This window comes from Pogoniulus pusillus, chromosome 13 (assembly GCF_015220805.1).
Source record: "Pogoniulus pusillus isolate bPogPus1 chromosome 13, bPogPus1.pri, whole genome shotgun sequence".
In the NCBI taxonomy this organism is placed as follows: Eukaryota; Metazoa; Chordata; class Aves; order Piciformes; family Lybiidae; genus Pogoniulus; species Pogoniulus pusillus.
The window spans coordinates 16,989,653-17,433,300 of NC_087276.1; the positions used below are offsets into that span (position 1 = coordinate 16,989,653).

General features: G+C 59.5%; 21 protein-coding genes across 60 annotated transcripts; 14 read left to right on the forward strand and 7 right to left on the reverse strand.

The window, feature by feature from the left end:
* Positions 1–44,480: 44,480 nt before the first annotated feature.
* Positions 44,481–62,690, reverse strand: SBK1 (SH3 domain binding kinase 1). Of its 9 annotated transcripts, none has more exons than XM_064153200.1 (5): positions 55,724–55,811; positions 50,154–54,303; positions 48,184–48,386; positions 47,876–48,078; positions 44,481–47,190 (listed from the first exon to the last, which is right to left on the reverse strand). In XM_064153200.1, exons 3-5 carry the CDS (start codon positions 48,377–48,379, stop codon positions 46,408–46,410), a joined length of 1,182 nt encoding a protein of 393 aa, XP_064009270.1. In that variant the 5' UTR covers positions 48,380–48,386; positions 50,154–54,303; positions 55,724–55,811; the 3' UTR covers positions 44,481–46,407. The 9 variants fall into 9 exon arrangements, with proteins under 9 accessions (XP_064009270.1, XP_064009267.1, XP_064009269.1 ...); XM_064153197.1 differs by having other exon boundaries at positions 50,154–54,939; positions 55,724–55,787; XM_064153199.1 differs by having other exon boundaries at positions 50,154–54,487; positions 55,724–55,760.
* Positions 62,691–67,301: 4,611 nt separating this feature from the next.
* On the forward strand, positions 67,302–117,497 carry XPO6 (exportin 6). 3 transcript variants are annotated; one of them, XM_064153242.1, is made up of 24 exons: positions 67,302–67,699; positions 82,011–82,113; positions 86,096–86,208; positions 87,325–87,522; positions 89,631–89,790; positions 90,327–90,404; positions 91,603–92,056; positions 94,879–95,005; positions 95,510–95,619; positions 98,105–98,213; positions 99,216–99,308; positions 101,475–101,544; positions 101,798–101,957; positions 103,580–103,672; positions 105,298–105,442; positions 106,391–106,537; positions 108,792–108,981; positions 109,655–109,810; positions 111,207–111,321; positions 111,607–111,778; positions 112,700–112,861; positions 113,498–113,596; positions 114,454–114,684; positions 116,763–117,497. In XM_064153242.1, the coding sequence occupies exons 1-24, from the start codon at positions 67,697–67,699 to the stop codon at positions 116,862–116,864; spliced, it is 3,390 nt and encodes a 1,129-aa protein (XP_064009312.1). In that variant the 5' UTR covers positions 67,302–67,696; the 3' UTR covers positions 116,865–117,497. The 3 variants fall into 3 exon arrangements, with proteins under 3 accessions (XP_064009312.1, XP_064009313.1, XP_064009314.1); XM_064153243.1 differs by having other exon boundaries at positions 99,219–99,308; XM_064153244.1 differs by lacking the exons at positions 67,302–67,699; positions 82,011–82,113 and adding an exon at positions 86,292–86,414 and having other exon boundaries at positions 86,139–86,208.
* Positions 117,498–122,725: 5,228 nt separating this feature from the next.
* LOC135180637 (nucleoside diphosphate kinase, mitochondrial-like) lies at positions 122,726–125,925 on the forward strand. Of its 2 annotated transcripts, none has more exons than XM_064153260.1 (5): positions 122,726–122,859; positions 125,098–125,228; positions 125,366–125,467; positions 125,550–125,662; positions 125,738–125,925. In XM_064153260.1, the coding sequence occupies exons 1-5, from the start codon at positions 122,769–122,771 to the stop codon at positions 125,856–125,858; spliced, it is 558 nt and encodes a 185-aa protein (XP_064009330.1). In that variant the 5' UTR covers positions 122,726–122,768; the 3' UTR covers positions 125,859–125,925. The 2 variants fall into 2 exon arrangements, with proteins under 2 accessions (XP_064009330.1, XP_064009331.1); XM_064153261.1 differs by having other exon boundaries at positions 125,098–125,207.
* A 908-nt stretch (positions 125,926–126,833) lies between these two features.
* On the reverse strand, positions 126,834–128,699 carry LOC135180268 (proline-rich protein 36-like). The gene has a single exon (XM_064152643.1). The coding sequence runs from the start codon at positions 128,697–128,699 to the stop codon at positions 126,834–126,836; it is 1,866 nt and encodes a 621-aa protein (XP_064008713.1).
* DECR2 (2,4-dienoyl-CoA reductase 2) lies at positions 128,661–137,766 on the forward strand. 2 transcript variants are annotated; one of them, XM_064153259.1, is made up of 9 exons: positions 128,661–128,801; positions 128,908–128,976; positions 129,418–129,469; positions 132,737–132,872; positions 133,277–133,401; positions 134,312–134,405; positions 134,564–134,668; positions 135,216–135,433; positions 136,753–137,766. In XM_064153259.1, the coding sequence occupies exons 1-8, from the start codon at positions 128,698–128,700 to the stop codon at positions 135,431–135,433; spliced, it is 903 nt and encodes a 300-aa protein (XP_064009329.1). In that variant the 5' UTR covers positions 128,661–128,697; the 3' UTR covers positions 136,753–137,766. The 2 variants fall into 2 exon arrangements, with proteins under 2 accessions (XP_064009329.1, XP_064009328.1); XM_064153258.1 differs by having other exon boundaries at positions 135,216–135,404.
* Positions 137,767–139,044: 1,278 nt separating this feature from the next.
* RAB11FIP3 (RAB11 family interacting protein 3) lies at positions 139,045–218,575 on the forward strand. 6 transcript variants are annotated; one of them, XM_064153246.1, is made up of 15 exons: positions 139,045–139,814; positions 156,265–156,358; positions 171,782–171,873; positions 183,513–183,724; positions 192,484–192,657; positions 196,503–196,637; positions 199,999–200,034; positions 203,991–204,084; positions 205,635–205,738; positions 209,567–209,707; positions 210,413–210,494; positions 212,228–212,365; positions 213,533–213,688; positions 214,050–214,190; positions 215,283–218,575. In XM_064153246.1, the coding sequence occupies exons 1-15, from the start codon at positions 139,482–139,484 to the stop codon at positions 215,394–215,396; spliced, it is 2,046 nt and encodes a 681-aa protein (XP_064009316.1). In that variant the 5' UTR covers positions 139,045–139,481; the 3' UTR covers positions 215,397–218,575. The 6 variants fall into 6 exon arrangements, with proteins under 6 accessions (XP_064009316.1, XP_064009317.1, XP_064009318.1 ...); XM_064153247.1 differs by having other exon boundaries at positions 196,506–196,637; XM_064153248.1 differs by lacking the exon at positions 196,503–196,637.
* A 4,456-nt stretch (positions 218,576–223,031) lies between these two features.
* On the forward strand, positions 223,032–236,180 carry LOC135180612 (septin-12-like). Of its 8 annotated transcripts, none has more exons than XM_064153205.1 (11): positions 223,032–223,226; positions 226,022–227,056; positions 231,987–232,187; positions 233,615–233,743; positions 233,851–233,932; positions 234,036–234,173; positions 234,973–235,090; positions 235,168–235,263; positions 235,370–235,466; positions 235,665–235,716; positions 235,810–236,180. In XM_064153205.1, exons 1-11 carry the CDS (start codon positions 223,172–223,174, stop codon positions 235,952–235,954), a joined length of 2,148 nt encoding a protein of 715 aa, XP_064009275.1. In that variant the 5' UTR covers positions 223,032–223,171; the 3' UTR covers positions 235,955–236,180. The 8 variants fall into 8 exon arrangements, with proteins under 8 accessions (XP_064009275.1, XP_064009277.1, XP_064009276.1 ...); XM_064153207.1 differs by lacking the exon at positions 223,032–223,226 and adding an exon at positions 223,333–223,391; XM_064153203.1 differs by lacking the exon at positions 223,032–223,226 and adding an exon at positions 223,696–223,962.
* A 92-nt stretch (positions 236,181–236,272) lies between these two features.
* Positions 236,273–238,099, forward strand: LOC135180615 (myeloid-associated differentiation marker-like). Of its 2 annotated transcripts, XM_064153216.1 has the most exons (2): positions 236,273–237,540; positions 237,712–238,099. In XM_064153216.1, exons 1-2 carry the CDS (start codon positions 236,999–237,001, stop codon positions 237,863–237,865), a joined length of 696 nt encoding a protein of 231 aa, XP_064009286.1. In that variant the 5' UTR covers positions 236,273–236,998; the 3' UTR covers positions 237,866–238,099. The 2 variants fall into 2 exon arrangements, with proteins under 2 accessions (XP_064009286.1, XP_064009285.1); XM_064153215.1 differs by having other exon boundaries at positions 236,273–238,099.
* Positions 238,100–240,720: 2,621 nt separating this feature from the next.
* LOC135180614 (cytoplasmic phosphatidylinositol transfer protein 1-like) lies at positions 240,721–248,410 on the forward strand. Of its 3 annotated transcripts, XM_064153213.1 has the most exons (10): positions 240,721–240,824; positions 242,449–242,546; positions 243,575–243,723; positions 245,219–245,307; positions 245,491–245,498; positions 245,949–246,020; positions 246,114–246,209; positions 246,306–246,461; positions 246,543–246,606; positions 247,568–248,410. In XM_064153213.1, the coding sequence occupies exons 2-10, from the start codon at positions 242,499–242,501 to the stop codon at positions 247,831–247,833; spliced, it is 948 nt and encodes a 315-aa protein (XP_064009283.1). In that variant the 5' UTR covers positions 240,721–240,824; positions 242,449–242,498; the 3' UTR covers positions 247,834–248,410. The 3 variants fall into 3 exon arrangements, with proteins under 3 accessions (XP_064009283.1, XP_064009282.1, XP_064009281.1); XM_064153212.1 differs by lacking the exons at positions 240,721–240,824; positions 242,449–242,546; positions 243,575–243,723; ... (1 more) ...; positions 245,491–245,498; positions 247,568–248,410 and adding an exon at positions 247,033–247,509 and having other exon boundaries at positions 245,598–246,020; XM_064153211.1 differs by lacking the exons at positions 240,721–240,824; positions 242,449–242,546; positions 243,575–243,723; positions 245,219–245,307; positions 245,491–245,498 and having other exon boundaries at positions 245,610–246,020.
* A 53-nt stretch (positions 248,411–248,463) lies between these two features.
* Positions 248,464–251,542, reverse strand: MSS51 (MSS51 mitochondrial translational activator). The gene is made up of 6 exons (XM_064153217.1): positions 251,065–251,542; positions 250,616–250,771; positions 250,267–250,391; positions 249,525–250,088; positions 248,883–248,976; positions 248,464–248,804 (listed from the first exon to the last, which is right to left on the reverse strand). Exons 1-6 carry the CDS (start codon positions 251,352–251,354, stop codon positions 248,528–248,530), a joined length of 1,506 nt encoding a protein of 501 aa, XP_064009287.1. The 5' UTR covers positions 251,355–251,542; the 3' UTR covers positions 248,464–248,527.
* A 1,014-nt stretch (positions 251,543–252,556) lies between these two features.
* On the forward strand, positions 252,557–282,478 carry CFAP70 (cilia and flagella associated protein 70). The gene is made up of 27 exons (XM_064153245.1): positions 252,557–252,740; positions 256,239–256,425; positions 256,698–256,787; positions 257,208–257,287; positions 258,242–258,418; positions 258,697–258,879; positions 259,295–259,386; positions 260,099–260,198; positions 262,133–262,267; positions 264,537–264,698; positions 265,373–265,453; positions 266,335–266,426; positions 268,669–268,729; positions 270,157–270,348; positions 271,295–271,426; positions 272,108–272,233; positions 273,423–273,556; positions 273,628–273,770; positions 274,627–274,809; positions 276,431–276,538; positions 277,571–277,659; positions 278,046–278,198; positions 278,870–279,031; positions 279,514–279,603; positions 280,861–280,962; positions 281,144–281,191; positions 282,126–282,478. The coding sequence occupies exons 1-27, from the start codon at positions 252,627–252,629 to the stop codon at positions 282,204–282,206; spliced, it is 3,297 nt and encodes a 1,098-aa protein (XP_064009315.1). The 5' UTR covers positions 252,557–252,626; the 3' UTR covers positions 282,207–282,478.
* A 6-nt stretch (positions 282,479–282,484) lies between these two features.
* Positions 282,485–322,412, forward strand: WDR90 (WD repeat domain 90). Its single transcript, XM_064152644.1, has 42 exons — positions 282,485–282,494; positions 282,551–282,615; positions 283,313–283,489; positions 283,574–283,744; positions 283,963–284,095; positions 285,120–285,290; positions 286,811–286,934; positions 287,685–287,752; positions 288,414–288,538; positions 289,284–289,352; positions 289,829–289,939; positions 290,721–290,866; positions 291,158–291,215; positions 292,380–292,498; positions 293,275–293,412; positions 294,593–294,708; positions 295,936–296,052; positions 297,829–298,064; positions 299,467–299,606; positions 300,088–300,218; positions 302,143–302,273; positions 303,296–303,457; positions 304,122–304,250; positions 304,536–304,669; positions 304,760–304,797; positions 305,722–305,841; positions 306,245–306,415; positions 307,461–307,561; positions 310,010–310,112; positions 310,896–311,017; positions 311,365–311,524; positions 313,749–313,939; positions 314,638–314,806; positions 315,751–315,862; positions 317,141–317,312; positions 317,610–317,732; positions 318,446–318,626; positions 319,186–319,316; positions 320,103–320,246; positions 320,337–320,456; positions 320,930–321,014; positions 322,051–322,412. The coding sequence occupies exons 1-42, from the start codon at positions 282,485–282,487 to the stop codon at positions 322,206–322,208; spliced, it is 5,382 nt and encodes a 1,793-aa protein (XP_064008714.1). The 3' UTR covers positions 322,209–322,412.
* A 144-nt stretch (positions 322,413–322,556) lies between these two features.
* On the forward strand, positions 322,557–341,472 carry RHOT2 (ras homolog family member T2). 2 transcript variants are annotated; one of them, XM_064153252.1, is made up of 19 exons: positions 322,557–322,662; positions 323,010–323,068; positions 324,117–324,198; positions 324,300–324,343; positions 325,272–325,325; positions 325,676–325,728; positions 326,259–326,367; positions 326,851–326,952; positions 327,362–327,460; positions 329,483–329,591; positions 330,279–330,399; positions 332,328–332,412; positions 333,670–333,815; positions 333,910–334,010; positions 334,094–334,224; positions 335,130–335,210; positions 335,986–336,108; positions 336,199–336,401; positions 339,874–341,472. In XM_064153252.1, the coding sequence occupies exons 1-19, from the start codon at positions 322,626–322,628 to the stop codon at positions 339,989–339,991; spliced, it is 1,857 nt and encodes a 618-aa protein (XP_064009322.1). In that variant the 5' UTR covers positions 322,557–322,625; the 3' UTR covers positions 339,992–341,472. The 2 variants fall into 2 exon arrangements, with proteins under 2 accessions (XP_064009322.1, XP_064009323.1); XM_064153253.1 differs by having other exon boundaries at positions 336,202–336,401.
* Positions 341,473–343,678: 2,206 nt separating this feature from the next.
* On the forward strand, positions 343,679–350,634 carry RHBDL1 (rhomboid like 1). Of its 2 annotated transcripts, none has more exons than XM_064153219.1 (8): positions 343,679–343,896; positions 346,603–346,734; positions 346,992–347,216; positions 347,569–347,717; positions 347,820–347,932; positions 348,173–348,273; positions 349,086–349,146; positions 349,481–350,634. In XM_064153219.1, the coding sequence occupies exons 1-8, from the start codon at positions 343,858–343,860 to the stop codon at positions 349,750–349,752; spliced, it is 1,092 nt and encodes a 363-aa protein (XP_064009289.1). In that variant the 5' UTR covers positions 343,679–343,857; the 3' UTR covers positions 349,753–350,634. The 2 variants fall into 2 exon arrangements, with proteins under 2 accessions (XP_064009289.1, XP_064009288.1); XM_064153218.1 differs by having other exon boundaries at positions 343,680–343,896; positions 346,603–346,761.
* Positions 350,635–352,000: 1,366 nt separating this feature from the next.
* On the forward strand, positions 352,001–356,963 carry STUB1 (STIP1 homology and U-box containing protein 1). The gene is made up of 7 exons (XM_064153220.1): positions 352,001–352,290; positions 353,337–353,535; positions 354,316–354,481; positions 354,651–354,741; positions 355,418–355,474; positions 355,766–355,882; positions 356,147–356,963. Exons 1-7 carry the CDS (start codon positions 352,105–352,107, stop codon positions 356,270–356,272), a joined length of 942 nt encoding a protein of 313 aa, XP_064009290.1. The 5' UTR covers positions 352,001–352,104; the 3' UTR covers positions 356,273–356,963.
* Positions 356,964–358,261: 1,298 nt separating this feature from the next.
* JMJD8 (jumonji domain containing 8) lies at positions 358,262–360,596 on the reverse strand. 5 transcript variants are annotated; one of them, XM_064152684.1, is made up of 9 exons: positions 360,194–360,561; positions 360,036–360,119; positions 359,777–359,825; positions 359,560–359,656; positions 359,309–359,393; positions 359,110–359,229; positions 358,968–359,035; positions 358,686–358,820; positions 358,262–358,563 (listed from the first exon to the last, which is right to left on the reverse strand). In XM_064152684.1, the coding sequence occupies exons 1-9, from the start codon at positions 360,351–360,353 to the stop codon at positions 358,483–358,485; spliced, it is 879 nt and encodes a 292-aa protein (XP_064008754.1). In that variant the 5' UTR covers positions 360,354–360,561; the 3' UTR covers positions 358,262–358,482. The 5 variants fall into 5 exon arrangements, with proteins under 5 accessions (XP_064008754.1, XP_064008755.1, XP_064008756.1 ...); XM_064152685.1 differs by having other exon boundaries at positions 359,309–359,360; positions 360,194–360,560; XM_064152686.1 differs by having other exon boundaries at positions 360,007–360,119; positions 360,194–360,382.
* A 939-nt stretch (positions 360,597–361,535) lies between these two features.
* WDR24 (WD repeat domain 24) lies at positions 361,536–374,371 on the reverse strand. The gene is made up of 10 exons (XM_064153221.1): positions 374,179–374,371; positions 372,031–372,983; positions 370,784–370,961; positions 368,400–369,075; positions 365,712–365,827; positions 364,402–364,523; positions 364,045–364,149; positions 363,633–363,970; positions 362,855–363,039; positions 361,536–361,872 (listed from the first exon to the last, which is right to left on the reverse strand). The coding sequence occupies exons 2-10, from the start codon at positions 372,509–372,511 to the stop codon at positions 361,704–361,706; spliced, it is 2,370 nt and encodes a 789-aa protein (XP_064009291.1). The 5' UTR covers positions 372,512–372,983; positions 374,179–374,371; the 3' UTR covers positions 361,536–361,703.
* Positions 374,372–376,535: 2,164 nt separating this feature from the next.
* Positions 376,536–392,805, reverse strand: FBXL16 (F-box and leucine rich repeat protein 16). 3 transcript variants are annotated; one of them, XM_064153223.1, is made up of 6 exons: positions 392,670–392,805; positions 382,490–383,200; positions 381,322–381,830; positions 379,806–379,890; positions 378,925–378,988; positions 376,536–378,294 (listed from the first exon to the last, which is right to left on the reverse strand). In XM_064153223.1, the coding sequence occupies exons 2-6, from the start codon at positions 383,183–383,185 to the stop codon at positions 378,146–378,148; spliced, it is 1,503 nt and encodes a 500-aa protein (XP_064009293.1). In that variant the 5' UTR covers positions 383,186–383,200; positions 392,670–392,805; the 3' UTR covers positions 376,536–378,145. The 3 variants fall into 3 exon arrangements, with proteins under 3 accessions (XP_064009293.1, XP_064009295.1, XP_064009294.1); XM_064153225.1 differs by lacking the exon at positions 392,670–392,805 and adding an exon at positions 387,192–387,269; XM_064153224.1 differs by lacking the exon at positions 392,670–392,805 and having other exon boundaries at positions 382,490–383,209.
* Positions 392,806–393,524: 719 nt separating this feature from the next.
* On the forward strand, positions 393,525–404,877 carry METRN (meteorin, glial cell differentiation regulator). Of its 2 annotated transcripts, none has more exons than XM_064153231.1 (4): positions 393,525–393,848; positions 402,586–403,007; positions 403,598–403,657; positions 404,565–404,877. In XM_064153231.1, exons 1-4 carry the CDS (start codon positions 393,628–393,630, stop codon positions 404,870–404,872), a joined length of 1,011 nt encoding a protein of 336 aa, XP_064009301.1. In that variant the 5' UTR covers positions 393,525–393,627; the 3' UTR covers positions 404,873–404,877. The 2 variants fall into 2 exon arrangements, with proteins under 2 accessions (XP_064009301.1, XP_064009300.1); XM_064153230.1 differs by lacking the exon at positions 393,525–393,848 and adding an exon at positions 400,126–401,579.
* A 7,471-nt stretch (positions 404,878–412,348) lies between these two features.
* ANTKMT (adenine nucleotide translocase lysine methyltransferase) lies at positions 412,349–417,044 on the forward strand. The gene is made up of 6 exons (XM_064152645.1): positions 412,349–412,465; positions 413,346–413,648; positions 413,763–413,867; positions 415,154–415,294; positions 416,025–416,075; positions 416,604–417,044. The coding sequence occupies exons 1-6, from the start codon at positions 412,349–412,351 to the stop codon at positions 416,790–416,792; spliced, it is 906 nt and encodes a 301-aa protein (XP_064008715.1). The 3' UTR covers positions 416,793–417,044.
* On the reverse strand, positions 416,995–438,743 carry CCDC78 (coiled-coil domain containing 78). 4 transcript variants are annotated; one of them, XM_064153226.1, is made up of 14 exons: positions 438,628–438,743; positions 437,922–438,050; positions 437,523–437,609; positions 436,853–437,032; positions 431,482–431,649; positions 430,641–430,729; positions 429,547–429,625; positions 428,600–428,725; positions 424,280–424,491; positions 421,734–421,905; positions 420,959–421,002; positions 419,611–419,677; positions 418,688–418,788; positions 416,995–417,820 (listed from the first exon to the last, which is right to left on the reverse strand). In XM_064153226.1, the coding sequence occupies exons 1-14, from the start codon at positions 438,658–438,660 to the stop codon at positions 417,655–417,657; spliced, it is 1,653 nt and encodes a 550-aa protein (XP_064009296.1). In that variant the 5' UTR covers positions 438,661–438,743; the 3' UTR covers positions 416,995–417,654. The 4 variants fall into 4 exon arrangements, with proteins under 4 accessions (XP_064009296.1, XP_064009298.1, XP_064009297.1 ...); XM_064153228.1 differs by lacking the exon at positions 436,853–437,032; XM_064153227.1 differs by lacking the exon at positions 428,600–428,725.
* Between the last annotated feature and the right edge of the window lie 4,905 nt (positions 438,744–443,648).

The window sequence follows — 443,648 nt, forward strand, 5'->3', positions numbered from 1 at the left end:
AAGAGGAGGCTCAGGGCAGAGCTCATTGCTGTCTACAGCTACCTGAAGGGAGGTTGTAGCCAGGTGGGAGTTGGCCTCTTCTCCCAGGCAACAGAATGAGTGGACACAGTCTCAAACTGTGCCAGGGCAGGCTCAGGCTTGATATTAGGAGGAAGTTCTGCACAGAGAGAGTGATTGGCACTGGAAAGAGCTGCCCAGGGAGGTGGTGGAGCTGCCATCCCTGCAGGTGTTCAAGCAAAGCCTGGATGAGGCACTTACAGTGCCATGGTCTAGTTGACTGGCTAGGGCTTGGTGATTGGTTGGACTGGATGAGCTTGGAGGTCTGTTCCAACCTGGTTGATTCTATGATTCTATGATACCCCAGCAGTGTGGGCAGCAGGGGCAAGGAGGAGATCCTGCCCCTCTGCTGTGCCTGCTGAGATTCCTCCTGCAGTGCTGGGGCAGCTCTGCAGTGCTCAGCACAGCACACAGAGACCTGTTGCAGCAGGGTCAGAGGAGGCCACAGCAGTGCTGGCAGGGTGGAAGCTCTGCTGTGAGGCCAGGCTGGGAGAGTTGGGGATACTCAGCCTGGAGAGGAGAAGGCTGCAGGGAGATGTCTTAAATCATCATCAATAGCCTAAGAGTGGTGCCCAGGGACAGGACAAGGGGCAAGGGGCACAAAGTGGCAGCCAGGAGGTTGCAGCTGAGCAGGAGGAGAAAGTTGTTTGTTGTGAGGGTGCTGGAGGCCTGGAGCAGGCTGCCCAGAGATGTTATGGAGTGTCCTTGTGTGGAGAGCTTCCAAGGCCAGCTGAGCACTGTGCTGCTGGGCAAGCTGCTGTGGGTGCCCTGCTTTGGCAGAGGCTTGGACTGGATGATCTCCAGAGGTCCCTTCCAGCCTCACCCTGCTGGTGTTTGGAAGTTTGCTGATAACCTCACAGCCTTCCTCTTCAGAATGCTCACCAAGCTGTGAGCCATGAATGCAGCAGGCACTGGGCTGAGCTCCCTTCTCCTCCCTTGCCACTTTCACAGAGCAGTGCTCCACTCCAGAGCCAGGTCCCTTCCAACCCAAATCATTCCATGATTCTGGGACTGAGGCACAAGTTCCTGGTTCCAAATCTTGTGCTCACAGCAAACATGAAAGTAATTAAAGTTCCTTTCCTTTTTTCAGCTGCCTCTTGTTAACCAGGTAGAAACTCCTCAGAGGAGGAGCCTTTTGTTGCCTGTGCTCAGAGCAGCAGCACAGTGAGGCTGTGGATCCCTCTAAGCCTCTCCAAAGGTTGCTGGAGTGTAAACAGCAATCACGGCAGAGGCTGTAATGATTACAACTCAGAGTGCAAACAATCACTCAGGAGGCAGTGTCAGAGAGTCACAGGTTGTAAAGGTTGGAAGGGACCCTCCAAGGCAACCCTGTCCAACCCCTGCAGGCAGCAGGGACACCTCCAGCCAGAGCAGGCTGCACAGGGACACAGCAAGGCTGAGCTTGAATGTCTCCAGGGTTGGCCTCAACCACCTCCCTGGGCAGCCTGTGCCAGTCTCTCCCCACCCTCACTGTGCAGAGCTTCCTCCTGGTGTCCAACCTAACTCTGCACTGCTCCACTTCCAAACCATTGCCCTCAGCCTGTCCCCACAGGCCCTTCTGAACAGTCCCTCCCCAGCCTGCCTGCAGGTCCCCTGCAGATACTGAAATGCAGCTCTGAGGTTCTGCCTGGAGCCTTCTCTTCTCTGTGCTTAACAGCCCCATCCCTCCCAGCCTGTCCCCACAGCAGAGTTCTCCTTGCTCCTTTGCTCTACATTTTCATTCCATTTTCAGAGCAGTTCTTTGGAGCTGAGTTGCTGAGCCTCTGTGTCAGGACTCAATGACCCTTCTGGATCCCTTCCATCTTGAGATGTTCCCTGACCTCATGAAAGCCAGGAGAAGTTTTCTCTGACCCAGCTGCTTGATGCCAGTTCCTTGTGCCACTTGTTTGAGTGACTTTCAGCTGCACTCAGGCTTGCTGTTCAATGGCCTCAGGTCACACTTTCCCTTGAGCAGGTTTGGTTGCAAAGCCAATCTCCCACCACCTTGGGTCAGTTGACACTTCCCAACCATCTGAGTGCCCTAATGAACCTTAGACTGATGTTGGAATTGGTCCTTAGTCATCTGTAAACCAGGCTGGCACCTGACACCTGTTCCTCATCTGCTCTAAGTGCTGATGAGAACCTTCTAGGTCCTAATGAGGTCACTCTGGAGCAACTCCATCAAGGAAGGCATCAGAGCTTTAATTGCTATTCCCTGTCAGAGCTGAGGGATGAGTGTGCTGGAGTCACCCAGGGGACAGTGGCCTGCTGAACTCTGGCCTTCAAGGAAGATGTTGTCTAAGAAAGAAGATGACTGTGAGGGTCTGCTGGCAGCGACCAGGGTCAGGAGAGAGACCACTGGGAGGCACCTCACAGACCATGGAATCATGGACTAGGCTGGAGGGGACCTTCCAAGCTCGTTCACTCCAACCCCTGCACTCAGCAGGGACATCCCCACCCAGAGCAGGCTGCTCACAGCCCCACACAACCTGAGCTGCAGTGCTGCCAGCCATGGGGCAGCTCCCAGCTCTCTGGGCAGCCTGGGACAGGCTCTCCCCACGTTCACTGTAAAACATTTCTCTCTTCCCTCCACTCTCAATTTCCCTCTTGCAGTTCAAACCATCTCCCCTTGGCCTACCACCACAAGCCAAAACTCTGTCCCCAGCTCTCTCCTGCCCCCCTGAAGCACTGCAAGGCCATCAGGAGGTCTGCCTGGAGCCTTCTCCTCTCCAGGCTAAGCAAGTCCAACTCATTCAGCCTGTCCTGACAGCAGAGCTTTCACCCTGCCAGCACTGCTGTGGCCTCTGCAGCAGGTCCCTGTCTGTGCTGAGCACTCCAGAGCTGCCCCAGCACTGCAGGGGGTTCTCAGCAGGCACAGCAGAGGGGCAGAATCTCCTCCCTGCTCCTGCTGCCCACCTGCCCAGGGCAGGCTGGGGCCGGGCTGGCAGCACTCAGTGCTTTGCAGCCCCAGGTCCTTGCCTCAGGACTGCTCTCCAGCCCTTCAGCCCCAGCCTGGGTTGATCCTGGGGGCTGCCCTGACCCAGGTGCAGGACCCTGCCCTCGCTGAACCTCATGAGGTTCACTCAGACCCCCTTCTCAAGTCCAGGTCCCTCCAGATGCCATCTACAAGGCAGGGAGGCATCAGGAGCAGTGCTGAGTGCTGGCAGCACAAGCCCTGGCAGGCCAAGGGGCAGGTTAGGACAGGGAGAGCTCTTCTGGGCTCTTCTCACTGAGGAGAGAAAGTCTGGTGGTGTGGAGCTGTCTTCTTCACACTAAGCTAAGCTGAGCTTTGAGCCCAAAATACTTTTCTGCCTGCACGGTCCCAAGGGATCCCCCAGAGCCTCTCTGCTAAGACATCCTAGGGGGCAGGACCTTGGCTGTCACCCCGAGGGGCTCTGCTGAAGTGGGTGACGATTCCCTCCAGGCAGCAGCGGCCAGAGCAGTGCAATTCACACACACCTCAGCTCTTTGTGTTCCTCATTTGTGTTGGGAGGGATTGTTGAGGCAGGAATGTGTGATCCAAGCTGTCAGCAGCTGTCTGCCCGTGGCCAGAAAGTGACATGAAGTGGCACTTTGACTTGACCACGCTTGGCTGGCAGCAGCCCGAGGAGGGACACAGAGTAAACATTGCTGCCCTTGGCTGCTGAGCTGAGCAGAGCTCCTTTGGGTGCCTCCCAGCTCAGCTGCCCTCCTCAGCCACTAATTCCTGGTGCCATTTCCCTCAGCCACTTGCCCTCTCTCTGCTCCTAGCTGCAGCACACTCAGAGACAGCAAAGTGTCCTTCTAAATCCACAGAGGTTGCCTTCTTCCAGCCCAGGACTCACAATAGCTGGGCAGGGCATCAGGCAGCTCCTTCTGCTGGGTTTTCAGTTCAGCTCACAGGAGGTGTAAGGGGCTGAGGAAGCTGCAGGAGCACAGAGAGCCCAGCGAGCAGTGGCTCCAGCAGGCAGCTCTGCAGCCTGCCTCTGGCAGAGTTCTCTGCTCCGGGGGCTGAGAACTCCTCCACTGCAGCAGTGCTCCGCTTGCTTCACCAAGCCCTCGCCACCAGCATCTCTTTGCCTGACTTCAGCACGTTGGGTGGTCAGGAAGCCTCTGGTGCCGCAGAGTGGCTCTGGCACCAAGGTGCAGGACAGGAGGAGCAGTCAGTGCCTCAGCACCAGCTGCAGCCTCCCCGTTGGTAAGTGCTGACAGCCTGTGCCAGCTGCGGGCAGGCATGGGGCTCCTTGCCACGCTCTCCTCCTTTGCTCCCACTCTGCAAGGCTGAAGCAGCTCTGAGTGCTTGCAGGGTTCATCCCACAGTTTAATGTGGAATTTCAAATCATCTAGCAGATGGCACTGTCATCATTCCCCCTTCCCCACAGAAGGAAAGTGAACAAACACTTGACATTTCCAGGATGGCTCCAGCTAATGCAAGCATTTTTAGAAGCCAGGGAAGTGTTTTCCACTCTGCCTTAGATGGGCTGGGTGGGGAAATGGCTGCTGACTGCTAAACCTTCTACAGCAGCACCGTGGCTGCAAACAGGGCTGTAAACATGTCCTGAGCATCTCCTGGGCTGATCCCCAGCAGCGTGGGCAACAGGGGCAGGGAGAGGATTCCACCCCTCTGCTGTGCCTGCTGAGACCCCCCCACAGTGCTGGGGTGGCTCTGGAGTGCTCAGCACAGAGAGGGACCTGCTGCAGCAGGGCCAGAGGAGGCCACAGCAGTGCTGGCAGGGTGGAAGCTCTGCTGTCAGGCCAGGCTGGCAGAGCTGGGGGTGTTCAGCCTGGAGAGGAGAAGGCTCCAGGCAGACCTCCTGGTGGCCTTGCAGTGCTTCAAGGGGCCAGAAGAGAGCTGGGGACAGAGTTTTGAGCAGGGCCTGTGGTGGCAGGCCAAGGGGGGATGGTTTGAGCTGCAAGAGGGAGATTGAGAGTGGAGAGAAGGGAGAAAGGTTTGGCACTGAGGGTGGGGAGAGCCTGTCCCAGGCTGCCCAGAGAGGTGGGAGCTGCCCCATGGCTGGCAGCACTGCAGGTCAGGTTGTGTGGGATTGTGAGCAGCCTGCTGTGGGTGGGGATGTCCCTGCTGAGTGCAGAGGTTGGGGTGAATGAGCTTTGAAGGTCCCTTGTAGCTCAGCCCAATCTCTGGGTCCATGCAAGTCACCACTGGGTGCTCTGTAGCAGCAGCAGCAGCTCTGCTGTGCTGGGGCAGACCATGCCACACTGGAGCTGTTCCAGCAAAAGACTGTAAAGGTTTCATTAGAGAAATTAGCAGGAGCTGCTGAAGCACCCAGAAATCAGCTCCCATTTACAACCCCACAGCAGATGTATCAGCTGGCAGAAGAGTTCTGCCCTTGGTAATTTGCCATTCATCAGGGATTGCCTCTTAAATCCCTGCTGCAAGCTTTGGTGCAGATGACATGGAAGATAAATATAGACATGGATGGAAACAATTATTTTGATGAAGTCTGCAGCCAATGAGAGGGAGATGCTCTCTGTTCCTCCCCTTCCCCCTCTGCTCTCCTCCTGGGAAGAAGGAGGGGACTGGCAGAGTGGAAGTTATCTTCATCTGGAATGCAGGGGATGCTTTGATTCAGCTCTCAGTGGTGTGAGTTTGCTCAGTGCAGCAGAGTGGCTTTGGATCAGGCACGATCCTTGCTTGAGAGCTGGGCCCAGGGAGCCTCGAGAAGGTCAGCAAGGCCAAAGGAAAGCTTCCTGCACCTGAGTCAGGGCAATCCCAAGCACCAATCCAGGCTGGGTGAGGAGTGGCTGAGAGCAGCCTGAAGAAGGCGGCCTTGGGGGGTGTCAGCTGGTGCCAGAGTGCCCAGGAGCCAGCACTGGTTGCTGGCAGCCCAGAGCCAGCTGTGTGCTGGCTGCAGCCAGAGCAGGGAGAGCAGCAGCACAGGGAGGGGATTCTCACAGCAAGTGCATGAAGCCAGAAGGTCACAGCAGCTCTTCACATGCAGTGCTTGGGGGCAGTTGGGTGCCCAGAGCTGCCTGCAGCATTGCCCTGGTGCAGAGTGCTGGTTCCCTTCCTCGCTCCTCTCAGCAGAACCACTGCTCCTTGACAAGTGCTCAGAGAAATGCTGCTGGGGCACTGCAGCCCTCCAGGGCAGCCCACATGGAATCCCAGAGCTGTTTGGCTGCCAAAGCCCTTTCAGCTCCTTCAGCCCAACCCTTCTCTAACCGAGCCGTGGCACTCAGCACCACAGCTCTGCCTCTGGGGGACACCTCCAGGGCTGGGCATTCAGCCACCTCTCTGGGCAGCCTGGGCCAGGCTTTGAGAGCTTTCAGTGAAGAAGTTTCTTCTCGTGTCCAGCCTGAACCTCCCCTAGTGCTGCTTGAGACCATTTGCTTTTGTCCTGTCACTTGTCCCTAGGGAGCAGAGCCCTTTAGGGTCTTTGGCAGCCTGTCTGGCTTAGTGCCACTGCTTAGAGCAGGGCTGCAAAACAGCACTTGTTAGGGTGTGACTTTTGTGCCCTTCCAGGGAATGTTCTCCCATCTCCATGTATTTCCAGGGAAGGTTCTCCCATTTCCATGCCTTTCCAGGGAATGTTCTCCCATCTCCATGTATTTCCAGGGAAGGTTCTCCCATTTGCATGCCTTTCCAGGGAATGTTCTCCCATTTCCATGTATTTCCAGGGAAGGTTCTCCCATTTCCATGCCTTTCCAGGGTATGTTCTCCCATTTCCATGTATTTCCAGGGAATGTTCTCCCATTTCCATGCTTTTCCAGGGTATGTTCTCCCATCTCCATGCATTTTCAGGGAATGTTCTCCCATTTCCATGCCTTTCCAGGGTATGTTCTCCCATCTCCATGTATTTCCAGGGAAGGTTCTCCCATTTGCATGCCTTCTCAGGGAAGGCTCTCCTCATTTCTTCCCCATGACAATCCTGATCTTTTCCCAAAGCCGTTGAGGCACAATTCCAAGGAATGATTCATACAATCCTAGATGGGTTGGGTTGGAAGGAATCTTCAAAACCATCCAGCTCCAACGCCCTGCCAGGGGCAGGGACACCTCCCCCCAGCCCAGGTTGCCTTATCCAGCCTGGGCTTGGACACCTCCCGGGGGGGGGGGACAATTCTGTTAACAGTGAAGACTTCAGTTCTGGTTGGCAATGAACTCTTGGTCTGGAGATAATGTAGCATGAGAACTTTCTTGCTGCAACTGCAGCCAGCCCTGGGGATTAGTCCCTGGAACTCGATGCCATCAAAGCTTAGAGGCTTAGCAGTGCTCTTAGCAGTTTGCCTCAGGGTTTATCCCACTTCAGCCGAGGGGCAAAGGAGGCTTAGTGTTGTCGATGTGCAGCTGCTGTGGCTTTCAAGTCGAGGCAAGTGCTCTAAAGCAGTCTGACATCCCCGGGAGAGGGAAATCTGCTGTGCACTTTGAAGGCATGGCACAAGGCTTCCATTCAAACAGCCTGGGCCTGATGCAAAGCCCTTATTAGAGGAATTAGCAGTCATTAGGAACTGAACAGCAGCTCTTGCTGGGGGGTGTCTGCCTTGATGCCATGGGAGAGCTGAGGCCAGTTTAAAGGCTCAGCCTCGGCTGCAAAGCTCTGTGGCTCTGTTTGCAGCCCTGTGTGTCAGGGCTCCCCTGCAGCAGCTGCCAGCTGAGCAGCAAGGCTGCTCCCTCAGAGCAGGGCTTAGCTGAGCCAGGCCCTCAGCAGGCAGCAGCTAATGCTCATGTCTGCCCCGGAGCTTTGCAAAGCGGCACCAGCTGAGAACATCCCCAAGTGCCATAGCCCCAAAGAGGGCAGCACCTACTGCCCATCACCGTTCTGGCCACCTTGCACAGCATTTCCTTGCGCTCCCAGCTGCCTGCCAGGACAGGGTAGGCAGGGCACAGCAGTGTGGGATGGGTGCTTTGTGCCAGGGAGGTTCCCAGGAGGAAGGAGAACCTTCATCCCAAAGTCAAGGTGAAAGAGATTTTGGTTTAGTTCCAGGCAGTGGCTTTTGTTGCACCTCCTGGGGATCAGGTCCCTACTGCTCCTTTAGCTCATTCCCCTGGTGACCTCCTGCCCCAGGCCTGGTTTTCCTCTTTTGAGACAATAACCTTGACTTAGGGCAAAGAATCCCAAAGTGCCAGCAGGGTGGGGTGGGAAGGGACCTCTGGAGATCATCCAGCCCAAACCCCTGCCAAAGCAGGGCACCCACAGCAGCTTGCCCAGCAGCACAGTGCCCAGCTGCCCTTGGAAGCTCTCCACACAAGGACACTCCACAGCCTCCCTGGGCAGCCTGCTCCAGGCCTCCAGCACCCTCACAACAAACAACTTTCTCCTCCTGCTCAGATGCAACTTCCTGGCTGCCACTTTGTGCACTGTGCCCCTTGGCCTGTCCTGACAAGAGTCTGACCCCAGCCTCTTGCCTCCCACAGCTCCTTTAGCTCTTGCTGAGCATTGCTCAGATGCCCTCTGGGGCTGCTCTTCTGCAGGCTCTCAGCCCCAGGGCTCTCAGCCTTTGCTCCTCCCAGAGCTGCTCCAAGCCCCTCAGCAGCTTTGCAGCCTGCCCTGGACTCTCCCCAGCAGTTCTGTCCCTGCTGAGCTGGGAAGCCCAGGACTCAGCACAATGCCACAGCTGTAGCCTCCCTAGAGCAGAGTAGATGTGGAAGAGAACCTCCCTTGCTCTGCTGGCCACACTTTTCTTCATGTCCCCAGGACACCACTGGCCTTGCCTCGGAGGGCACAATGCTGGCTCCTGGGGTAGATGTCCAGCAGGATGTGCTGCACACTAGGAAGGATTTTTTCCTCTCGCAGAGCTGCTGCTGCTCTGCTCTGGCAGCCAATCCAAACTGGCACCTGAACGATGCTCTCAGCTTTCTCTTGGTGCTGCTGATGTGGTCCTTGGGGGGACACCACCACCAAGCTGCACCTCAGATTGCACCTTGCAGCTGCTGTAGTCTCCAGGGGGTGCAGCAGCAGGAGGTTCTGCAGCCAGCTCAGCGGTGGCAGGGGCTGAGGCAGCCCCAGCCTGCTCCTCACGCAGCCAGCCAAACGGTTCCACAGGCTGCAGCTGCCTGCTGCCAGGGCCTGCCTGCTGCCAGGGCCTGCCTGCCAACCCCACACCTTCTGCTGCCGTGCTGTGAGCTGGTGCCCGGGGTGTGCAGCAGTGCTGGGGAGCGCTCGGTGCTGCGAAATCCCTGCCAGACTGCAGGGTGCTTGTTGGCCAACACCAAGCCGTAACACCAGCTCAGCTCAGGCTGAAGCGGCAGACGTGAGGGGGGGCAAAGCTGTGGTGCTGCAGCCTGGCACCTTTCTTGGCTCCCAGCTCTCTCTGCCAAGCTGGCTACTTTGTGTTACACTGCTCTGCTGGAATGCAGAGAGCCACAGGGGCAGCCATATGCAGAGGTGTTCAGGCAGAGAGACCTTGGGGCAGCTCATAGCAGGAACAAGAGACTGAGATGGCTTCTTCAGCCAAGCACTTCTGCCAGAGCAGCTTCTGTGGCCCTGGGCTTGTTGCAAGAAGTAGGTTTGAGTCAGAACCTACCATAGCAGCTTTTAGATTCATGAGGTAGGTTGGGTTGGAAGGGACCTTCAAGACCACCCAGTTCCAACCTCCTGCCATGGGGCAGGGACACCTCCCACCAGCCCAGGGTGCTCAAGGCCTCATCCAGCCTGGCCTCAACACCTCCAGGGAGGTTGTGGATCATGGACTCACAGAATCTCAGAATGTGACCATCCAATGTGACCATTAACTCAGTAGGGCCAGGTGACCACTCAGCCATGGCTCTCAGCACCACAGCTCCATGGCTGTGAAACTCCTCCATGGCTGGAGACTCCTCCACTGCCCTGGGCAGCCTGTGCCAGTGTCTCCCCACTCTCTGTCAAGAATTTCTCCCTAATCTCCAGCCTCAATCTGCCCTCCTCAAGTCCCCATCCATTGCCCCTCATCCTGGCACTCTCAGCCCTTGTCCAAAGTCCCTCCCTGGTTTTCTTTAGCTCCCAGAGCCCTCCATCAGCTGGAGCAGAAGCAGGTGAAGACCAGGCTGCTCTGCAGAGCATGGTGCTTGTCTCCACTGCCAAGGGCCAGTGCTGGGTTTATGGCTCTCCTTCATGTCTGAGCAACTCTGCCTCCTTGGCTCGCTCACTGCTGTCACCTGGCCCCTGGTAGAGCCAGGGCTGAACTCCCAGTGGAACAAACCCTGTTGCCTGAGATGAACTGACAGAGGAGTGCTCTCACCTCCTCCTTCTGCTGGAGTAGCTGCTATAGTCATGTAGGCTGCTTAGATTTCACTGAGGAAGGAGCCAAACACCACAACAAAAAGCCACCCCGTGGGAGACCTCTGCGTGCAGGGGGCTGTGCAGCCAGGACACAGTCATGTCAAGAGCTCTGAGTGTCCTCAAGCTGCTGTTTGCCTGCTCAGAGCTGATCTGCCTCTGCTGAAGAGCTGGAGAGAATCTGTGAAGCTGTGAAGGGGTTCAGGCTGCCCACACAGCCAGAGAGGAAAGATCTTCACGGGGCTGCCACCGCCTGGGTATCACCTGGCCCTGCCCAAACCCCCCTTGGCTCCTGGCTGTACCCAGCTGGGAGCCAGCTGCCCGTGCCCAAGAGAGCCCTGCCAATGAGGGCCCCTGAGCAGAACCAGTGTGCTCCAAAGGTGTCTGCTGTCAAAGGCCAACCTGCTGGCAACCTGGTGCAGAGCTCAGGTGCCAAGTGGCTCTCAGACCCTGCAATTAGAGCGGTGCTGTTTGGTTTCTACTCCCACAGCTGAAGACAGCTTCACAAGTTTAAAAAACCCCAGAGGAGTGGGAGCCCACAGCTGGCAGGGAGAAGATGGCAGCAGAAACAGGCTGCCCAGGGCCGTGGTGGAGTCTCCAGTCATGGAGGGGTTTCACAGCCATGGAGATGTGGTGCTGAGGGCCCTGGCACTGCTGGGTTAATGCTTGGACTCACTGATCTTAAGTCTTCTCCAGCCTAAGTGATTCCGTGAGAGCAGGATTGTACTGACAGAGAGCATGGAAAATGCTCTTGTCAAGGGAGAGAGGGCATGAGAGAAGAAGGATGAAAGCAGAGCAAAGTGCAAGAGAAGGTGACAGGAAGGGGATGGGGAAGGGAGGGAGAGAGAAGAAGCCTTGCCCTTGAGATCCACCTCCCTACAGCGGGCATGTGAGCTCAGGTAGGTTGGCAGCCAGCCACTGGCTCTGTGTTAGCTGAGTTGGTACTGATGGCAGCTGGTGGCTGCTGATGGAATGAGTCACATTTTCTGCCTCCCCTTCCTTTTCTGGCCATTAATGATTCACATTTGCTGTGGGCTGCTGAGTTACACCACACCACCTTCCATCTGCATTTGGGCTCAGGAAGTCACTGCCAAGCTCTGCTCCTCAGAGAGCTGCAGCGTGGCTCTCGGGGGAGAAGCTGCAGAGCTGGGCTGGGAGCAGACTCTTTGGGGGCTGCAGCAAAGCAAACACTCCCTGACTCCTTCCATCAGGTCTGCAGCAGCTTCTTCTGGGGGCAGGAGGAGCATGCAGAGCAAACAGACTGCAGCTCTCACCAGCTACATCTTCCTCTTCTCAGTGATCAAAGTGATCCTGACCCCAGCAGGCATTCTTGGGGATCTGAGAAGGGCATGTGTGAGAACTGGGAGGTTTCCAAGTGTTAGCAGCTGGAGAGTAACCAAAATCTCACCACCTGCAACCCTAAATGTTGGCAGTCCCATACAGTGAGCGTGGCTCAGAGCCTGCAGAGTTGAAGCCGTGAACCCAAAGGCAAAGAGCCACTGCCTCAGCGCCACATCTACACAGCTCTAAACCCCCTCCAGGGATGGAGACTCCAACCCTGCCCTGGGCAGCCTGGGCCAGGCCTTCAGAACCCTTGAGGGGAAAAAACTGTTCCTCATAGCCAACCTGAACCTCCCTTGGGGCAGCTTGAGGCCATTTCCTCTCTGTCTCTTGTTCTTAGAAAGCAGAGCCCAACCCCCAACTGGCTGCAGCCTCCTCTCAGGGAGCTGTAGAGAGCAATGAGCTCTGCCCTCAGCCTCCTCTTCTCCAGGCTGCACACCCCCAGCTCCTTCAGCTGCTCCTCTCCATTCCTGTTTTCCAGACCCTTCCCCAGCTCTGTTGCCCTTCTCTGGCCCTGCTCCAGCCCCTCAGTGTCCTTGGGGTAAGGGCCCCAGAACCAAACACAGAATTAGGAGTATGCAGGAAAATGAAACATTTCAGTGTGAGGTGACACCAACCAACTAAGCCTTAATAAATGTCTCAGCATTGCAATGTGAATTCCCAATCCACTCCCAGTTGATGTCACAGCTCCAAGGCAGCTCCAGCTATGCAAACTGGAGGGTTAAGGGAAGTGAAGCTGCAGTGTGCTGGAGTGCTGCATGGTGGCAGCTGTAGCCCTTCCAGAGGTGCAGAGAAGGCTCTTTTTCATGGCTCTTGACTCAGATGTCCTGAATTTCACTTTCTGCAGTTCAGTTCCCCTTCTGCTACTCGTTCATTCCAGGCTGGAAGTGGATAGGACTTGGAAAAGCAGGAGAAAGTGTTGTGTGATAGATCTGTGACTCGGCTGGGGAGGAGAGTCCTCAGCCTGCTGGTTCTGTACACTTGGAGGTCATGGCAGCAGATGAGTCCTTCACCAGCACTGGGAACCACAGGCTGCTGGGGGTTGGAAGGGACCTCTGGAGATTGAGTCCAAGCCCCCTGCCAAAGCAGGGGCACCTAGAGAAGGTCACACAGGGACACATCCAGGTGGGTTTGGAATCTCTCCAGAGATGGAGACTCCACAACTTCTCTCTCCAGGGATGGCCTCCACCACCTCCCTGGGCAGCCTGTGCCAGTCTCTCCCCACCCTCACTGTGCAGAGCTTCCTTCTGGTGTCCAACCTAACTCTGCCCTGCTCCACTTCCAAACCATTGCCCTTGGCCTGTCCCCACAGGCCCTTCTGAACAGTCCCTCCCCAGCCTGCCTGCAGGTCCCCTGCAGGTACTGGAAGGCTGCTCTGAGGTCTGCCTGGAAGCACTCAAAGAACTTGTAGCTGTGGTGCTGAGAGCCATGGTTTGGTGGTGGCCTGGCAGTGCCAGGTTAGTGGTTGGGCTGGATGACATTGGAGATCTTCTGCAGCTTTGGTGACTCTATGGTTCCATGGTTTGAATTCACATCCCACAAGGATGGGAATGTTTGCCCAGAAACATAGCAGATGGTGAGGAAACCATCTTGAGGACAATGAAGGCTTATGTAAGGGTGTTCAGCTGAGGCTGCCAGCAGCTGAGGGCACCCAGCCTCTCACTTCTGCACTTGCAGGCTGTTGCTATGGTATTTAACCCTTCCTCTTCAAGAGCAACCTGAGGGAGGTAGCAGATCTTTAAAGTGAAGGCTCCTTGCGCCATGAGGGTTAAGATCCATATTAAGCTGGGGGGGAGGGGTGCAGCCATCCTGCCTTTAATTCTTGGTCCTGTATTTCTCTGCCAGGCCCCAGACACATCCTCCCTGCTGCTGGAAGAGGACAGGACACCTGCAGGGACCTGCAGCATGGCACATGCCTTGCTGATGTAGAGCCAGCAGTGGTGTGCAGGGCAGACAGTGGCACTGGGTTTGCACCAGCAGACAGCGATGGAGCAGCCTGAGCAGCCTGCAGGACTCTGCCCTCATGCTTCATGCTAACCAGCAAGAGCAGCAGGCAGTGGGTGCCAGCCTGCTGGTCCCAGCACTGCAGTTGCCAATAAAGCTTCGAATGATGAGGCTAGGATAAAATCATGGAATCATGGACTGCTTTGGGCTGAAGGGACCTTCAAAGCTCATCCAGCCCAACTCCTGCACTCAGCAGGGACATCTCCAACCAGAGCAGGCTGCTCACAGCCCCACACAACCTGAGCTGCAGTGCTGCCAGCCATGGGGCAGCTCCCACCTCTCTGGGCAGCCTGGGACAGGCTCTCCCCACCCTCAGTGCCAAACCTTTCTCCCTTCTCTCCACTCTCAATCTCCCTCTTGCAGTTCAAACCATCCCCCCTTGGCCTGCCACCACAGGCCCTGCTCAGAACTCTGTCCCCAGCTCTCTCCTGGCCCCTTGAAGCACTGCAAGGCCACCAGGAGGTCTCCCTGGAGCCTTCTCCTCTCCGGGCTGATCACCCCCAACTCTGCCAGCCTGGCCTGACAGCAGAGCTTCCACCCTGCCAGCACTGCTGTGGCCTCCTCTGGCCCTGCTGCAACAGGTCCCTGTCTGCTGTGCTGAGCATGGACACAACTGTCTGTTGCTTGCTTTTTGCTCTAATTAAGGACAGATCCTTCTGAGGGTTGAGAGGACCTCTTTAAGTCCTGAAGGGGCATCATGAGGTCTCCCTGGAGCCTTCTCCAGGCTGAGCAACCCCACCTCTCTTAGCCTAACTCACTGACTTTACATCCCTTGAGTTGCACATCTGAGCTCCACTGCTAATGATCAATGGCTTCAGATGAGCAGAAGGCATGGCCTGAAGATGCTGCACTTCAGGGTGGCATTGGTGGCTGCTCTGCCTTCTAACAGAAGCCAAACTCTCTGGATCTGTTCTGTCATGTTTCTTGAGTGCTGCACCTGGCTGCCAGCTCTGCCCAGATTGCTTTTGGCAGCAGCAAGTTACTGCTTGAAATCTGCATTTAGGTAAACACAGTTTCTCCATAATAGGTATGTAGCATTCATTAGGACCTGTCAGGCTTGTGAGTGCCTCTCTGAGCCATAGCTCAAACAGAGAGACACAGAATACTGAGGAGATAAACTGTGTGGAACAAGGATTTAACAGCTGCCTGAAGGATTCTATCACATAATCACTACAGCTCACATGGAAAAGGTAAAAGGGAACATTTGACCTCAAAAAGTTGATATGGAATATAAAGGATTGAGCCTTCTCCTACAGGCTTGCCAGGCAAACTTTTTGCACTCAGAGCAAAAGCATCAACAAATCACAGAACAGAGAATGGCTCAAGCTGGAATGGACCTCAGAGCTCATCTGCTCCTACTCTCTGCCATGCCCAGGGACACCTCTCAACTAGACTCAGCTGCTCAAGGCCTCACCCAGCCTGGCCTTGCATACCTTCAGGCAGGAGGCAGCCACAGTCTCCCTGGGCAGCCTGTGTCAGACTCAGCACCCTCACACTATACAACTTCTTCCTCAGCGCCACTCTAACCCTGCTCTGCCTCACCTCCAAACCCTTCCCCCTTGGCCTGGCTCAGACACCCTCAGCAAAAGTCCTCTGCAGCCTTCCTGCAGGATCCCTTCAGGCACTGGCAGGCAGCTCTGAGGTGCCCCTGGAGCCTTCTCCTCTGCAGGCTGCACACCCCCAGCTCCCTCAGCCTGTGCTCACAGCAGAGCTGCTGCAGCCCTGGCATCATCTTTGTGGCCTCCTCTGGCCTCACTCCAGCAGCTCTGTGTCCTCCTCCTGCTGGGGACAGCAGCACTGGAGGCAGGATTGGAGGTGAGGTCTGAGCAGGGCAGAGTACAATCTACAAGCCCAGACTGGTTTAGATATATTTGAAACCAAAAATCAAACAAAGCCAAAGCCAAACCAAAATCCTATTTGCAGAGAGTCTTCCATGGCCTTGTTGAAATGCTGCTGACCTTCATGGCAGCACTGCAGAGAAGCTTCTGCAGCTGCCTGGCCAGGCTGGGGAACGCTGCTGTGTGTTTTACCTCCCTTTCGGAGCAGCTTTGGCTTCCACTGCTCTGCTTTTGTTCCGGGAGCCCAGATCGGCTGTGCTGTGCTGCTGCTCAAACCTGGTGCCTGGAGCAAGGATCCTACTCAAAGTGGACCTGGAAACATTTAGTGTGGTGGGGACCAAGCACATCAACCTGCAGACAGATTGCATCCTCAGGACTGCTTTCTTTTGAGGAGAAGCAGGTTTGTGAGGGAGCTGGCAGAGTGGTGGCCACACTTGGGTGGAGAGCGTGGAAATCTGTTAGCTAGGGAGGAATCCAGTCCTGAAAGCAGCCCAAATTCCCAGCAGGGTTTTGGAGCTGTTGTTGGGAGTGAGCTGTGTAGAAGCAGCTGATGTGCAGGGAGCTGTCAGACACAAAGCAGGCTGACAGGCGGAGGGCTGCTTTTATCAGCAGCCCTGCTGGCTCTGAAGCACAGCACTGGAGGGCAGGGGAGCTACAGACCCCTCCCAGGGATGCTGCTTATCTGCAGTGCTGACTCCTGACCAGCAGAGCAAGAGACCTCTGCCTTCCCAAGGTGATTGCAGGTCGGGCAGGTGGATTCATAGACTGGGCTGCCCTTGGTACACAGTGGAAACAGGCATTGCCTGGCACAGGGGTTAACATCAAGGTCAGGTAAATAGAGCTGACATCATCTGTTCAGCTCCTTGCAGGACCTGCTTGTGATGAGGCTGTGAGGAGTGACTGCTCCCAGAGGGAATGCTGCCCGTGGTGGCTGTATGTCCTTCCCATGCTGATCCAGCAGCTAGAGTCACTGTGGAGGCAAGGAATGGCCTGGGTTGGAAGGGAACCTGAGAGGTCATCTACTCCAACCCCCTGCCATGGGCAAGGACATCTCCCACCAGCCCAGGCTGCTCAAGGCCTCATCCAGCCTGGCCTCCAACACTTCCAGGGAAAAGGCATCCATAACCTCTCTGGGCAACCTGTGCCAGTCCTGCAGAGGTTCATGGATTTGGACACCAGCCAAAAGCTGTGTTCTGCAGGGGCACCTGTAAATATTGCCTGCACCAGCAGCTCACCACAGAATCCCAGCAGGGTGGGGTGGGAAGGGACCTCTGCAGATCATCCAGCCCAAACCCCTGCCAAAGCAGGGCACCCACAGCAGCTTGCCCAGCAGCACAGTGCCCAGCTGCCCTTGGAAGCTCTCCACACAAGGACACTCCACAGCCTCTCTGGGCAGCCTGCCCCAGGCCTCCAGCACCCTCACAACAAACAACTTTCTCCTCCTTCTCAGATGCAACCTCCTGGCTGCCACTTTGCACCCCTTGCCCCTTTTCCCTGGGCACCACTGACAAGACTCTGGCCCCAGCCTCTTGCCTCCCACAGCTCCTTAAGCTCTTGCTGAGCATTGCTCAGATGCCTTCTGGGGTTTGCTCCTCTGCAGGCTCTCAGCCCCAGGGCTCTCAGCCTTTGCTGCTCCCAGAGCTGCTCCAGGCCCCTCAGCAGCTTTGCAGCCTGCCCTGGACTCTCTCCAGTCTCTCCTCAACTGGGGAGCCCAGGACTGGACCCGGGACTCCCGATGAGGTTTCACCAGGGCAGAGGGACAGAACCTCTCTCCACCTGCTGGCCACCCTCTTCTTCACGCCCTCCAGCCTCACTGCCTTGACAGAGTGACTACCCCCAGCCGTGTCGTGAGGGCAGAGGCAGCAGCAGGAGGTTGCTGCTCTTGCAGCCCGGCAGCTCCCGAGCAGCCTCCAGCAGCAGCTTCCCCAGCCTGAGCCCCGGCGGTGCCGCTCCGGGACGCCCGCAGCCGCCGGGGGTCAGCAGGGACCTGGGCTGGGGATGTGCGGGCACCGGGCTGGGAGGGTCCAGGGCAGGGTGTGAGGAGCTCTCCGAAGGAAAGAAGTCACCTTGGCAGCCTCGGAACAACGCCCTCTGCAACCCAGAGTCTGCGCATTGGCTGGGGAGCAGTGAAGGACGCGAAGGGACGCAAGAGGGTTTGCTGTGGAGACGCCAGAGCAGCGCTCAGCATCCCTGCAGCCGAGTCACTGCCTGCCTTGTGCTTCACTGCACAGCAGCTGCCTCCGAGCAGCTCTTGCTGCGGATGTTTCACGGAATCACAGAACGCATCGGGCTGGAAGGCACCCGCAAAGGTCAACCCCCTGCAGGCAGCAGGGGCATGGAATCGTGGAAGCACAGAGCTGCTGAGCTTGGCAGGCACCTTCGAGATCACCCAGTCCAAACACCCGTCCAGAGCTCACAGTCCCACTGCTGCACCACTTCCCTCAGCACCACACCCAGGGATGGGCACTCCACCACCTCCCTGGGCAGCCTGCTCTCATGCTGATCACCATTTCAGGACCAGGTTGCTCAGAGCCCACCAAGTCTGACCTTCAATGTCTCCAGGGATGGCCTCAACCACCTCCCTGGGCAGCCTGTGCCAGTCTCTTCCCACCCTCACTGTGCAGAGCTTCCTCCTGGTATCCAACCTAACTCTGCCCTGCTCCAGTTGCAAATCGTTGCCTCTCCAGACTGAACAGCCCCAGCTCCCGCAGTCTCTCCTCACAGCAGAGCAGCTCCAGCCCTCTGAGCATCCTCATGGGCCTTCTCTAGACACTTTCCAGCACATCCACATCCCACTTGCCACAGGAGCTCCAGAGCTGCATGTGGCACTCCAGGTGGGGTCTCACCAGTGCGGAGCAGAGCAGGAGGATCACTTCCTCGCCCTGCTCACCACACTTCTGCTGCAGTCCAGGCTCTGCTTGGCTCTCTGGGCTGCAAGTGCACACTGCTGGCTCATGCTGAGCTTCTCACCCACCAGCACCCCCAAGTCCCTCTCCTCAGGGCTGCTCTCCAGCCACTCACTGCCCAGCCTGGATTTGTGCTTGGGATTTCCTCAACCTGATGCAGGACCTTGCACTTGGTTTTGTTGAACCTCATGAGGTTGGTTTGTGCCCACCTCTCCAGCCTGTCCAGGTCCCTCTGGATGAATCCCTTCCCTCCAACTGTCAGCCACACTGCACATCTTGGTGTCATCAGCAAACTTGCTGAGGGAGCATTCAGTGCCACTGTCCATGGCACCCAGAAAGATGTTAAACAAGACTGGTCCCAAGACTGATCCCTGAGGGACTCCACTTGTCACTGGCCTCAACTGGGACATGGAGCCGTTGACAGCCACTCTTTGGGTGCAGCCAACCAGCCAGTTCTTTATCCATCTAGTGCTCCACCCATCAGACCCATGTTTCACCAGCTTGGAGACCAGGATGTGGTGTGGGACAGCGTCAAAGGCTTTGTTCAGGTCCCCTGCAGATACTAAAGTGTAGCTCTAAGGTCTGCCTGGAGCCTTCTCTTCTCCAGGCTGCACAACCCCAAGGCTCCCAGCCTGGTGCCCTGGCTGAGCAGTGGTTGGTCATATCCAGGCCTTTTGAAGGCTTGCATGGAGTCATCATGGCTGGGTTTCAGCTCCTGAAGGAAAGCCCTTGGAAGAGTGATTACAGAGAGGTTTTGTAAACCAACAAACATCTCCAAGCAAGGAAGAGGTGTTTTTGTGTTATGCAGAACTGAATGGATGTCAGAAACTTGCAGGACACTCTGACATGCTGAAACTCTGCATCCTCACCAGAACAGCTCTCTTCTCGAGGCTGTGAGGGTGCTGAAGGAACTGTGACTTCAGTCTGATGAGGAAATGCTGAGAGCCCTGAGGTTGGTTAGTCTGGAAAGTAGAAGGCTGAGAGAGGACCGGAGCAGTGCCTATAAATATCTGAGGAGTAGGGGGCAAGAGGAAGGTGCCAGGCTCTGTTCAGTAGTGCCCAGTGATAGGACAAGGAATAACAGGTACAAAATGGCAGCCAGAAGGTTGCTGACCTGGAGGAGAAAGTTGTTTGTTGTGAGGTGCTGGAGGCCTGGAGCAGGCTGCCCAGAGAGGCTGTGGAGTGTCCTTGTGTGGAGAGCTTCCAAGGGCAGCTGGGCACTGTGCTGCTGGGCAAGCTGCTGTGGGTGCCCTGCTTTGGCAGGGGGTTGGGCTGGATGATCTGCAGTGGTCCCTTGCAACCATTCCATGATTCTCACATGGGAGTCCATGGACCTCTGCCTGGCATCCCAGCATTTCCTTCTCCCTGTTTCTGTGGGGTGGGAGGGCGGTTGAGTACCACAACCTGTACCAAGTCCCTGACATAACTGAGGCAGTCCTGAGGCAGGACCTAGTGGATCACTGCAGCTGCAGGCAGGGGAGAGCATCAGGACCCAGCTGTCAGTTTAGTGCCTGCTTTTTGGAAGTGCAGCTGAGGAGGAGCACAGTGAGAGGAGATTTGGGTCAAAGGCACTGAATGGTTTCTTATGCCAGGAGAGCAAAAGAGGCCTTTGCAGTGCTTTATCTCTGGATTTCTAACCGAAGGGATGGGATTTGCCTTCTGAAATGCTTCATCCAGGGAACTGCCATCCTCTGGTGCTTTCAGAAGATTAAAGAAGAGAAGAATTAAAACCTTTAGGGGGCTGCATGACACAGTTCAGCTGAAGCAAACTCTGCTTCTCCTCCTTGTTCTCCTTTCCTCCAAAGCTGGGGAGCGTTGAGGAGCCCACTTCAGCCTGGTGCCGGCAGCGAGCTGCCAGAGCAGTTTTGTTCTGCTGTGCTCCAAGCTTCCCTCTCCCTGTGTGTTCCAGCACAAGATGCTGCTCTGCACTGCCCCGGGTGCTGCACTCTGCCTGCTCTGTTTGCTCACTGCCCTGTGCCCTAAGCTCAGCAGGGCTCAGGGCTCCTGCTGCAGGAGCAAAGCTGCTGGATGAAGTCAGCATTGCTCAGAAGCAGGTCACGGGGAGGGACAGCGACAGGCTGGTGACGCCTGAGACACAGCTGGCACAGAGGGCCTGCACCAGCTCTGCACAGGCAGCATTGAAGAATGGACAGAGGGGATGGGGAGGCTTGGCCTGCATTTTTAAAGAAGCCTCCTCCCTGCAAGGGTTCTCAAGGTCTGGCCCAGGCTGCCCAGGGACGTGGCTGAATCCTCATCCCTGGAGGTGTTTCCATGAGGCAGAGCTGTGGTGCTGAGGGCCATGGCTTAGCCCCAGCCTTGGTACAGTTAGAGAAAGGTTGGACTGGAGTAGCATAAACAGCTGTTCCAAACAGAACAATGCCATGATTCCAAGAATGACATGGGACTGCTGATTGCTGGATGCTTCCCAAAGAGCTGTATCCATCCACTCTCACTCTGCTCTATTGTGTGACCAGGGGCTTGCCCCTTTCACCCTGTCAGCCTGGGTACCAGGCCACTGCAACAAAAGAGGACAAGGCTGTCTGCAGCAAGACTCTGGAGTACAGGCAGCTACAGAGCTGTTGCCTGCCTGCCTGCTTCCTCCCCTGCCCACAGAGGCATCAAGAATCAGGAAGGCTCTTGCCTTGTGGCAGGCAGTGCTCAGGAACTCACCAGTGCTGGTCTACTCACCAGTGCTGAGCCGCTCACCAGTGCTGAGCTCACAAGTGCTGAGCCACTCACCAGTGTTGAGCTGCACACCACTGCTGAGCTACTCACCAGTGCTGAGCTACTCACCAGTGCTGAGCCACTCACCAGTGCTGAGCTACTCACCAGTGCTGAGCCACTCACCAGTGCTGAGCTACTCACCAGTGCTGAGCCGCTCACCAGTGCTGAGCTCACAAGTGCTGAGCCACTCACCAGTGTTGAGCTGCACACCAGTGCTGAGCCATTCACCAGTGCTGAGCCACTCACCAGTGCTGAGCTACACACCAGTGCTGAGCTACACACCAGTGTTGAGCTGCTCACCAGTGCTGAGCCACTCACCAGTGCTGAGCTACTCACCAGTGCTGAGCCACTCACCAGTGCTGAGCTACTCACCAGTGCTGAGCCGCTCACCAGTGCTGAGCTCACAAGTGCTGAGCCACTCACCAGTGTTGAGCTGCACACCAGTGCTGAGCCATTCACCAGTGCTGAGCCACTCACCAGTGCTGAGCTACACACCAGTGCTGAGCTACACACCAGTGTTGAGCTGCTCACCAGTGCTGAGCCACTCACCAGTGCTGAGCCACTCACCAGTGCTGAGCTACACACCAGTGCTGAGCTACTCACCAGTGCTGAGCCACTCACCAGTGTTGAGCTACACACCAGTGCTGAGCCACTCACCAGTGTTGAGCTACACACCAGTGCTGAGCTACACACCAGTGTTGAGCTGCTCACCAGTGCTGAGCCACTCACCAGTGCTGAGCCACTCACCAGTGCTGAGCTACACACCAGTGCTGAGCTACACACCAGTGTTGAGCTGCTCACCAGTGCTGAGCTACACACCAGTGCTGAGCTACTCACCAGTGCTGAGCCACTCACCAGTGCTGAGCTACACACCAGTGCTGAGCTACTCACCAGTGCTGAGCTACTCACCAGTGCTGAGCCACTCACCAGTGCTGAGCCACTCACCAGTGCTGAGAAGCTCACCAGTGCCCTGCTCATCTGGCCCTGCACACCAGGTAGCTGCTGGTCTCCACCTCCAAGCCCTGTGGCTTGCCAGGGGCTAAACAGCAGCATGAGGCCTGTGCTGTTCAGCTCAGTCTTTGTGTGTCACTTCCACTCTGATCATTTTCTGCTCCAAACCACAGTCTGAAATAATTGGGTCATGCCCAACAAAGGGGTGGAAATTTCTGAGCCTTGCTATGTCCACGTGGCACAGAGGTGACCCAGCTGAGGCAGAGCAGGGAGATGAGCTCTGGAGATGGGAGTGGTGTAAAATGGTTCACCATTGTGGATGTTCTGCCTCTGCACCTTGGTCCAGAGCATCCTAACTGCACTGTCCTAGGGCTTGGTGTTGTGCTGGTTCATTGAGAGACAGATGGGAGCCACTACACAGCAGTAGGGCACTGGGTGACGATGTCAGGAAGCCATAGCCCTTGAGGGCCTTGAAAAGCTGGGAGCAGAGACCTGGATGGTTTAGGAGGATGGCAAATCCTGCACTGGACTAAGCCACAATAAAAGCAGAAAGTGTGCAGGATGATCCTGTACCTGCAGACAAGCAGGCACTGCCTGGGCTGGCAGTCACAGCAGCACCAGCACCAGCCTCACAGCTTGCCTGCTCAATCTCTCAGAAGCATTAGCAGGCCTGATGAGGTAAGGATGTGGCTCACTCTCCTTGCCTTCCCTCCTGCAGGTCCACAACCTGAAACGTGACCCTGTGGGGGGTCTGGAAATCAGCAAGCAGCGCAGGCTCCTCAGCGCTGGAAGAGCAGAGCAGCTCCATGTGCCAGGCTCCCAGCAGCCAGCCAGGCTTGTTGAGCCAGTGTGCAGCTCCCGGGAGGGATGGAGAGGGTGTTGGGTAGTTGGACATCAAGACAAACCATCTGGTGGCAGCAGGATTTGGTATTGATGTCCTCTCAGAAGGGAGAAACAGAACAGCTCTAGTGGAGTCCTGCCACTTAACTCCTCACCTGCCAGGCCCTGCCACTGCTGATGCTGTCATGGCTTTAGCTGTGGACTGCTTCAGCCTTAGCATCAGCAGAACAAGCTGGCAGCACAGCTCAGGCAAGCAGCTGGCCACGTTTCTCTGCTGAGCAATCCCAGGGGGTTTCAACACTGCCTTGGCCATGGCTGTTTGTGTGTCCATTCACAGGGTCCAGAGGAGGCCACCAAGAGAATAAGAGGGCTGGAGAACCTCTGCTGTGGGGACAGGCTGGGAGGGTTGGGGCTGTTCAGGCTGGAGAAGAGAAGGCTCCAGGCAGACCTCACAGCTGCATTTCAGTATCTGCAGGGGACCTGCAGGCAGGCTGGGGAGGGACTGTTCAGAAGGGCCTGTGGGGACAGGCTGAGGGCAATGGTTTGGAAGTGGAGCAGGGCAGAGTTGGGTTGGACACCAGGAGGAAGTGTTGGCACAGTGAGGGTGGGGAGAGACTGGCACAGGCTGCCCAGGGAAGTGGTTGAGGCTATCCCTGGAGACATTCAAGCTCAGCCTTGCTACGTCCCCATGCAGCCTGCACTGGCTGGAAGTGTCCCTGATGCCTGCAGGGGTCGAACAGGATGCCCTTGGAGGGTCTCTTCCAGCCCAGTGTTCTTTGACTCCAGCACCCTGTGCTGCTCTTGCTGGCAGCATTTCTCCAGCACCTCACAGCACGGTGGGGAAGGTCCAGGCCTGTAGCAGAGCTCTGCTGGGGCAGAAAAGGTCGCAGCAAATCCAATCAAATCCAGCAGCTTGCTGTGAGGAGCCGAGAGATGCTGGCAGCTTTGCTGGCAGCCAGTCCGAGGTGTGCCCCTCGCTGCCTGCTGCGTGAGGGTGGCTGCGCTCTGAGGATGCCAGGAGGAAGGCAGCGTTCGCCTCTCAGACTACGATTTCAAAGAGCTGGTGCCCTAAAAAGCCAGCACAGGTGAGCCCCGGGCCCCGCAAGGCGCCTCCGGCGGGCGGGGGCTCGCCCGGCTCCCATCCTCAACACTAGAGGTAGCTCCAGCACACCAGTAGAGCTCCCAGCAGCCGATGGGCACCCAGCTGCTGCCCGGCGCACCGAGGGCTTTGTCAGGGGTGGGAGGAAACAGTGACTGCCTCGGGGCCGAAGCGTGGCCAGTCACAGCCCGCAGCGGGCAGGCAGCTGCGTGAACAGCTCCTGACCGTGCGGGGTAAGGAGAGCAGTGCCAGGCAGCAGCTCTCCCTGGCTGGCTCCTGGAATGGGGTCGCTGCCGCTGCCCTGTGATCTCCGGGTGTGTACACGCAGGCACAGTGCAGGATGAGCATCCACACCTGTGGGCATCCCGAGTGATGCCACCACGCCCGAGTGCCTGCCATCTTCCACTGCCTTGTCTGCAGCAGCAAAGAGTTACCTGGAGGGTTGAGACGTGGGGGGGGGGGGGGGATAGGACACAAGTATCATTTGTGTTGTGCTCCTCTCCCATCAGATGGTAACCTCTGCCTGGTGTTGCCCGGGACCATCCTGCTGGGTTCAGAGCACACAGCTGACATGGAGCTGCTGGAGCAGCTGCTTGGCACAGGTTTAGCAGTGCCTGGCGCTCACCTCCCCATCCCGGATGCCCGCAGGCTCGCTGTGCCTCCAAGGTGCTCAGCAGGGCCAAGTGCAGGGCTGCAGCAAAGGCAGGAAACAGCTGGAGATGAGCTCTACTTCCTGAGCAGAAGAGAGGAGCCTTTCAGTGCCCTCAGACATGCAGGCTGGCTCCCAGCAGAGCTCCGTGGTGGCAGTGAGAGCACAGCGCCGCGTCCAGCTCCGGTGCTGCTGGCGGGCGATGCGGGCAGCGTGCCTGGCTAGCTGCTGCCTGCCGCCCTGCTCCTGTGCCTCCTGCAGCTCGCTGACACCTCACCTTGGCACCATCAGGTCTCATGGGAAGGGTACAGCCCATCCACCATTTCTCCTGCTCCCCTGGCAGTGTGCAGCTGCTGTGATGTGCATTGCTACGATGTAAGAGCTGCTGCTGCACCCTGCCTTGCTTTCCCACATCAGTGCAGTTTCTCTTGCCCTCTCTCTGATCATCCCCCATCAATCCTCCCCTACAGTGCTCAGTAACCCTTCCACATTGTGCCCTGTGCCCTGCAGTGCTAGGCAGAAGTCTCACTGAGCTTCTCCCTTTGGTGACAGCTCAAGCCATGGTCCTGCATGGGCTCTGGGCTGGTGCCCACAAGGCTCCAACATGAGATGTGCTGCTGGGAGGAGCAGGTAGACTGCTTTAGAGCAGCAGTGTCTGCTCCAGGCTGGCTTCTCTCTTTGCACATGTGTGGGAGAACTTTCCACACACACCCCTATTTCAGGAGCCTTACCAGGGTGAAGGACTAAGGTAAAATGTGCCCAAAAGTGCTGTCAGGAGCACAGAGTAAACAACTCACACCAGGGGTAGCAATCACCAGAGTAAACAAGGGGGAACCTACTTGCACGGGAAGAAGCAATCACCGAAGGGCTGTCAGAGACACAGAGCAGCCCCTCTGAAGAAATCCAAACCCTTGTGCTTGCAGCCTGTCAGCTCTGAGAGCCCTGGGTGTTATCTGGGATAAGAACAGGTAGGATCTTTTCAGGCTGTGCTTTGTTTCAGCCTGACAGCAACCCTTTGAAGAACATCTGTACAGAACAGCAATTACAGCTAGCAGCCAATTAGCCTGAGCAGCACTTTCTTTGCTGTGGCTCCCCTGAGGATGCCATCCTCCTGCAGGGGTGAGGGTGCAGAGCTTCCTAGGAAGGACAAAGCGTTTGGGAAGCAGAGCCAGAGCAGCTCGCCTGGCCGTGGAAATGCTGCCTCCTCTCACAGCTGAGTGACTCTGGGCAGGGCTGGCCCCTTTCCAGCAGGGTCTCACTGCTGAGCCAAAGGTGAACGTGCCAGGAGGCAGATGGGCAGCTTCAGGTACCAGGTGGTTCTGCTACAACACCTCAGCACTGGCCCTTACCTGCCTAGTCCTGCTTGCGGAAGGCTGAGCAGCACCCCGAGGAACCTGCTTGCTTTGAGAGGAGGGAGCAGGAAGGGCAGCCGGCCACAGGGGCGGCTCGGGTTGAAGGAGGCTTTGTGCCTTTCCTCCTCACACACAGCGCTCAGGCAGCGCTCCTCAGCGAGGCTCGCAGGCTGCTGCCAGTGGATGGCAACATCGAAGCTCTGCCCTCCGCTCCCTTGCAATGCTCTGCCCTCATGGATGGTCTGCGTCCGGGGCTGGCAGCGCAGCGAGGCAGTGCGGTCATTTGCTTTGCTCCCTGCTGGACGGGGAAGTGAGGACGGCGTGACTGGAGCAGCTGCAGGAGGGCAGCTGCTGTGCTCTGCAATCCCCTGCCATGAGCCCAGTGCCACTCAAAGGCTGCTCCTTCCTCCTCACGCCTGCTGCTGCGCTGGGGCAGTGCCTCAGAGTGTTCCCTGGTGTTGAAGACATGAGCCCTGTGCCCAGAAACACAGAACCACAGGCTGGTGGGGGCTGGAAGGGACCTCTGGAGATCACCCAGCCCAACCCCTGCTCAAGCAGGGCACCCACAGCAGCTTGACCAGCAGCACAGTGCCCAGCTGCCCTTGGAAGCTCTCCACACAAGGACACTCCACAACCTCTCAGGGCAGCCTGCTCCAGGCCTCCAGCACCCTCACAACAGACAACTTTCTCCTGCTCAGATGCAACCTCCTTGGAGCCACTTTGTGCCCATTGCCCCCTGTCCTGGCCCAGGGCGTCACTGACAAGAGCTTGGCTCCAGCCTCTTGCTCCCCACAGCTGCTTTATCTCTTGCTGAGCATTGCTCAGATGCCCTCTGAGGCTGCTCTTCTGCAGGCTCTCAGCCCCAGGGCTCTCAGCTTTAGCTCATTAGAGGGTGCAGGACCTCAAGCACCAATTTGTGTCATCTGCTAGGGACTGGGAGCATCTATGGGCTTGGTGGCACAGTTCTGTGAGTGCAATGAGTGCTTTGAGATCAGGGCCCAGGTTGGGAATAGACCTGCTGAATCAACCCAGTTCCTATGAGAAATCTCAGCAGATTCTGAGTTTGCTATTAACAACAGTAATAAATAAACAAATAAATAAATACTTAAATGCCAGAGAGCAAGCTCCAGAACCAGCCTCTGCAATACAGCAGCAGAAATGCTGGCTGGAGCATCTGTAAGCCTGGTAAAACAAACAGAACCCCTCTACAGGGACTGATTAGTGAAACCAAATGATTATCAGGCCAATTAACCCAGTGTTCCTCAGAGGGAAGGCTTCCCCTGCACAGGGGCTGGGATCTGGCTGTGGGATGTGCACTTCATGCAGATGGTTTCCTCCAGGATAGGAAGCCCAGGGGCTCCTGGCTTCTGGCACGCGTGGTACATACAGAGCAGTCCAACAGCCACACTGATGAGGCTGCCCTGACTTTGGCTATGCCATCTGGAGGACTTCCAGATAGCCCTGGCAGTGGGACAGGAATAAGGAACTGAGGGCTGCTGGAGTTTGCAAGTGTCAAGGGCATCAGACCCGAAGTGTCCGATTGCTGAGCTGTCAGGGTGCCCAGCCACAAGGGCACGCCTGGGCGAGGCAGTTGGACCAAATCTCAGCTGCAACTCCTCACATGATGTTTTTAAGCTCATGACAAAATGTGGTCCTTTGAAATCTCACCCCTGGAAGGCACAGCCTGGCCTTTAGCTCTGCGAGGCCCAGCACCAAAGGGAAGCAGAGCTTGGGTTTCCCAAGGCCTTTCTAGGGAGCTGTCTTCTGATTGACAGGGAAGGAAGAGAGCTGCTGGGAACCCCAGGGACCCCTGCTGGAGACAGCTCTGGCAGGCATCCCCCTCCTCTTTATATTCCCCAGGCTTTTGCTCATCAGTCATGCAGCAGAAGCAGCTCAGCTGCAGCTCAGTGCTTCCCTCGCCTGCAGGCTCAACCTGATGTGCTTCCACATGGCCACTCTCAAGGCAACGCCTCCAGAGCAAGCCTCACAACGGCTTCTTGCTGCCATTCCCAGGGAGCTGAGGGGGTCAGAAGGGAAGCAGGGAGGAATAAGAAGCCAGTCTGAGTTGTATCTTTCACCTTTCACCCCAGTCTGTGCCAGTCCGGTGGCCTGAGGAATAGGTGCCAGCTTCAGCTGCATCTTTCAGCCCTTGTCCTGCTGCATGCCAGTCTGACTACCTGATAAGTGTCAGCTTCAGCTGCATCTTTCAGCTCTTGTCCTGCTGCATGCCAGTCTGTCTACCTGAGGAATAGGTGCCAGCTCCAGATGCATCTTTCAGCCCTTGTCCTGCTGCATGCCAGTCTGGCTGCCTGAGGAATAGGTGCCAGCTTCAGCTGCATCTTTCAGCCCTTGTCCTGCTGCATGCCAGTCTGGCTGCCTGGATGTAGCATAACTTCCTAAGCTGCAGAATCCCTGTGCAGAAGGGGTGGCTGTTGGAGGGCACTCCCAGAAGGCAGGACCTGCTCTGCCTCTTACCCCATGCCAGCACCATTTAAAGCCAGCTCTGCCAGAACAATACTGGCCTTTGTGATCCATGGTGCTTGTGGAAGGGAGGGGTGGCAAGGTGTGCCCAAGGATGGAGAGGAGAGGAGGAGATGATCCTCGGGTAGATCTGCCTTACAGAACCACAGAGTCACAGAATGTATTTGGGTGGCAAAGCTCTCCAAGCTCATCCAGTCCAGCCCTCGACCCAGCACTGCAGGATCAGCACCAAACCATGTCCCTCAGTGCCAGCTCCACAGGCTGCTGGAACACCCCCAGGGATGGGGACTGCAGCACTGCCCTGGGCAGCCTGTGCCAGTGTTTGAGAACCCTTCCAGTGCAGAAACATTTCCTGAGCTCCAGCCTGAGCCTCCTCTGGGGCAACTTGGAACCATTTCCTCTGCTCCTGTCCCTTGGCACCAAGGAGCAGAGGCTGCCCCCTCCTCACTACCACCTCCCTGCAGGGAGCTGTAGAGAGCAATGAGCTCTGCCCTCAATCTCCTCTTCTCCAGCCTCAACACCTCCAGCTCCCTCAGCCCCTCCTCACAGCCCAGCTGCTCCAGGCCCTTCTCCAGCCTCTCTGCCCTGCTCCAGACCGGCTGCAGCCCCTCAGTGTCCTTCCTGCAGTGAGGAGCCTAGAAGCAAACACATTATCTGAGATGTGCTGAGCACAGGAGGGTGATCACCTCCCTGTCCCTGCCGCCCACCCTATCTCTCATCTAAGCCAGGATACCAAGAGCAAGCTCCTACCCTTCCCGTGTCCTCAGATAGCATTAACATCAACTCTGCAAACATCTCTGCCAGCCCAGCCTGCCTTCGCTGGTGTCTGCTAAGGACACGGTACAGCACGACAGCCTGGCTGCCTAGCTTATAAACACTCCAGCACAGCACCTGAGCCTGACGGCACTTCTGACTCCGGCAGCAGCAGCCCCCTGGCCTCTCTGGCTGGAGGGAGCCGCTGGGGTTTATTTCCCTGCCGTGCCTCATGCTGGGACTGCAGCCCTGGGGCCGCGGCTGGGCACTGCCCTATGGGCAGGGCACAGCCGAGCCACAGCGCCTGGCCTTCGTGCCCAGGGCATGGCAGCCTGGGGGATGATGTCAGAGATGGGCTGTCATGAGGAGGAGTCAGGCGTTGGGAGGAACACTGAGGACTTTGCTGGTGTCCTGCTCGGCTTCAGAGCCTGTTAAAGCTCCCTTAAGGCAGCCGCAGCAGCTGGGGAGTTGAGGAGGATGTGCTGAGCACAGCAGCTGCTCTGACCTCCTAACTGTGCTGGCTGTGCAGCAGCAGCAGTGCCCACTCTGCTCTCTGGACATCATCTGAAGCATTGTTGTGAATTATAGAATCACTGAGGTTGGAAAAGAGCTCTGTGATCAGCAAGTCCAACCTTCTACCCAGTGACTCCATGACCCCAGGTGCTGTGGCCAAAGCTTTCTTGAGCACTTCCAGGGATGACAACTCCACCACCTGCCTGGGCCAGTCCCTGACCACTCTGGCAGCAAAGAAATTCTTCCTTCTCTCCAACCTAACCTTCCCCTGGCACAGTTTCAGGCCATTGCTTCTCCTTCTCTCACCTGAGACTAGGGAGCAGAGCCCAACCCCCAGCTGGCTGCAGCCTCCTCTCAGGGAGCTGTGGAGAGCAATGAGCTCTGCCCTCAGCCTCCTCTTCTCCAGGCTGCACACCCCCAGCTCCCTCAGCTACTCCTCCCCAGCCCTCTTCTTCAGACCCTTCCCCAGCTCTGTTGCCCTTCTCTGGCCCTGCTCCAGCCCCTCAGTGTCCTCCTCACACTGCAGTGCCCCAGGCTGGACCCTGCCCCATCAGGCAGGAGGAACAAGGGAACATTTGTGCAGGTGGGGGCACAAAAGCAGCCTGCAAGTTGACCAGCAAGAGCAGAGCCAAAGCAGAAACCTGGGAGGATACCAAAGGGAACTCACAGGGCAAAGTGAAGTGTTTGGAAGAGGTGAGGGAAGCTGAAGCCTGGCCTGGGAGCAATGGGGGCTTGGTGAGGAGAACAGCGAGCAGGGAGTACCACAGCCCTGTCCACAGGCAAGGCAAGGCAGAGGGAACTCTCTGGTTCTGTCAGCATTTGGCTGCCTGGATCTCCAGGAGGAAGCATCTGAATGTTCCCTGTCATAACTTGTTTGTGCAGCCAGATCTCTTAGCTGCAGGCTGGCAGAGGGGAGGATTTACAAGGAGATTCAGAGCAGCTCCTGGAAGGCAGGCATGAGCTGCTCTTTGTGCATGGCAAACCAGATGGGGCTGCCTTCAGAGGTGATGCTGGCTGAGGAGGGACTGCTCACTGCTTCGTGGCTCTCTGAGCTCTCAAAAGGCACGTTCAGACACGTCGATGATTGTTAGGATCTAAGCAGGTGAATGGTCTCCAGCACTCACCTAGGTAAGGCTGTAGTGAACTCAGTAAGCTGTACCACAGCTTCACAGACTGCACTGGCTCAGAAGGGACCCTCCTGGGGCATCTTGTCCAACCCCTGCAGGCAGCAGGGACACCTCCAACCAGAGTAGCCTGCTCAGGACCCCATCAAGTCTGATCTTGAATGTCTCTAGGGATGGCCTCCACCATCTCCCTGGGCAGTCTGTGCCAGTCTCTCTCCACCCTCACTGTGCAGAGCTTCCTCCTGGTGTCCAACCTAACTTTGCCCTGCTCCACTTCCAAACCATTGCCCTCAGCCTGTCCCCACAGGCCTTTCTGAACAGTCCCTCCCCAGCCTGCCTGCAGGTCCCCTGCAGATGCTGAAATGCAGCTCTAAGGTCTGCCTGGAGCCTTCTTTTTCCCCCAGGCTGAACAGCTTCAACTCTTCCATTAAGACCTGCTGAAAACACCTGCCTCAGAAGGAGCTGGGAGTGGAGGCTGAGCCTTCTGCCTTGCTGGTGTTAGACACTGCAGTGCAATCAGAACAAAAGTCAAGTGTTCAGGAGCTTGGCTGCTGCTGTCCCCCCTGACGAAGCATTCTTCCTAAGTGTTAATTGCTGCTGGCAGGGAGTGATGTTATCCCTATAGGAAGCTCAGCTCTGGGAACCATGGAGGGAAAGGAGGTGTGGAAAGACAGAAATGAGCACAGGAGATGCAAATCCTTGGAGCTGCTGCAAAGGACTGAAAGGAGAAGTGTTGCCAAGCACAATACCTGAGGATGGGGGAAGGGAGCAGGGAGTGGTTTCCCAAGCCTCTGGGGACTGCTGGAGCCCAAGGCTCTGATGCACAGAGTCAGTGTCACAGGTGGTCTGGAAATGCTCACCTGTGACTTCTCAGTATGGCTTGTGGGCAGGTCGTGTGTGGCTCCAGGTGGGCTGGGGCAAAACAAGGACCAGTAAAGCAGTCCCTGCTGCTGAAGATGGCTTCGGAAAGTCCTGGCTCTGAGAGACACACTCAGATTATCTCTTCTTCTTCTCTGAGAGAAGAAGCCCTGCCCAGAGCTGCCTCTCCCCGTCTCTGTGCTCTGCCCCCTGTCCCACAGACCCTGTTACACAACAGGGCCACTGCTTGTTTGCAGGCTTGCAGTTAAGAACCCAAATCCAGTTACACAAAGCTTTGTAAACCCCAGGGCTTATCCCTACGAGGAAGTCCAGTAACAGATGCCCAGAGACAGAGCTGCTGGCACAGAGCAGAGCCCTCCTCCCAGCTGGGTCATCTGCAGGCTGTGGCGGCTGAGATGGCAAAGTGACCCTGACCTCCATTTCTCTTTGCCCCCAGCGCCTGTGGGCAGAGGCAGCCAGTGCTGGACACTGCTCAGCACCTGCCCTCTGCCCAGGACAAGAGGCAAGGCAAGCAGGGCAGCCTGTGGCACAGCAGTGGGGCCTCCGTGCCCCTGTGCTGGGTGGCTCTGGGTGTCGCTGCTTCAGCTGGAGCTGTGTGAGCCAGAGAGGTGCCTTGGGGCAGCGCCAAGCCCTGCCTTGTGCTGAGAGCCATGGCAGTAGGTGGGGCCCAACTCCTCCCATGCCCTCCACCTGGCAGCAGTGGCACTGCTTTGAGCCAAGCTGTTGGGAGACTTTGGTGAGGGTTCCTTCTTTGTCACAGATGTTAGCTCCTGTAAGGAAGAGACATGGACACAGAAACACAGAAACATTCTGGTTGGAAAAGGCTTCCAGGACTCTCAAGTCCAACCCTTAAGAAGCATCACTCCAGCCAGACACCTGTGATGCTCCCCAAGCATTAGTGACAGAAGTGGCCCTCAGCTGCCAAGCTGGCACATGCCCTGTCTTCAGGGCTCCCAGAACTACAGCACTGTTAGGGCCTTTAAGATCATCAGGTCCAACCATAACTCAACTACCATCACCACTGAGCTATATCCTGAATCACCTTCAGCTTCTTGAGCACCTCCAGGCATAGGGACTCCACCACCTCCCTGGGCAGCCTGTGCCACTGCCTGACCACCCTGGCAGCAAAGAAATGTTTCCTTCTCTCCAACCTAACCCTCCCCTGGCACAGCTTTAACTCACTTCCACTCATCCTATTGCTGGTTACCTGGGAGAAGAGACTGCCTCCAGCCTCCTTTCAGGGGGTTGTAGAGCACCAGAAGCCCAGATCCAGATGGAAGAGGAGGAATGAAGCCAACAGCCCTTGCAGGGGCGGGCAGCTGAGTGCCTGCTCCATGGTGCATCCCAGGCAAGGGAACACCAAGCTCCAGCCACATGAGCAGCTCAGGGGAAGGAACTTCATGAGCAGCTGTGGGAGTCTGCCTGGCACAGAGATGTGGACAGAAGAGGCAGTGCCCACATTTGGGGCCTGAGGGTGTGGCAGAATTGGGGAGGAGGAGAATCGATGGCAAGTGGACACAAACTTCTGCTTGGGACCCCTTCTGCTTCCCCAAACACTCCAGCAGCAGGGTGAAATGGCAGCAACCTCCTGGCACGCAGCAGAGCCTCCGCGCTCGGCACTGAGCCTCTCGGGGCACACTGCCCCCTTTGGCTCCTGTGCCCCTGCTCTTCAGGCGGGCACAACTCCCCCAGCCCCTCCCCAGGCCCCGCAGCAGCTTTCCCTGAGGCCCGGGCCAGCTGTTCCCAGGGGCAGCTGCAGTGCCACCATAGCTGCAGGGCTGTGCCCGCACGGCGCTCGCTCTGCCAGGCTGTTGCCAGGGGATGTGGCAGGGCAGCGAGGCCAGGCTGGCTCCTGATTTGCTTTGGAAAGGACACTCCATGTCTCCGGGGGACAGAAAAATCCCTGCTGCTTCGGGGCCGTGGGGGATCAGCCTGCTGGAAAGAGGCTTAGGGAGCTTGCTGTGCTGGGGAAGGGGAGAGGCAAGGCTGCTGCGAGCTGCTCCTGGCAGCCTGAGCTGCTGAGCCCAAGCCCTCTGGCACAGAGGCTGCTCACCACAGCTCAGAGCTTGCACCACACTCCTGGCCCTCGGGAGACACAAGGAGCACAGCAGCAAGCCACAAGTCTTCAAACAGGTCTGTTTCTGCTAGGGTCAGGGTGGGTTTAGGAATCTCAGAGCAGCATCCAAGGAGCCAGCTCTCAGGGGGTGACTGCAACCCAAAGGGTGAGACAGCTGGGCGGGGGGTTCAGTCTGCAGGCTGAGAGGAGAGCTCCTTGCTCTCTACAACTCCCTGAAAGGAGGCTGTTGTTAGGCTGGTGGTGCTCTCTTCTCCCAGGTAACCAGCAGTAGGATGAGAGGAAATGGCTTTAAGTTGTGCCAGGGGAGGTTGGAGACGAGGAAAAATTTCTTTGCTGCCAGAGTGGTCAGGGACTGGCACAGGCTGCCCAGGGAGGTGGTGGAGTCCCCATCCCTGGAGGTGTTCAGGAAACCTGTGGCCATGGCACCTGGGGCCAGGTTTGGAGTGCATGGTGGTATTGGTTTAATGGTTGGACTGGAGGATCTTAGAGGGCTTTTCCCACCCAAAGGCTTGTAGGATTCTGTGCCTCTAACAAGGCTGCTTGCTCCCCTGATCGCCTGCTAATGAGGTGATGAAATGTCAGCAGGCTTTTCCAGGTCCAAGATGATGAGCAACAGCCTGGTATCAGCACGGTATCAGCCTGATATCAACATGGCTTCAGGAGGGTGAGATGAACAAGGATTTCAAATCCTCGTGGTCTGAGCAGAGCTGCAGTATTTACTGGTGGAGCTGAGCCATGGAAGCAAAAAGCAATTTCATACTTGCTCCTCCTGTGACCTGGGCCAGGCAACAGGAGCAGAACTCAGCTGCCAGCTGTACCTGGGCTGCTCATCTGCCCTCCTGCTGCACTCCCTGAGAGAAGCCAGCACTCCTGGGACACCTTCCACCTGCCCTGTTGGAAACTTCTGCCTTAGGGACAGGAGAACTCATGCTTTGGAAGTTCCCCATCCCCAAGCCATGGCCCTGCAGATGCTTGCTGCCCACACAGGCTTTCTCTGGGTACCTGCAGACCAGCTCACATCTGGAGGGGACAGGGCCTGGTTTTGGTGGTGACACCGCTAGGGGCTGTTGAATTTCCTCTGGACTTCTGTAAGGTGGTTCCAGATGTCCCTGTACCATTTTTGTGGCTGTGATACTGATGGTAACAAAGCTGCTCAGGCTTCCTGGGACGCAGCAGGCAAATTCAGCTCCTTTGGAGGAGACTCTTGCCAGCCCAGGAGGCCTCATGCTAAGGCAGAGGCTGGGACATGGGCATGTTTCTAGTCCCAGACGTGATGGACATAGCCAGAACAACAGTCTGCTCTCCAGGTGGTGTCAAGGCAGAGCAGGCTGCAGCTGGCAGGGTGAACTCCTTCTGAGCACAGCCTTCCCCTCCACTGGAGCTCGCCGTGGGTCCTCTTCCTCCCTAGCTCACACACTATGGGAGTGCAACACCTCAGAGATCCCTGACCCTTTTCAGACCAGGCTGAAAGCATCCAAAAGCTGTTAGAGGCCTGGCCCTGCAAGCTCTGCTTCCTCAGCAGGTAGCAGTCCTGCCATGTTCTGTCCTCTTCTCTAAGCCACCTTGGAACAGTGAAAGAGATTGTTGTGGGTGAAGGGAGAACATGGACAGAGACCCTGCCCTGACCTTGCACAGCAGCTGGGTGCCAGAACCTGGAGGTTACCCGCAGACATCTGCTCCCCAGCACCATTCTACCTGGACAGGATGCTTGGGCTTTGTGGTGGGACTGAACATCTCCTGAAGAGCAGCTCCAGAACAAGAATCACAGAGTGGTAGGGGTTGGGAGGGACCTCTGGAGACCATCCAGTCCACCCCCCTGCCATAGCAGGGTCACTCAGGGCAGGGCACACAGGAACACATCCAGGTGTGACTTGTAAGTCTCCAGAGAAGGAGACTCCAGCACCTCTCTGGGCAGCCTGCTCCAGGCCTCCAGCACCCTCACACCAAACAAGGTTCTCCTCCCGTGGAGGTGGAGCTTCGTGGGCTGCAGTTTTTGTGCAGCAGGGTGGCTGAGAAGGCAGCAGGAAGCTGTCCCTGTGCCCCAGGGGGCTGTGGCCCCTGGGCTGTGCGTGAGGAGCAGCCTGCTCTGCTGCAGCTAAGTAGGGCACTGCCTGCGCTCCAGGCACATTGCTGCCGTGCTTGTGAGCCCCGGAGGGCTGCGAAACAAATGAGAAGTCAAAGATCAACCCCCAGCGCTCAGGGAATTTGATCTGAGGAATGAGCACTTGGAGCAAAGCACAGCCAGAGAGCTGCTGGAGGGCCAGGCTGAGGAGCTGCCCGCAGGGACGGCACCTCCAAGGCCAGCAGCAGCACACCAGTGAGCCACCAGCACCCTGCCCAACTCGCCTGAGCCCTCAGACCTCTGAGGAATTGCATCAGAGGCAGCTGGACACCAGCTCTGGAGACTGACGTGGGGAGCTGGCGTCCTGTTCAGACACCCCGGGTCCCATCCAGGCTTGCCAACAGGCAGGAGACCTCTGAGCTCTGCAGCAGGAGTTGCATCTGTGAGAGATAAAGCAGGGACTGGCACAACAGGCACCCAGCACCACAGATGTAGTGCCCAGGGAGGTGGTGGAGTGCGCATCCCTGGAGGTGCTCAAGAAACCTGTGGACATGGTGCCTGGGGACATGGTTGGTGGCCATGGTGGTGCTGGGCTGCTGGTTGGACTGTATGAGCCCAGGGGACTTTTCCAACCCAAGCCCTCCCATGATTCACCTCCCAGACAGGCCACTGCTGAGCTTTGCCCTCGCTGAGCTTCACCCAGCAGCACATGGAGCCCTGTGCCTCAGTTTCCCAGCTGTGAATCTCAGAGGGGGCAGCAGCCAGGCCTCTCTGAGGCAGAGGCTGCTGCTCTGCCTTCCACCCCCGTTCCAGAGCCCAGCTGAGCAGCCTCAGCCTGAGGAGCCAGCCCTGCCCCACGCAGAGCAGGGGAAAGCATCACTCTCTGATCATACCAAAAGCACAGATCACAGAATGGGCTGGGCTGGAAGGGACCTCCAGAGGTCATCCAGTCCTGCCCCCCTGCAGTCAGCAGGGACATCCCCACCCAAACACATCACCCAGGGCCCCATCAAGCCTCACCTTGAATGGCTCCAGGAAAGGGGCCTCAACCACCTCCCTGGGCAAACTGCTCCAGTGTTCCTAACATCCAACCTAAATCTGCTCTTCTCAAGCCTGAACTCGTTGCCCCTCATCCTCTCACTGCAGGCCTTTGTAAGCAGCTTCTCTCCATTCTTCCTGCAGGTCCCCTTCAGGCACTGGCAGGCTGCTACCAGGTCCCCCCAGAGCCTCCTCATCTCCAGGCTGAACACCCCCAGCTCCCTCAGCCTGTCCTCAGATCATTTTCAAGGCCCTCCTCTGTACCTGCTCCACCAGGTCCATGTCCTTCCTACAACAAAAGCGCCAGGATTCTGGGAATATCCTCCCACCCTCTCCTTCTTGGCTCACCCCGCTCCGGGGAGCTGGCAGCAGGGGCACCGCAGACCCCGCAGGGTCCAGTCCCCTCAGCCCACATCCAGCCTAGGGAGCTGCAGCTCACCGACTGCTTCCTCTCTGCCTTCAAAGCACCAGGAGGCAGCTGGGATTAGCTAATCAGGGCTGAGGAGCAAACGAATGACTGCTCGGAGCGGCAGGAAGGCAGATCTGTCCCAGGCTGCCCAGCCTGGCAGCTGGCTCCTACTGGCAAACAATTCATTTAGATGATGAAAGTGAGGAATTGAGGACAAAGCCCCCTAGATTGTTGGCTTCCTGGAGGAAGAAAAGGAAAGGAATGGAATTTAGATTAGAAATTATGCAGAACAGTTTTAATTCCTCACCCTCTCATGCCCCCCCTCCCCTCTGCTGGGGAGCCAGAGCTCTGAGAATGTGGCATTGTTCTGCTGCCAGTGCCAGCCTGCCTCGGTGCAGCAGAGACAATGCCGGAGGTGGCACTCGGAGTTAACTCCTTCGGGTTCTGCCAGAGCAGAGCTGGGAGCACAGCACCCATTCGTCCCTTCTGCTCTGCTCCCATCGTCTCCTCCCTTCCACAGGGCAGAGATTTGGGGTGCAGAGCAGCTCCCAGTCCGTGCAGAGCTCACTGCTGTGACCCAGCACTGGTGTGTCACATTCACCACGCAGAGGATGGACCCAGAGGGACCTGGGCAAGCTGGAGCAGGGGGAGCACATCAACCTTATGAGGATCAACGAGGCCAAGAGCAAGATCCTGCTTCTGCTGCAGCCCTGTGCTGCCGCCCCAAGCCCCTGCTGAGCCCCGGACAGGGCTCCCGGCACGGCTCTGACCTGCCAGCCTGTGGCGACACCACACTGCAAGCAGGCTCTGCTGAGCTCCCTCTGCACAGCCTGGGCCTTGGGCACTGCTTGGCATCTCCAGAGGCCCATGGCCAGCTGGGCAAGCTGGAGGAGCTGATGGAGCTGCCGAAGCTGTTCCTGGATCAATCATCCTCTTCAGGCTGGACCTTTTGAGCTGGAGCAGGTTGGACATCAGGAGGAAGCTCTGCACAGTGAGGGTGCAGAGAGACTGGCACAGGCTGCCCAGGGAGGTGGTGGATGCCATTCCCAGAGACATTCAATGTAGTAATTGCTGTGTTCCTAAGTAGCCTGCTCTGGCTGGAGGTGTCCCTGCTGAGAACAGGGGGTTGGACAAGATGCCCTTTGAAGGGTCCTTTCCAGAATCTTGGTGTGCACACTCCCCATGCTCACAAAAGTGCACTCCTCTCCAGCTGGCATAGCCCTGGGCACCTCTCTCTTGGCTGAGAGCCACCACTGTTGGATTTGCAGATGCTTCTGCATCTAGAGGGCTCACAGCGAGGCAGTGGGAGCTAGATGATCTTCAAGGTCTCTTCCAACCCAAACCAGTCTGTGATCCTGTGGTGTGGCAGAGGTGGTACCTGGCGCCTCCCCATCCTCTTCCTGGGGTGGAATCAAGAATTGGGCTCTAGTTCCAGCTCTGTCTTATGATGCTGGCAGTGCCCTTCTCTATTCCTTGATCTTCACCTTCCTGGGACACCATCTCCCAGGCCCCTCGCAGCAGGAGCTGCTCATTAAGTGCTGTTCGGCAGTGCCCGAGCAACAGGGCTGGAGGAGCACAAAGGATGGTTTGGAGGAGCAAAAAGGATGGGCAGGAGGGGCAGAGAGGCTGGTCAGGAGGAGCACAAAGGACAGTTTGGAGTAGCACAAAGGGTGGTTTGTCTGTAGGAGCTTTGATGCAGGGTGCAGGGTGACTCAGGGCAGGAAATGAGCTGAGTGCAGCAGCAATTCCAGCCTGGAGCTGAGGAGCTCACCGAGCAGCTCCAGGAGGGTTATGCATAAGGCTGGCACTGCAAGAGCCTTGTGTGAGCTCCCTTGGCCCCAGCATGGCCACCACACAACAGCACCATCACTCCTTCTCCCATAGAGCAGCCATTTAGCTCCAGGAGAGAGAGGCAGAAGCTCTGTCTGGAAGGTTGCACATGGTGCAGGGTCAAGTTGGGGCTGCTGGCACTGCAGATGCTCCTGGGGAGTAAGGCTGCAGGGTCTGCCTGGCTGTCTGCTGCCATCCACCCGCCACACTCATCCATCCATCCACTCATCCACTCATCCACTTATCCAGCCAGCCAGTTCATTATGTGGAGCTGTGCTCTTGTTCCTCCCCTACAAAGGGGCCTCACTGCATCCTGGTGTCCTGACCCCACTCCAGCCCTGGGGCAGAAGAGTGACCGAATTCCTCCACCTGCCTTCATGCCAGCACAGGGAGGACACTTTGTACATCGCACCTCCCCCCCCTCCAGGGTGGCAGAGGGGTGAGGCATACTCCCTGGACAGAACTCTTCCTCTGAAGAGCTGTGTCACAGGTGGGTGACAGCTCAGGCTCCATTCGTGTCTGGCTCACTTTGTTAAGGCCTCTGCTAATTAATGCCTCTCAAAGCAGCCCTTTGCACAGCCAAGCAGCCTCTGGGCCAGGAGCTTCCCTTTCCTTCCCAGCCTGGTGCAGCCAGTGTCAGCCAGAGCCCAGCTCCAGGGCTCCTCAGGCTGAGCCAAGGTGTTGTGAGGCTGCTGTGATGATGCCCATGCTGGTGCTCTGAGTGAGATGGGGCAATGCTGCACCCACAGACACCAGTGGCTCTGCTGCCCAAAAGCTGGGGCAGCTGTGGGAGCAGGGTTTGTGATCCAGAGCCCACCCAGGGAGGACAGAAGAGGTTTGAGGCAGCCTGGGGACACTGTTTCCAGCAAAGGGATGCTCTGACAGGAAAACTGGAGAAGGCAGCAAAGCTGGGCATCAGCTGGCTTCCAGCACACACTGCCTGGCTGCCAAGGGGTTTGAAATGGGCAGAGCCTCTTCTGTCCCCACTGCTACCAGCGCTGTGACCTTCAGAGGGCTGTGAAGGGAGGTCTAAAGTAGGAGGAGCAGAGACTAGCACCTGAGAGCTGGAACAAAGAGCAAGTCAGGCTCAGCCTTGGGCTTCAGGTGCTGCCCCTGGCACCCAGAGCTGGCAGCTGGTCTGAGGCAGGGGTGCTGCAGCCATGTCCCAACACCTTGATCCATGTCGCAGTCATCCTGAGCCATGTCCCAGCACCCTGATCCATTTCCCACCATCCTGATCCACGTCCTGGTGAGGCAGTGGTGGTGATGGCAGAGATCTCCCTCCTGTCCTTGCCAAGCTGGGATGCTGCAGCTGCCATGGCAACGTGGGAGGCCTGCCGAGCTGTAACCTGCTCATTTGGGTGGCTAGGGAGGTCTGCAGGGCTGGGTGTGCTCCTGGCACCTTGCTGCACCCCAAAGCTGCAGCCAGCCCTCCTCCTCCCCCAGCTGGCAAACCCACCCAGCTCTCAGCTCAAAGACCCTGGGAAAACCCCTGGGATTTCCACGGGAAGAGACACCTTTGAGTGGAAAAATGCTCCCAAAGGCCCTGCAGGGAGCAGGCAGACAGGTGAGAGGCACCAGGAGCCTCCTGCCCTCTGCCAGAATACCCCCCGTGGCTGAGGCTGGGGTAGAGACACCTGGCAGAGCTTGGCCCAAAGCCATTCCCTGCAGGATGCACATGGAGATGGGCCCTGGCTGGGAGAGGGGTGGTGAGGGGTGGGTGGGGATGCAGACGCTGCCAGCTCTGCCTGAAGGTGGCTGCATCTAGCACCCAAGGTCACCTTGCCCTTCTGCTGCCAGCTGTGTCCCTGCTGATCCACCCCTCATGGCACAGGGATGGACTTTCCCTACCTCAGGACAGCTTTTGCTCTGCCAGCTCGCCCCTGCAAGGACACTCAGCAGCTGTCAGGCTTTGACTGACATCTGTCCATCATCCCTGGCAGCTGGACACACGGACAGCAGGGAGGCCCCATGGGAAGGACAGGCAGGAGACCAGCCTGTGCCACTCCAGAAAGGGCAGCAGGATGCCTTTGTGTGTGTCCCCACGGACCACACTGCCAGCAGCACCCTGAGGGAGCCGGTGCAGCGTTGCCCATTTCTTGGGGCACTTCCAGGAGCAGATCAATCCCAAGCAGAGCATCAAATGGAAGCTGTGCCCATGCTAGGTTCCTGTGCAGCTCCATCCCAGACCTTGCACCCCTGGCTCAGGACACGTCCTTGCCCTGCAGTCCCTCCTGAGTGATCAAGGGAGCTCCAGCAGCAGCTTGGTGGTAAATGTTTCCTTTCAGCAGGCTGGTTCGGGGCTGGGCGGGGTTCCTGTGATGCCAGCCTGGCATCCATCACTGGCACTCCCAACGAGTGGATCATTCAGTTATTTTTACCCTCAACCTCCAGTATTTTCGCTGGGGCTGCAGCAGCTCACTCAGCATCTCTAAGCAATGTAGGCAAAAATGGGCAAAACCCAGCTCCAGAAACCAAGGCTGGATGAAATCAGAGCAGGACAGGCTTGGCTGAGAGCCACAGCCAGGGTCTGCTGTGTTTGCATGGGATGCTGGCAGGGCTGGGCCTGCAGCACCCTCCCCGTGGTCAGCACCCACACGGCCTTAGAGTCGTAGAATACTTTGGGCTGGGAAAGCTCTTTCAGCCTCACTGCCCTTCTCTGGACCTGCTCCACCCTCTCAGTGCCTTCTCTCCTGGCCCCCACCATGCCTCCCCCTGCAGCCAGCCATAGGGACCTGTGCTCTGGGGAGTGCCCAAGGGCAATAGCCAAGGCAGCGGAGTGGCCACCTTCCTGGCCAAGATGAGGGGCAAGCTCACAGGGGAGGTGGCAGGTGATGGCTTTACCAGGCAGGGGATGGCTTTGCCAGGTGGGTAATGGCTTTGCCAATCAGTAGTGGCTTTGCAAGGCAGGAGATGGCTTTGTGGGGAAGGGAATGGCTTTGCCAGGCAAGAGATGGCTTTGTGGGGAAGGGAGTTGGTTTGCCAGGAGAGAGATGGCTTTGTGGGGAAGGGAGTTGGTTTGCCAGGAGAGAGATGGCTTTGTGGGGAAGGGAATTGGTTTGCCAGGCAAGAGATGGCTTTGTGAGGAAGGGAACTGGTTTGCCAGCCAGGAGATGGCTTTGTGGGGAAGAGAATGGCTTTGCCAGGCAGGAAATGGCTTTGTGGGGAAGGGAATGGGTTTGCCAGGCAGGAGATGGCTTTGCAGGGAAGGGAATGGCTTTGCCAGGCAAGAGATGGCTTTGTGGGGAAGGGAATTGGTTTGCCAGGCAGGAGATGGCTTTGCAGGGAAGAGAATGGCTTTGCCAGGCAGGAAATGGCTTTGTGGGGAAGGGAATGGGTTTGCCAGGCAAGAGATGGCTTTGCAGGGAAGCGAATGGCTTTGCCAGGCAGATGGTAGCTTTAGGCAGGAAGGAGTTGCCATGCAGTGAATGGTTTTGCCAAGTGGACAATGCCTTTGCCAGGCTCGCAGTGGCTTTGCCAGGCAGAAGGTGGCTTTGTCGGCCAGGTGGCTTTCGCCACAAAATTGGGGTCTGAAGGTTTCACCTGGAGGCAGGCTGCCGCCCCGCTCCGGCTCTCAGCATCCCGAGCTCGCTAAAATTAGCCTCGTCGCTTTGAATCTGCGGCAGCGCCGCTGCCGGAGCCGGGCGGTTGCCTTCGGAGACCGCAAATGGCAGCGGCTCCTTTCTCGGCGAGCGGGGAAGGGGAGGGTCCTTCCAGCCAGCGCTTGGTGACAGCGACATTGATTTCCCAGACCCTTCGGCGTGGCCAAGGCTGTATTTTTAGCTGGGGAAGAGAGAATAAAATAAAATAGTACTAATCCCGTGTCAAAGCAGCGCTGATGGGAAGGGAGGGGAGCTCGGAGCCTTCGCTGCGGAGCTCGGGGATGAGCAGGAGCTCGCTGCTTGCTTACCCACATGCCCGCAGCAAGGTTGGAGATGCTCTGAGGACCTGCTGCTGCTGCATCTTAGAGACCACGACCCGGGCACTGCCCCCCTGCCTTGCCTCACTCCTGCCCCACGCAGCCCCCCACCTCTGGGCTGAGCACCCCGAGCTGGGGGGCCCATGGAAGGAAGCAAGGAGACCTCCCGAGACCCTGCTCCCAAGGGATCCTGCCCCAGCCCCTTGGCATCCCCTACAGCCATTTATCTTCCGGTGCGGGCATTGCCTTCATCCCTGCTGCCTTCATCCCTGCTTCTCTACTTCCTCCTCCTCCTCACTCTTCCCCACCCCGTTCTCATTTCCCCCAAGAAGACTTTAATGAAATCTGCCCTTAATTAAATCCACATTCATTTGCATAATTGCCAGGAAATTGAAATTAGCCTGTGGACGTGGCTGGAATGCGTTCAGTGCATTCCTGCCTGTTTGGAGGGGGCTGCACCAGGGGTGGCAGGGCTGGGGCTGCTGCCACCCTGGCCCATTGCCCTGCTCTCCTTTCCTTCTGTCCTGAGGGGGCCAAGGCAGCTGGGCATGGGAGGACAGGAGAAGGTGGGAAGAAAGAGGGCCCCAGCGCTAAGGCAGGGTGAAGGCAGGTAGATCCCCCTGGAATCTATGGTACAACCACCATAGAATCCCAGAGACACAGTGGGAAGGGACCTCTGGAAATTACCCAGTCCAAGCCCCTGCTCAAGCAGGGCACCCAGGCAGCTTGCCAGAGCAGCATAGTGCCCAGCTGCCCTTGGAAGCTCTCCACACAAGGACACTACACAGCCTCTCTGGGCAGCCTGCTCCAGGCCTCCAGCACCCTCACAACAAACTACTTTCTCCTCCTGCTCAGATGCAACCTCCTGGCTGCCACTTTGTGCCCATTGCCCCTTGTGCTGTCCCTGGGCACAACTGACCAGAGTCTGGCCTCAACCTCTTGCCCCCCACAGCTCATTTAGCTCTTGCTGAGCACTGCTCAGATGCCCTCTGGGGCTGCTCTTCTGCAGGGTCTCAGCCTTTGCTCCTCCTAGAGCTTCTCCAGGCCCCTCAGCATCTCTGCAGCCTGCCCTGGACTCTCTCCAGCAGTTCTCTGTCTCTCCTGAACCGGGGCACCCAGAACTGGATCCAAGACTCCAGATGTGGCTTCTCTAAGGCAGAGTAGATGTGGAGGACAACCTCCCTTGCCCTGCTGGCTGCACTCTTCATGGCCCCTAGGGCACCACTGGCCTTCCTGGCCACAAAGGCACATTGCTGGCTCCTGGAACTTGCTGTCCCCCAGCACTCCCAGCTCCTTCTCCTTGGAGCTGCTTCCCAAGAGGTCTTCCCTCAGCTGTGCCGCTGCAGGAGGTTGCTCCTCCCCAGCTGCAGGACCTTACCCCTGCCCCTGCCGAAGCTGACGAGGTTCCCCAGCAGCCAACTCTCCAGCCTGGGTAGGTCAACATCGTTTGTGTTTTATTTAAAAAAAAAAAAAAAAAAAGAAGCCTTCAGTGCCAGTGAGGATTGTTGTTGCTTTTTGAACTGTGTCTTTGTCGTCTCTGAGCCGTTGCCGTCCTGGGTTTGTTTTTCATCCTTTTCAACAGTGACAAGCTGAGGTAACGTCTGTGACACTAAAGCCTCTCCTGCGGGGAGAGCCCCAACCCCACAGCTGAGGGAACGGGAAAAGAGAACCCAACAACCTACCCACACCGCGACCCACAGGAACAGACACCACACTTGGGCACCCCTCCGCCAGGCAGACAGACAGACAGACAGACAGACCCCCCCCGCCAGGAGGTGCCACCCAGCGAGCCCTCCCCGGGGTGGCCGGGATCCCGTATCTACATTATTGCACGAAAGGTGGGGGACAGGGAGGGACCTAAGGCAAAGAGGAGGAACAACCGCGCCTAGTGTCTCTACGGCAGGGCAATGCTACGTCTACACCGGGCCCGCGGCCCCGGCACCGTGGGTGGGCAGGTGGGCGGGGGTGGGTGCCACTGGGACAGCGGGGGCAGCGGCACTGGCGGGGGGCACCCGCCTGCTCTGTAAACTGCTGCTGCTGAATAGCGTTATAGCCCTTTGTGTGGGAACGAGGGGGGACACAATAGGGGAGTCCCCACGGCACCCACCCCACAGGAGGGAAGCCCGAACCATGCCAGGGCTTGGGGTGATGTCACGCCGGGGTGCCCCCACTAGGCTCCCCACCCAGCAGAAGGGAGAGCCCCTCACTGCCTTGGGTGCCCAAAACAAGGAAGAGAAGTGTAACCCCACACACACACCCCGCGATTTTGTCACTAAGGGGCCACCAGTGGCTCCTGCCACCACCCCCCTGCCTGGCCGCAGGGGAGGGGAGCTGGGGTCTGGGGAAGGGTGACAGCAAGGAGAGGCGATGGGGACAGCACAGGGAACCATGCGGACCTTCGGGAGCCCGCTCAAAGCCCCCTCCCTTGCTCCTCGGGCTGTGCAGCCCAGTCTGGAGATGCACCATTGCCACCACCTCTTCCAGTCCCTGGGTACAAAAAGCCTGCAGAGGGGACAAGGGGACACCACCGTGACAGAGCCACCGGCCCTGAGTGCCCAAGCTGCCAGAGAGCTGGCACCATGGCCACCTGCCAAAGCCCGGAGCGCAGCTCCCGGCTGGGAGGGGCCCCGTCCCTCGGCGAGGATCTGGAGGGGCCCCGTCCCTTGGCAGGGGTTTGGGGCTGCCTGGCAGAGCTGGGCAAGGGGACAGGGGCGGCTAGTGGCCGGGACGCACAACGACACACAGACAGGGACACTTGCTACATCGATGGCTGCCAGCACCTCCCATGGCAGGGAGGCAGCCGGGGCTGCCGGGGAGTGCCAGGCTGCTGGTGACCCCCCGGCTCCCCATCTCCAACCCAGCGCCCACCTCCCCATCCCCTCCTAGTCCCCACTAGAAGGGCAGGGGCTGGTGGAAGGGGGCAGATCCCCACCCACCCTCTCTCCTCAAAGGCCTCCTCCACGGCGCGGGGTCATCGGCCTTGCCTCGCCCCAGCCGGGGCTGCAGGGCTGGGGAGAGCCGGTGGGGGCTGGCAGCCCCGGACCCCTACCCCGCTCTTCCTCCCCCGTACTGGGAGACTCCTCTTCATGCCACCATGGAGAGAGCCTTGGAGGGGGCAGTGTGGCCGTGGCAGGGCCAGGGGCACCGACATCGTCCCCTGGCATCAAGCGGTGCCCTGGGCCAGGCTCCGGCTGCCAGCCTCAGCCGGGCAGGGCGGGGAGGGGATCAGCATCCACCAGTTTTGTCCTTTTCCTCTTCCGTTCTGTTTTTTTGCTTTGGGACACCCAGAGCCGGTCCCGGCTCTCGCCACCACCACGAGCGACACCGCCGGTGCCTGTCCCCGGGGCGGGGGGCCGGGAGGGGCCGGGCGGGCCGGCGCCACGGCGGCGCCATCAGACGCAGATCTCTATTGCTGTGGCCAGGACCATCTGCCCTTTGCCTTTGTCTTGCCGGCCGTCTGTCCTGCCGGCCGTGCCCGGGGAGGCCAGGCCGGGCTCGGGGCCGCGGGGGCCGCTGCCGTCGGTCAGGACGGTCCTCTTGAGCGGGGCGGGGGTGCAGGGACCGGCCGGCTCGTGGCGGTGCGGCCCCGCCGGCAGCTTGTCCCCGGCGTGCTTGCGGGAGCGGTAGGAGGGCCGGCGGCGCACCTCGGCTATCAGGTCGCACTTGATGAAGTAGAAAACCTCCTTGACCGGGCAGCGCTTCTCGGGGTCCAGGGCCAGCAGGCGCTGGAACATGCGCAGGGCGCTGTCCGTGAAGCGGCGCCACTGGGAGGGCAGCCCCCCGAGCCGCCCCTTCTGCCACCGCACGAACTCCTCGAAGAAGGCGTCGGAGGCCGCCGCCGCCTCCCAGGGGAAGTTGCCGGTGAGGACGCAGAAGATGAGCACCCCGAAGGCCCAGACGTCGATGCTGGTGTCCACGGCGAAGCCCTCGGCTCGGCCGGCCTGGCAGACCTCGGGCGCGGTGTAGGGGATGGTGCCGCTGATGCGCTTGACCCGGCAGCCTACCTTGCGCGTCATGCCGAAGTCGGCCAGCTTGACGCGGCGGCAGTCGCGGTCGAACAGCAGCACGTTCTCGGGCTTGATGTCCCGGTGCACCAGGCTCTTGCTATGCATGTAGTCGAGTGCCAGCCCCAGCTGCTGCACACAGCGCTTCACCAGCTCCTCGGGAAGCCCCACCTGCAGGCGCGGGGACACGGCATCAGCCACCTGCCACCAAGACCTGTGGCCATCCCACCAAGCCCTGTGGCCGTCCCACCAAACCCTGTAGCCGTCCCACCAAGCCCTGTGGCCGTCCCACCAAACCCTGTGGCCGTCCCACCAAACCCTGTGGCCGTCCCACCAAGCTCAGAAGCTACCACATCTCCATATCATCACACAACTGATGTGGTCACAGCTTTTATCTGGGGTGCTCTCTGCTGTAAGGAGGCAGGTGGTGGGTTCTGGACAGCCTTTGGATGGGTGATGGGTTTGAGGACCACCCAAGGGATGAGTGATGTGTCTCAGGGCCTCTAGGGGATGGTGATGTGTCCCAGGCTGCTCTAGGGATAGATTATGTGTTCCAAGCCACTCCAGGAGATGGTTAATGGGTCTGAGGCCACCCCAGAGAAAGGTGAGGTGTCTCAGGACACCTCAGGGATGGTCCCAGGCACCCTGGGAGTGGACACTGGATCCCAGATCGCCCAGAGGATGGGGGATGGGTGGCAGGCCTGCTTGTGGTCAAGGTTCACCCCACGCAGGGATTCCTAGTCCCTACACATGGAGCCCCACCTCACATGGCCATCAAAGCACAGCAGCAGCTTTGCTCAGCACCTTGGCGTGCACCTCCCCAGCCAAGCTTCCCCGGCAGGGGCAGGGGTCCCACCTGTGGCGGGATGATGTCAAAGAGGTCTCCGCCGGGGGCGTACTCCTGAGCAAAGACGTAGCAGTCCTCGGTCTCGAAGACCACGTCGAAGACCTTGATGATGAAGGGGCTGGAGGAGAGCGTGTTGGTGATGCTGAACTCCCGCAGGAAGTTCTTCAGCTTCGTCTTGCTCTTGTTGACGAACTTCAGGGCCATCTTGGTGCCTGTGGTGATCAGGGGACAAAGGTGAGCCCCGGGCACGGCTGGGATGTGCCGACCACCCTTCTCCCAGCACAGCCACGTCCCCTTTGCCCTGCTGCTTCCCTCACCTGTGCTTTTGTGTGACACCAGGTCCACCTTGCCATAGGTGCCCTTGCCGAGCTCACGGATGAGGTCATAGTGCTTGCTGATGTCGGTGCCCGAGAGGGTGCGGATGGCCAGGGACTGCATGTCCTCGGTGATGAGGGGCACCCCGCAGCAGGCCAGCTTGCGCGACGGCTCCTGCTCCACCGAACCCGCGCTCATGGCTGCGCTGCAAGGCACAGGCACAGCACCGCTTCTGGAGGGGGTGCAAAGTCACTGCAACACAGCCCGTCCCCTCCCGTCTCATTCTCTCCCATCCCATCTTGTCCCATCCCATCTCATCCCATCCCGTCCCCTCCTGTCTCATCCCATCCCATCTTCAGTTCTGGGAACCATGGTGCCTTGCAAGGAGGCTCCAGGCTCCTTGCCTGCTCGGAGCAGTGCTAAATAGAACCCAATCGTTGCCACCCCTCTGTCCCCAGGGACCACCAACCCAATGGCTCTGCAGAGGATGCTCCAGCCTCCACGAAGGCTGCAGCCAAGCAGGGCAGGGACAGGGTCTGCTGTGCCCCCTGTGCCTCCAAACTGAGGTGATATCTGAGACAAAGTGAGGATTTAGGACATGACAGAGCCACAAGGACAGGGACATGGGTGGACACACAGACACACAGAGGTTTCCTTATTCCAGCCACCATGCACAACAGGATCTGGGGACCTTTGGTGCCCCCTACCACTGCCACAGTCCCCAGTGAGGATCCCAGAGCCAGACCTGTCCCACCCACCCAGTGATGCCCTGAGCAGTGCCAGGGCTGTGGCACAGGCCTTGAGCAGGACACAGTGGCTCTGCAGTGAACCACTCCAGTCCTGACCATCCAGTGGCATCAGCTCTCTGCTTTCCCCTCCCAGAGTGCCCAACCAGCAGCACCTGGACCACAAGATGGGCATCCCTCCTCCCAACAGCCCAGCACTGCTTTCTTCTAGCCCTGGGCACGCCCACAACAAGAGCCCATCTGGGACTCATCTTCCATACCAGTGAAACTCCCACAGGGGCCAGCTCTGGTGGTTTCAGGGAGCTCCACTGCTTTCCACCACCCCCAGCAGCACAAACCACAACCCCTGTGGGCTGACCCACACCATGGGCATGCACGACCTGCATGGAGCAGGCCCTGAGGCCAGAGCTTGTGGGCACCTCAGCAGGGAGAGCTGGCAGCAGTGGCAAAGTCACAGGACAGCAGCCGAGCAGGCGATGCGTTATATTTAGGTTTGTGATGTGATTTCTCAGCAGAGAGGAGAGAAATCCCTCCTGCTGGAAACGAATCCTGCTGGGCGCCAGGACTAATGGTGCTCAGCTCCAGGATGGGGCTGGAAGTGTGGTGGCTGGGGACATGATGTGGGTGCTTCGTGGCTGCAGTTGTGGGCTCGCTACCCACAGAACACCCATACAGGTGAGCCCACGACTGCAGAAGGTGGAGGCTGAGAGCAGCTGTGCCAGAGGGTGTCCTGTGGGAGGGAGCCCAAATGATGCCCATGCAGTCACAGAGGGGCTGTGACAACCACCCCAAATGGTGCCAGACACCCCATGGGCACTCACAAAGCACCCACAGCATCTCAAGCCTTTTCCAACAAGGCTGAGCCTGGTCTCAAACTTCTCCATCCTTTCTTCCCACCATCACTCCACTTCACATCCCAGTGGAGAGCTCATCTCAATGGAGTGGTTATCCCATAGCAGGACTCATCTCAAAGCGTGGCTCATCCCAAGGCAGAGCTCATTCCAAAGCAGAGCTCACCCCAAAGCAGAGCTCAAACAAAAGCAGAGCTCATATCAAAGCAGAGCTCACCCCAAAGCAGAACTCACCCAAAAGCAGAGCTTAACCCAAAACAGAGCTTAACCCAAAGCAGAGCTCATCCCAAAAAGCTCATCCAAAAGCAGAGTTCATCTCAAAGGCTCAACCCAAAAAAGGACTTCTCTCAGAAAAGGACTGATCCCTAGGCAGACCTCAACTCTAAGTGGAGCTTGTCCCAAGGCAAATCTTATCCCACGGTGGAGCTCATCCCATGGTGGAGCTCATTCCAAGGCAGACCTCAACTCTAAGTGAAGCTTGTCCCAAGGCACATCTCATCCCAGGATGGAGCTCATCCCATGGTGGAGCCCATCTCAAAGCAAATCACATCTCAAGGTGGAACTCATCCCAAGGAAGAGCTCAGCTTTGTCATATATTATAGTGTTTTTTTCCTTCCTGGGAAGTTGGGCGAAAAATAGCAAAGGAACTTCACCATCATGATGTTCCAAAAATGTGCCAGCCTGACTCATCGGATCTCCGGAGCAGCTCTCTCCAGCGCCTTTGATTGGCCCCTGCAAGAGCAGCTCCATTTCAGCGTCTGGGTGCTGGAGGTGGAGGTGGCTCAGCGCCGCAGCTCCATGGATCCTGACTAAAAGCAGCTCCTAGCGTCCTGCAGGAAGAGCTCTTGTCTACACTTGACTGCACAAGCATGCTCCTCGCTGGCGCTTCGTTACCCGGTGCTGGAATGCCATCATCCCAGCTGGCAAAGGTGGAGTTGGAGATAAACACCTGCTGGTGGGATAGGAGAGAGGCGGGGAGGTGAAGGACTGGTGGCTGCTGAGAGCTCTCCAGCTCAAGGGCTCTTTGCTTATTCCTGTGGCTAATCCTGATGGGTTTTCCAGGCAGCTTCTCTCCGACTGGTGACCGAGAAAAGCCCAGTGGCAATGGGTGCCCCACCGTGCCGAGTCCTCTTCTTGCTTCTGGATAGGCTTTATGGAGCAGGGAGAGCTGCTGTGGTGCAGGTTGATGGGGCAGACTGCCAGGGACACTGCCAAGGATGCTGCCAGGGACCTGGGCACTGCTGGGATCTTGCCATAGCACCTCCATTACACCCAGCTCTGTCAAAGCCTAAGTGAAGCGTGGAGCATGGAGCCAGTGCTGGCCTCAGGAAGCGCCAAGCAGTGATGGGTGGGCAGGCAGCAGCATGCCAAGGGCAGAGCAAGCACAGCTGCAGAAGCTTTCATTAACAGTTGGAGTAGTCTGGGAAACGTGGGCCTGACATCAGCAGCCTTGGGCAGAAGGAGCAAGGGCTCCTCTCCGGCTGGTGTTTTGTGCCCACCAGGACAGGGGGACAGTAGGACATGGTTGGGACAGTGCCAACACAGTAAGAGATGTCTCCAGCCAGGCATGACCAGAGTGGAGTACCCTCATCTTTGGTCACCTTCTATGCCAGTGCCAGTCATGCCCATGCCTACATCTGTATGGCCACATGCCAGGCTGTCAAAGCAGCACAGGGTCAGGGCCTTTTCCTGGCACACCAGCTGCAGTCCTGCCTCCACAGCACGGCTTCAAAGCACCAGAGAGGAGCCAGCACCACACCTAAGGGGAGCCAAACCTACCCTGCCAGCAGGGCTCCCCAGCTCAGCTGATTAGGGTGTTCTTCATGAAGGAGCTTTCAAAAGCAAGAAGCAACACCACACATCCCAGCTGAGTCCTAGCAAAGGTCTCCATGGCACAAGACCCCAGACCATAGCAAAGGGGCAGCGAGGATGCTGCCAAGTGGCACTGGGAGCCCAGTGCTGCCTGCAGGCAGCTCTTGTCGTCATCTCCACATCCTGAACCATTTCTCCTACTATTCAGACTAAAATTGTTCTCTGTTTAAGCTTCAGAACCATTTATCTCATTGAGTGAGGAGGATAATCCACCCACCTCTTCCTTGCTCCCTGGCAGGTATTTATAGGCAGCCACTTGTCTCCTGTCGGCAACTGTCGGCTCCATCCCCAACACCACGGAGCAGCTCCCGGGAGGATGGCATCCCATATCCAGAGCCCAGCATCCCACCGGGTACTGAGGCTGGCACCGCCAACCCACTCTGCTCCCTGCAAAGGGATTCTTCCCTCTGCTCCGCATCCCTCTCCACATCCCACTCCACATCCTGTTCCACATCCTGCTCCACTGCACACCCAGCCCTGGGCACATGAGCTCTGCCAGTAAGTAATTGCAAACTCATTACAAGCTCATCGAGAGGAGCAGAGGCTGCCCAGGAGAGCTGCCCCAGGCTCCTGGCAGAATACGCTGCTGCAGCTGCAGCTGCTTGGAAATGGAGAGGGGCAGGGGAAAACCCCTCCCGCCACAGCGGCAGAGCGGCAGAGCAGCCGAGCAGCCGATCCCTGAGCGGGGTCAGAGGGAAGGGCCTGGCTGAGCCCCGCACAGGGTTCTGCGGCCAGGCAGCAAGGCACCAGGGCTCGAACCGTGGGCTGCTCTGGGGCAAGGAACTGAGAAGATGAAGGGAAAACCAGAAGGGGCAGGGGCTCCTCAGGACCCAGATTTCTGGTTTGGAGAGGGCAAGGGTGAGAGACAGTTGACAGCAGGCCGGGCACAGGCACTCGCTGCTCTGTCCCCGTGGCTGCCCCAGCTGCACCACATGGATTTGGCAGAGCTTTGATCTCCTCCATCCCCATTCCCAAACCCTCCCACTGCTGCAATGCTCATTAATTATGGTGTAATTTGCCTTAGTTATTAGCAGGCAACACTGACTCCCCCCAGCCTGGCAGGGCACCCATCGGGAGGGATCTCACTCCCAAACCTCCCCTATTTTCTCCAAACCACACGCAGAGCCAGCCAAGTCTTCCAAGGAAGCACTTGGTCACCCAGGGCCATCCCTGCTCCCAGTCCCACATCTCCCTGTGCTGCCCTGCTGCTGCCCATGTGGTTCTGGGTGCCAGCAGTACCTTGGCTGTGCCCCACCTTGAGCTGCTGCCTCCTGGCATCTTACTCTATTTCCAGCCTCTTCCACCTCCTTTCCTGCCTGACCCCATTCAGGGGACATCCTCTCATCTCCTCATTGCCACTGGGACCTATGTGCTGGCACAAGGTGTTATTAGCTGTGCTTCCCGGGTGCAGTGGCATGCTGGTGCCCAGGGAGGGTTCACAAAGGCACCTTCACCAAATGAGGACATCTCCATGGGGTGGGAACCGGTATCTTATCTCACCAGAGCTCAGAGTTGTAGGGTACCCACCATGTCCAGGCATCTTCCAGCCAAGCTGGCCACTGCCTCCCAACCATCAAAAGCAGCAGAACACAGGTGGGCAAAGGGCCTTTTGCCCATGTGCCACTCCAAGGTCATGCAAAGCTGCTCTAGTCAAGCCCACAAGGGTGCCCACGAGGTGGCTGGGCATGTCCAGCACAGGGAAATCAGCCAGCAGCTGCAGGTGTTTTGGTTGCAGCTCCTCTGCCAGCAGGCTGCCACCTCAAGGGAGTGGCCCCCATCTCTGAGGCGATGGAAGGGGCACGTTTCCATGTGCTCACACCTCCTGCCAGCTCCCTGGTGGTGCTAAGGCACTGGGAAACGCGTAAGGATGGCCTGTACTGTGAATCTGAACCAGCACCAAACCTCTGCCGAAGCACCCGCAGCAAGTGTGACCCCCCAGTGCCCCCAGTCTGGGGCACTCTTCCACAGGTTGGCACTGAATCCCCAGTTATCCAGAGTTTCTCATACCAGCTCCTTGCCCAGACCACAGCAGACTGCTCGGCACCAGAACACCCAGTAGCGTGTGGGCTCCCAGGCTGGGGGGCTGCTGTCCCGGCAGCGATGTCCCAGCTGCAGGGCAGGGTCAGGCCTTGTCACACCCATCCGCAGCATCTCCCGTAGCCGCAGCCACCTCCTATCCCAGCCATGAGCCTGTGACAAGGTTCTTCAGCCTTCAGTCCCGGGATCCAGGTTCGCAGGCAAATTCGGGACGAGGAAATAAAGCAGAGCCGGGGTTCTCTCCTTCAGCAGCTCACCAAGGGATGGGTGGCAGCCGCTCCTCGGGGAGCCACCGCTGTCCCCTCCGTGCCCTCCACGCTTCTCTCCCGGAGCTGCTAGCAGGACTTTCCCTGCCCTGGTCTGCACCGCACCGGCTCTGTCCGTCGGCCCCGGACGGCAGGATCTCTGCCGCCCTTCATGGCTTCATCCTGCCGGGATTGCTCCTGCCGAGCGGGGATGGCTTCGTTAGGACTTCAGCTCCGGCAGCCTGCAGCTCCTCCCGCCCTCGCCGCCGGGACTCTCTGATTACTTCATTGTTTGATTGGTTTCATCAGCCTGTCATCAGCTGCCTCCCAAAACTCTTCCGTCAGCGCCGGCAGCGTCGCACGTTTAGGATCTGCAAAGACAAATGCCCCGAGCGGCACCTGCCGCCGTCCGCCGGTGCCCGCGGGCAGCACCAGCCGGGGCCTCGGCCTCTCTGGCTCTCGGGGGCAGTGGGACATGTCACCCTGCTGCAAAAACCAGCCTAGGCTCCGCTCCAAGGGGCTTCACGGCCTTGACACGTGGTGCCATGTCCTGCCCTGCAGGAGACCCTCATGACCAGAGCTGCTGGAACCCTGGCACTGCCCCAGACGACAACGAGGGGGCTGCCTCCGCTTCTGCCCTGCTTTGCCATCGCTCCCTCACCCCTGGCAGGGCACGGAAAGACCCCGTTCACTGCCACACCACAGGCACACCGAGACCCAGGCTTGGCACGCAGGCACCCATCTCCAAGGCTTTGCCAATAGCGAGTCTGGCGCAGAGGGGTGCCGAGACCCACCTGCCCCGGGCCCCCTTTGGCCCTCACCCGTCCCCGAGCTGTTGCACGGCTCCCGGCCGGGCAGAGCCAGCCGCCCGCGGGCAGCGCGCCGGCGGGGCCGGGGCTGAGGGAAAGTGGGTCACGCTGCCCCGAGCCGAGCCGCAGCCGGGAGAGCCTGGTGTGGGCTGGAGGCCGGCTCCAGTGCCCGCACAGTGCTGCCAGGCGGTGGGAAACCTGGGGAGACGATGAGGAGAGATGACAAGGGAACATGAGGAGGGGAGATGAGGGGAGACAAGGAGAGCTGAGGGGGCTGTCAAGGGCGGGGGGTGAGGGGAAACGGCGAGGGGAGATGATGAGAGATAAGAGGAGGAGAAGCGAAGGGAGATGAGGAGGGGAGACCACGGGAGGAGACAAGGGGGATGAGGGGAGATGACGAGGGGAAACAAGAGGACATGATGAGAGATGAGGACGGGAGATGACAAGGGCAGATGGCCTGAGCTGCCCCCTCGCCGCTGTCCCCTCCCGGCTCCCCTTCCCCAGCGTTTTTCCACCTCAGCGCATCCCCCTAGAGCCCCTCCCCAAGCATCCTTCGGGAGCCTTTTCTTCCTCGGGAATCGGCCCAGGGGCTAGGGCGGGGTGGGGGGGAGATAGCTCCCGCTCCGCCACCACCCCACTACCCCCCCCCGGCTCCATCCCCGCTTCCCTCTCCGACCCCGAGTTTGTCCTCGCAGACGCAGGGCCAGGGGCAGGTGGCACCGACCAGGGAAGGGCGACACCGTGCCGGGGATGGGGGGGCGCGGCCGAGCCCCGGGGTCAGCACCAGCATCATCCGGTAAGCCGCCGGTTCTGCCTGGGGTGATCGCTCCCCGTTCACCCCAGTGGTACCGAGATGGTTCTTTAGGTCTCTCCGCGCCGTGCGGGCAGACAAAGGGCGGCCCCGCCGCGCCCGCCGCCGCGCCTGCCACCGTTCCCTCCCCGGCCCCCATCCCTTCCCATCCCTCCGCCGCCGCCGCCTTACCGGTGGGGCGCGCCGCCGCGCCCCGGCCTCGGCGGGAGAGGAGCCGCCGCCGCCCGCTCCCCTCCCGAGGCCGCGCCGGGCTCATACCGCGGCCCCGCCGCCGCCACCGGGAGGAGCGGAGGGAGCGGAGCGGCGGTACCCCCCCCACCCCACACCCCCCTCCCGCCGCCCCGCCCCGCGCTCCGCCCGCCACCGGCACCGCCCCGCGGCCCCCGGGGACGGGGAAGGGGGGGGCGGAGAGAGGAGGGAACGGGGCAGGAGGCTGAGCCGCCGTTACACCGGGAGGAGCGGGAGATGCGGGGCGCTCCCCGTCCTCGATCCTCCCCAGCACCGGCGCTCCCCATTCCCGCTTCTCCCCGCTGTCAGCTTTCTCTCGCACCGGCGCTCCCAGCTCCGATTTCCTCCCCATCAGCACTCCAAGTCCCTGGAGATGCGGGGCGCTCCCCGTCTTCCATTCCCCCAAGCACCGGAGCTGCACATCCCTGCTTCCCCCCCTCACCATCGGCGGTCCCCATCTCCGGTCACCCTGCTGCCCGCCGCAGCACGGCTGCTCCCTAGCCCTACTTCTGCCCCCTGCCATTCCCAGTCCCCCCCCAGCTCCTCTCCATCCTCAATGCTCCCCTCTCAGCACCAGTTCCTTGCTCCCAACAGCACCATCACTTGCAGCCCCCACGCCGTGGGTCCAGCCCCACACAGGGGTTGCAAATGGGTTGGCTCCAGGTGGAACTGGGGGTGCTGGGTGCAAGGCTCCAGGGTCTACAGCCAAGCTGTGTCACCACCCTCTAGATGCTGGGGTTCAGCCACCTACAGGTGCAATGTGCTGGGTAATGGGGCTGGGATGGGCACCTCTGCAGTGCCCCACGCAGGGATCAGGCTCCTCACCCCTTCCCCATCCTGGCCACCATTCCACACAGCAAAAAAGACTGAGTCCAAGTTTGGATCCCTTGGAGTTCACCATCACCACCGCGGGTCTGAAACGTCCTCACAGAGGATCATGTCCCACTGGGGCAGGTTCCCTGTCTCACTGCCAGCACATCCCCATCTCCTGTTCCCCCCCCCCTCCGCCCTCCAATACTCCATATTCCTTCTCCTGGTGATGCCCACTGTGGCATGGATGTGCTCCTAGACGGTTGCTCCAAGCACTCGAGATGGGTGGCACCATCCAGATGCAGCCAGGGGAAGCTGCTGAGGCAGCCATGGCACAAGGGGTTCCTCTCAGCCTACTGAATGTTTGGCAACAAGGTCAGTGAGCAATGCCAGCACCAGGCACTGGCAGCTCCCGGGCACCTCCATCCCAGGGGACAGTGGCAGCTGTCCAGGAGGAAGACAAGGGGTCAGCAGCTCCTCAGAGCATCCCAGGGCACATCCCATCATTCCGGGTTTGTCCCTGTGCTCACCGGGACTGAGCAGAAACATCCTAAAAGGGCATGGTTTGCTTTGGAGCTTCCTCGACTCTTAACTGAGCACCTTTGCTCCTGTGGGGCTGTCCCATGCTCTGAGGGGTGACAGCAGGTTGTTTCCACGGCCATGTGAGCTAGCTGTGCCCACTCCACCAGGGCCATCCCACTGCCACCAAACCCCTTGCTGCTGGAGAGGGCAGGGAAGTGTCACCTGGGTGACTCTAATCCAGGCTGGGAGCAGAGCACTCAGCATTTTCACAAATAGCCTCAAATCAAGAGGCCAAATCACATTCTGACACTTGAATTCAGTGCCAGGCACTGCTGTGACATTATCACCCTTCTCCCATCCGGCAGCCACCCATGGCATAGGCAGCCTCAGGTCTGGGTAGTGGGAGAGTTGGCTTTGGTTCACAAGTGCCTGCCAGTCCTCTTGACGCCCTCTCTGCTCACCAGTCCCTGCCACAGCTCCCAGCACCAGATGAGAAATGCCAGCCCCCGTGTTACAGGAGGGTAGTGACCCAGCAAGCCAGGATGGCTGCTGGATGGGTTCTGAGACCAGGAAAGGGCTGCCACAGGGCAGGAGAGCATTTTAGAGGTGAAGGTGCTGGGAATAGGCATGGTGTGGGAAATGGGGCAGAGCTGGGGGCTCTGGTGCCACCAGAGAAGCAGATGAAAGCCACTACAGCCTTCCTCACGTGGATGGAGTAGGTTCAGCCCGTCCCTCCCCACAGCACTGACACAAGGCTCCTGTCCCCACGTCACCTGTCTGCCCTTGCCACGCTGTCCCCCGACTCCCGCAGCCTGCTGCTGGTGGCGTTTGGAGCTGTGGCTCTGAGCTCTCCTCCAGCTTCGCCTTATTTATAGCTCGGGGCTGTTTCTAGGTCAAGCCAGAAGCGGCGGGGCTGGGGAGCTGGCCTGGGGACTGTGGGGGGCCGCAGGGACAGGGTCGTATGCCCTGCACGTGTCTTGCCTCCCAGTGTCAGCACCTCGGTGCTGGAGGATGGGGCTGTGCCATGCCCTGCGTACATAGAGGCTGAGCTGGGCTGTGGCCAGGCTCTGTGAGTCTCAGCAGGGCTCTGTGGGGCTCAACACAGCTCTCTGAGGCTTAGCAGGGCTCTGTGGGGCTCAGTGAAGCTTTATGGGGCTCAGCAGGGCTCCACGGGGCTAGGCAGGGTTCCATGGGACTCTGCGGGGCTCCATAGGGCTCAGCAGGTCTCCGTGGGACTCAGGAGAGCTCCATGGGGCTTGGCAGGGCTCTTTGGAGCTCTATAGGACCCAGCACGGTTCCATGGGGCTCTATGGAATTCCATGGGGCTCCGTGGGGATCCATGTGTATCAGCAGGACTCTGTAGGGTTCAGCAGGGCTTGATGGCACTCAGTAGGGCTTGGTGGGTCTCAGTGAGGCTCTCTGGGGCTCAGCAGAACTCTGTGGGGCTCTGTGGGACTCAGCAGAGCTGTGTGAGACTCAGTGGGGCTGCGTGGGGCTCCTTTCGGGGCTGCCAGGCTGCAGGGTGGCATGTCGCCAGCACGTGGGTCACACCCAGACTGGGTGATAGTAACACCAGCAGCATCACTTGGTGCCTGCGTGGAGCTCGTGGTCCTCGCAGCACTTGCAGCATATTAATCACTAATTAAGATGAGGGAGCTGAAAGGAGCTGGCTGTCGAACACGGCTGTCACCAAGCTGGACCCCAAACCCTGCCACGAGCCTACAGTGTGCCCTGGGGTTTCTGCTGGGAGAGGAAGCATCCTGGTGTGTGCCATGGGCAGAGTAGGAAAAGACCTGGCAAGCCTCAGATACTCCAGGCCAGCCCAGTGCCCTCCAGAGGCAGCGTGAAGGTCGCTCGTCCCTTGCCCATCGTTCGGCGTCCCCTCCTGGCAGAGTGGCGCCAAGGGGCCGTGCCCCACACAGGACGTGTGTCGGAGTGCCAGAGCCGCAGGTAGCCTGCCACACTCGGTGCCATGAGCTGAAGCCTGCCCGGAGATGTCGGCAAGGCTGCTGCTGGGAAGAGCAGGGAGGGAAGCGGCGATGGTGACGCGGGAGCGGCGCACGCCGGGAGCCGCAGTGCCACTGGAGGGGACAGGCAGCTGCTGGCAGCACCTCCCAGCTGCTCTCGGGTGCTCCTCACAGCACTCAGCGATCCCGAAACCTCCTCCCCTGCCCCTGCGGTCAGGCCAGCACCTCCACGTTCGTTGCCGTGTCGCCATCGGGGTGCACAACCCGTGCTGGGGGCACCGCGTGTGCCCCTAGAGCCCAGGAGCAGCGCCCACCCAGGAGGATTTCAAGGCGCAAGGGGACCGTCGGGAGCTGTTCCGCAGAGCGCTGGGGCAGGAGTTAAGTGCCCCCCGCCTGGGTGGTCCAGCTGAATGCTGTGACGATGACATCGCTACGCTCCAGAGCTAACAGCGTGTCCCTGCCGTGGCTAGGGGCTGCCAGGAGCAGACTCCTGGCGGCTGCTCTCAGGGTAGGCACCGTGGGGCAGGGTCTGCAGCTCAGCTGCAAGGTGGGGACACACCAAGCTGCTTCCATTGCCTAGTGGGGTGCCGCCTTCCTCCAGTGCAGCCTCCCCCTGGCCCCATCCTGTGCTCCTGGGCGCAGAGGATGAACCCAGGCCATCCGGGTTGGGGGGCACAGTGCTGGTTCCCCTGGCACAGGCTGGGTCAGCACCTGCAGGAACCCTGGGCATGGTGCTGGCTCTGGAGCGCGTTGCTGAGCTGCTGGGGGAAGGAAGCAAAGTTGTTTTCTTTGGGATGGATTCCTTCTGAAAAAGAGCAGAACAGGCTGCTCTCGGCAGGGGTGGGCATTTGGGGGTGTACTGGGGTCACACTCGTGCTCCACTCCCGCCCCCCATCTGGCTCTGAATCGCTGTCCGGGGCCATGGCACTGCTGCGCACACAGCTTGCAGCATTTCCCATCCCATCGCCAGCCTGGCACCCTGGCACGCCGGCACCCTCGCACCCCAGCAACCTGGCGCCGCGGCACCCTGGCACCCCAGCACGCTGGCACCATCTGTCTCCGCACGCCCGCTGCCGCCTCCGCTCGCAGCCCGTTCTCCTGGCACCATCTAGCGAGGCTGCGGGGACAAACCGGCTGCTTCCAGCACCCAATGTCCCCGGTGGGTACCTCCGGCCCAGAGTGCCAGGCCCAGGGCCAGGCTTGCTGGCAGAGTAAGGAGCATCCGGTGGGTGCCGATGCTGGCAACTTCCCCCCGCCCAGGGGGAACCCACCCCAGTAGCTGCTGGGCTGGTTGTGGCAGGAGATGCCAGCCCTGTCCCCACGGGCTGGAGGCTGCTGGGAACTGGCAGGTGACAACTAAGGGAACATTTTGGGATGGAAGGCATTTGGGGACAGGAAGTGTTTGGGGACAGGGACCCCCACCCAGCACAGCCCACTCTGAAGCAGAGCAGCATGGAGCGAAGTCTCTGGGGACAAGCCATGGGTGCCCATCCCTCACCATACCCCTGCACAGGGAGGGGTGGTCCCCATGGCTGCCACACAAGAGCTCAAGCCACCACAATGCCACTCTGGGCACTCCTCAGCTGAGAATGCCAAACTTGTACCACCACAATGCCACTCTGGGCACTCCTCAGCTGAGAATGCCACACTTGTGCCACCATAATGCCACTCCTCAGCTGAGAATGCCAAACTCGTGCCACCATAATGCCACTCCTCAGCTGAGAATGCCAAACTTGTGTCACATGTGGCCTGAATGAAGCTGGTTGGCTCCAACCCTGAGTCTCTCAGTCAGATCCAGGGTCCCTCTGTGTCCCCCTCCAGCCAGCAGCCCCCATCCCCAGGCCTCTGTCCCATCCCCAGTCCCCCACTGTCCCCTCACCTCCTGGTATCTTGCCAGTTAGTGCCAAGCTCCTGGGCATCAAATTCCAGAAAACAAGGCTCCAAAGGCCATGATTTACACCAGATCAAATCTTATGGCTTCTTGCACAGCAGGAGGGTGGACAGACTGCCTGGGCTGGCACTCACCCATGGCACAGCTAGCCCTGCCTGGCCACCAGCCTGGCACCATGTGTCTCCTGTGGGCAGCCAGGGCTTGGTGGGAAGTTTCCAGCTGAACAGGGGTGAGAGCTGGAAGCTTTGCTCTGGGGGTGGTGGCTAGGGACAGGAGCTGGCAGTGGCTAGGTGCCACAGAGGAGCAGTTGGGCACGACATATGCCAGTGTTGACACCTTGCATCCTGCCCAGCTAATTCCGGGGCCGGCACATTTGCCTTGGCTGCTGCTCAGGAGCTCTGGAGGTGGGGGCAGGTGAGTCAGTGAGGGCCAGGCCTTGGAGGCTTTGTGGCCAACCCTCCCTGGGCACCCCCCAGCTGCCCTGGCACCCTAGGCCCTCAGCCAGCTCCTGCCCCAGGGAGCAGAGCCCAGGGACCCTGTCCTGGTGGGCAGAATGCCTCTAGGATGCTGTAGGTCCACACACCACTCCCATGGGCATGCTGGCACCACTCAGCATAGCACAGGATGCCCACCCTGAGCCCTGAAGAGCTGCTGCCAGGGAAGCCCATGTCGGATGCACACACCTGCTGTGCATACAGCCTCTGTCCAGCATGGCACAGCATGGCACAGTGCTGGGCTCCCCTATCCTCCACCCCTGCTCCAATGGAAATTTCAGCAGGCCGCTCTCATGCCAGGCATCATCCCCCATCCCAGGCCAGTGCCCTCTGCTCCCATGCCACTCATCTCACCGTGTGCCCCCACCACAGCATGCCCCACAGCCGGGCAGTGTGGCACTGACCTGTGCAGGTGCAGGGGCTGCAGCTCCTCTTTCTGGAAGCAGACGAAGCAGAAGGAATCCATGGCTGGGGTCTGGTGCCCGCTGTGCCCAGGTGAGGTGGACCGCAGGCCAGGCAGTGCCAGAGGGCTGTTGGCATCTTCCTTCCCCTCACCAATGGCACTGGTCGCCAGGGGCTCAGGCTTGCCTACCTGGGGCCATGGTGCCAGGGAGCCCCTTCACACAGCCAGTCTGGATACCAGGGCTGGCTGCTCACTGGGCACAGAGGCAGCACCAGGCTGTGCCATGTCCCATGTCATCCTCACTCCGGGGCCAGCAATGCTAAATGCCACCCTGGCACCCATGGTGCAGCTCAACTGGAAGCAGTACTGTTCCTCAGGGGGTGTGGGCAGGGAGCTGTGGTGGCATCACCCAGACCAAGGAATGTGGCAGGGCAGGATGAGGCCACCACCAAGCCCTGTGGTGCTTCAGAGGCTGGAGGAAGCAGCTGCCCTTCCCTGGCACCCAGTGCCCGTGGTGCTGCCAGGGAAAGTGTCCCCTGTGCTGCAGGTGGGGTCTGGCAGGATCCAGGTAGGTTTGGCAGAGTCTGGTGAAGTCTGGCAGGATCTGGCAGGGTCTGGCAGGATCTCGCAAGGTTTTATAGAGTCTGGCAGAGTCTGGCAGGGTTCGGCAGGGTCCAGCAGTATCTGGCAGGGTCCGACCGGGTCTTGCAGGGTCCGGCAGGGTCTGGCAGGGTCCGGCAGGCAGGTGGCCGGGCCGGGAGCGTCGCAGGCTGGCGGAGGAAAGTTGTGCGGTGTGCGAGCCGCAGCTGCACGGGGCTGGGCTGGCGGCGGAGCAGCCGCGGCTCTGACAGCTCCACCGGCGTGTGAGTATTAATAGCTCCAGAGCCATGCGGTGAGGCTGGGAAGTTAACTCCTTGGCTGCTGCTGCCAGCCCTGCCCAAGCTCCGCATGCCTTTCCCCGGCTCTGACCTGTTTGCTGCCTCAGGCTTTGCCAGCGCTGCAGCTGAGACCTGGCATACTCAGCACTGGGCATCACCACGGAGCCCGAGCTCTGTCCCCATGCCACTTCCTCAGGCTCTGCCCTCCAATCAGGGGGAATTTCCCTTAGCCTGGATGCCCAAGGATGCCCGTGGTTCCTGGCACCCTAGTGATGCTGGAGAAGGTGGCTTGGAATCCCTCCCTGGAAGGGGGCTGCTTCCCGCTGCATGGCTGGGCATGGTGGGGCATGGCAGGGCACAACATGCCAGTCCTGGCTGGGCACAACACGAGCATTACAGTACCTGTGAGCAGTGTCCCTGCCCCACAACTTGTGACCCTGTTCCGCAAGTGGTGTCCCTGCCCCACAAGTGGCATCTTTGCCCCGTGACACCCAGGAGGGGCATCTCTGCACCACCAGGGCAAGCCAGGGCAGCTGCCACAGCAATGTCCAGCTGCTTCTGGGGCACAGACCGGGCCACTTTGGCAGCAGCCCCTTGCCCTGCTTGCCTCGTGTCTTCACTGGGCAGCGCTGGACTCTTGCCATCCATCCTCTGTTGGGGTCAACTCAAGGACCAGCTCAGGTTCCCGAGTCCTTGAGGTCTGTCCCACAGTTCAGCCTGCACCCAGCACCCTGGGGCAGAAGCAGAGGCCGTGGCCTCGGGAGGCCCTAGGGAGGCTGCCCCTGGCTGGCCCTGGGCTTTGTCATCTCTCCCCGTGAATTATTCAGTCCGTGGCTGTGCCTGCAGCTCCTTTGCTCCAGCCACACCCCCTCTGATGGCTTTTTAATTGCTCATGGCCATAAAGCTCTTGGCCATGCTGCTCATGGGTCCTGTCTTCACTGCACACCTGCCCCAGGAGGGACCCAACCTGATGGTTTATGCCAAACTCATGCCCACCACCTTCATCCGTGCAGCTAGAGGGGTGCAGGCCTGTGTGGTCTCAGACCTAGGGCTGTGAGGAGGCCATGCTTAACAGCCCTGATGGGGTTCAGCCACCCCATGCTGGTCTCCATCTGGGCTGAGCAGAGACCCCAACCCCAGGGACAATTCCTCAGACCTGCCTCCAGCTCAGCTGCCTCCAGCATCCTGCAGTCAGCTGGGATGAAGCAGATGTCCTGTGGGGGTGCCTGAGGAGGAAGCCTGACTGCCTGTGCTCTCCTGGCGTGGCTGTGGCTATACTTGTGGGGTTGGGGTCATTGTGTGTCATCCTGCCCCTCTGCTGTGCCTGCTGAGACTCCCCCTGCAGTGCTGGGGCAGCTCTGGAGTGCTCAGCACAGCACAGACAGGGACCTGCTGCAGCAGGGCCAGAGGAAGCCACAGCAGTGCTGGCAGGGTGGAAGCTCTGCTGTCAGGCCAGGCTGGCAGAGTTGGGGGTGTTCAGCCTGGAGAGGAGAAGGCTCCAGGGAGACCTCCTGGTGGCCTTGCAGTGCTTCAAGGGGCCAGAAGAGAGCTGGGCACAGAGTTCTGAGCAGAGCCTGTGGTCGCAGGCCGAGGGAGGATGGTTTGAACTGCAAGAGGGAGATTGAGAGTGGAGAGGAGGAAGAAAGCTTTGACCCTGAGGGTGGGGAGAGCCTGTCCCAGGCTGCCCAGAGAGGTGGTGGATGCACATTGGTGGACCAGGGCTGGGGACTGACGCCACAAGACACAGGGAATTTCAGGGCTGGGCAGCAGGATGGTGGTGCCCATCACCCAGAGCTGGAGGCAGCATCGCCCTGGGGACGACCACCCTGTCCTGGGTGGGTTGACGGCGGGGTTGGTGCCATCACGTCCCTCCGTGCCAAGGTCCCCACAGAGGAGCTGGCAGAGACATCCGTGCGGACACGGGAGCTGTGCAGTGCGCTTAGGGCGATGCTGCTGCCGTGCAGGTTCCCGGGGCTGGGAGAAGCAGCAGCAGCAGCAGCCCGCAGGCATAGCCATGGCATGCAAGTGGGTGCCCCCACCACAGCCAGGCTCCCACCGCCCCCCAGGCCCCCCGGGGTACCGGCGCCAGAGCCCTGGCACCCACCCAGGCACCCACTCACAGGAGAAAGTGTTAAAGTTTAATGGCTCGGTAATGGGCAGGGCGGGCAGCAGGGGCCCGGCAGCAGGGCTGCGCTGCACTGCCCCGGGGGAAGAGCTCAGCCTGCCCGGCCCAGGGGAGCTCCTAATGGCTGCTGCCTGCCCAGCCTCCTCCAGCCACAGTTCCTGGCAGAAGGGCAGACCTTGCTGGTACACAGCAGCCGATGGGACCCTGCACCCCCCTGGCTGCACCCAGCTCGCTAAGCGCCCATTAGCTGCCTCGCAGCGCCCATTGCAGCCTGGCACTGAGAGGAGGGCTCCGAGTCCATGCTGCTGCTGCATGGCCCCCGGGATGTCTGCCAGCTACTCCCCTGGGTAGGACCTTGTCCAGGGGAGCCCAGGCTCAAGCGTCCTCCCGTGCCACCACCTGAGCTCTGCCTGTCCCCTCCCAAAGTCACAGAAGAGCAACCTTGCAGTGCCTGAATGGGCTACAAGCAGGCTGCAGAGGGACTGTGCCCAAGAGCCTGCAGGGACAGGGACAGAGTCATGGTTTGAAATGAGATCAGAGCAGATTGAGACTGGATGTGAGAAACAAGTTCTGCAGCAGGAGGCTGCTGGAGGACTGCAACAGGTTGCCCAGGGAGGTGGTTGAGGCCTCATGCCTGGAGATCCTCAAGATGAGGCTGGATAGGGCTGTGGGCAACCTGCTCTAGTGGAGGATGTCCCTGCTGAGTGCAGGAGGTTGGGCTGGATGAGCTCTGGAGGTCCCTTCCAACCCAGAGCAATTCGTGACTGTGATTCTTTGATCTGAGAGGTGCAGGAGGGCAGCTTCTTGCATTGCCTGGGTGGGGCTGGAACTCCTGGTAGCAGGGAGGGACAGACTCTGAACTCTGTGCATCCTTTAGAAAAGCCCTAGCCCAAAATAGGCCTTTCCTGTCCTGCTTGTAACAGGAGTGGAGCACCAAGAGATGGTGGGCTGAGGAGGAAGGGGACCCATGGAGGGGAGAGATGTTTGGGAGCATCCTGCCCCGGATCAGCAGCTGAGGGGGGGGCTAATTAATTATGGCCCAGGGAGGCCACATCTGGAGCCTGGGTCCAGTTCTGGTTCCCCATTTGAGGAGAGACAGAGAACTGCTGGGGAGAGTCCAGGGCAGGCTGCAAAGCTGCTGAGGGGCCTGGAGCAGCTCTGGGAGGAGCAAAGGCTGAGAGCCCTGGGGCTGAGAGCCTGCAGAAGAGCAGCCCCAGAGGGCATCTGAGCAATGCTCAGCAAGAGCTAAAGGAGCTGTGGGGGGCAAGAGGCTGGGGCCAGGCTCTTGTCAGTGGTGCCCAGGGAAAGGGCAATGGGCACAGAGTGGCAGCCAGGAGGTTGCATCTGAGCAGGAGGAGAAAGTTGTTTGTTGTGAGGGTGCTGGAGGCCTGGAGCAGGCTGCCCAGAGAGGCTGTGGAGTGTCCCTGTGTGGAGAGCTTCCAAGGGCAGCTGGGCACTGTGCTGCTGGGCAACTGCTGTAGGTGCCCTGCTTTGGCAGGGGGTTGAGCTGGATGATCTCCAGAGGTCCCTTCCCACCCCACCCTGCTGGGGTGCTGGGATTTGTACTTTCCACAGGTGCTTGCACTCAGAGCCTTTCCCTGCTGCATTTCCATAGCTCACAGAGAGACAGTGTTTGGGGTTTGCTCCAGAAAGCTTCCCCCCACCTTTCAGAGCAGCTCTGCTGTCCCTTCTGCAGCACCATTAAAGCCTTGCCTCAAGGTTTCCGAGGTGGCAGGGCAGCGAGATGCTTATTTGCACATCGAATCGGGAAGGAATTCCACCTCAGTTTGTGGTGGGAGCAACGAAAGAAGATGGATGGGGACAGGCGGTGGGGTGGGGTGGGATGGTAGACGTTGCCAGCTGCCATCTTGGCATTAGGCTCAGACTAATGGGAGGTCAAGAGGCAGCACACAGCCCAAGGTCCTGACCCAGACTCAGACCCTGACCCAAGGCCAAGCTCAATGACACCAACTCAGACTCAGTCAGGTCCAGGTGAAGACCCAAACCCAGAAACCCGGGCCCAAGCGCAGACTCAGGCACCGACCCATACTCGGGGTCAGACTGAGAACCCGCCGCAGGCTAAGTCCCGCCGCCCGCCGGGTCCCGCCAGCCCTGCCCGTGCCCAGCGGCTGGCCGCTCAGCCCCGCCCTCCGGGGGCGTGTCCGAGGGACGTGCCCCGCCCCCCGCTTCCTCTTCCTGCTGGGCGGGAAGCGTCCCTTGCGCACGCGCAGCGCGCCCGGGCAGGCCGAGCGCAGGTCCGGGCGGAGACCTTCCCCCGCCCCAGTGCCCACCCCTGGCTGTGCCGCGCCCTTCTCCAAGATGGCGGCGGCGGCGCGTCTGCCCACACTGCGCATGCGCCAGCGCCGCCGCCTGGGCCGCGATTGGCTGCGGGCCGCGGCGGTGCCTTCCGGCGGGAGGGCGGGGCGGGGCGGGGCCGGCAGTGCCGCCTCCCGGTGCGCGGCAGGATGCGCCTGGCGTAACCCCCGGCCGCACCGACAGCCCTCGTGCCGTGCTTTTTTCCCGTCCGGTCCGGCTCCTTCCCTCGGCCGGCCGGCACCGCGCCCGTCCCGCCCTCCTGGGCCTGTCTTCCACCAGCCCTTCCCGCTGCCCCGGGGCTCCCCGTTCCCGCCTGTCGGGGGAGGCCCAGGGGCTGGGAGGCAGCGGCAGCCCTCTCTGAGGGGAGAGGCAGCCAGTGGTAGTCCTGGGGCTCCGTGTCCGACGGGGGCTTCGCCGGTGAATGGGCGGGGAGGCCCCGCCGCCGGCGGCCATGAGATGAACGGAGCGCGGTGCCCTGCCTAGAGCCGCCCCGCGGGACCGCCGGCAGCCATGGTGAGTGCAGGCGGGGAGAGGGGCTGCCGCGGTAACCACCGGAGCGGCGACTGCTGCGCTTCCGCGGAGCCTGCGGCCTGTCCCGGGCCCGCCAGCTCTCGGGGCCTGCCTCCGGCTCGGGGACGGGCGGCCTGGGGCCTGCTGCGGGCTGCCGCGGGGCAGCGGCCCGGCCAGGGGCTGCGAGCTCTAGAGGCCCCGAGGGGCCTGCGGGTGTTGAGGGAGGGAGTTCTTTCTGGGAAGAACGTGTGTAAGCGGGACGTCTTTCCAGGGAGCGTTTGTGCCAGAGCACGGTGAGAGCCGGAGGCTTTCTGCAGTGCCTGCTGTGGGCTTGCCTCGAACATGCTGTAGAAGTGACCTGGTTTTCTTTTTGTGCACAGCAGTGCCGAATTCTGCGGCAGCTTCTGGCCTTGAGCTGCCTTCCAGCAGCAGCTCTAGCGGTGCAATCCCGCCGAGAGACCCGGAGCGGAGCTCTGGCAGGCTTTGATTTGCACACTCTCTTTTTTCCCCTCGCTTGATAAGAGGCAGGAGCAGACATCTTTAATCCGCCGGGGACACACTCAGCTGCCGTGCGGGGCTCGTAGGTGGATTTCTGCCTTCAGGGGCTGCTGATGCTGCTCACTGTCGCCATACCAAGCACTGGCAGTCACCTGCTCTTTTTCCCTTGTTCTACCTGCAGGGAAGACTTTTAACCCCAGATTTAGGAAGTTGGCATAAGGAAGCCACAAACGTAGTTCGCAGTTGGTCAGTAAGAAGAGAGGTGTCTTCAGCAGCCGTGGATTTGCTTTTGGAAGTCTTTCTCCTGTCCTGTGTTGCCTGGACAGTCCCACTGGACACACAGCAGTTACTGGTTGAGCTTTCAGCTCCTTTCTAGCTTAAGATGCCTCACACAGCACAAGGTGAGGCCTGGGGCCTCTTATTCTTGAGGAAGTTGGGATGTTGGTTTGCAGTGGTGAATTCCTTCATCCAGTAGCTGAAATTCACACAGTCATAGGTTGCTTTCGGTTGGAAGGGACCCTCAAAGGTCATCTTGTCCAAACCCCTGTAGGCAGTAGGGACACCTCCAACCAGAGCAGGCTGCACAGGGACGCAGCAAGGGTGACCTCATATGTCTCCAGGGATAGCTTCAACCACCTCCCTGGGCAGCCTGTGCCAGTCTCTCCCCACCCTCACTGTGTAGAGCTTCCTCCTGGTGTTCAGCCTAACTCTGCCCTGCTCCAGTTGCAGACCACTGCCCTCAGCCTGTCCCCACAGGCCCTTCTGAACAGTCCCTCCCCAGCCTGCCTGCAGGTCCCCTGCAGGTACTGAAATGCAGCTCTAAGGTCTGCCTGGACCTTTTTCTTCTCCGTGTTCAACAGCCCCAACCCTCTCAGCCTGTCCCCACAGCAGAGGGTCTGCAGTCTCTGATCATCTTTGTGGCCTCCTCTGGACTTTCTCCAGAAGGTTCATGTCCTAATGGTGTTGAGATCCCCATGTCTGGACACAGCCCTACAGGAATAATCAGATCTTCACGTTGTTTGGTGTGCTGCTCCAGGTGCTGCCTGCTGAGGTGGGACATGGTGCCCTTGATAAATACAAGTAGCACCCTGCTGCTGGGACTGAGTGCATGAGGGATGGACTCCTGTCTTGTCTGCCACAGGTCACAGTTCTTCCTGAACGCTGGCTGTAGAGCAAAGGGTAGTGTTCCTGAGGCAGAGTCCTAGTGGATGCTCCAGAGCATAATGATGCTGCTGTTAAGGTCAGCTTTGGTGCAACAGTTGTGTGAGACAAGCTGCAGCTCTGCACGGGGAAGCAGGCTGCAGAGTGCTGAGCTCCAGAGTCTGCACTTGGAATTGCAGGTGATAAAAACGACTTCTTGGTTTCTCCCTCACCTTCACGTAGCTGCACATTTCACCTGCTCAGTTCCAGCTCCTTTTCCTTTCTCCCTCTCAAGTTGCAGTGTTTAACCCAGCTGCAGGCTGGCTGTGGGAGCTGAGCAGCACTCTTTGGGCTCTGCTGCAGAGTTTGCTGTCTGAGCTCTTCATGTGACTGCTGGGCAAGACTTTCCTTCTGCTCCCATTGCCTTGCAGCTTCTAGCTGGCTGCTGGGGTAACCTCCTTCCTGGAAACAGTTGGAGGAATCTGAAGATGGGATTGCTGTTAGGCACAGTGGGAATAAACAGAAGTGGACTGAGTCCTGTGTCAGAGATACGGGATGGGGGAAGCAGATTTGAGTTGAAGTGAGGTGATGTGGAGGGATGTAAGGAATGGGGGAGAGTCACAGAGTGGGTTGGAAGGGACCTTCAAGATCATCCAGTGCCAACCCCCTGCCATGGGCAGGGACACCTCCCACCAGCCCAGGATGCTCAAGGCCTCATCCAGCCTGGCCTGGAACACCTCCAGGGAGGTTGTGGATCACAGAATGTGATCTTTGGTCACATTTTGTGATCCACAACTTCTCTGGGCAACCTGTGCCAGTCTCTCCTCACCCTCACAGCAAAGAATTTTTTCCTCATCTCCAGTCTAAGGTAGGACTGGGACTTGATTTAACTTGAAAGGGGCACAGTATGAAGTCAGAGTCCCCAGCAAAGGTGGGAGGAGAAACAAGTGCTTAGAAACCATAGGGGGGTGGTGAACAGGAGCCAGTGCAATGCACGTGGATGCCACTCATGGCTCAGAAATCACCAGGCAGGAGAGGAGATTCTGCTCCTGAACTCTGCTGGGACCTCACCTCCAGTGCTGCTGTCCCCATCAGAAGGAGGACTCGGAGATGCTGGAGTGAGGCCAGAGGAGGCCACACAGATGATCCCAGGGCTGCAGCAGCTCTGCTGTGAGCATGAGCTGGGGGTGTGCAGCCTGCAGAGGAGAAGGCTCCAGGGGCACCTCAGAGCTGCCTGCCAGTGCCTGAAAGGATCCTGCAGGAAGGCTGTAGAAGACTTCTGCTGAGCCAGGCCAAGGGGTAATGGTTTGGAGCTGAGGCAGAGCAGGGTTAGAGTGGAGCTGAGGAAGAAGTTCTGCAATGTGAGTGTTCTGAGAGTCTGGCAGAGGCTGCCCAGGGAGACTGTGGCTGCCTCCTGCCTGAGGGTATTCGAGGCCAGGTTGGGTGAGGCCCTGAGCAACCCGGGCTGATGGGAGGTGTCTGTGCCCATGACAGGTGATTGGAGTAGATGAACTCTGACATCCCTTTCAGCCTGAGCCATGCTGTGATTAAAAAGCTATTTGGTTTCACAGGAAGCTTGAATCATTCTTCTGCTTTCTGAGGTCTTCATGAAGAGCAGCCTTGCTGCGGCAAGCTCTGTGGTCACTGTGCTGTGTCTGGTGGTTGCTGTGTGCTTGGGTCAGATCTCACTGCTAATGCTTGTTGAGTGCCTGCTGAACAGCCCTGGTGCAGCTCCTAGGTTGTGGCTGTCTGTGAAGAAGGTGTCAAGGATGGTCCCCTTATGGGATGTCTGCAGAGAAGCAGTGCTGGGAGCCTCAGGCTCAGAGGTTTCTGTGCAGTCAAGCCAGCTGCTAGACCCAGAGAAACCAGCTTCAACCTAGGCACTGAACTGGAATCATGGAATCATTTTCACTGGCAGAACCCTTTCAGCTCATCCAGAGCAACCCTTCTCTAACTGCCCTGGCTGGGGCTAAGCCATGGCCCTCAGCACCACAGCTCTGCCTCCTGAAAACACCTCCAGGGATGGGGATTCAGCCACCTCCCTGGGCAGCCTGAGACAGGCCTTCAGAACCCTTCCAGTGAAGAACTTTCTTATGTCCAACCTAAATCTGACCTGATGCAACCTAAGTCTATTTCCTCTTGTCCTGTGAGGTCAAATTCACAGTGAGGATCACAACCTATAGCCAGATTGGTTGCACACCGTCACAGAATCCTTCAGGCTGGAAGAGACCTTTGAGATCAGAGTCCAAGCCTTACCCAGGCAGTGCCAGGGCACCACTGAGCCATGGCTCTCAGCACCATGTCTTTGAAACCCCTCCAGGGATGGGGTATCCAATACTGCCCTGGGCAGCCTGGGCCAGGCCTGGACAACCCTCAAGGAGAACAAACTGTTCCTCATGGCCAACCTGAACCTCCCCTGGGGCAACTTAAGGCCAATTCCTCTTATCCTGTCACTTCTTCTCTGGGAGCCCAACCTCCATCAGGCTGCAGATTCCTCTCAGGGAGCTGTAGAGAGCAATGAGCTCTGCCCTAAGCCTCCTCTTCTCCAGCCTGCACACCGCCAGCTTCCTCAAGTGCTCCTCCTCATCCCTGTTCTCCGGACCCTTCCCCAGCTCTGTTGCCCTTCTCTGGATCCTCTTCTCCATCTGTAGGTGATGCTGAGCAGGCTGAGGGCTGTGGCAGGCAGGAGGTGCTCAAGCATGGCCAGGAGGTGGCTTTTGCCTGATGGGAAGTTGTAGAGAAGAGGGAGCTGGAGCTTGTGTCCCCCCCTGGCCATGCCTGCTGCCGGCTGCTGTGCAGGTCATACTCACCCTGCTGCAGGTCTGGCAGCTTCCTTTATCACCTTCAGGCCCTTCAGAACCAGAGTCACTCCCTTCTGAGGCTGTCCAGACTGTTCTGCCGGGCAGGCAAACAATGGAATGGGAGCTCTGAAGTTGTGGCCTCAGCTCCAATATCTGCCTTCCTGTTTTAGCCTTTGACTCAGGTCATACCTTTCTCTGCCCCTTTACTGGCCTTGTTTTCTTAGATCATGACACAGGAGCCGGATGCTGCTGAGCTCTCCATGTAGTTGCTTGTTCTGCAGCAGTGCAGGAGCTTGTGTGGCTGGTGGGCAGCTCTGCCTGCTGGGACAATCTTGGCAGCAGCATCTGCCTATGCTGACCCAGTTCTGGGCTCCCCAGTTGAGGAGAGACAGAGAACTGCCGGAGAGAGTCCAGGGGAGGCTGTAAAGCTGCTGAGGGGCCTGGAGCAGCTCTGGGAGGAGCAAAGGCTGAGAGCCCTGGGGCTGAGAGCCTGCAGAAGAGCAGCCCCAGAGGGTATCTGAGCAATGCTCAGCAAGAGCTAAAGGAGATGTGGAGGGCAAGAGGCTGGGGCTAGACTCTTGTCAGTGGTGCCCAGGGCCAGGACAAGAGGCAATGGGCACAAAGTGGCATCCAGGAGGTTGCATCTGAGCAGGAGGAGAAAGTTGTTTGTTGTGAGGGTGCTGGAGGCCTGGAGCAGGCTGCCCAGAGAGGCTGTGGAGTGTCCTTGTGTGGAGAGCTTCCAAGGGCAGCTGGGCACTGTGCTGCTGGGCAACTGCTGTAGGTGCCCTGCTTTGGCAGGGGGTTGAGCTGGATGATCTCCAGAAGTCCCTTCCCTTCCCACCCCACCCTGCTGGGATTCTGTGTGACCCTGAAGCAGGCCTGTGCCCTTCAGAAGGAAGAGGCCCCAGAGCTGAGCCTGTGGCAGTACAGCTGTCTCTGTGGCAGCTGTGGATGCCTCCCTCACGATGGAAGGTGTCCTCTGCAGAAAAGCAGTGTGACTGTCCAGAAAACCTCTCGGGGTCTGCCATAGTTACAACCCATTTGCCACATTTCAAAGCCCTCTCTAGCTAAATGTTGGGCTGAGCCATATCCAGGTGGCCTGAAAGGTGCTAAGAGCTTCAAGGGCTTCTCAGCTACCTTGGAAAGCCTCTTCTTGGTAGTTGAGGGCAGCCTTCTGGGGGATGAGTCCTGGGTGGTGAGGTGTTTGAGTGGAGAAGCATTAAAACCTGGCATGTGCTATAGAGGGATGGCTCAGCCTGTGGGCACCTACAAGCCCTGAGGGGTTTCTTCTGTTCTCCTCTGTCATTTTAATGTGCTTTGGGAGATGTTGCCGCTTAAATCGGGGAGAAGGAGCTGCTGTGTCCTTCCAGATCATTCTCTTGGATCAGTCAGTGGTTTCCTGTAAGGAGCTGTGCTGGGGTCACTGCTGCAGCTCAGCTGTTAGCATAACCAACTAGCCCAGGCTGCCTGGGGCCTCACCCAGCCTGGCCTTGGATACCCCCAGGCAGGAGGCAGCCACAGCCTCCCTGGGCAGCCTGTGCCAGACTCTCAGCACCATCCTCACACTATACAACTTCTTCCTCAGCTCCACTCAAACCCTGCTCTGCCTCACCTCCAACCCATTCCCCCTTGGCCTGACTCAAACACCCTCAGGAGAAGTCCTTTGCAGCCTTCCTGCAGGATCCCTTCAGGCACTGGCAGGCAGCTCTGAGGTCCCCCTGGAGCCTTCTCCTCTGCAGGCTGCACACCCTCAGCTCCCTCAGCCTGTGCTCACAGCAGAGCTGCTGCAGCCCTGGGATCATCTTTGTGGCCTCCTCTGGCCTCACTGCAGCATCTCTGAGACCTCCTTCTGCTGGGGACAGCAGCACTGGAGGCAGGATTGGAGGTGAGGTCTCAGCAGAGCAGAGTCCAGGGGCACAATGCCCCCTCTTGCCCTCTGCCCACACTGCTCTGACTGCAGCCAGCACACAGCTGCCTGCTGGGCTGCAGGAGGGCACTGCTGGCTCCTGGGAGCTGCTCAGCAACCAGCACCCCCAAGGCTGTTTCTCCAGGGCTGCTCTCAAGCCACTCAGCACCCAGCCTGGATTGGTGCCTGGGGTTGGCCTGACCCAGCTGCAGGATGTTGCCCTGTGACCTCATGCAGCTGGCACTTGCCTGCTTCTCCAGCCTGTCAAGATCCTTCTGGATGGATCCCTTGTTTGCCAAAATGAAACCCTTAGAGCAGTGCTGTGAGTCTGTGTTCAGATGCTGCTTACTCAGGCAGCCCCTGGGCTTTTTGGCTGTGTCAGGCATGGAGTGGGGCAGCTTCTCCAGGCTGGGCTGAGGAGCACCTGCACTTCATGAAGGTGTTTTTGCCATCAAGCAGCTCCTTCCCCCTCCTGTTTCCCCCTCCCCTGCATGGTTCATTCCTCTCTTTTTCACTTCCACACTGACAATCTGCATGGAAGCTTTCACTACACCTGAGGTGTTTCAGCTCTTCTAGCAACATCCTGAATTCCTTAACTCCAGCCTGTAATCATCCCTGTTCCCTCTCCAGCCTGCATCATTCCCAAAATCCCATTTCTTTCACCACTTCCTACTCGTGCTCCAAATCATCTCTGCTTTGTTTTTGTGACTGGCTCTGCAAGCCAGGTCTGTATTTTTAGCACTTGGGTTTAATAATTGATGAGGGCTTTGATGGCAGCATGGATTTCTGCTGGAGAGGCATTGTCATGGTGCCTTTCAGTCCCTTCTGTTGGGGAAGCAGCAAGCTCCTCTGGGCTGGGGTTTGTCAGGATGCCAGAGTGCAGAGGATGGAGCCTGCTGGAGGCAGGGCTGGGGCTGCTCTGATTTTTCTCTACCAGAGATCATTCAAGTCTTTGCTGTGCCTGGGTGATGCCAGGTGGCTTCCTCAGGGGTCAGTGCTGGCACCAGTGCTGTTTGACATCTTTGTCAGTGACATAGACTGAGGAATCAGTGCACCCTCAGCAGGTTTGCAGCTGGCACCAAGCTGTGTGGCACAGCTGACTTGCTAAAGGGCAGGGAATCTATGCAGAGGGACCTGGGCAGGCTGCAGAGGTGGCCTGGGAAGGCCAAGTGTAAAGTCCTGCACCTGGGTGAGTGTAGTCCCAAGCACAACTCCAGGCTGGGTGGGGTGAGAGCGGTCCTGAGGAGCAGGACCTAGGGGTCTGGGGTGATGAAAAGCTCAACGTGAGCCTGCAGTGTGAGTGCAGCCCAGACAGCAACTGTGTGCTGGGCTGCAGCAAGAGCAGTGTGGGCAGCAGGGCAAGGGAGGGGATTCTGCTCCTTTGCTCTGCTCTCCTCAGACCCCACCTGGAGTCCTGTGTGCAGCTCTGGAGCCCCCAGCACAAGCAGGACATGGAACTGTTGGAGTGAGTCCAGAGGAGGCCACCAAGATGCTCAGAGGGCTGCAGCAACTCTGCTGTGAGGACAGGCTGAGAGAGTTTGAACTCTGCAGCCTGGAGAAGAGAAGGCTTTGAGGAGACCTTGGAGTGACCTTCCAGTATCTGAAGGGGGCTACAGGAAGTCTGGGGAGGGACTATTGACAAGGTCTGGTAATGCCAGGACAAGGAGTACTGGGTTTAAACTGGCAGAGGGGAGATTGAAACTGGATGTTAGGAAGAAGTTCTTTACAGTGAGGGTGGTGAGACACTGGCACAGGTTGCCCAGGGAGGTTGTGGCTGCTCCCTCCCTGAAGGTGTTCAAGGCCAGGTTGGATGAGGCCTTGAGCAACCTGTTCTAGTGGGAGGTGTCCCTGCCAGTGGTGGGGGGTTGGAACCTGATGAGCTTTGAGATCTCTTCCAGCCTAAACCTGGGCATATTATTCTGTGCCCAGAGGCTTGAGAACCTCTGCTGTGGGGACAGGCTGGGAGGGGTGAGGCTCTTAAGCACAGAGAAGAGAAGGCTCCAGGCAGACCTTAGAGCTGCATTTCAGTATCTGCAGGGGACCTGCAGGCAGGCTGGGGAGGGACTGTTCAGAAGGGCCTGTGGGGACAGGCTGAGGGCAATGGTTTGGAAGTGGAGCAGGGCAGAGTTAGGTTGAACACCAGGAGGAAGCTCTGCACAGTGAGGATGAGGGCCCAGGCTGCCCAGGGTGGTGGTTGAGGCCATCCCTGGAGACATTCAAGCTCAGCCTTGCTGTGTTCCTGAGCAGGCTGCTCTGTCTGGATGTGTCCCTACTGCCTGCAGGCCTTGATCAGGATGCCCTTGGAGGGTCCCTTCCAACCCAATGCGATCTGTGACTGTAACACCAGCACAGGCTCTTCCTAGGCAGTAGCACCACTGCTGCTGTTCTGTGGCCTTTAGGCTGGCTTCTTGCACTGAAGTTTCTCTTCCTGATTGTTTGGCTGCAGCAGTAGCTGCTCTCCAGTGCAGTGTGTTCTGAGCCAAGGTCTGGAAGGGGCACAGTGGAGAGAGCTGCTCCCTGATGGTTGGATTTGTGCCATTCCCCCCTCACCATTGCCTAATTCCATTGCTTAAGGAGAGGTTTGAACTTTCTACAAGGCCTTGGCTTGCTTTTTGCAAGCAACAGCTGATAGGATAAGAGGAAATGGCCTTGAGGTGCCCCAGGGGGAGGTTTAGGTTGGCCATGAGGAACAACTTCTGCCTCTTGAGGGTTGTCCAGGCCTGGTCCAGGCTGCCCAGGGCAGCGTTGGAATCCCTGTGCCTGGAGGGGTTTCAGAGCTGTGTAGCTGTGGTGCTGAGTGCCATGGTCTGGTGTCACCCTGGCACTGCTGAGTTCAGTGTTGGACTGGATGATCTCAGAAGTCTTTCTGAACAGAACCGATTCTGTGATTCCAAATGTGGAAGTGACCAAACCCAGCTGTGATCCCTGAGCACCTCTGCCTGCTGCACAAGTGTGAGGGAGCTGCTCAGTGCTAAGGCTGCCTCTGCCCACTCCCCCAACCTCAGGGCTGCACCAGGCACTCCTCTGCCCCCCCTGCCCCAGCACACCAGGAGCAACAGTCTGTGATGGGGCAAAGGTGAAGGAGCAGAAGGCAGCTCTGCAGCAAAATTCTAGCTGCTTTCTCTTGTTCCCTGCTGGTGGTGTTGACCAAAGTCCAGTGGTGTGTAGGCCTATGGCAGACCCCTGGTCCCGACAAGGATGATGTCATGGACTGCTTTGGGTTGAAGGGACATTGCAAGGTCCAGCCTCCTGCATTCATCAGGGATAGCTGCATCTGGAGCAGGTTCATCAGAGCTCCAAATTACCTGACCTGCAGTGGTGCCAGCCATGGGGCATCTCCCACTTCTCTGGGCAGCCTGGCCAAGCTTTCCTCCTCCTCAGTGCCAAATATTTCTGCCTTCTCTCCACTCTCAATTTCCCTCTTTGAGTTCAAACCATCTCCCCTTGGCCTTGTGACTCCAGGGCCCCTGTGCTGTGGGGATGTGCAGCTGTGAGAGGCAGAGCAGCCACCTCCAGCAGCCTGATTTGGGTTCATAGAATCGCAGAATGGGTTGGATTGGAAGTGACCTCAAAGATCATCCAGTGCCAACCCCCTGCCACAGGCAAGGACACCTCCCACCAGCCCAGGGTGCTCAATCCAACCTGGCCTTCAACACCTCCCTGGGCAACCTGTGCCAGTCTCTCCTCACCCTCACTGCAAGCAATTTCTTCCTCCTCTCCAGTCTCAATCTGCCCTTCTCAAGCTTCCATCCTTTCCCTCTCCTGCTCTCACCACGAGCCCTTGCAGCTGTGGAGCTGCAGACCCCTCAGCAAAGCCCAGGCCAGCCCTGGCTCCCTCCGTGCAGTGAAGCTGGTGCTGAGGTGCAGGATTGTTTTTAGCAGCAAAAGCAGAGTTGTGTCAAACCCCAAAGCTGTCTGACACCCAAGACCTCCTTGCCTAAAGGTGCTGCAGGCTTCCAGGAGGCACAGCCCTGCAGCAGCAGAGTACTGCTGCTGGCTCCGGGAGTGGAATGCTGCTGGAGCTGCAGGCTCTGGTGGCTCCGGGCTTGGAATGCTGCTGGAGCTGCAGGCTCTGGTGCCTCCGGGGTTGGAATGCTGCTGGAGCTGCAGGCTCTGGCTCCGGGGTTGGAATGCTGCTGGAGCTGCAGGCTCTGGTGCCTCCGGGGGTGGAATGCTGCTGGAGCTGCAGGCTCTGGTGCCTCCGGGGGTGGAATGCTGCTGGAGCTGCAGGCTCTCACATCTCTGCCTGGCACCTCCTCAGCAGTGGAGCTTGCACAGAGGCCTCCAGCAGGCCTGGCAGCAGATGTGCTCCCCAGCAGCAGGCTGCTGATGCTATCACCAGCACTCAGGCTTTGTTCTCTGTTTCCTGGTTGCAGTTCAGCACTGTCGCTGTGGTTTAATGAACCCAGAGCAGTCCTCAGTCTCTATGTTGAGCACAGATCAGGCTCCTGCTGCCATTTCAAGGCCTGTCCTGGCTGCAGAAGACAGCCAAGATGCTTTCTTGCTTCGTTCAGAGCTCTGACAGGTCACTAACCAGATGTGGATTCCGCAACCTCCTTTCTGTTATACAATTCAAGCCTCAAAAAACCTCCTGTGGAAGTCCTGAATTGCAGTCCTAGCTCAAGGTAGTGGGCAGAGGAACAAAGACACTTAGCTACTCATCTCCCTGCAGTGATGAAGCCAACATCCAGCATCAGAGCTGCCCGAGGCCTTCTGCCTGTGCAGATCACTTCAGAAGGCCACAAAGTACACTTCAGGAATCAATGGATTGTATTTAAATGTCGGCCAAGGGCTAAAAATGGCCAGAGGGTGAACAGCCCTAGGTGAGGGAGACTGGGGGGAGCCAGCAGTGCTGATCTGATCTCTGCAACAGGATGAAGAGATCAGCTTACCTGTAAGCACTGCCAGCTACATGAGTGCCAGGCACCTCTGGAATACCTAAAGGATCTTATTGCTTGGGCAGGCTGAGCTCTGACTAACAGGCTCAAGTGGCTGGCTGATTCCTTCTGAGCTAGCATCTCCTGCTGGACTTCACCCAGGCCAGCAGCCACCTCACACAGAATGGCACTGGCTTGCAAGGGACTTGCCCAACCCTTCTGCAGTCAGCAGGGACATCCCCAGCTAGGGCAGGTTGCTCAGAACCCCTTGAACCTGACCTCAGCGTGGGCTTTGCTGACACTGCACAGCAAGCACAGAGCTTTGGTGTGCAGCACTTAGAAACTGGTGGAGAAACCCTTGGGGAGCTGCAGGCAGGCTGGGCAGGGGCTGTCAACTGGGCCTCTGGGGGTTGGATGAGGGGCAGTGGTTTGGAACTGGAGCAGGGCAGAGTTTGGTTGATCACCAGGAGGTAGTTCTGCACAGTGAGGGTGAGGAGAGACTGGCACAGGCTGCCCAGGGAGGTGTCTTAAGGCCTCATCCCTGGAGACATTCATGGTCAGAACTTGACGTGGCCTTGAGCAAGCTGCTCTGGTTGGGGGTGTCTCTGCTGCCTGCAGGGGGTTGGATAAGCACAGATCCAGGCTGGGTGAGAAGTGGTTGCAGAGGATGATAAAAAAGTGTTCAGGATAGTAGAAAGAGTTTTTATAAATCCATTAGTAACAAAAGGAGGGGCAGGGAAACCTCCATTCCTCACTGGATGAAGGAGGGGACAGAGTAAGGACAGACAAAGCAAAGGCTGAGCTACTTAACAGCTTCTTTGCCTCAGTCTGGAACACAAAGATTGGATATCCTCAGGGCTGCTGAGTTGGGTGACAGGCATAGTTGGCCTTGACCGAGCTGCCTGAATTCTCACAGCAGTAAGCACTCTGGATGCAGGGCAGCATTGCCTGGGTGGGGCTGGAGCTCCTGGCAGCAGGTAGGACAGAGTCTGGACTTTGTATATGCTTTACAAAAGCCTTAGCCCAAAATAGGCCTTTCCTGTCCTGCTTGTAAGAGGAGTGGAGCACCAAGAGATGGTGGGCAGAGAAGGAAGGGGACCTATGGAGGGGAGAGATGTTTGGGAGCATCCTGCCCTGGAGCAGCAGCTGAGGGGGGGGCTAATTAATTATGGCCCACATCTGGAGTCTGGGTCCAGTTCTGGTTTCCCAGTTGAGGAGAGACAGAGAACTGCTGGGGAGAGTCCAGGGCAGGCTGCAGAGCTGCTGAGAGGCCTGGAGCAGCTCTGGGAGGAGCAAAGGCTGAGAGCCCTGGGGCTGAGAGCCTGCAGAAGAGCAGCCCCAGAGGGCATCTGAGCAATGCTCAGCAAGAGCTAAAGGAGCTGTAGGGGGCAAGAGGCTGAGGCCAGGCTCTTGTCAGTGGTGCCCAGGGCCAGGACAAGAGGCAATGGGCACAAAGTGGCATCCAAGAGGTTGCATCTGAGCAGGAGGAGAAAGTTGTTTGTTGTGAGGGTGCTGGAGGCCTGGAGCAGGCTGCCCAGAGAGGCTGTGGAGTGTCCTTGTGTGGAGAGCTTCCAAGGGCAGCTGGGCACTGTGCTGCTGGGCAAGCTGCTGTGGGTGCCCCTGGTCAATGGAGCTTTGCTGGGTGAAATGTGGTAAGATCTGAACCTCAGCAGGTGGAAGGTGGAGTGGTGCTGGGCTGTCTTGCAGTGCTCCTGGTAGGAAATGGGTAGGAAGGGGATCAGATGCAGGCTTAAAAGAAGCTTGGCAGGCAGGAGCAATCTCCATTTGCTCTTAAGCTCTGGTGGGGGCAGGCCGGGGGCTGGTGCTGGGTGCAGTGTGGAACATGTCTCAGCAGTGCAGGTACTGAGGGAGGACTGGAACAAGAGTGGGAGTCTGAACTGAAAACATGTTGGGCTGCAGAGGGTGGTGAGTAGCAGCTCCGGAGCAGAGCTGCCCTCGGCTGCTCTGCAGAGCAGAGATGCTGGGGGGGAGAGGTTAGACTTGGGATAGGGCTGCTGGGCTTCAGCCGTGGAATCATGGAATGGGTTGGGTTGGAAAGGAACTCCTGAGGTCATCCAGTCCAACTCCCTGCACTCGGCAGGGACATCCTTCACTAGAGTAGGTTGCCCACAGCCCTTTTGAGCCTCACCACTGTGTCTCACTGTCTCCAGGCATGGGGCCTCAACCAACCACCTCCCTGGGCAACCTGTTGTAGTGTTCCAGCAGCCTCCTGTTGCAGAACTTGTTCCTCACATCCAATCTGCTCTCATTTCAAACCCTTGCCCTGGTCCTGTCCCTGCAGGCCTTTGGGCACAATCCCTCTGCAGCCTGCTTGTAGCCCCTTCAGGCACTGGAAGACTGCTGTTAGGTGTCCCTGAAGCCTTCTCCATGTCTTCTAGAACGAGCAGGCACTCTGCAGACTAAACTCAGTGTTGTAGCTTCAATGAAGCAGGTGTGCAGGGCCTGAATTGCCACCCAAAGTCACTCCTCTGCTGTTCACCAAAGTCTGAGTCACTCGTCCTACCCAGAAGCTTTATCCATGGGCTGCAGGCTGAACTTGGTGAGTCCTGGTTTAAGCAGCAAGGTACAAAGCTTTTGCTTCTCCAGAGCCTTGTGTAGGTGCAGTGCAGGGAGGCAGCAGCTCTTCACTGCCTTAATCAATGGGAATTAGTTAATGGCTCCTACTTCTTAAAAGGTCAGGGGCTGTCTCCCACTCAGATCCAGCCCAAGGCACACTTGATCAGAGGTAAATGGAGGGACAGCAGGCTCAGGGCTCACCTCACCCAACCTGACACCACTGCACTTCAGCACCTAGCTTGGGGAGACTCAGCTGTGACCATCAGCTGCCTTCCAACACCTGAGGGAAGCTACAAGAAGGCTGGAGAGGGACTTCTTACAGGGGTGTCCAGCGACAGGACAAGGGAAATCCTGGCCCAGGTGCTCCTTCCCACCAGGGAGCAGTTTCGTTTCCAGGTGGTGCTGTCTTGGGCTTTGTGCTCTCGGTGGGTCTGGGGTCATCCATCACAGGAATGAGAGCAGACTGGTGGGAAGGGCAGGCTTAGCAGAAGGTGACTTTAACAGTGTCCTTTCAGTGTTCTTCCCAGGCATCTGAGGAGGCTTCTCTGCGGGCTCTGGAGAGTCTGATGACAGAGTTCTTCCACAACTGCACCACCAACGAGCGCAAGCGGGAGATAGGTGAGTTGGTGGCACTGGGCAAGGCTGCTGCCTGCTGCTGCCCACAGGCCTGGGCTGGGCTGCCTTGGTTCTGCTGAGTCACACAAGCACAGAATCATTTCGGCTGGCAAAGCCTTTTCAGCTCCTCCAGCCATTCTCCAGCTCTGCCCAGGCTGGGGCTGAGCCATGGCCCTCACCACCACAGCTCTGCCTCTGGGAAGCTCCTCTAGGGCTGGGCATTCAGCCACCTGCCTGGGCCAGGCTTTGAGAACCCTTTCAGTGAAGAAGTTTCTTCTAATGTCCGGCCTAAACCTCCCCTGATGCAGCTTGAGGCCATTTCCTCTTGTCCTGTCAGTTGTTCCTAGGGAGAAAATCCAGCAGCTGCAGGTGCTGGAGCAGACCCTGAGCTGGCACCTCAGCCTCTTCTGCCTCTGTTAGAACCTGGAGAAAAACACATTTCTAGAGTGGCTTTTGCAGACCCTGTGGCAGGTCCTAGAGGCTCACAGCCACAGGCTCACAGCCTGGGTTGGTTTGGAAGGGATCTTTAAAGCTCATCCAGTCCAACCCCCTGCAGTCAGCAGGGACATCCCCACCCACAGCAGGCTGCTCACAGCCCCACACAACCTGAGTTGCAGTGCTGTCAGCCACAGGGCAGCTCCTACCTTGCTGGGCAGCCTGGAACAGGCTCTCTCCGCCCTCACTATCAAACCTTTCTCCCTTCTCTCCACTCTCAATCTCCCTCTTCCAGGTCAAAGCATCCCCCCTTGGCCTGCCACAACAGGCCCGGTTCCATACTCTGTCCCCAGCTCTCTTCTGGCCCCTTGAAGCACTGCAAGGCCACCAGGAGGTCTCCATTAGGGTTACTAAGTCATTAGATGTCTACTGCTGTGATCATGGAGATGCTGCTCAGTGTAGAAGGAGGCTTGTGTTTTCTTGCCCGTGGAATTGTGTGTTCTGGAAAACCTCTGCCTTCTGCCTTGACATTGAGCATGGAGTTCAGCTTTGGTCAGCATTAAGGAGAAGAGCAGAAGAGTGCCCTAGCTGAGGTGAAATGAGGGCAGGAGTAACCAGGGAGGTTTCATTGTGTCTGTTGTTGGTAACCATGACCTGCTGCAGGCCAGCACAGGGAATGCAGGTGCTCTGCGTTGGCTGCTTCTGGATTTCCTTCTGTGTCCAGTGCTGCTGTCCACAGCAGAAGGAGGACACAGAGCTGCTGGAGAGAGTTCAGAGGAGGCCACAAAGATGATCCAGGGGCTGCAGCAGCTCTGCTTTGAACACAGGCTGAGGGAGCTGGGGGTGTGCAGCCTGCAGAGGAGAAGGCTCCAGGGGCACCTGAGAGCTGCCTGCCAGTGCCTGAAGGGATCCTGCAGGAAGGCTGCAGAGAGACTTTTGCTGAGGGTGTCTGGAGACAGAGAAAGGGGGAATGGTGTGGAGCTGAGGAAGTTGTTCAGTGTGAAGGTGCTGAGAGTCTGCCACAGGCTGTCCAGGGAGGCTGTGGCTGCCTCCTGCCTGGGGGTGTTCAAGACCAGACTGAGTGAGGCCCTCAGTAGGGGATTGTAGAGATAATCATCTCTGAGGTCCTTTCCAGCCTGAGCCACTCTGATCTCTGCATCCGTAGCTGATGGCTGTACTTTGCTTTCATTCTCAGGCCTCTGCCCTCTCTAACTGCAATGCCAGAAGTGGTCAGCATGAGAGAGTTCTCCCAGCAGCCTGCTGAGGCAAAGCAGCAGCCCTGAGCTGGTTTATTTTTAGTGCTCTTGTGGCTAGCTCCTGCTGCAGACAGGGTAAAAGCCTCCTCAGCACCTCCTGGCTCTCTGCTCTCTTTGCAGGAAAGCATCTAATGGGTGAGGGCTGAAATGTGATCAGCCTTTGAAGCAGCCCCTGGCAGATGTGCCCTTTGCCATGTGTTTTTCCATAGTCATTTTAAGTGAGGTGACCAAACCTGTACCAGATGATCTGGAGAGATTTCTGATGTTCTGTTCTACGTGCAGGTCAGTGATTTTTGGAGCCACTGCACTGAACCATGAGTGCTGTAGTATGCTGAGTGTGATCTGAAGTGCTGCTGGGCTTCACTCTGACCTGCTGGCACAGCACTTGGCTTGTGAGGATGAAATGATAAAGCTCAGCAGAAGATCTTGAGTGTCTGACACTGTCAGGCTGTGCTGACACTTGGCCACACCTGCCCAGGCTGCAGAGTTGCCTGCAGGGCACCTCATGAAGTTCAAGCAGGGCAAGTGTAGGGTTCTGCAGCTGGGCAGAACAACTTCCTGCAGCAGGACAGGTGAGGGGAGACCTACTGGGAAGCAGCTCCAAGGAGAAGGACCTGGGAGTGCTGGGGGACAAGAAGTTCTTCATGAGACATCAGTGTGCCCTCATGGCCAAGAAGCCCAATGGTGTCTTGGAGTGTCCTGAGAAGTGGGACCAGCAGGGAGAGGAAGGTTCTCTGCCCTCTTGACTCTGCACTAGGGAGGCCACATCAGGAGTCCTGGATCCAGCTCCAGGCTCCCCAGTTCAGCAGAGGCAGGGACCTGCTAAATAGAGTCCAGGGGAGGCTGCAAAGCTGCTGGGAGGAGCACAGGCTGAGAGCCTGCAGAAGAGCAGCCCCAGAGGGGACCTGAGCAAGTCAATAAGGACAAGTGCAGGGTCCTCCACCTGGCTAGTAATAACAGCAGGCACTAGTATAGGTTGGAGCTGCCCTGCTGGAAAGCAGGTCCGTGGAGAAAGCCCTTGGAGTGCTGGTGGGCAGCAAGTTCTGCATGGGCAGCAATGTGCCCTTGTGGCCAAGTGAGCCAATGGCATCCTGGGAGGCATCAGGAAAAGTCTGGTTAGGGAGGTTCTCCTGCCCCTCTGCTCTGCCCTGCTGAGACCACACCTACAATGCCGTGTCCAGTTTGGGGCTTCCCAGTTCAGGAGAGACAAGAGACCTTTACATAGAGAGTCCAGCAGAGAGCCACAAGGATAATTTGGGGACTTGAGCATCTCCTCTGTGGAGAGAGACTGAGAGCCCTGAGGCTGCTTAGTCTGGAGAAGAGAAGGCTGAGAGGAGATCTGATCCATGTGTACAAACACCTGAGAGGTGGGGGGCAAGTGGCTGGGGCCAAGCTCCTTTGGGTGGTGCACAGCAATAAGCCAAGGAGCAGCAGCTGCAAACTGGAACAGAGGAGGTTTCAGCTCTACATGAGGAGAAACTTCTTCACTGTGAGGGTGGCAGAGGCCTGGAGCAGGCTGCCCAGAGAGGTTTTGGAATCTCCTTCTCTGGAGACTTCCCAAACCCACCTGGATGCATTCCTGTGCAGACCACCCTGGGGGATCCTCCTTGGCAGGGGGGTTGGACTGGATAACCTCTGGAGGTCCCTTCCAGCCTCTAAGGTTCTGTGATTCTGTGAAGGCTCAGCAAGAGCTAAAGGAGCTGTGGGGGCAAGAGGCTGGGGCCAGGCTCTTGTCAGTGGTGCCCAAGGACAGCGCAAGGAGCACAAAGTGGCAGCCAGGAGGTTCCATCTGAGCAGGAGGAGAAAGTTGTTTGTTGTGAGGGTGCTGGAGGCCTGGAGCAGGCTGCCCAGAGAGGCTGTGGAGTGTCCTTGTGTGGAGAGCTTCCAAGAGCAGCTGGGCACTGTGCTGCTGGGCAAGCTGCTGTGGGTGCCCTGCTTTGGCAGGGGCTTGGACTGGATGATTTCCAGAGGTCCCTTCCCACCCCACCCTGCAGGCACTCTGGTTTGATTTAACACTCAGCCATCACTCCAGTGCAGCAGAGGTGTCCCAGCTGAGGTTGTCTTCATCACAGCCCACGATTAAATTGCTTTTAATCCTTTGGAGTTGTCAGCTTGGTGCTTTTCTTGCCCTCCCTTGCTTGAATCATTCCCTGACTGAGTTTCTCTGTACTCAGTCCTCCTGCTTTCAGTGCACCTCAGGCTGCATTTGTTTACAGCTGAAGATTTTTAATCTCATTTTTCCCCCTTGCTTTATTATTTCTTTTTTGTTTGTTTCTTTGTTTTTCTTTTTCCAGAGGAACTTTTAAATAACTTTGCCCAGCAGATTGGAGCTTGGAGATTCTGCCTCTACTTCCTGTCCAGTACCAGGAATGACTATGTCATGATGTACAGCCTGACTGTGTTTGAGGTAAGATGCTGCTGCTGGGGTATTGGCAGATGCCTGCCCTGCTTTGCAGGCTCTTACAGGATGCTTTTATTGCTCTCTCCCAGGCTGCTAATGGCAGGCGAGGAGCAGAGCAGGAATCTTGCTGCACAAACTGAGGAAGGAATTTCCTGGCATCTCCATCTCTGGTTTCAGAGACTGCTCGAGCTCTCTGCACCATGCTTTTAGGAGTACTCTTGCTTTTATCCTCTTTTCCTGGGCATCAGTATGGGCTTGATTGACTGCTGCTAGCTGCTGCAAGCAGTAGTGCTGAGAGGGAAGGCAAAGTGCTTTTGGTTGTCTGACATCTGGTGGTGGTGGTTGATGCTAGGTGGGAAGGACATGGACCTGCTGGAGAGGGGCCAGAGGAGAGCCACAAAAATGATCAGGGGCCTGGAGCACTTCTGCTATAAGTCATAGAATCAACCAGGTTGGAAGAGACCTCCAAGATCATCGAGTCCAACCTATCCCTATAGCAGTAGAATCATAGAATGGTTTAGGTTGGAAGGGACCTCAAAGCTCACTTGGAGATAGAGGTGAGATGCTGCTACCGAAGACTAAAGTCTTTGCCATCTCTTCTACATCACTGTAGTAAAAGTTGAGGAGCAGTAAGGGAGCTGGGGGTGTTCAACCTGGAGAAGGCTCCACGGTGGCCTTGGAGCAGCCTTCCAGTGCCTGAAGGCTACAAGCAGGCTGCAGAGGGACTGCCCAAAAGCCTGCAGGGACAGGACCAGGGCAGTGATTTGAAGTGAGAGCAGAGCAGGTTGAGATTGGTTGTGAGGAACAAGTTCTGCAGCAGGAGGCTGCTGGAACACTGCAGCAGGTTGCCCAGGGAGGTGGTTGAGGCCTCATACCTGGAGGTATTCAAGGTGAGGCTGGACAGGGCTGTGGGCAACCTGCTTTGGTGGAGGGTGTCCCTGCTGAGTGCAGGGGGTTGGGCTGGATAAGCTCTGGAAGGCTGCTCTGAAGTCTCCCTGGAGCCTTCTCTTCTGCAGGCTGAAGAGCCCCAGCTCTCCCAGCCTGTCCCTGTGTTCTCTTGCTGTTTAAGTTCAGTGAAGTGCCTCCAGTGAGCTCATTTGGGAGGTGTCTCTTCTTTTCCAGAACCTGATCAACAAGATGTGGCTTGGGGTCCCTTGTCAAGACAAGATGGAGATCCGCAGCTGCCTGCCCAAGCTCCTCCTGGCTCACCACAAGACTCTGCCTTACTTCATCAGGAACAAGCTCTGCAAAGTGATTGTGGACATCGGGCGGCAGGACTGGCCCATGTTCTACCACGACTTCTTCACCAACATCCTGCAGGTGGGCAGCCTCTGCAGGCACCCAGGGAAGGCACTGTTCTCTTCCCTTGGTTAGTCACCTCCCTTGGCAGAGGAGTGACAAAGCCATGCAAAGCAAAGCTGCTGCTTCAATCCCTGCTGCAGCTCAGCCATAGCTTCCTGCAGGTGATGTTGGTTGCCGGTGCCACCAGGGGCTTGGGCGAAGGAGCAGCAGCTGCACCTGCAGTGTGCAGTGTTTAGGAGTAGTTGGTGAGCGTGCAGGGTGGGGAGCTTTTTGTCACCTGAAAAAGGGACTCAGACTGTGGGTGCTTCCTGAAGTGGTTCCCAAAGTGGTATTTCTGAGTGTGAGTGTTGGGGATTTTTCACCAGAGATCATTTCACCTCAGCTCCACTGAGCTCCTGCTTGCTGCTGTCTCCAGTTCATGCCCTCAGCTCCTGCTTGCTTCTGTCTCCAGTTCATGCCCTCAGCTCCTGCTTGCTTCTCCCAGCATTTGGAGTCTTAAATGACTGCAAAGCCCTCTCTGGGTACATTGTTTTTCTTTCAGCCTCTCCCTGTGAATTCAGCTTCCCATGAATTAGTTTCCATAGCAGAAACCTTCCAAAATACTTTGAGAAAGTGGAATTAAAATAATAATCTTGAACTCCAAGGCATCAAAACAGAGCAGGAGCAGAGGGACTGGATTTGAGAGTTGAAGATGAGTCCTCCCAAGACTTTTCCTTCTGAGATCATTTGCAGCAAGTGATGAGACCTCAGCTGCAGTGCTGTGTCCAGCTCTGGGGTCTCCAACACAAGAGAGACAAGGAGCTGCTGGAGAGGATCCAGAGGAGGCCACAAAGATGATCAGAGGCTGCAGATCCTCTGCTGTGGGGACAGGCAGAGAGAGTTGAGGCTGCTCAGCTGGGGAAGAGACGGCTCCAGGGAGATCTCAGAGCAACCTTCCAGTACCTGGAGGGGCTCCAGGAGAGCTGGAGAGGGACTTTGAACAAGGGCTGGGAATGCTGGGACAAAGGACAGTGGCTTTGAGCTGGGAGGGGGGAGATTGAGAGTGAAGGGAGAAATTTTTTGCAGTGAGGGTGGTAAGAGACTGCACAGGTTGCCCAGGGAGGCTGTGAGTCACAAGGATCTCAGGGAAGTTGTGATCCTGTGATCCACAACCTCACTGGAGGTGTTTGAGGCCAGGTTGGATGAGGCCTCAAGCAACCTGTCCTGGTGGGAGGTGTTCCTGCCCATGGCAGGAAGTTGGAACTGGAAGATCTTGAAGGTCCCTGCCAACCTAAACCGTTCTATGACTCCCTGGACACCGGCTCCAGCTCTTTGTGTGGCATCCCTGATGGGCTTCTCAGCTGAAGGTGCAGGCTGCTGAGCTGAGCCTGGCTTCAGTGACAGCCTCCTTGTGTGGTGAAACCAGCAGTGCTGAAGCACTTCTCAGAAGTGATGTCAGCAGGAGGCAGGAGGAAGCTGTTGGTGGTAAACAAGCTGGAGCAGAGAGGATGTGCAGTGATGTGGTGAAAGCTGTCTTGGAACCCAGGGATTCCCACGGCCCCACAGCTGCTGCAGTGCCATGGGTGAATGGCTCAGGAAGTGGAGTGTGCACCTCAGAGTCACAGCATGGCTTGGGTTGGAAGGGACCTCAGAGATCATCCAGTGCCAACCCCTGTCATGGGGAGGGACACTTCCTACCAGCCCACACTGCTCAAGTCCTCACCCAGCCTGGTCTCCAACACCTCCAGGAAGGTTGTGGATCAGAGAGTCTGCGATCACATTCTGTGACCTCCCTCACACCTTCTCCCCACCCTCACTGCAAACAATTTCTTCCTCCTCTCCCAGCTCAAAACCGTTGTTCCTTGTCCAAGGTCCCCAGCTCTCCTGGAGCCCCTTCAGGTCCTGGAAGGCTGCTCTGATGTCTCCCTGGAGCTTTCTCCAGCTGAACAGCCCCAACTCTTCCAGTCTGTCTCCACAAGGGAGGTTCTGCAGCCTCTGATCATCTTCATGGCCTCCTCTGGGCCCTCACCAGCAGGTCCATGTCTCTTGTGTTGGAAAACCCAGAGCTGGACACAGCACTGCAGGTGAGATCTCCACACTTGCCCAGCAGAGCCTTGTCTCAGCTCCTGCTGCTGTTTCCCTCCTAGCTCATCCAGTCCCCTGTGACCACTCCTCTGGGCCTGATCATGCTGAAGACCACCTCGGAGGAGCTGGCATGCCCGCGGGAGGACCTGAGCGTGGCCAGGAAGGAGGAGCTGCGCAAGCTGCTGCTGGAGCAGGTGCAGACGGTGCTGGGGCTCCTCACAGGTACGAGTCTGCTCTGCTGCTGAAGCCTCTCACGGCCTGCCTGCAGGGGAGCAGTGCGTGGGGCAGGCAGGGCTGCTCCTGCAGCTTGAGCACACAGCTTGGGGGCTCTGCCCAGCTTCCTGTGGAGGAGCAGCTGTGTGGCTGCAGTGTGCCCCTCTTGGGGAGGGCTGTGTGGGCAAGCCCTTGGCCACCTCTCAGGGCTCACTGAACAAAGGCAATCACAGAAGGGCCCTCCAAAGGTCATCCAATCCAAGCCCCTTGCAGTCAGCAGGGGCATCCTGCACTGGAATAGGTTGCTCAGAGGGTGGTGAGCCTCACCTTGAACATCTCCAGGAATAGGGCCTTGGGTACCTCCCTGGGCAGCCTGTCCCTTGGCAGAGCACTGAAGCTGTGTTCTGCTGTACCTCCCTGGGCAGCCTGTCCCTTGGCAGAGCACTGAAGCTGTGTTCTGCTGGAGTCGTTTTGCAGTCCCAAACCTGTTTGCTAGCTTCAGATGTCCTTCAGCAGCCTGTTCTGAACCCTCTCTCTTTGGCCAGGTATTTTGGAGAGCATCTGGGACAAACACAGTGTTACTGCTGCCACTCCACCACCATCCCCGACCTCAGGAGAAAGTGGTAAGGATGGAGAAATCAACAAGGTGCTGTTTCCATGGACTTAGACCTGCAATAGCAGGGATTCCTGCCTCTGCTGTCTACCTTCTTGGAATGAGCAGCAGATGCTTCATTTCACACAGAATGAACTGGGTCAGAAGGCATCTTCCAAGGGACTTTCCTGACCAAGCCCTGCAGGCAGCAGGGACACCTCCAGTCAGAGCAGGCTGCACAGGGACACAGCAAGGCTGAGCTTGAATGTCTCCAGGGATGGCCTCAACCACCTCCCTGGGTAGCCTGTGCCAGTCTCTCCCCACCCTCGCTGTGCAGAGCTTCCTCCTGGTGTCCAACCTAACTCTGCCCTGCTCCACTTCCAAACCGCTGCCCTCAGCCTGTCCCCACAGGCCCTTCTGAACAGTCCCTCCTCAACCTGCCTGCAGATCCCCTGCAGATACTGAAATGCAGCTGTGAGGTCTGCCTGGAGCCTTCTCTTCTCCAGCCTGAACAGCCCCAACCTTCCCAGTCTGTCCCCACGGCAGAGCTTCTGAAGCCTCTGGGCATCTTTGTGGCCTCCTCCTGACCCTCTGCAGCAGCTCCAGGTCTGGTCTGTCTTGTGTTGGTGCAGCCTTGCTGAGGGTACCTCGGTCTCCCTGTCTCATCATTGATGCAGGCACAACGATGGAGATATTCAAAGTTAAACTTCTTGTCCCTGTGCAGCCTGCTCTGTCTTGAGGTGTCTCCTGCTGCCCTCAGGGGTTGGTCAGGATGCTCCTGGAGAGTCCCTTCCAACCCAATGCAATCTGTGAATGACTCAGAGTCATATCTCTTGAGTCTTTGGCCAGTCCTGGGCTTCCTTTCCCGTTGTGCACAGGCACAGAGCACGGTAGTGACTTGCAGGTTTTGAGTAGCTTTTAGTAGCTCCTGTGGCCAGCACTGACCTCATTGCTCAGAGCACTGCAGCAGAGGAGCTCTGCTCCTGCCCTTCACTGGGGGGGTATTTGAGCTCCTGTGGCAGGCTGCAGTGAGCTGCCCAGGGAGGTGGAGACACTCACCCTGGATGTATTTAAGAGTCGTTTGCATGTGGTGGTTAAGGATATGGTTTAAGGTGAATCTTGTTGAGTAGGGTTATAGGTTGGACTTGGTGGTCCTGAGGAGCTTTTCCAACCTGGATGTTTCTGTGACCACCCCAAGTTGTGACCCAGGTGCCTGCTTTCTGCCCTAGGTGACCTCCTGAGCAGCCTGCTGCAGAGTCCCAGCGCAGCCAAGCTGCTGACGCAGCCCATCCCCGTCCTGGACACAGAGAGCGAATACGTCTGCAGCCTGGCACTGGAGTGCCTGGCACACCTCTTCAGCTGGATCCCCTTGTCCACCAGCATCACCCCCTCCCTGCTCACCACCATCTTCCACTTCGCTCGCTTCGGCTGCGACGCGCGGGGCCGCAAGCTGCCCTCGCTCAACGGCAGCAGCCCCAGCGCGCCGCCGGGGCCGGAGCGGGGCCGCCTGGGCGTGCTGGCCATGGCCTGCATCAACGAGCTCATGTCCAAGAACTGTGTGCCCGTGGAGTTCGAGGAGTACCTGCTGCGCATGTTCCAGCAGACCTTCTACCTCCTGCAGAAGATCACCAGAGAGAACAACACCCACACGGTCAAGAGCCGGCTGGAGGAGCTGGATGAGAGGTGAGGGCAAGCCGAGGGAGCTGTGCTAGGGCCTGCCCGGGGCCAATCTGTGTCCCCTGTGCTCATGCCCAGGCTGTCTGATGGCCTTCTGGGCAGGGAGCTGGGCTGGGGCACACGGGTGGATGGGTAGGTGCCCACAGGTGAGGCTCTGCTGAGTTTGCTGTGGGACACAGGTTTGTGTTCTGTCCTCACGGGAATATTCCTGTTGGCAAAGCCTCTCAGGACCCCCAGGCCCAGACGAGGTCCCTGCTCTGCAAGGTGCACTCTTAAACACTCCCCAAGCACCACATCCAAAACACCTCTCAACACAGCCAGGGTTGGAGACTGCACCACCTCCCTGGGCAGCACATCCCAGTGCCTGACCAATCTTGCTGGGAAAAATGTTGCCCAATGTCCAGTCTAAACCTGCCCAGTGGCAGCTTGAGGCCATTCCCTCTTGTGCTGTCACTAATTACCTGTGAGCAGAGCCCAGCAGCATCCTCTCCACAAGGTCCTTTCAGGTAGCTGTAAACAGCCATGAGGTCTCCCCCCAGCTTGTTACTGTCTGACTGCAGCCTCCAGGGCTGGTGACAGCACCACCTCCCTGGGCAGCCTGGGCCAGTGCCTGAGAACCTCTGATGGGAAGAAATTGTTCCTCATGGCCAACTTGAACCTCCCCTGGGGCAACTTGAGGCTGTTCCTCTTGTCCTGTCACTGTTTCATGTGAGAAGAGTCCAATCCCCAGCTGGCTCCAGCCTCAACACCCCCAGCTCCCTCAGCTGCTCTTCCCCAGCTCCATTGCCCTCCTCTGGCCCTGCTCCAGCCCTTCAGTGTCCTTCTTGGAGTGAGGGGCCCAGAACTGACCCAAGGATTCCAGGTGTGCCCTCACCAGTGCCCAGGACTCTCTCTGTAAACTTGACATGATGATTTCGTAGCTTAATGTGGGGAAATGTCTTCCCTGGTGCTAGAGGAGCTGAGCCCTGCTCTGGTGTGCCCTGTGGTGACCTCCTTGGTGTCCTTGGAGTGAGGAGCACAAAACTGAACCCATTTCTTGAGGTGTGTGCCCAGTTCAGGGGCACAGTCCCATCCCTAGACCTGCTGGCCATGCCACTGCTGATCCAGGCCAGGCTGCTGACCTGGGACAGGACAAGGAGCAATGGATGTAAGCTGTAGCACAGGCTGGAGCAGGTTGCCCAGAGAGGCTGTGGAGTGTCCTTGTGTGGAGAGCTTCCAGGCCACTTGGATGTGTTCCTGTGTGGCCCTGCCCTGGGTGCCCCTGCTGTGGCAGGGGGGTTGGATTGGCTGCTGTCTGGAGGTCCCATCCTGCTCCACAGTGGCAGGGCGGCGTTGGCCTCCACAGAGCTGGTGTTGCCATGTCCTTGTGCTCTGCTGCTCAGACCTTATCTACAGACACTGCTGGAGTCTGCAAGAGTGAGACTCTCAGACAGTCCTTGCCAAGGTCTGAGGTAGGGACAGAAGGAAGATATGGTGTCCCTGCCCATGGCAGAAGGTTGGAACTAGATGATCTTCAAGGTCCCTTCCAAGCCAAACCAGTCTGTGTCCTGAGACTGCATAAACTTAGGTGGCTGCAGGAGGAGCTGGGGCTTCCCCTCAGCTGTGCCCTGCCAAAGGGGAAGGAGGCCAGGATTTGCTGGACCTTTTATGGCCTAAACCAAAGAACTTTCTACAGCTCCCTGAATGAGGCTGGATCCAGGTGGGGGTTTGGCTCTGCTTCTTAGTCTCAGGTGATAGAAGGAGAGGAACTGCCCTGAAATTGTGCCAGGGGAGGTTTAGATTGGAGAGGAGGAACAATATCTTTGCTGCCAGAGTGGTCAGGGACTGGCACAGGCTGCCCAGGGAGGTGGTGGAGTCCCCATCCCTGAAGGTGTCCAAGAAAGGTGTGGCCATGGCACTTGGGGACAGGTTTGGTGGCTGTGGTGGTGCTGGGTTGATGTTGCACTGGATGAGCTTGGAGGCCTTTGCCAGCCCAAACAGGACTGCAGGAAAGTGGCTTGAATTAACTAAATTCTGATCAAAAGCTGCACAGAAGAAGCTAACTTCAGCAGTTGTCTGTCTTCAGAACCTGCCTTCCTTGACTCTTTCCTTCCCTCTCCTGGTGCTGCTTATTTTTGTTCTCTTTCAAGCTCAGTGTGGGCATGAAGAAGTTGGTGGTGCCAGATTAGCCCAGAACTAGATGGTCAGAGACTGAAAACTCTCTGCTATAGGGACAGGCTGGGAGAGTTGGGGCTGTTCAGCCTGTTGAAGAGAAGGCTCTAGAGTAGCCTCCCAGTGCCTACAGGAGAGCTGTGGAGGAACAAGGGCTGGCAGTGATTCCATCATGTTGTGTGATCCTGCTATCCACAACCTCCCTGGAGGTGTTGAAGTTCAGGTTGGAAGAGGCCTCGAGTGACCTGGGCTGGTGGGAGGTGTCCCTGCCCATGGCAGGGGGGTGGCACTGGATGATCTTGAAGATCCCTTCCGACCCAACCCATTCTCTGACTTGATTTTCCCAGTCCTGTGTGCAACAGGAGGATGAGGTTGAGGATGAGCCTGGCTGTGCAATGCTGTCTCTGGGCTGGGGTTGTGTTTCTTGGCAGGTGTGGTTGCTCTCAGCTGTGTTTAGCTGAGGTTGCTGTGACCAGAGAGGCCTTCATGGAATGAAGGTTGCCCCTCCTGTGGCTAAACTACTGCAGGGCTTCAGACTTTCTTTGCACTGCTGACCTTGAACTGAAACTTTCTTTGTAGTGAGAGGCTTTGGGGTGACTTTATCCTCATTTCCATGGCATTGCTTCCCCTCCTGCATCCCACTGGATTCTTACTGTGGTTCCTGCTTTCCCTTGCAGCTACATTGAGAAGTTCACAGACTTCCTGCGCCTCTTCGTCAGCGTCCACCTGCGCAGGATTGAGTCCTACTCCCAGTTTCCCGTGGTGGAGTTCCTGGCACTCCTCTTCAAGTACACTTTCCATCAGGTGCAGCTCCATACCATCGTCCTGCCTTCAGCTGCTCTCTTCTCCTGCCTTATTTCACACCAAAAGGGAGACCTAAAGTTAGCCTAGAAATAAACCCAAATGAATTTCTCTTTCTGTTGCTGGGATCTTGGCTTCAGCTGGAGACAGGAAACACAGGGATGGGGGTTGGGCTCTGCTCCCAAGGAACAAGTGACAGGTTGAGAGGAGCTGGGCTCAAGTTGCCCTTGGGGAGGCTCAGGCTGGCCATGAGGAACAGTTTGTTCCCTCTGAGGGTTGTGCAGGCCTGGCCCAGGCTGCCCAGGGCAGTGTTGGAGTCCCCATGCCTGGAGGGGTTTCTAAGACATGGTGCTGAGGGCCATGGCTCAGTGGTGCCCTTGCACAGTGTGGGTAAGGCTTGGACTCTGTGATCTCAAAGATCTCTTCCAGCCTGAAGGATTTTGTAACTGTGTGCAACCAATCTGGCCACAGGTTGTGATCCTCACTGTGACTTTTGGTGTGTTGCAGCCCACCCATGAAGGTTACTTTTCTTGCTTAGACATCTGGACCCTCTTCTTGGACTACCTGACCAGCAAGATCAAGAGTCGCCTGGCAGACAAAGAGGCAGTGCTCAACAGGTGAGTGGGCAGCTGCTCAGGGCCTTCCTGCTCTCCCTGGCTGGAGTGTGAGGACTCAGCTGTTGCTTAATCCAGTTTCACTCAGGACTGAGCCTCTCTTCTCCTGTCAGTGTGCTGCCCTCCTGCACAGGAATCCAAACTCAGCAGCTCACTGCATCAAGGCAACCCCAAGCACCAATCCAGGATGGGTGAGCAGTGGCTCCAGAGCAGCACTGAGGCCTTGGGGGTGTCAGTTGGTGCCAAAGTGCCCAGGAGCCAGCACTGGTCACTGGCAGCCCAGAGCCAGCTGTGTGCTGGCTGCAGCCAGAGCAGGGAGAGCAGCAGCACAGGGAGAGGATTCTGCCCCTCTGCTCTGCTGAAGCCTCACCTGCAGCACTGCTTCAGCTCTGGGGCACCCAGCACAAGAAGCACCTGGAGCTGCTGGAGAGGGGGCCACAAAGATGATCAGAGGGCTGGAGAGCCTCTGCCATGAGGACAGGCTGATAGAGCTGGGGTTGTTCAGCCTGGAGAGGACTCCAGGGAGACCTTAAAACTACCTCCCAGTACCTGAAGGTATCCTCCACGAAGGCTGCAGATGGCTTTTGCTGAGGGTATTTGAGACAGCTGAGGCAGACCAGGGTTAGAGTGGAGGTGAGGAAGCTCTTCAGTGTAAGGATGCTGAGACTCTGGCACAGGCTGCCCAGGGAGACTGTGGCTGCCTCCTCTATGGAAATGTCTAAGGCCGGGTTGGATGAGGCCTTGAGCAACCTGGGCTAGCTGAGAGGTGTTCCTGGGCATGGCTGGAGGTTGGAGCAGCCGAGCTCTGAGGTCCCAGCCCTGTTCTTTGGTGTATAAGTGGCTGGTGTTGCAAAGGCAGCCTGGCATCATAGCCACAAAGAAAGATGGAGGTGGCTACCAGCTGCCAGCTCCCTGCCCTGCAGTCTGGCAGCTGTGGGCTTAGTTCTGCAGGCAGAGGGGTCTGTGGTTGGAGTTTGGTGGCAGCTGGCCCCAGCTTGCTGCTCTCTGCCTTGCAGTTCTGCTCCTCTTCCTCTGGCTCACCTGCAGGTCTTGGGTGAGCTTGTTGTGGGGACACTGGTGACCAACAAGAGATGTCTCCAGCAGGTGTGTCAGGCTGTAAAGCAAACCTGAAAAGGGTGTCAGTGGCTGAGGCTGGTCCTGTGTTGTCACAAGCTGAGTGGCAGCTCCGCCAGCCACAGTTTCCTGTGCGCTCACTGTGAGGGCCTGGGAGTGGTCTCACTGCAGGGACACAGCTCAGGTTTCCTGTCCTGTGGTTTGCATTTTGTACACACTGCAGCCTGGTGCTGCTGGGGGAGTTGCCAAATCCAGGGTTATGTCATCTGCTGATGGGAAAGAGGGACACCAGCACCCTGCAGAGGGCTTGTGGTGTGCAGCCAGTGCCACAGCTGCCCAGGTTGACCCTTGTTGGCTCAGTGTGTGCTGATGCTGCTTCCCCAGCCTGGGCTCACCTAGGGAAGGGCAGGACCTTCTGCATCCCTTTGAGAAAAGGAAGACCTCAGCCCAAACTCCTGCAAGCCCCCAGCGTGGGTGCTCTGTCACCAGGAGGGTGGCACACTGGGGTGGCTCTGTGCTGACTTGGCAGTGTGCTCAGTGAGCAGGAGGAGCTCCTGTGCTCTGGTGTCTTCCAGCTCTGAGAGATGAAGACAGCTCCCAGAGACGTGAATCAGTGTTGCAGTGCAAGTAGGAGCAGTGGTGGCTTGATTGCAGAAGGACCTGAATTTTGTGGCCAGTGTAGGGCAAAAGGCCAGCAGGACAGAAGCCCCTTCTGGGGAAGGCAGCAGTAACTCTGCCCTGTCTAATCTCTTCCTCATTCACTGCCTGGAAAGCAGAGCACCAGGCAGACTGCTGGAGCAGCTTCAGGAGTCAGAGGCTCTTGGTGCATTTGCTGTTCTTCTGGCAAGCCACTCCTGCCTTTCCAGCCTGGCCTTGAACACCTCCAGGGAGGTTGTGGATCACAGAATCACACATTCTGTGATTCTGTGATCCACAACCTCCCTGGGCAACATGTGCCAGTCTCTCCCTGCCCTCACTGCAAACAATTTCTTCCTCCTCTCCACTCTCCCAGCTCAAAGCCATTGCCTCTTGTCTTGGCACTCCCAGCCCTTGTCCAAAGTCCCTCCCCAGCTCTCTTGCAGCCCCTTCAGGTGCTGGAAGGTAGCTCTGAGGTCTGCCTGGAGCCTTCTCTAGGCTGAAAAGCCCAAACTCTTCCAGTCTGTCCCCACAGGGGAGGTTCTGCAGCCTCCAATCATCTTGGCAGCCTCCTCTGGACCCTGTCCAGCAGCTCCAGGTCCTTCTTGTGCTGGGGGCAGCAGAACTCCCAGGATCTCCTTGGTGTTTCCTCAGCTGTTTGCAGTGCCCGACTTGGAGCTGTCCAGTTTACCCTCTGCCCTTTGCTGGCAGGGCTGTGGGCACAGCAGTGCCTGCAGAGCTGTTTGTCAGCCTCTTGCTGTCCTCTCCCTGCTCCCAGGTACGAAGACGCCCTGGTCCTGCTGCTGACAGAGGTGCTGAACCGAATCCAGTTCAGGTATAACCAGGCTCAGCTGGAGGAGCTGGATGACGAGACCCTGGATGATGATGTAAGGGCTGAACAGGGGCAGCTGTGGGTGCAGACTTCTGGCACTGGGAGCTCTGGAGTGGCTTTCCCAGAGCTTGTGCTGGGGAATCCAGGCTGCACAGCTGCTTCTGTGCTCCGTCCTGTGCGGGGTGTGAGGGTTCAGCCAGCAGCAGCTGACACAAATGTGCTGAAAGTCACTTTGCAAAGAGCTGCCTTTGGGTTTTAGCTTGGTTCTTGGGGGGAAGGGAGGGGTGGTAGGACAAGGAACAAAGGTTACAAGCTGGAACTTGGGAGGTTCTACCTGAACATGAGGGGAAAGTTGTTTGATATGAGGGTGCTGGAGGACTGGAGCAGGCTGCCCAGAGAGATTGTGGAGTCTCTTTGTGTAGAGACTTTCCAGACTTATCTGAATATGTTCCTGGGTGCCCTGCCCCTGCTCTGGCAGGGGTTTGGACTCAGTCCCTAGAGGTCCTCTCCTACCCCTGCCCTCTATGGCTATGTAAGACGTTTATGTTCTGATGGTCAGAGGCATTAGGTGTCCATGTCTGCTTGCTCTGGAGTTCAAATGCTGAGCTACCTCTGAGCCAGAGCTCATATTTTGGTGCTCTCCTTGGAGCTTATTTCTCCTGAGCAGATTTTGGTCCCCACCACCTCAGTACTGAGACATGCAGAAGTGGCAGAATGGATGTGAAAGGCAGGTGGCTGTGCACAGTGGCTGCTTGGCAGCTGAGCAGTAACTGTGCTTTAGGAGCAGCAGAAGCCCACAGGCTGAAAAAGCACTTGAAGAGCATCAGCTCAAGAATTAATTGGAGCTGGTGCCTTAGCACTCTGGGGCCACACCCTCAGGGCATGGGCAGGCAAAGCCCTCCAGCAGATATCCAGCAGCCTATTGGACTCGTAAAGAGTGAGAGCTCCTCAGTGTCAGGGAGGCTGCACAAGCCAAGCTCTGGCAAGGAGCTGGCAGCACCCAGAGCACCGCTGAGGAGCTGCCTTGCTGTGCTGACCTTGCCGTCTCCTCCCGCAGCAGCAGACCGAGTGGCAGCGGTACCTGCGCCAGAGCCTGGAGGTGGTCGCCAAGGTCATGGAGCTCCTGCCAACTCATGCCTTCTCCACGCTGGTGAGTGCCCATCCAGGCCAAGAGTGCGCTGGGAAGGGAGCTGCTGTTCGCTGGGAGCTGTTTAGGAGAGGCCACAAAAGGAGAAGGAGAGTCACAGGATGCAGCAGGGTGGAAGGGACCCTCCCAGGTCATCTTGTCCAACCTCCTGCACTCAGCAGGTTGCTCGGGGCCCCATCAAGTTTGATCTTGAATGTCTCCAGGGATCAGGCCTCAGCCACCTCCCTAGGCAAGCCTATTCCAGTGTCTCATCACCCTCATTGTGCGGAGCTTCCTCCTGACGTCCAACCTAACTCTGCCCTGCTCCCGTTTCAGACCACTGCCCCTTGTCACAGAGTCATGGAATGCCAGGTTGGAAGGGGCCTCAAGGATCATCAGATCCAACTTTTCTAAGTAATAGAGGAATTGAAATGAGCTGGCCCAGAGTCCTGTCAAGCTGGATCTTAAAACTGAGCAGTGCAGAGGAATCCACTGCTTCCCTTGGGAGATGATTCCCACCTCTTATTCCAATGTCTCATTTGAAGACTGTCAGGAGCTTCAGGGAGCTATTTGATGAGATCTAAGAGCAGTGGAAACTCAAGTCAGTAGGAACCACAGAATCATTCAGGGTGAAAAAGACCCCTGAGGTCACCAAGTCCAACCACTGACCTTACTCTGCGAGGTTCACCCTAAACCATAGCCCCAAGCACCACATCTAAGCAGCCTCTAAACACCTCCAGGATTGGGGACTGCACCACCTCCCTGGGCAGCACATTCCAGTGCCTGACCACTCTTGCTGTGAAAAGACTTTTCCTAGTATCCATCCTAAACCTCTCCTCAGCTTGAGGCCATTCCCTCTTGTCCTATTGAGAGGAGACCAGCACCAGCCTCTCCACAACCTCCTCTCAGGCAGCTGTAGAGAGCAGTGAGGTCTCACCTCAGCCTTCTCTTCTCCAGACTAACCAGCCCCAGCTCCTTCCCTTGTACCTCATGAGATGTTTTCTCCAGGCCCTTCACTTGCCTCGCCCTCCTCTGGCTGCAGAACCTCAAGAACTCTCCTGTAGGCTGCAGCCATGCCCTGTCCAGCATGGCACAGTCACAGCAGCTGCTCTGGCTTGGTTTAGGGATTTGCTGCTGCCAGAATGGCTTAGGTTGGAAGGGGTCTTAAAGATCAGTCCCAGCTTCCTTGCCATGGGCAGGGAGCAGACAGGCTGGGCCTCTGTGTTCACTAGCACTGGGAGTGCCATGAGGAGCACAGGGAAGTCCTTGAGCATCTCCCAGCTGATCTCAGCAGGCTCCCAAGCAGGGCTGAGGGATGCACTCACTGTTGAGCATCTTTGTGTCACTGCTCACAAGAACAGTCTTCCTCGTGTTCCTGTGTGACTTGGAGGCTCCTCAGCACCCACCCACTGGCTGCAGCAGCTGCTCCCTTTGCCTGTCTCTGGCTCACACGGTGCCACCATGCTGGAGAGCAGCTCCTGCTCTCTGTGCAGACCATGCTCTTCAGCCCACAGCTCCAGGGACTGGCTTCCAGTGCTTCTGGTTCGGCTCAGGTGCCCTCTGTCTCTGCAGCAGCTCAGTGTTCTGTGCTTTGGAGGATGGTTCCAAGGTGCAGCACCTCCAGCAGAACACACAGGCTTGCTTCAGCTCTCACTGCCGTACCTGCCCCTTCACCCAGAGCCAAGGCAGCAGCTCCTCACTGCCTCATAGCCCTGAGATCTCTTCCTCAGAACCTCAGACAGCTTTGGTGGCAGCAGCAGCTCTGGCAAAGCAGAGCACTGGCAGGGGGAAGCACTCAGCTGTGTTTGTTGGACACCAACCCCAGCTGCCCCTGGTGTGCTCTGCAGCATCTGACCAAGGCTCTGCCTTGCCCTGCTCTCTGTGCTTTGGGCACATCCCCCCACCAGGTGCCCACACTGTTGCCATCACTTTCACTTGCCAGGCCATCACCACCTCTGCCTGCTGGTGGTTGTGGGAACAGGATAACTATCACAGGGAGGTGATCTTGGTTGTTTCCATGGCATGAGCCATGAGAAGCTATGGTGTGCAGGGTCAGCCCACAGCCTGGCACCTGCCTTCCTCCACCTATCCTCTGAAGGCCCAAGGGGAGAACTAAGCCAGCTGCTCTGAGTTGCTGGTTGGGAACTCTCTGCCTGGCCCCAAAATCACTCATTTCTTGTTCTCTTCCAGTTCCCAGTTCTGCAGGATAATTTGGAAGTGTACCTGGGACTCCAGCAGTTTGTGGTCACCTCAGGGACAGGTAATAACCTGCAGCCAGCACTGCTGATTGCAGAGCTACTCTGGCCTGCGTGTGGCCCGGCGCTGGCTGGCAGCAGCAGCAGCTGCCCGTGGGTTTAGCTGAGTTCTGCCATCCCTGTGGCTCTCAGCCAGTGCCCCAGCACGGAGCTGTGTGCTCAGCCACCAGCTGCCCTGGAAAGCTGTCATGCTGCTGGGCTGTGGGGGGGCTCCAGGGGGCTGTTAGTGCTGCAGCTGAGGCAGAGCTGTCGTTGCAGGGCCCAGGCTGAACATCACCGCGGAGAACGACTGCCGGCGGCTGCACTGCTCCCTTCGTGACCTCAGCTCGCTGCTGCAGGCCGTGGGGCGCCTGGCAGAGTACTTCACCGGGGACGTCTTTGCTGCCAGGTTCAACGATGCCCTCACTGTGGTGGAGAGGTGGGTGCAGGAGGGGAGCTGCTGCCCCCTCACCAGCACAGGCACAGAAGGAGTTGGGAAAGGCTCCCCAGATTATCCAGGTCAGCCCAGCACCACCATGGCCACCAAACCCTATCCCCCAGTGCCATGGCCACAGGTTTGTGGAACACCTCCAGGGATGGGGACTCTACCACCCCCCTGGGTAGCCTGTGCCAGTCCCTGATCACTCTTGCAGCAAAGAGGTTTTTCCTCCTCTCCAACCTATCCCTGCCCTGGTGCTGCTTTAAGCCATTTCTTCTTGTTATTAGGAAGCAGAGCCCAACCCCCATCTGGCTCCCTGGCTCCAGCCTCCCCTCCTGGAGCTGCAGAGAGCAATGAGGTCTCCCCTTGGCCGCCTTTGCTCCAGGCTGAACAATCCCAGGTTACTCAGATGCTCCTCACAAGACTTGTTACAAGGAGCAGTTGTCACCACTGCAATGAGTATGAAAAGCAGGTTTTGGGGAATCCCAGGCTGGCAGGGGCCAGAAGGGACCTCTGGAGACCATCCCATGCAACCCCCCTGCCAAAGCAGGGGCACACAGGGACACGTCCAGGTGGGTTTGGAATGTCTTCAGAGGTGGAGACTCCACCACCTCTCTGGGCAGCCTGCTCCAGGCCTCCAGCACCCTCCAGTTACAGAGGTTTCTCCTCATGTTCAGATGCAACTTCTGATGTTCCAGTTTGTGCCCATTGCCCCTTGTTCGGGCACTGGGCACCACTGGCAAAAACCTGCTGCCACCTTCCTCACACCTGCCCTTGAGATACTGCTCAGCATTGATCAGGTCCCTCTCAGGCTGCCTCTCTCCAGGCTGAGCAGCCCCAGTGCTCTCAGTCTCTCAGAAAGGGAGGTGCTCAGTGCCCTCAGCAGCTCTGGAGCTTCCACACTAAGGGAGGTTTCCTTCTGCTTCTCCTTGCTGCAGTTAAATTGAGCCATGAAGAACTGCCTGGACAGAACCTCCATTACTGCATTTATCAGTGAGAGATTTCCCAGGTGGCTTCCTAAATCTTTTCCCAAAGTACTAACTAATAAGAAGGATGAAATCAAATCAGACACTTGAAAAGATCCAGGCACTTGCAGGAGATGGGTTTGATTCCTTCAGAGTTGTATCTCAGAGCTAAATTGCCACAGTCTCTTGCCTTAAGTGAGAAGCCCTGAGGCAGCTTGGAAGGCAGAGCTCATTCAGGTCTCCTTCAGCAAGGAGCTGAATGAGCAGCTTCTCTTGTCTTGTCACTTCTTCCATGGAAGCAGAGCCCAACCCCCACCCAGCTGCAGCCTCCTCTCATGGAGCTGTAGAGAGCAATGAGCTCTGCCTTCAGCCTCCTCCAGGCTGCACACCCCCAGCTCCCTCAGCTGCTCCTCCCCAGCCCTGTTCTCCAGACCTTCCTCAGCTCTGTTGCCCTTCTCTGAACCTGCTCCAGCCCCTCACTGTCCTTGGAGTGAGGGACCCAGAACTGACCCCAGCACTCAAGGTGTGGCTTTGAGTGTTCTCTCAGGTGCCAGCAGCCAGGCTTCCCTATTGCCCCTCCAGATGCTCAGGTGTGCTCCCTGCAGAGGGCCCTCTTGCAGTCCTGTTTCACTGCCATGTCTCTGCATTCCCTTCCAGGCTGGTGAAAGTGACTCTGTATGGATCCCAGATCAAGCTGTACAACATAGAGACTGCGGTGCCATCCGTGCTCAAACCTGACCTGATCGATGTGTGAGTGCCACAGGGACTCTGGTCCTGCTTCTGCCCATAGCAGGGACATGCAGCAGGGAAAGAAGTGGTGAAGCTCCTCAGTCTGCTCCCCTGAATGAGCTTGGCAGATAAAAGAAACATCACCTCAGTGATGTCAGTCTAACCAGGAGGGGCCTTGCTCTGAACTGCCAGCGTTTTGGACCACTCTTTCCTCATGTACTCAGGTTATCCAAAGAAAAACACATTTGTGATGAGAAGAAAAGACACCTGACAGGGGAGTGAAAGCAGGAGGGTGAAAGGAGGAGTAAAAGGAGGAGACAGGCTGAGGGAGCTGGGGTTGTTCAACCTGGAGAAGAGAAGACTCCAGAGAGACCTTGGAGCAACCCTTCCAGCCAGCAGCCTGAAGGGGCTACAAGCAGGCTGCACAGGAACTCTGCCCAAAGGCCTGCAGGGCCAGGGGCAATGGTTTGAAATGAGAGCAGAGCAGATTGAGATTGGTTGTAAGGAACAAGTTCTGCAGCAGGAGGCTGCTGGAACACTGCAGCAAGTTGCCCAGGGAGGTGGTTGAGGCCTCATGCCTGGAGATACCCAAGGTGAGGCTGGACAGGGCTCTGGGCAACCTGCTGTAGTGGAGGATGTCCTTGCTGAGTGTAGGAGGTTGGGCTGGATGAGTTTTCCAACCCAAACCATTCTGTGTGATTCTGTGAGGAAAAGGAGGAGGGGGAAAAGGGAGGAGTGAAAACTGAGTGAACCCAGGAGGGTTTTGTAAAAGCAGGAGAAATGCAAACAGCAAAAGCAGGGTGTTGAAAGCAGGAGAGGGGTAAAAGCAAAGCCCTGTGCCAGCAGTTCCTGTGCAGGGTCACTAAAGCAGAGGTGTCCCAGCAGTGGTGTTCCAACCCTACTGTCTGCTCCTGTTCCAGCTGAGGGATTTTTTGGCCACCAAATCCAGGCCTGGGGCTCAGGCAGCAGTTGATTTTCCTAGCCCAAGGGGCTCAAGTCTTTGCCTCTTCACACCAGCAGCTTGGATCAGGTGGATGCCTTCATCCAGAAGGTGACACTATGGTACTGCTCAGGTTAGAGGATCCATTTTCTGCTCCTGCCTTAGCAAAGGCCAGGAGGTGCTAAATGTTTGCAGGACTCCCTTTTGTGTGCTCCCACACAGAGGTCCTGACTCAAAGCTCTAATGTAGAGCTGTGGCCACAAGCAGGGAATTGTGGTAGCAGCCCTCAGCTCTGTCTGAAAGCCACAGAATGAGGAGGGGGGGGGTGTGGAAGGGACCTCTAGAGATTGGGTCCAACCCCCCTGCCGGAGCAAGGTCACACAGGAGCATATGCAGCTGGGTCTGGAAACTCTCCAGGCAGCCTGCTGCAGGGCTCCAGCACCCTCACAATATATCACCATGCCCAGCACCTGTGCCCTTCTGCAGCTGTCCTGCATGTGGCCCTTATGTCATAGACTCACAGAAGGGATTGAGTTGGAAGGGACATCAAAGATGCCATGTGCAGGGGCACCTCCTGCTAGCCCAGGTCACTCAAGGTCCCATCCAACCTCCCAGAAGGTCATGGATCCACATGTGATCCACAGCTTCCCTGGGCAAACCTGTGCCAGCGTGCCAAGGCTAAGGTGTGCCCTGCTGTGCTCCCCAGGCATGCCCAGTCGCTGGCAGCCCTGCAGGCCTATGCCCACTGGCTGGCGCAGTTCTACGGCGAGGTTCACCGCCAGAGCCCGCAGCAGTTCGTCTCCCTCATCTCCACCGCCCTGGAGGCCATCACCCCCCTCATCAGCTCCAAGGTACCTCCACAGGGCTGCCCCTCTGCCCACCCTGCAGGGGCAGGGCTCTTCTGTTGTGTCATTTGCTCCATGCCACATGGGTGGGACCCAGGATGGGAGCTGCAAGTCCGTGCCACAGAGCCGTGGCAGAGGCTTTGCGGAGGGTGAGACTAAGAGAGCTGGAGGGGAGGCTGCTGTCAAGCTAAGCACAGCTGTTTGGCTTGGAAGAGACCTCCAAGGTCATCAAAGCCAACCCCTAACCCAGCCCTGCCAGGGCACCACTGAGCCATGGCCCTCAGCACCACAGCTACACAGCTCTGAAACCCCTCCAGGCATGGGGACTCCACCACTGCCCTGGGCAGCCTGGGCTAGGCCTGGACAACCCTCAAGGGGAACAAACTGTTCCTCCTGGCCAACCTGAACCTCCCCCAGGGCAGCTTGAGCCCATTTCCTCTCACTCTGTCCCCTGTTCCTAGAGAGCAGAGCCCAACCCCCAACTGGCTGCAGCCTACTTTTAGGGAGCTGTAGAGAGCAATGAGCTCTGCCCTCAGCCTCTTCCAGACACAACACCCCCAGCTCCCTCAGCTGCTCCTCCCCAGCCCTGCTCTCTAGATCCTTCCCCAGCTCTGTTGCCCTTCTCTGGCCCTGCTCCAGCCCCTCAGTGTCCTTCTGGAAGTGAGAGGCCCAAAACTGACCCCAGGATTCCAGCTGTGCCCTCACCAGTGCCCAGGACTCTCTCTCTACACTCAACCTGAGTGGGTGTACATAGCTTAATGTGGGGAAATGTCTTCCCTGGTGCTAGGGGAGTTGAGCTCTGCTCTGGTGCACCCTGTGCTGCTCACACTGACCACAGCCTTGCTGGTGTAGATCTGGCAGCAGCAGGTCCCCACGCTGCCCCACAGCAGCATGCCAGGTGTGGTTCTGCGTGGCATTGGCGCTCCTGGGCAGCCTGACCACCCTCTCTTGCAGGTGCAGGAGAAGCTGCTGCTGTCTGCGTGCCACCTGCTGGTATCCCTGGCCACCACGGTGCGCCCGGTGTTCCTGATCAGCATCCCAGCTGTGCAGAAGGTCTTCAACAGGGTCACAGACCCCTCAGCCCAGCGCCTCCCTGACAAGGTAAGCCCTGCACAGCTGCTCTCTGGGCACCTGGGCCTCAGGGCTTGCTGCAGCAGAGTGCAGCCTCAGAAGAATCACAGAACCACAGAACTAACCAGGTTGGAAAAGACCTCTGAGATCACAGAGTCCAACCTATCACCTGACCCTTCTAATTAACTAAACTCTGGCCCTAAGTGCCTCATCCAGCCTCCTCTTAAACACCTCCAGGGCTGGGGACTCCACCACCTCCCCAGGCAGCCCATTCCAATGCCAATCACTCTCTCTGTGAGAGCTTCTTCCTAATATCTAGCCTGAACCTGCCCTGGCACAGCTTGAGGCTGTGTCCTCTTGTTCTATTGCTGGTTGCCTGGGAGAAGAGCCCAACCCCACCTGGCTACAACCTCCTTTCAGGTAGCTGTAGACAGCAATGAGCTCTGCCCTGAGCCTCCTCTTTTGCAGGATGCACACCCCCAGCTGCCTCAGCCTCTCCTCACAGGGCTGTGCTCCAGGCCCCTCACCAGCCTTGCTGCCCTTCTCTGGGCACATTCCAGCACCTCAACATCTTTCTCAAACAGGGACCCAGAACTGGACACAGCACGCAAGGTGTGGCCTGACCAGTGCTGAGTACAGAGGCAGAAAGACTGTCCTGGTCCTGCTGGCCACACTGTTCCTGATGCAGGCCAGGATGCCATTGACCTTCTTGGCCACCTGAGCACGCTGCTGACTCATGTTCAGCTGCCAACCAATGTAAGGGGAAAGCCAGTCACTCCTGCAGCTGCATCCTTTCTCCTGCTGGCACTCCCTGCTCTGCCTTCTCTTAGCACAGCTGATGAGAGGATGGAATCACAGACTCGTTTGGGCTGCCAGAGCCCTTTCAGCTCCTCCAGTCCAACCATTCTCTAACTCTGCTCAGGCTGAGCCATGGCCCTCAAATACCTCCAGGGATGAGCGTTCAGCCACTTCCCGAGGCAGCCTGGGCCAGGCTTAAGAACCCTTTTAGAGAAGTTTCTTCTCATGTCCAACCTAAACCTCCCTTGCCACAGTTTCAGGACAGTTCCTCTCTTTCTATCCCTTGAGACTAGGGAGCAGAGCCCAACCCCCAGCTGGCTGCAGCCTCCTCTCAGGGAGCTGTAGAGAGCAATGAGCTCTGCCCTCAGCCTCCTCTTCTCCAGGCTCAACACCTGAGCTGTCTCAGCTGCTCCTCCCCAGCTCTGTTGCCCTTCTCTGGCCCTGCTCCAGCCCCTCAGTGTCCTGGGAGTGAGAGCCCCAGAGCTGGCCCCATGGTTTGAGCTGTGGCCTCCCCAGTGCCCAGTCTGGGGGCACAATCCCTTCCCCGCCCTGGCTCTGCCATACAGTGAGTCTGCTGTGAACATTCCCCTCCCCTCAGTGCAAGTTTGTGGTTCTGCTGCAGAAGGTGGAGACTGGGACATGGTTGTGTTGTGTGCTGGGTTGGAGGCCCAAGCTGTGTCCTGCACAGGAGCAGTATGAAGCAGGCAGGGTGAAGTGGCAGCATCGCTGGGTGATGGAGGTCAGGCCTAGCACCCCTGGGAAGAACTGGGAGCTGCCTCCAGCCTGGCACTCATGGAGCATTGCTGCTCTTGCCTTACAGAGCTGCTGGCTCCAGTTGGGCTCTTTCCTCAAACAGCAAGCAAGCACTGCTGGGAGACAGCCCAGAGTTGGAGTAGGGCAGGTTTAGGTTGGATACCAGGAGGAAATTCTGCTTAGTGAGGGTGGGAAGAGACTGGCACAGGATGTACAGGGAGGTGGCAGAGACCCTGTCCCTGGAAACATTCAAAGATGAGAGTTGGGGCTGTTCAGCCTGGAGAAGAGAAGGCTCCAGGGAGACCTTAGAGCAGCCTGCCAGTGCCTAAAGGGGACCTGCAGGCAGGCTGGGGAGGGACTGTTCAGAAGGACCTGTGGGGACAGGCTGAGGGCAATGGTTTGGAAGTGGAGCAGGGCAGAGTTAGGTTGGACACCAGGAGGAAGCTCTGCACAGTGAGGGTGGGGAAAGACTGGTACAGGCTGCCCAGAGAGGCAGTTGAGGCCATCCCTGGAGACACTGAAGCTCAGCCTTGCTGTGTCCCTGTGCAGCCTGCTCTGGCTGGAGGTGTCCCTGCTGCCTGCAGGCCTTGGTCAGGATTGCCCTTGGAGGGTCCCTTCCAGCCCGATGCAGTCTACGAGTCTGTGAAGGGCCACTGCAGGGCTGTGCTCTCCCACACCCTGGATGGCAAACTGCTGACCCCTGTCTCTCTGCTTGCCCTCTGGGTGTTTGCAGGCCCAGGTGCTGGTGTGCAGAGCTCTGTCCAATGTCTTGCTGCTGCCCTGGCCCAACCTGCCCGAGAGCGAGCAGCAGTGGGCCATGCGCTCCACCAACCATGCCAGCCTCATCTCTGCCCTCACCAGGGACTACCGACAGCTCAAACCCACTGCCAGCCTGCCACACAGGAAGCTGCAGCTGGAGGACAGTAAGTACCAGGGGTCTGGGGGCTTCTGGCTGCTGAGAGGAGGCACCAGGGAGGCTCAGACAGGACAGGAGCAGTTTGTGTTTGCTTTAGAGACCTTTCTTCTGTGAGTGTGTGGAGAGCTGCCTGGGAACTCTGCTACCAAAATGCCATCACAGAATTGGTTTGGTTGAAAGAGACCTCCAAGGTCATGAATTCCAACCTTCAACACAACTCCACCATGGCCACCAAACCCTGTCCCCAAGTGCCATGGCCACACATTTGTGGAACACCTCCAGGGATGGGGACTCCACCACCTCCCTGGGCAGCCTGGGAACAGTCCCTGACCACTCTGGCAGGAAAGAAAATCTTCCTCCAACTGCAGAGGACTTCTGCTGAGGGTGTTTGAATCAGGCCAAGGGGGAATGGTTTGGAGCTGAGGCAGAGCAGGGTTAGAGTGGAGCTAAGGAAGAAGTTGTCCAATGTGAGGGTGGTGAGAGTCTGGCACAGGCTGCCCAGAAAAGCTGTGGCTGCCTCCTGCCTGAGGGTGTCCAAGGCCAGGTTGGATGAGGCCTCGAGCAGCTTAATCTAGCTGAGAGGTGTCCCTGGGCACGGCAGGGGGTTGGAGCAGAAGAGCTCTGAGGTTACTTCCAGCCTGATCCATGTTGTGTCTCTGATCAGCTCTGTTCCTTTGCAGCCAAAGTGATCATCCACCAGACACTCAGTGTTCTAGAGGACATTGTGGAGAGCATCTCAGGAGAGTCCACCAAGTCTCGGCAGATCTGCTACCAGTCGCTGCAAGAATCCGTGCAGGTCTCACTTGCCCTCTTCCCAGCTTTCATTCATCAGTCAGGTATAACCATGGCACAGGCTCTGCTGCTGTGAGTAGCTTTAGCTGCTAACACCTCCTGCCCACCAGCCCCGGGGCCTGCTGCTGGCCCTGTGGGCTGTGTGAGCTCTGGGCTGGGCTGGATCCAGAGGGAAGGAAGATCTCTGCCCTCCACTTCCTGTGGTGGGGGCTGTAGGAGAGCTGGGGAGGGACTTGGGACAAGGGCTGGGAGTGCCAAGACCAAGTGACAATGGCTTTGAGCTGGGAGAGGGGAGACTGAGAGTGAAGAGGAGGAAGAGATTGTTTGCAGTGAGGGTGGGGAGAGACTGGCACAGGTTGCCCAGGTAGGTGTTGAAGGCCAGGTGGATGATGCCTTGAGCACCATGTGCTGGTGGGAGGTGTCCCTGCCTGTGGCAGGAGGTTGGAAGTGGATGATCTTCCCCCATGGCTCTGCAGCAGTGGTGGGACTGGTGCAGACCTGGCTACGGTGCTGCTCTGCCAGCTGCATTGCCATGTGCTGAGGATGGCTGCTGAAGGTAGAAGGCTCTTTGCAGTTCCTGCCAGAAACCATGAAGAAGCTGGGTTCTGTCTGCCAGCCAGTCCAGGCTGTGTGGCTCTTCTGGACTTCCTTCTGCTTCCTGGTAACCCTCTGCAAGCAGTGAGCTGCTGGAGATCAGCCCAGGCCATCAGCACGGCTTACTCCAAGCACTCCCTGTAGGCAGAGCAGGCTAAGGACCTGGCTGATAGCATCCAGGTCACTTCTGGTGCCTGGGTGGGCATGGAACTGCTGGAGAGGGTCTAGAGGAGCCCTCAAAGATGATCAGAGGCTGGAGAACCTCCTCTATGGGGAGAGCTGGGGCTGTCAGGCTGGAGAAGAGAAGGCTCCAGGCAGACCTCAGTTCAGCCCTCCAGGACCTGAAAGGGCTTTAGGAAATCTGGGGAGGAACTTTGGACAAGGGCTGGGAGTGCTAGAATGAGGGACAATGGCTTTGAGCTGGGAGAGGGGAGACTGAGAGTGGAGAGGAGGGAGAAATTCTTGATAGTGAGGATGGGGAGAGATTGGCACAGATTGCCCAGGGAGGTTGTGGATTAAATAATGGATCTGTGATCCACAACCTCCCTGGAGATATTGAAGGCCAGGCTGGATGAGGCCTTGAGCAACCTGTGCTGGTGAAAGGCGTCTCTGTCCATGGCAAGGGCGTTGTCACTGGGTGGTCTTGAAGGTCCCTTCCATTCCATGGCTCTGAGAAGCAGTTTTGCTTGCAGAGGTCTCAGTTCTCAGTGCCAGGTCCTGCTGCTGAATCTCCCACGGTGAATAAGGCTCTCCCTGCACAGAAGGAGCAACCCTCACCTGAAATGCTTCTTCTGCACTTGGATGGGACCTTGACACCTGCTTTCTGCTTGCCTCTTCTGACCCTAGATGTGACAGACGAGATGCTGAGCTTCTTCCTCACCCTGTTCCAAGGCCTCAGGGTGCAGATGGGAGTGTCTTTCACTGAGCAGATCATACAGACCTTCCTCAACATGTTCACCAGGTACTGCTCCATGCTGCTCACCTCTTCCTTACCCCCAGGATGATTCATCTTGGGAAGTGATCACACAGCAGGGCCCTGCCCCATTTCCAGCTGGACTCTCTCACTCTGGGTTAGATCCCAGCCAAGATCTGAGGCTTCTGCAGCCATCACTGTCAGACCTGGCTCCCTTCTGTGGTTCCATGCACTTGGCCTCTATTGCTTGAGCAGTTGAAAGGCTGTGCCTTGTGTTGGCTCAGGGTGCAGACCTCTGGGCAGGTTCCTATGCCATGGTGCTCTGCATTGCAGGGAGCAGCTGGCAGAGAGCATCCTGCACGAGGGCAGCACTGGCTGCCGGGTGGTGGAGAAGTTCCTGAAGATCCTGCAGGTGGTGGTGCAAGAGCCAGGCCAAGTTCTCAAGCCCTTTCTGCCCAGTGTCATCTCGCTGTGCATGGAGCAGGTGTACCCCATCATTGCTGAGGTAGGGCAGGGCAGGGCCTTCTGGGCTGGGGGAGCTTGGAAGCTCCTTAGCTCTTGGCTTTCCAAGAGCTGTAGATGTCAGTCCCTGCACAGGGATGGTGCCCAGGCAGAGGGAACTGGAAGCAGTGTTGGGAGGCTCTTGGCTTTCCAAGAGCTGTAGATGTCAGTCCCTGTGCAGGGATGGTGCCCAGGCAGAGGGAACTGGAAGCAGTGTCGGGAGGCTCTGGGCTTTCCAAGAGCTGTAGATGTCAGTCCCTGCACAGGGATGGTGCCCAGGCAGAGGGAACTGGAAGCAGTGTTGGGAGACTCTTGGCTTTCCAAGAGCTGTAGATGTCAGTCCCTGTGCAGGGATGGTGCCCAGGCAGAGGGAACTGGAAGCAGTGTTGGGAGACTCTTGGCTTTCCAAGAGCTGTAGATGTCAGTCCCTGTGCAGGGATGGTGCCCAGGCAGAGGGAACTGGAAGCAGTGTTGGGAGACTCTTGGCTTTCCAAGAGCTGTAGATGTCAGTCCCTGTGCAGGGATGGTGCCCAGGCAGAGGGAACTGGAAGCAGTGTTGGGAGACTCTTGGCTTTCCAAGAGCTGTAGATGTCAGTCCCTGTGCAGGGATGGTGCCCAGGCAGAGGGAACTGGAAGCAGTGTTGGGAGACTCTTGGCTTTCCAAGAGCTGTAGATGTCAGTCCCTGTGCAGGGATGGTGCCCAGGCAGAGGGAACTGGAAGCAGTGTCGGGGGGAGGGTTTGGTGAGGAATTGTCAGGAGAGGCCCCAGCTGCAAACGTGCCCGGGGCAGGAGGGCAAATGCAGCACCCGATGGGGGGTGCTTGGCATGACCCAATGGCTGCTGAGCTCGGTGCCTTCTCGGTGTGAAGGCTTTGGTGCTGCAGAGCGGCGGCGGGCGGTAGCTGAGCCGTGTCCCGCCCCGCAGCGCTCCTCTCCCGACGTGAAGGCAGAGCTGTTCGAGCTGCTGTTCCGGGTGCTGCACCACAACTGGCGCTACTTCTTCCGCTCCAGCGTGCTGGCCAGCGTGCAGCGCGGGCTGCCCGACGAGCAGGTGGAGAACGAGGCACAGTTCAGTGCCATCATGCAGGTAGTTACCCTCCTGTGCCCCGCTGCTGTGCCCAGCCTGCCACCGGCGTGGAGCACAGGCTGCACGGGGCAGGGCGCTGGGTGGAGGCTGGGCTGGGGCCTGAGGGAGGCCTTTATGCAGCACCCACTGGAAAGCAAACCACTTGCACAGTGTCCTCACAAGTCTGCCAAGGTGGTCAGGGGCTGGAGAACCTCCCTGTGGGGACAGGCTGGGAGAGCTGGGGCTGAGCAGCCTGGAGAAGGCTGCAGGGAGACCTCAGGGCTGCATTTCAATATCTGCAGGGGACCTGTAGACAGGCTGGGGAGGGACTTCTGACAAGGGCTGGGAGTGACAGGACAAGGGACAGTGGTTTGGAACTGGAGCAGGGCAGAGCTGGCTTGGACACCAGAAGGAAATTGTGTACAGTGAGGGTGGGGAGAGACTAGCACAGGCTGCCCTGAGGTGTAGTTGAGGCTCCAGCCCTGGAGACATTCAGGGTCAGACTGGATGTGGCCCTGGGCAGCCTGCTGTAGCTGGAGGTGTCCCTGCTGCCCGCAGGGGCTTGGCCAAGGTGCCCTTGGAGGGTGCCTCCCAAGCTGAAGCACTGTGTGGTTCTGGAGGAGGCTCTGTGGCAGTGCCCCTGTGCTGTGCTTGCAGGCGTTTGGGCAGTCCTTCCTGCAGCCTGACATCCACCTCTTCAAGCAGAACCTCTTCTACCTGGAGACGCTCAACACCAAGCAGAAGCTGTACCACAAGGTGGGGCCTGGGGCTTGCTAACAGCAGGAGCCTTTTCTCAGACTTGATTTAAGCCTCCCCGAAGCTGTAGGGCAGGTCCTGATGGCTGCTAAGGCTCAGCCTGCGCTCGTCTGCTGTGCTCTGGCTGCGTTGCTGACCAGAGTGGCATCAGCACCAACTTGATACTGCTGTGGTGGACAAAGGAGGGATCCCACCCAGCTCCAGGCAGTCAAAACAGAGCCTTGCTGTGTTCCCTCCTGAGGGGAAGCAAAGGACATACACAGTGACAGTGCAGCATGAGGAAGCAGAGCCCAGGGTCAGCAGCAGTGGGTGGGGCCCTGCAGTGTTCTCCTCTGGGCATCTGCAGTCATGTCCCTGCCAGGTGCTTGTCTCCATTGCTGTCATGTGGGACCCATCCTCCAGACCCTCTGAGCTGGACCTGTTGACTGCTGTCAGGTGGGGTGAAGGTTGGAACGTGAGGCCTTGCCCCTCTGCTCAGGCTGTGACAGCAGAGCTTTTGGGTTTGCAGCTGTGGGCACAGCTGGAGGTCAGCCCCTCCTGGCACCAGCTGCCTGTGCAGACTCCAGACCCTGGCTGGCAGGAGCCCTGAGCAGGGCCAGCACTGCCTGGGGTTTGAGTGGGGCTGAAATGCCAGTGCTGAAAACATGAGGCAGAGGCTGGCTGTGGGCTCACCACTGACCTCCCAGCCCCTTGGTGGCCTTGGCGTGCCCTGGGCAGTGCTGTCTGTGTCCACTGGGGGCTCCGAAGTTGCCACCGCTGCAGTGCCCCAGTGCAGGCAGGCTGGGCCTGTGCCTGCTGAGCTGCCGAGGCCCTGTGCTGGCTGTGCAGCCCCTGAGGGTGTGCTGCTCTCTGTGCAGAAGATCTTCAGGACCACCATGCTGTTCCAGTTCATCAACGTGCTGCTGCAGGTGCTGGTGCACAAGTCGCATGACCTGCTGCAGGAGGAGATTGGCATTGCCACCTACAACATGGCCTCGGTGGACTTCGATGGCTTCTACTCTGCCTTCCTGCCCGAGTTCCTGGCCAGCTGTGATGGGGTGGACTCCAACCAGAAGAATGTGCTGGGCAGGAATTTCAAGATGGACAGGGTAAGGAGTGGGCAGTGCTGCAGCAGCGGTGCCTTGGTGAGAACACGCTGGCAGGGAGTTGGCAGGGAGCTGGAGCTCCTGAGGGCAGTAGCTGCAGGCAGGAACTTCTTTTCTAGACACTTCGAGGCTCAGCAGTGCCCAGGAAAGGACTTTTCTGTGTAGGTGGCAGAAGAGGTACCTGACCTTGTGTCAGCAGTGGTATGGCAGCAGGAGCAGGGCAGGGATTGTGCCCCTGGACTAGGTACTGATGAGGCCACAGCTTGAGTATTTGGTTTAGTTCTGAGCCAGTCACTCCCAGAAGGACACTGAGGAGCTGGAGCAGGGCCAGAGAAAGCAACAGAGCTGGGGAAGGGTCTGGAGAGCAGGGCTGGGAAGGAGCAGCTGAGGGAGCTGGAAGAGTGCAGCCTGGAGAAGAGGAGGCTGAGGGCAGAGCTCATTGCTCTCTGCAGCTCCCTAAAAGGAGGCTGCAGCCAGCTGGGGTTGGGCTCTGCTTCCATGGAAGAAGCAACAGGACAAGGGGAACTGGCCTCAAACTGCCCTTGGGGAGGTTCAGGTTGGCCATGAGAAACAGTTTGTCCCCTTGAGGGTTGTGCAGGCCTGGCCCAGGCTGCCCAGGACAGTGGCAAAGCGCCCATGCCTGGAAGGGTTTCAGAGCTGTGCAGCTGTGGTGCTGAGGGCCCTGGTTTGGTGGTGCCCTGGCAGGGCTGGGGTAAGGCTTGGGCATGTTGGCCTTAAAGGTCTCTTCCAACCCAACCAGTTCCATGATTCTGTCTCTCAGGCTGCTGGATGCAGTGGCAGGTTGGGACATGTTCCCTGGAGCAGCTTTCACAGGGCTGGGCTGAAATTTTCTGCAGGGGGATACTCAGAGCCTTGCCAAAAGCTCACTGCAGCTGCTGCCAGATGTTTGGGTTGCAGCGCAGGCAAGAGCAGAGCAGCTGCAGTGGCTGAGTTCTTTCAAACCTCTCCTGTGTGTATGGAGCAAATTGGGGGAGGTCTCCAATCTCCCTGAGGGGCACTGTGGCAGGGCAGCAAGTTGTGGCTTCCACCTGCTGAAGCTTGCCTGACCCTGGAGTGGTTCCTTTCCTGTGGGAGGTGATGGAATCATGGAGTAGAATCACAGCATGGTTTGGGTTGGCAAAGCCCTTCCAGCTCCTCCAGCCCAACCATTCTGCAGCTCTGCCAAGGCTGGGGCTAAGCCATGGCCCTCAGCATCACAGCTCTGCCTCTGGGAACCGCCTCTGGGAACCACCTCTGGGGTGGGCACTCCACCACCTCCCTGGGCAGCCTGTGCCAAGATGTGAGAACTTATCCAGTTGCATGTGAAAGCAGGTTGGCACCAGGTGGGAGTTGGTCTCTCAGCACAAGTCACAGCTGACAGGACCAGAGGAAATGGCACCAGGGAAGTTTTAGTTTGGACACAAGGAAAATCTTCTGTGCCTAAAGGGCTGTGAAGCCCTGGCACAGGCTGCCCAGGGAGGTTGGCTGAGTTCCCATCCCTGAGTGTATTTGAATGCCCATCTTGGTGTGGTGTAGTAGTGGCCCTGGCAGAGGCAGACAATGGTTGGACTTGGATGATCTTAAAGGTGCTTTCCAAGCACTGTGGTTCTGTAATCCACTCTGTAACGTCTGATCCCATCTGAAGACCAAGGCTGAGGACAGGGAAACAACCTTGAGAGGCTCACTGCAGCCTGGAAAACTCTTGAGGAGGACCAGCCCTGAGTACCCAGCGTCCTTGGCAGGGTCTTGGTGAGCAGCTGCTGCTGCAGGTGGTTGTGTTGTGGCCTGAGTGCACAGTGAGGAGCTGCCACAGGTTGCCCAAGAGGGTGTTCAGGCTGGATGAGGCCCTGAGCTGGTGAGAGGTGTCCCTGCCCTGGCAGGGGGGTTGGCACTGGCTGATCTTGCAGGTCCCTCCCACCTCAAGCCACGCTGTGACTCCCTCTGCATGGGGCGGCTGTGGAGCAGCCTCTGCTTCCTCTGCCAGTCCCGGGGCAGCCGGGAGGAGGCTGGGCTGAGGCCGTGGAGGGGAGGACTGAGGCGTGCTGTGTGCTGCAGCGGAGCTGCTGTGCCCTCTCTTGCAGGACCTGCCCTCCTTCACCCAGAGCGTGCACCGGCTGGTGAACGACCTGCGCTACTACCGGCTGTGCAACGACAGCCTGCCCCCGGGCACTGTGAAGCTATAGCCGCCGCTCCGGGCTCCCGCTCGCCGCGGGCAGCGGATCCGGGGCTCCTCTCGCCGCCGCCTGCTCCTCTCCCCGGCTGTGGCAGGACTGCAGGGCACCACCGCGGGCACACCCGCCCGGGTTCACGCACCACGCTCCCCTCCCTCTGCCCTTCCCCAGCCCCAAACAGCCCCCAGCCGGGTCGGTGCTGGCTGCAGGATGTGTCTTAACGCCCTCCCCTCCCCCGTCAGTGGGCATCTCAGCTGCAGGGGAAGTCCTCCTGCTGGGGCTGTCTTCTGCTGCTGCTGCTGCTTCGGGCGCGGCTCTGGGCCGTGTCCGGGGGCCTCTGCGGGGCTGTCCCGGCGGTGCCCGTGGGGCAGAAGCGCCAAAGCCCACTTCAGACATTCTTACCTTCGTCTCATTCCACCTGCCTGCCCCTGCCCGGCTCCTGAGGAGCAGCCTCGTGATGTTGAGACTCCTTCTGGCACTTCTGTCACTCCCTTGTGGTTCCAATTGCCTTGAAGAGCCTCCCCGCGGTCGGGGGGGGCTCAGAGACTTCTTTGGGGGTTGGTTTTTTTAGGTGTTTTCTCATCATTCCATTGTGATACTAAACCACCATGCTCATGGAAATAAAGTGCTTACTGGTTGTTTTAAGCACCCCCCCAAGGCCCCTGCTTCACCCCAGCTCCAAGGACCAGGGCAGCCTAGAGACACAGCTTCAGCAGGGGCCTCCTTCAGGGATCCTAGGGTCTTGCACTGTCTGGCCTGTGCCCTGGGTGTTGGAAGGGACCTCTGGAGCACTCAGAGTAGGGCACACAGGAACACATCCATGTGGGTCTGGAAAGTCTCCACACAAGGAGACTCTACAACCTCTCTGTGCAGCCTGCCTCAGGCCTCCAGCACCCTCACAACAAACAACTTTCTTCTCCTGCTCAGATGGAACCTCCTGGGTGCCACATTGTGCCCCTTGTCCTATCACAGGGCACCACCAAACAGAGCCTAGCTCCTCCTTCTTGCCCCCCACCCCTCAGATATCTATAGACACTGCTCAGGTCCCCTCAGCCTTCTCTCCAGACTACCTAGCCCTAGGGCTCTCAGCTTCTCCTCACAGCAGAGATGTTCCAGCCTCTTCAGCATCCCTCTAACCTCCCTGGGGCTCTCTGCAGCAGATCCCTGCCTCTCTGGAACTGGGAGCCCCAGACTGGATGCAGTATTGCAGAAGTGCCCTGTCCAGGCTCCCAGCAAGGCCAGCAGCTGCTGGAAGGTGCTGCACTGCAGTGCTGCAGATCAGCCCTGGCTGCCTGCTCACCTCCCTCTCTTTACCAGCTCTGGTCAGTGATGTTCTCTGCCAGCCACTCTGCTGCCCTCGGGGGCATGTTGCCTGAACTGCCCAGAGCTGCCTGCAGGAAGGAGCCTCTCAGATCCATGGTGTTGTGTCACTGGGGGCCTGGGCTGAAGGGCAGCACGGGCCAGAGTGACCTGATGATGCCAGCTGAGCGTGGGCAGGCAGGAGCAGGGTCTGGGGGCTTTGTCCATCTCTGCTCCTGAATCTGGGGAGGGTTGTGTGTTCCCAGAGGTCTCTACTTGAGGAGCTGGTGCAGAGCACTGAACCAAGTCTGTCAGAGAGGCAGGAAGGTTGGAAAAGGCCTCTGAGCCCATCAAGTGCAACTTTCTGCCCAGCACCTCCATGGAGGCTGTAGCCAAGTGGAGTTGGTCTCTTCTTCCAGCCAACCAGCAGCAGACACAGTCTCAAGTAGTGCCAGGGGAGGCTTAGGCTGGATGTTAGGAGGAAGCTCTTCCTAGAGAGAATGATTGGCATTGGAATGGGCTGCCCAGGGGTGGGGTCACTGTCCCTGGAGATGTTCAAGAAAAGCCTGGATGAGGCACTTACTGCCATGGTCTAGTTGACTGGACAGGGCTGGGGGCTAGGCTAGGCTGGGCTGGACGAGCTTGGAAGTCTCTTCCAACCTGGTTGATTCTATGACCACCAGACCATGATCTGTGGTTTCAGGGGCAGCTGCAGTGAGGGCTGGATGGTGGCAGCAGCCCTGAGGGGAGCCAGCCTGGAGGAGATGTTCCAAACAAACCTCTAGATGTGGACTGGAGTGAGAGGGTTGCGTGTGGCCAGCTGGGAGGTGTCGCTGGCAAGCTGGGGTGGAGGAGCAGCTGCCCCATGGCTGCTGTGTGCCAACCTCTGTGTTGTTTACTGGGAGATAAGAGGAACTGTTTGCCTAACCTGTGCTCAGAGCCCTGCTCCCAACCTCTCAGCTGCCATCAGCCTGATCTTTGGGCTTCAGAGCCTGCAGCTCGAGGTGAAAGTTGCATGCCAGGCAGAGTGTAGCCTGCCAAGGACATGGCTTAGCGGGCAGAGTCTTGCAAACAGAGCTGTGAGCTGCTACCTGCAGTGCTTGGGGGTGGGTGATGCTCTGCTATGGGCCTGTGGAGCTCTGACCTGCCCTGAAGGAAAGGTGCTGAGCTCCCTGGCAGACAGAAGTCCCAGCAGGTGGGAAGGGACCTCTGGAGATCATCCACCCCAACCCCCTGCCAAAGCAGGGCACCAACAGCACTTGCCCAGCAGCACAGTGCCCAGCTGCCCTTGGAAGCTCTCCATGCAAGGACACTCCACAGCCTCTCTGGGCAGCCTGCTCCAGGCCTCCAGCACCCTCACAACAAACAACTTTCTTCTGCTCAGGTGGCACCTCCTGGCTGCCACTTTGTGCTCCTTGCCCTGTCCCTGGGCACCACTGACAAGAGTCTGGCCTCAGCCTCTTGCCCCCCACAGCTCCTTTAGCTCTTGCTGAGCATTGCTCAGATGCCCTCTGGGGCTGCTCTTCTGCAGACTCTCAGCCCCAGGGCTCTCAGCTTTTGCTCCTGCCAGAGCTGCTCCAGGCCCCTCAGCAGCTCTGCAGCCTGCCCTGGACTCTCCCCAGCAGTTCTCTGTCTCTCCTGAACTGGGGAGCCCAGAGCTGGACCCAGGGCTCCAGATCTGGCTTCCTTCAGAGACAGGCTGTGGGGATTTCAGCTGCTGCCCTCCTGGTCAGGCTCTCGGGGTTGGTGGCTCCTCTGTTGCTTGCAAAACCTTTGGTTGACAGATGGTGAAAGTCCACCTTCAAACTCTTGGTCAAGGGCAGCAACTGGAAGGTGGCCAAAGCCAGAGTGCAAGCAACCACCCCTTGTGCTGAGAGGTGGTTCCTTCTCCTTGGCATGGGGCTGGCTGCAGCTCCCTGGGTGAAGATGGGATCTACATTGCATTAACCTTGTCCAAGGAAGCACCTTTAGAATCAGGTCTGTAAGGGCTGGATGGGGCCTCAAGGATCATCCAGCTCCACTCCCCTTGCCATGGGCAGAGACACCTCACACTGGATCAGGTTGCTCACAGCCACATCCAGCCTGGCCTCAAAAGCATCCAGGGATGAGGCTTCCACTACCTCCCTGGGCAACCTGTGCCAGAGTCTCACCACCCTCAGGGTGAGGAACTTCTTCCTAAACATCCAGTCTGAATCTTCCCCCTTCTAGCTTGGATCCACTCCCCCTGGTCGTATCACTACCCAGCACTGTACAAAATCCCTCTCTAGCTTTTTTGTATCCCACTTCAGACACTGGAAGGCCACAATAAGGTCTCCCTGGAGCTTTCTCCTCTCCAGACTGAACAGTCTCAACTCTCTCAGCCTGTCCCCATAGCAGAGCAGCTTCAGCCCTCTGCTTATCCTCATGACCCTTCTCTGGACACCCGTACCAGAGGCTCCAGAACTGGACACAGTGCTCCAGGTGGGGACCATCACCCTGCACCCTGCAGAGGGCCCTTTGAGTGGATGGCAGCAGCCTCTGGCCAGCAGAAAGTCTGTTTGGGCAGAGCTGTTGCCCAGCTGCTTGCATGGTGTGCAACCATGTGAGGTGGTTTTGCAGCCATGCTGAGCAGAGCAGGGCATAGGAACCCCTCATGACCCCCCCAGCCCCAGATGTGGCTGATGCTGCCTTCTCCCTCCTAGCACAGGGGTGCTGCCTGCACCCTAGGGAGGCAGGAAGGAAACAGAAGAGGATGAAGAAGCCAAAGGCAGCTTGGAGACCCTCAGGTCCAGCTCTCTGGGGCCCCCAGGCTCTTCATGGCTTTGGGGTCAGGGAGGTTTTGTCCCATTTGGCAAAGGGGTTGGAGGTGACCAGGATTTGCCATCAGCTAGCAAATGTCTCTTGTGGCCAAGCTACTCCTGAGAGGTGCTGTGAGAGCTCAATAAAGCTCTGAAACACCTCCAGGCATGGGGACTCCAATACTGCCCTGGGCAGCCTGGGCCAGGCCTAGACAAACCTCAAAGGGATCAAATTGTTCCTCATGGCCAACCTGAACCTCCCCAAGGGCAGTGTGAGGCCAGTTCCTCTTGTCCTGTCACTTCTTCCGTGGGAACAGAGCCCAGCCCCCAGCTGGCTGCAGCCTCCTCTCAGGGAGCTGTAGAGAGCAATGAGCTCTGCCCTCAGCCTCCTCTTCTCCAGGCTGCACACCCCCAGCTCCCTCAGCTGCTCCTCCCCTGCTCTGTTCTCCAGGCCCTTCCTCAGCTCTGTTGCCCTTCTCTGGTCCTGCTCCAGCCCCTCAATGTCCTTCTGGCATTGGGGGGCACAGAACTGACCCCAGGATTCCAGCTGTAGTCTTCCCAGTGCCCAGCACAGGGGTACAATCCCTGCCCTGCTCCGGCCAGACACAACTCCCCGTGACGGAGCTGTCTGCACGCTGGAGAACTGAGACCCACCCCAGACTCCCTGCAGAGCTGCCTTAGCCCCTCAGGAGCAGACAGAGCTCCCCCAGCACTTTAATACCACCTGGAGGAAAACCTGGATCTGAGCTGGAGTGATGCTGTGATGGGAAACAGCCTCTGCTGCTGAGAGCATCTCTGTGCACTGAGGAGCATCTCTCTGCCCTGAGGAGCATCTCTGTGCTCTGAGGAGCCTCTTTGTGCCCCGAGGAGCATCTCTGTGCCTTCAGGACATCTCTGTCCTCCAGAGGAACATCTCTCCGCCCTGAGATGCATCTCTGTGCCCAAGAGGAGCATCTCTGTCTCCCTGAGGAGCATCTCCGTCTCCTGAGGATCGACCTTCTCCCCCGCACTGGGCTCTGCCCATCACTGTGTTGTAAGTTCACCGTACTGTGGCACTGGCAGGAGGGACTGAAGGAGCTCTGCCACCTCCAGCCCTGTCACCCCTGTGTGCACCAGACCTTTCCCCCCGCCCTGCTTCCCACAGACCTCAGCGATGCCTCGGCAGAGCTGCAGCCCGGACAGCGCAGAGGGCAAGCAGGGCAGGGGCAGCTTCTGTCCTCCGCTGCCTTGCAGCCCTTTCCCAGCTCCCGCTGCGTGTCCCAGGCAGCCCCGAGCCCCAGAGGGAGTGCACCGGCCTGGGTGCTCCTCTCTGCGACGCTTCTGGTGGGCCAGGGCTGCCTGCAGCACCCCAGTTGAAGTCGGCATGGGCTAACCTGGCCTCTATCCTTGCCAGGACCATCAGCAGGGCTGGGATTTGGCAGGGTCTGGACCCCTCCCATGCCGCTGGGTCCACCGGGGGATGGGTGCAGGCTCTGCTCCCCCCGCGGCTGGCTTTGGGCCTCACTCGTGCCGGGGATGCTCCGGACCGGGGGTGCTTCAGCCGGGAGCCTCCTGTCCTCGGGTGCCCCACACTGGGATGCCCCGAATCGGGAGACGCTCCGGGCAGGCACGTCCCACGCTCAGGTGCTCCGTGCCAGAGAGACCTGTACCGACGTGATGCTCGGTACCGGGATGCCCCGTATCGGGATGCTCCGTGCAGGAGCGGCTGCCGACCGATCCCAGCGGCTGCTTTAAGGGGAGGGACGGAAACCTGACCCGTCCCCGGGCTCGGCCGGGCCCTTAAAGCCTCCGCGGGGCGGCCGAGCCCCGCTGCGGCCAGGTCCGACCCTCCCGCCCCGCCATGGGCTCCCTGGGGCGCTGCCTGGCCCGGAGCCTGCTGCGGGGGCAGCCGGGCCCGAGCCGCCCTGCCGGGCCCCGCTGCTACGGCTCCGGTGAGACACGGCCCCGTCCTGCCTCCCATCCCCGTCCTGCCCCCATCCTGCCCCCCGTCCCCATCCCTGTCCTGCGCCGGGACCCACTCCCCATCCCTGTCCTGCCCCTGGGAGGATTCTGTCCCCATCCCCACTCTGCCCCGGTCCCCTTTCTATCCTGCCCCCAGGGACCCTGTCCGCGTCCTAATCTTGACCCAGGGGACCTGGTCCTCACTCTCAGCCAGCTCCCATCCCTGGTCTGCCCTTGGCTCTTTCCCTGTCCTGCTCCTGGAGCCCCTGTCCCCATCATGATCCTACCCTGGAGACCTGGTCCCCATCCTCACCCTGCCCCGGCACCCTGTCCCCACCTTTGTCCTGCCCGTGGGAGCCCAGTTCCCATCCCTGCTCACCACCTTCCCTGTCCCTCTCCTGCCCCAAAGGACCCTGACCCCATACTGCCTTTAGTCCCTTCCCTGTCTTGCCCCTGGGGATCTATCCCATCCTTGTCCTGTCCCCAGGGGACCCTGTCCCCATCCCTGTCCCACCCTCAGCCCCTTTTCCCTCTCCTGCCGCTGGGGATTTGTTTGTAATCCTTGTCCCTCCCTAGGGCACCCGCTGCCAATCCCTATCTTGTCGCTGTCCCCCTCCCGGTCCTGGTGACCAAGTCCCGATGCCCATCCTGTCCTCAGCCTGTCCTGTCCCTCCTGCCCCCAGGGGCCCCACTGCCGTGTCCTGTCTCCCCCTAGTGGCCCCTGATGCCCAGCACCCTGTCCCCCTGTCCCGACCCTCCCAGGCAGGACCCAGCTCAAGGGGTCCTTCACTTTTCCGTGGTGCATGTCAGTGCCAGGACCTCCTGCCCTGTGTGCCAAGATGGGGCAGAAGCCAGAGCTGGTGACTCCTGAAGGTCCCAAGAGGATTAGTGCCCCCCAGGCTGCAATGAGAGGACCCCCAATCTGTCCCGGAGGGCAGACTGGGAGGGAGCCTGGTGCAGCTGGGCCATGCCTAGGAATGCCCAGCGGAGTCTTGGGATCCCTCATCTCGCTCTGCTCCAGCTGGCACTGGGAACAGCCTGCAGCCCAGTACAGGAGGCTGAAGCCCTGAGGCCGGCAGCAAAACGCCGCAGCTTGGAGTCTTCCGTCCCTGTCCCTGCCTCTGCCTCTCCTTCCTGTGCCCTCTGGCCTTCGGGCGAGGCACTGTCCCCTGGGGGATTCCACGTCCCCTCCTGCCAGCAGGCTCCAGTGAGGCCAGCAGCGGGTTGCAGGGGTGGCAGCACTCTGTCCCGTGGTGCCGTGGGTGACAGCGAGGCCAGACCCTGCCACCCCACGGTGCTCCGTTTTGCTCTCTACCGGTGGAGGACTGTGACCAGGGACCCTCTCTGTGCCAGGGCTGGTGCCATGCTGACTCTGGGCAGGGGGAAGCACCCGAGGCTGGATAGGATCAGTGGCAGCACACGGGGTGGCACCAGGACACAGCAGTGTGGTAACCTTGGCAAAACCAGAGCCGTCCCAGCCCACACTGGGAGTTTCCTAGCCACAGGCATGTCCCCAGCAGCCTCCAGGACTCGGCAGAGTGTCCTTTGCCCCAGCCTGCAAGGCACAGGGGCAGACACAGCACACAGCCCCGGGCTCAGGACAGGGATGGGGAAAGAGCATGGCACTCACTACCCACTGGGGCCGAGCAGCAACCCTTGGTACTCCAGGGGCACTGTGGGGTCCTGCTGCCACAACCCATGCCCATGTCCCACGCCTGGTGGTGATCCATGTGATGGGTGGTGATTTGAGTGCTGTCTGGTGGTGACCCATGTGCCATGCCCAGTGGTGACCCGTGTGCCATGCCCAGTGGAGGCAATCTGTGTGCCATGCCTGATGGTGGTCTGTGTGCCAGGCTTGGTCATGATCCGTGTGCCCAGTGGAGATTTGTGTGCCGTGCCTGGTGGTGACCTGTGTGCCATGATCAGTGATTAGCTGTCTGCTGTGCCCGGTGGTGGTGATCTGTGTGCTGTGCCCAGTGGCGGTCTGTGTGCCATGCCTGGTGGTGACCCGTGTGCTGTGCCTGACGGCGATCTGTGTGCCATGCTCAGTGGTTATCTGTGTGCTGTGCCCAGTGATGGTGATCCGTGTTCCATGCCTGATGGTGATCCGTGTGCCGTGCTCAGTGACCATCCGTGTGCTGCGCCCGGTGCTGGTGACGCGGGTACCGTGCCTGGCGGTGCCCGTGCGCTGTGCCCGGCGGTGACGCTGCCGGTCGGTGCCCCCGCAGCGCCCCCAGAGCTGCAGGAGCAGACGCTGGTGCTGGTGAAGCCGGACGCGGTGCAGCGGCGGCTGGTGGGCAGCGTCATCCAGCGCTTCGAGCGGCGAGGCTTCAAGCTGGTGGGCATGAAGCTGCTCCAGGTAGCCAACCCCGACCAGCCGCCGCCCCGTGGCACTGCTCCCCGCGCCCAGCGGCCGCTTCGAGAGGATCGCTGGGCTGGGGGCGGCAGCAGGGACACCGGCCGGGTGTGCCCTTTGTCACCTCACGCTGCCAACAGGCCAACCAGGGCATCCTGGAGCGGCACTACGAGCAGCTGCGGCAGAAGCCCTTCTACCCCGTGCTCGTCGCCTACATGACGTCGGGGCCGCTGGTGGCCATGGTGAGGGGCTGGGCTGGGCCGGGGGGGTGCCCCGTGGGTCCCGGAGGAGTCCGGCGGGGCTCAGCCGTGCCCTGTCCCGCAGGTGTGGGAGGGCTACAACGTGGTCAAGTCCACGCGGGCCATGGTGGGGGACACCAACCCGGCGACGGCAGCGGCGGGCACGATCCGGGGGGACTTCAGCATGCACGTCAGCAGGTAGCGGCGGGGCGTGGGGCACTGGGCTGGGGGCACCCCGCGGGGCCTCATCTCCCTTCCCTTTACCCCCCCCAGGAACGTGGTCCATGCCAGCGACTCGGTGGAGACCGCCCGCAGGGAGATCGGCTTCTGGTTCCAGCGGGACGAGCTGCTGGACTGGCACAGCGGCGACAGCGACTACACCTACGGGCCCTAGGGCACGGCGGGCACCCCCAGCCCGCAATAAATGCCAGCCCCTCCAGGCCTGGGCACCCTCTCCTGCACTGGGCACCGGCAGCGAGCGCTGGGGGCCTCTGGCATGTCCATAGGGGACACTGGGGCAGTACTGGGATGCTCTGGGAGGCATTGAGATGTCTCTAGGGGACATTGGAGCAATACTGGGATGCTCTGGGAGGCATTGAGATGTCTCTAGGGGACATTGGAGCAATACTGGGATGCTCTGGGAGGCATTGAGATGTCTCTAGGGGACATTGGAGCAATACTGGGATGCTCTGGGAGCACTGGGATGCCCCTAAGGGACACTGGGGCAATACTGGGATGCTCTGGGAGGCTTTGAGATGTCCCTAGAGGGCACTGGGATGTCCCTAGGGGACACTGGAGCAATACTGGGGTGTCCATAGGGGATACTGGGACAATACTGGGAAGCTCTTTGAGGCACTGGGATGTCTGTATGAGATGCTGGGGCTTAATGGGAATCTCTGGGAGACAATGAAGTGTCACTGAGGGCAATACTGGGATGCTCAGGGAGGCACTGGGATGTGTATGTGTGGTTCTGGGTTGGTTCTGGGTAGCTCTTGGATGTACTGGAATGTCCTTAGAGGGTACTGAGCTGTACGGGGAAGCTCTTTAATGTCCCCAGGGGCGCTGGGGCAGTAGTGTTAAGCTCTGGGAGGCATTGGAATGGCACTAGGGCAGCCTTGGGAAGCTCTTGGAAGCATTAGAGTGTCCCTGAGGGGCGCTGGGCTGATAGTGAAAACCTATAAGGCACTGGTACAGCCCTAGGGAGATACTGGGAAGCTCTGTGAGACAATGAATTGTCCCTGGGGGGCACTGGGGCAACACTGGGAAGCTGTGTGGGGCTCTGTGGTACTGGATTGGTGTGAGTAGCTCTGAGAGGCTCTGGGCTGTCCCAGGCAGGCGCTAGGGTGGCACTGGTAAACTCTGGGAAGCACTAGGCTGCCGCTGGGGGGGGCACTGGAGCAGTACTGGGAAGCTCTGGGTGGCACTGGGCTGCAGCTGGCTGGCACTGGAGCGGCACTGGGAAGCTGCGGGGTGCACGGGGACGTCCCAGCGCCGCCAGTGAGGGCCACAAGGGGGCGCTGTGGGACGCCTCCCGGCAGCATGCCGTTGCCAGGCAGCGCGCCCCGCGGCTGGTGGTACTGGATTGGTGTGAGTAGCTCTGAGAGGCGCTGGGCTGTCCCTGGCAGGCGCTGGGTGGTACTGGGAAGCTCTGTGCGGCACTGGGCTGCCGCTGGGGGGCACTGAAGCGGTACTGGGAAGCTCTGGGTGGCACTGGGCTGCCGCTGGCTGGCACTGGAGCGGTACTGGGAAGCTCTGTGCGGCACTGGGCTGCCGCTAGGGGACACTGAAGCGGTACTGGGAAGCTCTGGGTGGCACTGGGCTGCAGCTGGGGGGCACTGAAGCGGTACTGGGAAGCTCTGGGTGGCACTGGGCTGCCGCTGGCTGGCACTGGAGCGGTACTGGGAAGCTCTGGGTGGCACTGGGCTGCCGCTAGGGGACACTGAAGCGGTACTGGGAAGCTCTGGGTGGCACTGGGCTGCAGCTGGGGGGCACTGAAGCGGTACTGGGAAGCTCTGGGTGGCACTGGGCTGCCGCTGGCTGGCACTGGAGCGGTACTGGGAAGCTCTGGGTGGCACTGGGCTGCCGCTAGGGGACACTGAAGCGGTACTGCGAAGCTCTGGGTGGCACTGGGCTGCAGCTGGGGGGCACTGAAGCGGTACTGGGAAGCTCTGGGTGGCACAGCGCTGCCGCTGGCTGGCACTGGAGCGGTACTGGGAAGCTCTGTGCGGCACTGGGCTGCCGCTAGGGGGCACTGAGCGGCACTGGGAAGCTGCGGGGTGCACGGGGCCGTCCCAGCGCCGCCAGTGAGGGCCACAAGGGGGCGCTGTGGGACGCCTCCCGGCAGCATGCCGTTGCCAGGCAGCGCGCCCCGCGGCTGGTGGTATTGGATTGGTGTGAGTAGCTCTGAGAGGCGCTGGGCTGTCCCTGGCAGGCGCTGGGTGGTATTGGGAAGCTCTGAGAGGCACTGGGCTGCAGCTGGCTGGCACTGGAGCGGTACTGGGAAGCTCTGGGTGGCACAGCGCTGCCGCTGGCTGGCACTGAAGCGGTACTGGGAAGCTCTGGGTGGCACTTGACTGCCGCTGGCTGGCACTGGAGCGGTACTGGGAAGCTCTGTGCGGCACTGGGCTGCAGCTGGGGGGCACTGAAGCGGTACTGGGAAGCTCTGGGTGGCACTGGGCTGCAGCTGGCTGGCACTGGAGCGGTACTGGGAAGCTCTGGGTGGCACGGGGCTGCAGCTGGCTGGCACTGGAGCGGCACTGGGAAGCTCTGGGTGGCACTGGGCTGCAGCTGGCTGGCACTGGAGCGGTACTGGGAAGCTCTGGGTGGCACTGGGCTGCAGCTGGCTGGCACTGGAGCGGTACTGGGAAGCTCTGGGTGGCACTGGGCTGCAGCTGGCTGGCACTGGAGCGGCACTGGGAAGCTCTGGGTGGCACTGGGCTGCAGCTGGCTGGCACTGGAGCGGTACTGGGAAGCTCTGGGTGGCACTGGGCTGCAGCTCGGGGGCACTCAAGCGGTGCTGGGAAGCTCTGGGTGGCACTGGGCTGCCGCTAGGGGGCACTGAGCGGCACTGCGAGGCTGCGGGGTGTACGGGGCCGTCCCAGCGCCGCCAGGGAGGGCCACAAGGGGGCGCTGTGGGACGCCTCCCCGGGCGCACGCCGTTGCCAGGCAGCGCGCCCCGCGGCGGCGCCTGCGCAGCGCCTGCCGCTCCCGGCCTGCCGTGCGCCGCCGGGGCCATGGCGGAGGGGGTCACGGCGGCTGCCTGCGCGCCGCCGCCCGACGTGGAGACCGATGACTGTCTCCGGGACTACCGCCACCTCTTCAGCCCCGACATCCTGGCGTGAGTGCCGGGGTACCGAGGGTCTCCATCCCGCCCCGCGGCGGGGAGCGGCTTTCCCGGCGGCCGTGCCCGGCGCTTGCCTCTGACTCTGGTTTCGTTCCCCCAGGGGCCAGGTCGCGTTCATCACCGGTGGAGGCTCGGGCATCGGCTTCCGCATCGCCGAGATCTTCATGAGGTGCGGGAGCCCGCCGGGGCTGAGGCCCCGGGGGTGGTGGCAGTGTCCGGGGAGGGCTTGCCCGACCTCCCTGGGCACCGGCAGCCTCCCTTCGCTTGTGGCGATGGGGCACGGGGGCGGCGGAGCGCGAAGCCTGGGCAGACAGTGCCCTCCTGCCTGCTGCGGGCAGGGGATGCTGCCTGCTGCGGGCCCCGGGGGGTTGTTCGGGAGCGAGAGGCAGGCTCCGGCCCCGTCTCTGGGCTGGGATCGGTGGTCGGCGAGCGCTGCCCCTCCCCAGCTTCGAGTGTGCAAGCCTGGGGCTGCAGCGATTCCTGTCCTGCAAGGGTTGCGCAGGGGCGGTCCGGCTGCAGGCGAGCGGCCGCGCATCGGCAGGGGTGCGGGGCCAGCCTGAGCAGCAGCTGCGTGTGCTGTGTGCTCCTCCTCACCAGCCCTTCCCTGCAGGCACGGCTGCCGGACCGTCATTGCCAGCCGGAACCTGCAGCGGGTGTCAGAGGTGAGTCTGGGGGCTCTGGAGGGGCAGGCAGACAAGGCAGAGCTGAGAACACCTCAGAGCCCTCTGCCCTCTCCTCTGGGTACAGCTGGCAGTGGTGCAAGAGGAGGCATGGCTCTTAGGACCTCAGGGTGGGCTGCAGCCCATGGTAGAGTTCAGTGTGGAGCTTGCTGCTTTTCCCCATCAGCTCTGGGGTGTCTGTTCCAGACGCTGCGTTAGTGAGGCAGAAGCAAACTGGTGAAGGTTTGTGAGCAAGGTCAGCCCGAAATCATCTCAGCCTGAGGTGGGACAAGCCCCCTTGTCCGAGGGCTCTCTGGGTTCAGGTGGAAACAGCAGACCCCAGACCTTGAGCTTGGAGAGGGAGAGTAGGAGGTAGGTCTGGGAAGCAGTGACTGGTGAAGCTGTGTTAGACAAGCTGCCCTAGGCAGAACAACCTCCCAACCCTCTGAGCCTGACCCCAGACTGGCACCTGGCTGGTCACATTCCCACTCCTCACCCACAGCTGGTGCTGAAAGCTGCTGTGAGAGAGCTCTGTGTGGCAGCTGTGTGTGGAGCTCGCTGAAATCCAGCATGTGGGAGTGAGCTGGCATGGCCCAGCTACCTCCCAGAGGTGGCTAGTGATGTCATTTCATGTTCCCTCATGCTTCTGTGCCACAAAATAGACTCAGGAACATTTTAGTTCTCGAGGGATGAAGTCTCCCTCAAGGGACTGCTTGCCCAGGCTTTGGCTGGGGCTCAGAGCTGCTCCCAACAGGGCCCCCCGAGCCTGAGTGTGCAGCACTGCTGGGTGCTGTGCAGGGCTACTGCAGAGTTTGTACATCCCCTGTGCTTAAATTGTGGTGCAAAGTCTTGATGAGTGCCTGGGGTGGTTTGTGACGGGAACAGGGCTGCAGAACCAGCCCTGTGCCTGGCGGGGCAGGGCCTGCCAGCTGCTGCCCTGTGTGTGCCCTTTTGCCTGCTGACATTCCAGGGATCTAAAGGTGAATCGTGTCTGCTCTTGTGCCAGAAACGCCTCGTTGAGCTCCAGCCTTTGTACTTTGTGCTGTGTTCTTTCCAGGCCACACAGATAACTGAGCTCGGTGGGCTGGGGGCTCAGGGCCAGCCTGGAGTTCTCTTTGGGCTCAAGGTGCAGGAGCTTCCTTTGGCTACCCCAGGGCTGAGGCTGCAGAGTGCTGCTGGGGGCAGCTCCTGCTCAAGGCAACTCATCTTCAATGTCAAGGGCTCCAACCACAATGTCCAAGTCCCAGAGGGGGAAAATAAGGCCTGGGAGAAGGGAGATCTGCCCACTGTAATTGAAGATCATGTTCGTGAGCATCTAAGGAGTCTGGATGTGCACAAGCCCGTGGGGCCTGATGAGATCCACTCATGGGTCCTGAGGGCACTGGCAGATGAAACCGCTGTCCATCATATTTGAAAGGTCATGGCAGGCTGGTGAAGTTCCTGCTGGATGGAGAAGGGCAAACATAACACCCATCTTCAAGAAGGGAGAAAAGGATGGCCCTGGGAACTACAGAGCAGGTAGTCTCACCTCTGTGCCTGGCAAGGTCATGGAGCAGAACCTCCTGAAGGCTCTGCTAAGGCAAGTGGAAAACAAAGCAGAGGTGATTGGTGGTACCCAGCAATGGCTTCACCAAGGGCAGAGCATGCCTGATCAGATTAGTGGCTTTTTATGATGAAGTCACAGCAAGAGTGGACAAGGGAAGGGCAACTGACATCAGCTACCTGCAGCTGAGTAAGGCATTTGACTCTGTCCCATATGGGATCCTGGTCACCAAACGAAACACACAGATTTGCTGGGTGGAGCACTGCTGGGTAAGGAACTGGATGGATGGTGGCAGGCAGAGAGTGGTGACCAAGGGCACAATGTCCACCTGCAGACCACTGCCTCAGGGGTCAGTGCTGGCACCAGTGCTGTTTGACATCTTTGTCAGTGACATGGACAGAGGAATCAGTGCACCCTCAGCAGGTTTGCAGATGGCACCAAGCTGTGTGGCACAGTCAACTGGCTAAAGAGCAGAGATCCATCCAGAGGGACTTGAGTAGGCTGCAAAGGTGTGCCCAGGACAACCTCAGGACATTCAACAAGGCCAAGTGTAAGGTCCTGCACCTGGGTGGGTGCAGTCCCAAGCACAACTCCAAGCTGGGTGGGGAATGGCTGAGAGCAGCCCTGAGCAACAGGACCTGGGGGTCTGGGGTGATGAAAAGCTCAACAGGAGCCTGCAGTGTGAGTGGCTGAGCACCGGTGGTGTTCTCCAGGGCTCAGTGCTGGGGCCAGCTGTCTTTAACATCTTTTTCAGTGCTCTTGATGAGGAGAGTGATAGCAGCCTCAGGCTTTTAGCAGATGGCACCAAGTTAGGTGGCAGTGTTGATCTGCTGGAGGGTAGGGAGGCTCTGCAGAGGGACCAGGACAGGCTGAAGCCAAACATAAGCTTCAGCGAAGTCAAGTGTTGGATCCTGCTCTTGGGTCACAACAAGGCCAGGAGTGCTTCAGGCTTGGGGCAGAGTGGCTGGAAACTGCCCATCAGAAAGGGGCCTGGGGGTGCTGGGTGACAGCGGCTGGAGGTGAGCCAGGGTGTGCCCAGGTGGGCAAGAAGGGCACCAGCAGCCTGGCCTGGATCAGCTATGGTGTGGGCAGCAGGAGCAGGGCAGAGATTGTGCCCCTGGACTGGGCACTGGAGAGGCTACAGCTTGAATCTGGGAATCGGTTCTGAACCACTCCCAGGACACTGAGGGGCTAAAGAACAGGGCTGGGGAGGAGCAGCTGAGGGAGCTGGGGGTGTTGAGCTTGGAGAAGAGGAGTCTGAGGGCAAAGCTCATTGCTCTCTACAGCTCCCCGAGAGGAGGCTGCAGCCAGGTGGGGGTTGGGCTCTGCTCCCAGGGAACAAGTGACAGGAGGAGAGGAAATGCCCTCAAGTTGCCCCAGGGTAGGCTCAGTTTGGACCTGAGGAGAAACTTCACTGGAAGGGTTGTCAAGGCTGGCCCAGGCTGCCCAGGGAGATGGATGGCAGAATGCCCATCTCTGGAGGTATTTAAAAGCTGTCTAGGTGGGGCACTCAAGGAGATGGTACTGCAGTGTCCCTGGCAGAGTCAGGTAGGGATGATCTGAAAGGTCTTCCCAACCACTGCGGCTGTGCTTGGGCAGGTCCTTCCCCCTGCTGAGTGCTGACCGGGACTGGCTCCTGCCTGACTTGATTGGCCATTAGGCGGTGTGGGTCTAAGGCTTGCTGAAGGAGAGTCCCAGGAGGAGTCTGAGGTCTCTTTTCTTTGCAGGCCGCCCAAAAGCTGGTGGCAGCCACGGGGCAGCAGTGCCTGGCACAGTGCGTGGACGTCAGGCAGCCCCAGACGCTGGCGGCAGCGGTGGAGGAGGCACTGAAGCACTTCCAGAGGATCGACATCCTGGTGAACAGTGAGCAGCTGGGGTGGGCAAGGGGAGCCCTGGCACTGCCTGGCTGCCAGCAGGGACCTGTTCCTGCCCGGGGGCTGCGCTTGCCCAGTGCCTGGCTGATGCTGCAGTACCCTGGCAGCCCCTGGGCTCGGAGCAGGCAGAGATCCTTTGTGATCTGCACCACTAGGGCTTGCCTGGGTGAGGGTTGTCCCTGCCCCCTGCACCAGCAGCCTCCTGCCCTCAGCCCAGCCGTGCTGGTGGACAGCAGAGCTGCAAGCTGCTCATCCTCTTGCCAGGGCCTGTGCCACATGCTCTGCAGTCCGCCCAGACAGTCTCGCTCACTGCCCCTCTCACAGAAGTGCCCTGGACATGCCTGATCTCTCTGTGCCCAGCCCTGACTCTGCCCCTGCCTGCTTGTTCTTCAGATGCTGCAGGAAACTTCCTGTGCCCAGCCAGTGCCTTGTCCTTCAATGCCTTCAAGACAGTGCTAGATATTGACACCCTGGGCACCTTCAACACCTCCAAAGTCCTCTTTGAGAAGTATTTCCGGGTAAGAGGAACCAAACCTGCTGGAGAGACTGATGGCAAAGAGGGGCTTAGTGCCAAACTGACTGCACTGTGCTCAGGGAAGTGTGGAGGGAGGAAGGGAGCACAGAGGCCATGCTGCCAGGCCTCTGCCACTCTCCTTGCTTAGATCCAGCCTGTTCCCTCCCAGGGGTGGCAACTTCTCTGCAAGAGCTGAGAATCCTGCCTGTCCCCAGCCCTGGGCCTTTCAGCTGGGACTTGGTGACCAGCAGGAACAGTGCCCCTGGACTGGGCACTGGGTTAGGCCACAGCTCTCGTACTGGGATCACTTTTGGGTCCTCATTCCCAGAAGGACACTGAGGGGCTGGAGCAGGGCCAGAGAAGGGCAACAGAGCTGAGGAAGGGTCTGGAGAACAGGGCTGGAGAGGAGCAGCTGAGAGAGCTGGGGGTGTGCAGCCTGGAGAAGAGGAGGCTGAGGGCAGAGCTCATTGCCCTCTGCAGCTCCCTTAGAGGAGGCTGCAGCCAGCTGGGGGTTGGGCTCTGCTCCCTAGGAACAAGGGACAGGCCTCGAGGAAATGGCCTCAAGTTGCCCCAGGGCAGGTTCAGGTTGGATATGAGGAACATCTTGTTCACCTTGAGGGTTTGTGCCGGCCTGGCCCAGGCTGCCCAGGGCAGTGGTGGAGTCCCCATACCTGGAGGGGTTTCAGAGCTGTGTAGCTGTGGTGCTGAGGGCCCTGGTTTGGTGGTGCCCTGGCAGGGCTGGGGTAAGGCTTGGACTCTGTGATCTTAAACGTCTTTTCCAACTAGGGATGGGGCAGTGACACAGAGATGGCTTTGTCCACAGCTACCTGTCCCTTCTAGCTCAGCTCTTGTTCCACCACTCCCCTGCACATCTGCTGCTCCCTGCCTAACTCCGTGTTCTCTTTTGTCCCCAGGACCACGGTGGGGTCATCATTAACATCACAGCGACCCTGAGCTACCGAGGCCAGGCCCTCCAGGTGCACGCTGGTGCTGCTAAGGCTGCCATAGGTACCTGACCGCCCCTCCCTGGGGCTCTCCGAGCTGTGTGAGGGCACCGAGGAAGCCACTTCCTCCCAGATACTGGCATGGGGAGATGTCCCTGGCAGAGGTGAACGTGTACCCACGTGGGCACTGCATTTCTCCTTCCTGCCATCCTCCCTTCCCAGATGCCATGACCCGTCACCTTGCTGTGGAGTGGGGCCCCAACAAGATCCGAGTCAACAGCTTGGCACCCGGCCCCATCGCGGGCACCGAGGGCTACCGGCGGCTGGGTAAGGCCACAGGGGGCTCCGGACTCGCTGGTGGCTTGCTGGTGTCTGTCGGGGAGGGGACCAACACCACCAGTGCCATGCAGCTCATGGGGTGTGACATGCACCCAGAGCTGTTGCTGCTGGGCACAGCTGCCGTGTGGCTGCGCTGGCACAGCTCTAAGCTCAGTGCCTCACACAGCACGGATGTTTCTCTCTGCGAGCTCTCTGACCCCATGAGACAGTGTGCTTCTCCCAGAGCTCAGCCTTGCCTGCTGCTTCAGCTCTGGCAGCCTGTCAGTGGAGTGCCAGTTCTGGCCCGCAGGCTTGGGAAGCTCCCTGAGCTCCTGGCTTGGACCTCACTGGTGCAGCACAAATGTCGCTGCTGCCCCTCAGCCTCCTTCCTTTAGCTCTCTCCTTGGGTGTCTGCCTCTGAGCTGTCTCCAGAGCTGTGCCAGCAGCTCCTCCAGGTTCCCTGGGGCTCTCGGCAGGTCCCCTGGCAGCAGTGCTGAGTGCCTGGTGGTGGACAGGTGGTGCCATGGTCCTAGCTGACCTCTCTTCTCCTTCTCAGGTGGACAGTCTGCCGAGCAAGCCAGCATGTGGGACACCATCCCCCTCCAGCGGGCTGGCACCAAGACAGAGATTGCCCACAGCGTGCTCTACCTGGCCAGCCCCCTCTCCTCCTACGTGACGGGCACCACCCTGGTCGTGGATGGTGGCAGCTGGCTGACCTCTGCCAACAGCTTCTCTGCCTTGCTGGGTATTGCTTCATCCTCTGCTAAGCTCTAGGTGACGTGCACTTCCCCCCCTCTCTGTGGGCTTACAGAAGGGCTCACCCCACAAACCCTCTTGTCCCGTGGGGTAAAGGTCTGACTGTGCTGTTGCTATTGCCTTCTTCAGGTGCCCATGTCATCTTCTGCCACTGCCAGGCTCTGACCTTGCTGAGGAAACTTTGTGCCATAGGCTGTGCTGGTGAACAGGGAGCAGACACTGGGTGTCAGGGTCTCTGGGTGAAGGAGAACAGCCTAGGTGCCAGCTGGGCAACACTGGTTCTCAGGCCTTCCTCTGCAAATGCCAGAGTGCCAGCAGGGTAGGGTCAGAAGGGACCTCTGAAGATCCCAGTCCCATCCCCTGCCAAAGCAGGGCACCCACAGCAGCTTGCCCAGCAGCACAGTGCCCAGCTGCCCTTGGAAGCTCTCCACACAAGAACACTCCACAGCCTCTCTGGGCAGCCTGCTCCAGGCCTCCAGCACCCTCACAACAAACAACTTTCTCCTCCTGCTCAGATGGAACCTCCTGGATGCCACTTTGTGCCCACTGCTCCTTGTCCTGCCCTTGGGCACCACTGATAAGAGTCTGGCCTAAGCCTCTTGCTCCCCACAGCTCTTTTAGCTCTTGCTGAGCATTGCTCAGATGCCCTCTGGGGCTGCTCTTCTACAGGCTCTCAGCCCCAGGGCTCTCAGCCTTTGCTCCTCCCAGAGCTGCTCCAGGCCCCTCAGCAGCTTTGCAGCCTGCCCTGGACTCTGTCCAGCAGTTCTCTGTCTCTCCCGAACTGGGGAGACCAGGACTGGACTGAGAGCTCCAATTGTAGCCTCTCTGTGGCAGAGTAGAGAGGATGCTGCCCACACTCTTCATGCTGCCGAGAACACCGTTGGCCTTCCTGTCCATGGCAGCACATTGCTGGCTCGTGGAAGGGGAAGGTGGAGCAAGGTTCCCCCCCAGTGCTGTTGTCAGAGCAGCACGGGGAAGATCTTTTGAGTCCTCATGGATAGTCTCAGGGAAGGGCGGGAGAACTTGCTGGGTTTCTCCTTGGAGCCTGCAGCAGCTGACACATTGTCTCTTGTCATCCTTGCTGGAAAACACTGTTCTGTACGCCTCTGGCTGCCCTCTAAAGCAAGGTGATGCCAACCAAATGAAGTTGGCACAGCCTCAACTTCAGCATGTCTTGTGTCTCAGGAGCCTTGCTGGCTGCAAATGCCTGTGAAGGTGGACAGGGAGCTGAGGCTGGCACTCTGTGGGACAGAGGTCTCCTTCCCTCCCCTCTCCCCATGTTCATGCCTGCCTGGCCAGCTGCGTGACTCTGTGCCCGTCCCCACGCTCTCTTGCAGATGTCTGGGCTGCAGGAGCCAACACGACCGCGTGAGGGACAGCCGGGGCTGGCTGATGGACAGGACCATGACGAAGCTGCTGCGGGGACCCCTCTGGTGATGCCGATGGCTGCCACCTCCGGTCAGCCACCGCTGCTGCTGGTGATCCCTCGGCTGCCTGGGGAAAGGGGCCCTGGGGCGCAGGGTGGGAGCCAGCCCACCCCTGCTGTGCCACCACTGTTGTGGCAGCTGAGGGACAGCGCGGAGGTGTGGGCTGTGGCGGTCCTCTCCCTTTGTGCCTCCCTGTGAGCTGCTCTCCTGGCCTTTGCCTCTTCCCTGGCAGCGCTGCCCATGGATTTCCAGCCTCTGCCTCCCCTCTCCTCTCTCTCTGGCCCTAGAGCTTCTCAGGACTCCCAGCAGCTGCTTCCTGCAGCTCAGCCTGTCTGGGGTTGAGATCAGCCTTCGTGCTGAGGGAGCTCTGGCTTGTCAGCAGGACCTCTTGGAGGGCAAACAAGGACCGAGCTGGCCCTGTGCCCTCGTGATGGGGTCCTAGGTGGGGCAGTGGTCTCTGCAGGGTGGTGCAGATGCAGCTGAGATGTCCCTTTCCCAGCAGCAGAGCTGAGGTGACATCAGACCCCACCATAACCGGCTCTGCTGTAGCACCATATCTTTTAGGAGCCCAAGATGTCCCCTTGTCTGTCCAGCACCCATCTGTCTGTCCAACCTTGCTCCCGCTGTCCTCTCTCTCCAAAGCACTACAGCTGAGGCTCTATCTAGGGCAAGCAGGAATTTGGTCCTCTCCAAGCAGGGAGTGGAACTGATGAGCTGCAGGGGCCACATCAGGGCTGGAGCCAAAAGTGTCCCAAGTGCCAGCCCCTCAGGGGACTTGCTGCTCACGTGCAGCTGCCTCCTGCTGCTGACACACTTCTGGAACTTCTGCTGCCTTCCCTGGAGTTTTGCTTTCCTGCACTAGGCTGTAGACTTGCCAGGCTTTGCTCCTTCCTCCAGGCTACCAATAAATACCTTCTACTCCAAGCTGTGACGTTTGGCCCTTGCAGAGTGTTGGTCCACTAGGCTCTGACTGTTGGGACCTCAGGAGGGTTTGCTGTGCCTTATGTCCTCTGCTGAAGGAGCTTTAGGAGGCTGCATCGTGTCTGGTCAGGTCAGCCCCTGCTCTGCTGTGCTGGCGGACCCCAGTGTGCTGAATTGGGCCCTGAGGGAGCATGGAAAACCAGAAGAGCCCAGTGCAGCCCCAGTGCGTGGTGGACGTTGTGTCACAGTGCCCCTGACCAGTGGTGCCCCAGAGTCTGTCACCTCCTTGGGCCCGGCTGGCCCTGGGGAAATGATTCTGGCAGCTGCTGGGTCCATCAGTAGAGATGATGGGGAAGTGCTGAGGCTCTTGGTGGGAGTGCTGCCAAACTCCATCACCCCTTCACAGGCTGTGGAGCTTGGGCTGGGGCCTGTGCACCATCCTTTGCCATGCTGTTCTTTGTTCCAGACAAGACAAGCATTTTCTCCTGGAGAAGGAGCTTGTTTGAGTGTTGTTGCTAGCTGCTCTCTGGCCTGCAGCCCTGCTTCTGAGGGGCTCCATTTGACCAGGCACAGTGAACTGTGTTGTGTTTAACCTTGACTGAGGGAGCTGGGGACTGTCCCTGTGCGCAGTAAGGGATCTGGTCCCTCCTGGCACCATGGAACTGGTTTGGTTGGAGAAGACCTTTCAGATCACCAAGCGTTAACCCAGCAGCAGCCCCACAACGGGCTGGGAACATTAAGAGCCACGCTAGCCAAGCTGCGGATGGGTTTGTGCTCCTCACCGGCGGCTGTGCTGGCCAAGGGGCAGGGGTGTGGGGCACAGGGAGGCTGGCAGGGGGCACGGGAGCTGCCGTATAGATGCTGGGCCACGGGTGCCTGGTTGCCCCTCGGCGTGGTGCACACTGACCCCCGGAGGGGTGCGTGGCACCGGGGTATCGTGCCCACCTTCCCCCGGGGAGAGCTGGGCAGTCCCGGAGGGAGTGGTTCTCGGCGCCGGTGAAAGGTGCGCCCCACGGCCCCGCGGGGCACCGTTTACCCAGCGCGGTGCGCTGCCCCCACGGGCTCCGGAGGGCTGTGCGCTCCCCCCCCGGTGCGCGGTGTCCCCCCCCCGCCCCCCAGGGAGCGCGCGGGCTGCACGTGCTCGTGCGCCACCAGGCCCCGCCTCTCCCCCTCGGCCCCGCCTCTCCCCCCTCGGCCCCGCCCCCCGCTGCGCACGCGCCGGGGCGTGGCCAGGCTCTCCTCGCTCCGCCCCACGGTGTGTGGGTGGGGCCGCGCGGGCAGACGAGTGACGTCACCGCTCCGGCTACTGCGGCGGCGGCGGCCGGGTTGGATCTGGTGTTTGGCCGTGGGCTGCCCCCGGCGCGGCGGCGTGGGCAGGCAGGTGGCGGGGCTGTCCCTCAGTGCCCTCGTCTCCTTCTCCCCACACCCCCGAGCCCACCGAACCCCGCGTACCCTACGGTGCTCGGAGGCACCGTTCCCGGGCGGGCGGGGCGGGGTCGACGCCGCCTCGCACAAAGCCGTGTGTGCCCGGGTGCGGGCGGAGCTGTCGCTGGGACCGCACCGGCTTCGCTGCATTGGCATCATCAGCGCCCCGATACCGGTATCGCCGCCCCTGCAGCCGGGCGACCGCGATGTGAAGGGGTGATGGGCGCGGGGCATGGCCGCCGGGCAGCGGTGGGGCGGGCGGCGGCGGCGGGCGCTGAGCGCCGCCGGTGAAAATGGAGCCGCCACCGCCGGCGGCCGTGCCCGAGCCCCGGCTCCCCCTCGGGCCGCAGCGGGACGGGACGGGTCTGGAGCCGGAGCTGGAACCAGAGCCGGAGTCGGGCCTCTGGCTACTTGAGGCCGCCGAGCCCATCCCGGGGCCGCCGCCGTGGTCCCCTCCGGAGCATGGGGACTGCCTGGTCTTGGAGGGTTCCGCCGAGACCCCGGCTCGGGCGGAGGAGGAAGAGCCGCGTCTCCGGCCCGTTTTCGACGCCCTGGACCGCGACGGCGATGGCTTCGTGCGGGTGGAAGAATTCGTCCAGTTTGCCACGGCCTACGGTGCCGAACAGGTGAGGCCGGAGGGCAGCGGGCACCCGGCAGGGCCTGCACCGGGCCTGGGCCCACCCTGGGTTGGCGGGGCCCCGGCGGGCTGGGGCCTCCCCTGACACCTGCCCTGTGGCAGGGTCCTGCGTCCCCCCAAGGAAAGAGCCGTGGGTGCTGGGGGTGAGGTGATGGCTCCCTGCCATGCAGCGCCGCGGTCGGTGTCACCCCGTGGGCACCGTGCTGGGCTGGCGAGGGACCCCTGTCTGCCAAAGGGGTGATGAGCGATGGTGACTGGTGTTGCTGGCAGCAGCCTCGAGAAGAGCGTTTGGCGTGAGCAAGGGCAGTGTCTGCATCAGTGGCCTCTGGGTCATCCCGGGTGAAGGACAGGGATGGGCCCGAACGGCTGCAGGAGCTGGAGCTCACCTCCTCCCGGTGCCCATCCGCAGTGCTCCCCAGCGCCAGCGTTCCCTTTGCCAGCCTCCTGCCCGCCGGGAGCGGAGCAGCTCAGCAGTGCCGCTGGGATCCTGTGTCCCCTCTCTTTGTTCTCCATCCATAACACATTTCAGGTTTGTCTGGGCAGCTCCCGTGCCTGAGGGACCGGCGGCAAGATCCCAGGGTCTGCTGCCGCTCCTCGTCCCCATCACTGCTGAGGGTCCCTGCGTGGCCTGGCTGGCACGGTGCTGAGCTCGGAGCACCTTGTTAGCGCGGTTTGGGCTGCCTGCAGTACTCTCTTCGTCCTCCTCTCCCCTGCTTTGCAGCCTGCGGAGCCTGCGCTGCCCTGCAGCAGATCGGGTGCGATGGCATTTGAAGCCTCCTGCCGTGACCCAAACTGGAGAGAGCCTCCCGGGGCACGGCACTGCCTTCGGGGGTGTTCTGTGTGTTGGTCTCAAGACCAAAGGTTGGTTGGTTTGGATTCGGGTTGTTTTTCCTTTGGAAGGCAGGGAGGTATTGCTGTGAAGTTTGTGTGCGCCCAGCCAGGAGGTTTGCTTCCCTTCTCCAGCTGCAGCTGCTGTGCCTGCATGCAAGTGGCATGACAAAGCAAATCCTCGTGTGTCAGAGGCTGTGCTGCTGGAGGAGGGCTTTCCAGCTCTGCCCTCCCGGGAAAACCACCTCTCCCGGGTGAGCCAGAGGGGTTGCTTTTAGAAAACACCTCTGGAAAGTGGAGCTGGGTACCAGCCCTGTCAGCTCGCTGGCTGGCAGGGGGCACAGCGGGGGCAGGAGGCATCACTTTACTGCTCCCTGCATGGTTACCCGGGCAGCGTCACGGCGCCGGGGCGGGGGGGCTGGCCGGATCGTCTGCTGCATCTGCCATGCCACCAGCTTTATTCGGCACAAAGTTTCTGAGTTGCATCTTCCCACTGTGCCCCCCTCATTGCTGTGGCCAGCAGAGGAAGCAGGAGTGGAGGCGTCAGAGTCCCTCAGTGGAGGTCACAGATGCTGTGCCCTGCAGCCATCGCTCTGGGGGGCAGCAGGAGCCTGACAGGGAACCATTCACTTTCCCAGGCCTCTCTCTAGGTGTTTGCTGTGGAGCAGCCCAAGTAGGTGGGAAATGAGGGCAGGCAGTGGGTGTGTGCGTGGCAGGGGACGTGGCAGGTGGTTGTTAGTGCTGGCAGCGTGTGTGGCTTAGCCCAGACCTGCCACTCCAGCCCCGTGCAGCACTTTCTGCCTTCATTCTGGCATGGCAATTGTGCCAGAGCTATGAAAGGGTGACAAAAAGTCTGCAAAGTACTATGACATCTTGGCCTGAGGAGGGTTTGGGAGCTGTTAAGGTCTCTCCTAAGGTGAAGCAGGGCAGATACAGGTTGAAGATCAGGAAAAAATTCTGTGATCCACAACTTCCCTGGAGGTGTCAGAGGCCAGGCTGGATGGGGCCTTGAGCAAGTTGGGCTAGAGGGAGGTGTCCCTGCCCGTGGCAGGGGGCTGGGACTGGGTCAAAGGTCCCTTCCAACCCAACCCATTCTGTGATTCTGCATCAGGGCAGTTTTGTGCTGCTAGAAGCTGTTCGTTTGGACAGCCTCAGCTACGAAGTGGCTGTCTGTAGGCTTCTGGCTTTGGCTGTCCCTTTAAAGCTCCTTGTGCCTTGCTGCTGAGCACAACTCCCAGCGATGCTGCCCATGCTGGACTACACAGTGCTGCCCAGAGTCATTCATCCTCAGCAAGAGGCTTCCAGGGTACACTAAATGCTGAACACGCTCAGGAGGTCGGTGTGCCAACAGGTAATTGGCATCCCAGGGAGCACAGCCTGGTACCTTGCCTGGTAAAAGGCAAGGTGCCTTCTGTTTGTGGTCCCTCTGCCTGCCTTGTGGCAAGCCTGCAGCTTAGAGAAGCAAGAAACCACACCGAGTGTGATGGAGAAGGGGTTGGTGGGGGGGTCTGTAAGCTGCCAGCAGCAAGAAAGGGAGGAGCTCAGGAGGACTTCCTTGACCTCTTTTAACAGATATAATGTGGGGAGCTCTTGAAAAATGGAAAACCAGCTCAGGTGGAAGTTAAAGGGCAGGAGCATCGCACTGGGGGGGTTCCGGTTGGACATGAGAAGAAACTTCTTCACTGGAAGGCTTCTTAAGCCCTGGTCCAGGCTGCCCAGGGAGGTGGCTGAAAGCCCATCCCTAGAGGTGTTTCCAGCAGGCAGAGCTGTGGTGCTGAGGGCCATGGCTCAGCCCCAGCCTTGGCAGAGTTAGAGAAGGGTTGGAGTGGATGATCTTGAAGGGCTTTGCCAACACCATGACTGCGTGATGACTGAGTGAAGAAGGGTAAAGTGGTGTTAAGACACTGACAGGACATTTGGTGATGTCACCCGAGGTTGTACTGTGGCTGAAACTGGGAAGCCTGTGAGGGAGGTGCTAGGGTGTGATGGCTTATGAAGGTATCGGGTAGCAGGGAGTTAAGGAGGAGCGAATTCCACTCCTCTTACTGTCCCCCTCCCTAGCAAGAAGAAGAGGAACCTGCTTCCTTCTCTTCCCCCCCTCCTTGCTCCTGCCCTCTGCCCACACACCAGGTCCGCATGGGGTGTGTGGAATGAAGCTCTCAGTTCTAGCAGCCAGCTGGTTCAGAGGGGGCTACCAGGTTGTGGGGAGCCACAGAGCAGCAAGTGTTGCCCTCAGCAAAACCCCGGAGGAGGTTACGAGCTCCTGAGCTCAGCCTGCTGCAGGGTTTGGCTGAAGTGGTTGTTAGCTAAATGCCAGAAATGGAGCCCAGCTGGCAGCTGTGCTGTGGAGGTGACAGAGCTCTGAGCTTCCAGTCTTGAGGGGTTTGATCTCTGTGTGATGGAAAGCAAAGGCAGATAAGCTGGGAGGGTGGGGAATTGGTTTGTTTTGTTGCTTAAGTAGCTTGGGTCCTAGTTTAAGGTGCTGGAACATCTCCCTCCTGAGGACAGGCTGTGTTGGGGCTGGAGCAAACTGAAGGGTGGGTGCCAGGAGGGTGGCATCAGGCTTTTGCCAGTGGTGCCCAGTGACAGAACAAGGGACAGTGGGCACAAACTGGAGCATCAGAAGTTGCATCTGAACATAAGGAGGAACTTCTGTAACTGAAGGGTGCTGGAGGCCTGGAGCAGGCTGCCCAGAGTGATGGTGGAGTCTCCACCTCTGGAGAGAGTCCAAACCCACCTGGATGTGTCCCTGTGAGACCACCTCTAGGTGCCCCTGCCTTAGCAGGGAGGTTGGACTTGATCTCCAGAGGCCCCTTCCAACCCCCACCAGTTTGTGATTCTGTGGTTGTCCAAAGACTGTCTTAAAGAGCTCCATGGCTGTGGTGTTGGCAGTGAAGTGTTGGTGTGCAGTAGACGAGGTTAAGGCATGGACATTCACAGACAGTTTGTTCTTCTCTGATGTGATAAAAGTGGAGAGAGTGAGTCTTTGCCAGCCCCCTTCTGTAGAAAGGTGCCTGGAGAGGATGATGCTGAGATCCCAGCAGCTGGTACACACCAAGATCAGGATAGCCTTGAGCAGAGAGGATAACAGCCTCATGATGGTCCTCCAGCTCTGGATGTTTGTGCAGCACAGACTATTGTGGCCCTCAGAAAGCTTTTTGGGACCAGCTGTGTGCTCCGTGGGCTTGTAAACAAGGTCACAGGATGGTAGGGTTTGGAAGGGACCTCCTGAGATCATCAAGCCCAAGCCTTCTGCCCAAATAGGGTCACCATGGGCAGGTCATACAAGAGCACATCCAGGTGGCTTTGGTATCTCTGCAGAGAAGGAGACTTCACAGCCTCTCTGGACAGCCTGCTCCAGGCCTCCAGCATGCTTACACCAAACAACTTCTTCCTCCTGTGCAGATGGAACCTCCTGGGTTTCAGTTTGTGTCCACTGTCCCTCAAGGTGTGTGGGGAAAGTTCTGGAGGACAACTTGTCTGTTCCTGCAGACCCTCTGGAGCTGTCAGTAGCAGCACGAGGCAGTTGCTAGCAGTGCTGGGTTGTTCCTGTCTCTTCTTGGGGTCTGATGCTCCTTTGAGTTGGGTCCTGCTGCTGTGGCAGAGGCTGCAGTGAGTCTGGGCTAGGCAGCAAGGCACCTTCACGTAGCTTTGATGCCACCTTGTGAAGCAAGAAGGGCTGTTCCTAGAGGTCTGTGGGTCACAGAGTCTGAAGCCCTTGTGCAAAGCCCTTGGAGCAGCAGAGGTCTGCTGCCTGTGCTCAGAGGCCAAGTCTCTCTTCACTGCATTTGCTGCTGGCTAGAAATGCAGCAGAACCAAGTGGTTGGAAGCCATGAGGAGAAGCCACGTTGCTGGTGTCTTGACTTTTCTCTTCTTCCTTTTCCCATTTTGATCCAGAAGCCTGCTGGAGGTCCAGCAGCTTCTTGACCCCATGATCTCGCTGCCTCTGCTCATTAAGAGGAGTCCCAGGGTTTGTGGAACCTCTTTTCAGACACCCCAAGCTCTGCAGCACCTCTGTGCTTCTGACAGCTTCAGTTTCTCTTTTGACCTCCTGATGATCAATCCCAGCTCCATTTCCATGGCCTCTGTTTCATTTTCTTTCACATTGGCATCCTTCAGGAGTCTGCCTCTCCCTGCCAGCTTTCCTCTGCCCCCACACCAGCTAATCCCCTCCTCAGCTCTCCATACTCAGCTCTTTGCTTACCCTTCTCTGGTGTCTTCTGAAGCTTTTTATCAGCCTAGTTGTGCTTTTCTGATCTCCCACCACCTTCTCAGCCTTATTGTCCTGAGATGCCCTCCCTGAGCTGCAGCAGCAGAGGAGGTTTGGGGATGGCAGGCAGCACTCCAGACAGTGACTGTGGACAATTGTGGGGTTCAGTTTTATATCTAAACAGGACAACCTGCAAGATCTGGTAGCTGCCTCCTGTCATGGAGGCTGCAGGGACTCAAACTACAGCTCTGTAGTGGCTTGTTCCTGGTGAATCCAGGCTGGCTTCTCCTGCTCCTCTCTGATGGGCCCCTTTGGAATTGCACACAGGCCCTGGATCAAATGCTCCTTACCACCAGCATAGTCCTCTCTTGGAGTTGTTGATGTTGCATCTGGGTTTGGATATCCTCCTTGTTCCCCTTGGTCTTCTCCCACTTCTCTGTGAAATGGAATAGTTTGGATCACTCTCAGGAGGAAACCTCAGTTATGTTTTATTGTAGTTTTTGGGAGGGTTCTTGCTGCAAAGAAAATAGACTCACAGCTTCATAGAGTGCTTTGGATTGGAAGGGACCTTCGAGATCATCCAGTTTCAACTCCCCTGCCACGGGCAGGGACAACCCCTACCAGCCCAGGGTGCTCAAGGTCTCATCCAACCTGGCCTGTAACACCTCCAGGGAGGTTGTGGGTCACAGAATGTGATCACAGATTCTGTGATCCACAGCCTCCCCGGACAACCTGTGCCAGTCTCTTCCCACCCTCACAGCAAGGGATTTTTTTGTCATCTCCACTCTCAGCCTCCCCTCTCCCAGCTCAAAGCCATTGTCCCTCAGCCTGGCACTCCCAGCCCTTGCCCAAGGACCCTCCCCAGCTCTTCTGCAGCCCCTTCAGGCACTGGAAGGCTGCTCTGAGGTCTCCCTGCAGCCTTCTCTTCTCCAGCTGAATGGCCCCAGCCCTTCCAGCCTGTCCCCATAGGGAGGTTCTGCAGCCTCTGATCATCTTGGTGGCCTCCTCTGGCCCCTCTCCATCAGCTCCAGGTCCTTCTTGTGCTGGGGACCCCAGAGCTGGAGGCAGTGCTGCAGGTGAGGTCTGAGCAGAGCAGAGGAGCAGAATCCCCTCCCTGTGCTGGCTTTGCTTCTAAGGCAGTGGCTCAAACGCTCTTGCATGGCTCCAGGCGTGCCTGTAGCCATCTCTGTGTGTGTTGGCAAAGGAACACACCTGAAGTATTTGGCTTGTCATGCCCAAGGGCTGGTGTTCCCCACAGCAGCTGATGGCAAAGCTCCCATTGGCACTGCTGGCCCTGGTGTGAGCCTTACCTCAAAGATGGTCTGGCTTGGCCACCTCCTTTTGCAAAGGAGCTTTCGTCAAGCTTAATAACACAGCAGCACTGCACAGCAGCTCAGAGCTGGGAGCTTTCCTTTCCTCCCTCCTAGAGCAAAACACTTCCAACCCAGCATATTTGCTGCCTTGTGGGCGAGGTGGTTGCTGCTGGAGGCTGCACAGAACTGGGCTGCTTTGCGGCTGTCCCACAGGCTCCCAGAAGCAGCTGATTGCTGGCTCCTGGGTTTGCCTTCTCATGCTGAGTTCTGCATTGAAGTCTCTTGCAGGCTTCCCTCCTGAGCCTGGCTGGGGAGAGTTGGGAGCCTCTCCTGGCAAAGGCTGGGTCTCAACAGCTAGATCTGAGCTGGAGTCAGGTTGAGGGCTCAGTCTGGCAGCAGCCTGAATGCTGAAAGGCCTGGATTGTCTGCAGGGGCTGGGAGGAGGCTGCTGCTGGAAATTTCATCCCAGCTACTGGGTTAGGCAACCTTTTCCTCCTGCCTTTCTGCTCCAGGTGCAGAATGCAGCCATTGCTGAGCAGGGTGTGGGTTTATTTTGGTTCCCAGTTAGATGTGTCCCGCTGGAGCTGCAAATAAAGAAACCTTCTTCACTCCAAGAGAAAGGAAGAGATTCAGGGCTGCTCTGGGGGGGTGGCTGTGGGCAAGGGGGGCAGATGTGGCATTTCCAGGCAGCAATGCGTCCTTGTGACCAAGAAAGGCAAAGTCTCCTGGGGTGCATCAAGAGGACTGTGGCTAGCAGGGCAAAGGAGGTTCTCCTCCTCTGCTCTGCCACACAGTCCTGGGTCCAGTCCTGGGCTCCCCAGTTGAGGACAGAGAACTGCTGGAGAGAGTCCAGGGGAGGCTGCAAAGCTGCTGAGGGGCCTGGAGCAGCTCTGGGAGCAGCAAAGGCTGAGAGCCTGCAGAAGAGCAGCCCCAGAGGGCATCTGAGCAATGCTCAGCAAGAGCTAAAGGAGCTGTGGGGATCAAGAGGCTGGGGCCAGAGTCTTGTCAGTGGTACCCAGGGACAGGGGCACAAAGTGGCATCCAGGAGGTTGCATCTGAGCAGGAGGAGAAAGTTGTTTGTTGTGAGGGTGCTGGAGGCCTGGAGCAGGCTGCCCAGAGAGGCTGTGGAGTGTCCTTGTGTGGAGAGCTTCCAAGGGCAGCTGGGCACTGTGCTGCTGGGCAGGCTGCTGTGGGTGCCCTGTTTGAGCAGGGAGTTGGACAGGGTGATCTCCCTGAGCTGTGTGCCTCATCTGCTCCTAAGGCTTGCCGGGTGATTGGTACTGGGTGAGTGCCCTGGCAGGGAACAGGGATCACATCAAAAGGTTTTCACTGTTGAGTCTCTTCTGAGGTTGGGGTTTTTATGCAATAAAAATTGTTCTCAAGCTTTGCTCATTGCAGAGAGATGGGTCAAGAGGAGCCTTTCTCCTTTCTCAAGAGCAGGAGGCTTTCTAAGGTTATGGATAATAAAAGCTGGATTCAGGTCATCATAATTAACTGTCTGGAATTTGATACTGCTGCACAGCCTGGTGGTTTGGACTTTTTAGAGTCTCTTTTGCCTACTATTCCTTTTAACTGAGCACTCTCAAAGCATGGCAGAGTTGTTTGCATCATTATTAGGTCCAGAGGTGGCCACCAAGATGCTCAGAGGCTGTGGGGACAGGCTGCAGGGAGACCTCAGAGTAGCCCTCCAGTGCCTGAAGGGGCTGCAGGAGAGCTGGGGAAGGACTTTGGGCAAGGGCTGGGAGTGCCAGGATGAGGGACAGTTCTTTTAGCTCTTGCTGAGCGTTGCTCAGATGCCCTCTGGGGCTGCTCTTCTGCAGGCTCTCAGCCCCAGGGCTCTCAGCCTTTGCTGCTCCCAGAGCTGCTCCAGGCCCCTCAGCAGCTTTGCAGCCTGCCCTGGACTCTCCCCAGCAGTTCTCTGTCTCTCCTCTTCTGGGCAGCCAAAGGCTGGAGGAGTTGAAAGCCCCAGCACAGAGATTTGTTTAATGTAGCTTCATCTTCCCCCATCTACTTGGTGGAACTTCATGGAAACTGCTCCAGAACAAACCAAAGGCACCAGAAAATGTTCATCACCTTAAAATCTCCAATCCTCAGTGGATGACCTCCTGGCAGATTCAATTTGAGCTCCTTCTTATGTTCATCTAAGCTCTGTGCTGCTGTGTAAGTTTTTTATGCCCCACTTCTGTCCTCCAGCAGGATGCTGCCATCCCAGCTGAGCTCGGAGGTGACTTCAGATGTGGCACTTGGCTGTCCCCCAAGGATGGCTGTGACGTGTCTAAGGAGATCACCTAGCACTAAACCTCCTGATCCAGTTCTGTGTCTTTGGAAGGGTGAGAACAAGCTTCCCACTGTCATGGGAGGAACAAAAGCTGCAGACAAAGCTCTGTGATGTTCTAGGGGGTGGAGGAGCAAAGGCTTTTCAAGTTCCATTGAGCAAATGAAGTTGTTCAGAGAGGAGCATCTCTTGTGAAGCTTTTGAGCAGGAAATCTGGAGCACTTGAGGCAAAGGCAATTAAACTGGGATGAAGCCCTTGCGGTGTCACTTCATGTTCCTGGCAATCTTCTCAAACCTTGAAGTTGTTTCCCTGAATGAGTTTGTGCTCTACGGTCACAGCAGCTGCTGGGCTGTTGGGAAATAGTCCTGCCTGATGGTGAGAAGGCACTTCAAAGGAGAAGGGCCTGGGGGTGTCAGGTGGTGCCAAGCTGCTTAGGAGCCAGCACTGGTCACTGGCAGCCCAGAGCCAGCTGTGTGCTGGCTGCAGCCAGAGCAGGGAGAGCAGCAGCACAGGGAGGGGATTCTGCCCCTCTGCTCTGCTCAGGCCTCACCTGCAGCACTGCCTCCAGCTCTGGGGCCCTCAGCACAAGAAGGACCTGGAGTTGCTGGAGAGCATCCAGAGGAGGCTATAAAGATGCTCAGAGGCTGAAGAACCTCTACTGTAGGACAGGCTGGGAGAGTTGGGGCTGTTCAGCTGGAGAAGAGAAGGCTGCAGGGAGACCTCAGAGCAGCCTTCCAGTGCCTGAAGGGGCTGCAGAAGAGCTGGGGAGGGACTTGGGACAAGGGCTGGGAGTGCCAGGCCGAGGGACAATGGCTTTGAGCTGGGAGACTGAGAGTGGAGAGGAGGAAGAAATTCCTTGCAGTGAAGGTGGGAAGAGACTGGCACAGGTTGCCCAGGGAGCTGTTGGAAGTCCTGGCTGGATGAGGCCTTGAGCACCCTGGGCTGGTGGGAAGTGTCCCTGCCTGTGGTCAAGACCATGAAGGTCCCTTCCAACCCAACCCATTCTGTGACTATGAACACAACAAAGTTCATCTCCTGAAGCTGTGGTGAGAAACCTTGGAGCTGGCAGGCTGAGTGCCAGAAGTTGCTGTGGTCAGGCTGGTTGCCTCCTACAGCCCAGAGGAATTCCTGCCAGCAGGAAGAATCCCAGCTGCTGGCTGTGGGCAACCTGAGCTGCTGCAGACCTTCTGCTGTTGGACTGCAGGCTTTGTGCTGAGGGCCTGGCTGGGTGCACTGATTTGTTCTGGTTTCTCGTCAAGGGTGGGCAGGAAGGATCCAGGTCCTCAGGCTTTTGTTGGCTGCCAGCTCTTTGAAACATATTCTGGCTTCTCTTTCCTTTTCCTGTGGGATTGTGGAGTGTTGGAAGCAAAGGTTTTCCCTTTGCACACTCCTGATCATCTTGGTGGCCCTGGCGGAGAGCACAGGAGGAGGCTTCCTGCTCTGCATCAGCTTTGGGCTTGCTCCTGGCTCACAGCTGACTTGGAGCCTTCTCTCTTCCTCTCCCAAAAAAGGGAAGGCAGTGGCAGTGTGCTGCTGGGGAGGGAGTTCTCTCCTGTTTGTTCCAGAGTCCCATCCCTCTGCTCCGGAACTTCCTACGCTGGAGGAGGAGGCTGTGGCTGTGGAGCGGCTCCGGCGCGGCAGTGCCCACGGCACAGGGCAGGAGCTGCCCCACGCAGGTGGCAGCCAGCAGAGGCTGTTGGCATGCCAGGCTGCTCTCCTCTTGGAGAAATCCTGGAGTCACAGACTGGGGTGGGTTGGAAGGGACACCTCCAGCCAGGTTGCTCAAGGCCCTGCCCAAGCCGGCTTTGAGCGCTTGCAGGCTTGGCACCTCCACCCCTCCTCTGGGCAGCCTGTTCCAGTGCCTCCCCACCCTTGTGGAGCAGAATTTCTTGCCAATGCCTAACCTTAAATCCAGCTTCTTCCAGTTTGAGGCCATCACCCTCATCCTGGCACTCCCAGCCTTTGTCCAAAGTCCCTCCCCAGCTCTCCAGGAGCCCTTTCAGGCACTAGAAGGCTCCTCCAGGGTCTCCCTGGAGCCTTCTGCTCTTCAGGCTGAACACCCCCAACTCTGCCAGCCTGGCCTGACAGCAGAGCTTCCACCCTGCCAGCACTGCTGTGGCCTCCTCTGGCCCTGCTGCAGCAGGTCTCTGTCTGTGCTGAGCACTCCAGAGCCGCCCCAGCACTGCAGGAGAGGTCTCAGCAGGCACAGCAGAGGGGCAGAATGCCCTCCCTGCCCCTGCTGCCCACCCTGCTGGGGACCAGCCTAGGACAGGTTGGAGAGAGGAGGGTTTGTGAGGCTAGAAGCTGTGTGGCAGGTGGGAGAGCAGGGAGCTGGTTCTCATGGGGAGCTGCTCAGCTTGCTTCAAGGAAGGAGTTTTGCTGCTGGAGGTTCTCCCCTTTGGCTCGTGGGAGTTCCTCTCCCACTCCAGCTCTAGAGCCACTTGCAGGCTGGTGAAGATTCACGGGAGGGTTATTCCCCTTTTGCCTTAAATAGCAGGTTTGATTCTGTTTCCTGCTGCAAGGAGAGCTGAGAATAAAGCAGAGTGAAGCTTGGTCTTTGTCTCCTCAGAAAGCTGCCTCCTCCTTGCTTTCAAGCTGTGGACTGATAGCAGAGAGCCTCTGGGACTGAGGTGACAGCAAGGACACTTGAACTGATGCCTGCTCGAGATTAGATGCAGAAAGTAGCCTCTTGAAATGTCATTTGTGGTGGACCTTGAAAGAGAGAGTTGACCAGGCACTATCTGCCTGCTGATCTCCTCCCGGAGCTTCTGAAGAGGCTCCGAGAGGCTCACAGCAGCCCTGGCTGAGTGCCACCGCTTGTGAAATAAATAAGGCAGCTCTTGCTCTGCTTCCACACAGCTGACCGCTGGAGCTCTGCCCCTGGAGGGCGTTTGAAAGGTTACCTAATCAGGTGTAATTGCAGCAGCACAGCAGCCTGCTCAGAGGTGCTGCCTGCCTTCTCTAGAGCAACAGATTCACTCTGGACACCTCCGAACGCTGCTGAGGCCAAGGGCAGTCCAAGTTCTCAGCCTGCTTGGTTCTGGGGATCAAACTGCAGGTGTGGAATGCTGGGAAAGGTGTCCTGGCTTTGGGAATCATAGAATCACAGAGTGGGTTGGGTTGGAAGGGACCTTCAAGACCATCCAGGGACAGCTCTCACCAGCCCAGGATGCTCAAGGCTTCATCCAGCCTGGCCTCAAACACCTCCAGGGAGGCTGTGAATCACAGAATGTGACTGAAGATCACATTCTGTGATTCTGTGATCCACAGCCTCCCTGGGCAACCTGTGCCAGTCTCTCTCCACTCTCACTGCAAGGAATTTCTCCCTCCTGTCCACTCTCAGTCTCCCCTCTCCCAGCTCAAAGCCATTGTCCCTCAGCCTGGCACTCCCAGCCCTTGTCCCCAGCTTTCCTGTAGCCCCTTCAGGCCCTGGAAGGCTGCTCTGAGGTCTCCCTGCAGCCTTCTCTTCTCCAGCTGAACAGCCCCAACTCTCCCAGCCTGTCCTACAGTAGAGGTTCTTCAGCCTCTGAGCATCTTCATGGCCTCCTCTGTCCCCTCTCCAGCAGCTCCAGGTCCTTCTTGTGCTGGGAGCTGCAGAGCTGGAGGCAGTGCTGCAGGGGAGCTGTGAGCAGAGCAGAGCAGAGGGGCAGGATTCCTTCCCTGTGCTGCTGGTTATACTTTTCAAAGGTTGAATTTCCAACTGCTCTGACTTCTGGAAGCAGCTGTTAACACTCTGCCTGTTGGTGTTGGATTTTTCTTAAGAGGATGGGTTTGGCCTTGAGACAAACTGAGTTTTTCCACCCAGATGAATCCTTTGGCTTCTGGTGAGTAGGGCAGAGCTGCTGCTCCACTTCTCCACACCCTGTGGGTGACAGACACCTTCCTGGCCTCATTCTGTTCAATTCCTTTGTGCCACTGCAGGCCAAAGGTCTGGCTGAGAATAGAGGACCAGCATCTGGGTAGGCACTGGGACAACCACACTTGGAATCCTGGGGTCACTTTTGAGCCCTCACCCCAGGAAGGACATTTACCCCACAGCATCCTCCAGGGCTCCTTAGTGCTCTGCCTGCTGCAGGAAGGGGTTGTAGGACATGGGAGGCAAAGCCTGCACTTGGGCTACTTCCTGCTGCCCCAAAGCAGCAACTCTGGCTCAGGGCTGCCTGCTTTTGAGTTCCACACTGCAGTTTGGTAAGGTGCTGACTTCTGCTTTTGGCTTCACAGGAGCCCTTCTTTCACCTCTTCGCTGCCCCCCCCCCCTTTTCATTCAGACCCTCCCCACCACTTTTTTCATTCACCCCCACCCTCCTTTTCATTCATCTCCCTCCCCCTTTTCATTCCCTCACCAGACTGGATGTGGCCTTGAGCAGTCTGGGCTAGTAGGAGGTGTTCCTGCCCCTGCCAGGGATGTTGAAACTAGAAAGTCTTGAAGGTCCCTTCCAACCCCAACCATTCCATGGAGCCACAAAACAGCAGCAAACAGGAGGTGAGGAGCTACAAGAAGCTGCTGCTGCCAAGCAGTGAGCTGCAGAGGCAGCCCCAGAGGTGGCAGAGGCAGGCAGAGGAGCTCGTGGGCAGTCAAAGGCTGGGACAAGGATGTTCCTCCAGCACTGTGGCTGTGGGTGCTGGGAGATGCTGGCACACAGGACACAGCTGCTGCTGTCCCTGGGCAGCTCTCGCAGTGGCTGAGGGCATCAGGCAGTGCTGCTGGTGATGTCCTCTCTGCCTGAGAGGAGACTGAGGGCAGAGCTCATTGCTCTCTACAGCTTCCTGAGAGGAGGCTGCAGCCAGCTGGGGGTTGGGCTCTGCCCCCGAGCCTCAGGGGATAGAAGGAGAGGAACTGGCCTGAAATTGTGCCAGGGGAGGGTTAGGATGGAGAGGAGGAAGAATTTCTTTGCTGCCAGAGTGGTCAGGGGCTGGCTCAGGCTGCCCAGGGAGATGGTGGAGTCCTCATGTTCCAGAAATGTGTGGCCATGGCACTTGGGGCCAGGGTTTGGTGGCCATAATGGTGCTGGTTGATGTTGGATTGGATGATCTTGGAGAGCTTTTCTAACCCAAACTGTGCTTTGGACTTGTTTTCTGTGTGTGCTGAGCTCCTCAAGGTGTCAGTGGCTACTGACTCAGGCTGACCATGGTGTTGCTTCATTAGTGCTCAGGGTTCTTCTTAAGCCTGGAGCAGCAAATGCAGGCAGGTTTGGATCAGCTCAGACACACTGTCAGGGACCTGAACTCCATCAGGGTCTTTCCAAGGTGTTCTAAAGAAGGGCTGGAGCAGATGATCCCTTTCATCCTGGGGTTCTGTGATTCTGTGATCAGCTGCATGGCTCTGGTTTGTTTGCCTCCCTCGGGTCAGCGCTGTGAAATCTGCAGAAGCATTTCCCCTGCTCTGCCCTTGCCCAATTTCAGCACCCAGGTGATTCTTTTGCATAACAAAACACTGATCCAGCTGCTCCATCCCTGGCACCAGCAGCGCTGTGGGATGGGCGTCTTTGGGGGGGTATTGACAGGACACAAGGAAGCAGCCAGAGGAGATTTAGGCCATGAGGAGCAATTTCTTCCCATCAGAGTTTCTCAGGCACTGGCCCAGGCTGCCCAGGGAGGTGGTGGAGTCCCCACCCCTGAGAGAATTTAAAATCCAGCTGGATGTGGTGCTGAGGGAGGTGGTGCAGTGGGAGGTGGTGCAGTGGCAGTGGCTTAGCAGTGTCATACAATCACAGCATGGCTCAGGTTGGAAGGGACCTCAGAGCTCATCTGCTCCACCCTCTGCCATGCCCAGGGACACCTCTCAGCTAGACTCAAGGCTTCATCCAGCCTGGCCTTGGACATCCTCAGGCAAGAGGCAGCCACAGCCTCCCTGGGCAGCCTGGGACAGACTCTCAGCACCCTCACGCTGCACATCTTCTTCCTCAGCTCCACTCTGACCCTGCTCTGCCTCAGCTCCAAACCATTCCCCCTTGGCCTGGCTCAGACACCCTCAGGAGAAGTCCCTCTGCAGCCTTCCTGCAGGATCCCTTCAGGCACTGGCAGGCAGCTCTGAGGTCCCCCTGGAGCCTTCTCCTCTGCACACCCCCAGCTCCTTCAGCCTGTGCTCACAGCAGAGCTGCTGCAGCCCTAGGATCATCTTTGTGGCCTCCTCTGGCCTCACTCCAGCAGCTCTGTGTCCTGGGGGACAGCAGAGCTGGAGGCAGTGCTGTGGTGAGGTTTCAGCAGAGCAGCAGTGTTGGGATGTGAGCTCTGGCTGAGTTGGACTTGACCTCAAAGGTCTCTTCCAAACTCATCAGTCCTGTGATTCTGTGACATGAGCCTGCATGGTGCTTGGAAGCTGCCAGCAGCCCTCTCTGGCATGTCACAGAGTCACCAAGGTTGGAGCAGAGCTCTGAGATCACCAAGTCCAGCCTAAAGCCTAACAGCACCACATCAGCTAAACCATGCCCTGGTGCCACATCCCAGCTTTCCTTAAATGCCTCTGGGGGTGGCAACTCCACCAGCTCCCTGGGCAGTCCACTCCGATGCCCAATCACCCTTTCCATGAGGAAGTGTTCCTGACATCCAGCCTAACCCTCCCCTGGCACAGCTCCAGGCCGTGCCCTCTCTGCTTGGCACAAGCTGCCTGGGAGCAGAGCCTGACCCCTGCCTCACTCTGCAACTGCCTGAAGGGAAGCTGTAGTGTGACAAGGTCCCCCTGAGTCTCCTCTCTTCCAGGCTGAACACCCCCAGCTCCCTCAGCCTCTCCCCAGCAGCCTTCCCCTCCAGCCCCTTCCCCACTCTCGTCTCTCTCCTCTGGCCCCACTCCAGCCCCTCAAGATCTCTCTTGCAGTGAGGGTCCAGAGCTGCACACAGAGCTCCAGGTGAGGAGCACAGGGCAGGATGACAGCCCTGGTGTTGCTGCCCACACTGGTCCTGATGCAGGCCAGGATGCCCTTGGTCTTCTGTGCCCCGTGGGCACACTGCTGGTTCATGCCCAGCGGCTGTCAACCAGCGCTGCCAGGCTGCTCTGCAGCCACTCATCCCCAGTCTGTGGCTGCATAGGGTTGTTGTGGCCAAAGTGTAGGAGCCTGCCCTTGGTCCTGTTGAATCTCAGCCCTTTAGCCTCTGCCCACTGACCCATCCTGGCCAGGTCCCTCTGCAGCATCTTCCTACCCTCCAGGAGATGGACTTCTCTCCCAACTTGGTGCCATCCACCAAGTCACTGCCAGTCCCACATGTTCTCCCACATGGAGACTGTGCCATGAGCAGCACTTGGAGGCTTACCAAGGCTGATGAAATGCCACTTGAGCTTCTGGTGTCTCTACAGGCAGAGAAGAAATTCAGCTGCAAGCTTCTGAGCTGGGAGAAGCTGCCAGATGCAGTAACTGGAACCCACAGGTTGCTGAGAGCTGCGTTTCTTGCTCCGAGAGCTCTTTGGTGAGGGCACAAGAACCTGACTCAGCCAAGTCCAGCACCTCTGCTACCCACAGAACTGGGGGGTATGCTTCTGTTGTCCTCTTCTCTTTCACAGTGGAGTGTGGCAGCAGGTTGGCAAAGTCTGTGCCAGGTTGGACTTGGGGGTTTCTCTCGTGGCAGACCCACAGAGCTCCAGCCCAGGTTGCTCAGGGCCTCATCCAGCCTGGCCTGGAACACCTCCAGGGAGGTTGTGGATCACGGAATCACAGAATGAGCCTCTGCAGAGCCTTCCTGCCCTCCAGCAGATCAACACTGCCACCCAGTTTCGTGTCTGCAGGTTCACTGTCACAGCCCAGGTGTCCTCAGCCTGCCTCCCAAGGTGCTTCTCTGCTGCAGGGGTCCAGGACTGATGTGGCTCTTTGGTGGTTGCAGGTGAAGGACCTAACGAAGTACCTGGATCCCAGCGGGCTTGGAGTCATCAGCTTCGAAGATTTCCATCGAGGGATCAGAGCTATCAGAAATGGAGGTGAGTTTGCTGCTGTGCTGCCAGGGAGGGTGAGCAGGCACCAAATGTCACCAGTTGAAGCTGCCTGGTGAGACCAGGCTGGCATTGGTGTGCTGGGAAGCACTGCTCTGTTGGGTAGAGTGGTCAGCTGGGTGGCATCATGGAGCTAACCAGGCTGGTACAGGCTGCAAGAGACCGCCAAGGTCATCCAGTCCAAGCCTTACCCCAGCCCTGCCAGGGCACCACTGAGCCATGGCCTCAGCACCACAGCTGCACAGCTCTGAAACACCTCCAGGCATGGGAACTCCACCACTGCCCTGGGCAGCCCAGGCCAGGCCTGGACAAACCTCAAGGGGAACAAATAGCTCCTCCTGGCCAACCTGAGCCTCCCCTGGGGTAACTTGAGGCTGTTTCCTCTCCTCTGTCCCTTGTTCCTAGAGAGCAGAGCCCAACCCCCAGCTGGCTGCAGCCTCCTCTCAGGGAGCTGTAGAGAGCAATGAGCTCTGCCCTCAGTCTCCTCTTCTCCAGCTTCAACACCCCCAGCTCCCTCAGCTTCTCCTCCCCAGCCCTGTTCTCCAAACCCTTCCCCAGCTCTCTTGCCCTTCTCTGGCCCTGCTCCAGCCCCTCAGTGTCCTTCTGGGAGTGAGAGGCCCAGAACTGATCCCAGCACTCAAGCCATGGCCTGCCCAGTGCCCAGTCCAGAGTCACATTCCCTGCCCTGCTCCTGCTGCCCACACCATTGCTGATCCAGGCCAGGCTGCTGGTGCCTTTCTTGCCCACCTGGGCACCCTCTGGCTCATCTTCATCTGCTTTCACCAAGCACTTCCAGGCCCTTCTGCCCCAAGCCTGGACCCTTCTGGGGTGGCTGTGACTCAAGGGCAGGAGTTGGTGACCCCTACACAAACTCTGTTGGTTCATAAGTGGAAAAGCCTCAAAGTGACTCCTGTTTTGCTGCCAGTTCCCTCCTTGTGCTGCCCCTTTCCCAGCCCAGCTTCTCCCTGTTCAGCACTGTGGTGTTTTATGGCAGTCCCAGGCTTCAGTGGCTGAGGCAGCTGATTCCCAGCCCTCCTGAAGCAGGAGGAGATGCAGCAGGCTATTAATTAGTAATAAATTGCTGCTGGAGGAGAGAGAGCTCTGGTTTGTGTTTCTCTTCAATAATTCAGTGCTGTGGTGTGGTGGTAATTGAATGAAAATAGCAAATTCAGCCAAGACCTCATTTGTGAAGCTCGGAGGAGGTTGATTTATGTTTGTCAGAGTGGTCAGGAGAGGCAGAGCTCTCTGGTGCTGTACGGGACAGACCCAGGGTAGGGCACAGAGGGAGCTTCTGGGAGCCTCAGAGCTGAGCAGTGCTCAACTTGAAGGGATCCTGAGGATTTGCTGCTGCTGCTGCTGTGGCAGGCAGCCTGGATCAGCCCTATGTAAGGAAAGGAGAGGTTATGCTTGCTGCTGCCTGGCCCTCTTAATGAGGTTTGCTTAATTAGCTGGGCCTATATTTAGCCAGAAGGCATTGTGCTACCTTCCCTGCTACTCTGCAGCTCCCTGTTTAGTCACCAGCCTGAGACCCGATGGAAACTTGCACCTTGAAGTGTCTGACTTAATGCCAGTGCCAGCAGGGACGGGCTGGAAAGGACCTCTAGAGCTCGCACAGTCCAACACTCTGCTAAAGCAGGGCACCCCCAGCAGCTTGCCCAGGAGCACAGTGCCCAGGGTGGGTTAGAAACTCTCCACACAAGGAGACTCCACAGCCCTGGGGCTGGAGAGCCTGGAGAAGAAAAGGCTGAGAGGGGATCTGATCAATGTCTGTGCATATCAGAAGGATGGAGGGCAGGCAGGAGCATGCCAGGGCAGGCAGGCAGGCACAGGCAGCAGCTCCTCACGGCAGGCAGGAGCATGCCAGGGCAGGCAGGCAGGCAGGCACAGGCAGCGGCTCCTCACTGCAGGCAGGTGCATGCCAGGGCAGGCAGGCAGGCAGGCACAGGCAGCGGCTCCTCACTGCAGGCAGGTGCATGCCAGGGCAGGCAGGCAGGCACAGGCAGCGGCTCCTCACGGCAGGCAGGAGCATGCCAGGGCAGGCAGGCAGGCACAGGCAGCAGCTCCTCACGGCAGGCAGGAGCATGCCAGGGCAGGCAGGCAGGCACAGGCAGCGGCTCCTCACGGCAGGCAGGAGCATGCCAGGGCAGGCAGGCAGGCACAGGCAGCAGCTCCTCACGGCAGGCAGGTGCATGCCAGGGCAGGCAGGCAGGCACAGGCAGCGGCTCCTCAGGGCAGGCAGGAGCATGCCAGGGCAGGCAGGGCAGGCACAGGCAGCAGCTCCTCACGGCAGGCAGGTGCATGCCAGGGCAGGCAGGCAGGGCAGGCACAGGCAGCGGCTCCTCAGGGCCGGCAGATGCATGGCAGGGCAGGCAGGCACAGGCAGCGGCTCCTCAGGGCAGGCAGGTGCATGCCAGGGCAGGCAGGCAGGCAGAGGCAGCGGCTCCTCAGGGCAGGCAGGTGCATGCCAGGGCAGGCACAGGCAGCGGCTCCTCACGGCAGGCAGGTGCATGCCAGGGCGGGCAGGGCAGGCACAGGCAGCGGCTCCTCACGGCAGGCAGGCAGGTACAGGCAGTGACTCCTCACGGCAGGCAGGTGCATGCCAGGGCAGGCAGACAGGGCAGGCAGGCACAGGCAGCAGCTCCTCACGGCAGGCAGGTGCATGCCAGGGCAGGCAGGCAGGCACAGGCAGCGGCTCCTCAGGGCAGGCAGGTGCATGCCAGGGCAGGCAGGCAGGCAGAGGCAGCGGCTCCTCAGGGCAGGCAGGTGCATGCCAGGGCAGGCAGGCAGGCACAGGCAGCGGCTCCTCACGGCAGGCAGGTGCATGCCAGGGCGGGCAGGGCAGGCACAGGCAGCGGCTCCTCACGGCAGGCAGGCAGGTACAGGCAGTGACTCCTCACGGCAGGCAGGTGCATGCCAGGGCAGGCAGACAGGGCAGGCAGGCACAGGCAGCAGCTCCTCACGGCAGGCAGGTGCATGCCAGGGCAGGCAGGCAGGCAGGCACAGGCAGCGGCTCCTCACAGCAGGCAGGTGCATGCCAGGGCAGGCAGGCAGGCACAGGCAGCGGCTCCTCACGGCAGGCAGGTGCATGCCAGGGCAGGCAGACAGGGCAGGCAGGCACAGGCAGCAGCTCCTCAGGGCAGGCAGGCAGGTACAGCAGGGCTGGTAGCAGCCGCCCCCTCTCCAGCAGGCAGGTCTCTCTCCACGCAGGTCTCCAGGCAGGTCTCCAGCGACCCCCAGGCAGCCTCCCAGGCGGCTGGCAGCAGGCCTGAGCTGTTGCCGCAGGCTCTGCTCGGCTCTCTCGGTCCTCCCCAGCCCCCGTCGAGCGGCTCGGTTCCCCTGCCCTGCCTGGCCAGCCAGGTGTGCCCCCAGAGCCCCCTGCAGGCTCCCGACCTGCCTCTGCCTCCAGGGCTCCCAGGGCTGGGAGGCTCCCGGGCTCAGAGCGCCCCACTCGGCCCCGGGGGGGCCAAACTCCCGCACACCCAGCGACTGTCCCCGGCGATGCTGGGCTGCCTATTTGTTTGCGATCCCTCACAGCTCCTTCCCTGGGCCGGGTGCTCAGAGCCCTTTGGAGCCCCAGCCCCTTGCTGCCTCACCAGCAGCTCAGGTTTGCTGTCTCCCTCCCTTGCAGCCCCCTGCTTGCGCTCCAGCTCGCCCCAGGCGTGACCGAGTTGGGCGGTTCACAGCCGTGCTCTGAGCCGGAACATCTGTAACAGCTGGGGACAGCCCTCCGCAGGTAACCCCTGCTCCCAGAGGGAGTGCTGCTGGCAAAGCAGGGCTGTGCCAGGCAGGGCAGTGCCAGGCAGGGCAGGCTGCATTCCTGCAGCTCCTGGCCTGGGTCATCTCCCTCAGCTTCTGATCCCTGAACAAAGGGGCCCCTGTGCGCTGCGAGCAGACAGTGCCTGCGCTGAGGAGATGTGCTCATGAGCTCGGGGTGGGGGCCCGAGGGTGGAAATAGGCAGAGCTTTATTCAGATGCTTCAACTCAGAGTTCTTTGGATTTGGGAAGATGGAAAATGCAGCAGCAGAACCAACACCCAAACCTGGAAGCTGTAACGGAGTTCCTGTTTGCAGGGACAGCAGCAGCTGGCAGCAGGGGGCAGGGCTGGGGGAGCGCTGGGCAATGCCACTTTTGGAGGATGGGCAATTCAGGAGCCTGCCACATGCCCAAGGAGTGTAGCTGGGTGGAGATGCCCCTGTGGGACTGGGGAAGGGAACTGGAGCAGGAGGAGCTCCTTCAGCCTCCTAGAGGCGTCTGAGGTGCTTCCAGAGGACAGAAGTATGCAGCTGGGGTGGGTGCAGAGTGGGGAGCAGCAGAGCTGGTGGGCAAGGCTGGGCTGCCTTGGGCTGCAGGGGGGCTGCTGCTGCACAGAGCCTGTGTGACAGCACCAGGCTGCTGCTCATCACATCTGGTAGCAGTGTCAGCCCGAGCCAGGGGCAGTGTCTGTGGGGCTGCAGCAGCCCTGGCAGGGTTTCAGTGGGGCTGTCCTCAGAGCAATTCCTCTAGCTGGCATTTTGGATCCCCATATGGTTGGTGTGCTCCTGGTAGCCGAATGCCCATGTGGGAATTTCCTGAAAGGAGAGCACTGTGCAGCCCTCCCCCTGGATGCAGGCTGGGAGCAGTGCATCTAACAGCTTACAGCCACTGTGCCAGGGACCTGTGGACATCAGGACCAGCAGCACAGTGCTCAGCTGGCCTTGGAAGCTCTCCACACAAGGACACTCCACAGCCTCTCTGGGCAGCCTGCTCCAGGCCTCCAGCACCCTCACAACAAACAACTTTCTCCTCCTGCTCAGATGCAACCTCCTGGATGCCACTTTGTGCCCCTTGTGCTGTCCCCGGGCACCACTGACAAGAGCCTGGCCCCAGCCTCTTGCCCCCCACAGCTCCTTTAGCTCTTGCTGAGCATTGCTCAGATGCCCTCTGGGGCTGCTCTTCTGCAGGCTCTCAGCCTTTGCTCCTGCCAGAGCTGCTCCAGGCCCCTCAGCAGCTTTGCAGCCGGCCCTGGACTCTGTCTTTCCTCAACTGGGGATCCCAGGACAGGACCTCAGGCTCCAGCTGTGGCCTGTCTAGAACAGAGTAGATATGGTGGGGAATCTTTCTTGCCCTGCTGGCCCCTTTGGCCTCTTCTTGCTGCAGCCCAGGAGAGGGAACTGCAGCTCAGGTCCCCCTTGTCCCTGCATGGCTCACTCCACAGGCTGGCTGTGCTCCTAGCCTGGCTGTGCCACTCTGCTACTAGAGCTGTGCTGCCTGCTCATGGATCTGGTGGTGCTGAGGCTCAGGTGTCATCAGCCACTCGGGGCCTGTCTGACCCTGCTGGGCAGCAGCTGGCAGCTCCCAGCTGATCTCTGGAGGGCCAGGCTGACTGTGCCCTGGTGGCATGGATGGGTGCTGGCTCTGCTGGGGGCCTGGCTATGCCAGGTGACAGAAACCAGGGGTGGGTTTGTCTGGGGAGGGGGGTCCCCTTCTGTAGGATCTGCATTGCAGATGGCTTTTGCTGTGCTGAATGAAAGCTTCCCTTGCACAGGGATGATTCCAGAAGGCAGAGCTTGGTTGCTGGCTGGGGAGTGCGTGAGGGGATCCATTCAGGAGGCTGTTTGTGCACACCTGCAGGGGCCTCTCTCCCAGCCGGGTGCTGGGACGCTGGGGCTGTTTGCAACAGGCAGCTGGTGACACCTGAGCACACTCTGCCAGAGCCAGACTCAGGGCATTTGCTTTTTAAAAGGCAGGTCCCTGCTGAAGCTGAGCAGATGGAGGCAGAAGCTCTGTGTGCACGTTTGCCTAAACTCAGGGAGTATCTGGCACTGGTAGGAGCACTTCCTACGTTCTCATCAGCTCTGCTGATCTCTTTCTCCGTGCAGCATTGCTGCAGTGAAGACTTCCCTGCCGCTGCTGCCTCTTCCTAACCCTGGCTTAAGCCCCTCAGCGCTCAGGGAGCCAGCTCCTTGGATGGCTGAAGGTAGGACAGATGCCTCCTTGTGCACAGCTGTCAGCAAGGGAATGGGGGCTGCCCTGAATGGGGAATCAACACTGATTCATGGGCAAGAATAGCAGCAAAATTGCTCTGATTATGTCTTCTGCATTGCATCTTGGCTCAGCTCTGGCAGGGATCCGTGCATGTGCTGGTGGTGGGGATAAGGGGTTTATGAAGATGAGTGTTCATTCAGCCCCTGAAAGCAGGGAGGACTTCAGGATCAATTTAAAATTTAAATAGGCTTGAAAGCAGCTGAGGGAGCTGGGGATGTGGAGCCTGGAGAAGAGGAGGCTGAGGGCAGAGCTCACTGCTCTCTACAGCTCCCTGAGAGGAGGCTGCAGCCAGCTGGGGGTTGGGCTCTGCTCCCAAGGAACAAGGAATAGAGGGGCTTAGGTTGGATATGAGGAACAGTTTGTTCCCCTTGAAGGTTGTCCAGGCCTGGCCCAGGCTGCCCAGGGCAGTGTTGATGCCACCATGCCCGGAGGTGTTTCCGAGCTGTGGTGCTGAGGGCCGTGGGTCAGTGGTACCCTGGCACTGCTGGGGGAAGGCTTGGACTTGGTGAACTGAAAGGTCTCTTGCAGCCTGAAGGATTCAGTGGTTCTGTGGCTCTGTGCAGGCCTGAGCAGGCAGGGAGCCCTCCCAGAAGCAGCCTGGCAGATGCCAGCCTGCATTGACCTACTTAGGGCAGAGGCACACAAGTGCTGGAGAATCGGTGTACAGGTGCCCCCCAGCTCTGCACTGGGAGGCACTCAGAGCTGCTGCCTTACAACTGCCACTTGCAGCCTGGGGCCCTGGGGGTGGGGGGCAGGAGGCTGGCACGGGCATCACCCCCTTGCTGAAAATTGTGGCCTTATGGAAGAAATTGTTTACAGTGAGGAGAGACTGGCACAGGCTGCCCAGGGAGGTGGTGGACTAACCATGCCTGAAGGTCTTCAGAGCTGTTTGGATGAGGAGCTGAGGTCCTAAGAGCTGTGTGCATGGAGATGTTCACTTATGGCTGGGATCAGTGACCTGGAGGTCTTTTCCTAGCCAGGTGATGGTGTGATTCTGTGACATGAGAGGCCTCAATTTGACAGCCAACCAAAAACATAATTTCTCTGGCAGAGGAGAAGCTGAAGCCCTGCAGGGAGCCCTGCTTTGGGGCAGCAGCAGAGCAGTGTTCACTAGAGCCTTGGGGCAGCTGCTGGCATCACTCTGCTCTGGAAAGAAAACTAAGGCAGCTTCTGTTCACACAGAGATGTTCCTCACCACCCATCTGCTGTCTCAGTGCTTCTCCACCCCATGTTTTCTGCCCAGTGCTGCTTGGTTCCACACCTGGAAGCTGGGAATGCTGCCGGGAGCCCGGGCTGCGGGCGGGTGCTGGCTCTAGGTTCAGTCCTGCCTGCTTCCCTCCCTCCAGCTTTGGATGTTAGCTCTGTGCTGAAGGATTGGTAATGCTCAGCTCAATTCAGCTGGGAAATGTCCTCTCCATCCTCAGCACAGATCAGGCAGGGTTGGCTTCCCAAGCTGAGGAAGAGGAAAGTAGGTAGCACATTATCCTTTGCTGTGCTGAGACCTCACCTGCAGCACTGTGCCCAGGGCTGGTACCCCCAGCACAAGGAAGACATGGAACTGGTGGAGAGGAGCCAGAGGAGGCCACCAAGATGCCCAGAGGGCTGGAGAACCTCTACTAGAGGCGAGGCTGAGTGAACTGGGGGTGTTCAGCCTGGAGAAGAGAAGGCTACAGGGAGACCTGCGAGCAGCCTTCCAGTATCTGAAAGGACTGCAAGCAGGCTGCAGAGGGTCTGTGTCCAAAGGCCTGCAGGGACAGGGCAATGGTTTGAAATGAGAGCAGTGCAGATTGAGATTGGATGTGAGGAACAAGTTCTGCAGCAGAAGGCTGCTGGAACACTGCAACAGGTTGCCCAGGGAGGTGGTTGAGGCCTCATGCCTGGAGATACTCCAGATGAGGCTGGACAGGGCTGTGGGCAACCTGCTCTAGTGGAGGATGTCCCTGCTGAGTGCAGGAGGTTGAGCCGGATGAGCTCTGGAGGTCCCTCCCAAGCCAGACCCTCCTCTGGTCATCCTGCCTGTGCAGCAGCCACTGAGCCAGAGCTGCCAGAGCTGCTGCTGAGAAGCACAGGCACTGGGGCTGTTAATGAAGGGCTGCTAATGACTCATCCTCCACTTCACTGCTGCCACGGTCCTGCTCCTGGCTGTGTGCCAAGGGTACCATTGTAGCATCTCCACAAGCTGCTGTGACAGGAGCTGCTTTCTGCTGAGGCTTTCCTGCTCGCACTCCTAGGGAGCAGAGGCTGCCTGTGATGTGGCTTTGTTGGGAAGTTGGTCCTAACTGGGGGGCTGCTGGGTTGGGCTGAGCTGGGCTGGGTGAGCAGCAGCAGGGTGGTTCTGCTGGGTATCTCCTGCACCCAAAGAAACCTTTCCCGGTGTGGTGACTCACCAAGGCTCACTTCTCTGCTCTGTCAGGCTGCATCAGCTCCTGCTGGGGTGGTGCTGGGTGTCCCTTGGACAAAGGGAGTGCAGGATCCAGAGCTTGGCTGGGTGGGTTAAGAGCTGGCTGATGGCCAGGCACAGGTGGTGAGGAGTGGAGTTAGCTCCAGCTGGGGCTGGGCACCAGTGGTGTTCCCCAGGGCCCGGTGCTGGGCCACTTCTCTTTGGTGTCTGGAGCAAGGACGTTGAAGCACCGTCAGGCAGTTTGCAGATGACACAAAGTTAGGTGGCAGTGTTGATCTGCAGGAAGCTCTGCAGAGGGCTCTGGCCAGGCTGGATCTATGGGATGAGGCCAGTAGGATGAGGTTCAACAAGGCCAAGTGCTGGGTCCTGCTCTTGGGGCACAACAACCCCAGGAGCACTCCAGGCTTGGGGCAGTGGCTGGAAAAATGCCCAGCAGAGAAAGACCTGTAGATGATGGCAAGCAGATGGCTGCAGGTGATCCAGGCTGTGCCCAGGTGGGCAAAAAGGGCACCAGCAGCCTGACCTGGGCCAGCAGTGGTGTGGGCAGCAGGAGCAGGGCAGAGATTGTGCCCTGTGCTGGGCACTGGAGAGGGCACGGCTGGAATTCTGGGGTCAGTTCTGCCCCCCTCACTCCCAGAAAGACACTGAGGGGCTGGAGCAGGGCCAGAGAAGGGCAAGAGAGCTGGGGAAGGGTCTGGAGAAGAGGGCTGGGGAGGAGCAGCTGAAGGAGCTGGGGGTGTTGAAGCTGGAGAAGAGGAGACTGAGCAGAGCTCATTGCTCTCTGCAGCTCCCTGAGAGGAGGCTGCAGCCAGGTGGGGGTTGGGCTCTGCTCCCAGAGAACAAGTAACAGGAGGAGAGGAAATAGCCTCAGGTTGAATCAGGTGAGATAAATCTGGACATGAGAAGAGACTTCTTCACTGGAAGGGTTCTGAAGGCCTGGCCCAGGCTGCCCAGGATGGTGGCTGAATGCCCACCCCTGGAGGTGTTTCAGATAGGCAGAGCTGTGGTGCTGAGGGCCATGGCTCAGCCCCAGCCTGGGCACAGTTAGAAACTGGTTGGGCTGGAGAAGCTGAAAGGGCTTTGCTAGTCAAAATGATCCTGTGACCATGGTTCTATCTTCCTAAACTCCTGTCACTCTAACCCCTGCATCTATCCTGCCACTTTGTTTGCCAGCAGTCTGCCCAGTAGGGGCATTTGGTTTCTCCCACTTGTCCTCTCCTAAGCCTACCACAACCTCCTCTTGCCTCTTCTGGGGCTGCTCTGTGCTGTTCACACAGCTTCCCAGCTTATCCCTGCCCTGCTCCAGCTTCCCAGCTTATCCCTGCCCTGCTCCAGCTTCCCAGCTTATCCCTGCCCTGCTCCAGCCTGCTCTGCTGGGCTGGCTGTGGCTGGGGGGCTGGCAGCAGGCTGTGAGGGGTGCTGGCAGGTGACTGAAGCCCCTGTGAGGGACTCTGCTTTTCCAGGTCACTGCTCTAGGAAGGTGATGGAAGTGGCTCTGTGTGACCTGGGTGTCACTGCTGTCCCCAGAGCTCTCTCCCCAAGTTGCCTTTACACTGAAATCCTCTCTCCTGAAGGCAACTTCTAGAATCTTAGTTGGGAGCTTCCTGCACCCCAGGACATCTGCTGCTGTAGCTCTGGGTCTTGATGTGCTGCTACTGCTACCCCTCCCAACCCAGCTGCAGCACCAGCACAGGACAGTCCAGGGTGCCTCTGTGGCACTGCAAGAGCTCAACAGACCTTCACCCCCAGGAAGGGCCTGGCCTGCTTGTCCTTGAGCTGTGTGCATGCCAAAGGGCCAGCAGGAACCTCCAGCAGCTGTTGGAAGTGCTGCTGCCAGGAGCTGGTCAGTGGGTCTGTGGGCACTGCAGAGAGGCTGCCCATGGCTTGCAGCTGGTGTCAGACAGGAGAGTGGTCCCCGAGCCAGCTGTGTGCCCTGTGGCCAAGAACCTTAGGGGGCTCCTGGAGTGCATCAAAAGGACTGTGCCAAACAACTCAAGAAAGGTTCTCCTTCCCCTCCAGATAAGGGCATGTCTGGAGCCCTGGGTCAGGTTCTGGGATCCCCAGTTGAGGAGAGACAGAGAACTGCTGGGGAGAGTGCAGGGCAGGCTGCAGAGCTGCTGAGGGGCCTGGAGCAGCTCTGGGAAGAGCAAAGGCTGAGAGCCCTGGGGCTGAGAGCCTGCAGGAGAGCAGCCCCAGAGGGCATCTGAGCAATGCTCAGCAAGAGCTAAAGGAGCTGTGGGGGCAAGAGGCTGAGGCCAGACTCTTGTCAGTGGTGCTCAGGGACAAGGGGCACAAAGTGGCATCCAGAGGGTTGCATCTGAGCAGGAGGAGAAAGTTGTTTGTTGTGAGGGTGCTGGAGGCCTGGGGCAGGCTGCCCAGAGAGGCTGTGGAGTGTCCTTGTGTGGGGAGCTTCCAAGGGCAGCTGGGCACTGTGCTGCTGGGCAAGCTGCTGTGGGTGCCCTGCTTTGGCAGGGGGTTGGACTGGATGATCTCCAGAGGTCCCTTCCCACCCCACCCTGCTGGGATTTGGTGCCTGTGATATTCCATCGGTGTTAGAACATGCAGATGTGTGTGGACAGAGGTGACCCTTCCACAGGCCTCACACAGCAGAGTTTGGTCAATGATTTTTGAAAGGCCTGGGAGAAATGAGGACATGTTAAGACTAGAGGGAGCTGCAGGATTTAGTGCAGAGGAATAAGCCAGCAGGGAACAAGACAGGACTGAGAAGAGAGAAGTGAAGGGCTGCAGCTGAATGGTCAAGGCCTCATCCAGCCTGGCCTGGGACACCTCCAGGGAGGCTGTGGATCACAGAATGCATCACATTCTGTGCTTCTGTGATCCACAACCTCCCTGGGCAGCCTGTGCCAGCCTCTCCCCACCCTCACTGCAAGGAATTTCTCCCTTCTCTCCACTCTCAGTCTGCCCTCTCCCAGCTCAAAGCCATCCTCCCTCATCCTGGCACTCCCAGCCCTTGTCCAAAGTCTCTCCCCAGCTCTCCTGGAGCTCCTTCAGCTACTGGAAGGCTGCTCTGAGGTCTGCCCAAAGCCTTCTCTTCTCCAGGTTGAACAACCCAATCCTCCCAGCCTGTCCCCACAGCAGAGGTTCTCCAGCCCCCTTGCTGCCTCCAGCAGATCCATGTCCTTGTGCTGGCGACCCTAGGGTGTCCAAGGGCAGAGTGGAGGGAATTTGGCCACTTGTGCTCTCCCTGGCTGCTGGAGCTGCTCTGTGTGGCAGAGCTCTGCATCTCCCACCAGGGACTGTGGTGCTGCTCACAAGGGGACTTCCAGCTGGGCTGGAAACGTCCTCTGGGGCTTTTTTGGGCTCTTTTGGACAGCAGTTTGGATGCTTGCTGCAGGCCATGGTGCAGGCAGAGCTCTCCATGGCAACTCTGCCTATGCAGGGAGCACCATATGGCTGCTGCAGGGTGGAGGCAGCCGCCATGGGGAGCAGGCAGCCTGTGGCTCTGCTGCTGCTTGCCTTTACCTCTGGCCTGTGCCATAAGGAGCTGCCTCCTGCCCATGGAGAGCTGTCTCCTGGCTGTGCCTTCTCCTGCCCACTCCATCAGTGAAGGTGGAGCTCACCTCTGAAATGAGCTTCTCTCTGCTTCCTACAGTGGACCCCTAAGGAAGGGCATGGGCATGAGAGCACTGCTTTGGGCAGGAGAGCTCTGGAATGGGGTAAGAGAGTATTGGGCGTGGGCAGGAGAGCTCTGGGATGGGGCAGAAGAGCACTGGGATTGGGCAGGAGAGCTCTGGGCGTGGGCAGGAGAGCTCTGGGATGGGGCAGAAGAGCACTGGGATTGGGCAGGAGAGCTCTGGGCGTGGGCAGGAGCCTGGCAGGAGGCAGCTGATGTCGGGGAGCTGTTTGTGCCTGCTCTGCCCACGCCTTCTATCTCTGCTTCTGAAGGGAGCTGGAAGCCTTCCCTTGACTCTGAACACTCCCTCTGCAAGTCCCTTTGGCAGGAAGCAGAGCAGTAAACATCCCTATGGGTGTCAGTAGAAAGCAGGAGGCTTGAGTGAGTCTGCTCGGAGCGGGAGGAGAGGTGAGACCGAAACAGGCAGGAAGGAGCAGCCCAAGCCTGGCTCCACTGCCTTTGGGATGCTCTGCACACCTTTGGAGTGCCCCCAGCTGTGCTGGAGATGGCCTGGCAGGGTGGACACCAGTAAGGCCAGCTGTGTTAGCAGGCCAGGCTGGGCAAAGGCAGCTGGAAGCACTGGCAGGAGCCCGGGACCCAGCTGTGTGATTGGGCTCCTGCCACTGCGGGCTCCAGGCTTTCAGCTGGGCTGCAGATGTCACCTCTGCTGGGGCATGTGGAGAGCAGAGCTGGCACCAGGGCTCCTGCTGGGTGGGACATGCCACAGGGCAGAGCCCTGCCTGGGCGCAGGAGCAGGGCACTGTGCCCACAGCCTGTGTGCCAGTGAGTTGCTCTGGTTCTCTGGCTGGCCCCATGCACATCACTGACCCTGCTCTGGAGGTGGCTGAGGCTGGCAGGAGATGTGGCTGCCTGTGCCCTCGGGGGATGTGCCATGGGCTGCCTTTCAAGAGCACTGTTTGGTTTTCTCAGAAGTGGGCAGAGGCTGCTGTTGGTGAGCTTTGCTTTCAGGTGCCCCATGGCTTTGCAGCAAGCAGGTCACTGTCCCCCTGCCCTTGGTCCTCCCTGCTGACACAGACTCACAGGCTGGGCTGGGCTGGAAGGCACTTTGAAAGCTCAGCCAGTCCAAGCCCTGCATTCAGCAGGCTTGCATTCAGCTGCAGCTGGAGTAGGTTGCTCACAGCCCCAAACAGCCTGACCCTGGCTGGGACTATGCAGGTGGGCAAGAAGGGCACCAGCAGTCTGGCTTGGATCAGCAGTGGTGTGGGCAGCAGGAGCAGGGCAGGGATTGTGCCCCTGTGCTGGGCACTGGGATGGCCACAGCTTGAATCCTGTTGTCTGTTCTGGGCCACTCACTCCCAGAAGGACACTGAGGGGCTGGAGCAGGGCCAGAGAAGGGCAGCAGAGCTGGGGATGGGTCTGGAGAACAGGGCTGGAGAGGAGCAGCTGAGAGAGCTGGGGGTGTGCAGCCTGGAGAAGAGGAGGCTGGGGGAGACCTCATTGCTCTCTGCAGCTCCCTGAGAGGAGGCTGCAGCCAGCTGGGGGTTGGGCTCTGCTCCCTAGGGCAAAAGGAGATGGCCTCAAGTTGCCCCAGAAGAAGTTTAGGTTGGACCTATTTAATTTTTGCCCTGGAAGAGTTGTCAAGGCCTGGCTCAGGCTGCCCAGGTAATGGGTTTCAGAGCTGTGTGGCTGTGGTGCTGAGGGCCATGGGGCAGTGGTGCCCTGGCACTGCTGGGCTAAGAGTTGGACTGGATGATGTTAAATGTCTCTTGCAGCCTGAACCATTCCAGAATTGAAGCTGGAAGAGAGCAGGTTTGGACTGGAAACTGGGAGAGGGTTCTTTGCAGTGAGGTTAGGGAGCAGCTGGCACCCAAACCATCACACACAGGTTGCCCAGGGAGGTCCTGGATCACAGAATCAGAGAATGTGATCATAGAATTCCCTGGAATTCTGTGATTCTGTGATCCACAACCTCCCTGAAGGTGTTGAAGGCCAGGCTGGTTGAGGCCTTGAGCACCCTGGGCTGGTGGGAGGTGTCCCTGCCCATGGCAAGAGGTTGGCACTGGATGATCACAGGGCTGTGCTCCAGCTCCTCCCCAGCCTTGCTGCCCTTCTCTGGGCACGTTCCAGCACCTCAACATCTTTCTCAAACTGAGGGGCCCAGAAATGGACACAGCACTCAAGGAGTGCCCTGGCACTGCTGGCCACACTGTTCCTGATGCAGGCCAGGATGCTGTTGGCCTTCTTGGCCACCTGGGCACACTCTGGCTCATCTTCAGCTGCCAGCCAGTCCCACCAAGGTCCCTCTCTGTCTGGCTGCTCTCCAGCCACTCTGTCCCCAGCCTGTAGCACTGCATGGGGTTGTTGTGGCCAAAGGGCAGAACCTGGCACTTGGCCTCGTTAAAACTCCTGGCACTGGACTGTGCCCATCTGTCCAGCCTGCCCAGGTCCCTCTGCAGTGCCCTCCTGCCCTCTAACAGATCCACACCTGCTCCTAGCTTGGTGTCACTGCAAGCTCACTGATGGAGGACTCAATGCCCTGGTCCAGATCATCAATAAAGACACTGAACAGGACTGTGCCCAGCACTGATCCCTGTGTGCCTCCACCAGTGTCAGCTGCCAGCTGGATGTGGCACCATTCACCACCATTGATCACCAGCAGCTGAGCTCAGTGGTGCAGCATTCCCAGCTCCAAGTCTCTGGAGCCTGGTTTTTATTTTGGGACTGCAGCATCTGCTCTTGGTTTGGTGCTTCCAGCTTGGGGTCTGGGTCGTGTGCTGCTTGTGGCTGGAGGGGGCAGGGGGAGCTGGCACTGCCACCCTACCTGCTGGGAGAAATGCCCCTCAGCTCTGCTCTGCTCTGCTCTGCTCCTGGGGCGTGCTTGGGGGTGACAGGAGGCTTTTGTGGGGGTTTTGGAAAGCAAGACCCCTGCAAGGCCCTTATTTGGCTGTCCCCCTGTGAGGATGGCTGCTGGAGGGGCTGGAGCAGGGGAGGAGGAGAGCCTGGGTGCAGGCTGCTGGCGCTGCGGTTCCCATGGCACTTGGCTGTCACACACAGATCTGCTTTGCCTGCCCACAGCAGGATTAGAGCCTGCTGGGAGAAGCAGAGGAGGCTGCAGGAAACAGGGAGAGGAGGGAAGAGCCAGGGAAAGGAAGGGAGGCCATGGTGGGGTAGGGAGAAATCCAGGTGCCAGCCCCTTGGGAGCAGCGAGGGGCCCTGTGGGACCTGTGAGGAGGATGCCGTGGAGCAGAGGGGCAGAGCTCCCTTCTGACAGCTGAAGGCTGTGCAAGAGGAGGTTGTTGTCCTTGTACTGTGCCTCCCAGAGCTGTCCCTGCCTCGGGCTATGCCTTTCCTCCTGCTGATTCTCTCTCTGCTTGCCTTTCTCCCTCTGCAGACCCCGACAGCCAGCTGTATGATATGGGCTACACCCCCGAGGAGGAGACCTCAGCCTGCCCTGATGAGTTCGATGACTTCGTCACCTTTGAGGTGAGGATGAGCAACATGGGGACCCCTGCCAGGCATCCTGTGACCAGGGCATGGGGAGGGTGCTGGGGGAGCAGAGTGTTTGCTGTGCCAGGGCTCAGGGGTGCTTAAGGGAGACGCTGCCACCGGTTGCCCAGGGAGGTTGTGGCTCATAGAGTCACAGAGTGTGATCAGAGATCCACAACCTCCTTGGAGGTGTTGAAGTCCAGGCTGGATGAGGCCTTGAGCACCCTGGGCTGATGAGAGCTGTCCCTGCCCATGACAGGGGGTTGGCACTGGATGATCTTTGAGGTCCCTTCCAAGCCAAGCCACTCTGTGTGCTAAAGACAAACTCTTCAGCTTGGGGGTGAGTGGCTGAGAGGATTTGCAGCATTTGGTGCTGTTATAAGTTAAAACAAGTTTGAATGTGCAAACCCAAAGCTGGTGCTGGCCTAGCTTGAGAATTGGCAGAGCATGGTACCTTGGGTGAAAGAGGGACACTGTGGAGGGGGTGAAGCACTTGTGAAGCAGGAACGGTGCCTGCTGCCCTCGTGTTTGGCATCCTGATGGAGATTCTGAGTCTGATTTTGAGATGAAGCAGCCAGGAGGCACTGAGGCATGGTTGGACGTTGGCATTTGGGGCTGTTTGGCCAGAAAAAAAGCAGAGCAGAAATCAGAAGTGTGGAGTTTCCTCTCTCTTCTTGGGCTCCAGCAAGGATGCTGATGTGGGCTTTGTGCTTGCAGGATCAGGCCACCACCTGGTGGGTATGGGGCAGGCTGTGGCTGTAGTCTACCTGGACTGCAGCAAAGACTTTGACACTGTCTGCCACAACAAGCTCCTGGCCAAGGTGGCAGCTCGTGGCTTAGACAGATTCACTCTGATATGGGTCAAGAACTGGCTGAAGGGCCAGGCCCAGAGAGTGGTGTTGAATGGTGCCACATCCAGCTGGCAGCTGACACTGGTGGAGGCACACAGGGATCAGTGCTGGGCACAGTCCTGTTCAGTGTCTTTATTGATGATCTGGACCAGGGCAAGGGGGTGTCAGCTGTGCACTGGTGGCACAGAAGCTGGTGCTGGCACTGGGAGGTGTGCCACAGGCTGGGTGTGCAGGTGCTGTTCCCCGGTTCACCATCACTCCTCATGGCTTGTGTTTGGCAGCAGCCCTGCCTGGGGTGACTGTGGGAGTCTGCTGTGGGCTTGCTGTCTCTCCTGCCGGTAGCCCAGTGCTCGTTCTGAGCCCTGCTTTCCTCCTCTGGATCCCCCAGGAAGGTGTTTGCCTTCCCCTGAGGCAGAGCTGTGCCTGCTGAGCATAAACTATTCGGAGTATGTTTGCTGCCCTGCTGGGGACCTGCCTTGCAATCCTCAGCAGTTCTCCTGACTTCTTCCTCCTCCTCCTCGTTGTTACCAGCTGCTGGGTGTCTGCTAGAGGCCAGTCAGTCTGAAAAGAGGAGGTTAAGCTTTGCAGCCTCTGAAGGCAGCCTGACCCTGAGCTGAGGGCCCAGAGCCAGGGCCCGGCTGGGCTTCAGACCTTTGTGCTCAGCTTTGGGCCCCTCACCCCAAGGACACTGAGGGGCTGGAGCAGGGCCAGAGAAGGGCAACAGAGCTGGGGAAGAGTCTGGAGAAGAGGGCTGGAGAGGAGCAGCTGAGGGAGCTGGGGGTGTGCAGCCTGGAGAAGAGGAGGCTGAGGGCAGAGCTCATTGCTCTCTACAGCTCCCTGAGAGGAGGCTGCAGCCAGCTGGGGGTTGGGCTCTGCTCCCTAGTATCAGGTGATAGAAGGAGAGGAACTGTCCTGAAATTGTGCCAGGGGAGGATTTGGTTGGAGAGGAGGAAGATTTCCAGAGCCTGGCCCAGGCTGCCCAGGGAGGTGGTGGAGTCCCCATGCCTGGAGGTGTTCCAGAAACCTGTGGCGATGGCACTTGGGGCCAGGGTTTGGTGGCTGTGGTGGGGTTGGGTTGCTGATTGGACTGGCTGAGCTTGGAGGCCTTTCCCAGCCCAGACAGCTCTGGATTCTGTGGCTCAGCTCACCAGCCTTGCTGTGGGCTGCTCCATGGCTGCCCTAACCCAGGCATGCAGATCTGTGCCCTTTGCCAGGCCAGCACTGCTGTGGCAGCAGGAGATGGAGAGGAGATGGCAGCATATGGAGGCTGCAGCTCTTCACCCCTTGGCTCAGGCTTTCTTTCCCAGTGCCATTCCCCTGTCTGGGGTGGGGGTGAGGTCAGCCTCCATATGTAGACCCAAAGATTGTGTCCAGACTAACTCAAGCCACACAGCCCTGTCTGAGTGGGCTGCTGGAGCTGGGGTTCATTTGCTCACAGCTGCTCCTAGGTGGCCAGAGCTGCAGAGCTGAGGGGCATTTTGATGTCTGCTCACCTGCCTGTCCCCTGGAGAGGCACACAGAGCTCTGACCAATATCCTTACTGTCCCCAAAGCCTTTCTGCTCCTGTCACAGAGAGGTGAAGGGAGCTCCTGACCCATTCACATGTGTGGAGCACACCTTGGCATCTAAGAAGAGAGCACTCTGGTTTAACTTTGTACTGATTAGGCAGAAGAAAACACTGTGGGGAGTGGCTGAAGCTGCTGGTCTGAGCTCCAGAATCAGTCCCTGGTGGTGACTTGGTAGCAAAAAGCCTGAAAGTCCCAAGGAAATTCACCTATTGTGTTCATAGAGTCACAGAATGGTGAGGTTGAAAGGGATCTCCTGAGATCATTGAGTCCAACCCCCTTGCCAGAGCAGGATCATCCAGGGCAGGCCACACAGGAACACATCCAGGTGGGTCTGAAAGCTCTCCACACAAGGACACTCCACAGCCTCTCTGGCAGCCTGATCCAGGCCTCCAGCACCCTCACAACAAACAACTTTCTCCTCCTGCTCAGATGCAACCTCCTGGCTGCCACTTTGTGCCCCTGTGCCCCTTGGCCTGGCCCTGGGCACCACTGACAAGAGTCTGGCCACAGCCTCTTGCCCTCCACAGCTCCTTTAGCTCTTGCTGAGCATTGCTCAGATGCCCTCTGGGGCTGCTCTTCTGCAGGCTCTCAGCCCCAGGGCTCTCAGCCTTTGCTCCTCCCAGAGCTGCTCCAGGCCCCTCAGCAGTTTTGCAGCCTGCCCTGGACTCTCTCCAGCAGTTCTCTGTCTCTCCTGAACTGGGGAGCCCAGGACTGGACACAAAGGTGTCTCTGCTCTTGTTTCACTCCTGCACGGAGGAGTTCTGCTCTCCACTGTGGGATGGTCTCTCCCTGCCTTGCTTTTCCGCACTGGCAGCCTCAGGTCCCTCAGCCTTTCCTAAAGGACTGCCTCAGCAGTGCCTGGAGGGGAGGGTGGGAGTGTGAATCAGGCACGAGTGTCCCTGAAGGCAGCACTCTGGTTCAGGGCCATGGTGGGAAGTGCCTTTTCTGGTCAGTAAAGAGCCTGGCTTCCCGTGTTGGCTTTGCACAGAACAGCTCAGAAGGAGTTTGGAAAGCAAAGACCTTGAAGCCTTATCTTGAGCTGCAAGCACAGTGTGGGACCGAGAGAAGTGGGAGCTGAGAACATCAGGGGGCTGCCAGCAGCCAGGGAGTGCTGCAGCAGAGATGTCTCGGTAAGAGTTGGAGTGCACAGGTGGCAGTGGTCAGGGTTTCCTCCCTGGCTTAACCGTAGGGGCTCTGGGGTTAGGCTCCTCGCAGTGATGCTGAACCTTCCCAGAGGGAGGAGGAGCAGAGGAGCTGGGAGAGCCGAAGAGCTGGGAGCTGCTCTGCTGAGCAGCAGCTCCAGACAGCCAGGAGGAGAGGTTAAAGCATAACTGGAGCAGCAGGGCCTGCCCGTGCTGGGCTCAGCAGGAAGGGCAGCAGCTTATCAAGGTACAGACTTCCAGGCAGTGCTGCTGCTGCTGCTGCAGTTCCTGCCCTGTGCTTCAGGAGGGATGGCCCCGGGAGACCGAGCGAGGAGAAGCTGGGGGAGCTGTGACTGGTGAAGGTAATGGAAGGAGGGAGCCTTGCGTGTGCTGAACGGGCACGGCTGAGGGCTGAGCTTAGAAGTGTGGGAGGTAGCTGCAGGAGAGGCAGCCGAGCAGCCACAGCCCTGCCGAGCTGGGGGTGTCAAGGGCTGCCGTGGGGCAGGGACAGTGCTGGGGGCTGGGTCACCCTGTGGTGCTGGCTCTGGCAGGGTCCTGTGCCTGCAGGAGGGAGCCGGGGCTGGTGCCTGCCCTCTCAGTCAGCAGCCCCAGCGGGGCTGCGGCTCCTGGCTGCCGTCCCTGGCGAGCAGGGCAAGCGGAGCTCAGCTTCCCCTTCGTGCCCCTGAGGAAGGGATTTGTCATCTGGAGCTTAAATGTTCACCAGAGCTGTCAGGAAGGCTCACGGAAGCCCTGGAAGCATCTACAGGTCTTTTCCATTGGCCGTGGGAGAAGAAACTTGCACCGGGGAAGGGTCAGGTGGGACATGAGGAGAAACTTCTCCTCTGAAAGGGTTCTGAAGCCCTGGCCCAGGCTGCCCAGGAGGTGGCTGAGTGCCCATCCCTGAAGGTGTTCCCAGGAGGCAGAGATGAGGTGGCAGAGTTAGAGACTGGTTGGACCTGATTATCCTCGAGGTCTCGTCCAAGCACAGTGGGATGGCTCCCTGCCTGCCTGTGCCCCTGCAGCGGGGCTGGCGCTGCTTGGAGCCCGGCAGGCGTGCTTTTATTTTGGTAGTGGCCTGGCAGGGAGGGTCATGGGCACAGGTTGGCTCTCCCCTCTCCTTATCGCGGGAACAAAAGGAGCTGTGTTGGGAGCTGGCTCCGAGGAGCCGCACACTGCGCCTGGACTTTGCTTCCCTCCTACCCGCAGCAGCCGCCGGCGGCCCCGGGAGCTGCACCGCCCGGGCTGGGGGAGAGATGTGCCCACAGGTGGGTCTGAGGGCACAGCGAGGGTGAGCCAGCGGGCACACCAGGGGCATCGGAGGGCTGCGGCAGCTCTGCTCTGAGCACAGCCTGAGCGAGCTGGGGGGGTTCAGCCTCGGGAGGAGAAGGCTCCAGGGGCACCTCAGAGCTGCCTGCCAGTGCCTGAAGGGATCCTGCGGGAAGGCTGCAGAGAGACTTTTGCTGAGGGTGTCTGAGCCAGGCCAAGGGGGAATGGTTTGGAGCTGAGGAAGAAGTTGTTGAGTGTGAGGGTGCTGAGAGTCTGTCCCAGGCTGCCCAGGGAGGCTGTGGCTGCCTCCAGTCTAGCCGAGAGTTGCCTACTGCAGGGGGTCGCAGTAGATGAGCTCTGAGGTCCCTTCCAGCCTGAGCTGTGCTGTGGGTGGCTCTGTGGAGGGTGACAGATTCACGCTCCCAGGGCTGCTCTCAAGTCCTGGAGGTGTCAGGAGGAGGCAGGGTAGGATCCACCCAAGTCAGCCACTCACTGTTCCTTTGCTGGGTTGCTGTGTGCAGCTTAGGAACCACCTTTCCTCCCGGCAGTCAGTGGAGCGTTCACACCTGACGGCCACTCCGTGTTCCTCTCTGCCTGGCTCTTCTGGAGGGAGCTGGGCTGGAAGCAGTGCTGGCTGCAAGTCTTTGGGGTGCTGAGGGCAATCTGCCAGATCTGATGTCTTGTGAGCTGGGTGTTGGTGTGGGGTTTAGGGAGGCAATGGATGTCTGCAGCACAGTTCCCCTGCCCAGGTGCAAGGGATTTTCATGGTCTTGGTGGCCTCAGGTTGGACTCGATGGTCTCAGAGTCTCTTCCAGACAGAACAACTGACTTTGGGGGTGTGTTGTCAAAGTTGCCTTCATCTGAGGCTGAGCAGAGGCTCTCTGGCTTCTCTGCAAGGTGGGCATTGCCCACATAGATGGCAAGAGGCAAACAGTGCAGCTGAGAAGCCAGAGCCTTGTGCTGGTGATGGGCCCCAGGGTGGATTGCTGGAGTCTGCTGGCACCCAGAGGCTGAGCTGCCGTGGGGCACTGCTTAGCCTGGAGAGTAGCAGGCTAAGGAGAAGGAAAAATGTGAACATCCTACCCTGAAGTAAAAGGGCTGAGGTGGGGTTTAGTTTAGTTTATTATGCCCCAGGGAGGCCATATCTGAAATCCTGGGTCCAGTTCTGGGTGCCTCAGTTCAGGAGAGATAGAGAAGTGCTGGAGGAAGTGGAGGGCAGGCTGCAGAGCTGCTGAGGGGCCTGGAGCAGCTCTGGGAGGAGCAAAGGCTGAGAGCCCTGGGGCTGAGAGCCTGCAGAAGAGCAGCCCCAGAGGGCATCTGAGCAATGCTCAGCAAGAGCTAAAAGAGCTGTGGAGGGCAAGAGGCTGGGGCCAGACTCTTGTCAGTGGTGCTAGGGCCAGGCCAAGGGGCAAAGGGTACCAAGTGGCATCCAGGAGGTGCCACCTGAGCAAGAGGAGAAGTTGTTTGTTGTGAGGGTGCTGGAGGCCTGGAGCAGGCTGCCCAGAGAGGCTGTGGAGTGTCTTTGTTTGGAGAGCTTCCAAGGGCAGCTGGGCACTGTGCTGCTGGGCAAGCTGCTGTGGGTGCCCTGCTTTGGCAGGGGTTTGGGCTGGATGATCTCCAGAGGTCCCTTCCCACCCCACCCTGCAGGCACTGTGGGACTGCAGAGCTTTGAGGGTGGTTGTATTAAATCAGACTCAGGTGGAAGCAGAACACAACCCAGCTCTCTTCTCCTGGGCTTCAAACTGGGCTAAAACCACTTTAAGCACACAGTCTCTTGGGCATGCGTGCCCAGCAGGCTGATGGCACCGAGAGCCATGCTGGGCTTGGTGGCACTGGCTGGGCTACCTCTGCGATTGGGATCAGAGAATCCCAGACTGGTTTGGGTTAGAAGGAACCCTCAACATCATCCAGTGCCAACCCCTTGTTGTGGGCAAGGACACCTCCCACCAGGCCAGGTTGCTCAAGGCCTCATCCAACCTGGCCCTGAACACCCCCAGGGAGGTTGTGGATCACAGAATCACAGAATCACATTCTGTGATCCACAACCTCCCTGGGCAAATCTGTGCCAGTGTCTCCAGGCAGGAAGCATCCACACCCCCAGGCTGTCCTTGGCACGAGGCTGTTGTCACCAGCTCCTGTCCCCTGCCTGTCCTGTGTACACTCCGAGCTGGGCTGTCACAAACAGGCTCATGCTTGCTGAGAAAGCAGAGCTGCTCTTCCTTTTCCCTCTCCTCCCACTTCCCTTCCTGAGCTTTCAAGGACAGTAGAGCTCCAGGAAGCTGGGATAGCTCTGGGCACAACCTGGCGACCAGCCCTGCAGAAAATGCCTGGGAGGAACTTCCCTGGGAGCCAGACTTTGCCCTTCTTGCCAAGGCAACTCCTCACCAAAGCTTGGACTGAAGAAGCTTCTGACCATCTCAGATCAAAGCTTTGCTTGGCCCTGCCTAGACCTTGGAGGTGACTCTCAGCAGCTTTGTCTCCTTTCCTCATACTCAAGTGACCAGCAGCATAGGAAGGGCATCCTGCCCCTCTGCTCTGCTCACACCCCCCTACAGCACTGCCTCCAGCTCTGGGGACCCAGCACAAGAAGGACCTGGAGCTGCTGGACAGGGTCCAGAGAAGGCCACCAAGATGGTCAGAGGCTGGAGAAGTTCTGCTATGGGGACAGGCTGGGAGGGTTGGGGCTGTAAAGCCTGGAGAAGAGAAGGCTCCAGGCAGACCTCAGAGCAGCCTTCCAGTAGCTGAAGGGGCTCCAGGAGAACTGGGGAGAGACCTGGGACAAGGGCTGGGAGTGCCAAGATGAGAGACAATGGCTCTGAGCTGGGAGAGTGAGAGCCTTCAGACACTTGGGGCTGCTTTTCTCTTTACCCTTCCCAAAGTGGAGGTGTGGTAGGACAATGTGGTCCCTGTGTGGGTGTCTGTGCCTGCTGTGAGCACTGTGGTTGGCACTGTTTTGGGCTCTGGAGGGCCCGCAGAGTGTCCTCTGCAGGAGGTGGTGAGCCCATGGCTCTTGGGTGGTTGGGCTCAGTCTTTGTGCCAGGCTCTGAGCTGTTCCTCAGGATCTGCCTGGCACAGGGGCTGTGAGGCACTGCCTGCCTGTGTGGAGGCTGCTGAGGCAGGTTCAGCTTCCCCAGAGCTGCCATATGCCAGCCCTTCCTGCTCAGGATGGGGATGGCTGCTGGGGCACCCTTGTCCTGCTGCTGCTCCCTGAGCTGTGTGCCTCAAACTGGAACATCAGAAGTCACATCTGAACATGAGGGGGATCTTGTGTAACTGCAGGGTGCTGGAGGCCTGGAGCAGGCTGCCCAGGGAGCCTGTGGGCTCTCTACCTCTGGAGAATTTCCAAACCCACCTGAATATGTCCCTGTGTGCTCTGCCCTGCTCTGGCAGGGGGTTGGACTGGAAGCTCTCCAGAAGTCTCTTCCACCCTCTACCAGCCCCAGTGGTTCTGTTCTTGGCAAGGCCCTTGGGGCACTTGTGGGCAAGCCTGGCTGTCCCTAGCCCACTGATGCCTTCGAGTGTACCATGGAGGGGCTCCAGCTGGGCAGAGAGCTTTTGTTTTCTGCCTGCTCACTGAGCAGCAAACCTGGAGAGAGGTGGCAAAGGGGGTCAAAGGGTCAGAGCACAAACCACCTGCTCCTGAGGCCAGAAGAGAGGAGGGTTCTGGCTGCACCTTTGCCCGGGGCACCAGAGCTTGGCTTTGCTTTGCTCTCTCAGGCATTTTGCAACCCCTTCCCGTTTTGCCTCTGTCCTCCTTGCATCTTTCCTCAGGGTTTAGTTACTTAACCTGTGCTGAAATGCAAAGCAAAGTTCTCCACGCTGCTGCTCAGGAGGAGGACTTTGTTTACAGCTTCAGCTGCCTCTGCACTCATTGACCACAGAGGTTGAATTTTAATGGGGCTCTTGTGCTGGAGGTCTTAGTTCAGGATGCTTTGGCAGGAGGAAAATTTATCTCCTGCTCTAGGCAGAAAGAAAGTTTTGCAAACTCCATTCCAGACCAGAAATAAATCCCTGCCTAAAGGAGGGAGCCTCCTGGGCTCCTCTGGTGCCTGCTTCAGGCTCTGAAGGACTGATCATAGGGTGCCAGGTTCGAGGACACCCCAAGGCTCATCTGCTCCAACCTTTCTAGGTGATGGTAGAACTGAAATGAGCTGGCCCAGCAGCCTGGCAAGCTGAGGCTTCAAACTGGCCAGGGCAGGGGCATCCACCACTGCTCTTGGGGGATGATTCCTTTTTTACTGACTGCTGGCACAGCTCTCAGAGCCTGGCAGAAGGCAGAGCCCAGCCCTGCCTCTGTGGATCACATTCCCTGCCCATGGACACGCAGCAAGGGTCAGTAGGTGCCCACCCTGAGTCAGCACCTACTCTAGTCCAGGGCTGTGGGCCAAGCTGCTTGCTGCCACGTCTGGATGGCCCTGGGCTGTGCAGGTGAGCCAAGCCTGTGGGCACAGCTGGCTGCAGAGTCACCAGCTGAAGCCTGGTCCTTTGGCTAGAGCCTTGGCACAGCAGCTGCCTCAGGGTCCTCCCTGGGATCTCTCATCCGACCTGGCCACACCTGGTAACTGCCACCAGGGAGATGTTTGGTAAGCATTTGATAGACTAATCATGGAATGGCTCAGGCTGGAAGGGACCTCAGAGCTCATCTGCTCCAACCCCTGCAGGGACACCTCTCAGCCAGATTTGAGGCAGCCACAGCCTCCCTGGGCAGCCTGTGCCAGACTCTCAGCACTCTCACACTATACAACTTCTTCCTCAGCTTCACTCTAACCCTGCTCTGCCTCAGCTCATTCCCCCTTGGCCTGGCTCAGACACCCTCAAGAGAAGTCCTCTGCAGCCTTCCTGCAGGATCCCTTCAGGCACTGGCAGGCAGCTCTGAGGTCCCCCTGGAGCCTTCTCCTCTGCAGGCTGCACACCCCCAGCTCCCTCAGCCTGTGCTCACAGCAGAGCTGCTGCAGCCCTGGGATCATCTTTGTGGCCTCCTCTGGCTTCACTCCAGCAGCTCTGTGTCCTCCTTCTGCTGGGGACAGCAGCACTGGAGGCAGGATTGGAGGTGAGGTCTCAGCAGAGCTAAGGGGGTAGAGTCCCCTCTCTTGCCCTGTTGCCCACACTCCTCTGTCTGCAGCCCAGCACACAGCTGCCTCATCCCACTGCTGCCCTGCTCAGCTCTGCCTGTGCTTCTCCTGGAGAAGGTCAGCAAAGCTACCCAAGCAGAGAGGGTTCATCAAAGCACTTGTGGGCTGCAGTGGTCTGGGTTTGTCTGTTTGGGTTCTTGGCAGCAGTTGTGTTCACTTTGCCCTCATTAGAATCATGGAACAGTTTGGGGTGCAAAGCACCTTTGAGATCACAGAATCCAAGCCTTACCCCAGCACTGCCAGGGTATCACTGAGCCGTGGCCCTCAGCACCACAGCTCTGAAACCCCTCCAGGCCTGGAGACTCTGACATTGCCCTGGGCAGCCTGGGCCAGATCACAGATTGATGGAATGGTTTGGATTGGAAGTGACCTCAAAGATCATCCAGTGCCAACCCCCTGCCATGGACAGGGACACCTCCCACCAGCCCAGGGTGCTCAAGGCCTCATCCAGACTGGCCTTGAACACCTCCAGGGAGGTTGGGGATCACAGAATGATTCTGTGATCCACAACCTTCCTGAGCAACCTGTGCCTGTCTCTCCCCACCCTCACTGCAAGGAATCTCTTCCTCCTCTCCACTCTCAGTCTCCCCTCTCCCCACTCAAAGCCATTGTCCCTCATCCTGGTGCTCCCAGCCCTTGTCCCAGGTCCCTCTCCAGTTCTCCTGGAGCCCCTTCAGCTACTGGAAGGCTGTTCTGAGGTCTGCCTGGAGCCTTCTCTTCTCCAGGGTGAACAGCCCCAACCCTCCCAGCCTGTCCCCGTGAGAGGTTGTCCAGCCCTCTAATCATCTTGGTGGCCTCCTTTAGACCCTGTCCAGCAGCTCCAGGTCCTTCTTGTGCTGGGGGCAATTGATGAGAGCTCCTGGCAGGGCACAAAGTCAAAGTTTTGACTGCTTGCTCTGCTCCTTGGCATACATGTAGCTTAGAAACCACTTCTCCTTCCATCCTTTTGAAGCTTTCGGGCCATCAGCCCAAATTCTTGCAGTCTGCTTTTGGTGTCAGGTGTGTGGAGGCAACCTCTGAGTCTGTGGGTTTGCAGCTTCCCCTGGACTCTCTCCAGCACTTCTCTCTCTCTCCTCAATTGGGGAGACCTTGGATCTATGGACGCAGCAGCACTCAGCTGTGTGCTGCAGCTCTCCCTGCCCTGAGGAGGTGGATTTCTGCCCACAGCCCCAAAGCATTTTCTCCTGCCATGAGGGCAGCCCTGGAGCTAACCCCGTGCCATGGAGCTAACCCTGTGCCATGGAGGTAATGCTATGTCATGGAGCTAACCCCATGCCAAGGAGCTAGCCCTGTGCCATGGAGCTAACCCCGTGCCATGGAGCTAACCCTGTGCCATGGAGGTAATGCTATGTCATGGAGCTAGCCCCATGCCATGGAGGTAACCCTGTGCCATGGAGGTAATGCTATGTCATGGAGCTAACCCCGTGCCATGGAGCTAACCCTGTGCCATGGAGGTAATGCTATGTCATGGAGCTAACCCCGTGCCATGGAGGTAATGCTATGCCACGGAGCTAGCCCTGTGCCATGAAGCTAGCCCTGTGCCATGGAGGTAACTCCGTGCCATGGAGCTAACCCTGTGCCATGGAGCTAGCCCCGTGCCATGAAGCTAGCCCTGTGCCATGGAGGTAACTCCGTGCCATGGAGCTAACCCTGCCTGCTGTGCCCCTGTGTCCCCAGGCCAATGAGGTGACAGACAGTGCCTACATGGGCTCAGAGAGCACCTACAGTGAGTGCGAGACCTTCACGGACGAGGACAGCAGCACCCTGGTGCCACAGGAGCTGCAGGACGAGGTGGAGACCGACAGTGCCATCGGCAGTGCCATCGACAGTGCCATCGACTCGGCCGTGCCCTCCGAGCTCACCGACCCCAGCGAGGAGCCCGAGCACGGGTGAGTGGGCAGGGGCACACCTACAGCATCGCCCAGCACAGCCTCTCTCCACAGCTGCCCAGGCTGGGCTGAGCCACTGCCCTCAGCGCCACAGCTCTGCCTCTGGGAAACACCTCCAGGAGTGGGCACTCTGCCACCTCCCTGGGCAGCCTGGGCCAAGCCTTCAGAACCCTTTCATTTGTTCATTCTCAGGTTCAACCTGAGCCTGCCCTGGGGCAGCTTGAAGCCATTTCCTCTCCTCCTGTCACTTGTTCCTAGGGAGCAGAGCCCAACCCCCAGCTGGCTGCAGCCTCCTCTCAGGGAGCTGTAGAGAGCAATGAGCTCTGCCCTCAGCCTCCTCTTCCCCAGGCTGCACACCCCCAGCTCCCTCAGCTGCTCCTTCCCAGCCCTCTTGCCCTTCTTTGGCCTTGCTCCAGCCCCTCAGTGTCCTTCTGGGAGTGAGGGCCCCAAAACTTAGTGCTGAATACATGAGGACAATCCCTGCCCTGCTCCTGCTGCCCACACCATTGCTGATCCAAGCCAGGCTGTTAGTGCCCTTCTTGCCCACCTGGGCACCCCCTGGCTCATCTTCAGCTGCTGTCACCCAGCACCCCCAAGGCCTTTTCCAGCAGGCACTTTCCAGCCACTGTGCCCCAGCCTGGAGTCTTCCTGGCGTTGCTGTGCCCCAAGGGCAGGACCCAGCCCTTGGCCTTGTTGAACCTCATCCCATTGGCCTCAGCCCATGGCTGCAGCCTGGCCAGAGCCCTCTGCAGACCTTACCCTCAAAATTCAGGGGTAAAACTCAATCTGCTGAGCAGACAGGGAACAATCTGGGAGCAAGACTGAGGATTTCAGCTGGAGGGGGTTGAATGTGTCTGGCTGAGCTTGGTTGCTTTGTTCTTTGAGGTGGTAGCTCCAAGCAGGACCAAAATAGCTCTTTTTAAAGCATGGTGATAATAATTAGCCTGCCCCATGCGTGGGCTGCTCCTGGAGCTGGGCCTGGCAATCTCTTTGAGTTAATCTTTCCTTGCCTTGGGAGAAACTTCTGCACCCTCCTCAGAGCTTCTGCAGCCTCCTCAGCAGCCCTCACCTCTTGGCACACTCCTGGGGTGATCCACTCCCATCTGGGCTGCTCCCAGTTATTAATCCAGCACACACCATGCAATTTCCCACCCAGGAGGGCAGCTCCTCCCGTGCTTGTTGTTGCTAAACAAGCCTGCAGCCTTTGATGTGCAACTACCACCTGTAAGAACTGGTTCGAAACTGGTGCCTGAAGCACACAAGTGGGAGCTAAGATCTTTGCCCCCATGTCTGAACCTGCTGCTGGTAAAACTGCTTCTGAACCCACCTCACTTCCTCGAGTGGGAATTTTTTTTCCCTCAGGGTTGAAACTGGGATGTTAAGAGGCAGGAGAGGGGGTGGGGAAACCCAGCACGGGAAGGACATGGGTCTGTTAGAGAGGGTCAGTGGATGTCTACTAAGATGATCAGGCTGGGAGAGTTGAGGCTGTTCAGCCTGGAGAAGAGAAGGCTCCAGGCAGACCTCAGAGCAGCCTTCCAGTAACTGAAGGGGCTCCAGGAGAGCTGGGGAGGGACTTTGGGCAAGGGCTGGGAGTGCCAGGATGAGGGACAATGGCTTTGAGCTGGGAGAGGGGAGACTGAGAGTGGGGATAAGGAAGGAGGTGAGGATGGGGAGACACTGTCACAGGTTTGCTCAGGGAGGTTGTGGATCACAGGATCACAGAATATGATCTGCAGTCACATGTTGTGATTCTGTGATCCACAACCTCCCTGGAGGTGTTCAAGTCCAGGTTGGATGATGCCCTGAGCACTCTGGGCTGGTGGGAGGGATCCCTGCCCACGGCAGGGGGTTGGTCTCTTCTCCCTACTATCCGGAGAGGCAATGGCCTGAAATTGTGCCAGAGGAGGGTTAGGTTGGAGAGGAGGAACAATTTCTTTGCAGTCAGAGTGGTCAGGGAGTGGCACGGGCTGCCCAGTGAGGTGGTGGAGTCCCCATGCCTGAAGGTGTTCCTGAAACCAGGGGCCATGGTTTGGTGGCCATGGTGGAGCTGGGTTGGTGGCTGGACTGGCTGAGCTTGGAGGCCTTTTCCTGCCCACACAATTCCATGTTTCTGTGCCTGTGGGAATGCTGCTGGGTGCTCAGCCCCGGGGCTGAAAGGGTGCTGTGGATTAGGGCAGAAAGGAGCTTAGGTGGCTGTGCTGGCCTGGGCGGGCAGCCTGAGCTCAGTGACCCTTCAATCAGAAGCTAATCGGCGCTGAGCTGCCAGGCTGCCACCCGGGGGCCTGCCCAGGGGCCATGGCCGCCTGCCTCCGTGCCCACCTGCTGCCCAGCATGCCCTGCCTCCGGCTCACCTGCCTGTAGGTACCAACATGGCTTGGGGAGGGGGCTCTTGGCACTCCTGCTGCTGCCAGGGCGGGCTGGGGGAGGTCCTTTGGGTGCTGGGGCCAAGGGGAGCGGTGCCTGCTGGCTGCCTCTGTAAGTGCACAGCAGCTCCGGGCAGGGCACACAGGAGATCAGGGTGGGGGCAAAATTCAGTTGGCCAAAAGCTTTGGAGAGTTTGGGATGGAAGAAATGAGAATTCTCCTCCTAAGGTACAGAAAATCAGGGAGAAAAGGTTGATTTGGCTGGAAGATTTGGAAAGTTTGGGATTGGAAACCCCAAAAATTCTCTTCCCAAGCTCCAGATAATCAGGGAAAGATGTTCCTATGGCTTGAGGATTTGGAAAGTTTGGGATTGGAAACCCCAAAAATTCTCCTCCCAAGGTACAGAAAATCAGGGAGAAAATGTTCTTTGGCTTGAAGATTTGGAAAGTTTGGGATTGGAAAGCCCAAAAATTCTCTTCCCAAGCTGCAAAATAAAAAGAATCAAGAAAAAAAAAAAAGAGTTGATTTGGCTTAAAGATTTGGGAAGTTTGAGATGGGAACCTTTAAAATTCTCTTCCCAAGCTCCAGATAATCAGGGAAAGATGTTCCTATGGCTTGAAGATTTGGAAAGTTTGGGATTGGAAACCCCAAAAATTCTCTTCCCAAGTTGCAAAACAAAATAAAGAAATCAGGGAAAAAGTTGATTTTGGCCTAAAAATGTGGAAAGTTTGGGATGCAAACCCCTAAAATTCTCTTCCTAAGCTGTGAGATAACCAAGAAAAAAAAAAGTTCATTTGGCATAAAGATTTGGGAAGTTTGGGATGGAGTTCTGCAGCTCTGCTGCCAAGCTGCTGCTGGGTTTGGTGCCATCAGAGCCCAAACAGGACAAGGGGTTTGCAGCCCAAGGCTCCAGAGCTCTGGCAGGGGGGCAGTGAGTGGCATCCAAGCAGCCTGGTTGGTGGCAGACTCACAGCTTCAAGCCTGCTTCTCAGGGGCTCTTCAAGCTCAACATACCTTAGGTGCTTGGAGCTTTAGTACTTGGAGCTTCAGTGCTCCCTGGAGCTTCAGTGTTCAGAGCTTCAGTGCCTGGAGCTTCAGTGTTCAGAGCCTCTGTGCCTGGAGCTTCAGTGTTCAGAGCCTCTGTGCCTGGAGCTTCAGTGTTCAGAGCCTCTGTGCCTGGAGCTTCAGTGTTCAGAGCCTCTGTGCCTGGAGCTTCAGTGTTCAGAGCCTCTGTGCCTGGAGCTTCAGTGTTCAGAGCTTCAGTGCCTGGAGCTTCAGTGTTCAGAGTTTCAGTGCTTGGAGCTTCAGTGTTCAGAGCTTCAGTGCCTGGAGCTTCAGTGTTCAGAGCCTCTGTGCCTGGAGCTTCAGTGTTCAGAGCTTCAGTGCTTGGAGCTTCAGTGTTCAGAGCCTCTGTGCCTGGAGCTTCAGTGTTCAGAGCCTCTGTGCCTGGAGCTTCAGTGTTCAGAGCCTCTGTGCCTGGAGCTTCAGTGTTCAGAGCCTCTGTGCCTGGAGCTTCAGTGTTCAGAGCTTCAGTGCCTGGAGCTTCAGTGTTCAGAGCCTCTGTGCCTGGAGCTTCAGTGTTCAGAGCTTCAGTGCCTGGAGCTTCGGTGTTCAGAGCCTCTGTGCCTGGAGCTTCAGTGTTCAGAGCCTCTGTGCCTGGAGCTTCGGTGTTCAGAGCCTCTGTGCCTGGAGCTTCAGTGTTCAGAGCTTCAGTGCCTGGAGCTTCGGTGTTCAGAGCTTCAGTGCTTGGAGCTTCAGTGTTCAGAGCCTCTGTGCCTGGAGCTTCAGTGTTCAGAGCCTCTGTGCCTGGAGCTTCAGTGTTCAGAGCCTCTGTGCCTGGAGCTTCAGTGTTCAGAGCTTCAGTGCCTGGAGCTTCAGTGTTCAGAGCCTCTGTGCCTGGAGCTTCAGTGTTCAGAGCTTCAGTGCTTGGAGCTTCAGTGTTCAGAGCCTCTGTGCCTGGAGCTTCAGTGTTCAGAGCTTCAGTGCCTGGAGCTTCGGTGTTCAGAGCTTCAGTGCTTGGAGCTTCAGTGTTCAGAGCCTCTGTGCCTGGAGCTTCAGTGTTCAGAGCCTCTGTGCCTGGAGCTTCAGTGTTCAGAGCCTCTGTGCCTGGAGCTTCAGTGTTCAGAGCCTCTGTGCCTGGAGCTTCAGTGTTCAGAGCCTCTGTGCCTGGAGCTTCAGTGTTCAGAGCCTCTGTGCCTGGAGCTTCAGTGTTCAGAGCCTCTGTGCCTGGAGCTTCAGTGTTCAGAGCTTCAGTGCCTGGAGCTTCAGTGTTCAGAGCCTCTGTGCCTGGAGCTTCAGTGTTCAGAGCTTCAGTGCCTGGAGCTTCAGTGTTCAGAGCTTCAGTGCCTGGAGCTTCAGTGTTCAGAGCTTCAGTGCCTGGAGCTTCAGTGTTCAGAGCTTCAGTGCCTGGAGCTTCAGTGTTCAGAGCCTCTGTGCCTGGAGCTTCAGTGTTCAGAGCCTCTGTGCCTGGAGCTTCAGTGTTCAGAGCCTCTGTGCCTGGAGCTTCAGTGTTCAGAGCTTCAGTGCCTGGAGCTTCAGTGTTCAGAGCCTCTGTGCCTGGAGCTTCAGTGTTCAGAGCTTCAGTGCTTGGAGCTTCAGTGTTCAGAGCCTCTGTGCCTGGAGCTTCAGTGTTCAGAGCCTCTGTGCCTGGAGCTTCAGTGTTCAGAGCCTCTGTGCCTGGAGCTTCAGTGTTCAGAGCTTCAGTGCTTGGAGCTTCAGTGTTCAGAGCTTCAGTGCCTGGAGCTTCAGTGTTCAGAGCCTCTGTGCCTGGAGCTTCAGTGTTCAGAGCCTCTGTGCCTGGAGCTTCAGTGTTCAGAGCTTCAGTGCCTGGAGCTTCAGTGTTCAGAGCCTCTGTGCCTGGAGCTTCAGTGTTCAGAGCCTCTGTGCCTGGAGCTTCAGTGTTCAGAGCCTCAGTGCCTGGAGCTTCAGTGTTCAGAGCCTCTGTGCCTGGAGCTTCAGTGTTCAGAGCCTCTGTGCCTGGAGCTTCAGTGTTCAGAGCCTCAGTGCCTGGAGCTTCAGTGTTCAGAGCCTCTGTGCCTGGAGCTTCAGTGTTCAGAGCTTCAGTGCTTGGAGCTTCAGTGTTCAGAGCCTCTGTGCCTGGAGCTTCAGTGTTCAGAGCTTCAGTGCCTGGAGCTTCAGTGTTCAGAGCTTCAGTGTTCAGAGCTTCAGTGGTTCTTGAGGCTTTGACGATCAGGAGAGACTCTGGATGTTGAAACCACAAGAGCCCTGCAAGCCCTGGGGCTGTTTAGTCTGCAGAGGAGAAGGCTGAGAGGGGACCTGTTCAATGTCATAAAGATCTGAGGGCTGGGGGGCAAGATGAAGGTGGCAGGCACTTTGTGTGGTGCCCAGTGAGAGCACAAGGAGCAGTGGGCAGAAACTGGAGCCCAGGAGTCTCCACCTCAACAGGACAAAAAACGTTTTACTGTGAGATGGAGCAGGCTGCCCAGAGAGGTTGTGAAGTCTCCTTCTCTGGAAAGCTTCCAACCCCCCCGGATGTGTTCCTGGGTGCCCTGCCCTGGGTGTCCCTGCTCTGGCAGAGGTCTCTTCCAAGCTCCATCACACGTTGGTTCTCTGAAGTCCTCTCAGTATTTGCTGCCTTGGCTGGAGCTTTCCAGGTGCCTCAGCAGATCTGCTTCTGGCTGCTGCTTGTCAAACCACAGCCCCAAATTTAGAGAGCCGTGGGGTCGGTTTTTGGCTGTGAGCTCCCAGTTCCACCCCCTGCCTTCTATTCCTGGAGAGCTTCCTGTTGCTCTGGGAGAAGTGCTCTGACTCACTGCCGCCAGGCTGGGATTCTGCTGGGTCCTGCTCCGTTCCTGGAGGACCTGTGGGTGCCCACAGGCTGCAGTGGGCTTGGCTGTGCTGCTGGGAGGGCTGACAGAGTTTGATTAGGGAGACCAGGGCAAATCCTTCAGGTGTTTCAGGTTTTGCTCATAAAAGGCTTCTCTGGGAGCTCCTTGTCCTCCTGTTTTAAGAGAGCAGCAGGGTGGGGATGGGGCATAGCCTGAAACAGCAGGGCTTGGAAGCAGCCTTTGGTGGGGTGGAGATTAAGAGTGAATTTTGGAGGTGAGAGTGGTGCCAATCCCCCACCCAAGCCTTGCCAAACACTGGGCTGTGGCTCACAGACACGTGGGCAGCTCCCACAGCCTGCTCCTTGCACATCGCTTTCCAGAGAGCCCCAGGCTGGCTTGGCTTGGAAGGGATCTTCAACATCATCCAGTGCCAACCTCCTGCCACAGGCAGGAGCACCTCCCACCAGCCCAGCGTGCTCAAGGCCTCAACTTTGACACCTCCAGGGAGGCTGTGGATCACAGATCACATTCTGTGATCCACAACCTTCCTGAGCAAACCTGTGCCAGTTTCTCCCTACACTCACCTTCTTCCTCTCCCCTTTCAGTCTCTCCTCTCCCAGCTCGAAGCCTTGGCCTGGCACTCCCAGCCCTTGTCCAAAGTCTCTCCCTAGCTCTTCTGCAGCCCCTGCAGGTACTGGAAGGCTGCTCTGAGGTCTCTCTGGAGCCTTCTCTTCTCCAGGCTGTTGCAGCTGCCCAGGGGATCTCCTGTGGCAAAACCTTGATGTGTGATGATGAGAACCTGCTGCAAAGTGAGAGAGAGAGAGGCACTCAGGACACAGTGGGCTGTGCTGGAAGGAAGGTCTGCACAGGTGGAAGTCATGACCTGGGCAGTGGATGTGCTGGGTGCAGCTAGAGTGATTCAATTGCTTTGCTTGGGAAAGGCTTCTAGGATCTTTGAGTCCAGCCATCAGCCTAACCCCATCATGGCCATCAAACCATGTCTGGTGTCACCATAAAGCTGGGGAAGGGTCTGGAGAGCTGCCCTGGGGAGGGGCAGCTGAGGGAGCTGGGGGTGTGCAGCCTGGAGAAGAGGAGGCTGAGGGCAGAGCTCACTGCTCTCTACAGCTCCCTGAGAGGAAGCTGCAGCCAGGTAGGGGTTGGGCTCTGCTTCCTAGGAAGAAGGGACAGGACTTTGGAGAAGCCTTTGGCACTGTTCCCCACAGATTTCTTGGTGCCAAACTGGCAGCTGATGGCTTGGACAGGCACAGCTCTGCTGGATACAGCACTGCTGGGTGAAAGGGCCCAAAGGTTAGTGCTCAGTGGAGCTAAATCCAGCTGGCAGCAGTCACAAGTGGTGTCCCCCAGGGCTCAGTGTTGGGACCACTTCTGTTTGACATCTTTGTTGATGCCCTGATGCTGACAGAGTGTGCCAGCAGCGAGTTCACAGACAGCACCAGATTGGGTGGCAGAGTTGATCTGCAGTAGGGTAGGGATGCAGAGGGACTTGGATAGGTTGTATCTATGGCCACTGTTAGTGGGATGAACTTCAACAAGGCCAAGTGCCAGGTCCTGCACTTGGGGCACAATAATCCCAAGCAGCACTACAGGCTTGGAGCAGTGTGGCTGGAGAGCTGCTGGCAGAGAGGGACCTGGAGGCTGTAATGGACAAGCAGCTGAATGTGAGCCAGCAGTGCCCAGGTGGCACAGAAAGCCAAAGGTAGCCTGGCTGGCATCAGAAATGCTGTGCCCAGCAGGAGCAGGGAGGGGATTTTCCCCCTGGACTCTGCTTTGATGAGGCCACACCTTGAGTGCTGTGTTCAGTTTTAGGCACCCCAGTACAAGAGGGATGTGGAGGTGCTGGACCCAGTGCAGAGCAGGGCAAGGGAGGGCCTGGAGAGTAAATCTCATGAGGAGAGACTGAAGGAGCTGGGGATGGTTAGTGTGAAACAGGAGGCTGAGGGCAGACCTCATGGCTGTCTGCAGCTATCTGAAAGGAGGCTGTGGAGAGGCTGCTGCTGGGCTCTGCTCACAGGTCAACAGTGACAGCATGAGAGGGAATGGCCTCAAGCTGCCACTGGGCAGGTTTAGACTGGATGTTGGGAAGCATTTTTCCCAGCAAGAGTGGTCAGGCACTGGGATGTGCTGCCCAGGGAGGTGGTGCAGTCCCCAACCCTGTCTGTGTTGAGAGGTGGTTTGGATGTGGTGCTTGGGGAGTGTTTTAGAGTGCACCTTGCAGAGCAAGGACCTCGTCTGGGCCTGGGGGTCCTGAGGGGCTTTGCTAGCAGGAATGTTTCTGTGACAAGAGGCAATGGCCTGAAATTGTGCCAGGGGAGCTAAGGAAAAAAATTCTTTTCTGCCAGAGTGGTCAGGGACTGGCACAGACTGCCCAGGGAGGTGGTGGAGTCCCCATCCCTGGAGGTGTTCCAGAGCCATGTGGCCATGGCCCTTGGCAGGACAGGGTTTGGTGGCCATGATGGGGTTGGGTTGCTGGTTGGACTGGATGCTGCAGGGCTCCTTCAGCCAGGACAGTTCTGTGCTTGCGTGGTGTCCCCATGGCCTGGTTTGCTGTGCTGTTGTCCCTCTAACCCCTTCCCCTGTGTCCCCACAGGTCCCACCCCCACGAGCTGGCTCTGGGCTCGGAGCTGAGCCCCTCCCTGGTGAGGGTGATCAGCGGCGAGGAGCACTTCGAGGACTACGGCGAAGGGCAGGAAGCAGAGCTGTTCCCGGATGGCCTGTGCAACGGGCAGAGCAGCCTGGGCACCGCCTCCCTCCTCTCGCCCAGGTAATGCCCGCGGCTGAGCCTCCTCACCCAGGCTCTTTGCGCTGGCTTTGCGCTGGGAAGGCTCAGGCTGAGCAGCTCAGAAGGGGGAGAGGAGTTGCCTCTCTCACTCTGTCCTTTCCCAGCACAGTGCCCACCCTCCCTTCCACAGGCACTCGTGGGTGAGTGTTCTGGGGTGCATCCCTTCCCCGCTCCCCTGCAGGCTGTGGCTGCCCACAGACCCTCTGAGCAGGGGAAGGCAGCATCCAGCGTTACCCTGCTGCGGCTGGGTGGCTGCTCTGGGGTGGCCTGTCCCTCCCATGCTGGGGCTCTGGCTCTGCTGGCGTGCCTGAGTGGGCTCACATGAGCTGTGGAGTCACAGAGCGCTCTGGGAAGGGACCTTCAGGGTCCTCCAGGCAGCACATGGCTGTGGCTCCTGCTCGGGCATCTTCCATCTGCTCCCTGCCCCATCCCTCTGGTGGGAGAAGTCTTTCTGCAGCACTTGGTGGGAGGTGAATGGCAGCTGGAAAGAAGAGCTCCTCACACCCCCCTGCTTTGGCTGCCAACCTGCTGTGGCAGTCAGCTGCCATGGCTGGAGGGTGGACTGGCCACTAAAGGGATGCCAGAGGCTCTCCATGAGCCACTCTGCCTCCCCAAAGGGTAGAAGAGGTTGATGAGAAGCTGAACCAGCTAGGGTGAAACAGCAACAGTCAGAAGAGAAGGAGAAGAGGAGTGAAAGAGTGAAATCTGGAAACTGCCAAAGACTGAACTCTCCCAGGGTCCAGGCTGCCCTCAGCAGCAGACAGGAACTGGGTTCAGGAGCTGAATTATGGAGCTGAATTCAGGAACTCATGGATTGGGATCAAAGGCAGAACCTTCAGAGTCCCCCTGGGACAGCAGCCAGTGGAGAAGCCCCTGGTGATCCCTCAGCTTGCTCCTGAAGATGCCACCCGTGGGCTGCAATCCCATGGTGGGCACTTGAGAGTCCTGTCAGCATCTCCCTGCAGGTGCCACCCCTGCCTTCCTGCACCCCAAGGTGGTGCCCAGGAGCACGTCTCAGGCAGAGCCTTTCTGCAGCCAGCCCTTGGCAGGAGCTGTCCCCATCAGCTCCTCCCTGCTAGCAGCAGCCCCTGGCTGTGCCAGCCTGCCCTGAGCTGCAGAGGCAGCCTCCATGAGCAGGGCCTGAGCTGGCAGTGCCAGCAGAGAGCAGATCAGCTCAGCTCTGCTCTGGCTCAGAGCAGCAGGGGCTGGGCGCAGGTCTGTGCTATCCCTGAGCTGGAGTCAGCAGGCAGGAAGGCAGCAGAGGGTGGCAGCTTGCCGGGGGGGTAGGTGGGGATGCCCCAGGCTGCAGTGTGCTTGGGAGCTCACCCACTCAGTGGGCATCCAACCAACATAGCCAGAGGCCACCTACCTCTGCACACAGCCAGAGCTGCCAGCCTGGCCTGGGGCTTCTCCTCCACGCTTCAGCTGCCATTTGGACTCCTGCTAGGTTGATTTTTGGCTTCATGCCTCACCCAAGGGTGCCCAGGAACAGGGTGAGGTGGTTGTGCCTCTGGGCAAGGCTGAGGACCCACCAAACAGGGCTCCTACTTGGCCAGGCACAGGGACAGAGCCCAGCAAGGGGCACAGCTGCCACAAAGCTCCTCTCACTCTGCTCAAGGCCTGAGTGACCAAACTGGCTGCTGGTGGAGGCTGATGGTCCTGGGCCCAAGCCTGCCCCAGAGGGCAGGGAGGATGATCTCCAGCTGGGTTTGTCCTTTCCCAGTTACCAGTTCTGGGCATCTCCAGCTGCCTGTCCTGAGGGGGCTCAGAAATGCTGCACAGGCAGCACAGCCTCGGGGCCTGGCCCTGGGGCTGCTGGCACCTCACTGTCACCAAAAGCACCACCCAGGGCTTCAGCAAAGGCTGGGGCAGGCCTTACCAGTGTGTGCCTGTGCCACGGGGCTGGGTGGCCCTGCCCCCTGCCTGCTGGGTTCCAGCTTGCTTGTGTTTGCTCACACCTGCCCTGTCTTTCCTGACCTGCTTTGGTTTCTGACTCTGAACCTTTCTTGCACTGCAGTCTGTGGCTTCCAGGACCCTGAAGTACCCCAGACCCTACTGCTCAGCACCCCTTGGCCAAACCCCATCCTACCCAAGCCCTGTCAGGTCTCCAGGGGAATGCCTCCCTGGTTGGCCAAGCATTGGGGAGTGCCCCAGGAGCTTCTTTTCCACGTCAGCAGCCACCAGTGAGGTGTTGATAGGACCCATGAGGCTGTTGAAAGTCCTGGAGACCCTCCAGGACCTCCTGCTAGATGATGTTCCCTATGAGACAGAGCTACTGCTTTCAGCTTCTCTGTGCTCTGCCTTGTAGGAGACAGAGGATGAGCCCCAACCAGCTTAGCTTCAGAGCTCTGTGCAGGGAAAATCTGACCCTGTGGCTCCACACCACCACAGCTGCTCTGTTCCTAAAGCATCCCACCAAAGGACCTGGATCCTGCTCATGGTGCCCAGCCCAGTGCTGTGTGAGCTGTCCAGGGCTATGCCCAGAGCCTCTTGAGACAGGTTGCTTGGGGAGACACTGGCACAGGTTTGCCCAGGGAGGTTGTGGATCACAGAATCACAGAATGTGATCTATGATCACATTCTGTGATTCTGTGATCCACAACTTCCCTGGAGGTGTTGAAGGCCAAGCTGGATGAGTCCCTGAGCACCCTGAGCTGGTGGGACCTGTCCCTGTCCATCTGAGTCTCTGACAGTGGTGATGCCAAATGAACTTTGCAGCTGTGTAGGTTTGTGGAAAGCCTGCCCTGGGCTTTCAGGGGTATTCTGCAGGCATGGAAACATGGACCATGGAAAGATGAATGAGCTCAGATCCCATCAGCATCTGTTGGCAAGAATGTTTTTATCCTGTGTCACAGCTAAGGTGAAGTTTCTGTGCGTGGTGTCTGCTTGTCTGGAAAGGAGGCCAGGCTGAGGGAGCTGAGAGTGTTCAGCTGGGAGAAGAGAAGGCTCCAGGGAGACCTTGGAGCAGCATTCCAGTAGTTGAAGGGGCTACAAGCAGGCTGCAGAGGGACTCTGCCCAAAGGCCTGCAGGGACAGGGCAATGGTTTGAAATGAGAGCAGAGCAGATTGAGATTGGATGTGAGGAACGAGTTCTGCAGCAGGAGGCTGCTGGAACACTGCAGCAGGTTGCCCAGGGAGGTGGTTGATGTCCCATGCCTGGAGATACTCAAGGTGAGGCTGGACAGGGCTGTGGGCAAGCTGCTCTAGTGGAGGAAGTCCCTGCTGAGCGCAGGAGGTTGGGCTGGATGAGCTCTGGAGGTCCTTTCCAAGCCAGACCATTCTGTGCTTCTGTGATTCCAGGAGCTGCTGGAGCATGGAGGGAAAGGAGGCAGCAGGAAAGTAGGGATACAGACAGGAAATAGCAGGAAAATTTCCCAGCTCTGCTCTGGAGGTCCCTTCCAGCTCAACCCATTCAGTGATCCTGTGCACACTCCATGTGTGGCTGCTGCCGTAGCAAAGGAGCTCCTGAGGTGCTCAGTGAGCAGCACTGGGCAAGCAGGATGCCATTCCCCACCCCCGAGAGGCCTGGGCTGGGCTGGGCTTTGGCCAAGGTCCTCTGGGCAGAGGGGGGTGAGTGCTGCTCATTTTCAGCAGCTCCACCCTGCCTGTGATTTGACTTCTGCTGCCAAAGCAGGGAGCTCACTCAGCCCCCCAAAACTGCCCTCCCCCAGGGGTTCAGCAGCTGTGGGGGGAGCTGGGCTGGATGCTCTCAGAGGGCTTTTCCAAGTAGGATCCTGTGGTTCTGTGCCGAGCTCGTGGAAGCCACGGCTGAGGAGCAGCCCTGCCCTCTTCTGTCCTCTCCAACTGACCCTTCTTGCTCTCTCTAGCAGCACCCCTCTGGCTGCCCAGCTCCGCAGCGTGCTGGCAGAGGAAGCTTTTGAGTTTTACTGTAGCCAGTGCCACAAACAGATCAACCGCCTGGAGGACCTCTCTGCTCGCCTGAGTGACCTTGAAATGAATAGGTAATGATGGACAGGGGGCTCCTGGCATGGCACAGGGGGCTCCTAGCCTGGCACAAGGTACTCCTGGCCTGCTTGCTTCACTGCTGGACCCGCTGCTGCAGGGGAAGGTTCTCCTTAGCTGCCCCAGCTTGGCTCGGTAGCTCCTCAGAGGGCTGGAGAGTTGGGGCTGTGCAACCTGGAGGAGAGGAGGCTCCAGGGAGAGCTCAGAGCTGCATTTCAGTGGCTGAAGGCTGGGGAGGGACTTTTGACAAAGGGATGGAGACACAGGCTGAGGGACAATGGCTTTGAGCAGGGAGAGAGAGGCTGACAGTGGAGAGGAGGAAGAAACTGTCTGCAGTGAGGGTGGGGAGAGACTGGCACAGGTTGCCCAGGGAGGCTGTGGATCACATTCTGTGATTCTGTGATCCTCAACCTCTTTGGGGGTGTTGAAGGCCAGGCTGGGTGAGGCTGTGGTGATGCTGTGAAGGGTGAGCAGAGATTTCCACGGGGGCTGGCAGACAACGAGAGCCTTCCCTGCTGCCCTGGGCAACCTCTCAGTGTCCTGCTGGGTGCTTCTCCACACTCCTGCTCCTGAGCAGACCATGGGCAGTATTTCAGTCACCAAGGAGCAGGCTGCCAGCTCTTATGAGCAGGCACCCCCAGCACCTCCTCCCTCTTCTCCCTCTTCTCCTTCTTCTCCCTCTTCTCCTTCTCCTCCTTCCTTCTCCTTCCTTCTTCTTCACTTCCTCCCTCACTGCTGGGTCAGCCTGGAAGGGCAGCTCCATCCTCTCCTCCTGGATGCAGCAGCTTGCTCCTCTCTGTGCCTTGAGACCTCTGCTGTAAACTCTTTCACTTTGCAGCAGCAAAAATCTGATTCCACCCAGCTTGGCCAGCTGCCTGCCCACCCAGGTGCCACATGGGTGGAATCAGATGGGTGCCAGGGCCTTGGTGTTGGAGCTGCAGGAGCTTTGGAATGTGGCCTCCGAGAGCCAGCAGCTGGAGCTGTGGATTTGACAAGCAGGGAAGCATTTCCAGCAGCTTGTTTCTCTTTCCAGCTCTCTGCTGATTGTTCTCCTCCTGCCTTGCTGTGCTTCTTCAAGCCCAGTGCAGGTCCTGCTCTTGTTCCCTGTCCTCTACAGGGACACTGTGACCTGGGACCTCTCTGCTGGGCTGTAGAAAGAGAGATGGAAAGCAAAGAGGGACCTGACCTTGAGTTTTTAACTAGGCCATTCCAGACTTTCTCCACCGGTGCTACCTGCAGAGCTGAGCCAATATCTCAGAGCCTCCTGGGGTGGGTGGGATTGCCAGGGGAGGCTTCCCTGTCCCGTGGTGGCATGATGGGAAGTCTGTGGGTTGTGGTTGAACATGGACTGCTTGGGCTCAGGGTGAGTTCTTCAGGTTCCTCTGTCAGGGGCTGAAGCTTCCCAGGCACAAATGTGCTGGAAATCTCTTCTGAGTGCCCTGGTGGAGAGGGCATCACTCCCCCCACACACCCCTTTGTGTGGTGAGGATGTGAGGTGCTCCCCAGGCAGCATGGCAGGGCACCAGCAGTGCAAAGCCCTCAGTGCCAGGGGACAAGGCCTGGAGTGCAGGTGAAGAGAGCAGCAGAAACTGGACCCAAATCTGGGCCATGCAGCTTCACACTGTGCCTGGGAAGGGAAGCCTGAAGACAGCCACCCCAGAAGATGCCAGCAGCTGGGGTGAAGCCCAAGCAGCCACAGCTTCACTCCTGGGGGCTGTGGGTGTAGAGCTGGTGCCCTGTACTTGGAAGAAGGTGGGGAGCCTCATCCTGGCAGCAGGGCACTGCTGCTTGAGCCCACGGCACAGGAAGGCAGGGAGGAGATCCTGCAGGAGCTTGGGATGAGCCTGCCTGGGAACAGCAGGGCTTGTTTGGGTGCCCTTGGAGCAGCAATGCTGGGTCTCAGCCCCTCCCAGGTCCCTGCAGGTGCCAGCACTGCCCTGCAGCAAGCTGTGTGCACAGGAACAATATTTGCCCTGCCTCAGCTGCTGGGCACCTGCTGAGGATTGCTGCTGAGCCTCAGCCCTGACCTCCTCCCCTCAGCTGGTGCCTTGAAGCCTGCTCAGCAGCAGCCTCTGGGCTCCTCAGGGGGAGGCTGGGGAGGTCAGGATGCCCTTGGGACAGAGGGGCTGGGAGCCCTGACCACAGCCCCTGACTGCTATTGTTCCTTGGGTAGGAAAATGACCCTCAGCTGGTTTTGGTTCCTCCTCCTGAGAGCTCCTGGTGCAGCCCGAGGCAGGAGAGGGCTCCTGGGGCGTTTTGTTTGTTGCTCTTCGGTGCAGCCTGAGCTAAGCCCTGGGGAATGCAGCTGCTGCTCCTCGGCTCGGGCTGGAGCTGGGTTTGCTTCCATCCTTCGGGGAAGGTTTGGTGTCAGAGATGTGTCCTCAGGTGGCATCTCTTTGGGTGGAAGGTGAGGAGCAAGGTCCGAGCTCCACCGGCGTCACTGGCACACAGTCGCCACCCAAAGGGCTGGCAGGGGCAGCTCAGGAGCCCTTCCTGAAGCTGGCAGAGCCTGCAGCCCCCTCGCAGGGGGCAGGGCAGCTCGGACCTTGGCTGTTGTGCCATGGGTCACGAGCTGAGCCCTGACCGCTGCGGCATGGTGGCAGCTGGGCACACACGGAGCCAGGGGGCAGAGCTCGGTGTGAGCTGTGCAGGGCAGAGCTGCCAGCCCTGCCCCTGCTCACAGCCAGCCAGGGACAGCAGCAGCAGCTCCCAGAATCTCCGAGGCACAGGTCAGCAGCAGCTCCCTGCCCAGCCAGAGCCTCCACTGCTGCGTGTGGAGGGCTGGAGGAGCTGCCAGTGCCCCAGCCCCTGGGCACAGAGGGCAGGAGGAGCTGCCAGTGCCCCAGCCCCTGGGTACAGAGGGCAGGAGTAGCTGCCAGTGTCCCAGCCCCTGGGCACAGAGTGCTGGAGGAGCTGCCAGTGCCCCAGCCCCTGGGCAGGGAGCTCTGGGGGGTTGGCAGGGCAGGGAGGGCTGAGTGCTGTGGGTTGCAGGAGCTGTAGCTCAGCAGTGCCAAGCTGAAGCCCACCAAACTATTCTTAGCACTTCTCCTTGGGGATCAGCTTTCAGGCCAGGGAGCAGATCCTGGAGGTGGTGAGCTGGGGGCTTCTTCCTCTGGCTTCATCCTCACCATGTGGGGCAGGGCAGGAGGAGGGTTCCTGGTGGGGCAGGGCAGAGGAGGGGGTTCCTGATGGGGCAGGGCAGGAGAGGGTTCCTCACCCCTGCCTCTCCCCTGAGCTCTGCATGCCACAGGCACTGCCATGGCAGAGGAGCTGGCCCAGGCTACTCCCAGTTTCCTGTTTCCCTCTCTCCACTGTCCCCTCTCTCCTAACTCTTTCCTGTTTTCTCTTCTTTTTTTGCAGCCCCAATAAGAGGCTCTCCAGCAAGAAGGTGGCAAGGTAAGCTCATGCTCTGGGACTGCTTGGGCAGGGGGGTGCCAGTGCCAGCTGCTGTGCCCGGGGCAGAAAGATTGGCAGAAGCAGCCCAGAGTTGTCTTTCTGGGTGTGCTGGCAAGAGCAGGTCTCTGCCCCAGGCTGCAGTAGCTTTGCCATGGGAGGGTTCCCACAGGCTCTCAGCCTGCCTGCTGCCAGGGTAAAAGTGGGGGTGCTTCTGCCCTCCTTCCTGACAGTGCCCTGGCAGAGGGTATATGTAGTGGGGAAGGAGTCTCCAGAAGGCCATGGCCCCTGGACTGCTTGGCCAGGCTGCCCCCTCGCTGCTGCCACTCTGCTGGGCCTCCAGCTGCTCACCACAACCACTCAGAGGGGCTCCTGCAGCACCTCAGCAACCTGGCACAGCTCTCTGGGTTGTGTTTGGCATTGCCCGGTGCCATCCTCAGCATCTGGCCTCCATCTGGGCTTTGGGGAGCTGCTGAGAGATGGCTGCAGGTGTCCCCATCCTGGGCTTTGGTGCTCTGCTGCTTCTGTCCCGTGGGATGTTCTTGTGGCTCCAGGCAGCCTTTCCTCGTGGGGTGCATAGGAGGAGCTGCAGAGTTTGCTCTCAGTCGCTGGGCTGAAGGACACCAGCAGCCTGGCCTGGAGCAGCGCTGGTGTGGGCAGCAGGGCAGGGATTGTGCCCCTGTGCTGGGCACTGGGGAAGCCACAGCTTGAGTGCTGGGATCAGTTCTGGGCCTCTCATTCCCAGAAGGACACTGAGGAGCTGGAGCAGGGCCAGAGGAGGGCAACAGAGCTGAGGAAGGGTCTGGAGAACAGAGCAGGGGAGGAGCAGCTGAGGGAGCTGGGGGTGTGCAGCCTGGAGAAGAGGAGGCTGAGGGCAGAGCTCATTGCTCTCTACAGCTCCCTGAGAGGAGGCTGCAGCCAGCTGGGGGTTGGGCTCTGCTCCCAGGGGCAACAGGCAATGGCCTCAAGTTACCCCAGGGGAGGTTCAGGTTTACCCAGGCCTGGCCCAGGCTGCCCAGGGCAGTGGTGGAGTCCCCATGCCTGGAGGTGTTTCAGAGCTGTGTAGCTGTGGTGCTGAGGGCCATGGTTTGGTGGTGCCCTGGCAGGGCTGGGGTAAGGCTTGAACTCAACGACCTTAAAGGCCTTTGCCTACCTAAACCGTTCCCTGACTCCATGCCCAGCTTTGCCTCCACCCTCCTGCCCCTGCCCTCCTAGGGGAGCTGTTATGAAGCTATTTCCCTGCAGGGGAACTGCTGCCCTCTCAGTGGGGCTGTTGCCCTCCTTGGGGAGCTATTTTCCTCCCAGGGAAGCTGTTATGGAGCTATTTCCCTGCAGGGGAACTGCTGCCCTCTCAGGGGGGCTGTTGCCCTCCCAGGGGAGCTGTTATGGAGCTATTTCCCTGCAGGGGAACTGCTGCCCTCTCAGGGGGGCTGTTGCCCTCCCAGGGAAGCTGTTATGGAGCTATTTCCCTGCAGGGGAACTGCTGCCCTCTCAGGGGGGCTGTTGCCCTCCCAGGGAAGCTGTTATGGAGCTATTTCCCTGCAGGGGAACTGCTGCCCTCTCAGGGGGGCTGTTGCCCTCCCAGGGAAGCTGTTATGGAGCTATTTCCCTGCAGGGGAACTGCTGCCCTCTCAGGGGGGCTCTTGCCCTCCCAGGGGAGCTGTTATGGAGCTATTTCCCTGCAGGGGAACTGCTGCCCTCTCAGGGGGGCTGTTGCCCTCCCAGGGAAGCTGTTATGGAGCTATTTCCCTGCAGGGGAACTGCTGCCCTCCCAGGGGAGCCGCTGCACTCTGCAGCGCTTGGTTTGCTCCTTGCTGGTTGCTGGGCAGGGCAGCAGGCAGAAGGCTGTGGCTGACGCTGGCACCCTGTGCCCTGGCACTCTCTCTGCTCCCTGCACTGAGCCCAGCAGCTCCTGGCTCTCTCTCACACCTTTTCCCTGCTCCCTTTCCCCGTGCTCAGCAGATCTCCCCTGGCAGCACCTCCCCTCCTGTCGAGGAAGCAGCTCCTTGATAGTACATTTCCTGCTTCCAGGCATCCTCCTTCCAGAGCTGTGTCCAAAACACCAGCAGGAAGGGAGGTTGGAGGCAGCAGCCTGGCCCCAGCTTCCTGTTTCACCACCAAGCTTGGTCCTGTGCCTGGCAAAGCCAATTTTGGGAGCATTTTTGCTCATTGGAGGCTGAAGCTGCCCTGTCCCATATGGGATTGATCCCTTCTGGCCCCTGGCTTTGAGAAGATGCTTTTGTGAGAGCAGGGTTTGTGAGGTTAAGTAAATGTTGGTTGATTTGGGAATAGTCAGGTTCAGTTTGTGATCCCAAGAGAGAGGTCTGGTGCAGAGCTGTGCCAGGGCAGCCCAAGGGAAGCCCTGAGTGGCTCAGGATTGTTGAGGAGCACCCAAACCTTTGCTCTTAGCCAATGGAGCTGATTTTGCTGAGGGCTCTTCCCTCAGATTTCTTTTTGTTGTTGTCCAGGCTCTGCTCCTGCCAAGAAGCCTCAGCTGCCCCTGCTGTGCTTGGCACCATTTACATGACAAATGTGCCCAAGACCTGAGCAGCTCAATATAGACTGAGGGTGAGGATGAGAAACCAGGCTTGGAGGAGCCAGGCACAGCCACAGCACGGCTCAGGCTGGCAGGGACCTCGGAGCTCATCTGCTCCAACCCCTGCCAAGGCCAGGAACACCTCTTGGCTAGACTCAGCTGGTCAGGGCCTCACCCAGCCTGGCCTGTGACACCTCCAGGGAGAGGGTGGGTCACAGAATCACAGAATGTGATCTCCAGGCTGCACACCCCCAGCTCCCTCAGCTGCTCCTCCCCAGCCCTGTTCTCCAGACCCTTCCCCAGCTCTGTTGCCCTTCTCTGGCCCTGCTCCAGCCCCTGAGTGTCCTTGCAGGGAGGAGCCCAAAGCCGAGCACCAGTTCCTCCACGTGGCAGTAGCAGTTTGCTATGAGGCAGGACAATAGAGCTCAGGAAAGGTGTGGGTGCCAGTTCCCTGGAGGTGTTCCAGGCCAGTTTGGAAGAGGGGAGATTGAGAGTGGAGATGAGGAAGAAATTCTTGGCAGTGAGGGTGGGGAGAGACTGGCACAGGTTGCCCAGGGAGGTCGTGGATCACAGAATGTGATCATAGGTTACATAGAGCAAATAGATCACATAGATCACAACCTCCCTGGAGCTGTTCAGGACCAGTCTGGATGGAGGCCTTGAGCAAGCTGTGCTGGTGGGAGGTGTCCCTGCCCATGGCAGGGGGTTGGCACTGGATGATCTTGAGGCTGCCTTCCAGCCCAACCCGTTCCATGCTCTGCAGCCATACCCACGGGGATTAAGGAGAGCTCTGCACCAGGCTGTGCACACCAATGTCCTGAGGCTTAGCTAATGATTACCTCCTCTTTGGCTGGCACAGCAGTGCAGGGAGGTGGCCTGGGCTGCCTCAGCACAGCACCAGGAGTCCTTCCCCCCTCCCAGCCCTTCCCACCAGCTGCCTCCCCGTCCTTAGGGACCTTATCAGCAGCCAGAGCGGAGTCCTCTGTCCTTTGCTGGATAACACCTGGCCTTGGGAGGCTCTTAAAGATGGAAAGTGAGAAGCCCAAGCTCTTATCTCTTCCCGTTCCAAAGAGCAAGAACATGCTGACCGTGGGATGAAGTCCCAGCAGCCTGTGCCCACGTCTGCATGGCCCAGGCACTGCACAGCCTCAGCCCCGCTCGCTGGGGAGCTCGGTGCAGGACCAGCTGGTGAGAAGGAGAGCTGGCTGGTGAGCTCCTTGCCCATGCTGGCCTTGGCTCTGAGCCTGGCAGCCCAAGAGTGGGCACTGCTGTTCAACCCCTTGGAGAAGGAGGTGGCAGGCGAGGAGGGCAGAGCGGGCGATGGATCCTGCCGGAGCTGCTGCCAGCTGGAGTGGCCTGGTGCCGTGATGCTCTCTCTGAGCCTGGGCTTGCTGTGGGCCGGGGTGCTTTGTCTGTGTTGTAGGCAGCTGCACCAGACCAGCACGCTGGCCGTGGCCGTCATGGAGGAGTCCTACCGGGAGGCCCTGGAGTGCACCGAGGAGGACATCACCGACAAGGTGAGAGCGGCGCTGGCCTGCAGCCTGGGCTGGCCTGGCTGCTCTGCAGAGCTCCCAGGGTGGCAGCTGAGGAGGCCTCCACATCGAGGGGGTGCAGAATGAGTCAAGTTGCAGAGGTCTCCTGTGGTGTTGGGTCAGGAGAGAGAGGTGGCTCAGGATGTTGGGTCAGGCTGCAGCTTCTGCGCAGTTCCCATGGGGTAGGGCAGTGCATGTGGGAGGTGTGAAGCCCTCCACATCCGAGGGGTGCAGAATGAGCCAGACTGTAGAGGTCTGGGGTGGTGCTGGGTCAGGAGGCAGAGTTGGGCCAGGAGATTTGGTCAGGCTGGGTGCTGGGGATGGTTAGTGTGAAACAGGAGGCTGAGGGCAGACCTCATGGCTGTCTGCAGCTACTTGACAGGAGGCTGTGGAGAGGCTGCTGCTGGGCTCTGCTCACAGGTTAACAGTGACAGCATGAGAGGGAATGGCCTCAAGCTGCCACTGGGCAGGTTTAGACTGGACATTGGGAAGCATTTTTCCCAGCAAGAGTGGTCAGGCACTGGGATGTGCTGCCCAGGGAGGTGGTGCAGTCCCCAACCCTGTCTGTGTTGAGAGGTGGTTTGGATGTGGTGCTTGGGGAATGGTTTAGGGTGCACCTTGCCGAGCAGGGTGTTCAGCCTGGAGAGGAGAAGGCTCCAGGGAGACCTTCTGGTGGCCTTGCAGTGCTTCAAGGGGCCAGGAGAGAGCTGAGGACAGAGTTTTGAGCAGGGCCTGGTGTGGCAGACCAAGGGGGAATGGTTTGAACAGCAATAGGGAGACTGAGAGTGGAGAGAAGAGAGAAAGGTTTGACACTGAGGGTGGGTAGAGCCTGTCCCAGGCTGCCCAGAGAGGTGGGAGCTGCTCCATGTCTGGCAGCACTGCAGGTCAGGCTGTGTGGGACTGTGAGCAGCCTGCTGTGGGTGGGGATGTCCCTGCTGAGTGCAGGGGTTGGACTGGAGGAGCTTGGAAGGTCCCTTCCAGCCCAGCCCAGTCTGGGATTCCCTTCTACAACAGCACCACAAGGGGTGTGAAGAAAGGAAAGAGTTGGGCCCTGTGTTGGTACCTGGGGCACATGAAAACCTGAGGAACCAAGGAGCAAAAGGACATTTGTGGTGTCCCCACTTCTGGAGGTGTTGGATGCTGTGTGGATGTGGTGTTGAGGGAGGTGGTGCAGTGATGGCAGCTCAGCAGTGGTGGAGCTGTGAGCTCCAGGTGAGGAGCTGGGCTGGAGGGGTCCAAGGGCTCTTTGAGCAGCTGTGTGGTGATGATGCTGCTCTGTGTCCCCACAAGGAGGGGTCCAAGGGCTCTTTGAGCAGCTATGTGGTGATGATGCTGCTCTATGCCCCCACACAGGGGTGTCCAAGGACTCTGAGCAGTTGTGTGGTGCTGATGCTGCTCTGTGTCCCCACAAGGAGGGGTCCAAGGGCTCTTTGAACAGCTGTGTGGTGATGATGCTGCTCTATGCCCCCACACAGGGGTGTCCAAGGACTCTGAGCAGTTGTGTGGTGCTGATGCTGCTCTGTGTCCCCCTGCAGGTGGTGTTCCTGGAGAAGAGGGTGACAGAGCTGGAGAAGGACACAGCTGCCAACGGGGAGCAGCACAGCCGCCTGCGGCAGGAGAACCTGCAGCTGGTGCACAGGTCAGTGACCCCACGGGGGCTGGGCACAAAAGCCTGCCCCTCACAATGCATTTCCTGCCTCCCTGCTTCCCTGCTCTGCCTCTGCCCCTCCACGTCCTACAGCATCTTGCTCCAGGGAGACCTTGGAGCAGCCTTTCAATGCCTGAAGGGGCTACAAGCAGGCTGCAGAGGGACTCTGCCCAAAGGCCTGCAGGGACAGGGGCAATGGTTTGAAATGAGAGCAGAGCAGATTGAGATTGGTTGTGAGGAACAAGTTCTGCAGCAGGAGGCTGCTGGAACACTGCAGCAGGTTGCCCAGGGAGGTGGTTGAGGCCTCATGCCTGGAGATATTCAAGGTGAGGCTGGACAGGGCTGTGGGCAACCTGCTTTAGTGGAGGATGTCCCTGCTGAGTGCAAGGGGTTGGGCTGGATGAGCTCTGGAGGTCCTTTCCAAGCCAGACCTTTCTGTGCTTCTGTGATTCCAGGAGCTGCTGGAGCATGGAGGGAAAGGAGGCAGCAGGAAAGTAGGGATACAGACAGGAAATAGCAGGAAAACTTCCCAGCTCTGCCCTCAACCATCCCATCCCACCCTGGCAGAGGACAGCTGGGGTTCATTGCATTCAGGGTGCTGCACCAGGGCTGAGTGTGAGACCAGAGTGTTCCTTTTCTGAGGCTCTGCTGAGCTCCCAGGGGCTGCTCAGATGCAGGAAACTCCAACAGTGCTTTTTACATCTGCTTTTTTTTGTGTGCTTCTCAACTCCACATGTCCATCCTGAGGAGCTCCTGACATGTCCTTGTCCCTGAGGAGCTTTGGAAATCCAGGGGCTGGCTCAGAGGACTGCAGGGAAAGCTTCCCTCTCAGGCAGCATCTGAAACACTGGAACTGGGCATGCAGGGAGGTGACAGCAGCCCCCATCAGTGGCACCATTGCAGGTCAGGCTGTTTGGGGCTCTGAGCTGCCTGCTCTAGATGCAGCTGTCCCTGCTGGCTATAGGGGTTGGTCTAGATGAGCTTTAAAAGCCCTTTCCAACCCAAACCAGTCTGGGATTGATAGAAAGGTAGGGGTTGGCAGGGACCTCCAGAGAGCATCCAGCCCAACCCCCTGCCAGAGCAGAGGCACCCAGGAACACATCCAGGTGGGGCTGCAAAGTCTCTGCAGAAGGAGACTGCACAACCTCTCTGGCTGGTAGATCCTTGTTAATGTCTGTAGACGTCTGAGGGGTGAGGCTGGGACCAGGCTCTTCTTTTTGGTGTCCAGTGATAGGACAAGTGGCAACAGGCACCAGCTGGCACCCAGAAAGTTGCAGCTGAGCAGGAGAAGAAAGTTGTTTGATGTGAGGGTGCTGGAGGCCTGGAGCAGGCTGCCCAGAGAGGCTGTGGAGTGTCCTTGTGTGGGGACTTTGAAGTCCCATCTGTGAGTGTTCTTGGGTGTCCCTGCTCGGGCAGGGGGTTGGGCTGGATGATCTCCAGAGGTCACTTCCAACCCCTACCATTATGATTTCATGTTTCTGTGCTATATCCTTCATCCTCCCTCTGCCTGGACTCTTTCTGGCCCTCATTTCCCCCTTTAGGTCTGGGTGGAAGCTACAGCAGGGTCCCTACCACCCATCTGCACCCTCCCTGTGACCAAGCTTGCTTTGGGATGGTGACTTGGCTGCAGCCCTTTGGCTCCTGATTGCTGTGCTCAGTGCCTGCACTAATCTGGCAGGCTGCTCCCTGCCAGCAGTGTGTTTGCCCCACAGATAAAGGCAGCAGGGGGTTATCTTTAGGGCTGTAAGACTGTTAAGTAACAGCCCTGTCAGGGAACTGAGCCTTCCAACAAAGGCTTCCCTAAGCCCTGGTGAACTTAGCAGCCAGGGAAGTGGTTTCACTTGAGCAGCTTGGCCCAGAAGCATCAATCAGTTCCTAAGTAGGTAAAGCCCCAAGTGTGCTCCTGGCTGGGGGAAAAGCAGTCTCAGCTGCTAACAGCCTCCCTCACCTTCTCTGTAAAGGAAACCCAGGTGGGGGACCTCCAGATCCCAGAGAGGGATCCTGCCCCTTGGCTCTGCTCTGCTGAGATCTCACCTCCAGTCCTTCCTCCAGTGCTGCCGTCCCCAGCAGGACTCAGAGCTGCTGGAGTGAAGCCAGAGGAGGCCACAAAGATGATCCAAGGCCTGGAGCAGCTCTGCTGTGAGCACAGGCTGAGGAAGCTGGGGGTGTGCAGCCTGCAGAGGAGAAGGCTCCAGGGGGACCTCAGAGCTGCCTGCCAGTGCCTGCAGGGATCCTGCAGGAAGGCTGCAGAGGACTTTTTCCTGAGGGTGTCTGAGCCAGGCCAAGGGGGAATGGTTTGGAGCTGAGGCAGAGCAGGGTTAGAGTGGAGCTGAGGAAGAAGCTGTGCAGTGTGGGAGTGCTGAGAGACTGGCACAGGCTGCCCAGAGAGGCTGTGTGATCATAGATCACATTCTGTGACTCACAGCCTCCCTGGAGGTGTTGCAGGCCAGCCTGGATGAGGCCCTGAGCAGCTGAGTCTAGCTGAGAGGTGTCCCTGGGCACGGCAGGGGTTGGAGCAGATGAGCTCTGAGGTCCCTTCCCTGCTGTGGTGCTGTGATGATTTTGTCCAGGACACCACTAGAGATTGGAAAGGAGGAATGGGGCTGTGAGCTTCCTTTCTCTGAGCAGCAGGTCTGGTTAAGGGCAGAGACAGGAACCCAGAATGCTAGAAGAGGCTGAAGGAGAATTTCCCTGCCATGGCCACTTGCAGTGAAACCACAGCCCTGCTGGTTCTGGCTGGATGCAAAGAGCTGCAGGAGCCTTTCCAACCTAGACCATTCCAGGAGATTCTGATGAAGGATCTTCTTGTGGGTGATGCTGTGGTATCTGCAGTGCTGGGTCAGGCTCTGGGCTCCCCAGCTCAGGAGAGACAGAGAACTGCTGGAGAGAGTCCAGGGCAGGCTGCAAAGCTGCTGAGGGGCCTGGAGCAGCTCTGGCAGGAGCAAAGGCTGAGAGCCCTGGGGCTGAGAGCCTGCAGAAGAGCAGCCCCAGAGGGCATCTGAGTAATGCTCAGCAAGAGCTAAAGGAGCTGTGGGGGGCAGTGGTGCCCAGGGCCAGGCCAAGGGGCAATGGGCACAGAATGGCAGCCAGGAGGTTGCATCTGAGCAGGAGGAGAAAGTTGTTTGTTGTGAGGGTGCTGGAGGCCTGGAGCAGGCTGCCCAGAGAGGCTGTGGAGTGTCCTTGTGTGGAGAGCTTCCAAGGGCAGCTGGGCACTGTGCTGCTGGGCAAGCTGCTGTGGGTGCCCTGCTTGGGCAGAGGATTGAACTGGATGATCTCAGGAGGTCCCTTCCCACCACACCCTGCTGGCACTCTGGCACTGTGCCCCACAGGCTGTGGTTCACAAAGTGATTGCTCTGCTCTCCCCATCACCTCACCCCTTGCTGGCCTACCCTTTAGAAAGGAGTTGGATGTTGCTTGGAGACTTAAAACTGTACAGGGACAATGTCCTAGAGTCACAGAATGGGTTTGGTGGGGAGGGACCCTCAAGATCATCCAGTTCCAAGCACCTGCCATGGGCAGGGACAGCTCCCACCAGCCCAGGTTGCTCAGCGGGTGCCAACTGCCCCTATTGTCCCTGCCTGTCCTTTTGATCAGCAGTAGTGTCCTGGGGGTTCCATGTTCCTTTCCCTCTGGGTCAGAGTGAGCCCCTCCTGCATCTGCTGCTGGAGGCGGTGGTTGGTTGTGCTTCCCCTCAGAGCTTGCTCGGTTGCAGTCTTCTTCTCCCTGCTCTTCTGTGGTGGGAGGAATGCTGAGAAGAGTCTGATCCCTGCCCGGGAGAGCCATCAGGATCAGTTAATCCTCTCTTTCTCCTCTCCCCAGGGCAAATGCTCTCGAGGAACAGCTGAAGGAGCAGGAGCTGAGAGCTGATCAAACGCTCCTGGAGGAGATCAAGAAGCAGAGGGAGCTGCTGAGCAAAATGGAAAGGGAGAAGAGCATCGAGATTGAGAACCTGCAGGCCAGGTGGGGCTGGGGCAGGGCTGGCTGCTGGCAGCTCTGCAGCCACCCACACCAGCTGGGCTGTGGGCACAGGCTGTTGCTTTGCAGCTGCAGGCTTTGGGGACACACACTGTGGTGGCTTAAGTTTGCTGAAGGTGTGGCTGAGGTCATGACAAAGCCTGGGTTTGGCTGCATCTCCAACCTGCACCCCAAAACCGAGTGCCTGAGTGAACCTGGGCTCAGACCCTTTGAATTCCTCTGCTGCCCAGGCACCTGCCCCACCACCTGGCACCCAGGAGCTGGCCTGGCAGCACTGGTGCCCAGGAGTGACCCATGCAAGTATGTTTGATGTTCAGATGGTTTCCACCTTCCTGCAAGGTGTCCCTGCCCGTGGCAGGGGGGTTGGAACTGGATGATCTTTAGGGTCCCTTCCAACCTGACCCATTCTGTGAAGCTATGTAAGCAGAAGATGCCAGGGGAGGAAGAGCTGTCCCAGGCAGGGAGCTTCCTGCTGACTTCCAAAGGGAAGTGTGGGAAATGTTTCCCTTACCTGACTTTTTGGTTTGCTGCCTTTCCAGCCTGGCTTTTGCTTTGCTCAGCCCTGAAGGCTAAGTTGAGCCTGCTCTGGCTGTCCTGCAGCAGCTCCTGCTCGGCCCTGCTGGGGTCGCTGCAGGCCTGCGTGCCGAGGGTGGGGGTGAGCTGCTCACGGCTATGTGTCTGCCCCTGCAGGCTGCAGCAGCTGGACGATGAGAACAGTGAGCTGAGGTCCTGCGTGCCCTGCCTGAGAGCCAGCATCGAGCGGCTGGAGGAGGTGAGGATCTGCCCTGCTGGGCGCTGCCCGCCCGCCTGCAGCTCAGCTGGCCAGGGCTGCTGGCACATCTGGGGAGTGAGGGGGCAGAGCTGCCTGCCTGGCCCTGCAGACCTCACCTGGCATCAGAGCTGCCTCTGGGCAGGTTCCGAGTGTCTGGCTTGGGAGCTGGGATTGAGTACTTGAGGGCCAGAGGAGGCCACAGCAGTGCTGGCAGGGTGGAAGCTCTGCTGTCAGGCCAGGCTGGCAGAGTTGGGGGTGTTCAGCCTGGAGAGGAGAAGGCTCCAGGGAGACCTCCTGGTGGCCTTGCAGTGCTTCAAGGGGCCAGAAGAGAGCTGGGGACAGAGTTCTGAGCAGGGCCTGTGGTGGCAGGCTGAAGGGGGATGGTTTGAACTGCAAGGGGGCGATTGAGAGTGGAGAGAAGGGAGAAAGGTTTGGCACTGAGGGTGGGGAAAGCTTGTCCCAGGCTGCCCAGAGAGGTGGGAGCTGCCCCATGGCTGGCAGCACTGCAGCTCAGGTTGTGTGGGGCTGTGAGCAGCCTGCTGTGGGTGGGGATGTCCCTGCTGAGTGCAGGGGTTGGGCTGGAGCAGCTTGGAAGGTCCTTTCCAGCCCACACCTGTTCATGGTTCCACAATTCTCACCAACCCCACATGGATCTTTCTGTGACAGTGCAAGCTGCAGGAAGCCACAGCTGGCAGCAGTGCCAGCCCTGCCCTGGCTGCTCAGGAGGGCACTCGTGCCCTCTTGTGGAAGCTTGTCCCCATCCCTGCAGGGACACTCCACTGCAGGGAAGGAAGAGGAGCAGCCATGCTTCATCTCCAAGTCCTACCCAGGCAGTCAAACCCTTTCTGGGATCTGAGTTGAGTCTTCAAAGCACCTTGGGGTCTCCCAGATCCTCTCCCAGCCTTCCCAGCCCTGTTCTCCAGACCCTTCCCCAGCTCTGTTGCCCTTCTCTGTCCCTGCTCCAGGCCCTCAATGTCCCTCTGGGAGTGAGGGATCCAAAGCTGACCCCAGGATTGCAGCTGTGGCCTCAGCAGGCCAAGCTCTTTTGCTCCTGGCTCCTCTAGAGCTCAGACCTAAGGAGCCTTCTGCTGAATGCCTGTTCCTGTCCTGGAGCTACACTGCTGGCTCCTGTCCCACCTTAGCCATGTCCCATGCCAGCATCTTGCTGCCCAGGAAGGGGCTGGGCATCTGAGTCCACTCCTGTCACCCCTTCTAGCAGCATTGTTTTGGTCTGTGGCTCCTCTCACCACTGCCAAAGCTCTGAGGGCTCCAAAGGCCATGCCAGAGGAGCCTTCCTCCTCAAGAGGAGCCTTCCTTCCCACACCCAGCAGAGTCTTCCTCCTTGAGGGGAACCTTCCTCCTCGAGAGGAGCCTTCCTCTCCACACTGAGAATCTTCCTCTTCAAGAGGAGCCCTCCACAAGAAAAACCTTCCTCCCCAGGAGCCTTCCCCCACACCAAGAGGAGTCTTCCTCCTTGAGGGGAACCTTCCTCCTCGAGAGGAGCCTTCCTCCCCACACCGAGAATCTTCCTCTTCAAGAGGAGCCCTCCTCCACAAGAAAAACCTTCCTCCCCAGGAGCCTTCCCCCCCACCAAGAGGAGTCTTCCTCCTTGAGGGGAACCTTCCTCCTCTCCAAGAGGAGCCTTCCTCCTCCCTGTGCCCAGTGGGAGCAGGAGGCCTGGCAGCGTGGGGGGCAGACAGCCCCTGTGAGCCTCCTCCTCGCCCTCCCTGCAGGAGAAGCAGAAGCTGCTGGATGAGATTGAGGAGCTGAGTGTGCAGCTGGCAGAGGAGCAGGAGAAGAGGAGGAAGCTGGGGGACAAGCTGAGCCAGGAGAGGCACCACTTCCAGAAGGAGAAGGAGTCAACACAGGAGGTGAGCAGGGGCCTGCCCGCTGTGCCCCAGGCTCGGGCTGTGTGGGCACCTGGCTTCGATGCCCCTCCAGGTGCAGGTGGCATGGGGATAAAGGGACTGGGCCATGTCTGTGATGGGGAGAGGCTGAGAGCAGCCTGAGGGGGATCTGAGCAATGCTCAGCAATCTTTCAAGGGCAGATGCCAGGAGGGTGGCACCAGGCTTTTGTCAGTGGTGCCCAGTGCCAGGGCAAGGGGCAGTGGGCACAGACTGCAACATCAGAAGTTCCACCTGAGCACGAGCAGGAATTTCTGTAATTGAAGGGTGCTGGAGCCTGGAGCAGGCTGCCCAGAGAGGTTGTGGAGTCTCCATCTCTGGAGACGTTCCAAACCCACCTGGATGTGTCTCTGTGTGCCCCTGCCTTGGCAGAGGGGATGGACTGGATGCTCTCTGGAGGTTTCTTCCAGTCCCTGCCAGCTTGTGATCGTGTGAGGGTTGCACAGGAGCTTCACTGTGTAATACCTGCATTAAAACTCATCTGAGTTCCTCTGCAGCTGCAAACTTCCTGAAGCTGTGTCACCCTGGCCCTACCCACAGGGCTGCTTTCACCTCTGCATCAAGGAAGAGGTGGCAGAAGCCCGGTGGAAGTGGCACGTGGGGCCAGCAGGCAGGAGGAGAGGGGGCTGAGGTTGCTTGGGTGGGAGCTGCCAGCTCCTGCGTGCCTGGGGGCAGAAATACAGCCCCCTTCTGCCCCTTCCACACACCTGTGGTTGGACATCCCAGCTGGAAGCTTGAGCGAGGTTCCCTGCTGAGGTGGGAAAGGAGCCTTGGGGCTGGCGGTGGGAATGGCTGCCCCTGGTGGTGCTGGCAGCACTGGGCTGGGCCAGGCACTCCCAGCGCTGAGGCAGGAGGGAGCTGCCCAAGCAGGTACCCACCTTGCTCGAGGGGGGCCTGATGCTGCTGCTGCCCCAGAGACAAACCCTTTGGTGCTCCAACGAAGTCCTTCCAGGGCTGCTCTGCTGTGTTGCAGCAGCTGCCCCTCTCCTCTCTGGGGGAGGCACAGAGGAGGAAAGGGAAGCTGTGACACCTCCCCCCCTCCACAAAAGGGTCTGTTAGTGCTGCTGCAGCTGCGACTGCTGCCAGCTGCCAGGAGACATAGCACTCAGCTGTGCCTTTCCCTGGCGCTGCAGCTCATCGAGGACCTGAGGAAGCAGCTGGAGCACCTGCAGCTCTTCAAGCTGGAGGCTGAGCAGCGGCGGGGCAGGAGCAGCAGCATGGGGCTGCAGGAGTACAACAGCAGGACACGGGAGACAGAGCTGGAGCAGGAGATCAAACAGCTCAAGCAGGTAGGAAGGGAGGTGGCCTGGCTGCTCCATTTGCTCCCTGGCAGTGAGTGCCTGGGGGCTCTGTCCCAAGGAGCCGCCCCAGTGCTTGCTTCCCTCCTGCGCTGGGCTGGGAGAGCATGGCTCTTCCTGAGGGGCAGCAGGAGCACTCCAGAGCCCTCTCTGCTGTGTCCCTGGGTCTCCCCGGCATGTCCCACCTTTCCAGAGGTTTTGCAGGCTCTGCTGGGGCTGAGTCAGGAGACCCTGTGCAGTTCCCAGCACTGTGTGTGCTGCTGGCGAGCGTAGAGTGCCCTGGACTGCCCCCTCGGATATGCTGCGAGGGCACCACATGCTCCATCAGCGCCTGCTTTGCTGCTGCCAACAGGACAACAGGAGCCTGAAGGAGCAAAATGATGAACTCAACGGGCAGATCATCAACCTCAGCATCCAGGGAGCCAAGAACCTCTTCTCAGCCTCCTTCTCTGAATCCCTGGCAGCAGAGATCAGCTCAGTCTCCAGAGACGAGGTACGTGCCGTGGGTACCGCTGCCCTCCCAGCACACCTCCCCAGGGTGCCTGCTGCCTCCCCTCTCCTCCCAGCTAGCTCAGGGCTGGCCCTGGCTGTGGTGCAGCTCTCTCCCTAGAATCATCTGAAGCAAAGAAATGCCCACACAGCTACTCCAAGGGCTTGCAGGGCTTGCCCTGCTGCCAGCTCCCTCGCTGGGAGCAGGGGAAGGAAGCTGTTCCCCTCGCACCTGCTGCTGCTGGCAGCTTGGCTTTGCCTGCCCTGGGCCAGCTTCCTCTTCTGCCACAGGCAGCGTGGGGGTGGCTCTGTCTTCTGTCTGGGGCTGTCTTCAGTGCCCAGGGAGCTGGGACACCAGCCCTGGACATGTTGGCATCTCCCTGCTCTGTGGCTCCACCTAAGCATCAGGATTAAACCTTTCAGAGCCCAACAAGTGGGGAAGCCCCTGGCTGGTTGGGGGGCCAAAGGGGGATGTGATACTCCTGGCTTTCTCCAGGGTCTCATCTGCTTGAGAGCTTGGGGGAGGACAGGAGTGAACAGGCAGGGCCAGCAGCTGTGGGCATTTTGCCTTGGCCAGAGTGATAATGGCCTCAGGTTGCACCAGGGGAGGTTCAGATTGGACAGAAGAAACTTCTGCACTGAAAGAATTCTCAAAGCCTGGCCCAGGCTGCCCAGGGAGGTGGTTGGACTCCCAGCCCTGGAGGAGTTTAAAAGACAGAGAGATGTGGTGCTGAGAGACATGCTGGGAAGTGCCTCTAGCACACCCTGAGCTCTCTGCAGCACCCCAAATGATTCCAAACCACTCTACCCTCCTCTGACAAACTGAACCATCCCTGAAGTGCTCTGAATCACCCCTGGGCTGCTCTGAGACATTCCTGGGTTGCTCTCAACCATCCTTGAGCTGCTCTGAGACATCCCTGAGCAGCAGCCTGGTTGGAGTGGACTCTATAGTTGGCCTCCATGCCAAAATGCTGCTGTGAAGCAGGGTTGGCAGCCCAGGTAGGGGAATCCTGGGTGGGGGCAGCCCAGGTGGGTGGCAGCCCTGCCTGTGCCGTGGGGCAGGGGTCTCTCAGTGCCTTTCTGCCCTCTCCTGCAGCTGATGGAAGCCATCCAGAAGCAGGAGGAGATCAACTTCCGCCTGCAGGACTACATCGACAGGATCATCGTGGCCATCATGGAGACCAACCCCTCCATCCTGGAGGTCAAGTAAGGGCAGCCTGGAGCCGCCCACGCCGCGCGGATTTGGTGCTCTGAGAGGATGAAGAGGGCCTGGAAACGTCTTTGCTCTTGATGAAGGCACAAGGAAGCATCTCAGCGCTCCAGGGGCCGGACCGGGGCCCCCCGGGGGGTCCCTCTGGCAAACCTGCAGCCAGGCTCTGCTGTCTGACTCTGTCGTTTCAAATCCCTCCTGGCTGCGAGGGCTGAAAGGGAAGCTGGAGAGGAGCGCAGGCAGCAGCCAGGGAGGAGGCTGCCTGCAGAGCTGGGGACTGCCCCATCGGCTCCTCTGGCACCTGCTGGGCTGGCAACAGGAGCTTGCCACGCAGGGGGGCTCTGAAGAGAAGGGGTGGGGGGTAGGGTCTTCAAACTGCAGGCTAAGGGATGGAGAAGGAAGATGCCCTGCCCAGCATCTGCTTTGCCAAAGTGTCCCTGACACACTCAGCTGGCTGGGGCAGAGCTGGCAGAGGGGGGGAGGCCTTGGCCAGGGGTTGGGTTGGTTTTGTGGTTCGTTGGTTGTTCTTTTTTTTTCAAGTCTTAACTTAATGCAGATGTCCTCACTCAGCTGGCACAGCCAGGCCCTGCTCCCGAGGAGCCAGCTGGCTGCCCCAGCTCACCCTGCCTGGCAGCACGGGGCAGGGCAGCAGCTGCTGTGGGGACAGGGCATCAGAGCACTTTGTCACCCGCCTCCTTATTTATTTTTGTTGTCTGTGGCTCACTCCCCTTGGCACACTTTGGTGTTTGTAGCTCTGCCACCCTCCTCTCTCCGCTGCACGGGGGCTGTGTGTGTCTGAACCAGGCTGGCTCTGAGGGCAGAGGTGCCCTGGTCCCCCCCACTGTGGGCACACAGGGCTGCACAGCCTGCAGGGCCTCTGCCACCTGTGCTGGAGCCCCTAGTGTTGGGGACAAGCAGCAGCAGAGCAGCCTGAGGTGTCCACCTCACATCCTGAGGTCCCTGGGGACAGTGACCTGTGCCAGTACCAGCTGGAGCAGGGCTCTGCCCATGATAGCTGCAGCCTGGAGGGAGAGCCCACGCCTGCCACCTTCCCTGCAGCACCTGGGCTGAACCCTCTGTGCCACGGGGGAGAGCAGAGCAGGGACCAGCAGAGCAGCACCCTGGGAGCCCACAGCCATGTTGATATCAAACAGCTTCTGGCTTGCTGGCACCAGGGAGCCACCAGGTCACCACCCTGTTCCAGGAGCCCACGGCCAGCAGAGTCCCAAGGATCCAGCTTCAGTTCGTGTGCCAGGCCCCAGGAGCTCTTCTGCTGGCCAGCTTGGGCACATGCCAGAGAGGCCTGAAGCAGAAGCCACAGTGATCCCTTGGCCACTGGGCAGGCAGGGGGTGCCTGCACCTCCCCAGACCACTCCCATATAGGTGGCACCTCTCCCTTCCCATGGTGGCACCTCTCCCTTCCCATGGTGGCACCTCTCCCCGTGGGGTCCCAGCAGCCACTTCCCCCTTTCTCCCCCAGAAGGCAGCTGGTGAGGGGTGGCAGCTGCCACAGCCTTACACCCTGTTTGTTGGGAGGGAGGTCCCTGGTGCCTCACAGGTCCCTGGGCCCAGAGCTGGCCAAGCCTCTCTCATGACCCTCCCTCTTCCACAGCTCAACCTCCTGTGGCCTCATGCCTGGCACAAGGGGCTGGGCAAAGACCCCCAAAAAACACCACCAATCAACAGAGAGAAAAGCAAAGCCACACAAAGCAAAGCAAAATGAAGCAAACCAACACAAAATGAAGCAAACCAACACAAAGCCACCCAAAATGAAGCAAAGCAACCTAAAATGAAGCAAAACAACACAAACCAAACAAGAATGAAGCTGACGAGCACAAAATGAAGCAAACCAACACAAAGCCACCCAAAATGAAGCAAAGCAACCCAAAATGAAGCAAAACAACACAAACCAAACAAGAATGAAGCTGACCAGCACAAAATGAAGCAAACCAACACAAAGCCACCCAAAATGAAGCAAAGCAACCCAAAATGAAGCAAAACAACACAAACCAAACAAGAATGAAGCTGAACAACACAAAACAAAATGAAGCAAACCAACACAAACCAAACCAGAATGAAGCAAACCAAACCAGAATGAAGCAAACCAAACCAGAATGAAGCAAAGCAACACAAACCAAACGAGAATGAAGCTGAACAACACAAACCAGATCAAAATGAAGCAAAACAACACAAACCAAACGAGAATGAAGCTGAACAACACAAACCAAACCAAACTGAAGTAAAGCAACACAAGATGAAGCAAACCAACACAAACCAAACCAGAAGGAAGCAGAACAACACAACGCAGAGCAAAGCAAAACAACACAAATCAAGACAACCCCGACCCAAGACCAACCCAACCCTTGGTGGCTGAGGGGTAGGGGGGTACCCAGGCCCTCTCCCATTGCTGGCATCCCCCTCCCTGCCACCCCCCCTCCCCCCAACCCTGAGCCTCCTCCACCCTTCCCCTCCCCCCAGGCAGAAGCCAGGGCAATGTACATTTGCAGAGAAGCTTTTTGGGTGTAAATCAGTTGTAAAGTTGGAGAGGGAAAAAAACATTTTTCTACCTTGTAGAGTTTAGGTATTTTTATAGAAGGGAGGTCACTCATTTTTTTAATACTTTAAAAGAAGAGACAAAAGTTATCTCCAAAGCATCTATATATAGCTGTACAAATCTATAAATAGCAGAGATCTGCCTTTCTAGCCTTGGGATCCTGGATCCTCAGGCCTCAAACAATCATCTCTTGGAAGGGAGGTGGGAGGTGGGGGGGTGGAGGGGGAAGGGGAGGAGGTTGGGATCTTTTATTTTATTGTGGGTTGGGAGTTTTTGTTTGTTTGTTTCCCAAGAGGTACTGTAACTGTAAATAAGCACCAGGGATCAAAAAAAAACAAACCAACAACAACAACGAAGCAAACAGAAGTTGTAAGCAAAAGCAAAGCACTGACTTGCACATTCCCCCACGCTTTAAAGGTCCCTATGGAAGGAAATAAAAGTGGAAAAATCACCCCAGAAAAAAACTAATTCCCCCACCCCCCCCAAAAAAAAAAAGTTCCTTCTTTCCTCTGGCCTGGTATGTGGAGGAAGTTTTCAACCCCCCCATCCCCAAGAGGCAAGCCCAGTGTTGTCTGCAATGATGTATATCAATTCTTGTTGGATTAAAAGCTGTTACTACTGCTGCCTCCAGACCTTCTCTGCAGAGGGATGGAGGATCCCAAGGGTGGGAGCATCCCAACAGGCATGAGTGGGAATGCTCCTTCCACTGCTCAGGGATGTGGTCTCCCTGTGCTCAGCTCAAACCCTGGAGAACAGGGCTGGGGAGGAGCAGCTGAGGGAGCTGGGGGTGTGCAGCCTGGAGAAGAGGAGGCTGAGGGCAGAGCTCATTGCTCTCTACAGCTCCCTGAGAGGAGGCTGCAGCCAGCTGGGGTTGGGCCCTGCTGCCTAGGCTCAGGGGACAGAAGGAGAGGAACTGGCCTGAAATTATGCCAGGGGAGGGTTAGGTTGGAGTGGAGGAAAACTGCTGCCAGAGTGGTCAGGGACTGATACAGGCTGCTGAGGGAGATGGTGGAGTCCCCACCCCCAGAGGTGTTCCAGAAACCTGTGTCCATGGTGCTTAGGGGACAGGGTTTGGTGGCTGCGGTGGTGCTGGGTTGGTGTTGGACTGGCTGAGCTTGGAGGCCTTTTCCAACTCAAACCATTCCAGGATGCTTTGATAAGGCTGGGGGAGGCCAGACCCAGCTGGCTGTGGAGGTCAACAGGAGCCAAAGGCTCCCCACAGGTGGCACACGAGTGACACTTCCCTGGTGACCCCCAGGTGGCCTGAGGGACACTCAGAGCTGGACCTGTCACCCCACCCAGGGTTTGGGCAAGCTGGGATGGGGCCAAGCTGTGTCTTAGCATGGGCAAGGGCTTGCTTGGGTCTGCTCCAGGTGAGGACATGGAGGCCTCCCCCTCCACACTCCTCTGCTAAAGCCCTGGGAGCACTGAGCTGCTCTGAACCACTCCAAAAATCCCTTAAATGCTCTGAAGCAGCCTGCTAAGCTGCTCCACACCCCTCTAAGCTCCCCCACGCCTCCTCCCAGCCCCTCTAAGCCACCCCAAAGGGCTCAAACGTGCAAAATAAACTCTCAGGTCTCAAGAGTGCCTTTGGATGACTCCAAAGTGGTGCTCTGAACTTCTTGAAGCAGCCCTGGAGCACCACAAGCTGCTGCAAAGAGCTCAGGGTGCCTCTGCGTGCTGGGAAGTGCCTCTAACACACCCTGAGCTCTCTGAGACTCCCCACATGGTTCTAAACACCTTGCTCTGAGCTGCTCTCAACCACCCCTGCACTGCTCTGAGCCGTCCCTGGGCTGCTTTGAGACATCCCTGGGCTGCTCTGAGACATCCCTGAGCTGCTCTCAACCATCTCTGGGCTGCTCTTAACCATCCCTGGGCTGCTTTGAGCTAACCCTGAGCTGCTCTCAACCATACCTGGGCTGCTCTGAGCCACCCCTGCACTGCTCTGAGCCATCCCTGGGCTGCTTTGAGCCATCCCTGGACTGCTCTCAACCATACCTGGGCTACTCTGAACCACCCCTGCACTGCTCTGAGCCATCCCTGCACTGCTCTGAGCCATCCCTGTGCTGCTCTGAGCCATCCCTGTGCTGCTCTCAACCATCTGTGGGCTGTTCTCAACCATCCCTGGGCTGCTTTGAGCTAACTCTGAGCTGTTCTCAACCATCCCTGGGATGCTTTGAGCTAACTCTGAGCTGTTCTCAACCATCCCTGGGATGCTCTCAACCATCCCTGGGCTGCTCTCAACCATCCCGGGGCTGTCCTCAACCATTCCTGCTCTCAATCACCTCTGACCACCTCTACACCACCTCTGTAGAGCCCCAAGCTGCTTTCCACCCCTCTGAGCAGATCTAACATGCACCAGGGTTTCTCACCACACCTCTCAGTAGCCTCTCTGCAGGTCTGAGCCTCTGACAGCCTGAAGCTGCCCCACAAAGGGGGTAAAGCACCCAGCTCTGGGGGTGCTGTTGCAGCACTGGGTCACTTCCAGCCCTGAACAGCCTGGAGCTCTGGCAGGAGGCACCTTGAGGCAGCACTGGAGCACTTGAATTGCTCAAATAGCTCTCAGGCTCCTCCAAGCAGCTCTAAAAGGCATCCAGATGCTACAACTGCTCGAAGTAGCTCTTTAAAGCCCTCTACACTCTTCTCAAGCTCCTTGAAACAGCTCCAAATGGGTCATAAAAAAAAAAGAAAAGAAAGATGATGTAGCAGCTCTGAAGCACTCGAAGCCTCCTCTGCGTGGTTGTGGAATGCCTCAAGTGCTCCAACACCCTCTGCAAGGCCCCTTGGACCTTCCAAATGGTGCTCTCCACAGCACTAAAACTTCTCAGGAATATCTCCAAGCTTCTCCAAACAGTTGAAAGCCCCTCCCTGGCACCCCTCTGAAGGGCACCACAGAGGTGTGGCTGAGCCTGAGACGTCTCCCTCCTGCTCCAGAGCCCATTTGCAGCCGCTCAGAAGCTCCGGAGCTCTTCAGCAGCACCCCCCGCCTGCCCCGACGTGACCTCTAAGTGTCTTTTGGCCTCTCCCATCTTCTTCAGAGCTACTCCAGAAAAGCTCTGAAGATCTCTGTGTCTTTCAGAAGGTCTCCAGAACAGGAAGCCAAGCTTCCCTGGAGCTGCTGCGGGTGGCTCTTGCCCATCACCGCGGTGTCTTGGCACCGTGCTGGCAAGCCTCGGAGCAGCAGGGAGTGCCTGGCAGTTACCGGTCACTGTGCCACGGCGGGGGGGGAGATGAAATCCATTTCAACAAATCTGTTTGCAAGAGCTCTGTGGAGCTCCAGAGCTCCTCAGGGAAGCTGAGCTGCTGCTGCTGCAGGGCTGCTCTGAAAGCCACCCAAGAGCTTCAGCTTCTGCTCTCGCCACTGTGGGATGCTCCAGGACGGGGGCAAGCAGCAGGCACAGAGCAAGGGCTGGCTCCTGGCTGCGGCGCTGGCGATGCCAAGCTCCCCGCGAGGTGGGGTCGGGTCCCTGCCGCTTCCTGCCAGCCTCGGCGAGAGCTGTGCAGAGCTGCTCTCAGCCCGGGTCTGTCCCTGCCCCCAAGGGCAGCAGCACTCTCCCGCACCCGGAAAGCAGCTGAGAGACCCCATCCAGCCCCGCACCCAGGGGGCATCTCTGCACGTCCCCCAGACGCGGGGCCATGGTTCAGCGGGGAGCTGGCAGCGCTGGGCTGAGATCAGACTTGGTAATCGTGGAGGTCTCCTCCAACCCAAACGATGCTATCACTCTAAACCTGGCCGTGGCCAAGGCCACCATGACCATATCTCATAATGCAGCGGCAGGGCCACACCTGGCAGGACCCCGGAGGCTGTGCCCCAGTGCCCCCACCCGGGCCCGGCACAGGACTCGCAGGGGGTGGCTGGAGGGGGCAGGGAGCAGAGCTGGGGCTGGGCACCCCTGTTCGGAGAAAGGATTTCCAGCTCCTTTCCTTCCACATTTGCTGCCGGGACGGCTCTGGGGTGGGGTTAACCCTTGGTGGGGCTGGGGGTGGATGATGCCCCCCACCCGGAGCATCCCATAGGGCTTAAGAGGAGCAGCCCCATGGCCCCTCGGTGCTGCCAGCATTGCCGTGGGCAGGACCACCCGGGATGCTCCGAGGGAGCTCGGTCCCCTGCAGCTGGTCCCCAGAGGTGCTCCCAGAGCTCCGGCGTGGGACAGGAGCCGGCAAACACCCCCACGCACCCCCACCTCCGGAGCAGTGAGAGGCAGCTCTGCCTGCACTCCTCTTGCTCCAGGGTGGGAATCCCCGGGGAAAAGCAGAGCCGGTGACGCTCAGCCTGCCAGGGACCCCCTACTCTGACTGGGACCCCTAGCCTGGACAGGACCCCCCAGGCTGACTGGGACTCCTTACCCGGCCCCTATCCTTCCTGGGGTTCCCCAGCCTCACCAGGGCTGCCCAAGCCAGTCAAGCTCCCCAGCCTGTCTGGAACACACACCCCACAGCCCCATCCTTCCTTCAACTCCCGGCCTGGCCAGGGCTCCCTGTCCTCCTTCCCTTCCATGGGCCCCTCAGCCTCACCAGGAACCCCCAGTCTGACCAGGACCCCCCAGTCTGACCAGGACCCCACAGCCTGGCCAGGACCCCCCATCCTGGCCAGCCCCCCTCAGCCTGCCTAGGACCCCCAGCCCGGCCAGGATCCTCCCTAGCCTTGCTGCTCCCCACCAGCCACGCTTCCCAGGCAGCTCCCCCACAGCGAGGACTAAAGCAGTCGCTGGGTGCATCCCTGCAGGGGGGAGCCCCACGGTGGGGGTCAGGCAGGGGAACCTCCCCTTGTCCTACGCAGGGGCCGGGGGGCTCAGTTCGGAGCATCGCTCCCAGCCTCTGCAGGGCTCTAGGGGCTGGGGGCGGTGCCCATCCTCCTTCAATGCCCTCCCGCGGGGTCCCCGGCCAGGCTGCAGCATCCCAGCGCCCGGGGGACACGGGGTGGGGGCGGACACAGAGCAGAGAGGCCCGTGGGAGGGGGCTGGCGGCCGGGGGCCGGGCCGGGGGGTGGGGGGAATCCGGAGCGGAGCGGGGCGGGGGCGGGAGCGGGGGCAGCACCTCCCCCTCCCCTCCTTCCCTCCCCCCGCCCCGTTCCCCTCCTCCTTCCCCTGCCCGCCGAGGGCAACCGGCGCCGTCCCGTCCCGGGGCTCGGCGGCTCCGCTGCTCCGCTCCCCGCGCCAGCCCCGCTCCATGCGGGAGCCCCGGGTGGGCGGCAGCCGCGGCCCCCCCGCCCCCGCCCGGCATGGCTCGGCTCTCGGTCAAGGAGCACCTGGACGGGATCCTCTCCGACTTCGAAGGTGCGGCCGCGGCTGCGGCAACTCCCTCTGCCTCCCACCCCCCGAGCAGGGCTGAGCCCCACCTGAGGGCTGCGACCTCCGCTCCTGGATGACTCTCGGGGGTTGAATTCTCCGCCCTGGGGGCTGAGCAGCGTGGGGGGCAGAGCTGCATCCCCCGTGGGACGGGTAACTCTGGTGGGGGCTGCGACCTCCGCTCGGGGCTGGGTGTCGGGGTGGGGTCGCTGCTGGAGCTGGGCAGGTTAAGGGACTGACAGCCCCCCCCGGGGCTCAGCACCGTGGGGGGCTGCTCTCCACCCCCTGAGGGCAGGGTAACCGAGGGGGAGTTCTGCACCCTCCAGAGGGATGCGACCCCCGCTCGGGGCTGGGGGAGTTCTGGGGAGGATGCTGCTGGGGCTGAGCGTCCTGGGGCTGGGGTGGGGGCGGTGTGGGATGCCTCCCGGAAGGGCTCAGTTTCGTGGGGGGCTGCGCTACTCCCCCACCTGGCTTTCGTCTGAAGAGGGTGATCACCGCCGAGGCAGCATGGCGGGGAGATGGGATGTCCCCCCTCCAAACCCAGACTGGATATCGTGGGGGGGCTGCGCTGTCCCCCAGCCGAAGCTGAGTATCGGGGGCGGGGGGCGATGTCCCCCTCCCGGGGCTAAGCATGTTGGGCGGCCGTTTCCCCCACGCCCGGGGAGCTGCGCATCGCGGGCTGCGCCCCTTCCCGCGCCAGGACGCGGTGCGCCCACGGGGAGCGGTGAGGGTGCCTCAGGGTGGGGTGCGAACGGAGCGGGGGGGGAGGGGGGGCTGCGAAGTGCTCCAGTGGGGGTGGGGAGGTGCATGTGTAGCCCCCGTGTGCGTGCCGCACGCCGCGGCCGTGCCCCCGCTCCCGCCAAGGCTGCCCGGGGGGGGCTGGGCTGCGGGGGGGTCCTGCCGGTCCGGGGCTGAGTTTCTCCCGAACGCGATGAGCTGCAGCCGCTTCCTGGAAGCTGGGGCGGGAGGGACCGGGGCTGGGCAGGGGCCGGGAAGGGCGGGGGGGGTGGGCGGCGAAACCCGACCCCGGGGCTGCTGCTGCCCTCGCCGGGGAGGAATGTGTGCATCTACCCCGGGCACCTTAACCCCGCCGCTGCCGGCTGCCCCCCACTGCCTAGAGCCCCCCTTCCATCTCTACCATCTCCCCGCACACCCCTGTCTTTCCCCCATTCACCTCCAACCACCCCATCACCCTCCCACAGCGCCCCCACCATCCCTACCATCTCCCCACACACCCCCATCCTCCCCCACCCTCTCCCCTGAGCCCCCCATCACTCCCTCACAACCCTCCCCTCTGTCCATGCCATCTCCCCACCCCCTCATCAACCCCTCACTCACCCCTATCGCCCTCCAAATCTCCTGCCACCCCCCTACTCCCTGCAAGGCCCCCATCCTCCCCCCCAACAACTATCTTCCTGTACCCCCCCACTACCCTCTGAAAACCCCCTGCCACCCCCCCCTAAACCTCCTGCCCTACTCACATCCTCTCCCACGTTCTTCCCCAAACCCTTCACCCCTCCTCCACCCCACACCCCCCAAATCCTCTGGCACCCCCTCACACCCCTTTGCCCCCTTTTGCCCTGTGTCCTCCCCTGCCCCGGGTCAGGTCTGGAGATTGGGTGAGGCTGGGCCAGGGGCCAGGGGCAGGTTTGGGGTGACAAGCATTTTGACCTGAAGCAGTGAGATGGCAGTGGGGAGGGGGACACCAGCCCCACACCCCCTCCAACCTCGTGGCCTCCGCCCGGCCACGGAAATACCTGCCCCGGGGAGATCTGCTATTAGCAGTACCCACCCTGACCCGACCCCTGACCCCTCCCCAGCCCCGGGCACAGAGCTCGCTTGGAGAGGGGACAGGGATGTGACCCCCACCACCCTACCGCCCCCAGCAGTGTGGCCTGGCCACAGCAGCGGTGGGGCTGAGGAAGAGGAGGGCAAAGGCAGCTTCATGCCAGTGAGCGCCATGCCAGGGCAGGCTGGCACATGTGCTGGCACAGTGGGGGTGAAGGGGTGCAGTGTGCTCAGCCTCCCTCTAGCTTCCTGCTGGAGGCAGCCACCCACTGCTTGGCACTGGGGCGAAGAAGGCTGCCTGGGGGGTGGGCATGTGTCCCCCACGCTCACCCGAGGGGCTGGGGAAGCAGCTGTGGGCACCGAACTGTGCCACTTTGGCAGAGCTGGCAGGAGCATGGCTCCCATGGAGGGGATGGCTACACGGCAAGAGGCTTTGCAGGCATGCCACGGAATGGTGATGGGGGGGCGTGTGTGTCTTTGTGTGAGGGCAGGTTGGCAGTGCCACTCGCCCCGGGGCTGCAGCCTCCTGCAGGGCCTGTACCCTGTGTCGCCGTTAGTAGGCTTCAGGGTTAAGGCCATGCAGGGGGGCAGGAAGCCCTCCCGGCAGGGAGTGAGGCAGGGGGAGAGGGGTGGGCAGGGGGGATCTGGTTACTCGGGGCCGGATCCCTTACAGGGGGAATAAAGCGGGCACTGTGCTGTGCGGCACCGGCCGGGCACAGATAAAGTGCGGGCAGTGAGGGTGAAACAAAGCAGCAGCGCCCCGAGCCGCTGGCACTGAGCTGCACTCCCATGCAGGGTGACATCACAGGCAGCCCTGCGGCAGCCAGCTGTGCAGGGGGCACCTTTGCCTACTGGCATGATGTGGCACGGCTGGGGGTCCATGCCCAGAGCTTCTCACAGAGTCAGCTGGGGAAGGGACAGCGCCCAGCAGGTGGCTGGCCATGGTGCCATCGGATGCCACTCTCATGCCACCGTCTGTCTCTCTTTGTCCCCAGCACTCAAGAAGTCGTTTGAGGCAGAGGATGGGAACGAGCCTCCTTGCCACCCACCAGCGTCCCCCCTGGGCACCAACGAGAGCTACCGGTCGCTGCAGCCTGGCCACCCGCCACACTCGGGCACTGCCACCAGCCCCAGCCCCACGCTGCGCAGCCTCTCCATTGGCCAAGCCAACGGCTCCGCTGGCACCGCTGGCACCACCATCACCCGCGTCGCCTCCTTCCAGTCTCGCCATGGCTTCACCACGGGGCCTGGCAGCGATGGCGAGAGCCTGCGCAGCTCATCCTCCAGCCTGGAGAGCCCAGCCCCCACCGGGCCCCCCCAGCTGCCAGGCACCCCCCCGGCCACCAGCCCTGGCCTGGAGCAGGTCCCGTGCCCCGGCAGCGTCTTCCCGGCAGAGCTGGAGCATGCCCTCCACAGGGCCACCACCAGCCACAGCTCGCTGCCCCTGCTGGACCTGCACATCGCCGAGGAGCTGGGCACAGGGGTGCCTTCACTGAACCCCCCGCCCTGGGGCACCCAGAGCCCTGTGACCCTCCCTCGAACCCATCAGTCCTCTTCCTCCTTCTCCCGGTGCGACGGCACTGAGGCAGCTCCAGGGCTGCCCATGCTCCCCGAGGCACCACAGGGGTGGGATGCAGCCCCCCAAGTGCTTCCCCAGCCACAACTGAGGGTCAGCCTCGATGTCAGCCTCAGTGCCAGCCCCACTCCGGCTCACCGGGGCCCGGGGGAGGCAGCCCTGGTTCCCTCGGTCCCTTCCTCTGGGAGGGCCATGAGGCTGCCACTGCCCCCAGCCCCCCGGGCAGCCCCTTTCAAGCTGGTGTCCCAACCACAGACAGTGCAAGTCAGCTCCCAGCCTGCCTTCCTCGGGGGGCTGGTGCTGGTGCCAGCCCTGGGGACCCTGACAATGCCCCGTGGAGCTGGAGTGAACCCCCACAGTGTGAGACTGGTGGAGCCACAAGGACCCTGCATGGCAGCAGCGTCTTCCAGCGAGGCTGTGGATGGTGACTGGGCTGCAGCGACACCAGAGCACGGTAGGACTCGCTCCTATGCCCTCTCCCCATCCTGCAGGGCTCCCTTGCTGGGCACGGTGTTGCCAATCCCACCCTGACGTTACCTCCAGCCACCCTGGCACTGCCGATGCTGCGGTGACCATTGGTGCAGGGTGGCGGTGACACCGGGCACAGCGTGAGCCCCACCAGCTCTCTGCTCCCCCCTGGGGCTGGGGGCACGGCGGATGCCGCCCGGCGCATGGCAGGGGGCCCGTACGGCACGGTGCTGAGCGTGGTGCTGGCAGCGCTCCAGGCCCACCCTGCCCTGGGGTGCCTGGCGAGGCTCCCGCGCCGCCCCGGCTCTGCCGGCTGTCCCGGGGCACAGGCGGGCAGGTTGGCACCCATGTGCCCCACCGGCGGCCGTGGCAAGCGCCAGGGCCCGCGCGTGCCGCCTATCGCCGCGATCTTGTCCCGCGTCCAGGGACTGCTTCCCCCCCGCATCCCTCCTCGCCTTGGCACGGGGACGGATCCTGTCCCTCCCTTCCCGCAGGGGGACACAGGAGGTGGCAGGGTGCCAAGGTGCGCTCGGGCGTGCGCCTTGTGCCTGGGGGCACGACGCGGGGCTCCTCCGGCACGGCGGTGCCCTCGGCTCCCGCTGTGCCGGGGCGGGCACCGCCAAGCCCATGCCCACGCCACTGGGGCGTTGCCAGTGTCTCCCTTCCCGGGCAGGCCGGCGGGGGCTGGGGCGGCCCGGAGCCGGCTGCCGCTGCCGGTGCTCCCTGTTTCGGTGCTTGGGGCTCCTCGCTGCCTGTCCCCAGAGCCGCGGCGCCGGGCCCTGAGCGTCGACGCCAGGCAGGCATCCATACATCTGCGGTGAATCATGCCCCAGCAATGCCCCCGGCCTGCTGCCCGGCTGGCCTGGCTGCCCTGCTGACCCTGGGCTGGGTGCTGGGAACGCAGGGACACTGCTTGGGGGCAAGTTGGAGCGATGGGGATATGGGGACGAGTGCTCGGGGCTGAGCTGGGTGATGGGGACATGGGGACAGTGCTCAGGGCCAAATTAGGCTGATGGGGACAGTGGTTGGGGTGATCTGGGGTGATGGGGACATGGGAACAGTGCTTGGGGCCAAGCTGGGCTGACGGAGACATGGGGACAGTGGTTGGGGTGATCTGGGGTGATGGGGACATGGGAACAGTGCTTGGGGCCAAGCTGGGCTGATGGAGACATGGGGACAGTGGTTGGGGTGATCTGGGGTGATGGGGACATGGGAACAGTGCTTGGGGCCAAGCTGGGCTGATGGAGACATGGGGACAGTGGTTGGGGTGATCTGGGGTGATGGGGACATGGGAACAGTGCTTGGGGCCAAGCTGGGCTGATGGAGACATGGGGACAGTGGTTGGGGTGATCTGGGGTGATGGGGACATGGGGACAGTGAGTGGGGCTGAGCTGGGTCATGGGGATATAGGGACACAGCCCAAAGCTGAGCTGGGTGATGAGGACAGTGCTCGGGGCTGAGCTGAGTGATAAGGACATGGGGACAGAGCCCAGGGCTGAGCTGGGTGATGGGGACATGGGGACAGTGCTTGAGGTAGAGCCAAGGTGGTGAGGGCAGTGGGGAGTGGTGCTCAGGGTGTCGCCAGGGTGACAGGGACATGGGCACAGCGGTCGGGAGCAGGCTGGGGCGATGGCAGAGCAGCTGAACATGGCATGGCCAGAGCGAGGCACGAGCCAGCGGGCAGCCTGCGGGCACCGCCTGCTCTGCAGATGGCACGGGACTGGCAGACCCTGCTCAGGCACAGCGGATTCTCTGCCAGGAAGAGGTGGGGATGTGCCATTTCCTCTCCCGGGAGGCCACCGTGCCCCCCAGGCAGTGACACCCGTGGGTGGCCGTGCCGTGCCCCGTGGGAGGAAGCGCCAAGGAGCCCTCGGCCGCTGCCTTTCACTTCCACACTGCCTCTCACTTCCACGCCTGGGTCGCCCACGCAGGCCCCCGGGCGAGGAGGAGGAGCAGGAGCAGGAGCAGAGGAGGAGCCGTGGGCTGCAGCCACCCTCCCCGCCCTTGCACCTCAGGAGCCATTTGGCCCCGGTGACCAAGTCGTGGCGACAGCAGCCCCGGCTCCGGCCACGCGCCCAGGTAGGGGTGGCCACTGGGGTGGCAGCGGGCAGGGCGGTGGGTGGGCAGGGGGGTGCTGCCAGCAGGGCAGGGGCTGACCTCTCGGTACCCTGCAGGCAGCCCCAGGGTTTCACCCACTGGCTCACTTCTGCTTCTGCTTCTGCTCAGCGCCAGCGCTCGGCATCCCCCAGCCCTGTGCCGCGGCTTCTGCCTGTGCCACAGCCAGCCAGGCAGGGTGGCACTGGCTCTGGCCAGGGGTGGGAATTGTCATCGCTGCCCCCTTGGGTGGCACTGGGTGCCGGGAGAGGTGGCAGCGTTTCTGGGCCAGGCTTGGCCGGGGGGATGGAGCTGTGGTGAGCTCCTCAGCACCACCAGGAACGCCTCTCCATCTGCAGCCCCCAGACCCTCTATCCCTCGGGCATGGCTCAGCTCCAGCGCACCCACCTGATCCAGGGCCACCCTATCCAGTGCCCATCTCAGCAGCCAGGCTGGGAGCTCCAGTCCTGGTCCACCCTCCCTGCCAGCAGCCTCATTAGAGGCGTCCCCAGGGAGCCTGCCAATTAGTCCCGCAGCAGTAATTACCCCCCTGGAGGAGCCGATGGGCTGCTGGTCCCTGCCTGGCAAACAAGAGCATCTCTGCTGGAACAGGTGTGGCCACAGGAGCCATTAGCCCTGGACATGCCATGGGGATGTCCAAGAGCTTCCACGTGGCTGCCCAGCTGCCAGCCCTTGCCAACAGGGCTTTTCAGTAACGAGGGCAGGAGCACCATGGGGTGTTCTGGCCCCAGGTGTGTGGGTGAAGCACCCAGGGCTGGCACACACCCCATGGCTCCACCCATCATCCATCCAGCTGTTTTTGTCTGCTTGCCAGTGCTGCTGGCACAGCATGGCACAGTGTGGCATGGTAGGAGGCCATGGGCGATGATTGAGCCCCTGTGCAGGTGCTGCACCCCAGGGAGCTGGGGAGTGTGGGTGGGTGGATAAAGGGCAGGGGGGATGTGAGCACCACATCCTGCCTGCACCCTGCCTGTGGTGCTTAGGCACCCTGGGTGGCAGCAGCTGCATTGCTTGGCTCTGGATCCATCCCAGTAGCCAGCCACTGGTGTGGCAGAGACCGGGGCGGGGGTGTAGGAGTGTATGGGGAGTGGGGCATGGCCAGGTGGGCATCAAGAGGATCCCATCTCCCTGTCTACCAGAAGGGTGGGTGGGTGCCCACAAGAGTGGGCACCTTGTCTGCCCCCAGTCCTGCTGTCACCAGGAAGTGCCCAGCTGGTTCGCTACTTCCAAGGAACACCCTGCCCTGGAGGGTGTGAGGGAAGCTGGCACACCTGGCTCTGTTGTTGCCAACCTCACCACTTCTCTGGGCATCCCACCATCACCCTGCTGACGCACCCACCAGCGGGCATAGGGTGCTGGTTGTCCCTACCCAGAATGCTGTTGCCATGGTGGTGGGCACGTTCAGCTCCATCATCTCCTGGCACCCCAGGGCTGGCTTGGGCTGGACCATGCCCACATGTCCCTCGTCCCCAGCTGAGTGGCACATGGCACATAGCAGGGTGGCTCAGCTCTCTCAGCCATCAGCAAGCTGCCGCTCACGGCTCGCCAACGCCAAGAGCCAGCTGGCACATATGTGGCAGATGGGGACACTGCAGCGTGGGGGGACGCAGGCGCCGTGGGGCACTGCGGCAGTGGGGTGGATGGCAGGGCCAGCACCCTTCATCTCACCCTGCTCTACCCATGCCACCCGTGGATGGTGCGTGGGGGGTGTGGTGCCAGGTGACCTCCGGTGCCAAGGAACTGGTGAGTGCCAGCGGGGTTGGTGCCCACAGCTAAGCACTCCTGCTCCTCTTCGGTGCCACCACAGCCACCCCTGGGAGTGATGGGTGCTATGGGGTGGGAGGGCAGCCCTGCGATGTGATCGCCATCTGCATCAGCCTGGCTGGATGTTGAGCAGTGCCATGTGCTGGGCTGGCATAGCTGGGTGGGTACCTTCCCCATCCCAGCGGGCTTGTGGCAAACTTGTGGCGGTGTGTTGGCTGTGGCGGGGAGGGGGCTGCATGAGGGGCAGGGCCATTGCCATGCCGGTCATGCGTGGGAGCGGCAGCCTCGCCGGAGCTGGGACCGGTGCCAGCCAGGGGCTGGCAGGAGGAGAGGCAGTCGGGCACTGGTGCTGATGGGGACGGGGATGCTGGTGGGGCTCAGGGCACCATCCCCGGCCGAAGCTGGGTGCTGAGTGTGGGCGTCGCTGAGGTAGGAGCTGAACAATGGCGGTGGTGGGCAGGAGGAGGAGGAGGAGGAAAGGGCTCAGGGGCTCCCCGAGCGGTGCACAAAGGGCTGGGGCGGGCACGGGGCTCCACTGGCCCCCGAGCTGGGTCACACTGCTGGCACAGCCCCCAGACAAACCCTGCGTGTCCCCTGCGGCTGGGGGCTCCTGCCCCTCCTTAGTGGATGCCTCTCACCTTGGCAGGGGCTGCTGCCCAGTTATGAAGCAGGGTGGCATGTCCTGTCCCATGCCTAGGTGCTGCAGGAGGTGGCCTTGTGTGAGTGCCAGCTGGGCACAGGGTCCTGGCAGCAGCTGTGGTGCTCTGTACAGCCACCTCATGGAGCAACCGGTGGCTTTGCAGGGGATGAGCAGGGCTTCCCGGTGGCATGGCCGCCACTATGGCACCTTCTCATGCCCCTCTGCCTCTGGGGTGCCAGGGGAATGACGTGCCACGTTGCCATGCCAAGCCTCACCGGCTGCCAGGAATGTACTGGGGCTGAGTGCTCGCCAGGATGGCTGCTGCTGGGGCAACGGTGCTGGCAGACGAGTGGGCACTGGTGAGGGGGGTCGAGGTTCACCCATCTCCACCATGCAGGGAGCAGCCTGGAGCCCGAGGAGCACAGCATGGAGCCACCAACCGTGCCTGAGGAGGAGGAGGAGGAGGAGATGCCCCTTGCCACAGTGCCTGGCCCGGCGGGATGCCAGCTGTTCGGTTACGTGGGCATCGAAGCTGTGCTCGACCAGATGAAAGTCAAAACCATGAAGATGGGCTTCGAATTCAACATCATGGTCGTGGGTGAGCACTTGGCACAGGGGCTGCTGCCAGTCAGTGTGGGAATCTTGGCTCTGGTGCCACCATGCCAGGGGAAATCATGGTTTGAAGGGATACTGGGGGAGATATTGGGGCGCAACCTCCTGAGCCCCATCAGCTGGCGATGGTGGTGGTGGGCAACCTCGTGCCAGCTGATGGGCTGCTGCAGGTGGGCACCATGGGGTCGGCACCCTAGGGTGATGAATGTATTGGGGTGTAGGGGGTGTAGGTCAAAGATGTGCCAGCCTCTGGGATGCACCCAATGGACATTGAGCTGTAATCTCCATGAGGCAATTCATTAGAGGGCACAAACTGGACCTATCCCAACCTCTGGGGTACTCCCAATGGATATTCAGGAATAAATGCATCAGGGGGATAACCTGGAGCTATCCCAACCTCTGGAATCCTCCCAGATGGGTGCCACAGGGTCAGCACCCTGGGGAGAGAAACTCATCATTGTGTAAATCAGAGCTCTGCCAGCCTCTGGGATGCTCCCAATGGATGCTGAACTGTTGCCACCTTGGGAAAATTAATTAGAGGGCATGAACTGAAGCTATCCCAACCTCTGTGATGCTCCCAATGGATACTGAGCTGTAATCCCCTTGGGGGAATTATTAGAGGGAACAAAGTGGAGCTACCTCCTCCTCTGGGATGCTCCCAAATGGATGCTCAGGAATAAATTCATCAGGGGGATAAACTGGAGTTTTCCCAGCTGCTGGGATGCTCCCAGTGGATATTGAGATGTAATCCCCTTGGAAGAATTAATTAGAGGGAACAAGTTGGAGCTATCCCAGCATCTGGGATGCTCCTAGTGGATATTGAGATGTAATCCCCATGGAAGAATTAGAGGAAACAAATTGGAGCTATCCCAGCCACTGGGATGCTCCCAGATGGATATTGAGCTGTTGGAAGAACTAATCTGAGGGAATAAACTGGAATTATCCCACAATCTGGGATGCTCCCAAATGGATGCTGAGCTGATACCACCTTGGGAAATAAATTCATCAGAGGGATAACCTGGAACTATCCCAGACTCCAGGATGATCCCCGATGGATACCAAAGGGTGTATGTTTATTGGAGGTGGATAACCTGGAGCTATCCCAACCTCTGGGACGCTTCCAAATGGATACTCAAGTGTTATTGCCCTGAGAGGATCAATCAGGGGGTTAAATTAGAGCTATTCCAGCCTCTGGGATGCTTCCAGGTGGGTACTGAGGATACTTTTATTGAGGGGAGGATAAACTGGAGCCATTCCAGCCTCTGGGATGCTTCCAGGTGGGTACTGAGAAGGATACATTTATTGGGGGGGGATAAACTGGAGCTATGCCAGTCTTTGGGCTGCTCCCAAATGGATCCAGAGGTGGTGCCGTCCTTGCTGGGAGCACCAAGCAGGGCTGCCATGTGCCCACAGGGCAGAGTGGGCTGGGCAAGTCAACGATGGTGAACACCCTCTTCAAGTCCAAGGTGAGCCGCAAGGCCTCCCAGCCCGGCCAGCAGGAGCGCATCCCCAGGACCGTGCAGCTGCAGTCCATCACCCACGGTAAGGTCACCCCTGTGGGCTCCTGTCCCAGCACTCTGGGGGAGGCCCCAGGGAGGTGTGAGGCCACAGGTGTTTGGCCCCCACTGCTCCATGTCTCTGCCTCTTAGTCATCGAGGAGAAGGGGGTGAAGATGAAGCTGACGGTGACAGACACCCCGGGCTTCGGGGACCAGATCAACAACGACAACTGGTAGGGCACTAATGAGGTGTGGCAGCCCAGTTTGGTGGGTGGCAGTTTGGGGCAGGGGGAGGGAGTTGAGCTCAGATGGCATCCCCCAACTCGTCCTTCTCAGCTGGGACCCTATCATCAAATACATCAACGAGCAGTACGAGAGGTACCTGCGGGAAGAGATCCTCATCACCCGCAAGAGGAAGATCCCAGACACCAGAGTCCATGGATGTGTCTACTTTGTGCCCCCCACGGGTCACTGGTGAGTCCCCATTCACATCACCCATGGGTGCTCCATGCTTGGTGGTGTGGGTCATCCTGGGATGATGGTGCTGGGGGTCACCTTGGAGTGGTTTAGGTCATCCTGGGGTGATGGTGGTGAGGTCACCTTGGAGTGGCTGGATCACTCTGGGGTGATGGTGGTAGGGCCACTCCAAGATGATGGGGTCACACTGGTGGGTGGCAATGGTGCAGGATGTCTCCATAGGGATAGTGGTGGAGGTCACTCCATGGTGATGATGTGAGGTGGTCACTCTAGGCTACTGATGGTGAGGGTCACCCCATAGTGATGGTGGTGGGGTCAGCCTGGGCTGTTAGTGCTGCAGGTCACCCCACAGTGACAGTGGTGGGGGTTGTCCTGAGGTGATGTAGGTCACTGTGAAGTGATGGAGTGATGGTGGTGGGGGTCACTGCACGCCGATGGTGGCACAGGTCACCCTAGGTCGGTGGCAGTATCGCCCTGAGGTGACTTGGGCATGAGTCACCCCAAGGCGGTGGTGCTGTGAGTCACCCCAAGGTGGTGATGGTGTGGTCAGCTCGGGCGTGGTGGTCGGTGAGGGTTGCCTCAGGGTGATGGTCGGTGGGGGTTGCCTCAGGGTGATGGTCGGTGGGGGTTGCCTCAGGGTGGTGGTCGGTGGGGGGGGTGCCTCAGGGTGGTGGCCGGTGGGGGTTGCCTCAGGGTGGTGGTCGGTGGGGGGGGTGCCTCAGGGTGGTGGTCGGTGGGGGGGCACCTCAGGGTGGTGGTCGGTGGGGGGGTGCCTCAGGGTGGTGGTGCCTGGCAGGCTGCGCCCGCTGGACCTGGAGTTCATGCGGCGGCTCAGTAAGATCGTCAACGTGGTGCCGGTGATCGCCAAGGCTGACACGCTCACCCTGGAGGAGCGGGCAGAGTTCAAGCAACGGGTGAGGACGAGTCCCCGAGAGGCTCCTGGGGTGCCCTGTGTGCCCCTGGAGCCCCTCTGGAGCCCCATCTCCCACAGATCCAGGAGGACCTGAAGACCCATGCCATCAGTGTGTACCCGCAGCAGGACTTTGACCAGGACCCAGAGGACCGGGAGCTGAACGACAGGATCCGGGTAGGTGCCGGGATGCTGGCGTTGGGGATGGCATCTGCTGAGGACTGTGCTATGGGAGAGATGGCCCTAGTGGGGTCTGGTCAAGCACATCCCTCTGCACCCACAGGAGAAGATCCCCTTTGCCGTGGTGGGGGCGGACCAGGAGCACCAGGTGAATGGCAAGAGGGTGCTGGGCCGCAAGACCAAGTGGGGCATCATCGAAGGTAAGAGGAGCCCCTAAGGTCCTCAACCCTCCCCAGGTACAGGGCACCTGATGAGGCTGCAGGTAAGTGCACCCACAGGTGCATTCCTGCCTGGGGGGTGGTGCTGGGGGGAGCAGGTGGTGACATGGAGCCACGTTGCTCTGGTGGTCCCCGGGCACCCTGCTGCCCACCCACTGCCCGCTGGCCCTTGCCTTGCAGTGGAGAATGCAGCGCACTGCGAGTTCCCCCTCCTGAGGGACCTGCTGATCCGGTGAGCAGGGGACAGGGCTGGGGGCACAGCACCCTACCGGGGGCAGTGGTGAGGACAGGAAAACAGTGACTCGATGCCCTTTCTCCCTGGCAGCTCCCACCTGCAGGACCTGAAGGACATCACCCACAACGTCCACTACGAGAGCTACCGTGTGCGGCGGCTCAACGAGAGCAACCACCTGGCACTGAGCCCACTCAATGGGCTGCCCAGCAAGGGTGAGGCTGATGGTGACCTCTGAGCAGCCACGGCCACCCCTGAGCCACCACTGGAGGCCTGTGGCCATGCCCAGACCCTGCCTGGGGTGAGGAACCCATGCCAGTCTGGGGCAAGGAGCTCCCAAAGTGTTGCCTGGGTTGGATTCCTCCCTCCAGGGTCCCTCATCCCCAAGCTCTGCCATGAGCACAGACCCCTTGGACCTTGCACTGCATTAAAGGTCAGCTTGGAGCCTTCAGCCTCCACCACCATCATCCTCTGCTGGACCACTTACTTCTGCCCTGCCACCACCCTCCTGCTTGCTCTGGTCGCTGGGGCCATGTGGTGCAACATGCCCACCCTGGTGCTGCCAGGGTGCCTGGTGTCAGTGCTGCTGGTGGTGGTGAGATGCTGCTGGTGCCATGGGCGGCTGGGGCAGGCAGGGTGCAGGTCCCCTCCCTGTGGTCACCCCACCTGCCCTGCCTCTTGACAGCAGCTGGCACAGCCGGACTTTGAGCTGCTTATCAGTGGCGGAGGTGCCAGGAGAGGGGTGGAGGTGCCAGAGGTGCTACCCGAAGGGGTGTGGGGAGGGTGCACCCAGCTGCTTACCACAGTGGGTGCAGGCCCCAAAACCCCTCCGGCGGACCCCTCCGTTGGCTGCTAGCCCTGGCACTGTGCAGAGATGAGCAAGTCAGGACAGTCCCTCCGGTGCTTCTGGGGGTGCTTGAAAATGCCCCCTTGCGCCACCTGCCACAGGCGGGGCCGGGGCGCAGTGCCAGGACGGTGGCACGTGGTGTAGCTCCCTGCCCCCTCCGGCCCCACGGCAGGGCTCGGCGTCACCACCGGCACCCTTCGCCCGGCCCCGCATTAATGATCCACCCGCCCGTGCCGCTGCCGCCGCCGCCGCCAGCCCCCAGCAGCCGCCCCGGCGAGCTCCGCCTGCTGCCAGCGGTGGTGGCGGAGCAGGGGGTCCTCGGCGCGGGCGGCTCCGGAGGCCGGCGGCTCCCTGCCCCCTGCCCCACCCCTCGCTGCCAGCACCCGAGATAAGAGCGGCTGCGGGCAGCACCCATCCGGGTGGGAGAGCTGGGCCATGGCGGTGGCCACGGTGAACCTCCGTGCCCTCACCTCCTGGGTGGGCATCGCCCGGCTCTTGGCCGTCCTGCTCTCCTGCCTCGCCTTCAGTTTGGTGGCCTCCACCTGGAGCTTCGGGGGTCCCTACGGGACGTGGTGCATGTTCACCTGGTGCTTCTGCTTTGCCGTGACGCTGCTGGTGCTGCTGCTGGAGCTGCTGGAGCTCTACCCCGCGCTGCCGCTCTCCTGGGACGACTTCACCTCGGCCTTCTCCATGCTGGCAGCCCTGATGATCTTCACCACCTCGGTGGTCTACCCCTCCACCTTAATCAGCAGCCCCTGCCGCGGCAGCGTATGCGCCCGGCAGGCCGTGGCCACCGCCGCCTCCTGCCTGTGCTTCCTGGCCTACGCCCTCGAGGTGGGGCTCACCCGTGCCAAGCCGGGAGACATCAGCAGCTTCCTCTCCACCGTGCCCGGGCTCCTCAAGGTCTTCGAAGCCTACGTGGCTTGTCTTATCTTCTCCCTGCTGGATGGATACGCTTCGAAACCAGGCCTGCAGTGGTGCGTGGCTGTCTACTCCATCTGCTTCATCATCACCTTCCTCATCATCATCTTCACCATCGGCCGCTGCCTCAGCTACATGCCCTTCCCCCTGGAGAAGATGCTGGTGGGCTACAATGCCCTGGCCTTCCTGATGTACCTCACAGCCACCATCCTCTGGCCCCTCTACAGCTTCAAGGGCTATCCGCGCCCCAGTCACTGCAACAAGGACTGCCTGTGGAACAAGTTCCTGGGGGTCACCTTCCTCACCATCTTCAACCTCATCGCCTACCTGGTGGACCTGGTCTACTCCAGCAGGATGGTCTTCATCAGGACACCTACCTAAGGCTTCTGGATGGACCCGGTGGGGTGAAGGGTGGTGGGATGCAGCTGGCTGCCGGCATGGGGCTGCCAGGGGAGCTGAGGAAGAGGCTGGGTGCCTCGGAAAGCTCCTCCTGCCTACATCGTGGGGTGCTCCTGGCCACGGGGGCCCAGGGAACCAGCTTGGAGAGCCCAGGGTCTTCCCAAAACCCTGGAGCTGGGTGGAATCTGGGATTAAATTGGGTCTTTTTTCACATGATTCTGCCTCCTCCTTCCCCTCCCTGGCTTTCTGGGAGATCCTCACCAGTGGCAAGAGGAGGGTCTCAGGGGTAGGCAAATGGGAAGCACTGGTGGCACTGGCAGCAGTGGGGAGGCAGCAGCAGCACAGGAGGGTGGGTACTGGACGGGCTTCAGCAAAGCCCCTTTCTGCCTGTCAGCTTGAGCCAGAGTGAAGCAGGGCATGACCAGGAGGAAGCCAACCCGGATGCCTTCGTCTTGGCACCAGCACAGGACCTGGCCAAACGGGTTCCAGAGGAATGTGGCTGCTGGTGGAGAGGCTGAGAACCTGCCATGTCCTAATCCACCAGGTCCTTGTCATCACTGCAGCCAGCCTAGTGGGAGCCCAGCTGGATTTGGTCACACTGGCAGGAGCCCTGTGCCTGCTGCTTTGCCCTTTGGTGGCTGCTGGTGGAACCCCTTGCTTTGGGGGGGATGAGGAGGGGATGGATGTCACTCAGTGCCACCAGAGCTGGGGGGTTTGAGACATGTCATTGAGAAGACGATGGCATCACAAGCTGGTATACCAGGAAGAAGGTGGCAGAATGGTGCAGGCAGATCAGGGCTGGTGCAGGCAGGTTAAGGTGTGCCCAGCGGGCAGAGATCCTGGCACAGTGTTTCTGGATGTGGGATGGGTGTCCCATGGGGCACCCCAGCTGGTTTTGAGGCCGCTTTCTCTAGCCCATGCTGGTCCCTCTGCTGCTGCTTGCCCTGGCTCTAGCCACAGCCTGGGGCTACCTCCACCACTTCAGGGCTGCTGGTGCCACGGGGCATGCTATCTTGGGGCTACCGAGGCCATGCCAAGGTCCAACCTTGCTGCCCCAGGGGCTTTTAGGAGCATGCCAAGGCCCATCTCCACCACCTCGGGGCTATGGGCCATTCAGGGATTCATCACCATTGCCTTAGGGTGCCTGGGGCTATGCCAAGGCTCATCCCTGCTTCCTCAGGGCTGTTGGGACCGTGCCAGGACCCATCTCCACCACCTCGGAGCTGCTGGGAAAATGGGGCATTGAGGGGCCCTATCCCTGCTGCCTCAGGCCCACTGGGGCTATGCCAAGGTCTATGCCTGCTGCCAGGGCTGTTGGGACTGTGCCAGGGCCCACCTCCACCACTTTGGCGCTGCTTAGGCTGTGAGGCATACAGGGCTCCATCTCCACTGCCTGGAGGCTGCCAGAGGCCAAAGAGCAGTGCCCTTCACAAGATGGTACCGACCAGCTGCACCAGGGGAAGGCAGCAAAAGAGCTTGGACCCACTCACGGATGCCACAGTGCCCAAGTAAGTAGGACCTCCACACCAAGTTCCAGGGCCACTGTTGTGGCAGGTCTCAGCACCGCCAGTGATGCCAGTGCCAGAGGCTGCACCAGGTAGCCTGGTGGGTGTTCTCTTCACCCTGTCCATGTCCCCACAGTGACCAGCACTTTGGCACCCATGTGCTGCTCTCCTGCACCCAGAGGATACTGCTGTGCCACGCTCACAGAGAGCAGCACAGCTCAGCCTTCCTCATCCTGGCAGTGCCCGGAGCTGCTCGCTGCAGAATTCCTGGGCAGAATTTTGGGAGCAAATGAAGGGAAAACCGCAGTGGCCGTGCAAAGCCCTGCCCAGCGCCCGAGCCTGGCTATTTTTAGTGCACAGGTTGATTGAAATTCCCAGAGGAAAGGGGCAGGGGACGCGCGGTGACGCCGCTTGGAGCCGGTAACGCGTTCGGCTCTGGATGGCACACGGGCGGTGCTGGCACATGGGGTGCGGTGAGGCTGGGGTGCGGGGCTGGTTGGTGGGGTGCAGGTGAGTGGGGGGGCAATGGGGTGCAGAGGAAGGTTGTGGGGGGAGGGTCCCAGCTCCTTGCATCCGGCTGTGGGGAGAAGCCCAGCGGGAGAACCTGGGCCAAGGCGGGGCTCTGGGCCTGAGACCCCCTCGGGCATCTTCCGGTGCTGGGGCTCCCCGGGAGCAACGGAGACTGCGGTGGGTGTGGGGAGTCCCGGTGGGGGTCTGTGCCGTGCTGGAGGGACTCGCGGTGTCATGCCGTGCTTGGCAGCCTCGGTGCCGGGGCAGGTCCGGTGCCAGCACGGTGGCACTGTCAGTGTGGTGCCGGTGCGGTCCCGACACCGATGCAGTCTGGTGCGATGCTAGTGCAGTGTAATGCCGATGTGGTGTGGTGCTGGTGTGGTGCAGTGCCAGGGCGGTGCCAGTCTCGGACTTGGTTCTGGCACAGGTGCTGGTCTCCAACCCCATCGCTGGTGCGGTGCCAGTCGCGGTGATGGTGCCGGTCCCAGTGTGGAGCCGATTCAATACCGACGCGGGCGATACTGGTCTGGGTCCAGTGCCGTGGTAGGGCAATGCCGGCGCCGTGCAGTTTCCGTCCCGCTGCCGGTGCAATGCCGGTCCCGTTGCATTGCCGGTCCTGGTCGCGGTGCAGTTCCGGTCCTGGTGGGGTCTCGGCTCCTTTACATTGCCGTTGCTGGTGCCGGTCCTGGCGCAGTCCCGGTGCCGGTCCCAGTTCCGGTGCGACGCCGTTATGTTCCCGGTGCAGGGTCCGTTAGGCTGCCCTTCCCGGTACCGGTACCGTTCCCGGTGTCGGTGCATTCCTCCCCCTAGGGGTCGGTGTGCCGCGGCACGGGAGGTGGCGCGGGAGGCGGTGCGCTCCTGCGCACGGCCCGGGGCGGCCGGGGCACGGCGGCGGCGGCGGGGAGCGGGCACCGCCGCGGGCCCGGGTGAGTGCTGCCGGGGCGGGGGGTGGCTGCGGGGAGCCCCGATCCCACGGGAGCTGAGGAGGAGCAGGCCGGGCCCGGCGGGAGGGGAGACGTGGGTGGGGAGGGGACGGGGAGACCGGGGCTCGGGCTGGGGGGCAAGGTGCCCGTGCTGGCGGTCCTGGCCCCGCGGTGCCCGGACATCGCCCGCTTGTCCCGGCGGCACCGCCGGCTGGAGCTCCCTGGCAGCCCCAGAGCCCTTCCCTGCCCCGGACGGAATGTCCTCCCCCGTCGGGGCAGTCCTGGACCCCCCGGGGCTGGTCTGAGCTCCCTCGGTGCCGGGCTGGGGCAGGGGACCCGGTTCCGCTAGGACGGAGGCGTTTCAGGGTGCGCCCGGGGGGTGTCCCTGGGTTGTCCCCTCCCTTACCGCGCCCTGTCTCATGCTGGGGGCTGCCGCGGAGCCCCGAGACCGGCTGAGAAGCACCGCGGGGACTTAAGGCTTCCCGCAGCCTGGCACCAGCACCCAGCCCTCTTTCTTCCCTGTCAGGAGGGTGCCTCTGTGTCCCCAAGGGTGACCGTGTGTCCCTCTGTGCCTCTGGGGATGCCATTGTGTCCTCAGCGGGACAGGCTGCCCTGGGGCCCCAAACTCCCGTGAGCTTCCCTCTGCCCCCTCCCAGGCCTGATCTCCAGGTCAGGGTGACTGCCTAAGGGGTGGGGTCATGTCCGTTCCCCGATCCCTTGGGTCTAGGTGTCACGGCCAGAGTACCCTGAGCTGCTCCCTTAGCCAGCCTGAGCACATCCAGTCCGGGCTGGAGCCAGGGCGAGGGTGGGAGGCGAGTGGGGCAGCCTGGAAGTGCTGCTGGCCGGGCTGGATGCAGCACTGAAGTGGGTGCTGGCCAAGATGGGTGCTGAGAGGCACATCTGGAGTGGGTGTTGACCATGATGGGTGCTGGGAGGTAACCCTGGGGCAGGTACTGGTTGAGACAGGTGCTGCGATGAAGCTACGGGGTGGGTCCCGGCCGCGATGGGCGCTGGTCAGCAGCCCTGGAGCAGGTGCTAGTTGAGACAGGTGCTTGTAGGGGCAGCCCTGGTGTGGGTGCTGGCCGGGACGGGGGTTGGAGGGAAACTCTGGAGTGGTGCTTCAGTTCCTGCCCAGGGAAAGGATGCCCCATGCCGGTGACGTGACTGGTGCTCCTTGAGGCGAGACCAGAGTGTAGGTGGCCAGGGTGGGTATCAGCATGTCTGATGCCATCCTGGTGTCCCTGCTACCCTCTGTGCTGGCCACCGCGGCCGGGTGTGGATGTAGCACCCGAAAGGGATGGTAACAATTTTTTTTGGGGGGAGGGAGTGGGGCAAGACAGCTGCCTGGGGGAGTATGTCTGTGCCTGCCTGACAGAGAAGGGGTTAACAACACGGAGGGCTTGGGGGGTACCACGGTGTGCCCCGGTACCCTGTCCCCGGGCAGGGTACACCCAGCCTGCTGCTCGCCCCAGTGACCTCACGCCAGTGCCATAGCAACGGCTCATGAAGTCACCGGTGCCGGGAATGGGGCGGCCGCAGCAGCACGGGTGATGGGCTGGGAGAGTGGAGGCTGCTGGGCACCGCCCCCTCAAACCTCACCAAAGCTCCCACCCTCGGGTCCCCCCAGAATGAGCTGTGCCCCCGCCTCGGCCTGACCCTCGCCCTGCCCGTGCCACCATGCTCATCAAGGAGTACCGCATCTGCATGCCACTCACCACTGAGGAGGTGAGTGAGTGGGAGGCACTGAGGAGCTGCCTGTGCCCCCAGGGTTGGGGTGGGTAGGTTGAGGAGTGCAGAGGTGGAGGGACCCCCAAGCCTCCAGCCATGGGTGCCAGGAACAGCTTGTCTGCAGGGACCTCCTGATGGAGGGGGCAGTGGGTGGGGATCCTGTACCCACAGCAGTAGGGTGCCAGGGTGTTGGGTGCCTGCCTGAGCAAGGGACTGGGTGACATGGTGGTTCCTGTTGCTGTCCCTTTGTGGGCACCTTGGCCAAGTCACCAAGATATCCTTTGACCACAGCCATTGAACTCAGGGTGCTCCACCCAGGTGCTGAGCTAGGCACTGGGGGGCAGGCAGGGGCACATCCCCTTCCTGGGCACCATGAGCTTGGGCCACAGAGGCCAAAGGCAGCACTGGGGATTGCTGGGGAGGTTAACCCGTCCTGGAAACACAGGATGAGCCAGTGGGCAAACGGCACCAAGGGTTTGGGTGCCCAGGGCACCACAGCACTCAGAATGGTTGCTTGATGGGTGGCACAGGCTCAATCCCTGCTCTGGCAAGGAGCCTGAGTCTTGGCTGGCAAACCACGATGATAGCTGGTGGCTGACAGCATCCCTGATTAAAGGTCACTTGTGAGCACCTGGTGCCAACGGGGCCATTATGGGAAGTGGGGAGCTGTTCCGGGTAATGCCCGCGCTGGGCAGTGCCAGCCTTCCCTCGGCACTGGCTTGGTGCTTGCCCCAGGGTAGGTTTTTGGGCACTCTGCAAGGCCCTGGGGAAGAGCAGGAAGGGCAGGCTCTGTCCCTCATCCAGCTACTGCAGCAATCCTGGGGAAGGGGGGATTGGAACAGGGTGCACCAAGAGACCTCCACACCGATGCACAGCTCAGGGTCTGCCACCCTGCCTCAGTTTCCCCTCTCAGCGGTGTGGCTGGTGGCGAGCCCAGCAGCGGGGAGGGCGGTGGAGAGGGCAGCCGGGAGGGCAGCGGGGCAGGGGGAGCTGGCGGCGCTGAGGCCCCGGTGCTGTGGTGGCAGTACCGCGTGGGGCAGCTCTACACCATCAGCAAGCACAGCCACCAGGAGAGCGAGAAGGGCGAGGGGGTGGAGGTGGTGAAGAACGAGCCCCACGAGGACCCCGTCCACGGCCCCGGGCAGTTCACCGAGAAGCGAGTTCACCTCTCCAGGTCAGCCGCGCCGCCGGGTGGGCAAGGGCTGCCAGTGCCCACGGGCAGCGCCGTGCTAGGGGGGTGGGCAGGCAGGGGGTGGCTCCATCCACCCCCCCGCAAAGTCCTGAGGAGAAGCAGTTCAGGGGCCTTGACGCCCTGCAGGGTGGCTGCACCCAGGGTGCTTCCAGCTCTTAAGGGTGCCCCCATGGTGCTGCACCCATCTCCTGGGGGATGCCATTGTCTCCCAGGGGTGCACCCAAGTCCTGGAGTGCACCCATCTTTGAAGGCTGCACCCATCTCCCAGGGCTGCCCTCATCTTCAGGGCCTTCATCTGTCTGCCAGGGATGCACCCTGGAGTGCACCCATCTTTGGGAGCTGCACCCAGGTGTGAGCCCTGCACCTGTTTCTCAGGGTGCCCTCAAATGGGATGTACTTATCCTGAGGGTCTGCACCAGTCTCCTGGGCTGTGCTCACCTGCAGGGGCTGCCCCTATCTCTGGGGTGCCAGGGTGCACCTTTCTCTGGGGACTTCACTCATCTCCTGGGGTGCACCCATCCTGCAGGGGTGCAGCCTGGGTTGCAGATCAAGGTCCTGAAGAGGTGGCAGAGTTCCCTGGTGGAGTCCTGGGGTGCAGATGAGAATTCTGGGGAGGTGGCAGGGGTTCCTGGTGGGATGCTGTGGTGTAGATGAGGGTCCTGGGGAGGTGACAGAGGTCCTTGAGGAGGTCCTGGGGTGCAGATGAGGGTCCTGGGGAAGCAGCAAGGGTCCCTATGGGATCTGAGGGTTCATGGTAGGGGAATGCTGGGGTGGAGGTGAGGCTCCTGGGGAGCAAGTGGGATCCCTGGGGAGGGGATGGGGGTCCCAGAGGCAGGACTGTGCTCAGTGGAGCAGGATCGGGTGGCACAGTGGGCATCCATCTCTGGGTACCGGTGGCTCTCAGCTGGAATGCCTAGGTTGTGCTCACCCCATCCCTGGGAGCGTCCGTGCATGCAGCCGCAGGTGTCTGCTGGGCACACGCTGGTGCCCAGCAGAACTGTCCCCAGCTGTGGCACGTCGTGGCGTGGGCACGGGCTGCTGGCGTCGCTGGAGTGAGCTGGGCTATTTTTAGCGGCACGGCTCACGATCCCCTCTCGGGGCTGGTATTCAGAACGCTGCCGATTCATCGCCCCCCCGCCCCCACGGGGCACCAGCCCGCGCTGCCAGCCTGGGCAGCCACGGGGGGCTGCCCAGGGGCACCATGGGCTCATGATACTGGGGAGTCTGGGGGAGGTCCCCTGGAGAAGGGGTGAGGGGCCCCGGGGAGGTGGCAGGAGTACCTCAGGTGGAGGTGAGGGTCCTGGGGAGAGGATGGGGGTCCTGGGGAGCAGGTGAGGTCCCTGGGGAAGGGCTGGGCGTCTCAGAGCTAGGGCTGTACTGTGGCAGGGGGAGCTGCATTCAGTGGTGCAGGGCTGGGTGGCACTGGGCAGGGCTGTGCCCACTGGCCATGTCCTGCCCTGAGCATCGTTCCCCACAGCAAGCTGCCAAGCTGGGCACGGGCAGTGACCCCCCGCATCTTCTACATCACGGAGAAGGCCTGGAACTACTACCCCTACACCATCACTGGTGAGGGCACAGGCATCTGGGCACTGCTGGGCACCCTGCCCCTCCCTGTGGTGGCAGTGGTGGGCTGCAGGGGGGAGTCCAACCATGGCCACTTCTCAGTCTCACCACTCTTTCTTTCCCCCATGGTGCCACCCGGCGGTGCCATCCCATGAATGATGTTGGTGTGTCATGGTGTCACTGCAGAGTACACGGTAAGGAGGCACTGGCATGAGGGCAGCTGGCATGACTGCAGTGGGTGTTCCACGGGTTGGGTGTCCTTTGGGGGTCATCACCTTTAGGGGTGGATGTGTGCTGGGTCTGAGCATCCCTTGGGGTGGATGTGCTCTGTGTGGGTGTCTCTGTGGTTGGGTGCCCCTTGGGGTGGTGGTCCCTTGGGGCTGGACATCTCTTGGGAAGGAGTGACCTTGGAGTCGGGCATCCCTCGGGGTTCGGTGCCTTTTAGGGTGGGCATACCTTATAGCAGGTGTCCTTGGGGGTGGATAACCTGCAGGGGTGGCATCCCTGTAGGTGGGAGTGGACAGCCTGTGGGAGTATGCGTCCCTGTAGGTGGGGATGGGCATCCCTGTGGGTGGGTGTGTCCCGGGCTGGGTGTCCCTGGGGAGGAGCACCCCTCGGGGCCAGCTGATGGCCCCTCCCTGCAGTGCTCCTTCCTGCCCAAGTTCTCCATCTACATCGAGACCAAGTACGAGGACAACTGCGGGGACAGCGAGAACGTGAGTCCGTGCCAGAGCAGCTCCTCCCCGTGGCGCTGGGGGACACACACCACACCCGCGGCCAGCACCTCTCACCCTTCTTCCCCTCCGCAGATCTTCCACAGCGAGAAGATCTTGGGCGACCATGAAGTCTCCTTCCTGGACATAGCCTTCGACGAGATCCCTGAGCGCTACTACCGCAGCCTGGAGGTAGCAGGGCTGGGGCTGCTGGGGAGCAGCCTGGGGCCGCTCTATCCCCTCTGGGGGAGGGAGGTGCTCACGGCCCCTCTGCCCCCTCCTCTGCAGGACCCCCGTTTCTTCAGCTCGGCCAAGACGGGCCGGGGCCCGCTGCGGGAGGGCTGGCGCCAGCACACCAAGCCCATCATGTGCTCCTACAAACTGGTGAGCGTCAAGTTCGAGGTGTGGGGGCTGCAGACCCGCGTGGAGCAGTTCGTGCACAAGGTGAGGGGGTGGACCGGGGCGGGGGGAGTGGGCAGGGACAGGCTGCTGACCTCCCCCTCCCCGCCCCGGCATGTGGTGAAGGTGATCCGGGACATCCTTCTGATCGGGCACCGGCAAGCGTTCGCCTGGGTGGATGAATGGTGTGGTGAGTCCCTGGGGGGGGGGCACAGAGCCTGGGGTGGCCCTGGACCCTGAAAATAGGGGTGGAGGAGGTCACGACTTGGGTTTAACTGCTGATGTCACTAATCCCACGGGCAGATCCTGCTCTTCCTGGGGCTCCCTGCAACCCGCTGCCCGCTCTGCTCCACTTACCCTGCCCTCACACCTGCCTGTGCCTGCATGCTGCCCTACTCTGCTGTCTACCTGGGCAAGGCTTGGCCAAAGCATGGCTGGGGGAGCAGGGGGAGGATGAATCCCAGCGTCCCTGCCTGAGCTGCCTGCACCCCGGGGCTGGCAAGGAGGCATGCTGTGGGCGGCTGCCCCATGTGGGTGCCCAGGGTTTGGCGATGGCTGGCAGCAGGGACTGGAAGTGGGCACTGGGTGGTCCCGCGAGCAGCTCTCTACCTTCCAGACATGTCCCTGGAAGAGGTCCGGGCCTTCGAGACTCAGATGCAAGTGGCCACAAACCAAAAGCTGGGGAGCCAGACCCCCTAGCCCCCACTGCGTGGGCATCGCTGCCTGCTTGGGACGGGGACCTCAGACCCCAGCATGGTCCCTGTCCCCCAGCATGCTGCCTGTGGGGGACAGGGACCCTGGACCCTGGCATGCTGCCTGTGGGGGACAGGGACCCTGGACCCCGGTATGGTGCCTGCAGTGGGTGCAGGCGGGAGGGCTTGTGTATGATGCCCGCTGAGCCTCCCCTGCACCCCGCAGCAGTGTCGCCCCCCGCCCTCTGCCCTTCCCATGTACCCCCTGCCTGCGCTGCCTCTCTGGCCATTCCTCGCATCCCTCTCCCTGCCTGTCCCTCTGCCCATGTCCCCTCGCTGTCCCCCAGCTCGGGAGGAGCTGGCTGTCGGGGCAGTGACAGCCCCCACCCCGACCCCCGGGATGTGGTGGTGCGGGCGGCGGCCGTGCGGAGCGGCCCCCAGCCCGGCTGTGCTCGGCAGGGATGACGATGGAGGACGTGCGGCGCTTTGAGCGGGAGACGCAGGAGGCCACCAACGAGCTCGTCGGCCTGGTGGCACCAACCATCTCGGTCAGCGAGGTGGCACAGCCCACGGCCACGCACTCGGCCCCCGCCAGCGCCCCCTCCACCCCGCTCAGCGACGACCCCCCCGACTTCCTCGCCCCCCCCAAGGCTCGCCCGCGCAAGAAGTCGGCGCCGGAGACGCTGACGTTGCCCACGCTGCGAGACCGTGCCAGCGCCGAGTGATGCTGGCAGTGCCACGCTGTGCCGCCGCCCCAACTGCGCCGGGCCAGCCCTGCCGCCCGCCGCGGCCCCTCCGGCAGGCGCTAAGTGCAGGCATGGACCCGCTGCTGGGGCGTGCGGAGCCTCGGGGTGGTCCTGGCCTTCCTGAAACCTTGCGGGTGCCCACATGGGATGTTGCCACCGTCGCTGTGCTGGACCCACTGGCCGCGCAGGGAGAGGATATCAGGTCGGTTCGAGGGGTCCCTGGCAGCATCCAGTGATGCCACGGAGCCAGATCACCAGTGCCTGTGGCTGGGCTGGGCACCGGTGCCGGTCTGAGGAGCTGTAGGGCTCAACAAGCACTGCTGGAGCACCGCTTTGCAGGGTAGGCACTGGCACAGGGGCACAGCACATGTGACAGTGACAGCCAAGTCCTGGGATGGGGCTCCCCACGGGACCCTGGCACGGCAGGTCCCGCAGTCAGGGTCCCCTCTGCTGTCCCTCCAGAGGCCATGGCTGCTCGAGGGGGGCTGGGGTAGGGGCAACCTCCCGTTTGGGGGAAAACAAAGACCTTTTAGGAAATAAAGCTCCAGACACAGTGGCCAGATGGCAGTGGTGGTTTATTTAGTGCCACCAAAGGTGCCAGGCTGCTATGACCCACTCTGGGAGGACTGGATCCTGGGGTGTGGGTTGCATGGGCATTGCTGGCTGCATGAGGTCAGCCCAACCCTGAGGTGATGCCCCCAGCCACACCAGTGGCACTGGCATCCCCTCCCTGCCAACCATCATCCTCCTCCAGCTCCTCAGTGCCTGGCACAGCTGATGCTGCCAGCCCAAGCAGGGCAATGAAGTGGGAGCTGCAGTAGACCGGGGCCTTATTTGGGCTGGAGTAGACCTGCTCGGGCCGCAGCGAGGCAAAGGGGTTGGCGGAAAAGCCCACGATGTGCATCTCGAGCTCCACCAGGATCTGCAGGGAGGCCTTCAGTTCCTGCTCACTGCCAGGAGAAGCAGAGGACAGGCTCTGGTTACCAGCGGGCGGTGCCATGCGCCGCGGGCAGCGGGGCTGAGCTCACCTGTAGACGGTGAAGAGGACGGGCAGGCGGTAGTCCCGCAGCAGCAGCAGGGTGGGCAGCCAGCCTGCCAGCAGGTCTGGGCAGGCGTGGAAACCTGTGGGGACATGATGGTGTTTGCCACCACCCTCCTGTGCCACCCCAGCACTGAGGAAAGCCAGTTCTGGTAGAACCTCCTCCATACCAGAGACCTCTGGGGTGATGCTGGTACTAGGGCTTGGCAGCCCTTAGGAAGGTAGGTCCCATGTCCCACCAATGTAAGTGTCACCCACTGGTGCCACTCAGCTCTGCATCCTGGGCTGAGCCATCACACCAAGGGCTGAAAGCAGGGACCCCTTCAGGTGTTGCTTGCAGCCACTGACCAGCAGGTGAGTGACAGTGGCAGGACACTGAGTGCCTGGGGATGGACAAGGTGGGTGGCACAGGCAAGATACTGAGTGCCTGGGGTGGGGGATGAGCCCTAGAGGGGCACTCTGACTGTTTTGACTGCTTGTCTTGGCTTGCTGCAAAGCCTTGGGCACATCCAAGGCCACCACAGGCTCAGCTCCAGACATTGCTTGGGGGTGCTCAAGGTCTGCCAAGGATGTCCTGTGCCAGGCAGTGAGGTAAGAAGGGTCTGGGCCCCTCCCTGGTGCAGGCACTCACCTGGGTGAAATCCCACTACCAGGTCAGGGCGGACAGCCAGCTTGGTCTCCACGTGGCTTTCCCAGAAGTCGTGGTAGAGCCCCTTGTAGCTGCTGAGGTAGACCTCTCCCGGGGGTGCTGGCACAGCCAGCGGTGGCCTCATGATGGGTCCATCCACCACATCCACACCCACCATCACCACCTCCACTCCCCGGTGCCCCGGGAACATCCTCGTCAGCTCGTCGTAGTCTGTCAGGCGGGTGTTGAGGGTCTCCACGTGGGATGCCCCCACCACGTGCACGGTGAGGGCCTTGGCGAAGGGGCTGATGCCAAAGAGGCGAAGCGCCAGGCCGAGGGTGAGGGGCCGCGAGTGGAAGTCGGTGACCAGGCGGCGGACGGAGTCGCGCAGCTCCCGCTCCTCCGGCCGCGGCTTGCCGGCGTTGGCCCACAGCAGGTTCATGTAGCGCCCGCCCACGATGCTGCCCAGCTTCTCCTCCAGCTGCCCCTGCATGCAGAACCAGTCCTGCCAGCCCTTCACCTCCCCGGCGGGCTTTGTCCAGGGCTCCGTGGGGAAGGGGATGTCTCCTAGGGATAGGGGGAAGTGTTGGAGGCCATGGTGGTGGCTTCACAGCCCAGGATGCCCATCCTGCTTGGGCTGTGGGGATGCTGGAGTAGGGCAGAGCAGGTAGGGCTAGGAGAAGGGACCCTACGTCCCTGCACAGGACCCATGTGGTCCTGCCTGGGGTGTCCCCCCCCCCCCCACCTGTGAAGACGAGCCACTCCACCAGCCGATCCAGGGCCACCAGCTTCAGCTTCTTGCAGAACTTCTTGTGCAGCGGCCAGTTGGCACGCTGGCACACCACGCTGCAGTAGTACACGTTCTGGCACCTGTGGGGACAGGCAGTGTGCCCAGCCATGGTTGGGGGGGGGTCAGGCTCCAGTCCATTGAGCCTGGCTCCATGCCAGCCTCTCCCAGGGCTGTGTCACAGTTCTGGAGGTGCCCCACGGAGGCGGGCATGGGGCCAGGCTGCTCTGATCACCGGGTTGGAAGGGCCAGGATGGATCTAGCCTCATGTCCTCAGATCAACCCCAGCCCCCCAACACCTCCATACCTCTTGCATCGCCGGAGGCTTTTGGGGTCAGGAAGGGCATCAGGGAGCTTCTTGCACTCAGCGCAGAACTTGAAGGTGTCCTCCATCTTCTGGAACATGTCAAAGTATGTCCGAATGCCAAAATCGCTGCCTCTCTTCCTCCCGTCCATGGCAGACCTGCAGGGGGTCACAGGGCAGTGAGCAGAGTCGAGCCCACTCTGCTCTGCCAGCACAACGGAGCTGATGCAAGAGCAGCTGAGAGTATCCTGGCCCGAGGTGTGGAGCTGTGCTCCCCAAAGTAATGAGGAGAATAGGTGGTGGAGAAGTGTACCCGGGAGGCACGGCAGAGCAGCCTGCACGTGGGCTGAGCCAGAAGGCTGGGATGAGCCAAGGAAGGGCCATGTGCAGACACAGAGGGGATGCTCTGGCTGGGGAAGGGGGGAAGCATGCACCCGTGGGTGCTCACTCACTTGTAGTCCTCGTAGCTCTTCATATTGAGCTTCTGGAGGATGACGTGGGACAGCCCTGGCACGTTGCGGTCCATGGCCTGGAAACCCAGCGAGTCCACGTCGGGTGCTCTGGCCACTGGCTCCTCCGTGGGCTTCTTGGGGGGGCTGGTTTTGGGAGGAGCTCCTGCCTTTTGCTGGACCACAGCAGCTGGGGGAGAGAGGGGTGCAGGCGAGGGGGTGGGTTCGCGGTTCTTCAGCTGCTGCTGGGGTCCCCCACGCCGTCCACCCCCACGCCGCCGCCCGCCTGCCATCCTGCTGCCTGTCCCCGGCCGTGCCGGAGGGAAGGACGCAGGAGTCGGGTGATGGAGGGTGGCCCCAGCACACCAGGGAGGGCTGGGCTCAAATGTCAGCCCCGAAAAGATAGCGACAGAGGAGCGCGGCCGCGGCCCCTGCGGCAGGCATCCGATAGCGGAGCTATTCCTGTCCTCTCCTCCCAGGAAAGCGGCCAACCCGCGCCGGGGGTCCGGCACCCGCCCCGGGAGCCCACGGTCACGTAACGCCTGGGACAGGTCCTGCCTCGGGCTCACAACAACCCCATGGACACTGCAGGCTTGGGGAAGAGCCTATCCAGAGGAAAGGGACCTGGGGGCGTTGGTTGACAGTGGCTGCAGGTGAGCCAGCAGTGCCCAGGTGCCTGGCTTGGATCAACAGCAGTGTGGGCAGCAAGAGCAGGGGCAGGGATGCCGGGGAGACCACAGCTCAAATGCTGGGGTCAGCTCTGGGCCCTTCGCTCACAGGACACTGAGGGGCTGGAGCAGGGCCAGAGAAGGACAACAGAGCTGGGGAAGGGTCTGGAGAGCAGGAGGGAGCTGGGGGTGTGCAGCCTGGAGAAGAGGAGGCTGAGGGCAGAGCTCATTGCTCTCTACAGCTCCCTGAGGGGAGGCTGCAGCCAGATGGGGGCTGGGCTCGGCTCCCGGGGAACAAGTGACAGGAGGAGGGGAAATTAACCTCAAGTAGCCCCAGGGGAGCTTTAGCTTGGCCATGAGGAACAATTTATTTCCCTTGAGGGCTGTCCAGGCCTGACCCGGGCTGCCCAGGGCAGTGCTGGGAGCCTCCATGCCTGGAGGTGCTCCGGAGCTGTGTAGCTGCGGTGCCCAGTGCCGTGGCTCAGTGGTGCCCGGGCAGGGCTGGGTTAAGGCTTGGACTGAATGACCTTAAAGGTTTCTTCCAAACAAACCAATTCTACGACTCCATCCTGCCGCTCACTTCTTCCAGACCCCCTCTCTGCCATTCATCTCCCCCCTGCTTTCCCACCCCGGAGGACTACTGAGGCGAGCGGCCCCACGCCCTCCCCGCTACACGAACCCACTGAGGGCTGCCCACAGCCACCATGGCGGCGGCGGCCTCAGCGCCACCTCCGCTGAAATCCCGTTCCGTGCCGCGAGATCTCGCGGGGAAGGGGAAGCGTCGCCGAGGTGACGCGACCCAGAGCCGCACCTGGGGCCTGCGGGTTCGAGTCCGCCCTCCCCCGCCGCCCCCGCACGCCTTGCCCCGAGGCCTGGAGGTTCATTTTCCACAGAACCATGGAGGTGCATACCAGAAAGGACTCTTCTGCCTCTCCTGCTGCCCCTCCCAGCGACTCACAGCCTCCCCCAGTGGCTCCAGTCCAGCTGACGGTGGTGAAGGCGCAGGGTCTGGTAAAGCTCCCCTGACAAATGTCTCTGCCGGTTGAAGAGGGGAGGTCAGGGAGGGGAACTCTGCGGGATGTGATCCCATTGAGGACTGGCTGGGAGGGTGTTTGGAGGAGACCTGGGCTTCAGTGGTGTCTCCTCTCTGCTGGGGGCTTAGAGTTGGGTTGAGGTTGGGGAAGGCATCAAAGCAGCAGCCCAGTGATGGTTGAGTCATAGACCCATGGCCTGGTCCGGATTGGAAGGGACCTTCCAAGCTGCTCCAGCCCAGCCCCTGCACTCAGCAGGGACATCCCCACCCACAGCAGGCTGCTCACAGCCCCACACAACCTGACCTGCAGTGCTGCCAGCCGTGGGGCAGCTCCCAGCTCTCTGGGCAGCCTGGGTCAGGCTCTCCCCACCCTCAGTGCCAAACATTTCTCCCTTCTCTCCACTCTCAATCTCCCTCTTGCTGTTCAAACCATTCCCCTTCATCCTTCCACCACAGGCCCTGCTCAGAACTCTGTGCCCAGCTCTCTTCTGGCCCCTTGAAGCACTGCAAGGCCACCAGGAGGTCTCCCTGGAACCTTCTCCTCTCCAGGTTGAACAGCCCCAACTCTGCCAGCCTGGCCTGACAGCAGAGCTTCCACCCTGCCAGCACTGCTGTGGCCTCCTATAGCCCTGCTGCAGCAGGTCCAGGATCAGCCCAGGACAGGCTAGGGCTCGGCTGGAAGCACTCAGTTCCAGCTCCTGGTCACCTTTGCACCCCCAAGTCCTTCTCTACAATAAGGTCTGCCTTATGGTGCTGTGTTGGAAGTTATTTCTCTGCCTCTCTGAAAGCTTTTTATAGCAACACCATGTTCTCAGAGAGACAAAGACCCTTTCAAAGATCTCACTTGGCCTCTAAAGTCAGATTTTCCTCCTAGCTGTGGCCATTTACAGGCTCTGCTTTGAAAACCACAGTCCCAGGGCAAGGCCATGATGAGAAGCTTCAGATCAAACTGTGCCTGCTTCCATGTTCTGCATGACTGATCCAGAGTCTTCTGGAGGGACTAGCATTTAGGAGAAGCTCAGCTACTGCTGCAAGCAGAAAAAAAAATGCAAATCTATGGGTTTTTGTTGTTGTTGTTTGTTTGTTGCTGAAACAGCCAAAGGAAAAAAAAATCAAAGCAACAAACCAAACAAAAGCATCTGCCTGGGTTGGGTTTTCTGGGGTTTTCGCTGTGTTTTAAGTGCTTCTCATGCTGAGAGTCAGCAAACAGCATCTCAGGTGAGCAGTGGAAGGTGAGAGGAGGGAAAACAATGCTGGGAAGCATAGATTGGAGGCGAGATTGCCTGTGGAATGCTGGGGGGTTGAAGCTGCTTGGAAAAGGCTTTGGCTAGAGGACAGTGAGAGGTACAGGAGTGCAATAATCCTAACAACATAAGACACAATTCCAGATGTAAGAGGTGTGGAATCTGCTTAATTAGAAGTGATGGAGAGAAGGATGAGAGAGGAGACTGGGATGATTAATGGCACAAGGAAAAGTTAATTGGAGTCTTCTGTTTAGGCACTCATTAGCCACTGGTAGCTCAAGGAGAGTCAGGAGGTCCGAAGGGGAAATTGATGGGGACAGAGTTTTGAGCAGGGCCTGTGGTGGCAGGCCAAGGGGGGATGGTTTGAACTGTGAGAGGGAGATTGAGAGTGAAGAGAAGGGAGAAATGTTTGACCCTGAGGGTGGGGAGAGCCTGGCCCACCAGAGAGGTGGGAGCTGCCCCACGGCTGGCAGCACTGCAGGTCAGGTTGTGTGGGGCTGTGAGCAGCCTGCTGTGGCTGGGGATGTCCCTGCTGAGTGCAGGGGTTGGGCTGGATGAGCTTGGAAGGTTCCTTGAAGCCAGTCTGGGATTCCATTCTGTGATATCATCATGGAGGGTATGAAGAGAGGAAAGAGTGGAGCACCTGGCCCCATGGTGGTACCTGGCAGACATGAGACCCCCCAGGCCCCTTTCAGGCATTCTTTGATTCTGTGCAAATTCAACCCAACTGAATGAAATCTCTTCTTGTGCAAGAGCCCCCCTGGAACCAGTGACATGGAGAGAGGCAGGTGGAGAGGAGGCCCTTGGAGGTCAGATGTGGCCTTGGCTCAGGGTGAAAGACAAACTGGGTTTGGTCACAGCAGCCCTGTGGTCTGGGTGGTCTCTGCTCTTCCCTGCATGGAGAAGCAAACTGTGTTCCTGGTGCCAGGAGGCTCTTTGGTGTCTGCATGGCTCAGCACTTCTTATGCTGCCATGGAGGTGTCAGTGCTGCCTGCTGGTGCTGCCTGGGCACATGGATGCCTGCTGCCATTCTCTCAGCACTCACCCTCCCTGTTTGCCTATCACAGGCTCACAGGATGTTAGGGGCTGGAGGGCACCTCTTGAGATCTTCCAGTCTAACCCCCAGAGCAGGGCCACAGGAACACATCCAGAGATGTTACACAGGAAAGGCTACAGAGAAAGAGACTCCACAACCTCTCTGGGCAGCCTGTGCCAGGGCTCTGTCACCCTTACAGCAAAGTTCTTCCTCATGTTGAGGCAGAACTTCTTGTGATGTAGTTTATATGCATTGCCCTTGTCCTATCCCAGGGTGCAACTGAGAAGAGTTTGTCCCCTCTCTCTTGGCCCCCAGCCCTCAGGTATTTATAAACATTGATTAGATCTCCTCCAAGTAATCTCTTCACCAGACAAACAGCCCCAGGTCCCTCAGCCTCTCCTTACTGGGCAGTGCCCATGTTTAATCCCCTCTGTGGAGGCATTTTAAAGTGCAAACCTCCCCTCTGCACCCGGAGCGGGAGGTGGAGGCTGGGGGATAACGAATGGCAGAACTCCCTGCAGAGCTGGCTGGGGCCCCTGTTGGACTTCAAGGCATTCTGCAGCCAGGTGCTAGACACAAGTGTCCTGGAGGCTCAACCATGCAGCCCAGGAGCTGCTTTATCGGGAGGTAACAAGTCTCAAGGCTCCTGGAAGCACAAGAATATCAATGGAGGGGGTTGGGGATTTGCTTTAGATGTAGGGAAGGGAAAAGAAGGATAAACTGTTTGGTGTGAGGGTGCTGGAGGCCTGGAGCAGGCTGCCCAGAGAGGCTGTGGAGTGTCCTTGTGTGGAGAGCTTCCAAGGGCAGCTGGGCACTGTGCTGCTGGGCAAGCTGCTGTGGGTGCCCTGCTTGGGCAGGGAGTTGGGCTGGATGATCTCCAGAGGTCCCTTCCCACCCCACCCTGTTGGCACTCTGGGATTCTGTGTCTTTGATTGCCTTTCCCTGAGTTGAAGCTTGGAACTCTCCATCTCCCCTGCTGCATCTCTTGGTATCCCTGGGGCATCAGAGGGTGATGAGCAGGAAGTTTCCCTTGGAAAGACAGGGAAGGGTGAGGTCTAAGCAGGGCCAAGCTCTGCTCCTCTTCACTACTGATCAGTCTCCTGCTAGGGTTGGGCTGAGCTGCCTGCCAGAGGTTAGCTTTCATCCTAGGTCCTTTGCTGTGGAGCCAGCTGCTGAAGGTGTTGTTTTTTGGACAGAGAGCCATCAAAAGTGACATCTCAGCCACTCTGGTGCGTGTGGAGTTCAAGGGGAGCGTCCTGGGGGACTCCTCCAAGGCTGATGTCTCCCCGGACGGGACAGCAAACTATAACTTCCTGAGCAGCTTCGAGTGCAGCTCTGCTGGCCCCATCTCCTTGGATGACCTTGTGCAACAACCTGTGCTCTGTAAGTACCTGAGCCTGCCAGCAGCTCCCCTCTGCCTGCCTGCCTGCTCTGGGACTCAGTGCTTCAAGAATAGCTCGTGGCTGAGGGATCTCAGCCCTGCTCTTCCCATCCCTGCCAGCTGGAAGAGTTTCCTTTCAGCTTGGCCTGTGTTCCTGTCAGCCTTGGGAGGTGAAGTAGGAGAACATGTGCCAGAGCTTGCACAGATCCTTTTCAGCCTCTGACCTGCTGGGCTGAGGAACTCTTCCAGCTTCTCTCTCTTTTGGTCTCTCTAGTGACAGTGATAGAAGTGGTGCAAAAGGAGAAGAAACAGAAGACAATTCCTCTTGGCCAGGCTGTGGTGGACCTTCTGCCTCTGCTGCAAGGTATGGCATTGACTTCCACAGCCTCCACAAGCACTTCTTGCTCCCTGATTTACTCCACTTATTCACAAAATCACAGAAGGGACCTTAAAGATGGTCTAGTTCCAACACCCCTGCCATGGGCCGGGACACCTCCCGCTAGCTGAGGTTGCTCAAGGCCTCATGGAACCTGGCCTGGAATACCTCCATTCTGTGATTCAGTGATCCACCACCTCCCTGGGCAAACTTGTTCCAGTCTCTCCCCACCCTTGCTGCACTTTCTGACCTTTGCCTTGTGCCCCTCTGACTCTGCCTTCCCTCCCTTGGCCAAGATGCCCTTCATAGCACCTGAGGCTGGGTGAGGAGAGCAAGAGCTCAGCCTTAGGGCATGAGTTCTCTCCAGATGGTCTCATTTTTGCTGTCCTCATTCCTGTTTCTTCCCAGGACAGTGCTCCTTGGAGGTCTCAGCACCTTTGTATGCAGTGCCCACCTCACCCTCAGAGAGCCTTCACCCTGAGGCCAAGGTATGTGGGGTTTGGAGCTGTTCCTCTGCTCTTCACTGGGAAGGTGAGGGTGACTCAGCCATCTCACTCAGTGCAGGTGTCCCAGGAGCTTGGAAGCCTTTCCTACTCCCCACCACATCTGTCTCTGCTCACCTAGGATAGGGGAGGTGGTACTAGGACCTGTTCAGCTTCCAAATAGCCCTGGAGAAAAAAAACCAAAACCACCAAATCTTGGAGGGGGAAAGCAGCGTGATGGAAACACAGCAAGAGGCAGAGGCAGCACTGCCTGCCCAGCTTCATTTGGCTGCTGTGGAGCAAACCTCTCCCAGGCCATTACTGTGCAAGCTCTGATAGCCTCTCCTGCCAGGTTCTCATTCACTCAGCCTCCTGAGGAGTCCCCAGGGAATAAAGGAAGGGAGTGAAGGATAAGGCTGGGAACTGTGTCTGGGTTTGCTGCTGGCCTGCCTGTGGTTATGACTGGGAGGGAACTGGAGGCCTGGATGTGGCAGTGACTGCTCTGTGTTTAAGAGGTGTTGCAGGGTAAGCAGGGCAAGGAGGGGGTTCATTAGGGAGGAGAGGTGATAAATGCTGAGAGCTGCTTTTTCATCTGGCCCCAGGCAGCCAGGGCTGGGACAGGGAATTAAAGAGTGTGTGAAGCTGGGGCCTGAGCTTGGCACGCTCTGAATCACCCTTGGAAAATCGCTGTTTGCCGTCCCTGATGCTTGTTTTGGGAGCCCCTGACTCTTCCTTTCTGGCTCCCTTGGGGCACATCCCATGCCTCGAGCAGGCAAACAGCACAGTTCAGACAAATTGATCATGAATATTCCTTTCCTGTGCTGCTTGCTTTTCTTTTCCACCTGAGGTGAGGAAAAAGCTAACATGATACATTCTGACCTTGCCCTCTCAGCTTCTCCCTCCAGAGCAGGAGAGTTCTAATTGACTCCTTGCTGGCTCTGCTTTATCCTCCTCTCACAGGGTGGCCTCGAAGTGACAGTGTTCACCCCAGAGCCCTTGCTCTCTGAAGCCCATTTTGCTCGTGGAAGCCTCCTGAGCGTCACCCTGGAGGCAGCTTACTCTGTGCCTGAAGCCTTTGCCCCAGCGGGACCCCAGCAGAGCTATGTGGCCTGTCTGCAAGTACCAGGAGCTGGGGAGGTGAGAACTGCTCCAGGCACCCTGAGAGGGGTTTAGCTGATGTAGGATTTATCCTTCTCCTACGTTCTTCACTGTGCAACAAAGTGTCCAGGCACAGGGTGGGTACAGCTCCTGTACTTGTGCAGGAGCAGCCTTTGGAACTACAGAGTCATGGAATGGTTTAGGCCGAGGTCCCTGTGCTGCTGCTTCACTTAGCTAGCTGCAGCTCAGACCAGCCTGTGCGTGGTGGTTGCTGCTGCTCCTGCTGGAGGTGGAAAAGTCTTCTCTTGTCTCTTTAGCAGGATTTCCCCTTGATCTTCAAGAATGGCATCCTGAATCTGGGTGATGAAAAAGAGCCCTTACCCCGCCCCAAGAAATGGCCTCTTGATACCATCCTGGCACCCGGCGCTCTGAGCATCCCCAACTCCTTCATCCTTGGAGGTCCCTTTGAGGATGAGGATGGAGAGCTCAACAGACCAGAGGTAAGGGAGGTGGCTGGTGGGGTGCTGGCTGGGAGAGAACCAGCAGGTCTCTCTGAAGGGGCTGAGAAGTACCTGCAGAGATTTGTGAGGGCAGGAAGAGGTGGCTGGTGCTGTTCTCTGCGGAGTGTTCAGACAAGGAGATGGTTCCCCTGGAAGAGCAGGCCCAAGAGACTGCTCCCAGTCCTGGTCCCCAGAAAGCTGCCTGCTGCTGAGCTGCTGGGCTTGGAGTTGTGTTATCTCCTCGTGAGCCACGCTCTGGTGTCTGCAGGGAGGGCTACTAATGTACCTGGCTAAGGTGGCCTTGACATAGCGGGTTGGACACCTCTGTCTGACTCAGTTCTCCCCAAGCACCTTCTGGGGGATGATCTGGGGATGATGCAGGCTCTGGATTCTAACCATCTGCTGTTTCTCACAGGACAAGGAATTTAGGACCCAAGCAGAAAGCAAGAAGAGAATCGTGTGGGATGTGGAAAGGCGTTGGTTCCTGCAGCCTGCTGCTGTGCTGCTGTAAGGCACCTGAGAAGCTCCCTTCCAGCCTGCCATGGGATTAGCTCTCAATTGCTTTGCAGCTGTTTGAGCCATAACTGCACTCAGTGGTGTGAATGGAAAGCAGAGTGTCCAGTCCTGGGCTCCCCAGCTCAGGAGAGACAGAGAACTGCTGGAGAGTCCAGGGCAGGCAGCTCTGGGAGGAGCAAAGACAGAGAGCCTGCAGAAGAGCAGCCCCAGAGGGCATCTGAGCAATGCTCAGCAAGAGCTAAAGGAGCTGTGGGGAGCAAGAGGCTGGGGCCAGACTCTTGTCAGTGGTGCTAGGGCCAGGCCAAGGGGCAATAGGCACAGAGTGGCAGCCAGGAGGTTGCATCTGAGCAGGAGGAGAAAGTTGTTTGTTGTGAGGGTGCTGGAGGCCTGGATCAGGCTGCCCAGAGAGGCTGTGGAGTGTCCTTGTGTGGAGAGCTTCCAAGGGCAGCTGGGCACTGTGCTGCTGGGCAAGCTGCTGTGGGTGCCCTGCTTGGGCAGGGGGTTGGGCTGGATGATCTCCAATTTCTGTCGTGCTTCCCAAGCCTGCCTCAAAGCACACATGTCCCTGTGGCCTGGAGGTGTTTGCTGTGGGGCTGGATGGGAGAAAATCCAAGCTGGGGGTATGCTCTGGAGCAGAAGGGAGGGTGGGGTGGCTCATAGGCTTGGTTTATGCCTCTTCTCAGTGCCCTTCTTGTGCCCTCAGCCTGCAGCAGCAGATCTTGGAGTGCAGGCTGTGGCCCGTGGAGGTCTGCAGGGTGGTCCAGGCCCCAACCAGCAAAGGGAAGGCCAACAGAGTTGACAAGGTGAGAGCAGGGGGGACTGTATTGGCCTGCCCTGTCCAGTTACCAAGTGTGTTCCTTTCAGTGCCTTTGTGATACCAACCCCAGTCTTGAAGCTGCCAAAGCCAATTGGACAGCTGGAGGCTTTCCTTAGCCTCACAGAGCTGCTGAATAGACAAGGATCAGATTTTTCCTTCCTGATGGGCTGTGGGAGCTGGGTGGGCAGGGGCTGGGGAGAGGCTGCTGCTGAGAGTGAAGGGAACTCACCTTGCTGCTGAGATTTTGAAGCATCTAGAAGGAGTTCTATGCCTTGCTTGAGGTGTGAATGAGTACTGCTTTTGTGCATGAGCTGAGGTCATCTGACAAGGAAACATCCTCTTGATGCTGCTCCTGGTTGTGAGAGCTCCTAAGCTGTTCTGGATTGAAGTCATAGACTTCCAAGCTCATCCAGCCCAAGCCCTACACTCAGCAGGGACATCTCCACCCAGAGCAGGCTGCTCACAGCTCCACACAACCTGACCTGCAGTGCTGCCAGCCATAGGGCAGCTCCCACCTCTCTGGGCAGCCTGGGACAGGCTCTCCTCACCCTCAGTGCCAAACCTTTCTCCCTTCTCCCCTCTTGCAGTTCAAACCATCCCCCCTCGGCCTGCCACCACAGGCCTTGCTCAAAACTCTGTCCCCAGCTCTCTTCTGGCCCCTTGAAGCACTGCAAGGCCACCAGGAGGTCTCCCTGGAGCCTTCTCCTTTGCAGGCTGAACACCCCCAACTCTGCCAGCCTGGCCTGACAGCAGAGCTTCCACCCTGCCAGCACTGCTGTAGCCTCTTCTGGCCCCACTCAAACAATTCCATATCCCACCTGGAAGTCTAGAGAGCAAGACTTGGATCAGGAGAGCTCTGCTGCACCTGAGAGCAGCCCTGGGGCTGGGGGTAAGCACCCAGTGCCTGGAGAACACTGAAGGACCCTGGGTTCAGAGCAGTCACTGTAGCTGTGTTTGCCTTCCCTAAACGGTGGACAGCAGATCAATGAGGGCCTGGAATGCTGCTCTGCTTCCCAGCCAAGCAGGGACACTGCAGAAGGCCAGAGTTTGTGGTCTTCTCTTCTCCAGACTGAGCAACCCCAAGTCTCATAGCAGAGATATCCCATGTAAATCTCCCCTCTCCCAGCTCAAAGCTATTGTCCCTCATCCTGGCACTCCCAGCCCTTGTCCAAAGTCCCTTCTCAGCTCTGCTGCAGCCCTTTCAGATACTGGAAGGCTGCTCTGAGGCCTCCCTGGAGCCTTCTCTTCTCCAGGCTGACCAGCCCCAACTCTCCCAGCCTGACCTTGCGGCAGAGGACTTCCACCCTGCCAGCATTACTGTGGCCTTTGTGCCAAACCCTGCACCCCCAGTGAAGCTGTGTCCCAGATCATCCCAGTTTCTCCCTGCCTGGTTCAGGGAAACCTACATCTGCTGCATGAGTCACAGGCAGAGCTCACTGAGAAATGTTTCCCCAGAGCCTTAATCCAAGTTGGGCTAAATCCCTTCCAGCACTCCCTGGTGCCAGGGTTTTGCAGTTCTGGTGGAGATCCTTGTTCCCTGCACCCAGTGTGCTGCTGGCCTGGGCTTCAGGCCCTTTTAGGTCCCTTAGTGCAACCCCCAAGCTGCACAGCCTTGGAGGGGCCACTTGGATTTCTAATCACCTAGTTAGCAGTTCTGCAGCACTGGCTCCAAAAGACCACCCTGAGGGCTGGCAGAGTGTGGGCACTGGAAAAGCTGCCCTGCAGGCACTGGGGTGCAGTGAGTGCCCTCCATAGCAGCTCCAGGCTTCTCAGCTAGGTTGTCTCAGCTGTGTGCCAGGCAGCCACTGTCTGATCAGGTGTGCTCTGTGGCTTCCTCCTGCTGGGCCCAATGACTTTGTTTCCTCCGAGGCAGCAGCAGGCTGCTTCTTGGTGTCTCAGGCCCTTGCTCTGTGTTTCCAGGGAGATGAGGACAAGCAGATTTCCTTCCATGGGGTGGCCTATGTCAACCTGATGCCTTTGCTCTGCCCTGGAGTGAGCTGCATCCGAGGGGCTTTCCGTGTCTTTGGCTACCAGGACAGTGAGGTGCTGGAGAAGGTGAGAGCAGAACCAGAGAGCCAGGCCCTGCTCCAGCTCTGTGTTTGTGCACAGTGGGGCTGGGAGCAGGTAGTGTGGGGGTTAGGAGCAGGAAATATGTGGGATTTGGGAGCAGGCAGTGTGGGGTTGAGAGCAGGCAGTGTGGGCAGCGTGGGGCTGGGAGCAGGCAGTGTGGGTTGGGAGCAGGCAGTGTGGGCAGCGTGGGGCTGAGAGCAGGCAGTGTGGGTTGGGAGCAGGCAGTGTGGGCAGCGTGGGGCTGGGAGCAGGCAGTGTGGGTTGGGAGCAGGCAGTGTGGGCAGCATGGGGCTGGGAGCAGGCAGTGTGGGTTGGGAGCAGGCAGTGTGGGCAGCGTGGGTTGGGAGCAGGCAGTGTGGGTTGGGAGCAGGCAGTGTGGGTTGGGAACAGGCAGTGTGGGTTGGGAGCAGGCAGTGTGGCAGTGTCCGCTGGCTCTGCTCCCCCGTGCTGCTGCAGACAAGCAGAGAAGCTTTCAGGTGCAGACTTCGCAGGGGCAGAGATTTTGAGTGCGCAGAAGCAGCTCTAGGGGCCGAGGGAGGCTCCGAATCTCACTGCTCTGCCTCCCGCGGCAGCCTGGAGCAGGAGCTGCGGCGCTGGGAAGAGCAAACAGTGGCGCTGAGGGGGGAGCGTTGCCCCAGGCAACCACCAAAGGAGCTGCCGCTGGAGCTCTTGCAGCTCCTGGGGGTTTGTTTGGCTCGGTGCTTCCCCCCCCTCTCTGTTCCCACCAACGACACTTAACAGCTCCTTTTCCCCACACTGCTCCCAGAGCTTCTTTCAGCAGGGCACACACACAGCCTGCATTCTCTGCCTACTGCCCACAGAGTGCCAGGCTGCAGGAGCTCAGTGGATCACAGCTCTGATCCCTGGGCCAGGCTGCAGGAGTCCAGTGGAGGTTCAGGTTGGAGATTAGAAACAGTTTCTTTGCTGCAAGAGTGGTTGAGACCTGGAAAAGGCTGCTCAGGGAAGTGGCTGAATTGTCATTCCTGGAGGCATTTCAGACCCATGGAGATCACAGAATCACGGAACCTTAGAGGTTGAAAGGGACCTCCAGGGATCATCCAGTCCAACTCCCCTGCCAAGCAGGATCCCCCAGGGTAGTCTGCACAGGAATGCATCCAGGTGGATTTGGGAAGCCTCCAGAGGAGACTCCAGAGCCTCTGTGGGCAGCCTGCTGCAGGGCTCCATGCTGGTGGTGCTGAGGAATGTTGTTCAGCAGCACATTTGGTAGTGTTGGACTTGATGATCTTAAAGCTCTCTTCCAGCCTGCTCTGTCAGGCATTGGCAGAGGCTGCCCAAGGAAGTATAAAGTCACCACCCCTGGAGGTGTGCCAGGAACCTGTGGCCATGGCAGCTGGGGCCATGGTTTGGTGGCCATGATGGTGTTGGGTTGCTGGTTGGACTGGATGAGCTTAGAGGACTTTTCCAACCTGAACAATCCTAGGGTTTTGTGGTAGCCAAAGCTGAGGCTTCATAGCTCTGTGGTATCAGAGCTGGCCTCAAGCAGCAGTAGCTGAAGTGTTGGGAGGGCAGGATGAGGCTGCACAGCTCCTTTGTGCAGGGCCCTGAATCACAGAATCAACCAGGTTGGAAGAGACCTCCAAGCTCATCCAGTCCAACGTAGTACCCAGCCCTAGACAATCAACCAGACCATAGCACTAAGTGCCTCATCCAGGCTTTGCTTCAACACCTCCAGGGCTGGGAACTCCACCACCTCTCCCAGGCAGCCCATTCCAATGCCAATCACTCTCTCTGTGAAGAACTTCCTCCTAACATCCATCCTGAACCTGCCCTGGCACAGCTTCAGGCTGTGTCCTCTTTTCTGTCCCTGGTCACCTGGGAGAAGAGCCCAACCCCACTTGGCTACAACCTCCTTTCAGGTAGTTGTAAACAGCAATGAGGTCTGCCCTGAGCCTCCTCTTCTCCAGGCTGCACACCCCCAGCTCCCTCAGCCTCTCCTCACAGGGCTGTGCTCCAGGCCCCTCCCCAGCCTTGCTGCCCTTCTCTGGACACCTTCCAGCACCTCAGCATCTTTCTTCAACTGAGTGGCCTAGGACTGGACACAACAGTCAAGGTGTGGCCTAACCAGTACTGACTAGAGGGGCAGAAGGACTGCCCTGGTCCTGCTGGCCACACTGTTCCTGATGCAGGCATAGTCCTGAGAATGTGTTTTCCCATGGAAGAGGTTAAGGCAGAGGTGTGGGGGAGCCCAGCTGGCCCCTCCATTCCCTCTGTCCCCTCTGGGTTGTTTTTCCAGACCAAAAGGCAGCACAGTGTTCTCCAGGATCTCAGGACACGGCTCAGGCTGAGTAAGGAAGGGTCATGGACCCCAGGGATTGGCAGTCCCAGACCTGCTCCCAGCAAGGCTCAGAAGGAAGACAAAGAGAAGCCCAGCAGAGATAAGGACTCCACCCGCAGGGTAAGGCCTGGAGAGGTCCATCTCAACGTGGCTGCTCCATTCCCACCCCCAGGAACTGCTGTGAGCTGGTGGAAGCCTCATCTCTGGATGTTTTTAAGGCCAGGCTGGATGTGGCTCTGGGCAACCTGACCTAGTGTGAGGTGTCCCGGCCCATGGCAGGGGTTAGAACTGGGTGATCCAGGCTGCCAGATGCCAGGACAAGGAACAATGGTTTTGAGCTGTGGCAGGGGAGATTGAATGGAGATGAGGAAGAGACTGTTTGCAGTGAGGGTGGTGAGACACTAGCACAGGTTGCCCAGGGAGAATTTGTGATTCTGTGGTCCACAACCTCCCTGGAGCTGTTCAAGGCCAGGCTGGATGTGGCTCTGGGCAACGTGATCCAGTGTGAGGTGTCCCTGCCCATGCCAGGGTTGGAGCTGGCTGATCCTTGGGGTCCCTTCCATCTCTGCCACTTGAGTGATTTGTGTGGTTCTGTGGAGTTGTCTCAGCCAGCTGAGAGATCCTCATTAGCTTCAGGCTGCCCGAGCAGGTGCCCTGCTCACATCCTCAACCTGGAATCATGGAATCACTTGGGTTGCAAAAGACCTTTAAGATCATTGAGTCCAGCCCCTGCTTGTGGAGGTGTGAGGATTTTGAAGCTGAAACAAGAGATGTCTTTGCTTTTGCTCTAACAGATGTCCAATGTGACCAAAATCCATCTGCCAGATGCTGCTGTGGAAGCTGACAGCGTGGCTAGTCCTAGCCTTGATGGGCAGGTAATGATGGCTCTGGGAAGGGAGGGGGAGAGGAGAGGAGAAGCTAGAGCAGCACTGTGCTGCTGTCTCACACCTTGCATACAAGAGAACCCCTCAGGAGTGAGCCAACAGCTGATGCTTTATGGAGGTGCTGACTTGGGGTTGTCTCAGTGATGCTCAGCTGGAGGGCAGCCTGCCAGGGGGCTGGAAGGTCTCTGAATAACCAAAGGCTTAGTTAAAAGAGTTCCTTCTAATCGAAGGAGAAGAGAAGGCTCCAGGGAGACCTTAGAACAGCCTTCCAGTAGCTGAAGGGGCTCCAGGAGAGCTGGGGAGGGACTTTGGACGAGGGCTGGGAGGAACAGGACGAGGCACAATGGCTTTGAGCTGGAAGAGGGAAGACTGAGAGTGGAGAGGAGGAAGAAATTATTTGCACTGAGGGTGGGGAGAGACTGGAACAGGGAGGTTGTGGATCAGAGAATCACAGAATGTGATCTATGAGGAGATTTATGATCACATTCTGTGGTTCTGTGATCCATAACCTCCCTGGAGGTGTTGAAGGCCAGGCTGGATGAGGCACTGAGCAATCTGGGCTGGTGGGAGGTGTCCCATGGATGATCTCAAAGGTCCCTTCCAACCCATTCTTTGAATCTCTGATTTTATGTTATTTTGGCTCAAACCAAGATTCTTTCTGTGAGCAGATTGAGCCTCTGAGCCAGGTTGGTTTCTCTGAGCTGAATTCTGCTGCTGTAAATCATTCTGAGGGCAGCTGCTAAAACCAGCTCCTTCTCTGCAGCTTGAAATGGGATTTGCTCCAGATATCTATCTCCATTGCTCAGTCTTTCATCCTGCCAGGAGTGGTTCTGGCCAGCAGAGCACTGAGGGAGCAATGTTTGTCTTCACAGCAATATGCTGAGGCAGGAACCTTCCTGCTGCTAGAGATAAAGCTGGACAAGGCCCTGGTACCCAAGCGGTCGCGGGAGGAGCTCAGCAGACGGTAGGTAAAGCCCAGCTGGAGCTCAGGAGCTGACAGCTCAGCTCTGCATCAAGGCCAGACTGCTCTGGAAGGAGAGCTGAGGGCCTCAGCCAGAGCCCACTGCAATCAGGAGGAGGATTTGGCCAGACTGGTTTATGAGATGGCATCTGGTGTGTTGGGAAGACACAAAGCCCTCCCAAACAGGAGACACCAGAGCAGCACAGCAGTGTCTGCTTTCCTGGCTGGGCTTTGTTTCCCCTTAAGCCCTGTGCTTTTGCCTCTGGCATGTGATGCCCAGCTTGCTTGGTCAGGACTGGCAACCAGCACAGAGTGTCCTGGGCACCCCTGACGTGGCTGCACCACAGCATTGGGCTCTTTTTTCTTCAACTTTTCAGAATTCTTCTCACAATCTTAGGATCACAGAACTATAAAATAGGTTTAGTTGGAAGAGACTTTCAGATTCATTCAGTCCAGCTCTCGACCCAGCCCTGCCAGGGCACCACTAACACCACTAAGCCATGGCTCTGAAACCCCTCCAGCCATGGGACTCCACTACTACCCTGGACAGCCTGGGCCAGGCCTGGACAACCCTCAAAGGGAAGAAAATGTTTTTCATGTCTAGCCTAACCCTCCCCTGGGACAACTTGAGTCCATTTCCTCTCATTCTGTGACTTGTTCCTTGGCAGCAGAGCCCACCTCCCACCTGGCTGCAGCCTCCTCTCACGAAGCTATAGAGAGCAGTGAGGTCTCCCTCAGCCTCTTCTCCAGGCTGCACACTCCCAGCTCCCTCAGCTGCTCCTCCCCAGCCCTGCTCTCCAGACCCTTCCCCAGCTCTGTTGCCCTTCTCTGGCCCTGATCCAGCCCCTCAGTGTCCTTCTGGGAGTGAGGAGTCCAAATCTGAAGCCAGTACTCCAGGTGTAGCCTCCTCAGGGCTGAGCACAGGAGGACAATCCCTACCCTGCTCTTGCTGGCCTCAGGTTAGTTTTGCAGGTTAGTTAGAGGCTGTAGGGCTGCTCTCGGTGCTGCTTGGAGCCTTCCAGGTGTCTGATCTCTGTCACTTTCTCCCTGTCCCTGCTGTGTTGCAGCCTAGGAAAGGCCTTTTTTGGTTTGAGTGCATAAAAAAGAGAAAGTGCAGCAAATGGGTGAAGGGTGACAAGTGGCTCTGTGTGTGGGCCAGGAGGCTCTCGGCCTAAATCCATCCTGCTGTGGTGTGCTGCAGCCTGGGGCCTTCAAAATTCTCTGGTAGGGAGAGGAGCAGGAAGACATCAGACTGTTGTGGAAAGAATCCAAGCAAAGCAACCCTTCCACTGTGAGGGTTGTCAAGACCTGGGAAAGGCTGCTTAGGGAAGTGGCTGAGTCATCATTCCTGGAGAGATTTCAGATCCATGAAGGTCACAGAATCACAGAACCTTAGAGGTTGGAAGGGACCTCCAGAGATCATCCAGTCCAAACTCCTTGCCAAGCAGGATCCCCCAGGGTAGTCTGCACAGGAATGCATCCAGGTGGATTTGGGAAGCCTCCAGAGGAGACTCCAGAGCCTCTGTGGGCAGCCTGCTGCAGGGCTCCATGCTGGTGGTGCTGAGGAATGTTGTTCAGCAGCACATTTGGTAGTGTTGGACTTGATGATCTTAAAGCTCTCTTCCAGCCTGCTCTGTCAGGCATTGGCAGAGGCTGCCCAAGGAAGTATAAAGTCACCACCCCTGGAGGTGTGCCAGGAACCTGTGGCCATGATGGTGTTGGGTTGCTGGTTGGACTGGATGAGCTTAGAGCCCTCTTCCAAGCCAACAATGCTCCGATGCTCCAGGGGCAGTTGCTCTCTCTTGGCCAGAAGCATGAGCAGCTGCCCTGCTTTGAGGGGAAGCTTTGGGTGTGCCCTGCTGGGCTTCTTGCTGTCTTCTAGGAAGAAGAGGCTGAGGAGGATGAACCCTGCTTAGAACAGATTTTCTCCTGCCCCTTTTTACACCATCTCTACTTGCCCACAACTTGCATAAATTCAGAACTCCTCCTTCACCTGGCAGCTGCAGATGCCAGGCCTGACAAATGAGCCCTCCTGGGTGGTGGGCAGGGCTCTGTCATGTACATCTGTCATAGCAGCTTGGGCTTCACAGTTCCTTCTGGCTTTGGCACTTCTTTGCCCCTTGCCCAGGTTCCTGGGAGGTGTCTCAGGGACATGATGAAAGGCTGGAGCCCTCTCCCTGCCAGCTGCCAGCCCTCAACTGCTGGCACAGCTCCTGGCTGAGCTCTTCTGTCCTCTCTGTGACAGGATCAAGGAGATGATTCCTGCTCGCCCTCCCCTGCCTCCTCGGACTTCAGGAGCCAAGAAGGTAGGTGCAGGAGCCTGTGTCCTTGCCACCACTCTGCCACCTCCCCCTGCCTTCATCACCCTCACACAGGAGAATCCTCCTGCTCAGCTGCAGCTCCACAGCAACACTTAGATGATGTCTGAAGAGAAAATAGAAGAAAATAAGACTTCAGGAGGTGTTTTCTGCACATCCACCTTGGGAAATCATTCCTGGGCTGTGTGACTCATGTTGGCAGCCCCTGTGAAGGGGACAGATGTAGCAAAGGCAGGGAAGGCAGCAGTGTGGGGGTGCCTGGAAGGAAACAGGGTGCTGGAGAAGAAGGTTGAGGTAGCCTTTACATTTATCTGGTGCAGTCTCAACAGGTTCTTGTTCCAGACTTACTCAGGGGCTTCATCAGGCCCAGACAAACATGGACAGAATCAGTCCTAACCAGAGCTCTTCAGGACCTGTGTGTGTGTGACATCCACAAAACAGTGTCTGGGAACTTGCTTGCTTTCTGTGGGTGCAGCCATGGAAGGAGAATGGCCTTGGATGGTCCTTGGCTGATGGGAAACTCAAAGCAACAGTGAGGGAAAAAAGCAGCACTTCAGTAACTGCTCCTCTGCTGCTGCAGGAGGGCTTTGTGCTGCACTGTCTGCAGTGCACAGGGGATTAGCACAGTGTGGGGAAGCTTCTGCCACGCGGGAGCAGCTCTGGGAGGAGCAAAGGCTGAGAGCCCTGGGGCTGAGAGCCTGCAGAAGAGCAGCCCCAGAGGGTATCTGAGCAATGCTCAGCAAGAGCTAAAGGAGCTGTGGGGAGTGAGAGGCTGGGGCCAAACTCTTGTCAGTGGTGCCCAGAGCCAGACCAAGGGGCAAGGGGCACAAAGTGGCAGCCAGGAGGCTGCAGCTGAGCAGGAGGAGAAAGATGTTTGTTGTGAGGGTGCTGGAGGTCTGGAGCAGGCTGCCCAGAGAGGCTGTGGAGTGTCCTTGTGTGGAGAGCTTCCAAGGGCAGCTGGGCACTGTGCTGCTGGGCAAGCTGCTGTGGGTGCCCTGCTTTGGCAGGGGTTGGGCTGGATGATCTCCAGAGATCCCTTCCAGCCCCACCCTCCTGGCACTGTGGGACTGCAGCCTGCTGGGTTTACAAAGCTCTCAGCAAGTGAGGTCTGAGTCCCAAGCAGTTCCACTGCTATAGGCCAGAGGATGAGGACTGAGATTCTGACTTGTGAGCGTAAAATCCAGCAGGAGCAGTCTCTGATTCTGAAGATACTGCACTTATCTGTGGAGATGATGAAGGTCTTTTGTATTTCCACGTGGGTATTTTGTCAGTCCTCAGGCATGGGCAGGACAGCTGAGTGCCAGCCTAGCTGAGACTGAGTCAGGTGGAATTTATGGCAGCTGTGGCCTCTGGCATATCAAACAGATCCCAAGGCTGGTGGCACAAAGGTTGAGTTGGAGTTCTTTATTTCCTAGGCTGTGGAAGATTATCACAAGCACATCAGCAGCATTGCAATGTCCATCCTAAAGGAATACCATAAGCTGTTTGGGAAGCAACTACCTGAGCATGCAGCCCTTGACCACCAAAGCCTGGAGGAGCAGAAGTGTCAGCTCAACTTTGAACTCAACACCTCTGGGCACTACTTTGCTTTCAAGGAGCAGCTGAAGGTGAAGACTGCTTCTGTGCATCTCACTTTCTTTACCTGCTTTGTAACTGGCAGCTTCTCCAGGTCTCCGGCAGGGACACCTCCCACCAGCTCAGGGTGCTCAGGGCCTCATCCAGCCTGACCTTCAACACCTCCAGGGAGGTTGGGGATCACAGAATGTGATCACATTCTGTGATTCTGTGATCCCCAACCTCCCTGGGTAACCTGTGCCAGTCTCTCCCCACCCTCACCTTCTTCCTTCTCTCCACTCTCAGCCTCCCCTCTCCCAGCTCAAAGCCATTGTCCCTCTCCTGGCACTCTCAGTCCTTGTTCAAAGTCCCTCCTCAGCTCTCCTGCAACCCCTTCAGGCACTGGAAGGCTGCTCTGAAATCTGCCTGGAGCCTTCTCTTCTCCAGACTGACCAATCCCAGCCTGTCCCACAGGAGAGGTTCTCCAGCCTCTCATCATCTTCATGTTGCTCCAGAAATCCTCCTACAGAGCAGGCATCAAGCTGCCTTGGACACACTCCAGGAGGACAGCTAAAGAGGGCAGTCTGCACAGCTGGTCACATCCCTCTGCCCCATGCTCACAGCCTGAGGCAGGCAGAGGTGCCTGCTCTTGCACACTGCCAGCCCATCTTGGCAGGGAAAAGGAGTTGCCCTCTGTCAGCTGTTTTGCCCTGGCCATGCTGTGCCCAGAGACCCCATTTCTGTGTCAAGGGCATGACTCTTCCCACAGGTTGTCTCTGAACAGACACTGGAGTGCCAGGGAGAGGCAGGGCTAGGAGGTGGGATGGGAATTGCTCCCTGCTTGCTATCCTAACTTCTTTTGATGCTGGGCTGGGTTTGTTCTTCACAACCAAGCTGGAGCTTCAGGAGGAAGCAGCACAGTCTGGCTGTGTGCGATTGTGGAGCTGGTGGAGGGAGCAGAGGACTCCTGCCTAGTCCAAACCTCTTATGTCTCCACAGTATGCTGTAGTGAAGCTTGTGAGGGAGAAGTACCTGAGGAGCACAGCGTTTGAGAGCCAGGAGGAGCTCCAGGCTTTCCTCAGCGAGCTCTACGTGTACCTGGTGGAGCAGATGCACATTGCCCTCAATCAGGTAGGGAGAAGCTGGGGTGAGCTGGGACACAGCATCACCAGGGGTCCAGGGCTTCACATCAAGGCCACAGCAGTGCTGGCAGGGTGGAAGCTCTGCTGTCAGGCCAGCCTGGGAGAGCTGGGGCTGCTCAGCCTGGAGAGGAGAAGGCTGCAGGGAGACCTCCTGATGGCTTTGCAATGCTTCAAGGGACCAAAAGAGAGCTGGGGACAGAGTTTTGAGCAGGGCCTGTGGTGGCAGGCTAAGGGGGGATGGTTTGAACAGCAAGAGAGAGATTGAGAGTGGAGAGAAGGGAGAGAGGTTTGACCATGAGGGTGGGGAGAGCCTGTCCCAGGCTGCCCAGAGAGGTGGGAGCTGCCCCATGGCTGGCAGGACTGCAGGTCAGGTTGTGTGGGGCTGTGAGTAGCCTGCTCCAGATGCTTCTGCTGAGTGCAGGGGTTGGGCTGGATGATCTTGTAAGGTCTCTTCCAGCCCAAAGCAGTCTGTGAAGGGATGTTGCCCTGGCCCTGGTAGAGAGGTGCCCAGGAACATGGCACAGCACATACAGGCATCTGGCACAGCTTTGCCTTTCCAACTCACCCAGCGTGTGCCGCCACAGTTCTGGCCTAGGAGCTGCTGCTGGCCTGGCATCACACCAAGCACCCTTACCCTCCCCAGGGCTGACTTTGTCTCCCTCCCTGCCAGCTCCTCTTCGAGGAACCTTCTGCTCCAGCCCCCCCATCCCACACAACCCAGGAGCAGCTCTGCCTCTTTGCTCGTGAAGCTGAGTTCAACAAGGACTACAAGCTGGCATCTCTGTACCACCAGCAGGTAAAGGAGCCTCTGCTCCCTCCTGCCCATCTCCTGTGAGTCTGAGCTGGCAGCCAGCAGAGTGTGGTGGTGGTGGCATGGGGCTCCAGCACACATAGTGGTGGTGGTGTGGGACTCCAGTACACTGTGGTGGTGGCATGGAGCTCCAGCACACTGTGATGATGATGGCATGGGGCTCCAGCACACAGTGGTGATGGTGTCATGGAGCTCCAGTTGCTGCCAGCTCAGGCTGCCCCAGCTGCTGTGTTTGGGGAGGAAGGAGGTGAATGTGAGCAGCACACTCCTGGGAGTCTGTGAGGGACTTGCTGGGGAGATGCTGCTCTCTGGAGGATGTGAGGCACAGCCTGGCCTGGGCACTGAGGGCTTCGGCCTCCATGGCAGGGGAAATGGGGTGAGCTGGTCCAAAAGGTGCACTGAGTTAAGGCAGGGGACACTGAGGCTTCCCAACAGGAGGGTGGGAGGAGGTCAGCTGAAGGAGGACGTGTGTGAAGTGAAGGAGGCTCAGGTGAAGCCCTGGATAATCCCAGCTGAGTGGTAGGACAAGGGCTTGACTGATGCTGAACTGGGCTGGCCACAGGATCACAGACTGGCAGGGGCTGGAAGGGACCTCTGGAGAGCATTCAGTCTAACCCCCCTGCCAGAGCAGGGTCACCCAGAGCAGGGCACATAGGAACACATCCAGGTTGGCTTTGGAAGTCTGCAGAGAAGGAGACTCCAGCAGGAGTCCAGGCCTCCAGCACCCTCAACCAAACAACTTTCTCCTCCTGCTGAGGTAGCACCTCCTGGGCTCCAGCTCATCTCCGTTATTCCTTGTGCTCTTACCAGGTGCCACTGAACAGATCCTGGCCTCTTCCCCTTGCTCCCCACCCCTCAGATATTTATAGACACTGCTCAGGTCCCCTCTCAGTCTTCTCCTCTCCAGACTACCCAGCGCCAGGCCTCTCAGCCTCTCCTCACAGCAGAGATGTTCCAGCCCCTTCATAGTGCTCACAGCCTCCCCTGGACCTTCTCCAGCAGATCCCTGCCTCTTGAACTGGGGAGCCCTTAACTGGACACATTCCAGGTGTGGTCTCACCAGGGCAGAGCAGAGGGGGAGGAGAACCTGCCTAGCTCCACTGTTTAGGATAGAAGGAAGCCATGGCCATTGCAGAATGATGTCCTCCTCACAGTGATGCTTTCCTTTGTCTAGAGGGTGGCTCAGGACCAGCACAGTATCCAGCCCTGGCTGGACTATGGCATCTTCTACCTGCTGCTCCAGGAGACAGCCAGAGCCCAGCACTGCTTCCAGCAGGCTCTTTCCCTGGACCCCAACAACATCCAAAGGTGCTGGGTGCTCAGGGAGGGTTGGGGGGAGGTGGAGGGTGTCATCCCTACACTGCCTGGGGGGGTTGCAGGTCTGACCAGCCCAAGCCTGTCCCCAGCTTGCTGCTCTGTGGGATTGTGGCTGTGATGCTGCAGCACTATGAAGAGGCCGAGATTTGCTTTGAGGATGCCTGCTGCTTGGAGCCCTCCAGTGTGCTGGCCTGGACACTGTCAGGTACCAAAGCACACAGCTCCTGAAATCCTTTGGGTTGGGAAAGACCTTTCAGGTCATCCAGTCCAGCCTTAACCCAGCCCTGCCAAGGCACCACCAAACCAGGGCCCTCAGCACCACAGCTCTGAAACCTCCAGGCATGGGGACTCCAACACTGCTCTGGACAGCCTGGGCCAGGCCTGGACAAACCTGAAGGGGAAGAAATTGTTCCTCATGGCCAACCTAAATCTCCCCTGGGGCTACTTGGGGTCATTTTATCTCCTCCTGTTGCTTGTTCCCTGGGAGCAGAGCCCAAGCCCCAGCTGGCTGCAGCCTCCTCTCAGGGAGCTGTAGAGAGCAAGGAGGTCTCCCTCAGCCTCCTCTTCTCCAGGCTGCACACCCCCAGCTCCCTCAGCTGCTCCTCCTCAGCCCTGCTCTTCAGACCCTTCCCCAGCTCTGTTGCCCTTCACTGAACCCTTCCAAACCCCTCAGTGTCCTTGGAGTGAGGGGTCCAGAACTGAACACATTTCTCAAGCTGTGGCCTTTCCAATGCCCAGCACAGAGATACAATCCCTGCCCTGCTCCTGCTGCCCACACCACTGCTGATCCAAGCCAGGCTGCTGGTGCCCTCCTTGCCCACCTGGGCACCCCTTGGATCATCTCCAGTCACTGTCAACCAACACTCCCGGGTCCTTTCCCACCAGGCAGCTTTCCAGTTGTGTCCCCAGGCTGGGGCACTGCAGGTGGGTGCTGGTGGCTCCTGTAGAGCCAGGCACCATTTCTGCCTCTGGTCCTCTTCTCACTGCTCTAATGTGGGGGTGAGGGGAAAAGTTCTGCTATGGGTTCCATGTCTGCTTCTGCTGCTCTCTGTCCCCCACAGGTTTGTTTTATGAGCTGCAGACCAATGATATTCAGGCAGAAATGGCCTTCCGGGAGGCCAAGAAGCTGCTGCAGGCACAGCAGAGGAGCAGCTCTGAGGCTGCTGAGGGAGGAGGAGGGCAAAAGGACGTTTCTGCTGGGTGTGTGAGCTCTCCCAGCCCAGACCCAGAAGAACATGTGTCAGGTAATGTTGGGTGAAACTAGAAAGTACCCTGGCAGCAGCGTGGAGAGGGCTCAGAGTAGAATCACACAATTGTCAGGGCTGGAAGGGGCCTCAAAGATCATCCAACTCCAACTCTCCTGCCATGGGCAAGGACACCTCACACTAGATCAGGTTGCTCACAGTCACATTCAGCCTGGCCTCAGAAACATCCAGTGATGAGGCTTCCACCACTTCTCTGGCAACTTGTGCCAGTCTCTCACCACCATCATGCTGAAGAACTCTATCACTGATCTGGGTGAGGGGATGGAGGCAACCTCAGGCAGTTTGCAGGTGACACTGAATTGGTTGGCAGTGTTGATCTGCTGGAGGGCAGGAAAGCTCTGCAGAGGGCTCTGGCCAGGCTGCAGACATGTGCTGAGGCCAATGGGATGAGGTTCAACAAGCCCAAGTGCTGGGTCATGCCCTTGGGGCACAGCAACCCCAGGAAGGCTCCAGTCTAGGGCCAGAGTGGCTGGAAAGTGCCTGTTGGAAAACGGTCTGGGGGTGCTGGGTGACAGCAGATGAAGGTGAGCCAGGGGGTGCCCAGGTGAGCAAGGAGGGTGCCAGTAGCCTGGCCTAGATCAGTAATGGTGTGGGCAGCAGGAGCAGGGTAGGGATTGCGCCCCTGTGTTGGGCACTGGGGAGGCCACAGCTTGAGTGCTGAGGTCAGTTCTGAGCCTCTCACTGCACAAAGCAATGAATCTGGGGAACAGTCTGGAGAACAGAGCTGGGGAGGAGCAGCTGAGGGAGCTGGAGGTGTGCAGCCTGGAGAAGAGGAGGCTACAGGGAGACCTCCTTGCTCTCTAGAGCTCCCTGAGAGGAGGCTTCAGCCAGCTGGGGGTTGGGCTCTGCTCCCGGAGAACAAGTGACAAGAGGAGAGAAAATAGCCTCAAGTAGCCCCAGGGGAGGTTCAGGCTGACTATGAGGAACAATTTGTTCCCCTCGAGGGCTGTCCAGGCCTGGCCCAGGCTGCCCATGACAGTTTTAGAGTCCCCATGCCTGTAGGGGTTTCAGAGCTGTGTAGCTGTGGTGCTGAGAGCCATGGCTCAGTGGTGCCCTGGCAGGGCTGGGGTAAGGCTTGGACTGGATGATGGTGAAGACCTCTTCCAACCCAAACAGCTCCATGATTCCCACACAGCTTGGAAAGTTCTGCCTCGCCACTTTACCAGGCAAGTCAGCTACTCAGAGTGACCCTGAGCTGAAGGCTTTCCTGGGAGCCTTGCTGAGTGCCACCTCCTCCTGAGCCAGGACTTTCTGTCCTGAGACTCAGAGGCTTGGCCAGGCTGTGGGACATGTTGGCTGGCTTCATTCTTAACCTTCTCACCCCTCCATGCCAAGTGCCTCGTGCAGGCAGACCTCGTGCCACACACCTTCTTTTGCCCCTTTTACTGAAGAGGGAGGGGCACCACCTGAGCTGTCCCTGTGCCTAGCTGCACATGGTGACCTGCTCCAAAGCCCAGCCCCAGGTGTTGCCTCCTGCAGAAAATCCTTCCCAGTTCTTTTCTCTTTCTTCTCTTCCCTATTCCTGCCCAACCTTGCTCCAAACTGGGCAGTCGATGGCAAACTCCTTGCTTACACCTGATGGGTGTTGGTTTCTTTCCAGAGAGGGTTCCAGATGGCTCAGCTGACAAACAGCCCGAGGTGGTGGAGCCTGTCCTGGCCTGTGTAGCACCCAAGGAAGAGGCCATAGCAGCTGAGGCAGCCCCAGGAGGTGAAGGGAGGGGAATGTGGGAGATGGCTTCTTTCCAGCAGTGGTGAAGGGAGCACTGAGCTGTACCCATCCTGATGCCAAGACTGGGTCTGCAGAGTGGCAGAGTGCTAGAGGTTGGGAGTGACCTCTGGAGATCATCCAGCCCAGCCCCCTTGCCAGAGCAGGGGCACACAGGGCAGGCCACACAGGAACACAGCCAGGTGGGGTTGGAATCTCTGCAGAGATGGAGACTCCAGCACCTCTCTGGGCAGCCTGCTCAGTGCTCTGCCACCCTCACAGTAAAGAAGCTTCTCCTCGTGTTCAGATGGCACTTGCTATGCTCAGGTTCTCTCCCTGTGTGTCCCTGCCCCCAGCAGCTTCATCGGCTGCTCAGATGTGTGCCCCCTGAGGTGGCAGCAGCTGACCTTAGCTCAGCAGCAGTGGGATTGTGAGGTCCAGGTGTGCAGGTGAGCTTGGTGATCTCAAAGGTCTCCTCCAACCTCCAGCAGTCCTCTGGTTTTATGGGACTGTCCCTGTGGATCTCCTCTGGCTGTGTGATGATTTCCCTCCTCTACAGCCCTGCTGTGACAGAGGCACCCACCGGAGCCCCTGGTGGTGCTGAGGGCCGTGGCTTAGCGGTGCCCTTGGCAGTGCGGGCTGGGCTTGCTGACCCTAAAAGCCCTTTCCAACGCCGGTGTTGCCATAGCTCTGGGAATCCAGGGGATGGCAGTGCTGCAAGCTTCAGGCCCTGTTGGGTTGGTCTGGGTGGGGCAGGGACCTCACTGCAGTTAGATCTGATGAGCTCCAGCCATAAATCCCTGCCTCTTTCTCTGGTTTGGGCTGGAAACCGAGTGTGGAGAGACCCTTTCCATTCACATCTCACCCAACACTTAAGGCCTTCAGAAGGAAACGTTGAGTTAATCTCTGCTTCAGCCTGCCCTGCCACCTCCCAGGTGGCACACCCTGCTGCTGGGGCCCCTCTGTCCCCACTGAAGCTCTGAGGTCCTGCTCTTGCTTCAGCCTTGGGCCTGATGGAGACTCATTCTCTTGCAGCACCAGCCCCTGGCTCAGGACTCGGCCAACCTCACTGCAGCATCTTTATGAAGGCAGTGGAATTCCTGCTGAAGGTCAATGCTGTCCAGGTTAGCTCAGTGAGGACTGGAGGGGTGGGAAGAAACATTGGGTCTCTGTTCTAAAGAGCTGGTGGGCTTCAGAGGAACATAAATAACTTCTCTGAGATGACTTCTTTGCTGTGGGGTTGCTGGAGTAGGCTGCCTAGAGAGGCTGTGGAGGCTCCCTCTATGGAGAGCTTCCAGGGCCAGCTGGGCACTGTGCTCCTGGGCAGGCTGCTGTGGGTGTCCTGCTGTGGCAGAGGGTTAGGCTGGATGATCTCCAGAGGTTCCTTCCAGCCCCTCTGTGCTGGGCTCTGTGCAGTCAGACAGCAGTGACTCAGTCCTCCTGCCAACTCCTCCTGGGATGCCCACGGGTTGCTGCCTCTCCTCACCACCACACTGCTCTTCTCCCACAGCTGGTTCACAGGGCTCTGGCCCACGAGCTGCTGAGCCTCCAGGGAGCTCCCTCCTGTGCCTACTACCTGGCCCTGGCCCAGACTTACTTGCTGAAGGAAGATCTGCCCAGCTGTGAGCAGAGTCTCTCTGAAGCCACCAAGATGGACCCCATTGTAAGTGTGGCAGTGCTCCTGGGCTGCCGCAGCAGGACACAAGCCAAGCAGCACAGCAAACCCTGAGAGCCTACAGCCTATCCTGCAGCCCTGGGCTCAGCCTGCGGCAGCCCAGCAGCTGAAGAGACGCCTCAGGCTGCGGCTGCAGCGCTGCCCTCCCACTGCCTTCCCACTGCCCTCCCCGCTGCTTGCCTTCTGGCACCTCCTCGCAGCCAGGTGGCATTCCTGAGCCAGGACTCCTCTGCCTGCTCTGCTGCCTTGCCTTTTCTCCTCTGGACCTGTAGGTCCCCATCCCCTTGCCCTCTGGGGGTGGGGCAGGTCTCTTCATGGGGAGCAGGACTGCTGCTCAGCAGAGAGGGAGGGCAGCTCGGGGCACTGGGTGGCAGGGAAGGCAGGGGCAAGCTCACACCTCTCAGTGCCGTTTGCTCGCCCAGGAAGCCTCGCACCGCGCAGGCCAGCGGGCCAGGAAGGGCTGGAAGGGGCTGCCAGTGCTGGTGCTGTGCAGGCAGCCACTGGCTGGTTTAGTTCTACATTAACTCCTCCCTGCTATAACCAAACACTGACCAGCTCCTCCCTGCTACTGCTGCTGGCTACAGGGTGTCTGCCTCTCTCCCAGGCTTCTCTCACTCCCATCTCTGAACCGTGGCTCACTCTTGGATTTGTGTGTGCAGGATCCAAACGTCTGGGCTCAGAAGGGACACCTGAGCTACCTGAGGAAGGACTTTGGGAAGGCAAAGGAGTGCTACGAGCGAGCCACCAGCTTCCCGCGGGACGCTGAGGATGTGCACTTCATCTGGCTGCGCCTGGGCTCCATCTACCTGCAGGAGAAAGAGGTGAGAAGCCAGCAGGAGTGGGGGGAGGGAGCTGCACAGAGTGCCAGCAGGGTGGGCTCCGGAGATCATCCAGCCCAACCCTCTGCCACAGCAGGACACCCAGAAGAGGTTCAGTTTGGCCATGAGGAACAATTTGTTCCCCTTGAGGGTTGTCCAGGCCTGGCCCAGGCAGCCCTCCATCCCTAGAGGGCTTCCAAAGCTGTGTAGCTGTGGTGCTGAGAGCATGTGATGCAGGCAGGGCTGGGCTCAGGCTTGGACTGGAGGACCTGAAAGGCTTTTTCCAGCCTGAGCAATGTTATGGCTTTGTCCTCACGATGAAGGTCACTTCTCCAGCACTGCTTTGCTAACTGCCCCCACAGAGCCACCCCTGTGGGGACAGTGGGCAGGCTCTGAGGCCCCAGCAGAGCTGGGGTGTTTGGGGAGCCCCTCTGGAAAGGGCTGTGTTTGGTGCAGGCCAGACCTGGCTGTGTCTCTCCCCACAGTACAGCCGTGCCAAGCAGACCTACCTCCTCGCCTGCCAGAGCTCTGCCTCCTGTCTCACCTGGCTGGGGGTGGGCATCGCCTGCTACAGGGTGAGTGCAGCTGCCTACACCTGCCCTGGGCTTTCCCTTCCTCTGGGGCACACAGGGGGCAGGGCTGCTCTGCCAGAACCCCCTTCACAGAGCCACAGAACACATCGTGTTGGAAGGGACCCTCTAAGGGCATCCTGTCCAACCCCTGCAGGCAGCAGGGACACCTCCAGCCAGAGCAGGCTGCACAAGCACACAGCAAGCCTGAGCTTGGATGTTTCCAGGGATGGCCTCAACCACCAACCTGGGCAGCCTGTGCCAGTCTCTCCCCACCCTCACTGTGCCAACACTTCCTCCTGGTGTCCAACCTAACTCTGCACTGCTCCACTTCCAAACCATTGCCCTCAGCCTGTCTCCACAGGCCCTTCTGAACAGTCCCTCCCCAGCCTGCCTGCAGGTCCCCTGCAGATACTGAAATGCAGCTCTAAGCTCTCTCTGAAGCCTTCTCCAGGCTGCAGAGCCCCAACCCTCCCAGCCTGTCCCCACAGCAGAGCTTCTGCAGCCTTTGATCATCTTTGTGGCCTCCTCTGGACCCTCCCCAGCAGCTCCAGGTCTCTCTCTGTGTTGAGGGCCCCACAGCTGGCCCCAGCCCTGCAGATGAAGTCTCCCCAGAGCAGAGCAGAGGAGCAGGATCCCCTTTCTCCATCTCTGGCCACGCTGCTTTGGATGCAGCCCAGGCTGACCTTGGCCTTCCAGGCTGCTTTAGTTCGCTGAAGTGGGGCCTGGCTGCCTGTGAAGCTGTGCTGCTGAAGGCCACCAGGTGCTGTGTGCTGTCACACTTCCACCTCCTAGGATGCCGTGGGCTGGAGGCAGAGAGCTGAGTGGTGGCCTCGGGAAGTGGCTGCAGCTCCCCAGTCGTGTTTGAATCCTCATCCCTGGAGGTGTTTAAAAGCTGTGTAGATGTGGTGTGAGAGATGCAGATGTGCCATGGGTTAGCCCCAGCCTTGGCAGAGTTAGAGACTGCTTGGACTGGGTGATCTCAAAGGGCTTTGCCAGCTCCTGTGATCTCCAGGAGATGTCAACATAGCCTGTGCTCCCAGGGCGGGCAGGAGTCAGCAGGGAGAGCTCCATGCTCACAGAACTGGATGCTGGCACTGGTTGTGTCTGCCCCGCATCCTCTCCCTGCAGCTCTGTCAGGGAAACCCTGCTGGGTGCTTTCATTACAGTGATTTCTTTTTGGCTGTTAGCTGCCTGGTCAGTCCTGGAGACCTTTCTGCCTGCTCTCTGCCTTTTGTCCATGTCTCTCCTCTCTCTCTCAAGCTGGAGGAGATGGTGGAAGCAGAAGATGCTCTCTCTGAAGCCAATGCCCTAAATAACACCAATGCCGAAGTCTGGGGGTATCTCGCCCTCATCTGCCTGCGAGTGAGTACCCAGACAGCCTGCCAGGGCCTGGGGGGGGTTCTCAGCATCTGTCCTTCCTCACTGCCTGGCATCACCCCATGCTCTCACTCCCCTTTGTGCTGAGCCTTCCCACCCCACTGAGAACTTGCATGTTTGCTGTGGGATGGTTCCCTCACCAGCAGCTCTTGGGTTGTTTCCACAGGGAGGCCGAGAGCTGGAGGCAGAACAGTGCTACAAATACACCCTCAAGGTTTGTGTCTGTGCAGTGCTGGGGCAGGGCAGAAGCTGCCAGTGGGTGGGAAGGCAAATGGACCAGAGTGGCCCCTTTTAACCTGCAGGTTCACTTTGATGTGGCATAGAAGATGTGAGGTCTTACAGTCAGGTATCCCAGAGAGCCACCAACAGCCTGGCCTGCATCACCAGTGGTGTGGGCAGCAGGAGCAGGATAGGGATTGTCTCACTGTACTCAGCACTGCTGCTGCTGAGGGCTGCACCTCAAATCCTGGATTCAGTTCTGGACTCTTTCCTCCAGGAAGGAAACTGAGGGGCTGGAGCAGGGGCAGAGAAGGGCAACAAGGCTGGGGAGCAGCAGCTGAGGGAGCTGGGGGTGTGCAGCCTGGAAGAGGCTGAGGGCAGAGCTCATTGCTCTCTACAGCTCCCCGAGAGGAGGCTGCAGCCAGCTGGGGGTTGGGCTCTGCTCCCTAGGAAAAAGTGACAGGACAGGAGGAAATAGCCTCAAGCTGCCCCAGGGGAGGGTTAGGTTGTCGAAGAGGAATTTTTTTCCTCCGTGAGGGCTGCCCAGGGCGGTGTTGGAGTCCCCATGCCTGGAGTGGCTTCAGAGCTGTGTAGCTGTGGTGCTGAGGGTCCTGGTTTGGTGGTGCCCTGGCAGGGCTGGGGTATGGGTTGGACGCTATCTTAAAGGTGTCCTCCAGCCCAAGTGATTCCGTGATTGCACGTGGCGATGTGGTGTGGGAAAAGCTCCTGCCCTTGCTGCTCCCCTCCCGCCGGTTTCCCAGCTCATCGCCGACAGAGGCAGAGCGCGGCCATGGCCAAGTCTGGGCCCAGGGTGCCGGGGGAGGTCTGTGGCTCGCAGTCCCCAGTCCTGCAAAGGTGAGGAAGCTGGGAGCGTGTGGCCGCCCCTGGCCATGCCTGACGCCCCCCTCCCCTTTCCCTCTTTCGTGCAGCTGGGCCTGAGTAACGACGCGCTGCTACGGGAGATCCACGACGCGCAGCAGCGGCTCGGCTTCGGCAATCCGGCCTTCTGAGCCCCGCGTTTCCCGGGGCAGCTGCGCCGATCCTCTGAGCCCCGTGTTCCCCGGTGCCGCTCCCGGTGCCGCTCCCGGTGCCAGATAAACTGCCCGAGCCTCGCCTGTGCCTCTGCCTCTGCCGCGGCCAGCCCGAGGGGGCCGGGCCGGGGCGGCGCTGGCAGGACGGTGGCCGCAGAGGGACACACCCAACGCGTCCGCTCACGTGCTCTGTGCTTGCCCCGCCCCGCGGGGCGTGGCTGCGGGCGCGCGGGACGGTTGAGCCGGCGGCGCGCGCCATGGCGGCAGGTAGCGGCGGGAGGGGGCAGTGGGGTACGGCGGCACCGGGGGGGCACCGGGCCGAGGGCACCGAGCCGGGGCAGCGAGGGCGCCGCGGAGGTGGAGGACTCGGAGCACGAAGGTGGCGGAGGTGCCAGCGGGCCCGGGGAAGGGGGCTGCGGGGAGCGGGACTCGGAGCGCCAGGGTAACGGGAGTGTCACCGAGACTCGCGGCGCGGAGGGGCAATGGGGGCGTCACCGGAGCACGGGGATAACGGAGGTGTCACTGGGCTCGGTGGAGTCTGGAGCACGGGGACAATGGGGGCGTCACCAAGCACGGAGTACTCCGAGCACGGGGATAAGGGAGGTGTCACTGGGCTCGGTGGAGTCTGGAGCACCGGGTTAACGGAGTTGTTTCCAGGCTTGGGCCACGGGGATGCTGGGGTCACGGGCATAAGGGGGCGTCACCGGGCTCGGGACACGGGGGTAAAAGGGATGTCGCCGGGACTGTGGGTCTCTGGAGCACTGGGTGACGGGCTTGTCCTGGTCTAGGGGGCCCGGGGGCAATGGGGTGGGCAGCAGGGTTGGGGGTGGTAGGGCATAGGGGCGTTTGCAGCGCAGAGGTAGAGTTGTCACCGGGGAGAGAGGGCTTGGAGCACGGCGGGAGCGGAGCCGTGACTGGGCTCCGGGCACGGGAGTGACGGTGGAGCTGGGGAGACTCGGAGCACCTGCAGGCTGGGGTGGGGGGACACGGTTCAGGACATGGAGGCAGCGGGGACATCAGCGGGCATACGACACAAGGGTGGCACTGGGGCCGCCTAGGACGCGGATCTAACAGAGTGGCGACAGGGCAGGGGACCTCGGGACGGGGCATCAGCAGCGGGGGTAGCCCGGACAGGACTACCCCCCCTCAGCCCTCCCGCGGTGCCGGCAGCTTGGCAGCGCCCATACCTCAACATCTTCAAGCACTTCCGCGTGGACGAGTGGAAGCGCTCAGCCAAGGAGGGGGACGTGGCCGCCCTCACGGTAACGGGCACACCGGCGGCGCGGGTGGGAGCACTGGCCGTGGGGTGGGTACCACCCATCACCTCCTCTCCCTGCTTTTGGAAGGATGCCAGGCTGAAGGCAACTGTCTACCGGATCCGGGGCTCCCTCCCCAGCAGCAGCTACCTGCAGCTGCCCCGCACCGGGACGCTGGGGCTGGGTGGACGCTTCCTCTACCTGCTCTTCAGGCCCGTGCCCCACAGGCACTTCGTGGTCCACCTGGATGTCACCACCGAGGTGGGTGGCACAGACAGCCTGGAGAAACCACCGTGGTGGGTCGGGTGAAGGACCTGCGGGTGGCAGCAGAGGTCTGCGCTGCCGCTGGGGGTGCAGGTGGTTTGCGCATCCTTGTGGTGTCCCTTCTGGAGGTGCGGCCGCATCCCTTTGGCATCTCCCTGCCAATGCCAGCAGGGTGACCGGTGACCGAAGCTCCCTGCCTGTCTCTGTCTCCTCAGGACCAGCAGGTGGTCCGCATCTCCTTCTCCACCCTCTTCAAGGAGTTCAAGTTCACGGCCACCTGGCTGCAGTTCCCCTTCGTCTGTGGAGCTGCTGAGGGCTCAGCAGCGGGTGCCCAGCCGGGCAGGCGTGGTGAGGAGTGGGCATGGTGCTCCTGCTGCTGCTGGGGACAGCGCTGGGGTTGGGCTGGCACCACCACCACGAGGAAATCAACTGAGTTCAGAAGTTGAAGCACTTGAGGAGGGTCGTGGGCAGGAGCCCCTCAGCAGCTGTAGCTCCTGGCAGGATGTCTCCATTCCAGTTTTCCCAAGCAGTGGATGCAGTGCCAGGCTGGGCCCGAGTCCGTGGAGGTGGCCAGGCTGCTTGTCTGCCATTCCCCATCCTGGCACCACTGCCCTGCAGAAGAAGCACATAATAGGTTTGGTTGGAAGAGGCCTTTAAGATCATCCAGTCCAACCCTGAATCCAGCCCTGCCAGGGCACCACTAAACCAGGGCCCTCAGCACCACAGCTATACAGGTCTGAAGCCCCTCCAGGCATGGGGACTCCACCACTGCCCTGGGCAGCCTGGGCCAGGTCTGGACAACCCTCAAGGGGAACAAATTGTTCCTCATGGCCAACCTGAACCTCCCCTGGGGCACCTTGAGACTATTTTCTCTTGTCACTTGTTCCTAGGGAGCAGAGCCCAACCCCCAGCTGGCTGCAGCCTCCTCTCAGGGAGCTGTAGAGAGCAATGAGCTCTGCCCTCAGCCTCCTCTTCTGCAGGCTGCACACCCCCAGCTCCATCAGCTGCTCCTCCCCAGCCCTGTCCTCCAGACCCTTCCCAGCTCTGTTGCCATTCTCTGCCCCTGCTCCAGACCCTCAGTGTCCTTCTTGAGGTGAGAGGCCCAAAACTGACCCCAGGATTGAAGGTGTGGTCTGAGCAGTGCTGGGCACAGGAGGACAATCCCTGCCCTGCTACTGCTGCCCACACTACTGCTGTCAGAAGCCAGCAGCAGGCTCTGAAAGCCATTTCCCATCTCCTGCCTCATCACAGACAAGACAACCCAAGTCAAGACTCATCCCTGATAAGTGTTTCCTGCTTTACCACGCTGATGCTGGGTGCTGTGAGCTCCATGGTCCAAGCTCTGTATCATCTTTTCCCCTTTCACCCCTAGCTCTGGTGGGAGCTGCCCCTGGTGCTGTGCGCTGGACCTGCCTGGTGCTGGACCTTCCCTCCATCCTCTCCCTCTACCTCAGCCGCCGCTACAGCCACCTGAAGAGCATCAAACTCTGCTGCAGCCTGCTGGTGAGAAACCTCTGCACCAGCGACCTGCTCTTTGACCCAGGTGAGGACCTCAGAGTGACCTCTGCTTTCTGCTGCCACTTCCACCCAGCCTGGGTGGAACCTGGAGAGGTTTAAAGCTGAAGAGATACCAACAGGACCTTGGCTGGCAGAGAGGACCAAACCCTCAGGGTGGTGGTCAGTTTCCAGGTGTGCTGCTGAACAACTCCTGAGCTTTGGGGAAAGCTGCCCTCTCCTCCTTCAGCTGAGACAGGGCAAAGTTTAATCTCTTACCAAGGTCAGGATGGAAAAAAACCCAAAACATAAAGGTGTTCCCAAGCCTCACACCCCTAAGGATTGAGCTTTTATCTCCTGCTGGGGATTTTGCCTCCAGATTTTTTTCCAGCCTTCTTTTCTCTGTCCACCTGCTTAGTCTGCCACAGAGCCTTTGTTCACAACCTTTACTTCTGTCTTTCTCTTTTGGGGCTGGAAATCTGCCCAAAGCCCAAATTGGAAAGCAGCAGTGGGAACAAAGCTAAGCTGCTCCTTTTGGGCTTCTGGAGCTTGTATCTTGGAGGCTTTCATGAGGTCACAAAACAGGAAGGGAAGAAAAAAGGGAAAGTGATGGCAGAGCCTTAACACAAGTCAGAGTGATCTGCTGAGACAGGGAGCAGAGCATGAAATGAATCCTGGGCCTGGCAGGGGTTAGAAATCCAAACTAAGGGTTTAGCCTGCAGGGTTGTCTTTGGAGGGGGAGAACATCAGAAATAGCTGAACAGGAATAGGCCAGGCCTGGCTGAGTGCTGCGTGGGGGGGACCTCATGAGGTTCAAGCAGGGCAGGGGTAGGGTCCTGCCCCTGGGGAGGAACAACCTCCTGCAGCAGCACAGCTGAGAGGAGACCTGCTGGGAAGCAGCTCCAAGGAGAAGGACCTGGGAGTGCTGGGGGACAGCAAGTTCCAGGAGCCAGCAATGTGCCCTTGGGGCCAGGAAGGTCAAGAGGGTCTGGGGGGCATTGAGAAGAGTGTGGCCAGAAGGGCAAGGGAGGTTCTCCTCCCCCTCTATTCTGCCTCAGTGAGGTCACATCTGGAGCTCTGAGTCCATTTCTGGTTCCCCAGTTGAGAAGAGACAGAGAAGTGCTGGAGAGAGTCCAGGGCAGGCTGCAAAGCTGCTGAGGGGCCTGGAGCAGCTCTGGGAGGGCAAGAGGCTGAGACCAAACTCTTGTCAGTGGTGCCCAGGGCCAGGCCAAGGGGCAAAGGGCACAAAGTGGCATCCAGGAGGTTGCATCTGAGCAGGAGGAGAAAGTTGTTTGTTGTGAGGGTGCTGGAGGCCTGGAGCAGGCTGCCCAGAGAGGCTGTGCAGTGTCCTTGTGTGGAGAGCATCCAAGGCCCACCCTGCTGGCACTCTGCAGTGCCCCTGTACAAAGCTGTGTTGGTTTGCTACAGACCTCAGGGCTGTGATCTTTGCTTCCTGGGTGTTTTCAAGGAGGAAGATGGTTTGTGTCCATGTCCCATGGGCGTTGTGACTTCGGGCAGCTCCACAACCTTTGGGAATTGACCTTTTCCCCTCCACCTCTGTGCTGCCAGGTGTAACCTTCTCCGAGGCACGGCAAGCTGGCCTGCTGTGCCATGGGGTCGTTCCCATGCCTCGGGAAATGGCATTTCCTGTGCCCAAGGGGCAGAGTTGGCATGACCTCTACGACTACATCAGGTATTGCAGCTCCTAGAGCTCCCAATCCCTTGGAATGCAGGGTGGAAAAAACTGCTTATGGAATGGCAAAGCTGGATAAAGCTGGGGCTTGGTGAAGCCATTTTGCTACCCCCAACTCTGCCAGCCTGGCCTGACAGCAGAGCTTCCACCCTGCCAGCACTGCTGTGGCCTCCTCTGGCCCTGCTGCAGCAGGCCCCTGTCTGTGCTGAGCACTCCAGAGCTGCCCCAGCACTGCAGGGGCAGGGCTCAGCAGGCACAGCAGAGGGACAGAATCCCCTCCCTGCCCCTGCTGCCCACCCTGCTGGGGATCAGCCCAGGACAGGCTGGAGCTGGGCTGGCAGCCCTCAGTGCCAGCTCCTGGCCAGCTTTGCACCCCCAGCACCTCTAAGGCCTTCTCATCCAGACAGCTTTCAAGTCACTCCTCACCCAGCCTGGACTGGTGCCAGCTGCAGGACCTTGTCCTTGGCCTTGACCTTCATGAGGTTGGCACTTCTGCAACCTGTCCAGGTCCCTCTGGCTGGATCCTGCCCCTCACCTGCCCCACACAGCTTGGTGCCACCTGCAGACATGCTGAGGGTGCCTGGATCCCACTGTCCACATCGCTGATGAAGATATTTGGGGGAGGGAGAGAAGGGGAAGCCTGCAGGAGACACAGAAGAGGCAGGGAGGGAGGCCAGGCAGGCAGCTCCCAGGATGGATCCCGGGGTGCAATATCCTCATTCCATGACCTCTCCCTCTGGCTTTGCTCAGGTTCCCATCCGAGGGCTGCGAGCTGCCGTCCAGCTCCATCGGGAAGAGCTGTCCGGACCCAGCGGCAGGTGGGAAGGCTGGGCTCAGCAGCCCAGGCTGTGCCAGCACGGGTGGGTGCCTTGGCTTGCCGACAGTGCTCAGCTGCTTCTCTTGTCCCCCAGGTGGCCACGGCTCTGACGCCTGCCCCCGCCAGCCAGCCCAGCCGGTGGCACTCGCCAGGGCAGCGCAGCCCGCAGCATCCCTCACCCGCCACAGAACCAGCTCTGGAGCTGTAAGTCCTGCAGGGAGCAGCCTGTGGCTGCTTCCTTGTTGTCTCCCGAGGACCTTCTCCTCCTGCTTTGTCTCAGCGTTCCCTGACTCTTGTCTCTGTTCCCCATGGCATCCTCGCAGAAGGGCCTGGGTGGTGCTGTGGGTTGGGCACTGGCTGAAGGGCAGGGCTCAGGCAGTTGTGGTCAGTGGGGCAGAGTCCAAACGGAGACCAGAGGCTGGTGGTGCCCTTCAGGGGTCAGTGCTGGGCCCAGCACTATTTGACATCTTCATCAGTTATCTGGATGAAGGCACAGAGTGGACCCTCAGCCAGTCTGCTGCTGATACCAAACTGGGAGGAGTGAGCTGCCCTCTTAGGCTCTGCCCTTCCTCAGCTGCCACGCTGCTGCCCTGCCAGTCCAAACAGCATCCCTGAGTTTAACCCGACAGCCTCAGAGCTTCCCAGGGCTGGAACTGCTGAAGAGCAGAGGCTGCACAGCCTGCGGAACGTGGAGCAGTCACCAGCGGGCAGCAATGGTGGTACCCAGCTGGGCCCTCCCCAGGGCAGCGAAGGCACCAGCACAGCTGCCCACACTGGCTCAGAGCAGGTGCGTGAGGAGTCGCAGCAGCCCGGGGGGCTTTGGGGTGCTTGTGGAGCCATGTGGACAGGGAGGGGTGGAGATGGAGCCTCTGAGAGAGGGGAGAGGCAGGTTTGGAAAAGTGGAGATGGAGCTATATGGTGGTAGAGGGGTGGAGATGGAGCTGCGTGGAGCTGGAGCCATGTAGGGTTGGGGAGGTGGGAATGGAGCCATGTGGAGCTGGAGCTGTATGGGGAAGATGAGGCTGTGAGCATGGCACGCTGGAGGTGCCTGTGGCACTGGCAGAAGCTGCAGAGGGAAGGCAGGTTCCAGACTGGAGTTCCAGTGGATCCTGGGAAGTGCTCCAGCTGGTGATGGTTTTCCTGCCTGGCAATTCCCCTTCCCACTAGCATCTGGCTTGCCTTGAGAGAGGGACTCTGTGCTCAGCTGTGCTGACCTTAAGCCAGTGCTGCATGTTTGTTAATTTGCCCAGAACATGGTCAGGAGGGGACATGGACCCTCTGTGCCATCTGGCAGGCAAACCTCTGCCTGTGGGGTCAGAGGCCAGCCCTGGGCATCGGCAGGGCCCCGAGAAGGTCTGGCTGGGAGATGCCAGCTCCTCCTTGCTGCTCGATTTCCTGCCAGGTTAACTATTTCACAGGCAGTCCCTCCAAGAGGAGAGAAACCAAAGCTGTCTGTGTGCTTCAGAGAGAAGCCAGGAGAGGGCAGGGAGGGGCTCAGGCCATGCTGATAGTGCCCTCTGCTTCCTTTCCAGAGGCTCTTCCCAGATCCCATCCTGAGGCTGAAGACGATCATTGGCTTTGGAGGCTGCAGCACCAAGTGGGTCAGTGGCTGCTGCTGGCCTGGGCAGTTGGTCTGTGATTGCATGGGCAGAGGATTGGTGTTTGCAGGCAGGAAGGCAGCTGAGTGCCACCCTCCCTGCATGTCTTCGTGGGGCAGGTGACCCCAAGGGAGATGGGCATGAACCGCAGAGCTGCTGAGACTGGCAGCTCATCCAGTCCAACCACTCACCCATGCTCACAGCCTCACCACTGCCACCAAACCATGCCCTCAGCACCACAGCCAGGTGGCTTTAAACACCTCCAGGGCTGGGGACTGCACCACCTCCTTGGGCAGCCTGTGCCAGTGCCTGAGAACCTCTGATGGGAAGAAATTGTTCCTCATGGCCAACCTGAACCTCCCCTGGGGCAACTTGAGGCAGTTTCCTCTTGTCCTGTGGCTTGTTCCTTGGGAGAGGAGACTGACCTGGGGCTTCTCTGAAGGACCTGCAGCCCTCTCACTGTTGTCTTGGTCCTGCAGGCTCTGTGGACTCAGGACAGTGCTGCAGTGGTGTACCCCTGCCATGCAGTGATAGTGACCCTGCAGATCCAGACTGGAGAGCAGAGGTTCTTCATCGGGCACACAGATAAGGTGGGTGAAAGGCTGCTCACAGAGTCTGCAGCACTGCTGTGCTTGTGCTTCAGAGGTGCCCCTGGACTCAGCTCTCCTCAGGAGCCTCACAGATGCTGTGGGCTGAAGGGCTGGAGAGCAGACTTATGGAGAAGGCCTTAGGGGTGCTGGGGTTGCAAAGCTGGCCAGGAGCTGGCACTGAGGGCTGCCAGCCAGCTCCAGCCTGTCCTGGGCTGATCCCCAGCAGTGTGGGCAGCAGGGGCAGGGAGGAGAGTCTGCCCCTTCTGCTGTACCAGCTGAGACCTCCCCTGCAGTGCTGGGGCAGCTCTGGAGTGCTCAGCACAGACAGGGACCTGCTGCAGCAGGAGGCCACAGCAGTGCTGGCAGGGTGGAAGCTCTGCTGTCAGGCCAGGCTGGCAGAGTTGGGGATGTTCAGCCAGGAGAGGAGAAGGCTGCAGGGAGACCTCCTGGTGGCCTTGCAGTGCTTCAAGGGGCCAGAAGAGAGCTGGGGACAGAGGTTTGAGCAGGGCCTGTGGTGGCAGTCCAAGGGGGGACGGTGTGAGCTGCAGAGGATGATTGAGAGTGGAGAGAAGGGAGAAAGGTTTGGCACTGAGGGTGGGGAGAGCCTGTCCCAGGCTGCCCAGAGAGGTGGGAGCTGCCCCATGGCTGGCAGCACTGCAGGTCAGGTTGTGTGGGGCTGTGAGCAGCCTGCTGTGGGTGGGGGTAAGTGCAGGGGGCTGTGCTGGGGGAGCTCTGAGGTCCCGTGCACCCCAAGCCCCCCGTGGTGCCCTGGCTCCCGCAGGTCTCGGCGCTGGCCCTGGACCGCAGCTGCACCTTGCTGGCATCGGCACAGCTCGGAGCCCTCAGCCTGGGACGTCTCTGGCACTTCCCCACGGGCAGCTGCCTCTCAGTCTTCCAAACCCACGTCCACTCTCTGTGCTCGCTGAGGTGGGTGCCAGCCTGGGCACAGGTGGGTGAAGTGCTGCAGCACAGCAGCCGTGCCCTGCTCTTCCCGCACGGTAATACAAGGCTGGAGCTCTGCTGTGCCCACCCCTATTTATCACCGGGACCTGCTGGCAGCTGGTCCAGAGCAACTGCCAGGCTGCCAGCTCCCATCTGGGCTTATCTCTCGGCTCTTGCTGTCTGCCCACACCCACAACTTGTCTCCTTTCGGCCCTTGCTGAGATGCCCGGGGGTGGTTTGAGGAGTTGTGCTTCACCAGGTGGCCTCTTCCTGCAGCTTCTCGGGCAGCGGAGCCCTGCTGTGCGGGCTGGGCAAGGACGGGCACGGCAGAACGGTGAGCCTCAGCTCTTTGGTTACAGCAGGGAGGAGTTAATGTAGAACTAAACCAGCCAGTGGCTGCCTGCACAGCACCAGCACCGGCAGCCCCTTCCAGCCCTTCCTGGCCCGCTGGCCTGCACGGTGCGAGGCTTCCTGGGCGAGCAAACGGCACTGAGAGGTGTGAGCTTGCCCCTGCCTTCCCTGCCACCCAGTGCCCCGAGCTGCCCTCCCTCTCTGCTGAGCAGTCCAGCAGTGAGCAGAGCTGCAGACCCCCCTCTGGTTTATGGCACTTGGGCAGGTTGGGAAGTTTGATCTCCAGCTCTGAGCCCAGCAGGCAGGGCAGAAAGAAAACTGCTGTGGGCCTGGAGGCTCTGCTCCATCATGGAGCTGCTGTCCTCCACCCAGCCCTGCCAGCAAGGAATGGTTGGGCCTGGAGAGGAGAAAAGCTGAACATCTGCAGTCAGCTTGTGGAGGCAAGAAGGAGCCAGAGCAGTGTCCTCTGGGGCAGTCAGGAGCTGGGGAAGGTTCATGGATTCATGGAATGGGTTGGGTTAGAAGGGATCTTCAAGATCATCCAGCACCAACCCCCTGCCATGGGCAGGGACATTTCCCATCAGCCCAGGTTGCTCAAGGCCTCACCCAGCCTGGCCTTCAACACCTCTAGGGAGGTTGTGGATCACAGAATCACAGAATGTGATGTTTGCTCTCCCTGGGCAAACCTGTGCCAGTGTCTCCCCACCCTCACCTTCTTCCTCCTCTCCACTCTCAATCTCCCCTCTCCCAGCTCAAAACCATTTTCCATCATCCTGCCACTCCCAGCCCTTGCCCAAAGTCCCTCCCTAGCTCTCCTGCAGAGCTCCAGCACAGCTCCTGTCCCAGCAGGCAGAGTTCCCATATCTTTGTGGCTTTTTCTGCCCAGCCTGAGCCCCTGAGCAGCTGTGGCATTCAGAAGCTGGCATTGCCACTAAGCACATTGCCACCAAGCTTTTCATAGCTGCTGGACTGTCCTACACACTCCATGCCAGAGGCTTTTTATCCCCTTGCTGCAATTCCATCATTAGTTCTCTGTCCCCAGTTGCCCAGCCTGTGAATGTGCAGCTGCTGGGGTGAGAAGCTCTGTTCCTGCCAACGTTTCCCTGGCTGAGTGGTTCTGCCTTTGTGTTGTGTTTACTTGCTTCAGATGGTGGTGGTGTGGAACACTGCTCAGGTGGCCTGTGGTGGAGAGGTGGCTGTGCTGGCCAAAGCACACACAGATGTGGACATCCAGACCTTGAAGATTGCTTTTTTTGATGACACCAGGTAGTGTGTCAAGAAAAAAATCCTCTCTCTTGATCTGCTGTCCGGTGCCAGCCCGAGCTGCATCCAAAGCAGCATGGGCAGAGATGGGGAGAGGGGATCCTGCTCCTCTGCTCTGCTCTGGGGAGACCTCACCTGCAGGGCTGGGGCCAACTGTGGGGCCTCAATGCAAAAGGGACCTGGAGCTGCTGGAGAGGGTCCAGAGGAGGCCACAAAGGTGCTCGGAGGCTGCAGAAGCTCTGCCGTGGGGACAGGCTGGGAGGGTTGGGGCTCTGCAGCCTGGAGAAGGCTTCAGAGAGAGCTTAGAGCTGCATTTCAGTACCTGCAGGGGACCTGCAGGCAGGCTGAGGAGGGACTGTTCAGAAGGGCCTGTGGGGACAGGCTGAGGGCAATGGTTTGGAAGTGGAGCAGTGCAGAGTTAGGTTGGACACCAGGAGGAAGTGTTGGCACAGTGAGGGTGGGGAGAGACTGGCACAGGCTGCCCAGGGAGGAGGTTGAGGCCATCCCTGGAGACATTCAAGCTCAGCCTTGCTGTGTGCTTGTGCAGCCTGCTCTGGCTGGAGGTGTCCCTGCTGCCTGCAGGGGGTGGGGCTGGACAAGATGCCTTTGGGGGGTCCCTCCCAGCCCAGTGCCCTCTGTGAGCACCCGTCAGGAGCAGGGCTTCTGGCAGGGGCCGGGGGCAGCGGTGGTGCTGCAGCTGCCCAGGTGCCACTGGTGCCCTGGGTGCTGGCCGTGGGCTGGCAGCAGGGCAGGGCTCTGAGAGGCTGTGTCCCGCACAGGCTGGCATCGTGCGGCAAGGACAACGTGCGGCTGTGGCGCCTGCGCGGCGGTGCCCTGCGCTCCTGCCCCCTCAGCCTGGCACATCACCAGCCCCTGGACTGCACCGACCTGGCCTTCCACCTGCAGGAGCACACTCTGTAAGAGCCTGGTGGCTTCCCTCCTCAGCCACCCACGGGGCAGCTGCAGAGCTGCCTCCTTCCCAGTCCCCTGCCCGGGGTGGGGGGCGTTTGGCTTGGGTCTTCCCTGCAGATCATGGAGCTTTCTCCCCTCCTCCCCAGGCTGCCTGGCCCAGCAGAGGCTCTGCTGCTTGCAGGAGAGCCCAAGGAAGGAGTCTGTCCTGCTGCCATGGGCATGGTTTGCTGTGTTCAGTGCATCACTCCCCAGCCTCACACTTCTGCTTTGCTCCCAAAAGGGCACTGAGGGTCTGGAGCAAGGCCAGAGAAGGGCAACAGATCTGGGGAAGGGCCTGGAGAAGAGGGCTGGGGAGGAGCAGCTGAGGGAGCTGGGGGTGTGCAGCCTGGAGAAGAGGAGGCTGAGGGCAGAGCTCATTGCTCTCTACAGCTCCCCGAGAGGAGGCTGCAGCCAGCTGGGGGTTGGGCTCTGCTCTCTAATCTCAGGGGATATAATGAGAGGAACTGTCCTGAAATTGTGCCAGGGGAGGGTTAGGTTGGAGAGGAGGAAAAGTTTCTTTGCTGCCAGAGCGGTCAGGGACTGTCCCAGGCTGCCCAGGGAGGTGGTGGAGTCCTCATCCCTGGAGATATTCAGGAAGCCTGTGGCCATGGCACTTGGGGCCAGAGTTTGGTGGCCGTGATGGGGTTGGGCTGCTGGTTGGACTGGCTGAGCTTGGAGGCCTTTTCCAACCCCAACAGCTCTGGGTTCTGTGTTCTCCTGTACAGGGGCAGCCACACACAATGTTTGGTTGCTTTAATCATCTAAGCCAGACCTTTGCTGCTCTCCCTCTGCTCCACTGAGGCAGAGCTGTACGAGCAGGACTCACCTGGCCTTCCCCTGGGCTCAGCCTTCCCCTGGGCTGTGTCCTGTGCCACAAGGACACTCCTTTCTGAAGGCTACCCTGAGCTTTAACTCTGAAAGGGTCAGGAAATAAACTAGAAAGCTGTGACTTGGCTGTGGACTTGTAGGCTGGGCCTTGGCAGGGTGCCCTGGCACACCTCTTTGCCCTGGTGGGTAACCATGACCCAGCCTCATTCTCCATCAGGCTTACCGAAGCAGTTCAACCCAAGCTGGGCTTTCCTAAAGCACACTGACACAGCTCCTCTTAAGCCTGAGGTGCCAAGCAGAGGTCTCTCTCCTTTCCAGCTTTGTCAGCAGCAGAAGTGGCCACATCCTGGAGGTGGACTACAGGAGGGTCTGCGTGAGGAGCGTGCGGCGGCTGCTGCCCGTGCGGCCCCTGGACGGGGCTGGCAGTGCCACAGGTAGGATCTGCAGGCAGGGCAGGACCTGGACTATCAGCAGGGGCAGAAATGAGCTCCAAGGGCTCTCTGGTAAAATGATGCTCTTTAGGGTCATGGAATTGTTTGGGTAGGAAGAGACCTTTGAGATCATCAAGTCCAGTCCTTAACTCAGCACTGCCAGGGCACCGCATGGGCACCACAGGGCACCACAGCTATACAGCCCTGAACCTCCTCCAGGCACAGGGACTCCCCCTGTGGGAAAGAGGTTATTCCTCATGTCCAACCTAAACTTCCCCTGGGGTGACTTGAGGCCATCTCTTGTCCTGTCACTTGTTCCTTGGGAACAGAGCCCAAGGCAAAAATATGGCAGAGGGTAACAAGGGCTTGAGGGAGGTTCTCCTGCCTCTCTACTCTGCCTCAGCGAGGCCACAGCTGGAGCCCTGGGTCCAGTTCTGCCCCCCCCAGTTGAGGAGAGACAGAGAACTGCTGGAGAGAGTCCAGGGGAGGCTGCAAAGCTGCTGAGGGTCTTGGAACAGCTCTGGCAGGAGCAAAGGCTGAGAGCCCTGGGGCTGAGAGCCTGCAGAAGAGCAGCTCCAGAGGGCATCTGAGCAATGCTCAGCAAGAGCTAAAGGAGCTGTGAGGGGCAAGAGGCTGGGGCCAGGCTCTTGTCAGTGGTGCCCAGGAACAAGGGGCACAAAGTGGCAGCCAGGAGGTTGCATCTGAGCAGGAGGAGAAAGTTGTTTGTTGTGAGGGTGCTGGAGGCCTGGAGCAGGCTGCCCAGAGAGGCTGTGGAGTGTCCTTGTGTGGAGAGCTTCCAAGGGCAGCTGGGCACTGTGCTGCTGGGCAAGCTGCTGTGGGTGCCCTGCTTTGGCAGGGGCTTGGGCTGGGTGATCTCCAGAGGTCCCTTTCAGCCCTACCCTGCTGGCACTCTGTAAAGCCTTTGTGTGCCTGCTGAGAGCTGCACTGTGGCAAAGAGTAGTGCTGGAAGGGGGCAGGGATTGAAGATGCCTGTGTTGGGTTTCCAGCTGGACTTTAAGATCTTTTCCAGCCTCAGTGATTCCATGTTTGGAGTTCTGAGCAGGACCAGCTGGAACTCCTCAGCCTCTGCTTTTAGTCCCTGTGGAATTCCAGGCTGCTGCTTGTGAGGCTTCAGGCACAGGTGTGGGTGTTCCATTGGACTCAGCTCTTGGTTGGGGCCACTCTCAGGTGGAGTTTTGCTTCTCTCAGTGTCGTTCTTTGGCTTTTCAGGCCCTGGGATTGCTATCAGCAGCATCAGCATCTCCTCAGGCTTCTGTGCCACGGGCTCAGAGGATGGCTACCTGAGGCTGTGGCCCCTGGACTTCTCTGCCATTGTCTTAGAGGCAGGTGAGTAGAGCTGGGAGCTGTGGTGCTGAGATCTCAGCTAGAATCAGCTGCTCAGGACCTCATCCAGCCTGGCCTGGAACACCTCCAGGGAGGTTGTGGATCACAGAATGTGAGCAAAGATCACATTCTGTGCTTCTGTGATCCACAGCCTCTGTGGGCAGCCTGTGCCAGTGTCTGGAAACCCTTCCAGTGCAGAAATAGTTCTTGAGCTCCAGCCTCAGCCTCTCCTGGGGCAGCTTGGAACCATTTCCTCTGTTTCTTGGGAGCAGAGCCCAACCCCGACCTGGCTCCAGCCTTGTCTTCAGGGAGCTGCAGAGAGCAATGAGCTTTGTCCTCAGCCTCCTCCTCTGCAGCCTGCACACCCCCAGCTCCCTCAGCCCTGCTCACAGCCCAGCTGCTCCAGGCCCTTCTCCAGCCTCACTGCCCTGCTCTGGGCAGGCTGCAGCCCCTCAGTGTCCTTCCTGCAGTGAGGGGCTCAGAGCTGAACACAGCACTTGAGGTGTGGCCTCAGCAGTGCTGAGCACAGGGGGATAGGCACCTCCTGTCCCTGCTGCCCACCCTGCTTCTGACCCAAGCCAGGCTGCCTTTGGCTTTCTTGGCCACCTGGGCACTGCTGGCTCATGTTCAGTCACTGCCAACCAACACCCCCAGGGCCCTCTCCCACTCACAGCTTTCCAACCACACATCCCCAGGTCTGGAGCTTCCCATGGGACTGTTGTGACCCAGGGGCAGGACCTGACATTGGCCTTGTTGAACATCATCCAATGAGCCTTGGCCTTGGGTCTGACCTGTCCAGGTCCTGCTTCAAAGCCTCACTGCCCTTGGCCTGGCTCAGACACCCTCAGGAGAAGTCCTCTGCAGCCTTCCTACAGGATCCCTTCAGGCACTGGCAGGCAGCTCTGAGGTTCCCCTGGAGCCTTCTCCTCTCCAGGCTGCACACCCTCAGCCTGTGCTCACAGCAGAGCTGCTGCAGACCTGGGATCATCTTTGTGGCCGCCTCTGGCCTCACTGCAGCATCTCTGAGTCCTCCTTCTGCTGGGGACAGCAGCACTGGAGGCAGGATTGGAGGGGAGGTCTCAGCAGAGCAGAGTCCAGGAGCACAATGCCCTCTCTTGCCCTCTGCCCACACTGCTCTGGCTGCAGCCAGCACACAGCTACCTGCTGGGCTGCATGAGGGCACTGCTGGCTCCTGGGAGCTGCTCAGCACCCAACACCCCCAAGGCTCTTTCTTCAGAGCTGCTCTCAAGCCACTCAGCACCCAGCCTGGATTGGTGCCTGTGGCTGGCCTGACTCAGCTGCAGGACCTTGCCCTGTGACTTGTTGAAGCTCATGCAGCTGGCACTGGCCTATCCAGGTTCATCCTTGTAGCTGAGGAGGTTCTCTTGGGTGAGAGCAGGGACTTGGTGTCCATTTTGGAGCCCTTGTAGCCAGGGCTTACCTGCCCATGGAAATTCAGGGGGAGAGGTGGAGCAATCCTGCACTTTGTTCTGAAGGCATAGCAGCAGAGCCTGGCAGCTTCTAGAGCTGGAGGTGTGCAGCCTGGAGAGGAGAAGGCTCCAGTGGAACCTCAGAGCTGCCTGACAGTGCCTGAAGGGATCCTGCAGCTTCTAGAAAGGGCAAAGCCTCCTCTGCCTCTAAACTCGGCCCTGCAAGCCTCCAGTCTTCAAGGCTTGGCACCTTCTGCTGTATCTTTCCCTCTCTGAGTGGTTTGGGAGCTTTGCTGCAGCTGTTGCTTCTTTGCCAAGGGCTCTGCTGACTCCTGTGTCTTTCCCCTAGAGCAAGAGGCTCCACTCAGCTCGGTCAGCATCAGCCCCGACAGCAGCAAAGTGCTGTGCAGCACCAGCACAGGCAGGCTGAGCTGCCTGCACATCCCCTCCGGGCACTGCTGCACCCTGATGCCCTCCCACGGCGGCTCTGTGCTGGCATTCTCCATGGAAGGGCTCTGGGAGCTGCTGGCAACAGTGTCCCAGGACAGCACCATCCGGGTCTGGGATCTTTGCTCCATGCAGCAGGTAGGGGAGAGGGAGAGAATCCCAGAATGGGTAGGGAGGGAGCCGCAAGATCATCCAGTGCCAACCTCCTGACACAGGCAGGAACACCTCCCACTAGCTCAGGGTGCTCAAGGCCTCATCCAGCCTGGCCCTGAACACCTCCAGTGAGGTTGTGGATCACAGAATCATAGATCATAGATCAGATTCTGTGATCCACAGCCTCCCTGGACAAACCTCTTCCAGTCTCTCCCCACCTCACTGCAAGGACTTTCTTCCTTCTCCCCACTCTCAGTCTCCCCTCTCCCAGCTCAAAGCCATTGTCCCTCATCCTGGCACTCCCAGCCCTTGTCCCAAGTCCCTCCCCAGCTCTCCTGCAGCCCCTTCAGGCATTCGAAGGCTGCTCTGAGGTCTCCCTGGAGCCTTCTCTTCTCCAACTCTCCCAGCCTGTCTCTACAGCAGAGCTTCTCCAGCCTCTAATCATCTTCATGGCTTCCTCTGGCCACTCTCCAGCAGCTCCAGGTCCTTCTTGTGCTGGTAGCCTCAAAGCTGGAGGCAGTGCTGCAGGGGGGGTGTGAGCAGAGCAGAGAGAGTCACCTGGTGCCACAAATGCCAGTTGTTAGGTGTCTCACAGGTGCTGGGGGTTTGCCCTGGTCCCTGTCTGGTCTGGTTATCAGTGCTCTGCATTTCAGAAGCACTTTAGTGCCTGTGTCCAGCTCTGGAGTCCTAACCACAAGAAGTGATCTGAGGGTGGAAGCTCTGCTGTCAGGCCAGGCTGGCAGAGTTGGGGGTGTTCAGCCTGGAGAGGAGAAGGCTCCAGGCAGACCTCCTGATGGCCTTGCAGTGCATCAAGGGGCCAGAAGAGAGCTGGGCAAAGAGTTTTGAGCAGGGCCTGTGGTGGCAGGCCAAGGGGGGATGGTTTGAACTGCAAGAGGGAGATTGAGAGTGGAGAGAAGGGAGAAAGGTTTGGCACTGAGGTTGGGGAGAGTCTGTCCCAGGCTGCCCAGAGAGGTGGGAGCTGCCCCATGGCTGGCAGCACTGCAGCTCAGGTTGTGTGGGGCTGTGAGCAGCCTGCTGTGGGTGGGGATGTCCCTGCTGTGTGCAAGGGTTGGGCTGGAGGAGCTTGGAAGGTCCTTTATAGCCAAAGCAGGCTTTGATTCCACTGGAAGTGTGGAGTTTGGAGGGTTTCAGCTTAGGGCCTGATCTGCCCCTGGCCTCTGGGAGATGGTTAACCATAAATGCTCCTTTCTGCACCTTCTCAATACTGACCTTGATCATAGCCCAGAAATGCTCTGGGGCTTTGTCTCCATGCCCAAAGACTTTAGGTGCATCAAGGCAAGGTCCAGGTGTCTGCTGTGGGACATTCTTGGTGGTGGAAGTCTGCAGGTGCTTGCAGCTGTGCCTGTGCTGTGTCTGTTCCTTGCAGCTCTACGAGTTCAGCAGTGCTGAGGACCTGCCCTGTGCTGTGGCCTTGCATCCAACCCAGCAGCTCCTGGCTTGTGGCTTCAGAAGTGGCAAGGTGCAGACCTTCAGCCTGGCTGCCTCCGACCTCCTGGTGGAGCACAAGTGAGTGTCACCTGAACCTGTGAGGCTGCTGGAGACCTCAAGCAGGCTGTCCAGAGAGGCTATGGAGTGTCCTGGTGTGGAGAGCTTCCAATCCCCCCAGGCGCTGTGCTGCTGGGCAAGCTGCTGTGGGTGCCCTGCTTGAGCAGAGGATTGGGTTGGGTGAGCTCCAGAGGTCACTTCCAGCCCTCTGCTGTGTTGGATCCTCTGTCTGTGAGGATCTTGCTGTGGGAATTACCCCATGGCAGGTCTGCATCTAGCTGCTCCCTGTGAGCCATGGGGATGGGAAAGGTCCTTGGCTCCACCTTGTCAACCCTGGAAACCAAGGCTGAGAGAGCCTCCTGTGCCCAGGCTCTGGGTGGTGAAGCTGCACCCAGCCTGCCCCTGGCTGCTCTGAATTCAGTGGTGCTGCTGGCTCGGGGGGGTGGGCTGGGCTTGGTTGGTTCCTCTCCTCTCCTTTTTGGTGTCTTCTGCTTCCTTGCAGGCAGCACCAGGCTGGGATCAGTGGCCTGACCTTCTCTCCAGATGGCCACTTCATGTTCAGCTGCTGTGTGCAGGGAACTCTGGCTCTTTACAGCTGTCTGGCAGAGAAAAGCCATGTCCTGAGGGTGCTGGGTAAGGCTCTGGGTGCCCTTTCTTCTGCTTCTGCTGCATCCTAGCACTGAAGCCAGAGCAGATCTTTTCTGATGAGCTCTCTGTGTCATTTGTCCTTTGTGTGAGCAAGCCTTGGTGACTGCCAGCTCCTCCTGCTCTCAGCTTGCTCAGGGTTTTGACTGCATCAGTGTGCTGGAACCACACAGACCTGCCCCTGCAGCTCTGGGGTCACAGCCCATGGCCTAAGGTGGCACAAGTGTGGAGACTGTCTACTTGGCTTTGGGGCAGGGTGGCCAGAAAGCTGCCCAGTGGAAAAGGACTTGAGGGTGCTGGGTGACAGCAGCTGGAGATGGACAAGAAGGGCACCAGCAGCCTGGCCTGGAGCAGCAGTGGTGTGGGCAGCAGAAGCAGGGCAGGGATTGTGCCCCTGAGCTGGGCACTGGGGAGGCCACAGCTTGAAACCTGGGATCAGTTCTGGGCCTCTCACTCCCAGAAGGACACTGAGGGTCTGGAGCAAGGCCAGAGAAGGGCAACAGAGCTGGGGATGGGTCTGGAGAGCAGGGCTGGGGAGGAGCAGCTGAGGGAGCTGGGGGTGTGCAGCCTGGAGAAGAGGAGGCTGAGGGCAGAGCTCATTGCTCTCTACAGCTCCCTGAGAGGAGGCTGCAGCCAGCTGGGGGTAGGGCTCTGCTCCCTAGGAACAAGTGACAGCAGGAGAGGAAACAGCTCCAGGCTGCCCCAGGAGAGCTTCAGGTTGGCCATGGGGAACAATTTGTTCCCCTCAAGGGTTGCCCAGGCCTGGCCCAGGCTGCCCAGGGCAGTGTTGGAGTCTCCATGCCTGGAGGTGTTTCAGAGCTGTGTAGCTGTGGTGCTGAGGGCCCTGGTTTGGTGGTGCCCTGGCAGGGCTGGAGTAAGGCTTGGACCAGATGCCCTTAAAGGTCTCTCCCAGCCAAAACCATTCTGTGATTCTTCTCTCTGATGCTCAAGCTCTGACACTTCCTGTTCTGTGCCTGCACTCTTGACTTTGTTTATGGGATGGATTCCCTGCCCTTGCCTGCAGCAGAGCTCCATGAAGAGCCACACTGGTGAGCAGAGAATGTGGAGAGCTGCAGGCAGGAGAAGCAGCACAGAGCCAGGGTGGCTTGGGAGCATCAATGCCACTTTCCATCAATGGAAAGGAGCTGGGGCAAGGCAAGGGAGGAGGACCCTGCCCTGGCAGGTGTGTGATTGAAGTAGGTGGAGCAGGGAGAAGGGCCTGGATTGATCAGGGATTTGTCCAAGTCACCCAAGCTGAGTGGCACTGCTGCAGCTGCAGCTGGGTGTTGCCTCCTCGGTGCCTGGGACAGGGCAGTGGGATTTTGGTGGGGGGATAGCTGCAGACAGTTCTGTGGTGCTCAGGGTCTTTGGGACTGTCTACCCATGGGCTGCCAGCAGCCTGGTGGGGTTCACACTGCCTTCATTCTGCACTGGTGGCTCAGACACCCCAGGGGCAGCTGAGACCTCCTGTCCATAGCTCCTTCTCCCAGATTCTCATGACCTTCAAAATCAGCTCTGAAGTCACTTCTGCTGCCTTGGTTTCCTTCTGCTCTGTTTGCAAGCTCCTCACACTCCTTCACCAGCCTGGAGCTTGCCTGTGAGGTGGTTCAGTGCAGGCTTTGGGTGCTGCAGGTAAAATCTGTGGGTGCCCAGAGAATCTGTGGAGGTTTCAAAGCCGGGTTGGATGGGGCCTTGAGCAAGCTGGGCTGGCAGGAGGTGTCCCTGCCCTTGGCAGGGGGTTGGAGCTGGCTGAGCTTGGAGGTCCCTTCCCATTCTGTGATCTTCAGGAGAAGCTACTCCATTCTCAGGCTGATGCAGAGGCAGGTGGTGGGCAGCAGCAGCAGCAGGGGCTGAGCTGGCTGCAGTGTGCCCTTTGCTGCTTGCCTGACTGCCTGCCTCGCTGTGCCCGCAGGCGGGGCACTGGCAGGGGGCACGGGCAGCGGCGCGGGCACGCTGGCGGTCAGCCAGGACAGTCGGCTGCTGGCCTGCCTGGGGCCCTCCAGGCACCTGGTGACTGTGATGGAAGCCTGCTCCCTGGACCAGGTACCCAAGGGGCTGTCCTCCTTCCGGGGAGGGAAGGAGGAGGGCAGGAGCCACAGGCTGCTGTGAGCTGGAGGATAAAGAACCCTGGGTGGCATCAGATGGGTCAAGGGTGCTGGGCAGCAGCAGGGCTGGAGGTGACCCTGTCCTGTGCAGCACAGGCTTGCTCAGGGAGCTCACAGTGAGGTTCACTTTGTTCTGTGAGAGAGGTTCACAGCAGTGCTGGCAGGGTGGAAGCTCTGCTGTCAGGCCAGGCTGGCAGAGCTGGGGATGTTCAGCCCGGAGAGGAGAAGGCTCCAGGGAGACCTCCTGGTGGCCTTGCAGTGCTTCAAGGGGCCAGAAGAGAGCTGGGCACAGAGTTCTGAGCAGGGCCTGTGGTGGCAGACCAAGGGGAATGGTTTGAGCTGCAAGAGGGAGATTGAGAGTGGAGAGAAGGGAGAAATGTTTGGCACTGAGAGTGAGTAGAGCCTGTCCCAGGCTGCCCAGAGAGGTGGGAGCTGCCCCATGGCTGGCAGCACTGCAGCTCAGGGTGTGTGGGGCTGTGAGCAGCCTGCTCTGATTGGAGATGTCCCTGCTGAGTGCAGTGTGAGGGTGCTGAGAGCCTGGCACGGGCTGCCCAGGGAGCTTGTGGAACACAGATCTGCAATCACATTCTGTGATTCTGTGTTCCACAACCTCCCTGGTGGTGTCCAAGGCCAGGCTGGATGAGGCCTTGGGCAGCTGAATGCAGCTGAGTGCTGTCCCTGCCTGTGGCAGATAAGCTCAGAGGTCCCTGCCAACCTAAGCCATTCTGTGGGTCCCCTCCATCAAGTTGGAGAAGCCTTGTGTGGGCCATCATGTGTGCCATCTCTGGGAGCTGCTCTCCTGGGCAGCAGGGACATTGGCTGGCCCCTGGAGCCCTCATTAGATGGGAAGGGAGGGCCCGGGGGCTCTGTTGCCTCGTGTTAGGAGAGCCAGAGCAGTCCCAGGGCTTCTGCACTTCTGGCTCCAGGGCATTGCTCAGCAGCTCCTTTCTTCCACCACAGCTGCTGAGAGTGGACATCAGCACCTTGGGTTTGAACAGCAGGGCCTTGGACTCTGCAAGGAGGATCTGCTTTGCTCCAGTGCCTCCAGGAGAGCTCCTGGTGTCCACTTCTTCTGGCCAAATCCTCGTGCTTGCTGCAGACACAGGGCAGCTGCTGCGCCAGGTAGGGCACCCTGGCACCTGGGCCCTGGGCACTTTGTCTCGCTGCAGGAAGCGGAGGGAGGGCAGAGCTGGAGAGCTTCAGAGGAACATAAATCACTTCTCTGAGATGCTCTGTGAGGAGCAAAGGCTGAGAGCCCTGGGGCTGAGAGCCTGCATCTGAGCAATGCTCAGCAAGAGCTAAAGGAACTGTGGGGGACAAGAGGCTGGGGCCAGGCTCTTGTCAGTGGTGCCCAAGAACAGCACAAGAGGCAATGGGCACAAAGTGGCAGCCAGGAGGCTGCAGCTGAGCAGGAGGAGAAAGTTGTTTGTTGTGAGGGTGCTGGAGGCCTGGAACAGGCTGCCCATTGAGGCTGTGGAGTGTCCTCGTGTGGAGAGCTTCTAAGGCCAGCTGGGCACTGTGCTGCTGGGCAAGCTGCTGTGGGTGCCCTGCTTTGGCAGGGGGTTGGGCTGGATGATCTCCAGAGGTCCCTTCCCACCCCACCCTGCTGGCACTCTGGGATTGTGTGACCAGTGGCAAGCCTGGAGCTGTGCTGCTGTGTTTGAGCTCAGGGTGACCCTGAACCTGTGCTGGCTTTGATGCTGTCACACTCCTGTCCTCCTGCTGGAGCACAAAGAAGGACCTGCCTAGCCTTGTCAACGCTGCAGGTGCTGCTCCTTGTCCCCAGGTGCCTGCTGTGCAGAAGCTGTGCTGCTCCTCCTTGGCTCTGAGCAAGGACAGCAGCTACCTGCTCACTGCCAGCGACAGGGTGGTCAGAGTCTGCAACTACAAGAAGCCCTTTGGTGGCAACTGCCAGGTGGGTACTGCCAAGGGCTGGAGGTTGGGGTGTGCTGAAACCCTGGAGGAGAGAGCAGCAAATGCCCTCTGTGTCACTGGGCCCAGTGGCCCCAGCCCCAGTGTGCCCAGCAACTGAGGAATGCAGCCCTGTTCCCATGCCCAGCCCTGAGCTGGAGCCCTGCAGGGCTGGAGCAAGCAGCACCCTGGGGGGCAGGGCTGGTGCTGGAGCCCTGCAGGGCTGGAGCAAGCAGCACTCTGGGGGGCAGGGCTGGTGCTGGAGCCCTGCAGGGCTGCTCTCTGCCAGGTGTACATCGGGCACTCGGAGCCGGTGTGCCAGGTGGCCTTCACCCCAGACCAGCGGCACGTCCTCAGCGTGGGAGATGCCATCTTCCTCTGGGAATTCCTGGCTCTGCCTGCAGAGAGGGCACCCCTGGCTGGGTAAGGTGCTGGGCAGTGCCTTCTCCTGCCTCCCATCCCCTGCCCTGCCCCATCCTCTCCCTCCCTGATATCCACCTCTTGCCTTTCCAGCCCTCCTTCCTCCCGGGCCACCCTGATGCCAGGAGCAGGTGAGTTTGTCTCCTGCCAGGGCTCGTGCAGCTTTGGCTGCTCTGCCACCACTGCTCCTCAAGGCAGTGGGTTGGGGGCTTTTGGTTCCTTCCACTGAGGGTGTGCCATAGCAGGGGCCTGAGCAGCTAATTAGCCCCAAAGGACTCTAATTAACTGGCAGGAGTCTGCCAAGGAAGCGATACTCTGAGCAGAGCTTTTCTGGTGGCTCTTAGAGCTTCTGCCTTCTCTCTGTGCCTGCCTGCATCTGTTCTGTCTCACTGCCCCTCTCTCTCTCTCTCTCTGTCCCTTCCTCTATTTTGAAGGACAGAAGAAGCTTCTCTTGTGTAGGAGGAAGCTGGAGAAATCCCCACAGAATCCCAGGCTGGGTTGGGTTAGAAGAGACCTCAGAGTTCATCCAGTGCCAACCCCCTGCTGATCCCTTGCCATGGGCAGGGACACTTCCCACCAGCCCAGGGTGCTCAAGGCCTCATCCAGCCTGGCCTTGAACACTTCCAGGGAGGCTGTGGATCACAGAATCACAGATCATAGACCACATTCTGTGATTCTGTGATCCACAACCTCCCTGAGCAACCTGTGCCAGTCTCTCCCCACTGCCAAGAATCTCTTCCTCCTCCTCACTCTCTGTCTTCCCTCTCCCAGCTCAAAGCCATTGTCCCTCATCCTGGCACTCCCAGCCTTGTCCACAGTCCCTCCCCAGCTCCCCTGCAGCCCCTTCAGGCACTGGAAGGCTGCTCTGAGGTCTGCCTGGAGCCTTCTCTTCTCCAGGGTGAGCAGCACCAACTCTCCCAGCCTGTCCCCACAGGGAGGTTCTCATCATCTTGGTGGCCTCAGGACCCATTTAGAGGCATCAGCATGGCTCAGTTGAGGAGGATGAGAGGATCTAAGGGGTGAGGGAAAATCCACAAGCCCTTTTCTTTTCCCAGGAGGGAGCCCAGAGAAGCTGAAGGATGCCTCTGAGGGCCCTCGGCAGATGGTTCCTCGGCCGTTGCTGTCCTCACCACCACGTTTGGATGCCAGCTCTGCCCTCCAAGCAGGATGTCCAAGTAAGAGGAACTGCTTGCATGGAAAGGGAAAAGGGATCCTGTGTTAGCAGAACCTACTTGCCTGGTTCAGCAGCACCCCTGGAGGGTGCCCACCATCCCCTTCCCACAGACCAGGCTGAGCTCTGCTTCCCCTAACGTGGGCAAAGGCAGATGGAGGTGCTGGGGGTCAGCACCTCTTGGTCCTCTGCTCCTCTCTGTAGACTCAGCTGCTGGCACAGCTGCTCTGAGGGCTGTGCTAAATACCTGGCTGGGCAATCCAGCAGGAGAGGGCTGCTTTGCCCTCCACTCTACCAGATGGACAGTAACACAGAGAGCATGGGACAGTGGCACTGCCAGAGCCTCCCCCCTGAGGCAGCCTTGACGGACCCCATGGCTCTGTCCTCACTCTGACTTCTCTCTCCAGGTGTTTCCCCTGAGTGGGACACAGAGGAGGAAGCAGAGCTGCTGGACAGCAAGGTGGTGAGGAATGGAGATAAGGATGCCTCGGTGCTGGAGCCAGTCAGCAAGGAGGAGCTGCTGGTTGTGAGGCCCAGAGAGAGGCAGGAGAGCTGGAGGACTCCAGAGGAATCAGCAGGTGGGACATGAGGACCTGTTCCCATCCTGACTCCTTTGGGGCATGCTGTGGGCAGGCCTGCATGGCAGCTGGGGCTAGATCTAGGACTCTTGTCACTGGCGCCCAGGGCCAGGCCAAGGGGCACAAAGTGGCAGGCAGGAGGTTCCATCTGAGCAGGAGGAGAAAGTTGTTTGTTCTGAGGGTGCTGGAGGTCTGGAGCAGGCTGCCCAGAGAGGCTGTGGAGTGTCCTTGTGTGGAGAGCTTCCAAGGGCAGCTGGGCACTGTGCTGCTGGGCAAGCTGCTGTGGGTGCCCTGCTTTGGCAGAGGGTTGGGCTGGATGATCTCCAGAGGTCCCTTCCAGCCATGCTGCCATTATGTGACTGTTAATGTAGCACAGCCCTGGGCACATCTCTGAGCTGTAAGCTGAAGGGCAGCAGCTTGCTCTCAAGGTGTGCTTGCCCAAGGGAAGGCAGTGCTGCAGGAAGCTGCTGCTGGGCCTCAGACTGCTGGTCCTTCTGGCTCCCTGCTGCTGCTCCAGGCACACCAGCAGTCCCCCTTCAGCTTGGAGCCAACAGCAGCTCCCAGCAGCCCAAGCCACTAACCCCAGCTGCAATTCCTCCTCCTAGGATCTCTGTCAGTAGCTGCCTAACCTCAGAGCTGCAGCAGCTGATGGTGAGCAGCCAGCAGCAGGCAGCTGCCAGCACTTAGTCCCAGGCAGGACTTGTTGGAGACCAGAGAAGCGTGTGCACCACCCTTGCTAGACCCAGCTTTTAGCTGTGTGGCTCACACCTGGGCAGTAGAGCCCAGGGCACAATGTGGGTGGCCTCAGGTCTTTTGCAGTGTGGTGTGGCCGGGTGGGATGATGGAGGGAGATGGATGCTGCTCCTCTGCTCCTGGGCAGCTGGGTGCTGCTCCTGGGCAGCTGTGGCAATGTGTGACAATGGGCTCTGATTTTTGTCTCCTCTGTGTGAGCTGCCACCACCAGCAAGCATCAGCCTAGCTGCTGCTCCCAGGCAGCTGCCAGCAGCAGCCTCTCACAGGCAGCATTTTGTCCTTCGTGTGGCAGCAGGCAGTCGGCAGCCCAGGAGCCCCGGGCGGGGGCAGCGCCTGCGCCCAGCCTGCTACCGGCACTTCGCTGCTCGCTCCAAGGCATCGCTGCTGCCCGAGGTGAGGGCTCCGCCAGGGCTGCTGCCCTGGGGAGGTGGTTTGGGGCTGGCTTGGGTGGGTTCTGCCACACTGTTCTCTGAAATGCACCCCTGGTGTTCCATGAGAAACTCCTGAGGGTGGTGGGGTGGCTGTACCCCCGGGCTGTGCTGACATCCAGCCAGACCTGCCAGGCTGCAGAGCTGGACAGAGAGCACATCAAGCAGTTAGGGCAGGGGTAGGGTCCTGCCTCTGGGGAGGAACCACCTCCTGAGGCAGCACAGCTGAGAGGAAACCTGCTGGGAAGCAGCTCCAAGGAGAAGGACCTGGGAGTGCTGGGGGACAAGTTTCAGGAGCCAGCAACGTGCCCTCGGGGCCAAGAAGGCCAATGGGGTCCTGAGGAGCATTAAGAAGAGTGTGGCCAGCAGGGCAAGGGAGGTTCTCCTCTCCATCTCTTCTGCCCTAGGGAGGCCATATCTGGAGCCCTGGATCCAGTCCTGGGCTCCCCAGTTGAGGAGAGACAGAGAACTGCTGGGGAGAGTGCAGAGGAGGCTGCAGAGCTGCTGAGGGGCCTGGAGCAGCTCTGGGAGGAGCAAAGGCTGAGAGCCTGCAGAAGAGCAGCCCCAGAGGGCATCTGAGCAATGCTCAGCAAGAGCTAAAGGAGCTGTGGGGGACAAGAGGCTGGGGCCAGGCTCTTGTCAGTGGTGCCCAGAGCCAGACCAAGGGGCACAGTGCACAAAGTGGCAGCCAGGAGGCTGTAGCTGAGCAGGAGGAGAAAGTTGTTTGTTGCGAGGGTGCTGGAGGCCTGGAGCAGGCTGCCCAGAGAGGCTGTGGAGTGTCCTTGTGTGGAGAGCTTCCAAGGGCAGCTGGGCACTGTGCTGCTGGGCAGGCTGCTGTGGGTGCCCTGCTTTGGCAGGGGTTGGGCTGGATGATCTCCAGAGGTCCCTTCCCACCCCACCCTGCTGGCACTCTGGGATTGTGTGAACATCATTTTGCCTTTCTCCTCTACATGCAGCTCTCTCCAGACCAGCAAAAAAGGAGCTGTGATCAGTTCTCCTCCTGTTGTGCCACCTGCACACATTTCCATTCCAAGGCAGTGCAGATGCCATGTGCTGCTGGCAGGGCAGAATGGGCAGCAGTGATTCATCACTGCTGGCAGCTGCGTTGGCAGGGCTGGGGAAGACAACTCAGGCTTGGTGGAGACAGCCTGGCAGAAGCCTCACTGTGATAGCAAACAATGGCAACCAAACACAAACCTCAGGGAGTCACAGCACCCTGGGCTGGGCTGAAAGGGACCTCAAAGGTCATCCAGTGCCACCCCCCTGCCATGGGCAGAGACAGCTCCCACCAGCCCAGGAGGCTCAAGGCCTCATCCAGCCTGGCCCTGAACACCTCCAGGGAGGTTGTGGATCACAGAATCTATAATGGCATTCTGTGATCCACAACCTCCCTGGACAAACCTCTTCTAGTCTCTCACTACAGTTTCTTCCTCCTCTCCACTCTGTCTCCCCTCTCCCAGCTCAAAGCCATTGTCCCTCATCCTGGCACTCTCAGCCCTTGTCCCAAGTCCGTCTCCAGCTCTCCTACAGCCCCTTCAGGTGCTGGAAGGCTGCTCTGAGGTCTGCCTGGAGTCTTCTCCAGGCAGAACAGACCTAGAGGTTCCCCAGCCTCTGATCAACTTTGTGACCTCCTCTGGACCCTCTCCAGCAGCTCCAGGTCCTCCTTGTGCTGGGTTCCCAGAGCTGGAGGCAGTGCTGCAGGTGAGGTCTGAGCAGAGCAGAGGGGCAGAATCCCCTCCCTGTGCTGCTGCTCTGCCTGCTCTGGCTGCAGCCAGCACACAGCTGGCTCTGGGCTGCCAGTGACCAGTGCTGGCTCCTGGGCACTGTGGCACCAACTGACACCCCCAAGGCCTTCTGCTCAGGGCTGCTCTGGAGCCACTGCTCACCCAGCCTGGATTGGTGCTTGGGGTTGCTCGGAGGCAGGTGCAGGACCTTGCACTTGGTCTGCTTGAACTTCACCTGGCTCAGCCTTTCCCTCGGCTCTGCTGCTCGCCCTGATGGGAGCAGAGCTCCATTCAGTCTGCCCCCTGGGGTCTCTCCTCTGGCCCTGCCTGCCCCCTGGGGTCTCTCCTCTGGCCCTGCCTGCACCCTGGGGTCTCTCCTCTGCTCCTCCACCTAGCAGCCCTTTTTCCACCCCTCACTGCCTGAGCAGCTGCTCTTTGCCTGGGCAATGTCTCCAGCCTCTTCTGTGCCCCATCTGACAGCAGCTGTGGGCCATTTCCTTGGTGCAGTTTCTCTTTTGGGTGTGCAGTTGAGCACTTGGGGATGCTCTGTGGCTGTCCTTTGGAGCTGTGAAGCTGCTGGCAGCATTTTGTGTGTGAGGCAGGGGTGAGCTTTCACTTGAATGCTGAAGCTACCTGCCTGGCCCAGCCTCCTGGGGTTTGTTTTCAGCTGCTGTTGTTTTTCCTTGCAGAGCTTTTCATCTCCTCCAGCTGGCAGGGAGACGCTGAAGCTGCGAGCAGTGCTGGGCTGCAATGGGAATGGCAGAGGGAATATGGTGTGGGACCCTGACACAGGTACAGTGTGGGGGCTGGGGAGCACGGGAGGGGTCTGTGAGACAAGCTGGGATCTTCCAGCTCTCAGAAGCACAGAATCATTTTGGCTGGCAAAGCTCTTCAAGATCCTCCAGGCCAACCAGTCTCCAGCTGTGCTTAGGCTGGGGCTGAGCCATGGCACTCAGCACCACAGCTCTGCCTCCTGGAAACACCCCCAGGGGTGGGCATTCAGCCACCTCCCTGGGCAACCTGGGCCAGGCCTTCAGAACCCTTCCAGTGAAGAAGTTTCTTCTCATGTCCAACTTAAACCTCCCCTGGGGAACTTGAGACCCTCTCCTATTGTCCTGTCACTTGTTCCTAGGAAGCAGAGCCCAACCCCCAGCTGGCTGCAGCCTCCTCTCAGGGAGCTGTAGAGAGCAATGAGCTCTGCCCTCAGCCTCCTCTTCTCCAGGCTGCACACCCCCAGCTCCCTCAGCTGCTCCTCCCCAGCTCTGTTCTCCAGTCCCTTCCTCAGCTCTGTTGCTCTTCTCTGGCCCTGCTCCAGCCCCTCAGTGTCCTGGGAGTGAGGGGCCCAGAACTGACCCCAGGACTCAAGCTGTGGCCTCATCAGTGCCCAGCACAGAGGCACAATCCCTGCTCTGCCGCTGCTTTTGCTGCGCTGTTGCTGCTCCAGGCCAGGCTGCTGCTGCTCTGCTTAGCCACAGAAGAGCTTCCCTGAGCTGCAGTGCAGGTTGCCATGGGCACTGCACCTGAAGCCTTGATATGTAGGCTCCTCATCATCTCCTCCTCCTCTTCTCTTGCCAGGATTCTTTGCCTACACCTCTGGCTGCCTCATCGTGGTGGAGGACCTGCACTCAGGGGCTCAGAGCCACTGGCATGGCCACACAGAGGAGATCTCCACACTGGCCCTTAGCCACGATGCCCAGGTAGGAGCAGCCCCTGCTGTGCCCCTGGGCTGTGCCTTCACCCTGTGGCTTTGTACTGCAGGGGTGGCACAGACTAAACTCTCTGCTCTCTGCTCCTCCTTCTGCCTGCTGCCTGCAGACCAGCAGGGCTTGTGGAGATGCAGCCCCAAGTCCTGCAGCCTGCTTGTGCCTTCTGCTGGCTCGATGTGATCCAAAGGGCTGCTGCCTTCCTTGGGGTGGCACAGCTGCTGCCTGCTGCCTCTTCTCCTGGGCTTCCCTTTTGCCAGCCACACCACCTGAATTTGGGCCTGGCTAATGAACTGCTCTCTAACTCCCAAGGTCTCAAGGCCCATATTTTCTTCCATTAGCTTCTGGCCTCTGCCTCAGGAAGGAGGGATGGGGACTCCCACTGTCAGATCTGCATCTGGAAGGCCCAGGATGGGGCTTGCACAGCAAGACTCTCCCACCACAAGACCCAAATACAGGCCATGGCCTTCTCCAGGGATGACATGATCCTGGTGACCCTAGGTGAGTACAGCCACAGCAGCAGGAGTTGGGGGCAGGAGCACACCTGGAGCAGACACAGCATGGGAGGAGGATGTGTGCTGCCTGTGAGATACAAACCAAGCTGGTGCCTGGCAGCCTTGGCACAATGGATAAAGCAGTGTGGGCAGCAGGGGCAGGGAGGGGATTGTGCCCCTCTGCTGTGCCTGATGAGACCTCCCCTGCAGTGCTGGGGCAGCTCTGGAGTCTTCAGCACAGCACAGAGAGGGACCTGCTGCAGCAGGGCCAGAGGAGGCCACAGCAGTGCTGGCAGGGTGGAAGCTCTGCTGTCAGGCCAGGCTGGCAGAGCTGGGGGTGTTCAGCCTGGAGAGGAGAAGGCTGCAGGGAGACCTCCTGGTGGCCTTGCAGTGCTTCAGGGGGCCAGAAGAGAGCTGGGCACAGAGGTTTGAGCGGGGCCTGTTGTGGCAAGCCAAGGTAGATGGTTTGAGCTGCAAGAGGGAGATTGAGAGTGAAGGGAGAAATGTTTGGCACTGAGGGTGGGGAGAGCCTGTCCCAGGCTGCCCAGAGAGGTGGGAGCTGCCCCATGGCTGGCAGCATTGCAGGTCAGGTTGTGTGGGGCTGTGAGCAACCTGCTGTGGGTGGGGATGTCCCTGCTGAGTGCAGAGGTTGGACTTAGGTGTCCTTTAAGGTCTCCTCACCCAAACCAGTTTGCTTTTGCATCCAAGAGCAGGAGATCCCTGCTCCTCCTGGCAGTGTCCCCCTCCAGCAGTACTTTCTCCACTGGGAATGTTTGCAGAGTTCTGGCAGCAGTGTCTGGAGGTCAGACCAACCCTGGGGGTGTTGCCCACAGTCATGCCCACTGGGTTCTTTCTGCTCCACTTCAGTTCCTTCTTGTTGCCCTCTGCTGCTTTGCTTCTCCTGAAGCTGCAGCTCCTTCCTCACGGCTCAGCAGTGCTGATTCCTGTATCCAGTGTCCAAAAGGGAGAAGCTCCTTCTGGCCTTGGTGCAGCTGAGACGGAGCTGCAGGGAGGCAGGCAGGCTCCAAACTGTGCCAGGCAGCAATGCCAGCACAGGATGGGTGCCCAAGCTGTCTGTTTTCTTTGGGCAAGGGAAGTGTGGAGAACAAATATGCAATTAGTCAGGTCTTGTTGGGCATGAGAGAGGACTTGGGGAGCCTGCAGTGCCCCCTCTGTGGGCTGGTGGAGCTGCCCTTGGCATGAATAAGCTTTGCTGGGGGGAAAGAGAGCTTCGTGCCCCCTACAGAGCAGTGTAGGGGAGCAACTTCTTCCTTCAGCTCCAGGCTGGGCTGCAGGGTAGAGGAAAAACATTTCCACTGAGCTTCAGGAGCAGAGCACTGCCATGTGGAGCTTCTCTGGGAGCTGGGGAGGATTCATGGAATGGATTGGATTGGGAGGGAGCTCCAAGGTTATCCAGTGCCAACCCCCTGCCATAGGCAGTGCCACCTCCCACCAGCCCAGGGTGCTCAAGGCCTCACCCAGCCTGGCCTTCAGCACCTCCAGATGTTGAAGACCTCACATTCTGTGATTCTGTGATCCACAACCTCCCTGGACAAACCTCTTCCAGTCTCTCCCCACCTCACTGCAAGGAATTTCTTCCTCCTCCCCACTCTCAGTCTCCCCTCTCCCAGCTCAAAGCCATTGTTCCTCAACCTGGCACTCCCAGCCCTTGTCCAAAGTCCCTCCCCAGTTCTCCTGCAGCCCCTTCAGGCATTCGAAGGCTGCTCTGAGGTCTCCCTGGAGCCTTCTCTTCTCCAGCTGCACAGCCCCAACTCTCCCAGCATGTCTCCACAGCAGAGCTTCTTCAGCCTCTAATCATCTTTGTGGCCTCCTCTGGCCCCTCTCCAGCAGTTCCAGGTCCTTCTTTGATGGGTTCCCCAGAGCTGGAGGCAGTGCTGCAGGTGAGGTCTGAGCAGAGGAGCAGAATCCCCTCCCTGTGCTGCTGCTCTCCCTGCTCTGGCTGCAGAGAGGAACAGAGTCCCCATTCTCCAGGGGAAACTTTGTCCCTGTGAGGGTGCTGGAGCTTGGAGCAGGCTGCCCTGAGAGGCTGTGGAGTCTCCTCTGGAGAGCTTCCAAACCCACCTGGCTGTGTTCCTGTGTGCCCTGCCCTGGCAGGGGGATTGCACTGGGTGATCCCTGGAGGTGCCTTTCAACCCCTGACACTCTGTGTTGCTGTGTGAGCACCCTGAGGCTGCAGAGCTTCTTCTTCCTCTCCTTCCTGCTCTCTCTAGGAGACTACAGGGACCAGACCATTGCTCTGTGGAACACCTACACCCACCAGCTCCTGGCATCTGCTGGCATCCCAGAGCCAGCCCACGAGGTGGCCTTCAATCCTCTGTGCCACAGGGACTTGGCCTGTGTGGGGAAGGGAGCTCTGATGTTTTGGCTGCTGGAGGAGCAGGGAGCTGCTGTCCATCTCAAGGTAAAACCTCAGCTTGCCCTGCTCTGAAGATGGCTCAGCAGCATTCTCCTTCCTTCTTCTCCAGGCCTCTGGTGAGGGGGGATGGAGGCTCTGCCTCTCCAGCTTTCATAGGGGTTGTTTCCTTCAGTGAGAGGCTGTTGGCTGCCCAGAGGAGGCTTCTGGCTGGGTTTGAGACATTGCCTATGAGTTGAGGAGAGGAGAGAGGGTTCAATGTGGTGTAGGTAAGCATCAGGTGGAGGAAGGCTCTTCTGCCCCTCCACTCTGCACAACTGGTCCTATTGTGCCCAGCTCTGGGCTCCCCAGTTGGGGGGAAACAGGGAACTGCTGGAGAGAGTTCAGGGCAGGCTGCAAAGCTGCTGAGGGGCCTGGAGCAGCTCTGGGAGGAGCAAAGGCTGAGAGCCTGTAGAAGAGCAGCTTCAGAGCTAAAGGAGCTATGGGGGGGCAGGAGGCTGGGGCCAGGCTCTTGTCAGTGGTGCCCAAGGCTGAGACAAGGGACAAGGGGCACAAAGTGGCAGCCAGGAGGTTCCATCTGAGGTGGAGGAGAAAGTTGTTTGTTGTGAGGGTGCTGGAGGCCTGGAGCAGGCTGCCCAGAGAGGTGCCCTGCTTTGGCAGAGGGCTGGGCTGGCTGATCTCCAGCCCCACCCTGCTGGCACTCTGGGATATTCTCTTTGACTTCTCTCTTTGCTGTGCCCTGGCAGGTTCACCAGGCCCCAGCCCCGGATGTCCTAGGCCCAGTGGAGCTGACCTCTCTCTGCTATGGTGCCAGCCCTCTGCTCTACAGTGGCACCAGCTCAGGGCACATCTGTGTGTGGGACACTCAGGCCAATTGTTGCTTCCTGACGTGGGAGGCTGACGAGGGTGAGATCGGTGGGTACAGATGTGCCAGGTGTCTGCCAGGCCTGCAGAAGGCATCTCATGGGCAAAGGGGAGCAACCAGCCTGCAGACCTCTGATCTGAGCTGTCTTGTGCTGGGCACAAGATGTGTGGGTAGCAGTGGATCTGTAACCTGGGGAGCCTGGGCTGTAGCAGACCCCTACTGCCCTGCCTGAAGGAACTGGTGGCCCAGGTGTCAGGGGCACACCTTGAGAGGTGGTACCTTGGGTGATGACATCTCTGGTGATGAGACTTAGACACAGTTCCTAGGGCATCCTCCTCCCTCTGCTGGGGAGCTGTGGGTTTAGTGGGTGAGCTCTCTGCTGCCTGAGGAGTTGTCTGGGGGGCAGTGGCCAATGGCTGCTGCCCAGATGGCAGAGGTGTTCCTGATGGGGCCACACTGGCACCAGTGTGGTTTAATATCTTCACCAATGACACAGACATTGGATGCAGGCTCCCTCAGCACGCTGGCAGATGGCACCAGGCTGAGTGGTGTGGGTGACACATGTGAGGGGATCTAGCCAGAGGGACCTGCACAGGCTGGAGAATGTGGACCACGTGAACCTCATGAGGATCAGCAAGGCCAAGGGCAAATTCCTGTAGCTGGGGCAGCACAGCCCAAAGTGTCAACCCAGGCTGGGGCTGAAGGGCTGGAGAGCAGCCCTGAGGAGAAGGCTTTGGGGGTGCTGGGGCTGCAAAGCTGACCCTGAGCTGGCCCAGGCTGCCCAGAGAGGTGGGAGCTGCCCCACGACTGGCACCACTGCAGCTTGGGTTGTGTGGGGCTGTGAGCAGCCTGCTCTGGGTGGGGATGTCCCTGCCGAGTGCAGGGGTTGGGCTGGAGGAGCTTGGAAGGTCCCTTCCAGCCCAGCCCAGTCCGTGATGCCATGGCTGGGGGCAGGGCACGCTGGCAGGTGCCCTCCATCCCTGCTTCTCTGCAGGTGTCCTGCTGTGCCAGCACCACAGGCTGCTCAGTGGCAGCAGCACCAAACGCATCCGGCTGTGGGCAGTGGGCACCGTGCAGGAGCTACGGCTGAAAGGTCCTGATGCCAGGTAGGAGGTGATGGCTCCAACGTCCCTGCTTTTCTCATGCCAGTCTCATCAAGCCCTGGAGATGCTTTTCTCCTCAGCTGACATCTTCAGGACCTGTCTCAGAGGTGGCTTTTCACAGACAGACGCTGGCTGCAGCCACACTGCTCCTGCTGCTCCTCAGCCTTAGTTTTTCCTCTCCCATCTGTGCCTGCTGATCTGCATCTTTGTCCTGAGCTTGTGACACAGGCAGCTGAAACCTCTGAGTTATAGAATTGGTTGGGTTGGGAGAGACTTTTAAGCTTAACCAGTCTTAACCACCCACCCAGCACCACCATGGCCACCAAACCCTGGCCCCAAGTGCCATGGCCACAGGTTTCCTGAACACCTCCAGGCATGAAGACTCCACCTGGGCAGCCTGGGACAGTCTCTGACCACTCTGGCAGCAAAGAAATTTTTCCTTCTCTCCAACCTAACCCTGCCCTGGCACAATTCAGGGCAGTTTCTCTCCTATCCCTTGAGACTAAGGAGCAGAGCCCAACCCCTACCTGGCTGCAGCCTCCTCTCAGGGAGCTGTAGAGAGCAATGAGCTCTGCCCTCAATCTCCTCCAGGCTGCACACCCCCAGCTCTCTCAGCTGCTCCTCCCCAGCCCTGTTCTCCAGACTCTCCCCCAGATCTTTGCCCTTCTCTGCCCCAGCCCCTCAGTGTCCTTCTGGCAGTGGGAGGCACAAAACTGACCATAGTGCTCAAGCTGTTCCCTCCCCAGCACCCAGCTCAGGGTCACAATCCCTGCCCTGCTCCTGCTGCCCACACCATTGCTGATCCAGGCCAGGCTGCTGATGCCCTTCTTGCCCACCTGGGCACTGCTGGCTCTTCTCCAGCTGCTGTCACCCAGCACCTCCAAGCCCTTTTCTGCTGGGCACTTTCCAGCCACTCTGCCCCCAGTCTGGAGCCTTCCTGGGGTTGCTGTGCCCCAAGGGCAGGACCTATCTGAACCTCATCCCAGTGGAATCGTGTGGAGCTTCTGGTGCCCAAATGCTGTCCTGGTGATATGTAGGAAGTCCTTAAGGGAATTAGCCAAACTCCTGGGCTTGTTTTCTCCTCTTAGGCTGCTGCAGCCCCTGGTTCCTTTCTCTCCTACAGCAGCTGGTTGCCGTGGCAGTGCCACTGTGGTCACTGCTCACTGCACAGCAGCTCCTTTAGCTTCAGAAGGTGTCTGGGCTCACTGGGAAAAGCACTTAAAGGAGGCAGAATGGCTCCTCCAACAGCTGAGCTCATCCTTCTCTCCTCCTTCCCTCCAGGTCTAGCTCAGTGCTGCTCGAGCAGGAGCTCAGCCTCGATGGGCCCATAGTGAGCGCAGCCTTTGACGAGTGCCTGGAGATGGGCATCGTGGGCACCACGGCAGGAACCCTCTGGTACATCAACTGGGCAGAGAGCACCAGCACCCGCCTCGTCAGCGGCCACAAGGACAAGGTGAGAGCAGCAGGCACCAGGCTGGGCTGGCCCCTGATGGCTGCACCCTGGCACACTGCCTGTGGGCTGCAGAGGTCAGTCCTGCTCTGGTCGAGGAGCTGCAGAGCTGCACTCAGCAGGAACATCCTCCACAGAGCAGCTTGCCCGGAGCCTTCTCCAGCCTCACCTGGAATATTTCCAGGCATGAGGCCTCAACTACCTCCCTGGGCAACCTGCTGCAGTATTCCAGCACCTTCCTGGTGCAGAACTTGAGCCTTGGAGGTACCTTCCACCTCAGTCCCACTCTGTGATCTGCAGGTGACTGCGCTGTGCTTCAGCCCCGAGGAGACTCACTGTGCCAGCTGCAGCGAGGATGGCAGCCTCAGGGTGTGGGCTCTGGGCAGCCTGGAGCTGGTGGTGCAGTTCCAGGTGCTCAACCAGGTAAGGATTTGGGGTATTTTGATTTCTTGACAAGGCACAGCCCATGGGCCACTGCTTTGCATGGATTGCTGTGTCCTTGTGGAGCAGAGGACTCTGCCCCAGTGAGGCCAAGCTGGAGCCCAGGGTCCAGTTCTGAGCTCCCAGCTCAGGAGAGACAGAGAACTGCTGGGGAGAGTCCAGGGCAGACTGCAAAGCTGCTGAGGGGCCTGGAGCAGCTCTGGCAGGAGCAAAGGCTGAGAGCCCTGGGGCTGAGAGCCTGCAGAAGAGCAGCCCCAGAGGGCATCTGAGCAATGCTCAGCAAGAGCTAAAGGAGCTGTGGGGGACAAGAGGCTGGGGCCAGGCTCTTGTCAGTGGTGCCCAGGGACAGGACAAGGAGCAGTGGGCACAAAGTGGCAGCCAGGAGGTTGCATCTGAGCAGGAGGAGAAAGTTGTTTGTTGTGAGGGTGCTGGAGGTCTGGAGCAGGCTGCCCAGAGAGGCTGTGGAGTGTCCTTGTGTGGAGAGCTTCCAAGGGCAGCTGGGCACTGTGCTGCTGGGCAAGCTGCTGTGGGTGCCCTGCTTTGGCAGGGGCTTGGACTGGATGATCTCCAGAGGTCCCCTCCCACCCCACCCTGCTGCCACTCTGTGCAGCTGAACAAACAGCTGGAGGTGAAGTTTCTCAGTGCATTTGCTGCCTTCCTTGTGTCACTGAGTCTGTGCCCTGGCTCTTTTGCAGAGCTGCCAGTGCCTGGCCTGGAAGCCTCAGCCCGTGGCTGCGTGGGGAGCTGAGAGCCAGCAGGTGGTGGCAGGGTACAGCGATGGCACCATCCGAGTGTTCAGCATCTCCAGGACAGAGCTGGAGCTGAAGATGTGCCCCCATGGCACCGCGGTGACAGCCGTTGCCTACTCCACAGATGGTGAGGCTGCCCAGGGGGAGAGTGGCTCTGTGGTGCCAGGGTTACCTGAGCTCCAGCTGCTCTGTGTGCTGCTGACCTGCACAAACTGGGGCCAGACAGAGCTGGAGGACCTGTGTGGATGAGTTTGGGTATCTCTGCCAGCTGATCATGCAGTAGATGGGGCACGGGAGGTGTGTTGGCAGGGGGTTGGGTACAAGAAGCATTCCTTTGTGTCCTGATGATCAGAGGCTGCCGTGGCTCCTCCTCAGTGTGGAGTCCCTATGGGAGTCTGAGACATCTCAGTTTAGCTAGCCTTTGGGTGGCACAGGCTGCCCAGGGAGGTGGTGGAGTCCCCCTCCCTGGAGGTGTTCCAGAAACCTGGGGCCAGGTTTTGGGGGCCACGGTGGTTCTGGGCTGCTGGTTGGACTGGATGGCCTTGGAGGCCTTTTCCAGCCCAAACCATTCCATGTTTCCAGCCTTTCACAGTGCTCTGGGACACTGCTATCTCGGACCTTCTTTCCTATGGGATTTCTCTTCTCCTCCAAGATGTGTCCTGTTCTTCTCTCCCCTCTGCCCACAGGAGAAATGATCTTGTCCGGGGCTCAGGATGGGCTGGTGGCTGTCAGCAGCCTTCGCACCGGAGTGACCCTTCATGTCCTGCCTGACCACAGAGGCTCTCCCATCACTGCCCTCCAGTGCACCAGGCAGCAGGTGAGGCCTGAGCCACTCCCCCAGTGTCACCACGCAGCTGTGGGAAGCCCAAAGCCACCCATGGCCTGGGCTGATCCCCAGCAGAGTGGGCAGCAGGAGCAGGGAGAGGATTCTGTCCCTCTGTTGTGCCTGCTGAGCCCTGCCCCTGCAGTGCCAGGGCAGCTCTGGAGTGCTCAGCACAGGAGATGCTCCCCGGGTGAGGTGTAGGACATTGCTGCTCTGCAAGCACTCCCCTAGGAGGTGTGTATGAGGACAGGCTACGTGTATGAGCTTGAGCACCGAGGTCAGTTCTGGGCCACTCACTCCCAGAAAGAAACTGAGAGGCTGGAGCAAGGCCAGAGAAGGTCAACAGAGCTGGGGAATGGTCTGGAGAACAGAGCTAGGGAGAAGCAGCTGAGGGAGCTGGGGGTGTGCAGCCTGGAGAAGAGGAGGCTGAGGGCAGAGCTCATTGCTCTCTGCAGCTCCCTGAGAGAAGGCTGCAGCCAGCTGGGGCTTGGGCTCTGCTCCCTAGGCTCAGGCAATAGGAGGAGAGGAACTGGCCTGAAATTGTGCCAGGAGAGGGTTAGGTTGGAGATGAGGACTGGCACAGGCTGCCCAGTTGGTTGGTAGAGTCTCTATGCCTGGAGGTGTTTAGGCCATGGCACCCGGACCTGGGGTTTAGTGGCCGTGGTGCCCAAACAAGGTTAATCCTGCTGCTGATGCCCTGTGGCACAACTTCTCCGTCTCTGGGGGCAGCCAGCTCCAGGCTCCTGTGCCAGCAGTCACCAGGCTGTTTGTTGTGCCCAGCAGGCTGGCTCGGGGGCACAGGGCAGTGAGCTGTGGTTGGCCACCAGCTGGGACCGGCGGCTCAGCGTCTGGGCTTGCGACTGGCGGAGGGGAAAGTGGCAGCTCCTCGACTGCTTCAGCTTCCCAGCCCCTGCCAGCCCCCAGGTGAGCATGGTCCCTGTCTGCCCTTTGCCTGCACTGGCTCAGGCTGCAGAAGCCAGCCTCAGTTTTCCCCCTTTTGGTTTCCCTCCCCAGGGCATCAAGAGCCTCCCGCCCAGCCTGGCTGCCTTCTGCCCTTGGAAACCTTCCACCTTGGTCTGTGTGGGCTTCGGGATGCAGAAGGAAGCTTTGTTTTACAGCCTGCATAAGAAACAGGTAATGCTGCCCTGCCAGGCTGCTCTGGGGGCTGCTCTGCCACCCCCAGGCCATGGCCAGGGCAGAGAAGGTGCATTTGGGTGGAAGGGAGCAGTGCCCTGTGTAAAAAGCCACATCTGAGGTGGGTTAAGGCAAGCAGCTGCTCAACTTCTCATCTCAGAACCACCTTGCTCTGGCCCAGGGGAGCAGCCAAGGCACTGACTCTGCCTCAGGTTGTGCCTGGGCAGGCTGCCAGTCCCTGCTGCCTCTTGATCTGCCACGAGAGAAAGGCGTTTGCTTTCAGGAGCACTCCTTGAGTCTCCTCTGGAAGGTCAATGCCTTTAGCAGGTGTGAGAGCTCTGAGAGGTGCCCTGCAGAGCATCGGCCAGATGGAGAGGGAGCCCTTTCCCCTCCTGACAGCTGTGGCTGCAGTAACTCTGCCCTGCTGCCTGCCGCTGTCTGAGGCATTGCTGTGTTTCTCTGCTGGAGCACAGGTGGTCCAGAGGATCTCCCTGCCCTACTTGGCCACCTCGCTCAGCCTGGCTCCTGCTGCACGCCTCATGGCCATCGGCTCCAGGGGTGAGTAGCAGAGGAAGCCAGTGGGCTGCTGGCACTGCTGCCTTCTCCCAGCCTGGGGGCAGGGATCTCTCCTGCCTCCTGCAAGTCGGGGTGGGGCAGAGGAGGCCACAGCAGTGCTGCCAGGGTGGAAGCTCTGCTGTCAGGCCAGGCTGGCAGAGCTGGGGGTGTTCAGCCTGGAGAGGAGAAGGCTCCAGGGAGACCTCCTGGTGGCTTTGCAGTGCTTCGAGGGGCCAGAAGAGAGCTGGGGACAGAGTTCTGAGCAGGGCCTGTGGTGGCAGGCCAAGGGGGGATGGTTTGAACTGCAAGAGGGAGACTGAGAGTGGAGAGAAGGGAGAAGGATTTGGCACTGAGGGTGGGGAGAGCCTGTCCCAGGCTGCCCAGAGAGCTGGGAGCTGCCCCATGGCTGGCAGCACTGCAGCTCAGGTTGTGTGGGGCTGTGAGCAGCCTGCTGTGGGTGGAGAGGTCCCTGCTGAGTGCAGGGGTTGGGCTGGATGAGCTTGGAAGGTCTCTTCCAACCTAAAGCAGTCTGTGATGATGTAGAAAACACACAGTGAAGGTTTCTTCTTCTCCAGCAGCCTAGGAGGCAAAAGGGACCACGGCATGGGGAGAGCCAGCACCCTTCTCCTAGCAAGGGGCCTTTGCTCCTGTAGTTGTGTCTGCACAGGGAGGCAGCACCTGTGCCCACCCTGCTCCCACAGCAGCTCCTGGGAGCAGGCTCTCCTCCATGCCTGCCTCAGGGCTGCAGGGCACCTGCTGAGGGCAGGACCGGGCACCGTGGGGGTGTGAGGCAGCAGCGCTGCCCTGTGGCATGCTGCTGCCTCATCGCTGCCGTGTGCCAGTCCCCCGGGCAGCGCCATGCTGCCTCCTCAGCACCAGCTGTTAGTTGCCTGCTTGCTCTGCCCAAGAGGCTCTCCCCTGCCCCCCGGCTCAGCACAGCGTTGAGAGCCAGGGCATGGTGCTGCTGGCAGGGACAGTCCCCGTGTCTCGAAGCCCGAGCCCTCTTGCCCTGGCACCGAGCGCTTTCGTCTCCCCGCAGAGCGGCTCCTGAGGCTGCTGCGCAGCCCCGGCAGCGGTGCCCAGGACTACGCCGGCCACGACGACGCCGTCCACTTGTGCTGCTTCTCCCCCTCCGGCCGCCGCCTCCTCACAGCCTCCCACAGCGCGGTCCTTGCCTGGGAGGTCACGGGCGGCTGAGCCGAGCGTCCCCGCAGCCGGCAGCGCTCCTTCAGCGGGGAGCCGGCGGAACTCTTTGAACCAGGCTCCGGCTCATGGGCAAGGCCCCGGGCAGGGCTCAGCCTCCCGGCGCAGGAGGCAGCGGGTGCCCGGCGGGGATGCGCCTCGGAGCCTTGGTTTTGCCCTTCGCTTTCATCGTTCCTCAATAAAGCAGCGGGAGTTGGAGCTGGGAGGTCCGAGACGGCTGCGCCGCGCCTGCTGCCGCCAGGGGGCGCCACGGCGGGGGTGGGCCAGGGAGGCCCCGAGCCTGCCCGCGCCGCTCTGCGCCGCCGCTCGCTGGTGCGGCCGGAAGCGGTGCGGCTGCGGGGCAGGGGCCGGGGAGGCGGCGGCGGCCCCGGGAGCGGCGGCCCCGGGAGCGGCGGCGGCGGCGCCCCCGCCATGAAGCGGGACGTGCGCATCCTCCTGCTGGGGGAGGGTAAGGCCGGGAGACGGGACGCCGGGGTCCAACGGGAGGGCTGCGGTTGGTGGAGGGGAGCAGCCGGGCCTGCCCGTGGCCCCGGTGCGCGGAGCTGGCGGGCTTGGAGACTGTGCCCCCGGGAGAGGAGGTTGTTACCCGCCCCCTCCAGTAGCCCCGGGCCAGCCGGGCTGAAGCGCTGCACCGCTCTGCCGTCCTCTGCCGCAGGGCAAGGGCACAGCGACCTCCCGTTCCGCCGAGAGCCGCGCCGGGCACGGCGGGTGCGATTGCGGCCGGGCGCTGCCCTCGGCCCGTGCCCTGCCCGGGCTGTGCAACGCCGGTGCCAATGTCTGCCCTTTCTTTCCTAGCCCAGGTGGGGAAGACATCTCTGATTATGGCTCTGGTGGGCGAGGAGTTCCCTGAAGAGGTGAGCGAGGGCAGGGGGGATGCTGCCTGCTCCCTCTCTGGGTGCTGTGCCAGGGTGGGACCCCAGTGGCACCGAGGTGAGATGGGACTTGTGTGCAGCTCCTGGGGGAGTGGTGACAGGCAGGGGCTGCTTCAGGTGGGCCAGAGCTGTGAGGACCACGTGGAGCTCCAGTCGGTGCTCTGATGCCTAACTTAGGGCCCTGCCTGCTGTGGGGAGGAGCGTGGGCACCTCCCGGCGCTCTGCTCCCGCACGCTGTGGCTGGAGGGAAGAAGTTCTCTGTGCCCAGCAGCAGAGCTTTGCCCTTTGGGCGAAGGCCATCGGCTCCCCAGCTCCAGCCTTACTGCAGTGGCACTGGCACAGGTGCATGAAAGGGATGAGCTACGTTCCCAGCCGTTCTGTGTCCATCTGGAGATGAAGCTTGGTTCTTTGAGCTGGACTGTGGCTGAGGAGCAGCATCCTGCCCCCCTGCAGATGCTGCTTGGAGCATCTCACTGTCCCATCACAGTTTGGATAGGGAAAGAGGATCAGCCTGGCTGGGCATGTTTGCCCTGTGCTATCAGGTGGCTTCTCCCACTGCCCAGGAGCAGCTGGTGCCAGGTTTGCACTGAGTAGCAGCTCCAGGAGCCTGGGGGAGGACCAGCTCTGTGCACCTTGCTGTGCTCTCACAGCAAAGTCCAGACAAGCAGCTTAGAGCTTCTGCCAGCTGCCAAGAGGTCAGACCGGGGAGTGCTGAGGGCTTATCTGCGGGGGTGGCACTGCTGGCTGGTCTGGCAGCTGGCTTCCCTGCTTAGCAGCTGGGGCCTGAGGAAGGGCTCAGGGCCTGGAGGTGGTTGGGGGTTTCCCTGTGTGGGGCACTGGCTGTGTGAGGCCGTAGTGAGCTGTGCCCTGGTGGGGGCTGGGAGCGTTGCATGGGCTGGAGCTCATCCCAGCCTGGCAGGGAGAGCACTGGGCAGTGGATATGTTGGGATCTGAAGTCCCTTGTCACCCCTCCTGCTGGCACAGCTGGCTGGGCTGGAGTCTGCTGCCTTGACTGGAGCCTGCTTTGCAGGTCCCTGCTCGAGCAGAGGAGATCACAATCCCAGCTGATGTCACCCCAGAGAAGGTCCCCACGCACATTGTGGACTACTCAGGTACAGCTCCATCCCTCCTGCCCCTCTCTGCCCAGCTGAGTGCCGTGGCCATGGGTCCCCGGTGCCAGGGGCAGTTGGTGACATCTCTCTTCCCCTCTCAGAGTCAGAACAGACAGAGGATGAGCTGCAGGAGGAGATCTCCAAGGTGAGCAGGGCTGTTGGGGCAGTGGCGGGGCAGCAGTGTGGCTGCCTGCTCTGCCCGGAGGGCACCCGCGGTTGGGAGGCAGTTGATGAGCTCTGGATTAAGGCTGTTGGCTTGTGCAGAGGTTGGGTTAATCCTCCTCTGCCATCTAAGCTGCTGTGTGTGGCTTGGCCTGGCCCTCTGGGGAGCCTCCAGAAGGGGAGAGGTGGAGGCTGCTGAGCAGGTGATGCCCTCCAAGCCTCAGGGTGTTCCCAGCAGGCTCAGAAGAGAGGAGCCACAGCTGTTGAGCTTGGATGGATGCTCACTTAGGTCCTTGTGGCTGCCTGACAAAAGGGTATCACAGAGGTGTTCATTTGAGAGGTCTCTGGGGAGCACTGGGCAGGGAGGAAAGGATGAAAGCAATTCCCAGCCCTTGGAGCAGGTAGGGAGGAATAATTCATGGCTGTGCCCAGCTGCTCTGCTCTGCCCTGGGATTAAGCTTGGCTCTGCACAGGGGAGGACCTCTTGTTGATGGAGAATAAAATTCTCTTCTCTCTGTCTCACGTGGGCCAGGCCACTTCACCTTTTCCACCCTGGCAGGAGGTGACTTGGTGGCCATGGCAGTCCTGCTCCTTCCACCCAGACAGCAAGAGAGGCTTAAAAGGGCTCCAGGAAATCCTGCCTGAAGCTTTGCGTGTCCTGGGGATTAGCACTGAACTCTCTCCTAGGAGGGGCAGGATCCTTCCTGCCTGCTGCAGACAAGCTGGGGGGAAGGACACACAGCCTGGTGGTGGGAGTGAGGAGGTGGGGGCAGCGGTGCTGGTGGGCACTCACCTGCCACCCATCGGGGTGAGGGCTGCAGGGGGTGGCCTGAGCTGGCCTCTGCATCTCAGGGGTGCACTGTAGGGGTCCTCCCTCACTGCTCCTCCTCTGCTCCTTTTCTGTCTCGCAGGCCAATGTAGTGTGTGTGGTGTACGATGTCACCAAGGAGGCCACCATTGAGAAGGTAATTGGTGCCCCCCAGCAGTGCTGCTCCAGTGCACCACTGAGGACTGTGGGGCTGAGGGTGGGGGGAGGGGGCAGAGGAGAGTGGGATTTGGGCTTTGTGATCCCTGCAAGCCAAGGGCAAGCTGAGCACAGCCCCAGCTTGCTCCTGTGGTGCTTGTTGTCCTCATATCCTGGGTGCGTGGGGGGAGGGCAACAGGCTGGTGCCAGCCTCCTGCTGGCATCCAGCATCCCTCTGCCTGCTGGGGAGCAGATGGCTGCAGAGTCCTGCTGGCTCTTGTGGGAGCTGTGTTGGGAGCTGCTTGTCCCTCTCCAGGCTGCTTTTATTTCTCCCTCTGCTCACCCTTGCAGATCTGCACTAAGTGGATCCCCATGGTCAACGGAGGAGCTGCCAAGCGCTCCAGGTAGCTCTGCCTGCCTGGCATCCATGGGTGCTGTTGGGGGGGGGGGGGCATTCTGGAGGCTGTGGGGTGCCCACCCTTCTCCTCCTCCTGAGCTTGTGGAGGTCAACCCAGCTTCATGCCTTGTGTGCTCACACCACTGTGGGGGCTTTTGTCCCTTGTGGATCTCACTGAGTGGCACAGGAGGAGGAAGGATGCTTTCCCATCCTTGATCTCCTCACAGGCAGGGAGGGAGAGGAGGCTGCTGGGTGCTGGGGGGGTATGGGAGCACAGAAGCCACAGTGTGTGTGTGGCTGGCTTAGGCAGGAGGCTTCTGTGCTGGATTAAAGGCTGCTGAACATATTGGTGCTGGGTGAAAGCATAAGCAGGATCAGGTTTGTCCAGATGGATGCTGCCAGCCGTGGGAGGCAAGGAAAGCTGCTGTGGCCCCTGTGGAGAAGGACTGGGGAAGCTCCTTGGCCTCAGCCGGGTGGGGATGGGCCAGCAGCAAAGCCTCACTGCTGCTCTCTGACATTCTCCTCTTTGTTCCCCAGGATCCCCATTATTTTAGTGGGGAACAAGTCTGACCTGCAGGTGGGGAGCTCCATGGATGTCATCCTGCCCATCATGAATCAGTTCACAGAGATTGAGACCTGTGTGGAGGTGAGGGAGCTAGAGCTGGAGCTCCAGAAAGCCTCCCTGAGGGCTAGGAGAGCTTGTGGGGAGCTGTGCTGCTGCCCTTGTTCTGCACAAGTGCAAGTCTTGAGGGCTTTGCTTTAGGCTTTCTGGCTTTTGCCCTCCTCTCAGAGGGTGGATTTCAGCATCTGCCCACTGCTGCTCTGTAGCTGTAGGGGCTGTATGCAGCCCTTGTTGGCTCTGGGGCCGTGGAGCAGGCACAGCAAAGCCAAAGCCACGAGCAGGAGGTTTCTGTTTTGTTGGGTTGTATTTATTTTTCACTCGCTGCCCCTCCTGCCCCCTGGCTCACTTCTCTTGCCCCTCAGCTCACTTCTTCTGCCCCTCCTGCCCCCTGGCTTGCTTTGCCCCTTCCTGATGCTTTGATGCACAACTCGTCTGGCTCAGGCAGACACTGTTGCCCACCTCCTGCCCCTGTCCCTGTTCATGGAACTGTCTCCTCTCCATCCCCAGTGCTCTGCCAAGAACCTGAAGAACATCTCTGAGCTGTTCTACTACGCACAGAAGGCTGTGCTGCACCCTACAGGGCCCCTCTACAACCCCGAGGAGAAGCAGGTAGGGAACAGCTGCTGCCAGCCCTGCCAGAGTCTCCCTCCCATGCCAGAGCTCTGCTCTCCTGCTGGGCTTCAGGCCTTTGGGTAGGAGGGAGGAGAGTTTGGGCCAGCACAGCCTGGGCACAAGGGAAGCACCCAGCTGTGGTGCCAGAGCATGAGAGCAGCCACCCAACCCTCATGCTCCAAATTGTGTTGGCCATGGTAGGAAGAGTCCAGGAGAAGTCTTCCCCCTGGGCTCTCCTGGTCCTTAGTGCCAGCCCCAAGGTGCCTGCAGTGCTGGTCTAGATGGACTGTGACCCCAGCCAGGGCAGAAAGGGATCTCCTCTGTGCCTGGGGTTTCAGGAGGCAGGAGGAAGAGCCAGGCTGAAGGTGGTGCCCTGTTTTTTGTCACCCTGGTTGGTCCCTTGCAGCTGAAGCCTGCCTGTGCCCGGGCGCTGACGCGGATCTTCACCCTCTCAGACCAGGACAACAACCAGATCCTCAGCGATGAGGAGCTCAACTACTTCCAGGTAGGGCTGCTGTGGAGCTCAGATAGTGCCCAGCCCCTTCTGGAGGGCACCTGGGGTCGCCTTTCTGTTGGCAGGCAGGAGAGCTGCCCCTCAGCTGCCACAGGCACCCTGTTTGCTGTCAGAATCTCCGCCACGCATCTCCAGGCCTGTGGAGATCCACAACTGTTCATCTGCTCTGGGCTGAGCTTGCTCTGCTGGGGGAGGGTCAGGAGCCTCACATCATCATAGACTGGCAGGGGCTGGAAGGGACCTCCAGAGCTCATCTAATCCAACACCTCTGCCAGAGCTGAATCGCCCAGAGCAGATCACACAGGAACACATCCAGGCAGGTCCTGAGTACCTTCAGAGAGGGAGACTCCACAGCCCCCCTGGGCAGCCTGCTCCAGGGTTCTGTCACTCTCACTGTGAAGAAATTCCTCCTTGTGTTTCCATGGAACTTCCTGTGTCTCGGCTTCCACCAGTGCCTGCTGTCCTGCCACTGGGCATCACTGGGCAGAGTCTAGCTCCATGCACTTGGCTCTCACCTTCTTCATAAACGTGACTGAGGGCAGCCCTCAGGCTCCTCCTCTCCAAGCTCCGAGTCTGAGCTCCCTCAGGCTCTCCTCCTGAGAGAGATCTTCCATTCCCTTAACCATCCTTGTGGCTTTGTGCTGGACTCTCTCCAGCAGTTCCCTGAGGTCCTTCTTGAACTGACTGCCTCAGAACGGGACACAATATTCCAGATGTGGCCTCATCAAGGGCAGGGCAGAGCAGAGGAGGAGAACCTCTCTGACCTACTCACCACAGCCCTTCTAATACACCCCAGGATGCCCTTGGCCTTCTTGGCCATCAGAGCAGACTGCTGGCTTATGGGCACCCTCCCATCCACCAGCACCCCCAGGTCCTTTTCCCCTTCACTGCTCTCCAGCAGCTCTGTCCCAGCCTATCCTGCTCCATGAGGTTGTTCTCTCCCAGGTGCCAGACTCTCCCCTTGCCCTTGTTGAACTTCATTTCTCCCTGCCCAGCTCTCAGCCAGTCTCAGTTTGGCTGGATGGCAGCACAGCCTGAGGATTGTCAGGCACTCTACCCAGCTCTGTGCCATCAGCAAACTTGCTGGTAGTGGCCTCTGTGCCCTCAGCCAGGTCATTGGTGAATATATTGAACAGAACTGGTCCCAGCACTGATCTCTGTGAGACTCTACTAGCTGCAGGCCTCCAACTAGACTCCATCCCACGACTCTCTGAATTCTTCCCTTCAACCAGTTCCCATCCACCTCACTCTCTGACCACCCAAACCACACTGCCTCAGCATAGCTGTGAGGATGCTGTGGCAGAGAGGTTCTGCAGGTGGTGATGGTCAGGAGGCTGGGCAGGGTCTGAGGCAGTGGTCTCTCAGCTGGGGGGACTTTTTTGTCCTAGAAGCACCTCGTCCAGCCTGGCCTGGAACACCTCCAGGAAGGTTGCAGAGCACAGAATCACAGAATGTGATCCGCATCCTCCCTGGGCAGCCTGTGACAGACTCTCACCACCCTCACACTGAACAACTTCCTCAGCTCCACTCAAACCCTGCTCTGCCTCAGCTCCAAACCATTCTCCCTTGGCCTGTCTCAGACACCCTCAGCAAAAGTCTGAATGAAGCTGGAGAAGAAGAAACCTTCACTGTGTGTTTTCTACATCATCATAGAGTGCTTTAGGTTGGAAGAGACCTTCCAAGCTCATCCAGTCCAACCCCTGCACTCAGCAGGGACCTCTCCACCCAGAGCAGGCTGCTCACAGCCCCACACAACCTGAGCTGCAGTGCTGCCAGCCATGGGGCAGCTCCCACCTCTCTGGGCAGCCTGGGACAGGCTCTCCCCACCCTCAGTACCAAACCTTTCTCCCTTCTCTCCACTCTTAATCTCCTTCTTGCAGTTCAAACCATCCCCCCTCAGCCTGCCACCACAGGCCCTGCTCAGAACTCTGTCTCCAGCTCTCTCACCCCTTTTTGCCTTCTGGAAGGCCACAAGAAGGTCTCCCCAATGCCCTTCTCTCTCCTGGGAGGCAGAAATCCTGCTTTGGCAACCCGCTGGCTCCCCAGGCCCTGGAGGATGTGAAGATGGTTGTGTGGAAGAACACCACCGATGGGGTGCAGGACAGCGGCCTGACGCTCAACGGTAATGTGCCAGGGCTGCCCGGGCTGCCCAGCCTCAGGGGCCCGGGCTTAGCTTCTAGGCTGGGCTCTGCCTCTTGTCACAGCAAGCCTGGGCCTGCTGTGGCTGCCAGAACTCCCTGGCCCAGCAGCCTCTGTGCCCTGGGGAGGAGTGGATCCCTGAGACTGAGTACTTGGGGTCTGATCTCCCAAGGGAAGAGTGATCCCCATGAATGGATCCCTGAGACTGAGTGCTTGGGGTCTGATCTCCCAAGGGAAGAGTCATCCCCATGAATGGATCCCTGAGACTGAGTGCTTGGGGTCTGATCTCCCAAGGGAAGAGTCATCCCCATGAATGGATCCCTGAGACTGAGTGCTTGGGGTCTGATCTCCCAGGGGAAGAGTGATCCCCATGAATGGATCCCTGAGACTGAGTGCTTGGGGTCTGATCTCCCAAGGGAAGAGTGATCCCCATGAATGGATCCCTGAGACTGAGTGCTTGGGGTCTGATCTCCCAAGGGAAGAGTGATCCCCATGAATGGATCCCTGAGACTGAGTGCTTGGGGTCTGATCTCCCAAGGGAAGAGTGATCCCCATGAATGGATCCCTGAGACTGAGTGCTTGGGGTCTGATCTCCCAGGGGAAGAGAGATCCCAAGGAGTGGGTCCCTGAGACTGAGTGCCTGTGGTCTGAGCCCCTGATCTCCCTGCAGGCTTCCTCTTCCTCAACACTCTCTTCATCCAGCGGGGTCGGCACGAGACCACCTGGACCATCCTGCGCCACTTTGGCTACGACGATGAGCTGGAGCTGACAGACGATTACCTGCACCCACAGTACGTGCCCTGCCCTGGAGTGGGCAGCATGGAGTGCTCCCGTGGGGCACAGCTCAGCTTCCCCACTGCCTGTGCTGGCTGCTTTCTGCCCCCCAGGGGCTGCACTGTCAGGCAACTACAGGGGAAAGGTGCCCAGCAGAAAAGGGGCTGGGGGTGCTGGGTGACAGCAGCTGAAGAAGAGCCAGGGGGTGCCCAGGTGGGCAAGAAGGGCACCAGCAGCCTGGCCTGGATCAGCAGTGGTGAGGGCAGCAGGAGCAGGGCAGGGATTGTGCCCTGTGCTGGGCACTGGGGAGGCCACAGCTTAAGCACTGAGGTCAGTTCTGGGCCACTCACTCCCAGAAGGACATTGAGGGGCTGGAGCAAGGCCAGAGAAGGGCAACAGAGCTGGGAAGGGTCTGGAGAGCAGGGCTGGGGAGGAGTAGGTGAGGGAGCTGGGGGTGTGCAGCCTGCAGAAGGAGGAGGCTGAGGGCAGAGCTCATTGCTCTCTACAGCTCCCTGAGAGGAGGCTGCAGCCAGGTGAGGATTGGGCTCTGCTGCCTAGGCAATAGGGGACAGAAGGAGAGGAGCTGCCCTGAAATTGTGCCAGGGAAGGGTTAGGTTGGAGAGGAGGAAAATTTTCTTTGCTGCCAGAGTGGTCAGAGCCTGACACAAGCTGCCCAGGGAGGCAGTGGATTTTCTTGGAGCTGATCAGAAAACCTGTGGCCATGGCACTTGGGGCCAGGGTTTGGTGCTAGACTGCTGATTGGGCTGGGTGAGCTTGGAGGCCTTTTCCAGCTGTGACACCTCCATGGTGCATTCCCCAGCTGAGGCTGAAGCCTCACCCTCAGGGTCAGATTTGTGGTCCTCGCTTTCCCCTGTGGGCAGGAGCTAGCATGTGGGGTTGGCAACAACAGAACCTTGGAGCTGCTGCCTGTGCTGCAGGCTCTGGTGTAGGTGAGGAATGAAAGCCTGTCCCTGACCTGCCTTAGCATCAAGCAGGGTTTCCTGAGGGCAGTGCTGAGCTGAGCCAGAAAGGCTCTGTCAGGAGCAGTGAGCTGCCAGCATCACCCTCCTGTCTGCTGCGGCACTTCTGCCTCTGCCACCCTACAGCTGGTAGCAATGAAAGGCTTTGACTTGGGAGCAGGCCTGAGCCTCCCCTCAGACAGGGCCTGTGCTGGTGTAAAGCACCCCTAGGATGGTGCTGTGCCCACCTGGTGCCCTGGGCACAGGACAAAGCAAGGGCTGCGTCTGGGCTGTCTGAGCAGTGTGGATGTGCTGAGGAGAGGTCACTCTGCACCCTCAAGGGTCTGAGGAGGAGTGTGGGCAGCAGGTCAAGAGAGGTTCTCTTCCTCCTCTGCTCTGCCCTGGTGGGACCATGTCTGGAGTATTCTGGGCCCCCAGGTCAGGAGGGGCAGAGAGAGCCCAGGGGAGGCTGTGAGAACGATGAAGGGACTGGAACAGCTCTCAGAAGAGGTTGAGAGCCCTGGGGCTGGTTAGCCTGGAGAGAAGGCTGAGAGGGGACTTGAGCAGTGTCTGTAAATATCTGAGGGGTGAGTGGCAAAAAAGAGGTGCCAGGGTCTTTGCAGTGGTGCCCAGGGATGGGACAAGGGGCACAAAGTGGCAGGCAGGAGGTTGCATCTGAGCAGGAGGAGAAAGCTGTTTGTCATGAGGGTGCTGGAGGCCCGGAGCAGGCTGCCCAGAGAGGCTGTGGAGTGTCCTTGTGTGGAGACTTAGCAGACCCATTCTGGGCAGAGGCTCCTTTCCACCCCCCTACCATTCTGTCAGCCGCAAGGCCTCATCCAACCTGGCACTGAACACCTCCAGGGAGGTTGAATCACACATTCTGTGATCCACAGCCTCTCTGGGCAAACCTGTGCCAGTCTCTCCCCACCCTCAGTGCCCCTCAGAATCTCTTCCTAATCTCTCCCCTTCCCCCACCGCTGTGCCAGGTTCCGCCTGCCCCCTGGCTGCTCCACGGAGCTCAACCACCTGGGCTACCAGTTCCTGCAGCGCATGTTTGAGAAGCACGACAAGGTGGGCACCGGCGAGTATGGGCACCGGCGAGTATGGGCACGGCTCTCTGCTGGGCGAGGCACTCTGGGGGGGAGCCCACTGAAGCATTGTCCTCTGCCACGCTGCTCCTTTCACACCTCAGTACCAAGGGTGTGGGAGCAGGAGGTGGCCACAGCAAGTTGGCATGGGCATAGGGTTAGGGTCGTTGCCCTTGAGCAGGGGGATGGGATTAGGGTCACTGCCCTTGAGCGTGGGCATATGGTTAGGGGCAGGCCAAGGGGTGTGGGTCTAGAATCGCTGCCCTTGGGCATGGGCATGGGGTCAGGGTTGCTGCCCTTGAGCAGGGGCACAGGGTTAGGGTTACTGCCCTTGAGCATGGGCATGGGTTCAGGGTTGCTGCCCCTGAACAAGGGGCATGGGGTCAGGGTCTCTGCCCTCGAGCAGGGGCATGGGGTTAGGATCACTGCCCATGGGGATGGGGTCAGGGTTGCTGCCCCTGAGCAAGGGTCATGGAGTTAGGGTCACTGCCCTTGAGCAGGGGCATGGGAATGGGGTTAGGGTTGCTGCCCCTCACCAAAGGGCAGACAGTGAAGTTTGAGCTTCCAGGGGGTGGGTCTGACTTAACATCAAACTGGTGTAGCCTCTTACAGTGCCTGCCTGCAGCACATGGGGTAGCCAGAGAGTGGGCACAGCTGCTGGCATGCAGCCAACAGCCAAGCACAAGCTGCCAGCCCTGGGGAGAGGGTGCTAGGCCATAGAGAGGGAGAGAAAGGAGCTGAGTTGTGCCATGCTCTGGCTTTTGGGAGGCCTTTTCAGGTATTGGTGTGTCCCTGGGGTGAAACAGCTCTGTGGGCATGGGGACCTGCAGTGTGGCATCTATGCCCATCCCTATGTGGCCAGATGCCAACAGATCCTCTCTGGCATTGCCTCGTGGCACACAGTGGCCACAGGCAGAGGTTAGTTGCCCTGCAGTGTGGCAGGCCACGGTGAGTGTCCCCGGGGTGTGTGGGCAGGTCTTGGCAGCTGGTGCAGCTGCGGTGCCAGAGCAGAGGCTGGCTGTGTGCCCTGCAGTGCCGCCTGACCCCGGGGGCCCTCTGCACACTGCCACCACTCTGCCCTCGTTTGCCATCGATTCGTGCCACGTCCTCCTGTCACCTCCCAGCCGCCAGTGGGGCCAGGGCCCCTCTGAGGTGGCTGCAGCGAGCTGCTGGGGTGCTGTGTGCCCCCTCAGTGTGCTGTGTGCCCCCTCGGCTGCTGACCCCTCCTCTGTTTGGGCAGGACCAGGACGGAGCCTTGTCCCCGGCCGAGCTGCAGAGCTTCTTCAGCGTCTTCCCCTGCGTGCCCTGGGGCCCCGAGCTCTCCCACACGGTATGCACCACGGCCGCAGGGCTGCTTCCCCTGCATGGATTCCTCTGCCAGTGGACGTAAGCTCAGTCCCTCACCACCCCCCTGGCCCTCAGTCGGCTCCCTCTGCCCCGGCTGACCTGCTGCCCCCCTGCCTGTGCCCTGTCTCTGCAGGCTGCTGGCGTACCTGGACGCACGGCGCTGCCTGGAGTGCTTGGGCTACCTGGGCTACCCCTTCCTGTCTGAGCAGGACTCCCAGGCGCAGGCCCTGACAGGTGTGGCCGTGCCCTCCCCTCCCCTGCTGCCCATGGCTGGGCTCCCCTCCCTGCCCAGCTCACCCAGCCTTATCTCCTGGCAGTCACCCGGGAGAAGAGGATCGACCTGCAGAAAGGGCAGACCCAGCGCAGCGTCTTCCTCTGCAAGGTGGTGGGTGCCCGCGGCACGGGCAAGACCTGCTTCCTGCAGGCCTTCCTGGGCAGGAGCCTGACGGTGAGTGCCAGCTGCCCACTCCTGTGCCTCCAAACCTCTCCTGCTGCGCCTTGGTTGGGCACCAGGGGGAAGCTCTGCACAGTGAGGGTGACGAGACACTGGCACAGGCTGCCCAGGCAGGTGGTTGAGGCTGAGCCCTGGAGATGTTCAAGCTTAGCTTTGCTGTGTCCTTGTGCAGCCTGCTCTGTTTGGAGGTGTCCCTGTTGCCTGCAGGGGCTGGACAGGATGCCCTTGGAGAGTCCCTTCCAATCTCATGCAGTCTCTGCTGAGTGATCTGCTGCCTGCCAGCACCTCCCTGCCCACAGCGTGGTCCTGGTGTTCAGGCAAGGGCCTTCATGCCCCGCTCCAAGCTGGTTGCTGTGGCTCTTGTGTCCTTAGAACCACAGTGCTGCTGAGGCTGGCAGAGCCCTTGGAGCTCCTCCAGTCCAGCCACTCACCCATAGCTCACAGCCCCAGCACTGCTGCTCAGCCACTGCCACCAAACCAGCTCCCTCAGCACCACAGCCACACAGCCTTAAACACCTCCAGGGCTGGGGACTGCACCACCTCCCTGGGCAGCCTGATGGGAAGAAATTGTTCCTCATGTCCAACCTGAACCTCTCCTGGGACAACTTGAGGCTGTTTCCTCTTGTCCTGTCACTTGTTGCATGTGCAAAGAGCCCACCCCCCGCCTGGCTCCATCTTCCTTTCAGGGAGCTGTGGATCAAGCCCACTCCCTCTGCTTATCCCAAGGGTCTGGAGGGGCTGCTCCACCTCCCCAGGGTGACGGTGACTTTCCCTGCACGTTACCAACAGCCTCTTGCCTCATGGTGGGCACTGAATGGCCCTTTCAGTGGCTGCCACAGACGTGGGGCAGTGGGCAATGTTCTCCCTGCTCTCTGTGATGCTGTTGTCACCTCTGGCAGGTGCAGAAGGAGACCCCAGGGCAGCCATCCCCATACGTGATCAACACGGTGCAGGTCAACGGGCAGGAGAAGTACCTCATAGTAAGTGAGGGAGAGGAGGGCATGCTGGCTCTGTGTGGCTCCAGAAGGGCTGGGCTGTGGTCTAGTGCCATCCTGGCACGTCCGAGCTGTGCTCAGGCTGGCACAATCTACATGCTGGTGTCAGAAATGGCAACTCCCCCTGAGGCTGTGCTGCAGCTGGGGTCCTGCTGGGCTGGGGAGAGTCCAGGGCAGGCTGCAAAGCTGCTGAGGGGCCTGGAGCATCTCTGGCAGGAGCAAAGGCTGAGAGCCCTGGGGCTGAGAGCCTGCAGAAGAGCAGCCCCAGAGGGCATCTGAGCAATGCTCAGCAGGAGCTACAGGACCAGTGGGGAGCAAGAGGCTGGGGCCAGGTTCCTGTGAGTAGTGTCCAGGGCCAGGCCAAGGGGCAATGGGCACAAATTGGCAGCCAGAAGGTTCCATCTGAGGTGGAGGAGAAAGCTGTTTGTTGTGAGGGTGCTGGAGGCCTGGAGCAGGCTGCCCAGAGAGGCTGTGGAGTGTCCTTGTGCAGAGACTTTGAAGACCCACCTGGATGTGTTCCTGTGTGACCTGCCCTAGGCAGAGGAGCTGACCTCCATCTCCAGAGCTCCCCTCCAGACCCCTATCATTCTGTGCCAACCTCCCACCAGCTCAGGCTGCTCAATGTGGCATTGGATGCCTCCCTGGGCAAAAAACCTCTTCCAGTATCTTCTGACCTTGGGGGAGGGGTTGGAGTGGATGATCTCCCGAGGTCCTTTCCATACTCACCACCCCTCTGCTGTGCTGTCCCCTCCTGCTGCAGCTGTCTGAGGTCAGTGCTGACACCACCTTCGCGAAGCCCTCGGACACAGCCTGCGACGTCGTCTGCTTCCTCTACGACCTGACCGACCCCAGGTCCTTCAGCTACTGTGCCACTGTTTATAAGGTAGCTGCCAGGGGGCCCTGTAGGAGCTCAGCTTTTGCAGTGCCATCTGCCAGGGGTGAGTTGCTGAGACCTCTCTCCCTCTCTGTGCAGCAGCACTACATGGACAGCCAAATCCCCTGCGTCTTCGTGGCCTCCAAGGCAGACCTGCCAGAAGCCAGCCAGCAGCCCACGCCCTCCCCGGCTGAGTTCTGCTACAAGCACTGCCTCCCACCACCCTTCTCCTTCTCCTGCTACGGCCAGGGCCCACCCAGCACCACCATCTACACCAAACTGGCCACAGCTGCCACCTTCCCGTCAGTATCCTTCTCGTGGAGGGGGCTGGGGGCTGGGGGGCAGAGCCTGGGAGGCTGCGTTCAGAGCCTGCCTCTGCCACGCTGCTTTTGCTTTGCTGCCTTCTCCTAGGAGTAACTGCAACAAAAAAGGCTGCTTCTTGGCCTGCTGGGGGAGGGTGGAGGCTCCCTGCTGCCTCCTGTGTGTCTCTGCAAGCTAGATCCTGCCACGGGAGGGTTATTTTGGAAGGCTGAGATAAGGAAGCTGCCAAAGGGGAGCAGCCAGCCCGGGTTGGCACGGCCCGCAGAGGAGGTGGCAGCTATTTTCTCCTGAGGAGGTGAATCAGACTGAAAAAAAGGTCTGTGAAGCCAGACCTCTGCTCACACAGCCTGAACTGCACCTCAGAGAGGGGGTAGGGAGGGCAGCCAGGCCAGTGAGGGCAGATGTGGGAAGGAAAAACCTACCTGGCAGCACCAAGCTGTGTGGTGTGGGTGACCTGTGTGAGGGGCAGGATCCATCCAGATGGCTGCAAAGGTGTGACAGTGACAACCTGATGAGTGCCAACTGAGGGCAAGGTCCTGCACCTAAGGCAGGGTAAATCTCTGGTACCAACCCAGGCTGGGTGAGGAGTGGCTTGAGAGCTGTTCGGAGGAGAAGGCCTTAGGGGTGCTGGGGGTGCAAAGCTGGCCAGGAGCTGGCAGTGAGGGCTGCCAGCCCAGCCCCAGCCTGTCCTGGGCTGATCCCCAGCAGTGTGGGCAGCAGGGGCAGGGAGGGGATTCTGCCCCTCTGCTGTGCCTGCTGAGACTCCCCCTGCAGTGCTGGGGCAGCTCTGGAGTGCTCAGCACAGACAGGGACCTGCTGCAGCAGGGCCAGAGGAGGCCACAGCAGTGCTGGCAGGGTGGAAGCTCTGCTGTGAGGCCAGGCTGGGAGAGTGGAGGATGTTCAAGCCTGGAGTGGAGAATGCTTCAGGGGGACCTTGGAGCAGCCTGCCAGTGTTTGCTGGGAGCTGCAGGAGAGCTGGAGAGGGACAAAGGAATGGGGTGCAGGACAAAAGGTGCTGGCCTCAGACTGCAAAGATCTGCATGTAGCCATGAGGTGGAAATCCTTCCCCATGAGGCTGGGGAAAGACTGGCACAGGTTTGCCCAGGGAGATGTTCAGGGCCAGGCTGGACAAGGCCTTGAGCAACCTGCACTAGCTGGAGGTGTCCCTGGCTGTGACAGGAGAGTTGAAACTGGGTGATCTTGAAGGCCCTTTCCAACCCAACCCATTCCATGATTCTCTGGCAGCCCAGGGGTGGGCACAGAGCCCTCCTGGGAGGAGCCGTGTGGGTGTGCTGGGAGACAGGCTGGGATTTACCAGTAAGTGGTTTTCCCTGCAGCTTCTTCTCCATAAACAACTTTATTTTTAGAGCTGACACACTTTAATTTTTTTTTCCCCAGCCCCCTCCCTCTCTGCAGCATTAAAATTTAAATATTCTTAATATATCTGAGGGTCTGTGGCTTAAATAAATAACAGCGTAAGGGAGGGCCCACGATTGGCTGCTCTGTGCTGACTGAGTGGGGCATGAATAATGCATGAGCTCCCTCCTCCTCCTCCTCCTCCTCACACAGAAGCATCGGGGCAGCACGTGTTTGAGTCACTGAACGTTAGGATTGTTTGGGTTGGAAAAGGCCTCTGAGATCCAACCAGCAGCCCAATCTCACCGTGGCCATCAAACTCTGGCCCCGAGGGCCGTGGCCATGGGTTTCCTGAGCACCTCCAGGGATGGGCTTTAGTCATGACCTTGTGCAGCCACCAGGTACTTGTGTAACACAGACTCATAACATCGTGGAGTTACTTGGGTTGGAAAAGACCTCCAGGGTCATCCATTGCAACTAGACACTGGGTACCACCGCGGCTGCCAAACCCTGGCCCCGAGTGCCATGGCCACAGGTTTCCTGAGCACCTCCAAGAAACTCCACTGCCTCCCTGGGCAGCCTGTGCCAGTCTCTCACCACTCTAGCAGCAAAGAAATTTTTCCTCCTCTCCAACCTAACCCTTCCCTGGCACAGTTTCAGGCCAGTTCCTCTCCTTCTTATCTCCTGAGCCCAGGGAGCAGAGCCCAACCCCCACCTGGCTGCAGCCTCCTCTCAGGTAGCTGTAGAGAGCAATGAGCTCTGCCCTCAGCCTCTTTTTCTCCAGACTGCACACCCCCAGCTCCCTCAGCTGCTCCTGCCCAGCCCTGTTGTCCAGACCATTCCCCAGCTCTGTTGCCCTCCTCTGGCCTTGCTCCAGCCCTTCAGTGTCCTTCTGGGAGTGAGTGGCCCAGATCTGGCCTTGGTGCTCAAGCTGGGGCCTCCCCAGTGCCCAGTCCATGGGCACAATCCCTGCCCTGCTCCTGCTGCCCACACCATTGCTGATCCAGGCCAGGCTGCTGGTGCCCTTCTTGTCCACCTGGGCACCCCTTGGCTCATCTTCAGCTGCTGTCACCCAGCATCCCCAAACCCTTTTCTGATGGGCATTTTCCTGCCACTCTGCCCCAAGCATGGAGCCTTCCTGGGGTTGCTGTGCCCCAAGGGCAGGACCCAGCACTTGGCCATGTTGAACCTCATCCCCATAGCCTCAGCCCATGGCTGCAGCCTGGCCAGAGCTCTCTGCAGAGTCTCTACCTCCCAGCAGATCAACACTGCTGCTTAATTCCCTGTCAAAGAACAGGAAGGGAAGATTTAGGCTTGGGCACGGCTGGCCCCGTGGGTCAGCAGCACTGTGCCACTGTACCCTGCTTCCACTTCTGGGTCTCGCTGCACTTGGAGCTGTAGCAGCAGCCTGACCTAGAAAGGCTGCTCCCTGCCTCCGTGCTCCTACTAATTATTTAGGTGCTGCTGTGCCACTTCCAGTCCAGGGCAGGCTGAAACCACATTCCTGCTGCCAACAGGGCAGGGAACCTTTGTGTGCTTTGCTTTGGTGGGCACAGGATTGCTCTGGTTGCCCTTGGAGGTCATGGGAGCCTGAGCAGGATCTGACCCTTCCCGAGCGTGGGCTTAAACCGTGACTGTGGTGAAAGCATGAGGAGAGGCTGAGAGGAGGCAAGAGGCTGGGGCCAGGCTCTTGTCAGTGGTGCCCAGGAACAAGGGGCACAAAGTGGCACCCAGGAGGTTCCATCTGAGCGGGAGGAGAAAGCTGTTTGTTGTGAGGGTGCCTGGAGCAGGTGGGAGGCCTGGAGCAGGCTGCCCAGAGAGGCTGTGAGTGTCCTTGTGTGGAGAGCTTCCAAGGCCAGCTGGATGTGTTCCTGGGTGCCCTGCCCTGGGTGCCTCTTGGCCGGGGGTTGGGCTGGGTGATCTCCAGAGGTTCCTTCCAGTCCTTACCATTCTGATGCTGGGTGAAAAGTGCCACCAGCTCGCAGGGACGAAGAGCCTCTGGCAGCCTTTAACAGGGCAGTGTGCCCACTCTGGACCTGCACCCTCTGTCCTGCTGTGCCACCTCCCCTCACCAGCCTCTTCTCTCTTTCCTTGCAGCCACTTGAACACCGTGGAGCTGGGAGCTGCCTCCTTCTGGCTCCGGGTGGCTCTGGGCACAGCTGTGGCAGCTCTGGTAGGCTTCACCCTCTATCGTGTGCTAGCCAAGAACAAGTGAGGGTCACTCTGCCACCCTGTCCTCCATGGCACACCAGCCTCCCTGGCCCCACTGAGGAGACATCCTGCCTTCAGCTGCTGTGCTGGGGAAATCCTCCTCCTCCTTCTCCTCCTCCTCCCAGCTTGGATTGCAGGACCAGTGGAACCAGACTGCCCAGCACCAGCAGGACACAGCCGCAGCCTGGCTCCGGGGCTCCCCCTGCAGCAGCAGTCGGAGGCCCAAGCCTCATCTTTTACTCTGTTCAATTTTTGTAACGGTGGTTTTTAAGCTCCCCCACGAGTGGTTGGGTGTTTGTGGGGCTGGCACTGCCTTCCCCAGGGAGCTGCACTGCTGCCCTCATTCGTGGCAGGAGTGGTGTGGGGAGGGGTGAGCACCACTGCCAGAGCCTCCTGGGGCCTTCCAGCAGCTGGCAGAGCTCTCAGACTGGGTCCCAGCACTCCCCCCGGGCACCCTCCATGCCCTGTGCCAGCTCTGGGGAAGGCTTATCCCTCCTGTCCCCTCATACTGTGACACTGGCTGTGGCTTCCAGCCCCAGGCTGTGAGGGGAGGGGGCGATGCCCAGCTCCAGGTGGTGAGGGAAGTGGACAATGCCCAGCACTTGTTCCAGGTTCCTCTCTTCTGTGCAACAGAAAGCCCTGGAGCCCTGCAGTGTGCCAGGCTCTCTGCTCATTTGCCCCTTGCCCTGGCCACCAGTGTTCCCAAAGAGCCCCAATGTGCTGTGGGGGCAGAGGGTGCCTGCAGCACTCCGGAGGGCAGGTTGCAGCCCTTTCCTGGCAGGGCCATTGCTGCCGTGGTGCCACGCTCCACACGATGCCCCTGTCCTGCTCTCCCCTCCACAGGGCCCTGTCCCAGCGTGTGAGGCTCTGGGCGTTGGCATCTCCTGGTATAACTGGCAGAACTGGAAGTTCTTTCCTGCCACGGTGGCAGGCAGCTGCTGGGCAGCTCTTGTGACCTCATGCAGGGCACAGTCCCCTTGCTTTGCCCCTGTCTGCCAGTCCCAAAGCTGCTGAGCTCCTGGAGCCCACCCAGGGTGGGTGTCTTTGCAGGCAGCTGGTGGGTGGCACCGAGGGCACCACAGGGGCTGCTTGTTCAGTGTTTTTTGGTCTCTGAGTTTTCTCTGGGGGCCTGGAGCCACCGCAGGGCCTGAGAAGCTGCTGGGCCTGGCCAGTGTCTGGTGGGCACAGTCCCAGGGTTCTGACCCCACCCCAGCGCTCCCTGGAGCTGCCCACAGGATGGGTCCCTGCCCGTGCCAGAGCTTGAATGGGCACCCACTGGTGTCACTCTTGCTGCTGGCCCGTGGTTGATGGCACTGCCTGGGCCATGCCCCTGGCATGTCCATGCCTCTTCTCTGTGCCCGAGCCCACGTTGCAGGGCTCTTCATCTGGCCTGTGCCCAGTGCTCTGTGCCCACTCCAGGCCTGGCAAAGCCATAACCTTTTAGGATGTTTGTTCTCTACATTCCAATAAATTTTTACAACCTTCCTCTCGCAGGCTCTGTCCTGCCTCTCCTAGGCACCCAAAGCTGGCACCTCTCTTGGCTCTGCCACCCCTCCACAGCCTGGGCTGCCCACCCTGGCTGGAGCCACTCACAAGGACTTAGGGGCTTGAAGCCTGGCACTGGGGCATAAGGCTCAGTGCTCTTTGGTGCCTGGGAACAGTGGCAGCCAAGATGGGGAAGGAAATGAGGGGTGCCCATGCCACCTTGTTGGGCTCTTGTGGGCACTAGGAAGGAGGCAGCCCCCAGGAGCCAAGGCTCTGTGTGCCCAGCACATGGGGCTAGGGGCTCCCACCAAACCTCTCAGGGCTGTGCCATCTCTGTGCCTGCTCCTCTTTGCCCCTGGCAGCTTTTCTCTTGGCTGTTTCTGTCTCTGCAGACTCAGCCCCAGGCGCTGGGCACATGGATGCCAGCTTCTTCTGACCCCTTGCACTAAGAGGTGACTCCAGGGTGGCAGAGGAGACCCCACCACAAAAAGCAGGGCAGCCAGGGGGCCATGGCAGGATTGGTATCACTGCAGGGTAGAGGAGGTGATGCCAAGGTGGATGGGACACGCAGAGCTCCCTGGTGAGTCCAAACCAGGCTGTGCCCCGTGGGAGGAGCAGGCTCACGTGCCCTGTGGGGGTATTAATAGTGCCAGAGCCTTGGCTGCTGTGCCAGGGCTGGGGATGCATGTGGCAGAGCTGCAGGAGCTCGCCTCTGGCCACATGTGAGCCCGGAGGAAGGAGCCTGGGCATCACCCCACTACCTGGTGTCTCTGTGTGCCCCATGCCAGCTGACACCAGTTACACAGCCCTGCTACTGCCTCCTGCCACTCTGACCCAGTGTGGGCACAGTTCTGCACCAGGGTTGTAGCAGGCCCTCTGAGGACAACCCCATGCCATAGCAATGCTAGGTCAGCTGTGAACATCCCTGTGCCAGGGTAGTGCCAGGCCAGCCACAAAAAGCCCTGCAGCAGTGCCAGGCTGACCATGGACAGCCAGCCTGCCACAGCAGTGCCAGGCCAGCTAGTGATAGTGCCAGGTTGTTTGTGGATAGACAGCCCAGTGCTACAACTGTGCCAGGCCAGCCAGCCCCATGATGATGATGTGCCAGCCATGGGCAGCTCCATGCCATGGCAGTCCCAGGCTGGCTAAGGAAAGCCCAATGCCACAACTGTGCCAGGCCATCCATGAACAGCCCTATGCTATGACAGTGCCAGGCCACATGTGGACAGCCTCGTGCTGCAAGAGAGCTGTGAAGCCCAAAGCTCCCATGGCACTTGCAGCAGGACTGAGCTGTGGCACAGTGCCACAGCTGTGTCCTGAGGCTATGCCATCCTGTAGGACAGGGCACGTGGGGGTCAGGGGGCAGCAGCCCTGGCCTGAGTACTGATGGAGACACCCTGTGCCAGGTGTGGCACCTTTGGGGAATTTGCCCAGGGCTAAGCTAACCTGTGGGTACCGAGGGCAGGGTGGGCAAAGTCTGTAGATAACTCTGCCAGGTCCTGCAGGCATGTGGAGCTGGGGTGCTGGTGCCCGTGCTGGGCTATAAGTGCCACCCCAGGGCCCCTGTGGCAAGATGCTGGAGTCACACTAGGATGTAGAGACCTGGACTGGGGTGCAGAGGGGCACTGGGGGGCAGCTGCTGCACGGGGGCACTGCCCAGGCTGGGATGTGTGTACCCTTACTGGGGGCAGCTGCTGCGTGGGGGCACTGCCCAGGCTGGGGTGCAGGAAACACACTGGGATGTGTCTACCTGTACTGGGGTGCAGGTGCCATACTGGGATGTGGTACAAGTACTGGAATGTGGGTACTGTTCTGGGATGTGTGCACCAGCACAGGGATGCAGGAACCATTCTGGCTGTGCGTACCAGTACAGGGATGCAGGAACCATTCTGGCTGTGAGTACCAGTACAGGGATGCAGGAACCGTTCTGGCTGTGAGTACCAGTACAGGGATGCAGGTACCAGTACTGTGATGCGGGTACCATACTGGAATGCAGGTGCCACCCCAAGCTGCCGGTGCCCGGTACCAGTCCCCGCTGTGCCGTATCTCGGGGCTCGGGACTGCCGGCGGGGCGGGTCTCAGTTCCCCGGTGATGTTGGTTGGGGTGGAGGGGGGAAGCGGGAAGCGCTGCGCCGTGCGCTGCGGCGGGGGCGGCTCCGTTCGGCTCCGCTCCCGCCCCCGCCGCCGCCGCCGCCGCCGCCCCGCTGCCATCGGCGGCTCCCGGCGCCGCCGCTTCTCGCCACTCTCTCCCGGACCCGCCGCAACGCGGGGCTGGCGGGGAGAGTCACCCCCCCTCCCGCCGCCCCCGCCGCCCGCGCCGCTCCCCTGCCCGGTTCGCCGGCCCCGGGCGCGGGTGAGCGGCGGAGCCCACCGCCCGCCGGGTGCATGGACAGGAGCTCCCTGCTCCAGCTCATCCAGGAGCAGGTGAGAGCGGCGCGGGGTCATCTCCGGGAGGGGCCACCGGCTACCGGGCATCGCTAACCGGAGTGTATTGGATTGGGGGGTGGTGATGTTGGCAAGCACCGGGCACGGCTGCCGCGCAGCGGGCAGAGCTGCCAGTCCACGGCGGGTACCGCGCCCGCTGCCCCCTGCTGAGCATCCCCCGGTACCCCCCGCTCGGCATCCCACCCGGTGCTTCACAGCACTGCCCTGGGCGACTGCGTGTGTGGGGTATCCGTGCCTCCGGTCACGCCGCTGAGGCCGCGCAGCTCAGCTCACTTGTGGCCTCCTCCTCACCCCCAGCGCTCCCCCTCCCCGGCTGCACCCTCAAGGACGGAAGGTGCTGAACCCTAGGTGCGAGATGAGCCCCCGGGGGGCTGCCGTGGGGCTCGGTGTCCAGCCCCAAGCCCCCGGCGATGCTGGCTTTGGCGGGGGGCTGCGTCCAGCCCCCGTGACCTGATTGCAGGATCAGGCCGCGGAGCAGCAAGGCTGCGCAGTGCCGGGGGCTCCGCTCCCTGGGCAGGATCAGGCTCCCCCTCCCGGGGCGTTACCGCCCGCTGTGCCCCGTCCCTGCCCCCGGTGCCCGGTTGCCTGATCCCCATCCCATCGCCAAACCCCGCGGCCGAGCTGGAAGCTCTGCCCTGGTCATGGGGAGGGAGTTTTTGGGGGGTCAGGAATCTTCACAGCCCCCCCCCCGCCCTCCCCTCCGCCTGGCTCCGTGACCTTGGCCGAGTGCCCCCGGCCTCCCCAGCCTGGGTTTTGCGGTGCTGTCCCCTGTGTCACCCCACTCCCGGGTGCGGGGGCTCAGCCCCCTCCTGGCATGAGCGGAGCACAGCGGGGCCGAGGGGCTGAGGGCCTGAGGATGGAGCCCCCCTCGAGGGGGACTAGAAGGAGTCAGTGGGGTTGGAGTAGGGGGAGCTGCATCCTGAGAGGAGGGAGAGGCTTCGTGGCCGCTTCAGGAGGGGCTCTCTGGGGACCGGCCAAGTGGGGACAGTGTGTGCCAGCTCCCGGCGTGACACACACGTGGCACCTGTGGGGGGCAAGAGAGATGGGGGGGCACTGGAGTGCTGCTGCACCCCAGTATCTAGGTCTACTCCCGTGTGCTGGTGGCCACTATGGGGATGCAAAGAGCTGCCTGCACCCTACACTTTGCACCCCACAGCCCACAGCCTGCACCCCACAGCCTGCAGCCCGCACCCCACAGCCTGCAGCCCGCACCCCACTTCCCACCCTGCACTCCACATCTCGCATCCCACTCTGCACCCTGCATCCTGCACACCACATCCCACCCTTCACCCCACATCCTGCACCCCACATCCCACCCTGCACCCCACATCTCACTCAGCATCCCCTATCCCACCCTGCAGAGACAGAGGCTCTGGGCAACCAGACCCCACCTTGGGAAAGAGTCTTTGGCCTGGGAGCAGGGGGCACAGCAGGGTGAGGGTACAGGGCCGTGCCCCCAGCCCACCCCCTGCTGCCCGTCCCGCGAGGCTGTTTCTGCTGTTTCCAGCTCTAGGGAATAAAGGAGCAGATCCCAACGCGATCTGTGGAGCGCTGCTGTGGGGCGCAGGATGCCAGGCACCTTGCAGCTGTGCTCCTGCCACCCATGCCCTTTCCCTGTCCCCAGCCTCCTTGTGCCACCCTGAGCTCTTTGCCTCTATGAGAGGGACCACTCTGGGTATCCCACGGTGCTGAGTGCCCTATGGTGTGTGATGCCCAGAGGGCTCAGGGTGCCCAGGCAGTGCTGTGGGCCCCGAGGGTGGTGCAAGGTGCCCGGGCACAGGGGAGCATGGTGGTGAAGGTGTGCAGGAGGAAGAGGAGGAGGAAGAGGCTGGTGCCAGGGCTGCGTGTGTGTTTAGCTTTGTGGCTTCCTGGCTGGCAGGCTCCTGGTGGAGAGAAATAACTGAGTGGGAGAGTGTTGGCTGTGCCACAGGCAGATGGGGACACTGGCATCACATGGGGCACCTGCATGCCACCTGCATGGCATAGTGTATCCACATGGCGTGGGGTAACCACATGGCCCTGGGCATAGCTGTGGTGTAGGGTGCTCATGTGGCTTGTGGCACTTCTATGTCATGGGGCACCTGCATGGCACACCCACATGGCATGGGATAACTAGGGCACTTCTATGGCATGGAGTGTGACTTGAGGCATCTGCGTGTTTTAGGGCACCTCCATGCATGGGATACCCTCATGGCACAGGGCACATGCATGGCATGAGGCACCCACATGGCTTGGAGCATCTGTGTGGCACAGAGCACTTGCATGGCAAGGGGTACCCATGTGACATGAGGCACACATGTGGCACAGGGCATCCACATGGTGTGTGGCACCTGCACAGCACAGGACATCTGCATAACACAGAGCAGCCACATGGGTACAGGGCACCTGTGTGACCCATGACACCTGCATGGAACCTGCATGACACAAAGCACCCACACAGCACAGGGCACCTGTGTAGCATGAGGCACCTATGTTGCACAGGGCAATTACATGGCACAGCACAGGGCACCCACATGATGTGGGGCACAGGGTAAGTGCAAGTTGTAGCCCCTCTTGCAGAGGCAGGGCCGGTGGCATGGAGTGCCACATGATAGTGCCAGGGTGACGGGCACCAGAAGGCCTCCCTGGCCGATCAGGGAGCTGCAGCCCTGGCACCGCGGTGACTGCCTGTGCCATGCCCCACAGCTGGATCCTGAGAACACCGGCTTCATCGGGGTGGAGACCTTTGCCAGCCTCGTACACAGCCATGAGCTGCCCCTGGACCCCGCCAAACTGGACATGCTGGTGGCCCTGGCACAGGGCAACGATGAGGGGCAGGTCTGCTATCAGGAGCTGGTAGACCTGGTCAGTGCCGGGGGGCTGCGGGGAGGGGGTCGAGCGGCCAGGTGCCAGCCCGGGGTGGGCACTGGGAGGTGCCCAGTGGTGAGGGGGTGGGGGAGGAGGGCGCAGGGCAGATATCGGTGGGATGCCAGCGAGACGATGGCACCTCCGTGGGGTGGTGGAGACGGCGGTGACGGGCAGGGGGCGGCCCAAGCTGCCCCTGCGGTCCCCGCGGGCACGGCCTCTCTCCGCAGATCAGCAGCAAACGTTCGAGCAGCTTCAAGCGTGCCATCGCCAACGGGCAGCGTGCCCTGCCCCGGGACGTGCTGCTGGACGAGACCGGCCTGGGCATCTACAAACGCTTCGTGCGCTACGTAGCCTACGAGATCCTGCCCTGCGAGATGGACAGGCGCTGGTACTTCTACCAGCACCGCGCATGCCCCCCGCCCGTCTTCATGGCAGCCGTCACCCTCACCCAGGTACCCAGCCGCTGCCGCCCAGCCTGCTCCTGGCTGCAGCCTCCCTGGTGCGCTTGGTGACCCTGGTTGTGATGTCCTGGCGCCCGCAGCGGGGTAGAGACCTTGGGTGAAGGGATGGGTGACCCTGGTTGTGATGTCCCTGTGCCCATACCCAGAGCAGAGGGCACGTGACCCCAGTGGTGACACCCTGGTGGCCACGGGCAGCTCAGACCCAGCACCAGTGGTGGTGTCCTGGTGGCCACGGAGCATTCAGACCCGGGTGAAGGTGCCAGGTCAGGCTGCTCCAGGACAGAGGCACAGCGCCAGCAGGCTTCTGTTGGTGCTGGAGGTGACAGCCATGGCCTTGGCACAGATCATCGTGTTCCTGTGCTACGGTGCCCGGCTGAACAAGTGGGTGCTGCAGACCTACCACCCTGAGTACATGAAGAGCCCTCTCGTCTACCACCCTGGGCACCGGGCACGCGCCTGGCGCTTCCTCACCTACATGTTCATGCACGTGGGGTAGGTCCTTGCTGGGGCACGGGTGCCACCCTGGGCGGATGGGGGTGTATGGGGTGTGCTACTGTCCAGAGCCACCTGCTGTCCCCTCCTGTACCCGGGCAGGCTGGAGCAGCTGGGGTTCAACGCCCTCCTGCAGCTGATGATTGGGGTGCCCCTGGAGATGGTACATGGCATCCTGCGCATCAGCTTCCTCTACCTGGCTGGCGTCCTGGCAGGTGGGTGCATGCCAGGCTGGTAAGGGGGTGCAGGGTGTCCCCATCAGCTCCCAGCACCAGGCCCAGGGAGGGCACAGGGAGATGCGCCCTGGGCTTGAGGGGGGATGCAGAGCTTTACTCACTGCCCGCTCTGGTCCTGCCCATGCCATGGTGGGGATGGGGATGTGGCATCTCCTAATGAATTATTGAGTGTGATTGGTGATTAATGAACCCTGCCCTGAGCCCTGCCCATGCCCTCAGGCTCCCTCACCGTCTCCATCACGGACATGCGGGCACCCCTGGTCGGGGGTTCAGGGGGGGTCTACGCCCTCTGCTCAGCTCATCTTGCCAACGTCGTCATGGTCAGCACCTGGCATCATTGGGGGCATCATTTGGGACATGGGACAGGTGGGAGGGTGGGCACCACAATGGGACCATGGGGAGAGTGACGTGGGATGGGTGGTATTTAGTGGCATTGAAGGGTGGGTAGCATGGTGTGACACTGAGGGGGTGGATGTTTTGGGGTGACATCATGGGGTGGGCATCATCTCAAGGGTTAGCACTTCGGGTGGCACCATGGGGTGGGGAGGTCAGTGGGCAGCATTGGTGTGACATTGAGGGGAGACATTGTGGGGTGGGCATCATTGTAATGTAAAGGGAGCTCTTTGGGTGGCACCATGGGATGGGCAGTGTGGTGTGACACTGGGTAGAGAATGTTTTAGTGTTGTATCCTGGGGTGGGCATCGTCACAGTGGGGAGCATCCTATGTGGCATCATGAGCTGGGCAGTGGGTGTGGCATTGGGTGAGGAATGCCTCGGGTTGACATCATGAGGTGGGCACCATCACAGTGGGGAGCACATTGGGCAGCATCATGGGATGAGTGTGGGTGGGCAGCATGGTGTGACACTGGGTGGGGAATATTTTAGGTTGGCATCATGGGGTGGGCAGCATGGTGCAACACTGGGTGGAGGATGTTTTAGATCGGCATCATCAGGTGGGCACCCTGGGTGGCATCATGGGGTTGGTGTAGGTGGTGAGGAGCAGAGGGATAGGAGTGCTCCATGGGCCAGGGCACAGCTTCTCTGGGGCATGCTGGAAGGCCCTGGTGCCAGCCCCCTCCCCAGTGCCAGGGCATCACTGGTGCCATCTACCCATCTGTCCCTGCACACGCAGAACTGGGCTGGGATGCGCTGCCCTTACAAGCTGCTGAGGATGGTGCTGGCGCTGGTGTGCAGTGAGTACCCATCCGTGCCCCCCCTTGTGCTGGAGGTGCCCACTTTGGGTGGGCGAAGGGGTGGGTGCTGGCGCTGGTGTGCTGTGAGTACCCGCCCGTGCCCCGCTGCACTCGAGGTGCCCACTTTGGGTGGGCGCAGGGGTGGCTGCTGGCGCTGGTGTGCTGTGAGTACCCGCCCGTGCCCCGCTGCACTCGAGGTGCCCACTTTGGGTGGGCGCAGGGGTGGCTGCTGGCGCTGGTGTGCTGTGAGTACCCGCCCGTGCCCCGCTGCACTCGAGGTGCCCACTTTGGGCGGGCGCAGGGGTGCTGAGCCCCTCTTGGCACTGTTTTGCAGTGAGCTCAGAGGTGGGGCGTGCCGTCTGGCTCCGTTTCTCGCCGCCGCTGCCAGCCTCGGGCCCCCAGCCCAGTTTCATGGCGCACTTGGCAGGTGCCATCGTGGGCATCAGCATGGGCCTGACCATCCTGCGGAGCTACGAGGAGAGCCTGCAGGAGCAGTGCGGCTGGTGGGTGCTGCTGCTCTCCTACGGCACCTTCCTTCTCTTCGCCGTCTTCTGGAACATCTTCGCCTACGACCTGTTGGGGGCACAGATCCCTCCCCCTCCGTAACCCACCTGCTGCCCACCCCCACCCCCCCACGCCCTGGCACCCCAACCTTTGGGTTGTTTTTTTTGGTTCGGTTCCATCGCTTTTTTTTAGGGGTGTGTGTGAGGATGTTGGGGAGGGGAGAGGGAGGTCCCCCCACGCGTGTGACATGGGGACAGGCCACCCGCCCTTGCCCTTGCCTGCCCCCTCGGTGCTAGCGAGCGCGTTGGGCTCCCCCCTCCCCCCCGCCCTTACCCCCACCATGGGCTGCATCCCCCCTTCCCCCTCCCCCCCGCCATCCTCTCTCCTCACTCCGCTGTGCCCCCTCCCCAAAGGATGCTTCAGCTCCGCTGTGCTCCCTCGGGAAGGACACAAGCGGGGGAGGGGGCGGAGGGGAGAATTTGGGGGGACACAGACACCCCTCTGCTTGCTTCTTCTAGCCCCCTTTGCGGGGTGGGGGGGTTGAGGGAGGGGGGAGGTGTGGGGAGGTGTGTGACTCGTAGCCCCTCTCCCCCTAAGGACCTGCACTTTGAGCCGCCGGACTGGTGCCAAAAGAGGAGGATTTTATTTTTCTATGCCAAAATAAATATAAATAAAAGAGAAAAAAACAATAAAAACAGAGCGAGGGAGAGGCTGGGGAGAGCCCAGAGGCTGAGCTGAGACTGGCACAACTCATGGCAGCAGACCCTCCCCCCCCCGCCTCCCGCCCCCCCCCTCCCCCTTGCCCACCCCTGTTTCCCCTCCCCTCGCTTTGCTGCCCTCCCCACAGCGGGGGCTTGCCCGGGAGTGGGGGCGTACGGGGGGGGTGTGGGTAGAAACCCAACCCCGCTCCGACCTCCCTACCCTGTCTCCGTCCCCCCCCCCCCCCGACCTTTTTGGAGTATAAATAAATATTTTGCACACTGACCGAGCCTGTGTTTCTGAGGGGGGCACCCCTGGCACCGCTCCCCCCCTCCCATCCCTGCAAGCCCAGCCCTGCTGGCTCAATGAGGGTGGGCACAGGGCCGGGGGGTGGGCAGCCAGGAATGGGATTTACTGGAGCAGAAGACTCTGGGATGCGTGAAACAGCCCCGGGGGCGGGGGTGGGCGCAGGGGGGTGGGAGCGGGGGTGCGATAGGAGGGTGGGGGGCTGCGTGTGTCTGGGAACACACATGCTCCGGCGCATCGCTCCCTCCGGCTGCAGGCAGCCAAACGACACCCCCCACCCAGCTCTGCATCCCTTCTCTCTGCACCCAATTCACTCCTCCCCCCAATCCAGGACGCACCGCCCCTCCCCCACTCCGTACGCCCCTCCAGCCCCCCCGTTTCGTTGTACAGTGCATCCCTCCGTACCTCCCCACGGCCTCCCTTCCAGTCTAACCTCTCCGACCACCCTTTCCCACTCTTCTACAGCCCCCCACCCCATCACACTCCAGACCTTCCCTGTACCATATACCCTTCCATCCAGACTCCCCATTCAGAACCCCCACCTCTTCTGCACCCCAAAATCCTCTTCAGTCCAACCTCCCAACCCAGTCCCCTCCGAACGCTCTCCCATCAACCCTCACACTCCTCTGCATCCCTTACCCCTCCTGCACCCCCCTGCATTCACCCTCTCTTACCCCTCTGCAGCCCCCACCAACCCCAGACTTCCCTTGTACCCCTGCACCCCACCCAGCTCCACTCCCCCCGCGCCCCCAGACTCCCCTCCCCTACGTCCTTCTACTCCCACTTCCCTCATTTACCCTCCCCCACCCTTCTGCACACCCCCTCCCATCAAACCCCAGACTCACTCCATATCCCCACACCCCCCCACCCAGCACCCCTTTCATGCCCCCCAAACCCTCCTTCCGCCCCTCCAGCACCCCAAGTCCACGCACCCAAACCCCCAACCCAGCCTTTACCCGTATCCCGCCCCCTCCTCCTGGACCCGCCCCTCAGGGCACTACCACCAATCACAATCGCAATCCGCACCCACCTATTGGCCAATCCCTGACCATCCATCATCCCCATCCACCAATGAAAGACTCCGTCTCGCCGCACCCCGGACCCGTCCGCCTGTCAGGACATGCCTCCGCGCTGACCACGCCCCAAACAACACACACCTCCTCTCATTGGCTCCGCCTTCCCCGCCCACCAACCACAGGCTCCGCCCCCGCATTTCAGCCCCGGTCCCCCTGCATCCCCTCCCCCGGCGCGCTGCCAGCCCCGCCCCGCAGCGGCCCGGCCCCGCCCCGCAGCAGCCTGGCCCCGCCCCCAGCAGCCCTGCCCCGCCCCGCAGCGGCCCGGCCCCGGAAGCGGCGCGGCGCTGGGGGGTAGTGGCTGTCGCAGTGCGCGGCTGGAGGCAGCGGAGCCGCCGGCCCCAGCGGGCCAGGCCAGGCCGGGCCGGGTGGTGCCATGAAGGGGAAAGAGGAACGGGAAGGTGGCGCGGCGGGGCCTGGAGCGGCGGGGCCGGGCGGTGGAGGTGCAGGGGGCGGTAGCCCCGAGAAGAGCCACAGCGCGCAGGAGCACAAGGAGCAGGGCAATCGGCTCTTCGGCGGCCGCAAGTACCCCGAGGCCGCCGCTTGCTACGGACGTGCTATCGTGAGTCCGGGGGCGTCCTCACCCCGAGACGGGACCACCGGGAGGGAACCCTCGGAGATGGGACACGTCCCCCTCCCCCCCCCGCCCTGCCTCGCCTGGCGCTCCCTGGGACGGGACCCCTCCCTGGGCCTCACCCCGGCCTGACCCTGGCCTGGATCCCCACGGGACAGTACACCCCATGGGTCTGGCCTGGCCTAGGTCTTCCCGGGACGGGACCCTTGACGCTCACCCATGTCTCTGGCCAGGCCTTCCCCGGGACAGAATTTCCCGGGGCTGGTCTGGGCGCCCTCCGGGGTCGAAACCTCCTAGCCTTAACCTTCAGCCCCGGGCCTGGACCCACTGCCAGACTTTGGTCCACCCCTGGGACAAGCCCCACTGCCCGCGGCCTGGACACCTGCCTCTGGTGCTGGACTCTCCCAGGACAGCACACTTTTGGCTAGACCCCCATCCTCCGACCTGTATGCCCTGCCTGGGCATGGCCTGCCCAGCTTCGACCTGGACTACTTCCCCTTGGCTTGGCTTAGAGCTGGTTGCCACCCTGGGCTTGGACAGCCTCCAGTCAGGCCTGCCCTACCAGCAGGCTTTGAACTGGACTCTCTGCTTGAGCCTGTCCCTCCCCCAGTCACATACCCAGTCTGGGCTTGGCAATGCAGACCCACCCTGGCATGGAGGGGCTCCATTGCCTGGCGCCAAGAGCTCTGTCCCCTCTCTAGGGGTGCGACACAAGCTGCCCCATGGGGTCTGTCCCCATCCTGTTCCCCATTGATCCCAGGGCTCCAGCCCTGGTACCAGGGCATCTTGTCCCCTGCTCTGGAGGTCTGACACGGATTGCTTCATGGGAACCATCCCCAGCTTGCCCCCAGTGCTCCTGGCAGCTCCCCACAGGGTGCCAGCCCGAGCGGGCACTGCTGGCTCTGCCCAGGCCGCCGACGTCGCGCAGGCAGCTCACCCAGTCGCCTTGCTGCCAGCCTTCCCTGTCCCTGCCAGCCCGTGGTGGGCAGCGGGCGGCTGCCGTGCCCAGCCACAGCTCGGGTGTCGCCTTGCAGAACCGCAACCCCTTGGTGGCTGTCTACTACACCAACCGTGCCCTCTGCTACCTGAAGATGCAGCAGCACGACAAGGCACTGGCCGACTGCAAGCGAGCCCTGGAGCTGGACGGGCAGTCGGTGAAGGCTCACTTCTTCCTGGGCCAGTGCCAGATGGAGATGGAGAACTATGACGAGGCCATCGCCAACCTGCAGAGAGGTGAGGGGGCAGGGTGCCAGTGTTGGCATCCCCACCCCTCCATCCGCCAGGAACGGGGCCGGTGCTGGCTCTGAGATCATAAATCCTAGACTGGGTTGGGTTGGAAGGGAGCTTCAGGATCATACAGTGCCAACCCCCTGCCATGGGCAGGGACACCTCCCACTAGCCCAGGTTGCTCAAGGCCTCATCCGGACTGGCACTAAACACCTTGGGAGGCTGTAGGTCACAGAGTCACAGACTGTGATCACATCTGTGTGGATTCTGTTATCCACAATCTCCCTGGGCAGCCTGTGCCAGTCTCTCCCCACCCTCACCACAGAGAATTTCTTCCTTCTCCCCACTCTCAGTCTCCCCTCTCCCAGCTCAAAGCTGTCCCTCATCCTGGTACTTCCAGCCCTTGTCCCAAGTCCCTCCCCAGCTCTCCTACAGCCCCTTCAGGTCCTGAAGGCTGATCTGAGGTCTTCCTGGAGCTGAACAGCCCCAACCCTCCCAGCCTGTCCCCACAGCAGAGCTTCTTCAGCCCTCTAGTCATCTTTGTGGCCTCCTCTGGACCCTCTCTAGCAGCTCCAAGTCCTTCTTGTTCTGGGTTCCCCAGAGCTGGAGGCAGTGCTGCAGGTGAGGTCTGAGCAGAGCAGAGGGGCAGAATCCCCTCCCTGTGCTGCTGCTCTCCCTGCTCTGGCTGCAGCCAGCACACAGCAGCCACTCTTCACCCAGCCTGGATTGGTGCTTGGGGTTGCCCTGGCCCAGGTGTAGGTCCAGGCTGCCTGTTCTCTCCCCCAGCCTACAACCTGGCCAAGGAGCAGAGGCTGAACTTCGGGGATGACATTCCCAGCGCGCTGCGCATCGCCAAGAAGAAACGCTGGAACAGCATCGAGGAGAAGAGGATCAACCAGGAGAATGAGCTGCACTCCTACCTGACCAGGCTGATCATGGCAGAGAAGGAGAGGTACCAGGCCACGGCGGGGCTGCTGCCACCTGCAGAGGCTTTTTTGCAGTGCCGTAAAGCCGTTGCAGCTCTGTGTGTGGTGCAGGAGGTGCAGGCAGAGCCCTGCGGCGGGCAGGCAGGGGGTGGGTGGTGTCCTGCCAGCTCCTGTGACCTCCCCACTCTGCCCTAGGGAGCTGGCTGAGTGCCGGAAGGCACAGCAGGAGGAGAGCGCAGACGAGAGCCGGAGCCGCGTTCAACTGGCCAGCATCGAGGCCAAACACGTGAGCAGGAGCAGCAGGGCTGCTCACCCAACCTGGCCTTCCTCCTGCCATCCTCATCCCCTGGCAGATGAACCTGGCCTTCCTCCTCCCATCCTCATCCCCTGGCAGATGAACCAGGCCTTCCTCCTCCCATCCTCATCCCCTGGCAGATGAACCAGGCCTTCCTCCTCCCATCCTCATCCCCTGGCAGAGGAGCTAGACCACCTTCCCCGTGCTCTGCCAGGTGCTGCAGGTGGCAGCCAGGAGGCCCCAGGGCAGAACACAGCTTCTCAGTCTTCTTTCTGTGGCCTGGGACAAGTTGAGAGCTTTTGTGCCCCCTGCCCCGTGGTCGCTGTCCCTGCCTGTCCACTCCTGTCCCCCGCAGCAGAAGTGCCACCTGGTTGTGCTTCCTCAGCTGCTGTGCCTGTTGTTCTCTGAGGGCCATGAGCAGCTCTGGGTCCTGGCCTGGCACAGAGGATTAATCCTGAGATAAGAATAGTGCCAGGAGGAAGGTTATTTTAAGTTGGATCATTTCTGCCCTGTGCTTTGGCCTGGGGCTACCTGGAGGCTGTTTCACAGAGAGGCCACCAAGGATCTGCCACCTCCTCTCTGCCTGCCACAGCTCCCAGGAGTGGGAGGCTTCAGGGTACACCCTCTGGATGCCAGGATCCCCTCACCCCAAGGCCTTCTCTTCCAGGACAAGTATCTGGCAGACATGGATGAGCTCTTCTCCCAAGTGGATGAGAAGAGGAAGGTGAGTGTGTGCCAGTGGCTGCTGCCAGCAGGAACCAGTGCTGCTCCCTGCTACCACCTCTGCCATGGACCCTGTCCCCCCTTGAGCCAGCACCAGAGTTGGTTAGGTTGGAGAAGTCCTCTAAGGTCAAGTCCAACCATTTCCCTAGGACCACCACAGCCATTAACCACGTCTTGAAAACCATCCACACTGCTCTTGGGCTTTGTTTTGGTGCTGGCCGCAGCCATCCCCTCCTGCCCCCCAGCCCCTCCTGCCCCCCAGTCCCCAGCTCTGCTTTCTCTCTGGCACCAGAAGCGAGACATCCCTGACTACCTGTGTGGCAAGATCAGCTTCGAGCTGATGCGGGAGCCCTGCATCACGCCCAGTGGCATCACCTACGACAGGAAGGACATTGAGGAGCATCTCCAGGTAGGACCTTTCCTGGGTGTGAGGGCAGCTGCCTGTGAGTTTGGTCTTGGGTACCTGCCCAGGTGGCTGTTGGCAGAGGCTTTGTGCCTCGATCTGCTGTCAGCCTGCTGGCAAGCAGCTTCCCGGGGGTTGGGGTGGGTGCTCTTCTTCCTTCCTGCTTTGCACCGCTGCCGGCCGGTGCCGGGGAGCCAGGCTGCCCTGCCGGATGTGGGCAGGGTGCCGCCCGTGCCCCGGGCAGGTGACTAACCGGTTCCTCCCCTGCAGCGCGTGGGTCACTTTGACCCCGTGACACGGAGTCCCCTGACCCAGGACCAGCTCATCCCCAACTTGGCCATGAAGGAGGTGATCGATGCCTTCATCTCAGAGAACGGCTGGGTGGAGGATTACTGAGGGGGCAGCGCTGGCCCCCTCGGCTGCAGCGGCACGGCCGGCTGGCACGGGGCTGGCACCGTGCCTTACTTGCTCCCCCTCTGCTCCAGCTGCCTGCAGACCTGGCGGCAGTACTGGGGTGAGGCCACATCACCATCTCCTCTCCCCGAGGAGCCCCAGCAGTAGCTGGGTGGGCACAGGGGCTCCCCGGGTTGCCCTCTCCAGCAGCTCCTCACAGACTGCAGCGCTCGAAGGAAGACCTGGCAGGTGGTTGGCAGAAGCTGGCTCAGCATGGCAGCCCGGAAGGTCATGCCATCACCTTCATCCCCCACACTGCAGGGTCCTCTGGCTGTGGCAGCTGACAGTCCCCCAAGAGGGACTGGGAGGAGCTTGCTGGGATGGGTCCCTCTCCATGTACATTGGCACAGCCTCCTACCACCTCCTGCCTGGCCGAGGTTGGCTCTCCCCTTCCCATAAACCGCCACTTGGCGAGCTGGGAAACCAGTAAGATTCCAGCTCCTCTCCAGCTTTTCCTGGGAAACAGCTGCTCCCAGGGCTGGAAGGGGCTGGCTCCTTGCCCACCAGGGCTGTGGTTCCTTGTGAACGACCACCTGGGGCACAGCCTGCCTGGCTTCTGAGCCTCTCCTGGGAGTTTGCCAAAAAATGAGAGAGAAAAATGAAAAATTCAGCAATAAATGGGGGAAAAAAGCGAGCTGGAGTGGTTCATGGTGCTGAGCTTGGTACCAGGCAGGCTTGGGAATGGCCCTGGGCCCACGAGCAGCAGCAGGACTCTCTGGCCCTCTGCTGCTACCCATCCTGCCTGCATGGCCTGGGAGCATTTCTGCCCCCACCCACAGCATCCCAGCATGGTGAGGGCTGGAAGGGGCCTCTGGAGATCATCCAGTGCAACTCCCTGCCAAAGCAGGGCACCCACAGAGCTTGCCCAGGAGCATAGTGCCCAGCTGGCCTTGGAAGCTCTCCACAGCCTCTCTGGGCAGCCTGCTCCAGGCCTTCAGCACCCTCACAACAAACAACTTTCTCCTGCTCAGCTGCAACCTCCTGGGCACCACTGGCAAGAGTCTGCCCGCAGCCTCTTGCCCTCCACAGCTCCTTTAGCTCTTGCTGAGCATTGCTCAGATGTCCTCTGGGGCTGCTCTTCTGCAGGCTCTCAGCCCCAGTGCTCTCAGCCTTTGCTCCTCCCAGAGCTGCTCCAGGCCCCTCAGAAGCTTTGCAGCCTCCCCTGGACTCTGTCCAGCAATTCACTTCTCAGCTGGAGAAGTCAGGATTGGACCCAGGGCTCCAGTTGTGGCCTTACTGGGTCAGAGCAGAGGGAGGAGGAGAACCTCCCTTGCTTTTTTGGCCACACTTTTCTTAATGCCCCCCAGGACCCCTTTGACCTTCTTGGTTCCAGTGGCACACTGTTGGCTCCTGGAACTTGCTGTCCCCCAGCACTCCCAGGTCCTTCTCCTTGGAGCTGCTTTCCAGCAGGTCTCCTCTCAGCTGTGCTGCTGCAGGAGGTTGTTCCTCCCCAGGGGCAGGACCCTACCCCTGCCCTGTCTGAACTTCATGAGGCTCCCTTCACCCAGCTTTCAGCCTGGGCAGATCTCTCAGAGCCTGAGTGCCAGCTCTGGTACCGTCAGCAGCCTGGCTCAGAGTTCCACTCCGTGCTTGCATCCAGGCTGTTGATGAAGATGTTGCCCAAAACTAGATCCAACACTGATCCCTGGGAACACCTGAAGCTGCAGGCCTCCACCTAGCCCCTGCACTGCTGATCAGAACCCTCTGAGCTTCAGTCAAGTCTCAACCTGCCCACTCACCTGACTCACTCTGAGCTTCCCTACGAGGATGGTCTAGGAGATGGCATCTAAAAGCTTTCTGAAGTGGAGACAGAGACCATCCACTGCCCTGCTCTCAGCTGGGTCAGGTTCGAGTTCCCCTTCAGGACTCCCTGCTGACTTCTGCCTGCACCACCCCCCCCCCTCCCCCCAGCAGCAGGGAGAGAGCAGTGCATGAAGTGCTTTGGGAGAACTTTAATCGAAGGGAGAAGTTCAAAGCCTGCAAAAAGCAGAATGTCTCCAGGTACTTGGTCCCAACCCCAGCAGATGAGTGGGTGGCTGCGGGCACTGCCCTTTCCTGGCAATGGCAGGGACAGAGCTGCCACCCTGGCACAGTTCCATTGTGGCTGTGATGGTGGTGGCATGCCCGGGGGTACATCCTTGGCCTTCCCAGCTCTAGCCCAGGAAGGTGGAGATGAAGACGCTGGTGTCCAGGTTGAGCGTGGCGTGCCACCAGCGGTCAGGGAAATACAGCACCTGTGGGAGAGGGGGGCCCATGGCTGCTGCCTAGGTGTGCACACTCCCCCCCCCCCGCCCCAAACCCAAGAGGAGCAAGGACCCAGGATGCCACAGGCTGGCTGGCACCAGGCTGGACCCACCTCGCCAGGGCGCAGGGTGCACTCCAGCGGTCGCTGGGCTGGCGGCAGCGTGGGGTAGGTGTGGTGGAGCCAGGCCAGCGTGGTCTCGTTGGGGTGGAAGTGAGGGGCTTGATCCGGTGGGTACAGGAACCAGCGCTGCAAAACACTGGCACTGGGGACACCTCTCCCCTCTGCCGCTCCAGGCCCTCACGGGGTGGGGGTTTCACCATCCTGCCGCGGCTGGGGATAACTGTTGAGGTCTTAATGTCTCCCCTCCCCCCCCCGCCGCGGTTTGATTCTCACCTTCCTGCCAAAGATCACCTCGGAGTAGCCAGGCCCATGCCAGTGGAAGGGAACACCAGAGCCAGAGCCTATGGTGAGAGTGTGTGGGGTAGGTACCGGGGAGACAACCACACTGGGGGCTCCCCGTGCCCACCAGACCCACCTGCAATCCCAAAGCTGTAGGCAGGGCTGGTGCCAGGGATGCGGAACGGGGGGGGCACGTACTGCTGGAAGAGGTGACCCCACTCTGTGAAGTTGTTGTCCCCGAAGAAGTAGAGGGTGTCTAGGGGAGGGGACAGCACATGGGTATGGATGAGACTGGTGTGGTGCAGCGTGGCAGGTGCCAGGACTGGGATACCCACCACTGCCCAGCCGGGCTGGGTCCTGCGGCTTCAGCAGCTGCTCCACGTACTCCTGGAAGGGCACATCCACTGCGGGCACAGGGAGCTGAGGGGGCCACGCCGGCACCCCCGGGGCAGGTGGAACCAGGGCGTGGGGGCCCATGCCAGTAGGCGCAGGGCAGAGGGAGCCGGGGGGGAGGCATGCCGGTACCCGCGGACAGGGACAGCTGAACTGGAGCCATGCCGGTACTGCGCCAAGCCCTGGCCCTCACCTTTGCGGTACGAGTAGGTGTTGGCGGTGCTGAGCCGCACCAGGCGCGCCCCAAAAGCCGCCAGCAGCTTCTCCCGGGTGCAGAGGGAACGGAATGCCTGCGAGGGGAGGGAGAGGCAACAGCGGGACCAGGATGTTGCCACCGCCGCTACCGGGACACACCGGTGTGTGCCTGGCAACTCTCCCTGAACAGCCCCGGTCCCTCTACCGACACTCACCGAATTGTCCGTGACTCCGCGGAGGATGACCGGCCGGGAGAAAGCGAACCTAGGGGAGAACATCGCGCCGGGCCCCATCCCAACCCCTCTCCCCACGGGGCACGGGGCCGGCGCCATGCCCATTCCCTCAGCACCTACCCAGCTGACTCCACCGGGACCCTTAATGCCCCAGGCCCCATCCCCCGCACCCTGCCCACGGCGCCGGACCTGCCCCATCCCTCCCCACTGACCCTGCCTCCGGGCCAGCGGCCGCCCGTACCGCTGCAAGAAGAGTGGGTAGGTGAGGGAGGCATCAGCCCGCTCCACCGTGCATCGCTGCTCCTCCGGCACCGCGCCCGCCAGCCTGCAACGGAGAGCTCCGCTCTGCACCGCGCCCGGCACGGGCTTTACCGCCAGCACGGCTGCTCCCGCCCTTACCAGCCGCCGTCCGGCGGATCGGTGCTGCCCGAAGCCCAGGCGCAGGTGAGGGGCAGCAGCAGCGAGGGCAGGAGCCGCCACCGCGCTGCCGCCATGGGGGAGCTGCCGCGGCACCGGCGCGCCGCCGGAGCGGACTACTACTCCCGGCGTGCCACTGCATGGGCGTCCTGCTACGGATGCCTGCAGGGGCCAAATCTTAGAGGGAGCGCAGCGAAAGCAGGAGTCCGCAGCCATCCGTGAGCCGCGGCGGTACTGGTGCTCAGCTACCCCCGGCACCCGAAGCCTGTCCCGGTGATCCCCGCCGGCAGGTTCATAGAATCGTAGAATCAGTCAGGGTTGGAAGGGACCACAAGGCGCATCTAGTTCCAACCCCCCTGCCACGGGCAGGGACTCCCAGGGACAGCCTGCCCGCGGCCACATCCAGCCTGGCCTTAAACACCTCCCTGGGCAACCCGTTCCAGCCTCTCACCACTCTCATGCTGAACAACTTCCTCCTCACGTCCAGTCTGAATCTCCCCTCCAGCTTTGCTCCATTCCCCCTAGTCCTGTCACTCCCTGACAGCCTAAAAAGTCCCTCCCCAGGTTTTTTGTAGCCCCCTCCAGATACTGAAAGGCCACAAGAAGGTCACCTCAGAGCCTCCTCTTCTCCAGACTGCACAGCCCCAACTCTTTCAGTCTGTCCTCACAGCAGAGCTGCTGCAGCCCTTCTCTGGACATGCTCCAGCATCTCCACACCCCTTTTGTAATGGGGGCTCCAGAACTGGATGCAGTACTCCAGGTGGGGTCTCACCAGAGAGGAGTAGAGGGAGAGAATCACCTCCCTGGCCCTGCTGGCCACACTTCTCCTGCTGCAGCCCAGGCTCTGGTTGGCTCTCTGGGCTGCAAGAGCACACTGCTGGCTCATGCTGAGCTTCTTGCCCACCAGCACCCCCAAGTCCCTCTCCTCAGGGCTGCTCTCCAGCCATTCACTGCCCAGCCTGGATTTGTTCTTGACATTGCCTTGACTCAGATGCAGGACCTTGCACTTGGTCTTGTTGAACCTCACATGGCTTGTGCCCACCTCTCCAGCCCATCCAGGTCCCTCTGGCTGGCATCCATTCCCTTCAGCCTGTCTGCTGTACCACACAGCTTGGTGTCATCAGCAAACTTGCTGAGAGTGCACTCAGTGCCTCTGTCCATGTCACCAACAAAGATGTTGAACAAGACTGGTCCCAGGGCTGATCCCTGAGGGACTTCACTTGTCACTGGCCTCCACTGTGACATGGACCAGTTGACAGCCACTCTTTGGGTGCAGCCATCAAGCCAGTTCTTATCCATCTAGTAGTCCACTCATCAAACTCACTGCAGCTGCTGTGTTCGTTTTTAATCCAGTACAAAAGGTGCCAGGGGGCAGATAGGGCCCCTATTTACACTAAAATAAATACAGGGCAGGGGCAGGCAGGGCCTCCTGCCTTTGCCCACCACTGCCTGCCCCCTCCCTTGGGTGCCAGCATCCTGGCTGGCGAGGGACTCAGGTGTACTCGCAGAGGTGGCCGCAGCCAGCAGGGCAGTGGGAGCTGGTCTCCAGCCACTTCATGATGTGCTGCAGATGGCCACCATGGCTGCAGCCCTGGCACCAGACGAAGAGCCCCTTCACCACGTGGTGACAGACAGCACACATGCTGGCACACTGCCGACACCTGCACCAGAGAGAAGGGAGAGGATCAAGGGGGGCTCAGAGAATCATTACCATTGGCATTTGAGATCATCCAGGTCAGCCACCAGCCCAACCCCATTATGGACACCAAGCTCTGGCCCCAAGTGTCATGGTCACAGGTTTGTGAACACCTCCAGGCATGGGGACTCTATCACCTCCCTGGGCAGCCTGGGCCAGTCCCTGATCAATCTGGCAGCAAAGAAGTTTTTCCTCCTTTCCAACCTAACTCTCCCCTGGCACAATTTCAGGCCATTGCCTCTCCTTCTATCACCTGAGACTAGGGAGCAGAGCCCAACCCTCACCTGTCTGCAGCCTCCTCTCAGGGAGCTATAGAGAGCAATGAGCTCTGCCCTCAGCCTCCTCCTCTCCAAGCTGCACACCCCCAGCTCCCTCAGCTGCTCCTCCCCAGCCCTCTTCTCCAGACCCTTCCCCAGTTCTGCTGACCTTCTCTGGACCTGCTCCAGCCCCTCAATGTTCTTTTTGGGGCAAGTGGCCCAGACCTGAACTCAGGACTCAAGCTGTGGCCTCCCCAGTTCCCAGCACAGAGATACAATCCCTGCCCTGCTCCTGCTGGCTACACCATTGCTGATCCAGGCTAGGCTACTGATGCCCTTCTTGTCCACCTGGGCACCCCAAGCTCACCTTCAGCTCCTGTTGTCCAACAGCTCAAGGTTCTTTTTCACCAAGTATTTTCCAGCCATCCTGCCCCAAGCCTGGAGCCTTCCTGGGGTTGTTGTGACCCAAGCATGTGGCCTTGCTGGACCTCATCCCATTGGCCTCAGCCCATGGATCCAGCCTGGCCAGATCTCTTTACAGAGCCTTTCTACCCTCCAGCAGATCAACACTGCCATCCAATTTTGTGTCATCTGCAAACTTACTGAGGCCCCAAGGCCATCCTCCTTCCCCTGCAGCTCTCCTGAAGTCTCTCTTGGTCCCCCACCTCCCTGCCTGCTCCCTGCTCTCACCTGTCACAGATCCAGCCCCGGTTGCTCATGGGCCTCTTGCAGTTGCTGCAGTTGACATGCAGGGTGGTGGAGGCCTGGTTGAGGCAGTTGATGGCACGGCAAGTGCTCAGCTTGATCACCTCGTTGGAGATGTTCCAGAGCTGGAAGCGCTGCAGCAGGTCAATGTAGGACGTGTACCAGTGCTCCTGAGGATGGTCACAAACAGCTGAACCCCAACATTCCCCACCCCAACTCCCCTTAGGAGCCCATCCCTGGGTCCCCAAGGCAAGAGAACTGCTCTGTGATGCTGGGAAAGAGGTGTCCTAAGCATCCTTCCCCAAATCAACAAGCCAAGGCCACTTCCTCTCCTTGGCCCTGGGGACACCACCACCTGGTGTCTCCCAGGGCTAGTGATAGAGCAGCCAGTGTGGCTCCAGGGCTCCTGGAGTTGCCCACCCCAGGCTAGAGCACGCCTGGGAAGAGCTGGAGGAGAGGAGAAGTGCCCAGAACCCACGCAAGATCCCATCACGCTCAGATACACCACCTTTGGGGGTCTGCCAGGACTGATGGTAGAGCAGCCAGTGTGGCACCAGGGCTCCCAGACCTGCCCACCCTGAGTTAGAGCAGTCCTGGGAGGGACTGGAGGAGAGGGAACTGCCTACAACCCAGGCAAGATCCCATCAGCTGAGATGTACCCTGGTGGGACTCAGAGGCGATGTCCTCCTGCATTCGGTGGGGCTGCTGCGGCAGCCGCAGAGGGTCGGTGCCAGGCAGCCAGCAGGGGTCTCCCCGCCCCTACCTGCGTCTGCTCGTCGATCTCCTTGCGGATGCGGTCCCCCAGCACGATGAGGACGGACACGGCAGTCTGCACGTCCCCCTGCTCGGCGTAGAAGAGCAGCGTGTCCCGCACGATGGGGCTGAAGAAGTCGGGGGGCAGGCGGTTCTCGTAGAGCGAGTGGGAGATGGAGATGAGAGAGAAGGACTCCACGGGGGTCAGCGACACCGTCTCAGCCTCGTTGCCGCTGACGTGGGGGGAGTCAGCCTTGTCCTGCAGGTGGTCCAGGGCCGCGGGGTTGTCCACGATCTCGTGGCGCAGCGGGAAGGCCTCCTGCGGCAGGCTGTACTCCTGCTCCTCGGCTGGCGGCACAGCGGCGCTTCAGTAGAGGGCAAGCGGGAGGAGGTCGCAGCGCCCCCCGGCGGCCCGCACTCACCGTGGGGGTTCTCGTGGTCCATCATGTACAAGTCGTCCTCGTCTGCCTCCACGTCCCCCAGTAGGTAGTCTGCAGGGACATCACTGCCCTCCGTCTCCTCGTTGTCTGTGTGCCCAAGGAGAGACAAATCATCATGGAGCTGCTGAGGCTGGCAGAACCCTTGGAGCTCCTCCAGTCCAGCCACCCATCCATAGCTCACAGCCCCAGCACCGCTGCTCAGCCACTGCCACCAAACCACCTCCCTCAGCACCTCAGCCACAGATCTCCAAAGGTCCCTTCCAACCCCCAACATCCCGTGAGCTGAAGGCCATCTCCAGCTGAGGAGGCCTTGCTGGAGGCCTGGCCCAGAGGCATTACCCTCGTTGTTGATCAGGGTGGAGGAGGAATCCATCAGGATGTTCTCGGTGCGGCTCTCTCCTTTGCTGCGGTCCAGCCTTGCCTCGCTGCCCAGTCCGGGGGGGATGTCCTTCAGGTTGAAGCTGCAGAGAAGCCAAACTTAGCAGTCATAAAAGCTGACAGCTTCCATTTCAGCCAGCAATGAACCTGGCTGGAGGTGTCCAGGTGTGATCTGAACTGGTGTCTCTGTGCCCCCACCACAGAGGTGCCCATAAAGGTCTCCCTGAAGGGTTTCAGAGCTGAGTGCAGGCTCCTGACTGCAGCTCTTCACATCCCCACCCAGACCAGAGCTGCCTCACTGCAAGCTGCTTTGCTGTCTGCCATGCAGCACCACCCAGATGGACTAGGAAGAGAATGGGGTGAAGCAGGCTTGAGCTCTCCAGCTTCTGCCCACCTGGCTGCAGAGCTTACTCAATGAAAGTCTCCTTTGATGTTAGCCAAGAATCTGCCATTCACCCTGGGAACTTAGCCCAGCTGATGTGGGGTTCTCAGCCCTCACTTTCTGATGACATCAAGAAGAAGGAAAACAAGTTCTGCTCCATCAGCCCAGATCTGGGCTGCTCCTTTGTCTTTGAAAGGCAGAAGATGACCTCTCCACACTGGCAATTCTGGTTCCAGCTCAGCTTTCAGTCACAGCTACCAACCAGAGAACTCCAAGGGAGGCACCAGCCCCACCACAGTTCTCCACACTTCCTTTCAAGGTGGGAAAGGAGTGGAGCTCAAGGCCAGGCTGACCACTCATCCACCTGAAAATGGCTGTGTTCAAATGATCATAGAATGGTTTGGGTTGAAAGGGACCTTCAAGATCATCCATGGGCAGGGACACTTCTGACCAGCCCAGGCTGCTCAAGGCCTCATCCAGCCTGGCCTTCAACACCTCCAGGGAGGCTGTGGATCACAACAATCACATTATTTGATTCTGTGATCCACAACCTCCCTAGGCAACCTATGCCAGTGTCTCCTCACCCTCATCTTCCTCCTCATCTCCACTCTCAATCCAGCTCAAAGCCATTGTCCCTCATCCTGGCACTCCCAGCCCTTGTCCCAAGTTCTTCCCCATCTCTTCTGCAGACACTTCAGTTACTGGAAGGCTGCTCTGAGGTCTGCCTGAAACCTTCTCTTCTGCAGGCTGAACAGCTCCAGCTCTCCCAGCCTGTCCCCATAGCAGAGGTTCTGCAGTCTCTGATCAGCTCGTGGCCCACCCACAACCCCGCATAGTCCAAGGCTCCCTCCCTGCTCCTACCCTGCAGCTCCAGCTCATCTCCAGTTACCTGTTCATGAGTGGGAGGGTGGCACTGCCCTTTCCAATGCTGTGGTTGAGGTTGGTGGAGGCCACAGTGCCCAGGCTGGAGTAGATAATTCGCAGCATTGTCCACGTCTGAGCCACCTGTGTGAGACACTTGACCTTCAGCTAGGCTTTGAACCAGACCCCTGACCACAACCTCCTGCCACTGGCTGATCCAGGCAGGTGGGCAGGACCTCAGGAGGGTCAAGCTTGTGTGCTTGTGGTAGGCAAGAAATGGTATGGGTTTGTTGCCTGATGGAGGTAGGTACAGTCAGGTAGAAAGCTGCTGCCCAGCTTGAGTGCTGGGCCTCAACCTGACAGCACCATGGTGCAACTTGGTTTGTGTCAGGAAGGGCTCTGAGAGCAGGGGAGTGGTGAAACTCCTGTAAGAATCTCTGGGATGCTCAGAGAATCCTCAGAGTAGAAAAAGATCTCTAAGACCATCCAGTCCAACCTACTACCCAAGACCTCTACGACTTGAAGTGCCACATCTTGTTTTCTGAACACCTCCAGAGATGGTGACTCCACTCTTCTGGCTCCAGCTTGGACCCAACACAGGCAATCAGTGCCTCTGTGCCACCACAGTTAAGAAGGTTTTGGGAGCAGCTCTGTGTTGGGGAGGAGTTATATGTGGGAGAGTTGACCGCTCAGCCACCAAGATCAGTGGGGAAAGAGCAGAAGCAGGCTGGAACAGTCATTTCACAGGGCCCCTGCTGTGACAGCAGCCTGAATCCTTAGAGACCAAAGGTGGGGCAGAGTCCCACTGGTGGCCCATGGAGGACTGGATGCTGAGGGAAGCCGACTGCTTCCAAAGAGCTCCATGGCTCTGAGGGCAGCCCAAGCTGGAGCAGTCTGTCACTGGGAGGATTCCAGCCTGTGGAAGGGACTCATACTGGTAGAAGCCTGTGGAGGACTGTCTCCATGGGAGGGACACCACAATGTCACAGGGGAGGATGTTGAGGAGCTTTCTTCTCCTTGAGGAGGAAGGGGCAACCAACACAGAAGAGACTGGGCCTGACCACAACCTCTGTTCCCTCTGCCCAGCTCTGCTGGAGAGGAGGATTTAGAGACCTGGGAGCAGAGCTGGGCCTGGGACGCCAGGAGGGTTGGGGGAAGGATTGTAGCTGTTACTGTCCTGCTCTGAGTCAGTGACCTACTGGTATTTCTTTTTAATTAAATGGACTTAGGGACTTGGTTTCTCCAAGTTCTGCACGTGGCCTGGTGTCAGGGCTGCTCAGCACCGTTGGCAAGAGTCTGCATGAAGGCATGGAGGGGACCCTCAGCCAGTCTGCTGGTGATACAGAACTGGAGGAGTGGCTGAGACCCCTTCAGGTGGTTCTACCATCCACTGAGGCCTGGCCAGGATGGAGAGCAACCTCGTGATGTTCAAGCAGGACGGGGTAGTGTCCTTCCCCTGGGGAGGAACAACCTCCTGCACAGCTGAGGGGAGATCTGCTGGAAAGCAGCTCCAAGGAGAAGGACTTGGGAGTGCTGAGGGACAAGTTCCAGGAGACAGCAATATGCTCTTGGGGCCAAAAAGGCCAGTGGGGTCCTGAGTGGCATGAAGAAGAGTGTAGGCAGCAGAGCAAGGGAGGTTCTCCTTCCCCTCTACTCTGCCCTAGGAGAGAGTCCAGGGGAGACTGCAAAGCTGCTGAGGGGCCTGGAGCAGCACTGGGAGGAGCAAAGGCTGAGAGCCTGCAGAAGAGCAGCCCCAGAGGGCATCTGAGCAATGCCCAGCAAGAGCTAAAGGAGCAGTGGAGGGCAAGAGGCTGGGGTCAGACTCTCGTCAGTGGTGCCCAGGGACAAGGAGCAATGGGCACAAAGTGGCAACCAGGAGGTTCCATCTGAACAGGAGGAGAAAGTTGTTTGTTGTGAGGGTGTTGGAGGCCTGGAGCAGGCTGCTCAGAGAGGCTGTGGAGTGTCCTTGTGTGGAGAGCTTCCAAGGCCAGCTGGGCACTGTGCTGCTTTGGCAAGCTGCTGTGGGTGCCCTGCTTTGGCAGAGGGTTGGACTGGATGATCTCCAGAGGTCCATTTCCACCTCCACCACACTGGCACTGTGGCATAACTGATGACTATGCCCCACCCTGTCCTTTGCCTTGTCCTCAAGCCTTTAGCAGCATTTTCTCCTTTCCATCCCTGAAGTGAGGGCAGGAACAACCAAGCCTCTCCATAGTGCTTTGTTGGGCCAAGCCCCTGCAGGATGCTTTGATCCCCCAAGGTGCCTTGCTGTGCCAAGCCCCTGCAGGGTGCTTTGATCCCTATGGGGCTTTGTTGGGCCAAGCCCCTGCAGGGTGCTTTGACCCTCCAAGGTGCTTTGTTGTCCAAGCCCCTGCAGGGTGCCTTGACCCTCCATGGTGCTTTGCTGTCCAAGCCCCTGCAGGGTGCTTTGACCCTCCATGGTGCTTTGCTGGGCCAAGCTCCTGCAGGGTGCTTTGACCCTCCATGGTGCTTTGCTGTCCAAGCCCCTGCAGGGTGCTTTGACCCTCCATGGTGCTTTGCTGGGCCAAGCTCCTGCAGGGTGCTTTGACCCTCCATGGTGCTTTGCTGGGCCAAGCTCCTGCAGGGTGCTTTGTTGATCAAACAGCTCCATGCTGCTCTGCTCAAACCACAGCAACCTTCCAACCTGAACAGGCAGCCTGGGCCAAGGCTGAGAAGCCTCCAGCGCAGGCCTCACCTGGTTGCGGTCCAGGCCCTTGGCCACCTTGGCGTTGTGGTCGCAGAGGTCGGGCAGGGGCCGGCCGGCCAGGGCGTACTGCTTGGCGGTGTGCACGAACCAGTCCATGCTGCCGCTCTCCACGTCCGTCTCGAAGACGCTGAGCGCGCTGGAGGAGGAGATGAGCTCGAACTGCTCGGCGGGGTCCAGCTTGCGCTTGAAGAAGATGGGATGGCGCCGGTCGCCCAGGTAGGGCTTGCGGTTGGAGTCGGAGGAGACCAGGCTCTCCTTGGCGGCGAAGGCCAGGTCCCCATAGAGGCTGTAGCAGAGCCCCTCGGGGTTGGCGCGCTCGATGGGCTGGCTGGCGTCCTTGAAGATGTGCTGGTAGAGGGTGCTGTCCTTGGAGCCCGACAGCAGGAAGTAAGGGTCGTGCAGGTGGCGCCAGACGATGCCCGTGGTGACGTCCTTGTGCTCCTCGAACATAGCGGAGGGGATGAAGGGCCTGCGCACGTCCCACACATAGATGTTGTGGTCCACCATCATGGAGCAGGTGGCCAGGTGGTGCTTGCACTCCGGCCGCCACTTCACTCGCGCCACCGAGGCGATGGTCTGCACGCAGTAGATCTCCTTGGCCCGGGTCGTGTTCATATCCCACACCTTCACCATCTTGTCCCGGCCGCCCGTGGCCAGCCAGCCCCTGACGGAAGGATGGAGGAGGAGGGTGAGGAGTGCTGCTCTGGGCTGGGATCCTGTCTCCTCGCCTTTCCTGCCCCAGCACGAAGTGGATGTCACTGAGCCATAGGGAGGCGGCTGGGCTGCGGTCACAGCCTCCCACACGTGCCTCTGTTCTCCAAAAACCAGGCCAGGCAGCTCCCCTCCTTCCTGCCACCAGCTAAGACCCTGAGCTTTCAGAACCACACTCAGGAAGGCTCCAAGCCACACCAATTCCCTCCACCTCTTTAGCTGAATAAAGCTTATGAGGAGCAACAGAGGGAGCTGGGGATGGTTAGAGGAAGAGGAGGCTGAAGGCAGCCCTCACTGCTGTCTACAAATACCTGAAGGGACATTGTAGAGAGGCTGCTGCTGGTCTCTTCTCACAGGTAGTTGGAGACAGAACAAGCGGGAATGGCCTCAAGCTGAGGCTGGGGAGGTTTAGATTGGACATTAGGAAAAGGTTTTTCACAGGGAGAGTGGTCAGGGACTGGAATGAGCTGCCCAGGGAGGTGGTGGAGGCAGCCACCCTGGGTGTGTTTAAGTGTTGTTTGGATGTGGTGCTGAGGGATGTGGTTTAAGGTACATCTTGTAGAGCAGGGTTCTAGGTTGGTGATCCTGAGGGGCTTTGCCAACCTGCATGTTTCTGTGATTCCACTTGCCAAGCCCAGCAGAAAGGGAAGAGGCCACCTTGAGCTTACCTCAACACCCTTCTAGGCTCATAAGGGGGGACCTGCACACCATGAAAGCTGTTTCCAGATGCATCTCATCCACCCCTGGAGCAAAGCAGCAGAAAAACCTCCATCCAGCTCAAGTTGTGGAGCAGAGGAGCTGTGCAGAGACCTCCTCAAGGTGATCACAGGGGTGAGAGTGTGCTCTGACATGTGGGGCAAGACAGCAGCTTGGTACAGCTACCCACCAGCAATCTGGTGCCTCAGAGACCCCCAGCCTGTGGAAAAACTAAACCCCAAAGACCCCAATGCCCCCCAAAATACTCCAAGCAATCACTGCTGCCATCTTTCAGCAGTGCCCAGCTCCTGACCCAAGGGGCCAGGGTACCAGAGACTCCGACTGCCATCCCTGAAAGGGCTCAGCTCCATTTCTAGAGTCATGAAACTGGTTTGGTTGGAAGAGGCCTTTAAGCTCACTGAGTCCAAGCCTTACCCCACATTGCCAGGGCACCAATACGCCACAGCCCTCAGCACAACAGCTCCATGGCTCTGAAACCCCTCCAGGCATGGGGACTCCACCACTGCCCTGGCCAGCTCGGGCCAGACCTTGACAACCCTTCTGAGGAAGAAACTGTTCTTTGTGGCCAACGTAAACCTCCCCTGGGGCAGCTTGAGGCCATCTCCTCTTGCCCTTGGCAAAAGAGTACAACCCTTCCTGGCTCCTACCTCCTTTCAGGCAGTTGTAGAGCCAAAAGGTCTCTGCTCAGCCTCCTCTTCCCAGTCCCCTCAGCTGCTCCTCCCCACCCCTGTTCTGCAGACCCTTCCCAACCTCTGTTGCCCTTCTCTGAACCTGCTCCTGCCCCTCAACATCCTTCTTGGTGTAAGAGGTCCAAAACCAACCCCAGCATCTGAGGTGTGCCCTCACCGGTGCTGAGAACGGGGAGACAGCCCTAGGGATGGAGGAAGGTCCTCACTCATCCCAGCTGCTGCCGGGTGACTGGCAGTGGCCATGCCCACACCCACCTGTCCTCTGGGTGCCAGTCACAGCAGAAGACAGGCCCGTTGTGGGCCGTGAACATCCTCTCGTAGCGGTCAGGCCGGCGGATGTCCCACAGCTGCACGTTGCCGTTCTCGAAGGTGGCGGCGAAGGTGAAGTAGTCCCTGATGCTGAACTGCACATCTCGCACGCTCTCCGACTGCCCTGGGGGGGACACAGGGGACACACTCCCAGCAGAGCTCAAAACCTCTGTCAGAATTATGGGGGTCTCCAGCCCAAAGCAAAGTAGGAGCAGGGAGTGGGGTGCCCACCTCACACCTCCCAGCACCACGCAGCACAAATGCCACCAAAACGTCTCCCAGCTGCCACTCTGACTGCTTTGGGTGTTGTGCCCTGAGCAAAACCACCCCTTGGGCACAGGAAAGGGCCAAGCCCCAGGCCAAGGGACTGAGCAACAGCCTCCTGCCTTACTGAGGCCTGATCATGAAGTTCAAGCAGGGCAGGTGTAGCGTCCTGTCCCTGGGGAGGAACAACCTCTTGCAGCAGCACAGCTGAGGGGATGCCTGCTGGGAAGTGGCTCCAGGGAGAAGGACCTGGAAGTGCTGAGGGACAGCAAGTTCCAGGAGCCAGCAATGCACCTTTGGGGCCAAGAAGGTCAAGGGGGCCTGGGTCTCCTGCTGCCAGTCCTGCTGCCCTGCCCCAGCTCCCCTGCTGAGGCTATGCACAGTACATGACCACATGTGGATGATGTCCCTGTGGTGTGAGGTGTGTGGGGACCCCACGCTGTGCTGCTGCTGGCCCAGCCTGCACCCTCAAGGCCATCTCTGAGCTCCTGGGGAACACCTCAGCAAATGCTGGAAGGAGACCCTGTAGTGGCCTTCCAGTGTCTGAAGGGAGCCTACAGGAGGGCTGGGGAAGGACTATTTACAAGGTCTTGTAATGACAGGACAAGAAGCAATGGGTTTAAACTGGCAGAGGGGAGACTTAGACTGGATGTTAGGAAGAAGTTCTTTACAGTGAGGGAGGTGAGACACTGGCACAGGTTGCCCAGGGAGGTTGTGGATCACAGAATGTGACCAAAGATCACAACCTCCCTAGAGGTGTTGTTGTTCAAGGCCAGGTTGGATGAGGCCTTGAGCAGCCTGTTCTAGTGGGAGGTGTCCCTGCCTATGGAACTGGATGAGCTTTGAGGTCCCCTCCAACCTAACCCATTCCATGATTCTACAGCTCCCAGGAAGCACATCCCCCCCATGCTGGGCTGCTATGACCCTACCCGAGAAGGTGCTGACGGAGTCCTTCTTGCGCAGGTCGAAGCACTTCATGTAGCCGTCCTGGGAGCCGCTCAGCAGCATGTAGACCTCGGTGGGGTGGAAGCAGACCTTGTTGACCGTGCGCTTGTGCTCGGTGAAGAGCTGGTCCTGCTTGTTGCGGGACGGCTTGCCCAGGTTCCAGGTGACCACCACGCCGTTGGTGGCGGCCGTGGCCAGCAGGTTCTCGTCCATCTGGTGCCAGACCACGTCGGCGCAGCTGAAGTTGAGCGAGGGCTTGCGGCCCACCCGCAGGTTCAGCTTCTCCACGAACTGCTCCTCCTCGATGGAGTAGATCTTGAAGATGTTGCGCCCAGCAACCACCACCTGGGCGGCGTCGCGGCACACGCTGATGGCGTTGGCGGGGGCGTCCAGGTGGCAGAACATGGTCCTGCCCGTCAGGGCGTTGCCCCCCAGGGCGGTGCTGACCCTGGCCATCTTCTCCATGGCTGGCCTCGGGGCACAGTCCCCTCTCCGGGAGCAGGCTCGGGGGGCTGCGTCCCCACGAGCTGCATTCACGCTGGCACTGCCGCCCTGCTCCGCCTCAGCCAGAGCTGGCAAGGGACAGGCTCAGCTCCTGCAGCTACTGGCAGACCCGAGCTGGCTTCCACCACAGCTTTTTGTGGCTGCATCAATGGATGGTGGAGGTGAGAAGATGCAGCCTGGATACCACCAGAGCCCCAGGCCAGGCCTCTCCTGCTGCCCACACGGCCTTCTGAGCGAGGTTACGACAGCCTTTCCCAGACTCCTCCTTGCTTGCTCAGTGCAGCACCCCCGGGATGCTCTGCTGAGGAGAGTGGCTGCTGCCAGTGCCACAGGAGGTCAGCTGCAGCGGGGTGGTGCCAGGCTGAGTAGCATCTCTAGCAAGGCTGGGGTACATGCAGCCATCGCTGTGGGGTGCTGCCTGTGCCCCAAGGCCCTGCAACAACCACAGGCAGGAGGTCACCCAGCTTCTCTGGCACAGAGGGGCCAGTAGATGCCCCCACTGGGTACAGACCAGGGTGCTCCAGGGCCAGCAAGGCTGCCCTGGGGTCACTGGGACCACCCACAGGCTGTCTTCCCCTGAGCCAGGCCAAGCTCTTGCCCTGGCACTACCCTCTGCCCTTCTCTAGCCCCCCAGCCACCTCACAGCCCACATTCCACACTTCTCAGGGTCTCTTCAGGCCTCCATAACCCACTCCTGCTGCTCCTTACGTCCCACTCAGAGTCTCCTCACATCCGATAGCCTCCAGAGGACCCTCTCTCACAGCTTCCTAGCCCCCCATGACCCTCTTCTGGGCTTCCTCACAGCCTCCTCAGAGCTCCTTCTCATCTCATAGACCTCTGAGGCCCTTCCCACCTCTGACGGCCCCCACAAACCTCCTCCTGCCCAATAGTCTCCTTAGGACCCTCTCTTAGGGCTCCTCAGCCCTCCTGGGACCCCTCCCACTCCCTAGGGCTCTTTCAGGACTCTCTATTGCTCCTCAGAGGCCCTCCTCATCCATCAAGACCCCTCAGGTCCTCCTCCTGCACCACAGCTCCCTCAGAACTCTCTCATTGCTCCTCAGCCCTCCTGGAACCCCTCCTACACCCCAGGGCTTCCTCAGAACCCTCTCCTGCTCTTCAGAGTCCACTCCAGTCTCTCAGGGCCCGATCAAAGAACCCTCCTGCCCCACAGTCCACTAAGGACCCTCTCAGACTTCCTCGAGCTCCCAGAGCCCTGCCCCATCCTTCCTTCAGGGCCTCTTCAGGACCCCCTTTTGCCCCTCAGAGCCTCCTCCTGCCCCATAGCTCCCTCAGGACTCTCAGAGCTCCCCAGCACCCCTGGTCCCGCTCCCGCCCCTCAGGGCTTCCGTAGGGCCCCTCTTTCCCCTCAGATGCCCCTCCGGTCCCTCAGATCCTCCTCCTGTTCCACAGTCCCCTCAGAACCCTCTCTCAGAGCTCCGCAGCCCCCCACTTGCTCCTCAGACCTTCCTCACAACCACCTCAGAGCCTCTCCCAGAGGCTTCCAGAGCCCCGTGGCGCCACACAGCCCCCGCAGGATCCTCTCCCAGAGCTCCTCAGCCCCGCAAGGACTCCCCGCTCCCGTTCCCCAGGCCAGCCCGCCCCCCGCCCCGCCGCTGCCACTGACAGACCTTTCCTGTGCGCAGCTCTGGTGCCGATATCGTACCCGCTGCCGGCGGAGCCCCGCGGGCAGCCCGGGCCGCCCCGGCCCCGCCACGGAAACGGCTCCGAGCGCGGCCCACTCTGCCGGGCCAGGCAGGCTCAGCTCCAGCCCATCTCCCACTCGCTGCGCCCCAGACACTCACTTCCGGATTGTGGCCCCTTCACTTCCGGCCGCGGCCCACTCACTTCCGGCACCCAGCCCCGGCACCGCCCACCGCGGAGCTTGGCCCCGCCCCCGGCCCGGCACCGCCCACCGCGGAGCTTGGCCCAGCCCCCGGCCCGGCACCGCCCACCGCGGAGCTTGGCCCCGCCCCCGGCCCGGCCCCGCCCCCTGGGTCCCCCCCGCCGGGGAGAGTGGGGTCCGGGGGCCAAGCGGGGCTGCGGGGGGGAGGCTCTGGGGGCGTGAGCTGGGGTTTGGAGGTGATAGGGAAAGATCCGTGGGTGCCAAGGGGGAAGTGGGGGTGCCAGAAGGGGATAGCGGGTGTTCAGGGGGCATGTGGGGCGCAAGGGACATGGCAGGGTGCAAGGGGGGAATGGAGGTGTTGGGGAGGACATGGGGGTCTCGGGGCGATGCGAGTGTGTCGGGGAAAATGGAGATGTTAGGGGTGGATATGAGGGTGTCGAGGGGGAAATGGAGGGGTTTAGGGGAGGATTCGGGGGTGTCGGGGTGGAAATGGGGGCTTCGGAAGGAGGTGGCTGCAAGGGACATACCGGGGATGTAAGGGGGAAATAAGGGACGTTGGGGAGGATTTGGGGGTGTCAGGAGTCAAATGAGAGTGTAAGAAGGCGATTTGGGGATGTCAAGGGGATATGGGGCTGTAAGGGACATGTGGGGGTGTCAGGGAAGAAATGGGGGTGTTAGGGGAGGACATGGGAGTGTTAAGGGAGGACCTGGGGGTGTCACGGCGGGATTTGGGGGTGTCGAGGGAAATGGGTGTGTTAGTGGAGGATACCGGGGGGTTGAGGGGATATGGGGGCGTTGAGAGGATATTAGGGTGTTAGAGGAGAATATGGGGGATACTAGGGGTGGTATGGGGGTGCCGGGAGGATATGGCAGTGTCAGGCGGCACACAGAGTTCTTTGGGGGTAGGAGTGCAGGGGAGATGTGAGGTCTGGGGAAAGAGTAGGGGTTCGGGGGGAATTGGGGGTGTCAGGGGAGAATGAGATGCATTAAGGGTACAGGTGCAGGGGGAGAAAGGAGGATGTCTGGGGAGGGGGATGTGGAGTGCACAAAGACTGGAGGCACAGAGGATCAGTTGGGGTACCAGAGACGTATGGGGTGTATTAGGAGTGGGGGTGCCAGGGAGAGATGGGGTTGAGGGTGAAAATGGGGGTGCCAGGGGGAATACGAGCTGCAGCAGGGGTGGAGGAGGGGAATGGGGGTATCGAGGGGATGTGGAGAGGAGAAAAAGGGGGGTGCCAAGGGTATGCGGGGTGCCTTAGGGCTGGGAGTGCCAGGGAGATGTGGGGGTGCAAGACAAAAATGGGGGTACCAGGGGGGCACGGCGGGGCCAGGGAGGACTGTGAGGTAGATTTGAGACAGTGCTGGGGCATGTGGAGGCTGTGGTGTGGTGCACTGGGGAGGGGGTGTGGGGGTGCCAGGGGTCTATGGAGTGAGGGTGTAGGGGGGATATAGAGATGCCAGAGGCTATGGGGTGCATTGGGGTGAGGGCGTAGGGGGGGATATAGAGGTGCCAGGGGGCATTTAGGGGTGCATTGTGGTGTAGTGCCAGTGGCTATGGAGTGCATTGGGGATAGCAGGAGGGTATGGAGTGCAGTGTGTGTGGGTACAGGAGGGAAAATGGGAGTGCCAGGGGGCGTGGGGGGCACTGTGGTTGTAGAGATGGACTGGGGGACTTTGGGGGGGCACTGAAGTGAGGGGCTGCCTGAGAGGCGTTAGAGGTGCCCTGTGTGATGGGTTTAGGTGGTACATGGTGGAATGACTCTGCAAGGAGACACTGGGGTACCCTGCGGGGTGGTGCTCTGGGGGTTAGGGGGCACCCAGCTCCGGGGCTGCCCTTGTGCTGTCAGACCGTGAAGCTGCACAAGGCTGGTGACACCCCCCAACTACAGCTGGCATCTTCAGGGGCTGGGAGGGATGGTGGTGGCGGTTGCCCTCCAAGCACCACGGCCCTGCCCAACCCACGGGCACCAGTGGGTTTGGGGTGCATGTTTGTGCTCCACGCCCTGGCAATGCCACCCTGTTCCACGGCGCAGTGCCTCCTGGTGAGCTCCGAACGCCCCTTGCCAAGGGCTCGGCGGCTGCCGTGCGGCGTTTGAGTGCCAGGGGGAGGCGTTTCGGACAGAGGAGGGCAGGAGGCAGGGCTGGTGCAGCAGTTCCTTCCCGCCCGCTACAAAGGCAAACCGAACCGAAGCGTGTCCGTGCCCCTGCCCGAGCCCCTGCCAGTGTCCGCAGCCCTGCCCACGCTCCTCCCGGAGCCACGTGGGCAGCCAGGCTGGCAGCAGGAGGGCAGCCACCAAGCCCTGTGGGCACCCCAGCCCTGTGCACGCTTCGACTTGACCTAGGGGTCCGTCCCGTCCCCCCCAGCTTGCAGTTGGCATCGGGACGATGGCTTTCTAAGCTGGAAGAGTGGTGGGCAGCGGCAACGTGTCCTAGGTGCCACCTCCCGCCTTGGCTCTCTGTCGCTAGTGTCCCCATGGTTGCTCTGACTTGGCCTCAGCCCTCCAGGATGCCCCATGCCAGCCAGGTCACTCCTTGGTGGCACATCCGAGCACCCTCGCTTCAGCCAGGGTACGGCGGGGTGCCCAGGGCGAGGGAAGAGAGAGGCTTGCCAAGGCTCCCGGGGGAGGATCCGAGCAGAGCAAAGCCGTGTGGAGGGGCCGAGCGGGGGCTGTCACTTTGTCACCGTGCCCCCCGAGTGCCCCCCGGGTGCCCCGACGCCTGCCGTACCACAAGACTGAAGCAAGCGAGCATGCGGGGGCGGGGGAGAACATCCCAGTGACCAGGGGGAAGCGCCGGGCACCCCACGGGCAGTGCCGGGGGCGAGGGGGCACACACAGCACGGGGGGAGATGGCTCAGTGACCCGGGGGGGGGGCGTTTAAAGGAACTCATCCAGCCTCTGCTGCCACCCACAGGGGCCAAACCCAAGCTTCGTCCTCTCGCCCATCCCCGAAGCATCTGCTGCACCTCAAGAGCATCCTCTGATCCCCAGCTGCCATCCTGGGGGCATTCTTGTTGCTGGGTCCACTTGCCATCTTGGGGGCATCCTTGGTGGTAGGGCCACCTGGCATCTTGGGGACATCCTTGGTGGCAGAGGCACCTGCCATCTTGGAAGCATCCTTGGCCACCTGGCATCTTGGGGACATCCTTGGTAGTAGGGCCACCTGGCATCTTGAAGACATACTTGGTGGCACCTTCTTCTTGGAAGCATCCTTGGCCACCTGGCATTCTGAGGACATTCTTGGTGGTAGGGCCACCTGGCATCTTGGGGGCATCCTTGGTGGTAGGGCCACCTGGCATCTTGGGGGCATCCTTGGTGGTAGAGCCATCTGCCATCTTGGGGGCATCCTTGGTGGCAGGGCCACCTGGCATCTTGACACTGGAGTGGCAGCAGGATGTGTGCAGGATGGGGTCGCCCCTCCACTTCCGTCCCACGCTGGGTTTCCGTGGTGCCCATCCGTCCATCCAGAGGGCACCGGCAAGACATTGGGCAGGGGGCAGGCGGCAGCGGTGTTGGGGGACAATGTACAGGGAGGCTCCGGCGGGGGCTGACTATGACGTCCTTTGTGTTCTGCACCCCCCTCTAGGAGCCCCACGTCCCTCGGGGGGTGGGTGAAGGGGGTGCCCGGGGTCAGCGGCGTGCTGAGAGTCCCCCGGCAGCTGGCAAGGAGCGGGGTGGACGCTGTGGGAGGGGGGTGGCGCTGGGGCGGGCGCTGGGCTGTGCCAGGCGCTGTGCCCGGCGCTGTGCCCGGCGCTACTCGATGACCATGCAGCAGGGGAGGTGCTGCGAGAAGTACTTGAAGAGCTCCGGGGTGGCCCCGGGGCAGTTGGTGAGCTCCAGCTCCTCCAGCTCCTGCAGTTGCACCAGCCCAGACAGCCCCGTGGTGGTCAGCAAGGGGCAACCTGTGAGGGCGTGGCCGAGATTGGCACCCAGGCCTGCCAACGCCCCCCCCTCTAAAATAGCATGCCTCCCAAGCAAACACACCAGCACCCCAAAACCGGGACCCAACCCCCACAGCACCTTAAAGAAATAGCACCCAGAACCCTCTCGACACCTCCAAAACATCACCCCCCAAAAACAACACCCCCAAGCCCATCACCCTGCAAACGACACTGCCAAACCCATCACCCCCCAAAACAACACCCTCAAACCCATCATCCCCGCAAATGACACCCCCAAACTCATCACCCCCCTCAAAGACACCCCAAACCCATCATTCCCCTCAAACAACACCCTCAAACTCATCATTCCCCCAAACCCAACACCTTCCCCAAACCAACACCCCCAAACCCATCATCCTCCCACAGTTACACCTCCAAACCCTTCGTCCCCACCGAACACCACCCCAAAGCCACAATCCTCCTACACCACCGCCCCAGAACTTCAGCACTCCAAAAGCCCAGCCAAGGGCTGACCCCTGGAAGTGGGCTTGGAGCAGGTTTGGGGGGTGCTGGATGTCCCCAGGTCTGTCCCCATCCCCACAGCCGGGGGGCACCCAGGCAGCCCAGCCAGGGGAGCGGGAGGGAGCTCACCAGCCAGTGAAAGGAGCCTGAGGCTGCCCATGCCCAGGAGATGCTTCAGGCCAAAATCCTGCACCTGGAAAAGAGATGGGATGGGAGTGGAGTGGGGCCGATCTGGGGGCTCCACGGGGGTGCCCACTCTGAAGCTGGGGGGGTCAGTACGGCTGGGGCAGGAGCAGGATGCTGGGAGTTGATGCTGGGAGCTGTGTGCTGGGTGCTAGGGCAGGGAGCTGGGTGCTGGAACAGGAGCTGGGTGTATGGGGCAGGATGCTGGGTGCTAGGAGAGGAAGTGGGCACTGAGACAGGGAGCTAGGTACTGGGGCTGGGTGCCAGGACAGAGAGCTCAGGTTGTGAGGCTGGGTGCTGGGAACTGTGTACTGGGGTAGGGAAATGGGTACTGAGGCAGGGGCAGGATGCTGGGCTTGGATGCTGAGACAAGGGTGCTGGCCAGGGAGACGGATGCTGGAATAGGAGCAGGATACTGTGGCTGGGTGCTGGCTGAAGGGGTAGGGAGCTGGGGAAGGGTGCCAGGGCAGGAGGCAGGGTGTTGGGCATAGGGACAGAGTGCAGGATGTTGGTTCAGGGAACTGCATGCTGGGCCAGGGTGCCAGGCCAGGGTGAGTGGGCAGGGAACTGGGTGCTAGGGCAGAGAGCTGGGCACAAGATCAGGGTGCTGGGGGGAAGATGCCAAGGCTGAGTCCTGCTGAGCTCACAAGAGAACTCAGCCCCATCCCTTCTCCACCTCCTGGCACCAAATGGTGGTGGAGTCTCCATCCAGCCTGAGGTGCCCACTCTGAGCTGGAGGCCCATCTCCAGGGAGGTGTCAGCTGCTCTGCCCGCCCTCCCTGTATGCCAGCTGGGACAGGCACAGCTGTGTGCTCTCTGGCACCTACCTGGCAGCACCAGCGCAGGTAGAGGCTCCGCAGGGAGGACATAGTGGACAGGTAGCTGAGGCCAGTGTCAGTGATCCGCACGCACCTGTGGGTACAAGGCAGCTCAGAGCCTGGCCACGAGCAGGGCATCAGGCTGCACTCACTGCCCCCACTGTGGCTTGGCGTGGTACAGAATGGCAACATGTGACATGGCCTTGGTATGGTCCAGAATGGCTCAGTTTGGCATGGCACAGCTGAGCATAGCATGGTGTGGTTCCACATGGCATGATGCAGTGTAGCATGGTATGACATGCTGTGGCATGGTTCCACATGGCATGGTATGGTATGGAATGGCATGGGATGGCTTAGCATAGCATCTGTTGTGGCATTGCCTTGGCACTGCTTGGCATGCCTCAGCATGGTTTGGCACGGCACAGAATGCCTCAGCTCAGAATGCTATGCCATGATGCACCTTAGTATGGCTTGGGGTGCCTCAGCATGGCATAGCCCCAGCACGATGTGGCATGGCATGGCACACTTTCACATGCCATGGCATAGCATGGCACACCTTCACATGCCATGGCATAGCATGACAGCATGGCATGGCATCTGTTGCCTTTGCCATGGTATTATATGGCATGACATGCCTTAGGACTGCTCAACATTCCTCAGCATGGCATGGCATGGCACAGCACAGCCTCAGCATGACATGACAATATGATATGGCATGGGATACCATGGCTTGACATGGCACAACATGCCTTGTCCACTGCTTGGCATGCCCCCAACATGTCTTGTCCTGGCATGAAAGACCTCAGGATGCTGTGACACGGGATGGCATGACAACATAACATGATATGACATGGTTTGGCATGGCATCACATTGTCCTTGGCACTGCTTGTCATGCCTCAGCATGGCCTGGGATGGCATGGCCTCAACATGGTGTGACCTAGCGTGACACAGATTAACATGGCACAACAGCATGGTATGGCATAGCCTGACATGGTATGGCCTGACAGCATGCCTTGGCACTGCTCAGCATGGCTCAGCATGGCACAGCTCTAAATGTCATGACAGCACAGCGTGGCATGGTACAGCATGCCTTGACACTGCTCATCGTTTCTCAGCATGGCTTGGCATGGGATGGCATGGCACAGCTCAGTGTGACATAACAGCACGGCATGGCACACCTGGGGTCTGCTCATCACTTCTCAGCATGGCTTGGCATGGCATGGCACCGCTAAGCCTGACATGCCGGCATGGCGTGGCACGGCATGACAGGAGACGCCTTGGCGCCGCTCGGCACGGCTCGGCACGGCTCGGCGCCGCTCAGCTCAGCTCGGCACGGCTCGGAGCGGCTCGGCACGGCTCGGCACGGCTCGGAGCGGCTCGGCACGGCTCGGCACGGCTCGGAGCGGCTCGGAGCGGCTCGGCACGGCTCGGCACGGCTCGGAGCGGCTCGGCACGGCTCGGCACGGCTTGGAGCGGCTCGGCACGGCTCGGCACGGCTCGGCGCGGCTCGGAGCGGCTCCCTACCTGTCCAGCACCAGCTCCTCCAGCTTGTGCAGGTCGCAGGCGATGTACTCCAGGGCCATGTCGGTGATGCGAGGGCACCAGGACAGGTCGAGGCTGCGCAGCTTGCGCAGGTTCTCGGCCACCAGCTCGACGCCGTCGTCGGTGACCTTGGAGCATCCGGAGAGGCTGAGCACGCTCAGGTTGGGCAGGCTGTGCACCATGTTGACCACGCCGTGGTTGGTGATCTCCCAGCAGGAGTTGAGGCGCAGGGTGTGGGTGGTGTAGCCCTGCTTGGCGGTGAAGTATGCCAGGGCCGTGTCCGTCACGTGGTAGGCCTGCAGGTTGAGCTCGGTGAGGTTGGGCAGCAGCTGGGAGATGGCAGCGATGGCATCGTCGGCCACGTTGATGCAGTCGCTGACGCTCAGCGCCGTGATGCGGGCGTTGAGGCTGGACCACAACCCGGCCTCCGTGAAGTCGTTGCAGCCCGACAGCTCCAGCCTCACCACGCCCTGCATCTGCTCCAGCATCACCTGCCGAGGCAGCGGCGGGTCAGGGCACTCCGGGCGCCGCTGCCCGCACCGTGCCCGCACCTCGGCTCGTTCTCGAGCCCGGATGCTTCCAGGCTTGTGTGGGTCCGGACTGCTCCCTGTCTCCCCCTGGCGGTGGAGCGAAGCCTTGCTCCAGGACATGTCCCAGGAGGGGACAGGAAGGGACCCACTGACCGCAGCCCCTCGGTCCCAGGCTGTGCTCTGCTTTGGGACGGTGCAGCTGTAGAGCAGCTGATGCTGCGTTTGGCCATCACACAGTGGTGAGGGCCTTGCCCGGCCCCATGCAGAGTTGCCCAATCCCCGTCTGACCCACAGGTGACTCCTTTTTGCGGAGCAGCAGCCAGCCAAACAAGATTATCCCCATCCCACCACTGTCCACTCCCCACACAGTGCGATCACCTTGGCGGCAGCATCCACAGGCAGCCACCTCCACCAACACCAGCACCCTCAATCCCTGCCCAGTGCAGGCTGCAGCCCATCCTGTGATCCAGACAGGGACTCCTGATGTTGCCCACCCCCATGGGGTGGCCGTGCCACCTGCCTGCTCCTCGCTTGGTGGCCAGCCAAAGCTCTGCCTGCAGCCCTGTCCCCAGGGACTGCCGCATCTCAACCACCTTGGTCACCTCGCTGCCTTCACCTACCTCCAGGCCTGCATCAGTGATGGTTGACCTCTTAAGGCTCATGGACTTGACCCCCTTCTTGGAGAGGGGATAGTTGTCAATGAACTCACAAATGTCCAGATCGGAGACGCCCACCAGGCAGAAGCCCTCGAAGCCGCGCACGGCGAAGCCCTGCAGGCTGACAAACTCCTTCTCTCCACCGGGCAGGACGTTGTAGAGCTCTTTGGTGTGCAGGACGGGGGTCAAACCCACCCAGAACTTGGGCTGGTAGAGCACCCTCCGCCAGGCCTTGCACACCTGCGCCAGGACGCACTTCTCGCATGCCGAAAAGTACCAGAACAAGCGGTTGAGAATCTTCTCGTCCACTGCCAGCTGCCTCTCCGAGGGCGACCCCGGCAGCCGCTCCGGGGAGGGCTGCTCCGAGCCTTCGCTCGTGCTCAGTCCCACCAAGGAGGCGCCGGCAGGGGAGGAGACGCCGCCCAGAGCGGCCAAGGAGAGCGGGGAGGCCAGGCTGGGGATGGGCAGGTCGCTGTGGTGGGCTAAGGCTGGGCTGAGGATGGCAGGCACAGAGGAAGGCTGGCACAGGCGGTTCTTGACGGCGGGGGTGCCTTTGGTGATGCTGGCAGAGCCGAGGCCGTTGGGTTGAGTGGGGATCTTCACCAGTCCATTGCGGGGCAAACATGGGGGCTTGGTGTCGCCGTTTCTCGGGTTCGACATCTTCCACAGGTCTCTCTGTAACATAGCAGGGTGGTGGTGGTGAGTGGGTGAGAGGGCTGAAGGGAGGGTGGACAGAGCTGGGAAACGTGGCACTGGTGGGGATGGGGGTCCTGGAGGTCATAGATTCATAGAATGGTTTGGTTTGGGAGGAAGTTTCAAGGTCATCCAGTTTCAACTCCCTGCCACAGGCAGGGACACCTCTCACCAGCCCAGGCTGCTCAAGGCCTCATCCAGCCTGGCCTTCAACACTTCCAGGGAGGCTGTGGATTACAGGATGACAAAATCACGCCCGGGGAGGTTGTGGATCACAGAATCACAGAACCACAACCTCCCTGGGCAAACCTGTGCCAGTGTCAGTCCTGTCCCTGGGCAGGGCTGAGAAATGCGATGGCACTGGTGTGGGATGGAGATCTGGCATGAAGACACAAGGTGGCATGGTGGTGCAGGACCTCTGGACACAGCCCCAGTGGAACACGGTCCTCCAAGGGGCCATGAGGCCTTTGTATCCTCCATGATGGGAGACAGATGGAGATTTGTTCCCAGACTTTCATAGCCCTCTTGGATCCTGGGATCCAGCCAGCAATGGGGGATGGAGCAGGATGGCAGAATAGGCAGCGAGGGCTACCTGCTGCCTGACACTGGGGCTGCAGGGACCCCTCTGCTCCAGAGCCTCCTGAGGAGTCCTGGCCCTGAGCTAAGCCTCTTGGCTCTCCTCTCCCTCTTGTCACAGCAAACCTGAGCCTGCTGTGGCTGCCAGAACTCCCTGTCCCAGCAGCCTGGCCAAGCTGCCCCTGGCCAGCCAGCGTTGTCTCACTAGGAGATCAGCAGCTCTCCACCGACATGCAGTGACAGAGCCTCCACCACAGTCATCGTGGGCTTGGAAAAGAAGTCAGAGATGGACTGGTTCGGATTGGAAGGGACCTTTAAAAGCCCAGGGACATGTAGTGCAGGGACATGCCCACCCAGAGCAGGCTGCTCACAGCGTCACACAACCTGACCTGCAGTGGTGCCAGCCATGGGGCAGCTCCCACCTCTCTGGGAAGCCTCCCCACAATCAGTGCCAAACCATTCTCCCTTCTCTCCACTCTCAATCTCCCTCTTGCAGTTCAAATCATTCCCCCTCGGCCTGCCACAACAGGCCCTGCTCAAAACTCTGTCCCCAGCTCCCTAATCCCTCTTTACCTTCTGAAAGGCCACCAGGAGGTCTCCCTGGAGCCTTCTCCTCTGCAGGCTGAACATCCCCAACTGTCCCAGCCTGGCCTCACAGCAGAGGGCTTCCAGCCTCAGATCATAGAGCTGGAGGTGACAGGAGGCAGCAGCAACGAAGCTGAGCTGCCCATGGTGGCTGTGCCAGCCTGGTGCTGGCACCAAGCCCATGCCACCAGGAGCCTGGCCGAGCCCTGCTGAGCCCCGCAGCAGCCTGGTGGCACCCAGCAAAGCAGGCCCATAAATATTTCAGCAGCAGCCAGCCCTGCTCCCCGGTGGCCCCCATCCATTATTCAACACATTTCCTTCTATAAATACAGAGGTGAATAATTGATGGGAGCTCAGCCCCCACCTCACAACTCCTGCCCCAGCCAGTGCCTGGCACGGACTTCTGCCAGTTTCTCTGCCCACCCTGCATGCATCCCATTTGCCCTGAAGACACTGAGCTCCTGGAAAGCCTCTGGGAACACAGTGAGGAGGAACTGGAGCTTAGGGAAGCAGCTTCTGAGCCATGGACGCGGTTTCCAAGCCGTCAGGGATGGCTGCCGCATCCATCTGGTGGTGACTGGTGGGACCACAGAGTCACGGAACCATGGCTGGGTTGGAAGAGCCCTTAAAGATGTCCATGTACGACCCCCGTGCCATGGACAGGGACACCTCCCACTAGCCCAGGTTGCTCAGGCCTTCTCCAGCTTTGAGCTGGAAAAGTTGGACTGGTGTGAGCTGCCAGGGCCAGGGTGACAGTGGTGGGAGCTGCTGGGGCCAGGGTGAGAGTGGTGTGAGGTGCCAGGGCCAGGGTGACAGTGGTGGGAGCTGCTGGGGCCAGGGTGGGAGCGGTGGGAGCTGCTGAGGTGTCTCTCACAGTGGCATGGAGCTGCCTGTAGACAGCCCAGCCCAGTGGCAGCGCAGAGCCAGGGGATGACCACAGGCCTGTGCAAACAGACCGATGCCAATCCCTGTGTGGCTGCAGCCTCCTCTCTCTGCCTCCACTCATGCTGCTTGAGGGAATAGCTGAGCCTTTGCTGCTTGGACATCTTAAACTCAGTTGAAAGCAGGTGAAGAAGAGGGTAAAGAAGGCAGAAACTCCAAACCTGGGCACTTGTCTGCAGTTAGGGAAGCAACCAGAGCAGTGTCCAAGGTGTATGACACAGCCTCACATCGCAAATCCAAACAGGTGACCCCAGGCAGCATGGAAATGCTGTCACTCCTGCATGCCTCCCACAGCCAAAGCTGTGGCCACCCCCAGAGAGAGGACAGGTGATGGCAGAGGGGCAGTCTGGGGCTTCAGGTGCCCAAGGGCACAGTCACAGGAGGAGCCAGATGCTGACAAGTGGCTGGACAGAAATGCAGCCAGCAGGAGGTGTTGGCAAGAGTTCCAAACAGCTCAGACCTCGTCTGGTCCTTGAAGCCAGGCTCAGGCTGGTGGAGGCTTAGGGGTTCAGCAGCTTTCCCAGTCTTGCCTTGGGAGGCTGGGCCAGGTCCCTGGGCACTGTCTGGCTCACAGAGACCCCAAAATGTGAGTGAGCTGGGAGGTCACTTCACACTTAAAGGCAGCTGAAAGTTCAGGCCTCCTGAGCACTAGCAGGCTCCAGACAGTGGCAGTGGGAGCCAGGCAGGCAGAGTGGTTGTCTAAATCTCCCCAGGGAAACGGTCAGGCAAGGATCTGGGGGTTTCTAGCACCCCCAAAAGCAGCAGGACTGTGCTTGGAGGGAGGATCCCAGCCCACAGAAGGTGACCTGCTTTCTCCTCCATCTCTGGCATCATGGGGCAGCACTGGCATCTGCCTTTTGCTGCTGCAGGAAAGCCCTTGCCTGCTACCAAGCATCCCCTTCAGGTTCCTACACCCTGGAGCTGAGGCCACAGTGCTCCAAAGCTCAAGTGCCACATCTCACCTGACCAGATTTGCTGCCTGCTGGGATGACCAATACCACTCTTGCCCTGCCCTAGGCCTTCCCCTCAACCCGCTGAACAGAGAAGAGACAGGGAGATATGAAGCCAGCTGCCATGGAAGTGCCAGTGCAGAGCAACTGAGCAGCAACATGAGCACCTCCATACACTTTTTGGCCATCTCAAGGCAGCAGGAGAGCAGAGATTTGGGCTTTACTCCTCTCCCCATAACCTTGCTTTTTGCAGATTGAGTGATCAGGCCACCAGCAACAGCAGCAGCAGGAATGTCCAGCATTTGGTTCAACATCCTAACTCTGGGATCTCACAGGAAGGGACTCCCTCTGAGCAATCACCCTCTGCTCTCACAGGCCAAAGCTCATGAGGGAGGCATCTACCAGCAGAGGAGCACCAGGTCCCAATCTGCAGTGGGAGGAAACCTGACAAAAGCAAAGGGCAAACTCTTTCAGTCTCCTGACTTCACTCCAGGGTGCACATTTCCCAGGGAACGTCACTGCCAGCGCAGGCAGCTTCATTCACCAGGGGTTTGTCACCCTCTCTGAGCCATGATGCAGTGCTGGGGGGCGGCCTTGACGCAGGAAGAGAGGAGAAAGAAGGGGTCTGAAAGCCTCTTGCTGCCAAAGTGACACAGCAGAAGGGTATGCAGGGAGGAGTACGATGGAAGCTGCTGGGAAGCTGGGGACTGAAGCACCTCTGAAGAGACACAAGGGCCTCAAAGGCTTGGAGAGATGATCACACTTCCCTGGCAGTGCCACCCTTCCCTGGCTATTTGCTGGGGAACCCCAGGCTGTGGCAGAGGACAATTTCTGGCTCAGCCATCAGGTAGCCAACCTGTTGGGCCAGACAGTCACATACTGGACCAGGCAGTCACACACTGGATCAGGCAGTCACTCACTGGATCAGACAGTTATCCAGTGGATCAAGTAGTCAACCTGTTGGCTCAGGCAGGCACCCTCTAGATCAGGCAGTCACACACTGGATCAGACAGTTATCCAGTGGATCAAGTAGTCAACCTGTTGGCTCAGGCAGGCACCCTCTAGATCAGGCAGTCACACACTGGATCAGGCAGTCAGACACGAGGTCATGCAGTTGTCCCATGGTGGTCTGGTTGGAAGGTCAGAGCCCCCTGAGGACTCCAGGTCAGCTGGGCTCTCTGTCCAATGGAGGCTTTGGACTGCTCAGATGTGGGAGTCACTGCACCCTTGGTTCTGCAGGTCTGCTCAGCACCGCGGACCGAGGCCGGTGCCCGCTCAGCACCGCGGACAGCTGCTTCATTCAGCACCATGGACAGCAGCGCCGCCAGGGCGGCTTCCCCCGCAAGCTGCCTCTGCGGGACATCGCCAGCTCGATGGCCCCTGTGCGCATCCACCACTGCCCTGCCGGGTTCCTGTCACCATCCACTGCTGTGCTTCAACATCCCTGTAAGAAACCCCACTTTAGCCCTAGCAGGGCTCTGTAAGGACCTACCACTGCCCCACCAGGTCCTTATAAAAGATCCTACTACTGCTCCACTAGGGCCTTATAAAAGATCCTACTTTTGCCCTACTGAATCCTTATAAAAGACCCTACCATGGCCCTGCTGCACCCTGGAATCCCCTCTCCTGCTCCATCAGCCTGGCCCAAAGCTCTTATTGTCCTTCCAAGATCCAAGCCTTCTGCAAAACAGTTCCTGCAGAGCCGCTGCTTGAGCGAGCGAGCAGTTGGGCAGTGAGCAGCCCAGGGCCCCCTGCACACACACACACACACACACATCTGCACCTATCTGCACCCCCAGACATGCACAGCCACAGGCACAAGCACCCCGTCGGAGCGCCAGGGGCCGGTGGATGCCCCCAGCAGGAGGCGGGGCCCTGGGCCGCCCATCCCCAGGCACACACAAACAGGCAGCAGCGGCTGCCGCGGGTTGCATCAGCTGAATTCATTAGCCTGTCTATTTTTACTAATGCAGCAAATCAACTTGCTCCTACGGGCGGGGGAAAACAGAGCTGAGAGACGGAGCTGTGGCACAGCACTACAGCCCAGGCCTTTGTCCAGCACTCCGGAGGGTGATGGCTCCCTCAGCTCGGCCCGACAGCCCCAGCCTGACAGCCACGGGCTTGGTTGGAGGAGGTGGGGGGAGGGGGTGGGCTGCTGAAGCTGCCAACCGAAGCACATGGTGGTAATAAAGACATCCCAGCCACACGGATTTCCTTCCCTGGCAGCTCTTGGTGGCGTGTGAGCTGACTCCTGCCCTCCTAGCAGCTCTGACTGCTGCCTGTGACACAGGGAGACTTCCCTGCTCTCTGCAGCTCCCTGAGAGGAGGCAGCAGCCAGCTGGGGGTTGGGCTCTGCTCCCTAGTCTCAGAGGGTAGAAGGAGAGGCAATGGCCTGAAATTCTGCTGGAGGAGGCCTGGGTTGGAGAGGAGGAAATATTTCTTTGCTGCAAGAGTGGTCAGGGGTTGGCCCAGGCTGCCCAGGAGGTGGTGGAGTCCCCATGCCTGGAGGGGTTCACCTGTGGCTATGGCACCTGGGGCCAGGGTTTGGTGGCCATGGTGGTGCTGGGTTGCTCGTTGGACTGGATGAAGTTGGAGAGCCTTTCCAAACCAAACCACTGCATGGTTCTGTGAGTGGGTGTGCAACCAACATCCTCTCAGACCAGATCCCTTCAGAGGGCTTAGGTTACCCCAGCAATGCAAAGGAGCCACAGGAGGAGCTGGAGGAGTCAGCAGCCCCCTGCAGATGGAGGGGCAGCAGTGTGCTTGGGCAGCAGAAGCTATGCATGTGGGGTTGTGCACAGGCAGATCTGTGTGCCCTGGCCTGGCACTCACACAGCTCAGCTGGGAGAGGCTCAGAGTACAGCTCCAAACTTGGCACTACCTGTTCTTCCTCTGTTCAAGCCAGGAGCTCACAGTGGGGACCAGGCCTCACTGCTCTGCCTAGCCCTGGACACCTGCAATCTTTTGGAGGGGGACCCAAGAAACTCCTTCCTGAGCCTACCCTGAGAGCTCTTTGGGAGTAGCTCTCCTCCTTCCTTGTTGGCTTCTGACAACAGCAAAGAGCTCATCCTGATATGCAGTGGACAAAGGGGCTCTGAAGGGGCGGGGAAAACAACTGATTTGAGTCCTGCTCCTGCTGACTGCTGAATCCACCACTGGATCTCAGGCAGCAGAATTGTCATGATAGAGGCTCCTCAGCACCACTGTCTGCATTGTCCCACAGCCTCCCAGAAGGGCAAGACCTGGAGCCAGGCTCTCCAGGGCCAGTCCTATGTCCAGGGAGCTGGGAAAATGCCAGCTGAGGTGCCAAAGCCAAGCTGCACTCAGGTCCTCACCACTTTCTGCTTAACTGAGCTCTTCTCAGGTCCTCACTGTTCTCTGCTTAGTTGAGGGACACCTCTTAGCCAATAACACCAGAAGCTGCAGCTGCTGTCCCCTCAACTCTCAGCGTGGGGGAACTGCAGAGAGGAGACAAAGCTGCAGTCCCCACAGGCCTGGCAAGGCAAACCCTCCTTGCAACAGGTAGTGAGATCCACTCTGACTGTCACCAACCTTTCCTGCAGCAGCTTTTCTCTTCTCTTCTCTGCTAGGACCCAAACCTCCCAAACACACCAAGTCCTGCCCTTCCTCCCCACCCCAGATAGTTCCATGTCCCCTGGCATGAACTCTCCACCCAAGAGGAGATGCACAAAGCAGAGTTGGACCTCCACATGCTGCCCTGTGCCCAGCTCCTCCAGCCTCACGCTTCAGCCAAGCTTTTCACTGCTACCCATAGACCAAGGCCAGGGGAAGAGGCCACAGCAACTCTTGTGCCCAGCTCAGCCTCTCCTCGTTGTATGCTCAGCCAGACCCTAATCAGCAGCACTCAACATGTTGCAGCCTTCTGCTCTGCACCTCTTGAGCCCAGAAAGATATGAACATAAATGAAGATCCCATGAGGAGAGGAGCCAGGGGACCACGGCTCACAGATGTTCCCAGGCCTCCTGTCCCTGAACTCCTTGGGTACCACTGGGACTTGAGCATCTCCTCAAAACCCTTCACTCTTCCAGACATGGCAGTGTCCACTCAAGCAGTGGTATCCCTTTGTCCCTGGGCTTGGGGATCTGGCCAGGAGCTGGGGTTGGGGTGAGGTGGGTAGACACCTGCCTAGCACCTAGACCACCAGCTTCCTGAATGCCAGCACAGTGTTCAGCCACAAGACTCTTTGATGCAGGTGGTTGTGGCCTCTGAATGTCAACATAGGCTCCAAAAAGCCATTAAGTGCATCCTAGAAGCAAAATCAGTGACCTGATCCTGCTCCCAGCACAGCCCCATCAGGCCATCTGGATGTGCACTGGGCATGGCTCACACCTCCAGTAGGTAGAAACCCCAGAGAAGTGGCTTCTGCTGATCTACTCCTTCCCCAGACACCCTCCCCTTCAGCCCCAGCCTCTCCTCTGTGCCTGGAGCACTCGGCAAACGTGACAGGGCCCCGTGGCAGGTGGGCAGAGATTGGGCGGGGGTGGGATGCTGCCGAAAGAGCCCCACTTGCCCACGTGCCCCATCCTGCTGCCTCCCACACCACCAGCACCCACTCGCTTCCCAGGTCCCCATCCTCCCTTCTGGGTGCTGCTCCATCCCCACAGTACCTGGCTTGGGGATGGGGAAACTGAGGAAAGGGAAGAGCACTGCAGATTTGTCATGGAGCTGCCAAACCCTGAGCCAGGCTCAGCTTCAGCCTGCAGAGCCTGAAGGCAACCTTCAGCTCCCAAACTCGAAGTGTTCCCTCTGGAACACAGCCACATCCCCACCAGATGGTCAACATGCAGGTGACCCCACCAGAGGGAATGAGGGGACCCTGTCCCTGCTCGTGCCTTCCTGAATGTGCCACCTTGGCCTGAGGGTCCCTCGGTGCCCAGGAGCAGCATCTGGGGAGACAGGAGGTTGCCAGTGCCAGGCTTGCTCATCCTGCTGCTCCCCAGCACTGTGGAGCTGCTGGCACGGGGAACAGAGCAAAGGGATCGATGTGGGGGAAGCCAGCTCGGGGAAAAATAGATACCCAGCTCATGAAAAATGGATGCTCCAGCCAGCCCCCCCCAGCTCCAGAGCCACCTCCCTCCCTCTTCCCGGTAGCCAGAGTGAAATCAGCACCCAGCTTCCAGAGGAGAGGAGATGCCAGCATGGCACGGCACCCTCTCTGCACCCTGCTGAATGCCAAGGTGCTGCTGAGGGGGTCCAAGCCCTCCTGTACCATTGGGCAGAGGGTAGTCTTGGAGCAGGACTTGTGTCAGCAGCATCCCCAGGAGCATCTGTTTCCTCTGGACTTTGCTGCCTGGGCACCACCATGCCCAGTTAGCACAGGCTGATGCTAAAGAACCAAAGCAGCCTTGGCCTGGTGTCTCACAGCAGCCCCCAAGCCCCGACCCAGATGAGGTCATGAGGGTCTCTGCCTGGCTGCTGCCACAACCTCGTGCCTCAGTTTCCCCCATCCCAGTCCAGTTTGTCCACCCAAGCACCCTCAGCACCAGTTGGCCTCACACAAGTACCCTTCCAGCCCTTGTCCCACCAAAGCAACCTGCCCCCAGCCTCTCCACCTCCTCCTGGGCTTCTGGGATGGGGGTGCCTGGCCCCAGACTGGGCTCAGTGAGACTCCACTATAGGGCTCAGTTCCCTCAGCCCCATCCCAGTTGGGACCACCCCCTGGTCCTCAGGAAGGGGGGATAGGGTGGGGGTAGCTGTGCCAGTGTCCCCCACCCTGCATCCAAAGGAAGCCCTCCCAAGGTGTTGGGGTGTCAAGGCACAGCCCTGGGGGTGCCAAGAGTCCTGTAGTGCCATCAATGAGGACAAGGGGCAGCTGAACGGGGGGGAGGGAGGGGGAGGGGAAACAACAACAAGCAACACCCCTGCCCCCCCCCGCCCCTATCCCTCACAACCATTTCCCTTCGCACCCCAAAACAGCCCCCACTTCCCCCCCCAACATCCATCCAGTTATGTCCAACCATGCTGGGCACCTCCTGACCCCCTCAAACTGTCAAATAAGCGGGGGGTGGGGGTCAGCATCACCGGGAAGCGGCGGGGGGGGTGGGTGGGTTGGATTTCCACACCGTCCAGTATCCTCTCTTGAGCTTACTGGAAGAAGGGATGGGGAAGGATGGAGCCGGGTAGGTGGGGATGGGGGGGGAGTGGGGGGCACAAACCGGACCGGGAGTTACCGGGGCCGGGCTGGCTCCACCGCCGTTATATAACGCGGCTCCATGATGCGGGATGCGGTGTTGGGGTGGGGGGGGGAGCGGTTCGCGGTGCAGGGGTCGGGGTCGGTGACGGTGTCGGTGACGGTGCCGGCACCGGCGCCGACACCGGCACCGACACCGAGCCTGGCTTTGTATTGTCAAGCTTCTTATTCCCGAACGATTCCTTACCTCCAGCAGCGATTCCCGAATCTCATGCCATGCCTTGTGCCAATCCTCTTTTGGTGGCAGGAGAAGGGGAGGGGGGGGGGGGGAAATCCAGCGGGAAGAAAAACCGGGAAAAAAAAAATCCTCTCCTCTTCCCCCCCCCACCCCTTTTCCTCCCTCCCTCCCCCCCACCCCCCCCACCCTCCCCAACAACCTCCCCTCCCAAAAATATCCCGGTTGGGAGAAAAAAAAAGAAAGGGGGGGGGGAAAAGGGGCCGGATCCTGCCCGGCCCCCGCCCCGAGCTCCTGGAACAACAGGGAAAATAAACGAGGAGAGGGGGGGGAAACGGGGCCGGGGCCGGGGCTTGGGGAGGGGGCACGGATGGAGAACGGCTGCTGCTGGTGGGGGGTGTGTGTGTGTGTGTGGGGGTCCCTGCTGCCAGCCAGCCCCGGGAGCTGCTCGCACACACACACACACACGCACACACACACGCACACACACGCACACGGGTGTCCGCGGCGGGGCCCGTTAAAGAGACACGGGCGTCGGTAAGAGATCGGTGGAGATGGAATCGGGAGAGGAGGCAAGCGGGAGCGGTGAGGTGAGCGGGCTGGGGGGTGCGGGAAGGGTTGGGCCGGCAGCTGGGTGGGCTGGCGGGGCGGAGGGGGGGGGGGGGGGGGAAGTGCAGGGGTGGAAGGATGGGGGGAGGGATGGAAGGGGGGAGAGGGAGGGATGGAGATATGGAAGGATGGAAGGATTGTGGATGGATGGAAGAATGGATTCAAATGGAAAGGGATGGAGGAAAAGATGAAAGGAAGTGGGATAGAGAGATGGAGAGAGGGAGGGATTTGGGGTGTAGGGATGGAGGGATGGAGAGAGGTATGGATGGATTCAGGGGTAAAGGGATGGATGGAGAGAGAGCGAGATGGAGGAAAGGAGAAGGTATGAAGGGAGAACGGTGAGACGGAGGGAGGGACAGAGATGAATGGAGGGGTGGATGGGGACATGTCAGGCTGGATGGACAGAAGGATGCTTGCTCTGCCTTTCTCCTCAGCAGGGCTCTGCCAGGCTGGAGACCCCAGTGCAGACCTCTGGCTGCCAGCTCCGGCCCTGCCAACAGCCTCTGGGACGGTGGCTCCAGCTCCAGCACCCCGGGGGTGCTGCGAGCTCCCAGAGAAGGGTGCTGCACCCAGCCGCTGGAGGTGGGAGGGATACCCCATTGCTCCCCCACCTATTTCCAGTTTCACCACTGCAGCCCGGGCTGGAGGGAGCTGGTTGGGTGCCAGAATTAACCTGGTCCCCACTGCCTGCCCCTCGCACAGCCCCATGTAAGCGCTGGGACCGGCTCGGTGGGGGCCCTGGGGAGGCTGCCGGAGCTGCCTGGCTCCAGTCTCCATTATTTATAAGGCAGGTCGGGTTTCGGCAGCCGGGGGGTGGGGTGGGCTTGGGGGAGGAGACTGGGCGCAGGCACACACACGCCCCCTGGCCACAGGAGAAGGGGCTGGAGTAGCTGCTGAGCATGGGGACCTACAGGTCAGTGGCCTCATCTAGGTGACACGTCCTCCCCCCATCACCTGAGGACCTGGAGGTCTTTCTCCTGTCCCCCCCGCCCCAGCCTGTGATGCCATGTCCCTGCGGGGGTGTTCCAGGGGAGCTGTCGCTCAGCAGCAGTTGGTCCAGCCTCCAGGAACGTGGCACCCTTTCTTGTCATTGTACCCCTGGAAGGCCCGGGATGGTGACAAGGAGTGAGCCCAGGCCCAGCAGAGCAGTCAGGATCCGGGTGGTCCCTGTTCTGCTCGGTCCTGGCACAGTCCCATTGTCACTAACTCCTGCCAGCATCGGGCCCCAGAGGGGACATGTTGGGGTGGCCTCGTGTCCCAGGGGGATTACAGCCACCGGAGGAGCCCCTGAGCAGGAAGAACCTCTGTGCACAAGTCCCCAGTGCAGGGAACACAGCTGGGGTGGACTTTCTGTGCCACCAGCCCGAGGAGGTACCACAGTATGGGGTACCCCAGCTCACCACAACTCCACTTCATCAGCTCATGCTGTGTCAGGCCAGACCTCCTGAGCCTCCCTACTCCACGAGGACAGTCCCTTCTATCTGCCAGCAGGATGGGGGCTGATGAGACCCCACCTGGTATGGTGCATCCAGTTCTGCTGCCCCCAGCACAAGAAGCACCTGGAGCTGCTGGAGAGGGTCCAAGAGGAGGTCACAAAGACGATCGGAGGCTGAGAAGCTCTGCTGTGGGGACATCCTGAGAGGGCTGGGGCTGTGCAGCCTGGAGAAGAGAAGGCTCCAGGCAGACCTCAGAGCAGCCTTCCAGTAGCTGAAGGGGCTCCAGGAGAGCTGGGGAGGGACTTTGGACAAGGGCTGGGAGTACCAGAACGAGGGACAATGGCTTTGAGCTGGGAGAGGGGAGACTGAGAGTGGAGAGGAGGAAGAAATTCTTGGCAGTGAGGATGGGGGAGAGGCTGGAAGAGGTTTGTCCAGGGAGGCCAGCCTGGATGAGGCCTTGAGCACCTTGGGCTGGTGGGAGGTGTCCCTGTCCATGGCAGGGAGTTGGAGCTGGATGATCCTGAAGCTCCCTCCCAACCCATTCTCTTATCCTATACCCCCACACTCCAAGCAGGACAGCAGCCAGACTCCAAACCGCACCGTTCCACCACAACTCCTCTTTATGCCAACTGCCAGCACTCCATCGGCCCCCACCACCCCTTGGGGCTGCTGAAGGCTCCTACCTGACTCACTCTAGAGGCCCTGAACATCCCAGCTGGCCCGGGCTGGACCGCGGGTGCCCGAGCCCGGACCGAAGTGCGCAGGGGCTGCGGTCGCCGCGGCAACCGCCGTGGCCCAGCGCCGGCTGTCTCCCGGTACCCTGTCGCCTAGCGCCGGCTGTCTCCCGGTAACCTGTCGCCTAGCAATGGGGGATTTTTCACAGCTCGGGATGAAGAGTTGAAAGTTATTTTTAGCCTGGGCTGCGAATCAATAGGCAGCTCCATTCACCGCCCCGCAGCATGCACATGCTGCCGGTGGAGGGCGGGGAGGGGGGGGCTTGCTGGCGTGGGGGTGCTGCTGAAGGGAGAGGGGTGACCTAGTTGGCTTGGGGTCACCGCCCCCGTATAGCCCCCAGGGACCCCCTAGGGATCAGCTCTCTTTGTGCTGACCCCGAGGCTCAGCCCTTCTGAGCCGACCCAGTGCCCTCCACAGGCCTGAGACCTCCTGAACTTCCCCCACAGCTCAGACATCCCCTCCAGAGCTCCCTTTCCACGTCCTGCATAGGGATCAAACCCTCTGCCCACCCCTCGGTATCCTTCAAAGAGCTCTCGCCCTGTGTCTCTAGCCTGAGGCTCAGCAACCCCCTAAGGACTCAGTCCCCTTTGTGCTGCCCCCGAGGCTCAGCCCTTCTGAGCTGACCCAGTGTCCTCCACAGCACTCAGACCTCCTGGGCTTCCCCCAGGGATCAGGCACCCCCCATCCCGCAGAGCTCCCTTTCCATACCCTCCAGGGGGCTCAAACCCTCTGGGCCCCCTCTGTCAAAGACCTAACACCCCCCGGGGTTCAGCCCCTCCAAGTGCCTTCCATAGGGCTTAGATCCCCTCTTTGAAGGTCAACCCCCCCCTGCCCTGGGCTCAGGCCCCTTTGTTCTGACCCTGGGATTCAATCCTTTGGAATCCCTCCAGAGCCCTTCATGGGGCTTGGGCCCCAGGTTCCCCCCCCCGCCCCAAAGCTCAGACTCCCCTCAAATCTCACTCTCCCTGTGCTCTCCACAGGGCTTGAACTCCCTGGGCCCCCCTGAAGATCAGACACTCCCCAAGGTCTCACTCTCTCCAGTGTCCTCTCTAAAGCCTGGACTCCCTGAGCTTCTGCTGAGGCTCAGGCACCTCCTCAGAGATCACCCCCAGACTTCTATGGGGACCACAGGGCTGATAGGGGAGGTGACCACACTCCTGTAGGCACCCTCACCCAGCTGCTGGGAACCTCACCCTGCCATGGAGACCATCTGCCACCAGTGTGGGCTTCCTGCCTTGCCTCAGGGACCCTTGTCCTGCCACAGAGACCCCCACTGTGTCAGGGGAACCTTGTCCTTGCCATGGGGACCTTTACTCTGCCACAGGAATCTCCACTTTGTCATGAGAACCCTTACCTTGAAATGTGGAACTTCCTCCTTGCCACAGGGACCTCCACCTTTCCATGAGGATCCTCTCCTTGCTGTGGAAACCTGTCTTGTCACGGGCTCCTCTGTCTTGCCGTGGAGACCCTCACCTTGCCATGGTGAACCCTGCCTTGCCATGAGGGCCCCCACCTTCCCACCTTGCTCTGCCTTGGGGATCTTCACTTTGCCAGGATGACCTTTGTCTTCCCACATGAACCCCCTCCTTGCCATGGGGATTTGTGCCCTTCCACAGGGACCTCAACTTTGCCAAGGCAACCTTTGCTCCATGGTTCTCCTGATGTCCTCTGTGAGCTCCTCCAGTCTCTCCAGGGCACCAACCTGGGCGTGCAGATGCTCAAGGGCATCAGGAGGGGATGGAGCCAGTTTAGTCCCTGGGAGTACCACTTAAGGTTCCTCAGCTACTTCCTAAGATGAGACGGGTACCCACCACAGCCACATCTCCTGCAGGTGCTCAGCTGGGTGGGAGAGCTCCCCACGAAGCTGTGAGGAACTGGGCAGGGGCAACCCCAGTCTCCAAACAGCACTTTGGGGTACCAGCTCCTCCCTGAGCCTCTCTTTGGCCTTTTCATAATGGTTTCTGCCTCCAAGCATGGTCCAATTATCATCCACCCACGGTGCAGGGCAGAGATGCCCAAAGCCACCTTACTAGGATTTTTGTGGGTATGGGGAATGCCCTGGGTCAGTGGGGAAGCCCAAGGATCAGGATCCCAGGAATGGAGAAAGCTCTGCCCAAGATGGGTGACCCAGCAAGGAGAGGGAGGATCATCAAAGAACACAGAGGAAGGACTGAGGGTCCCTCCTGCCATGAGAGGACATGAAGCCTCCCAAAGGCCTGGGTGACCTGCAGTGGTAGGTGGGGCTGGAAGAACCTCTCCTTTGGAGGAAGGCTGAGAGAGTTGGGCTTGTGCAGCCTGAAGAAGATTTTCTTGTACCCTCTCAGTATATAAAGGAGATTTACAGGAAGGATGGAGAAAGGTCTGTGGTGAGAGGAGGAAGGGTGATGGTTTTAAACTGGCAGAGGGTAGATTGAGGTCTCCATTTGCACTGGCACAGTGTGAGACCCACCAGGAGCACACAGTCAGCTCTGGGGTCCCAACACAAGGCAGAGCTGGGCCCACTGGAGCCAATCCAGAGTGAACCACGGAAATAGGAGCTTCTGAGAGTGATGGGGAGAAGCTTTCCCCAGGAGCTGCGGGAGGGATGATGTGTTGAAACTGGCAGAAGATGGCTTTAGGGTGGCTATGAGGATGAGGTGGATGGTGGTGAGGGTGGGCAACACTGGCACTGATCCATCCCTGGAGTGCTCAAGATCCACTGGGATGAGGCTGGAGCAGTCAGAGCCAGCAGAAGCCCCTGCCCAGGGGTGGTCTTTGAAGATCTCATTCCATGAGTGTCGTCCCCCGAGGTCCCCAGCCCGGGGTATGGCCGAGCAGCCGCCGTGCCCGCGGTCACCAGAGGGCACTGCGAGCCCAGAAGCCCTGGGTGTACTGGAAGGGACAGGGAGGGGACCAGAGCCAGGCTGGTGGCCCAGAGACCGGCGGATTTTGGGGGAGAGGGGAAGACGACGGGCATTGTAAACCCGCAGCTCCGCCAGGGCCATGGGGTTGGGGACGAGGACTGGCACAGCCAGAAGGGACACTGTCACCACCCAGCGCTCCGCAGCACTTCGGCCAGTGGCAGCTCCAGTAAAGCCGCATCAGCTGGCCGAGAGCCAACTGGTGCGTACTGAAGCTGGGATTTGCCCTGTGCCAGGTCAGCCCCAGCTCTGAGGAGTGCTCCCAAGGGCCTTCTGCCCCCCTCGGTGGCCATGCCCAGTGCCCATATGGAAGAGACCCAGGGCTGGCCACTGTGGCTTGGTCCAGCTGGTGCAGAGGTTTTCCCCAGCAACACCCAGTTAAGGTGGAGCGGCTGGGGTGGGGGGTGGGAGGCTGCCGGGGGTGCCAGCTGCCCCAGGGCTGGGTTAGGGGTGCTCACCAGGGGCACACCGGACTCCGAGTTGCAAACATCCACCGCCCTTACCCCTGGGGTGGCCAGAAGGTGCTGAACACCTCATCGGGACGGGGGACAGCCCTGTTGGGAGGAGGTCCCTGCCTGGAGACACCAGCACTTCGTGGCACCGGTGCCACCTCACTTCTGATGTCACTTCACTTCTGGTGCCACCCTATCTCTGGTGCCACCACATTTCTGGTACCACCTCACCTCTGATGCCATCTTATACCTCACCTCTAGCATCACCTTTGCCTGCACTGCCAGCCCATCTCTAGTGTCACCCCTCTTCTGGTAGCTCCCAGTATTTGATGCCACTCCACCCTTGGTGCCACCTCATCTCTGGGGTCACTCCATTTTTGGTGCCATCTTGCCTCTGGGGTCACCCTGTGTCTGAAACTGGGGTCACTCCATGTATGTTGTCACCTCGCCTCTGAGGTCACCCCCAGCTCTGGTGCCACTTCTCTGGTGTTACCATCTCTCTGGTACCACTCTATTTCTGGTGTCACCCCATTTTCGATGCCACCTTGCCTCTGGTGCCACCCCATCTCTGTTGACACATTGCCTCCGGGATCACCCACTCTTCAATGCCTCCTCTCCTCTTGTGTCACCCATCTCTTTGCGGCTCCCTAGCTGGACCAGCCCCACCTGCTGAAGGGGGCACAGGATCCTCCTGTAGGACCACGACCTCCTCAAGCCAACACACCCCAGATGGCAGCCAGCAGGCTCAGTCCTCCCAACCCCTCCACCTCCCCCCCCCCTCCCCCCGGCCCCAAGCCGCTCCACCTTAACCCGCAGCCCCTCCAGCCCCTCATTTTCCACGGATTCCAGCCCTTGACTTCTTCCAGCTGCATTCGGTGGCCGCAGTCCCCTCTCCCCGCCCCACCTCCTCCCGGCCCCCTCCTCCCCCGCCTCTCCCCCCAACCCCCCTCTTTCTTCCCACCCTTCCCAGTGACAATCTCTCATTCCCATTCCGCTCCTCCCTCTCTCCAGGACTTTGTTCCCAGCCCGGATCATCCCATCCCGATTGTTCCTTGCTTGTTTCAAACATTTTGGCGGGCTGTCACCGCGGGGACATCTCATTAATTAGGGGGGGGGAATACAACACACACGACACAGACACAGACACCAGGGCTGAGCGGGCCCGTGGGGGTGGGGGAAAGCCCCAGGAGTGGCTGTGGAAGTGGGGTTGGGATGTGCGTGACCCCCACATCACCACCTCCACCCTCCGCCTCTGCTCCCCTGCTTGAAAGCGGAGATGTGGGGGGAGGTCGTGTTCATACGGAGGTTTGGGGGGGTGGTGTAAATCTTGGGGTACACAGCTCTGGTGGGGCTGTTGGTTCTCCTGGAGGGTTGGGGGTGTGTAAATCTTGAGGTGCATAGTTTTGGGGGGTGTCTAAAGCAGTGGATGCATAGCTTGAGTTGTGTAAATTTGGGGAGTGCAGAGTTAGAATGTGCATAACTCGGGGTGCACATAGCTTGGAGTGTGCACCTCTTGGGGTGTCTGTCCTCTGCAGTGTGCATAATTCGGGCTGCACACAGCCTGGGGTCTGCACAGTTTGGCTGTGCATAGCTTGGGGTGTTTATTGCCTGGGGTATCTGTAGTCTGGGGTGTGCATGGTTATGGGGGTTCCTGTGAGCCTGGATAACTTGGGGTGTGCATAGTTTGGAGTGCCTCTGTAGCCTGGGGTGTGCGTAGCTTGGGATGGTCATCACCTGGGGTGTATCTAGCTTGGGGTGTTCGTGGGCTGGGGTGTGCACAGCTTGGGGTGTCTGTAGCCTGGGGTGTGCATAGTTTGGTATGTATCTAGCTTGAAGTGTCTATAGTCTGGGATGTGCATAATTTGAGGTGCATCTAGCTTGGGGTGATCATGGCCTGAGATGTGCACAGCTTTGGATGTCTGTAGTTTGGGGTTCCTATAGCCTGGGACGAGTGCATAATTTGGGGAGTACACAGCCTTGGGGTATGTGTAGGTGGGTGGTGCATAGCTTGGGGTGTCTGTAGCCCAGGGTGTTCTTAATTTGGGGTGTGCAGAGCTTGGGGTGTGCAGCAAACGAGGCTGTGCGGAGCTTGGGAGGGTGCGCGGCTTGGGGTGTGTGTAGCCTGGGATGCACAGAGTTTGGGGTGTCTGCAGCCTGGGGTGTACACAGCGTGGTGTGTGCTTAACCCGGAGGGAGGGTGCATAATTGGGGAGTGCACGATTTGGGGTGTGCATAACCCGGGATGGACCCAGCCTGGGATGCCTGTACCCCAGAGTACGCCCAGCCGTGGGCGCACACAACCTGGAAGGTGATTATAAGCTGGGGAGCAGTCACTTGCGGTGCCCCAGTCGTGGCCCCCCCCGGCTCAGCCCCCTCGGTTCCTTGCCTCCCGGTGTCACCACCTCCGGGCGGTGCGGGCAGAGTTGAATATCCTCCGTTAGCCCCAGCGTGAGTGGCTCTGGGGATGCCCGTGAGTGACTCTGGGCTCCAGCGGTACCCGCGGATGGGAGTGGATGGGGATGCGGTTGCGGGGCGAGAGCCTGGTCCCGCCCCGCTGCCTCCATTGGCGGAAAGTTTGGGGCGCGGCACGGGGTGGTGGCCCTGCTTCCCCCCTCCCTCCCCAGTCTCCCGCCCCGGCCCCGGCCCCGGTGCGGGCAGCGGTGAGGGCAGGGCCGGGCCGGGCCGCCCCGGGCCGCCCGGGGCCATGTGGGCGCTGCGGGCGCTGTGCCTGGCGGGGCTGGGTGCGGTGCTCGGCGGGGGCTCGGCGGATCAGTGCAACTGGAGGGGCAGGTACGTACCGGTACCGACACCAGCACCAGCAAGGGCGTCGGCAGCGGTACCAGGGGAGCGGCCGGGGGTAGGAGGTGAGAGGGTGGTCCCCAGCTCAGCATCCTACCCGGTTTGGGGCTGGGGCTCCCTTCAGGCTCGGGTTTTGGAGGAGGTGGGATTGTGAGGGGGGGAGGGGTGGGTCTCCCCGCATTCCTCAAGGCTGCCACCTCCTTCTGCGTCCGTGGGATGCAACACTGGTGGGATGCTGGGACCGTGCCTGCTTCAGTTTTCCCCGCTCCTGAGCGCGACTGGTCCTTCCCGCCCCGGCCGAGGGATGCTGGTCCCCGGGGTGTTGATTCCTTAGGGAGCGCCCCCCGGCAACCCGTGGAACGTGGTCGGTGGGACCCCGAGTCCTCCGCCAGGGCTCGAGGGCGGTAGGGAAGGCGCCGAGGTGCGGAACAAAGAGCGGGGCCCGGCGGGAGTGGCTGCGAAGGTCCGCGGCGAGGACTGGGGGGCCAAGTGGGGCTACGAGCAGCGTGGCCGGGACAAAGCCACCCCACTGCTACCTCCGTGTCCCCCCAGCCTGGCTTTCCCGCGTGTGCCCCCTCCCCGCCCACGGTAAAAGGCAGGGGGCAGGACGTTACTCCAGGCACCAGAGGACATTGGGGTTGGGGGGAGCATAGAAAACCTCCAGCACCCAGCAGGGATCCCCCAAAATGGGAGGATGCAGGAGAACATGGGACTCAAAGGCCATGGGCAGCCTGACTGGGGTGTCCTGGGAGCCCCACCTGGGTGCGAAGGGGGTTGTGTTACTGTGCCCCCACCTCAGTGCTAGGAAGCAGGAGCACCTCCCGGACTATGCCCTGACACCCAAGGGCTGGGTGCTGTTTCTCCTGGGGTTCAGCCCGCACATGGCTTCCGGTGCTGCCCCACGGGGGTTTGGAGGGACACGGGGCTGGAGGAGGGGATACCCATCTCCCGGGGGGCGGGGGGTGCCCTGGCTAACCGGAGGTGCTGTGCCTGGCAGCGGGCTGTCTCAGGAGGCGGGCAGCGTGGAGCAGCTGTCCCTGCACTGCGCCGAGGGCTCTCTGGAGTGGCTGTACCCCACGGGTGCCCTTCGGCTGCGCCTGGCCCCCCGCTTGCCCCCCGCCACCGCCGCCGTCAAAGGCAGAAGTCCCCAGCACGTCACGGCCTGCGTCAAACCGTCCGGCACTTTCCGGGGGGCTCAGCTCTACCTGGAGAGAGAAGGGGTGCTGGAGCTGCTGCTACCGGAGGCCCCCCGGCCCCGCGTCCGCTGCTTCAGTTGGTCACCCCAGGAGAAGGTGGCTCTGTTCCTGCAGGCCACCCCGCACCCCGACATCAGCCGCCGCATCGCCGCCTTCCGCTACGAGCTGCGGGGGGACTGGCTGGCACGCCCCCCCCTGCCCGCTGCCAGCCCCGCGGCCGAAGGTCAGCACACAGTGGCCCCTCTCAGTGTGCCCGGAGCGTCCCCAGGGCTGCCACCGGCTCCTTCACCGGCGTCTTTCCCCGGGTTGTGCTCAGCACCCAATGCCCACAAGTGGTCCCCGAGGCGTTCTCAGGGCTGCCACCGCTCCCCCCACCAGGGCGTCCCCCGCGGGTTGTCCTCAGCACCCAGCGTCCCTGCTCCATGTCCCCAGGCCTCCCTCACCAGGGTGTTGCCCCGGCTTTTCTGCTCAGCCCTCAGGCTCCCCAGGCTGTTCCCCACGGGGTCCCCAGGGCTGTCACCAGTTCCCTCACCAGGGTATTTCCCGCACCTTGTGCTCAGCACCCAGTGCCCCCATTCAGCCCACTCTGGCGACCCTAGGCAGTCCCTAAGGTGTCCCTAGGAGCGCCACCGTCTCCCTCACCAGGACGTTGCCCTGCGTTGTGCTCAGCACCCTCCATCCCCACTCCGTGTCCCCAAGGTGTCCCTCGGGGTTCCACTGGCTCCCTCATCAGGGGTTCCCTCGAGATGCGCAAAGGTGTGAGGGTCTGGGGTGATGCCCCGGAGCCACCTCGGTGACAGTTTGGCTTGGCAGGGGCGTGCCGGCCGTGCAACGACAGCGAGCTCCTGATGGCCATTTGCACTAGTGACTTTGGTGAGCACGGGGGGCACGCCGCGGGGCACCGCGCAGCGGGCAGGGGCCGCGGGCGGGGGAGCAATGCCACCCAGGGTGCGCTGCTCTGTGTGTCCCTCCCTCCAGTCTGGTCTGGTGTGGGAGGTGGGCAGCAGAGCCAGGAGGCTGCTGCAGCATGGGGATGGGAACAGGGACAGGGATGGGAATGAAAATGGGAATGGGGCTGGGGATGGAGACAGGGACAGGGATGGGAACAGGGGTGGAGATGGGGATAGAAATGGGAATGGGAACAGGGATGGGAAGGGAGGTGGGAACAGGGACAGTGATGGGAAAAAGAATAAGGATGGGAAAGAAGATGGAGACAGGAATGAGAATGGGAATAGGGACTTGAGTGGGAATGGGATAAGATGGGAATGGAGGTGGAAATGAGAATGGGAACAGTGATGGAAATGGGAATGGGGTTGGCAATAGGGATGAGGATGGATATGAGGACAGGAGTGGGAATGGAGATAGAGGTGGGACAGGAATGAGAAAAGGGATGGAGAAGGAAATAGGAATGGGAATGGACATGGAGATGTGACTGAGTATGGAGACAGAGGTGGGGATGAGGATGCAGACGGATGGAAATGGGAACGGGAACAGAGATGGGCATGGGGACAGAAGCAGGGGTGGAGACAGGAATGGGGAAGGATGTAGGGATGGGGACAAGAAAGACTGTTGGGATGGGGATGGTGACAGGGCTGGAGATAGAAACAGAGGGACAGGGTTGGGGAAGGAATAGAGATGGAAATACAGATAGGGGTGGCCACAGGGATGGGGACAAAGATGGGAATGGGAAGAGGGATGGGGATGGGAACGGCGACGGGCACAGGAACGGGGGGGATGGGGACAAGGACACTCTGCCATCCCTCCCTGCCTTCCCCCACAGTGATCCGCGGCAGCATCCGGAGCGTCTCCAACGACGCGGAGCTGCAGGAATCCGTCATCGGGGTCAGCGCCGCCCGCATCCACCGGCAGAAATTCCCCCTTTTCCAGGCGGGGGGGCGGCCGGCGGGCAGCATCCGCACCCCGCTGCGCTGCGGCGTCAAGCCGGGCCCCGGCACCTTCCTCTTCACGGGGTGGCTGCATTTTGGGGAGGCCTGGCTGAGCTGTGCCCCCCGCTACCGGGACTTCCAGCGCATCTACGAGGGGGCGCGGCGTGCCCGCCAGAATCCCTGCGAGTTCCCCGTGGACTGAGGGGCTTGGGGGGTGGGGGGTGGGGCAGCTCCAGGGTGCTCCATGGGAGCTGGGGGGCTAGGGGGCTGCGGGCAGCAGGAGCACCCCCAGAAGGGATAATGCCCAGAGTGGGCACAATGCTTCAGTTCTCCACGTCCAGCTGGGCACTGACAGCACCTGATGCCGGGCTGGGGGGTCCAGGGAAAATCCTGCAGGAAGGGAAGGGATTTTCCTAGGGTGCACTCACCTGTGGTGCCCAGGGAGCTGCTCGAATGAGGGGGGCAGTGACATGGGGCAGTGGGTTGGGGCTCCCTGGAGACCAGGGTGCTGCACGCTCAGGGGATGCTGTGGGGCACAGCGGGTCCAGCACGATGGGGCAGCCACCCTGTTTCCATGCCGGGAGGGCTTGGCAGTGGGTGGCTACAGCAGTGGGGTGGCTGTGGTGGCAAGGCTGGGGCACGGTGGGCACAGAGGGGGCTGGAAGGGCCAGGACAAGAGGTGGATTTGAGATGTAGGGGATGGAAAGAGGAGCGGGATGGCAGAAAGCCTGGTGCCCTGCCTGGGTACGTGCAGGAGCTGTGAGGTGGATGTTAGAAAGGGAAGCGAGGCTGAAGGCAGCGAGGGGGATAGCAAGCAGAAGGAAAGTTGGCACAGGAAGCAGAGGTGTCCCTGGCACGGCCGGGGCAGGACCAAAGCACCGATGCAGGATGGAGAGTTCAGGCAGTGCCACCGTCACCACTAGCCTGGGGCTGTGACCTCGCTGTGCCGGGTCACTGTTGGGGGGGGGCAGATTGTGCCAGGCTGTGGGCGGGGGGTGGGGTGGTGGTGGTTTTTGACCGTGGGGGTGTGTGTGGGGGGGGGCATCAGATGTGCACTAAAGTTCTACCGATACCAAATCTGTGACTGCTCTATAAAGGAAGCTGTTCTGCAGCCTGTGCGGCTCCTGTGCTTGAGAAGCTCAGTCAGGTGGCCACCAGCAAGGGCCCTGGGCCACTCTGCTCTGTGCTGTGGTGCCCCCCACATTGCCAGTACCAACTGGGGAGGCTGCACACAGCCTTACTGGTTGTCTGTCTGGAGAGACAGAGAGGAGATACATTGGCACTTCTGAGCGCTGCCTGCCCTCGTGCCTCCCAGCTTGGGCCACTTTGGGCTTCTTTTCCCCTGGGGTGCCTTCATTTGGGTTCCTCTTCCCCAAGATGGGTCACTTCGGGGTTCCTCTTCCCCCAGAATGGGAGATTTTGGGGTTCCTCTCCCCCAGGGTGAGTCCACCTGGGTTCCTCTCCCCTAGGATGGGGTCCATTTGGATTCCTTTCTTGCACGTTGGGTCACTTTGAGATTTCTCTCCCCTGGGGTGGGATCATTGGGGTTCCTTCCACCTGAGATGGGTCATTCTGGGGCTCCTTTCTCCCAGGTTGGGTCACTTTGGGGCTCCTTTCTCTCAGACTGGTCCACTCTGAGGCTCCTCTCCCTAACCAACACTGAGTGCAGGACTGGGGTCTCATGGCCCCGTGCTGAGGTGGTGATCCTGGCATCTATCAAGGCTGATTCTCATCAGGGCCACCAGCCACAAGGCCTCATTGTGCCAGGCTGTGCTGTGCTGCCTTCCCAGCCCTGCCTGTTGCCACCACTGTCCCCTCCTCCGTGGGGTCTTCAGCCCCCAGCTGCTGGGTTCCACTCATCTAGGTTGCAAGGGGCATGCCAAGGTGGTGGTGAGTGGGACAAGACCCCAGCCAGAGATGGACCAAGAGACTCCTAGAAAGAGATGGGACATGAGACCCCCAGACATGGACTGAGGCATGAGACAGCAGCTGCAGATGGGGCACAGGACTCCCAGCCATGGATGGGGCATGAGACCTCCAGCCAAAGACCCCTGGAACCCCCAGACAGGGATGGGACATGGATTCCCCAGGTGGAGACAAGGCACAATCCCAGCCAGAGATGGAGCAGGGGACAGCAGGGCAGAGGTGGTGCACAGGGCCCCTGGCTGTGGATGGGGCACAGGACCCCACGCCAGGAACTTTTTCCCCCTCATCATCAATACTGATAAGGGCTCAGTGTTGAAAAAGCCCAGCCCCCTGAGGCTCCCCAGCACCCCCCCAAAATTGGGGTCCTGCCACATCACCCTGGGCTTTCATACCATCTGGAGATGATTTGGTGCCTTCACTGCCCACAGCAGCCTTTGCCCAGCCCAGAACCCAACCTCAGGGAGTGCTGGGGCAGGGGCTGGTGCTGGGCCCTAGGGCAGGATCTGGCCCTGTGGGAGACCAATGGCAGCCAAGGATTTCAGAATCCCCCTGGATTTTACTGGGATCTTGAGGATTCCAGAATCTACTCCCTGGGTTTTGCTGGGATCTTAAGGATGCCAGAATCTCCACCCCCAACTTTGTTGGGATCTTGAGGATTCCAGAGTCTCCATCCCCAAATTTTGCCAGAATCTGAAGGATTCCAGAATCCCTCTCCTGGATTTTGGCAGCTGACAGAAACTGAGCAAGGCAGGGGGGAGGGGGAAGGAGTGGGAAACCCAGCGGAGGAGGAAAAAGTGAGGCTGGAAAAGCCATAAACGTGGTGCACAGGGAATTGTGCTGCCCACCACATCCTGCACATGCACGGGGGGGTACCTCCTGGCTGCTATGACCCTCCACTCCCCACCCTCAATCCATTCCTCTTGGCTCCATGTTGAGGTTTCATGCTCCAAGCAGCCACAGCCCTTCTGGCCAGCAGCAAGACCTTGTTTGCCTCCAAATCCGTGGATTTGGCCAATGCAGCTCCTTCTGCCACAGAGGAAAGGGCTGAGACGCAGCTCCTGCTCTGCTGCAGAGCTTTTTGGTGCTGGAGCACAAGGTCCTATGAGGAGCCTCTTGGCTGCAGTGTGGCCACAGAGGGTAAAATCACGAGGAGTCAAAGTCCAGCCCAGTTCGTGTTTCCTCCACAGGGTGGTGGGAGGCAGCATGGAGGGGGCAGAGGTGAGCAGGCTGAGGAGGGGTGCCAGGAGCTGAGGGATGGGAACCGGGGGGCTTTGGAGGGGCAGCTGGGCTGAGGAAGAGCCTGGGAACCCTGGGAAGGGTCTGATGCCCACCCAGTGTGAGTATCTCCAGGGATGGTCTAGCTCCAGAAGCCTCCCACCCTCGTAGCTGCCCCTCATGAGGGTGGGTCTGGGGGACACCACAGAGAGCAGCACCCCAGAAGCGGCTCCCATGGTGGGCATCAGGGAATGGTTTTGGTTGGAGAAGACCTTTAAGATCATCAGGTCCAACCACTCTCCAACTTTACCAAGGCTGGTACCTGCCAAGGGAGGTGTCTGGAGCTCCTCAGCCCATGGGACGAGCCCCAGGTGGGGGTCACACACACAGAGTTCAGCCCCGGGACCCCTCTGGGGCTGGCAGGGTCACACTGCTGCTGGGAGTCCCTACTGGGACAACAGAACAGAGCACAGTGGCGCCGCTGGGTTGTGCCCCTGGTCCCTGTCCTCATCCCTGTCACACAAAGGCTGCCTCCATTTCGCGCCAATTCCCCCTCCCAGCCCTGCTCCCCCCTGCGCCCTCCTCCTCCTCCCCGCCTGCTGGATAAAAGCCAGGCCACAAAGGGAGGCACAAAGGCAGCCAGCCCCTCTCAGCACCCCCCGTGGGGACCTGTGTGCCTTATGTCCACCCAGGGCAGCCTACCCACCCTGCCCACTGAGATACAGGGGCCACCAAGGGACCAGAAAGTGCCCCACAGGATCAGGATGCTTCTCCTGAGGTTCAGAGGTGCCCCAGGGGGTCAGGATGATGCTCCCGAGGTTCAGAGATGCTCCATGGGGTCAGGATGATGCCCTTGAGGTTCAGAAGTACCCCACGGGGTCAGGATGATTGTCCTGGGGCTCAGAGATGCTTCATGGGGTCAAGATGAGGCTCCTGGGACCAGAGGGTCCCCCATAAAGTCAGGATGATGTCCCTGGGGTTAGGGTAGATATCCCACAAGGTCAGGGTAATGCCCTCGGGGTCACAAGTGCCCCACAGGGCACAGGATGATGGTCCTGAGGCCAGGGGTGCCCCACAAGGTCAGGATGAGGTCTCTGGGGCCAGTAGATGCCCCACAGGGGGGCATAAGGCGGTTCAAGAATGCCTCAGAGGGTTGGATGATGCTTCCGGGACTGGGACAGTGGTCCATAGGGTCAGGATGATGCCATGGGCCCAGAGAATACCCTACAGGGTCAGGATGAGGTCTCCAGGGTTGAGGAATGCCTCATAAGGAGGATGAGGCCCCTGAAGTTCAGAGATGCTCCATAAGGTTAGGATGATGCCCTCTGGGACTGAAGGATTCTTCACAAGGAGGGGGATGCTGTTCCTGGGGCTAAGGGATGCTCCCTAAGATCAGGATGAGGCCCTTGGGAGCCAGGTACCCCACAGAGTCAGCATGGTGCCCACAGGGTTGGGATGATGCCCCTGAAACTGGGGCATGCCCAGCAGCAGGGACAGTGAGGCAGTTTGGGCACTCACAGGCATAGAAGGGCCCAAGGTGCACAGCTGAGCCCTGAGCAAGCTCTGCCCCACAGCCCTTGGTGAAAGGAGAGGGGAAAGCCTGGCGACTCCGAGGACACCGACACCCCCCAGCCTTTCCCTCGAGGAGCTGTGCCCCAAAGCCTGCCGTAGGTTGCTGAATGCCCACCCCGGGAGGTGTTTCCAAGAGGCAGAGCTGTGGCGCCCAGGGCCGCGGCTCAGCCGCAGCCTGGGCAGGGTGAGGGAACGGTCGGACTGGAGGAGCCGAAAGAACTTTGCCAACCCAAAGCGATCCCCTGAGAGCTGCTGCCACCGCCGTGCTGCGGAGAGCTGCTGGCGGCGGCGACAGCAGCCCTGCCCGCAGCGGGGGTCCCCCCAGCCCCTCACCCCCGCATCCTCTCATCCCCGCAGCCCCTCACCCCCGCGGCCCCTCACTCCCGCATCCTCTCATCCCCGCAGCCCCTCACCCCTGCGGCCCCTCACTCCCGCATCCTCTCATCCCCGCAGCCCCTCACCCCCGCTCGCCGAGCTGCCGACAGCTGCTGGGAAGGAGCTTTCCCAGCGCATAGCGACAAATTCCTGCCGCTCGGGGCTGCTTTGCAGCCGCCGCAGCCCGGGGCTGGGGGGAAGCTGCCGTGGAAGGGATTAAGAAGCTCCACCGGTGCGTTCCGAGCGGCCCCCGTGCACCCCTGCGCTGCTGTGCGCACCGCGGGCAGCAGGAGATGTTCGCACCCCCAGCACCCCCCCAGCAGCAGTCCCAGCCACATCTTGGGGCCCAGTAAGGAAAGCTCAGCCCTGACTGGGAATTCCTTCGTTAATTAATCTGCTCCGCAGCAGCACAGTAGGGAGGGCTTCGGGCTGCCCCAGGGACCAGCTCATCCCCGTGGATCATCCTCCTCCTCCTCTGCAGCAGCAGCAGCCCCCTAGGCCCCTTTTTTCCCCAGCTCCCATTTCCACTTGTTTTCTGCTCTCTCTCAGCCGTAGCCAGCTCCAGCTGCCAGCGGGCACTGGAAAATTGGAACAGTCTTGGAGCACTGGAAAATCGGAGCAATCCCCCTGGCCCCCGATTTGGCCACGGCAGCAGCACCGGAGTGCAGCACCGGGCAGTGCTCCTGGGTTGGAGGCAGGGTTTAGGAATGGCTCTGCCCTCCCCACACAAGCCCCACTGCTGCTCCTGGGATGGCGTTGCCTGGTAGTCAGGCTGAGAGCTGGACAGAGGGTGCCTCATGAAGCTCAAGCAGGGCAGGGGTAGGGTCCTGCCGCTGGGGAGGAACAACCTCCTGCAGCAGCACAGCTGAGAGGAGACCTGCTGGAAAGCAGCTCCAAGAAGGACCTGGGAGTGCTAGGGGACAGCAAGTTCCAGGAGCCAGCAACGTGCCCCTGGGGCCAAGAAGGCCAAGGGGGTCTGGGGGGCACTGAGAATTCTGAGTGTGACTGAAAGGGCAAGAGAGGTTCTCCTCCCCCTCTACTCTGACCCAGTAAGGTCACATCTGGAGCCCTGGGTCCAGTTCTGGGCTCCCCTGTTCAGGAGACAGAGGACTGCTGGACAGAGTCCAGGGGAGGCTGCAAAGCTGCTGAGGGGCCTGGAGCAGCTCTGGCAGGAGCAAAGGCTGAGAGCCCTGGGGCTGAGAGCCTGCAGAAGAGCAGCCCCAGAGGGCATCTGAGCCATGCTCAGCAAGAGCTAAAGCAGCTGTGGGGGGCAAGAGGCTGAGGCCAGACTCTTGTCAGTGGTGCTCAGGGACAAGTGGCACAAAGTGGCATCCAGGAGGTTCCACCTGAGCAGGAGGAGAAAGTTGTTTGTTGTGAGGGTGCTGGAGGCCTGGAGCAGGCTGCCCAGAGAGGCTGTGGAGTGTCCTTGTGTGGAGAGCTTCCAAGGGCAGCTGGGCACTGTGCTGCTGGGCAAGCTGCTGTGGGTGCCCTCTTTGGCAGGGGTTTGAGCTGGATGACCTCCAGAGGTCCCCTCCCACCCCACCCTGCTGGCACTCTGCCATGAAGTGCCGCAAGCTGCAACACCTTGATCTGAGCACAGAGCACCCACGTGTGGGGCCGCAGCTGAGCACAGCCTCACTCCACGGGCAGAAGTTTTGGTCCCCACAAGTGAGGGTGAGATGGAAGCAGAATGTCACACCTCAGCTGCTGCCCGCGCTGGCTCCTGGGCAAAGGAGGTCTCCTGCTGCCAGTCCTGCTGCCCTGCCCCAGTTCCCCTGCCCCCCTGCTGAGGCTGTGCGCAGTACATGACCACATTTGGATGATGTCCCTGCGGTGTGAGGCGTGTGGTGACCCCACGCTGTGCTGCTGCTGGCCCAGCCTGCACCTTCAAGGCCATCTCTGAGCTCCTGGGGGGACACCCCAGTAAGTGCTGGAGTGGACTCCCGGGAAGCCCTGAGAGCCCAGCCAAAGCCAAGGAGGGAGGAGGGGGGAAGGTGACTGTGGTGAAACTCCTGGTGAGATGAGGATGGGGGCTGCAGGCAGGGAAGCCACCAGCCTTTTGTGTGCCCACTCCCCTAATTAGGCTGCTGTTGTTCCCAGAGTTGGTATGGTGTGCTAGTGGGGGTGGGGGATTAATTATGGGTGGGCAGAGGCAGCGGGGGGCTGCAGTGGCTGAGGGGACTGCGGGGGCTTGGCTGACTCCTCCTTGATGCTTCCCACACGCTGGAATTTTCCCACAGTTGCTACTCCCTCACAGCAGTAAAGCCACAGCCTGCAAGAGGCACTTGCAGCCCTGCCAGCACAGAGCCAGAAGAGGCAGAACAGGCAGAAGAGGCAGCAACAGCCAGAACAAAGCCAGAACAGCCAACAACAGGCAGCAAGAGGCAGAACAGCCACAACTGCCAAAAGTGCCACAACAATCAGAGCAGCCAGTAAAATCCAGAACAGCCAGAACAGCCAGCAGCAACCCACCCAGCCAGGAGCAGTCAGCTGCTGTGCACAGCACTGTCACCAACAACCAACAACTGCACACTGCCACAACCAGCCACTGTCACACAGCTAGTCACAATGGCACACAGCCACTCTGGCAATGCCCACGACACTTATCTTGCCCCCAGCCCCGTACAGACACCGCAGTACAGACACCCCTGAAGCCCCCAGTACAGCCATCTCTGGCTCTCTACCCGAACCATCTCCCCGGGTACAGGTATCCTCGGGTCACTGACACCCCCTCCTCCAGTACAGACACCGCCAGGACCTCCCTCTGAACCCCACTCCGGGTACAGGCACTCCTGGGTCACTCCCAGACCCCCTCCCAGTGCAGACACCGCCAGCACCTCCCTCTGAACCCCACTCCGGGTACAGGCACTCCAGGGTCACTCCCAGACCCCCTCCCAGTACAGACACCGCCAGGATCTCCCTCTGAACCCCACTCCGGGTACAGGCACTCCAGGGTCACTCCCCCAGACCGGCACAGACACCTCTGGGTCACCTCCTGACGCCCACCCCGGCTCTCTGCCCGAACCCCCCCGGCACAGACACCTCTGGGTCACCTCCTGACGCCCACCCCGGCTCTCTGCCCGAACCCCCCCGGCACAGACACCTCTGGGTCACCTCCTGACGCCCACCCCGGCTCTCTGCCCGAACCCCCCCGGCACAGACACCTCTGGGTCACCTCCTGACGCCCACCCCGGCTCTCTGCCCGAACCCCCCCGGCACAGACACCTCTGGGTCACCTCCTGACGCCCACCCCGGCTCTCTGCCCGAACCCCCCCGGCACAGACACCTCTGGGTCACCTCCTGACGCCCACCCCGGCTCTCTGCCCGAACCCCCCCGGCACAGACACCTCTGGGTCACCTCCTGACGCCCACCCCGGCTCTCTGCCCGAACCCCCCCGGCACAGACACCTCTGGGTCACCTCCTGACGCCCACCCCGGCTCTCTGCCCGAACCCCCCCGGCACAGACACCTCTGGGTCACCTCCTGACGCCCACCCCGGCTCTCTGCCCGAACACCCCCGGCACAGACACCTCTGGGTCACCTCCTGACGCCCACCCCGGCTCTCTGCCCGAACCCCCCCGGCACAGACGCTCCCAGGTCAGCCCCCGCCCCGTGCCGGTGCCCGCGCCTGTGCCGGTGCGCGGCGGCGGGGGCGGGCGGCGGCGGCGGCGGCGGGGGCGGGCGGCGGCGAGCGGGGCCAGCCCCTTCCGGCAGCCATGGAGCCGGAGGAGCTGGGCGAGCTGGGGGAAGCGGTGCGGGAGCTCTCGGGGGGGTCCCAGCTGGGTGGGTGGGGGCTGCTGGAGCTGGCGGCGGCCAGCGGGGTGGCCGCTTGGGCCACCTGGGCCACCCTGCTGATGCCAGGCTTCCGCCGCGTCCCGCTGCGCCTGCAGGTACCGCCGCTCGCCCCCGTGTGTGACACCCCCTGCCCCCCGCCCGGCACCCCCCAGGAGCAGGGACTAACCACCCCCACTCCCTGTTCCCCCTCCCTAAATTGTGCCCCCCAGGTGCCCTTCCAGGCCTCCGGGCCCCAGCAAGTGGCGAACGCCCTGGCGCTGCTGCGGGGCCGGCGCGGCAAGACGGTGGACCTGGGCTCGGGAGATGGACGGCTCGTAAGGGCGTGCCGGGCGAGCCCGGGGGCACGGGGGTCTTCTGAGGGGGGCTAGGCTGGGGAGGGCACAGTGGAGCCCCCGGACCCGCCTGCTGGCCCACTGCCGGCTGTGGGTCTCTAGGTGGTCCTCCTGGGGGTGGTTCTGGATTGTGGAAGGTGGCCTCAGGTAGTCCTGGATAGTCTTAAGGTAGCCCTTGATGGACCTGTGTGGTCCTAGACAGCTCTAGATGGCCCTGGGTAGCCTTTGATGGTCCTAAGTGGTCCTAGACAGCCCTAGATGGTCCTGGACAATGTTAAGACAACCCTTGATGGACTTACATGGTCCTGGACAGCCCTAAATGATCCCAGCTGGCCCTAGACAGTTCTAGATGCCTCTCCTATCTGTGAGCCTGGACTATCCTAGGTGTGCCTACATGGCTCGAAACAGCCCTGGATGTGCCTAGATTAGATGGTCCTGGATAGCCCTGGATGGTCCTAGGTCATCCTAGGTAGCACCAGGTGGTCTTAGCAGTAAACGGCCATGTAGAGCCCTAGATGCCCATCTGGGCTGTGGTCCTGGGCAATCCTAGGTGGTCCTAGACAGCCCTCGATGGTTCTAAATAGATGGTCCTAGACAGCAGCAGATGGCTATAGACAGTCCTAGCTGTGGTCCTGGACTATCCTAGGCGGTCCTAAATGGCCCTAGGCAGTCATAGATGGCTCTAAACAGCCCTAGATGGTCCTAGACACGCTAGACAGACTTGGATGGCCCAAGATGGTCCTGGACACCACTACAAGGATGGTCACAGGCACCTCTAGATGGTCCTAGACACCACTAGATACCCCTAAACAGTCCTTGATGTCCTCCCTGGCTATGGTTCTGGATGATCCTAGGTGATCCTAGGTGGTCCTAGACAGCCCTAGATGATCCCAAGTGGTCCTCGATGGCTCTGAACAGCCCTGGATAGTCGTAGATGGATGGTCCTAGACAGCCCTAGGTGGCCACAGGCACCCTAGACAGACTTGGATGACCAGAGATGGTCCTACGACACCACTAGAAGGACAGCCATAGGCACCCCTAGCTGGTCCTGTCCTAGATAAGCCCTAGAAAGATGGTCTTAGTTCTAGGCAGCCCTACATGGCCCTAGAAGACATCTTCAGTCAGCAGGGCAGGAGTGAGCAGGAAAGAACCTTTGCACCTGGAAGGTGCTGAGGAGTGAGGTCACCCTGCAAGTGGAGCTGGGCCACAGCTGTTGTGCCTCAGACTCAGCCGCACGGTTCATTGCAGCTGCTGCTCTCTGCCTGCAGGTGCTGGAGGCCTACAGGCAGGGTCTGAGCCCTGCTGTTGGCTATGAGCTCAACCCCTGGCTGCTGTGCCTCTCCCACTACCGGGCCTGGAGGGCTGGGTGCCACGGGAAGGTCTCCTTCCTGAAGAGAGATCTCTGGAAGGTAACAGCATCCTGAAGCATCCTGGCTGTGCTCGGGCACCTCCAGGCCAGCTGTGCTGCTGGCCCCATGCTCCTTCCCTGACCCATGCTGCTCCCAGGAGGGGGCAAACCATCCTTTTTCCCAGGGGAACACTGGCAGCACAGCTTTGAGAAGAGCTCTTAGGTGCTGCTGACGCATGGGTGGCCTTCAGAGATAGAATTACAGAAGGATCTGGGTTGGAAGCACCTCCAGAGCTCATCCAGCCCAACCCTCTGCACTCAGCAGGGACATCCTCAACCAGATCAGGTTGTCCACAGCCCTGTCCAACCTCACCTTGAGTATCTCCAGGCATGGGGCCTCAACCACCTCCCTGGACAACCTGTTGCAGTGTTCCAGGACCCTTGTTCCTCACATCCATTCTGCTCTGCTCTAGTTTGAAGCCATTGCCCCTGGTCCTGTCCCGGCAGGCCTTTGGCAGCAGTCCTTCTGCAGCCTTTAGGTAAGCTGCAGCCAAGTACCTGCAGCCTGACTGGAAAAAACCCAGCAGGGAAGAAGGAGCTGCTGGAATGATGCAGGGGGCCATGGGAGGTTCTGCTTTCCTAGCCAGCTCCTGATCACACCAAGACATCCCCAACCCACACCTTGTGGAGCATCTTTGCTTCCTCCAGGGTTCCCAGGATGGGCTTGGAAGGTGCTCAGCCAGCCCCTCTGCCTGCTGCTTCCTTGATTCCCCTTTTCCTTCTCTTTGAAGGTGAATCTTTCTGACTGTTACAACGTGATCGTGTTCCTGGCCCCCAGCGTGGTAAGTTGGTCACCCTTGCACCCCAGATTCTTCTGAGAGAGCTCAAGAGATCATCTGGGACGGGACAGAGAGAATGCCCAGAGAGCATCACTTGGGGTGGTTTGGTGCCCAGCACTGCTTGAGTTCATAGAATCATGGAAGCACTTTGCTTGGAAGAGATCTTCAGGGTCATTAAGTCAGGGCACCACTGAGCCATGGCCCTCAGCACCACAGCTCCAAGGCATGGGGACTCCACCACTGCCCTGGGCAGCCTGGGCCAGGGCTGGACAACCCTCCTGGGGGAAGAAACTGTTCCTCATGGCCAACTTAAACCCCCCTGGGGCAACTTGAAGCTGTTCCCTCTCATCTTGTCATTTGTCCCTTAGTCCTAGCCCCAACTACAGACCAGCCCTGTGTTTTGGAAGGGTCTTTGAGTGACATGGGCCCCACCAGCCATGTCAAGAAGCTGCCCTGTGGTCCTTGGTGGCACTGCCACCATGTGCCCATTATCTAAGGCTGCCTGGCCCTGTCTGTCTTCTCTCTCCCCAGAAACCTCCCCTGGCCACCAAGCTGCTGGCAGAACTCCCTGATGAAGCTCGGGTGGTGGCTGGACGCTTCCCCTTCCCCTCCTGGACCCCCAGCAGCACCCTTGGGCAGGGGCTGGAGCAGGTCTGGGCCTATGACATGAAGGAGGTGAGGCAGGCAGCAGGGCACAGCCCTGATGGGAGCCCAGTCTGACAGCAGCCTCCTTGAGCCTGGCACAGTGGCTTGGAGCTTCTCCAGGGCTCAGCAGTGAGAGGCCTCCTCAGCCAGGCTTTTCCTGAGGGCCTGCAGCATGGCAGTCCCTTGGTTCTCCAAAGAACAGGCAGCTTGGAGGGGAAAAGCAGACCTGGAAATGCTGGAACTGTCAAGAGGATTGAAGAGCTCCACCTCCAGTGCCTCTTTCTGAACCTTTACTGCTTTATTTCCAGTGAATTTTTCCAAACAAAACATCTGCTTGGTCCTTCCCTGGGGATTTGGCTTTGCCTTGGAGCTGCAGGGTGCTCCTGGAGCCAGGGCAGCCATGACTTTGCTTTGCTCCATCATCCTTTTGGAGGTGGCTCAGGAAAGAGTTTGTCCAGCTCAGGAGGGACTTTGTCCAGCTCAGCTCCTGCTGAAGGATCATTTTGGCCCTGCTCACCTTACAGACCATTCCCTCTTCCATCTGAACAGAGGAAGAACCTTTCCCTGCCATGAAAGAGCAGCTCATCCTTTAGACCACAGTTTGGCATGAACCAGCCCTGGCCTTACCTCCTAGAAGCTGAGAAGGAAACAAAAGCAGGAGCAGAGCTAGGCCCTGAGCTTGCTTCTGGCTTGGACCAGGAACAGGAACCTGCTCCTGTAGCCCCCTGGCCTGGCAGCTGCCCCGTGTCCCAAGGTGAGGTGTGCTGGGGGAACAGCACAGTCCTGCAGGGCTCAGAGGGGAGAGGAGACTCAGCTGTCTGACTTTAGTCCACTGCAGCTGACACCAAGGCCACCTACGTGAGTCCACTCACTGTGCTCCCCAGGGGACACTCACCTGGGCCAGTGCACAGCACAGAAAGCTCCTTCCATCTAAATCCTAAGTCCTGCTGTTTCCTAAGGTGCTGCTCCTCAGAGCCGTGGTGGAGAGCTCCTGGCTGCTGGCTCTTGGCTGAATGTCCTGCCTGGAGGCCACCCCAGCACCGAGCCCGAGTGGCCCTGCGCTGCCAGCAGCCTGCTGCAGCTGGAGGATCTCCTGCTTGTATCTGCAAGGGGCAAGCAGCAGTGGCATTGCCTGTGTTAGGGACAGGCTGGGCAGAGAGGAACCTCAAGAAGATCATAAAGGGCAAGTGTAAGGTCCTGCTCCTGGGGAGGAGAAACCTCCTGCAGCAGCACAGCTGAGGGGAGACCTGCTGGGAAGCAGCTCCATGGATAAGGACACGGGAGTGCTGAGGGACAGCAAGTTCCATGAGCCAGCAATGTGCTCTTGTGGCCAAGATGGCTAATGGTGTCCTGGGGGGCATGAAAAGTGCGGCCAGCAGGGCAAGGGAGGTTCTCCTCTCCTGTTCTGCCCTAAGGAGGCCACATCTGGAGCCCTGGGTCCAGTCCTGGGCTCCCCAGTTCAGGAGAGACAGAACTGATGGAGAGAGTCCAGGGGAGGCCCCAGCTGCAGGACCTTGTCCTTGGCCTTGCTGAACATGAGGTTAATGTGGTCGTGCTTCTGAAGCCTGTGCAGGTCCCTCTGGCTGGATCCCCTCACATGTTTCACCCACAGCACTCAACCTGGTGCCATCTGCCAACGTGCTGAGGGAGCCTGCATCCAGTGTCTGTCATTGATGAAGACACTGAACATCACTGGTCCCAGTATGGACCCCTGAGGGACACCACTGGTCATGAAGGCTGGGTGGGCGCAGAGGGAAGGAGCCATGTGGCTACTCAGCCTCAGCCCCTCTGCCCTTTGGCTGCTGCCCACACAGCTGGACATGCTGCAGGGCATTGCCCATGCCAGCAGTGCTGTGGGAAGGCACGAGGTCAGGGCTGGCAGCGAGGTGGCCATGGTGATGTCAGCAGCAATTAGCCTGGGAGAGAAACACAAAGCAAAGAGCAGAAGGAGGGGGATGTCACCAGCTCACCTTGCCAGATGCTGGTCTATGTATGCCTGCAGCTCTGACACCTGCTCTTCTGCCACCAGTGCCCGAGCCAGCAGCTGACTTCTCTCCTGCTCCAAACCCTCCTGGAAAGACAAAGACATGGAGACAACAGGGAGGGCTGAGAGATGGAAGTGGCTCAGAGCCCCTCTGCCAAGTGAGCCTTCCTCACTGAGCTCTGGCATTGCTTGGGAGTAACCTATTGTGAGCAGCAAACCCACAGTGTGCTCAGGGAGAGGAGCTTTGTGCATACACCACCCTGCAGGGTGTCAGCCTGGCTGCCTGGGCACAGGGGCCAGGGCTGCCCCAGGAAAGCTTCCCAGCAATGATGGGAGTTGGAAGGGACTGCTGGAGATCACCCACTCCACAGCCAGGGTCACCCACAGCAGCTTGCCCAGGATCACAATGTTCAGGTGGCTGAAGATGAGTCAGGCTGTGCCCAGGTGGCCAAGAAGCCACCAGCAGCCTGGCCTGGATCAGTGATCACCAGCAGGAGCAGGGCAGGGATTGTCCCTCTGTACTCAGCACTGGTAGGGCCACAGCTTAAATCCTCTGGGTTCCATTTTGGGCCCCTCACTCCAAGAAGGACATTGAGGGATTGGAGCAAGTCTTGATGAACTTAAAACTCTCTTCCCACATAAACAGTTCCATGATTCAGGTTCAGATCCGACTTGAAGCAGGCCAAACCCAGACCCAGTTGGTCACACAAATGCCCAAACAGAAGCAGCAGAGTCCAGCAGTGAGGAGCTCCAAGGGCTGCTCTGCTGCTAGTGGCAGTTATAGCACAGTCTGGGGGCATCACTGGCTGGGGGCCTGCCAGCATGGACTTGATGGGCTGAGCCCAAGGCACACAGGCTCTGTGGGAAGCTTCCCAGCTCCAGACTGACACAGCTCTGAGTGAGCTTTACCTGGGTGTTGTGTGTGAACTCCAAGAGCTGCTTCCTGAGCTCTGCCCAGACCTCCTCAGCCAGCAGCCTAGGAGAGGAAAAGCAGATTCTGGTTGTGCCTAGACCTTCCAGCCCAGACCAACAGGTCACACAGCCAGAGGCTGGGCACAGCTTGTGTCCACTCAGCCATAAACCCCAACTCTCCTGGTTCCCCTAACTTCTTCAGGGCACATGGTGCTTTCTCTGTGTCTGGTCATGAGAATCACAGAGTGCCAGCAGGGTGGAGCTGGAAGGGACCTCTGGATAACATTCAGTCCAACCCCCTGCCAAAGCAGGGCACCCACAGCAGCTTGCCCAGCAGCACAGTGCCCAGCTGCCCTTGGAAGCTCTCCACACACGGATGCTCCACAGCCTCTCTGGGCAGCCTGTTCCAGGCCTCCAGCACCCTCACAACAAACAACTTTCTCCTCCTGCTCAGATGGAACCTCCTGGATGCCACTTTGTGCCCCTTACTCCATGTCCTGTCCCTGGGCACCACTGACAAGAGCCTGGCCCCAGCCTCTTGCCCCCCACAGCTGCTTTAGCTCTTGCTGAGCATTGCTCAGATGCCCTCTGGGGCTGCTCTTCTGCAGGCTCTCAGCCCCAGGGCTCTCAGCCTTTGCTCCTCCCAGAGCTGCTCCAGGCCCCTCAGCAGCTCTGCAGCCTGCCCTGGACTCTCTTCAGCAGTGCTCTGTCTCTCCTGAACTGGGGAGCATAGAGCTGGACCAGGTGTGGGTGATGAAGATATTGAACATGACTGAACCCAACACTGACCCAAATACCTGATGTTTGTTCCAAAGGTTGGCAAATCCCAGCTCAGATTGCTCCCAGGCTCTGTTCCACCTCTTCATAGAGTTGGAGCAGAATGATGGAGCAGGAGGAAGAGACCTCTCAAAACCCAGCAGCTTAGGGACATGTCAGGAAGCCAGAGAGGCATCACTGTGGGGTCACGCAAGGGTTCCAGCCCAGCATCTGTGCTGAGAGGGAGCTGCTCCTCTCCATCCTGAGCTGGTGGTGCTCCCTGTGCCTTTCTCAGGTTGTGATGCACCAAAGCACTCAGGCATATGTTCAAAATCAGCTCCAAAGAGATCAAGGGGACTGAAAACATGATTAAGCCAAACATGTGCTTGAGAGCTTTCTTGGCTCGGGGCCCAAACCACCAAGTCACAGCAGTGAGACAACAGCTGCCTGTTCTCAGAGGAGTCCCCTCCAGCTGCCTGCCTCCCACTTTATTACCATCTCCAAGCCAAGCCAGACAGAACTCTTCCATCCCCACGGCAAGGAGGGGACCTCAGAAGGACCAAGGTGTTGAGGAGCAAACAGCACTTACTGCTGAGGGGCCAGCGGGAGGGCAGAAGGCTCCTTCGGGCTGCTCTGAGGGGAGAGGAAGAACAGGAAACCATCATGGCCTCACCACAGCTCCAGCCCTCCAACGTGGCCCAGCACTTCCTACCACCCTAACAGTTTCCTCTGCCCTGGCAAGGAGGTGAAGTGCAGCAAAACCTTAAGGTTTAGGTCTCCCAGCCTCTGGAGCCTTAAGTGCATCTCCTGCAAATCAAGAGGTGGCTCTGGCCAGGCAGAACCAGCGAGAGGAGGTGGAGGTGTTCAAGGAAGGACTGGATGAGGCACTTAGTGCCATGGACTAGTTGACTGGCTAGGGCTGGGTGCTAGGTTGCACTGGATGAGCTTGGAGGTCTCTTCCAACCTGGCTGATTCTAGGATTCTGTGATCTGATTCTGGTCTTCTACTCAGTAAGGTGAAGGCATCCAGGAACAGAAAGGCTCATCCTGCCCTCCCTTACCTCTTCAGGCAGTGAGGGTCTGCTGGCTTGGCAGCTCTCCCATGCCATCTGCTACCCTTCAGCCCTCCCACAGTCCCATGACCCCCATCCATGGAGTTGCCCACGGAGCCTCCTGGATCTAAGTGTACCTCACCCTGCATGGCACCGAGGGCACCGCCTGCACAAGCTGTCTCTTCCCAAAAGCTGGAGGTGATACTGTGCTTCCCATGCCACAGGCACATGGAAGGGGCTGAATCTATGGCTACTGAGAGCCCCTCCCCAGCATCCAGCCCAGTGTCAGCAGCAAAGGAAGCTCAGGCAGCACCTGCTGCACCTCCTGCAGCTGCAGCTCCAGCTTTGCCTTCTGCTCCCGCAGCCGCTGCAGCTCCCAGGCGGTGTTTGTCAGCAGCTCAGGGTCTGTGATGGAGAAGTGGAGCTCAGCAGGGCCACAGTCCATGGTGCAGCTGCCCGAGGCACGGATCTGCTCTCGCTGGAGCCTGCAACGGGCAGCAGGGCTCAGTCCCCAGACTGGCCCAAACCACATCTGCACAGGTTCCAGGTGTGGAGAAACTGGCACAGGTTGGTGATCATAACATGGCTTGGGTTGGAAGGGACCCTAAAGATCACCCATGCTGAAGGAGGGCAGGGACACCTCCCACCGGCCCAGGTTGCTCAAGGCCTCATCCAGTCTGGCCTTCAACACCTCCCTGGGCAAAAATGTGCCAGTGTCTCCCTACCCTCACTGCAAACAATTTCTTCCTCCTCTCTACTCTCAGTCTCCCCTCTCCCAGATCAAAGCCATTGTTGCTTATCTTGGCACTCCCAAGCCTTGTCCCGAGTCCCTCCCAGCCCTCCTGCAGCCCCTTCAGCTACTGCAAGGCTGCTCTAAGGTCTCCCTGGAGCCTTCTCTTCTCCAGGCTGCACAGCCCTAACTCTCACAGCCTGTCCCCACAGCAGAAGTTCTCCAGCCTCTGATCATCTTGGTGGCCTCATCTGGACCCTCTCCAGCAGCTCCAGGTGCTTCTTGTGCTGGGAACCCAGAGCTGAAGGCAGTGCTGCAGGTGAGGTCTGAGCAGAGCAGAGGGGCAGAATCCCCTCCCTGTGCTGCTGCTCTGCCTGCTCTGGCTGCAGCCAGCACACAGCTGGCTCTGGGCTGCCAGTGACCAGTGCTGGCTCCTGGGCACTTTGGCACCAACTGACACCCCCAAGGCCTTCTCCTTAGGGCTGCTCTTGAGCCACAGCCTGGATCTGTGCTTGGAATTGCCCCAACTCAGGTGCAGGACCTTACATTTAGCCTTGTTGAACATCAAGAGGTTGCCTTGGGCCCAGCTCTGCAGCCTGTCCAGATCCCTTTACCCCTAAGCCCCTGAGCATTACACCACCCAGCACTGCTGCTGCTGGAGGCACCACTCACTTGGCACCTGCTGGCTTCTGGCCACCTTCCAAAGGAGAAGTGGGAGAGCCCAGCAGTGTCTTGGGTATTCCTAGGAGCCTTTTCCTTGAGCTATTTGTGGCTTTTATGCCAGGAGAATTTCTGCTGCTTCCCACAGCCCAAGCTGCTGCCAGAGCTGCAGAGCAGAGCTGAGCTGCAGGGACGAGCTGGAGACAGGAGTTATTTGTGGTACCTCTGCTGCTGCACCACCCAACCTGCACTCCAGCTCTCACCCTACATTCAAGAGAGAGATGGAGGATCCCTCCCTGGAGGTGTTCAAGGCCAGGTTGGATGAAGAGAAGACTCCAGGGGCACTTTAGAGCTGCCTTCCAATAGACACAATCACAGAATTGTCAGTGCTGGAAGGGACCTCAAGCATCATCCAGATCCTATCCCCCTGCCATGGCCAGGGACACCTCACACTAAAGCAGGTTGCTCAGAGCCACATCCAGCCTGGCCTTAAAGACCTCCAGGGACAAGGCTTTCACCACCTCCCTGGGTAACCTGTGCCAATGTCTCAGCACCCTCATGGTGAAGAACTTCTTCCTAACATCCAATCTGATCCTACTCACTTCTAGTTTTGCTCCATTCTCCCCAGTCCTGTCACAACCTGACCTCCTAAAAAGTTCCTCCCCAGCTTTCCTGTAGCCCTCTTCAGATACTGGAAGGTCACAATAAGGTTGGAACAATCCTTGCTATAAATACAGGCTAGGGGAGGAGGTGATAGAAAGCAGCCCTGTGGGAAAGGACTTGGGGGTGCTGGTGGGGGAGAAGCTGAACAGGAGCAGGCAGTGTGAGACTGCAGCACAGAAGGCAGCCTGGGCTGCATCCAAAGCAGTGTGGGCAGAGATGAAGAGAGGGGATCCTGCCCCTCTGTTCTGGGGAGACCTCACCTGGAGTACTGCATCCAGCTCTAAAGCCCTCAGTACTGGGAAGACATGGAACTGATGGAGCAGGCCCAGAGGAGGCCATGAAAATGATCAGGGGATTGGAGCAGCTCTGCTACAGGGCCAGGATGAAGGATCTGAGGGTTTTCAGCCTGGAGAAGACTCCAGGGAGACCTTGGAGCAGCCTTCCAGTGCCTGAAGGGGCTACAAGCAGGCTGCAGAGGGACTGTGCCCAAAGGCCTGCAGGGCCAGGGGCAATGGTTTGAAATGAGAGCAGAGCAGATTGAGATTGGATGTGAGGAACAAGTTCTGCAGCAGGAGGCTGCTGGAACACTGCAGCAGGTTGCCCAGGGAGGTGGTTGAAGCCCCCAGGTTGGAACTGGGTGATCCTGAAGGTCCCTTCCAACCCAACCCATTCAATAGTTCCTTTGCTCCACCTTCTAGCCTCTTTTACCTCTCCTGGCCAAGAGGCAGGGTGTTATGGGGCACTTCCCCTTAGCCTTTAGCAGGCAGCTGAGGAGCCAGAGCAGGCAGGCCCCAGCTCAGCCCTACCCATAAGCAATCAGCAAGTTCTCATGCTTCTTGACCAAGGTCTTCATCCGTTTCTGGTAGCCTCGTGCTGCCCTGGCCAGCTGCTCCTCCCGAGCCCTGTAGGAAGCTCTGATGCCTTGCAGCATGTTGTCCACAAAGCTCTTCATGGCAGCACCATCAGCTGGGGCTCTGCTGGGCCCTGCTGCCTTGCTGGCTTTGCTGTCCATGTAGGCCTTTAAACAGAGAAAGGGACACAAGTGAGCGAGAGCTTTGGCCCTGCTGGCTGCAGGGGAAGGGGTTGGATTAAATGACCTTTAAAGGTCCCTTCCAACCCAAATCAGGTTATGATTCTGGGAAACCCTTTCCCTGCAGCACCTAACCCATTTCCACAGGGAAATTTCCATAGGTCCAGGCATGTTTATGGTAGCAGCCCAGGGAATAGGGAATAGCTTCCTTTGCCAAAGAGCAGGAGGAGCTGACTGACTCCTGCCACCAGGGCTCTTCAGGAGAGAGAAGGAATCTGCACACTGTGGGTGATGTGCCTTGGGAAACAGGAGCTGATGTCAGGAGCTGTCAGGGCACCATTTGGCTGGGAGAGACCTTTAAGATCATCCAGTTCAAGCCTTACTCCAGCACTGCCAGGGCACCACTGAGCCATGGCCCTCAGCACCACAGCTACACAGCTCTGAAACACCTCCAGGCATGAGGACTCCAACACTGCCCTGGGCAGCCTGGGCCAGGCCTGGACAACCTTCAAGGGGAACAAATTGTTCCTCATGGCCAACCTGAACCTCCCCTGGGGCACCTTGAGGCTGTTTCCTCTTGTCCTGTCACTTGTTCCCTGGGAGCAGAGCCCAACCCCCAACTGGCTGCAGCCTCCTCTCAGGGAGCTGTAGAGAGCAATGAGCTCTGCTCTCAGCCTCCTCTTCTCCAGGCTGCACACCCCCAGCTCCCTCAGCTGCTCCTCCCCAGTTCTGTTCTTCAGACTCTTCTCCAGTTCTGTTGCCATTCTCTGGTCCTGCTCCAGCCCCTCAGTGTCCTTCTGGGAGTGAGGGGTCCAGAACTGAGCCCAGGATTCAAGGTGCTCTTGTCCTATCACTACGAAAATCAGCTGTGGTACAACCACTGATCACGAGCTAAGTCAGCTCCAGAGTTGGAGCTCTCAGTTGGACCTTTAACTACATTAATGATGTAGAAATAGAAGGCAGGGAACACAAAAATATCCTCCTGCTGCTGAAGGGAGGAGTGGCCAGCAAGGCGGGATGGACCCCAGCAGAAGGCAAGCAGTGGGAGGCAGGAGAATGAAGTGCCTGGAATATGGCTTGGATCTGGGCAAGCTAGAATGGATTTTCTCTGTAAGGATCCTAACAGGGGTGGGTCCCCAAAGCCAAACATCTAAGCTGCATTTCTAGTCCCTTCTTCCTGCCAGGCTCTCTCTCCTGTCTTGGAGATGATTCAGCACTGCTCTGTTGGAATTAAACTACTCTGGCTGTGTTTAAGGGTGGTTTGGGTGTGCTGCTTAAGGATATGGTTTAAGGTGAATCTTGTAGGGTATGGTTATAGGATGGACTTGGTGATCCTGAGGGGCTTTGCCAACCTGCATGTTTCTGTGATACTCTGAACAGTGACAGTTCCCTGAGTTACACAGTGCTAGGGGTGGGAAGGTACCTCTGGAAATCAGCCAGGCCAACCCCCTGCTCAAGCAGGGAACCCTCAGCAGCTTGTCCAGGAGCACAGTGCCTAGCTGGGTTTGGAAGCTCTCCACACAAGCACACTCCACAGCCTCTCTGGGCAGCCTGCTCCAGGCACTGAGTGCTCCAATGCACAGGACGGGTCTCCAGAAGCTCCCTTCCAGGCTGTCTGCCATTGCCAAGCCTTGAGCTGGCTCAGGAACAACAAATTTCCCCCTAGCACAGCTGTTTATGCTCATTCAGGAAGCAGGGTGGAAGCTGTAGGCCATCCAGGTGTTCCCTTCACTGCCATGGTCTGTGCTTGCACAACTGTAGTACAGCTCAGGTCGGAAGGGACCTCAGAGCTCATCTACTGCAAACCCCTGCCATGAGCAGGGACACCTCCCACCAGCCCAGCTTGCTCAGGGCCTCATCCAGCCTGGCCTTGGACACCTCCAGGGAGCTTGTGGATCACAGAATCATCTATGACCACATTCTGTGATTCTGTGATCCACAGCCTCCCTGGGCAGCCTGTGCCAGACTCTCAGCACCCTCACTCTGCAGAACTTCTTCCTCAGCTTCACTCTAACCCTGCTCTGCCTCAGCTTCAAACCATTCCTCCTTGACCTGTCTCAGACACCTTTATGAAGAGTCCTCTGCAGCTTTTCTGCAGGATCCCTTCAGGTGTTGGAAGGCAGCTCTGAGGTCTCCTCTCCAGACTGAACAATCTGATGGCAAGCTCAGGTAAAGCTGCTCTACAGATGAGCAGAAACAGGCTTTGATGCCACCATCCTGTGTGCCTCCCTTTGCATCTCAGAGCACTTGAAATGGTGGGGACAAGTTTTCTGGCATTAGGCTCTAAGTCACCATCCATAAAAGCTCTGCAAAAAAAGCATGGCAAAAAAAAGACCATGGCAGAGAATTCCTCTGTGCAGCCTCCTGATCCATCACCACAACATGAGACAAGAGGAGGCCACAAAGATGATCCCATGGCTGCAGCAGCTCTGCTGTGAGCACAGGCTGAGGGAGCTGGGGGTGTGCAGCCTGCAGAGGAGAAGGCTCCAGGGGGAGCTCAGAGCTGCCTGCCAGTGCCTGAAGGGATCCTGCAGGAAGGCTGCAGAGAGACGTTTGATGAGGGTGTCTGAGCCAGAACAAGGGAGAATGGATTGGAGCTGAGGCAGAGCAGGGTTAGAGTGAAGCTGAGGAAGTTCTTCAGTGTGAGGGTGCTGAGAGTCTGGCACAGGCAGGCTGTAGATCACAGAATCATATTCTGTGGTTCTGTGATTCTATCATCCACAGCCTCCCTGGAGGTGCCTGAGGCCAGGTTGGATGAGGCCCTGAGCAGCCTGGGCCAGTAGGAGGTGTCCCTGCCCATGGCAGAGGGGCTGGAGCAGATGAGCTCTAAGGTCCCTGCCAACTTGTGCCATGCTACAACTCTTCAGTACCAGTCTCCTCCCAGCACAGCAGCTCTTCCCAGCCACCCTGGCTGGGGAGAAGAAGGAGATGTCCTCCCAGTCACTGCTCACCATGACCCTGTCCCGATGCCTGAGCCTGGCTGAAGCTCCCACTGAGTGCTGGCCCTGCTCTGGGAGTCCTGCTCTGCACCCAAGCTTCTCAGAGTGAGTCCCAGGCAGTGGTGTTGGAGGGCTTTATCCCCACAGGTGGCTGGCAGAACTCCCAGTGGGGACAGCAGCAGTGTCCTCATGGAGCCAGCAGCACAGCTGGCAGTGGCACTGCCTGGCTTGCCAAGGGAGGTTGTCAAGGCAATGGGGACTGGAAGCCAACTGGAAGGCAGCCACAGTAAATAGGCTTTCAGTCCAAGCAATCTGATCAAGAGAAGTCCCAGCAGAGACTCAGAGACCATTTCATGTGGCTGTATGGGAAACTTGGTTGAGGAGAGTGGCTGGCACCTCCTGCCCCAGGCCACGCTGAGAGCACAGAGCTCTCTTCCAGTATGGCCCCCACTGCCTGCTCTGCTCCATGGCTCACTATGGAGGGCAAATACCCTGCAGAGACCTCCAGGATGGCCAGAAGAGCATGCTGGGGGTGGGAAGTGACCTCTGGAGATCATCCAGCCCAACCCCCTGCCAAAGCAGGGCACCCACAGCAGCTTGCCCAGCAGCACAGTGCTCAGCTGGCCTTGGAAGCTCTCCACACAAGGACACTTCACAGCCTCTCTGGGCAGCCTGCTCCAGGCCTCCAGCACCCTCACAACAAACAACTTTCTCCTCCTGCTCAGATGCAACCTCTTGGATGCCACTTTGTGCCCATTGCTCCTTGTCCTGTCTCTGGACACCACTGACCAGAGTCTGGCCCCAGCCTCTTGCTCCCCACATCTCCTTTAGCTCTTGCTGAGCATTGCTCAGATGCCCTCTGGGGCTGCTCTTCTGCAGACTCTCAGCCCCAGGGCTCTCAGCCTTCGCTTCTCCCAGAGCTGCTCCAGGCCCCTCAGCAGCTTTGCAGCCTGCCCTGGACTCTCTCCAGCAGTTCTCTGTCTCCTTGAGGTTACAGCCAAGGAGCTCAGCTTTGGCTTTTGGACCCTGCTCCACCACATCCTCGGGATGTTTTCTGGACAGAGAGCTCCTTTCCCGTGCTTCCACCTGCTGCAGCACCCCAGGATCCATGCCGTGGAGCTGTCCTGCTCAGCAGAGCCCCGGGGTCGGGTACCCACCGCAAGGTCCCTGAGGTACTGCGCCAGGCGGCAGCGATAGTCCTCGCTCAGCTCCTTCAGCCGCAGCTGCAGCCGCGAGTTCTCCGCCTCCACCTCCTGCAGCTGGCTCCGGCAGCTCAGCAGCACCTAGGGACAGCAAACATCTCCCTGCTGCCACCTCTCTCGGGCCAGGCGAGGGGCACTGAGAAGCTCCCTGAGAGAAATGTGTGTCTGTGTAGCTTCATTTGCAGGTATTCAGCTTCCTGAGAGCTGAGAAGGTGCTGGGTTTGCCCAGGAGCCCCCAGGTCAGAGCCTCTATTTCCCTGCTGCCTTCTGCCTGCAATCATAGAATGGTTTAGGTTGGAAGTGACCTCAAAGCTCATCCAGTTCCAACCCCCTGCCATAGGCAGGGACACCTCCCACTAGAACAGATTACTCAAGGCCTCATCTAGCCTGGCCTTGAACACCTCCAGGGAGGTTGTGGATCACAGAATCAAAGACCACATTTTGTGATTCTGTGATCCACTACCTCCCTGGGCAACCTGTGCCAGTGTCTCACCACCCTCACTGAAAGAACTTCTTCCTAGCATCCAGTTATCCTCTCCCCTCTGCCAGTCTAATCCCTTTACTCCTCGTCCTGTCATTATAAGACCTCCTCAGCCTTCCTGTAGGCTTCCTTCAATCCTCTCCCTCCCACCCAAGCCCTCACCTCAGTGATTTCACCAAGTCAGTGAAGAAAATTCCTCCCACCCCCTCCCTGGCAAGTGGCACCTCCCACCACATGCTGCACACCCCAGCAGAAAGCACCTGGCAGGGAGGGACACCTTGGCATCACCAACTCCCTGGAGAGGGAGATGTGTTGGAGTAGCTCAGCACAGAGGCATCCACCCACCCCCTGCCAGCTCCAGGAGAAGCTGCTGGCAGGCAGAGGAGCAGCAGGGTGAGGCTGGGGGGAGGCCTTCCCTTACCGCTGACTGCTCCACCAGCTTCTGCTGGCTGTCACCAGTCGCTGCCTTGGCCTCCTGCAGCTCCTTCTCCATCACTAGCCTGGACACACAGGAAGAAGTGGGGGTTAGTTTCATTCCTCAAACTTCTCTGTAGGTCCACTAGGAAAAGAGGATCACCACAGGATGCCAGAGAGCTCTCAGCAGCAGCTGCCAGCCCTTAGATGTTTGCCAACTAGCAGCCAGAGAAGAATGCCCTCCCAGCTCAGAGAGGCTACTTCTGCAGTGGCACTTTGCTGGGACACCAACTGCACCCCAGTCCACTTGAGGGGTATGGGGCTGGAGCTGGATTCATCTCTAGACTGTGCCATGCTTGCTGTGTTGGGTTCACAAGGTGGATTTTCAAGGGCCAGTTGAGTGCTTTCATGGATCCATAGAATCCCAGAACGGGTTGGGTTGGAAGGGACTCTCCAAGGTCATCCAGTGCCAACCCCTTGCCATGGGCAGGGACACCTCCCACCAGCCCAGGTTGCTCAAGGCCTCATCCAGCCTGGCCTTGAGCACCACCAGGGAGGCTGTGGATCTGCAATCACATTCTACAATTCTGTGATCCACAACTTCCCTGGGCAACCTCCCTGCCCCACCCTCACTGCAAACAATCTCTTCCTCATCTCCACTCTCAGTCTCCCCTCTCCCAGCTCAAAGCCATTGTCCCTTGTCCTGGCACTCCCAGCCCTTGTCCAAAGTCCCTCCCCAGCTCTCCTGCAGCCCCTTCAGCTACTGCAAGGCTGCTCTAAGGTCTCCCTGGAGCCTTCTCTTCTCCAGGCTGAGCAGCTCCAACTTGCCCAGCCTGTCCTCACAGGGGAGGTTCTGAAGCCTCTGATGAGCTTTTAAGCAGCACCAACTTTTGGGCACCCAGCCTCAAAGTCCTAAGAGCCCTGCAAACATGAGGTTTAGCTTGCAGGCCTCACTTCTTCTGAGGATGACTCCTCATTTCTCTCTCTGTATCCTAACAAAGGCAGGCTGCCTCCTTTTCATCTTCCTGAGAAGCTCGTTCTGCTTCCCCTGAGCTCCACAAAGCCCCAGGCCAGCAGCAGGAGGTGCCCTCAGACACTCACACTCTCTCTTCCAGCTTCTGCTGCTGACAGTTGTAGGTTTGCTTCAGCTTCTCAAGCTCCACTTTGATGTGCTCCTGGTCTCCAGGCAACTGAGGGACAAATGAAGAGGAAGGTGAGCTCAGTTGAGCTCATCTTCCTCTTCATTTGTCCCTCAGTTGCCTGGAGAAGAAGTTCTTGAGGAAGAAGTGAGGAGAGCCTCCATCCAGGCAGGGACAGCCTGGAGTACACCAGGAGCTGTGTCTGGTCCAGAGACAGGGCACATGGCAGCTCACATGTGCCCCCCTCCCAGGGGACACTGTCACACTCCCAGCACATTCCCAGCAGGAGCTGCTGGGTGGAGGGGACCCAAGCTGGTTTTTCAGGGGCTGCAGATGATGGGAAGGAGGCAGAGAGGATCTTCACCCTCAGCCTTCTGCAGTGTCAGCAAGAGGAAAACTAAAGTGTCCTGTGCTCAGGGTGGCCTTTAAACTCCTGCCTCTGCTCATCCAGGAAACCACAGCTGCCCTCTCCCACCTCTCTGGAGTTATTCCTGTCTAGATTTTTAACTGCACAGCTCAACAACAACAACAAAGAATGATAATAACTCAAGGCACACACCCCACCCCTAAAATCCAAGACAGCACCAGCAGATGCCAGTCACAGGAGGAATCAATCCCCTCTCTGCTTCCCCAGGCATCCAAGCAGCAGATCCCACCCCCCACACACACTCATGTTTACCTCCAGCTTTTGCTGTTGGTGCTCAGAGGGAACTGCATCTTCTGGCTGGTTTGAGCAGGAGACAGAAGGTGTCTGTTAGATCTTTGTTCCCCAAGAGCTGCTGAGAGGGCAGAGAGGTCCTTACCTTCACCCTTCGAGCAGAGCCACGCTGCAGTCTGGCTCCGGCTCTTCCCAGCTCACCAGAGGGGTCAGCAGCCATGGCCGTGGGGAGGTTGCTCTGAGTGTGGGGAAGGCTACTCCTGGTCTTGGCCATGTTGAGCAGCTCTGTGCTGAGCTCTTCATTCTTCATCACCTGCCAAGTGAAAGGAGGAGGAAAGGAGCTCTTGAAAGCCACCTCTACAGCCCTGCTTGCTGGCTGCTCTTGGCAGAAACAGGAGGCAGCAGCTCACAGCCACTCCTGACAGCAAGATTTTGTTCCTAGTTCTCTCCCTGATGTCCAAGGACAGGCAGGGAATCACCACCGGGCTCCTGGGGTATTCATAGAAACAGAATCAGGTTGGCTGGAAGAGATCTGAAAGGTCAGGGAGTCCAACTGCTCTCTGCCTCTGCCAAGGCTACTGATAGGCCATGGCCCTCAGCACCACAGCTCCATGGCTCTGAAACCCCTCCAGGCATGAGGACTCCAACACTGCCCTGGGCAGCCTGGGCCAGGCCTGGACAACCTTCAAGGGGAACAAATTGTTCCTCATGGCCAATCTGAACCTCCCCTCTGGGGTGACTCGAGGCTGTTTCCTCTTGTCCTATCACTTGTCCCCTGGGAGCAGAGCCCAACCCTCGCCTGGCTGCAGCCTCCTCTCAGGGAGCTGTAGAGAGCAATGAGCTCTGCTCTCAGCCTCCTCTTCTCCAGGCTGCACACCCCCAGCTCCCTCAGCTGCTCGTATCCAGCCCTGTTCTTCAGACCCTTCCCCAGCTTTGTTGCCCTTCTCTGGTCCTGCTCCAGCCTCTTAATGTCGTTCTTGGAGGGAGGGCCCCAAAAACTGAACCCAGTGCTCAAGCTTTGGCCTAACCAGTGCCAAGCACAGGGGCACAATCCCTGTTCTGCACCTGCTGCCCCAAGCCAGGATGCTGTTTGCCTCTTTGGCCACCTGCAACCTCACTCTCTCTGGCCACCTCACTCACATTCAGCTACAGACCCCAGTGGACATCTCTGCCACCACCTCTCCATCCTCACCGCCCTCCTGTGCCCTCCACACAGCTTCCCAAAGTTGGTTGGGATGTACAAGTGCTTGGAGCAAGTGCTGGGCAGCACAATGTCAGAGAAGGGCTACATCTCTGCCCATCTGGGCTGATGGCATCCAGTTCCGTGCAGTTGGGCTGGGCAGCATCCCTGCAGCAGCAGGCAGCCCCCAGCCCCCTGCAGGCAGCCAGATTCCAAGTCTTGCTGCTGCACAGGGACACGTTCCCAACAGATGAAGAGGAGCTGAATGAGGAAAGCTCTGTCACAGGTGATCTGCCAGGAACACTGGGGGAATTCATGTCTCCCGGGAGGGTTTCTCTGTAGATAACAAAGCTTTGATGGGGTTTATGGCTGGGGACAAGCTTGAGTAATTGTTACCATGGCAGTGAATCGGGAGGATGGGAGGCAGAGGTCATCTGAGTCATCCGTGGAGAGAATAGCTTATCAAAAGATAGCACAGGGTGGGCTGGGGGAGAGAGAAGAGGAGAAAAAGAGGCTGACAAAGAGGTGAGATATACAGCTGTGAAAGCTGACAGCTCAGTAGAGCCAGCCCCTGCTCCTTCCTGGCCCAGACACTCATCTGCAGCTGGCAGAGCCTGGCAGAGGGGCTCACAGCAGCTGCCCCACAAGGTTCGGGATGGCCTTCGCTGCCTCCCTCTGTACTCCCAAGCCCTGGCCTGGCTCTGGAGGTTTCCCTGGAGCTCGGTTCAGAGGCGTTTGGGCTCCCTCCAGGAGCGGCTTTGTGCAACCAGCGTGAGGCTGAGGAAGAAAGGAGGAGGAGGAAACAGGGAGGCGAGGAAAGGTCAGAGCCTTGAAAGGGAAGAATTTACAGCGGGCTGGAGAACAGGCACCGAGAGCCTGGCTGGCATCTTTCTGGAGGCCAGCTCCCTGGCTGGGACAGACACGGGGCCATGTGTGAATCCAGCCCTACAATGGCAGAGGGGACAAGCTGGGGACAATCCAGGGGGGCTGGGGCTGTCCCCGGACAAGGGCCCATGAATGAGCGCTCCGAGCTGCCTCTGCGCCCAGCAGCCATGACAACATATTGGCAAGGTCACAAGTAGCACTTGTAATTGGGAATGTGTAAAGGCTTCATTGTCTGCCCTTAGAAGAGAGCTGGGGAAGGGAAGGGGAGGGGGGAGGCAGAGCCACAGCCTGCTTTTCCCATTTCCTTTGGGAAAGTCCACACTGGGAAAATAATGAGCAAGAGGCCCAGGCCATGATGAGTCCCAGCCTGCCAAGCTGGAGCCTCATGTGCCTCAGGCAGGGATATTCAGCAGTCGGAGCCAAGGACCTTGGGTAAAGCCTTCAGCACATGGACTACAAAATCTCAGCACGATGGGAGCTGGAAGGGACCTCTGGAGATCATCCAGCCCAAACCCCTGCCAAAGCAGGGCACCCACAGCAGCTTGCCCAGTAGCACAGTGCCCAGCTGCCCTTGGAAGCTCTCCACACAAGGACACTCCACAGCCTCTCTGGGCAGCCTGCTCCAGGCCTCCAGCACCCTCACAACAAACAACTTTCTCCTCCTGCTCAGATGCAACCTCCTTGGAGCCACTTTGTGCCCATTGCCCCCTGTCCTGGCTCAGGGCATCACTGACAAGAGCTTGCCCCAGCCTCTTTCCCCCCACAGCTGCTTTAGCTCTTGCTGAGCATTGCTCAGATGCCCTCTGGGGCTGCTCTTCTGCAGGCTCTCAGCCCCAGGGCTCTCAGCCTTTGCTGCTCCCAGAGCTGCTCCAGGCCCCTCAGCAGCTTTGCAGCCTCCCCTGCACTCTCTCCAGCAGTTCTGTCTCCCTGAGGTTACAGCCAAGGAGTTCAGCTTTGACTTCTGGACCCTGCTCCACCACATCCTCAGGATGTTTTCTGGGCAGAGAGCTCCTTACCTGTGCTTTCACCTCCTGCAGCATCCCAGGATCCATGTGAGAGCTGTGTGCTACTGCTGCTAACCTGCTCAACCCATCCTTCTGGGAGATGTCAACCACCTGAACAGATCTCAGCTTTGACAAACATCTTGCACCCCCTTAGGGACAAGCAGCAAGCTGAAGGCTGAGCTCTGCCTCAGCAGCAGGCTGGCAGCAGGCTGGCAGCTGGCTGCATGTGCCCTGCCTCGTGCCCTGGCAGCACCCAGCACAGCCTCACAACCCTGCCAGCAGCCAGGCTCACCTCCTCCCCGGGCACTGCCATTGCTCAGCTGAGGGGAGGCAAACAGGAGCTGCCCAACAGCCACTAACTTACTATGTTTGCATCAGATAGTCATGAGCTCCTGACCTCCTGATTGTGAGCTCCTGGCACAGAATGGGTTGGACCTCCAGGGAGGTTCAACACCTCCAGGGGGGTTTTGGATCATAGAATGCGATTCTGTGATCCACAACCTCCCTGGGCAAACCTGTGCCAGAGTCTCCCCATCCTCACTGCAAACAATTTCTTCCTCATCTCCACTCTCAGTCTCCCCCCTCCCAGCTCAAACCATTGTCCCTTATCCTGGCACTCCAAGCCCTTGTCCAAAGTACCTCCCCAGCTCTCCTGGAGCCCCTTCAGGCGCTGGAAGGCTGCTCTGAGGTCTTCCTGGAGCCTTCTCTTCTCCAGGCTGCACAGCCCCAACTTTCCCAGCCTGTCCCCATAGGGGAGGTTCTCTATCCCTCTGATCATCTTCATGGCCTCTTCTGTACCCTTTCCAGCAGCTCCAGGTGCTTCTTGTGCTGGGGACACCAGAACTGGAGGCAGTGCTGCAAGGGGGGGCCTGAGCAGAGCAGAGCAGAGCAGAGCAGAGCAGTGCAGAGCAGAGCAGAGCAGAGCAGAGCAGAGCAGAGCAGAGGGGCAGAATCCCCACACATACTCCTCTGTTGAAGCTCGGCAGATCAATGCTCACCAGGGGGCTTGGCTTAGCACAGGCTTGGTAATTGGACTCGATCACCTTAAAGGTCTTTTCCAAGTGAAAGGATTCCATGGATTTCTAATAAAGGCAGACTTTAGCACTGCCGAACTAAACCAGCACATCTGGGTCTGGCCCCACATCTTCCCACCCACCACTGCTCTGTTCAGGGCCAGCACAGCGATCCAGGTCACTTGGCTGAACTGTCTGCTGGGGGAGGGAGCCTGGAGGGTGTCACTCATCTGCTCCAGCTCAAAGGAGAAGCAGGGGAGGGGGAAGGAGGGAGGGCAGAGAGGAAGATCCCTTGAAGCTGCTGTATTTTTGCCAAAGAAAGGCATCGTTCTGCCTCCTAAAGCTCGAGCTGCTGGCTGCTGAGCCACCAGTGACCAGGGGATTGTAGAGAGGACTCAGAAAGCTGCCTGCGTGGAGTGGGTTTGTAAAGCTGCTGACCCCCAAAGCAGGCAGGGCCCTTCCCTCTGAAACCAGAGCGGCTCCAGCTCCTTCCCCTGCAGCCCGCGCAAGCCATGCAGAAGAAAGGCAAACAAAGCCTGGTGGCAGCCGGGGGGCCCCGTGCCCAGCCCCGCCGTGACCCCCTCCTCCCCGCCACCGAGGGGCTGAGGGCTGGCTGCAGAGAAAGGCTCTGCCAGCAGGGTGTCCCGCGGAGCAGGGGTCAGGTGGGCTCGGCAGGGCACTGCGGTGCTGGGCAGGCTGTGCGAGCGCTGGGAGGCAGTGAGCAGGGTGCAGCAGAGCTGCAGGCACCCCAGCCCTGCACAGAGTGAAGTCCTGAGAGCAGCAGCCAAAGGAGCTGGAGGTGTTCAGCCTGGAAAAGAAGCTCATGAAGAAGTTCAGCCTGGCTCCATCCTCCTGACTTCCACCCCTGAAGCAGGAGGAAGATCCCCTCTCAGTCTTTGCTTTTCCAGGCTGAACAGCCCCAAGTCCAGGAGATCATCCACTCCACTAAGCATCCTCACAGCCCTTTGTTGTACTCTCTCAAGCAGTTCCCTGTCCTTCCTTAACCGTGGAGCCCAGAAGTGGACAAAAGACTCCAGATGAGGTCTCACCATGGCATAGTAGAGGGATAGAACTTCTCTTAACATGGAGGAACAAAGGCTGAGAGTCCTGGGGCTGAGAGCCTGCAGCAGAGCAGCCCCAGAGGGCATCTGAGCAATGCTCAGCAAGAGCTAAAGGAGATGTGGGGAGCAAGAGGCTGGAGCCAGAGTGTCCTTGTGTGGAGAGCTTGCAAGGCCAGCTGGGCACTGTGCTGCTGGGCAAGCTGCTGTGGGTGCCCTGCTTTGGCAGGGGGTTTGGGCTGGATGATCTCCAGAGGCCTCTTCCCACCCCCCTCCACTGAGCTCCTGGGGTTTGGGACAAGTGACACCCAGCCCACAAGTGCCTGGAGCTCAGGTAATTGCAGGACAGAGGCAGGAAGCCTGCAGCTCATCTCACCTCTTGGTCCAGTTGTTTGCCTAGGGCCAGGTAATTGCTCTTCAAAGTGATGTACTCGTCGGCCAGCTCCTGCCTTCTGCCCTCCAGAGCCTGCAGTCGTTCCCGTAAGGCATCTCTCTCGCTGCTGACCTGCTGGCTGGACAGCTCCAGCTCCTCCACACGCTGCTCCAGGGCCAGCATCTGAAGGGGGAGGCAGCAGAATGAAACCACGGCAGAGCTCAGCAGCAGTTCCAGGGCACACCTTTGGTCAAACAGCTTCTGACATTCTATGACTTCAAGAGACATCCCAGAATCCCAGCAGGGTGGGGTGGGAAGGGACCTCTGGAGATCATCCAGCCCAAACCCCTGCTCAAGCAGGGAACCCACAGCACAGGCCCAGCAGCACAGTGCCCAGCTGGCCTTAGAAGCTCTCCACACAAGGACACTCGACAGCCTCTCTGGGCAGCCTGCTCCAGGCCTCCAGCACCCTCACAACAAACAACTTTCTCCTCCTGCTCAGCTGGAGATGAGTTTCATGGGAGGTTCACGGTGCAGAGGGCATCAAGGGAGAGTCCACTGCTGTAGCTAAAGCTAGAAGAAGCCAAGCAAAGCAAAAGTGGATCTGAAAGCCTGGAGGTAAGCCCTGTCAGAGCTGCAAAGGCTCCTTCCAACTTCTGGATCTCTTCTTTACCTTATTTTTCAGTTCAAAGTTCTCTGTCTCATACTGCTCCTTCATTTTGTTTGTCTCAATCTGGAGATCAAGGAGGTCTTTGGACATCTAGGAGAGAGAAAGGAGTTTACCAAGGGCAAGGAACAGCTTCTGAGGCAAATAGTCTGCTGCAACAGGTCACACTGGGGGATGTGAGCTCAATACAGCACAACTTAGGGCCAGGGTTTAGTGGTGGACTTGGTAGCCTTGGGTTAATGGTTGGACCTGATGACCTTGGAGGCCTTTTCTAGCTGAAGTGATTGTAACAAACACAGCCCAGAGAGGACAGACATTTCCCACCACATTTCCCACTGCAGAGCTGGCCTCCTGTGGCTTCACAGCTCAGCTCTCTCCTGTACTTATCCAAAGGTTTTGCTTTACCTTCAGTTTTTCTTCTTCACCGAGGATGACTCTGGCAGACAGATTTGATTTGGAGCCAGCCAGCTTCCCTGTCCTCTCCTGCAGGTCTCTGACCTGCTGCAGCTCCTCGTTCCTGTCCTGCAGCTTCCCCTAGACACACAGGCAGACGCTTGGAGCCAGCCAGCAGAGCCATCCTTGCCCCCAAGCTCTTCTCTCAGCTTGCCACCTCCATCTGAGCTGGGAGGATTTCAACTGGAGAGGGCTCCCGCCTCTCTGGGCAGCCTGGGACAGGCTCTCCTCACACCAGTGCCAAACCTTTCTCCCTTCTCTCCACTCTCAATCTCCCTCTTGCAGTTCAAACCATCCCCCCTCGGCCTGCCACCACAGGCCCTGCTCAAAACTCTGTGCCCAGCTCTCTTCTGGCCCCTTGAAGCACTGCAGGGCCACCAGGAGGTCTCCCTGGAGCCTTCTCCTCTCCAGGCTGAACACCCCCAGCTCTGCCAGCCTGGCCTGACAGCAGAGCTTCCACCCTGCCAGCACTGCTGTGGCCTCCTCTGGCCCTGCTGCAGCAGGTCCCTGTCTGTGTTGTGCTGAGTGCTCCAGAGCTGCCCCAGCACTGCAGGGGAGGTCTCAGCAGGCACAGCAGAGGGGCAGAATCCCCTCCCTGGAGCTGGGAAGGGGCTGCATACCCTCACATGTCCATGATGTGCTCTGTCCCAGTACTCACCTTCTCATTCTCTGCACCACTTCCCAAATCCATGTGCCTGGAGCTCAGAAGCTCTGCAAGGTATCCACCAGGGACTGAAGAGCCAAGAAGGCTCTAAGGATCTCCAAGGCAAGAACTTTCCCCTCGAGGTCCTGCCCGTTGCTATCAACTTTGGTTACCAGAGGGTGTGGCAGGCATCCTAAAGGATTTTAAGGTGGAGCTGATGGTTGCAGCCACTCCAGGAGCTGCTGAGAATTTGCCAGAAAACTTCTGCATCCCTTGAACAGCACAGAAGCAGCTCAGCAGGCACCCTCAGTGAAACCACGATGGGGGTGCCACTTAGATTGTGGCCTGTGCCCAAAAGCCAGCTGTGGGGTGGCCTCCATCTTTATTGCAGGGGACTTTGGGGCATTTAAGAGCTGATTAACTCATCAATTGATCCATTAATCCAAACACCTGCTTTGAGACTCTCCAATAGCATCTAAACAACTTATTTCTAGGCAGTTTCCTCCTGATCTCTCCAGTACTTCTATCTGCTGTGCCAGTGAGACACCCAAAGACTACCAGGATCTCTGAGCTCCAACCAGCTTCAGGTGGTGACAGGAAATCACAGAATCAGGGACTGGGCTGGGTTGGAGGGGACCTTCCAAGCTCATCCACTCCAACCCCTGCACTCAGCAGGGACATCCCCACCCACAGCAGGCTGCTCACAGCCCCACACAACCTGAGCTGCAGTGCTGCCAGCCATGGGGCAGCTCCCACCTCTCTGGGCAGCTCAGGGTCAAACATTTCTCCCTTCTCTCCAATCTCAATCTCCCTCTTGCAGTTCAAACCATCCCCCCTTGGCCTGCCACCACAGGCCCTGCTCAAAACTCTGTCCCCAGCTTTCTTCTGGCCCCCTGAAGCACTGCAAGGCCACCAGGAGGTCTCCCTGCAGCCTTCTCCTCTCCAGGCTGAACACCCCCAACTCTGCCAGCCTGGCCTGACAGCAGAGCTTCCACCCTGCCAGCACTGCTGTGGCCTCCTCTGGCCCTGCTGCAACATGTCCTTGTCTGTGCTGAGCACTCCAGAGCTGCCCCAGCACTGCATGGGGGGAGGTTTCAGAAGGCACAACCGAGGCGCAGAATCCCCTCCCTGCCCCTGCTGCCCACACTGCTGGAGATCAGCCCAGGACAGGCTGGGGCTGGGCTGGCAGTGCTTAGTGCCAGCTCCCCTAGCACCCCCAAGGCCTTCCCCAGTTTATCTCATGCCACCAGGGATGCTGCAAGGAAGGTTTCAAAGCAAATCCCTGGAGGCTGAGCACTCTGCCCAGTCCAGCCAGTTCTAAAGCCGGTTTGTGCTGCTCTTCACACTGCTGCTGCCTCCAGTGCCCACCCAGCCCTCAGTGGGACCACTCCCAAGTGTGTGTATATCGAGCAGAGTCTCCAAGATAAGGGTGAAGGTGATGGGGAGCTGGAGAAAGCTTTGAGCCCTTGGTGAAGGGCAGCCTGCAGCAGAAGGGAAGCCAAGTTCTGCATCTCCTCATCTCTGGCTAATTATCAGAGCTATTTCTGTGGAGTGGGTGAGTTTAGGTAAGAACTTGTCTCTTCCAGAAGAAAAGCTTTGACAACACCACGCTCAAAAAAGCCTCTGAATAACTCCTTAGCAGCTGTCAAAGCCAAGAGGACTGGAAGAAGAGAGGGAGCATCCTGCTGGAGGCTCTGAGTTTCCCCACTCCTCACCTGGGCCAGGCTGCTGCAGAAGCCCCTGTGGCCTCTCAACATGAATTTCATGGAAGGGGCATGAGATTTTTTGGGAGCTGGGAGGGGTCAAAATAAGCTCAGAGACCCCCAAAAACCTGTATAGACTGCTACAGACCCATGCAGACCACTACAGACAACTGCAGGACCCAACAGACCTCTATAGACCCTCAAGACCTCTATAGACTGCTACAAAAACCTGCAGATGTCTACAGACATCTACGGACCCCTGCAGACACATACTGACCCTTAAGAGACCCCTGCAGATGTCTATGGACCACTGCAGACACATGCAGACTCTTGCAGACCCCTGCATACCCCTAAAGACCTCTACAGACTTCTACAGACCCCTCCAGACCTTTAAAAGGCACCTACAGACCTCTGCAGATGTTTAATTGACCCCTAGAGACTCACAGACATTTCTACTAACTTCTAGAGACCCCCCTAAAGACCTCTGCAGGCACTTCTACACACTAACAGACTACCACAGACCATTAAGAGTCCTACAGACACCTGCAGACCCCTTCAAGATCTTAACAGACATCTGCAGATCCCTACAGACATCTATTGAACCCACACAGATCCATAGATGCCTCTAAAGACCCCTGCAGAGCCTTAAAGTCCTTTACAGACTACTACAGACCCCTCCAGACCCCTGCAGATTCCTCCAGCCCCGGGCACACTCCTGGAGACATGCACAGACCACTACAGACCCATGTAGGGACCTGAAGACCATTTCAGACCTAAAGACACAGACCCCCTACAGAGCTCCAGACCCCTTCAGGCCCCTCCAGATGTTTAGCAGACCCCTGCACATGTCTGCAGACCTCTACAAACCCCTGAGAGCACCATCAGATGCCTAGAAACCCCTCCTGCAGACACCTATAACTCCTACAGACCTCTACAGACTCCTACACACCTCTGTAGGTTCATGTGGATGCCTCCAGACCTTTAAGAGACCCCTGCAAACCCAAGGAGACCTCTACAGACCCATGCAGACCCCTACAGACCCCTGCAGACCCCTAGAGACACCTACAGAACCTGGCAGGCCCCTACAGACCCCACCAGAAGCCCACAGACCACTACAGACTCCAGCAAACACCTACAGACCCCAGCAGAAGCCTGGCACATCCCTACAGATCCAGGCAGACCCAAGCAAATCACTACATACCCCTGGAGAATTCTGCAGGCCCCTACAGACCTCTGTAGTCCACTAGAGACCCCTGCAGACCTTTACAAGATCCCTGCAGACATCTACACACCCACACAGACTTGTTCAGATGCCTACAGACCCCTACATGCACCCACAGACACCTACAGATCCTTACAGACCTTTAAGAGACACCCCCACCCCGAGACTCATACAGACACCTCCAGACCTTTATGAGACCCCTGCAGAGCTCTACACTCTTTGCAGAGCAGTGAGGTTTTGGGACAGAGCAGTGAGGTTCTGGGGTAGAGCAGTGAGGTTTTGAGACAGAGCAGTGAGGTTTTGAGGTAGGGCAGCAAGGTTTAGGGACAGAGCAGTGAGATTTTGGGGTAGAGCAGTGAGGTTTTGGGACAGGGCAGTGAGATTTTGGGGTAGAGCAGTGAGGTTTTGGGGTAGAGCAGTGAGGTTTTGGGACAGGGCAGTGAAGTTTCAGGGCAGGGCAATGAGGTTTTGAGGGCGGGCAGCAAGGTTTAGGGACAGAGAAGTGAGATTTTGAGACAGAGCAGTGAGGTTTTGGGTTAGAGCAGTGAGGTTTTGGGACAGGGCAGTGAAGTTTCAGGGCAGGGCAATGAGGTTTTGAGGACGGGCAGCAAGGTTTAGGGACAGAGCAGTGAGATTTTGAGACAGAGCAGTGAGGTTTCGGGGTGTTACTGCAGCCCCAAGTCTCCATCACTGCTCCAGAATGAAACCAAACAAAGGAGATGTGTTTTATTACCACCACCAAGAGCTGAAATGTCAGCTCAGTACTAAGTTTTCTGTATCTCAGGAGTTTTAGGTTGTAAAAGACCCTGGATCACATCAAGTCCAACCCTGGTTTCACACTAGAGCAGAGCAGATTGAGACTGGATGTGAGGAACAGGTTCTGCAGCAGGAGGCTGCTGGAACACTGCAGCAGGTTGCCCAGGGAGGTGGTTGAGACCTCATGCCTGGAGATTCTCAAGGTGAGGCTGGACAGGGCTGTGAGCAACCTACTCTAGTGGAGGACATCCCTGCTGAGAGCAGAGGCTGGGCTGGACAAGCTCTGGAGGTTCCTTCCAACCTAAACCATTCGATGACTCTGTGACTAACACAGCACTGCCAGGTCACCACGACCTCAGCAGCACAGGCTTGAAACCCCTCCAGGGATGGAGACTCCATCACTGCCCTGGGCAGCCTGGGACAGACCTTGAGAACCCTTTGAGGGTGGAAATGTTTCCTCACGTCCAACCTAAGCCTCCCTGGTGGCGACGAGGCTGGTGAGAGGCCTTGAGCACAGCCCTACGAGGAGAGGCTGAGGGAGCTGGGATTGGTTAGCCTGGAGAAGAGGAGGCTCAGGGGTGACCTTATTGCTGTCTACAACTGCCTGAGGGGTGGTTGTGGCCAGGAGGAGGTTGCTCTCTTCTCTCAGGTGGCCAGCACCAGAACGAGAGGACACAGCCTCAGGCTGTGCCAGGGGAGATTTAGGCTGGAGGTGAGGAGAAAGTTCTTCACTGAGAGAGTCATTGGACACTGGAATGGGCTGCCTGGGGAGGTGGTGGAGTCGCTGTCCCTGGAGCTGTTCAAGGCAGGATTGGACGTGGCACTTGGTGCCATGGTCTGGCCTTGAGCTCTGTGGTAAAGGGTTGGACTTGATGATCTGTGAGGTCTCTTCCAACCCTGATGATACTGTGATACTGTGAACTTGAGGCTGCTTCTTGTTCCATCGCTTGTTCCATGGGAGAAGAAACCAACCCCACTTGGCTCCAACCTCCTTTCGGGGAGCTGCAGGGAGTGAGGTCTTTCCACTCCGTCTTCTCATCAAGCCCAGCTCTAAGCGTCGGGCTGGCTGGATCACCAGGGAGCACCGGGGTAGGCAACGCTCCCCACAGCCATCGCAGCTCAAGAGGGAGCCGTACCGACGCCTGCTGTTCATGTTCACCTCTGCTCCAGCAGCAGGCAGCCCCTGCCCGCCGCACCCCGCACCCTGCGTGTGCTCCGGCCCCCAGGGCCAGCCGGAGCCGAGCGAACGCTGCCTGCCCGCCTGAAGCAGGAGCCGGGGGCAGGGCCCGGCGCAGCCTTCAGGCAGCCGCTGGCTCCATCTGGCTTCCAGCGCCGGCAAAGTGCATTCCCGTCCG

Coding starts and splice junctions, on each gene's coding strand:
- SBK1 (XM_064153194.1), bottom strand. CDS start 61,930: ATGGATTCCTTCTGCTTCGTCTGCTTCCAGAAAGAGGAGCTGCAGCCC. Junction 48,414..61,868: donor CAGCCCCTGCACCTGCACAG/GTCAGTGCCACA, acceptor CACCCCCTCCAG/AAGCGGTGCTGTGCCTGTGC. Junction 48,079..48,183: donor GGTGTCACACAAAAGCACAG/GTGAGGGAAGCA, acceptor TGATCACCACAG/GCACCAAGATGGCCCTGAAG.
- XPO6 (XM_064153242.1), top strand. Junction 101,545..101,797: donor TGTGGTCACCTCAGGGACAG/GTAATAACCTGC, acceptor CTGTCGTTGCAG/GGCCCAGGCTGAACATCACC. Junction 111,779..112,699: donor TGTACCCCATCATTGCTGAG/GTAGGGCAGGGC, acceptor CCCGCCCCGCAG/CGCTCCTCTCCCGACGTGAA.
- LOC135180637 (XM_064153260.1), top strand. CDS start 122,769: ATGGGCTCCCTGGGGCGCTGCCTGGCCCGGAGCCTGCTGCGGGGGCAG. Junction 122,860..125,097: donor GCCCCGCTGCTACGGCTCCG/GTGAGACACGGC, acceptor GTGCCCCCGCAG/CGCCCCCAGAGCTGCAGGAG. Junction 125,663..125,737: donor TTCAGCATGCACGTCAGCAG/GTAGCGGCGGGG, acceptor TACCCCCCCCAG/GAACGTGGTCCATGCCAGCG.
- DECR2 (XM_064153258.1), top strand. CDS start 128,698: ATGGCGGAGGGGGTCACGGCGGCTGCCTGCGCGCCGCCGCCCGACGTG. Junction 134,406..134,563: donor TGCTGCTAAGGCTGCCATAG/GTACCTGACCGC, acceptor CTCCCTTCCCAG/ATGCCATGACCCGTCACCTT. Junction 134,669..135,215: donor CGAGGGCTACCGGCGGCTGG/GTAAGGCCACAG, acceptor TCTCCTTCTCAG/GTGGACAGTCTGCCGAGCAA.
- LOC135180268 (XM_064152643.1), bottom strand. CDS start 128,699: ATGGCCCCGGCGGCGCACGGCAGGCCGGGAGCGGCAGGCGCTGCGCAG.
- RAB11FIP3 (XM_064153246.1), top strand. CDS start 139,482: ATGGAGCCGCCACCGCCGGCGGCCGTGCCCGAGCCCCGGCTCCCCCTC. Junction 171,874..183,512: donor ATGACTTCGTCACCTTTGAG/GTGAGGATGAGC, acceptor CTGTGTCCCCAG/GCCAATGAGGTGACAGACAG. Junction 214,191..215,282: donor GCTCAGTCTCCAGAGACGAG/GTACGTGCCGTG, acceptor CCTCTCCTGCAG/CTGATGGAAGCCATCCAGAA.
- LOC135180612 (XM_064153203.1), top strand. CDS start 223,746: ATGGCGGGGAGATGGGATGTCCCCCCTCCAAACCCAGACTGGATATCG. Junction 235,264..235,369: donor AGCTGAACGACAGGATCCGG/GTAGGTGCCGGG, acceptor CTGCACCCACAG/GAGAAGATCCCCTTTGCCGT. Junction 235,467..235,664: donor CAAGTGGGGCATCATCGAAG/GTAAGAGGAGCC, acceptor CTTGCCTTGCAG/TGGAGAATGCAGCGCACTGC.
- LOC135180615 (XM_064153215.1), top strand. CDS start 236,999: ATGGCGGTGGCCACGGTGAACCTCCGTGCCCTCACCTCCTGGGTGGGC.
- LOC135180614 (XM_064153211.1), top strand. CDS start 245,625: ATGTGCTCTGTGTGGGTGTCTCTGTGGTTGGGTGCCCCTTGGGGTGGT. Junction 246,210..246,305: donor GCTACTACCGCAGCCTGGAG/GTAGCAGGGCTG, acceptor CCTCCTCTGCAG/GACCCCCGTTTCTTCAGCTC. Junction 246,607..247,567: donor CTGGGTGGATGAATGGTGTG/GTGAGTCCCTGG, acceptor TGTGCTCGGCAG/GGATGACGATGGAGGACGTG.
- MSS51 (XM_064153217.1), bottom strand. CDS start 251,354: ATGGCAGGCGGGCGGCGGCGTGGGGGTGGACGGCGTGGGGGACCCCAG. Junction 250,089..250,266: donor GGAGTGGCTCGTCTTCACAG/GTGGGGGGGGGG, acceptor CCCTATCCCTAG/GAGACATCCCCTTCCCCACG. Junction 248,805..248,882: donor GTCCTCTTCACCGTCTACAG/GTGAGCTCAGCC, acceptor TTCTCCTGGCAG/TGAGCAGGAACTGAAGGCCT.
- CFAP70 (XM_064153245.1), top strand. CDS start 252,627: ATGGAGGTGCATACCAGAAAGGACTCTTCTGCCTCTCCTGCTGCCCCT. Junction 271,427..272,107: donor TGCACATTGCCCTCAATCAG/GTAGGGAGAAGC, acceptor CCTCCCTGCCAG/CTCCTCTTCGAGGAACCTTC. Junction 280,963..281,143: donor TCGCCCTCATCTGCCTGCGA/GTGAGTACCCAG, acceptor TTGTTTCCACAG/GGAGGCCGAGAGCTGGAGGC.
- WDR90 (XM_064152644.1), top strand. Junction 305,842..306,244: donor CCTCCAAGCAGGATGTCCAA/GTAAGAGGAACT, acceptor TTCTCTCTCCAG/GTGTTTCCCCTGAGTGGGAC. Junction 313,940..314,637: donor GAGCTGCTGTCCATCTCAAG/GTAAAACCTCAG, acceptor GTGCCCTGGCAG/GTTCACCAGGCCCCAGCCCC.
- RHOT2 (XM_064153252.1), top strand. CDS start 322,626: ATGAAGCGGGACGTGCGCATCCTCCTGCTGGGGGAGG. Junction 323,069..324,116: donor GCGAGGAGTTCCCTGAAGAG/GTGAGCGAGGGC, acceptor CCTGCTTTGCAG/GTCCCTGCTCGAGCAGAGGA. Junction 336,109..336,198: donor ACTGTGCCACTGTTTATAAG/GTAGCTGCCAGG, acceptor CTCTCTGTGCAG/CAGCACTACATGGACAGCCA.
- RHBDL1 (XM_064153218.1), top strand. CDS start 343,858: ATGGACAGGAGCTCCCTGCTCCAGCTCATCCAGGAGCAG. Junction 343,897..346,602: donor TCCAGCTCATCCAGGAGCAG/GTGAGAGCGGCG, acceptor CATGCCCCACAG/CTGGATCCTGAGAACACCGG. Junction 346,762..346,991: donor ATCAGGAGCTGGTAGACCTG/GTCAGTGCCGGG, acceptor CTCTCTCCGCAG/ATCAGCAGCAAACGTTCGAG.
- STUB1 (XM_064153220.1), top strand. CDS start 352,105: ATGAAGGGGAAAGAGGAACGGGAAGGTGGCGCGGCGGGGCCTGGAGCG. Junction 353,536..354,315: donor CATCGCCAACCTGCAGAGAG/GTGAGGGGGCAG, acceptor TCTCTCCCCCAG/CCTACAACCTGGCCAAGGAG. Junction 355,475..355,765: donor AAGTGGATGAGAAGAGGAAG/GTGAGTGTGTGC, acceptor CTCTGGCACCAG/AAGCGAGACATCCCTGACTA.
- JMJD8 (XM_064152684.1), bottom strand. CDS start 360,353: ATGCAGTGGCACGCCGGGAGTAGTAGTCCGCTCCGGCGGCGCGCCGGT. Junction 360,120..360,193: donor GATCCGCCGGACGGCGGCTG/GTAAGGGCGGGA, acceptor TCTCCGTTGCAG/GCTGGCGGGCGCGGTGCCGG. Junction 359,657..359,776: donor GCGGAGTCACGGACAATTCG/GTGAGTGTCGGT, acceptor CTCCCCTCGCAG/GCATTCCGTTCCCTCTGCAC.
- WDR24 (XM_064153221.1), bottom strand. CDS start 372,511: ATGGAGAAGATGGCCAGGGTCAGCACCGCCCTGGGGGGCAACGCCCTG. Junction 364,524..365,711: donor ACCCTCCCACTCATGAACAG/GTAACTGGAGAT, acceptor GCTTCTCTGCAG/CTTCAACCTGAAGGACATCC. Junction 364,150..364,401: donor CACCCTGATCAACAACGAGG/GTAATGCCTCTG, acceptor TTGGGCACACAG/ACAACGAGGAGACGGAGGGC.
- FBXL16 (XM_064153224.1), bottom strand. CDS start 383,209: ATGTTACAGAGAGACCTGTGGAAGATGTCGAACCCGAGAAACGGCGAC. Junction 379,891..381,321: donor GAGGAGCTGGTGCTGGACAG/GTAGGGAGCCGC, acceptor TTGTACCCACAG/GTGCGTGCGGATCACTGACA. Junction 378,989..379,805: donor ACCTGCGCTGGTGCTGCCAG/GTAGGTGCCAGA, acceptor TCTCTTTTCCAG/GTGCAGGATTTTGGCCTGAA.
- METRN (XM_064153230.1), top strand. CDS start 401,254: ATGCCCGTGAGTGACTCTGGGCTCCAGCGGTACCCGCGGATGGGAGTG. Junction 403,008..403,597: donor TGCCAGCCCCGCGGCCGAAG/GTCAGCACACAG, acceptor TTGGCTTGGCAG/GGGCGTGCCGGCCGTGCAAC. Junction 403,658..404,564: donor CATTTGCACTAGTGACTTTG/GTGAGCACGGGG, acceptor CTTCCCCCACAG/TGATCCGCGGCAGCATCCGG.
- ANTKMT (XM_064152645.1), top strand. CDS start 412,349: ATGCCCACGACACTTATCTTGCCCCCAGCCCCGTACAGACACCGCAGT. Junction 413,868..415,153: donor GCTCGGGAGATGGACGGCTC/GTAAGGGCGTGC, acceptor CTCTGCCTGCAG/GTGCTGGAGGCCTACAGGCA. Junction 416,076..416,603: donor TGTTCCTGGCCCCCAGCGTG/GTAAGTTGGTCA, acceptor CTCTCTCCCCAG/AAACCTCCCCTGGCCACCAA.
- CCDC78 (XM_064153226.1), bottom strand. CDS start 438,660: ATGGATTTGGGAAGTGGTGCAGAGAATGAGAAG. Junction 438,051..438,627: donor GTGGTGCAGAGAATGAGAAG/GTGAGTACTGGG, acceptor CTGTGTGTCTAG/GGGAAGCTGCAGGACAGGAA. Junction 419,678..420,958: donor CTCCCGCTGGCCCCTCAGCA/GTAAGTGCTGTT, acceptor TTCCTCTCCTAG/GCTGCTGGCTGAGGAGGTCT.